The sequence below is a fragment of the Rhinolophus sinicus genome, linkage group LG07 (genome assembly GCF_036562045.2).
Source record: "Rhinolophus sinicus isolate RSC01 linkage group LG07, ASM3656204v1, whole genome shotgun sequence".
Classification (NCBI taxonomy): Eukaryota; Metazoa; Chordata; class Mammalia; order Chiroptera; family Rhinolophidae; genus Rhinolophus; species Rhinolophus sinicus.
This window is the reverse complement of record NC_133757.1, coordinates 46,042,717-46,594,130: the sequence shown is the minus strand read 5'-3', so window position 1 is coordinate 46,594,130 and position 551,414 is coordinate 46,042,717. Positions and strand designations below refer to the sequence as shown.

At 36.9% G+C, this 551,414-nt stretch overlaps 10 protein-coding genes, 2 long non-coding RNA genes, 1 other non-coding gene and 2 pseudogenes across 44 annotated transcripts; 10 read left to right on the top strand and 5 right to left on the bottom strand.

The window, feature by feature from the left end:
- Nucleotides 1-8,131: 8,131 nt before the first annotated feature.
- On the bottom strand, nucleotides 8,132-8,235 carry LOC141572985 (small nucleolar RNA U13). The gene has a single exon (XR_012498573.1). It is a non-coding gene; the product is annotated as a small nucleolar RNA U13 (small nucleolar RNA).
- A 3,738-nt stretch (nucleotides 8,236-11,973) lies between these two features.
- SLC25A16 (solute carrier family 25 member 16) lies at nucleotides 11,974-41,357 on the top strand. Its single transcript, XM_019731893.2, has 9 exons — nucleotides 11,974-12,235; nucleotides 15,793-15,885; nucleotides 20,385-20,518; nucleotides 21,418-21,481; nucleotides 30,971-31,092; nucleotides 31,328-31,394; nucleotides 35,382-35,544; nucleotides 38,481-38,549; nucleotides 39,777-41,357. Exons 1-9 carry the CDS (start codon nucleotides 12,109-12,111, stop codon nucleotides 39,931-39,933), a joined length of 996 nt encoding a protein of 331 aa, XP_019587452.2. The 5' UTR covers nucleotides 11,974-12,108; the 3' UTR covers nucleotides 39,934-41,357.
- Nucleotides 41,358-50,430: 9,073 nt separating this feature from the next.
- DNA2 (DNA replication helicase/nuclease 2) lies at nucleotides 50,431-87,827 on the top strand. Its single transcript, XM_074339522.1, is given in 21 exon segments — nucleotides 50,431-50,477; nucleotides 50,479-50,622; nucleotides 52,051-52,233; nucleotides 53,255-53,438; nucleotides 55,083-55,228; nucleotides 59,744-59,875; nucleotides 65,749-65,968; nucleotides 70,258-70,375; nucleotides 71,285-71,450; nucleotides 72,848-73,042; nucleotides 74,614-74,844; nucleotides 77,729-77,845; nucleotides 77,930-78,039; nucleotides 78,324-78,438; nucleotides 79,092-79,311; nucleotides 81,657-81,850; nucleotides 81,954-82,043; nucleotides 82,128-82,332; nucleotides 84,041-84,130; nucleotides 84,731-84,913; nucleotides 86,135-87,827. Coding segments are annotated over 21 exon segments (3,285 nt in total). The 3' UTR covers nucleotides 86,330-87,827.
- Nucleotides 87,828-92,620: 4,793 nt separating this feature from the next.
- RUFY2 (RUN and FYVE domain containing 2) lies at nucleotides 92,621-155,439 on the top strand. 13 transcript variants are annotated; one of them, XR_012498511.1, is made up of 19 exons: nucleotides 92,628-93,066; nucleotides 94,926-95,099; nucleotides 98,755-98,872; nucleotides 100,634-100,735; nucleotides 102,330-102,453; nucleotides 102,647-102,708; nucleotides 103,492-103,557; nucleotides 106,330-106,399; nucleotides 107,934-108,035; nucleotides 108,177-108,293; nucleotides 109,353-109,520; nucleotides 110,400-110,497; nucleotides 112,928-113,047; nucleotides 118,842-118,971; nucleotides 119,262-119,356; nucleotides 123,479-123,527; nucleotides 127,859-127,936; nucleotides 128,031-130,008; nucleotides 130,104-131,275. XR_012498511.1 is itself a non-coding variant. In XM_019731746.2 (19 exons), coding segments are annotated over exons 1-19 (1,839 nt in total). In that variant the 5' UTR covers nucleotides 93,785-93,790; the 3' UTR covers nucleotides 128,175-130,046. The 13 variants fall into 13 exon arrangements, 10 of the variants coding, with proteins under 10 accessions (XP_074195617.1, XP_074195618.1, XP_074195615.1 ...); XM_019731746.2 differs by lacking the exons at nucleotides 92,628-93,066; nucleotides 130,104-131,275 and adding exons at nucleotides 93,785-93,791; nucleotides 93,969-93,989 and having other exon boundaries at nucleotides 128,031-130,046; XM_074339514.1 differs by lacking the exons at nucleotides 128,031-130,008; nucleotides 130,104-131,275 and adding an exon at nucleotides 155,419-155,439 and having other exon boundaries at nucleotides 92,625-93,066.
- Nucleotides 130,364-141,329, bottom strand: HNRNPH3 (heterogeneous nuclear ribonucleoprotein H3). 7 transcript variants are annotated; one of them, XM_019731747.2, is made up of 10 exons: nucleotides 141,071-141,247; nucleotides 136,143-136,277; nucleotides 135,493-135,631; nucleotides 134,803-134,987; nucleotides 134,291-134,377; nucleotides 133,868-133,983; nucleotides 132,771-132,906; nucleotides 131,904-131,999; nucleotides 131,729-131,821; nucleotides 130,364-131,599 (listed from the first exon to the last, which is right to left on the bottom strand). In XM_019731747.2, exons 2-10 carry the CDS (start codon nucleotides 136,252-136,254, stop codon nucleotides 131,523-131,525), a joined length of 1,041 nt encoding a protein of 346 aa, XP_019587306.1. In that variant the 5' UTR covers nucleotides 136,255-136,277; nucleotides 141,071-141,247; the 3' UTR covers nucleotides 130,364-131,522. The 7 variants fall into 7 exon arrangements, with proteins under 7 accessions (XP_019587306.1, XP_019587308.1, XP_019587310.1 ...); XM_019731749.2 differs by having other exon boundaries at nucleotides 134,848-134,987; XM_019731751.2 differs by having other exon boundaries at nucleotides 141,090-141,243.
- Nucleotides 155,428-173,053, top strand: PBLD (phenazine biosynthesis like protein domain containing). Of its 2 annotated transcripts, none has more exons than XM_019731756.2 (9): nucleotides 155,428-155,558; nucleotides 163,269-163,368; nucleotides 163,957-164,055; nucleotides 166,278-166,387; nucleotides 166,475-166,504; nucleotides 168,706-168,794; nucleotides 169,040-169,218; nucleotides 171,103-171,165; nucleotides 172,258-173,053. In XM_019731756.2, exons 1-9 carry the CDS (start codon nucleotides 155,475-155,477, stop codon nucleotides 172,368-172,370), a joined length of 867 nt encoding a protein of 288 aa, XP_019587315.2. In that variant the 5' UTR covers nucleotides 155,428-155,474; the 3' UTR covers nucleotides 172,371-173,053. The 2 variants fall into 2 exon arrangements, with proteins under 2 accessions (XP_019587315.2, XP_074195622.1); XM_074339521.1 differs by lacking the exon at nucleotides 155,428-155,558 and adding an exon at nucleotides 160,099-160,155.
- A 31,760-nt stretch (nucleotides 173,054-204,813) lies between these two features.
- Nucleotides 204,814-207,712, top strand: ATOH7 (atonal bHLH transcription factor 7). The gene has a single exon (XM_019731713.2). It carries the CDS (start codon nucleotides 205,386-205,388, stop codon nucleotides 205,842-205,844), a length of 459 nt encoding a protein of 152 aa, XP_019587272.2. The 5' UTR covers nucleotides 204,814-205,385; the 3' UTR covers nucleotides 205,845-207,712.
- Nucleotides 207,713-209,645: 1,933 nt separating this feature from the next.
- On the bottom strand, nucleotides 209,646-321,054 carry MYPN (myopalladin). Of its 5 annotated transcripts, none has more exons than XM_074339508.1 (20): nucleotides 320,669-321,054; nucleotides 288,911-289,810; nucleotides 267,675-267,850; nucleotides 264,932-264,980; nucleotides 261,724-261,838; nucleotides 260,016-260,087; nucleotides 252,587-252,728; nucleotides 250,795-250,818; nucleotides 248,116-248,232; nucleotides 246,883-247,255; nucleotides 240,053-240,640; nucleotides 239,543-239,681; nucleotides 229,069-229,290; nucleotides 227,711-227,860; nucleotides 226,748-226,830; nucleotides 225,434-225,560; nucleotides 224,041-224,248; nucleotides 222,273-222,438; nucleotides 220,827-220,960; nucleotides 209,646-218,206 (listed from the first exon to the last, which is right to left on the bottom strand). In XM_074339508.1, exons 2-20 carry the CDS (start codon nucleotides 289,807-289,809, stop codon nucleotides 218,037-218,039), a joined length of 3,954 nt encoding a protein of 1,317 aa, XP_074195609.1. In that variant the 5' UTR covers nucleotide 289,810; nucleotides 320,669-321,054; the 3' UTR covers nucleotides 209,646-218,036. The 5 variants fall into 5 exon arrangements, with proteins under 5 accessions (XP_074195609.1, XP_019587317.2, XP_074195611.1 ...); XM_019731758.2 differs by lacking the exon at nucleotides 320,669-321,054 and adding an exon at nucleotides 301,162-301,911; XM_074339510.1 differs by lacking the exon at nucleotides 288,911-289,810 and having other exon boundaries at nucleotides 320,669-321,047.
- LOC141572938 (uncharacterized) lies at nucleotides 232,378-315,161 on the top strand. The gene is made up of 3 exons (XR_012498510.1): nucleotides 232,378-232,739; nucleotides 301,176-301,219; nucleotides 311,992-315,161. It is a non-coding gene; the product is annotated as an uncharacterized LOC141572938 (long non-coding RNA).
- LOC141572937 (uncharacterized) lies at nucleotides 320,033-325,192 on the top strand. The gene is made up of 3 exons (XR_012498509.1): nucleotides 320,033-320,512; nucleotides 323,326-323,415; nucleotides 323,878-325,192. It is a non-coding gene; the product is annotated as an uncharacterized LOC141572937 (long non-coding RNA).
- A 4,210-nt stretch (nucleotides 325,193-329,402) lies between these two features.
- HERC4 (HECT and RLD domain containing E3 ubiquitin protein ligase 4) lies at nucleotides 329,403-446,136 on the top strand. 7 transcript variants are annotated; one of them, XM_019731761.2, is made up of 27 exons: nucleotides 329,638-329,773; nucleotides 330,579-330,678; nucleotides 331,048-331,078; nucleotides 331,553-331,857; nucleotides 354,290-354,449; nucleotides 358,738-358,814; nucleotides 361,694-361,915; nucleotides 363,034-363,125; nucleotides 370,847-370,977; nucleotides 381,570-381,730; nucleotides 391,279-391,355; nucleotides 391,628-391,752; nucleotides 393,077-393,136; nucleotides 393,238-393,349; nucleotides 393,863-394,052; nucleotides 395,358-395,530; nucleotides 404,539-404,658; nucleotides 408,980-409,003; nucleotides 411,791-411,889; nucleotides 413,676-413,843; nucleotides 414,055-414,198; nucleotides 432,240-432,406; nucleotides 433,045-433,111; nucleotides 435,447-435,529; nucleotides 439,116-439,299; nucleotides 443,251-443,353; nucleotides 444,884-446,136. In XM_019731761.2, exons 4-27 carry the CDS (start codon nucleotides 331,632-331,634, stop codon nucleotides 445,090-445,092), a joined length of 3,174 nt encoding a protein of 1,057 aa, XP_019587320.1. In that variant the 5' UTR covers nucleotides 329,638-329,773; nucleotides 330,579-330,678; nucleotides 331,048-331,078; nucleotides 331,553-331,631; the 3' UTR covers nucleotides 445,093-446,136. The 7 variants fall into 7 exon arrangements, with proteins under 7 accessions (XP_019587323.1, XP_074195607.1, XP_019587318.1 ...); XM_074339506.1 differs by lacking the exon at nucleotides 408,980-409,003 and having other exon boundaries at nucleotides 329,461-329,773; nucleotides 444,884-445,544; XM_019731759.2 differs by lacking the exon at nucleotides 330,579-330,678 and having other exon boundaries at nucleotides 329,507-329,773.
- A 2,792-nt stretch (nucleotides 446,137-448,928) lies between these two features.
- SIRT1 (sirtuin 1) lies at nucleotides 448,929-472,705 on the bottom strand. Of its 3 annotated transcripts, XM_019731766.2 has the most exons (9): nucleotides 472,262-472,704; nucleotides 470,775-470,891; nucleotides 469,271-469,512; nucleotides 467,855-468,007; nucleotides 459,303-459,450; nucleotides 458,490-458,569; nucleotides 457,415-457,601; nucleotides 453,235-453,795; nucleotides 448,929-451,045 (listed from the first exon to the last, which is right to left on the bottom strand). In XM_019731766.2, the coding sequence occupies exons 1-9, from the start codon at nucleotides 472,653-472,655 to the stop codon at nucleotides 450,717-450,719; spliced, it is 2,211 nt and encodes a 736-aa protein (XP_019587325.2). In that variant the 5' UTR covers nucleotides 472,656-472,704; the 3' UTR covers nucleotides 448,929-450,716. The 3 variants fall into 3 exon arrangements, with proteins under 3 accessions (XP_019587325.2, XP_019587326.2, XP_019587327.2); XM_019731767.2 differs by lacking the exon at nucleotides 470,775-470,891 and having other exon boundaries at nucleotides 472,262-472,705; XM_019731768.2 differs by lacking the exons at nucleotides 469,271-469,512; nucleotides 470,775-470,891; nucleotides 472,262-472,704 and adding an exon at nucleotides 459,955-460,079 and having other exon boundaries at nucleotides 467,855-467,992.
- On the top strand, nucleotides 472,006-534,883 carry DNAJC12 (DnaJ heat shock protein family (Hsp40) member C12). The gene is made up of 6 exons (XM_019731770.2): nucleotides 472,006-472,131; nucleotides 502,153-502,281; nucleotides 511,182-511,260; nucleotides 522,819-522,958; nucleotides 529,368-529,572; nucleotides 533,834-534,883. Exons 2-6 carry the CDS (start codon nucleotides 502,204-502,206, stop codon nucleotides 533,926-533,928), a joined length of 597 nt encoding a protein of 198 aa, XP_019587329.2. The 5' UTR covers nucleotides 472,006-472,131; nucleotides 502,153-502,203; the 3' UTR covers nucleotides 533,929-534,883.
- Nucleotides 485,978-486,713, top strand: LOC109447373 (glucosamine 6-phosphate N-acetyltransferase; annotated as a pseudogene).
- LOC109447374 (small ribosomal subunit protein eS1) lies at nucleotides 498,205-499,507 on the bottom strand (annotated as a pseudogene).
- Nucleotides 534,884-551,414: the final 16,531 nt, after the last annotated feature.

The following is a 551,414-nucleotide window of genomic DNA, read 5'->3' as shown; positions in this document are numbered from 1 at the left end:
AAAGTCAGAACTGTTGCATTTGAAATAACTCTTATCTGCAAAAATGGACTCTTCTCAGTCAATGTTTCCAAAAGCTTAATTGTGAATATCTTGTCAGAAACAATCTCCTTGGACCTAGATGAAAAGAATATTGGGAGAATTTGAATCAAAACTTGATTTTCATAACGAACAAAAGGAAAAAGACTATCATGAAATAGCCATATCCTGGCTTTTGTCAATTAATTGAAATGATTAAAAAGTATTGAAATGGGAAAATCAAAAGATGCAGAAACCTGTCCGAGGTAACACTCATTCTCTTCATTCCATAAATGTTAGTTGAGTCTTAGCTTTGTGCTAGGCACTGTTCTAAACTCTGGAGAAACAGCAGTGAGCAAAGTGAAACCTCTGCACTTGTGGAGCTTGCATTTGATCATGGAGTAGGAGTGAGGGGGCAGAAAATAAAGAAGGCAAATAAGCAAATATAGTGTGTCAGATGATGGTCGTCAGAGGGAGGGAGAAAAAGTAGGAAAGAACAGGGAATGCTGGGGAAGGTTGCAATTTTAAATATAGCAATCAGATCATTAAATTGATCTGATAAGGGAGGAAGCTGGGGAGATTTTGAGCATAGGAAAGAGTGAGGGAAAAGGTGCTGAAGGTGGGACAGTGCTATTGCCAACAGAAATAGTTCACTGTGCTTCACAGCAGTAAAAAAATTGGAAGCTGTCTAAATGCCCATCAAAAAAAAAAAAAAAAAAAAAAAGAATGGATTGCTCCCACTGGCCAATTCTAGGACAATTTTGAGTTTGGAAAAGAGGTTTGACTTGGAAAAACAAATTTGGCAGTTGTCAGCCTAGCAATAATATTTAAAACCCCCTTGGTATCTGACTCTTAAATATAGCGCCTAGCAACACCAGGTCCATCTGAACCTGTCAGAAAAGAGGTCTGTCTGATACTTATAATAGAAAGAAAAAGGTTTAACTAGTCACATGAAACTAAACAATAACCTGAGTTGTCTATCCAAAGAGAAAAAAAGAAAGTGTAATTCTTTCCAGACTTCAATATCAAAAAAATTAATGTTGAATCAATTTCCCACTATCCTTATAACTACTTTACCCCATTCTTCCTTAATAACAAAGCAAGAATCACTCTTATTTCCAATCACCTTTGTAGAAAAGAGATATGAAAATACACATAATATAGGTATTTGAACTGTACTTTCTAACTTCCTAAGGCTATAACTCTAATTTCATCTTAGCTGCCCTGTTTATTAACTACCTTAACAAGCTGGGCAGTGAGTGCCCTAGGAAAAAAATATATATATTCTCCTCAAACACACACACACACACACACACACACACACACACACACACACACACAGGAGTTTCTCTCCTAAAGAACATAATCTCCATTGGCAAGCATTTAAATTTTTGACAATACTAAGTGTTGGTGAGAAACCCGTATACATTCTGGCAATATAAATGGTGCAACAACTAAGGAAGACAGACTCATCTAAGGAAGAAGACTCAAACTCATATAAGGAGATCAGCGATGGATGGATGGATAGATACATGTAGGTAGACAGATAGATGATACATTAGTAGGTAGGAAAGACTTCCTTGTCCCTTGATGACCTGGGATAGCAAAATTTCCATGGTCCAGGGAGATAACAGGGGAAGCTGGGCAAGATAAAGCTGCAGTAATAGTTTTTAGCACAGGAAAAGATCTAATGCTGTCAATTCTGCTAGGAGTCCAGGAAAACAAGAAAAACTCAGTAAAAAAGATGCAAGAGGATTACCAGAGAATTTGCACTGAGCAGGAATCAGCATTTACTGGTTAATTTACTGATGGACATAGATGTAAAGCCTTTTTCTCACTTAAGTTTCTAAATTGAATCTGAAGATTAAATACACAGAGTACATATAACACATAGTAGGTACAACCCAAAAGACACCTCAGTGGAGGTGGAAGAAAGAGGAATTAAATTGATATTTTGAGGGAGAAAAAAAATTGGGATTGACAGAATTGGTTTTGGAAGGAAGTGGAAAAATTACCATGTCTTCACAGTGACTGTGGAGCATGAAGATATATTCTGGTTATGATGATGAAACAAAATCTTTTATATTATTATAGTCAGCTTCCCAAAGGAGCAGATCCCAAATCAAGAACTATCTAGGTGTGGTCAAATGAGTCTGTTTAAATGCAAACTCCCTCCCTACTTCCTCTGACAAGATGAAGCCATTTTCTCCATTTATGCCTTGTCTAGCAATTTCAATGGTAACCTTTCCAACCTACTAATTCAATCGTCCCCTTCACCTCTCCCAAAATCAACTTGGAAGCACCCCCACTTGACCTCTACATCTGCACCATCCATTTTCTCAATTGCTTGCAAGCAGCAGGACTCTTTTGGAGCCTTGGCTGGCTTCAAAATCTTAAGAGCTAAATCTGCCTAAGGTCTTGGTGTTTGGTTTTTTGTTTGGTTTTGATTTATTTTCGCCTGAGGTCTTCATTGGTTCTCAACAAACCCTACTTTGGGAGCTTTTAGCCTTTTCCTGCCTTGGTATCTGTCCTAATTCTTCATTTTGCTTACCTCAAAAGCTACTCCTAGCCCAGGCTATCAAGAGAGACCCTCAAGCAATGGATTTCTTATTTACCTTTCCCTCCCTTCCACAGCAGTACTATTTATTCTTTACCTGAAGTTTCTTCCCTGTTATATGCCTGCCCATTAACTTGTGTTCTTGAGCCCTTAATCTCTGTGCTACTTTATTTGAGTAGTTTTTGCTTCCTTAATGAGCTTTTCTTTCTAGCATCTTCAGTCTATTCTTTAGCTCCTACTTCTCTGCTGTCTAGAGGTCTTTCATGTTTATCATGCCCAGGTCACCCCTTTGTTTGACCTTGCTCTCCCATCTATTTCTTTCATTGACAAATTCTACATCTTGCTATTTCTTGTTCCTGTATCTATTTATTCCTGAGTCCACTGACCCCCTGTCCTGAGATTATATTCACAGCATAGCTTCATTCTCCTTCCCCCCCACCCCCTTCATCTTGAAATGGCTCCTCCTGGGAATCCTGTGATACCTATAAGCCATTGTGGTTCTCCCCTTATATGTCCAATCAAAATGCTTCCACCACCTTCTCTCTCTGACTGCTCCCTTCTTCAGAGCCCTCCTGGCACTGCAAGCATTTTAGGCCTCCTGGTCCAGCAGAAGACTTCCAAGGCTGACCGTCCAGCCCTGAAGGCTTTGCTCTGTAACTCCAGCCATTATCTCTAACCTCCAAAGCCATGCGCTGTGTTCCTGATCTGTTTTCCTTTCATTTTTCACCTGAGACATGCTGGGACCTGCTCCACTCTGATGCTTCTTTTTAGGTCATACACGGTAACCTCCACATAGTAGGCACTTTCAAAACAACTGACTGAATTATTTATGGACATTTCCTTCCTCTCCACTAAGAATTAATTTAAAGCTATTTAAATTACCTGGTGAGTCTCTCTTAACAAACATCTTTTCTCCTGCTTTATGAACAGAGGGCATAGAAAGTTTGAGACAGATACACGTCTGCCTGGGATGTCCTTTTCCCTCTTATTCTGTCCTTTCTTTCCTCCTATTACTCTTATTCTTGTCAGCCTGGCGAACTTATCCTCATCCCTCAAAACCCAGCTCACAAAGCTCTTGTCTGTGAAACCTCACATAATTACACAGGCAGAATTAGGAGCTTTATAGCTCTCTCGACAATGCTTCTGCAGCATTCTTATGTCTCTGTCATAGCATTTCTCACACACTCTACTCCAGTTACCAAACTGCATGCCCCTCAAAGGGCTTATTTTTCATTTTTATATTCCCTGTGCTTAGCTCAGAACTTTACACATAGCAGACACCCAGTAACTCAAGAAATTGTTGTTTAATGCCTCTCTGAGGTCCTATCTAAACTCTGTAACTGCAATTATGCAATTCTATATGTTTGCACAAATGAGGCTAATTTCTTGGTAAACGTCACAGTATCACAATATTTTAAACATGACAGCAGATGTAAAGCACCTAAGATAGGCCCACATAGGGGCTCTGTGGGTCCCTTTCAAATCCTCTCCCCTTGTATTTAAAAAGACTTTCAAAAATATTTGTCATTGCTGCGTGGCCAGTTAACTCAGTTGGTTAGAGTGTGGTGCTGATAACACCAAGGTTGCCAGTTTGATCCCCACATGGGCCACTGTGAGCTGTGCCCTCCTTAAAAAAAAAATATATATATATATATATATATATATATATATATATACACACACTTGTCATTGCCTTAAAGATTTATAAGGCCTTTGCCATCTCTAGAATTCTGTTATTTAAAATCCACTGACAACTCAATTCCTCTAGAAAATTGTTCTTGAAAAATCCCACCAAACACAGAAAACCTCTCCTCAGTACTCATGGAGAATAGTGTTGAACTTTATTAATTTGTACACACTGATATTTAATTTTGACACTGTTTGTCAATATTACATATGTCAACATTTTATTTCCCTGACTACCTGAGAACTTCAGGGTAAGACTCATATCTTCTACTTCTTTTCTATTAGGTTGGTGCAAAAGTAATTGAGGTCTAAAATGTTAAAAAAAAAAAAAAAAAAAAAAAAAATGCAAAACTGCAATTACTTTTGCACCAACCTAATATCTTCTTTCTATAGGACCTCATACTTCAATAGCCTCAATAAATATTGCCGACAGGCCAAATATTGACTGAAAGACGCAATTGGATAATATCTCCAAAGTGCTATCTTCTGGGGGAAAAATAACGCTAAGTAAATCCATTAGGATTATTATTACTTAAGTATATGAATAATAATTACTATTTTTGATTGAGCACCATCTTTACACATTATACTCTATTCATTACATAAACATGACTTAAGTTGGAACTTAAATGCAACTTCCCTGGGCGGCTGATTAGCTCAGTTGGTTAGAGCATGAGGCTCGTGGCACTGGGGTTGCCCTTTGATCCAGAGCATGGGCCATGTGAGCTGTGCCCTCCACAACTGGATTGGAACAGCTGCTTGACTTAGAGCTGATGGGTCCTGGAAAAGCACACTTAGAAAATAAATAAAAGTTTAAAAAAAACATTACATGCAACTTCCAAGTTTACCTCTCTAGCTGTCGTGCGGGACGGCCTGCGGGGTCTCTGCTCCCACTCCCCACATAAGAATGCAGGATATGGTGAGGCCAAAAAGGAACACCCACGGAGCCATAGATGGGGGAGTCATACCACTATATTCTCTCTGGCGGCACTATACTCTCACTGGAGGCTGGATCCACACTGTCCGCAAACCGCCATCCACGCTTGCCAGCCCAGCCGCCATCTCCTTGCTAGCCCCCATTCTCCCTCTCTTCCTCTCTAGCGTAGCCACAGCAGTTATATTAGCGGCTAATTGGCTAACTGGCTACAGCTGACGGCCAATCAGCCACAGCTGACGGCCATCTACTACCCGAGCCAGCACTCCTCCACGTGAGGCCGAGAGCCTGTAAACTACTTTCTGGGGCTCTGTCCCCACACTAGCCTAAGTCCATTTTTGAGCTCCAGGTGATTTCGATTTAGATCCTTCATTGACCTTTGAAACGCAACACATCCAATACCACATTATTCTTAAAACACTCGTGTTCATTGGCTTCTTTAAATTTTGTTTTCCCCCCACATCTCTAGCTATTCCTTCTCCTCTCCTTTGCCAGCTCATCATTCTCTAACTAGCTATTTAGTGTTTCAGTTTCTCAAGGCAGAGTTCTAGATTCTTTCTTTCTCCTTGGCCTTGACTTACTAATGTTATACAGCTTCTTCAGCCCAGGCTGCTCCTTATATATTCAGTACTTTAATATCTCCTCTTGGATATCTCCAAGACTCAATATATTTCAAACAAGCAACTCATCCTCTCTCCTGTCCTTCCACCCCACCCTGAAACAACAATAAACTGATCCTCTTCCAGAGATCCCTGCCTCAATTAATCCACCCAGGTATGTTAACCAAGAGCCTAGGGATTATCCTTGACATCTCTTTCCCCAGTCCCCTTACTGAATCCATCACCAAGTCTCATCCATTTTTCTCACTTCAGTGTGTCTCAAATCCATCCACTTCCCTCTATTCCCATGGCTTTTACTCTAGACTGAGTGCCACATCTTACCACAGTCTACTCATGTCCACTTTTGTCCCTATTCCATTATCCAGCCATGGACAGAATGACCTATTTAAAACATACACCTGACTATGTCAACCATAGCTTAACACTGGCTTCATGTTGCTTTTAGGAAAATGACAAGACTCCTACAGTGGCTACCAGTGGCCGTAACTCTTGACTGTTTCTCTATTTCATCTTATATCACAAATCTCCTAGTTCTTCCCACTCTAGCCACAACACCTTTCTTCTGAATTTACAAACAAATAATTCTGCTCTTGTAAACCCGTAAATTTCATTTGCAGACAGGTTTCATTTCAGGCAGGCAAGGACTTCTACAGCTTTCCAGTCTAGTAGCTCCTTCTACTGTCTTACACATTTGTCAATGTGGGTGACCTGCCTGATCTCTGGAAGGCATCTGAATTCTCGAGCCTTGAAGAACCGAGTGTGGTAATGCATTCAAGGCTGTGATCATACCCTTGAAGACACTGAGCTCTCCCACCATAGGCTCTGTTTCCTTTTCCTGGAATGCTTTTTCTTTCTCCTTTTCTCAGTTAAGCCCTACTCATCCTTCACCTCTGGCTTCAAGTACCACTTCCTTAGGGAAACCGTCTCTAACCATCTTGTTTTGGTCAAATGCCTCTCTTAAGGTGCAGTTCTTCTTCTGAAACATTCTTTCTCTCATAACTGCCTGGAAAACTCTTACTCATATTTTAAGTCTCAGCTCAAGTCCCAAGCTTTTCCTAAACTCCCCACCCTTCCCATAGAACTGGTTTTTCCCGTTTTTACCTTACAGTCATCCATGCACACCCCTAATTTAGGATGGATAACTGACAAATTGTATTTACCTTTTTATAGCTGCTTGCTCTCTTATGAAAATTTTAAAAGAAATTTTATTTCATTCATTTTTATATCTTGATCATCTAACATAATGCTTGGCACATAGTAGGTAGATAGTAAATGTTTATGGACTAAATAAATAATAATCTGCTCTTCAGATATAGGGGTGCACATACTAAGGAAGTAAGAGGAAAATGACACCTACTATGTGCTGAGAACAGTGGTAGGTACTATGCCTAAATGATCTTATTTGACATTCATGTCATATCTGGGGTGGGGGGAGGGATCACCCATATTTTACAGATAAGAAATTGAAGATCAAAAACTAAAAATAGGGCTACCATATGACCCAGCAATCCCACTTCTGGGTATTTATCCAAAGAAATCCAAAACACTAATTCAAAGAGATACATGCATTCCTATGTTCATTGCAGCATTATTTACAATAGGCAAGACATGGAAGCAATCTAGATATCCATTGATAGATGATTGGATAAAGAAGATGTGGTACATATATCCAATGGAACATTACTTGGCCATAAAAAAGAATGAAATCTTACCATTTGTGACAACATGGATGGACCTAGAGGGTATTATGCTAAGTGAAATAAGTAAGACAGAGAAAGACAAATGTCATATGATTTCACTTATAGATGGAATCTAAAGAGTAAAACAAACAAACAAACTGATGGTTGCCAGATGGAAGGGGGTTTGGTGCTGGGTGGAAAAGGAGAAGGGATTAAGAAGTACAAATTGGTAATTACAAAATAGTCATGGGGATGTAAAGTACAGCATAGGGAACATAGTCAATAATATTGTAACAGCTATGTATGGTGTAAGGGAGATCACTTTGTAAGTTATATAAATGTCTAACCACTGTGCTGTAAACCTGAAATTAATATAATATTGAATGCCAACTGTAATTGAAAAATTTTAAAAATTAAATAAATAAAAACATAAAATAAAATAAAGTAAATAATATAGGGGATTCCACATCCCCAAAAGACACTGAAGAGCAGATATTTAGTAAGTTCTTATGATGACTATCTACCAAGTCAAGAAGCAGACATACAATGTTTCTGTTCTTTCTCACTACGCTCTGTTGTTAGAAAAAATTTTTTGTTGTTGTTGTTGTTAGAAAATTAATGTACAGATTTTTTTTTTTCACATCAGACGGATAATGTGCCAATGTCGTAACAAGGTTTGTGGGAGGCACATTTCGCACAAAAGCGTGAACACCCAATCATCACACTTATGAACTACAAAAGGATCCTTAATGTACAGATTTGATGGACTGTGAAAAATGACTTGATGAGAAAATATCAGTTTTTATTTTTTAAATACTAGATTAGTAAAGCTAAAATAAATAAGAAACAGGAAGCAATTTTCTATAATCTTTGTTTTCCTGAGTAACCTTTATCTCATCTTCACAAATGTCCCATCTGCCTATTGCACACTAGCCATGGAAATTTGATGTCACAACTTAGGAATATCTAATATTATTTCTAGATTCAAAAATAGTAAAAATTATGTTTACTTATGCAATTCATTAAGATCTAATTACCTACAGTCAAAAATATAACCTAAGTATGCTTTTAAAAATTACAACTATATAAAGGAACTATTCTATGCTATACATGGAATAAATTATAGATGACTACAGAGTTATTGAAATTAGCAAAGCATTTGTGATATATGATGCTTATTTCTGATAAACATAAGTAAATCAAAGTTAATAATCTGTGGTCTAAAAAGAGACTACCTAATAGAAGTCTAGAAGACTTGAAGATAGTTAAGGTCCATGACAATGTTTATTAAAATGGCACACCAATTCCTCCATGTTTCATGAAATGTGGGGGTATGTGTGGGGGAGGGGAGAAGCTTTCAAAGAAAGCTTATGATCTATATGGTATTCATGTTTTATCTATCTATATATAAAAATTTTTTTTTAATTGGGGAATAGTGTGTTTTTCCAGGGCCCATCAGTCATTGTCCTTCAATCTAGTTGTGGAGCCAGTCGCTGTGTTCAATCTTAGTTGCAGGGGGCGCAGCCCACTATCCCATGAGGGGAATTGAACTGGCAGCCTTGTTGTTGAGAGCTCACACTCTAACCAACTGAGCCATCCAGCCGCCCAATATATTATCTGTATTTAAAGTAACCTTTGCCAAACCTTTGTCCTTACGTGCTTTTGTATGTTATCGTCTGTACAGTTTGTGCCAACATCCCTAACCCCTTTCTGTACCTTAAACCAGTTCCTCTTTCTGTTTTACCTATCCTGTTAATGCTACTATCATCAAGACTCTTAACCATCCTAGTAAAAATCTTTGCAGGAACGTTGACATTTCCTGTGCCTTGCTCTTCACATCTTAGCAAGCCCAGCAGGTGCTGTCTCCTCCATTTCTCTTCTAATCACTGTGTTTTCAGGTTTGCACCAGCCCTCTTGCCAGGATTATTGCAAAAAGCTTTAAAACCGCTTCCTTGCGGTCAGATCCATCGTCTGCCTTCTCAATCATCCTATTCATCTCTCCCAGATTAATTTTTCTAAAACATAGCTGTCACCAGTTTCTTATCATCCACTGAATTAAATCCAAACTCTTTAGCCCAAGATTAAAACTGTTCATGATATAACCTTGCCCTACTTCTCTAACATTATTGGTCAGTGGTCTGCCATACAAGTGTTGGGGAATCATAAAGAGGGGCTAAGGATCTTAAGACAGACAAACTGGACTATTCTTTGTTCTTTGAACATGTTGAATTTCTGTGTGTGTGTGTGTGTGTGTGTGTGTGTGTGTGTGTGTGTGTGTAATTCTGAAAGTGCTGTGCAAAAAATTAAAATTAAAGCACAGAAACAAGAGAGTGAGTTTTTGCAGGGATGAGGTTGGAATGGGGGGTAACAGCCAGGGAAGGCCTCCCTGAAAAGATGATGTTTGTATAAATACCTAAAGGGGGGGGGGGAAGGAGGAAATTACATGGAATATCTAGGGGAAAAGCAGTAGAAGCAGAAAGAACAGCATGAGCAAAGGCCCTGAGGGAAGCTTGCCTGGTATTTATGAGGAACAAAGAAGCCAGTGTGACTGAAGGGATTCCTAGGAGTTGAGGTCAGAGATATAAAAGGAAACCAGTAAAGCATTGTAAGAACTTCTCTAAGTGACATGTAAAGTCATTGGAGGGTTTTGGGATAAAAAACGGCAAGATTTATTTCAGGTTTTAACGGTTTGCTTTGGCTGCCATGTTGAGAATAGACAGTAGGGAGCATGAGGAGGCAGGGAGACTAATTAGGAAATTAATCGAGGTTTATAGACTGAGAATGGAGTTGCTAGTTAATAAATGAGGGAAGGCTGCAGGAGTAGCATATTTGCAAAGGAAGATGAGAACATTATTTCTGGATAGGATAAATAGATACCAATTATAATAGATATACAGGTGGAGATTTTAGAAATACGAACCAGTGGAGTTAGGGTAGGGGTAGGAAGGGCTGGAGACTGGGAGTCTGCATTATATAGATAGTGTGAAGTTGGGTCAGCTCTCCAAGAGGAAGCGTAATTATAGAAAAGACCCACAGGTGAAACCCTGGGACACTATAACATTTGTAGGTTGGGCAGGTTAGTAGTAACCAGCCGAGTAGATAGAGAAGAAATACTTGGATCTTATCATCTATATTAACTTTTCATCCTTGATCTGGATTGCGTTACAGAGGTGGGGCCATTAAATGATAAATTAAACCTGTAAGGTGCATCGTGTTGGGAATGGAGATGGATGAGAAGAGGTGTAGCAGTACAGCCTGTAGGATAGGAGAAAAATACGTATTAGCACTAGGAACTGGGCCTGTTTTACTAGTTATATAATATGAAAATAGAGACATTTCTATTTTGTTGTAACATGAAAAACCCCAGGGAGCTTTTTCTTTGCATTGTCTATTGTGATAAAATATACTTCATATATAATTTACCATTTAAACCATTTTTAAGTGTACAATTCAGTAGCATTAATTACATTCATAATGTTGTGCAACCATCCCCATTTCCGGTGCCATCGATTCTTCACATTAGACATATAAAACAGAAATAATGATATATGGGTCTGTATTTTCTGGTAGAAATTTAAAATTGGGAACGTGGGGAAAAATAAACTTGAACTCTGGACTCATCATTAGTGATGAAATGTAGCTAGAAATACCTTGCAGAGGCATATCCATAGAAAGAAAGAGAGGAGACCAGTGTCAGTAACAGGTTTGTGTAAGAATTGCAGAGAATTATAATAATCTTTGAAAGAGAGGATAAAAATTCAGAACAACTTTGGCTACAAAGACTAGGAATGGATTTTGCCCAGTCTGCAAGGGATGCAGGGCTCACAGTAAGAAAATAGTGCCCCTTTAGGGTGGTTAAGAAGTAAAGTCTTGGAATACAATGGGCCAGGAAGAAGAAACTGGGAGTTTCTGAGTTTAGGGCAGAGACTTGAGATCGGTGGGAAATAGAGCTAAGCAGAAGGCATACATTCAGAAAGTTCTGACGAGGCAGAAGTATCTTAGGGCTCCAAAGAAAGAAGAAATCTACTTTAGCAATACTTCTTTGGCAGAGGTGGTGGGGTGGAGTGAAAGCTTAGGTGTACGGGATTAGGGAGGGCAGAAATTGAGGTTCAGTGAGAAGCTCTGAGAAGACAAGACTGAGTTGGTGGGAGATGGTGCAATTTCAGAGGTTCCTGGAAAGAGTGAAGAACCAAAGTTTAGTTCTGCAAAGGGTTCATTTTAGGGAAGTCAGAAGACAACCCTATGGGCAGTTACAGGTCAACTGTCCAAACAGGATAATGAACCGGGAAGAGCTTTCTGAGTTGGTGGTTTTGCAGGAACCTTCCCGCTGGACCTTCGCTTCTTGTCTGTGAACAGAAGAGGCCTGAAAGCGAAGCCTGGAGTAGGCACGTGGGGTGACGCTGGCTGGGGGACGACGAGGCCGAGCGGCTCGCGCCTGGGGCCTTGGCCCGGCCCCGCCCCTGATTACGTCATCAGCCGGCGCCGCGCCGCGCCGCCCCGGGTTACTCCGCCCCGCCCGCGCGGCGGTGGGTGCCCTGTCACAGCCAGCGATGGCCGCGGCTCCGGCCCGTGATTTGTAAATTAGCAACTAAAGCTCCCGACGCGGCTCTGGTCCTGATGGCGGCGGCGGCGGCGGCGGCCCTGGCAGCCGCGGACCCCCCTCCCGCGATGCCGCAGGCCGCAGGAGCCGGAGGATCCGCTACCCGCCGAGACTTCTATTGGCTGCGTTCCTTCCTGGCCGGAGGTGGGTGTCGGCGGAGAATACCCGGTCGCTCTCGGGGTGGCGGGGCAGGACCTGGGGCAGGTCGGTTGCAAGCGGCCGCGATGACAGTCTTGGACAATGGCTGCTTCATTGCTCAGCCAGATGATGTCTATCTTGACCTACTGTCACCTTTCTCTAATTCGTAATCACTTGGCTAGCGATAGCAGGATCCTGGAGAGAAAGGGCCTCGAACTGTCGTGGGGCGTCTGGGAGGTGCGAGGGCTGAACCAGGCACCCATTCTTCAGGGTTGGATGGCAGAGAAAAGGGGGAGTCTCTTACAAAGACCCCAGAGCTTCAGTGAAACATGCTGGGCACCACTTTCATTTATAAAGACCATCGGTGACCGATTGTAGAATTGGATTGCGTTGTTTACTTAAAAGAAAACAAATGTTGGAGTTTAACTTTTTAAACATGACTGGGAAATTATTCAAAACTGTCTACAACTAAAACTGGTTCCAGTAATTCTAGTAAACTCGGCCACAGCTACTTGACAGATAGCTGGTGTGACTACTACTGGTGTGACTGTAGGGCCAGAAGGTTAGCATTCTCTTAGAAATTCTCTCTGCCTTCCCATAAAGAGGTGTTTTACTCCCTACCCTTTCTCAGTTGATTGTCTGGGTTGTCATCACTTAATTATTTGTTAAGGCTGGGAATTTAAAAAAATTCCATATATGAGGACTTGTAGAAAGATAGTATCTGTATGCTGAGGTAGTATTAAAGAACTTAATTATTTTGTTCTGATAAAAAGGACATTCATTCATTTACACCAGGAATATTTGAATGCCTGCTATGTGCCTGCTACATGCTCCATGTACATCAGGGAACAAAACAAGGATCCCGGAGTTTACATTGGTTGGGGAGTTGTGGGGAGAGAGACAACAAACAAAATGCAAAAGTCAGTTATATAATGTTAGAGGGTGATGAATGCAATTGGAAGAAATAAAAAGGAGAATGAAGCAAGGAAATGGAGAGGCTAATTAGCACATATTAAATAAAGTAGTCATAATAAATCTCATTGAAAGGATGACACTTGATCAAACTTGAAGAAGTGAGGGAGTTCAGCAAGTTGATGTCTAAGGAGAAGCATTTGAGGCAGAGAGAAAAGCTAAAGCAAAGGCTTCAAAGTAGGAGAGGGCCTAGTCTGTTCAAAGAATAGCAGTGAGACCTGTGTGACTGCAGCCAAGTGTGGTTGATAAGGAAAGGAGGTTGGAGAGGTAAAGAGGGGCAGAAAATGAAGGGCCTTGCATACCATTGTAAAGAGTCTGACTTTTACTTGGAGTGAAGTAGGGAGCCATTACAGGTGTTGAGCAAAGAAGTGATGTGATATAACGTATTTCAAAAAGATCACTTTGGCTTTTTGTGAGAATCAGTGTAGGGGGGTAAATATGGGAAGCAAGGAGACCAATTTGGAGGTTGTTGAAATAATTCAGATGGTGGATGGTAGCTTGGATCAGGTCAGTAACAGGAGAGGTGGTGAAAAACTGTGATTATCTGGTACAGATAGAACGAACAGGATTTTCTCACAGATAATAGATGGGGTAAGGAAGAGGGGTGAAGGGTGGCTGTTTGGTCTGAGCAGCTGAAAGGATGAAGCTCTCATTGACTGAAATGGGAAGGCTGTAGTTGGAGCAATTTTCATGATGGTGGTGGGGGAAAGGAGATGAGTTTTGGACATGTTACATTTTGTGATGTTGACTAGTCATTGAAATAGAGTCATGGTACTTGTAGGCAAGGATAGCAACTAGGACTCTCCTATGCTGCTAATAGTAATGTCAATTGGTACAACCACTTTGGAGAACTAGTTAAGCAGTTGTCTATGAAGCCGAATGTTTGTATGCCGTATGTTCCAGCAGTTCCACTCCTAGGTATATACCAACATATATACTTCTGTTCACGACTGCAATATTCATGGTAGCCCCAAACCAGAAGCAACTTAAATGCCCATCAATGCTAGACTATATAACCAAAATATGATATAATATGATACAGTGAAATACTATGCAGCACTGAAAATGAATAAATTCCTGTCACAGGCAACAATGTGGATGAATCTCACAAGCATAATATTGAACAGAAGAAACCAGACACAAGACAAGCCATACTGTGTGATTTTATTTGCATAAAGTTCAAAAAGAGTCAAAACTAAGTCCATGTTGTTAGAAGTCAGAAGGCTGATTGGTTGTCTCTAAGAAGGAAGGGCAAATAGTGATTTTGGAGCACAAGAAGGACTTCTGGGAGGCTGGTAATGTTCCATTTCTTGATTTGGTCCTTACGTGGTTGTATTCACCTTGCAGTAATTCATTAAGTGGCATATTTATGATTTGTGCATGTTTTCCTGTGTATCTTACAGTTAGTTACTACATGAAATCATTAAAAAGAGGAAAAGAATTGGAGACACCAAGTATCAGAAACTGCAAAGGAATCTTGATTAAGCTGTTTATTTTTTAGAAGCTTGCATAATTTTTTCTTTACATAGTTTTTTGTTTTAAAATCATCTTCATTAAGGTATCATTTATTGATTACAGTATCGTTTAGGTATCATTTATTATCAAAATTCACCCTTAATTTAAATACATTTTCAACTTACAACATTTTCAATTTATGATGGGTTTATCGGGATGTAACTCTATCATAAGTCAAGGAACATTTCTACATGTAAGGTACTTTACAAAAGTGCCTTAGCTCATTTGGGCTGCTATAATAAAAATACCATAATCTGGGTGGCTTATAAACAATGAACAGTTACTTTTCATAGTTCTGGAACCTGGGAAGTTGAAGATCGTGGTACCAGCAGATTTAGTGTCTGATGAGGACTTGCTTCCTCACAGATAGCACCTTCTTGCTGTGTTTTCACAAGGTGGAAAGGGTCAGGGGTCTCTCTGGAGCCTCATTTATAAGAGCCCTAATCCCCTCCATGAGGTCTCTGCCCTCATGACCTAATCACCTCCTAAAATCCCTACCTCTAAATACCATCACATTGGGAATTAGTTTTCAACATAAGAATTTTGAGGGGGACACAAACAACATAGCAAAAAGTCTGTATATATTATCGCCTTAGAAGTATGCCAAGCTAATAGGCCTGGCCTGTATGTATGCACTTTACTGTCATCCACGTGTCTGCACAGTGGCAAATGGTAGGGACCAAATACCTAATTGCTGAATGTATGAATGAATGAATGACTGAATTTTTGGGTAAAAGTTGATTGTTTCAATGCAAAAGTTATGCAGAAGAGGAGGTTACTTCAAACAGAGACTTGCAGTTGAGCAAATACCTTCAAATGTCTGTCTCCATAAACACATCTAACAAGATTCCCAGTGTTCATCGGGTATTAGGAGGCAGATTTACATTCAAGTATGACATGTTCAAGGATTAAGTTACAGGGAATAAGGGCCAATCATCTGCATATTCCTTCTACGGGATAGTTCTACCTGTGGAGACTAAATTAGACATCACAGAGTGTGTTGGCTGAACAAATAATGATTTCCATTGGAAAGAAATGGTATGCGATATCTTCCTGACCTCTTAAAATTTTTTTAGGTATTGCCGGATGCTGTGCTAAAACAACAGTTGCTCCTTTGGATCGAGTAAAGGTTTTGTTACAAGCTCACAATCATCACTATAAACATTTAGGTGAGTAAATAGATGCTAAAGCTACAAATGAATGAAAATATTATCTATCTTGGTTTCCAGTTTTGAATTATAGTAGAAAGAGGACACAAAAAAGAGTTCAAGTTTGGGGTCAGATTTTGCAAGGGATGTATCTCTTATGCATTTTAATATTTTCGTTTGAACTAGTGGTTATACATTATCATTTTCGGGTACCGATATCCTCTAAAGCAAAATCTTCAAATCATTGAAGTATGTACTATTTGTTTATTGGAATTAATGTGTCACATCCTTGACAGACACACATTAACAGCTAGGTCTGATTTTTAAAAACAATCTAATCAGTGATGGAGATAAAGTTTATTCTTTTAAACATTTAGTTAAACATGCATTCTAGAAATATTAGTGCAAGCAGAATCCAATGCAATTAGTATATATAGGTCAACTTACACTGTTAAAAAAAAAATCAAGCCCTTAGTTCCTTACAAACATAAAAGTCAGCCATTTAATTAACATGGACATTAATCATAGATCATTGGTGGGAGTAAGAATTTTTTGTAGCCCTTTTGGAGAGCATTTTGGTAATATGCATCAAAAAGATACATACTCTTTGGCCTTGCACTATAGTTTTAGGAAGGTATTTTTGAGGAAGTATTAATCAGAAACATGCTCAAAGATGTATATATAGAATAATCAAAGTATTATTAATGTTACTGAAAAACACCAAAACATTTAATAATAGGGAATTGGCTAAGTTAAATAATAAATATTATTTACATAAATAAATAAGTCCATATTATAGACTATTTTGCAATCACAGAAAATTGTAAAAGAATATTAACTAGGAACCATGTTCATAATGTATTAGTTAAGTGAAAAAAATATTACAAAATGGTTGAATCATATAGCATTTTATAGAAGTAAACATGTATTTAGACAAACATGAGTGGTAATTTTCAGTGGTGAGATTAGAGGAAATTATTTCCTCTAAGCTGATTTGTAATATGTGTTGAGCATATGTTACTTTTTCAATTAGAGGGAAAAAGGTTTAAAATAAAAAAGTTAATGTGGACAGAGACCAAGAAAAAAATTAGGTTGAGGGAATGAACTCATAGCACACACTCCATTGCTTTACAGTTTCATGCTTCAATGGATATGAATGATGTGTGCTCTGCATGATCTATGTAGCATCACTGTATAAGAAAGATGGTTAACAGAGTGAATAAGAATCAATTGTTTTTTCAATTGGATTTTTAAATGTGATTTTTCTCAAAAAATGGAATGGATATTTATGTTATATATTAATTGTATCTCATTTTCTTCTCAATATTTTTAGTACTAAGTCTATACTTAAAATTGAAAGAAAACATTGCTACCATCTCTGTGTCCAGCAATGAATTGTATATCTTCACAGTGTACTGCTCATGTATAGAAAGAATCAGACCTTTGAACTTATTGAGAGATTATGTAAAACTGGAAAGGAAGGAAATGATTTTCTTTTGTTATCTCAATTGAGGGTGAAAAGGAGATGAATTATATTACCCAATATCTTGGGGTGCTTTACAATAGCTCAACATATGAATGTCTGAACAGGATTGTTTTATTACTTTAACCTCCTCCCCATGCTGATGTATGTTGTTTTGTTGCCTGATTTGTAATCATTAGATGACATATTCACATTAGATTTCACGCTCTACAGGGCTGCATGCCATGGGTTACAGTGTACCCTACAAGGCATGCAAAATTTGAAATGGAATTCCTGGAGGGCAACAATGAACTATTGGTGCAGTATTGGAGTTTCGTGTATCTTTAAAATATATAAGCCAAAAACAAAAAAGTCATTGTTGGCTTTTTATTTGAAAAATGTTTTTGGACATTTTATTCTAGGTACCTCACTTTTTATATGTATGCATAAGATAGTTTTAAAAATTTTACTTTTTTAAACATGAATTTTCATAGTCAAATTAAAGATGAAGATGTGCTATTGAATAAAACCTCCGCTTCAGCTTCTTTTAAAAAAATGTGTGACATTACTTCCAAAGGCATCAAAAACTGCTTTTTTTGTTTGCTTTTTAATTTATTTTTTACTTATCAAATGCAGTTGACATTCAATATTATGTAATATCAATTTCAGACAAAACTACTTTTTATTTTGAATCAAATTATTGTGGCCGAATGAAAAGGAAGGAGTATGGTAATTAGAATTTCTCCTTCCCCCAACTTACAATGTTAGTGTAAAGAATTTTTTCCTAAAAACAAAAACAAAAACAAAAACAAGAATTTTTGCCTGTAATATGTTATAAATCTTTTACCTCCATTTAGCTTTATAGAATCAAATGTAATATTTTTGGTAGATAAATCATAATACGATTCTTAAAAGTCTTTACTTTTAACTTTGTTGCTTTTACATTTTATTTATTTATTTTTATTTTTTCAATATATAGTATTTTCACAAGCTCATAATTCAATAATTACAAAAGCGAATGTCTCCCTCACTTATTCCCCTCTTTGGAATCAAACATTTTTACAAGTTTCTTCCACTTCCTTTTAGAGCTAATGTATACATACATAAGCACATGCTTATATTTTACCAGATGTTAGTTCCTTCTAACCCCAGTTTGATAAAGTAAGTAAAGATACGGAGAAGGATTTAAATACACATAAACTTGATATAACAGATACATAGGGGACTTTGCACCCTACAGAGAATACATAGTCTTTCCAAACATTTTTGTAACATTTGCAAAAATTGGTCCAGTGTTATGTCAGAAAGAAAACCTCTAATAACTATGTATGGTGTCAGATGGGTATTAGATATATCAGGGCGATCACTATAAATATCTAATCATTATGTTGTACACCTGAAAGTAATATTTGTATGTCAATTGTAATGGAAAAAGAATATTAAAATAAAACAAAATTTCAATTCATTTCCCAAAGTAAAAATGGTACAGACTGTAGGTTGAAGGAAAAAAAAATACAGTTGTCTCAGTGGATCTTTAAAGGCCATTTGAAAACATTCAACATCCATTTTTCATCTGTTTGTCTTTCTCTTTATTTTGTTTTAGCTAAGATTTTTGTAAAAAGCATATGTATAGTTAAATATGACTTCTTAACAGAATTTGAGTATCTTGGCTTTTAATAGAGGGATTTGTCATTTAGATTTTTGCAATCATTGAGTTACTTACATTCTTATTTTACGTTTTTTTGTTCATTGTGATCTCATGTCGCACCCCCTCCTTCGTTTCCTGGATTTCCTTTTTTGAAAGTACTGTATCTGTTTCAGTTGTCCTAATGGTTTATCTTAAAATGTTTGTGATAATCAAAGAGTTTCAAAGAATGATAAATAATAAAAATAATAAACATGTGGACCCACACAGAGATTCAGAAATAAACATCAGCACATTGAAACCTCCTCTGTACGTCCCTGCCATAGGCCTTTCTGTCCCTACTAGGTAGCCATTGTTCTCAATTTGATTACCCTTAAATCATTTTAAACACATTTGAGTCAAATTAAACAGGGCTTAACCTTTGCCCCCTCTTCCAGCAAGTGGACATCTTAAATAGAATTTTTTGTGAGGGGGAACTTAGTTTTATTATTCATGTATTTTGGGAGAATTTTACATATTATTCACATAGCTGTATGTATACATAATAGAATTCTCTTTAGGAGACTGTTAATCCATTTAGATACCTGCTTATTAAAAATGCTTTGAGGACGTATGTTTTCTTGGATGTTAATAAGTACCTACAATTTTAATTTCTGAGAGGGGATCAAAGGTTACTTGCATTCTAAAATTCAGAATGAGCCTAGTAATTTACTTTCATATTTGATCAAATTTTTGTTTGGAAAGGAATCTGAATTTAAATAGTTTAATAATGGAAGTATGTAGTGACATGTTTATGGGAAGTCTGTACTGCAAATAGGATTAGTGATTAGCATTAACAGAATAATCCACATGTCAATACATAAGATCAGAGCTCCCGTCTTTGTTTATCAGTATTCCTAATAAAAGTATCCAAATAATGAAAATTTGCCCCCAAATTTAAATAGTTTTAATAGGTAGTTTTTTTGTTTCCTTAGCAGTATACTTATGTAAACAAACCACACATGTATCTAGGTCAGTCTGGGCACCTTCCTTCATCCTTCCAGATAAAGTCGATCATCTGCAGTGCAATATCTGGACTTTGAATATGTTCTGTTGTTAATATTTCTTAGATTACTATAATTTAATATAATTTGTGATAATTATAAATGTAGTTTACTATAATTTGTAGCTGTTCTTGCTATAATATGCTTTATATTTTTACATGCAATATGTTTATATAATTTGAACATGTGATATATTTTAAGTAGGTTTAGCTGTTATATAGAAATTACTGTTCATGTAATTCCTCAAGCAAAATATTATGAATGATGGCATAATAATCCTTACCTATGATTGTTGAAAATTTTTTTTGTGATGAAAATTTGAATTTAGATAGCTTTCTCTGTTTTAATAGCATTTTTCTTCCAAAAATAGGAGTATTTTCTACCTTGCGTGCTGTTCCGCAAAAGGAGGGGTACCTCGGATTGTATAAAGGGAATGGTGCAATGATGATTCGAATCTTTCCCTATGGTGCAATCCAGTTTATGGCGTTTGAGCATTATAAAATGGTGAACTTTCATTTTATTTCTTCTTTTGTGTCTTGAATAGCACATCTAGTTGACAAGGCATTTGCTTTGGCCTTTAAATTTACTTTGGCTGAATAGATAAAGTAATGCGGTTTTGAAGGAATAAGTCTTGTGGTAGTTTAAAATTTTAAAAATAACTTGGTTGTGGTGTTATCCCAAAATTTTCAGTCATTTTTGAGTAAGTTGTTTATGTTCACAGTTATGAAGAAGAGACAAAGTATCCTTCAAGTAGATAATAATGAAACCATAAACGATTAATACTTTGGTGTGCTTTTTGTTTCTCACTTGTAGGAGAGGAACATTATGGCTTTGGATTTTCTTATAAATAAAATAGTGAAACCATATTGTGAAAGTCTGTTTTTAAATAATAATCTAAGTTAACAGCTTTTCCCATCTTGCTCATTGATTAAGTTTCTTTTCTCTACCTGACTGAAAGTTTATCCTCTCAAACATCTTGACACAGAAAGGGGTTAAGTATGTTAAATTTCCTAAGGTATCTTAAAATGACAGTGTTCTATTCTAGTCAGTCAGAATTGGTGCCATCAATATATCAAAACTTTATTGTCTATAGAAACATTCCTACTATTCCCATTCACACTTTAAATATTTATAGTCATCAATGTGTAGTATAGTGTATTTGGCAATTGTAAGCTAGATTGCTTCTGTAAAAGTACAAAATTACAGCAGAGGCTACAGAGGAAATATCTGACCTCCTTATGATATAACACTGCCCAGTTCATATAATTGTACTCATTTCACTCAGATTTATTGAATACTGATTTTACTAGTTCTGTAACTTTTGAAATAAATCTTCATTATTAAACGGAAATGAGTAGCGTTTTAAAAATATCTCATTTAATTTGATGTTTTTGGTTTTTTAGTTCATTACTACAAAGCTGGGAATTTCTGGTCATGTGCACAGATTAATGGCTGGATCCATGGCAGGTAAGAGGAGTGGGTATATTTGATTTCTGATAAATTTATTTTCTATTAAAATACTTAATTTGGCTTAGGTAATATGTATGACACTGATTAAGTAGCATACATTTGTTATCTTTCTATCCTCAGTTATATAAGAAATCAATATCTGGGTGGCTGGTTAGCTCAGTTGGTTAGATTGTGGTGTTCTTAACACAGTAGCCAGTTGGATCCCCACGTGGGCCACTGGGAGTTGCGCCCTCCACAACTAGATTGAAACAACTACTTGACTTGGAGCTGATGGGTCCTGGAAAAACACACTTAAAACAAAAAAAGAAAAGAAAAGAAAGAAATCAATATCACAACTCAAAAGAGTATTTTACAGTAGGAGATGGTAAGAAATAGTCTACATTTACAACTATGTGAAAAACACGTTCCCTTTGACAATTCTACTTCTGGAAATGTTTATTTTTTTTGCCCAACAATTCTAAAAATTATGACTATAGTAATACATAATCCTATACAATGAAAATAGTTCCACTACCTAGAAGCAATCACTATTAGCAATTTCTTATGTATCCTTTTTTCTAATACTACTGTATAGGATTAGAATTTTTTGTTTACAGTTATCTTAAGACTTTCTATATCAGTACATAGTTGTTTCTTTTCTTTTTTTTAATTTTATTGGGAAATATTGGGGAACAGTGTGTTTCTCCAGGGCCCATCAACTCCAAGTCGGTGTCCTCCAATCTAGTGGACGGCACAGCTCACTGGCCCATGTGGGAATTGAACCAGCAACCCTGCTGTTCAGAGCTCATGCTCTAACCAACTGAGCTATCTGGCCACCTTCACATTTTTAGTATTTGGCAATTAATTATCAGTAAGATTAATCAGCCTTTCATACTTTTATTTACCATTTGTATGTCTCTTTCTGCTTTGAGTTGTTTCTATTCTTTAAATATTCATTTTTATGCGTTTGAGAATTAGAACATTAATGGGTTTTTTTTGTCAAATATTGCTAATATATTATTTCCCAGTTTTAGATTTGTCTTTTAAGCTTACTTGTAATTTTTTAGAAACATCTAAAAGTTGTTTCCCTCCCATATGGAAGTTTTACATAGCCATATGGGTCAGTCTTTTATTCTGTAGCTTCAAAACTTTGTGTTGTGTTATAAATGCTTTCCCCATTCTAAGATAAAAACATTTAATCATGTTTTCTACTGAAACTTTTTTATATTGATTTTGTATGTTTATCTTTTTAATATTTATTTTTATATGAAGAATGATATAGGGATTGAATAAATTTTTTCTCTGACTAGTCAGTTGTGCCAACATTATTTACTCAATAATTTTCCTTCTCCCTGATTTTAAGTACCACTTCTATCATATAATATAATACTAAGTTGAGTGAACTTATTTAAGATGTAAGGATGTATGTAGTGATATTTAGCAACAAAGGTGTTCATTGTAGTTTTGGTTATCATACAAATGATCTTTATCAAAATATAATTTAAATATGTAGCAATAGAAGAGTGGTTAAAAAAATCCATATATCAGAATTCTACACATCCATTAATATATTTTTTTTGTAGAATTGTATTTATTGACAAAGAAAGGTGTTTACATAAGTAGAAAGCAAATTATAAAAATGAATTGTTGGTTTTCAATATGTTGGTTTTTAAAAAGTAAATACATATATAAACATTCATAGAAAAAAATCTGCAAGGTTATAAACCAACGTATTGACAATTTTTTATTTCTGCTAATGGAAATAAGACCATTGGAAAGTGATGTATCAAAGTCTTGATTGTAGTGTTTGTCATAGGATTTCCAGGATTTCAGATAACTTTTTTTGGCTATTACTTTAGTTATGGTATGCCATACCCTATGGTGATGCCAAGTTTCTGTAACCAATATTCTGTACCATCCCTTGGTGGGTATTAGCAGTGGCAAAGAGAGAGGTATGGGTGGCTAGAGTATCTAGATTATTTGTCCTTTGAGTGAATAGGCCCCTGCTATTTAGTGTGCACAGTTAAGCATTCTAGTAGTTCTAAAGCCCTTGAGGTCTCCACATATGGTATGCGGAGAGGAATTTGGTCAGATGTTGAGCAAGTATGCCCCAAAGATAACAAAAACCTGTGGATAGAGGTTGGAGACACTATGGCCATAGATAATCATCTTACTGGTTGTTGAGATAATAGGATTTGTCTTAGATGACTGGTCTTAGGAACTTTCCAGATGATACCTTAGACTCTGAAACCAGTGTCTTTTCGGCCTGATATTTTTCTATCTAGATTTATGGTGTCCAATCTGACCTACCTTATCCATAGTTTTTCCTTATCCAATGCTTATTTATGTTTTCTTGATTTCGGCTGGCTGATCCATTTTAACTTGATTGAGTCTCCTTGTGCCCTGGAAGGTGAAGATATTCTGCTCTTTGTATTGAACTGTAGTTGTAAAATGGGGGAAGAGGAAAACTCTTACCGCTACTTGTGGTAAGACTTGCTGATTTCCCTTATTTGCATTTGGAGGGCTATGTTTGGCCTTCCTGTAAAGCAGGACTGGTAGAATAGTAAGGAGGAGATGTGTGATAGAAAAAGGGTTTGAATGGGAGACTAGCTTTATGAATTGAAACATCCCAGTCACCTCCTGGGTGATATACATGTAATTCTGATTATTAGTAGCAAACTGAGTTCCTACTCTTACATATTCCTCTCCAATAATCCTGACTGGGCCTCTCTTTTATTTGAATTCTTGAGCACTGTTGAGCATGAGAAGAGATTGGGTGTGGAGGAATTTTGTAAAAACAGGAGACAAATGATTTAGTTCTCAAAGGAATTAGTTAAAAAATGAATAGCTTCAAAAAAAATAGACTGGAAGAATAACAATTGCTAACACTTAGATACAATATTTACTATGTGTCAATGATTATTCTAAGCATTTACATATATGAACTCAATCTTTTAAAATCCTAATTTAGGTGACTATTATGATGTCTGTTTTATAGATAATGAGACTGAAACCCAGGTTAAGTAACTTGCTCAGGGTCACACAGCTACTTAGTGATAGAGTCTGATTTGAACTCAAGCAGGCTCACTCTGGAGTCCATACTCTTAACTCCTTTTGACTGACCAATTTTGACTGTACGTCAGAAATAGTTTAAAAATAAAAATAAATTAGCTGAAATGAGAAAAGCTACCAAACCAAAAAAATAATGGTAGTGCTGGATTACTTGACAGATAGGCAATGCACGTGCTTAGGTCCCCAGCAAAGCAGGGAAATTTGATATTTTTAAAAAACATTGAACTTAGTCATTGTGAGGAAAATCAAACTTGGTTGGATATCCTCAAACTTACTTTACAGTGTTGTATTGTTTTTAGTTTAAAAAATGCAAGATGTCATAATCTTCCCCGTATTTAGGGCTTCTAAAAGTCTAAATCCAGCCCTATATAGGGCTTCATAATTTTATACTTAGAGTGAAGGGTAAAATGTGATTATTAGAAGACTATTTCTCACCTCCCTCTCATTCTAAATATAAACATTTAAAATCATTAAACAGTTTTCAAGATTTATCGGAGTGCAAATTTATTAGGAAGCATCTCCCTACATTCTAAATGACATTTAAATCATTGAATTGCTTTTAGGAATATTGAACAGCAACCTAGGAGAGAAAAAAAACAACTTGGTAATTTTTACATCCTTATTAAAAGGTTTTGTTTTTCTTTAGGAAGATTTGATTGATAGCTCAAAATTAAATTAAGTGTAACATATAAAAACATGGGGAAATAAACTGGCTGCAAGTTACAGAACTAGATCATGAGTTTAGCAGTTCAGCAATCATTGGCATTATTTTTACCATTCTCTGATGTACAGTTAGGTTATGCTAATTATTCAGCCTGACTCATGGTCCTGCAATTTTAAATGTAATGCCTCCTTTACCTCTACAGATTTCTGGATGTACTCATTTTCTACCAATTTTTCATTTTGACCATTTAGTTAATTCCCAGTTATTTCATGTTAAGCTACTTGAAGACAGTAAGACAACAAGAAGGCTTGGAACATGTGAGAAGGAAAAAAGAAATAAATGTTGTCAGAGAGAGCAAATAAATGGAAGAGGCAAGACCAAAGTGATCCAGATTAGGGAATAGAAAAAAAAAGGGAGTTGTACAAGTACAGAAGTTGTAAAAATGAGATGGGTAGTGATGATTTGAGAAAATCCTAGCAAAATCTGATGTTTAACCAAATAGTGTCAGCATCATCAAGCCTTAAAATGGTCAGCCTTTGATTCTCTTCTATATTTGTTAAACTCCCTTAATATGAATCATTTCAACAAAGATGAAAGTAGTTTATAGATAATATCTCTTTTTTTTAAATTTCTTTGTAAAATCTTCAGCACAAGCTGCAAAAAAAATTAAGCCAAACTACAAAATATGATGTTTTATAAATATCTGCATAATGTATTTGCTGTGACTTAAATGTAATGTTAGTGCCAAACCTTGTCTCAGGAACACTACGTTTGTACTGTATTAGTTTAGATTTGGCTTAAAAGAAGCCGTTTGGAAATGTCACTGTCTTGACTGTCTGGTTTTTATACCAATAGGTTTATATACCAAGATATGGCTGGTTAATATACCAATAGGTAGAAAACAAATATGTTAAATAGTTTGAAAACAAATAGCTCAGATGAAGAGTTCACAATCAAATTGGTTGAAATGGGGAACTGACACTTCTAATCACTGGACTGATGGAATTTCTGAATTAAAAATTTAAGTTTAGTAAGTTTAAAAAGGAAATGTTTAACAACAAAAAAATTATAAGGAAGGCAACATGTATGAGCCAGAAAACAGTTTCAAATCCTACTGTGTGATACAGAAACTACTATGGGAATTTGGTCAAGTTGGTTAACTATTTTGTAAAAATAGAAATAGTAATATCCACCTTGCAGGATTTTTGGTGGTATTTGTGAAGACTAGAGGTGATATTTGTAAGTTACTGGTATGGTGTGTGAAACCCAGCCAGTCAAAAGAGCCAGTGCCCACCCATGTGTGCAGTGAGTCAGTGAGAACTGATGCCTGGGGTTTACAATGGAGAAAGATTGGCTTTTTTATTTTGAATGGTGACACCCAGGAGATCAGGAAAGCTAAGGCTGCTCAAAAGTCCTAACTCCTGATGGTTTACAGATAAGAGGATTTATAGAACAAAAATCATGAGTAAGGGGTTTGGGTTGTCATCGCCTTGTGGGATTTGTGGAGATGGTAGGGTGGGGAGATGATGGAATGGTCATGGGGTGGTTGTTTACTTTGAGGGATGAAAACGATCTTAACAATGCCAGTCAGTAGGTTATCTTGGTGTGCAGAGGTGGAAGCTATTCACAAACAATGAGTAAGAATCTATTGTATGCTATTATTTCTGCTGTCTCTGTTATTTATCTACTCCCTCCGCCCATCCTGCAAACTAACAGACCCTACGCTAAGTAATTTCCGTGATAGTTAACAGGGTGCTTCCGGACTTCCTTATGGCTGTGAGTCCAAACTAGCTCACAAACATTTTGTATTGAATATGTTTTTCTGGGGTTATTAATTATCTGGCTTCATGTGCTTGGCACGTAGTAGACAGTTTATTGCTATGCGCAAACTAAAAATAAAGAAGGTTTAAACTATCACTTACAGCTAAGCCACAGATAAGCTAATCATAAATCAGCCTTTCTTCGCATGAGTTTAACCTGTTCTGACCACCATTAGGCTAATCTTGATCCAAAGTATTGCTTATATTAATATTTAAAATTAAATTGCATTGCTTAACATGTTATTTAAACTGACTTTCTGCTCATTGTCTAAGGGAATTGAGTTTTTGTCATTCTCAAGAGAGAACTAAAGGTTGGTTGCATGTGTTTGCATTAATCATTACCTGTATATTAGCTGTGTAAGTTTTTAGCTCAGAGAAAGGGTTATAGTCACCCAGATAAAGATGCCATGAAAGATACCTAGATCATAACATCAAAAATATTCTCATCCAATTCATACATAGAGGAATGGCAACCTGATTTAGACTTCGGGAAAGCTGCAGAAGGAATCTGAAAATCAGTATGGAGTTAGGTCTGGGCTGATAAAAATTGATGCAAAATTACAGTAGCATTTGCTAAGTAACTGGGGTAAGATATGTCAGGTAAACTAAATAAAATCAAACAAATACTAAATAAAAATTTTAAACTAAAAAGTTAAATTAGGTCAAGAATATGGAAATCACCAAAAGAAAAAAAAAAGAGTATGGAAATCACTTTAAATTGCCACTTTTATTTATGGTATTTTGCCGTGTATAATGCACACTTTTTGTCCCAATTTGTGAGGGAATTATAAGGATGTGCATTATACATGGGTAGTACTAATTCCATATATATATATAAATGATTTTAATTCTTTTATTCATGCTTATGAATTAAAAGTGTAACTCTAGAAATCAATAACGATATCCATATGCAAAATAATATCCTGGACTACAACAATCCGTTTTGTTGAACTTATGGTGAACTTGCAATGACAAAGAGTTCTAGGCCTGGTATGATGCGTAAATATCATAAATTTTTTACTGGTACATAAAATTTCTTGTACCTTGTATCTGTTCTTGTATTTTGTAATTATTTGTTACATAAAATTTCTTGTGCCATAATATGTTAAAAAATAAATGCTAAAATTCCTTTATAATACAAAAAAAAACAAGTACCTAAATGCAAATAAATAAAATTTTGAACTGAAAAATTAAAACAAAAAAATTTTTTCCCCTGAAACTTTGGGCCAAAAACGTGGGTGCACATTATACTTGGCAAAATACAGTAACTGTTTTGAATCAAAGTTATGGCAAAAAATTATATTTTCATTTGGTAAGACTAATAAAAGATGCAATTATCATGTTAAAAATACAGTACTAAAAGTATACATAGGGGGAAAAAAGTCATGACAGTCCCTCAAGCTCCTTTCCAACATGGGCTCAGCAGAATAGCTCTTGCAAAGAAGGGTGACAAGAAGGGCCGTTCTGCCAGCCATGAGGTAGTGAACAGAGAATACAGAATTGACATTCACAAGTGCATCCATGATGTAGGCTTCAAGAAATGTGCCCTTGGGTGCTCATAGAGTCCAGAAATTTGCCATGAGGGAGATTGGAAACTCCAGATGTGTGCATTGATACCAGGCTCAACAAAGCTGTCTGAGCCAAAGAAATAAAGAATGTCTCCTTGTGCACACGTGTATGTGTGCATTTGTCCAGAAAACATAATGAAGATGAAGATTCACCAAACAAGCAATATATGTTGGTTACCTATGTACCAATAGGTAACCGCATTCAAAAATCTGTCACCACTGGGGCGGCCGGATGACTCAGTTGGTTAGAATGCGAAATCTCAACAAGTTTGCCAGTTCAGTTCCCACATGGGATGGTGGGCTGTGCCCCCTGCAACTAAAGATTGAAAACAGCATGGGGGCCGGCCCGGTGGCTCAGGCGGTTGGAGCTCCATACTCCTGACTCCGAGGGCTGCCGGTTCGATTCCCACGTGGGCCTGTGGGCTCTCAACCACAAGGTTGCCGGTTCAACTTGGGTCCCGCGGGGGATGGTGGGCGGCGCCCCCTGCAACTGGGGTTGAACATGGCACCTTGAGCTGGGCTGCCGCTGAGCTCCCGGATGGCTCAGTTGGTTGGGGCGCGTCCTCTCATCCACAAGGTTGCCGGTTCAACTCCTCGACTCCCGCAAGGGATGGTGGGCTTCGCCCCCTGCAACTAGCAATGGCGGCTGGGCTTGGAGCTGAGCTGCACCCTCCATGGCTAGGACTGAAAGGACAACAACTTGAAGCTGAATTGCACCCTCCACAGCTGGGATTGAGAGGACAACAACTTGACTTGCGGGAGGTCCTGGAAGTACACACTGTTCCCCCAAAGAAGGTCCTGTTCCCCTTCCTCAATGAAATCTTAAAAAAAAAAAAGAAAACAGCAACTGGACTTGGAGCTGAGCTGCGCCCTCCACAACTAGATTGAAGGACGACTTAGAGCTGATGGGCCCTGGAGAAACACACTGTTCCCCAGTATTCCCCAATTAAAAAAACAAAAATCTGTCACCACTTTCAAAAATCTACTGTCATTGTGGAGAGAACTGACCGCTGATTGTCAAATAAATTTATACAATCACCACTAAAAAAGAAAAGGAAAGTCACATGAGGAACAAGCCAGAATGTTTTTTGCCCATCAAATGCTCGGAAAATTATCAAATATTCTAATTGTCTAATAATTATGTAATACTTCCAAGAAGTCAGAGTAATAGGTCTTTTATTCTAATGGATGATATAAATTGGCACAATCATTCTGGAGAGCAATTTCTATTAAAAGCCTTGCCCTTTGACCTATTAGTTCTATCTTAATGAATTTATCCATAATGGAAATGATGCAAAGATAGTTATAAGGATATTTACCAAAGCATTGTTTGCTATTACAATATGTAGCAAATAACGGAGATAACCCAAATGTCTAACAAAATTATTTTAATAAATTACAGTATCTCTGGGTAATGTTTTCCTCACATGGAAAGATTATTCATAATATAAAGTAGAAAAAATTGACTACAAAATAGAATTACGTTATTATAATTTTTAAGTGTGTGTGTGCTTGTGTGTGTTTATATGTATGTAAATGCACATGTGTAAAAGGTTTGGAATATATATTTAGGTGAATATTAATAGAGGATGAGTATATGTTTAATTTTTTGTATGTTTTCTAGTTTTTCTACATTGAACATATATTTCTTTGATACCTTATAAAAATAGATTTTTTTAATTTAAAAAATAGCTGGATAGTTTATGGAATTTGAAATAATGATGAAAATGTAGAATTTTATATTAAATTTACTTATGAGGAGATTTTTATCACTAAGACAATTGTTTCTATGACCTTGGACATTTATATTTTTATGTTTAGTGAATAACATATTTACCTAAATTCTAAAAGAAAATAATGATAGTGCTTTGTCATTTAAAAAATGCCTTTATTTTTATAAGATTTTAAGATTAGAGAAAATAAGTAAAATGTCAGATATCTGGCCTAGTGCTATGAAGATAATTTTTCCTTCTGATATCTTACCTTGAAATATACCTACAAGTAACAATAAAAAAAATACTCATGGTCCACTTACACTGTACTCTTTTGGTGCTAACAATATAACTTCACAATGAGAAGAACTTGAAAAGATTTTACAAACTGATCCTTTACTTACAAGGTTGTTTTCAACAGATGATATTATGATATCATTGTATCAGTAATATCAGCTTTGATTTCATTGGGTTTTCATCATTGCTATAATTTGAGAGCACAATTAATGCTAGGAAAGCTATATATGTGTGTGTGTGTGTACACACACACACACACAGACGTTTTAGTATACCTCTTTCATATAATGATATATATGATGTTATATAATGACAGAAAAGAGATATATATGAGTCAAAATTTCTCATATATTTAAATTTTGACTGTTTTTCAGGTATGACAGCAGTTATCTGTACTTACCCTCTTGACATGGTTAGAGTACGCCTCGCATTCCAGGTGAAAGGGGAACACACTTATACAGGAATTATTCATGCATTCAAAACAATTTATGCAAAGGTACACATTTACTTTTCTTATCTATAACATGTTCTTTTTTACTTAGGAAAATATGTTGAATGTTATCTAAATAGTTATTTTTATTTATAGTTAATTGATATTAATAATAATTATGAAAACACAACTGTGTTTTAAGGTGGACCCCAGAATAATATTTTCATTATAATGTATGCTTTTGTTCTTTGATGTTTATCATAATGAACACAATGTAATCTACTTTTTCTTCACTGAAAAGGAAGGTGGTTTCCTCGGATTTTATAGAGGCCTGATGCCTACTATATTAGGAATGGCTCCATATGCAGGTATGTTTCAAATTTGGCAAAATCTTGTTTTTTTTGTTTTTTTCTAAGGATGATTTTTAAAGTTCAACATTTTATGAGTATATTTAAGTCCCTAATCCTTCGGAATTCTTTTCTTCCTTAAGGGTAACCATTTGACCCAGCACTATTTATTAAGTAGTCCATTCTATCCCCAATGATCTGCAGTGCTGCTTCTTAAAACACTAATAGAGTACAGTTTTATAATAAATCTTTATATGTGGTAAGACAAGTCCCTTGACCTTATGCTTGTTTTTTTCAGGAATGGAAGGACCATAGATATTTTGCTGTTTCACACACTAGAATCAGTTTATGATGTTGCACAAGAATCCTTGTTAGGATTTTGAATGAAATTTTGCACAGTTCTTAGATATTTTTGCTAAATATAGTAGTAAACACCTTATAAGCTTTGTTGTATCTTTTAGAAAATGACTTTCAGTTTATTGCTTGATATAATTTTTATGTGATCTTATAACTGGCTGTTACTCTACTTGTTGATTATTATACCAACCACCATGTTACTGTAGATTTTTTGGGCTTTCTGTGTGGGCAAATCAGATCTTGTGCAAGTAATATTATTTTTCTTATACTTTTAAAATTTGTTTATCTTATCTTACTGTACTAGTTAAGGACCTATAGTAGAGCAGTGAATAGAAATGATGATCCTGGGCGTTTTGGCTCATTACTGATTTTAACGGGAATGTTTCTAGTACTTCTTCATTTAGCATAATGTTTATGGTAGTATGTATCAGTCATCAGGTTGAGGAAGTTTTGATCAGAATGTTTATCTTAACTGGTGTTGAATTTTACCAGATACCCTTTTTTGCATTTACTGAGGTGATCATGTAGTTCTCTCCTTTAATCTGTTAATATGATGAATGACATTAATAGATGTTCTAATGTGAACCCAAATTGGTTATGATATAATGATCTTTTTATATCCTGTTTTTAGAAGTTTTATATCTATATGCATAAGTGAGATTAGCTTGTAATTTTCTTGTAATATCCTTGTATGGCTTGAGTACCTCCGTCTCATAGAATGAGTTTAAGGGTTTTTCTTCATTTTCCATCCTCAGGAAGAATCTGCATAGGATGATTAGAATTAGCTGTTTCTTGAAAGTTTTCATTGTGGGATGATTTTTAAATACTGGTTTAATTTCTTGAATGATTGTAGGGTCATTCACATGTCCATGAATCATTTTTGGTAATTCATACCTTTCTTTACCATTTTGAACTTGACTGTTTTGTGTTTATTTTCAATTTTTTGGCAAACGGTCTTCCTTATTTCTTCATATTTTTTCACATCTGTTCTATCTATAGTCATGTTCCCTTTTCAATTTCTATTTATCAGTTATTAGATTTTGTGAAGAATAAGTTTTAGCTTTTTTCTTTTCTCTACCTTTTTTCCCCATTTCATTGATTTTTGTTCATATCTTTATTATCTCCCTCGTTCTCTGGGTTTATTCTTATTCTTCAGGTGGATGCTTACTTTATTAATTTTCAACCTTTGTTTTTTTTCCCCTAATGTAAGCATTTTGTTTTGTCTAAATACTGGTTTAGCTACATCCCATGAGTTTGTTATTTTGCTTAGTTGTTTTTACTGAAAATTTGGAAATTTTTAAACATTCCAAAGTAGACAATAGTGTAATGAACCACCATGCTTCAACAGTGATCAACTCATGACCAATCAATCTTGTTTTATGTAACCCCTAATTACTCCCTCCACCCTCATTCCAAATTGTTTTAAAGCATATCCGTTATGTCATCTACAATATATCTATATTCAGCTCTCTATGCTTTTTTAAAAGAATGACGACATGCCATCTGAAACTTTTAAAAAAATTCTGAGTATCATCTAATCATTGTTCAAATCCACCTCCTCCACATCTCATAATTATTTTTTGGCCAGACCCAAGTTGATATTTGCCTGGTATATCTCTTTTTGTCCTTTTATTTTTCTACTTTTTCGTGTCTTTATGTTTAAGGTATTTCTTTTGTAATCATCATATAGCTTCTTTTTAACCTAGTCTGTGAAATATTTAATTGTCAATTAGTCCACTTCATGATTATTGTGATTGATGTATTTGGACTTGTTTCTATACCACACTATTTGATTTCTATTTGTTGCTTTTTATGTTTCTTTTTATTCCTTTCTTGTTTGCTTATTGTGCTGAATCCTTACCCCCTTACTCTTTGTAAATAAATATACATTTTTTTTGACTCCTCTGATGCTTAGTAGTCTTTAATTATGAGCTCATTACTTGATCTTAATCTTTGAGGTTGAGACCCAGTGATTCCTTCTTCATAGGCCTAATGATGTAGGATCCATCTCAATGACTCTGCTGCTACTGGCATCAATATGTAGAGACATTCCACCTTTCTCATAGGCCCATAACTCCCACGTGGGCCCCAGCTTATATTTTTGGTAGGTGGTGGTGCTTTGGATTCTTGGAGACTTTCTCATTCTTTTTGCAAGCCCAGTAATGGATATACCATTTATCCCCGAAAATAAGACCTAGCCGGATCAGCCACTCTAATGAATCTTTTGGAGCAAAAATTAATATAAGACCCAGTCTTATTTTACTATAACATAAGCCTGGGTATAATATAATATAATATAATATAATATAATATAATATAATATAATATAAATAATATAATATAATACTGGGTCTTATATTAATTTTTGCTCTAAAAGATGCATTAGAGCTGATTGTCTGGCTAGGTCTTGTTTTCGGGGAAACACGGTAGTCATTCTGCAATGACGAAGTCTCTCAGAATACTGCCATTATGCTGGAAGCAAAATTCTTTACTATTTTGCTATATTTTCTTCTCTTTCTTTTTTTGTTTTTGTAATTAGTTTTCAGTGAAAAAAACTTTTAACATAGTAATAGTATATTTGTATAATTTTGTTTCTTCCCCCCATTTTCCAAATATTTTAAAAATGTTTTTGAATACTCTTCACAAACATCATTTTTATTGATTGTGTCATCATATTTCATTACATACAATTCCACATCATTTAGATAATTCTGATTTTTTTTCTACTTATGTTTAATTTGCTATGAATTCCTTGTCATGAGCTTTTTTTTGTATTCAGATGAAGTCCTTAGAATAGATTTCCTATATATAAAAGTGTATTAGTAGTCCAAAAGTATACATCGTCATTTCACAATACTCTTAGATTATAAGAATTTTGTATAAAGAATAAACGCATATATTGAGGTATTATCCTAGACTGAATTTTTGTTAGTTGCTTATTTGTTGTTAGACATCAAGTATCTTTTTAAATATGTTTTTAAATTTTAGTAGAAATCAAAATATCTTGAGTAATGCTTAGGTGATAGGAATGCTTGAATTCTATTTTTGATTTTATTAATGTACAACTTTAATGGGTCTGTTATAAAATCATGTAAATGTTAAACAAGCACCAACTGCATATTACCAATATTACCAATATGTGCATCGTGAGCCAATATGAACATTTCTCTCAAGGAAGAGTCACAACTCTTCCATGAAGACAAAATTAGACACTGAGTTAAAATAACATGCTTTGTCACTTCTGAATTTTTTGCCTCTATCTTTATCATCATTATTATTGTAAGTAGAAGTCATATTTACTTGTAATTTCAATCATGAATTTAATTTTTATTCATGTTAACTTTGGAAAACTGTTCAATTCTATTCATATATAAGGTGGTATTATACTCATTACTACCTCTGTTCAGGGAACTGAACTGTTTACTAGTGTGTAAAAACCAATGCTGTAAATTTTTATAGGTGGTAATTTTGTTGTCGTTAGGTTAGTGATAGACATTAATTAAATCTTTTAATTTTAGATTAGGCCAAACATCAGGAAACAGGAAATGCATCATTAGTTCCTTGAGTTAATTGGTTATTATGTAAGAATGGTGTCTTTTCACAGCTCATGTTCTGTTAAGCATCATGGTGAATTTATATTTTGTTTTTCAGGTGTTTCATTTTTTACTTTTGGTACCTTAAAGAGTGTTGGGCTTTCCCATGCTCCTACCCTTCTTGGCAGACCTTCATCAGACAATCCTAATGTCTTAGTTTTGAAAACTCACATAAACTTACTTTGTGGTGGTGTTGCTGGAGCAATAGCACAGACAATATCGTAAGTCTCTTCATCAACTTACTTCAGTCAAATTACAGTTGCCCAATCCTGATTTTCAGCATTGGTTAATCGTTTTATTTTTTCTAATAGATTATTAAAACACAGGATCTCTTGCTAAATATAAGCATTAATTTCATACATTTTTTTCAGATGTGCCTACACTTTTAGCATATTGTAAATAATTATGGGTCAAATTGACTTAATTAGTTTGAACCCACCCAATTTCCTGTGGATTCATTTAAAAGAAAGAGAAAAGACAGAAAGCTAGAAAGAAACACTAAATATATTCTTCATCCATAATTTCTCATGAATTTGCCTATGTGAAGTTTCTGAAATTTGAGCCATTTAACTGTTTGTGTGTGTAAGGAGGCACAACTTCTCTTGCACTAAAATCTTGATGGCCTGCTTTGTGTCAGACAGGGTAATAAGTATTGAGAAGTTCACTGAAGGAAAAACAAAGTTACTGCCTCAAGAAGCCTATACTCTTAATAAGACAGTAGCAATAAAATGGAGTTATATATTAATTTAAGTGCTAGTGGAAACAGATAAAGGTATTACTATATTGTAGTTGGAAAGGTGCTTCAAAGCATTTCTGTAGACCAAGAGAGATTGAGTAGATGAGATAAAAAGAGGCTGGAATAATAAGAAGCAGGAACTTTTCAGGAATAGAAAGAAGAAAAACTTTCTGTGACTGAGGAGCATTCTGTAAAACGGGAAAACAAAAGGAAGTCGTAGTGTCATAAACTCAAAAAGTAGTAGTGTCAGACTCAAAGCAGAGTGTCCAATAAAAGTCAAAGTAAGATCAGTACTGAAAAGTAAGGTGTTCATTGGATTTTACAATTAAGGATTTTTCACCTTTGTGAAAGCAGATTCGGTTTACTTGTGTGTGGGAGCAGGTCATACTTGATTGAAGGTAAAGAAGAAAGTATATGTGTGGTTTACTTTTGGAAACCTAGCTGTGGAACCTTGTTTATTTGCAAGAGACACGATCACCTCTAGCTATTCTGATTCTCTTTGATTTTACTGCCTCTTTTCTTTGTTAGGTCCAACTTAGATCCTTAAAAATCTGCCTCTCTTTCCAACTTTTTTTCTTAACCTATATTCTACACCCATTGACTCTTGACAGAGCCAATGCCTCCTTCTCAGATCTTTTATGCTCTTTCCAATTGCTCTAGTTCCTTGATTTTTGTAACAGTGCCCTCTCTTGGTGATCATGGTCCCCAACCTTACCTTTTTAGGTACCTTGCTGGTTCCTGTCCTCCTTTTCCTACCTACTATGTGTGCCAATTTTTTAAGGCCCTGCCAGACTTTAGTCCTCAGCTCTTCCCTTAAATATCTAGAGTAACTCATCTAACTTTATGGTCTCAACGGTCACCTCGGTACTGATAACCAGTTCTATTTAAATCTCTGTTATTGACTCACCATTACATGTCTAGCAAGCTCTTGGTTGTTTCTACTTGGACTTCTGCCATCAGTGCAAACTATAATTCAGATACTCCTTTCTTGTCTTCCTTTTCGTGACAATCCTCAGCTCCCAACTTTCTTATGTGTTATTGATAACCATTAATCTTCTAGTCCTGATAATACCTTGAAATCATTTTTCACATTTTACCTGTCTAAATAGTCACTGTCTTATCATTTTTTACTTCAGAACATTGCCTACAATGCTATTTTCTTTCTTCCTCATTGTGATTTCCCTAGTTCTGATCCTGTACCTTGTCTTCTTACATTCTCTCCTTCCTACTGATTAATTCCTTCTAACCACATACACCTGTTCCTGCTTGGAAGCTGAATCTTTCAGGTTGAGGTTTTGGTCTATTTATCCCCACGAAGTTTTCTCCTCTTCTCACTCCCCATTAAGAAATAAATCCTGAAGATGCTATTGAGGTACATAGGGAGCTTCAACTATTGGTAATGTTATTTCTTGAGCTATTTGGTTGGTACATGGGTTTGTTTTTTTTAATTATAACTATTTCATAGTAAATTTAAATGTATATAAAGTATATATTTATGTCATGTATCACTTATGTATATATTGAAGAGCTTTGAATAGGAAAGTAGAAAGCAGCTTTGTGACACTGGAGAATGTCTCTAAGACTCAATTTTCTTACCTTAATGTTGGGATAACAGTACATACATACTTCGTGCAATTGTTTTGAAGACGGAATGAGATAATGTGCATAAATTGTTTACACAGGACCTAACGGAAGTAGTCAGTATTAGCAAAATAAAAGTAATTTTAAAAAGTCACCTGGGATCCCACTCCTAAAAGAGATTACTTTTGTATACTTCATTTCAGGCAATCTTTACGTAGAATCTCCTCTGTCCTCTAAATGCAGTTAACTGTATTATTAATTTTCGCCCATAAGGAAAAAATTTTTGTTGGTCTATGGGATAGAGGGGGACTTGGTGAATACTCTGAGGGTAGTGGTTCTCAACTGGGCGTGATTTTGTTCCAGTGGACATTTATTAATGTCTGGAGACATTTTGTCACCACTGGGGGTGCACTACTGGCATCTAGTGGGTAGATGCCAGGGATGCACCTAAACATCCTACAATGCACAGGACAGCCCCCCACAACTGAAGTATCTAACCCAAATTTGAAAAACCCTATTTTAGGGTTACAACCATGAGAAGCACCCAGTTTGTTTCTTCAGGGAGTGGCACTTAATTTAGCCTTGAGTAACAGCTTGATATTGTGATGATAGGAGAGAAGAATCATCTAATATAAGAGAACCACATAAGCAAAGGCCTGGAGACCTCTGTATTGTATTTAATTTTATTCATGTGATGTGCCTATACCCGACTCCCACATTAGACAAAACAATAAGAGAATAAGAACACATTATTTCTTAGCTTATATATTGGGCTTTGTATGCAGTAATAGTTGCGTAGAAAACTAATCATTTTTAAGTCCTGCCTTTTCCCTCTTTTAGCTACCCATTTGATGTAACTCGCCGGCGAATGCAATTAGGAACTGTTCTTCCAGAATTTGAAAAGTGCCTGTAAGTTCTCCCTTTGTCATTGTTCATTTAGTTAGGGAATGTAATGTTTAAAGTAAGCAAGGAGATAGGACTGTGGTCTCACTGGTAGACTAGAGCTTCCATTTTATCTCCCATAGTTTAATTTGGTAACTTTATAAGGTTTTAATCAGGTCCCAGTCATCCCATTAAAAAAAGTTGGACTTTAGAGCAGCTCTGTTAAATAGGAATGGAATGTGAGCCATGCATATAATTTAAAATTTTCTGGTAGTCACATGAAAAAAATATGTAAAAAGGAAACACGAAATTAAAAAAAAATTTATTTAACCTAATATATCTAAAATATTATTACTTCATTATTTCAATATTTTACATCCTTTTTTTATACTAAGCATTTGAAACCCAGGGTGTATTTTATATTCACAGCATATCTCAATATGGACTTGCCACAGTTCAAGTGCTCGTGAGCCATGCTCTAGAGTTATCTATAATCTATAGAGATTTAGAATCATTTTGTTTGGTTAGCGATGTGTTTGTCCCTCAGGGTAAGAGCAAAATGTTTGTTCAGGAACTTGAATTTTCTGTCATCCAAAAGATTTTTTGAAGATTTCAGTCCAGATTGCCTATTGAAAAGGAAAGGCAAACCCCAGAATGTTGGTTTGAAAAGAAAGAAAACACCGTTCAAAACAAGAAATTGTTTGCTGCTGAAATCTGATACTCCTTTAAAGCTTTAGTTCTGTAATCATCTGCTAGTTATAGTATAGTACCTGAGCTGAAATGAAAGCTTAAAGGACAACTGCTCATCCAGCCTTTAAAAAGACTACATCAAAGGGTGGCAGATTAGCTCAGTTGGTTAGAGGGTGGTGCTAATAACACCAAGGTTGCTGGTTCGATCCCCGGTATGGGCTACTGTGAGCTGCTCCCTCCTTAAAAAAAAAAAAAGAAAGAAAAAAAAAAGACTACGTCAATATGTCAGATACTGTTATGAAATAGTGTTGCCAGTAAATGTCACAGACATGGTACAAACAAAATATATTGTATTAATGAGCTCCACAATTCTATGCATAATGCTTGTACAAGTTTGGAATGAATTGCTGTTTTATTGTGAATTTTTAGCTTGTTTTAGCACTTGCCTTCCAAAAGCTATTCAAGGTGGTATTTTAGGTTCTTTTAAAAATGCTATTGTGGATCTTGAAATTGTCCCTTTACGAGTGGGCCTAAAAGTTTCATCATTTAACCACTGTCTTTCAGTACCATGCGGGAGACTCTGAAGTATGTCTATGGACACCATGGAATTCGCAAAGGATTATATCGCGGTTTATCTCTGAATTACATTCGCTGCATTCCCTCTCAAGCAGTGGCTTTTACAACGTATGAACTTATGAAGCAGTTTTTTCACCTCAACTGAAAAAATAATTGTGATTTCCTTAATAAATTCTCAGAGGCAGAAATATTACATTAATTTTGGGGAGCACGTTACTTGAATGGGGATATTTACTCTGTCACAGAAACCACTGGTATTTTAGTACTTGATTTTTTTATTCATCACAAGTCAAAAGTGCTTACTATACTTTTTGATGCCTAAAGTTATACCGTAGAACACTGAAAATAAATTCCTAAACTGATGCTGGCTAATCAGTTAGGTTATTTGAAACCATTTTAAAGTGTCATTTGGAAGTGGAACTAACTTAAATGGAATTCAGGAGGTTGCCATTAGCTTTATCATGCTGGTCCAAGCTTTTAATTGTAATCATGATTTCCAAAGACTCTAATATTGGTTATTATTATTATTATTATTATTATTATTATTATATACAGGCTTGGTTGTACTGCAGCAGAATGATGAGAAGTGAATTTTTAAGTTGTATAAACCATAGCTTAGAAGCCAGCATGGAGGTATTCTTACTATTTTCTCTTCTCATAATTCTGCTCCACTGGGTAAAAGGACAAACATGTTTCCCTTCATTTTTTCAGAAATAAATGTTGTATTTAAAAAGTGGTCATGTAGAGACTCAACCATAAATGAAGAATTTTCGGGTATTGCTCAAATGTTATTACCAAGTACTACAACTGATTTAAATAGTTTAAAAGTCAATGTATTTTCCAATGGCAGTGATAATAAATACTATCTTGCTCCCAAAACAGATTAGCATTATAGATTTTGTTTTGTTAAATGATTTGGTGTATACTAGAAAATTTATTATGTGGACTGTGAAATATCTATTAATATAGATGTGAATGTCAAAGAATGTTTCTAAGGTCATGATACATCAACTAGTTCTTCCATGTAAAATAATTTTAGTGCAATATAAACTTAAGTAGAAATGTAAAAATGATTTGAATTGCTATCCTTTATATTAAAATAGTCTAAAATGTAAGAATTCAAGTTGTGTTTAGAGTACTTTTTATGTTTTATTGTAAGCATGACAGAAATGGGAGGGGAACAGTTAGTTTTGTCCTCAGAAATAACAATTTGTAGATTTGATGTGATTTTAAAGATATTATAAAACCAAGTTGAAAGTCTTTTTTTCTGCTTCAATTTTTATTTTTTTTGCCTAAAAGATTTCTCCTCATACCTTGGTAAAACATTCGATGAACTGGTTTCATTTTCAAAGTCTTTATTTTAAAATAAATATGTATCTTTGTATGATTTATAAGTGTACTTGCAGGTAGAAATACATGTGTTCCTAAAACTATTTTGTATATTTTCATTTCCCGATTACACTGTAACTAAATATTGTTATCAAATCTCAAGAGAATTTAAATGTATAAAATAAGTATGTCACTTATGTTATCAATAAAAAGGACTGCGAATATTTTTTTAAACAAAAATTTGCATTCTATGTCTTTTATAGAATACGTAGGATAATAAAAATAAATTTTATTCATATTTTAACAATATTTCTCTCTTTTAACTAGTTACATTATTGAAGCACAAGCATTAAACATAAGCAATCAGAATGGAAGAATATTTAAAATAATGACTATTTATATCTGATTTATTTCAGATTGATGACCCAAGTGCATCTTGCCAGGTTTTCTTCCATTTGAAGATTGACTGTTTCTGTTTTGATATCCATTATCATTATCCACAGCACTTTTTCTTCCTTTAGGTGGTTACAGCCCTCAGATCTATAGAATGGGACATTCATCTGGTTTAGGGATTGATAAGGGAGATACCACTCCTAGCTCTGAATGGTTGTCTGCATGGAGGTGGAAAGGTTAGTAGGTATGTATGATAATATTTTACCCCATCTTCCACAAGGGTATTCGTTATCTATTTATTCAGCACCCGTTGTGTGCCAGGCATAATGTCAGCATTATGAGGGCCTTACCTTGGGAGGTCTGTTAGCTGACTTACTATCTGATTTGGATGCTCAATAACAGCTAACACTGGGTATTTCTCTAATAGAGTATGTACCACACTTTGGGGTGACTGCCTGTTTACCTTTGTCCCTTCAATTGGTTCTCTCAAGGGTAGAGCCATGCCTTCATCCCTGCCAAGGATCACGGTGGCGGGGGGCACCATAATTGGTACTCAGTGATAACTGATGGGAAGAAGGAAGGCTTGGTCCCTGTTTTTGGAGACCTTTATTCTAGTAGGGAGAAATGAGGCATAAATAGTTTATGGAAAGAGCAATTTAGAAAGAAAATGATTTGGTTTGTTTCACAGAAATGTCTTGTTGCTAATTTCAGCCAGGAAGAATGACAAATAATAAAACTTATGAATAATGCATTGTCTGGCAGAGTTGGGCCAATGATATATGAGATACTTGTATAGGAACTGTACACTTTACACAGTTGCTCACATCCATTCTTTGAATACCACACACTGTGTTAGGCACTAGAAATTAATGACAAATAATAAGTCATGCATATTTCCTGAGGACTTACTAAGTTCCATGCCCTGTTTTAAGCACTTTTGATGCCTTAACTATCTCTACAACAATACTATAAGATAGGTACTATTTAATATTCCTTTAATACAGATGGGATAATCAAGGCCCAGGGAGATCAAGTAACTTGTCCAAGATCACACAGAAAACCGTGGATCTAGGATTCAAATTCAGCCAGTCTGAATCTATAGCCTAGTCTACTAGCTATGAGGCTATACTTCAACACAGTACTACACAGTAGTATCTTGCTCAAATAAAACTCTAATTAATATCAATAAATTTGAACATGTTCAATAAACATAAACCAATCAATAATATGACTACAGTTTGTGGAAATGCTTATTAAAGAAGTAAATAGATTACATGATAGAAAATAACGTGGGATATAAAGATCAGAGAGTTACTTTAGAATGGTCAAGAAAAAAACTTTTTGATATGCAGAACTTTTTAACTGAAATATGGAGGATAAAAAGGAAACAGCCATACAAAGAGTCGTGGGGGAAGGATGGTGTAGGTAAAGAGAACAGCACATACAAAAACCCTGAAATAGGAAAAAGTTTGGCTTGATGTAGGAAATATGAGAAGGCCAGTGTGAATGAAACATTGTGAGTGAAGGAGTAGCAACAAATGGGATTGGAGAAGTACACAAAGGCCAAATGGTGTAGGTTCTAAAAGATATGGTAATCATTTTGTCTTTTATTCTAAATGAAAAGAAAGCCCTTGAGATTTTCAGCAGGGGGATAAAATTGTCTGATTATATTTTTTACAAGAAGCACTTTGCTTTGCCAACAATAGTTGCAGTTAAAATAAAAATGGACAAAAAAAAAAAAAAAGACTATAGAGAAAATAACCCCCAAACTTGGTTCTTTGAAAAGATCAACAAAATTGGTAAGCCCTAGCTAGACTGATAACTGAAAAACAAAGAACATAAATAACCATTATCAAGAATGAAAAACAAGGTGGCTGGTTAGCTCAGTTGGTTAGAGCATGGTGCTCTTAACAAGGTTGCCGGTTTGATCCCCACAGGGGACACTGTGAGCTGCACCCTCCACAACTCGATTGAAACAACTACTTGACTTGGAGCTGATGGGTCCTGGAAAAAAACACTTAAAATTAAAATAAATAAAAGTTTTTAAAAAAAGAACGAAAAAGAAGACATCACTGTGGATCCTATGGGTATTACAAAGAAAAGGGATTTCTAAATAACTCTTTGCCAAGGAATTTGACAACTTAGTATGAGATGGACAGATGTCTTGAAACTCACAACCAAAGCTGACATACGGTAGATGAAACAGATAATCTGCTTAGGCAATTAAAGAAATTGAATTTATCAAAATCCTTCTGCAAAGGAAACTCCAGGCTCACATGGTGAATTCTATTGAACATCTAAGAAAGAAACAATCTTATACAAACTTTTAGAAATTAGAAGACAGCATTTCCCAACTCATTTTATGATGCCAGCATAACCTTCATACTCAAACCTGACAAATTTTTTTTTTTTTTTTTGTTACAAAAAGGAAAACTACAGACCAGAAACCTCCCAGAACAAAGATGGAAAAATCCTCAGCATAATAGCAAATCAAATCCAGCAATATATAAAAAAACTTAAAAAAAAAAAAAAAAAATTTATTGGGGAAGGGGAACAGGACTTTATTGGGGAACAGTGTGTGCTTCCAGGCCTTTTTTCCAAGTCATGTTGTCCTTTCAATCTTAGTTGTGGAGGTTGCCGTTCTGCTTCAAGTTGTTGTCCTTTCAGTCTTAGTTGTGAAGGGCGCAGCTCAGGTCCAGGTCCAGTTGCCATTTCTAGTTGCAGGGGGCACAGCCCACCATCCCTTGCAGGAGTTGAACCGGCAACCTTGTGGTTGAGAAGATGCACTCCAACCAACTGAGCCATCCAGGAGCTCAGCGGCAGCTCAGCTCAAGGTGCCGTGTTCAATTTTAGTTGCAGGGGGCACTGCCCACCATCCCTTGCGGGAGTCGAGGAATCAAACTGGCAACCTTGTGGTTGAGAGCCCACTGGCCCATGTGGGAATCAAACCGGCAGCCTTCAGAGTTAGGAGCACGGAGCGCCAACCACCTGAGCCACCGGGCTGGCCCTAAAAAAGTTTTTATATCATGACCAAGTTGGGTTTATCCTAGGAATGCCAACTCATTTAACCATCTAAATTCAATAGTGTAATTTCCCATAATAACAGAATAAAGAAGGAAAAACCATGCCCTTCAATCAATGCACAAAGAAGCACTTGGTAAAATTCAACATTGATTCATTATAAAAACTAATCACATTAGAAGATACCTTCCTAAATCTGATAAAGGGTATTTTGTCAGATTATATTTTCCAATACTACTTCCTATTCACATGCTCTTCTCATGTATCATTGACACTCACCCCAAGAGGTAGAGACTGTGTTCCCTCCCCTTGAATCTGGCTGAGTGGGCCTATGATTACTGTGGAAGTGATGCTAAGTGACTTCTGAAGTTATAACTTTGAAACAGCTTCCATCTGGTCTTTTGGAATCCAGCCACCATGCTGTGAGGAAGCCAAGCAGCCCCTGAAGAGGAACTGACAGCCAGCATGAACTTGCCGGCCATTTCAGTAAGCTATTTTCAAAGTGGATCCTCCACCTTTCAGCTGATGCTTTCCCCAAATTGAAAATTCATAAGCTGAAAAAGGATTGTTTTAAGTCACTAAATTTTGGAGGTTTATTTTTGTTTTACACATACCATTAGATAACCATAACAGGTATCTAAGAAAACCTACAGCTAGCATCATATTTAATGGTGAAATATTCAATGCTTTCCCACTAAGATCAGGGAGAAAGTAAGGATGCCCTGTGTCACAACTGCTGTTTAATCAATGAACTTAGGTAAGAAAATGAAATTTAAAAAGTAAGGATCAGAAAGGAAGAAGTAAAACTGCCTCTATTCACAGATGATGCAATTATTTATGTAGAAAGTCTTAATGAGTCTACAAAACAGCTACTAGAAATTATAAGTGGGGGCCGGCCCGGTGGCTCAGGTGGTTAGAGCTCCATGCTCCTAACTCCGAAGGCGGCCGGTTCGATTCCCACATGGGCCAGTGAGCTCTCAACCACAAGGTTGCCAGTTCAATTCCTCGAGTCCCGCAAGGGATGGTGGGCAGCACCCCTACAACTAAAATTGAACACGGCACCTTGAGCCGAGCTGCTGCTGAGCTCCCGGATGGCTCAGTTGTTGGTTGGAGCGTATCCTCTCAACCACAAGGTTGCCGGTTCGACTCCCGCAAGGGATCGTGGGCTGCGCCCCCTGCAACTAGCAACGGCAACTGGACCTGGACTTGAGCTGCGCCCTTCACAACTAAGACTGAAAGAACAACAACTTGAAGCTGAACAGAACCCTCCACAACTAAGATTGATAGGACAACAACTTGACTTGGAGAAAAGTCCTGGAAGTGCACACTGTTCCCCAATAAAGTCCTGTTCCCCTTCCCCAATAAAATATTTAAAAAAAAAAATTATAAGTGAATTTAGCAAGGTTTCAGGATATAAGGTAAATGTGAAAAATTACATTTTTATGTATTAGCAGGAAGCAATTGGAAAATAATTTAAAAACGATCTTATCTATAGTAGTGTCAGAAAATATTAAATACTTAAATTTAACCAAAAATGTGTAAGAGCTCTACACTGGCAATTACAAAATGTTGCTTAGAGACATTAGAGAAGATCTATATAAATGGAGAAATAAACCATGAATTAGAAGATCCAAGATGGCGGAGTAAACACCGTTCCTGTTTCCTTCTGTGAACGTATTAACATTACCACTAAATATAGAACAATCAACCTTGAGAACCATCTGAAATCTGGCTGAACAGAAGTTTTATAACTAAGGATATAAAGAAGTCACGTTGAGACTGGTAGGAGGGGTGGAGACGCAAACTGGGCTGGTCCCAAATCTCCATGTGGTGGTGGAAAATAGGGAGGGATATGTTGGCTGTGGAGGTTCTTCTCAGAGAAGTGAAGGACCCCATCCCCATTCCAGGCTCCCTAGCCCAGAGTACTGGTGCCAGGAAGAGGAGTCCCCCTAACATCCGTCTGTGAAAAATAGTGAGGATTCCAACCATCCCGGTGGACAGAAGGCTGTGGGAAACCCAGATGTCCTCTTAAATGGCCCACACACAGATTCGCTCACTTGCAGGCACTCACCTTGGGCTCCAACGGAGGGACAGTGACTCAGGGGGTGTTAGAGGCATATGGGGCGCACACTGAGGTGTGTGGCTTTAAGGCCAGGGCTGGAGGACATTTCCCATGTGGGGTCCTCCTCCCATACAGCCAGGCAGGTGGCTGCCATCTTTAATATATTGAACCCGCCCCCTATGCTTATGGACAAATCTGAATCTGATTGGTCCGGTGAACTCTGGCGCTCTGCCCTGCTGACTCAGTGGGACCCTGCCCTACTCAACTCCCCCAATGCTAGAGGCACTTTCTTGGTGAGCAGCCAGCTCCTTCCGCATTGCAAAACAGAGTCAATGGGCCCCAGGTGGGTGACAACCATCGATAGAAGAATGGATAAAGAGGAGGTGGTACATATATAAAATGGAGTACTGCTGTGCCATGGAAGGGACTGGGTTCTTGCCATCTGCAGTGACATGGATGGACCTGAAGGGTATTGTGCTGAGTGGAGTATGTCAGACAGAGAAAGACAGATGCTGTGTGATTTCTCTTATATGTGGAATCTAATGAACAAAATAAACAAATCAGAAACAAACTCATAGATACAGAGAATATTTTGATGGTTGCCAGATGGGTGGGGGTTTGGTTGAAAAATGGGAAGGTATTAAGAGGTGCAAATTGGTTGTTAAAAGTAGTCATGGGGATGTAAAGTACAACATAGGGACTATAGTCAATAATATGGTAATAGCTATGTATAGTTCCAGGTGGGTAATAGACTAGTCAGGGAGATAACTTCCTAAATTATATAAATTGTAACCACTATGCTGTACCCCTGAAATTGATATCACTTTGAATCCTAAGAACCCCTTGGAATCACAAGGAATAAACTACTGATTTATGTAAAATGGGTGAATCTCAAAAACATTACACTGAATGAAAGAAGCTAGATACAAAATAGTACGTACCATATGATTCCATAATGTGAAATTTTAGATTAGACAAATCTAACCTCTAGTGAAAAAACATCAGATTGGTGGTTGTCTTTGCAGTAGGGATAGATGTGGGAATTGTCTGGGAAAGGGCATGGAAGAACTTTCTGTATCTTATCAGGGGTTTGGGTTAAAATTCATTTGTCAAAGGGAGGCTGGTTACCTCAGTTGGTTAGAGTGTGGTACTTTTAATAACAAGACTGCGAGTTTGATCCCCACATGGGCCACTGTGAGCTGCGCTTTCCACAACTAGATTGAAAGAACTACTTGACTTGGAGCTGATGGGTCCTGGAAAAAACACAAATTTGTCAAAATTCATGCAATGTACACATAAGATTGTGCATTTCATTTTATGTAAATTTAAAAATTTACATATAAATACATGAAAAATTTAAATTATCATAAACAAATATTGAGCTCTAGCTAATGATTTGCCGTCTAAGTGTTTAGGGATTAAATGCACTGTGGCCTGCTATTTTGAAATGCATTAAAGAAAACTTGAATTCATGTGACAGATATGTGATAAATCTAAGATAACATAATGTTAATTGTAAAATCTAGGTTGATAGGTATATGGGTGTTCATGATATAACTTTTAACTTGTACGTACATTTGAAAATTGTCATGATAAAATATTGGGGAAAAGGAATGAATTGCAGGGAGACAAGAATGGGAAGCACATGTAAGCATCTACTGCAGTTTTCCAGGTGAGAGAGAATAATCATCAGGTAGCGACAGTGGAAATGGAAAAGCGTGGAGAGATTTAAGATAGTTTAGAGGGAGAAGCTATGGGTTGGCCTATAGATTAGATGTGAGTAGTACAGAATGAAATCAAGGATAATTTCTGTGTTTCTGACCTTATCCTGTGGGTGAATAGTGCAATTACTGAGAAGGTTTGCGGGGAAAATACAAAGTTCCATTTTGGCCATGTTATAATTGAGAACTCCCCCCTCCTGCAATAATATTTCTAAGTATAGATGTCAAGTAGGCAGTTAGATCTTGAATTCAGAGGAAAAATCTTGCCTATAAATATAAGTTTGAGAGTTGGCAGGAGAGAGGTGGCATTTAAAAGCCATGGGAATGGATGAAATAAACTAGAAAGCTAGTGGATAGATAAATTAGTTGAGAACTGAACTCTGAGGACATTCAACATTTGGAGATTGGGAGAGAACAAAGAGATAGTAAAGGAGATTGAGGAGGGCCTGAGGTTGGAGGAAAACCAGTTTAGCACGGTGTCACGGGTGCAAAATCTATATCTATTACAGGCAAGCCTTTTCCAATTTTTTTCCCAAGACGTTGATCACAATTTTTAAATGAATAAAAATGATTGTGAGAGACAACTCTTGATAAAGGTTATTTTTAAGTTAGTTGACAGGCTTATGAGGTGATCATTTTATTATTTTTTACTGCTTTTTATATATTTTAAATAATCTATAGTATATTATTTTTAAAGGTGGTTTTTAATATTCTGTATATGTAAAATAAATTGCTTTTTAATTAAAAAAATTAAAAACAAAAGGAAAGTGAATAGTTGGAATTTGAGATAGCCTTGAAAAAAATTCTTTGGGCTGGCCCGGTGGCTCAGGCGGTTAGAACTCCATGCTCCTAACTCCAAAGTGGGTTCGATTCCCACATGGGCCAGTGGGCTCTCAACCACGAGGTCCCGGTTTAACTCCTGCAGTCCTGCAAGGGATAGTGGGCTCCGCCCCCTGCAACTAAGATTGAACATGGCACCTTGAGCTGAGCTGCCTCCCAGATGGTTCAGTTGGTTGGAGCACGGGCTCTCAACCACAAGGTTGCCAGTTCAATTCCTCGCGTCTCCCAAGGGATAGTGGGCAGCGCCCCTGCAACTAAGATTGAACAGGGCACCTTGAACTGAGCTGCCACTGAGCTCCCGGATGGCTCAGTTGGTTGGAGCGTGTCCTCTCAACCACAAGGTTGCCGGTTGGACTCCTGCAAGGGATGGTTGGGCTGTGCCCCCTGCAACTAGAAAACTGGCAACTGGACCTGGAGCTGAGCTGCGCCCTCCACAACTCAGACTGAAGGGACAACTTGAGGCTGAATGGCACCCTCCACAACTAAGATTGAAAGGACAACAACTTGACTTGAAAAAAGGCCTGGAAGTACACACTGTTCCCCAATAGTCCTGTTCCCCTGCTTCCCCAATAAAGTCTTTAAAAAAAAAATTCGTTTAAACGTTTGCTCTGGAGGGTGGCTGGAGGATGGAGTAAGTTCCTTCAAGGTACCATCTTTTAGAGATGGGAGATACTGGGCCTTATCACAAGTCTGGGAGCAATCTAATAGTGAGGGACAGAGTGATGATACAGAGAATGAGGGAATAAGTGGAGAAGCAAAGCCCTTGAGAATATTAAGAGCCCTTGGGATCTTGAGTACAAGTAGAGGATTTGCTCATTGATAGGAGTATTACTTTGTCCACTGTTGAAAGGTGGAAAAAGGTTATAAGACAGGTGTGGATATTTGTAGATTTATTCATAGCATGACAGGAAGTTCCTGACAGCTTCTACTTTTCTCAGTGAGTTTTCCAGGAAAAAAGAAAAGGAGGAAGAGAGGTTGTTTTCCAGAGAATGCAAAATTCCGAAGTCTGAAAAGAGACGCCTGGGTTTGGGCAACTGCAAAAGGTTCTGCTCAAACTGAGAGCATGCATTTGGCATGGGTTGGCATCTCTAAAGACAGGGCAGGAACATTTAGTCTGGGTCAGATTATGAAGACTCCCTGTTTTCCAAAACCGAAGGCAAGGGAGCAAAGCTGCCTTCAGGGCCTGGGTTTCCCAGGTGCTGTGCTCCACGTGGAACAAGTTCCCTGCGGGAGGGGCGTCTCGCGCAGGTCACTTGAGAACTCGGCGAGTTTGCGCATGCGCACGGCGTCTTGCAAGCCCGCCCTCCTTTTCCTTTATAGTGTTGCCCTCGGGCTCCGATTTTACCGGGCGACCGTTTGCGGTCTCCGCAGTCGGGATGGAGCGGCTGGGTGATCTGGAGCAGCTGGGTGATCTGGAGCTGCTGATGGAGAAAAGTTTCCGGGAGGAGGCTGAGCCGCCGGCGGAGCAGTGAGCGGAGCTGGGGGTGGGGTGGGTTGGGGAGGGCTTGGGAGCAAAGCGGGAGATTTGAAAGAAAGGAGCGGGAGAGGCCTCACCCACGCCTCTGCGGACCGGGACTGGGGACAGAGTGACCCGACCCGGTTCAGGTCGCGGGGCACCACACGAGCCTCCGGAGTTGGGGTCTGCTTCGCAGGGTCCACTTTGGGGCCACACTCGGACCAGAGCCTGGAGACTCTCTCTTGCCCAGCACTTTATTCTTTCCCTTGGTTTCACATCTTTCCCGAATTAGGAGAGTCCCACCACCTTCAATGTCTTCATAAAAGAAAATTGCAACTGTGAGATGCTTTTCTCGATGTTTAGTTGGAAAACTTATTCCAGGGAGAACGCTGCACCCTCATCTCAGTTTAAATGGTCAGGGAAACTTCACCCACAATCGTGGTGTGGAATTGTTTTCCATAGCAAACACAATGGTCCTAATTATTGTTGACTGATCTTTGCGTTTTGGGTTTTGATCAGTAATTCTTTTTGAGAGGTCCTTAAGGCGTCTCAGCTGACCTTGGGAAATTCATGGCCTGAAGCTACGTGGGGTAGGTGGATGAGGAGGTTACAAAATAATAGAACCTAGGGTGGGTGACAAAGATAATTTTAGAGTTATATGAAAGGCATTTGGTGTTATAATTGGAGAGAGATAATGACTTTGGACTCAGTTGGAGTCTTACTGCAATCAAAATGGAAAGGCTCAAGAGGAACTTAATGTTTTTTAGAAGAGATAATTTTTCGGTTTTCAGGAGGATCAATGGAGTGATGTTGATTTGCCCATAATGAAAGAAATTCCTGAGTTTATGTAGGAATGATCTAATATATTAAGCTTGCTTTCTCTACAATGCAGGGGCAGGTTGATCTCCAGTGAGATTTTATAGAGGAATTTCCTGTATTAAATAATCGATTGGACTAGATAATTTCTAAATAAGTTCCGAATTTAAAGGCTAATATAATTCTGTGGCTCACAGTAGGACTTCCAGCGAACCACCCCACCCTATGCTTTTCTGTAACAAACATGTCTTTTATTTACAAACAGCATAGTGTCCAAAACATTTCCTTTTATTTGTGCTTTGAGAAGATTTCCACTAGTGGTAGGAATGTGTTGCTTAATGTTGTCCAGTTTCTCCTTAATCTTCATAATCGTAGTGCTCACATTTGGAAAAATCCATATCATAAGCATGTTTTAAATGGTGTTGCTTCTGGTAAGTTTTTATGATAGGAATTCTGTCTATGTCCTTGCTCTTAATTTTTACCTGTTTTAGCTAACAGTCATTGTGGTAAGCTTTCTAGAAGAAACAAGCCTAAAAACTAGAAGGTTGGTTTGTAGATGAAGGAGATTGGATGGCTTCTTATTTCATGCTTGTGCTACAGTAGTTTTGTATATGTATGCTTTAGATTTCAGAAGAAGGTGGAAGCTTCCTTTTCTAAAACAGTCCTGAGCAGAGGAATGGATAACCGGTACCTGGTATTAGCAGTCAACATTGTACAGAATGAAGAAGGAAACCATGAAAAGCACCTAATCATCACTGCTTCTAAGTCGCTAGACTATAAAGAATTGTGCATCCTTCGGAATGACTGGTAATTTTTGTGTGACTTTGAGCACTGATCTGGCAGATTCTTTTTCTTTTTCTTTTTACGGAGGGTGCAGCTCACAGTGGCCAATGCGGGGATGAAACCGACAACCTTGGTGTTATTAGCACCACGCTGTAACCAACTGAGCTAACCAGCCACCTCGTGGCAGATTCTTAAGGGTACCATCGTAAAACCCATCATATGGGCTTGTGTGAATGTCACTATAATTTAATTATTAATAAAGCAAGTCGATTTTAACCTGAATTAATTCTACATGAAAACTTTGCCTTTAACCCCAGTATTTCAAATCCCTTATTCCAAAACTTGATTTTTATTGTCATTTGAAAATCAAGTACAAAAGGACTTATTAAATGACTACTTCCTATTTTGCAGTACTTTCTATTTTAAGATTGCAGCTTAAAAATCATATTCTCACTAAGAGCAAAATTAATTATAGCATAAGAACATTCTTTGATCCTCAATTTTTCTACTCAAGGAAAGTGTGGTGTTTGAGGGGTGAAGGGGAGTTGCAGAGAAGGTGGAGGTCTAAATTTGTCTAGGCTTTTTGTCTAGGCTTCAAGTTGGATGGTTTGAACTAGATCAGTAGGATTTTATTCCTGCTACATTGGGTTTGGCTTTAAGACTTACAGAATCTGTAGATATGCCGTAAATCTTAGGAATGAGAGAATTAATTATTAAAACAACATCCATAGTTGGAGTTTTATATTATACCATTCAAGATTGGATAGCTTTTTCAGCAGATGATACTAAAGAAAGCAGTTTTCCATTTTGGGATTTAAGGAAAACCCATGAGTATTCTCGGGTGTGTTTCAGAGGTAGAAGTGGGTAGAATGATTAGGAGTTGAATCACAAGCCTGCATCCTGGTATTCGATTTTTATAAAAGATGCAGAAATTTAGAGATACTTATTTCTTTAGATTAAATGTTTACTTTTTGAAGCCTCCTTATTAAGATTAAATGTAGGAACCTAAACTGTGTATTAGACTTTAACTTTGCTTTATTTTTAGGTGCTCTGTACCAGTAGAGCCAGGGGACATCATTCATTTGGAGGGACACTGCAAATCTGATACTTGGACGATAGATGAAGATTCTGGATATTTGATTCTGTATCCAGACATGCTAATTTCTGGCACAAGCATAGCCAGTAGTATTCGATGCATGAGAAGAGCTGTCCTGAGTGAAATTTTTAGGGTAAATAATATTAACAGCTAAAGTTTTTACAGGGTGTTAGAGTTTAGAGAGCACTTTTACACTTTCATTTTACTTAATCCTTTCAACAATCCTTTCCTGTGAGGTAGATGGCAGTAATCGGCTGCATTTTACAGATGAGGAAAATCAGGCTCAGAGAGGTTGACTTGCCCAAAGTCACATAGCTAGTAAGTGGCAATGCTGAGACACAAAGTCAGATTCCTGAATCCTTTGAATCTTGTTCAATACCAATAAAATAATTCATTCTAATGAGATGAAAAGTAATTTAGTGATAAATTTTTTAATTTAATGCATCTAGACATTTTCAAACTTGGCTTCCTGTGATTCCCAATAAACAAAATAAATGTGACAGTTTCCTTTAAAAAAATTATTATGGAAAAATTTAAATATATATGTAAATGATTATAATAACCCCCCCCCAAGTGCCCATTCTGCTTTTCCCAAGCATTATAATATTTTGAAAATAAATGAAAGCTGAGATTTAAAATATATATATAAATACAATATTTTTATCACATACAGTAACACTAGCAGTAATTTCTTAATCTAATGCTTGGTTTATCTCTAATGTCTTTTATCAAAATTATCTTTTTATTCAGTTGGTTGTTAGAATAAGTACCAAACAAGATCTTTGTAATAGGTTTGGTTGATATGTTTGTTAAGATTCTTTTGATCTGTATTAGTTCTGCCTTCCACTCAACCCCCTTTGCTTCAATGCCATTTATTTGTTGACGAACCTGGGTTTTTATTTGTTAAAAGTTTCCTCTTCCAGAGTATTGTTTTAATTACACAGTTAATCTCTATATATGTAGAAAACCAAAATTACAGCTGAGCAAAAAGAGGAAAAATATCTAAATAGATTTTTTAATAGGGTTAGTTGTCACTTATAGTTTATTTTATCCACCTTTTTCCTTCAGTTGTGGAAGAATATCAACTTCTCTTTTAACCACATACTATAAAGTAGACCTGGATATTTATCTATTAAAAACTTTATCTTGAAATAATTTTAGACTCACATAGAATTTGCAAAAATAATACAGAGTTCCTTTGTACATTTAAAAAAATTCCTGATGGATGGTTTGATGGACTTTATCTAGTTTTTTCATAGCTTCAAGGGAGAGGCCTAAGCTAATAAAAGAGTTAATTGAAAAATACTGTTTTTATTTTTGAGTGGAGAGAACTTTCTTGCCCAAAATTTCTGCTGTAAGTTTAAATTTTATGTTTGAATAATGTCTTTTACTTGCATGAGTTTATGAGCTGTGCCTTTTGCCTTTGTTGACTTTTCTATTTGGTTAAATTATAAAGTGATATTAGAGATGACTATATTAAATATTTGAGAATATGATGAATTTTTTCATATTGGTTAATTTTTTTCAAAATAGAAATATACAGATTTTAAAAAAAATTTGTAAAATAATTCAGGTCATTCTGAATAGACAAGCAAGTGAAAGTCACTTAGATTTCAACCCACCACAAAAAAAAACACTGGTTGATGTTTTCCCATTTGTCTTAGCAGAGCACTTTGGCTATGGTGGTTTAATAGGTTAGGTAATAAATATATACATTCATGTCTGTTAATATGTTGTGAGATAAAATTTTTGTATGATTTTTTTTTTTTTTCTGTAGAACTCTGATCCAGCCACACGCCAAATGCTGATTGGTACAATTCTCCATGAAGTATTTCAGAAAGCAATAAGTGACAGCTTTGCCCCAGAAAAGCTACAAGAATTTGCTTTTCAGACAGTTCAAGAAACAAGGCATCTGAAGGAAATGTAAGTAGTTACGAGAGAACTACAGGTCGAATTTTATTATATAACTTCTTTCCTAGAATCTATAACGTATTAGACTAGTCAGTATAAATTAGTGTAATACTAGATGATGCAGGTTCCAGGGTTGCAGTACTCCATTGCAGTTCTATGAAGAGCTTCTAAAATTGCTCAACAGGAACTCTGGCTAAAAATATCTAAATATTCTCTACCTGTGCACAAGACTCATTAGCTGTTAAGAGAGTCTGAACAACTTTTTGTCTTACCTTTAAGAACATGTGACATACTGAAGATTGTATGAGTTTGGGTGTCAGATGGATCTCGTTTCCAATTCTAGCTTTGCCAGTCTGGTAACTGAAGAAGTTACTTAAAGATTCTGAAGAAGGTGATAATACCTATTTTGCATTTTGTGACAATGGAGGTAATGTGTATAAACCCACAATAGCTAATGATTGGCATTTTATGAGTGACTGACTACCTACAGAGGGATTGGCATGTTCTGCTATTTCTTTCTTGACTCCTATTGCAATCCATCTTTTCTCACAGAAATGTTTTTATTAGCGGTGATTCCGATTTCCAGACTAGTTGACATCAATCTACTGTCCCAGATGTAATTCTATGTTTTCACCGTTTATATGGGAAAAAATATATTCCAAAATTTCACACAACTTATTTACTAATAACATACTCTATTGTCCTAAAAACATTTTAGAACCCTGCCATATGTCAGGCACTGTGTTAAGTGCTTTTAGACATGTTATATATTCTGGTAGCAACTTGTTATAAATGAAGAATCTGAAGCACAGAGAGTTGTCATTGTTCACGACCCCATAGCATGGTATTCAGAATATGAATATATTTAATAAAGTTTTTGCTTTAGAATTCTACTTATCACCGTATTTGCTACTTTGCACTTTAAATTTTTAATTTTTTTTGTCACACCCTAATCAGAAAGTGGTACCTTATCTATTGTGTATTGTGTTATTGCCTTGAAACAAATCACTTAGTGGCTTAAAGTGAAAAACATCTCATAGTTTCTATAGGTCTGGAATTAGGAGGTGGCTTCGCTGGCTGATTTTGGCTTGGGGTCTCTTCTGTGGGCCTGCAGTCATCTGAAGGCTTGACCAGGGTGGGACGATCTGCTTCCAAGATGACTCACACACATCTCTTGTGCTGAGGTCTCAGTCCCCGGTTGGCTATTAGCAGGAGGTCTTAGTTCCTTGCCACATGGGCCTCTCCAAAGGCTGCATGATGTATCCTCACGCCATGGTAGCTGCTTCCTTCAGATTGAAGGGTCCAAGAAAGAAAGCAAGCAGGAAGCCACAGTGCCTTTTATAACCTAGTGTCTGAATTCCTACATTGTCACTTCCGTTTTTCTTTTTTCCCCCGTTTTTTTATTATTCATTAGATGCAAGTCATTAAGTCCAGCTCTCCCACTAAGGTGGGGGAATTGGGTGCCATCTTTTGAAGGGAGTGTCAAATAATTTGTGGACATATTTTAAACCACCACAGATATTTAGGTATCAGATCATCTGATTAGTCCAGAACCTAGCTTGAATATCAGGATGAAAGAAAACAAGGTTTCTGAGCAGCCTGGCTCAGAATTCATGATGTTCATGTATTAAACCCTTGTGTACTTTATGTAATGAATGTCTCCCATGCTCTCAGCATCTGTTACTTTTCACTAATATCTAAGTCTTACCTTTCCGAGATGCAGGAGAGAGGCAGCTTCATAGTCATATAACATGAGAGCTGATAACTACATTAACAGTATAGTAAAGAGGAAGCTTTTTAAAACAGAGCTATGAAGGTCAGAATTTTGGGGGAATGCATTTTTAGCAGATCCTTGAGTATCAATGGATTATAATATTGTTTTTTATCATGATATCCTAAGTCGTTAAGGGAAAACGTGTGTTTCATTTCATAATTATAAAAATACTAATTCTCTCATGAATCTTGCCTGTCCACAATGTCAATCCTGTTCAAAAGAATACTTTTTTAAATTCCCCAATCCTAAAATAACAGTTCCAAACTTCTTTTCTACTCTCTCTCATAGGCTCTTCTACCTATTACAGATCTTAGAACAAATTTTTATTTGTTCACGCTTTACCCTGTCATTATATCTATAGAAATCTAGCTTGAAGAGCCTACCTTAAGTATCTTGATAATCTTAGGAAAGACCAGGCTGTTACATGTCATTTTAATGTGACTTTGCAAAATTAAAAAGGGAGAATTTAAATGCAGAAGACAAATAACCAGTATAGACTGGTTTGGAAACTTTAAAACGAGTCTTGATCTGTAAAAAGTAAAACACTGGGACACTCTACCTAAGGAGTTCGTGACAATGAAGAAGGTTCCAGATGACTGGAGAAAGTTATTTAGGAAAAAGATTAGTCAGTTGTGCAAGATTTAAAAAATAATAATAAATTAATTATGTCTAAATAGTTTATAAATTCATGTATACCATGTGTTATTTGTACTAGTAATACTGTGTTATTTTAATAGTATAAGAGGGTATATAGTAAAAAGTAAGTCCTTTCTACCCTTGTCTTCCTCATCACCCGGTTTCTCTCCCCAAAGGCAATCACTGCTGTTTTCTTCCCCCCCCACTTCTCTGGTTCAAACCGTTGTTTCTCAGTTTAGTTGTGTAGGACACAGCTCCCTGGCCCATGGTGGTATTATGAGCCTTGTGCTCCCCCGGGCTGAGGCAGTTGGTTGATTGTCGTTGGTCAGCTGCTCACAGCAGCCTATGGCAGCTCACAATGGCTGCTGGTCACCGGCTACTCATGGCAGCACACAGCAGCCCACGGCAGCTCATGCCAACCTCTGGCTGCTCATGGCAGCCCAGCTCCAGGGAGAACCATTGTTCACAATCCTAGCTGTAGAGAATGCAGCTCATTGGACCATGTGGGAATCGAACCAGCGACCGTGGCCTTAGGAGCACAGCGCTCCAACCACCTGAGCCACCGGTCCGGCCCCACTGTTGTTTTCTTATATGTCCTTCCACAGAGATTTCAATTTATATGTGATAGAGTATGTTTGTGTGTGTTTGTATATATATTTATATTTTATTTGTTATGTAAATGGTAGCATATCATGCACATTATTGTGCACTTAAAGAGTAAATCTTTGTGATCATTCCATCAGTACTTATTGAGTTATCTCATTTTTAATTACTAGAAGCATAATGTATCATTGTATGGATATGCCATAATTTATTTAAGCATTCCTGTGGCATTTCAGTCTTTGCTTTTATTAGCAATGCTATAATAAATACCTTTGTGCATCCTTTATTTCATACCTGGGCTCAATACAAGTAGAGGTAGAATTGTTGGGCCAGAGGATGTATGCATTTAAACATTTAAAAAGTTTTTATTTGGAAATAATTTTAAATTTAGAGAAAAGTTGCAAGAGTAGTACAAAGAACACCCATATACTCTTTAGTCAGACTTACCTGTTGTGTGTGTGTGTGTGTGTGTGTGTGTGTGCACATGTATAGATTATTTTTCTAAGATTAAGTAGTGTACGTCATTGTATACATGATGGGCTGTAAGCCATGAACACACTAGCCACAGAGCAGTCCAAGTAGGGCCCTTGACATTCTGGGATGCCCTGTGGGCTCAGGGGCTCCCACTGCAGTGGGAAGAGCTGACCTTGCTCACCCTTCCTTCAGGCCTCTTCTCCCCAGACCACTCTGGTAGTTGGTGCCAGGCATGTGGTGACAGTGGGGTGTGGGGCCTCAGTGCCTGCTGTGGCAGCCTGCCGTTCGCCAAGGACTTTGCTCATGACTCCTTGCTGACACAGAGCCAGGTAGGCTCAGGGCTCATATCCCTGAGGTAAAAAACTATACTTAAGTGTATATTTCCTAAGAATAAGGATTTTCTTCTATGTAACCACAGTACACTTACCAACTTCAGGAAATCTAATATTGATTGAATACCTTTGTCTGATCTGTCCACATTTCAGTTTTGCCCAATAGTGTCCTTTATAGCATTTTTCCCTTCCAGTATAGGATCTAGCCTGGTACATTTAAATTTTGATGTATATTGACAAATTGCTCTGCATAGGCATTGTCCCAGTTTACATTTCTGCTGGCAATACATGAGTCCTTGTTTCCCCACATTCTCCCTACATTCTTTTTTATCCACTGGAAGTTGCTAGATTTCCAAGGATAACCTTTGACTCTGTTGGACTGAATGTGTGATCATTTGAGAACTTTGGTGTCAGCAGTTGCTCCCTGGCTTGAGGAATTTGAGCTTCTCTATCAACTTGACTTTGTTATCATGCACCGGAGAAGCAACTTTGACAGAGCTAGGGTTGCTGATTTTGTTTTCCCTGCTGAACCAGCTCTTTCGGAGGACTGATAGGGCTCTGCTCTCTTCCTTTTTAAGACTGAATAACATTCCACTGTATGTGTAGACCACATTTTGTTTATCCATTAATTAGTCCATGGGTCCTTGGGTTGCTTATTTGGGTGTTTTTGTTCTTATTTACTTTTTTTATGTTTAATCTCTTCGTCAGGTACCGCTTAAATTTGAATCAAGATGAAGTAAAACAAGAAGTAGAGGAGTATCTGCCTTCATTTTCTAAATGGGCTGGAGATTTCATGCATAAATATACTTCAACTGACTTCCCTCAGATGCAGCTGATTTTGTAAGAAACCCATTTTATTTATATGGCATTGTTATGTTTAGACCAGGATTCTATTCTATGGTGAATTAAAGCCTTTTAAAGGTTGAGTTGTTACAACTAGCCTTTTTGTTTTCTTATTTTGTAAATGAAACTCCTGAGTATCTTTCTAGGACGAAAAATAACCTAATGAATACCATGTTTTCTCCAAAATAAGACCTAGCCAGACAATCAACTTTAATGCGTCTTTTGGAGCAAAAATTAATATAATATAATATAATTAATGTAATATAATATAACAACAAATGCCGGATCTTAAGTTTTGCTCCAAAAGATGCATTAGAGCTGATTGTCCGGCTAGGTCTTATTTTCGGGGGAACAGAATAGAAAATTCTATTTTTATTATGATAAAGTCATCTAATTTTTGTATGTAGGTTTTTTGTTTTTTAAATGGGGAACTGTGTTTTTCTAGGACCCATTAGCTCCAAGTCAAGTCATTGTTTTCAGTCTAGTTGTTGAGGGCGCAGCTCACTGGCTCATGTGGGACTCGAACCAGCGACCCTGGTGTTATGAGCACCACGCTGTAACCACCTAGCCAACCAGCTGCCCACCAGCAGCTCAGCTCCAAGATCAAGCCGTTGCTTCTCAGTGGCCCATGTGGGAATGGAACTGGCGACCTTGGTGTTATGAGCACTGAGCTCTAACCAACTGCCAACCTGCCACCCTGTAGGTATTTTTTTAGTATATGTGCTGTCGAAGTGAGCTCAGTAGGTATTTTTTTAAATAAAACAATTCCTAAATATTTTGGAGGGTCCTAATTTCACATATGTTTCTCTGTGTTACTATGTATTTCATATGGTCTGTGTCATGTATTGATTGCCGTGGATTAGTGCTATATGTTTAAATACTGTGTTTAGCCATTTAATGTTTTATTACTTTTTTCCCTTAAAGTAGCATTGATATAAATGTATAGGTAATACTTTTTTTTCATTGTATTCAGCAAATGTTTATTGCAAATATTTATTGAGTGCCTAATATGTGCCAAGTAATGTTCTAGGTGCTGGGATAACATTAGCAGGGGAAAAAAAAGCCACTGGTTTCATGGAGTTTCTATGTTAGTGAACAAGTAAACAGCAATGTGCCCAATTGTGATAAATGCAGTGTAGAACAGTGAAGAGGGGCAGAAGGAGAGTCAGTGGGACATATTATTTCCCTAGAATGATAATGGAAGATGTCTCTAATTAAGGTGACATTGAGCAGAAGCCTGAAGAAAATGAAGGAGGGAGCTGTGCTGCTTTCTCCAGGAAGAGCATTTCAGGCAAGCACTGTGGATGACATCCACCTGCCATGTGGCTGGAGCAGAGTGAGGTGGGAGGAGAGAGAGCAGAAGTAGTTCTGCAGGGTCCTCATAAGTCATGTTGGGACTGTGGCTGGTCTCTTTTAGATGGGAAACCATTGGAGTTTGCACAGGGGCTTTTGATCTGATATCTTTTTTTAAAAAAAATTTTATTGGGTAACTGTGTTTTTTAAAGGACCTATCAGCTCCAAGTCAAGTCGTTGTCCTTCAGTCTAGTTGTGGAGGGAGCAGCTCAGCTCCAAGTCCAGTTGCCATTTTCAATCTTTAGTTGCAGGGGATGCAGTTCGCAACCTTGTTGTTGAGAACTTGCGCTCCAGCCAACTGAGCCATCGGCCGCCCATTTTGTTTTCCTTTAAATTGACAAAAACTTTCATTTTATCAATTTTCTTAACCTATTCTCAATATTTTTTGACATTTTGTCATCTGAATAACTTGTTTTAAATTGGTGAATCAGAAATCTTGGAAACAGTCAGTTCTTTCGACCAATATGTTCTCTAATGTTCTTTGTGCTTCAAAGGACATACTGAGCCTGGATATGAATCCTTTTACCATGTTTCAGCTATGTAACTTTAGGCAAGTTCCTTAACCTCTCTGTGCCAGTTTCTGCATTGATATGATTTACTTTTAAAAGGATCAAAATGGCTGCTCTTTTGAGACTATGAGGTAGGATAAGGGCAGAGGTAGGGAGACCAATTTGGAGGTTCTTGCAAGAATCCAAACATGAGATGGTGGTGGCTTAGACCAGAGTGAGAGTTGCAGAAGTGATGAGAATTAGTTGGATTTTGGTCAGATCTTAATGGTTAGAGCTGGTGATAGGTTTTGGATGGGATGTGAGGTGTGAGGGAAAGAGAAGTTAGCAGTAATTCCAGGGGAGAAAATGTGATTAGAATGGGGTCAAGAGAGAATGGTAGAAGAGTATTTGGAGTCAGGGAGTGTAGACAACTATATTGAGCAGTTGTTCTATGAAAGAGTATATAGAAATGAAATGGTTACTATTGGCTTATGTTGGGTTAAGAGAGCTCTGCTATTTTGAAGATGGGAGATAGAACATGTTTATATGCTGATAAAAAGGTTTTCATAGAGAGGAGAAAATTAGTACTTACAAGAGATGCGGGAATTCTTAGAGCTATGTCTTTGAGTAGGGGAGAAGGAATGAGAGTACACAGGTAGGAAGGTGGACCTGATGGGGACAGTTATTTCCTTGTGTGAAAACCTCAGAACTGGAGGTTCTACTTCATCAAAGATATTTGGGAATTTTTTTTTTAATTAAAGTTTATTGGGGTGACAATTGTTAGTAAAGTTACATAGATTTCAGGTGTACAATTCTGTAATACCTCATCTATAAATCACATTGTGTGTTCACCACCCAGAGTCAGTTCTCCTTCCATCACCATATATTTGAGATATTTGGGATTTTTACAACCTTTTACATATTGCTAGAATTCTTTGAGGATTTTAAACTCATTTTAGAAGGTTGCTAGAAATGTTTAAATGTCCTGTATCTGCCAGTAGGATTTTAATGATTTTTATTTTATTATGTACAATTTGGTGACTTTCAGTATATTCATAGACTTGTGTAACCTCACTACAATTAGTTTGCCAATAGGATTTTGATATGTGTTTTTAAAATATTTAATGGTTTAAAAAGGCTTATCTTACTGTTAGAATTAAATTTATTTCTTATTTTCTTTATTTCTGTAGTGGCCTTAAATTTACCACCAGCTTCCTACCTTAAAAAAAAAAAAAAAAAAAAAAGCTGGAAGTAAATAGGTTGTTTAATTTTTCTTGTAGTGTTTTTTATAAATTTATAAATGCTTCATTTTTTGTTATTTATTTTGACCACATAATGGTGTGGAGGTGGATTTTGGTGTGTTAGTCTTCATTGTGATAAACTGATATGTTTATTAAGTAGTCATTCTTTTCCTGGTTTTTTGCTTTGTTTCTGTCATTTTAGTCTCTACTGATTTTCTGTAATAATTATAAACTTAATTTTGTTTTCCATTGTTCCTAATTATTTCTTTATTCTTATTTATCCTCCCACCCTTTCTTTCCTTCCTTCCTTATTATTTCTTTTGAAGTCATTTAAATTTGCTTGAGATTTTAACTTGTGGTGGATATTCATTTTTATGGTTGTTTTATATAGTAACTTTTCTTTTACTGTTTATCAATTGTTTTAGCATTTTGTATGCATTTTTTTTATTTTGGCAATTATTTACTCACTGTTTTTGCAGTGATAAGCTGCCGTTTTCTCATAGACTCATGGACTTACCTGTTCAGCAAACATGTATTACATGCTGTGTCTGTGCCCAGGGTTGTACTAGGTATTGGTGCTACAGGGAGACTAAAGCCCTCCAAGAAGTCAGTGTAATGGTGGTAGTTGAAAACATAGAAGTGGTGGAGACTGTTGAGAGAGAACACGTCAGGAACAGAAGAGGCCTGGAACCCTGAGAGATAACAGTTGAAAGGACAGGGAGAGTGTAGACTCCATCGAAGGAGACTTGGGATGGACCAGCAAGGGATTTGGTAGCTTGGAAGAAGTGTATCATGGAAGCCAAGGTCATCTTTGACCTGAAAGGAAATTTTCAGACTTAAGTTCTAGATTTCAAATAGGGAAATTGAGGTCCAGTGAGTGGTGTGACTTGTCTAGGTTTTATATGAAAAACCAATGGTGGAGCTGAGTCTAGAATAAGTAATCTTTTAATTTCCAGTCCAGTGTTCTGTCTGTATCTCGGTATAAGACATTTAGTTGTTATTTACAATGGACTCTTAGATGTGTCTGTCTGTGAAGGAGGAGCTCCTTTGGATTTTAGCCTGCATCATTTTCCCAGCAGTTTACAGCTGATCTTTAAAAAAAATAACTCTAGACTGTAAAGCACAGAATGAGACTTTTAAAAGCCTTTTAAAGAGACAACATTTCTCACCCACCCATGTATAGTAAATGTATTTGTTAAATTTTCGTGACACTATATTCTCCATCAGATGGTTCTCAAAGGAGTTTTACAGCATTGTGTTGATTAAAATTATAGTAGTTGAATTGAAATACTGTCATTTGTTCCACAGATCTAGGTCTAAAATCACCTAGGGAATGACTTTTAGGAGCAACCTTTAAAGTTTTATTATCTATCTTCTATTAAGTATACATGTGACATTTAATAAATAATAAAGTTTGCTTTATTTCACATAAGCATATTTCAATACATGTCTTAATCAGATAACATTTGGTGAAAGAAAACATTAATATTTAAGAAATTTCCAATAAGTTGTGGCTTCTCTGAATTCCTCTGTTGTCATCTTCAAAGATTGCTGAAGTTTTATTCCTGGAGATTATATTTGAAGCATCTTGATACAGTTTTTTTAAAAAAATTACTAAGATAGCATTCTTTTTCTTAGAAAATATCTTCATTTGTTAAGAAATAGCTGCTGATCTAAATAACATGAAAATCACATACATAATTAACTAAATTATGTATTCTAACAGCTAGAATTCTTATACTTTAAAAGTCTTGATCTTCTACAAAGTGTTTTATTACTAGAAAGTTTATCTTTTTCACATAAGATTTCTATTAGATTTAGTATTTTATATGGCTTTGAGTCTAAAATAGCATTAATAAATAGAAGCTCTTATCTGACTTTTATCCTGCATAATAACTTACTGCTCTGAAAATGAGTAATTCTTAGATAACTGAAGTATAAGTGGCTTTCAAAGTTATTTTCATCTCTTCTAATTGCTTCATTCCTTGTTTTCCTCCTTCCTATGCTCATGGTTTATTTAACAGTTATTAAAAGCACAACCTCTTTTATAATATAAAAAACAATGTTGAGTACTTAGTTGGTAGTGGCAGAGATGGATTCGTTTAATGATTAAGTAAAGGAAGTGATGAGGAGCACATGAGCTCCTCCCAGGATTGTCACAGAAGAGTGTAGGGATGAAGTGTTGGATGATCAGGCCCCATACTGCATAGATAATGGAGAAAGCTCATTTTTACCCAATTTCATATAGTGTGACACGAAGAAACACATCCCTTCCTACCTAGGGTGCAACCACATGCAAACCATTATATATCAATCTGTGTAATAACTATATCGGAATATATACTTTGGTATTGTGGCTCCAGCAGTCCAAATAGTGAGAATTTTGCAATAATCTAGGACTGAGGAAATAAAGGCCTGAATCAGGAAGATTGTGCTTGGAATGAACTGAAGGGGGGAGATGATAAATATTATTATCATCTGAGAAAATACAAATTACATGAGTTAGAGCCTATAGGACAGTGCATCAGGATCACTTGGAGAGTTTATTAATTTGCTGAGCCTCACCCATAGAGTTTCTGATTGAGCAGGTCTGGAGTAGGGCCTGAGAATTTGCATTTATTGCATTTTCCCAGGTGATGCCAATGCTGATCGTCCAGGAACCACACTTTGAGAATCACTGCTGTGAGGATACATACACTCTCCCATCCCCACATTCTTTGTATGCAATAGAAAATCAATGGTAACAGATGAGAATTCTAATTACGTTTTTTTGTATTTTCTTTTTTAGGCCAAGTGATGGTAGTGACAATAATGCAACATGTAATATTGAAGTCATAAAATCACTGGATGTTGAAGAAAGCATTTGGTCCCCTAGGTTTGGATTGAAAGGCAAAATAGATGTTACAGTTGGTGTGAAAATACATCGAGGATGTAAAACGAAATACAGAGTGATGCCTTTGGAACTTAAAACTGGCAAAGAATCAAATTCTATTGAACACCGTAGCCAGGTATAAATATTATAAGAAAATTGAATGTTTAATAGATTTAAAAATGTAGTCTGCTTTATATACTTTGGTTCAATTCAGGTAATGTTTATTTGAATTTCATATAGTACTTTTCAATTTGTGATACATCCATAGTACTCAAATTGTTTTTACAAATGTTTACATGGCTACTGCAGAAAGTTTTCTCCAGCAAAGAACTATAACAGCTGAACTTGTAAGCCACTGTTGCCAAGTTTATGTTGCTAAACTACCAGTTTATACAGATGCTCCTAAAAAAAGAAATCCTTGGTCATGTAAGTTGGGGAAACCTAGTATATTTGTAGATTTAACGATGCACATTAGCCTATTAAAGATTCTGAGAAATCTTAAAGTAGTAATACGTTTTGTTTTAGCTATGTTTAAACCAATGTTCCCTAAACTTAATTTACCATGGAGCTATGGTTTTCATGTAACGTCTACATAGGACACATCAGTGTAAATTCATTCTTTTATTCCCTACCGTTAATGTGATTATATTGATTTTTATGTAAAGTGAAATATAGAACTGTGTCTTACCATTATGTTAAATTCAAGTTTTTTTAATCATCTTTTCTTCTTTTTGGTAAACATAACAATCTTTTGTTGTCCTTCAAATTATCTGAAATTTATATTAATTATAGTTACTTAAAGTAATTTACATAAAGTTCTATTTTGTTTTCTAATTATTTCCCTTCCCTCTGCCCAACTCTACATTGGCAGTTTGCAGTATGTTCTAGGCACTTTTAAATAGGCAAAAATAAAACTAAAATGGAGTAATATTGTATTTTTATGGTATTATATGAATTAAGGGAATAACAGTATAACATTTGCAATATAACTTAAGTTTCCTTTTGCCCTTGGAATTTCACTTATTTCAGCAGATTTTATATAAAATAAGATTTGGATTCAAAATACTGAATTACATAATAAGGGATTAAAGAGACTTTCTGTTTTTAAAAAAATTAAATTTATTGGGTAACGTTGGTTAATAATATTATGTAAGTTTCAAGTGTTGAATTCTATAATACATCATCTGTATATTGCACTGTTTGCTCACCATCCAAAGTTTAGTTTCCTTCTCTCACCATATATTTGACCCCTTTACCCTATTTGTCCTCCGACAACCCTATTCCCCTCTGATAACCACCATACTTTGTCTGTAAAGATACTTTCTCTTATTAAATCTTTCTTGCCATTCTTAATTGTGTACCAAACACCGAAAGTTCTCATGAAAGCTTTTACATTTGGGAATAAAAAATAAGGTAACGTTGTTTCAACTATTATTAGGTTTTATAGATATTGGAGATAGAGGAAAAAGTAGGTTTCCCCTATTAGAAGGCTTGAACTTTTCACTTTGGAAATATAGAAATGGCTGAAATCATGAACTAAAGTCTTGGTTAGATTAAAGCTCTCCCAAGGAAGGAAAATCATGTCAAGATAGAAGAAAAGCTATTTTTTTTTTTTTTTTAGATTTTATTGGGGAAGGGGAACAGGACTTTATTGGGGAACAGTGTGTACTTCCAGGCCTTTTTTTCCAAGTCAAGTTGTTGTCCTTTCAATCTTAGTTGTGGAGGGTGCCGTTCATCCTCAAGTTGTTATCCTTTCAGTCTTAGTTGTGGAGGTCGCAGCTCAGCTCCAGGTCCAGTTGCAGGGGGCGCTGCCCACCATCCCTTGTGGGAGTTGAACTGGCAACCTTGTGGTTGAGAGGATGCATTCCAACCAACTGAGCCATCCGGGAGCTCAGTGGCAGCTCAGCTCAAGGTGACGTGTTCAATCTTAGTTGCAGGGGGTGTTGCCCACCATCCCTTGCGGGAGTTGAGGAATTGAACTGGCAACCTTGTGGTTGAGAGCCCGCTCTCCAACCAACTGAGCCATCCGGGAGGCAGCCCAGCTCAAGGTGCCGTGTTCAATCTTAGTTGCAGGGGGCAGAGCCCACCATCCCTTGTGGGACTCGAGTAGTTGAACAGCACCCTTGTGGTTGAGAGCCCACTGGCCCATGTAGGAATAGAACCAGCAGCCTTCAGAGTTAGGAGCATGGAGCTATAACTGCCTGAGCCACGGGGCCGGCCCAAGAAAAGCTATTTTTAAAGTCAAAGATTTGAAAAAATGTGTTCTGTGTACATGAGACTGAAAATGTTTTACTTGTTTTTTTTAAAGGAAAAGTTTGATTGAAATCACTTTTGAATGCTAAAAGGAAGAGAAATATAAAAGCACTTTGCATGTTGAAATCCAAAGTGGTCTAGATTAAAAGACCTTTCTTCTTCGAAGGTTGCTGCTCTAAATTTGTAGTGCCTTTAAGGCAAAGAATGTTACTGTATTTAATTTTGTTCAGTTGGAACTTTTATCTTTGTAAGAAGAGAAGCTGCAAGAAGAACTTTTAAGAATAAAATAGTATTTCATGTATTAAAAAAAGAAGAAATTGATTAGAGCAAGGGTCAAACAGAAATAGTGGAGTTTGTTGCGTACTCATTGTGCAAGAAACAAGGAGACATTGAAAAATAATTATGGTAATTCATTGAGTTATATAGATATTGGAGATGAAGAAAGACAGATTTCTTCTCTTAGAAGATTTGACTTTTTCACTTTGATATTACAGAAAAGCTCATGTTATAAATGACTTCAATTAAGGAAAATCTTTATTTTATTAATGGATTATATTCCAAACGTTCATTTGTAAGTGAGTGATTTATCATTTGAAATACATTTTCTGAAGGAAAAATATATGGAACTGTGATTCCTAAACCCGCTCACGAAAACCTATGTAATTTGTGATATAATTGAATTACAATAATACTGTAAAATTTGAACCCAAGTTCTTTTTGTCCCATATTCCGTGAATTTCACTTCAGATATTTTCCTCTTCTCATAAGTCCCAGAAGCAGAGTCCTATGTAGCTTTCCTTCTGCCTCAGTTCCCATTGAGGGAAATACTTCACACGGAAGAACCATTAATTTTGGATGACTTGTTTGGTCCACAGCCCCAAGTTGCTACCCTGTCGTTTATGAGTTCACTTTAATTTTAAAAAGTTTTATTTAATATTTATGCTGTATCAGGGAACACAAGTAGGGTGCTTGTAAGAAGACCTCCCAAAACATGTTTCATAGGCTCAAATTGAAGCAACAGCCCTTCATAAGAATCTTGTGTTTATAGATGAATTTAATATATCAAGCTAAAATACCAAACTTTGGTGGGGTTATTTCCTAAGACTGAAATTTTCCACATTCTACTTTGTAGATATTTGAGGTTACCTTAAGTATTTCTATAAATGTCCTTGATCTTTGAGGTATCTGGGATTGTATTCTCTTTACAAAATTTATATGTTGGAAGTTTCTTCTGTATTTGTATTACTTGCTAATTGCACAAGCACCACTATTTTTGGTAGGAGCAAAAGAAAAAAATCAGTGAGATTTAATTTATTTTTGTTTTTGTAAACCTGCCTTGTGAACTTGATAAGTTTGTAGATATAATATTTATGCTGGAAATAATACTTTTTGCCTTCTATAGAGTAATCATTATATTTTAAATATAGCTTAGGAAACTAGAATATAATTATAATTTGACATTCTTAGGCATATTAATTATAATTACTGATCTTGTTGTTTTGTAATTTTATGACCTAAAGACTAGGTGTTCTTAAATCATTTAATATTTTAATCTTGGAGATCGCTTGGAAAACAAATTAACTTGTTAGGTTGTATATGCTAAATGACTTACTCTTGCTGCTAAGGTGTTTTCAGGAACTACAGGATCTATTTCTAACTGTCTTAGATGTTTTCTCTGAGGAGCACATAAATCTAGTGTAGTTAATGATGCTTCATGCCCTGGAAAAAACATTAAACTCTGAGTTAGTCTCATTTAGTTGTCACAGTAATTATGACAAAAATATGCGTTGTAGTGTTTAGTTCCCTTATTTTAAACAGGAAAAATAGTGTCTAAACTTCAAAATGTAAAACAAACATTTAAAAAAATGTAAAACAGTTTAATTTCCCTTGTTAATTTACTGGAAACCCAAATATTTCCTTTCTACGAAAAATTTGAAATCTTTCTTTTTTGTCTGTGAAACTGAGAAGCATAAACTATGTTTTGTGGAAATTAAATATTTGACATTGAATTTATTGTGTTAGCTTTACTAATTCTGCTCATGTTATTTTCAAAATGGAAATAGCTTAGTTGACCTTTTGATTTTAAAATTACAGTATGTGTTGATTGCAAAACATGTATGGAAGGATAGAAAGTTAAAGTTTTATTTGACAAAATGGGCGATATTTTCACAGCTTGTTCTGTACACACTGCTAAGTCAAGAGAGAAGAGCTGATCCAGAAGCTGGGCTGCTCCTGTACCTCAAGACTGGCCACATGTACCCTGTGCCTGCCAAACATCTGGACAAAAGAGGTCGAGCTGTTGTTTTTCAATTTTACTTCTCTGGGTTTTGTTATTTTGTGTATTTGTTTGTTTTTTTCCTTCAACTTTTGGCACATACTTTTTGGCACATTCCTTCAACTTTTGATATGTAGAGGCAGACCTCGGAGGTACTGCAGGTTCAGTTCCAAACCACCACAATAAAGCAAATATCGCAATAAAGCGAGTCACACAAATTTTTTGGTTTCTTAATGCATATAAAGGTTATGTTTACATGATACTATAGTTTATAAGTATGCAATAGCATTTATCTAAAAAAAACATTTAATTTAAAAATACTTTATTGCTAAAAAATGCTAGACATCATGTGAGCCTTCAGCAAGTCATAATCTTTTTGTTGGTGGAGAGTCTTACCTTCAATTTGTAAAAAATGCACTGTCTGTGAAGTGCAATAAAGCAAAGCACAATAAAATGAGTTATGCCTGTATTTATACCTGACAGTAGCTCACTGCACTTTAAGCCTAATACAGGCTCTAATTTGTAGTTGTGGTATTTTTAAAAAAGAATTTTAACAATATACCATAGATTTGAAAACATTATTAACCTTTAAACATTTTATTATACAAAACTTTGTTTTAAACTTCCTGTCCTGTACTCTAGATAGCTATATTTATCCTTAGCATTATTCTCAGCTGATAAAACACCAACTGTACAATATTTACTAGTTATTAGATACATGGTTGTTGAAAGAACTTATTAAGTGAAGGAAAATGGAAGGAAATATACCAAAATGTTAACAGTGACTATTATAGTGTAGTAGGGAATATGAATATTGTCCTTTACTTTTTTGTTTTTAAATCTGAAAGTTTTACTTATGCAATGGAAAATGTATATCATAAACTTAATTCTTAAAAAACATTCACCCTTTTTTCCCCCCCATAGAATTATTAAGGCTAAGAAACCAGATGGCATTCTCTTTGTTTCACCGCATTAGCAAATCTGCCACTGGAAATGAGAAGACAAAGCTTGCTCCTTTGCCACAAATAATTGAGGAAAAGCAAACCTGTAAATATTGTTCACAAGTGGGCAACTGTGCTCTTTATAGCAGGTAAACATGCTGTCTTCCAGAAATGTTAATTCTAGTTAAGTATACACTCAACTCAAAATGGTTTAACATTGTTGACTGCTCTGGCATTGACAATTTCATTTTAGTTATTTTTCTCTGTGTGTAGTATTTCTAACATGAAGGGATTAGGAAAAAGCAAAAGCACAGTTCATATTTTATAACAAGCCTTGGCGAATTTCCTTGGGGAATACTAGAATGCTTTTTAAACTTTTTCGAAAAGTGGATTTTTTAATCTTGCTGCACATAGTTTCTGGAGAAATGAAATAATTTTAGGACTTACAGACTCTGGTTAGGAACGATATAAATAGTAAATAGTATAGGCATTTTGAATACAACACAACTTTTCTTAAATGGTATTTCAAGAAGTCTTCCATTTTTCTTAGTTGCTATTGTAATTTCAGGCCTTTTGTAGTTAAAAACGGAATTGGTTCTGCCAGATATGCAGTTTGGTATGATCCAGTGGACTTTTCTTATGAACAGTCATATGTATTTATACCATCATAGGCCAGTGAAAGTTTTGAAGGACACAAAAAAGTAGTTAGATGTAGGGGGTGCCCGGATGGCTCAGTTGGTTAGAGCACGAGCTCTGAACAACAAGGTTGCCGGTATGATGCCCACATGGGCCACTGTGAGCTGCGCCCTCCACAACTAGATTGAAAGACAACGACTTGACTTGCAGCTGATGGGTCCTGGAAAAACACATTGTTCCCCAATATCCTGCCCTCCTCCCCCCCAAAAAAAAGTAGTTAGATGTAAATACAGAGTAGGAAACAAGGTCAACTCAGAACCAAAATTCTAATTCAGCCTGAAAATTCACTTAAAGGACTTTTAAAACTTGTATCAAAGGCTCTCTTAATGGCAGAGGACAGTTAACCATGGGAAGTCTGGGCCTATAGTACATTTTCTTTGAAATCTTATATTTTCAATGTTTTGTAGGCGCTCCTATGACATATTTGTTTCTATATGAAAATGTAAAAATTAGTATTAAGTGAAATTGATACTCCACATGATTCTCCTTGTTTGTATGTTGACTTTCTTATGGCACAGAGCTAGATGTACAAACATTGTGATTTTGAGAAATGTGGTTGTACGAAAACCCAAAATAGCTGCTTATAGGAAAGAAGACTATACCAAACTTTAGTTGTTAGGGGGATAGTCATTGAAGGCAAAATAATGCAGGAATGAGTTACATATGCATTTTGTTTTGTAAAGAGCACTTGATTTGTGAAATGTTAGAATGACTTTTCAAGAAAATTAGGGGCTATAGTTTTAAGTTATGATGATCATCATATATATGTACTTATTTTCGAAATACCTCATTTCATAACCAGCCAGTGAAATGTTTTATACACATCTCTGACGTGGAGCTTTATTTTCAGAGCAGTTGAACAAAAGATGGATGACGATTCAGTCCCAATTGGCATGCTGCCCCAAATAAAAGAAGGAACCCAGCATCTAAAGCTTACACACTTAGAGTATTTCAGCCTTTGGTGTCTAATGTTAACCCTGGAGTCACAATCTAAGGATAATAAAAAGAATCACCAAAATATATGCTTAATGCCTTCTTCAGAAATGTAAGTGGTCCATTTAATACAGTAAAATTTCAATAATTTGGATTAGTTGATGGGATGTCATTTGGAATTCATAACAAACATAGGTTATGTAGCATATTAAAGATATTCAATTCTGTATATTTGTGCTAACTCCAGATGGCTATCAATGAATTGTTTCTAAGTAGAGCACCATTGTTAGCTATTTTCAGTAGGATAAATATGCCTCAAGAAATTTTATTTTAAAAATTATTAGTAAATCCTTTTTTATCAGTGAAAAGAGTATAAACTTGCGTACAGTATAAGGTGAATTTTAGCATATTAGTAGAGTGTAAATTAATGAAGTTTTACTTCTGTAACTAAATATTAGTATTTAAAAGTTTACAGTATCACCCCAAAAGATTTTATTTAAAAAAATGTTATATTTTTAGTAACTTTTTTTAGTTTCCATTTATTTTTACACAATATGTAGAGGAAATATGTTATCATTCTCTCATAGGCATCTGAGGAAAAAAAGTTGACACACTCCTTTCAAGAAGCATGCCTAATGTGACATATAATAATTAATGTTTTTTTTAAAAATTAAATATATTGGGGTGCCCGGTTAGCTCAGTTGGTCAGAGCATGGTGTTGATAACACCAAGGCTGCTGGTTCAATATCCACATGGGCCACTGTGAGCTATGCCTTTCTTTAAAAAAAAAAAAAATAAATGTATTTACATTAATTTAAATAATATATTTGATGCAGATTCAAATTTTCTAGTTCATCAATCTTATATTTTGTGAGATCCACTTTTTTACAAGTTATTTATAAAGTTGCAATGTTGTATATCTTAGCATGGTGTTTTTCTTTATGTAATATTTAGTTGCTTTTCATCCATTTATTTCTTTCCAGAATGAATATTGGTAATAATGTGACTAGAAATATCTGGATTGTTATTTTCTTAATACTAGACTTAACACAGGAAACATTACAGTGGAGAAAGTTTAAATAGTTATTGATAGATTACTATAGTACAGTGAATATGTTAAATGTACATATCAACAAGCTTCTGATGTTGTATAGTGTTTTAATTGTAGTGCTTGAGAGATTGTAAATGTTTAATACTTACTTCTTAGAAGCATGGAAATATCATTTTGCTTGCCATTATTTTAATAACAATAATTATAAATCCTCGTGTAAACACTGAAGAAATACTCGTAGGTTACTATTTTCTTCACATCAGGTTCAGGAACAGGTTATTACAGTATGTTCTGTAATGTTATGTTATGCCCAGGAGATGGGGATGCCCTTCAAGCATCAAAATGTTGACACACACATTGTTCAGAGATCCCAACCTGTGGGGGCAACAAGGGAGGTGCTCCTTTGCACGTATCTAGAGGTCTATTGGTGAGAGATTATTTTAAAGCTAATAAAGTGTTTCCTTAGCATTTCTAAAACTATAGTGTGGACTGTGGAAAATGTGAAAATGAGACTCAAAATTAGCATTAGAGTTTCCAGGGATCAGATGAACAGATAAATTGTGGAAAACTGCAAATATAATATTTATGTATGTGATGTGAATGGAAGATTTCTCTCTCTTTCTCTTTCATAGGGAGCAGAGTGGCAACTGCATTGGAAACCTGATTAGAACAGAACATGTAAAGACAGTTTGTGATGGACAATATTTACATATTTTCCAGCATAAAAATGGTGCCATGCCTATCACAAATCTAATGGCAGGTGACAGAATTATTTTAAGTGGAGAAGAGAGAACACTACTTGCTTTGTCTAGGGGCTATGTGAAGGAGATTAACATGACAACGGTAACCTGTTTATTAGATAGGTAATTAAATACTCCTTTTGGGGGGGGCACGTAATTGATGTAAATCACATTCCATACAGTTCATTCCATCTAAAGTGTACAAATTCAGTGGTATTTAGTATATTCACAGAGTATACAACCATCACTAAAATCAATTTTAGAATGTTTTCCTCACCCCAAAAAGAAGTCCTGTACCCTTTAGCAGTCACTCCCCCTGCCCTAGACAACCACCAGTTTCCTTTCTGTCTCTATAGATTTACCTGTTCTGAATGTTTTATATAAATGGGATCACAGTATGTGATTTTTTTGTGACTGGCTTTTTTTTACCTAGCTTACTGTTTTTGAGGTTCATTTTCATGTGGTATCAGTACTTTGTTTCTTTTTAAAAATCAAGGTAAAATTCACATAACATAAAGTGACCATTAACCATTTTAAAACACACAGTTCAGTGGTATTTAGTATAGTCACAGTATTATGCAACCATCACCTCTATTTAATTCTAAGACACTTTCATCATCCTAAAAGGAAACATACCCATTAAGTGCTCACTCCCTACCCCAACACCTGACAACAACCAATCTTTCTGTCCCTATGGATTTAAATATCTATGCTTGATATTTCATATAAATAGAACCATATAATATGTGACTTTTATTTTTGTCTGGCTTCTTTTACTTAGCATAATGTTTATGAGGTTCATCCACGTTTCAGCGTTTATCATTCCCTCACTTCTTTTTATGGCTAAATAACATTGTCCTATGTGGCTAGACCACATTTTGTTAATCTATTCACCAGCTGATGGATATTTGAGTTGTTTCCAGTTTTGGGATGTTACGGCTAGTATTTGCTATAAATACTCACCTACAAGTATTTATGTAAACATTTTTATTTGCCTTGGTCGATATCTCAGTGGGGTTGCTGGATCAGGTACTAATTTTGTATTTAACATTTTGAAGACCTTCCAAACTGCTAAACTTTTTAGTACATCACATTCCATAGTGCTGTGGACATAGTCTTATCTAATTCTCACAACCACATGTACGCAGACAGGATAGATGTGTGTTAACTATAAAGCTATTTCTCCTTGGTACTCTGGGTACTCAACATTTTGTTCTCCTTTTTTTAAAAGAAAATATTTTTTTCCATTTATAGTTGCACTATAAAGTATATTTATCTCAGTTAAAACAAAGTGGGTTGATTTAAAGAAAAATTGTAAGTAAATAGTAGAATAGTTGATATGAAATTTTGTGCTAGAGACCAAAATCCACATTCACCAATATCCGTATTCCCCTCTTCCTGTATTCCCAGCCTGCCTTGCATTTAAGTGCAGACATGTATCGTTATTTTTCAATGGATGGAAATCAGCAACTGGGATGCAGTGACTTCTGGGTAACTGCAGTGGAAATGTCCAGGCTTGTTCACTACCAATCAGTAATCCTAGTTAAGCCGTAACCAACCCTAGTTTATGTTTCATGATATGGGAGTATGAGCCACACTGTTTGTGTTGTCTATTAGGAATCTCTCAGTCCCTTGCAGTATTTATTTAGTGACTATCATGTATGAGGTGTGTTGCAAATCCTTGTGGGTAGACAAATATGTAAACATATTTTCAGTCTAATATGACAAATGTTTGAATTGATGGTAGCACCAAGGAGAGGCTTTTAACCCAATTTTAGGAGGCTTAGGGAAGGCTTTTCGAAAGAGGTCATTCTTAATTTTCGTCCTGTGGATTAATAAGTTAGTCTGGTGCAGCAACGTTAGACGAGTGTACCAGACAGAGGGAAATGGTACATAAATGTGTGATAGTGTGATATAGTATGAAGTGGAGTATGCAGGAAAGTGCAGGTAATTGTTTCCGGAATGTAAAAGATAAAGAAGGGAGTGATTGGAGAGATCAGGTTATAGTAGGTCTTATATACCATGTGAAGAAGTTTTGACTTCATTTATTCAAATGTATTGAAGAATTATAAGCAGGAAATGATAATAATCAGACTTGCTCTGTGGAGAGTAGAGTTAATGGAGGCAAAACTGAAAGCAGAGAAACCAGGAAACTGTTGTAGTGGCCCAGGCTAGAGGTGATTGAGGGCAGGGTAGGTTTGACAGAGAGAAGTATGTAGACAGTAAAATTAGCTGGCATTTAGATGCTAATTGGATATGCAGGTTGGAAAGAGGGTGAGGGAGAGGGAAGGATGAAGGCAGCATGTAGATGCAAGTACTGTTAACTGAGGTCAGGACCACAGAAGGAGGATCAGGTCCTGCACGGACTAAGAGTTGTTCAGTTTCGAATATATTGAGCTTTCATAACCCAGGTTTTAACCTTTGGAAAGATCTTGCTGCCTGCTGTCTATCCAAACCTGAAGCTTGGGTGGGGAACCAGGTACCATAGGAGAGGAATGTAAGGTCAGGCATGAAGATGTAGACTTGGGATTTAGAGCTACAAGAAAGCATAGGACCAAAGGGAAAATAATAAAGAGCAGATCAGAGGTTCAAGGAAGAGACCCTAAGGATCTCCAGGGCTTTAGGTGCTGTTGGAGGAGTAGGTAGAAGGTTTCAGGAAAGAGACCTGTACTCCAAGTTGGAGGAGGGCGGAGCCATGTGCCCAGGATGCTTCTGGGGTTGTGAGCCCAAGTTCGATTTCAAGGCCAAGTGAATTGACAGCAAATGTAGGTTCCTGCATATTAACTTCTTTGACCTTGGTGCCTTGTGTCCTCCCCTTCTCCCTTTTCCCACCAGTCCAGCGTCTCATGCTATCTTTGATTGATTGGCAAGTATAAATTGGGCTGGTAGCCATTTTAATAGCTATTTTGGCCCATATACTCTTAGCAGGCAGCAACATATTTCTTGTATAGACCTACTGACTGTGTTAAATAACAAACCTTCATGTGCCTCTGTTTTACTATTTTAGGAACTTGTCAGTACTCCCAGAATCAACTTTGTTCAGATTGGACCAGGAAGAAAAAAATTGTGATACAGATACTCCATTAGGAAATCTTTCTAAATTGATGCAAAATACTAATATCAGGTGTGTAACAGTGAATGAATCTGAATTTTGAATTTTACGCCACTTTCCTAAGAATATTACTAAAAGCATTTTCTTTCTTTTCAGCCAAAAACTTCGAGATTTAATCATTGACTTTCGTGAACCTCAGTTTATATCCTACCTCAGTTCTGTTCTTCCACATGATGCAAAGGATACAGTTGCCTGCATTCTAAAAGGTATGCTATAATCAGCATGTCTGCTTCCATTACTTTTTCTTGGTTCTATTTATAATTTAATCTACATTATAGTCTAGTGTTTTAATAATTTATATGGAGTTATAGTTTTTAGACAAAGTCTTTGGAAGTAGTTTCCGTAAGTCCTTAAAACATCACCATATTTTCTTTCTTTGAAAAGATGTATTGAAGAACAGACTTGAACAGAGGCTGCTTTTCTTATAAGATAGTTAACTTGCTCTGAAATTCAACACTCTTTTTCCTGTTATTTTAAAATTTAAATGTAGGTTTGAATAAGCCTCAAAGGCAAGCAATGAAAAAAGTACTTCTTTCAAAAGACTACACACTCATCGTTGGTATGCCTGGAACAGGAAAAACAACTACAATATGCACTCTTGTAAGGTTCCTCTTCTTTTGCTTAGAAACTAAATATTTAAATCAGCTTCTCCTTAGTTCATAGAATGTGATGTTTGTTATCAAAACGACTGAATTTTCAATTAAAGTGCTGTTATTTCAAATTAACTTTTTAGAATGACATGAAAAATAGAAAAGCTGAATCACAAATAGTTGTCATCATGTTGTAGATTTCTTGTATCTAGGATTGTGTAAGACCTCTTTCTGTTGGTCGTACGTGTATCATTGTATGTTTTCCTTCTCTTTAAAAAATGATCAATTATATAGAGATGGTTAAAATAGATTGTTCTTGTATTGTTTTTCATATTAGTAAATTTCTGAGCAGTCTTAGACTAATCATAATGAGGACAGCAAATATTTATTTATTGATACCGTGTGGCAGGCACTATTCAAAGTTCATATTATTCAATTTTATTATCACTAATAATATACTATTAACATCATAAATAACATGATAATAATGCCATGTCATTTTCATAAAATATTTTGGCTTTATGAATTAAAAAAAATTACTTGGCTCAGCTCTTAGATATGCTTCCTATTAAATTTTCTAATTCTGTTTGAAAAATATAAGCATGTTAAAAATTATCTGGAATAAAAAGTAATGCTGTTTACCTTTTTCTTATTCATTATTAGGTAAGAATTCTCTATGCCTGTGGTTTTAGTGTTTTGTTGACCAGTTATACACACTCTGCTGTTGACAACATTCTTTTGAAGTTAGCGAAATTTAAAATAGGATTTTTGCGCTTGGGTCAGACTCAGAAGGTACATCCAGATATCCAGAAATTTACAGAGGCGGAAATTTGCAGATCAAAGTCCATTAAATCTTTAGCTCTTTTAGAAGAACTCTACAATAGTCAAGTAAGTATAAGTATGGTATAATAATGCTGACAGTAATTTCTGTGGCCAGAATGAGGGTAGAAACAGTACTCTGGAAAGTTCAGTTGCATTGACTAAATTTGCATGTGATTAATTCATATAAACCACAGGACCGGTTTACTAATTTATTTGGTTTGTTTCTGAACTGAAATGAGGTGTTTGGTTTATTATTGAGGGATTCTTACCTTCTAGTTTAAAATAATCTAGTAAAGGAAAACTCCGTTTCTCTCTACTCACAACACTTCTGACACTAAGAATCTGGAGTTAGTGCAGACTCCACAGATGAAGGGATTTAAGGGCGAAGTCCCACAAGACTGCCCTCTACTTCAGTTCTCATCTGTAAGTCTGGGCTTCCTGTGCTTTGTCTGAACAACCAGCTATAAATCAGATTACCATGACCTCCTCCTTAAGTTCAGTAATTTACTAGAATGGCTCACAGAACTCAAGAAAGTGCTTTACTTACTATTACTGGATATATTGTATAGGATGCAATTCAGGAACAGCCAAATGGAAGAGATGCAATAGGGAAAGGTCCTGGAAAGGCTCCTGGAGCTTCTGGCCCGCTCCAGGTAAACCACCCTCTAGAGTTTTTGTTCTGTGCCACAGGTCTGTGAGACTTGTTTATTTTTTCCCCCCAGTATTTTCTCTCCGTTTCTCAGACTATAATTTCTATTTTTCTTAAAACTTAAAAAAAAAATTTTTCAATTATAGTTGACATTCAATAGTCTATTAGTTTCAGGTGTACAACATAGTGATTAGACAATTATGCAATTTATGCCATGATCCCTGATGAGTCTGGTTCTCACCTGGCACCGTACACAGTTATTACAACATTATTGACTGTATTCCCTATGCTGCACTTTACATCCCCATGACTATTTTGTAACTGCCAATTTTTTACTTCTTAATCCCTTCATTCAAGCCCACCAATTATTTCTTGTTCTCCAAGCCCATCAATAATTTCTATTTTTCTGTGGCTCTGTTCACTGATTCTTTCCTTTGTCCCCTGCTGTTGAGCTTATTCTGTGATTTTACTAAATTTCAGTTATTATATTTTCAGTTCTAAAATTTCTATTTGGTTCTACTTTTATCTTTTTCTTTGCCGAAACTTTCTATTTTGTTGAGACTTTCTATATTTTCATTTGATTCAGATGTATTCATAATTGCTCACTGAAATATTTTTATCATGCTGCTTCAAAATCTTGGTCATATAATTCTAACATCACTGTCATCTTGGTGTTGGCATCTGTTGATTCGTCTTTTTTCAGTTAGTTTGAGATTTTCCTGGTTCTGTGTATAACGAGTGATTTTGGATGAAACCTCAGCATTTTTGTGTTATTTAAAACTTCTGTTTTAGCTGGCTTCCTCTGACACTACTTTGGTAGGGCCGGAGGGTATGCCACCTCATTAGTGCCAGGTGGGACTTGAGTCCAGGTTCCCCACCCTGCCTCTTAGCACTTATGGTGGGTGCCCCTCCTTACTGCTGGACAGTGAAAGAAATCTAAGCTCCTCAAGCAGTCGTCACTGACATTGCGGGTGGGGGCTTATTACCAGTCTGCAGGGGTGAAAGTCCTGGCTCCCTCCTTGCCCTTCTCTAAACTATACTCTGGTAAGGTATTGGGGAGCCTTATTATGGCCTCAGGACAGCAGAAATCTGGGCTCCCCATATGGCCTCTGCTGGGGATAGGGGTGAGGGCTCTGTGTTTTCCGTGGTGTTTGGCTAGAGTAGAGTGGTTCTTATGTAAGTTTTCTGTCTACTAGGCTTTCCCTTTCCTGTTCTGTTGGGTTTTTTTGTTGGAGCTTTTTTTTGGTCTGTACGCATTGGTGTTTTTGGCTTGCTAGCTTCCATATCTGGGATATATGAGGCAAAAAGAAAACTTACGGAACAAACTACTGGGATATTCCTCTGGTCCCAAGATTCCTAGCTTGTCAACCTGTTCTCCACCTTTCAGATTTCTCATGTTTGTTTTATATGTAATGCCCAGGGATTTTAGTTGTACTCTATGGGAGAAGTAAGGAAAAGTCCTGGTTGACATTTTGAAAAAACCCCAACGTGCTGCCTCGTGAGTGTTTCAGATTTCTATTTGGAAATATCCAAATTTGAGCATTGTTATAGTACTTGGAAGATTTACTTGACTTTTTTCAATTTGTAGTAAAAACATTAATTTTTTTTGCATGCTATAAATGTTTCAGAATTAAATAATATTGGGGGATTCCTGTTATTGGGGACAAAAAGCTTTTTTTGGATCTTTTAACTTTAAAAATGGGAAAAACAAATTATATTTCTTGGACATACTAAATAACTGGTCTGTTTTATTTGTTTTTAGCTTGTAGTGGCAACAACATGTATGGGAATAAACCATCCAATATTTTCTCGTAAAGTGTTTGATTTTTGTATTGTGGATGAAGCCTCTCAAATTAGCCAACCAGTTTGCCTAGGGCCATTGTTTTTCTCACGGAGATTTGTGTTGGTGGGGGATCATCAGCAGCTTCCTCCCCTGGTGCTAAACCGTGAAGCAAGGTAAGTTTTCATTTTAAACCAGACATTGAAGTTTTCATTTTAAACCAGATTCTTTTTAAGGGACAGTTACAGTACACTGATAAGCCTGAATTTGTGTTGACAGAACTCTTGGCATGAGTGAAAGCTTATTCAAGAGGCTGGAGCGGAATAAAAACGCTGTTGTACAATTAACTGTGCAGTACAGAATGAACAGGTATTTGTAACAGTGTCAGCTATGAGAGATTTTCATGTTTGTTTTCATCTACCAAAACTAAAGTTATTTTTGTAATTCCCTTAGCAAAATTATGTCCTTAAGTAATAAACTGACATATGAAGGAAAGTTGGAGTGTGGATCAGACAAAGTGGCCAATGCAGTGATAAACCTACCTAACTTTAAAGATGTAAAGCTGGAATTGGAATTTTATGCTGATTATTCTGAAAATCCTTGGCTGGTTGGAGTATTTGAACCAAACAATCCTGTTTGTTTTCTTAATACAGACAAGGTAAAAAAAAAAAACACCAACATTTTCTTTAGTTTTTCTCCTTTTATTATTTAAATTTCTCAGTTTTCAGTAGCAAATGCTTCATTAGAGCTAATGAATTAAAATTAGTGTTCGTCTTGTACTTAGCTGAGACACAAAAGAATCTTTTTTTTTGGGGGGGGGCGTTGGTGGTACACCCAGTATCTTTGGGAGGAGGTTTATTCTGGGGATTGACAGATGTCAAAATTGACTTTGAAAGTAAAGCTAGAAAGTGAACTCAAGTGTATAATTACATTTCCTAGAAAAGAAACTGGCACTGATACTGTCAAAGGGCTTGGGTTTACAAATGGACAGAAGATACGATAAATTGATATTCTTTTAAAGACCTTAAAAAAAAAAAAGACCTTATTTTCTAGAGCAGTTTTATTTAGGATCACAGCAAAATTGAACTGAAAATACAGAGATGTCCCACATACCTTCTGCCCCACATATGTATATGAAGACGTCTTTAGAAACTTGTCATTAAACAAAAATCTTCACTAGGACTTTAAATGACTTGACTGTTATTTCTAGGAACTAAGAACAAAAGTTCGACGCTATATTCGTACAGTTTCTTTTATATAGTGCTTCTTAGCATTGATTTGGCAGTCTTCACAGAAATTCAAATAAAAATATAGTGGTCAATTATATATATATGCATATTACTCTGAAATAATTGTATCTTTTGTTATTAAGATGGTTGGAATCAGCTGCTTGTTAAAAATAGGGCCTCACCATAAGCACCCTGATGGAATTTTCGTTTTTTTATGCATTGCCCTAAGCATTTCAGGTTCAAGAATTAACACCTAGGGACAGGCAGCCTCTGGCAAATTTATTGAGGTAAACTGATCTCACAAATGACTGCTTTTATAAACCACAATTTCAATTTATTAGTTATAATTTACAATTATTTACCTCACCAGTGACCACTTAGATTCTTTATTTTTGCTACTTCAGGTTTCCTCTTTCTTAGCATCAGAATTCCAAATAAGTTGTATTAAAAATAATCATTGCCTCAGCCGGTGGAGGGGAGTGGGGTGGGGGGGAGGGGGGTAATGCAAGGCTCATAATACCAGTCTGGGCCAGGGAGCTGTGTTCTACACAACCAGACTGAGAAACTGGAGTGTGTGTGTGTGTGGGGGGGGTGGGGTAGGTGGAAGAAAGGAGGGGGGGAAATCAAGATTACTTAGGGATGATGTAGGAGCAGAATAGTCCTTGGAGAGTTTTACCAGGTATGGTAGAACCTGGGGAACTTTCATCTGTTCCATTATTTGTATAAAAGGCAACAAAGACATAGAAAGAACTCAGATATTAGAGCCAGATCTAAGTGCGATTTCCTAGTGCCATGATTTATTGTGAGGCCTTGGGTAAGTTACTTATCTTTTCTGGCCCTTGGTCCCTTTAAATGGGAGATAAGTAAACCATGTGAACCCAATATGTGGTCGGCTTTCATAGAGAGATTTTAGTCTGAATCATATAGCATGTTTAAGGTGGTTGCCTCTGGGTGGCTTTCTGAAGGTAAAGAATCTCATTCAGTTTTGTTAATTTGTTTACCTTCACCTGTTAAGACGAAGATATTTTTCTTCTGTCCCCTCAATCAGTAGTACAGTCTCGATGGCTACCTGTGTACTGATAGTACTCTTAACTTCAGAAATTGTTTTATAAGCAGGATGTATATTTTTCTGTTTAGGTTCCAGCACCAGAACAAGTTGAAAAAGGTGGTGTGACCAATATAATAGAAGCTAAACTTACAGTTTTCCTGACCTCAATTTTTATTAAGGTAATTTAGAATTTAATTTTGAGGGCTAATTAATATTAGTAGGGTAATAGAATTAATATTAGTGCAGCGTAACAGAATGTTAGAATGCAAGGAAATTAAGATTAGCATTAATCTTTGTTTATTAAGATTGTTTTTGTTTCTTTGAGAAAATTTATCTGAGACATGTAATTTTTTATAATGGCATTTTGGATTTCCATGTAGGGTAACTTTTTGTAACATCAGATAATTCTGATTGTGTCAGTATATACTGTAGTCAGTATGGTTGGGGATTGGGAACTTCATTGTAAGGGATAACAGAAAATGAAATGTATTCCTTTATACTTTTTTTTGTATGGCAGCACTGTTCTAGTGGCATGAAAACCATTATACTACGGCCAACCTCTAAAAATCAAGGGAGCAATGTCTGAGGAATTTATTTCATCTCAGGCAATATGGATGTAGCTTTAGAGCAAATTCAATAATTATATTTACTTCTTGCCGATAGGAATATCTATTAAATCGTGTGCATTATGTAGTAAACATTTAATTTAATAAATTTAGTAAAGCTTAAATAACAAAACTCAGGATTTTTCATTTTAAATTGTATCCTTTTCTGTTTAGGCTGGATGTAATCCCTCTGATATTGGTATCATTGCACCATACAGGCAGCAATTAAAGATCATCAATGACTTATTGGCACATTCTTCTGTTGGGATGGTTGAAGTTAATACAGTAGACAAATACCAAGGAAGAGACAAAAGTATCATTCTAGTATCTTTTGTTAGAAGTAATAAAGATGGAACTGTGAGTCAATTGTATTTTCTGCTGATTTGTCTGGGTCATTTTTTCCCCTCTCTTTTTTAAAAAAACTTGTGGTGAAAACACAGAACATAAAATTTACCATCTTAACTATTTTTAAGTGTACAGGTCAATACTGTTAAGTATATTCACACTGTTGTGCAACGGATCTGCAGAATTTTTTCATTTTGCAAAATTGAAATTCGATACCCATGAATAACAAATCCCTAATTCCTTCTCCCTCCAGCCCCTGGTAACCACTATTCTGCTTTCTGTCTCTTTGAATTTGACTCCTCTAGGTACCTTATGTAAGTGGAATCATTCAGTATTTGTCGTTTTGTGACTGGTTTATTTCACTTAGCATAATGTCCTCAAGATTCATCCATGTGGTAGCATGCGTCAGAATTTCCTTTGTTTTAAAGGCTGAATATTTTATTTATACATTCACTCATCAACAGAATTTGGATTGTTTCCACCTCTTGGCTATTGCATTTGGGGCATTTTAAACATAAAGTTTTCCTTAGATATACTTTCAGATTTATAGACAATTTCAGGTTTTATTTTGTTTTTTGCACTTTTACCTCTCCTTGATTCATTTTTCTTGACTATGTGATATGTTTTTTAAAATATACGTAGTAAAAAGTCTCCCTTCTACACTGTTCCTCTTCTACTCAATTCTTACCCTCATAGATAAAATCACATATTTGGTTTTTTTGGATAAACTTTTATTAGAGTTTCCTATGCATATGCAAGCAGATAGGAATCAGTATTCATAGTTCCCTCCTTCTTACACAAAAGGTAACATACATACTATTCTGAACTTTGCTTTTTCCACTTAATAAAATAGCTTGAAGATCTGTTCTTAGAGTTGCGTAGTTTTCCATTGTATATATGTGTCATGGTGTATTTAACCATTCCCCCAGTCTTCTCTTTTTATAACTGTTACAAACAATACTATAATGACGAGATAGCTCCACTTTTTAATTTTTATTGTATGTATTTATCAATTTTAAATTATGGCTAGGATATCAACCCAAGATAAAATATTTGAAGTTGGCATTGTGGTCAAGTTTTTCCAGCTGTCTAGATTTTTAAATGTGTTGAATCTTTTTCTGCAATGTATGTTTTTAAAAGTAATAAAATAGTTCAAGACAAACTGTGTTCTTTGCCAGAACAAACTCAAATATACAAGAAAACTCAAATAATCGAAAATTATATTTCTTTCAGCTTGGTGAACTCCTGAAAGATTGGCGACGTCTTAATGTTGCTGTAACGAGAGCCAAACATAAACTGATTCTCCTGGGATGTGTGCCCTCACTAAACCGCTATCCTTCTTTGAGTAAACTACTTTATCATCTAAATTCAGAAAAATTAATATCCTTTTTGTTTTGTGTATTGTCACATTTGATCATGCTATTTTGAGTACTTTTTATTTATGTACTTGTAGAAATTAAAACTCAGTGTCTTGTATTTTCCATGTGCATATTTCAAAGATCTGATTCTACAACAGAGAGAAAACAATTCACAGTAAGTAATTTTAAGCAAAAAGTGAAATAATGAAGGTGATGAAAAAGGACAGTTTGTGGAATGAGAAAGGGAGAAAAAAGGAACTTGATTTGTTGCCCTAGGAACAGGGTGCATGCTTCCTAGAACACATCTAGGAATACTGGTTATCCCTTCTGGTTCCTGTCACCCCAACTAGAACTCTTTTTAAAGATCTAGGACAAAGTATTATATTTAAAAATGGGGAAGTATCCCTTTTTTCATATTGTAGTTTATTTTAAAAATAGATTATCTTTTTAAAAAATTATTTGAAGGTGTTAGGCTAAGATATATAAACCTTATTGTTTAAGTACATTATTATCCATAGAATGCCATAAAATTGTTTATATAATTTTTTAGCAGTCTTGTAAACCAAATTATACAATATTAAATAATAATGTCATAAACGTTTTATGTGATTCCATATTGTGTTAAATATATCTTCCTTAATTTATTTTACATCATTGATCTTCCATCAGGAGAACATGAAAGCCTTTGTCACATATTGGGTGATTTTCAAACAAGATGAAACACTGTTTTCCTTGCTTTTTTCATACTTGTCTAATGATCTCTATTTTTCTATCACTTGTAATTTGGACAAGCTGTAAAATCAGTGCCTGTTTAGGCTATGGAGATAACTTTTATCCCAAGGGTATGAAATGATACAAATGTGCTCTGTTCAGAGTTCCAGTTTTTTGTTTTTTGTGGGTTTTTTTTTTTTGTGGGGGGAGTATAATCTTGTTAAACATAAAGTTCTATCACCATACAGTATTGAACACAGTATTTATTTTTAAGTCTAAGGTGTCAATATTAATTTGATTTTGTATATTTTTATCATGTTTTATTTATTTGAAATTTAGATAAAGAAAATTGATTTATTTTTATAATTTAAGCACAGTCTTGTGATGATGAGAATATAGATGTGATTATTTTCTATATTTTGAGGCCCCTGTCCAAAGGCCATTTATTATTTCCAATTAATTTCTGATTCTCTCTTACTCTCCCACTTGTAATTTTCAGTATTCAGTATTCTAGAGTGGATTTTGATATAAAAGAATAATTTTTACTCTTCTTTAGAGGAGAAATTTTGTTTACTGAATTGATGACAAATTGAAAAGATATATCCCTATTTTCACCTATTTATGTTCATATGCCCCTTTGTTTTGGGGTATTACTCAATTTTTCTTTTTTGTGTGAAGATGTTTTTGTAAAACAGAATTACCTCAGAGTACTTAGTTATGAATATGGTGACTGATTTTAACCTCTGTGTATCTATCTTCTGGGGGAAAATCTCTCATTTTTCTAAATTGTTTCTACTTCATGTTTTTAAAAAATTATTGCTTGACGTTTTTATGAAATAAATTGTTTTCTACTGTTAGATCTTATTGTGTCAATTATTAATACTGAATAATAATTAAGCTCAGGGTTATCCAGCATTTTTTCCAGTAGTCACAAATGAAATATTGATAATACTCTAAAGCTGAAGCCAAGGGGTATTGAAGGATTTTAGATAATTTCAGTTTCTGCGCGTGATATGAATAAGAAAGTTTTCTTGGTTTAGTCAGTGGTTGCTTCTCTACAGGTTTGTATGGCCTGTAAAGTAAAGCCCTATGGAAGAAGAACCTGAGGAGTAGTTCTGTATTTTTTGTCATTTGTGAATCTGTCTTGGTTAGATGATGCTAGCCACTTGAAAGAGTTAGGATTCATTGTCTATGTATAAGGTGCTGTGAGTTGGAGGCTTGGAGTGATTGGAAGTTAAACCCAGACTGGGCACTCAAAGAGCAAATAGTGCAGTCAGTGTAAGTGTGATATTTCATGCCAAGGACTAAGACAGCAATGGCTGCCAATCACTACTGTTCCTGGGCCCTCACTTTGTTCAGTTCTAGATCAAAAGCACCAGTAGCCTCCTAAACAAGATCTTTCGTATAGTATGAAGCCTAGACTGATGACAGTGTAGCCATTCCAGTGGCCCCAGTCCTGAATCGCTTCAGAGTTCCTGCCCCCTGACCTCTCCCTCTTGCTGCCGGCTTTGAGTCCTTGCCCTCCTTCTCTCTCAGTCTCTAAAAGCAGATCTTTCCCAGTGCGCTCTGTCAGGTCCGGTCTTCTTGTCCCTCCTTGGACAGTCACTGGCTTCAACCATCACCTGTTTGGCTATTTACCAAACCTATACTCCATGCTATCTGTCTTCTAAATTCTGGTTATAACTGTTTTCTATCTGATGCCTTCAGAATCTTCGATGAGCATTTCAGACTCAGTACATATAAAATGTTAATTTCCATCTTCATCTAATGCCATCCCCCTGTGATCCTTATTTCGGTTAACAACTCCATCTACCTCACGGTTATCTGAGCTTAAACGTCTTGGCATACTTTTTTTTCTTTCATTTCTTCCCCTTCTAATTACAGAGCAGTACATGATTTTAATGAGAATTTCAAACACTACAGATTTTAGAAAATTAAATTTCTTCGTAATCTCATCCTTGAGTTATAACTACTATAGTTTGGTATATGTTGATCTAGCCTGGTGTTTAAAAAACAAAAATTACCACAACCCACAAAATACATTTTATGTCATGACAGCATAGATATGTGTATGTGTGTGTACCTGAAACAACAAAATATTTACCTTTTATATGTGATACAACCTGATATTTTCCTCTCCATTCCATTAAAAACAAAGTTGGTTGCAACCTATTAAAATTGCTTTCATGTCCCACTAATAGGTTGGAACCCATGGTTAGTAATAGAGGTCTAATACTTCTTTGTATATTTGTTGTAACTATACTAAACCATGTTTGCTATTCCCTGTATGTGTCTTTTCCTTTTCCCATTTATACCCTCAATCTAGATTTGTCTATTCCTCCATTACCATTTATGCAACTCTACCCCGTCTGAAAGACTTTAATATACCAGCTTCTCCAAAAAGACTTTTCTGATGTTTGTTTCCTGATAAAAGAATTATTTTCATCTTTATACTATAATAGTACTTTACTGCTTTTTTTTTTTTTAGCAGCAGTAGTAATATGTGCATGCTTTAAAATTTGCCAGTCATTTTCATAGATGTTTTCTCAATTGAATTAACTCTCCAGATTACCTAGCATAGATGTCTGTATTAGCCTCTGGCCTGTGCAAGTCATTGCTAGAATCTAGGTATTTTGATTAATAATTCAGCAATTTTCCCAGGTACTACAAGTTTCCATTTGGTGTCGCATACATTTTCTAGGTGCTATACAAATGTCCAGAAGCATTACAGTTGTCATTGTGAGCAAATCACATCTTGGACCAACTGGGGCTGACTGAAAGCCTTGTGTCATGATGTGACAAGCTGTTCTACTTGGATTCAGGGGACAGCTTTGTTCATTAAAAAGATTGCCTGTAACTAATAGGACAGGCCTATCCAATTCCACTCAAGGCACCACTGACCCTTCGGTATTGGAACTCAAAATCCTTGGAAGTGTGAACCAAGATGGATGCAGGGGATGAAGTCTGTCTCCTGTCAGCTCTTTTATGGATACTGCTTTGGCACATAGTATAAAGATTTTTACATATTTATATATATTTTTTACTTTAGCTTTTTATGATGAGCTTTAAAAAATTATGAAAATTTTCAAACATACACAAAAGTAGAGTAGTACAATGAACTATATAACCATCACCCATATTCAATAGTTAGAAGATTTTTGCTGCAGTTGTTTTCAACATCCTTAATTTTTTTCTTTGCTTAATTTTTTTCTTTGCTGAGATGTTTTAAAGCAAATTCTAGACATTGAATTTTAACCCCATACTTCAGGATGTGATGAGCTTTTAAAACATAGTATTTACATAAATAAACATTACATGATATTTGTATGCTTAAAAACCTAGATTCTTGGCCGTAGTAGGTCAAGGACTCAGAAGAGATTAAAATTCAATTTTAACCCTCTTAAGTACAGTTTAAACATAACACACCAAATTCCAGTTCTGTACAACACAAGGGGGCTAGACTACCCCACAAATGTTCATTTCGGAGCTTAAGAACCTGCCCTCAAGGGAGAAATGTGTTTTGCTTTAAATAAGGCTGGTTTGTTACTGAATTAAATTTCTTTCCTACTTGTTACCTATAAAAACAAGGGGAAAGCAATCTAGGATATAAACCTCTTTTCCCTTGTTCTCATGGGTTTATAAAATAATTATGTACTTAATTTTATTTGCTTTTCTAAAATGCACTTATAATACAAATGCACTTAGAATTCCTCCCTTTTTACCCTTCATTTGGAGAGGAGAAAAATGAACAAGTCAGTCATATTTCAATATTTAACAGCAGGATAGTAGAAAGGGACAAGTAGACTTGTGATGAGTTTTAGACTCCTTGAGACATTGTAAAAACCTCAGATATATTATGAGATTATGAAAATAGAGGCTACCTTTGCACTGATACACATTCTGGCTCTGTCACTGAATAGTTCTGTGAATATGGGTAAGCCATTTAACCTTTCTGAGGTTAGTTTCATCTGCAAAATGAAGATAATTCTCCTGGAGTGGTTTTGAAAATCAAATGAGACTGGCTTAGCACCTGACCTGCATATACATGCTCATTGATATGAAAGGGGGCATGGTAGACAATGGGGCAAGAATGATGGGCTATACATATGGAAAAAACAAATTTGATCCTATCATGCCATTCACCAAAATCAGTTGTGAGTACAATAACAGGCCTAAATATGAAAAGCAAAACTGTAACGCTTAAAAGAGTATCTTCAGGACCTTGGGGTAGGGAGAATTTCTTAAACAAGATTAAAGCATAAACCATAAATTCAACTACAAAGAAATTGCAACTTTATATTTATCAAAGGTCTCCATGAAAAGAAAATATTAGTCAGAAGATACTGGCAACATATAATTAACACCAAATTATTATGTAGAATATTGAATAACTTGTACAGGCCAATAAGAAAAAGATAAGCCAATAGAAAAATAGGCTAAAGACTTGAACAGTTTCTTTGCAAAAGTGAATCTCCAAATAGTAAACATAGGGAAAGTGCTGACTGTCATCAGTAATGAGATAAATACAAAATGAACCCACCATACAATCACCTACCCACAAGATTGGCAAAATAATGAAATTCTCACAATTGTGCGGATTAAAATGGACATGGAGTTACAGAAAGACTACATTGCTGATAGTGGCAATTTTGAGAAGAGTTTTGAAAACAGTTTGGTATTATCCAGCAAATTTAAAGAAAGAAAGACCTGATGTCTGGTAATTCTATTCTTAATTATATGCCCTAGAGACTTGCACATAGGCACCAGGATGTATGTACAACCTGAAACACACCAACCTGGAAACTCCTCATGGACGTGGATGATGTTGAGCAAATGAAACAAGTAACTAAATTCGTAGTGTTATTCCATTTGTGAAAAGTTTGTAAACAGGCAAAAATAAACCAGATTGTTTAGGAGCACATACTTGAGTGGTAGTAGTATACAGAAAACCAAAGAAATGATTCTCATGTGTCAGAATAGTATTTCCCTCTAGGGGAAATACTATTGCGAGTGGTGGCTAGGGGCATTTCCCAGGGAGGATGGTTCGGTCCTATACCAGCTTGATCTGGTGATGGTTACCCAGCTGTTCTTTGCGTAATGATTCTTTAAACTGTGTATACTACATCTTATCCATTTTATCCATGTATGATTATCTCACAATAAAGAAAATTAAAAAAACAAAAAAAGAAACACAATAGGTCTTTACAATGGTGGAAGTGACGAAGAGAAGAACGTTGCTCCATTTTCACGAAATATCTATTTCTAGCTTAGCCACCGTCTTAACAATTGCTGATCTAACTAGGTAATAGCTCACTTTCCCCAAAATGATATATAACTTAAACCTAGTCATCTAACGTGAAGTTTTATTTTTTCTCTCCCTGAAATGGAAAAACACTAGCTTTATCTCCACACCTCTTTCCCTTGATTATGAGATCTTTCCTCATTGTTTTTCTAAACCAGTATACTTACTGGTTTAAAAGTTGTGATTTGGGCTAGTTTCAGTAGGTTGCTGCCTGTTAATTGCTTCAGATGTTCTAAATTCTTTTGATTCCCTACGAGTTTGTGCAGATGAAAGGGAAGTGGTCAGGTATGTTAGATTAAACCCAGCAGGATCCTGTGGATGAAAACGTTTGCACGTGGGTCGCATCCCCTTGGAAATGCAGCGTTAGCGCTCCGGCGAAGCCCGGAGAATGAGAGGCCAGTGGTCTGACCCGGGTCCTTCCCTCCGGCTCCTCACACGCGAGGTCTCCTTTACGCTCCTTTTCCTTCTCTCTGCGGTCCCTCTGGACTCCGAGAAGCTTAGCGAAGGCGGGTTTGTCTCGCGGCTGCAGGCTCCGCGGCCCCCCGCCCCACTCGCGGCGCCGCGGGACTGCCCGGGCGTCCTCCCGCCGCCGGGAGCGCTGTGGGCCGCAGCGGGCCTGGTCGCCGACGCCGTGGTGGCCGCCGCGCGTCTGAAGGGAGCTGCTGGCGGGGCCCAGGGAGTCTCCGCCCGAGACCGCGCCGCTGCCGCCATGGGTAAGGGGAGCGGGCCGAGATGGACGCTGGGCCCTGCGTCCTGCGCTGAAGGCCGCGGCTGGACGAAGAGAGCTGCTGGTGGTGGGCACCCAGGCCTCCGGACCAGAATTAGGCCGGACCCCGGGCCTGGGGCTGGGCGGGGGCAGCCGGGGACTCCGGGTCGCCTGGGGTCGCCATGGCAACGCGAGGCCGACCCCAGTTCCCTCCCGCTTGCGCCCCTCTTCGGGGGTCTAATGACCGAGAGCTCTTGGTGCCACGGCATCCAGTGAGCGAGGACAGGGCCGGCCGGGATGCAGCCCCCGGGTCGTGGGAACAGTCGGAGACGGGAGATGACTTCTCTGGTTTGGGGGGTGGCGGAGGAAAGATGCGTCTCAGGTTGTGACCTGGGTACCCAACGCCGAGGGTAGGAGAGTGGTAACGATGCCGCGCAGGACCTCGGATGAGCCCTCCGCGAGGGTCCCGGGGGGCGCTCCGAGACCTTTGGGCAGCCTTGCTGAAGGGGGCAAGGGAGGCAGGGAAAGGGCTCTAGGCCCGGGCCAGATGCGGGGACTGGCCCCTGGTCTGGTTTTGGGGCCGCGACCCGGCAGGACACTTCCGTGAGCCCGGGCAGGGTGCGGTCGGGTTGGAAACGCTCCTCTGCGAGGAAGCTGCTGTCACCTAGCTCGGACCTGCTTCGGAGCAGCTTCAAAGGCACCCTTTGTCTGTCGCACCGTACGTTTCGGATTGTGATGGGCACTGTTAAGAAAAATAGAGAATTGCCATAGATTATGAAATATCAGGTGGTTTCGACCAGGAAAAGAAAGGGAGTCATACACTATGCAGATTTGAAGAAACGATGTGCGTGGAGGTTTTCCACCTGCTAGCTTGGTCGTAGCAGGTATGGCTGTTTGCATTTTGAGTTGCTTAGGATTCAGTGTCAGGCCTAGCCATCTGAGATCAGAACTAGAATACTAGATCATTGGGAACCATGGACTTTTGTGCAGTGAAGGAAAAACGGACACTTGGTTTACTTGGACCAGTAAATTTGTTAGAGATTATGAAACGATTTTCGAAGTGCTGCATTTTTCTGCACTTCATTTTGTCATCTGTTTTTGCGAAAATATTCCTGCCTCTGGCAACAGTGATGAGAGTATGGGGAAGCATCTGAATTTCTAAGAAAACTGAGAATAAAATTTGTAGGATAGAAAAAAATATTTTTGTGAATTGAAAATATTATTAAGATGAGTTTTTTTTTTAAAGTGCATCTATTGGTATTCAACTGAATCATCTGTGTGAAAGGGCAGGGAACTAATATGAAACTGGACCTTGCTTTTATTTTCTCTGGGAAAATAAAGTCATGCAATATAGAACTACAGTTGCAATGAAACAAAAGGAGGGATAAAATGAGTGAAAATTGAATGGCTTTTCCTGTATCCTCTTATTTATCAGTATGTTTATTTTTGCCTGTCATGTTTGTTATGGGTGATACTAGAATCTTAGAATTTTAACTACCTTTTATTTTATTGCCAGTTTATTTTGAACTTTTTTTTTCTTGGAATTTGCTCTTGGACGGTTCCTCCTATCCACCTTTTGCATGAGACCCTTAAACATGTCTATTACTCCACAGAAAGTGGAGTCTATTTCTCTACAGAAAGTCATTAAAAAAATCCAACTCATTCTCCCTGAAGAGGTACCACAAAAGTGAAATAAATACCAGAGACTAGCCAATCAGGATCTTGACAATAATTCATAAACTTTGGCTGGAATGGGCACGGTGGTGTTCTGTGGTGTATGTGAAACATAAAGAGAATTGAACTAGTGGTATAGGTTAATTAGGAATACTAATTTGTCGACCAACGAAAAACAAACCACTGTTGGTTTTATAGGGGGAGGAAAGTGTTTGTATATTTTTCAATGTCATATCTTGCAAATAATGTTGGACTCCTTTCTTGTGCTTTCAGCTACAAAAGACCCCACAGCTGTAGAGAGAGCAAACTTGTTAAACATGGCTAAACTGAGTATCAAAGGACTCATTGAATCTGCTCTAAGCTTTGGCCGCACTTTGGATTCTGACTATCCCCCCTTACAGCAGTTTTTTGTTGTTATGGAACATTGTCTGAAACACGGTCTTAAAGGTATCATGAGATTTTAAAATATTAATTAACTTTAGAATTCCCCCCCTTCCATCTTAAACATCCTTGAAAATGTGATTTATTTTTTAAGGCTGTAATTATTGTTACTTTACATTTAAAAAATACTGGATGGGTTGGTTTTGGGAGAAAATATCCTACTGCTTTATGTTTTCAAATGAGTGGTCTTAGAAAATGCTTAGTGTTTTGTAAAAAGCATATTTAATTTAAAATTTTTTCAACATACTCTGAATTGATTGTCATTTTCTAGGACATTTGTAGAGTTATTTTAAAAATGTTAAGCATGGTGATTCTGATATGAACTCTTATTACTACTAGTTTGAGCCCTGTTGAACAAATACATTAAAATAGTTGATTGTTGAAATATAAACCACCTTAGGCATGGGAACATATCTAGAAAAATTGTCTTCTGGATTGGGTTGTTGTAGAAATGTGAGTGCTCCCTGAAAATGACAGTAGTGAATGTTGTATTTTATACAGTTCATATTAAATTATTATGTGTAAAATGTATTATACTTAGGTATTTAACATACGTTGTATAATAACTTGTTTTATGTACCGGTGTAATAATACTTATGGTAACAGTCATTGACAGTTTTGGTCTTGAATTCCTATGATCAACAGCTGTATAGAGTCCTATGTGTAAATAGAGTTAGATCAGTGGTGTCCAAACTGCGGCCTGCGATCCATTGTTAATTGGCCCGCAGCAAATTCCAAAAATATATTTAGTTTACTTAAATAAACCAGGTGAGGCAATACGTACTTCACCTCGAGTGAGTGGCCTGGCTGTTTGTGTATTTTACTGCATATGGCCCTTGGTGAAAAACGTTGAAAAGTTTGGACATCTCTGAGTTAGATACTAAGGTGACTTATAAAGCAAAAGAAGTCTCTTGTTGGTATACTAGGGACTGGGTAGGTTGGGAGGGTCTAGAAGTTCTGACTATGGTGGTGGAAAGTGGGGGTTAATGTAAAAAGCAAAAGAGGAGATTTATCTAAATGTGGTTTTAATAAATGTACTTCAAACTGAAAAGGGACCTTGGCATTAGAATTTTAGAAATACTGTGTGATGTTAGTGTACTCATTTCTTGTTCTTTTTTTTTTCTTTAAAAACATTTATTTATATTGAGATAAAATTGGCATATAACATTAATTTCAGGTAGATAGTGTAATGATTTGATATTTGTATATATTATGAAATGATCACAAGTCTAGTTAACATTCATCACCACACAGAGGGTGCCAAAATGTATACACATTTTAAGAAAGGAAAAAACTATTAAAATTGTAATAATCAATGTGTACCGATAACAAAAGATGAATACAAGTCATGTATATACATTTTTTTGGCACCCCCGTAGTTGCAAGTTTTTTTTCCTCGTGATGAGCACTTTTTGTCTTTGTTTGTTTATTTATTTGTATGTTTGTTTTTAAGGAGGGCGCAGCTCACAGTGGCCCATGCAGGGATCGAACCAGCAACCTTGGTGCTACCAGCACCATGCTCTAACCAACTGAGCTAACTGGCTACCCCATTTTTATTTTTATTTTTTAAATTTTTTGAGAAATTTTAAGATTTGCTCTTAGCAACTTTCATATACAGCACAGTATTATTTATTTAAAAGTTTACATATTTATTTTCCTCTTATATCTTATGTTGATAATACACTTGAAGAGAAGATTAGAAGCCCCAAAAGTGGGGCAGTTTGGCAGCTAAGAGCAACTCATCAGGAAATATTCAGAAAGGTCTCCTATTAAAATGCAGCAACTTCTCATTATTGACGTGGTTATCCATATACACTTGTTATGTGTAATTATCATATACACTTCTACAGACACTGAAGGTCTAATTATGGTAATTCTTGCGTATAATACAGTATTATTAACTATAGTCATCATGCTGTACATTACATTCCCATGATTTATTTGTTTTATAATGGGAAGTTTGTACCTTTTTAACACCTTCATCCATTTTATCCACCCCTACCCGCTGCCTCTGACAACCACCAATCTCTTTTCTGTGTCTGAGTTGTGTTTTTTTTGGGGGGTAGTCCACTTTTTAATTAATGCCTTAGGATAATTTTTAGGGGGGATGGATTTTGGACAGGAGTCCACCACCCTCATAGAGTGGAATGCCAGCATTTTGAGTAAACCTGCTTTTCTTTCCACACAAAAAAAGCCTTAAGATAATTTTTAAAATGACATAAATAATAGAGAAATATACTCTTTCTGTACACTAATCAAACAGCATAGAAGCACAAAGAGCAAGACATAGTTTCCCTTATTCTTTTCCCTAAACGGAATCCTTGTAATTCTAGCACTTTTTTTTTACTCTTAGTAGAATCATGCTATACATGTTATTCTGTGACTTCCTTTTTACCCTCCTCTTAAAAAACCCCCACAACTTGATGGTATAGTTTGGAGATCCTTCCATTTACATAGAGGTCTTTATCACACTTCTAATGGCTGTATAATATTTTATAGTATATGTATACCATAACTTTTTAACTGCTCTCCTCTTAATGTACACTTCGGTTGTTTCCAATTATTTGCTATTAAAATTGTGCAGTAAGAACATCTTTGGGTGTATACGTTTGTGCACAAGTGCTAGATTTCTTTAGGAACCCTACTGGGTCAAAGGATACAGGCAACTGGCTTCTATGAAGGCTTCACTGATTTATCAAAGTACTGTGAACGTGAGTGTTTTCTTTCCCCACATTTTTGGCTACTCTTGCTATTATCAATCTTTTTGAAAATTTTCCTTTTTATCTTTAGATTATAGCAATAACATTGACTTAATTTCTCCCCCAACCTGTGGGATGGAATTTGCCAAATGATGGCCAAAAGAGTTCGATTTTAAACTCTTCTGAATTTATTTTCCTTTACGTCACAAAATACCACGAGGCATGTTCTAACAGTCAAGAGGCTTATCTTGCTGAATCATTGTAAAGCTACTTTGTGCTGATTGATTTTATCACCCAAGGAAAAATTGCCTAACTTCATGGTTGTCCTTGGGTGTTGCATATGATAGGCACACTGGATCTGCAGTCTATAGAGCCGGTAGGTCTTAAAAAAGAACAGATAGTGGTTTCATGGTGTTTTATATTACCCAAATCTCAGAATAAAAGGAAAAGTAAAGCCACAATTTTTCATGTTTAAAAGTAAGATAACTTTTTATTTGTCCTTGGTTTATTTAGTAAACTTATAAAAATCAACTTTCTAGGGCCTCCAGCCTTTTTACATTTGGTAATGGTAAAGATGAGCCCAGATGGGTGACCAGTTAGCTCAGTTGGTTTGAATGTGGTGCCAATAGCACCAAGGTTGCCAGTTTGATCTCCGCATGGGCCACTGGGAGCTGCGCCCTCCTTAAAAACAAACAAACAAACAAAAAAAAGCCTAGTTTTTTACTGTAATTACATGCCTCCATATTTCTGATACGGAAGCATGGCCGTATCATATTTGTGATAAGGAAAAATCTCAGGATCCTGATTAACGGGCTGTTGATCAACAGGGCTGTGTAGTGATAAAAGAGGAAAAGGTCTCTGAATAATGGTATGTTGTTAGAAATGTTGAAACTAAATATTTAAAAGGAAGTTAATATAATTTTATATGTTGAAGTTATATGCATTATATTTTCTATTTTCAGTAAGAAAATCATTTTTGAGTTACAATAAGACTATTTGGGGCCCTTTGGAATTGGTGGAGAAGCTATACCCAGAGGCAGAGGAAATAGGAGCCAGTGTCCGGGATTTACCTGGTCTTAAGTAAGTGCTCTTATTACTTGTTCATCCCGAACCACAGAAGTGTATTTACAGTTGCTGAAAAGTACCTCAACGGTAGTTATCTTCTCTCAGGCTTAAGTAGCCTTCTTCTTTATTCCGTCCTAATAAAATTCTGTTTATTCTTTATGGCTCAGCTCAACCTACATTTCCTTTATGAAGGTTTTCTTAGCCCATCACTAAGCATTAACTGCTTTTTCTTTTATACTCTTATCACTATATTCATGCCTTTTTTATATCACTTCAATTCTGCATTGTATTGCAGGAAATTGCAAGTCCCTTTAAGGTAGGATGTATCAATTTTGTATTTCTGTTTCCTGAGTGTTAAGCTAGTTTGCAGTAGTAACAATTTGTTGGAGACTGGTTTAGGCTAAATCCAGGCAAAGGTTTAGGAGATTTGAGTTCTCAGGTAAGCCATTTATATAACATAGGACTTGTGGAAATTACTTTTCTTCCTCTGAAAATTGGGACACATAATGTCACCTATTTGTTTCACTTGACAAACATATACGAAATGTCCTAGTAGCAGAGTATTCTAGCTAGTAACTAATGAGTATAGAATATTTTTTGCAGGTAGAAAGTGTTGTTAAGGCTAAGGTCTTAAGCTCTTCAGGGTATGATTAAGATGTAAGAGCTCCTTTTAGTTTATCTTAATTCTTGTGAATGAGATAACTTTTTTATGTTTACCATTTTTTGTCAGATCTTACCATTTTCTGCTTTCTCTTAGACAGCTTTACAATTTAGGGTTTAATTGTAAAGCTGTCTAAGTGTTTTCTGGCTGTTATTACAACATGCCAGATGTTTGTAAGTTGTATTTAGTTGAGTTATAAAAGTCAATGGCTACTATTTATTGAGCACTGTGTCAGGGTAATAAGATAATTGTTTTACTTGAATTATCTCATTTAGTGCTTAAATCAGTCTTACAGGGTAGAGGTTATTATAATAATTGTATAGCTGTGAAAAATAAAGGTCAGAGAAGTTATAGTTAATAAGTAGCAGAGCCAGGATTCAAACCCAGTTTTTAGAGTTAAATAGCAAGTGATGTTACACTTGATATTTCTTATAATGGTAGAGTAGGTGTAGTGATTTTTTAGCCAAGACAGAAGAAAAAGGGAATTTCACCTCTCAGAAAGAGAAATATAAAATTTGGTTTCATTTTAATATGAAAATAGATGTTCATATTGTTTTTAAAAAGCCAAACTCTACAAATGTAAAAAATGTTTTCTGAAGAATGATATTAATTAAAATGCTAAGTCATAAGAAACTCATTGTCTGTTAGAAGTGAAGATTGTTTCCGCCCACATTACCTGCCAAAATGTTTTCTGGGTAAGAAAACATAAAAGTGTAAATGGTATCTTTCTCTTCAAAAAAATCATACATATCCTGTAAAACTGGCTTTTATTTTCACTAAATGATAGAACTTGAGTAAGAGAGGTACCAGATTTAATATTCTAATGACAATTGGACAAAACATTTTTTGTAGAAATATCCTCACTATTTAATTTCTTCCAAGTCATAAAATATTACCTAGGTGTTCTACAGGTGCAGGTTTACATTAGAGACTAAACTAGCTCTCAGGGATTGGTTTGCATGCTCAAAAGAGCTAGCTTAAAACTATAGAAATGAAGAAAAACCATGATAAATTGCCTTTTTTCTTTATTAATGTGTACCTCAACAGATATAGAACATATAGTCTATAATCTTGGGGCTGGGGCTGTTTTCTTAACAATTGGTTTTGTTTCTCAGGACACCCCTGGGTCGTGCAAGAGCATGGCTTCGATTAGCCCTCATGCAAAAGAAAATGGCCGATTACCTGCGTTGCTTAATTATTCAGAGGGATCTCTTGAGGTTAGTACCATTAAATCATGTTCATTTTCATTTTTTATTTCATTTATATCTTGTCTTCGAAAAAGGATTGAAGATGTAGTACAAAAGGATTCATAAAATACAACAAGATGACATAAAATAAAAGGAGGAGCAAAATGAGTGAGAAATCATTGTGGGGATATAATATGGATCAGGAACTAGCCTAAAAAATAAGTACCGTAAGATTTTTATCAGCTGATAAGGGGAAATTTATGTTATATTTCTAAGTTTCTTTCTTTTTTTTAAGCCTAACATACATTTTTTTCTATTAGGTTGGTACAAAAGTAATTGCAGTTTAAAAGATTAAAAATAATTACAAAACTGCAATTACTTTTGCACCAACCTAATAAATTACAGTTACTTCTATGAATAAAAATTTGTAGTGGAATTTGGGGCTTTAATTCAAGAGGGATCTTTTTTTATCTTGAGTGTCCAAACTACTGCTTCAACTGTATTGTGGGCACATTTTAAACTATTAATTTAAATTGAAGACCAAATGGTTAACGCAGACTTTCAGAGCAAGGTATGCAGTTCTCAAAGGGAGTTGGGTCCATGGTAGCCCCTCCATTCACCCTTGTTCTTGTAGAGTACCTTTCTGATGTTCTGGAGAATTTGGTCATTTTTAGTTTTGCTTGTGACTTTGGTTGTACATCTTGGTTTTTCCATTGGTTAAATGAGAATGATCATACTTTTAGCACTTGCAATTTTGCAGTATTCTAAAGGTTAATTAAAGTGGGACTTCTTGAGGGAGGCATGAGTCAGTGATAACTAGTTCTTTGAATATAAATTGTCAAGTATTAGTTTTTAAACTGTCCAATTTCTGTGAGAGGTCTCTTATTTGAACACTTTTTAAGAATATAGATACCCATCAGTATCTTTTATTGATGGTTATCTATTAAGAACACTTGCAATACACATATCAAATGCAACTGACTTGAACCTGAGTTTTGAAATATTTCATATGTTCATTTTCCCACCTTAGTCTTTATCGCAAGGGTCTTAATAAATCTGAGAACTGAAAATTCAACTCTAATGAAAAGTATTGTAATTATATCAGCAATAGTCACTGTGTCTTCTGAGAGTTACAAACATTTCACACCCCTCAGTGATGCCTCTTTTTCTTTTGATCTTTCTTTCTTTTTTCTTTTTTTTCATTTGGGAATATTGGGGAACAGCATGTTTTTGCAGGACCCATCCTCTCCAAGTCAAGTCATTGTTTTCAATCTAGTTGTGGAAGGCGCAGCTTACTGGCCCCTGTGGGAATTGAACCAGCAACCTTGGTGTTATGAGCACAGCGTTCTAACAAACTGAGCCAACCGGCCGCCCAATTTTTTATCTCTCTTTGCCTCTCTTTTCACTCATTAAAATTCCTTTTCCTCATTTGTCTCCTTCAGTCCCTTTGTTTTGTTTTCTGTATAGATATTTAAATTTCAAAAATTTTAAGTTATTCACATATAGAAAGGCTAATTAGAAGGCTTAGCTTGGTTCCATCTTTATAATAGGTACTAAGATTTTAAATTTTAGTTTTTGAAATAAATTTGTGGTTTAAGTTTTTTTATTATTTTAATTTTTACAGTGAATTCTATGAGTATCATGCACTAATGATGGAAGAAGAAGGAGCAGTAATTGTTGGGCTGCTGGTTGGCCTGAATGTGATAGATGCTAATCTCTGTGTCAAGGGAGAAGATTTAGACTCACAAGTAAGTGCAAGTGACTAATACCAAATGCAGAGTGTTTTAAGTTTGTACTGTTCTTCTTTGATCTAGGTTATACTCTTAAGTTGTAAACAGTGCAGTTAACAGTAAAGAAAAATTACGAGTAAAATTCAGTTGCATGTTAAAGGTACTTCTGGTATTTCTCCCCTTTAAATAAAAATAACTTTATTTAATTCAGGTTGGAGTGATTGATTTTTCCATGTATTTAAAGAATGAAGAAGATGTTGGAAATAAAGAAAGGTATGATTTTCATAAGTTATTTCACATGGGTTTTTTTTCTTTAGCTCTTTACAAATCAGTATGAGGGCCACCTACTTATAATGTGGTTTTTATTTCATTTATTTATGTGTGGTTCCTGCTTTGTTTAGTTTTCTCTTCCATTTACCAGCATGATAAAGCAAAAAACTATTTAGAAAGGAGGCTTTCATACGAAAGCCTCCAACTTGGGTCATACCTGCAGTTCCTGAGACCCATTTTAATAGTTAGCGATGTTTTGTCATAAAGGGATGAAAACTTACTATTTACAAGCTTACATATGATGGTTTATTTCGAGATCTAATTGTGTTTAAATTTAAAATATACTTATTCCAACTACTAAAAAGAAAGGATTATGTAACATACAGGTGCTAATTATCATTAGAATAGCAATCACGTCACAATATATAAATGTATCAACATGCTGTATGCCTTAAATTTACACAATATTATATGTCAAATATAAACCAATAAAAATATAATGTCGTAGAAATCAATAAAAAACAAATCATACTGTTCCAAAAAAATTTAAATATACTAATGGTACTGTTAAGTCTAATATTAGCAAGTAATTTACTTAATAAAGGTTACAGTTATTTAATACACAGCTTACTGCTACATGACTATATTCTTGAATTTCATTTTAAAGGCAAGATATGTTGTTTTACCATTACGGTTTTATAACAATTTTAGATGATTTAGACATTATTTTTGGTACCTAATAAATACCTTTGCAACCTAGCACAAAACTACTTTCCCCTCTTCTAGGAATGTTCAAATTGCTGCCATATTAGACCAGAAGAATTATGTTGAAGAATTAAATAGACAACTGAAGTAAGTGTTATGGATAGTTGGATACTTAATGCATTGATGACTGTTGTCTTAGGGTCTTCCTTTCAGGTCAGCTTAACTCTATTCCTTCTACGTATTTTTTAGAAGCGGTTGAGGGGATAGAGAGCATGGAGACTAAGAATACAGAGAATTATTGGATATTACTCATTTTTAATAGAAAACGAGAGTCAGATTTTTAAATGGAATCTCCAGAGAATTTAAAAATAGAATTTTAAACTTATCCCTGTACCTTTGAGAAAAAAGACTAGATAGGGTGGAAGTTTATATCGAATGGTTCAAAAAATTCATTTTTCTTACTTTAAAGTAAGCTGTCATTTTCCATGATGGAAGTGTTCTCCTTACAGTGTCACCTGGTCATGGGAGCTGTCAGTAAATACTCTATGTGGGAAGAATTTCTGAGATCTGTTTATAAAATAGTATAGTGCAGTTCTGTCTAATAGAAGTATAATGTGAGCCACATAGATAATTTAAAATTTCTAGTAAACCACATTAAAAAGGTAAAAAAGAAACAGATGAAATTAATTAAAAATACAATTAATTTAACCCAGTATATGTAAAATATTATTTCAACATGTAATCAATATAAAAATTATTAATGAGACATTTTATTTTCAGTTTTTTGGTACTATCTTTAAAATCCAATGTATATTTTATACTTATAGCACATTTCAGTTTGGACTAGTCACATTGTGAGCGCTTATTATTAGTCACATGTGGCTTATGGCTACCACACATACTGTATAACACAGGTATAGTGAGTAATGTTTACTACATAGTTAGAAATGGACTTTTCTTATTAAAATGAATAATTAGCATAAATAACTATCTTGGGGTAATGGGATTATGAATAATTTTTATTCTTTGTACTCATCTATATTTTCTGAATTTCACTCACTAAACATGCATTACAATCAAAGTACAATTAAACATTTTCCCATTTTAGAAAAAGAAACTAATAAGCCGTAACTGGCTTTCCTTCTGAAGTTAGAGAGATAGGAATGATCTTGTGTCAGCATCTTTTTTTTTAAATCATGGAGTTTTAATAGCAGATATCATAGGAAATATGTGTATTTTGTAATTTTATATTTCTGAGATTGTACTTCTAAGTGCAACCTTGTATGCCTATTTATTTACTTTTAAACTTTTATTCATTTTTTGGGAGCAGGTAAAATATTCCCATAGTTTGAACTTCAGAAGGAACATTAAATGAAAAATCTCCCTCTTCCCTGATCTCCAACCATCTGATTTTACTCTTGGGGAGTAATTGATATACTAGGTTCTGATTTATGCCTCCACAGATACTTTATCGAAATAAGCAAGAATATGCATATATTTTCTTATGTTTCCCACCTTCCTCAGTTCTTTACACATAAGGTAGCATACTTTTCCCACTATTTTGTACTTTGCTGTTTTTACTCGACAGTTTATCTTAGAGTCTAGTCTATTCAAAAGAGCTTTCTCATTCCCTTTTATGTTATGTGTGTTAATCACTTACAGCAATACTAGTGCCTTAGTTTTCTACATTTTATGTATTAAAAAGTTTCATTATTTTTTAAATTAAAAAATAATTCTTGTACATTTAGAATATTTTGAAAGTATAGAACACAGATATAGAAAAAATACAACTTACCTATTATCCCTTAGTCAAAAAAAACACCCACTATTGAGGGTTTGTTTTCAAAAGTGCTTTTTTGATTATTATTCTTCTTATTATAGATAGTTTCCTTATCTATAAAATCAGACAATAATATTTGCCGTACCTTTATGTGAGATACAGTTAAAAAGTAGAAAAGCAGGGACCAGAACCTTGATCTTCCATCTCCTAGTCCTGTACTTGTTATATCTCATTATCAGGATACCCTGGTGCTATTTTTGAAAAATTCAAGTTGTTTACCTAAGAATGATTATATTTAAAAATGATTTAATATGAATGAAACAATATTTTTCTTATTTCACCAGTTAAACTGAAATGTCAGTAGTTGTTTCTGAGGCTGGTATAGAATTCGTTTAATCTAATATAGATTTTTTTGTAATGTATACTGTGTATTTATTATATTTTATTAGAGAAAGTTTGAGTTAGTAAAATCAAGCAGGCCTTGAAAATCAAACTCAATAAAATTGTACAATAATGTCCAATCTTGAGCAGTTTAAACAAAAATGCAAAAAACAAGTGTGTTCATGTGGCGTTGCCTGACTTTTGATTATACCCTTGAGAGATGGGTTGTTTGCTTAGCTGCAGGCTGACTGGGTACCTGATGTTGGGTATCTCATCTTCACATTTCTCAAACATGGGTGACTTTGGAGGTCTTTAATTATTATGACAATGGAGAGGGGAAACAGAATGGGGCTTCTGTTTATAAGCTTCATTAAACCACTTAATTATTAAAGTGGACATTTAAAGCTCATCCTTTAAAACGTAATTTTAAATTTAGTTTTGGTGTTATTTAGTAATCTTTGTGTGGAATTTCCATTCCCAAATATTGTAAGTTAAATGTTAGAAGGACCCTAAGAAGACAATAAAAAATCATGAGCAGCATCAAATGAAATTTTAATAGAAATATTAATTCTTTTGCTACAATCTAATGCTCTCCTAGCCAAATCAAGTTATTCAACTTAATGAAATTTCCCACACTCAAAAATTCAGACAGGGCAGTTGGTGCATGTCAGTCAAAGTAATGAGTCTAGGGTAACATACTTTTTCTTGCCTTTGTAGTGTGTGTAATTTTGAATGAGTTTTTTCTTTATTAATTTCAGCAGCACAGTCAGCAGTCTCCATTCAAGAGTTGACTCATTAGAAAAGTCAAATACTAAGCTGATTGAAGAGGTATTGTCACCCAGCCATGGATAATTGTCTTTCACGGACTTAGTATTTGTGATCCTTTTTCATTTTCATTATGAATGCATTAAGCATACTCATACATACACACACTTACAGACAGACATTTTCATCATTATGATGGAATACTTGTAATATAGTTGTAATTGAGAAGTTCAATAGAAACCACATATTATCAGGCAAATTCTCAGGTGAATCTGAATTGTTTCAAGATACTCAGCTTCTAGAAATGAGCCTAAAGATGAAACTCATAGAAACTCTTCTGTAAATACGCTCTGATTCTCATTTTCATATCTGGATGACCTGTATTTAGATAGTGGGATCACTTGTAGTTAGACCTGTTAAAATGATACTGTCCCTCTTTTTTCACTATTCAGATTGCTTTTCTTTACAAGTGTGATCATATCCACACTTTCTCCACCCTCCCATGTGTAAAACTCATCTGATGTGCTCTGGTTTCCAGTATTGTTAAAGTGGCTATCTGGTTATCCCAGAACCGGAAATTTATTTCAGCTCTATTTTTAATATTATTTGTAAAGTTGATTTTTAGATAAGTTTTTTTTAATCTGTCAAACCACAGAATTATTGCTTTCTATTTTCAGAATTATTTAGGGTAGAGGAAGAAATTTGTTATTAGTGCTATGAACCCTATTTTTCATGTTAATTAAAATTCTTATTTCTTTAAAAATTCTTATTTCCTAATTTTTTAAAACCAGGGAACACATGATTGTTTGCATGACTGCAGTTGAGAATGCATCTTCAGGGGTGGCTGGTTAGTTCAGTTGGTTAGAACGTGGTGCGAATAGCACCAAGGTTGCCGGTTCCATCCCCACATGTGCCCTGAAAACAACAAAAAAGAACGCTTCTTCATTTTGACATTTTTGGATCATTTGGTAGTTCGATAGACTGGGACTATTAGAAAGAGCGAGGTGCTCACTGGTTTGTGTCTCTTCTTGGCCTTAGGCACACTGAAGTTCAAGTTGTGTCCTCAACAGTGTTCAGAAATTTGTTTGCAAGGCAATATTGGGCAGTGGTCCCAGCTTTCCTTTCCTAGGATCCTTCTTTCCAGTTCTAGGCCTCAGAGCCAAGTCACCTAGTCATTCATGTTTAATGCTGATGATTGGAGCTGTCTCAAATTGTGATGGTCACTCAGTGTGTCCAGGCTTCACAGGGTGTCCTATTTGGTTATGTCTGTATTACATTTTCAATGATAGCACAACCTTTTTTCCTATATTAACACAAGTCTTTATAGTCTTATTGTTTAATGCACAATTTTTTATATGCTTACTCAGGCACTTTGTATTCAGGACATTGTAAATCAGATAAGCATGTTTCAACTAACAAAAAGAAATAGAAATCAGTCTAGTTTCTTTAGTTGGTATCTTGGGGTAATAGGAACACATTTTTCTTATGAAAGTTTCAGTAGATGTGAGAGATTTTACTAGTTTTAGGATTTTATTTTCTATTATTTATTGCCATGAATGTTTAAAATCTTTTTTCTTGCCCGTTTCATAATTTTTAGTTAGCAATAGCAAAGAATAATATCATTAAACTCCAAGAAGAAAATCATCAATTACGAAATGAAAATAAATTGATTTTAATGAAAACACAGCAGCACCTAGAGGTAAGTATACACTGATTTGCAAACAGACGGGCTTGTATCAGAAATTGTTACTTTTTGGGACTCTTGCGTGTAGACTGGGTAGTTCTGTGCTGTATTAATAGTAGATATTACAGAATAATAAGTTTTATGTTTTCTTCCTAGGTTACTAAAGTGGATGTGGATGCTGAGCTTCAAACATACAAGCATTCTCGGCAGGGGCTGGATGAAATGTACAATGAAGCCAGAAGGCAACTTCGAGATGAATCTCAGTTACGACAGGTAGGCTGCATTAAAATTACATTGCGATCATCATCATCATCATCATCATCATCATCTGCCCTTAAGCAAGTACTACTTAAAATCTCTTTCAGCCTTATCTTCCTTGGTGTGGGGTAGCAATCTCCCTTAATCCCCTCAAATTCTTTAAGCTCCCATTTGGATCAGTGCTTTTTTTTTTTTTAACTTTTATTTATTTTAAGTGTTTTTCCAGGACCCATCAGCTCCAAGTCTAGTAGTTCTTTCAATCTAGTTGTGGAGGGCGCAGCTCACAGTGGCCCATGTGGGGATCAAACTGGCAACCTTGTTGTTAAGAGCACTGAGCTCTAACCAGCTGAGCTAACTGGCTGCCTCTGGATCAGTGTTTTTTTAAACAGTGTTTTTAAACTGTTAAAATCTGTGTGTGTGAAATGAATGGATTGTGACCAGCATTACAAAAAATGAAGTAGAATAGAGTGATGTATTCTAATATTAGTAGAATCATATTTAATATTAACTTTTTTTTACCCTTTTAATTTGTGAAATACAATACCTATAGAAAAATACAAATGTATAGCTTAATGGATTATAATGTAAATACCCGTGTAGCTACTACCCAGGTCAAGAAGAGTTTTGCCAGCCTTTTCATCCCTTTGGCTATTTGTCTTTAATATTAGGAAACTTCTTTTCCTTTTGATGTAAAATTCTTTACAAGAAGAAATTAAAACTGTGAAGTAGGATTTTTGAGTTATCTTTGGCTTTCACTTACACAGATTGCTTCATTTTTTTTTGTTTAAGGAAAATTATACTGAGTTTATGAGGCATAAAAATACTTCAATCTTGAACCAATAGGACAGTGATAATTAACGGAATCTAGAAAATGCTGTCATTTTAGCAAAATATGCATTTGAACATACTTAAAATGTTGTTATATGGTGTGGTTGATTCCCATTGGTGGGGCTTATAACTCAAAAGGAATAGTCCATATATTGAATAGAAACTTTCTTGAGCGCATTAATTGTTGAGTATCTGATTTTGACATCCTGAAGTGACATGTGAATTGAGGATATGTTGAAATTGCAGGATGTGGAGAATGAGCTAGCAGTACAAGTTAGTATGAAACATGAGATTGAACTTGCCATGAAGTTGTTGGAGAAAGACATCCATGAGAAGCAAGATACTCTGATAGGCCTTCGACAACAGCTAGAGGAAGTTAAAGCAATTAACATAGAGATGTATCAAAAGTTGCAGGTAAGGAACGTTCTTAAATTCTTGGAATTTCTTGTTATATAAATTGAAAATGAATATTTGTAAAAGATTTGGTTTTTAAGAGATGAGCCTATTAACAGTGCTATATTAGTAATAAAATGCAGTGTCTTTTTTGCTAAATGGAAGCTTTAGAAATGTAGCAATGAAAAAGGTATCAAACAACAAACAGAATCACCTATCTGAATTTATTTATTTAATTTATTTATTTTAATTAAAGGTTATTGGGGTGACAACTGTTAGTTAAGTTATATAGATTTCAGGTGTACAGTTCTGTAATACATCATCTGTATATCTCACATTATGTGTTCACCACCTAGAGTCAGTTCTTCCATCACCATATATTTGACCCCGTTTACCCTCTTCTAGAACCCCTGTGCCCCTCTGAATTTATTTCTTGATGCTGAAAGTTTAACAGCATGAAGATTAAATCTTTTGGTAAAACTCAATCTAAATATGCAAGACATTTTTGTGAACTTCTTTATATAGTATAGTCCTGAGAAAGATTTAATTTTGATTGAAATGCTTTACTATAATAATTACAAATTTTCTAATAAAGTGACATTTTTCTTAAGTAGACATGTTGCCAAAAGCCCTTTTTAATTTAATTTGAAAAATAGCATATTTTACAAGAGTTTATTTGGTTGTCTTCCAAAAACATGGAAAGGCTTTAAAGGCTGAGTGGTTTTTTCCCTTTATTTTACTGTAAATGAAAACTAGTAGTACTACTGCTTTATATCGGAGTAGTTTAACCTACAAATTAACGTGGCTCATTTCAAAGTAACAATCCCATAGCAAAATGGTATACAAAGCTTATAAATGTTCAAGTTTAAAAAATCAAAACCACTGTGTTTTTCTAAATAGGGTTCTGAAGATGGTTTGAAAGAAAAAAATGAAATAATTGCCCGACTAGAAGAAAAAACCAATAAAATTACTGTAGCCATGAGGCAGCTGGAACAAAGGTACAGCATTTCTGTCTTAGTTTCCTTTTTTTCCTTCCTTTCCCTTCCTTTTCTTTATTTAACTCTTAACATCTGCCACAAACCATTAGGAAAATTTAGAGTAGGACATAGTTTTTTAAGCCCAGCAGAATTTTGCCTTTTTTATTTTGGTTGTTGCATGGAATCAAGTTGCTTTATATTAGGCTGATTCATTTGAACTTGCCATTTTGCACATTTTAGAAAAGGCCTAATATCAGCAATTTTATGTGGTTCAATCTGTTATGTTACATAAAACAAATACACAAACAAAAACCTCAAAAAAGTAATAAAATGAACAAAACCAACGTTGAATTATCCCTGATTGATTTCCATGCATATTGATTGTCATATCCTTTGTCATTCACCATCTCTTTATCTGAAATTGAGCTTTCTGAGTTGGCAGTTTAGTTGTGTTTCTTCGAGCTAGGACCCTCAACCCAACCCAAGAAATAATTTTGTTTAAAATTGAATTGTTTTATATTGGCATTTTTCACGTTTATTGTTGGAAAATGTAATGTACTTCCATTGATCTGTCATGTTGGTGTCAACATATGTCTTATCATTGCTTTCTTTGAATCTACTTATGAAAAACATAACTATTAATGCTTTATTGACATGAGTATTCTTTTATTGACATCCTCTTTCTTCTTTTTTCTTTTTTGTTTCTTTATCCCCATTTTTACATTTTGGACATCTTTATTACCTTTTTCTGTCTTTGATTTCTGTCCATTTCATTATGAAGTGACAATGATTTGTTAACTCAAACTAGGACAATTGCAATGTCATTGGTGAAATGTGCCAGCAGTGACACTCAGGACCAGTACAAGCTGGTCAAAGATATATCTTTCTGAAAACCACTTGTATTTAATTAAGACTAAAAGAGAATCAACAATTTTATAATATATTAAACAGAAAAGAATTTATGCTATTAAGTATCCTACAAGGGTATTAGGAACCCTGTACACCTCTTGATCAGCTGCTGTGGTAATACGCTGCCCTAAAGCAGAGTGGGTGCACTTGGATTTCCAAAAACACATCCCTCAAACCTTGTGCACAAGGGCTGATTTGAGTATTGACCTTTGGAGGTCAGGATTTTCAAATGCAGTTTTATCTTTTTGGCCACTTTTTGATGGAAAACATAAAAGTTGTTTAAAAAGTTAACCTTTGGTTTGACAATGTGTTGGCACAGATTTTTTTCCCCCACCATAAGTCCACTCTTTGCCTAATGGCTCTTTTACTGATTTTTTAAATATGTTTTAAAATAGTTCATTACCCAGATTGGCCATCATCTTGTGCTTAACACCTCAAGTTTCTGGTTCCCTTTAGCCCTCTTCTATGATAGCACAACTTCAAGGCCTACCTCACTTGGACTTTTATTTCAGTTTTTGTAGCATTAGAGAAAAGCTTGGGCCACCCATCCCCCTACCTTAATATTTTAAATTTGGATTTAGAGGTAACTTCAGTGTTACTCCCTTCTCCTTGGAAGTGGCATTTATACTTCTGAAATGTGTGGGGGTTGCCCCATTGGTATGGTTTTAAGGAAGAAAAGAAGAGGCAATTTTTTTGGTTAGTTGAATAGAAATTTCTCTTATGATTCCCTATAAGAAATTGATGTCCCTTGAATACTTGGGAGATGTTTTCTTATAAAAATATTGAAGTTAAATCTCAGAAATCCTAGATGACCATAGGAGGCATGGAGTGGAGCTAAGCACAGGGAGAAGCAACAACTTACAAATAAAAACAGAAAAAATGAAAATCACATTTTTAGCTAATTTTTAAAATTCAGTGATGAGGGACAAAAATGATCTCTAGAGAATGTTGCCAACTAGTAAGTAAATTCTTTTAAATCTTAAAACACACACATACACACATAACAGCTTTGGCATAATTAATACATGCATAATGATCCTACAGGGAAGACTTGGCTGTTATTTGAAGTAATTGCAGGTCTTTGCTCTTGGCCTTGTTAGCACACTTGATTCCTGGCATACATATTCTAACATAAAATAGAACAATGCGGCTTCTTCAGCTAGTGTAGACTTAAGTACTATGCTTTTCATGGTTTTGTAAAAAGACAGTAACATACCTATTACACTTTGGAAGTTGATTCATTACGCTCTACAAAAGTGGCAAAGACTGTATTGCTTTGCATTGTTAATTATGAACAAGAAATAAAATGAATTTGAAGATAGTATTCTGGGCATATTATATGTTATACTGAAAAAAAAATCACAAAACGACTTCTAGACATTGTGTGGCTCTTTCACGTTTGAGTTTGTGAGTTTTCCCCCAAACTTTGTTTTCATTTAGAAATGTTTCTATTTCCCCATTTTTCTTTTATTTGTCTTCTTCACCCTTTTACACCCTAGTTCTAGCCTCAGTTTTACCCAAAGTTGATTTGAATTACACCAGATTGCAGCAAGCAGAGAAGGCGCAAATGGAAGCTGAAGATGAGGACAGGAAATATCTACAAGGATGTCAGAGTAAATCCGACAGTCTGCAGAAACAAATCTCCCAAAAGGAGAAACAGCTGTGAGTATTTCACTCTTGGAAACAAATACTTGTATTAACATAATTCCTACCCACTCCCTTTTTTGTACATATAGTAAAATACCTATATTTTCATTTATTTAATGATGCCAGATAGATTGTGTAGATTGTGGAGTTCTAAAAGATAAAAAACTTAGAAAACATACTTATGATAAAACTTATGTTTATCCCTTTATTGTTTGCAGAGCACTTTCAACTGTCTTATCTTCTTGCTCAAGGAGAGCTTTATTCTTTCTGCTGTTTGACATTAATCTGATGGCCATTATGTTTCTGGATACTAAGTATAATAGACCTTTGTAACTCGAAGGAACCTATATTATCAAAGAACATGATGCTTTCTGAGAACATTTTTATTAGTACTTCTATATGGTGGATCTGTATATAGTCAGCTGGGAAGAATGTCATTGAGTTGAAAGAAAAGCAAACTAGTATGATCCCATTTTTTAATAAAGTTGAAACTGTGCATATGTGTACACTTACATATACGTAGAAAAGAGTTTAAAACAGATCCTGGGGAATGATTATCTGGGGAGTGATGGCAGATTGACAGGGGTATTTTAGTTTTTACTTTATAAACATCAACATTTTCCCACCAGTAAATATGTATCACTTTTGTTACTAAAAGAAAACAACAATGGAAACTACAGTTACATATTATGTTTAATAGATCATTAAACAAGCCCACATGCCATGCATGATACCTCTATGCATGGTGCCTTTATTGGTTGATGTGCTGTTAAATTCTTCCCTATCCTTGCTGATTTTCTGTCTAGTAGTTCTGTCAATTATCAGTAGAGGATTTGTTGAAATATCCCAACTATAATTATGGATTTAGGTATTTCTACTTTGAATTCTATCAGTTTTTGCTTTGTGAATTCTGAAGTTCCATTTTTCAGTGTCTACACATTTTGGATTGCTAAATCTTCTTAGTGAATTGACCTTTTTATCATTATATTATTATATGTCTCTTTGTCTCTGGTAATTTTCTTCTGAAGTCTACTTTATCTGAGTTAATATAGCTACTTCTGCTTTGTTTTGATTAATGTTTTCATGTAGTAAACGAAAGATTAATGTTCACGTTTTTTATTTACTTTCAGCTTAATCTTTATCATTATATTTGAAGTAAGTTTCTTATAATTCATGTTTTTATTCCTTCTGCTAATGACGTAATTAGCCCATTTTCATTTAGTGTAATTATTAATATATTAGAGCTTAAGTCTGCTGTTTTATTGTTTTATTTCTTCTCTGTTTTTTTATTCCTCTGTTTTATTTTTCCTGCCTTCCCATGAGTTATTTGAACATTACTTAGAATTCCTTTTTGATTTATTTGTAGTGTTTTTAAGTGTATTTATTTGTATAGATTTTTTAGTGGTTACTCTAGACTTTATATTAATATATTTGCAACTTTTTGGCTACTGGCATCCACATTTTACTACTTTGAATGAAGTGTGGAAGCATGACCTCTACTTAGATCTTTTTACCTCCCCCCTTTATAGCATAATTTGCTTAAATATTTACATAATATTGAGAACCACATCAGACAATGTTATAGTTTGTGTTTCAACCATTAAACATAATTTAGAAAACTCTCTCTATTGTTCTTTTCATTCCTGATGTTCCAAGGTTCCTTTGTGTCTGAAGAACTTCCTTTAGCCATTCTTTGAAGGCAGGTCTATTGGCAACAAATTCTCTTAATTTTCTTTGATCTGAGAATGTCTTGATTTCACCTTCATTGCTGAAGGATATTTTCAGACTACGCTAGGAATTCTGAGTTGACAGTTCTTTTTGTTCAGCACTTGAAAAGTGTTGTGCCACTTTTGGCCTTCATAGTTTCTCACTGTCGTTTGAATTGTTCTTCTAATTATGCTCAAGATTTTTTCTTTGGATTCATCCTGTTTGGCTTTGGTCAGCTTCTCGAGTCTTCAAGTTTATCTTTGCCAAATTTGGAAAAATTTTGACTATTATTTTTTCAGGTACTTTGTCAGTTCCACTTGCTTTTTCCTCTCCTCTGGGACTCTGATAATATGTATGTTAGATCTTTTTTTTTAAATAATCCCACTGGTCCCTGACACGCTTTACTTTTATTTTTCAGTCTTTCTCTCTGTTGTTCAGATTGGGTAATTTCTATTTTTCTGTTTTGAAGTTCATTCATTGTTACCTCTTCATCTTCATTCCTTTATTGAGCCCATCCAGTGAGATTATTGTATATCCTAAATTTTCTATATTTCTTCCCTCCCTTCATCCCTCCGTCCACTCTTCCATTTTTGCCAGAACTTCCTATTTTTTCATTTGTTTCAAGCATGTTCTTAATTGATCATGGGAGTATTTTTATAATGGCTGTCTTAAAATTCTTGTCAGATAGGTCCAGATGTTGGAACTATCTGACATGTTAGCATCTGTTGATTGTTCTTTCTCATCCAAATTGAGATTTTTTCTTGGGTCTTGGTGTGACAAGTATTTTCTGATTGCATTCTAGACATTTTGGGAATTACGAGACAGCATCTTATTTAAATCTTGTTGTGGCAGTCCTCCATGAAAACCACACCAGCAGGGAAATGTGCACACTGACCTTTATACTAAGTGGGGATAGAAGCCCAGGACCATCGTGGATGGGCTGGAGAAGGGTGCCTAACTGGGCAGGGATTGAAATCTATGTTTTCCACTCAATCTCCACTGACACTATGGAGAGACAGGGAGAGGTGCCTTGTTACGATCAAGTGGGAGTGGAAGTCCAGGCTTCCCCCTTGGTCTCTGCTGACACTATGCTGGAGGGGAGAAGGAGAGGTACTCTTATTACCACAGTGCAGGGATAGAAATCTAAGCTCCCCACCTGGCCCTGGCTGACACTGTGGGGAAGGTGAGAACTGCATTGTTACTGATGCATGGGGATAAAAGTACTGGCTGCTCACATGGCCTCCACAGGGGTGGATGAGGAGAGACACCTCATTATTGTTGGGCAGGGGTGGATGCTCAGATGCCCTTCCCTGATTTGGCCTCTGATACCACCACAGTGGGGTGGGGGAAGGGACACCTCATTATTGCCAGATGAGGATGGAAATTTAGGCTCCCTACTTGGACTTTGCTGTGTGGTCAGGGCCTGTGGTTTTTTCCTCTGGTGTTTTGCTGGAATAGGGCATTTATTGTCAGAAAGGTTCCTATCATATTAGGCTGCCTCTTCCCAGCTCTTTGGCAAGAGAAAGCAGGTCTTTCTGGTGGCTCTTTTTGGTCTGTGACCATTGGTGATTGTGGGTTGCAGGCAGCTTCGGTGCACAATCTTAGCTATAGAGGAGGCACAAAGAAGCTTCGGAGCTCATCACCGTGTTATTCTTTGAGTCCTGCGGTTTTTAGCTGGTCTGCCTTCTTTCTCCCTTTCAGAATCTTATGTTTGTTTATACATAATGTCCAGGGTTTTTAACTGTACTTAGTTGGATGGATAGGTAGAAATATATTTGCTCCATCTTGTCTAGAACCAGAATTCTAAGTTCCTTTTAAATCTACCACAAAAATAACATTTTGAGAAATTGGTATATAGAATAAGGCTTTAGGGCAGGAAATGTTACCTTGGTTGAAAACTTGCATCATGTGTACTTTGTGAAACTAAAACCCACTACTTCCCTCAAAACAAAAACACTCAGCAAGCAAACATTTTTTCTTAATTGTAAGACTTTCACAAAAGGACAGACAGCCAGCACTTTCAGGGCTGCCTAGGCAACAAAAATCATGAGGCGCATTTAAGTCAACAAGTTTATTAATAACATCAAGGGTTTTGTTGTTTAAGTCCTTGTGCTCTGCCAAATGAAAAACAAGAAAAGCCAGGCTGGGACACTCTTTGCCAGTCCCTGGAATACAGTCTTGAAACCCTGGTATTGTACTGTGGTACTGAATCAGTTTTCTAGAGTTTGCCAAACATGTAGGTAAGACAAATCTGATATTTATTCTGCAGTGATGCAGCTATTTGATCCCTGCCCAAAGGATGACCTAAATAGTGCTACAGGCGCCTGGCCCTTTCCTATAGGGCCAACCTACTCAATAAGATGGTATAGCTGCAGGGAGATGTTTGTCCCTGCTAAAAGCCTGAAAGTAATTTTGTGCCATCTTGGTAGAGTATGAACATGTTAACAATTGGGAGATCAGGAAGGATCCCTGATGGCTCAGAAAAATTGGAACCATTACTACAGAAATGGGCAGCTGGTGGGCTGGCCCAGGGGCTCAGGTGGTTGCAGCACCGTGCTCCTAACGCCCAAGTCGAGGGTTCAATTCCCACATGGGCCTATTAGCTGCGCCCTCTACAGCTAAGATTGTAAACAACGGCTCTCCCTAGGCTGCTATGAGCCAGCCAGACAGCCGTGGGCTACCGTGAGTGGCCGGTAGCCAGCGTGAGCGGCTAACAACGGCTTGAACCAGAGTGGGGGTGGGCGGAGGGAGGCAGAAGAATGGGCAGGAAAAAAAAGGGCAGCTAGGATTTCTTTTTTTAACATTTTGATGAATATCCTTATTTATTTTTGGTATTACGTTATTTTGATATTACATAGATATTTTTTATGTTTTTTAGAAAGAGGATCATGCTACATGCTCTTTTGTGTCTTATTTATTGTATTTACTATATAATGGACATTTTATCATATGCATTAATATAGTTCTACACCATCCTGTCACAGTTAGGCTAAACGAATCCTTTAGCCCGAAAAATTTTGCTTTATTGTTTGTTTGCATATTTTTGATTATTAGTGATAGCCCGAATGTCTTTATTTTGTGAATTGCCAGTTCATATCTATTTTTCCCCTCTGGGGTGTTCAGCTTTTCAATATTTATTTGTAAGAGCTCTTTGTGTATGTAGTCTGGGTCTTTCACATACAGTGAAAATGTTTTATAATTTTTAAACTTTGTTCATGGTGTGTTTTTTTTCATTTACAAATTTAAAATTTTTATATAGTTATATTTTCCCCTTTTTTCCTTCATAATTTCTGCTTTTGGTGGTCAACATGTGTTTTGACAATATATTTATAATTTAAAAACAAAAATTTCCTTTGCTTTTTCACTGATTTTCTGGTTCTGGATGATCAGGCCACTCAGCAAGGCACTCTATACAGTGGTTACTTCAGTGTCCCTCTGTATTCCTTTTAATTTTGTAGTGAAATAGTATCTGTCAACAATTTATAAATTTTGTTTTGAGGTATTTCTTTTCTTCAACCTGAATTATAAAATCTAAAATGTATTTCACTGGAAAATAATATAGCTGTTAATGGAAATGCTAACTTTATGAGGAAACAAAAATGTTAACAAAAATATTAAAATAATGTGATATTCTCAGTATTATGATATATTGCAATTAAAATGTAAAGTATTAGAAACTAGAGCATTATTAGTACATGCCTCAGCTGTTATACCTACTTATGAGCAATAATTATCAAAATGATTTTTTTGGTCATGCTCTCCATGTTTCCTTTCCCAAGACGTATCCAGTTTTAATAGTATAATGTGCCTTTCTGGGTATTTTCTATGCTTATACAGCATTTACATGTACAGAATTAATAAATTACATAAACTATTGTTTAGCAAGTAGTTTTTATGGTTGGCAAATAAACTGATACTTTGAGATTAGAAAACCCTGTGCTGCTGAACTTGTTTACCAAAAAAAATCTGTGAAAGAAAATATCTGAAGAAATGAATTATAAAGGCAAAAGTAGTCAACCAAATAGATACTCTTATTAAAGAATACAAACAACTGTCATGTGAGAAATAGCTCTGAGCTTCTGTTTATTGTTTGTTATTCAAGGGTACAACTGGAAACTGATTTGAAGATTGAGAAGGAATGGAGGCAGACTTTGCAGGAAGATCTTCAAAAGGAGAAAGATTCCTTATCTCATCTTAGAAATGAGACGCAACAGATCATTAGTCTTAAAAAAGTAAATGGTGGTAAAACTTTTGAAATTACATTTTGATGAAAGTTCTGTAAAAAGGAAAATCACAATGTATATTTATACCAAGGAAATATAATATATTGGTCATCTTTAAAAATACCAGTAAGGAGATTAAATGAATGGAAAATAGTTGATAGAGCAGCTATGAAAGAGCTTTGGACAGTTCTGTTTTTTATAAAACGCTGAAGGATTTCTATTCCTAATTAATGGTACGTGTACAATGTGAAGTTTCTTGTCTCTTTTAAATTGCATTTTCTGTTTTTTATGTTTTGAAGGAGTTCCTTAACCTCCAGGATGAAAATCAGCAGTTGAAAAAAATATATCATGAACAGGAGCAAGCTCTTCAAGAACTTGGCAACAAACTTAGCGAGTAATTTCTCTTTTTTCTTTCAACTAAGCAGTCATTGACTTTTATAAAGGAATGAGTGTGCCAAACCAAATAGGCAGAAAAGTTTACATACAGAAAAGAAAGATACGAACTATTAAAAACAAAACCAAACAAAAACTTTAAAGATTAACAAATAAGAGTAGGTTTGAGAGATTTTGTTAAAAGTTATGTTATATTATTGGATCTTAGCTCTAAACTTTTTCTGGAGATGAAAACCAAGACTTGTTTAATTTCTTCAAATCGAAGAATTCTGAATTTTATTTAATATATTTTTCTCAGAACAACAGAAGCCAAATTTTCACAATATCTGGAGATAGCTTTGTCAGAGTGTTTTGAGGAGGAGCCAACATTATGAGATGTGAAAGGTGTTTTATCTCATCACGAGTAGGGTATTAACTTCACACAGTGTGGTTAGTTCTATTGCAATGAAGAGTTATTGGGTTCCTATAAAGACAACAAGAAATGGTGTTCTTTCTCACATTTCCCTCCTGTTTCATGCGGTCTGTTTTGCTAAAGATGGGATTCCAGTAAGAAATCTTGAGTCCAATTTCCAAGCGCATAGGAAAGAGTAGTTCTCTAAAACCACAAATGGAACCATCTATATTTATTTGTGTTCTGTTTGTATTTGCATTTTGTTTCCTATTATACTGCTTGTTCATATCCTTTGCACATTTTTTGGTTGGATTGCTCATTCTTTTCTTATGGGATCTTTATAAATTAATTGTTGTACACAGTATCTTTTTTCCACCATTTTGTCATTTGTTGTTTTACTTCATTTATGATACTCTGTTTTTTCCTTGCTAATGTTTGAATTTTATGGTGCAGTTTTATTAGAGTTTTCCTTTACTGCTTCTGAGACCCATATTCCCTAAGACATGAGTAGGGCCAATTGTGAGTCAGAACATATTTTATTTTTTTTCAACTCTAGTTCTCTTCTGCAGTGACAAGAATTTAATCAGGGCTTAAGAAGGGACCAATGGGCCTATAAGTTTTCCCTGACTGTACCCGTGTATCTGCTGAAACACTTTTCTTCTTCTTCGTCCTCCTACTCCTATGATTGTATGTTGTAAGATTGAACCTAAGTAAACACAAATTCCTTCCTAATACACAGGATAATGAATATGTCTTTAAAAATTTTTGACGATGAGGGCCTGAAGTTGGGTCAATACTTTTTTTTGGGGGGGGGGGAATTTGGAGGCGGGTTGATACTTTTTAACCTTTGCTCCTAATTTATCGTTATTGGCTTCAGGCTTTATATAGACCATTTGGGTATTATTTAAAGTGGGGAGTGAGAAGGGGAATGTCATACAAAATAATACAAAATGTTTAATTTTGTAAAAAAAGGAAAAATTAATATTTCCGAAAGAATAGTTTTTAAGCTTACTATTTAAGATCTGCATTTTCAAGATATGACTAAATTTTAAAATGAGTATTCATTAATGTCACTCACAATATCCCTCTACTGTTTACCAGCTGTGTGACTTAGGGTCATTTATTTAATCTCTTTAAGCCCATTGCTCTATTTGTAGATTGGAGAATTATAAAATCCCCAGAATTCTTTTTCTTATTAACAGAGAAGTGTGTGAAAGCACCTAGCACAGTACCTTTCCTCAAAGCAACTGAAATATCAGTTTTCTTGTCTGTAACATGAGCAGATTGGATCTGGAAATTACTCTCTGAAAAATACTTTTAATAATGAAATATTTAGTCTTGGTTTCTTAGTGAAGGATTCTTATAAAGAGAGAATTTTTGATAGATTTTGAATGTCTTTAAATGTTATTCTTCTAAATAAATTATGGTTGAGGTAGACTAATTTAGGATTAAAAAATGAAAATAACCTAGAACTATTATATTTGAAGAAAACATGGAAGATATGAAATATTAGGATGGAATATTCAAGGAAGAGAATCTGGAGTAATTAATATATCTATGTTATGACTGACAGTTTAAAATGCACAAAGGATGATAACCAGCTCTTCCCATGTCCTCATCAAGGCTTAAATTTCAACAAGAAGAATTTTTAGTTTAGAAGTATTAACCAGGACTCTTCCAAATGTAGTATTTTGTAAATGCTATTCTTTCCATATAAAGAAACTTTTATAGTTTTTTTTTCCCCCCTCAAAAGCAGGGGTTTTAGGATTATCAGAGGCTTGTTATATTTTATGGATGTTTTCCTAGAGGGCCATAATTGGTTGTATCACATTTATATCCTCATATTTTATTTTGACCCTACTCTACATTGATTTCATGTCATGGTCAAATATTTTCACACACTTAAACACATGTTCCTAAATAAAAGCTAATTAAAAGGAGTAATGTGGACATGTGTTTCCTCCCTGTCTAGGACAAGGAGAAGGTGCTCTTGTACATTGTGTTTGTTGGAACTATAACTGATAACCCTTTCTTTCTTTCTTTTTTTTTTTTTTTAAAGATTTTATTGGGGAAGGGGAACAGGACTTTATTGGGGAACAGTGTGTACTTCCAGGCCTTTTTTCCAAGTCAAGTTGTTGTCCTTTCAGTCGTAGTTGTGGAGGGCGCAGCTCAGCTCCAGGTCCAGTTGCCATTGCTAGTTGCAGGGGGTGCAGCCCACCATCCCTTGCAGGAGTTGAACCGGCAGTCTTGTGGTTGAGAGTCCACTGGCCCATGTGGGAATCGAACCGGCAGCCTTCGGAGTTAGGAGCATGGAGCTCTAACCGCCTGAGCCCCACCGGACTGACTCCCCCCTTTCTTTAGGATACTTTACCAATTCGTATTAGAGGGGGCAAGTGTTTTAGAGTCCATATTTGTGAATAAAGATATTTTAACCAGAAATATATTAACACCAGTAAATTTTCATAGAGTATTTCTATAGTGAACGCTATTAAACTACTTTCATTCCATATTCTGTTTTTACATACAGCACTGTTATTGTTTTGGCCATTATTCCCATCAGCATCAATTTTCCTTTGGCACATTTTGTACATGTGAATTCAGCCAAGAAAATTTGATTATTCTATGTAATTTTACATTGATTATTCTCAATATAAGAGTCAGTATGAGCCAGATAAAAGACTAACACTTTCATTTTATATCTTGGAACAAAGAGCATTTGTAGGGTGAGGCAAGTTCCTAATGTTCTGCTTCATTAGCAGAGACTTTAGTGTTTCATGGATCTTTTGATCAGTAATTGCATTTCTAAATTGTTGCTCTAAGAAAAATAATACAAATGTTTTGGTCATTCCAATTTTAATGAATAATTTTTGTGGCAAGTAATTTGAAACAAGTTGAAAGTTCAGCAGTAGATAATTATATAAACCACTTTATATTCTTTTTCATGGTATACTTGTAACCATTTACTATAATTGGCAGATAGTAAGAAGCTCAGCCTTTTCAGGGTATATTGTTAAGTATAAAGAACTGCTTATGGAGAACTGTCAATAATGATTCCATTTAAAATACACACTCATTGACATGTAGAGATTATCATCCCTGGGTAGTGGGATCACAGGTAAATAATGCTATTTATAATCTGTATGTTCATTAACATGTGTTTTTAAAAGTAAAAAAGTATTACAGCTATAGCTTCCTGAATTTTTCCCTTTGCATCTCCTAGACAAATAGTGTACATAATGGTTAGTATGTAGGCTTTGGGGTCACACAGACCAGGGCTTGAGTCCTGTCTTCCCCAATTACACCTCTGTGACCTGTTACAAGTGATTAAACCTCATCAGGCCTCACTTTATTTAAGATAGGTTTTTTTTGCAGATTAAATGAGATTATGCATGCAAAGATCATAGCATAATTTCTGGCAGACCATAAGCCAACAATAAATGGTAACTATTATTAATATTGTCATAACCACATGAAAATGCCAATATTCTTTCCTTAAAAATGCAATTTTTTAAATGTAAAAATTACATTTTTTGCTTTCATTTAGAAAATATAGGAAAATATAAAATATAATCTCACTAGCCAAAGAAGATTATTAGAATCATGTGGTATATATACCGTTTTATATCCTGTGAAAAAGCAGTACCTTCCTAATGAATGTTCTGTACCTTTCTACTACATGTTCTATATTTAAATATGTGTACTGAAATTTGGATCTATTTGTAATTTTTTTAGATCAAAACTTAAAATAGAAGATATAAAAGAAGCCAACAAAGCATTGCAGGTGAGTAGAAAGTTTTCCTTAAGATATATGTGAAAGTCTTCAATAGAAGGTAAAGCCCTGTATGAATCTAAGGTATTATTATTGAATTCCAGGATTTATAGAGGTAAAAAAACACTGAATGGGGAGCCTCAGTGATGGGGATCCAGCACTTTTCTGTACCTTTAGAATCACATTATTAATCTTCAAATTGGAAATGACCTTGGAAATAATTTTGTCTACCTTCTATACAGTGTGGCGTGATACAGTGGAATTGCCTTTGAATTTGAGAATCCTTGAGTTCCTGTGCCAGTCTCTTACTAATTTTGACCTTGGGCAAGTCACATATCCTCATAGAGTCTGTTTCCTCTTCTGAAATGGACTTACGATTTTGCATAGCGTTGCTTTGAATATTGGGTAGGTTCATATATGTGAAAGTGGTTGGTACAGTATATGGTTCTGAATGTGTCTGGATGAAAGAATCCCTTCTATAACATAGGCAAAAATACAGTCTCTGTGTGAGTACTTCAGTGACAGATGGCTTCCTCCTGCACAAGCTACCCTTTTTGTTTTTTATCAAAGTGTTGAATGAAAATAATTTATAGTCTAATCGTGCTAGAAAGACTGAAATAATGGCACGTCTCTTGTTCTTCACCCCCTTATACCTTATCCACCCCAGTTCCTGCCTCCTCAAGGGAACTACTTTTAATTCTTTTAGTTGTTTCTTCAGGCGTTTATCCCTGTTTCTAAATGATAAGTAGTATATACTCTTTGTTCTTAATTTATTTAAGACCAATCTATTTTAGACCCATCTATTATTGCCTGGTTAATATGGTGGATGAAGAGTTTTGCTGATTTTCACCCTGGTCTTCTCTTCCCTGTCCTCCCAGTATAATTAAGTACAAGTTTTTATGGAATTCATTTACTGTATATTCTTCATTATGACTATTTCAATATTGTTCTTTGCTGGGCCAAGTAGTGTACTGTGATTATATTTTCTTTCTTGAACTACTTTTTATTTCCTCTGGGGTTAATTGCCTGTTTTTTTTGTTTTTGTGGTTTTTTTTTTTTGTTGTTTAGTTGTATTTGAACATCAGTGTTTTCTTATACCTCTATAAAATGTTTCTTGATAAAAGTTTTTCACATGGTAAAATGAATGAGGTAATTGGGTAATTCTTTCTTTGTTCCTTGGAATCCTTGGATTTCTGTGTTCTCCTCTACTCCTGTCTGGTCTGGTCACCCATCCTGACATTTCCCTTTGCTGGCCATTCTTTGAATTCTCTTTACCCTTCTCATACGTTAGAGCTCCTGTTACCTGAAGCCCGTAACTTCTTGCTTGGTTTACACTCTTGTTTTAATCAACGCATCCTTCCTGGAAAGTGGTGAAGATTTTAAGAATTTGCACATCTGCATATGCCTTTATTTTGCTCTCGATTTTAAGGAGATGGGTAGGGATGTTTGCTCAACTGTCATTAAACCCTGAAAATTTTTTTGTTAAATATATCATGTACAAGTGAGACATACAGTAAAACTTAAAAATACTGACATATTCTGCTTTAGCTTATAATGAATAGAACATATGTAGTCCCTGAGTGCATTCTTCTCCGGATAGTAACAATCCTCTATTTTGTGTTATGTTTTTTTTAAATATAGTTTTATCATTCATGTCTGCCATTAACAAAATATCTAGATTTCCACATTTTCACATGTATGAAAATAACATGTGACTTTTCTTTTTTGTCCTTGCTGTTGACCCGTTGTTGGCCTGTGACAGCTGTTTACACATTCTGCATTTTATCTGGCTGCTTGTACATCTTAAACTTCTCTCAGGCCCTTATCACCTGTAAAGTGGAAGTTAAATCTAAAGGTTTATGCAACCTTCAGGTGCAACCTTCTGTGGGGCTTTATTTCTACTACCGTATCTTTAATATTCAGCAAGTTCTTATTTGCTCAGTTTTACTTTTTAACATAGCACCCTGTTATTTTATCTGAGAATATATAGTATTCTTTAAAGTTTTCTTTGGCTACTGTCATTCTGTATTTCTCCTGAATTTCATTGTTTCTTTGGCTGAAGTACTTCATGCCCGTTATCATTCCTCAAATATTGGATAATCCACTTTCAATTAAAAAACCCCACAAATCTTGGAAGCCCTCTGTGTGATGGTTGGGTGGATGGGGGTGGGCTGTTGTATATAGTCTGGTAGGCTTCAGCATAGAGAAAAGTGTTAACTAGCAAACTGTTGGGTACCCTCTCTAAATGGTTCCATCTACAGGAGTTGTCTCTGGGGCAGTTGAGTTTCTCCAGAAAAAGATCCTCTAATGTCCTGTCTGGTGGAGTGTAACTCAGGTGGCTGACAAGGAATTGGGCAGAGAAGAACAGCTATTTATAGAGCAATAGCTTGCAGTTCTGGCTTTGCCTGTACTCTGTTGCACTTCCTCGAGGAAGCAACTTCAGCTCTCTGGACCTCACACTTTCTTATCCACAAAATGAGAGCTGTAGGTATTGATCCCTGAGGTCCCTTCCAGCTGATACATTAGGGTCACCCCATAGTGTACAGCTTTCTCCTTGGGAGATGGGCAGGGTAAATTCAGTCAAATTAAAATAAGTCTGGGGCGGCTGGTTAACTCAGTTGGTTAGAGCGCAGTGCTCTTCAGAAGGTTGCAGGTTTGATCCCCGCATGGGCCACTGTGAGCTGTGCTCTCCACAACTAGACTGAAGACAAATACTTGACTTGGAGCTGATGGGTCCTGGAGTAAAACACTTAAATAAAAGTTTAACAACAACAAAAATGTCTGGAAGGCCCAGCCCTAATATCAGAAGGGGTCACCTCTGAACCTAGTGGTGTGCCTGGAAATCTTCACATCAGGCTCTCCATCCTTACAGGCAAAGCTGGGCAGGAAGCAAAGCTGCTTTCACTAGGTGGCTTTGGGACATTTGGCAAGTGCCTTTTCTTTTTATGGTGTTCATCAAGTTGGGTTGGATTATATTTTAAGGTCCCATATCTTGCTTTAAAAATAAAATTCCATGATTCAAGTTATCTTATTATTTGCTGGTGTTTGATATAAACTATTTTTTTAAGCCTTCCCTTTTTATAATACTGTGCTCTAAGGAAACTTAGACTGCCTCATGCGCAGGAACCCAACACCGTTTGTCTTACTTCTGCTCTACAATAGGTGTTATTAAAACAAAAGTACCTGAAATTAATCTTGTGATTTTTGTCTGGGAATGCTTTAGTGTTCTTTTATCTTAAAAGTCAGAAGTCTTTTAAGAAAACTCAGGTTTGTTGGGAATGTATCTGTGGGATTTTTTGCTTGGAGACAATGGTCCCTGTGCCTCAGAGGTGCCTTATAGATGGCACTTGTTCCACCTCCTGAGCTGGATAATGTTTATACTTGGTACTTAGGAAGCAGCAGCAATGTGGCTTAGGCCAAACTGTTTTTAAAAGGAATGTGATGGGCTTAATCATAAGTGCTGAGGGCTCTTCCTTCACTTGGGTCTTTTCATTATAAAACTGGCACCACATAACAGAGTTGCTTTCATAAGGAAAATGCTCTTTCCAGCCAAGATATTTGGTTGGTTAAGAATGGGTCAAGTTAACTCCTACCTGTTTAAGATTACTTACGTTTTTTTTAATTAAAGTTTTTGGGGTGACATTAGTCGTTACATAGATTTCAGCTGTACAATTCTGTAATACATCATGTATATCTCATTGTGTTCACCACCCAGTCAGTTCTTTCCATCACGATATATATATTTGACGTTCATTTTCTACTGAGCTATTAAACTTGTGAGTTAACAGAACTTGAGGGGATAGCCATGTAAAACTGAATTTAAGGTGAAGTCTTACTTAAAATAATAATGAACTCTAACATCTGATTTCCAAATTCTCTTCAAATTTTAGGGAATTACTGTATATGTAAAATATATATAATGCCAAACTCAAATGCATTTCGGTGAATTTATCCTTAAACATTGTCGGACTAGGTAATCTTGAAGGTTCTTAAAGAAAATTCCCATCAGTAAGATTATTTTTAAAAAACATTTTATCATGGAAATGTTCAAACATACAATTGTAGAAAAAAACAAACCATTACCCAGTTTCAATATTGATCAATATATGGTCATCTTGTTTTACTTATATTCAACCCGTATTTCTTCTCACCAATTATTTTGAAGCAAATTCCACACTTATTTAATCTACAACTCTTTCAGTATTTATCTTTCAAAGAAAAGAAGACTCATTTTTGATTCATCTATATATATTCCTGTTAAAATGTTCTCGGTTGAAAATGTTTTCACATGTAATTTTGTTACCAATTTGAACATTAATATCTACACTTTTCCTTCCTACTAGGGACTGGTTTGGCTGAAAGACAAAGAAGCAACACATTGTAAGCTTTGTGAAAAGGAATTCTCACTCTCTAAGAGAAAGGTAAGGGAAGTAGGAAGTGACTCCAAAAGTTTTAGTGCAAATATGGCTTCTAATTTTGTTCATAAAGTTTTTTCTCTGATTTTTCCAAAAATAGCACCACTGTAGAAACTGTGGGGAAATTTTCTGTAATGCTTGCTCTGACAACGAACTGCCTTTGCCTTCTTCACCAAAGCCAGTACGGGTTTGTGATTCCTGTCACGCACTGCTGATTCAGAGATGCTCATCTAACTTGCCCTAAGACTCAAGAACTAAATCCTTACTGTATGCCAGTACCTATGTTGAATGTTATGTATGAACATGTACACAACATATTCAGACAGCCCTTCTTAAGCAGCTTTCAGATAGTATTGGAAAGTTTTACCTTCCACATACATATTCATGAGTTGAGAAGTTGTATAATTTGGTATTTCCTTTCCCATTGCTATTCAAAAAGAATTTAAGAGGGCATGCTTTAAAATAACTTTAGCCTAATTCCCAATTCATGTAATAATCATGTAACTCTTAAAGACAACGCAAGGCCACATAGCATAGCTAACACGTTTGCCTTATTTGGTAATGGCCTTCTTAAACAGGGCTTCAGATTTATGCTCCTGATCGTTGTGTTGGTATTTTGTGGTGCCTGTAATTTTCCTAATGCACTTTAAAGCTTAATGGTTCTCAGAGAAAGACTGAAATTATTATGTAGAACTTTTCACAAGCATTAACATTCCAATTCAAGATTTTCCATTAGCTTGGTAAGGTTTCAAGCTATTTGCCATTTTTCTCCACCTTCCTTTGCCCATTTTGCATTAGAAAAAGCCAGTATTTTGTAAAATTTACTTTTGGTCTTCCTCCTCTCTAAAAATCAATTTATTTGCTGATACCTTTCAGATACAGTGGATTCAAGAGGTATTATTTTGCCTCAACTTTTTCCTTAGTTTGAAAGGAAAAACCATCATCTTTTTACCTTAAGTTGCTACTTGCAGATCTTTCCAGCAACTTTTAAGCATTATATTATAGTGGTCTACCACTGCATGAGTAAAAAATTCAGCATATATTGGGCATCTCTAGGCCAGGGTCTTTAGAAGATATGGTCTCAGCCCTGCAATGAAACATACTTGAACCATTTCAAGCACGATTCAGAAAACACTAATCCTCTTGTATTGCTTATAGCATACCAAGAGTTTAATCTCTAAACTTACCCGTATATAAGTATACATAATTAATCACTTGAACAGCATCACTACTTGAGACCCTAATTTTTCTTTTTTCTATCAGTTTGTAATTTCAGCCATGCACTTTAAGCCTGTGAACTTTTCAAAGAATGTCATATTAGGACTCTTACATTACTTCTAGGAACATTAGTGAATTTAATCATTGCCATTTCTTTACCCCCAGGTGTTACTTTATTCTGTAGTAAAGTACATCCATTGAAGTTTAAAATTATTTAATTTTCTAAATTGCCAAAGTATGAAACTAACATTTTACTTAAGACTTATTTTCTCCATAACTCAATTGGATGTCTTCAAAACAGATTTTTAGGTCTTTCTTGAATGCTGGTAGAAATGTTATCAAGAGATATGAATTATATTCTTGAACTGTTTTGTATTGATGGAATGGACTAACATTTTTATGATTGCTGAAAATGAGAATAAGCAAAAAAGAAAAATTTCAAATACTGTCTTTTTTATTACTATGCTTAGAACTTTTAAAATGTCAGTTTTGCTTAAAATTCCAAGACTGATTTTTTAGTCCCCCTTTAAATTCTTTGCCATTCAAAACTCACGTTATCACCAGATTTGGACTTTTTGTAGGCAAGCTTTTATGACAGCAGTACAACTTACTCCATTTAGTTTTGGCTTTTGAAAAAAACCACGTATACTAATTTTGGATTTTGTTACAAAACCTTCAATTTGTATTTTGTGCTGTTGAACCTACACTTTTACTTTTCAAGTAAGATTTGCCCTCACAGATGTATTTATTTTATTAAACTTCACATACCATTCTCTCATCTAGCCAGTATTACAATAATGCTGTCATGGTGCCAAGGAATTGTGATTGTCATTCCACCCTGCAATGTTTTAAAATAAAATGTAAGTTTTATAAACCAAGTAAAAGATTTTGAAAATTAGCCTGCTTTAGAAGGGCAACTTTCATTTTTAACACTTTATATTTTTATTGCTTGAAGATTTTAATAGGGTACTCCTGAGCAAATAAAAGCACATAAAGGTAAGTGGTATGAGCCTAACATGTAAGGGAGTGGGTACAGGCGTTAAGATGAATCATTGCTTGTGTTGATAGAGAAGGTAGCCTGAATGTAGCCTAACAGCAGAAACCATTCCTTAGGAGTCACTTTGTCTAATCTTCAATTAGACACATTTAGCATCTTCTACCAATTTGATTTGTAATCAGTAAATGACACAAAGCATTCTAGGACAGACACCATACTATTATCTCCCACATGGATATTTATTACATTAGTAACATTTCTAGCAAAAACAAGTAACAAGTTCAATAACTCAGTAACTGAATTCACATTAACAGGTTTTATTTTGATCCATTAGCCAATTTGGATATTGATCAAAGGGATTAAAAGTAAAAAGCACCTTTTCCTGGCTACATATAGTTTTTAACACAATGGCTCTAAAACTCCAAACAAGTATCAGATGCAAAACCCAACTGTAGGACTCATTTTAATTAAGACTACAACGTGGACTTGTCTCTTACATTTTTTAAGTTACACAATTATTAAAAAACCATATGCTTTAACTGTTGGGCTGAAACCAAAAATACATCTCTGAGAATTATACTCCACAGTAAATACCTTTGTACTTGTACTGAATTCTGGTGTCACTGAGAACCTTAATCTAGTCTAAGACATTTTGAGATAACACAACTACCACTTTTTTGGATACATTTTTTGGTACTTCAGTCAAGTGCTGAGAGGATTTTATTCTAAAATCTAGGGCTAGAATTTAAATTTCCAACACCCCCATCCCCAGGTAATACAATTGTGAATATTCAGAAATCCAGATACCTCTTACATAGATTAACATTTCAGAACTATGCCTGGTTAAGTGACATTTGAAAAAGACAAATATAGAATTAGCTGAATTTACACTCCTGAAGCCATCTAAACTCATCTTTACGTGCTACATATTTACAGTGTTGTCCAGGAGAAACTAAAGAAAAAAGACTATTTTCCAAGCTCTATTCCAGATGCCTGCTTATTAAGACTTACAGCTTATGCAGAGGTGAACCATTGTCCTCTAAAATTACACCGTACTACTTCTTGTAGAGCTAATAATAAAATACATCAACCCAAATCTTATGAAAGCAGCACATCCTTCGGAGTAACTAGTATATAAAAAGTATCAACATCAGTGGTTTGAATATAAAAATTTATTTTTAAGTCAAAGTATGCAACAAATAAAACCTACAGAAAACAGATTTTTCCCATCACAATCTGTTGCTTTACCAAATAATATTTTGAAAACACATTCCTTCAGTCATTATAAAGTTCTTAAAATACAAAAGAAATGAAATCTGTAAGAAAGTCTAGTAGACCAGATGCTGTTGTCAGGACTCTTATGTTGGTAGTTATGCTTTAATACATCCCACGCCATCCACCTCCACTCATGCCACCTTGCCCATAGTAACCTCCACTGCCTCCACCACCACGGCCTTAAAAAAAGACATTAAGAATTGTTTAGTAGGAGGTATCAATGTAGAATATAGTAACACATAAACTTTAAGTTGTCTGTACCACATATGGGGCTAACAAACTGAACTTCGGTAACCAATGACACTTACCGTAACCCCCCAAGCCATCAGGAGTACCATAGCCTCCGCTGTAATTGTTCCCCATTCCCATTCTTCCAACAGATCCATAACCTCCCTGATTATCTTAAAAAAAAAAAAAAAAAAAAAAAAGTTTTAGATTGATTGCTAAGTATCTAACTCTGCTTATTTAAAAAACTTTACATACCCATTCCATCTCTGCCGTAGCCTCCCATTCCAGAACCTCCCATTCCAGAGCCACCTCCAGGAGTAGAATTCAAGAAGAGTTCAATGTATCGGTGTTCTGTAGAGAAAAAAAAGAGTAACAAGGGAGAAAGAAATGATGGATCAAATTTAAAAGGGTGACTGGCTAATATTAACCTAAATGTATGCCAGATAGGGCTAAAATTTAGGTTTCGTTCAAACTGTACAGCCTTGAACAAGTATAGAACATGTTTTGGGCCTCAGTCTTATCTATAAAAGGGCTGATTCATTATTTTAGAACTAGCTGGTATACTTCTTAAAAAATATATTCCAGGCCCAGTCATAGAACTGAATCAGAATCTTAAAAGTACCAAGTGATTGAATGTGTAGCCACATTTGGGAATCACTGGTCAAGGTGAAATTTAATGGCTTTAAAAAACAGATTTGATGACATGCAGCAATAACTTACCAAAGTTGATCAATATACAGGTTAAGAAGTGGTAATAATTTACAAAAGGCACGGGAACTCGGGCAAATGCAAATAATAGCAAGCAACATACCTATTTTCCCTCTTTAATAACTTTAAGCTCCAATAATCTGTCAAGTATTAAGAGTGAATTAACTTCAATAAAAAGTCCTCTAGAAAGCTACTAAAGCCTAAAATTATAAGCAAGTTCACCTACCGTGTTTCCCAGAAAATAAGACCTAGCGGGACCATCAGCTGTAATGCGTCTTTTGGAGCAAAAATTAATACTGGGTTTTATGTTAATTTTTGCTCCAAAAAGACACATTACAGCTGATGGTCTGGCTAGGTCCTATTTTTGGGGAAACACGGTAGGAAATAAGATAGCATGCCAAGGATTCCACTTACGCATGTTATTCTTATCTTTAGACATGGCAGCTACTGCATCTTCATGTGTCACAAACTCTACATCTGCTTCTCCTGTTGCTCTGCCATCAGCTCCAATATCAATATGCACTCGTATTGGATTTAGTGGTGAGAAGAACTAAATAAAAGATAACACTTATTACTTATTTTTCTATTTATAGTATTGAAATTACCACGTGCCTTGGTTTTTCCTCATTCATTAAAACAAACTCTTCTACACTGTGTTACAAGGCTAACCATTCCAGAGGTTCTAGGAATATAAGACTATACTTGGAAAAAATTACAGAATTATCTTTTCTAAAATAAATTTAAAAAGAAAAATATTTCTAACCTAGAGAACAGGTTACCCTAAATAAATAAAAATGTTTCATAACCCCAGTACTTGAGAGAGTAAGTATCCCACTCCCAAGAAAGGTATTTCAAAGTTGTTTGAAATATTAACAGGTTTCCTAAAAGTATGTGCTGAGAAATTGGGTGTTACGATTCAGAACAATGGAGTTTGATAAACCTACCAACTATATATGGATATCTCCCAAAATACATCATTTAATTCTAATCATAAGTTAATCAGGTTTCAGTGATCCTAAAAGGCACCTGGACCTTAGGCCAATTTGTTTCTAGTAAGATCTAAAGCAAAAATTTTAAGAACTAGATAATAAATGAATGAGTGTGACTGGATATGGCTCATGGGCTGAGGTTTGCTGATTCTCGAACCAATTTGAAACCAACCAGTTTCAAATCAATAGCAGCATGTACTTCCATGATTTTCAGCTCCTCACCCACCATGTAGCCTAGAAAGCCAAACCAAACTACTAAAATGTATTGACTTGTTAACATATTCACTTTTAAAACTTTATACAGGAGAAACAATCTTCTAGTCACAACCACTCTATGATCAGTCTGTCACTTAATTCTTAACTGGACTTAAAACTTGTACTTGCTTGAATCCTATGTACATAGGTCAGCACACAACAGACACAAAAATACTTATCACTACTTAAAGATAACACTAAGAATCTTCAAAACTTAGATACTAGGACTAAGTATAAAACCACTAGTAAATTACTAAAATCACTCACATTAGCGATGTCATTTTCGGTTGCACGGAAAGGCAATCCTCTCATGTGTACAAAATGACCACCGTGAAAACCTGAACTTGCATCACCAGCTCCACCATAGCCATGCCCTCCCATACCTAGGGAATAAAAGTTCCAAGATTAGAAACTGATATGTGTAGAAAAGAAAGCATTTCAACAAAGCATTTCTTCCCTATACACCTTTCCCAATTTACACCTTTTTGACAACCTCAAAAGATCTTAACACAGGTGTTCTGAACATCAAAGAGAATTTACTTTTAAGTATACATCATATAAAAGCCCAATGTAGGAATGCATTAAAAGATGCCTGAGTTGACTTTATATAAATCACTTATATTAGGACTAGGTAGTTGTAAAGCAAATACTTAAATTGAAAAATGAGTATGTCTTTAATATTTAGTTTACCTCTTCCATCTCTCATTCTGTCATCAAAGCCATCATTTCCATAGCCATAATTATTATAGCCACCATAGTCATCAAAACCTCCATAACCTGCATAATTTGAGAAATACACGGATACACTTTAAAGAGATACATTTTATAATCTAGTTTACAAAAGCACACTTTGTGATAAGCAGTCTGGTCAAATTATTATTACAAAGTTTACAACTCCCAACATGTGAAAAAAAGCAGTTAATACTTGGTGGAAATTAAAATCGCAAAAAAATACTTAGATATCAAAATTTTCACCTATGCCAAACAGAAAAATGTCAACATTTTAATTTCTGTATACATTATCTAGGTGCTCATATGTGCATCAATCAAGTCCCACAGCTAGCCATGGGAATTTGTATTTTCATGAACAGGTTTTAAAACCTAGTAGGTACTGAAATTACTGCCATTTCTATATTTCTTGACAAAGTGTCAGGAATATTAAGAAAATGACAACAGAACCTTTGTTCATTAGATACACATACCACCATCATATCCATCACCTCCTCGTCGCATTCTGTCATACATACTTCCACGCCCAGCTCCATAATAACCCCCTCTTCCTCCTATTGGTCTATCATATGGTCCCGGTCGCTGGCCCAGCAATCTTCTTGGTGGATCATATAATCCTCTGATTTCACTCCTGTTACTTCTGAAGATCTCAATATACCTATTTAAAAATGGTTTAAGGTATAGGTTTCAGCTTAAATGTATTAGAGTAACTAAGATATCGGGCAAAATGCAGTAAGTTTTTCTATATCTAGATACATTAGCCAATTTAAATTGCCTAAATACACCATAAAGTTAACATTTTAACATCTACAAACTTAAATAATACTTAAGTTTACATAGACAAATTAGTCATTTGAAAACAATTTATAATATAATTTTAACTTGTTTCCTTTAGTACATGATAGGTGTTTAGAAAAAAATTGATTATACAAAAGCATTTATCAACATCCTACAGAAAATGGAAACAATCTAATTTTAATTTAAGCCAACTATTAGCATTAATTCCCCACCCAAATCTGTAGTTTCCAAGTTAAATTTAGATAATTATCAATTCTTTAAAACTACCCCAGAAAAATGTTACTGTTACCCCCCCATTTAAGCAATAGTGACCCACAACCCCCAAAAATAAAAATTTAACACCATCCCAAACTCTCCATCCCCACCTGTGCCCTATTCTTTCCTTGTGTTTCCCCAGAGCATTTTCTGCTATCTCCTTTGAAGCAAACTGCACGAAGGCCTCCCCTGTGCTTCTCCCCTGGTAGTCCATCGTCAATGTTATCCCATTTGGCACGATTTCCAACCCTTTAACCCAAGGACAAATAACCCCATCAAGGGGAACAGTGTTAAAGGCTGAAACATTCCCATCTGAATCAAATATTTAAAACAAGTCTAAACAAAACAAACAAAAAAAAGCTTAGTTCCCCATCACCCCATAATACAAATGGAAGATTTTTTCAAATATTACTGGATTACATAATTTTTTTTGTGACCAGTGTCTTTTAAAATTATACACATACGCTAAAAGCCCACCTATATTAAAAGAAAAAAAAGCTCGAATCAAATTTATGCTCCATATGCTAATTCATGGTTCATTTTATCACACATTACTCTCAAGTTTATTGCACATTAGTTTTTACATATTCTACGCATTCTGCATTGAATATTAACTGGAGCACATCCCACAACTTAATACATTAACCAAGATATACCCAAATTAAAAAGTCCCCCAAATAAATGGGTTTTGCAAATTAAAAACTGAGTAATATAATGTAAAATTAAAATACTACTAAACTTTGACTAATACTAGAGGTACCTTGAAAGAACTGAACTATTTCCTCTTTGCTGCAACCAAATGGCAGTCCACGAAGTCGTACTGTCCCATCACTAGCGTCATTTGGACCATTATGTTTCATAACCCAATCCATCTCAATACCGTTTGATTTAAATGCTATAAAAAATAAACAAGCACATAAAGCAGTCAATCAAAATATACTCTTGTCAGAGGTACTGAAGAAACACCTCTCAGTGATGCATAACAGGAAATGTAACATACAGCTCAGTCACACTCCGGCGACAATGCCACAATACAACAGTACAACAGCTTTCTGTTTTGGTGGGGTTAAGCAAAAAGACTGGGGAAAGGCTGTGAAATCTAACCCTCCCACCAAAAAGTACTGAACTGAATTTCTAAGGGTCAAATATTATATGTTGCCTAATTTTAAGATAGCTTACATAATCCCACTATCAGTCTTCAAATGCTCCCTATTGCTTGACTGTCATTTAATGTCAACTTTGCCTTTCTCCTCTCTCAAAATTTTAATTTTCCAGGTTTTATTATTCACTTGAATAGTTTGTTCTGCAAATTCTTTAAAACTTCATTACTAAAAAATTGCACATAGTACTACTATCCACTCACAGTAAGAGCCTAAGTTAAAAGTAGGAGTATGCCTTGATGTTGGAAAAATGGCATTACAAAAGCCTAGATTTATTAGAAGCACTGTAATTCTGAACATATCAAATTGTTTTTGAAGGGGGAAAAATTCCTATCTCTATTTTAACTAAATCTAGTTTAAACACTCCTCAAGAGCAAGTTTTAAAATGCCTGAATTAGGCTGGATTTGAAAACTGAGGTAACAATGCCACTCAAAGGTGAATGCCTTCCAACAGCATCAGTTTTTTTGAAGCCACCTGTTTTGGAAGTTATTGAAGATAGTAAAAACATTCACATTCAGAAAGTATTAAAAAGGGTACAGTGAGAAGCCCTTTCCTTTCAAAAAGAACCCATCCACCCAGTCTCCTTCCCAAGACAACCATCCTTTCTTTTGAACTTCCAGAACACTATAAAAGAGGCTAATGCAGAAGTCCTTCAGCTGCAGAAACTTACCAGACCTTACAAATTTCACTGTGCAGCTACAAGGAATCCTACTCACCTGAATATTTCAAACCTTTCCCTCACCACCACCTCCCCTGTAAACAAAACAATTTGTTCAACTTCATTCCTTTATTTATGCTCAAGGATTCTATTTCATGTCAACAGTATTCACTAATATTTAATTTCAATAAGTATGATCTAATTAGCAGTGCAACTGTTAGGGGCAGCATCTGCAAAGAGTAAAATTTCTTTTTCCTAGCATCTACGCAGTTAAAATAAGCTAATGTAGAAATTTTCAAATGTGGTTATTAATCAAATATCTCTGCATATAAATCACCACCCCTGGGACCTGTTGTTTTTTAAAGCAAGTATCCTAGGTGACACTCTAGACAGACCCAAAATGGGAAGAACATAAATTTTTATCTGACATTACATCTTATTCTTATGCACACAAATAACTGGTATGAACCTTTTAAGATATAAAAAACTCTGGGTTTGAATCCCTAGTCTGTCATTCACTGGCTACTTAATTTTCAGCAAACTGCTTAACCCCTGTGTCCAACTGTAAAATAAAGCAGTGGTCTGAGACAGGACGACCCCTCAATGGTGGCTAGTGTTACTGGATTTGAAGAGGCTTTGTAGAACCAATGAAATGTACCACAAACAAAACAATTGAACCTTAAAGGATAGAAAACTACTGAGTCTTCAAAGGAGTAAGGACTGTTTGTTACAAGTCTTTTCCAAAGTCAACAAAAGCTTACATTTCCATGTTTCCTTAGAAATCATCTAAAGCAGAGAAAAAAAGCCAGGGTTTTGGGAAATGTTTACTACAATATGTTAGCTAGATGATTTTAAAACACTGTTCTAATATAGTAGTAGCCCTGAAAGAAGAGGGCCCCTAATCTGTTTAGGGAAAAAAGTTGAGACATTATGAAGACCTACCAATTTTTTTAAAATAAACAAACATTTTAAAAAAATAGCACCAATTTAAATAACAGCCATTTCCTATAAAGGGCGATTTAAGACAAGAGGGAGAGAGTATCCATCACGTTAATTTCTCATGAAAAATTTAAGAACTTTGCAAAGTCAATCTAAACTGTTGTGAAAAGACATTAGTGTGGTGCTTTTTATCATTTAGCACTTTTTTTTTCCCCAATGTAAAGCTACTGTTTTGGGGAACAAACACACACAAAAAAGGAAATCAACTTATCCGTACTACAAATCTTAGCACTTTCCAACAGACACTAGCAAGAAAACTAGTTTTGATTTTTTGGATCAGCCCATACCAATGACATCGATATAAAAACAACTAAAGTACTATGTCTAAAAACAAAAACAGACATACACACTGAACTGTTTTAAATTAGGAAAAGTTAAATTTTAAATTGGGGAAAAGTTCACCAGATTCGGAAGAAACTTTTATAGGGCACGTCTCCTTCCTATATGTATGTAGAGTACAAAATAATAAAAGGCATACTATTTTCTCTTCAAAAGTCGATGTTAGAGTCTAAAATTCTACTTACAAAACAAAAACCAAGACAAGCTATAGTCATACAAAAAGACAATCTGCTTTAGTACCTTCATAAAGATGTCTCAGAAACTAATAGTTTTTACTAATTATTCAGGACAGTCCATCTCAATTCTGCTTTTAAGAATGACAAGTGTTTAAAAATAAAAAATCACAAAAAAGGACTAATTAAAAACATCATCAGTGGAAATATTAGGATAACTGTAGTCAGCTTTGTAATTTTCTAAACATGCTAAATGAGACACCAGTCACAAAAAAACACATACGCATATTGCATGATTTTAAATGGATTGTTTGTTACGCAAATTTTATCTCAAAGCTGTTAAGAAAATGCACCTAACAAAGGCCAATGAAATATAAAATATCTTTACAAGAGATTATAGTATCTTCCAAGGTATAATACTTAAAAGGCTTTGATGCATCCATAAGTAACTTTTTAAATGGTAGCCCACTGGTACTAAAACATGAGAATGAACTTCAAATTTTGGCAAAAAAGTGGTGACGTTTAACTGAAATGGTTTTTCATCATTCCCCCCTTCCAATGTGCTTGCTCAATTTTGAATTAAAAAAGACACCACTAATACATAAAGGTGAGGTCACTAAAAATGAGTTTTTTCTAGAAGAAAGTTACCATCTACTACAGTTCAGCGGCTTGTTCATCAAAATAAGGATACCAAAAAAGAGCATGGTTATTGAAAATACAAAGGCAATTAGATGGATTTCCAGATTCTGATGCAGATAAGGGCAGAAAAAAGATTTCTAGGGCAATCCAATTAGGAAAGCTGTTATATCATATATTACTTTATAGGATAACTCTGGGCTGTCTTTTCAAAGTCCACTAAAATCATAAAACATCTTCAAAAAGAATGTTTTTGTTTTTAAAGCTGGAAAAGTAGAAAATAGACTTCTTGTAAAGACCCATATGCATTATGGGAAACTCTTCTCATGTCTTGCCTGTCCCTTTTGTACCTTGAAAATCACCTAGCCAGTTCTCCTGTGTTATAAGGACCAAAAATCATGGCAACCACATGACTTGGATTTGTTTTTCTGTTGAGTAAATGTATTTTATTGGTCAAAATATTACTATAGTCCTATACTAATGCCAACAGTCTTCGCACAAAATACAACTCTTGCAGATTTAAGTCAGTAATTCAGCACACACACACACACACACGCACACACCCCTAAGCCATTACTGTTTGTGTTTTAACCGTTTCTCAAATGTAAAAACTACGTAAGTTCTAACCCAGTACGTGCCAAAACTACACAAAAATCATTGCTAAACCATTCCACCCCCGCCCAAAAGTTCAATAAGCCGTATCATAGTCATAGTTCACTGGGCCCAGACGACCTATTTGAAACATGCCCATTTCACATTCCTATTTTCTAAGTCACCCACTTTTCTGCTTACAAAATAATTACCCACAAAGTCTTTACGTTTAAGATAAGCATGAAAAAGAAACCCTTCGGAAAATGAGTACGTACTCTTTTCGAAGTTCCGAATCTGGAATATAAGGGCCAGATAAGCGTCCTTTATTCCTCCCCGGAGACTTTTCGTTTATCTAGCTGCCCTAGAGACCAGAAAGCTAGGGAGAGTACTCCCCTTTACCCGCCCTCCCCGTCCGGCAGCCAAGCCTGGCTTAAAATCCTTCGCCACCGGGCGGCGGAATTACAAAGGAGACCGTCTGCCTCCTTTGTCCTGGATTTGGGAGTTGAGCGCCTTCGTCGCCATTGGCTTTCCTCCCCCAGCTCCAGCCTCTCTCATCTTGAGAATCTGCATCAGAAGTCACTCGCAGTCCCGCCAGCCCAGGTAGCCCATCCGAGACTGCGGAGGAAGGGAGGCCGCGGTGGGAGGCCAGGCCCATCCCGCGCCATTTCCATCGGGAACGCGCCCGCCTGCCCAGGTCCTCCCCCCACCCAACTGCCCGGCCTTTCCCTGCTCGTTTCGTTCCCCACCTTCACCCCCTCCAGGGCGCTCTGACCACCCTTTGGCCTTCTAAATCAGTTTTCGGAAGCTGAGGGGCAGAAAGTAAAAAGAGAGAGGAAGGGCGGGAAGCCGAGGTGGCCGCGCCACCGTACCCAAAATGGCGGAGGCCAAACCAGCAGGGAGAGGGGAAATGCTGGATGACCCCCCACTTCAGGCCTCGGCTTCGTCCACTGAAGTCGACCTGAGCAAGTCCTCCCACCCCCGGCATGCCGCCCTCCTGGAAGTGGGAGATCGCCTGGGAGGCGCAGCCTGGCCTCTTCCGAGCGGCGACCTCCGCACTTCACCCCCACAGCACCCCCTCCCCGTCTCTTTCGTCCTCCCGACTCCGCTCTCGAAACCACCAGCCCAACCTACCCCCTTTTACTTCAGATACCCTGTCCAACGACAACAGCGCCGATTCCGGGGCTCGCAATGTCCGATCGTGAGGAAGAAGTCGCTCGCGTACTGGAGCGCTCCCCACAACGGTTCTTCCAACCGTCTCCGGCGGAGGCAACCGCTATGGGAGCTGCGCAGCAGAGCGACTGGCTTGGGGGGATGGGAAAGCGCGAACGAGGAGGGGGTGGGCGGAGCGAGAGCAACGAAGACGGTCCGGCCCGGTGCTCGCGAGATTAGAGAGTTGGTCCCGCTTTGGCGCGGGCAGCAAGTAGTACGCTTGCGCACTGGTAGGCTGGACCACTGTTGGAGGGGAGGTGCCGAGGGCTGTCCAGTTAGAGAAAGGGGCGGAGACTTCCGCCCTTCCTGCTTACGGTACAACCATCAAGTTCTCAGAGTCCACCTTTCTGCCCTCTCCCGGACGATAAGTGGCGGTCGTCGTCCTGCTAACGTGTGTTGAAGGAACCGTGGTATCGCAGTTTGAAAAGTTCTCTGGTACTGTGCCCCACCAAGAACAAATTCCATAAAGGCCCCGCCCGTATCCTAGCGTCGTCTGCGTGGAAAGGGCGCCACGTGGTTCGGCTGCCAAATGCAGGGAGGGTTTTCCCCGTCCACCATGTTTGCATTATGCAGTGAAAATAGGAGTATTTCAACGCTGCGGAGATTCAGAAGTGCTCCCCAGGCCCCAATTTCGACTCTCGAGCTAGGGCTCCAACTTCGTCTGGCCCTGGCGCTTCCGCACCCCCAGCGGGTTTAGTCTGGGGGGCTTCTTGAGTGATTTCTTTCCTGCCACGTTCCTCTACAAATCGCTCCTCGCTTTCTCCTCGCCTTTGCGCTATCTCTTGCTTTTCTTTCATCTTTTCCACTGTGTAACGTCAGTGACCGATCAGTCGTTCACGGCCGACTTCGGGTTTTCGAAATAGAGCTTTGCATCCTTGAAAATTGCGTGTACAAGTGACATCTAATACTTTTTGATTGTGCTGTCACCAAGGTTCCTAGTGACCCTTTATAGCCTTTTTAAAATTAAGAATGCAAGCCCAATTTCTGGGAAGAGTGGAGGGCAGTACTGATAAAGAGATCAATGCAAATTAATGTCCAACGTGGGAACATACATGAAGTGAGAGGGAGAAAAAGAAATGAGTTTGAGCGCACTTGTTCCTGTAGGTTGGAAAGGTGGACAAAACTAGGTTGTAGACCCTCAATACCCAGCCAAAGCCTGGACCTTGTACTACAGATATTGGGAAGCCCGTAGAGGATGGCGTAGCAGGGTGTTGTTAGTGGAGAAGCTTGAACAATTTTTTCCTCCATAAGATCTGCAACGTGTAAAGACAGGAGGCCAGTTACTTTCATATAATGGAACCTTCAGTTTCATGGCTTTCATTCATTCTCAAATGTGCTTAAGTCAAGTGTGGGACAGTGAGAATTGATTAGGTCATAGTGCTGTATTGCCTTTCTTGAGCCCATTCCTTCAAAATACCCCTCAGAAAAGGGGGAAGGGACGGTGTGGTCATCATTAAAAGAGACAGAAAAAAACAGAATAATGTAATAATAGCTGACGTGTATTGAGAGCATGCTTGAGCTAAACGCTGTGCCCAATTCACTGACTATACAACCCTGAAAGATTATTATCCCCAATTTACAGATGAGGTTCTAGAGAAGTGAGTCCTGAGTTCTAGAGAAGTAAGAAAGTTGCCCAAGGTCACGCACCTAGTGGCAGAAGCTAGGATTTGAACCCAAATGAATGGTTTTACTCCAGGGACCAGGGACTTAAAGAACTAACCTTCCTGGGGTTGCAAATAACTTAACCATGCTAAGGGAACAAACATCATTTTAGGCAAATTGAAGTTACTTCTCCTAACAAACACTAGAGTTGTGATCTCAGGAGACCTTGCTGTTAACAATTTATTGTCTGGAGACATTTGAACAGGCCTGAAACTTGATGTCCTGGTGTCATTGACACTGTGAACAACCCCCCTTCCCCCCGCCTCCTCTTTTTAAAATAATTTCTGTGTTAGTAAGTCTCCAACCTCCCACACTTCGGATGGACTTCTTTTCCTCCGTTCAAGTTACATCCCTACGTCATCCTTTCAATCTTTCAACCTGATTTGCTGGATGGAATTCTGTAATCTCTTTCACCCTTTGCCTGAATTCAAACAATCTATTTACTGCCTTGTTGAGTTTGGCACTGCACATACTTACTTTGTGTGGTATGGGCCACAATCCTAAAATCATTCTAATGACTTTTTGCCACCACACCTTGATGTTTTGTTTGTGTGTGTTTTTTTTCTTTTTTTTTGGGGGGGGGAGTGTCACAATTTCTTTGTATCGGGCACTCCACTGTTTGCCAGTGTGAATGCTTACAAAGAACTTGAAATTAGTACATATATTCCTTTTGCTTTTTTATTATAATAGCAAGTAGGAAGCTTTGAGTTTTAAAAAAACGTACACTATATAGGGGTAAACTTAATTTTTATTTGGCTTCCTATTTTACTACTTTTCTCAACAACAACAACAAAAAGTCTATCAACTATTTCTATTTGCAAGTTGAATCCTATCCTGTAAGTAAGCCTTGGTGAACTGGTTCACCACTGCTCCAGTGATCCCTACAGAATTGTTTCCAGATGGATCTCTGTGGAATTGTTTCCATAGAGATGGTTAGAACTAAGGGCTCCCAGCTGCTTTTGGGATTTTTTTTTTTTCTCTTTGTCTTTCTTTCAGTCATTTCAGTGCTTTCCTATTAACATAGAGATCAGAGGGACCCTGGAGAGGATCTTGTTAGAGGCCATAATGAGAGAAAAGATGAAAAAGGAGAAGGAAATAGAAGTATCCACATCACCCAGGGGACAACAAGACAAGGAACATGTGATCATGTATTACACCATCCACATGAAGAGGAGAGGAAAATTCCATGCAGAGCCTGAGAGTAAAAGAAAGATGTAGAAATTGAAAGAGATTGCGCTTCTGGGAGAGGAAGACCCATTAAAAATTGGTTAAGATCGTTGTTCACATACCCTCAATGACATTCTAAAATAACATAAAAAGTGGGTTATCGTAATCTTTTTGCCTATATGAAAAGCAAATAAGTTAAACAACAAAACTTATGCAAAAGTTTCTACGAGCATGTCTAATTGGGGTATAGTTAATGCCTTCTGAACACTAAATCTGTCTTACTAACGTTTTGTGAAATGCTTGTTCTTGGATTTATAGCATATATATCTACTGTCTTTAGAAATCAGTGATCTTCTTTGTCATGATTATTTGTCAAAATTATTTCTCCAGACAAGGCTTAATGAATTACAGTTAACATTCTTAATAGTTTGTATCACATCAGTATTCATTCTGGGACTAGGGTAAACCAAAAGTCTCATAAATTTTAATAATTATACACTAAATAAGCAAATGGAAACTTAAAAGGAAGGAAGCACTTATCACACATTCTAATTTTTGAAAATATTTGAAAGTATTGAACATTCTTTCTGTTCTAGTAGATTGATGTGAGGAACAGGGAAACAGCTACAAAAGAAAGCTACTTAAGGCATTGAAATCAATTATACTGCTTTTAATGTGTCATAAGCACATTAATAACTTAAAGAACATGGCACAGATAGTAGAGTAACAGACCATTCTCCCCACCCCCACACATGATTTTAAACTGAGTGGTAGATACAAATATAGGTTTCATTATATATGTGCCTATGCCTCTCAGTGCACAAACAATGATGGTCATGTTGGGGATGGAGGCACTTTAAGTAATTTCCACCACAGTCTAGGAAAGTTATTATGGAGCAAGAAATAGAAGAATCAGGAGATAATGTAATGCTCCATCTAAAGTTTACAAAGAAAATCAATGGCAGAATTTAGAGTTGTCTTCCATAATGGGAGTCAGACAGGCCTCCGTTACAACCCCAGTTCTGACACTAATCTACGAGCTGTTTGATTTTGAGCTGAGGAAATTAACTTTTCTGAACCTCAGTTTCTTAATCTCTAAAATGGGTTGTTATGTTGTTATATAGGGTAGAGATTTTTAGTTGAAATAATAATTCTAGTCCCATCGTATTTCATATGTGCTTCTCATGTCGACAATAAATATGTTTATTGGCAGGCGTTAGATCCTTTTTTTTCTTTAATTTTGTTTGGGAATATTGGGGGCCAGTGTGTCTTTCCAGGGCCCATCACTTCCAAGTCGTTGTCCTTCAATCTAGTTGTGGAGGGCGCAGCTCAGCTCCAAGTCCAGTTGCTGTTTTCAATCTTTAGTTGCAGGGGGCACATCCCACCATCCCATGTGGGAATTGAACTGGCAACCTTGTTGAGAGGTCGCACTCTAACCAACTGAGCCATCCAGCTGCCCCTCCGGAAGCTCAGCGGCAGCTTGTTGTCTTGAGTCTAGTTGCCTTGAGTCCAGTTGTGGAGGGCACAGCTCATTGGCCCATGTGGGAATTGAACCAGCAACCCTTTTGTTCAGAGCTCACGCTCTAACCAACTGAGCCATCCGGCCGCCCAGATCCTTTTTTTTTTAACGATTAAAAGTTTTTAAGCCGGCCCGGTGGCTCAGGCTGTTAGAGCTCCATGCTCCTAACTCCGAAGGCTGCTGGTTCGATTCCCACATGGGCCAGTGGACTCTCAACCACAAGGTTGCCAGTTCAATTCCTCGACTCCCGCAAGGGATGGTGGGCAGTGCCCCCTGCAACTAAAATTGAACAGGGCACCTTGAGCTGAGCTGCCTCCCGGATGGCTCAGTTGGTTGGAGCGTGTCCTCTCAACCGCAAGGTTGCCGGTTCGACTTCCGCAAAGGGATGGTGGGCTGCGCCCCCTGCAGCTAGCAATGGCAACTGGACCTGGAGCTGAGCTGCGCCCGCCACAACTAAGACTGAAAGGACAACAACTTGAAGCTGAATGGCACCCTCCACAACTAAGATTGAAAGGACAGCAACTTGACTTGGAAAAAAGTCCTGGAAGTACACACTGTTCCCCAATAAAGTCCTGTTCCCCTTCCCCAATAAAATCTTAAAAAAAAAAAAGTTTTTAAAATAGTTGTAGATACACAGAAAAGTTGCAAATTTAGTATGGCAGTTTCCTGTATACCTCACTCAGTTTCCTCTATTGTTAACATATTATTATGGTACATGTGTCACAGCTAATGAACCAACATTGGTCCATTACTATTAACTAAGCTCCACACTTTATTTGGGGTTCATTAGTTTTTTCTTAATGTCCTTTTTCTGTTCCAGGATCCCATCTAGGCCACTGTATTAGTCATCTTGTCTCCTTAGTATCCTCTGGTCAGGTGTTTTATAGACTATCCTTTAATGGGGATTTTTCTGATGTTTTTCTTATGATTAGACAGGGGTATGGGTTCTTGGGAAGAAGATCACAGAGGTAAAGTGGCATTCTCATCTCATGTCAAGGGTACATGCTCTCAGTATGATTTATCACTGATAATGTTACCTTGATCACCTGGTTGAGGTAGTGTTTCTGCCAGGTTTCTCCACTAGAAGGTTACTTTTCATCCTCTTCCTGTGCTCTACTCTCTGGAAACAAGTCACTGAGTACAGCCCACTCTCAAGACGACAGGGGCATTTAAGCTCCATCTCTTGGAATGGAGAGTAGCTAGGTAAATGATTTGGAATTATTCTATAAGGGGGATCTATCAATACTTCTTCCCCTTCCTTCCTTCCTTCCTTCCTTCCTTCCTTCCTTCCTTCCTTCCTTCCTTCCTTCCTCTTATGTCTGTACAGACTCATGTATATATTAATGTTATACTTTGTATTATAATCCATTACTACGTTACTTATTTTGTTGCTCAAATTGTTCTTGCTTAGGCCGCTAGGAGCTTATTCAGGTTGGCTCCTGTATTTCTTTGACATGTTCTTATACTTCTTATTGTTTGAGCACAAGCGGTCCTCCATGGGTTCAGCATTCATAGATGCAACCAAGTATGGATGGAAATATTTTTTTTAATGTTAATTTGTTGCTGATGTGTACTATGTAGTTAGGCGTATGATGGTTGCATCTATACTGAACATGCACAGACTTTTCTTGTCATTATTCCCCAAATAATATAACAACTAGTTATATAACATTTACATTGTATTAGGTATTATAAGTAATCTAGAGATGATTTAACGTATACAGAAAGATGTATATAGATTATATGCAAATACCATGGCATTTTATATAAGGGACTTGAGCATCCTTGGATTTTGGTATCTGCGGGGGTTCCTGGAACCTATCCTTTGCGGATACTGAGGGACAACAGTACTGCCTTACTTTCTGGTACTAAAAGATGCTCCAGTCTCATCTGGTATTTTCCCTGCCCTGGCCCTAGAATCAGCCATTTCTCTAAGGAGCCCCAGTTCCTTTTATTATTGGGGAATGTTAATTTCTACATTTCCCGAATTTCCTTTTCCTTTTGTTATTGATATGTGAATTCATTCCATTGTGGCCAAAGGACATACCTTGTATGATCCAGGACTTTAAATTTATTTTTTGGCCTAACTTATGGTCTATCTTGGAGAATGTTCCAACCCTGTAGAAGAGTGTGTTGTTAACTGTAATTGTGGGATGTACTACAGATGTCTGTTAGGTCTGATTGATTTGTAGTGTTATTAAAGTCTTCTGTTTCCTTGTTGACTTTCTGTCTAGTTGTTGAATCCATTATTGAAAGTATGTATTTCAAATATATGGTGATGGAAGGAGAACTGACTCTGGGTGATGAACACAAAATGGGATTTATAGGTGATGTAATACAGAATTGTACACCTGAAATCTATGTAATTTTACTAACAATTGTCACCCCAATAAATTTAATTTAAAAAAAAAAAGAAAGTATGCATTGAAGTCTCCAACTACAGTATTATTGTTGAATGATATATTGCTCCAGTTCTGTCAGTTTTTGCTTAAATGCTTAATGTGTTTTGGGGTTCTGTTGTTAGGTGCATATATGTTTAGAATTGTAATATCTACCAGATGGATTGATCCTTTTTATCATTATAAAATGTCCCTCTTTGTCTCTAGTAACAACTTTTGTCTTAAAGTCTTATATTTTGTCTTATAGTAGTACAGTCAATCCAGCTCTCTTTTGGTTACTCTTTGTATGGCATATCTTTTCCCCATCTTTTACTTTCAGTCTATTGTGTCTTTGCATTTAAAGTTTGTCTCTTGTAGAAAGCGTATAGTTAGATCATGTTTTTTTAAAATCCACTCTGATAACAAAAATAAGGAATAAAAAAAGAAAAAATCAATTCTGCTGATCTTTGCCCTTTGATTAGAGAGTTTAATCTATTTACATTTAATGTAATTACTGATAAGGTAGGGTTTAAGTCTGCCATTTTGCTATTTGTTTCTGTCTTATGTCTGTTCCTCTATTCCTCCATTACTGCTTTCTTTTGCATTAAATATATATATATATGAATATATGTATTTCTAATAAGCACGTGTTTGTAAGTGTACATAAAACAGAAGGATACACATAGAGAGGACTACAAGGTTTTTTTGTTTTGTTTTGTTTTTTACAGGACTTTATTGGGGAACAGTGTATACTTCCAGGCCTTTTTTCCAAGTCAAGTTGTTGTCCTTTCAATCTCAGTTGTGGAGGGTGCTGTTCAGCTTCAAGTTGTTCTTTCAGTCTTAGTTGTGTTGGGTGCAGCTCAGCTCCAGGTCCAGTCCATTGCTAGTTGCAGGGGGCACAGCCCACCATCCCTTGCGGGAGTCAAACCGGCAACCTTGTGGTTGAGAGGATGCGCTCCAACCAACTGAGCCATCCGGGAGGCTGCTCAGCTCAAGGTGCTGTGTTCAACCTTAGTTGCAGGGGGCGGAGCCCACCATCCCTTGTGGGGCTCGAGGAGTTGAACCGGCAACCTTGTGGTTGAGAGCCCACTGGCCCATGTGGGAATCAAACCGGCAGCCTTCGGAGTTAGGAGCATGGAGCTCTAACCGCCTGAGCCACCGAGCTGGCCCGGACTACAAGGTTTTAAGTGTTATTATTTTACTTATTCATGAGATTGTAATAATCATAACATTTTCAAAAAACAGTATTTCCCACCATTGCTAAAGTCAAATCCAAATAGTATGTGTGGATGAAAAAAGGGGTTCTATAGAAAGTAACCTCAGGGTAATCTGATCATAAATCCCTAACTGGGCAGGTCATGGTGGGTAGTCACGCCTCGGGCATATAACTGTTTAGTAAAAGGTTTATCTTTGCTTTAAGCAAGCCCTGTCCATTGTTTCTGTGCATCTAGGTTAACACAGTTAATACACCTTTGAAACAATCCCTAACCACCCTCAAGAGAGCACATAATCTTGTTAACTATCCTTTAATCTAATCCCCACCTTGCTTTTTCCCCACCTCCATGTAATCTTCCTTATGTTCCCTCCAAAATTTCAAATGCATAAAGGAAGCTGCAAAACTGTTATTCTCTGGAGCATTTGAGATCTTGCTCTCCAGCATATGTTGTCAGTTTGACTCAAATAGATTCTTATAAAAATACTCTGCAGGTTTAGATGTTTTTTATGTTGATGTATGTATGTGGAGAAATAGATGGTATTTTTCTCTAATGAATTTGTAGACCCAGTTTTCTCCATTTAATTTCAAGATAGAGCAATACTCCACCAGGGCTTTACAAAAACATTGATAAGTCTTTAACTGTGGGACTGTCTAAAAATTCAAAATTCAAAACAAATATGCAGTAGAGTTCGATAGTCAAATACAACTCCTATATAGAGTAGTAGAAAGAGCCTAAGCAAGTTTTGGCACATGCTAAGGGTTTTACCACTGAAGACAAAGTACTGAATCATGTTTTTCTTACTTAGAAAGAATCATAAAATCAGTTTATAATTTACTTTCTGGAATCTGCTCTAATCCCTTGAACTTCTTAGAGGGCAAGAATGTGGGTCTTATTTTCAATTAAAGTATTTTTTAAAAATTTGGTTGATAAATGGTAAGTCATGATGATAAGATGAGAACTGTAAACTTAAACAGAAACATGAAAAAATTCCAAAACAGTGGGTGTTTGAACATAAATGTGGTTGAGGAAATCAGAACGAGTCTATAAATGTTTTAACAATGGCACTGTTTCAGAGCTTCTATTAAGTCTATGAAATATGCATAAAAGTGAACACAAAGTAGTTGACTTCAATTACATGGTGGAATGTTCCTGAACTTAATTTTCCAACCCTATATATACATGTATACGATCTTAGTAACTAGATGAAGCTAATTTAAAAATAAATTTTCTTTCAAATTTTGATTTAAAACTTATATTATTTAGAATTTGTAATTTTTATATTTATTTTCTTTTCCCCAGCTAGGAAAGTAGACAGTGTTCACGTACACTTTGAATGCCAGTACTCTATTATTATTATTTACCCTTCCAAACAACTAAACTGGCATTTATTAATGAGTAGCCTAGTTTTAAGGCAGCAGTCATAAGGCAAAGCTAAGTGAGTTCTTTTATGTTAACAGCTACAGGGTAACAGAAATCAACTTTCTGTTGTCTGCAGCCACAGGAGACTGTAAACAAACTAAGACTATTACAGAGAGACAAGTAAGCATCAATGTTCCCAGGCACACCCATGGGCCAGTCTAATAACTAAGCTATTTGAATGAGGGAGGTTTACGATTTCCCTACATTTACAGGGTAAATAAAACCAAGATTAGAATTCCGGGAAGTGTCTGCAGTGTTCTCAAAAACAAGCCTGATGGACCTCAGAGGAAGGTAGTGGGACAGGGATTTGTCAAACGGGATTTTAGTTTATTTCTATACTATCTTATTGTTTATAAGAAGATTATATTCATATACTAAATTGGTGATTAAAAACCAACTTAAAAGAGTTAAAAAAGAGATAGGAATACTTGAGAAATTGTATAAATTTAGATTTATGAGCTTGTGCCCTTTGGGTGTAATTGATTTCTGTTTAAACAGAATATTTGTTTGGCATTATTGAGGGGCATATAAAGCCACCTGAGGAGTCCAAATGGAATGTGAGTGAAACTAGAAAAGGACAATTTAAATTATTTGGGTCATTTGAAAAACACCTGCCTGATAGCTGCACCCCAAAACCAACCATTAGGTTGACCAGAATGCCAGAATTTGTGTAAGCTCACTTACTGAGTAAAGAAAGACAAATTGCTTAAACTTGACCTGCCTCAAATTTTCTCTCAGCAATTCAGGGGGAGGTTAAGGCTGACTTTTCCTTACAGACATGATATCACAATTAATTTTAAATAGAGAGAGAGCGAAAAAAAGAGACATCTTCAGAAATAAATTCTACATCAGAGCCTTGGGGTAGAGAGTTATGGCTCATTCATGAGCCTCTCTTCTGTGTGGGTGCCTGGCATTGGAGCCTGACACACAGTAGCTGTTGAACTGAACTTTGGATTTCTGAACCCACAAAGATGAAGACCAAATCATGAACCTTGGCTTTAGCAGGTCTTTATAGTCTCATCTCCACCCTTTCCTGTCCCCTTCCCCACTCTATTTCCACATTCAATTGCTTCTCCTGTGATCAGTCTATGCACTCTGCTTAAGATGCCTGTTCCCACCTACTGGAACTGCTGACGCTTTTTTGTGGGTGTTTTTGGGCTCACTCAAATATCACCTTATCTTTGCAGCTCCCTCTGTCTCCAGGGTAGAGTTATTGCTCTCTCATTGTGTTCCTAAGCATTTTATCTATATATTTTTCTTTCATGTTATAAATTTTACATTGGTCTCCTTACTGGCTGAAAATTTCTTGAGAGAGACCCAGTGACTTATTCATCATTTTATCCCGAAAGTCTAGCATGTGCTGCCTAACACTTAGGAGATACACAGTAATTTTTGAAAATAAAATTATTAATGTGAGTCCTACCTTAAGCATAATTTGTGACCATATAGGATAGAGATATTAATTAAATTATGGAAATAAAAAAACTCCCTTTCTCTACCTTTTGACAGAATAAAAATTAAAGTTATACAATACATTTTAGAAAAATATTTCTTATATATGTATGGTATTAGAAACTTCATGCTGTTTCTATGGCGACTCTCCAAGTACAGCACAGCATCCCCGGTATAAGGGTGAAACTTGGAAAATTAAGAACTTGGTTAGACTTTGTTTAGTTACTTTATAGCTTGCAATTCAGCAAGTGTGTGGGGGGAGGTGGGAGGTGGCTGTTAAACAGGCAAATGACATTGGCTTTAGAGTCTCAGAATTTTTTCCCTTTAAAGAAATGTTTTCATTTGAGAAGCTATGCAGTATTTCCAGACGCCTGATAAAGAACTTAGTTGTAAAATGTTATTCTTCTGTAATAGATTAGATTAAGAAAACTTCAGAAGACTATTTAAACAAACATTATTTTTAAAACTTGCACATGAATTCATAATCAGTATAGAAAAATTGGACAGTCTTTTCAATATATATTTTCTCATCCAATTGAACACGTAGCTGATGGCTGGGACCAATGAGGTTGAAATTCAGCGAATCTAAAACATAGCTCCTTGGGGCCAACCCAGTGGCTCAGGAGGTTAGAGCTCCATGCTCCTAACTCCGAAGGCTGCCGGTTCGATTCCCACATGGGCCAGTGGGCTCTCAACCACAAGGTTGCCAGTTCAATTCCTCAAGTCCTGCAAGGGATGGTGGGCTCCGCCCCCTGCAACTAAGGTTGAACATGGCACCTTGAGCTGAGCATCCTCCCAGATGGCTCAGTTGGTTGGAGCGCATCCTCTCAACCACAAGGTTGCCGGTTGGACTCCCGCAAGGGATGGTGGGCTGTGCCCCCTGCAACTGGCAACGGCAACTGGACCTGGAGCTGAGCTGTGCCCTCCACAACTGAGATTGAAAGGACAACAACTTGACTTGGAAAAAAAGTCCTGAAAGTACACAGTGTTCCCCAGTAAAGTCCTGTTCCCCTTCCCCAATAAAATAAATAAAAACAAAACAAAAGAAAAACAAAAAAAACATTGCTCCTTTTGGCATACCTATGATTTCTATAATAGTCTCAATTCTGGTAAATTTATGAAAACTATATTTCTTTACCAGAACTCTAATTTGTTCCTGTTGTCTATTCAAATTTTCTAAGATAGTAAAGACAATCTATAATCAAATTTCCAAATAATTGCATAAACAAACAGCAGTATTCTGTCAATAATGGTGACCCTATTGAAATGGACGTGTTGGCTGGCAGATGATAGCGTGTTGAGAAACTCTAAGTACTTGTCAATCAATGTGTGGAAGTCCAGTTTTGATGTATGCACAGCATATTATTTACTTACCTAATTAATTCAATAAATATTTATCATGTGCCTGGCACTGTTCTGGGTACTGAAATTATAGCAGTAAAGAAAAGCAAGAAGAGGTTCTGACTTTATGCTTTTAATAGTCCAGTTAGAATAATCCAAAAAAACACAAATGAGAACCCAAGATATTTTTTATCTATGAGATTAGCAATGGGGGGAGGGACACACTCATATGCTGTCTAAAATGGTACACTCTTTCTGAAGATAAATTTAACTGTGTGTGTAAGGTGTAAGTTAAGATGTCTACATACTTTGACCCAGGGATTTCACTTTTAGGAATCTATTATAATCTTAAAAATCAGAAATGCAGGCCAAGATTCACATTCAACAAGTTTAATCACTACATTATCTTTACCAGTGAAAAATAATAGAAATAACTTAAATATTTACCAAAGGTGAAATGGTTAAATAATGTATAGCATATCCACAAGACTATTGTAAATGTATTAAAATGTTGTTTCTGAAGCATTTAGTGCCCATGGAAAATACTCATGCTACACTGTGAAGATGGTAAAAATTCTGATTGAAAACAATATATCTAAAATATTAATAATGTTATTGCTTGGGAGTCAAAAGATACAAACTTTTTGAAGTTAGTGAAGAAGATCAAAAGATACAAACTTGCAGTTATAAAATAAAGTCAGTCTGGGGATGTAATGTACAACACAGTAACTGTGGTTAATAATACAGTATCGCATATTTGCAAATTGCTAGGAGAGTAGATCTTAAACGTTCTCATCACAAGAAAAAACTTTTTTGTAACTATGTATACTGATGGATGTTCACTAGATTTACTGTGGTGGTCATTTTGCAATCTATACAGATATTGAATCATTATGTTGTACAGCTGAAACAATGTCAATTGTACCTCAAGAAAGAAAGACAAGCAGGGATTTGTCAAGAAAATTAAGCAAAAACATTTATGTAGTAAGTTAAGGAAGGAAGGAAGGAAGGAAGGAAGGAAGGAAGGAAGGAAGGAAGGAAGGAAGGAAGGAAGGAAGGAAGAAAGGAAAGAAGGAAGGAGAGGGAGGGAGGGAAGGAGAAAGTGATGGAGGGAGGGAGAGAGAGAGAGAGAGAGAGAGAGAAAGAGAGAGAGAAAAGAAAGAGAAACTTGTAGGTCTGGAAGTTTCAGGGTTCCTAGGTTATTTATCTCCTTGAGAACAAGACATGTACATTAGGATAGGTTATTTTCCTTTAGATGTAATCAACTCCCCCACCCCCCACCCCAGTTTGCTGAATGTTCAAAAAGTACTATAACTTTGGGAGGTGGCAATCCCTCCATGACTATGACAAAGTCCGTGCTTTCTAGTAAAGCAAAGGAAACATCTGGAATGTTAACAGAATTAATCTCTAGAGAGTGGAACTACAGGAGATTATTATTTTTTCTCTGCTTTTCTGTATTTTGTACATTTTTAGTAAAGGGAAAGTATTCTTATAATGAAAAGCTTTATTTTAACAAATCTATATCATGAGCTCAAAAAGTCTTCATCTACAGATGTAATAAAATAACACGAAATTAGTTAATGCATGAGGATTTTGACTGTTAAATAAGCCATGGGAATGTAATGTACAGCATGATGACTATAGTAACCAAAAATTTTTAAAATGTTATTGCTGATTTGCAGAGGTCACTTTTTAATTTTCCGAGTTTTTTATAACAAGCACTTTTTTATAATTGGAAAAAATACACATTCTTTTGAAAGGATAGTAATATTCATTGGGAGACAATAACCAATTATGTGCTCCTTGGATGTTTCATGCCCTCCATTAAAAGCATAGCCTAAGCTAGTTCTGGCTACTCTAAGAAAGAATATGATTATGTTGCTAAGTATCTGTACAGTTTGAAACAGAAATACAAAATTTCAAAAGAAAACATTCTATTCATCCAATGTTTTAAAACAAATTCAATGTAAAGGCTTAAAAAATTAGGGGATCATATACCTTTAAATGTAGGTGTGTTAGAATAATTGCTTGACTTTGTATCTGGGAACTGCTACACCAAGTAAAACAGTACACCAAGTAAAACATTAACTTTTTGATTTTTTTCCCAACAACAAGAAGTAAAGCAGGTTAACAGCAATTCTGAGGATTTGCAAAAACAGCCTGTAAGGAAAATGAAGCTCCCTATTTTCATAGCAGATGCATTCACAGCAAAAGCATTTCGTGGGAATCCTGCTGCTGTTTGTCTCCTAGAAGATGTAAGTACTGATTTGGAAATTCTAGATTCCTGTAGAACTCCATATTTCTTAAAAAAAAAAATCAGATCCACTTTTTTGTTTACGTCTTTGGTTTTTGTTCTTTGTCAAATGACATCAGCAATGTTCACGTGTGCAAGTGGATTTGGACAAACTTCTATGGTGAGAATACTTCTACCTAGATGCTTAAAACTAGAGAAGTGAAGGTTTATGTAGAGAAGGACTAGAGTTCCCTCTTAGCCGTTAAGTTTTCATTTACTTACCAAATGTGGAAGAGAATAAAATTAGATTCATTTTATGTGACTAAACATGGCTAATATTACATTTAGCGTAACAGATTCTAGCTGGATATCTTTACTATTCAGACAAGTAGAAATTCTTTTCAGGACAATAAAAATGAGACATTTTTTTGCAAGGAAGTAAGTAAAAAGATAGAAGGAATTAAGCTCTAAAATAGGGAGAACTTAGTTTACCAAAAGTCTCGTTTTTAAAAATGGCTTTTTGATTTGGGTAAATATTAACAGAATAGCTAAATATTCCTTGACTTTCACTGCTTTTGTCGGTCTCTGAGTATTAGGAAAAAATCAAGGTGCACTTCCACTCAGAGCAATTATTGCAAGAGTAGATTATCTGAGAATTACTTCAGGAGTACAGTAAGCAGTTGGTGATCTTAAATATGTTTTACTGAATTGGGCAAAGTGTGCTTTGGGGCCTTGGAGTGCAGTGAATCTCAGCCTGGCCTGCACATTAAAATCAGCTAAGGAGCTTTAAACATTTCTAAGCTCAGGCTGCATCCCAAACCAATGACAATAGAACCTCTGGGGGTGGGACCCAGGTAGCCCTGCTTTTTAATCTCCTCAAGTGATTCTACTGTGAAATCAAGATGGAGAATGGCTGAGGTTTTACTGAGACAGGTGAATGTTGTTAAGTGTGTCCTTAGTACACTTATTTTCTCTCTCAAATGGAGCAGCAAAATGGTGGTCAAGAATCTTCATCTCACTCTAATAATGCATTCATTATGCAACCTCGCAGCGGGCATTTTCCAACCACCGAATGCAGAAAGTAATAAATACGGTTTTATCAAGTAACACAAGAGATTCGGAGGATTAGTGAGAGAATAATTAACAATCAGATTCTAAATCATGAACTTTCTTTAGAAACAATCTGACAAGGAATTGTGAAATTGACTAAATTTCAAGAGTCTTAGTATATTTATTTGCCCCATGTTCCCATGTAATATCGTTGAAGAGTTTAAAAAATACTTTTGAGTGATTTATGTACTCAGTTTACATCAGATGAGAAGGATTTGCATTATCCCTCAACTTAGTCCTTTTACCTCCGATATACTTAGTGAACAACAGACTTAAGGCTATAGCTCTACCTCTATCTACCTTTCTATCTCTGTGTCTATCTCTCTACCTCTCCATTAAAATATATTTTACACGTTATTTATATATTTGGAATAACTAGGAAATAAAAATTTAAGCAAAGAACATAGTTCAATGCAACACGCTTCAGTGCAAATGGAAGAAAGAAAAAGAAGGTGAGGAAGTCTGTGACTTGGGGACGCCGTCTTGGCCCCCTTCACTTCCTCTGGGCCTGAGACCTGTGAGACCAGGCTTATCTGATGGCCTTTCAGGGACATCTGAATAGATATCTAAAGGCTAGTTTGCTAGTTTTCTATTCTGTGGACATGAGAATCCTGTTTTCCTGGAGTTAGCAATTTCCCCAATTCATAATCAATACAAATTATAAAGGAAGTATGCAAACTGTGTTTTCTGCCCATGGACTCTCTTCCCCATGGCTGGAGACAGTGGATACCTGAAATACCTAGAGAGAAAGAACATAAGTGAGCTCAGGAAAATATCAGAGACAAATACGTGCTACACCTTCTAATACTGACCACAATTCAGGAGGCGGTTAGCCTGTCATTGACATATTCTAGGGATGTTTATCGACACCTACCATGAGCCAGGCTCTGGGCTAGGAATGGGAGGTACAAAGTTTGTCTGCCCTTGAGGTTCTCAAAGTCTAGTCCAGGACAGAGACATGTAAACCTGATCTTTATTCAGTACTCACCACAGAGGCTGAAAGACCTAAAGGTACCAGATACAAAGGGGACTCAGAGAACAATGTTGGATTTTATGGAGAAGAAAATACTTCAGATTTTAAGTGCAGTGTTTCAAAGGAAATTCTGTTTGTTATATCTTGTTTAAAATTATTTAAAATTTGACCAAGATGAGACTAACCACAGAAAAACTTGATGGACAGACTAAAGACTAGGTAATTGCACGTGAAGCTTTTGGAATACTTGATAAAAGAACACTGGAAGGAAAGTAAAAAGTTCCGGGTAACAAAGTTCCAAGAACTTTTATAATATGCTAAAGTCTTATTTTTCTTTCAGGACAAGTCAATTTTTAATACTCTCATACGTACAGCATAGAACTTCTAATGCTGTACATTAGGTGAAAACAAAAAAAGATTAAGGGATAAGTGGAACATGAAACAGATATTTGAAAAAAATATTTAAAATCTTAAAAAAATTGATGTTGTCCCCAAATGCATGACAATCTGTTTGACAATAAAGACTACGTAGAGAGACATGGAAAATGTATAGAAACAATATTTAAAATATTAAATAGATACATTATGATGATAGCTGTGTAAAAAACTGCAGGAACTCATGACCAACTATTGGAATCGGTCAGAGGCCTGTGGTAGTGATGAGGGGTGATCTTTTGTTTATTTTTCTGTAAGCCAACTTTAATATTTAGTGAAAATAACATATCAGCAGGGGTAAAGAGCCCATATATTTATTCTCCTTCATATTTTAACAAAGCCTTAAGTTTTTTATCTTTTTGTTGTTGCGGATGTGTGTGTGTGTGTGTGTGTGTGTGTGTGTGTGTGTGTGTGTGTGTGTTTAGAGCAGGGTTTCTTAACAGCAGCACTACTGACTTTTTGGACTGGGTAGTTCTTTGTTGTAAGAGGCTGTCAGGTGCATTGTTAAATGTTTACAAGTATCCTTGGCCTCTACCCATTAGACGACAGTGGTTCCCCCTTCAAAAATCACCCCCAGTTGAGATCCGTTGCTTCATAGGTTACTTTTTCTCACAAGAGGTTTATTCCTGAGTTTTCCTGTTAAAATTATCCATAAAAAACAACTCTGGGGCCGGCCCGGTGGCTCAGGTGGTTAGAGCTCCGTGCTCCTAACTCCGAAGGCTGCCGGTTCGATTCCCACATGGGCCAGTGGGCTCTCAACCACAAGGTTGCCAGTTTAATTCCTCGAGTTCCTCAAGGGATGGTGGGCTCTGCCCCTGCAACTAAGATTGAACACGGCACCTTGAGCTGAGCTGCCTCCCAGATGGCTCAGTTGTTGGTTGGAGCGCGGGCTGTCCACCACAAGGTTGCCAGTTCAATTCCTCGACTCCCGCAAGGGATGGTGGGCAGTGCCCCCTGCAACTAAAATTGAACACAGCACCTTGAGCTGAGCTGCTGCTGAGCTCCCGGATGGCTCAGTTGGTTGGAGCGCGTCCTCTCAACCACAAGGTTGCCGGTTCGACTCCTGCAAGGGATGGTGGGCTGTGCCCCCTGCAACTAGCAATGGCAACTGGACCTGGAGCTGAGCTGTGCCCTCCACAACTAAGATTGAAAGGACAACAACTTGACTTGGAAAAAAAAAAAAAAAAAGTCCTGGAAGTACACACTGTTCCCCAATAAAGTCCTCTTCCCCTTCCCCAATAAAATCTTAAAAAAAAAAAAAAACAACTCTGTTGTGTGTCCACTATATACATTTATTCCAATTCAACTGGCATTTCCTGGCTATCTACCATGTGCTGGGATCAAATGTAATATTCATATATCTGCATTGTTATTCTTTTAAACACCAATGATCATTTCCGGTGACAGCAAGAAGCATTGGCTTCACACTTTTAAAGAGGAATGTGCAGTTTTAGTTCCTGAACTATTTGCTGTTCCAGATTTCCTTATTAAATTTAGAGAATACCACAAAACCCTTTACAGTATAGTGTGTTATGTATTTAAAGAAAAAAACAGGTGTATAACAATACTGTGTTCAACCTATGCTTTAACTCATGTGGGGAAGCTTATGGTATCCTGGCCATTTCCAGACTTGGTGCCCTTCTTTGGAGAGAGGCTCACTGGGTGTGACCACACTGGGTCAGACTCCTGGGTGGGGCTTCTGGGGTGTTTCAACCTCATATCTCAATTTTATGCCCAGAGAAGGGATGAGGAGTACAGAGAAGATTCTTTAAGGCATTGAAGGGTTTTCCTTTGCCCAGTGTTTGAAGAAAAAAAGCAATGCAAAGGAGGAGGAGATGTTAGTATAGGAATTTCTGCTTCCCACATATCCTCAGTGGCTTCTAGAACATAACCCTCAGCTTTGGGAGCAGTGACTTCAGACAAATTCAGCCAGATACTGTGCAAATCGCTATTCATATGTTATTTCATTTCACTGTCACAACCACTCTATGAGTAAGTCCTATTTTATCCCCATTTTACAGATGGGGAAACAGAGGCAGAAGAAGGTTAAGTAATTTGCATGAGGTCACACACTTCTAGGTGGCTGATTTCAGGATCCCAGGTCTGTGCTTTCAATTACTGTACTCACTATTAAACTACATGTTCTCCCCTTTTATGTGCTCCCATGGTACCTCTTACATCCCCATTGGTAACAAACATCACTCTTGTAATTCATTCAATGCCTACCTTCCTCTTTAGACTGTACATTCTATGAGCTCTTAATCCATTCTGACTTGTTCCAATACACTTGGCCTAGCACATGGGAGGCACTACATGAATAACGTGTTGAGGAAAGTGAAAATATGATAAATTAAATTATGGCAAAATTTCCTAAGAGTTCTAGTTAACCAACAATTACTGAGTTTATGTTCTCATTGGTGGGGCAGGGTGGGTGGGTATGCCAAGTGAGTATGAGTTTTGGGTTCTTGATGGAGCTAGAGGGAGGAGGCATCCCAGAGAACCATTAGAAACAACTAAAGATGGCCTGCAGTTTGAGTACTTCATTGTGAGGACATAACTTCACAATAAGAAATCCAAGTGCCTCAGAAGGAATTTCTCATTTCTTCCTGGATGATTTAGAACTTTCTACATCCGAAAGCTTTTCCTTCGCTGGAATCTATCTGCAGCAGAGGGACAAATGAACACAGACAGAGCAAGATTGTCATGTTTAGGCTGTCATAGTTCTACACTGCCACAAGATGGGAGTATTTTAAAACAGTCTGATTTTCTGATCATTAATTTTTGTGGGCCTTATGGTGATGGAACGTCTCTGTGTCCCAGTGCAGTACATCAAAAAAACCCAAACAAACATGGCAATTTTTGCTGTTGGAAATTCGACTCATGTGAAATTGCCAAAGGGAAATGGATATTAAAACAAAAGAATTTTAACTATTATGTGCTGCATTTGAAAATAAGCTTGTAGTGTAAAATGGAAAAATTTTTTGAAACAAAATTCAGTGTTTTGAATGAATGCAGCTTCTTTCTTTTGTTTCGAAAGCTTTCAAAGTTGAACCAATATTGGCCTTCTCATGATTCACCATTATCTTGACCTTTGGTTCCAGAGTAGCTGCCTGTTGTGCGTACTGAGGGCTGCTACGATCAAACTTTCTACATTATGTCTGGTCCCTCAGGCAAATAACAGGTGCATTTTAAATGTCCTGGGACAGAAATTACAGTTACAGACATTCAAATTGCAATTGGTGCAACACACCAAGGTAGAGAAGATTAAAGAGCAATGGTCAGTGAAGTGTGTGTTCTAACTGATGTGTAAAAAAGCCCATTTGCCAAGGAAATCCATAAGCAATAGATGGTGAGCTTGGCTACAATTCGGGATGCTTTTATGCTTTTAGAGACTCTTGTCCTAAAGGTCGAGGGAAGAAACAAAGAAAGGAAGGACAAAGATAGGGGGAGTTTGGCCACGCGAGGCAGAGGAAGGACTGGAAGGCAGTACAGGTTCCTGGAGCGAAGGAGGCCGACCCAGGAAGACCAGCACAGGCTTTTCTTTGTCACCCCTTCAATCACCACTGAGCTCTGCAATTGCAGATTCTGCACTAGAGAATTAAATGGCTTCCCGTTTCTCTCAGGTGTTGTATACACAGGTATGTGAGCCAGTTTCCACAGATAATATTCTATAGGCCATGGGAAGACCTTGAATTCAATTCTTAACAGTATTGCCTTGTTGGCTGGGATGCCCCAGCAGTTCCCGCCCTCCACTCAGGTGGCACGTCTCACTCCCTAGACTCACAGGTGCCCACAGGTGTGACAGGTACATATTCTACTTCATTCCTACCATCCTAATTCTCCTTACCTCGGCTCACAGAATCCTAGAGTGTCAAAGATTTAGCAGAAGGAGAACAGATGTGAGATCAAATGATTGGCCCACGATGTATCCCTAATACAAAGCTCTTTGCCCACATTTTTCTGTCCAACTCATCAAAATTTGTCCTTTTTCTTTAAAGTCCTAGCATATTTATTGTCAAAATCTGTGTATCTCAAATACATACATATGTACTCTCTGGTGTTGCTCACTGCTGCGTTCTGGGTCTGTCCTGACTCCCCACAGAGAAGATAAGCCCCTTGAACACAGGGCTGTATCTTATCCACCAGGGCTTCTTAAACTTTAACGTGCATGCAGATCACCTGGGGATCTGGTTAAAATGGAAGTTCTGAATCAGAAGTTCTAGCGTGGGGCCTGAGACTCTGCATTTCTTTCTTTTTTTTTTTTTTACATTAAAGTTTATTGGATGACAATTGTTAGTAAAGTTACATAGATTTCAGGTGTACAGTTCTGTATTACATCATCTATAAATCACGTTGTGTGTTCACCACCCAGAGTCAGTTCTCCTTCCATCACCATATATTTGATCCCCTTTACCCTCTTCTACCACCCTTTCCCAAGACTCTGCATTTCTAACAAAGTCCCTCAGTGTTTGTGATGGTGCTGCTGGCCCAGCACAGGACTCGGTAATTGATTGCTGCATTCCCTCAGAAATGTGGCAGGCGTCTGTTTTATCTGATAGACACTGACTGGTTTTCCTGTCTGCAGCGCGCTAAAGGGATACTATGAGAAAGCGTTTGTCTTTGTTATGGGGAGTGTAGTGTGGCAGGTTAAAACCCTGGGCTTTCAGCTGCTCAAAATAAAAATCTTACATTTATTAAGTACTTACTATTTGTTGGGCACTGTGATGAACACTTTATATGCATTATTGGACTTAATCTTTTGAAAGAAAAATGTTAAGTAAAAAACAAAACCGTTGTATTACGTTTGGGTTTCCAGAAAACAAGTATCAATTTCTTAAGTGATTTCTCTTTCCATAGAACTACAGAGCTTCTGTAGATTTTGAATACAGTGCTTCTTTAAGAAAAGCTAAGTAAATCTCCTGCTAGGATACTCTCAGATAGACTAGGTAACAATCTGACAAAGGATAGGCCAGCCCAGTAGGTTTTTCATCTGTCCTAGCTTTGTACATCCACAGCTCTTCAAAGGATGCTGTAAGCATGGGTTTCTGAAAAACGATCTCTATAATAGTGCTTTGAATTCTTTGGCAATTATTTCCTTTAACCATGGGTAAGTTTTCATATTAATAAACTGTGTTGCTAACTAATGGCAGTTGCTATCCAAGGAAGCCTGTTTTGTGTTTCTAGAGTCTCAATAACTTTTTGCTTCTAATTTAGAAATTGGATGAAGACATGCATCAAAAAATTGCAAGGGAAATGAATCTCTCAGAAACTGCTTTTATCCGAAAACTGGACCCAACTGACAACTTTACACAAAGTAAATGTGCATTTTTTTTTAACCATTCTTGAATGATACCAGAAGCTGCTTTTCCAGTGGGGGAATGATATTTAAGGGAAATGCCCGTTTACTATTTGCATGCAGGTACCCTGGTTCCCCAAAAATAAGACCTAGCCAGACAATGAGCTCTAATGTGTCTTTTGGAGCAAAAATTAATATAAGACGCGGTATACATTACATTACATTACATTATAAAGACCCAGTCTTATATTTTAGTAAAATAAGACTGCGTCTTATATTAATTTTTGCTCCAAAAGACACCTTAGAGCTCATTGTCCGGGTAGGTCTTATTTTCGGGAAAACACTGTAGGGGGCGGGGGGATTCTGATTCGGTTTTCAGTTCATCTAGGGGATCAGGCGTTGGTTAACTTGTATGTTTCAGCTCCAGATCACTACTGGGGGTCCCTAAGATGCCTGCCTAGATGTCACTCTTCATTTTACAACATATTTCAGCAATTAATTCATGCTCGTGAAATATTTAGAAAAGAATGAGAAAATGAAAAGTTTGTGATTCACTTGTTTGTATAAGAATGGTCTTCTTTCTCTTTGGCTTTTCTTCCTCTGAAGGTTCCCGCTTTGGACTAAGGTGGTTTACGCCAGCAAGTGAGGTCCCTCTCTGCGGCCATGCTACCCTGGCTTCTGCAGCTGTGCTGTTTCACAAAATAAGTAATGTGATTTTTTTTCTTTTTAGTGAACCTATCACTTAGCAAATAGCAAATATTTTTTAAATTCTCACATACACTTTCCAATGAACCAAATGACTGGTGTAAGACATTACAGAATTTATTTTGTGCAATGTATTACACAGAAACAAAAACAGCAACCTTTAATAACACTTTGGCCTTTCTGAGTATGCACCAGGCATGTTAGAAAGCCATGGTCGTTGTTTCCTAGAATGCCTTTTTATTTTAAATAGGAACTCTCTGGTTTCTGTAGAGGGGAGCTCATAAGGCAGAATAGGTGTCACACATGATGTGATATCAGGCACCAAAAGGCACACTTTGTCCCCAAAGTGTCCCCACCCACACTGACACTCATTTTCACAACAAGAACTTCTTTACTCTGAATTTTAAAGATTCATGTGCCCCAACTATATACATTTACCTTGTAGCACCTTAGTCCTATCAGTTTCCATCTTAGTTATATTTAGTACAGTAGAGATCAGGGCTTTGTGGGAATGGGGCAGAGGAGAGGTGCTTGGAGATTCCCTAAAAGTGGAGATGGATGCAGCCATGAACAAGTATAGAAAGGTAAAGAAATAAACAGGGTGGCATGACAGAGGGTAACTGTAAGAAGTGGGGGGTGGAGAAGGAGGGCCTTTGGGGAGTTACTATAGATGGGGATAGCAAGGTGTTATAGGGCAGGTTCCCGCAGGATGCAGACTCTGGGACACATGCCGGAAGAACTGGGGGCAGTATTCCTGAGGTCAATATTGGTAGGGGAGTAAAGAAGGGATTGAACAGTGGGAGAAGCTGAACTGCAAAATGGTAGCAACAAAGAAAGGCCTAGGGCAAATCCACAGGGAGGTCTGAAGCTGTGAAGGTCCTCCAAACAGTGTAGTTCCAAATAGAAGCAAAGGTTCAGGCTTTTATTCCCTCTACTGACCAGTCTCCAACGCCCAGAAAAGTGGCAGGAGTTTGGGTAAAGTAGCTCTATTCAGCCAAGGGCAAATCCCAGAGCAGGGCTCATCAGAGAGCTGTCAGTCACCAACACTCTTGGCAGCTGGGTCAGGGCTGGGTGAGACAATTAAGGCACCTGAGAGCAGCTGCCTCCTTAAATTCTGGGTCTGGGTACCTCCTTACCTCACCTAGTGCTGGCCCTGGAGGGTAGGGGCAAGTTGGGGAACAACATCCATTAGAGAAGGGAACCTTTAAGCTGAAGAACGTGAAGCCATCTGTGAGAGGAAGAGCATTAGAGCTGCAGAAGTAAATGCAAAGCCCCTGAGGGGACTGCATAAGCAGAGGGTTCAAGCTTCCTGAGGGAGGGGGTGATTGACGGGACATGGCACTGAGAGTTAGGCCCTGGCCCCTCTGTAATGTAATCCGTTATGCATTTGAAAAAGATAATTTTGGTTTCAGTGGAGAGGGGATAAGAATGAAGGCAAGTGAACATCCTGAAATATTGTTTAAGAATTCAGTCTTGAAAAATAGACTTCAGTTTCACTGAAGTTGAATTGAATGCCTTTTGAAAACCCCACATTGGTTGGTGTGAGGCTGAATGATCCCTCATAGGGTGGTTCTAAGGTTAGATGAGAAAAGTATGAAAATAATGTCCTACACTGATTATAATGAGCAAGTTAAACTTTGGGTTTCAGAATGTAAATTTTATACTGTGTGAAAATTAATAAGCAATGCTGAATTTCCTCACCTTTGAGATACAATTAAGTTTTACAGAAATGCTGGGGTGGGGGGGACAAAGAATTATGTCACAAGTCTTTGTTTTCACTAAAAATGCTATATACATTGAAGGCAGATAAGTGGCTCAAGTTGTATCAGTAGCATGGAGGGAGGGATATTATATCAGCATTTGTGGTCCAATCTTTAAATCAAAATTTTATGTATAGCTTGGTTTATTTAGAATAAATCTGATTTGTTCATATCATACTGTTGTTTATAACTTGTATGTTCTATTTGTCACTCCCTTGGCATACCTTAGACTAGTAGAACTTATAATTCTATAGTTGTTATATGTCGATATTTTAAAATCTTTGTTAGAAAACATGGCATCCCTATGAAGTAGGTTTAATTATTACCCTGTTAGTGGTAAAATGAAAATGGTTATTGGTAAAATGAAATGGGTATTATTACCGCAGTTTATTTTCCTGTTTCTTGATTCCTTTTCAAACAGTTTTCTGATTGACAGAATAAGTCTCTCTTTTTTTTGGCCAGAAAACGTGAATAGCACTTTAATTTTTGTCACGCTGAGTGGGGAGCTAAAGGCCAGAAGAGCGGAGGATGGTATCATCCTGGATTTGCCTCTTTATCCAGCCCACCCCCAGGTCAGCTTTTTCTAATTATTGCCATAAACTGTGTGAAACTAACAGCTTGCCTGTTTTATAATGGTTTTGTCTTTTTTCCCCATCTAGGACTTCCATGAAGTAAAGGACTTGATAAAGGTTGGTGAAAAGAATCAAACCTGAGCTCATGTGGTCCGGTCACTTGTTATTGTTTCAACACAATGATTCAGTACCATCTGATCCCAAAAGACAGGCCTTCCACCAGTATCAGTGTTCCCGTCTAAGCCTGGATGAATAGTGCATAGTACATTTGAGGTTTGAATTTTAATATTGAGTCTATTTGGTGAGAAGGTTGACTAGTTTTCCCTGACTCTTCACGGTCAGCATTAACCTCCATGGTAGGGTGGAGAGAGGAGAGACTGCTGTGTGGAAGGCTGAGAGAAAAAGAAAAGAAAGGAACCTAACTGCCGGGCAGCCGTCGGTGTCCCCAGTTTCTGCAACAGAGGATGAGGCTGAGGTGGAGGGTCTATGGTTTGATGGAGGAGAGCAGGAAAGCATGGGAACCTCGACAGAGAAGACAACACACCATGCCTGGCTTTCTCAAGGGGTCCGTATGGGGGTGGGGCCTTGGTGGCGGCAGCATCATCATCATCATTGAGAACATTTTCGAGTCTAACCTAGGCAGTACCATTAAGCACTTCACATGCGTTATTTCATTTAATTCTCACTGTCACCTGGTAAAGTATGCACTGTAATTGTCTGATAGAGCTTCCAGAAAGCCAGAGCAGCCCTGGATGACCAGGTACTTATTATGTAGAGAAGGAAGGGCCGCCATGAAAAATGATTCCATAAAATGGCCTATTGTGGGTACTACTAGGGCGTTTCTCAGTGAATTTTCAACAATATCATTTATACTTTCTTTAGTGTTTTGCTTTATCTAAGTTTTCAAAAAGTATAAGCAAACATCATGGATTCTGTTCTAATTTTACACTCAGCCTCACCTATGGTTTGGGTTTTGAGAGGTCAGCCAAATTCATAAATGAACTGTTTGAAGCATGTCGGCAGGGAAATGGAAACTATTCATAACAGTAGACCTTGTTTGTGGTAGAAATAATTTAACCGGATCTTTCTCAGCCTCAGGGTCAGCATTTGTAAAATGGGAATGACAAAGGGTTATTTGTCATGCATGTTGTCATTTTGTGTTCCTAGAAACTGGCAATAAGATTCCCTGCTGAGAATTACATTTTCAATTCGACCTCAGAATCCATGCAAAGAACGGCTGGCTGACCCTTTAGAGAGACTGAAAGGCCCGGAAAGCAGATGGGATCTGGCTTCAGGAATTCTCATTTCTAGAAAGAGGGACATTGTTCAGCTGTAGTTATAGAGACAGACAGCACAGGCACCCCACAAGGTTCAGGGAGTCTTGGCCTTGGGAGCTGGAGTGCTTCAGTCCCTAAAGAGAGTTAGAAAACCTGAAGCCACCTAATGACTGCCAGACAGCATTATACTGATGACATATATATACTATGTCATCAGTATTGTCATCTGCTCTGCCGGCAGCTGGTGGTAGTGCCAAAGGATGGCTTGGAGGGCTTTTGTCCCCTCATAATCTCCCTCAGCATCCCAACCCAACAAACAAGCAAAACAATGTTATTGGAAATGAGCAAGATTATGTGTGGTCTTAGGTAAAGGGTGAATCAAAGCATCTTTAGAAAACATTGTTACTGATCTGTAGCATACAATCTAAGTGAAACCTGTGCTTGCCGAGCAGGGCAGCATTAAGATGAGTCCTCTAGTTCCCCTCTCCTAATCAAACTGCCAGACCCAAGTGCTTAGCATGTAGAATATTCTAGTTACTGCTGCAGAGACTTCACATATATTATTTTATTTAATCCCCACAACAACTCTAAGAGGTAGGTATGAGGCTCCCCATCTCTAAAAACAGTAGACAGAGCAATGACCATTGATTCCAGGGCCCCTCAGGCCTGGATCAAAGGTGTGTGTGTGTGTGTGTGTGTGTGTGTGTGTGTGTGTGTGTGTGTGTGTGACCCTGGGCCTCTCTAAGTCTTTCTTCTGGTCTATGGGGGAAATACTCATTTGAAGGAGTTGTGTGCTGAGGCACATGTCGACACTTGTGAATAACGCCTATCTTCGGCTTTCAGAGGTCTCCCTTAAAGACCTCTTTGGTCACCAGGAAATTGGCCTTCCTTGAGCCCCGAAACTGAACTTAAACTTGAGGATTGGAGATGATGGGTGTGCCGGACACCCTGCAGATGCTCATGAGAGGTCATTTTCCGTACAGGGGATCAAGGGCTTGAGCCAGGGCACATTCCTAAGGAGTTTCCGATCTGTCTCCACAGACCGCCATAGGTGACACTCAGGTGCAGGACGTCCGCTACTCTCCAGATACCCGAAAGCTCCTTGTCCGACTCAGTGATACTTACGACAGGTGAGCAAGATTTTTGGCTTCATCAGCACTTTGGGGAGGGCCGAGCACCCAGATTTATAGTTGTGGTTTGCCATGTCCAGTCAAATGATGATTTATGCAGCCAGAGAGTTTTGTTTTCGGGTAGGAAGATATTCCATTTGCTTTCCCCTCTCCTCCTGCTGATCTGTTTGGGCAAGCCACACCCTGGCCCGCTTTACAGAGTCTGTGGAATAGGTTTGTCCTAATCCATCCCTTTTGTGAACAAGGTCATTTTTGGAGAAACTGCAAGTGAACACACAGAGTCTGCTGCAAGTGGAGAACACAGGGAAGGTGAAAGGACTCATTCTCACCATTAAAGGAGATCCTGGTGGGCACACCCAAGCGTTTGACTTTTATTCCCGATATTTTGCGCCATGGGTTGGTGTGGCGGAAGACCCTGTAACAGGTACTTTTGATTTGGGTCCTAGGGATGGTTAAACAGTGGAGGAGGAGGATGACAAATGATTTAAGTGTCCTTCACGTAACTTTTCAGATTGCTTGGGTTTTGAGTTGGATTTGTTTCCCTATCTACCCGTCCCCCATCCCTTCACTAAGGTCTCATGTGAAAAACACAGAATTAAGAAGGCAGTATAGCAGGGTTAAACTTTAGTGTCAGACAGCCTGGGTTTGCATTCTAGCTACCTAGCTGTTGACCTTGGGTAAATGACCTAACTTCCTCTATCAAATATGGATAATACCTCATAGGGTTATGTAAACCCAATGCAAGTTAAGAGCTTAGAACAGTGCCTGGCACACAGTAAGTGCCCCCAAATCTATTAGCTATTTTATTTTATTTAAAAAAAATATTTTTATTAAAATATATTATTATTAAATATTATTTTAATAATAACAATGAAACTGGCTCCCTGAGCCAACACTTCCAGATCTGCCATTTCCAAAAATCAGGGGCTGATGTCCAGTGCATTCCGAAAACCTTTTGTCCTTTTTAGTGACCATTATGCGTAATCATTGATATCTAGATAAGATTTGATTTTGAAGGATAAACTCCTGGGCTGTAGGTGGGAAATAGGGAACAGGAATACTGTTGCTTTTCTTCCCTTCCTCCTTTCCCAGCCCTGCTTCCAAAGTAGGTGGGATGAGTTTGGGAACGGGGTATTCAAGATCGTCTACCAGCCAGAAGCAGAGGGATGAAATCAAAGAAGGGCAGAATGTGAAGCCTCTTTTGAGAAGAGTGGGCTGAGCAGCAAAAGGGAGCAATGCTTGATGGAGGAGGCTGGTGGCCAGGGCAGAAAGAGGCTGGACAGAGACTTCCAGGCTCCTTTTCTGGTCAGATTGCAGGGGCTGCAGTGGTTTCAGGAGCTTGACTTAGTTAGTCTCTGAGGGACAAAATGTGAAATCCAAAGCTCAGCAAGCAAGCACTTTTAAAACTCAGGAAAATGCCCGAAGCCCAAACAGTCCAACTAAACCCTCTCCTATGGAAAAGAAGTTCTGAGCAGATTTACACATGCACAGCTGCTTTACAAAGGATTTCACTGGCACAGAGGGCAAGTTTTTCCCCTGTAATAATGCTTCTCGAGAATGGGAAGGTCTTTGGACAGTGATGACCAACCACCTCCGTTTGCTTGAGACTGAGGGATTTCCCAGCATACAGGACCTTCAGCGCAAACACCAGGACAGACTCAGGCAAACTGGGATGGCCGGTCACCCTTTGTGGACCTCCCATAGCATTGATAAGTTTTCCTGAAGGAGGGGCCTTTTCCAATCCATCTTTTTCTCCTCCAAAGACTTTTTGTCAGTTATTACTTTATGTTTTGTTTCTTCATTTTAATATCTACTCTCTGATCTAAACCTAGGATACAATCATGTGAAAAAATACCTCACTGAAATAAAGTTCTCCCAGCACCAAAATTCTGGGAATATGTGCTTGATAGAAAATTTGGCATTTTGTCAGAGATTCTACCTTTCCTTACATGTGCATCTCCAGAGGAAGCAGATATTTTCCCTTGAAAGATGTAGAAAGACTTATGTGAAGGCCCTGATTTTCCTACCATGGGCTGACAATGAACTGGTAGACAGGACAAGAGTTAAAGCCTGCAGTTTAAGTCAGCCTTCAGAAAGTTTAAGACATAGGAAATGCATCATTTGGAGGATGTGTCTTTCTTTCTATCTCCATTCATAATTCAACACTCTGTTTTGTCTATGCCAACATAATGACTAAGTAATCTAAAATTTAGTCAAACTGGATAGTTGATTGTAATTGCTTTTAAATTTGCCACAAAGCTACCCTGTTTTCTTTGGAATTGTACCATTACTTTTTATTTCTTTTAAGGATCTGCACATACTGTTCTCAGCAGCTACTGGTCCCAGCAACTGGGGAAGAAAGACATGCATGGTAGGACAGCTTTTTTTCAAAAATTTAAAAAAATTTGCCTAACCTTAAGCTCGTATTCTTTCTCACATGTACTATCTACTTGGAGATATAATACAAGTATACTGTCTACTTGGAGATATAATTCATGTATCACCCACATGAAAAGGAAAGGCTTTTAGATTCCTTTACCCTGAACCCTCTACTCAAAATATCCCCAGTCCCAAACATCTCCCACCTTTATCCCTCCCAACGCACAAACATACTTCTAGCATAGTATGTGTGCGTGCCCAATAAATGTTTGTTGAATAAAATTAATAGCTGTATAACTTTGGCCCAAAGAGGTAATTTATGATGTGACCAGTTGAGAATGGATAGTCACCAAGCTCACTTACTGCTATTGCTTTCACATGATTGAGTCGAACCAAGTCCCCTGGTCTCAGGGGCACAGAGAACAGGTCTCAGACTGTGGAGGCTACACAGCTCTAAAAGTTCAAAGAGGAGTCTGACCCAAAAGGTAGAAGCCTTACGTAGTGGGAGGTTTAGGCCCCTGTGACCCTGATTTGGGCAGCAGGGTGGCTGTAGTCTCTTTGGTGAGCTTAGCCACTCTCTTCAGCACTGAGCTCCAGGAAGGTGAGGGTTGTGCCTCTCATTTGCCTGACCTGTGTGGTTGCTTGATAACCTCAGTGCGTGAACGAACTCCCTTTGTCCTATTCAGATCTGCGAAGATGGGGCCTCCTCAGGAGGGCCAAGACCACCCCTCTTTGTCTTCTTATATTTCTGGTTCTGCCTCTATCTTTTCGCACATCCTTGCTTGCTGCTAGACAGAGCTGGGGAGGAAGTTCGTATGTGGGTGTGTCTGGGGCAGTACAGAAGTGAGAGAGGAAATGGCTCAGGAAGGGGAGGTGTGGAGCTGTGTGTCCTGTGCATTCGTTGTCCCTCAGTCCTCATGAGATGGGGTGAGCTGGGCAGTACCATGGACAGATGAAGAAATTTATTCTTTAAACTGACCTGGGAGAATTTTAGAGCTTGTAATAAGAGGTCTCTCACTATGTTCTGTTAATTAAAAAGGGTGAAAACAATCTTAATTTGTGATTTGTTTTGTGTTTTCTTTAGCCTTTCAGTGTTCCTGCAGAGGAGGAGAACTGGAGATTTCATTGCGTCCTGATGGACGTGTTGACATTAAGGGAGGCGCTGCCGTTGTTTTAGAGGGTACTCTCACAGCCTAAAGATGGTTGTGCTGAGCTGCTCCTATCTTGAATGACTAAGTATTTTCTGTTTACAAAGAAGCATAAGGGGCTGCCTTTAGCAAATCTACATAGTAGTCCACTTAATCCTCATGTTAGAAATAGAAAAATGAAGACATATTCATGGAGATTTAATAACGCGTCCTGACTAATTAACTGATGGAGTTTTGGCTCTCCTGTGAGTGTATTTGAAGTGTAAGTAACCAGTAACAAAGAATAATGTTGTCACCTTTGATTATGACTACCAATCACAGAATGAAGAACAAATTTATGAGGATAAGATCAAACCATTTAAACTCAGGTGTATCTGATAGAATATTTTGCAGCCATTAAAAAGACCCAATAACTATGTGGAAATATAGAAAAATGTTTCAAGACATAATACTAAGAAAGAAAATTACAGTAGACTATAGAATGCTATGCTTTCGATGGAGAATATGAATTTATATGGACAAGGCTGGGTCACGAAGATAGACAAGTGAAAACAGTTTATGTGTGGGGAATAAAATTGGGAATAATTTTAATGTATCTAAAAAATTATTTACTTTATTGGAATACGCTCATCTTTAATAACTAAAAATAAGGACATATAACTAAATAAAAACCCAGAAACTTAAAAAAATGTACGTGTATTCGTGTGGCAATAAAATTAAACACTAAAAGTGTTTTTCTTTATCTTTTCTTTATCTTAATATATAGTTTTAGAGTGATAACTTAAAAGGAATTTAAAAAAAAATTTTATTGGGGAACATAGGGGAGCAGTGTGTTTCTCCAGGGCCCATCAGCTCCAAGTCATTGTCCTTCAATCTAGTTGTGGAGGGCGCAGCTCACTGGCCCATGTGGGAATCGAATTGGCGACCTTGGCATTAGGAGCACGGTGCTCCAACTACCTGAGCCACCAGGTTGGCCCTGTATTTTTTTTTAAAGATTTTTTTTATTAAAATACAACATACAATATTATAATAGTTTCAGGTGTGCATCATAGTTATTCAACAGTACCCACCTAGCACTATACAGTGTTATTACCATATTATTGATTTTATTCTCTATGCAAAAGAAGTGATCACCATGGTAAGTACAACCATCTGACACTGGACCACGTTATCATAATATTATTGATCTTTTCCCCACTTTTAAAATTTTCCAATTGGAGTTGACATTCAATATTATTTTATATTAGTTTCAAGTGTACAAGTATAGCATAGTGGTTAGACATTTATATAATTTAGGAAGTGATCTCCCTGACTAGTACCACCTGGCACTATACATAGTTATTACCATATCATTGATGATATTCTATACTTTACATCCCCATGACTATTTTGTAACTACCAGTTTGTATTTCTTAATAGCTTCACCTTTTTCACCCTGACCCTAACCCCATTCCCCTCTATGACTCCAATAAATCTAGTACCGATCTGGCACCATACCTAATTATTACTGTATTATGGACTATATTCCTTATGCTATGCCCTACAGTCCCATGACTACTTTGTAACAACCAATTTGTACTTCTTTTTTATTTTTTTCCAATTTGTACTTTTTAATCCCTTCCCCTTTCACCCATCCTTAACCCCCCTCCCATCTTAAAGAAGTTTCTCTAAGATTCCTTGTAATACTGGTTTGGTGGTGCTGAACTCCTTTATCTTTTTTTCTTGTCTAGGAAGCTCTTTATGTGTCCTTCAATTCTAAATGATAGCTTTGCTGGGTAGAGTAATCTTGGTTGTAGGTCCTTACTTTTCATCATTTGGAATATTTCCTGCCAATCCCTTCTGACTTGCAAAGTTTCTGTTGAGAAATCAGCTGACAGTCTCATGGGGGGACCCTTGTGGGTAACTAACTGCTTTTCTCTTGCTGCTTTTAAGAGTCTCTCTTTGTCTTTAACCTTCAGCATTTTAATTTTGATGTGTCTTGGTGTTGGCCTCTTTGGGTTCATCTTGTTTGGGACTCGGCATTTTCTAGGCTTGTTTATTTCCTTCAGGTTAGGGAAGTTTTCTGTCATTATTTCTTCAGATAGGTTTTCAATTCCTTGCTCTCTCTCTTCTCCTTCTGTACCCCTCTAAGGAGAATGTTAGTACACTTGATATTGTCCCACAGGACCCTTAAACTCTCAATTTTTTGCATTCTTTTTTCTTTTTGCTGTTCTGGTTGGGTGTTTTCTGCTACCTTATCTTCTACTTTGCTGGTTTGATCGTCTGCTTCATCTAATCTGTTGATTTCCTGTAATACATTCTTCATTTCCATTATTTTATTCTTTATTTTTGACTGATTCTTTTTCATGGTTTCCATCTCCATTTCTGTGAGATCATTGAGGATTCTTATAACCAGTGTTTGGAACTCTGCATCTGATTGATGCTTATCAGATGCTTATCTGCATCTGGAGATGCTTATCTCCATTTCACTTAGTTCTTTTTCTGGAGCTTTTTTCTGTTCTTTCATTTGGGGCATGTTTCCTTGTCTCCCCATTATGGACACCTCCCTGTGTTTGTTTCTATGTGTGAGGTAGGGCTGCTATGTCTTCTAGCCTTAGTAGAGCAGACTTATGTAATAGGTGTACTGTGGGGTTCAGTGGCGCAGTCTTTCTGGTCACCTAAACCACGCGCTCCAGGTGTGTCTGTTGTGTGGGTTGTATGTGCCCTCCTCTTGTAGTTGAGCCTTGGTTGGTAATCGCACATCAATGTGAGGGTCTGACCCTTGGGCTCCCTGGTTGTGAGGACTGGCCTTGACTACAGTGGAAGGGTTGTTGTGCAGGGGCTGATCCTATAGATCATGATCTGCCTCAGCAGCACTCTGGTGCCTGCCTAATCTGCCCCTTGGGTGTGTCTTACTTGGAGATGACTAGGTGATGCTCCAGCTCTGTTTGAAGCTGGCCACTGGGGGCGCCAGCCCCAGGACCACCTTGGAGGGAATCCACTGCAGGTCTACTTCAGCCACAGCCCGTACCCCACCAGGGGCCACCCAGCAGAAGAAATCCGCAGAGATCTGCAGCCCATCCTGTGCTTGGAAGCGCCTTGAGAGGCCAAGCCGCGAACCAAGGCCTGCTGCCGCTAGTGCCAGCTTAGGGCTGCTCAGCCAGAGGTACAGGACACACTCAAGCCAGATGCTGGTCGTCATGGTTCCACAAACCTTTGAGAGACCCTAGGAAAGTGCAGCTGGAGCCAAGGCAGGCGCTCTGCATGAGAAAGACACTGAAAGCAGCCTGGGTGTGCCCCAAAGTTGGCTGGGGCCAGGTCTCAAAACGCCAGAGTGGGGCGAATGAAGAGCGGAGACTCAGAAATGGCGGCTGCCTGTGTTTGTGCACCGGGAAGAGGGCTCAACAAAGAAACCATGTGTCGGGCGGGAGACCCTGCTCGCTGCGCCATTTGTCGTGCTGGGCGGCCTTGGGGGTCTCTGGTCCCGCTCCCCATACAAGAACGCAGGATATGGTGAGGCCAAAAAGGAACACCCATGGAGCCATAGGTAGGGGAGTCATACCACTATATTCTCGCTGGCGGCACTATACTCTCACTGGAGGCTGGATCCACACTGTCCGCAAACCGCCATCCACACTTGCCAGCCCAGCCGCCATCTCCTTGCTAGCCCCCATCCTTCTCTCTTCTCCTTCGTAGCCGCAGCAGTTATATTAGCGGCTAATTGGCTAACTGGCTACAGCTGACGGCCAATCAGCCACAGCTGACGGCCATCTACTACCCAAGCCAGCACCCCTCCACGTGAGGCCGAGAGCCTGTAAACTACTTTCTGGGGCTCTGCCCCCACACCATGGCCTCTGCCAGCTCCTCTGTCCAGTTGAAAGCCGCCTGTGGGGACAGAGCCAGGAGTGCAGTTTCTAGGCTCTCGGCCTAACGTGGAAAGGTGCTGGCTCAGGTAGTAAATGGCCATCAACTGTGATTGCATGGCCATCAGCTGTGGCTAGTTGGCCGTCAGCTGTAACCAGTGAGCCATTGGCCACTAATATAACTGCTGTGGCTACACTAGCAGCAAATGGGGGCTAGCAAGAAGATGGTGGCTGAGCTAGCAAGTGGCAGAGTGTGGATTGCAGATTGCAGAGAAGAGGATTGCTAGCAAGTGAGATTATTTGGCAGAGACAAGTGGATGATGGGTTGCGGATAGTGTGGTTCCTGCCTCCTGTGTCTCGAACCCAGTCGCCAGCGAGAATATAGTGGTATGACTCCCCTACCTATGGCTCCGTGGGTGTTCCTTTTTGGCCTCACTCTAGCCTGTGTTCTTGTGTGGGGCTTGGGAGCTGAGGCCTCGCAGGCCGCCCTGCATGACACCGCCTCTCCAGCCCATGTCCAAGCCAGACAACTCAATTCCCCACGATTTGTTCCTGCCGCCTTTTCAGCTGCTGCCCCAGCCTTGGAGCTCAGAGCGAGTGAGTCTATTGGTGGGTAAGTCCATTCACAGTCCCTTTAAGAGGAACGCCTGTGAGTGCAGCTGTATTCAGTCTTAGTCACAATCTCGGCTGGTTTGCACAGTCAGAAATTATGGGGACTTCTCTCCCTGGCACTGGAACCCTGGGCTGGGGTGGGACTGTTATCTCTCATTCCTTTAGGGGATGGGGGGACCCCCACAGCCAAAATAGCCCTCCTGGTCTTTAACAGTCACACACGTTGTTGGGCCAGCCTGTTTTGCATCTGTGACCTTCCTACCAGTCTGGCAGTGGCTTCTTCTGCACATCCGTAGTTGAAAGGCTTCAGTTCAGCTTGATTTTAGGCGATTCTCAGTAATGGTTGTTTTGTAGATTTATTATAATTTTGATGTGGTTGTGAGAGATAGTAAACACAGTGTTTACCTACTGCACCATCTTGGTTGTTTCAAGACATGCCAACTTTAGCCTGCACTTGTGTGAGACGTGAGTCCACTGTAGGTAAGCTGCCTCGTAGCACAGCTTAGCCTGTCTCCCAGGTCTGACCAGGCTGGGCCCTGTTATCTCCCTGAGCAGCCTTTGCCAGGGCCTCCATGGTGACCAGCCTGTCTTTCCACTTGGATCAGATTATAGTCAAACCATTCCATTCCTTTGAAGTTGTCAGACATTGTCAAATACCCCTGAAGTGGGGGCAGGAAGCAAAATCTATCACTCTGGTTGAGACCCACTGATTTAAGTTTACCTTGCTTTTCTATTCTCTGATTTGCTTTTTTTTTTTTTTTTTTTTTTTTGGTTTCCAAATGGTTTAACTCCAGAGGGTAGACTGTTTGCCTCTTTCCAGATTCTATTTGGGGTAGGAATCCCTCTTGCTGTCCCTCCCATGTATTCTGCAAGTTAGGTGTCCAGCTGGGATCTGAATTCACAGTCTGTGGGTCAGATCTGCTCTTCAGCAATCTTACATGGTTGGTAAAAAGTAATTTGCTGTCTCCTGTGTATAAGACACTGTACTAGAAGCTGTGGGGGTGGAGAGCTAGGGGGCAGGCTGCAAAGGAGATTAGAGAGGGAGCTTACAGAGCTCTCAAGGGACTCCACCTGTGGGGACCAGGCTCATCCTTTCATGAAAAGATAATGAGCACTTGTGCTGGCCTGTGATTACGGCCCACATATGGCATAGACACTGAGTGCTATGGCATCGTCAGGGGACTACTGAAGGGCAGGGCTTAGAAAGACGGCATGAGCAAAGAGTCAGAGATGAATGCACAAGACATGTCTGGGTTTTGTCTAGAGCTTCTACATCTAGAAAGTAGTTAGGGTCTATATAGGCAGAGAGAGAAATAAAAGAAAGTAATTCCTAAGCTAATAATCCAGTTGAAGAGAGAGCATGTAAACACAAGGACTGATAAAAAATACTGAAAAGTATTCTTATTGTTTTTTTTTTTTTTTTAATTTTGTTATTGGCAAACCGTGTGTTTTTCCAGGATGTCAAGTCATTGTTTTCAATCTAGTTGTGGAGGGCACAGCTCACTGGCCCATGTGGGACTCAAACCAGCAACCTTTGTGTTATGAGGACCTGGCTCTAACCACTGAGCAAACCATCTGTCCACCCACAGCTCAGCTCCAAGCTCACGTCGTTGTTTTCAATCTAGTTGTGGAGGGCACAGTTCACTGGCCCACGTGGGAATCAAACTGGCAACCTTGTTAAGAGCTCGCGCTCTAACCAACTGAGCCATCCAGCCACCCTCTTATTGTATTTTAACTATTAAAATCTATAGAAAGGACTTGGGAATCATGACAATTGTGAGTCCTCCCGAGGGTATGAGAAAGGGTAGAGTTGTGGTTCTCTAAGTGTGGTACCCGGACAAGCAGCATCTGCAGCACCTATGGGGAGAGCTTGTTAAAAAAGCAAATTCTCAGGCTCTATCCCAGACTTACTGGTTCAGAAACTTTGGAGGTGGGACCAGAAATTCTGTTTTTTTAACAAGCCCTCCAGGTGATTCTGGCGTATGCTTAAGTTTGAAAACCACTGGTATTCAGGCTTCCAGATTTAGCCACTTTTCTCCCAAGTGACAATTGTCTATGCAGCTCAAAAACTTTTAAATGTGCATTGTCTCAAAATCTGCCTGACCACACCAATATACTTGCTGCTTAGTGCAGTTTTGGAGGAGCTATGTTTTGTTTTTTTTCAGCTTCCAGTTCTGTTCGGCATAGAAAAATTAGCTGTGCTCAGGTGGGAGCTGTTCAGTAATGTGTTGGTAATAAACAGATTAGTTAATCAGCCATGATTTATTAATGATGAATTAATTATACCTGATTGTGCAGTTCTGCTAGCTAAATGGAGCTTTAAAGGAGTTATTTTATTAATCATCACGGTGCTAATTGCAGACACTTACAGAAGGATCACTAATTAAACATGCAGCCATATGCAGAACAAGTTGTGCTGCTGAGACCTGCAAGAATAAGAAACACTGATTTTTAGGCGAGCCAAAACAAACTTTACTTTATGCAATATTAGGGAGTCGATGTTAATCATTCACTTCAAATTAATATTGTATTCTTTTCTAGTGGGAATTGATCCCTGTATCAAAAAGTATATAACACTCTAGTGAGATTCTGGTAAAGGGGAAGATTGTTCAATCCTATTTTCTGTTTTACATACATGCAAACTGCTATATTGAGTCTTTGCTAAACAGAGACCATTGATTGATGGTATGGGACTTGAAGCAGAATGAGTCAAAACCAAATACCAGTCCTTTGTACCAGAGAGCTTCAGGTGAGTGGGAGGTTGTGGACTCTCAGAACCCAGGAACACCCTGTGTACTGGGTCATAACAAGAGGGTCCACAGCCTTGTGCTATGGGAGCAGAGAAAGAAATGAGACTGTTCAGTCAAAGGTAAACTCAAGGAGAGCTAAATAACAGGAAAATTGTTTTCAATTTTTAGCTCAAGATAGATTAAAGCCATTTCAGGACTTTTTGTTGTTGTGGATAGTTTTTGGAGTTATGTAGCATCCGAACACCATCCTCCTGGCACCTTGAATTGGGAAATTCTCATTGTGCATAGTCAAGGAGGTAGTGCCCCAAGGAAGCCAAAGAGGCCAGATGTTACCTCTCCCTCCCTGCAAATGTGGGCATGCTACTCAGGCTTAGCCAAATCCAAAACGATCTCCTGGGAATTTGGATCCTGAACAAGGGAAGCAGGACTGTGAAAGTGGTTGGAGGCCCTTGGTCCTCGTAGTGGCTGCTCCAGGAGCTGCCTTAGGATTCTGACAGTTGGAGAAGCTGCTCAGAAAAATGGCTCCAGGAATATTTGTGTAATTTTGCTCCATTAGGTAATACAGTCAAGTCTGTATGGTATGAGCATACACGCATGGTAAATGTGTGATGATGAGGATGACAAACTTCAATGTCGTCCTGATTTTTTGGGAGTCCCGATCCTGCACATTCCCTAGACTGTTCATTGGATTAGGATTAAGCATGTGCCGCAGCTCTGGCTATTGAGACATGAAGGGAAGTTTTCAGTTCAGGGAGCCAAGCAAGGGAAAGAACTCAGAGTGGGTAAAGCAGCATTTGCCATGCATAGATTTATTTAATCCCCCAGTTTTTGGCATGACATCCCTCTCCCATATGTGCTTGGTGCGTCTAAGTCCAGAGATCTTCTGTTTTATAGTTTCCAAAGGAAAAAATCTCCAATTTTTCCCAGAATGGGGAGAGGAAATTGCCCAAAATGTGAAATTGGGCACAAATATATTATATGTACCTTAACATATATATACAATGTGTATCTACTACCTAGATCAAGATATAAAATATTTCCGTCACCCCAGAAGTTTCCCTCATTTCCCTTCTTAGTGAAAAATAAAAACAAGAACAAAAAACAACTCTCCATCCCTCATTTTAAGAGAATCATTATTCGGAGACTTCTGTCACCATAAATTAATGGCTATTCTTGGGCTTTTATAAATAGAAACATACAGCATATACTGTTTGGTGTTTGGCTTCATTCATTCAACATAATGTTTTTGAGATTTATACCTGCTGTTGTGTTTTCTTTTTATTGCTATATAGTATTCCATTGGGTAATTATACTACGATTTGTTTCTAACTTGTATTGATGATCATTTGGGGTTGTTTCCAATTTTTGGCTATTTTGAAAACTGATGTGAACATTCTTGTAGATGTCTTTTGGTAGACACTGACACTCATTTACCTTGGATAGTATACCTAGAAGGATAACTGCTGAGTGATAGGTTTAGCATATGTTTAACTTTAATAGATACTGCTAAGTGGTCTTCTAATACACTTGAATGAATTTGCACTTCCCCCAGTCCTGTGTGAGAGTTCTGCTTGCTCCACATCCTCCCTCTCCTTGATCGTATCGGTCGTTAGCCATTCTGGGGGAGTGTATAGTAATATCTCATTGTGGTTTTAAATTGTACATCCCAGTGAGAACTGGTGTTGAATACCTCTTAATAATCTTATTCAACATTGGAGGTCTTTTGTGGAAGTCCCTAATGTTTTGTCCACTTTGTAACTGGATTGCTTGTCTTTTTTATTGATTTGTGGGGGTTCTTTATATATTTTCGACATGAATCTTTTGTCAGATGTATGTATTGTGAGTATCTTTTCCCAGTGTATGGCATGCTTATTCACTTTCTTAAAGATGTCTTTATTGACAGAATTTTAATAAAGCCTCATTTATCAATTTTATCTTTTATGGTTAGTACTTTTTGTGTCCAGCTTAGGAACTCTTTGCCATTCTTAAGAATATGAACGTTTTTCTCCTATGTTTTCTTTGAGACAATTGATCATTTCACTTTTCCTATATAGGTCTATGATCTACCTCAAATTAATATTTATATATAGTGTGAGTTAAGGATAAAGATTAATTCTTTTTCCATGCAGATAACCAATTGCTCTAGTACTATGTACTGAAAAGAACCACTTTCCCCACTAAATTGCAGTAATGCCTGTATCTTAAATTAACTGACTGTATGGGTCTTCTTCTGAACTTGCTGTTTACTGGCCCATTTCTCTATCTTTGCTTCAATACACTCTCTTAATTACTGTAACTTTATAGTAGTCAATCTTAATATCTGAAATGTAAGTCGGCCAATTCTTGAGGATGATGTCTTCAAAATCCTACTGAGAATTTGTTGAGATTGCATTGAACGTATTGATCAATGTGAAGAGAGCTGATATCTTAACCATATCAAGTCTTCCCTCCAAAAGCAAGGGAAACAAAAGAAAAAATAAACAAATGGGGTTACATAAAACTCAAAACCTTCTGCACAGCAAAGGAATCAATCAACAGAACAAAAAGGCAATCAACCAAATTGGAGAAGATATTTGCAAATACTGCTGATGAGTTAATATCCAAAATATATAAAGAACTTATACAACCCAACAACAAAAAACAAATAATCCAATTAAAATGGGCAGAAGATATGAATAGACATTTTTCCAAGGAAGACATACAGATGGCCAACAGGGATATGAAAAGATGTTCAACATCACTAATTGTTAGGGAAATGCAAATCAAAACCACAGTGAGAGATCACCTCACACCTTTTGGAATGGCTATCATGAAAAAGACAAGAAATAAGTATTGGAGAGGATGTGGAGAAAAGGGAGACCTTGTACTGTTGGTGGGACTGTAAATTGGTGTAGCCACTCTGGAAAATAGTATGGAGGTTCCTTAAAAAATTAAGAGTAGAACTACCATATGATCCAGCAATTCCTGTTCTGAGTATTTATCTGAAGACTATAAAGACACAAATTCGAAAAGATACATGCAATCCTATGTTCATTACAGCATTATTTACAATAGCTAAGATATAAAAACAACCTAAGTGTGAATTGACGGATGAATGGATAAAAAAGATTACATATATATGTCTATATATGTATATATATAATATATATTCAGAGGGTGCCAAAAAATGTATACACATTTTAAGAAAGGAAAACTGTATTAAATTGTAATACTCAATATGTACCGATAACAAAAGATGAATACAGTCATGTTTGACTTCTGCAATTACAAGAGGTGCTCAAAGTGGTTACCATCAGCGTCCAGACACTTCTGATTACAGCGAACTACTGCTTGAGCAACGTTGACTAAAGTGTCCACTTGTATATATTTTTTGGCACCCCCAGTATATTATATCAGAATATTATTCAGTCATAAAAAGCTGAAATATTGCCATTTTTGACAACATGGATGGATCTTGAGAGTAGTATGCTAAGTTAAATAAGTGAATGGAAAAGAACAAAAACCATATTATTTCACTCATGTGAAATATAAAACAAAAAAGTAACAAACAAAATAACAAAACAAAACAAAAACAAACCCATTGATACGGACAACAGATTAGTGGTTACCAAAAGGGAAAAGGGTGGGTAGAAGGCAATTTGGGTAAAGGGTGTCAAATATATGGTAATGGAAGGAAACTAGACTTTTGATGGTGAGCACACAATAGAGTATACTGATAATGAATTATAATGTACACCTGAAATTTATAGTTATCAATTAATGTTACCTCAATAAATTTAAAACAATTAGTATTGAGTCTTCCAGTCAATGAACATGGATTATCCTTCCACATGTTTAAGTCTTCTTCAATTTCTTCCTAGGTTTGTAATTTTTTGAGGCCATCGTAAATGGTATTTTAAAAGTTCATCTTTAATTATAAGTATATATAAGTACAACTGATTTTTATGTATTGATCTTCTTTCCAGTCATCTTACTAAAATATATTAATTCTAATGGCTTGTAGATTCCTTTGGATTTTCTACATACCAGTCATGCCATTTATGAATAACCGACACTTTATTTACTCTTTCTTTCCAATATTTTACCCTTTACTTCTTCTTCTTTTTTTTTTTTTTTATTGGGGAAGGGGAACAGGACTTTATTGGGGAACCGTGTATACTTCCAGGACTTTTTTTTTTCTCCCCAAGTCAAGTTGTTTTCCTTTCAGTCTTAGTTGTGGAGGGCGCAGCTCAGCTCCAGGTCCAGTTGTCTTTGCTAGTTGCAGGGGGCGCAGCCCACCATCCTTTGCAGGAGTCGAACCGGCAACCTTGTGGTTGAGAGGATGCACTCCAACCAACTGCGCCATCCGGGAGCTCAGCGGCAGCTCAATGGCAGCTCAGCTCAAGGTGCCATGTTCAATCTTAGTTGCAGGGGGCAGAGCCCACCATCCCTTGTGGGACTCGAGGAATTGAACTGGCAGCCTTGTGGTTGAGAGCCCACTGGCCCATGTGGGAATCGAACCATCAGCCTTCGGAGTTAGGAGCATGGAGCTCTAACCGTCTGAGCCACTGGGCCGGCCCCTACCCTTTACTTCTGTATCTTGCCTTATTGAATTGAATTGGCTTGGACTTCTGGTACAATAGTGAATAGAAATAGTGAGAGTGGACATCCTTCTGTTGTTCCTGACCTTAGGAGAAAATGTTTGATATTTCACCATTAGATATCATGTTAACTGTAGCTTTCTGGTAGATGTTCTGTATCAGATTAAGAAATTTTTCTTCTATACTTAGCTTGTTGAAAATTATTTTTAGTATGAATGGATGTTGCATATTGTAAAATGCTTTTTCTCCATTTGTTGAAATGAATCTATGGATTTTCTCCTTTATCTTATTAGTGGGATGAATTACCTTGATTTTAGAATGTTAACCAAACTTGTATTTCTGTAATACATCCTAATTGGCAGTGATGTTTTGTTATTTTTATATATCACTGGATTCTATTTGTTTATATTTTATTTAGGATTTTGAGTCTGTGTTCATAAGAGATACTAGTCTATAATTTTCCTCTCTTATGTCCTTGTTAGTTTTGGTGTCAAGGTTATGCTAATCTCATAAAATGAGCTGAGAAGTAATTTCTCTTTTCCTATTCTCTGGAAGAGTTTGTGTAATTACTGGTATTATTAATTACTTAAATTTTTGAAAGAAATCACCAGTGCAATTTCAGTGGGTACTCTGTTGCTCAACCTAAATCTCCCTTTATGGATAATGCAGCCATCCTCCAGCTTCCCAAATATCTGACACTGATAGCTCAAAACTGTATTCCTCTCTGGGAATTGCCTCCAGCTCCAGGGAACTGCCTTACCCAATGTAAGCCCCCATCCATGGGGCTAAGATGGGAATACTGAAGTCTTATCCCTTTCTTCAAATTCAACTCTCAATGGTCATCTTAGTTCTAGAACATGGCTGAGGCCTCAGGTGTAATTGGATTGTGAGTCAGTGTTTCCTTCTGTCCAATCCTGCCTGTCTCAGTTCCTTACAGATGTATCTCCTAAGCGTACTCCTTCTGTATCCAGCACTCAATCCTCTAGCCACTGCTCTCACATGGCCCAGGAGTTGGCCAAGACATGAGGGGTGTTTTCACACAGACTTCTTCGGTTCCTTTTTTATAATGTCACCTCCTACCCCTCCCTCACTCCCTGGCATCCTGAACCTTTACTACCAACTGACTTCTCAGCCTCTGAGTCTGATGTCTACTTCCTCGCTGAGATACCATTCTCTGCTGGCTCTACTCCATGGCCCCATAGTCTGGTGTAGAATATGTCCTTTGGGAGAAAGCTTGGGTGAATGTGAAGCCTCCCCTCTCTCAATGATCACAGCCCTGTATTGGTCACTGCCCAATGTCTCAAAACCTGTTTTGTATGTTTTGTCCAGGTTTTAAGTTTTTATTATTATATTTTTACAGCAATAGTTTAAGTCTGATACCAGCTACTCTATGGTGACTCGACTTGGGCCTTTTATAACCACTTCTTAAACAACTTTCAGCCAGTCCTGATCTCTCAGCACCCTCACCTTATCTTCTCCATACCACTCCCCACCCCCGACTCTCAGGGGTACCTAGTACTGCCAATTCCTGAGTCTTCTGAGGATCCAGTCATATAAATTAGATTGGTTCTTTTCTTTCCCTACTGCCAGTGTAGAATTTAACCCTCAGTTCAACTAAGGTAGTTACCACTTGTTCATATGTTTTTAGCTTCTAAAATTGTATTGTTAACTCCTCACTACTCTCTTGATCCTTGTGAACCATGCCTTTAAAAAAATATCTTTACCATATGACCCAGTAATTCAATTCCTAAGTGTGTACCCCAAATAATTGAAAACAGTGACCCAAACACATACTTCTACATTAATGCTTATAGAAGCATTATTCACAATAACCAAAAGGTGGAAACAATCCAACTATCCATCAACAGATGAATGGATAAACCAAATTGGCATATACATACGATGGAATATCATTCAGCCATAGAAAAGGAATGAAGTCCTGACATCTGCTACAACATGGATGGACCTTGAAAACATTATGCTAAGTGAAGTAAGCCAGACACAAAAGAATAAATATTATATAATTCCACTTGTATGAAATATCTAGAATAGAAAAATTCGTAGAGAGAGAAAGTAGATCAGAGGTTACCAGGAGCTGGGGGAAGGGAAGAATGGAGAGTTATTGCTTAATGGTGACAGAGTTGCTGTTTGAGGATGATTAAAGAGTTTTGAAAATAGGTAGTGGTAATGGTTGCTGTCTTAACTAGAGCTGCTATAAGAAAATACCATAGACTTAGAGCTTAAAGAACAGACACGTATCTCTCATAGTTCTGGAGGCTGCAACGTCCAAGATCAAGGTGTCAGCAGATTTGGTTCCTGATGAGAGGTTTCTTCCTGGCTTGTATACAGCTGCCTTCTCACCCTGTGCTCACCTGGCCTTTCCTCCATGTATACACACGGAGAGAGAGAGCTCTTTCTCTTCTTATAAGGGCATTAATCCCATCACAAGGGCCCCACCCTCATGACCTAATCTAACCCTAATTACCTTCCATCCCCAAATACCTTCACATTGCAGATTAGGGCTTCAACATACGAATTTGGGGGGGACACAAACATTTGGTCTATAACAGTGAATGAATTCAATGCCACAGAATTGTACAATTAAAGTGTCTGAAATGGAAAAGTGCCACTGAAGTGCACAAAAGAAATGTTTGTTAAAAAAGAAAAAAAAAAGGGATAAATGGCAAGTTTTATGTTATATATATATATTACCATACTAAAATAGTTTTTTAAATACCTTTGTTCTAATTTTAGTGGGTTTTGGAACTGAGCTAAATTAGATGCCTGTGTTTGTTATATTTCTCTCTCTCTCTGGTATTCCTTTTTTCTGTCAAAATAAGTTTATAGAAAAATTTGTAGTACAGTACAAAAACTTCCCCCTGAACTATTCAGGAATTAAGCTGCTAATCTGATACCTGAGTATCCGAAATGCTTTAGTATATTTTTCTTGTGAACAAAGACATTCTCCTAAATATATACAATAAAACTGTCAAATCTGGAAGCTAACTTGGATACATTACTATTCATTCATCCTCAGACCTGATTCACATTTCACCAATAGCCCTTTGTAGCAATATGTCTGTTAGAGCAAAAGGATCCAGTCGTAAATCACATGTTCTATTTAGTTTTGCATGCTTTTTCGGTCTCCAGTCTGAATAGTTGTTCAGTCCTTCCTTGACATTCCTTGACATGGACACTTTTGAAGATTACAGGCCAGTTTTTGTGTGGAATGCCCCTCAGACTGGGTTTGTGTGATGCCTCTTTGTGGTTAGATTCACGATAGGCATCTTTGGCACTCTGCAAAGGGATGGACCAGATTGGATTTGTTCTACACTAAAAGAGTAAAACGTTGTTCCTTGCCTTAGCTCTTTGTCTTCATTTGTTCATCCGTTCAGGCTGCTATAATAAAAATGCTATAGACTAGTTGGCTTATAAACAACAAATGTTTATTTCTCATTGTTCTGGAGGCTGGAAGTCCAAGATCAAGGCATTGGTAGATTTGAGGTCTGTGAGAACCCACTTCCTGGTTCAAAGATGGCTGTCTTCTTGTTGTGTCCTCACATGGTGGAAGGGCCAAGGGAGAGCTTTAGGCTCTCTTTTATAAAGGCACTAATCCCGTTTATGAGGGCTCCATTCTTATGACCTCATCACTTCCCAAAGACCCCACCTCCAAATACTATCACATTGAGGATTAGGTTTCAGCATATGAATTCTGGAGAGACACAAACATTCAGTCTACACAGCCCTTCTGGTGCAGTGCCTTATAGTCATTGTTTCCTGCTGCTGCTGCTGAATGCTTTTGGAGATGCTGGAGTTGCCATTCTTGGGGATGAGTGGTTTATGACTTTGTGCAAGAGCCGACTGAGGTTATCACAATACCTTTGGGCCAGGTTATTTTAAGTTACAATAGACAGTTTGTGAATTTCATCAACCAACTGGAGGCTCTTTCTAGCTAAAAATCATGATTTCAGCATAAAAGAAAAGAAGAGGTAAGTTAAAAGTGAACACCTGTTCTTCTAAAATTGCTCTACTGCAGGTACCAGCCCTAGAGAGTTGGCAGATGGTTTTGTGTTTCTAAGCCTGACCTTAGCAGCCCTTCATCAATCTTGAGCTGATTGATTCTCAGGAAAGAGGAGACTCCGGCTTCCCAGGGTACCCAAGACACCTTTGATTTAGTTACTACCTGAAGACCAATTAATTAGCCCACACTGGTTCTCTCAAGGTTTCCTAACAAAGCTAGGAAATACTGGGCACAGTTTGGCTGGGGTGGCTTTTTACTAACTCATTAATTATTGTCACCCCAGACAAGGATAATCCTAAAAGATAAAGACAAAAGCATTATTCTGCACCAGGGTAGATCGGTGATCGCCAAGGCCTGCAGCTATCCTGTACGATGATTCCTGTAGACAAGGGTTTCCCCATCTTTAAAAAATCTCTACCTATAGGACTGAAGCTACTGCAACTGCTTCTTCATTGCATCTTAACTCACAGCTGCCAAGGGGAGCTTGTTAATCATGAATTTGCCCCTTGACTACCAGGCTCTTTTTATTTTTTAAATTTAGGAAGGTTGACTTATAATTTTTAGTCGAATGGAACTGAATTTTTTTTTATGATGGAATTAATTCATAATCAACTCTCAATTATTATCTAGCTGGATTATCTAGGGATCTCACCCACTCAACCAGTTTCTCCTCTTCTGTCTCCTACCTGGTCTCATTTCTCTCGGTTTCTCTTCAGTCTTTGCTCTTTGTTTCAACCTATGGCAAAAGTGGGAAAAGTCAAGGCTGAATTTGGGGTATGATGTTAATGTGATAAGAATAGAACACCGTACTCATTTTTAAGATTAGGTACTCCCTGACTCTTCTCCTTTAAGAGGACAACCACAAGTTGACTTTTGGTACTACCAACTTCCTCCTCACGACAGATGTTATTTTTCGTAGTGTTGAAAGATAAACCAAGGCATATTAAAAATTTTAGGAATTTATTTGAAGAAAAATTGATGCCAATCAGGCAATGCCAAACCAGAAGTGGTTAGTGCACTCCACCAACAGGAGCTAGGGGAAGACTTTTATAGAGAAGACTTGGAAGCACTGCAAGGAAATTATTTGATTGGCTATAGCTTAAGTGGTTGCATTATTTGGGAAAGGCTAGTTGGCTGTTTGTGATTGGTTGTCGTTAGGTTTTGATTCCTTAACCTTGAGGTATTTACAGGCTTAGGTTTTGGTTTGCTTATCTACTGTAGGTGGCTAAGGCATTAGAACCACCTCAGTCTAATGTCTTCCTTGTTTATTTAACTGTAGTGTCTGCATTAAATTTTTCTTTTATTATGGAAAAATTTAAACATGAACAAAAGCAAAGCAAATACTATAGTTAGTCCTTCTGGCAGCCCTTCTGTGCCCCCCTCTCTGCCCCACCCACTGTACACATCCTGTAGCTTCAACGTTTATCAACTCATGACCATTTTGTTTCAGATATGCCGCACACTCAGGTGTTCCGTGCTCCATGTTTGGATTCACCTGAAATCCTGTTACCTCAGCTGAACATACCCAGGAGGTGACCCTGGGTTCAGTCTATGTCCTCCACTCCATCTTGTGTACCGAGGCTTGAGAACACCTCAAGTGTCACATTCTGTTATATTTGATGGGAAACTCTAGGCGTCCTCGTGGCGGGCAGGACAAAGGGGCAGCTGTGCTGTGCTGCCCACAAATTAGGGCATCTTTGGAGACTGCCCTCCAGTTCCCAATTAATTTTTAGGAGAGCTTTAATTATGCCATCAACAGTCCTCACTGAAACAAGCACAGGCACTGTGGCTTAGGGGGGAAATGAGGGACTGACTAGATTTGCATAATCATTTACCCTAATTAAAATGTCAAAAGTTGGTTGGCAAAGAGGCCAAGTTGTGCTGTGACTTAGTATCATTTTAATTTAGTTCCAGTTTCCTATTATTACAACTGTCTTCTTCTTTGCAATCTCAGGTCTTCTCTCTTTCTAAACGATTTGTAGCAAAAACAGAATGGAAAACAGAACTAATAACTCACTTGTAAGCTGAATTCCTGAAAAACTCTAAAAGTTTTTTTCCTTAATCCAAACCATGATTTTCGTTTCTATCTAAATTTATAATTGCACGGTCACTTAGATTGGGCACTGGTAATTTCGGCAGACACTGGGCTTGGAATCTAGGAGCCTGCTCTTTACATGTGCATATGTGTGTGCAAGCACACACTTTTAAAGTTGTCCCATGTCCCATGCGAAAAAAGTGTCTTTAAATAGTCACTTTTATTCCAATGTTTCAGCACAAGGTAATAACAATGATTGTAATGATTAATACTCATTAATAGATATTATTTTAAATAATATGTAAAGCTTCTATGACAACCATTTTCGACTCTTAAGATTTGAAAACTACAAAGCTTGCTAAAAATATGAATAAACAGAACTCCAGGTCTCAGGCATAGAACCACCCTGACCCATTAGACTGTTGAGGCACGCATCAGTGATTTCTGGGTCTGGCTGGTGAGCAACTTACCCAGGTCCTAGTTAAATCAGGCATCCTCTGTTTCTTCCGCCCTCATTCCCTTTTAGCAGCAGGAGGCCACCTATTTATTAGACGGGGGTGGGAGCATCTGTAATCTCCTGGGGGCAGCTTTAGCCTTAGGGTTGGATAAGAGGGTGACTCCAACCCCGGGTGTGGCTGGCCTCTTCCCTTACAACATATGGGGAACCTGCCACGCCCTTCAGCCCAAGTTCTAGCAGCAAGCATTAGTGGAGAGGGCTTCCCTGCTGGGAACACACCCTGCAAAGCCAAGGGCAGGTGGCCTCACTCGCAGAGGTCAAGCAGTTCTTAGACCAAACAGCATCTGGCGAACTATGCCAATTGGAAATCAATGTCCCTCCCTGGGTCGGTTTAATTTTATGGTTGTTTGCACAAATTTACAGTCCCTAATGGGCAAGGCAGAGCTCAGAGCATCCTCCCAGGATTGTTCCAATGGCGTCTGATGTCTTCCCAGGCCATCGATAAGTTGAATTAGAGTCTGCTTACGAGAGGCTAGTGTTGGAGCCTGGCTGTCAGGCTAAGCTAGACTAATGGTAGGGTTAGCACTGTTTATCCACGGCCTGGAGGTCTGACCACAAATGCAATACCTGTAAGCTTCCAAAGCCTACCACACAGCCTTCAACTTGAGGGAGACATGCAGGTTCCTCTGCATGTGGCAATATTGAGTCATGATGTTCAATGTCTCAGCCCCATGTTAAGCAGGCCACTTCTTTGGGCTGACATAAGATTTTTTAGTGGTTAAGAGGTTATTGTGGGGCCGGCCCGGTGGCTCAGGCAGTTAGAGCTCCATGCTCCTAACTCCGAAGGCTGCCGGTTCGATTCCCACATGGGCCAGTGGGCTCTCAACCACAAGGTTGCCAGTTCAACTCCTGCAAGGGATGATGGGCTCCGCCCTCTGCAACTAAGGTTGAACTCGGCACCCTGAGCTGAGCTGCCTCCCAGATAGCTCAGTTGGTTGGAGCGCGGGCTTTCAACCACAAGGTTGCCGGTTCGACTCCCGCAAGGGATGGTGGGCTGTGCCCCCTGCAACTAGTAAAAAAAAACGGCAACTGGACCTGGAGCTGAGCTGTGCCCTCCACAACTAAGACTGAAAGGACAACAACTTGAAGCTGAACAGCACCCCCCACAACTGAGATTGAAAGGACAACAACTTGACTTGGAAAAAAGGCCTGGAAGTACACACTGTTCCCCAATAAAGTCCTGTTCCCCTTCCCCAGTAAAATCTTAAAAAAAAAAAAAAGAAAAAAAAAAAGAGGTTATTGTGTTCTGCAGTCAGACAAATTCGGGTTCCACCACTCACCTGCAGAAGGACCATGGGGCGAGTTTCTTAACCTCTCTGGGCCTCACTTTTCTCATCTGTAAAATGGGAATAACTGTACCCACCGCACGGGGCTGCTGAGAAGATGAAATATGTTGAAAGGTTTTAGTATAGTGCCTGGTACAATAATGTACTTTTAACAAAGCTTGGGTATTAAAAATGACAATAAAGATAGTTCCAGCCAAATATGAATAAGCATGTTAGAATAGGCAGGAACAGAAGATTTGAGTGAGCACTTTGGTTTTAATATCTTGATATTAACATTTTTGCCATTGAACTCTGTAGTTTTAAAGTTGTATGGGAATTCTTTAACTTGCTCATTTCTCCCATGTTCTGACTCTTTCACCTTTCTTGTTTTTCAATAAAGAGATGAAGAGGCAGGCATAATGCTATATTTTGATTCACCCTGTAATGAATGGGTTGTTGTTTTAAAAGCACTTCATGCCAATCTCCCGGTCCTCTCAGAACCAGAATGCCAGGGAACCCAGCAATAGTCATAGCAATGGTTTTGTCCCATTTCTCAGGTGGATCATTCCTAGGAGAGTTGGATACTCAAGATCTAGTGCCAACTCACATGGGAGAAAAACTTTTGTGTAGCTGTGGATAGGGTTGCTTTCTTCGGGGCCAGACACTCTGAGGGAGTGTGGGCCTGCCTAGCCATGGGTACCCCACGCTCTCCTCTGCCCCATCAGAGGCAGTTGCATTGCAAGGGACACCAAGGGACCAGGGGTGAGGAGCCCTGCTTCTGAGTAGGGCTGGGTGATTTGGACAGGCGGGGAAGGGCCAGTTCTCCCAGACAAACAGAGAGCAGTGGTGATCAGAGAACTGCGCCACAGCCAGAACTACAGTTTCTGTGCGATGCTTGATGACTTTGTTTCTTTATCTACAGTTTTTGCTGGATCCCCATCATTGGGGCAGTATGAAACTGTCCTCCTTTTTCTAACAGACACAAACTGCAGTGGCTTCTGCCTCACAACCAACCCCCCAGTGACCATGGCACAGTTTCCGAGCCACAGCTAGAATCATCTGACAAGCTGGCCGGTCCAATTCTCTCTCCCGGGTATTTGAAAACTTGACTGGAATAGACAAGAGGATTGGAGCGGAGTCATCTCATGATCATGCTTCAGGGCCAAGAGCAATGGCTCCGAAGGTGCCAGGTCACCTTCGTTCATGTTTTGCCAAAGAATTGGTAATTTAATAAAAATCTTAAAAAAAAAAAAAAAAAGATGACTCCTCAAACACTTTAGTTCTTTACTTAGGAAAGAGAGATAAAAATTGAGGTGCCAAATCAAGGGGGACTCTAGTTTGAAGTACAATGTGCTTTTTTTTAAATTAAAAAGTGACAATGTATTCTTATACTACTTGTGTTACATAAATAACTTATAAACATAAAAAAATGAGAGAAATTTTACCAAAATGAAAACAATTGCTAATTCTGAAAAAAAGAAAAGAAAATGGGTTGTTTAAGCTGCCTTTGACTTAGTGAGCTGCTCCTCATATCATTCCACATCTCCTTTTTGTTTAAATTAACTAAAGAGTGGTTTCATTTATTTATTTTTTTCTGCAAGAACCTTAAGTGATAATATTTCCTTATTTCCTTATACAAAACCACTTTTTTTAAAAAAAGAGTTTTCAGTAGGAAATATTATCACTTTTTGTATGTAGGCTTGTGATGCTTGCAAGTGATTTAATCCAAAACCTCCGGTACTCCAACATTGAGAATATCCTCATAAAATAAAATTTCCCCCATAAGAGGGGGAAAGTCAACCACAAGAGCTATACGGCTGCAGGGAGATGCACGTGCCAGGTGGTTAGCCAGCTGGATCTGTTCCTTGGTTAAGTGGTTTACATCTACATCTGGCAACCTGGGATTTAAATTTGTGCCGACATGAAATGACCAAGTGGGCCTCCTCGAGAATGGGTGACACCAGAGTGTTAATTCTTCAAATGCCAAAAGTCTCTGAGAAAAGACCCCAGTCTCATTTAAACTGCACAAATTTGTACAGCTAAGTACATTTTTAAAGACTGGGTCTTTATAATATAATATAATATATACCCAGTCTTATATTAATTTTTGCTCCAAAAGATGCATTAGAGCTGATTGGACAGCTAGGTCTTATTTTCAGGGAAACACGGTAGGTGTCTGTCCAGTAAGGTCTTGGGTAAAACCAGAAAAGCGTTGGATTAATTTCTGGGAACCCAGAGGCAGACTCTGCGGTGTGACTGAACTGCAAGAGCATTACCTCCTTGACCCCAAAGCACTCATGCTGACCACCAGCCCTAAAGACACACACTGCTCCTAATCTGAATTATGTCCCCATAATTGTGTCTCCAAATACAACTCTGAAATGAAAATTTTCAACTAATTTCTTTCTAATTTCAGAAGCTCATATGATATGATCAACTTCCCCCCTCTGCACCCTAACCCCCACTCCCCCCCCTTTTTTTTTACTTTATATTGTGGGGAATTTCAGACAGGAAGAATAGTATAATGAACCACAATATGCCTGTCACCCAGCTTCAACAATAATTAACTCAGAGGCAATCTTGTTCTACTTATACCTCTACCCATTTCCCTCTGCCCTAGATTATGTTGAAACAAATCCCACATTATATAATTTCATTTGTGACTATTTCAGTATGTATCTGTAAAATATAAGGACTTAAACAACATAACCATGATATCTTTATTATACCTAAAATATTAACAATAATCCCTTATTATCAAATATGCGATCAGTGTCCACATTTCCCTTATTGCCTCATAAATATTTTTAGAGTTGATTTATTTGAATCAGGATCCAAACAAGATCCACACATTGCATATGACTGACATGGTTCTAGTCTGTTATTCTAATTCCATGGGTTCCCGCTTCACTTCCCCCTCACCCCATGCAGTATATTTGTTGACAAACCAGTCAAGTGTCCCATTGAGATTCTCAGTTCTGGATTTGCTGATTGCCTGCCCATGGTATCACATGTTTTTCTGTCCCCTGAATGCAAATTGATCGTTACAGATGGAGGCCTAATAAGATTCAGGTTCCAGTTTTTAGTAGGTACACTAGGGGCTGTGTTTCTCCATCAGGAGGCATCCAATGTGCAATTCTATCTCTCTCTCTGTAATGGGTTAATTGGACAATAATTACAAGCACTCAACAGAGGTCGGTTATTCACAGCCACGAGTCTACCACGAGGCCTTGGACAATAAACTGTGGGTTAAGCCAGAGTTTTAATCTGACCCTGACACCAACACCCTTCTCTCTATTGGCACTTTCTTCCTTTCCTGCGTCCCTTTACACATAGTCAAATTCTGGGCTGGCTGCCAACTGACCATCCTCCTTGTCATCCAGTTTTTCATCCTGAAAGTTTTCCTAGCCCCAACATGCTTCTTCCAGTACATCCACCCCACCTTCGGCCCTCCCCAGAGAATGTGCATGCTCACAGGTAACTTTGTAAGAGAAATCTGCAGGACTCAAAAAAATGAGTAGCATGTAGAAGAAAAGTTGGCGCGTTAATTTCAAACTGACAAGTTGTAAGTCTTTTGAGTGTGAAGGTATATAGATATTTAAAAAAAAAATCAACCACTGAAATGTTTGAAGATGGCCTTCTTCTTAACATAAAAGTATGGATTCAGCTTACATTTTCCAAAAATGTTTTCTGTGGCTACTGCTCTGTGGATATCCTATGAAACAAAGATGTTCCATGGCCATGTAATTTGAGAAACTGCATATCTCATCCCAAGAAGGATCATGATGATAGTAAAGGCTCTGAAAAGTCCTGCAGTAAAAAGCCTACACAGCTCTGTTCAAGCCAGAATTTCCTTTTCTTTTTTGAAAGGTAACACTTTCAAGATACACTTTGGGAAACACATTTTGGGGGACCACTAAAAATGATCTTCTGGGTAAAGTGAAGAATGTGAAAAAAGGGACATTGAGAGTTAGCGTCAACACTCTGGAATTTCTCCGACCTGCTTAAGTCTGGGGACACTTGGGAGATCGAATTGGTAAGAGATTCTTGTCATGGGCTTCTGCAGAAAACTCGTGTTCTAGGGGTGTGTTTTGGCCTAATGTCAAGTATTTAAACCTTTGGCTTCCATCTGAGATGACTTTCATGCACCCTGGATGCCACCAGGGAGCACGGAGGGATGAACCAATGTTACCTGGTTCCCAGTCCAGTGTTCATCAGTTATCTGCAGAGCAAACTTGTTAAGATGAGTCAAATGACAAATTATAGAGCAAGTGGGCATTAGCAGCTGGGGAACAGGACAAACGTGCTGAAAGGAAGGGGTTGTGGGTGTCACTTGTCAACTGAACATTGCAGTCAGCAGTGGTTGTAGGACTGGCGAAGCTTGGGTGCTCAGTTGTCTAGTCCACTGAAGCCTAACGAACAGGCAGTGGGGGAGGTGGACATGCAAGCAATGGAAGGCTGGAGTTGGAAGAGCTGACTGAGTGGTGAAATTGAGAGGAGGATGGTCAGAAGTCCAGTGTCAGAGAGGCAGTGCACACTTCAGTTCTCTCTTTTGGTACTGACTTCCAAGGATCTGACACTGTGTGAAGAGATGCAGAAGCAGGAAGCTATAGGTGTAGTGAAATGTGGAAATGATCCAGTGGTGAGTGCTGGGGCTAGGGAGGTGTGTGTAGGCTGAGGTAGGCCGTAGTCCTCTGCCGAGAGAAGAGCAAGTGTCCAGGTCTTGGGAGGAGAGAGCTCCTGGTAAATGGGGGACCCCACTAACCAGACTGAGGGGTCAAGACAGGCCTTTAGGAAACTAAGGAGGAAGATATACAGTGGGGGGAGTTGCAGGAAGGTCCAAAGAGGAAAGGTAAGGTCAATGAGTCCTCAGGAGCCCTTGATTCACTCCCATGTATATTAGACAAGCTCAGGGCTAGGTACTAATTCTAAACCAGTCGCAGGAGATCGCACTCCAAGGAAACCTCAAACTTGGTTAACAGAAATAGGTCAATCTGTGTTTGCAGGTTACCAGTCCCACTGAATACTGTGTAGCAGGGCTGGGCAGGCTGGGCCTGACACAGCGCTGAATCCATGTCTCACTATGCTTAATGAGCATCTGCTGTGTGCCAGGCATCATTTTAGGCACTGGGGGACACAGTGATGAATAAGGCCCTGTCCCTGTCATCAAAATTCTTCCAGACAAGAACAAGTGCAGCACAGAGCATGGGCCCTAAAAAGAGAGAGAACTGGGTTTCAAACTAGTTGCTGGCCGTATAGCTCAATTTAACCAGGGCCCTGGGTTTTCTGGGCTACAAAATGAAGGTTATAAGTCTCTAGTCAAAGGGTATTGTGAAGATAAGAACTAACACTTGGCAAGCAGTTGGTGTGTCCTCAAAGTCCTGAAAGTGGTCACTTTTATGGTGATGACATTGGTGATGATATTTCCTCAGCTTAAGATCAGCCTGAGTAAGAACTTCAGTCAACCACATAGCAAAAACATACTTATTGAACTCTCTAGCAAGACACAGATATCTAAAATTTGCTCCTTTCTTCAAAGATTTTACGACCTCTTTAGAGAAATAAGTAATACTTTTATAAGGTACCAACAATATCAGTTTTAAGTATTCCAGAGGCTAAAGTTTTTTGCAGTGTGGTCAACTCTATTTCTAGTATCTACAAAAGCACCTAGCACACAGTAAATACAATACTTATTCGTGGCATAAAGGAATGCATGAAAATCTGTTTGAAACAATGAAATAAGTTGTTTGCCAAATGAATAGAAAAGATTATATACTCATATGGCTACCAAGGTTGGATTCCACTTAGAGACAGCCTAGGAATCTGACTGGTACAGATATCTGGTCATGAAGGTATGGTATCTTTTTCTCCCTCTTCAGTGGATGTCAGCAGGAGGCAGGGAAGTAATTGGACATGATGGTGAGGAAGGACAGGAATACAACCTCAGAATTAAAAGACCTGGGTGTTTGGACATTTGGAATAACTTGTTCAGCCAAGCTGCTGAAATTGCACAAGGAAATAAAAAAGCAACACCAACTAAAATCAACAGAAAACCGCTTCCCCCTGGGGCAGGGAGCCGGCATCAGCGGCTGGCCTGGGCTGGTGAGGCCTCTGGGCTTTTCTTCTGAGCTGACTCAGGTACTGCTTGAAACCTGGATTGTAATGAGAGCCACCCTTTGGGGAAGGGAGCCACCTGCTTATTGTGAAACCGCGGATACCACAATTTCAGAGCAGAAACAAAGGCAGCAGGCTTGTTGCCACAGCTTTTGGAGGACACATTTTTCCCTAAAAGAGTCCATGTTAGCAGGAGGAAAAAGAGCTGTGTTCCTAGGGGAACAGTGTCTACTTTCCTTTGTGTGTGTGGTCCCTCCATCAACATTGTCCTTCTACCATCCTTTCCTTCTTTCCTTCAACTGATATTTCTTGAGTATCTATTATGTGGTACACACAATTCGAAGTACCAGAGACACAGCTAGGAACAGTGTAGAGGAAGCCCCTGAATTCCTGGAGTTTCCAAACAACTAAGGACAGAAAGCATGTAATAAAACAGGAGCTGAATGATACAACAGAGCCAGGCTGGAAAAATGGGGGAAAACTGCATTTGAGTCCAAGGGAACAACCAGTGAAGAAGCCCCAAGGTGGGGGTGAGCGTGGGCAGTGGAGGAGCAGCCTTTTGAGGGACAGCAGTAGGCGGTGATGTCAGAGAGGCAGGGCCACCAGCTGAAATCCTTTTATCTCTAGAGTTCAGTCAAATGTCCCTACTCTGAGTTCCTAATGGTGCTAATGATGTACTGCCACATGCCCAGGACAGTTGTCCCAGCTTTTCTAATCACACACTCCTATCAGAAAATAAAAATCACTGTATGGATTCACACGTATGTATTTATATTGTATACAGTATAAAACATACCCCAAGGTAGAAATAAAAAGAATGAGATAAAATATCAGTAAAATTTCTAAGCTTTCCTCATACTCTAATGGACTACCTTGTGTGCCTCTTGGGGAGCATGACCCTGGTTTACCACGCAGGGTAGTTTTTTGATGTATGTTGGGTCTTATCTCCACAACTGAATTGTGAATTCCATTAGGCTAAAGGCTGTCCAATCTCTGGTGTTGCCGGGCACAGGGCTGAACAGATGGAAAAAGCAATTACTGTCCAAGAGACAAAGGCTCTAATTGTGGTAGACACATAGACAGTTGGGTACGAGTGTGGAGGGTCTCCACTGGGAGACAGCAATAGGTCCTGTGGCCTCACTGTGGCCTGGATGAAAGATTTCTTGTACCAGACAGGTTTAACCAGGGAAGCAGAGCCACTGTGTTATGTAAGAAGGATTTATTATAAGGATTTACACAATCGGGGAAGTGACTATCATAAAGGTCCAAAAAGGATTGTTTAAGGATCAGAGGACAGTCACTAAGCAGCCCAGACCCCAGTCTGGAAGCCAGGCACGTCCAGCTGCTGGAGTAAGATGGGTTGGGAGGCTGGTGCAGAAGTCAGCTTCCCTGTGGCTGCCACCTCTGAGTTTGCATGGAGCATCTGATGGTGGGCCTGGGACTGATGCCGGTCAGCAGCGCTGGCAGTAGGGAGGGAGCACGGGGTACATGGTAAGAAAGAGCAAGGACAAACTGGAATCCACTGGCACCTCTGCATCTCGCTCTCATTGCTTCCAACCTACAATGATGTCCAGAGCATGGCAGCTTCACTTCGGCCCCGCACAGCTCGTGCAGCTTCACTTTTGCCTAACTCAAGCCCAGAACCACCCAGGGAGGGTATTCCGAAAAACGTAGCTTCCAGCCCAAGTTTCCCATAGAATAGTCCAGCACACCCCTAAGACTGATTCCATCTGTTCTGCTTCTAACCTCATGAAAAGAAATATGGTTATTCATTTGTCTTCTCAAAAACCTCAGTCCTAGGAAGGGAAGGGTCCTGGATGGTGAATGCAAATATTCGATCACTGGAAAAGTGGAGCATCCCCTGAAAATTAACACTGTGAAATACAAGTCCTCACTTAAAATTTCTGATAGGTTCTTGGAAACTGCAACATTAAGCAAAATGTCATAAAACAAAACCAATTTTACCACAGGCTAATTGTTATAAACGAGTTCCTAAAGCATATTTATGGTCACAAAAACATCACCAAAGTTCTAAATAAAGACACCAAACACTTCTAATATTAAGCATTGAAATAAATGAACTGTACATACATTTAAGAAAGATTAATAAAAACAAGTAACATAATTCCTTCCCAACCTGCTTATTCCAGTTCAGGGTTGTGGGTGGCTGGAGCCTCTTCCGGCAGCTCGGGCATGGGAACCCACCCGGGACAGGTTCCATTGCAGGGCACATCACACCCACATCCACACTCAGACTGGGACAGTTTAGACACACCAGTTCACCTAATGTGCACATCTTTGGGATGTGGGAGAAAACTGGGGTACCTGCAGAAAACCCATGCAGATGGGAGAGAATGCAGACAGTGGCTCGCCTAGAGATAGAATTTTTCCTCATCAATGTTATAGTGAAATGACATTGAATGAAACAATTATACTAGAGGACCTGTTGTATGTGTCTGTAACTGTAAAACTGAACCTCACACTGCAATGAAACCACCAAATTTACTACCCAGTATGGCCCTGAGTAGTCTTTTTCTTTTTTTTAGCTTCTGTCTGGGATATTTCAAACTTAGATTGCTCCAATATCAAAGGCAAAAGGAACTCCTTTGAATTTACCTTCCTTTCCCTGTGCCTGCTCACTCTATAGGACAAGCACTGCAGAGCAGGGAAATAAAGCAAAAATGAGCAATAAGGAGGAGTGGCCAGTGTACATCCTGGATCTTTGCAAAAACAGGTCATTTTGTTTATCTAAACAAGCACCTATATTGCATTTAATTGTATGCCAGGCATAGATATAAGTGCTTTACAAACAGTAGCTAATTCAATCCTTACATCAATTTTATGAGATTGGTTCTCTTATTAACCCTCCTTTACAGACAGTAAAAGGCACAGAGAGGTTACGTTGCCCAAGGTCACACAGTTGGGATTCACATCATGACTAACTGCAGCTACATGTGTAAGATTCAAAACTTATTCATTAAATTTAAAAGCTGCAGAAACTGATGAGTTCTTTTTCATTATCATTTGCAAAAACTATCTGGAATAAGTAGTATTAGCCATCATTTAGAGAGTGACTTTCTTAGGGACTGGGCAGATACTCTATATGCAGGTGGTCTCATTGCAGTGCCCACTGCTGCCCTGTGAGATGGGTATTCTCATTCCACTCTGCAGATGGAGAAATAGAAGTGATTTGTGCAAGAGCACACAGCTAGTTGATAGGAGATCCAGGATTCAACACTGACTTCAAAAATGGTGTTTAGCTCAGACACTAAGAGGAGCCTAACACCCACTATCGGAAAGAGTGAATGCGGAGTTCAAACCATGCAAGTCAGTCTGGCTCATGGCGACTAGAAATTAAATCAGACTGCCAAGCCAGAGTTCTCATGCAGTGTGACGTGACTGGGGGTCAAAGAATCACCTGGGGCCCTTTGGTGAACCCGTCCTTTCTAGAGATGATCACTTTTGGGGCTTAGGGCATGACCCCCATGTTTGTTATCTTTCTCTTAGCTCCATAATTAGTCTGTCCCTTCTTAGCTTCTGCCCTCCCCTAGGTTTTCTCTTCCCTGGATCTCTGAGGGATAAGGGACAGAGGTACAAGACTTTGCCTCTCCCTTCCTTTCTCGAAACATAGAAATCCTTTTGCGGGTTTTGTCCCCCTTTGTAACTACATAGCACATTATAAAATTACAAGAACTTTTAACACCTTGCACTTCTGGTCCTTAATGAAATGTAAGTGGCACTCGACTTCGTCATTCCTTTGTTTTTTGCTGGCTTACCTTTGAGTCTTTGAGGTACCCAGAGTCCTCCAATCGCCTCCCCCTCCAGAAGGAAGACCCGGTTCCTTATTTTCCATATTTTTCTCTGCAAATTTCAGAGTGAACATTTTTTTTTTTTGTCAAGTGTGTTCTTCTCTTTATTTTAATTGGGTTTTTATTTGGAGAGTTTCCATTTTAAAAATTAAATATGGTTTTGGATAACAAATATTTACCCTTGGACCTATTCTATACATTTTATGTAATAATTTCCAGCCATTGATCTTTTGCCTCTAAAATAATATTTCTCCTATTTTCCTACTCCTACAGGTTCCTTCTACCTTCTCTCTCCCATCTCCATCTGCCAGTTTTGACTTCTGGCCAACCCCGAGACATAGAGTAACTGCCAGTTTACCTGGTAGGATCATGACCTCAGTATAGAAACACTGTGGAAATTAGTCTGACATGCATGTTCTTCTGGCTCAAATGGCTATGATGTGTTGTTTGATAAGAATCCATTCTGCATTCAAAACATGAAGCTAGTGTGTGTTCTTCACAAGGTGAGGGACTGAAAATCTTTTGTATGAGTTATACACTAGGAATGCCCTCATTCTGATCAGCATCTATCTGTCATTTACCTAATTTATTTTCCAGCCATTCAGTCCAGGCCATTTATCTATTATTTTCTAGACACTGTGCTAGACACTAAGGTTATAAAATAAATTACTGTCCTTTAAGGACAAAATTTCTAATTCCAGTCCTGAAACTTTTAGTAGTGACTCATCTGGCTTTGGGAAGTCACTGGTGGATGTCAGTTGCCCCATTGTAAACTGAGGGGCTTGTATTAAGTAATGTCATAATTTTAAAGCCTATAAAATCAACGGACACAGGAGCTTTGACTTCTTGTCTAATTCAGTCACTAAATCGCTCAGTGCCTTTGAACACAGTGTTCAGTCTCTGGATCTCTGTCTCCTCCTCTATAAAATAAATAAGAGGTACTAGAGTGGGTTTGAAAAGAGCGTGTCCCCAAGGAACTTTGTTAATAGGTCTTTCCAGGAAAAAAAGGGTTCTGTGTTCAAGAAGGTCTAGGGGATGCTGGAGAGTCAATAGCTTCTTTACTTTCGGACTTCTAAGAACTTTACCAATTTTGCTTCATGACTCTCCCAGCAGGAATAGAAGATGTTTCCCAAACTTACCTGACAATGGAATCTTTTTTTAGAAGCATCTTTATAGTACTAATAAACTGTCCTTCAGAATACATTTGGGAAACATCTTACTACATGCCTTCTAAGGTCCTTTATTGCAGGAATACTCTCTATCCTTGGATCAATTTCATGTCATAGATATCTGCTAGTTTATGTTCTAATACAGCTGTGCTGCATGCATATTGCTATGTTTCCTTTTTCTCTTTAAGTTATGCTTTTGATTCTCTTGGTGCACAGGCTATAATCTCACCAACCCTGAATACGTGGCCTGCAAAACCGTACATCTCATTAGCACTTTGATCAATAGTGTCCAGAACAAGTGTACAGTATGTCGGGAAACATTCCAAAGAGTAGCATAGAGGATGTTCCTTGGGGGAAAGGGATGAGATAAATGAACATTGGAAATAAAAGCATTTATAGGGCAGATTTCCATAAAATCTCAAAAACAAAAGTGACATTTTGGTGACTAACGTAGTCTTTCCCATCACAGGACTACTGTTCCTGACCAAGACTGTTAGGATTCAAAGTAACAGAGCTGAGTGGCTCCATGCAAAAGTCTGTGTTCAACATCTGTCATGCTGGAGATCATTAATGTTCAATTGCATCCTATTGTCTTCGTGTTACTCAACTTCATTTCATTGTCATTACTTCAGCTGGGAATTAATCAACTATTTATGGGAAAACCAGACTTGGAGTCATTGCAGTCACAAAGGGGTTTCAGTCTGAGGCAATGGTGGGGGAAGCAAGTCACAAAGACTCCTGATTTGTGAGAGTTTATTGGTAATTTAATTAAATGAAAATATCTGAGAATAATGTGAATATAACCCATATTTCAAAAAGAGCATACTTGGCCTTCCCGAAGAATCCAGAAATAATCCTGGCTTGAATCTATTTGGAGCTGGTTTCTTTGCCAGTTTACTCTTCCTTAAGCGCTAGAAAGAAGTTGTGATGAGAGAATCATGCTAATGGGTTCTCTGTATAAATCAGCTCATCGTTATCAATAGTGGAAATCATGCTTCATTATTGTTCCTGAGGACAGTTGACTCATCTGAAACATCTAAGTAGTATGAAATGTTTACAGCTTTATGAGGTGGGGGGGAAAAACCTTCCATTAGAAGTTATTTTTAAAAACCTCACAAATTACTTAGATGTTTCCATTTTGCACATGTATGTGCATTATGATTAGTTTTATTAGATTGAAATGTCAAATGAAATAATTAAGTGATTATCATCTCATATATGTCCTTAAAACATTTATGAACCTGTGTCAGGGTAAATGGAGTATAAATTCTGAAATAATTTGCCTAAGTATCCAAACTCATGCAATCCAATTATTTAATTAGAATAATATACACTTTTTGACATACCATTCATATCTTTTAATATGTTATAATAAATTATTCTGCAGAAAACAGCTAAATTATTTTGCACATTAAAATTCCAGGTCTGCAATATTAGTACCTGCTAATCTGCCCCAACTTACTTAATAGCTAATATTGAAATGTCAGCATATTAGATCAGCATTATCCAAAAATGTCACACATCTTGACTAAGCAAAATCCTTTTATACTAAACTGATGCATTTCATAATTCCAAGCCAAAAAATGATTTCTAATAAATTTAAAATCTCGGTTAAGTTTTTGATATGCAAGCTGCCAGTTGATATGGGAAAAGATAGATCAAGTTCTTCCCCCACCCCCACCTTGTTATTCTTTTGGGGACAGTCAGGCCACTCCAGATGGTGTGTTACTGTTGGACATAGCTTTGGAGAAACTTCAACAGATGAAGGCTGTAATGTCAGGATTTTGCTGTGCGTCGTCCCCCTGCCCCCCTGCAGTTCCCAGGGTAGGAAGGTGCTGAGATGGAAGCCGAGGGACGCCCGCCCACCTGCCACCACCTGTTCCCTCCTTCAGCCCGCTACTATAAATTCTCCTCCCTCAAAGATTTATCCAGCATTCTCCGACAGCTCCTGCGGAAAAAGCGCTCCATCCCTACCCGAGCTTCGGGAAACATTCCATCTTCCTGAAAAGAAATCCCAGGCTTTCTCAGAGGACTTGAACCAGCCACACTAAATTCTGCAGCAAGTAGGTTCCTTTCTCTGTTTCAACTTCACGTTGGGAAAATGACTTTCTCTCCAGCATCTCAAGTTCCCCTCAATTTGGGCAAGTGAGGAGACATCAATCTGATTATCCAGTAGGACAGACAGAAGGCGGCAGCCCGCACTTCCCACTGTAAACTTTGATTCCACGCGATTTGCTGTGTGTATAACTTACTTGCTAAGAGCCACGCTGGGGAGCTGCTCAACAGACCGGCCCACACGCAGGTCCTGAGCCCGCGAGTGAGCTCCACGCCTCCCTCCTTCCGGCGGGAGATGAAGTCCAGCAAGCCCAGCAACCCCGCGGCCGCCGCGCGCGCCGCGCCCCCATGTGCGGGCGGTGCCGAGTGCGCGGGCACGTGCGCCGGGGCCGGGCGGCTGGAGAGCGCGGCGCGCAGGCGCCTGGCGGCTAACGCGCGCGAGCGCCGCCGCATGCAGGGTCTCAACACCGCCTTCGACCGCCTGCGCCGGGTGGTGCCTCAGTGGGGCCAGGATAAAAAGCTGTCCAAGTATGAGACCCTGCAGATGGCGCTGAGCTACATCATGGCACTGACCCGCATCCTGGCCGAGGCTGAGCGATTTGGCTCGGAACGGGACTGGGTCAATCTCCACTGTGAGCACTTCGGCCGCGACCACTACCTCCCGTTTGCCGGCGCGAAGCTGCCGGGCGAGAGCGAGCCCTACGGCCAGAGGCTCTTCGGCTTCCAGCCCGAGCCTTTCCAGATGGCCAGTTAGGGCGCGCGGCCCCGCCGGGGTGATGCCCAGTGATGGAGCTCCGGAGATGCAACCTTTCCTCCAGTAGCTGCAGGGGCTTTCGGTGGCCTAGGATGCATTCTTAGAATAAAATTAGCAGACTTCCAGGTTACTTTTATTCGCATCGCTAGTTCTATGGACACAATGATTTTATTGCCTTTCTTTTCCCCTTATCAGTATTTTGTAGATTTCATTGATGGATTTTGTGGATGATTTTGATTGCTATGAAAATAATGCCCCCCCTTTCCCTTTTCTGGATTACTTTGAGGGAAAACAATCTTAAGAAAAAAAATAGAATTAGGCTATATGGCAGTTTTGGTCCTCAGAGAAATAATCACTTCCTTAAACTTCGTAAGGTTGTCCTGTTCAGGTGAAGTTACAGTATCCACTACTTGTATATGCTTAAAACAGAGCTACCTTCCTGTGGTATAAATGCATTTATGCTTAGTGCATCGTGTGTGCATGCGTGAAATAGACTTTTTTTTCCGTAGAGTACATGGGCGTGGATGCTCTGTATTTTTAAAAACTATACATTATTAAAATAGAGATTTTATTAAAAAATAAATAAAAACGTGGGTTTGTTTTTCATGCCAGATGCCCAGCTAGTTTCTTGATGGCACTAATGGCCTATTTGGGGGTGATGATATTGAGTGCTTCCCTGAGCAAAGATGTGGAATGTTTAGATCTAATCACACTAAGGGCAAATATGTTGTTTTGTAACACTTCCTCAAAAAAGACAAGCTGATGAGAGTACAAGTAATTAATTGGAAAGTTTTCTCTGTCAACTTGGAAATATAGATGTATTTTTCATGTTTTTAATCATTTATTTAAATATTATCTTTTAAGTAACTAGATATACAGTTCCGCAATATTTTATTTTCCTTATTAAGCCATTTACTAACTATTAATTCCTTAGAAGTACCCAAATATATATAGTTCCTATATTTGTTCCATATATATATATATATGTATATGAACTAAAACGGAAATTTAAAAAAATGTTGCTTTTGGAAGTGATTTCCTTTTAGTCAGTAGAAACTGAGCAATAAGAGCTTCACTACCATCAAGGCTAATCAAGTTGGGAGCAAAATAACACATGTGGTTTTGTTTGAATTACTTTTATAAATTTGCTTGACCATTGGATGAATAAATCAAACCCTTAATGTAAGGAGTGACTGTGGTCAATAGCACTGTATGCATTTGGGAGAATGTCTTGCCAATCATTAGAAAAAGTAGGACTCTAAGTTATCTTCGCATTTGGACTTTGTCACAAGTCAACAAAAACAACAATGACATCCCCCAAACTCTTTTTATTATGAATTCCAATACCAAACATCAGATGCAGCCATCTATTTACAACTTATCTACAGAGTCTCCATGAACACTTTTACTTTATTAGTTATCCCTAATTATCACAGTCTATTTGGTCTGTAAGGAATGTGCATACAAACTTAAACTTATAAAGTCACAAGTGTTATCCCCAGAAATCCACTGAGAGATTAATGCTGAATTTTCCTTCTGATATCTGTTAAGAAAACCGAGGAGGACTGAGGACTTTGCTTCCCCATTGCAAATTAGAGAGTACAGTGTTTAACCTCTTGACCTCAACAGCTCTTAAAAGACTCTATAGTCCAGCAGGCAACGCAGTTCTAGAAGTGATGGTGCCAGGACCCCTTTCTGGTCACACTTCACCACTTTGCAGGGTGTACTTGGGCTCATGGTAAGGCTTAGGGCATCTGCCTGCCTCACTAATTGGGCATAATAGCCTAATTATTTAGACTTAAAAGGCTTCATTAATAACCCCAGTAAAGTTTGAGAATGAATAAAATCAGTGCTAAAACAAAACAAAAACAAAAATATGTTAATCAGAATTCTCAAAAATTTATTAAGATTGTTAGTCCTTTTTCAGGTAGGGTTCACATCCCTTTGTCTGGACTGTAAATAACTTGTAAAAGAGAACCGTACTTTACGTTTTCTCTCTACAGCTTTTAGTACAGAGGTTTACACAGAATAAACACTCAATAAACATTTATTTTATGGTTATTAACAGCAGTTTCTTAATGAAATTGAACAATTTACTTAAAACGATGGGAATCTAATTCCATACCTCTCCTTCTCCATCCTTACTCCCCCAAAAGAATGGGAATCTGTTTGTTAAATGCTGTGCCTTTAGCTGCCTTTTTCTATATGTGGAAAATCTCTGGAAGCAATGACCAAATCCCTAAGCTTTCTACCTGACTTGATGTACTATTTTTTTTCCTGGAAGATATTTCAAAGAAATGTAAAGGGGCCTCAGTGATCAAATCCAATCTTTGATGTTGGGAAATCCATCATGGTTTATGGATTAGGAGCTTTTATAAAGCAAATGTAAACATTTTTTAAAGTTAAGATATACATATACATAATAGATTTTAGATTACCAAGAAGCCTAAAAGTTGCTACAATATTCTATACTGCTCACCTTTGAAAATCCGTGTTCTAGTTTGAGAACAGGACATATTGAAGTTCAAATTATATATATATATATATATATATATATATATATATATATATATATATTCAAATATCTTTTGAAAATATTCATATATATTTTACTAAAGCTCACTTTCTTCAGTAAATCAAAAAATATTATCAAGCACCTACTCATCCTCATCCCCAGGCTCTCTCAACACCATCCCTGTCTTTGGGGAGGCAGCAGAGAAGACACACACATGTATTAATCAATAAGCCATCTTAAACAGAGTATAGCTGAATGCTTCAACAGCATAGTACCAATAATATATGTCCTAAGAGCTCCTAAGAGGGGAATTACTAATAAAAGAAGACTCCCCCTGGGCAGGGTTTCAGTTGGACTAGTTATTACATGTGGGCTCTCACTAGATGCCAGCAGGAGGTTGAAGCGCCAAACCCCAGGGTTAGAAGCCTTGAAGAATGGTGTACAAATACAGGGCTATCGAGATGGGAAAAGCCATGTAAGCCTGTGGTTCTCAACTCTGTATGCTCAGAATCACACTTAGGGAGTCTTGAAACAAATATGAAGCTTGGGGATCCCAGCTGAAGAACTGATTTAACTGCTCTGGGTGAGGCCTGGGCATAGATATTTTTTAAATGCTCCCCCGGTGATTCTAGCAGGTTTTCAGGGTTGAGAATCACTTAATAAACAATAGCTACTATGACACCATTAACCTCATTACCAAAACTGATTATATTCACTTCCCATTCTTTGTATTTTCAAATGTTAAGAAGGATTAGGCTATCTTTCTTAATATCCAGGGAGGTCAGTTTCTTAGTTTAAGTTTCATAGTTATACCATGAAAATATAAAATTTCTGCTAGATGTGAACTGGATAGAGTGTGGTTAATAGAGCTGCAGGATTCAACAATTAAGTCTCAGTTCACTTAAATTACACCATCTTATAATAAGTGAAGTGCTATTTTGGTATTGAATTTGGCTAGACTCTGCTCTCTGCTTAGGTGTCACTAAAGATATCTCTTTTTGCTACTTAGGGGTGAAAGAATTTTCAAAGTGCATATGAAACCATAAATATATGTCCTATGTTAGATGTATACTCATTCCCCTCTCTGGTCATGAATATACTAGTGGGTATGAGCTTTAACAATTGTTTTATTGAATTAACACAGGACATTTGATTTGCTATTTCAAACTGGTAATGTATCCAAAAAATACCTGAGCTGAAAGAAAACCACTGACAGCAAAAACTTACCCATCTCATATTCAAAGTCTGGGACCAAAAAAACAAAACAAAACAAACCCAACATTAAATTGAGAATAAATAAAATTTTATTTAAAGAAGAAAGAAACAGTCCATCACATTCTCTAAATTGCTTTTTAAAACATCCAGTTTGAATAAAATACTGGTTTTTAATTCTTATTTTCCTTCTAATTGCAAAATTTCCAAACAAAACACAACCCTCAACAAATTTTTAAGAAATCACGACTAAGAAACAGCAACGGGTGTCATGGAGATGACGTGGTCTACTGGAATACAGTACCATATACCTTCTGAAGAAAGACACAGTTTATGCTCACAAACATTTCGGCTTAAGCGATCATTTCCACAGAATTCTAACATGCACGATGCAGAGGAAAGGAATAAAAGCCAAGATCCATGAATTGTTTTCTAGTAATAGAGGCAAAATATACAGTTTATGTAATTCATGTATTTCAAAATGGCTACTATAATGGTTTTCCCATTAAGATTTCAATAACCAAAAAAGTACTTTAGAAAAATACTTGACTCAAGCTTCCTAAGATGGAAGCATACCGTATTTGTGAGCTTTCTGGGGCCTGGTTTGTTTTCAAGTGGAAAGAACTCATGCAGGAAGAGAAAGGCAAAATTAAGTAGGAGGTGTCACTTGATTCTGATTGAATTAGGTGAACTAGGGGTGCTCCATGACTCCTTATTTGAAGTGGGGTGTGAGTGTGTGTGTGTGTGTGTGTGTGTGTACGTTCCTGTGGGCACAAGTACATCATTTGTCAGTCCTCAAGGCTGAAATGAATCATTGGGGTTAAATTCAGACTTGATGTATCTGAGAATGCAAAAACAGAGACCAAATGATATGCTCATTTTTGAGGGTCCGTATGTATCTGTCATCCTAAAGTTGATTCATTTCAATATAAGGCCATTGACTTGCTAACACAGAACATTTCTGCATTTGGGTCTGGAACTATACAATGGAGTTGTCCTGAACTGATAAAGCCAGACAGGAATATAGGAACTCCTTTGCTTTTCTCTGTGCACTGCTGAGTCATTATTTTCACTAGCTCCAACCATAGCCACAAAAATCTGAGCTCCCTTAGGCTATTCTGCCTCTGCCAAAATAAATTTACCTGGAATCTGCCTGCAGAAAGCAGATAGAATATTTCTTGAATTTATTTATTTTTCTCTAGTTTTTTTTTGTTGTTGTTTTTTAACTGCATACCATCTTGGAAGAAGATTCCACCACTATGTATTACCCTTCCAAGGAAAAACAAAATTAGTGAGGCAGGGAAGAAATGTGAACTCTTAAAACAAATTAAAACAAATTAAATTTACTTTGGAAAAAAATATTTTTAACATTTTCCTTGGAATAAGAAAAACTGACCACATTTTTTTAGGGTGTCTAAAGTGTACTTTCATAAATATTTATTTATTTATTTATTTATCCTATCCTCCAACCTGGGAAAGCTCAAGTATTTTGCTTATTTTACAGATAAAGTAAGAGTCCCCAGAGATATAGAAAAAATAGAGACTGTGTCTGAAATTCACCTGAATTATTAAGATCCCCCTTATTTCTAGGAATTTACCTAAGGATTCCTGGAAATAAGGAGCTCTCCTATTATAAAAATATTAAATATTTTACAGATTTTTATTGACAGGCAGGTAATGAAGGGAAAAGGGCTGGTCAAGAAACTTAGCGCTAAAGATTGGAAAAAGTAAGCGAAAATTAATCAGAAAAGAGGATAGGGTATCTCTGAAATCAAAATACTGAAAAAATAAAATTTAATTTACCAATGCTTGTTAAACAATACAGTTGCATTCAAATGATCTCATTTGAATTATTTCAGGGTTTTAACTCTCCTTAAAGTACACAGTAAAACCATTCATATCGTGTACACATACACATTAGTAATCTTTTGGTAGTGACCACTATAGTCAATGCTACTTTATAGTTCACTAGATTCTTGCACCACTAATTGTGGGGAAATTACAAGGATCTGCCTCTAGTTTGTAGATAACTCACTGAATCTATGTAGAAACCTCAGATTCTTTGGAATTTGGAACACCAAGCAATGCACTCTTACCATAATTCAGGTTTCTTATGGGTATTAGAACATCTCTTATTTTAACAAAACTATACTTGTATCTCCAAGTATAGTTTAGATTGTAATTTTCAATCTAAACTGGTCAGCGCCCCTCTCCCATCTTTCCCATTTTTAAGTCTCACTTTTTAAAGTGGCTCTGTTTTCAGTTAGGAGGCAGAATGAATTTTAATCTTAGAGAGTTAAAGAACACTCACTCTGTGAGAAGTCTACTGAATCTACTGGATATTTTAGGAAGACCAAAACCCAGTTATCTTTCTGTTGCTCTAGAGATATTTAACCAGGTTAGAGTTCGTGTAGGAATTTATACAATCATAAGGATGATTTTTAAAAACCATTTTAAAGTCTCAAATATATTTGTATATTAAAAAATCAGTTCCATTGTCATCAAAAAGTAATCTTTAAACCTGGAAATTAGAACTGTTTTCTGCATTTTAAGAAAAATATACATTTATTTCATCCTTAAAATATTTTCAAATCATGTTGAAATATTTTAATTTTTATTATTAAGGAAACATTTTCAATTCACGAATATGTTAAAATCTTTTGGAAAATTAATGTTTATATGCCTCTACAGTACAGACATTTTATTTATACTTACTCTTAGTATTTATGGCACAATTCTCAGGATTGAAAAGTGTGTTCTTTCTCTATTTCTTGCAATTTCAAGGCTATTGCTCTTTGCAGTTCGAAGTAGCCATTATTTACATATTAACAAAAGGCAGCTTGTTTAAATTTCTATAATACTAAGTTTGCTAACTAATATATAATTAGACAGAAATAAGAAGCAAACATTTTTAACAAATATCCTTTTTTGTTTTTGCACCGCACAGGTTTTTAGAAACATGGTACTAGCAACTTTTTTAGCATATTGATGACCACTGCATTGTCAAGTTTAGAAGATGCTTGGCATTCTTTAAGCAATGCTTTAGGAAATTAGCTTTCTAAAATATTGATCCATTTAAAACAAGAATAGGCAAAATAGTGATGAAAAGGACTTCACAAACTACTAAGTAACAATCTAAGTAACTGTTCATCTTACTGGTAAAGCACATTGATTTTCAACTCAACCATCAGCAGAAATACTTTGAGGCCAGGTTACCTAAGGACCTTGTAAGAGGCTTTGAATCAAAGTCATTATGAGTAAATTTGCCTTTCACTTTTCAACCAACTTATACATAGCCCATATGCAAACAGACTCAGGCCATGATCTTAGCTCGGAAGGTACTTTGGGAGTGTGTGGGGAGGAGGCGGACAGGAGGCTGTGGTCACAAGGACAATTTGAGAGTCTGACCTAATTTTCTAGACCTCCTCTCACAGCCTGATTGATTGATTGATTGATTGATTGATTGATTTTACTTTGTCAGCAATTCTATCCATTAGAAGTTGATGGAAGTAAGAAAGCAACTGCTTTTAAAAATGCAGCACCTCTGTGAAGTTAAAGTCTCTCATTCAGAATTTGTTCTATTGGATTGCTTTCTTCTGATCGTCAAGCCAAGATGCATGGAATTGTACTAAGGTCATTTTGGAACATGAAGCATGCTGGCAGGCCACGGGGAAATGGTAGGATGGGATGGGTTACGGCAGGGGGATTATAGAAGATGCGGCACAGGGCATCTGGGGAGAAAAACACAGAACGGGGATAGATACAAAAAGTACCATAGACACTCTTTAGCTTTGACACATCATAGACACATAAAAGGAGGAGGAAGAAGTCTTTCTTCTCCTTTCATTGGCTGCTTTACCTGGATCTCTGTGGTTGGGATCATTACTCAATCAGGTGTAACAGATACTGTAACCCAGTCATGAATTAAATGGGCTTTACTGAGTTCACTTGAGATTCTAGCATTGGGTGGTATGTGTGTAAGAAAATACATTCTGAGTTTTAAATAACCTATTTACAAGTGAACATTTGGAACGCAACCCATTTATCATTTACGGATTATCCAAATTGACCTGTCCCTACAAAAGTCAGTTTTTCACTCTGTTGGGAAGTGTTCTCCATGGTATATCATTCAGAGCTCTAGCTCTACCCACTGCTAGTCTCTTGACAATTTAATTTCTCATTGGGTTGCTACAAAAGTTAAGTGAGGAATGAAAAGAGAAAGATGCATTGAAACCAGTTCCACTATTTGGCAATTCTGATTAAAATCTTATTTTGGTGAAAGGCAGTATATTTCAAAATGGCAGTTTGGCTTTAATGGCTGATTTCCTTTCTTCACGTTCCCTCTGATCCTCATTTCCATGACTAACTAGGTTATAAAAAGCCCTTCAGTTCTTTGGAGAGAAGGGTGCTTACGGGATCGATATGGCTTTTTAAAACAAAGGGACAGAAGAATTGCACCAACTCTCTCTCTTTCCCTGGTCCATTTTTGCACGTTTTTGAACTTCCTCTGGGGGACTCATGAATGCTGCATGTCTAATGGACGTTGCTCAAAATAGTAGGGTCTAATGAGGCCAAAGTGAGTGTTTATTTTTACTTTCCAGGCATGAACTTCATAGGCAACAGGGGAGTACATTCTTCACTGACGCCAACACTACAGCTTTATGCTGTCTGCATCCCTTTGGACCTTTCCAGGTAAGTTTTGAAATGACTTCTTAACCTTGGCTTCTCGTTGGAATCACCTGGGAAGTTTTAAAAAATACTGATGGCTAGGCCACAACCCCAGAGCTTATGACTTCCTGATTTGGGGTTGTGGCCTGGACATCGGGATTTTTAAAACCTCCTGAGGAAATTCTAATGTGCAGCCAAGGTTAAGAACCACTGCTCTAAGCTCAATTTACTTTATATAGAAACATATTGACTTACATGGAATTTTAAAGTTCAATTTAGGTCAATAAATATGTATTGAGTGCCTACTCTTATAAGGTACATGGCAAACTTTTGACACAGTCCATACCAACAGGTAGCTAACATCTAGTGTAGGCAAACCCGGACTAGTGCAAGGAGAGGGGGCAGGCAAGTATATAGAGGATCTGTTTGATATAAAATAGTATACAAAGTCATCTTCTCTTCTTCCACACTCAAGAAATTTGCTATAAGTTTTCAAAGAAAGTAGAATTGTATTTGGTTGGTGTCTGGGGAATCACAAAATATTTCACAGAGGCAGTGGCATTTGAGATGGACTTTCAGGAACGGGTAAGATTTCCATAGGTGTAGACTAAGGAGAGAGGGTTCCAGGTAGAGGCAAAAGGTAAGTATGTGGCTAGAAAGCAGGGACCTGTGGTAAGTTTCTGCCATACTGGGTGTGTTTTCTGAGTAATGGATGAAAGGCGTTGGGATCATATTTGAGCAAGTCTTGAATACCTCAGGGCAGAACAGGGGGCACCTGAATTGGCTCCAGGGAGCCACTGGGGGTTTGAAATTGGGGAACAATAGGCCTGAAGCTGCACTGCAAGAAGAATGAGCTGATGCTGAGATCTGGGCTGGGTCTGAGTGGGGAGAAATAGCAGGGCTAGAGGCAGAAAGGCCACTTAGAAGTCAGAAGTATTGAGGAAATTAATAAAGTAATAGATGTCTGACTTGGGGACCTGCAGGGGACGGGAAAGAAGGACTGAATGCAAAAAAAAAAAAAAAGTTAACAGCATTAGAATTAACAGGATTTATCACTTTATTGGCTAGAGGAAGCAAAAAATGACTTGGATACTTTTTACTTGGATTACTAGGAATGTAATGGTACCATAAATAAAAATTATTAAACTAGGTTGAAAATCATGTATGAAAGGGAAGATGATGCGTCTAATTTTGGATATGCTGAATCCAAATGTATCCAGCAGAACTCAAATTTCTTACATAAGTATTCCTCATTGTAATTAAATTCGAATAGATTCTCAAAGCAGGGCACTGATTTGTTCAACAATGTAGTTCTCAACAAAGGGGGATTCTGCCTCCCAGAGAACATATGGCAATGTCTGAAGACATTTTGGGTAGCCAACCCCAGCAGGGGCTGCTATGCTACTGGCATCTAGTGGGTAGAGGTCACGTATGCTGCTAAGCATCCTACAGTCCCCCACAACAAAGAATTATCCAGCCCAAAGTGTCAATTATGCTGAGGTTGAGAAACCCTGCTTTAAGGTAATCCACTAACTCAAATTTCAGGAGTTTTTAGGCTTTTGTATTTTAGGTTAGACATCACCATCTGGTGGCTGAACTTAATACTTATCCTAGTTCTCAGTCGAACACTGCAAGACAACAGATAGAAAATATTCAGGAAGCTAAGACATACAGAAATGAAAAATACCCTGTCATAGGAGAACCGTCTAGGGTTTACAGAAAGAAATGTGATGGGAAAGTCGTGTGTACAACTGTGAAGGAGCAATCCTGGAATTAGGAGATTGTCTTTCTCTCTCTCTGAGATATCATAATAGAAGCCAATATGGAAACATATTTTACAGGATGCATACTGGATGAAATGCTTTCTATTTCATTATAGTTGCCTATATTTTTAGTTACTGTTCCTGCATACATGAAAAAGGGAACAAAATCTAATAATTCTGCTGAGTAACTGACTGAAATCTTTATTTAAGCATGTAACCTATGACATTTTATTTCATTAAGAAATGAAGACTGAAAACAATTAAGATGATTTTAGAGTCATGAAAAATATAGGATGAAGAGGACCAGAAATTTCTGTTTGATAACAAATAGATATTTTGCCCCAAGAAGCAGCCCTCTACATGCCTTATATCTTAACTTCCTCTACTAGATTGCAAGCTCCCTGAGGTCAGGGACTGTGTCTTATTCATATCTTTGTATGTCCCACAAGCATAGCAACTTATATAGAGTAGACACACAAATGATTTTTTCAGTGAATGAATTTATTTCTATAATGGAAATCCTTGCCTTGAAGTGAAGAAAAATAAACTTTCAAGCCTTTCTAAGAAATGACTACTTTTTCACTTGAGTAAGAAGCCTGTTGAGTGTGCTTGGCTCAGAGAACACCAAAGACTTGGGTGCAAGGAATCGGTAACAGACACCCCTGGTTCATGTCACTGGTGAGCCTGGAGTAAACGGTGCTGTGATGACCATGCCCAGGGCAAGTTTTGGACTGGTAGGTGAATTGTAGATTTCTCTATCTAACGTAGGATTCATCCATCCAACAAATATCTACCGAATGTCTACTTTGTGCTAAGCACCCTTCTGGGAACTTGGCATATCGCAGTGAACTTAAGTCTAAAAATTATTTAAGTTAAATGGCAGGTTTTGAATTGGTGGGTTAGAATAAAGATGCATATTCTTCTTTCCTTCTACTTTTCCAGTTAGCATAATATTTTTTATCTAGAAAATGCAATGTGATTAAAATCTCAAAGCAGCTCACGACTATTAAAGATCTCTCTCTCCACAACCACTGCTCTGTCGTGGCAAGTGAAGTACAGCTGTCCCATCACTTCCTCCCCTGTTTGCATCTCTTCCTTCCTCACTGCCTCATACACTTCCAGACTTTTGAGGAGATGGGAGGAGTAGGAGGGTCAGTATTTAATGGACAGATGATGTTAACGCTTGCATCTTTTGCAAGTGGCGATTGAAGCGGGTAATTTTTAAAGTGACCTTGCAGAAGATTTCTTTTTGGTTGGTTTATTAACAACCTTTTAGTTCTAGAGTCTAGGGATATGTAAAGTCAGAAAGAAAACCACTCACCACCGTATCCAAAAGAAAATGGTGCAGATAAGTGGGTGGGGCCCTGTTTTGGCTACAGAGTAAGTGCACTGTGCATCAAAGAGTGTTTCAGGGATATTTTTGTATCTCAAGCACATTTTGGCACTTTATTATGTGGCTCAGTACACTCAGGATAAGCAAAACAAAAGTGCTTCTCCACATGTGTGAGCTGTATGGCATGATCTCCTGATGCTAAGTAGAAGCTCACTTAATGAATCCATCAAAATTACTGCTATAGATGTAATCAAGGAAAGGTGATGGAGACCTCCCCATCTTTTTCCTTTGCATTGTTGATGAGTTAGTGATACCTAAGGTCACTACTGCCTAACTCCTCTTAGCCCAAGCGTATGGCCCCTAGTTGCTCCTAGCAGGGCCTAAACATCCCTAACAAAGCAGGGGGCAGGGGAGCATGCTAGCTTTTTCCCAAAGCCGTGGATGGCAGCGGCATAACATCTTTGGTTCATCTGTATCGTCTTCTCACATTTTTGTTGGAATCTTTAAAAGGCACAGCCCTACATCTCTCCCCCAGCTGAGACTGCACAAGTCTCCAGCTGACTTACACAAAGCACTCTTTGCCACAGGTCCAGCAGCGTGGGAATTTACTCAAATCCAGTTGCTTGGAAACCACTGGTTCTGGCTTGTCCTCCTTCCCTCTCCGTAGTGCGCCCCCTTATACATCAGGCACCCAGACATTCTTAAAGTTCATCACTCTCCACTACACTCCGAGAAGAGCATGAATACACCATTGTGCTTTCCACGGAGGAGAAGGCCGAGAAAATGTCAAGTCCTTTACTGGTGAGAGATCCGTAGCGACTGCCACTGGGCCGGACGGACATAGGTGGTGGGATCTGCTGGTGCCACTGAGCTGGAAAATGGACCAAATAACATGTTGCAATCAAAGGAGAGCAGTCTAGCAAGTACACTGCAGGCGTGCATTCTATTGCCACTCCAACACTTTCTGTGGGATCCTGGTAAATCATTAAAATATATCTGGGTCTGAAATGCCTCCTCTGTAAAAGAAAAATAAAATCTCTCTTCCCTGCCAGGAATAGGGACACTGGAAGGAAGGTGATCTCTTAAAACCCTAATTCCAAAATCTATGGTTCTAATCCAGTAAGATCTGGGACTATAACAAGAAAGAGTGGGTGACTAGGATGATTTATCAAAATTAACCCCTCTACTGACCTAGCATGGGGCCTGCTAGGGGCAGTGTAGAGAGGGCTGTAGGTTCTCAAGGGAGGGGCACCTCAGAAGATGGAGACAAGAAACCTGTGGAAATGGACGCCAAAATGGGTCCAGACTTCTGAAAAGTACCTACCCACACTCTCACCCTAATCAGCCATTACCTACCCACCACCCTAATCAGGTTCTAACGAGTTATAACAAAGAGGCTGAAATGTAATTTATGTGCAATCAACCATGGTTCAGATACAAAGAGAGAGTGTTAGCGTTTCCATGTTCACGAAGCACTGTCCAAAGGAGACCCTGTTTATAGCAGACATAATCCTTAGGCTTGAACTGTGACCTGAATGAATTATCCATCCAAACTGCCTAGCCCCCACTGTTGTCTCTAATTCAGAAACTACAAAGCAGTATTCTGATGAGGTTTCCAGAGACCTTGGTGTGGAGAAGGGGCAGAACAAGGTGGGAAACACTGATGCTCTGGGTCCTTGGAAGCTACGGGCCCTTTTAGCATTCCCATTTGTAAATAGGTTCTTTGTTGTTTGCATTATTTTGAATCAGTTTTTCAGAGTATAAATACTTCTGAATGAATTGATAAAATCAAATTTCAGAAGCTACAAAGCTGAGGACAAAACTTAAAGAGCAGGCACTCCGTAGGTCAAAGTGAACAGCTCGTCAGACCTCTCCCCCCAGTTCTCCACCCTTAGCCTTTCCCCGCTCTCTCTGATATCTTAACTGAACCACTACAACTTCTATTATTAGAAGCCCTCCTTTCAATGAGAGAGAGGAACCTACTGTCCGCATTCCTCAGAGGGCAGGAAGTAGTGAAAGGTGGGGAATTGTACAGGATTGATTTTAAGCCCAAGTCCTCCATCCGGTTCCCCACTCCCAGGTCCCAACTGAGGAAATAGCGCCTCCTATTGGTGCTGTGGAATCAGGACTGGGGCGAGGAAGAGGTGAGCCAGGACAAACTGAACTGAAAACTTGGCCACTGAAGGGCAGGATTGGGACAAGAGTCATCAGTTTCAGGGTTTATTGGTACTGAGTTTGAGACCTATGTCCTCCTGACATGGTGAAACCCATGATATGGTTAAGGAATTTAGCCTAGATTAAGAAACATGTCACTGGCCTCTCTCTCCATCGACCCTCCCCAGGGAAAGTACATTAGAGTCAGCTTCCCTCAGAGTTTAGTTTCTTTTCAAGCCTAAGAATAAGAGAAAACAATCAGAAAGCTATATAGTTCCTTCAAATATTAGACATAGGGAAAATGGCAGGCAAGTCCCTTCCGGTATGGTACTGAAAAAGAAGACAATACCTGATGAGCACCTATGAACAGCAGGACCTCAGGTTCTACACAGTCACTCTTATTTGTTATTCTGGTTCATCACGTTGAACCAGTAATAAATAAGAAACTTTTTAAGCTGACCATTTTTTTCAAAAAGGAGAAAATAAAAGGATCACTCTTTTAGATTAAGGAATATGTCTCCAAAAATACCAGTTAATGTCAAAACTATGTAGGAGAGGAATGCATAAGTACAGTAATAAAGATTAATTTGTTAAATCCTTTTGAAAATTAGAAACATGGCTCAAAGGAATGATACAGAAACCTGGGATTTTCGTCGTGGCTGTAGTCACTTAACGTCTCTGAATCTCAGTTTCTTCAGCATTTAAATGAGGGTAACAACAATTACAAAAATCTCATAAGTTTGGGAGGATCTAAGTGTAATGTTTTATAAATTACAAGTCACTACACAAATGTAATTTGATATTATTGTTATTAATTAGGACAGCTCTCTATTATTAGTCTCATTATGGGATTGAGGCAATAAATATTTGTGAGATGAATTAACAAATGAATGAGGCCAGGGAAATTTTGGTGGGAGGAGGTGTGGCTAAGGCAAATGACAAGCAGTGGGGATGGAGTTCCAGCGGGTGGCCCATGGCGTTAAGGAGAGGGCATGAAGATGCTGGATGATCAGAAGTACAAGAACACATCGCTTCTCAGCCTTTTGGCTAAGATCAAGTGCAGAAGTACAAGAACATGCAAACTCTGAAGTAACGATAATTCCTGGTATCAGAGGCTCTCTTTTGGAAGAAGTTTAAGCTCATAGTAAAATGTACAACTGCACAAAAGCACTGAGGTGACGAGGATAAAATGACTTAAAAAAAAAAAATCCATCCCTGAAGCACTAAAATTTAATCCAACCAATTCATTTATGGAAACATACTACATGCATCCTTTATAAAAGGATTTTAAAGCTGCCTATCACACACAGATGTTCAAGTGATGCCATTACACCTACCATATATATCCAACCTGGCCGTGCACGACACAATGCCAGCTTCATTCTTGGCTGACAATGTGTACCATCCAGCGTCTGATTTCTTGGCTGGCTGAATGAAGAGGCAGACATACCCTGTTGCGTCCTGGTGCATACTGGAGAAAAGAAAGAATGTATCCGTATTATATCTGGGGATAGAAATAGCCATGTCAAGTTTTGGGCTTGGGGAAACTCTTGTGACACATCCAGCAGGGCATTGCTTCCCCTTCCCCTCCCTGTCCCTAGGGGCAGGAAACAGGGATAAAGGTGGGAAGAAGTCACAAAAGAGAAATTAACCTACGTAGTGAGGCTGAGACCCGTTGTTGCCCTCCCCACGGCTCCAACTCTCATAGAGTTGTAGTCCCCACCAGGGGTATTCTCACTTCTCACAACCAAAGTCCAGAAAAATCTCAAACCAGGTTGGACAGTTCAACAAGAGCTTTATTAGGAAGCTAAGGGAAAGTAGACCAAAACGAGAGCCCAGGGACTGATGACCTGTTAGCATGGAGGGAGTATTTCACAAGGCAACAAACTAGACACGTGCAACATTTAGCTAAATACAGTTCAGGAGCAAATTAGCATGCTCTCCCGTCTGTGTTCTCTGCATCAGTAGTTCTCCACTTTGCTGCAGACTGAAATTCTGGATAATTCCATTAGAATTTCAGGCTGGGTTTAACATGTTACAATGATTTAGACTGAAGTGTTTACTCAAGAATCTTCTCTGTTCTTGCTTAAGCTTTACGAGAAAAATCCTGACCTATATATACGCCGACTTCTTAGATGCCAAAATTCTGTCAGCTACAACATCCTCAGGGACAAATTCCATTGATTGTGAAGAAATAATTCTCTGTGTGCCAGCTGCCTTTGTTTGCCCCTCATGACATAAAACCAAAATGGCAAAGAAATAAGTTTGGTTAGGGGAAATCAAGGAAGGCACCCACTTTAAGAAACTGGATCCTTAAAGTTATTTTAAAAACAATCATGTAGTGATGGATGGAGAAAGAGTATAACTGCTTTAATGTTTTGTTTTTCTTTTTCTTTTCTTTTATTTTTTTTAATTAAAGTTTATTGGGATGACAATGTTTTACATTTTATTTTATTTTAGCTTCTAACTGTGAAAGAGGATTTTTGGGTATCAATATGAGTGAAGACATGCAACAAAACATATGCAGCGTCTTCATAAATTCCTCGTACGTGTTGAAACTTAAAAGTTAAGGTTTGAAAACTGTGGGACACCCATGTCTCACAAAGGACTACTGTTCACGAACAAAGAGGAATAAATTCTTGACATGCACAATAACGTGGCCAAAACTCAAATGCATTCTGCTCAGTGAAAGAAGCCAGATTCAAAGGGCTACAGACTTATTTGGGTGACTCAACAAGCCCCACTGAGCTTGGAAGTCCCTTTGAAAATGGGTGGGGCTGTACCTGATCCTCTCTCTAGTGAAAGGAATGGTCTCATTGTCCTTCTTCCAGTAGAACACGGGCGGCGGCATGCCTATCACACGGCACTCCAGCCTCACTGGGTGGCCTTCCGGGACTCCGCTGTTCTTCAGTTTCTCCAGGATCACAGGTGCTTTCTTCACCTCTTTGGCTGAACAAGAGGAAAACCATTCTTGTTTGACTAAGAAATGCCTTGGGGTTCATGCCTCACACTCATTACAGTTCTGGAATTTAGGAGAGTGGGCACCTACGCACCTAATCTCCCCTTCAGAACACTTCTCATGCCTGTAAATGAAGAGCTCTATTAATGATCTTTTTGAGAAAAGCTCCAGAAATGATCTAAAAAGAATTGAGAAACTGTCTCTGCACATCCTATGAGAGACAACACTCAAGGATCTGGGTTGCACACAGGGGGGTGCAAGTAGTAGGTGTGGAATGTAAGGAGATTCTTTCATTGCTCAGCAGTAAATTTTGAGAAACAATATATTTTATGTACTGAATATATCCTTTTTTTCTTTTTAATAGGGGTTTATTTTGTAGAATATATATTAATTTTCCGCAACTTTTTATATTGAAGAACTTTATAGCTACAGAAAAGTTGAAAGAAGTATCCTATATTTTTAAAAAAATACAAATTATGCTTCCTAAAGAGGCTTTTTTTTTTTTTCTTTTTTCTTTTTTGGCCCGAACCAATTAAGGTAAAGATACCACATATCTCAGGGTTCTAGAGTAAATATTTTAGCAAAATAGTGGGAAAAAAGCAAAACCTGGCATTCATATTTCCTTACAGAATGAGTTTGTTCTACTCTGTTGGTAAGAAGAAATTACAAGTCAGAAAAAGAAAAAGATACAATGTGAGAAACAGCCACTAGCCTCGAGAGAGAATAGTTCAGTATATGCTGAAGCCTCTCTGATTTCCTTTAGGGGGCCACACATGGGAGAAAGCCCAGCACTAGAATTTGTACATTCTGAAATCTAATTCTGGCTGGACTACTGCTCTGAGGAGCTGGTACCACTCAGGTGACGATGACTTGTCTTTATTTTTAGGCATTAGAATGTTTTGTTTGCATCATCTTATAAGATAAAGGTTCATTTGTTTAGTTATCGACTCAACATTTGTTGATCACCTTTGTTCCAGGCAGAGTCAGACACCGGAAATATAGAGAAGAACAAGCAAGAATCTCTGACCTTAGAAGATCAAAGTCTCTTCAGGGAAGCAAAGGAGTAAACAATTACACAGAAGGCAGTAAGTGCTCTCCTTTTCTAAGTGCTATGGAAACAGAGGATGATGTGCCTAGTCGATCCACTGTGTCTTGGTGGTGACATTTGAATTAAGCCTTAGAGAATGAGGTTGTTAGGCAGAGAAGGGCATTCCAGATAGAGGAACCATTGATGCAAAGGCCTGGAAGCTTGGAGGGTGGGGTGGCGAAGAGCTTTGTATGTTCCAGGAGTGATGAACTGTAGGGCAATTGACTTGAATTTAGTAATAGTCAATTAATTAATTGGCTGATTGATTAACTATTACAATGACTCCCATTTATTGCACGCATAATATGCACAAGGTACCCTATTGTTTTCAGCTTCCTTATATGTCTTTGAAAGCAATGTATAAAATATGGCCCTTACTACAGTGAAGAAGAAACTGAGATTAGAATTTGGGACAAAGGACTAAGGAATTTTGTCAGAGGCTCTGCATATTTGGACAATAACTTTGGAGGGAGTCATATTTCAGGGTCCCAGCAGCAAACCTTACCTACTACAGTGAGCTCCAGACTAAAGGAATTCTGTCCAGTTTTGTTGGTAGCAACACACGTATAGGTCCCTGCATCACGTTGAGTGAGCGGATCAATGAGCAGAGAGTGGACTCCGGTCTCCCTGACCAGCATCTTGTGGGAGACATCGGGTAGCACAGGTTGGCCATTGAGCAGCCACGTCAGCTCTGGGGGCGGTAAGCCACTCACCTAATAAAAAATAGGACAGCTGAGGCAAATGACAGACTGACGACAGGCAGATTTATTTGGTGGCTGAATTCTTCATCCTTGTCTGGCATCAAATAAATAGTGAGAGAAAACATGGGGTGGTGACAGGGGTATCAGGACAAGAGGGATCTGGATGAATGGCCACATGAATTTAAACTGTAGAGTTTTCACCCCTATTCAGGTCATGATTGTATTCCAGATTAGAATAAATAAGAAAAAGCTAAATAGGTAGATTAAATAGGCTTGCAGTGTCAGTTTCAGAGATGATATATTGCTTACATACCTCATAAGCAAGAGGTAGCCAAGAAAAGGGGCAGACATTACACCAGTTTTCTCAAACCTCGCTGTGTATTATAATCACGTGGGGGTACATTTGAAAATCACAGTGCCCACTTACAATATTAAATCAGAATCTCTGGGATGGGGCCCAGTCGTGGGTATCTTTTAGGGTTTAGGGTGGAAGAAGTAACAATCAATCCCGAACATTATTTAGGCAGCTACTGGGAGAGCAAGAATCACTAAGAGGAGTGGACTCTATGAATGCTTAACCTCAAGCCTTTACTAATTTACACCTAATTTTCCATAACATTCAGCATCTTTGCCTGGGGCAAAAGGGGTGACGTAGTTTCTCTTAATACTGAGAGATATCCATGCTGCTCAACTGAACTTAGTTTCTAAAGTTAGAATTAGAATGTAGAATAGCTACAGGTGATGGATGTTGATTAGTATGAGAAACTAGCATCTGTTTTCATCAACTGCCTTGGTGCCATCTTTTCAGGACTATAATTTTTTTCACAGCAATTCACTCCAATGATGCAAAAATCACACTGTTGGCTTTATAGTAATAAAGACTTTCCAGGCACCATATGGAAAATGTGTGAATTATATCACCTCTTGGTTGTCGTTTACAAACACAGAGTTAACTCAATACAATACCAGTATCATTTTTATTGACATATAAAGACTTAAAAATGTCATGAAATACTTTTGTCTGGTATTAAACACTCCAAAAGAGCCTTATGGGGGGAAAAGATGATCTCTCCCCACTTCTCCTTTCCCTGGAAAAAAACAATCCACAAAACAAATATAAACCAAAGTAAGTGCATACAAACAAACAATCCCAAAACGTGAACAGATCTGGGACTAAGGACGGGTGCTAGAGTCTACCTTACAGTCCAGTCGACAGAGGCGCCCCTCATGAGCTACCATATCCCCAGGAGCCTGAAGGAAATGTGGTCGAAAAAAGCGTTCCTGTAGGGGCTCCTTGTCTCTTTCTTGCACCCGGGACCTTCCTCTATAACAACAAACATGTTCAGGCATTAAATATAGAAACCAGTTTACACACTTAACAAGGTAGGCATTTAGGCGTGATGATAGGGCCTGGAGAACAGAGTTTTTTGGAGGGGAGGTAGGGTAGAGAAAGCGGGTTGCTAGACCATTAGCAAATAATAAATAATGGTGTGGAGCAGATATAAAAAACAAAGTGGTAAGTATCTCATACACTGTAGGATTATCTCGTGGGATCTGTAATGAAATAAACAGGCTTTAGCTTCTTTCTCTTTGAAGTCATTCTGGGTTAAGTGGCTCAGCTCCTCTTGTCTTGGGTTTGACCAGTTGTTCAAAAGTTTCAAAATAAACAAATAAATCAGTATTCAAGCCAATCCTCAAATGAGAGCCAAAAGAGAAGTCCTGTTTATTACCCAGAACAAGGCAGCTGCAATCCCTGTGTCTCTGAGTAATAAAATTTAACCTGACTATAAATTATGGCAGACCATTAAAGATTATCATGAACTTAAACTGGTAAAGACTGACCAACAATAACAGCTGTTCTTGAAAAAAAAAATGGAGAAGAAGACGGTACAGTTGCAACGGTGGTGAAACACTGTATCTGAAACATGGATCACTATTTTTGTTCCCTTGGTAAGTCAAATTTAATTCATCCATGTCAGCAACTATGGAATGCTTTGCTAAGACTTTATGGCACCATAAGACTAAAGGCAAAGCCAGGCTCTTTCTTCTTGCTGGTTAGTAAAATCAGAGAGAAAGAAAGCCAAGTGCTGCATTAGAGACAATTGTTACATTGGAGATAACAAACAACAAAAATATTCAGTCTATATCTATATAATCATTAATGGTTTCTGCTTTGTTAAAGAAAAGACGGTCATGTAAAGAGCCTGATTTATATACACAGATGCTACTGATGGTTACAAATTTTGAACAATTAAAAGTGTGCTGTAGGCCAGTACTTCTCAAATTTAATGTGTTTATGAATCACCTGGAGATCTTATTAAAATATCATTCTGATTAGGTCTGGGGTGGGGCTTCGGATTCTGTATTTACAACAAGCTCCCAAATGATGCTGATGCTACAGGTGGAGGACTACACTTTAAGTAACAATTTGTAGAACCAACACCTTGGTGCTCATTGTGGTGGGTGGGTACTTGGGAGGGGCTAGAGAAGGGAGATTCTTATTATCTTTACCTGTGAGACTGACCAGCAGATGTTAGTCGACTGCGAATAGGCAAACTTTGTACCATTAAGTGGCCAGAACAGCTGATTCTCCCCTAAGAAACAGAAAATGAACAAGATTAAAATAAGAATTCCACATTTTTTCAATTTATGTACATATTTTTGGACTGAACATTATGAACCTTTTGGTTAACTACGGTATTATGAGTTTTCTTTGGGGAGGGAATAAAACTCCTTAAATTACTGTTAACATTCCAGGGGGAGGGATTTTTAAGAGTATTGTGATGACCTTCAGTTTTAAGCTGAGAAATGAACAGAGCACAAATGTGAAAAAAATTGAATTCTTGTGCTCTTAATATTATTTGCAGACACATGTAGAGATCATGGCTAAGTATTTTTAGACTTTCCTCAGTAGAGATTTTCTTCGAAACTAACATTTTAATAGGAAGAGTGGGTGAGCATATAAATTATAGTTCTATACTTCCTATTCTACTAGTAGTTGAAGATATTTATTCAGTCGTATCTTTTAGGGGAAGTTTAAGTCTTCATCTCATTTAGAAAAGGAAAGTAAAAGACTGTGGCTTTCCAACTTTTATGAGGGGAAGGAGAGGAGATTATGAGTTTGAGGGACACTCACAAACCATTGTGAACTAATTTGCTTATTCTCTGAAGGACAAAACCAACAAATCATTCTTTGATAGAATGCAAGATTTAGCCCAACAGATCTGGGGCATATACACAGCGAATAGATCCTACTAATGAACTTTGACAAAGGCTGAAGAATTGAGTGACCCATCAGTAGCTAACTGGTCTTTGAGATTGTGCTACTGTGCTGTAGTTACACACAATCACAATGCTTCTCATTCATTTTCCTCAGCAGTCCTTAGTAACTTGCACTTCTCAAGGCCTCATTCACAATGATATCAACAGCTCCTTCCTCAGAGTACAGCACAATGCTGAACCCTGCTTCTCCACCTGGGGGTTGGCAGCCATGATGGTGTAGTTGCCATCATCATCACTGGTGGTGGATTCAATGTGCAGAGAACATGTCCCATCTCCTTCTCGCCTCATTTTGCAGTGCTCATTTCTCTTTGAAATCTGCTTCCCATCTTTGAACCAGTAAACCTGAAATGAAAGATAATCAAGAATATACATTGTTCTTAACACCTTTAGAGGATAATGAAGTAGGGAGTAGGGTGAGGCAAGGGTTAATTGCCATCTCTATAAGTGACTCATCTCTTGTAAAACACTTAGAAAAAATTATAAAACATGTTAAAAACAGTATAAAATGCTCCTTCACTTCTACTTGTACAATGCTTAAGTCAAAAATTCTATGTAATTTAGGATTGAGATAAAGCTTTTGACTGTTTTGATTGTACTTTGTAATTACTTAAAAAGTCACCCTAAGAACCAAAGGGTCTTCAGAGGCAAAATAATGAAAACCAAGAGCCTAAATTTTCCCCCATTATCCCATTGCCATTATCCTATCCTATTATAGACTCAAGTCTTCTGCAGTTGCAGATCTCAGGACCTAGAATAGTTCACATTGCTTGAAAGGATAATATGGTTTATTATACCAAGTGGAATAAAACCATGATTCATTCACTAAATTTCTCATCTTGCTAAAATTTATATATATATATATATATATATTTTTTTTATTTTTTTTTTCCATGCTAAGTTCTGCATGTATCAAGGAGATCTCTCAAGATAGAGGGGAATAAAGTACTGGGTACAGCTGCCCTCTACATTTCCTGGTTACCTAACCATAGATGATAATGCCATGCTAATGTTTGTGAAAGAAGAGTGGAGAGATCTCCTGCTGCAGCCATACCGGGTGTAAATCCTTCTCTCAGCTGACTGCCAAAAAATCTGGTGACTCATAAGATTTTTCAGCAGCCAGTGATAATGATATGACATTTTCAGCATTTACCAACCTAATAGTAATGATACAAATATAGCTCACTTTGTACAACAACAGGCACACTGTGGATATTCAATAGATGTTAAATAAAAAGAAAAATATCAATTTGGTGCGTTTGATGGCTGAGAGAATCAACAGCCCAAAACAGAGGATCATGACTAAGAAGTTTGTTTTAAATTTTTAATAAAATTCTAACTTACCCATAAATCTGATTTATTTTTGGCCTGACTATTTAACAATCCTACTTCTGACTGTCTCTTTTTAGTCAAATTATCTGGGCTGTGTTAATTTTCTGGTATTGGTTTTTATTCCCTCTAGATACTTCACTAGAGTCTGATAAGACTTTCTTGAAGGTACTGTCCACAGTTCTGTGCTTTGATTGGCCAACTGCCTGGTGATTTCCCCCTACCTTTGGAACAGGTATCCCAACAATTTTGCAGGTGAATGTGACTGGAGAGCCTTCTGTGACCCGAAAGTGCTTGAGTCTTTTGTCAAAGATGGGGGCAATACACTTGCCCGTGGGGATCTCATCATGTTGGATTTCATCATCTGATTCATCAACAGGGGTACGTTCCAAGCGAAACTCTATTTCATTCATCAGTCTCTGCTCAAAGCTTGAAATTTTGTACTCCTGTCAAAATGGTAAACATGTTTCAATTTCAATTTCTATGGGTGAGGAAGAAGGTGTCTATCAGTATACATTAAAGATGCAACTTTTTAAGATTCAGATGTTAGATTTATATAATGGAACCCCAATAAACCAGGCATGTTCCATTTCCAGTTCCTCACCATGGCGCACTAAAGGAGATTTCAGGGTCTCTACTATAATCCCAAACTGCCTGAGTGAATCCTGATTCCTCACCTTGAGCATGGAGCCCCAGTAGAATCCTGTAGGGAATGGAATGAAGATGGAATGTAATTTCCACAACTACTATTAATGTCCATTTCAATATGTAGAACTGCCTATACGGTATTTTGGCAAAGCTATTCTGAACTGCATTCTGATGTGTGCCTGCATCACCAACTTCTTATCTCCACTGGACATTCCCATCTGCATACTTGAGGAAAACCTGTCTTGAATAAATCTCCCCTGACTCCACATCCACCTTCATTGCATCTCTCTGCTCCCTTCACACACCAAAAAAATATTTGAAACAATTTTCTATTGTTACAGGATCATTTTCTTGTCACCTATTTTCTTGCTAACCTACTCTAGTTAGGCTTGTGTTCTCTGTTTCACTGACATTACTATTGTCAGCATCTTCAAATTTGCCAAATCCAGTTGTTACTTATCTGTTCTTACCTTACCTGACTTCTAAGCAGCATTAGACACAGATGGATACTTTCTCCTTTTTGAAACATTTTCTTCTGTTGGTTTTCATGACACCATACTAGTTTTCCTTCTCTTTGTCTAGCTGCATCTTATCAGTCTCCTTTGCTAGCTCCTAACCCTAGGTAGGTGATCTCATCCAGTCTCACAGCTTCAGATACCTTCTGTATGCTGATGGCTTCAAATCCATGTTTCTGAACCTGGCCTTTCTCCACAATTCATCTACTCGATGATCTACTTTACATCATGGCTTGGGTTCCCAATGGGCATTTCAAACTTAGCATGGTCCAAACAATGCCCACTTGATTTCTGTTGCCCTGAGATTCTCCTAGCCTGCTCTTCCCCATCTCAGGAAATGGCACCACTATTCATCATCCACTTGGTCGAGTGGTTAAGCCAGGGTTTCCTCACACTATCTATGGTGAATCCTGGGTTTGTAAAAATTTCCAACCTCTACTTTTGTAAAATAAAGTAAGCATGAATTACTAGAAAAGTGAAAATTTAAAAGCACGTAAAATTATTATATTCAGCAGACATAAAATGTGTCAAATTGCTATAAAAGTTATATAAAAATGGTTATTTTCAATTTCTGTACTTATCTCAATTTGGAGAGGAGATAGTTTGCACACTGCCACAGGTCCTCAGACCACACTTTAAGTGTACCAAGTTAAACCCTAAATTTAGGACTTATCCTGAATTCCTCTCACTCCTTCTCCCTGCCATAGTCTATCAAGCTTAAATGTCACCTCTTCAAAGCAGCCTTCCCAGCCCACTTCATCTAAAGTAATTCCCTATTCTAATTCTCTACATAGTACTGGTTGCTATCTAGTATTTTTCTTGTTTGTTTGTTATTGATTGAATGATTTAAGATCTCTAAGTATTAGAAAGTTAGTTCCTCAAGAACAGAGATCTTGTTTATCTTGCTTCCTATCTTGTATCAACAGCACCTGGAATAGTGAATGCCCGCCTCATGGCAGGTGCCCAATGAGTATCTGAAAAATGAGTGAATACATGAAAGATATGGGGGCAATCACTTGTTCCAACACTACAGCGTCTTTGAGGAATCTGGAGCGTGTTGGGATGAGCGTGAGACCTTTGGTTAAATTTGTGACTCTAGTTAACCATAATTTTATAATTTAGGTGGGCTTCATGGAGATGGCACTAGGATCAAATGGCATTTGGAAGCACATGGCTGATATGCATCTGCTCCTAGCCATAGGCAGAGTAATTGAGTTTAGGACTTGTGTTCTGAAGCTATTAAATCACATTACTCATGCCCTCTAGTTATTGTTTTATACATATTATCACTTGAATTTGTGTAGAATTAGAACTTAGGAAACACAGAAACCAAATGTTTCTTGATTTAAAATTCTTGGAACCAATTTTAAATTTGCCCTTCTCGGCCACTCTCAGCGTAGGTAAGCAAAACAAATCCACAACTCTTTCAGGTAGAAAAAAATGATTAATCTCCAGGTAAGCTTATAATTTTTAACCAGATAATTCAAATCAATTAAACTAAACAATTGTTCACTTCTACTAATTTGAAACCTAATTTAGTTTAAAAGTATTGAGACTATTTTCTACATTATAGAACTTTTTAAAAAGCTAATAATTAAAGCTTCCAACTATCCACCTACGAGGTTGAAGTTTATGAAACTGCCACTCTTGTAGGTCAAAATGGTAGAATATCAGAAATTTCATATGATTCAACCTAATACTTCACAATGACTATCTTTTCCATAAATACATTAAATGATCCCACAAATTTGAAGCATTTCCTACTCTTGCCAGTTTAAAATCACATGAGCAATATATTTTTCTTCTTTGTTGAATTGCATTCATGTTTCTAAGGTAATATTATTTTTCCTTTTAACAAATTTATTTTCTGGGATACTTAGGAGTAAAACCAGTGCATTATTTTATTCTCTTACCATGTGAGGTGGGTGCTGAATAGTAGCTTTATTATTTTAAAAATTACATTCAAAAGGAATATCTCACATAATCCTGAAACTTCACACCCAGATCCCGGAGTTCAGGAAGCCCCAAATTTTTTTGTGAGAGTGGCAGTAAGTCTTGGCCTTCTATGGCTTCTTGTTTCATTTAAGTCCCCAGACTCCAAATCCATTCCATATCACCTCTGGCTGAGGCAGGATAGGTAGCCTAGGAAATGGACAACCCCCTCTACCATAGAGCATGAGATGCCTCACTGGTTACACAAGTAATAAGTAACTGTATCCAGTACCTGCAGCTGGAGAAAAACAAGAACCAGTTTCACCCATCAAGTTTTAATCCCTATGGCCTGGAACCTGATCTTTAGCTAATTTTAATGTCATTTGCATTGCAGTTACTCTAACTCCCATCATGCATCTGACGCCATGACCGTTCCGGAGGAACCAAATAAGGAAGAAAACTCAGAAAAGGTCGGGTCCCGCCTAGGGGGAGGAAACAAATCAACCACATCAATGGAAAGTCACCAATTCCCGCCCCCAGAGGGATAAAATCCTCTGATCATGACTTCCTCCTGGAGACTTGTTCTCGGAGTTTGCTGGCATTTCCGCTTTCCTGCTTCAGTCTCGCCCTTGAATTCGTTCTTGCACTAAGTCAAGAACCCTGACACTGCTGCTCCAGGTTGAGTCCTCTCGTGGACAATCCTGTGAGCCTCTGGTGACATAGTCACTATTTTAATGGAATCCTTGTTCCAAGCAAAAGAACCTTCTCTCAAGCTTCTACTGCCTGACCAGTGAGGGCAGGTAAGTTCCCTAATCACATTGTCAGGGTTATACAGGGAAATGAATTCCTGAAATCCTATTTTGAGAGAATGAACTAAATTTTCCACAGAAGTGTTATTGTACATGGTGGTAAATTATGATTCTACCAGAACACAATGGGTGATATATGTGGCTTATGTGTCTGCCTGAGAATATAAATACCACATTGTCTCCGTGTATTCCAAACAACGAATTTAGGAACTTGATTTTATCATGTTGGTGCCTGATTTTACAGAATTTTAAGTGTTTGAATGGATTCCACCCAAGGAACTATAGAAGCAATATGATGAAAATATGCACATTTTGTTTTACTGTAAACATACAGATATTGGTTTTATATTTATTATTTTACCAGTAATACAAATTGGGAGGTGATCAAAACAGAACACACTCAAAATGAGTTATCTAAAAAGTACTATTTGTAACTATGTACTGAGCATATAGTTGTAAACAGATTTTAACTAGGAGTTGCTACTGAAGCACCAAGACGGGCTAAATGTCAGAAAACAAGTGAGTTGGGGCACAAACTATTCTCTAGAAATTTATAGCAGGTGTTTAAAGATGGATTAGATGATTTAAAGTCTTCACCTCCGTCAGAGATACACAAGAGTCTGGAGGGAGAAGATCCAGTGAGAGGACTTTGGAGAGAGGCATTAATGTCTGTGCGTCACCTACCTCCACCTCTAGCCCCAGGGTACCTGCCTTTTGCCTCAAGTCAGCGAGGAAGATTAAATGGGCCCATTTAGAGAGCTTGCTGTGTTCTTACAGTGGGTTGGTATCTGACTCCTGTCTAAGAAATCTAGAGTAAGGAACGAGGCGGCTTTTTGTTGGTGGGCAAGCTGAGGGCAGCTTTGAGGGGCCTGCACTCCTGCACTGTGTGAGGGCAAAGGGTCTGTGATGGTTCTCATCACGCATACGTGGGCCACAAACAATGCAAAACCAGTGTGGAGTCAGTCAGCTGTTGTCCCTTCACGGTTGGGAAAGGAAGGAGTCAGGAACAGCAGATAGAAAAAGTGGGGGAGGAGAGAGCAAAAAAGAGAGAAGCTGGCCACACTTCCCTTCCTGGCTCTTTAGGTTTGTAGCTTGTGGGGTGTGGGGTGGGGATGGGGGTGTTTGTGTGTGGGGTTTAAATTTTGAACAAGGATTGGAGTTGGTTGCAAGGACTGGAAATTTTGTATTGTTGGATCAAGATTGTATTTTGCAAAAAAGTAACCATAGAACCTTATATGAACTAAAGTGGTCAAAATGGTTTTGAAATTGTCTCACATTTGAGATCGCTAGCAGCAGAAGCAGAAGAAGAATTAGCCCCATTAGATAAACTTAAAGGAACAATGGGAGGGAAAAAATTAAATTTGTTTTTAGATGTTCCTGTTTAATGTACCAGTTATATGATATAATGTATAACTTGCAGATGGGCAACTAAATAAGAATACTATAGGTCAAGGAGTTTCCATGAAAGATTTCATAAAATATTTGGGAAGCCAAACCTCAGGAACAAGGAAACCATACAACTGGGTGGCAGGGGTATGTGGCTTGTTACCAAAGCACTGAATCTTTACATCAGAGATGTTAACAAAGATTCACAGCACCCCAAACCAGGAGTTCACATTTGTTCTTTTGTTTTTTTTGAGGTTGTTTGCTTTTTTTTTTTTCCTTGTACTGCTTTTGCAACTAAGAGCTGGTCATCCCAAGGGTAACTACCCCATTACACATAAATCAAGGTTGTCGTTCCAAGTTATGAATGATGGGACTCAGATTTTGTAAGGAAATTTGCAAACACAAATAATATGGTTAAGTTAAATTTAAAGGTGCTTTGTGCACTATTCTACACAAAGGTTGCACTACTGATCCACTGGTGGTGGATGGGCACTTTGAATTTCCAGGACTGGATTTATGTTGTGTTCTCCATTTTCCCTTGCCTGGTCCCCTTTGTGAGTAAAAGCAGGAGTTTCTGGATCAGCTGATTGTAGGTAATGTCTGTGCTCAAAAGAGAGAATTGTTTTCCTGTGTAAATCTGTCGTGTATACCAGTCAAATCCATATTATGTGACCATCCTTTCCAGGCTTATGTTAGAGTCCTTAAGTGAAAATGAATTTCATAGAATTTCAGTTGCTCTATTAAAAGAAAACAAAAAGCTTAAAAATAATTTCTGAAGAATATGCCACTTGAAAAATCTAATTAATTTTTTCTTTAAAAATAATCCTCTTAAGAGGCTGATAATTTGACAACTTGAAACATTTGATTTTTTTAACACATCTGCAGAAATTTTCTTCAAATTGGCAGAGTGGTGGAGAGTGCTTTCCTTTCTCCACTGTGGTGGAGAGAACCACAGTGTAATGACACATCCCAATCAGATAGGGCATTGCCAAGGCGTGGGACATCACCTGACACTCACTGCCCTGAGCTCACCACTGGCTTCCTCTATTCTGGGTTCCGAGTCTGGGCTTCAGGGGCAAATAATCAGAGAGGATCAAGCCAGCTGGAGGAGCCTGCTCAAAGGGTTCCCAACCAACTCTGTATAATGTTCACTAAGGAAAGTCTTACGTGTTAAAGAAAGTATTCTCCTTTGTCCCAGGGAGAGCCATAGAATTGCCACTGGATAAAAGATTCTTAGATAAACTTAGAGGTTAACATATATAGAGGATTTTTTTTTTTACTATTTATCTAATGATTACAAGCTACCTCCAATAGAGATAACCAGGCTTCATCACCTACTTCCTGTCCTTGCTGCCAAATTCTTAGTAAGCACCTACTATGTGGTAATATTGTGATAGGCACTGGGGATACCACATTCTGTAAAACATAGACTTCAAGGAGGTTGCATAAAAATACTTTAAATTCAAAAGTTTTCCTTAAGATTAAGTAATTACTAAAAGCTGCACAGATTTATTATAGTATACGTAAATGTTTGGTTAACACCAGTTTTGCTTAATTTCAGTGTTTTGTTTTTTTTTGCTGTGTGTAATTTCAGTGTGTTTTGAAAAGTTTTCATTTTTTTAATCAATTGATTAAAATTGCTATCATAGTGGGTAGTATCCACAATCAGGTATAATCAGAGTCTATATAGTCCGATGGGTTATTTTCTATACATATGCAACAAATCCAAAATTTTCTACTTGGACAAGAGTTTCATTATCCTATCTGAAACTAATATAAATCCCATTGTTGTATGTTAATTCAGCAAATATTCACTGAGTACCAACTCTGTGCCAGACATAACAGGGGTGCAGCAATGAACAAGACACCCCAATCCCAGCTCCCAGAGAGCTTGTGATTGGTGATTCCTGGATGGGCCCATGGCAGAGACATGAGAACACTTCTCTGCCCCAGCATCCAGGGTCCTACAGTGCTCCAGGTAGGCAACCTAAGGCCAGTGGCTATGTGGAATTCTTATTAGAAAAGGATAGGATGGCAAGCCTATTTGCTCACAAAAGAGGATTTTGTAAAGAATTCATAGTAACAGATGAAAGAGGTCAGATTTAAATAGAGGAAATGATTAAGCATCTGAGAGAAGAAAGAAGTTAGAAGAACAAAAGGTAGAGCAAGAATTAGGTACTTATTCTTTTTTCCTCTGTCATACAGGCCAGTATCTAGGAACTGCAGTTTTAAAGAAGCACGGATTTTTAAAGGGAGGAAGGAGCAGACTAAAGAAATGGGAAGGTTTCGAGAGAAATGAGGTCAAGGAGGACAGCTGAAATAATACATTAAGAGTGTGTGTGTGTGTGTGTGTGTGTGTGTGTGTGTGTAGATTTAGAAATTAGCAACCCATAAATATTCACTGGGTGGAGAGCATCGTGCTAAGTCATTTGTGAATTAGAATATTAGTCATGAAGCCTCCATTACATTTTGTGATCCTGGGTTCCTTGGACTCTCAGAATTCACCTTGCTAACCTAAACCATTTAAGTTTTATTGATGTCCAGTGAGGATCTACTACAGGTGAATGATATCCTTCAAAATAAATGATACAGCCTAAAATCTTGAAACTGGGCACCTCTCTCTTGGCTTACCCTCAACCCAAAGAAACTTAGTTGTCAGTTTAGAAAGCTAAATATTTTAATAAATATGAACATTTGATGACACCTTTGCATCGCACAAAGCTCTAAGAACCAACAAGCAAATGTTAATTGCTAATTAGAAATATCATTTAAAATGAATTAGAGGATAAATACTGGAATATTATAACAGAAATAAAAATGATACATATATCAAAGGAAACCCATTTTCTAAAAAATATTTTAGAAGTTTGAGTTCTGAGGAGGAAATTGTTTATAGCCAATAATATTCATTGTTCAAAGACTTCTGATTTCTTTTCATGCTCAGTATAATGAATGTGGTAATGCTAGACCACACAAATGTTCCAAGAGAGTTACTATCGAGTTTCCCCGAAAATAAGACCTAGCTGGACAATCAGCTCTAATATATTATATAAGACCCGATCTTATATTAGTATAATATTATATTATATTATATTAATATATTAGTATAATCTTATATTAATTTTTGCTACAAAAGACGCATTAGAGCTGATTGTATGGCTAGGTCTTATTTTCGGAGAGACACGGTATTCTTCATTTATTTAGGAATAAAATAGGGCAAGAGAGTCCAGCTTTCTGGATCTAAAAGTTTTTAAAGCAACCCCCCCCCCCCAAACAAATGCATACTCTTCAGGAGAAATCACTTGCTTCTCCCTCGTATGGATAGGCTAATATAAGAGTCAGAAAACAAATCATTTTGACTCCTGCATCCCCAGATTGCAGGTACAGATGGCTATCAATACACAAGCGTTTCTTATGATGGTTCTCCACTTTTCTAAGCAAATTTTCTCCTTAACTTCATTAATGGGCCACCATACATTTTAGACAGTTCCTCATGACATTTGCACTATCATTTCCCAGAGCGGCAATGAACAAAACAATATTACAACACGGTCATCACTTTATTTCTCAAAACTTCCTCAGAATAAGCATTTACCAATTTAATGCAAGCATTCTACCTCAGACGGCTCCTTAGTTTCCTGAATTGCACTTACACGTATGCGGCTTGGCTTTCATTATCCAAAGCACAGAGTGCAGTCTAAGACCAATTCTGTAACTAATCTACCATAATAATTATCAGAAGAATACTGATTCGTGTCACAGATATTCAGAAAGAGAAGACTGAGATGTTTTTGAGACTACACTGAGTCCCTGCTATTAACCCTGAAGTTAATTCATGGTGGAGGTTTAATAAAGAGTTCTACTGGGTTTTTGGCACTCAACTAATGGAAGTTCATGTTTACACGTACTCATATTTCAGGCAATTAAGAGAAAAATGCTACTTTCTCCTGAGTTGGACAATGGACTAGCATGGACCTACTTATAGACTAACTGTAAAAATAAAATCAAACAGCTCCTGTGCTCATCTGATATCATTTTTACAGTGTTCTAATTGCTCCCTCTCAGAGTTATAAAAAGACATGGGCTGATACCTCTGATTTCAATGATACTTAGAAGGATTAAGAACCACAAATGGAAGACAGTGTTATAAGAAAACAAATTTGCATTAGACAGCAACATTTATGAGGCGTGAAGGTAATTGTTGTCATAAAACTGAAAAAGGCTGCAGAGTTTCAGGGAACATGTGAAAGTGTCCTGGAGACCAAGGCTCTAGGTCTAGTTCCACCACTAACAGTTAGACAACCATGCCTCAGTTTCTCTATCAAGAGGGTGGGAGAGAAGAATAACTGCCTTGGTATTTAACTCCCCGAAATATGTGTAATTTGGTGAAATAATAATGAGATGTATACTCAGTTACGACAAGCTTGAATATTCTGCTTCAATTCAATAATTTAAAGTCAATTTTAAAAAGGTTTATGTAGCACATTTTCAAAAGAATCCACTCAGTAAACACTGTCCAACATATAACACGATTGTAAAATACTATATGTACATGGTTCTACTCGAAATAAGAGACAAACACTAAGGAAAACAGCGTATGGTCAGGGGGATCTGGAGCCTTATTTCCAACACTTAAGTCACAAATTCCACAATATTTGGAATATATTTTTAACTGAAATTTTATGTTCTATTTCAAAATAGATTATATCAGTTCCCACCTTGGGAAATCAAGAATTAGATTATTAAAATGTAAACCTGCATTAAGAAAAAAACACCTTATGAAATACAAAAATAAATGACTCAAATAAGAAAATACTCAGTCTATCTCTCTTTTATTTGATGTTTACTTATGGCTTTCCTCTTTCTCTTTCAGTGTAAACACTGACTAGTAAGCAAGAATTTGTATAGGTCGATCCATAGGATATTGCATAACAGCTATTTCACATGCTTCGGTCTAATGTAAAGATTGAGAGGAAATGGTGAGCAGACCTCCAGGCCCACTAGATTGAAGGAGCCAGATGAAGGACAGCTTGGAACCCAGTTCCTTAAAGTCTAGGTTACCTCAAGGGAAATATCTCAAAGCTGTGATAGGGTTTGCCGATACTGAGCTGAGGATTGCTGGAATGGACAACAGACTATGTTGCTCTCTCCTTCTTTAACATATTCTGTTCTAGGTAAACACATGTAGACACGTAAACTGAGTTAACTTCTTGGGTAATCAAGAACTTAAAATCCATGTGGACGAGTTTCCTGCGTGACCGTTGGTTAATCTGTGCTCTGACCTCCAAGACTGAAGGTCAACCTCAGTGAAGTCAAATGAGCTGAGCATCCAAAGAAGGACTGAATTAAGCAAAATTATATTCCTTACAATGAAATTCCAATAAACCATCTGGAACCAACAATCTTACCTGCTGGTTTGATCTGACATCACTGAAATTCATTTTTTTCCCCAAGTCTAGAATCACTGCATTCTTAGTTTCACGAATGTAATCATCATTCATGGGCTGGGGACACTTTGTATTTTTCTTCATTAGTCCCTGGGATGGCCTGTAAAATAAATTCATACTGACACAGCCATGAAAAGTACAGGCCAAGGTACAGCATCCTAGAAATCAGAGTGTTTGAAATGGCGAACAGACACCAGGGGTCCTCGGGCACTTATGGAGGGCATTTTGTTCGCAAAAGTTGAGCACTGCACAGATAAGCAGTGTCAGTAGAGGTGGTTTCAGTATTTAAGTTACTAAAAACTAAAGTAATCATGCCCTTTATCCTAAGGTGTTCGATACCCATTTTGTGTCTAAGAGCTAGGATTATTTAGGAATCCACTAAATAAGGGTCCTGTCCCAGAGCAAGTATTTTATGCATGTGTCCCTTCTTAACTGACATCTTTTACATTAAGAAACTTTAGTGACACTTACGTGGATGGCGCACTTCTAGGCAGCCCCATGGCATTGGTGGGTGGGATGGCAGGGAGAGAAGGCAGGACAGAGCTGAGGAAAGCCACAGGGTTTTGAATCCGGCTGGTGGGAGAGACGGGAGCTGGGGACACACAGCGAGGCTGAAACTGGTTTCCGCCGGAGATGGAAAACGTGAGCGGCGGTTGTGCTGGCTCCACTGAACTTGGAGCAGGTAGCTCGTTTTGGACGGAACCTCCTAGAGATTTGGTTTGCATGGAGGGGTGAGAAACTAGCAGGCTTTCTTTGCTCGCTGTCCTCTGAATGGCTTGAGGAGTGCTGCTGAGGGTGAACACGGGAGAGCTGGAAGGGGACACGGCGGCCGCGGTGGTGTTGGTGGAGGGGAAGAAATGCTTTGGCCGGGCCAAGCTGAACGTCTGGGGTGAAGGGGCCTTCACAGCTTTGCTGGACGTTGTCACTGCGGGGGGAGCAGTGGAGTTCAAAACACTCATGTTGAAAGGAAACTCCTTAGGAGATGAAGGAGATGGGTTTTGCAACTGCTGTTGTTCCAGTAAGACTTGGTTGTGAAGCTGCTGTAGCTGACTGGAGTCACTGCACACAAAACAAGAACGAGGAGAGAGAAGGAAAATGGTCACCATCGGCCTCACCCTTTAGAAAATGTCCAGAAAGGCTGTTTATTATAACTTTATGCTGATTAAGAACACACAACCAGAGTTGCCAGAAATCAGCTCATCAATTCCTTGGGAGTTGTTTGTCTCCTTTCTAAGTTTGTTGTCAGCGAGAAGGCAAAAAGCCACTGTGATGCGTAACTCTAAGAGGCATCATTCGCATCATAGGATTTGTGTTGTGACCCTGGACTTGTGCAATGTAGCAGCCTGATTTCAATGTTTATAATTTAGAAAAAAGAAATACGAACAATGGTCTTCTAGGACGTGCTCAAAGTTCTCAGATGAGCAGACAATATCTCAGCTTCGGGACAGAAGGCACCGGGTGACACCCTGATGTGAGTTACTGAACGGGGCTGAGTTCTCCAAGCCAATGTGCTGTATTCTTCACTCTGGCTTGTTTTAGAGCAAATCTTAACAAAGCAGCTGGATGTGTCTTGGTGTTTCTCATCCTCCCCTGAGAATGAGAAAGCTTTATAGATAAGGTGGCCATATGTCCCAATTCATCCTAGTCTGTCCTGGCTTATTCCTGTTTTCCTGGCATATGTATTACTAGTGCTCTTTCACTCTAAATAAATGTCATGGTTTGAATGATAAATCATATGCTCCCCTAGTTAGACTTCTCTTGTTTCTCAAAGGAAAAAGGAGATCAAACTGGGAGGAGTATCTCCATTTCTAGGGACCTGAGTCACAGAAGCATTACATGATTTGCCTGAAGTCCCACAGTCGATTTAATTTCTCCTAGTAAACCAGTTATTTTTTAAGAATAAAAATGTCTAAAAATCATATATATGCACAAAGTTGTCAGGGCTGTCAGACCTTGTCGTTAAGGAAAATCTCTTCTCGAATGAGGAACCATAGGAAGATCCATAAGAACCATGGGTGGCCTCGGCCACCATGCTTTTATGTTCCTCAGAAATAAAACATAGAAGGTGATCTGTTGAATGTGACATCTATGAAACATAGAAGGTTTTGTATTTGTCTACTGTCAGGAAAGTCAACACCAACAGCAATAATGTTGAACCTGAAGGTTCTCCAAACCTTGATTTTTCTTAATTCTTGGAGTTTAAGACCTCTTCTCGTCCCTTCATTAACAGTTCTGATACACAATATGTGGAAAAGTAACTTCTCAAAATAGAGACCCACCTCCACTTTTATTACTGCTGTCAGATGCTATATACTGTGCAATCCTTTGTTCATCTATGAAAACTCTTGTCTAGAATTAAACTAAAAATTCAGGAATACTACCCACAGCAATTTTCTTCTCCTCTTCCTCCTTTATAGAAATGAGTGTTTAAGCTGAGAGAATAAAGTAATATAATTAAAAATTAATTAAACCCTTTCATTTCATCATAGATGAAAGATTCAGCAATTAAGAGAAGAAAACATATTTTGTTAGATTATCCTTAGAAAAATATATACAATTAACATTGTTTCTGCTGGTGTTGACTTTCCCAAAGGCATGAAAATACAAAAGCTTTAAATTTGTAGTGGACCTTATGCTCGGCAGTTCATATTCTGTGACTGCTATGGCTTAAGGATAATGGTGTGTAGTTCTCAGGATGTGTTTGTTTGTAGTCTGAATAAATTTTAATCTGATGACATTGCATAAATATTTTATTATGGTTATGGAAGTAGAAAAAGTAGTATATGAAAGGTAAGTAATCTCAGAAAGATAAGGATGATAAAAAGGGGCCCGGAAGTTATTTGGTATTGATTGATTCTTATTTTCCTTTAGTTCCCACTGAATGAAAACTAAGAACCATTTTTTTTTTTTACTTTAAGATTCAAATGGCATGTTAGTCCTTATCATTTAATGCAGTATATTGGATTACTTAAACACAATACATGAGATTCAGTGTCACATTGTTTTGATTGTCTAAGATTCTGGAAGAATTTATTTGAGTATAATGTCTCTTTTTGTTTGAACAGTTGTATTTTTTTTATTTTATTAAACTCTATCTTGTTTCAGAAGGGATTTAAAACAGCTGTTTGGATTCTCTTATTCATTAAATCAAGGCAAGGTGTCAATTCCATTATTTAATGAACTTTTATAGAATTTTTTATGTCTGTTTTACTAAGTACTGTCGTAGATAAAATACTCCTGAGATAGTATGAGCTATTCAGGGCTCAAAAATCTTACTATATATACATATAACACAAATAACCAGTAGTTATTTACAGATAACATATGGAACTTACTCTTTAATAATGAAGATACAAACTTAATCCAAGAACAAAAGAAAGGAAGATTAATTACTAAGCATACCAGTTCTAAAATCATGAATAACCCCTCTAATTCAAAGTAACAGTCTGTCATAAATTGCTATAAACTCAGTTATTCATTTCTTCTTGCTATAAGGATTTCTAAAATCAGGTTTATACCCAAGCTTTCTTTCTGCAGATTTATCAGCTCTCTCAGGTTACCAAAAATACCTCCTCTTTTGCCACAACTTAAGCATTATGCTCAAGAATATAGGCTCTGTGGACTCACAGACTTAGGTCCTAAATTATTTGTGTGGCTTCGGGTAGTTTCTAGACATTTTTGACCCCAATTTCCTCTTAAGTAAAATAGAAGTAATTAATATTTCTTCATGTTGTTATGAATATTGATAAATAAATTGCCAAAAACATCTAAGTGGTCAGTCAATTGTAGCTATTATATTTTTTAGTTTCTGAACTACAAATGTCAATTTCAAGATTTGTAAGAATGAAAATCAGCTTCAGAATTATAAGAATGCTTCTTGTGGTCTCTGGAATACAAAATAATTTCTTAAGGATTTTGAATTGTCAAGAAGAAATGTCAATAACAAACATAAAACGAACTTGGGATACTGTATCAAGTACTTTTGAAAACAATTTTGGCAATAACAATTTCAAGCAGTGTGTGCTGGAGCCGCTCTGGATGGCTCTGGGGAGCAGACTGTGCACGTCTCACCCTATTCCCAGTTTAATGACCTTTCTTCAGTAGTTTGGAATCAGCCATGGTGGGAGGAAATTTGCAAATGCTACAGATCAGCGCTTCCCCACCTCTGGCCATTGTTAAATCATTTGCCAGCACATCACTGATTAGGAGAACTAATTCTTAGTAAATATGTCTGTGTGATCAGCTTTTAGCTGTGATTTTAGCAGTGGTTACCGTGCTGGCTGCACATTAGACTCACTTGGACAGCATAAAAGACAAACAAACCTCACTGATTCAGGCATCACTGCCCAGAGAGAGTCAATTGTCCTGGGAAAGGATCCAGGCATAGTTACTATTATCTTTTAAAATGTAGGTCAGTTGTTCTTAAACTTTCGTGAGCCTAAGAATTCTCTAGAGGCTCTTGCTAAAACACAGATTTTTGAGCCCCAGCCCCAGAGCTTCTGATTCAGTAGGTCTGGAGTGGGGCCTGAGACTCTGCATTTTATCAAGCTCTCAGGTGAAACCAATGCTGTAAGTAGCAAGGCTCTAGGTGATTCTTGCATGCATCCAGGATAGAGAACCACTGCTTGTCCCCAAAGTATAGGCTTTCCCAGTATGTTCTGATTGTTGTCTGACATATTGCTCACTTTAAATGTTAATTACTGTTTTTTTCTGGATGTGGAGGGCTGTGTGAGGGATTAGGGTGGGCTGATAAAGGTTGTAACTCAGGTTGTCCAACTCTAGACTTATAGTTTCCAACCTGGCTACACATTAAAATAATCTGTGGAGAAGGTCTGGTTCAATTGGGACGGAAGGCATAAATATTTTTTAAAAGTTCCACATTTTATTCTAGAATGTAGTCAGGATGAAGAATCACTGACCTAGACAGCTTGATATTCAAGTGGTAAATTCAAAGTCTGAATTATCTTGGCTTTGATGATAACAGTGTTTAAAAATGACAGCTTCCCTTTCTGTTGCAGTTTTAAGATCTATAAGAATTATATCTATTGTTCATAGGAATGGCAAATTTGAAGGAACAAGCAGAAAACTGTACCGTCGAGAAGATTATTCAGAGAGTCAAAGTGTTTTAATGAAAAACCTAAAAGATTAAAACCAGTAAGATAAGGTTGTAGGCATGTGGATTCACAAAGTGTGTGTGTGTGTGTGTGTACACATGCACACGTACCTATACTAATACAAACCTATATATACATAATTAAGAGAAATGTAGAAAAGGGCAAAAACATTAAAGAATTGTGTAGTGCTGAGGACTGGATTTTTAGAGAGTGTCACTGCATAATTTAGTAGAAAGAATTTGTATAATTCACTGAGAGTCTCACGTGGCAGATACTGTTGGCTGACTACCTAATTTTCCCCTTTGTGAAATTACTAGATTTTATTCATGGGGGCAATGGGAATAAAGTGCAGCTAAAGATGACACTTACCAGCCTTCTTTACAGCTAATATAACATGTGATTAAGTTCTGGCCAATGAGATATAAGCAGAAGATTTTGGGTAAGACCTAAGGCTTCTTAAAAGGAATCTGCCATCAGGACTTCTACCCATTTGTCCTTCCTGCTGCTTGAAATGCAGATGTGATGACTAGACCATCAGCCATCTTGGACCATGAGGGGACTGGGAGAAGTGGCCAAGACTCTGAAGATGGCAGAGCAGAAAGATAGAAGACTGTGTTCTTAATGATTATGGAGCCACCAGGACAGCCCCAGACTGCCTATCTAATTCTTTTATTTGAGAGAAAAATAAACCTTCATGTGTTTAACCCACGTTTAATTTGGGTTTTCTGCATGAAGCTAAACCTAATCCTAACTGACATACCTAATAGCCCCTAGGGAAACAGTCCTTGGGTAAGAGGAGGCCCAACAAAGGAGGTAATTCCCAAGGAGATTGTTTTGGGTTACCTGTTCTCACAACTCCCTTCTCTGAGAACTGCCCCCACACATAGTTCTGATTTGATCCATTTGACCCTCCTTCCCTCCACACATAAATCCTCTGCATTTGACCAGGCTGGACCAGTTGGCATTTGGAATCGAGCTGCTGGGAATGATTTAGTTAGCAATGGAACTTGACACAGACCATGATGTAGAATGAGACATGCCATGATGGCCCAAATAAAAATTGATGAGTCTTCGAAGAAAGAAGTGTGGAGTGAATATGCAAAGTGGAAACAAGGAGGTTCTCAGGATAGACAGAGAGTGAGCAGCGGGCGGAGGCTGGACTAACCATATGGTCATAGCTCTGAACTTTCCAGTTCTCCTTCTGCATGCAGGGCCTGGCTCTTTTGTTTACCATTCCTGCTTAAATCCCTACAATAACCTTTTCCCCTCTTTTTACTTTAAGTGGGTTCCCATTTCCTGGGACTAGCAGAACTTTGAGGGGACAGAGACATTTCTGGATGTGACTTTCTAAGAAGCATGTTTCGTAACATTTAATTTTGTGTCCTTAATTTGGCCTTGTGTGGGAGTGAGAAGAATATAAAACTAAACAAGATGAATTGCTTGCAATGAACATCTTGTGGTCAGCACTGAGAAACACATGATGGGAGTGCTGATACTGCAGATTTTAATGTTGCTATTTCAAGGTTTATATAATTGTAAACATAATTTTCATCATTTTGATGTGTGGGTGAGACAGAACATGATAGTAGCATCGTGTTCTGTGTTTGCTTTGCTATGGATGAACATTAAACCTTGTAACATGTCTCTGATGGTGGCTCTATAGAGGGTGAGGGGAACAACCACATCAGGCTCCTGAGGTGAGTCTGAAAATCATGGCTTCTTCTTTCAACCCATTATATTTTAGAAAACCTGTGGTTGCTACAGTATACTTAGCCATAGCAAAGAACTATCTAAAACTATTAAATATCTTCTCCATAATGACTACGAAAGCTTAAGTTGAAGCAGAAATGGGAAATATAAAGATGAAATTACAGAGTATAGGGATTATTAGATGCGATAAAGGGCTTTGCAAGAAGAGTGTAGAAATGCTTTACCTGGAGCCCTCTACTGTTAGACAAACGTCTTTTTGAGCTAGTTTAGGTCTAACAGTTCTTGGAGGTAGAATATTAATAGTAAGGATGATAGTGATAGTACACTTATAAAGATGTAAGGGTGTATGGTTTGCAAAGCATTTAATGTGTATTTCCTCATTTTGTAATTCCCCTTTTCAGCTCCATAATTTTTAGGAAGGAAAGACTCAGAGAAGCTCACAGGCACTCTTGGTTATCCATTCTAATTTTTACTTACAGTTTGGGTTTGGCCAGGACTGGAGGGGGCTCTTTGACAGGTGAAGAAGGCTCAGGGATTTTTGTTGCCTGTCCATTGAATCTCTCCAGGAAAGAATCAGGCCTGGTCTGGTTGGTGGTCACCATGACACCCTCAGACGACACTTCACTTCCTTTATCATCTTCAGGCAGGTTGAAATGCACACGAAGCCCAATCCTCGAGCTGGACCGGGGCTCATTGTGATTCACCAAAACCCCTTCGAGTTTGGGTTTAGGGGGTGGTTCCACAGAAGGAGGCTCTGGGTTGGGTGGGGAAGGCTGTTGCTCGATAGCAGCCAGGTTGGTGGTGGAGTTGGCTGAGTGAAGAGACCCGTTATTTCTGAGGTATTCATTTCCTGAAAGGACAATAACCTGAGCTGTTAGTTTTACTCAAAGACTGAAACAGGGTTGTTACCACGAATTGGGGCATGTTTCAAACCAGGTAAATGTGCTAATGGGAAAATGCTTGTCAGAAACAGAGAACATAATCTGGAGGCATTAAAGAATGGTGAGAACAAGTGAATTTTACCAAACATTCAAAAAAGAATTAACATTCTTTTCAAACTATTCCAAAAAATTCAAGAGGAGGGGAGGATCCCAAGCTCTTTCTATAAGACCATCATTACTCTGATCTCCAAACCAGACAAAGACTTTACAAAACAAAACAAAACAAAACAGCAAGAAAAAAAGTATGGACTGATATCTCTGATGAACACAGATGCAAAATCCTCAACAAAATATTAGCAACCCAAATTGAGCAGTACATTAAAAAGATCATACACCACAATCAAGTGGGATTTATTCCTTGTATTCAAGGTTGCTTTAATATCTGCAAATCAATTAATGTAATACACCATATAAACAAAGTGAAAAATCATATGATTATATCAATAGATGCAGAAAAAGCATTTGACAAAATCCAGCATCCATTTATGATAAAAACTCGCAGCAAAGTGGGAACAGAGGGAACATATCTCAACATAATAAAGGTGATATATGATAAACCCACAACTAACATCATCCTCAAGTGGTCATAAATGCAATAAGAAATTGAAAATTGGATATTGTTCAAGAACACTTTCCTCAATATTTCAAATTTTCTTTAGGAGTGGCAAGTTAACTTCATGTGAAAAGCAGTAAGTAGGATAATACAAATTCTCCATACTCACATTCAAAGTCATAGTCTAAATTGTTACGGTATTTAAAGAGCCATTACCTCTTACATCTAGCTGTGCAATGCTTGACACTGTGCCGTATTTGTTGCTTGCAGTACATGTGAAGCACCCAGAGTCTTCTGCAAATACCTCAGCAATGACCAAAGTACAAATCTCCTCTAAATGCCAATAAAACAGAATGGTTACTGACTTAATTATGGAATTATGGAATTTACTGATATCAGATGCTAATACTATAAAGGTCAATATAAGAAGCTTGTTATATTGTTTGAAAATAATTCATCAAAACAATTATTTGATTGAATTGACTGACTAGCAGGCTAAATGAGTCAAAGGACATAGAAAAAATAACTCCATGTAGACAGACTATCAACAAGATAATTTTATGATAATATAATATATATTGTGGATTCTCAGATTATCCTCTATTTTTATGTCATCAGTCCAGATGATAAAAATAGAACTGAGAGACAATAAACTTAAAAATCACATAAACACATTAGGAATTAAAGCAAAAGGAGGTTTGTGTGAAATAAAAGGATTAATAAAAACATTTTTAAACCGGGTCTCTCACTATTTCTGTGGGGAACTTCTGCAATGAGATAATTTTAAAGGCAGTCCACAATTTTAAAAAACTGGATAATAAATATTTTGCTTCGACAATAGTAGTTAGCTAACAGAGTAACTTGAAATTCTGGGTGAAAGATGAATGAAATGCATTCTTTCCTTTGTAATACTATGGGGATTCTTATGGATAACTCCATGAACCCCCTTTAAATAACTACAGAAGTGATTCCCAGATAGAACTATATGCTTTTAGCTGAAAATTACTATCGTTAAATAGTCCTTGGCCGCTAATGAAGAGATGTCTGAGACAGTAGCATAAACCTCCAGTTACCACTCAGTAGACTTGACATTAAAAACAAAATTAATAAAAGCATAGTTGTATTAGGAGAAAGTTGGCATCTCAGTGTTTTATGGTAACTGAATTGAATTAGCTGGACAATCTCTAGGGAAACTGGATGGGAGGTCACAGCTGACAGCGTTGAGTACCTGCTTAATAACTACATCCTCCTTCTTATTAATAGAATCCTACTTTGTCCACCCTCCTTGGAGTGGTCATGTGCTTCAAGCCAAGCTCGCCTCTCCCCGCCTCAGGTGGTAAATCATGATCGGTCAGTTGTGCTAACTATGTCCTTGCTAAGTGGTGGCATGTAACACAATTCCAATCAATGAGATGTTAGGGAAGGTCTCCTGGGGCGTTTCTGGGAAAGTTTTCCTTGCTCTTAAAGGGGGAAAAAAGAGTGTTAGTCCCTATTTTTGCCTCTCGATATTGTCATCTGCATGTAGTATCTATAACTGTGGCAACCATTTCGGGTATATGAGTAGTACCGCCTAAGAGGATATACTCTGAAGATGACAGAATGGAAAACGGAACAAAGTCTTGATCTCTGAGATGTGAAATTAACCAGTCTCAAGATTGCCATTTCTAAGGGTGTCTTGCTATGTGAGAAAATATATTTTCTTATTGCTTAAGCCACTGTTAGTTAAGTCTTCTTCACTTGCTCCCCAAGGAATCCTAAATGGTGGAGAGCAAACTTTGGTTTGGATGCCACTCTGTCCTTTTTTCTGAGCCCTTGGCTTTAGGCTTCCTTCTCTATTCCCCTTCACATTCATTCTCTCCTCTTTCAGCAACCTGCTCTCAAAAAATGATACGATAAATTCATTCACACTACACTATACCTGCCTGATAAGATAAAATATTCTGTCTCCAAAGGGTACATGCATTATACAAGGTGGAAGGATGAACTCTCTGGCTGTGAGATTTCAGATCATGGAGCTGGGAAAAGCAGGGCGACTTGTTTTGGGCAAGGACTTCCCTTTTGAGTGACTCCAAAGTTATTTTGTGTATGCGACTGTCTAGTGAAAATACCTACTCTGGATGAAAGTTTCAAAAGCCTGAAGTATTTTCAGAGGGAAAAAATACTTCTCTGCTACAAGCAATGCAAGAATAAGACCACTCTGATCTCTACTGTGTATCCCGAAAGACCTAGAATAGGGCTGTGCAACATGGACGTGCAGTGTCGATTTCTGAAATGCTTTTCCGATCTGTTTTCAGAAGAGAGTTATAATGATGAAATTCCAAACCATCATTCATACCCCTGGGTACAAATACAATCTGATATTTCAGGGTGACCACAAAGAGAACATTCAGGTGTTTATGCTGTGATTTGTGAGTGACTTGTATTTTCTGGAGATGAGAGCTTCACTTACTTGTTACTTCCATGTCGTCTTAGTATCCTCCCAACCAAATCTAATACCATCACAGACATTTTATTGATTCTCCAAATTTCAGAATCTGATGCATAAGCCTTGAGACACATAAGCTGTGGAACTGGAATAGACCTACCATCACGGAAATTGCTCTGCCTAGTTTTGGGAGGTCATGAGTAGGGGCCAAGGAAAGAGGAAAAACATTCCTAAGAAACATTCCTCAATACCAACAACTGACTGCATTCATATTAGGTTTTGAATATGTGTTTCATATTTGCACATGGTTTCTTCCTTCCCTTCTCCTACAGTAATAGCCAGAGTCAGTTTGGAACTTCTTTCTTACACTTTATTTTTCACTTTTTCTTGAAACTAGTGTAATTTCAACATGGTTTATTATATATATCAAGTCACTGATCACATACTAATAAAGGTAAAATGATCTTTACCTGGCTCTGCCATGGATCGAGGTTCTAAAGGAAAAAAAAAATAGTCTGAGCATTTATTTCACTGAGAAGCTATATTTTCATCAAAAACTTCCTATAGAATTTCATAATCTCTTACATACTCATGAGTGATTTAATAAGGTTAATCTGTAAATGTTAAGTAAAATGACCTAAGCACCAATGACCTTGATGGGGACAGGATGGTTGTCACAGGAGGACAGCAAGAGAGCAGCTAACTAAATGATGTTGCAGTATCTTGAGACACACCTGGGTTCCACTTGAGACACATAAGCCTTGGGTGAGGAAAAGTTACTGCGTTACCTGGGATTCAGGAACAACTTGGCTTTTATTGGTACCCTTTGAGCCTTACCTGGAAAATAGTTTGTGAAGACTGAGCGATCATGCTTGGCTTTGTGATCTCACATCCTAATTAAATGTAGACTATACCTCCTGCTCTAAGGTTTCTAATAGCAAGAGCCTTTCTCCAGAGCAGGTTCTTTATCTTAAAATTCTTTGGCATTCCTGAAAGTTCTCACATGGTCCTGCATACAGAAGTTCAATTAATGTTTGAACTTAGTTACAATCTTCTATCTTGATAAAACTATTGAAGTGGTTTTTTCTCAGTTTAAATGGTATTCAGAATATATCATTGTTGCTGCTGCTGCTGATAAACTTGATATAGTTTGATTCATATACTGAGCCATGTGCTACTATTTTGTGACAGGCAGAAACAAATTAACAAAAAAAGCAATAAATTTCAATGTATTTTATGACTGAAATGGATCAAGGTGAAAGCACTGAAGGACAAGGAAAAAAGAATTAACCACTGGAATATATACATAATACTTACAATAAAAAAATAAAAATCTAATATTAAAAATGAGCAAAGGATATGAACAAGTAATTTAAAAATAAAGAACTACAAAAACCCAATAAATATGAAAAAAAATGTTCCAGCTCACATCTAATTAGCAAAGTGCAGATGAAAACAAGTGTTCCCATTTTGGGCCTATAAAATTAGTGAAGATTAAAATAAAAAATGTTTAGTCCTCATTGTTAGTGAAGGTATGAGACAAAAGGCATTCCCCCATATTGCTGGTTATAGTAGAATATCGCTAGGATAACATGTGTCCCATTTCAGCTGGGACAGACATGATTTATTTCTGGGGTCTCTATAATTATTAATAGCACCTTCTTTCTCTCCCCAAAGTATCCCAGATTGGATGATCAGTTATGTGATTATCCTAAATTTAGTTCAACCTTTTGGGATGGCATTTTGGCAGTGTATATTAAAAGCCTTAAAAAATGTGAATTAACAGCAGCAATTCTAGTACTTGAATTTATTCTATAGATATTCACAAAGATTTTCTCTCTTAACGTGAATTGAAGTGTAGTTTGTAATGGTAAAAATTTGTGAAAAATCTAAATGTTCAACATTAGGAAATTAAATAAATGTGAAATTGATTGTATTGATTTATTTTTAAAAGTAAGAAAAGCCTATATTTATTAACATGGAAAGATGTTCATGAAATGTTGAGTGAAAATATCATTTTACAAACGAGAAAATATGATTTATTTTTATTAAAAAAATATGTATCCATGGAAAAATTTTCAGAGAATATACATCAAAATATTAATGGGGTTTAGTTTGGCAGATTAAAATTACAAGTGATTTTTATTTTATCCTTTTAAAATTGTATTTTAATTGGTTGTTAAAAAGTTAGAAAGATAAATATATACAATACATTTATAAAAATTAATTAGCAGAAAAAATAATTTTAAAGCATTAACTTACTTTTCTGTAAAATTCTAAAATCTGGAGAATCTTCTATCAAGGTCCCTTCTCTATACCACTCAACTTTAGGAGATGGAGCTCCTTTTACTCTGCATTCAAAGACAACCAGCTGACCCTCAGAGGCTGATAAATTTTGTAACATCTATAATGAGAAGAATATTGTTAGAACCAAAAAGTACACATTTTTGAAATCTAGTTCCAGTGCTAAATTTTAGAAAAAGATATCATTGTCTCCATATTTGAAATTTCTCCAAACCTTCTACATCACCAGCAGTTTCAATTCTGTGGATGTACACTGAGTCTATTTTTAAAGATCAGGGATCAGATGATTCTGAGCCCAGAAGAAACATTTTCCTCACTATCGTCTTCCTTTTCCTTTCTGTTGCAGTGCCAGACAAGTTTATTACATATCAGGTAAAACAATTTGAGGGGTTCCAAAAATACTAATTTTTGGTAAAGTACTTCTGTTCTTAAATGCCTAAGTGGAGTTTGGTTTCCAGAAATAGTAACAATTTTAAAAATCTGCAGTGGGTATCTGCTAGGTGTATTCAGCATAAGAGTAATGTATCTTTCTACCCAAGAATGGCACTGTACAGTGAGGTGGAAAATCTCTCTGGCCCAAGTAACTATTTTCCTGGCTTTGCCTTGTTTACATTCTATTGTCCGGAAAATTGACTTTTGTTTTGCTATTTTGTTTTCCTTACGTGTTCTTTCCAGTATAGTCTCAATGATCTGTTGAGGGATATAAACAATGACAATCTTTATAAAAACATAGTCACACGTGGAGTCTTATGTCCTGGTAAAATATCTTGTAATTTTTTAAGGTATCATTAGATGCTTTTCCAATATTTCCACAAAATAAGGTTTACAAAAACCACTTTGAACTGTAAAATATCAGTGTATTCTATAACAGACTCTACGGGACAATGGAACTCACATTTTACTTTCACAACTAGTCTTTCACTCATGATTTGTGAGTTTAATGTCACACATTCATTTGTTTAGTACCTAGGTGCTTCATTTGCTTATGAAATGTTTCTTTGGCATGTGTGTGAGCATATTTTTGTTTTTAATTTTGGTCCAAAGATTATAAACACGGAAAGGTTATGATTAACTTCGTCCACAAGCTCTATTATTAGTACCAAATGCTGCAAGGCTTTCTATTACAGTTTTGGGATCTGCATTTAGGAAATATTGGCTCTTGCTTCAGAGAAGGGGATAGCCAGTAGTTTTTTTGCTTTTGTCATTCTCTCCTATAACTATTTTGTGGTTATTTACAGCTTTTGTCTGAACAATTTATGATATTTTGTACATGGCTGTATCATATTTATGGCTTTTGTCTAAGGAATACAGGGGTGGGTATAACCACATGGCTTTAGCTATAGTACTAGGAGACTTTTACCTCAGGGGGTGTGTGAGTTAATATTGTGACAGCCAGGGGGCATTATAGTTCAACATTGGTGTTTTGTTTCCTTTTGCGTTTCCAAATTTGTTTGCTGAAGTAATTCAGGTTGGGATTTGCACAGAGTGGTTTCTGAATTAATAAGAAACGATTTGATCAAAACCCTTTTTATTCCTTGTCTACCCAAAACAACATCTTCTAGTGACAAGAGTGGAATGCTGTCAGTAAGCAGGGAACATCATCAGTCTCGGGTGCTCCTGGCAAACTGGTGAATGTGGCCTCCACCCTGACATCTGAGCAAATTCTGTGTTAAAATGGCAGCTTTGGGGCTTATTGAATACTTTAATGGCAGTCAGATATCTCCCTGGAATTTTTTATTTATTTATTTGGGTAACTGTGTTTTTCCAGGACCCATCAGCTCCAAGTCAAGCCATTGTTTTCAATCTAATTATGGAGGGCAAAGTTCCCTGGCCCATGTGGGAATCGAACTGGTTACCTTGGTGTTATGAGCACTGCACTCTAACCGACTGAGCCAACTGACCGCCCCTCCCTGGAATTCATATATGTGTATAATGGAGTTCTGTTCCTTCTTGAGTCAAATAAATTAGAAAAACAAGCAAACAAAAAGGTAGTGATGGCAGAAGGAATTGAATAAATAAAATGTGGCACATTTTTAAAACGGATGTAAGCAGAATGAGGTCAGTTTATATGTTCTGGCACGGCTTGCCGTTCAGATATATGAAGCAATTCTCAATCTGCAGAGGTTACACCAAAGCCCTGCTTGCAAAAGGACTTCCTTGAGAGCATATGTTGCTCATAATTGAGACCAACACTATGGTTATTATTCACTTGACATTGACAGACAAGACCTGTGTTCTATATGAGAGTTCAGCCAAGATACCTGAGATACTACAGTGTATGCAATGCGCCCGCTAAGTGGTATATGATGGAAGCTCATTCCAGTGTGACACATCACCAGTACTCAGTAAAGGAGGTGCCAAGGGTCATCTTACAAGCCACTTAGAAAAAGTCATAGCTTGAGGAACGATAATTGTTATTGCTGAAAACTATGCTTTTCTACAAAAGTCTTACGCAAAGGAACTGGCTCCCATTGCTGCACATCAGGGTCCAAACCGGTTACACTATTTGAACATAGTGTAGACGGTGCCATGTTCAACACAGTAGTAGGTCTCAGGCTGTTACTAGTGGCATCATGTGTACACTGTGTACAAACTTAATCATAATCATCTAGATTTCACTGAAGATGAATAAAACAAATGAAACATTCCCCAGCTGGCAAAGATTAAGTTAGCCTTAACTAGGAATTATGGATCTGGACTAAAGTCACTAAAACCAAATGTCTACAGCTTCCTGAGGTAAACAGTATCAAAGTGCAAATCTGGCTTGTGTGTCATCATCATACTGATCATTTGGGAAGACATTCTTGGTAGGGTGACTTGACAGCACCAAGCCTTGAGAAACACGTTTTCCATGGCCATTTGGCATTGGATTTTTTTCTCTATTCCTCCTAAGGGCACCCTGAAGCCACAAAATTATAAAACTGTTAGGGTGGTACAAAAGTAATTGAGGTTTTTGCAATTATTTTTAACCTTTTGAACTGCAATTACTTTTGCACCAACCTAATAATAATTCCTTCTTAGCTGAAATGGAAGTTATTCACCACAGAATAGATATTACTATGTGCTTGCTTTGTGCCAAGCACTGTGTCAAGTGCTGAGTTGAAAGGTTACAGTTCCTGTTTACTAGAGCTATACCCACAAATACAATGCAGGAGCATCCTTGGGAAAGGGTATCCTTTTATTGGTTAAAAGATGTCTGCTACAGGGATGGCTGGTTAGCTCAGTTGGTTAGAGTATGGTGCTGATAATACCAAGGTTGTGGGTTCGATCCCCTCATGGGCCACTGTGAGCTGCACCCTCCTTAAAAAAAAAAGGAAAGAAAGATGTCTGCTACAAGGTTTATTGTCATTTCATTCTTTTTTTAGTCCAGTGGATATTTTTGTACTTTGGAAGATGCTGCAAGTGAATGTGTATAATGCTTTAGGATGGAGTTGGATCAGAGCAGTTTTGTTTGTTGTTTTTTTATTTGGGGAATATTGGGGAACAGTGTGTTTCTCCAGGGCCCATCAGCTCCAAGCCGTTGTCCTTCAATCTAGTTGTGGAGGGCACAGCTCAGATCCAAGTACAGTCGCTGTTTTCATTCTTTAGTTGCAGGGGGCGCAGCCCACCATCCCATGTGGGAATTGAACCGGCAACTTGTGGAGAGCTCGTGCTCTAACCAACTGAGCCATCCGGCCGTCCCCAGAGCAATTTTTACGGATAAAGAAATGTTTAGGGGCTGGCCTCGTGGCTCAGGCGGTTGGAGCTTCGTGCTCCTAACTCTGAAGGCTGCCAGTTTGATTCCAACATGGGCTAGTGCGCTCTCAACCACAAGGTTGCCAGTTCAACTCCTCTGAATCCCACAAGGGATGGTGGGCTCTGCCCCCTGCAACTAAGATTGAACACGACACCTTGAGCTGAGCTGCCGCTGAGCTCCCAGATGGCTCAGTTGGTTGGAGCACGGGCTCTCAACCACAAGGTTGCCTGTTCGACTCCCACAAGGGATGGTGGGCTGTGCCCCCTGCAACTAGCAACGGCAACTGGACCTGGAGATAAGCTGTGCCCTCCACAACTAAGATTGAAAGAACAACAACTTGACTTGGAAAAAAGGCCTGGAAGTACACACTGTTCCCCAATAGCTGTTCCCCTTCTTCCCCAATAAAATCTTAAAAAAAAAAAAAGTTTAATTGAAGACCTTTTTCCTCCTTGGTTGTTGCGCGTACCCAGTACAATAACTGAGTCAGAAAAGTCTCTAGAATTGTTGGGTTGGGGAGAGGGGCTCATGTAATCTTCAGAAATCTGGATCCAGCCACAGGTCCAGTTATTTCAAGGTTTCCTGCCTCTGATATTATATAATGAAGAACTCTTCTTCAAATTCTCACTTCCCCTGCCCCCTTGCAGTCTTCAAATTACTGCTGAAGCAGCTGGAGCCAGGGCTGCTGCAGCCTTGAAAGCCCGCCAGAGCAGCTGCTGTTGGAGTGGGAGCAGTGATAGGAGTACGATTCTAATTTGATCATCTATTTCCCTTTGCAATCCAGAAATGCGAGTGCTGTTTTTTTAATCCCATAAACTGAGTGAAAGTGTTTTTAATACTGTGTAGAGGATGGAGGATAGTCTATCTCCATAAAATATTTTAAAACATAGGTAGCACCTATGAACAGAGCAGTAAACTAACAGGTGGAACCCCAGTCTTCTCTCAGACTCTACCACTGTTTTTCTGGGCAACCCTGCTTTTCATTTTAACTTTTCTTAAAAAAGAAGATAATACCAGTACTTCCCTATCGCCAAAGGAGTCACAAGGAGTTAAGTAAAACTCTGCTGTCTAATCATTGCTTTTTAAAAATTGGCTTCTTGCCATTACTATATTTGCAAATAAGCACTTTGTTGGTCAGTGCAGAGAGTGAGTCATGGGGGTTGAAAGGCCAGAAGTTCCTAAAGAAGCAAATAGAACAGGAATAACCTGAACAAACTTATGCAAATCATCAGTGATCGTGGCTCATGCCACGTGATTACCATCACCCGTGGCTGTGACTCAGAAATTTTCTAATGACACCGGCAGTGACTATGACCTCAATCCTGCCCTCACTGATGGAAATTAACGCAAGCACACGGCTGCTGATTAAGTCCCTCTGGAATCTGAGCCACAGCCTATCCTAGTGCCTTATGTCTGGACAATCCTGATCCCATTTATGGAGGCAAAAGCACACATCCTGAGGGCTGAGAAATCCTCAGCAGAGTTTGGGTCTCTGTACTAAGGACCGTTTTCCCACCATGGATAAAATGCATTGGGAGATTTATCTAACAAACAATATATACTAATGGTTAACTCATTTCCCCGTTTTTATTTATCAAAGGCATATATCTATCTGCCAATCAGAGCATCTAATTAGAAGGAGGTAATCAGAGTCAACACATAAAAGCAGCTAAACCTGTTTCTAACTAGTCCATGAAAATTAAATGTAAAGAATACGTGTTAAAGTCCTGTTGGACTTTTTGGAGTAATAAAAATGGCTTTGGACCTATTACCTTTATGGCCTTCTATCTTGATATTAGAGATAGCTTTCTAGGTGCTTGGGAGAGACGGAAAAGCAAACAGCTTTATTATGCTAAATGTTATACCAGAGATATATACCAGGTAATCCAAATGCAGGGAAGACAGAATCTAGGAAGTTTGAAAGTGAGTGGAGGGAGAAAAGGATGCCTCTCTGGTGTCTGGCTGAGTGGATGGTGGTGAGGAAGAGAAGAGAGGAGGAGACCAGTTGGGACTAGGTATAAGTTATTCTGTGGGTTATTTGCCTTTGAAGAGTCAGCACTGTCTCTAGGATGTGACAAATGGGCACGACAAATTAAAGTGTCCTGATTTCTGGGTCACTGAAGCCCTGTTTTAAGGCTGAGTGACTTAGCAGTGAAATAAGAGGCAATTACAAGTAGCTGTATCAGCTATATCTCACACCACTCACACACACAAACTCTCTCTCTCTCTCTCTCTCTCTCTCTCTCTCCCCCTCTCTCATAACTCTTCATCAGTCTTGTGTTTGCCAAGTCGCAGCATGTTGTTTTCCTACTTAAAGTCTTCGAAAATGCAAAGCTGAAATTCCAAAAGCAAGTTATAAGAAATGAACCTGAAAAATTGAGAGGCATCTTGTTTCACATGAGACTGTTTACCCAACTGGTATGGATATAGATGTGGATAAATATGTCTCACTGTAGACTCTGATTGCCTTTGGAAAACCATCTTGGATGAGCTGATATGATGGAACTCCCCTAAAATTGATGTTATCTCTGGAAGTTGTAGATTTAACTATTTCGTTAAGATCACTGCTCATTGGAAAAAATACCATGTTTACCATTTTGCTGTAAACCATGATTTCTCAGCCTCAGGACTCTGACAGTTTGGGCTGGGTAATTCTTCGTTGTGGGAGGCTGTCATCCTATGCATTACAGGATGTTTAGTAGCATCTCTGGATGCCCACAACACAACCTCCCAGTTGTGACAGTGCAAAAAGTCTCCAGACAGTGCCACATGTCCCTTGGGAGGCAAAATTAACCCTGACTGAAAACCACTGCTCTAAATTAAAGCATACTATTGAGAGGATATAATCTCTTTCGGCCTAAATTTGGTGTTCATACAAATAATAAACTATAAATCCAGGCATAGATTCCATCTGTGTGATCTTCATAATACCAAAAAAATCCAATGTGACTCAATTTTTTTACCTTTTAATTTTTTGCCTTGGGTAACATATGAATAAAGTCTATGTTATATAAGGGAAAGAACAATAGACTGAGAAGTATGGGGACAACTTGTTTCTAGTCTTGATTCTACCACTAACTAGTTCCATGAGGTTGGATAAACTGTTTAATCTCTCTGGCCCTTCCTTGTTTTTTTCACTTGTAAACAACAGTGCTTAAGTGAATTTTCCCGTTCAAAATACAAAGACTATGAGACTCAGAATTAATGCCACCACAACAGTTGATACCATGAAATAGAAAAATAGGACTCTTTGTCGTAGAGTGAAGCTTTACGTTAAGCCTCCTAACAACATTTAACTCCACCTCCTTGAGCACAAAAGACATTCTTTTGGTGCAACCCAATTCTTTTGAAAGTCCAGAGAAACTTTCGGAGTATCAACTGGCTAGAAACCTATTACCTGACCCCCAGGTGCGGGTATTATGTTGAAAAGCAACAGAATGGCTGTAGACATCAATGTGGTGAGCGGGGAAGACATAGATCTCATTACACAAACTGTTATTAGAAATCTGGTACTTCAAGTGACACAGTAACAACTACCAAAAAAAACCCCAAACACTATACTGTACTTACAAGAGACCAAAATCTTGGATCCTACAACTTTGGTTATGGTGTTGGGTTTAGAGCCATGACAGAAAGAAGTAATATTTTGATTACCTTTGTAAACACAGGAGCTGCAATGATAGGTTTTCCATCTAACCCTTGCAAATAATTGGTAGGGCTCTGACACTGTTAGAAGAGAACCAACAATAGATTTATTGTCACTAGGATTATTAGATAAATAGATGATAGATAGATATAACAAATCTACAGAATTTGATGTATGAAATTAATCTAAAACCAAAAGACTGACATTTTCTAAGTGTATGAATCACAGACTTCAAATTTTATACTAAATTGATTGTATTTCTTTCCAGGTCATGGTGGCTGTAAATAGATGCGACCCATCCCCATCCCCTCACATATAGAGCTATGTAATTAGCCCTAACCACCCTAAAGAGGTTTCATAGAACTCCTGAGGCTCTACAGATTACAGTTTGAAAACTGCTGGATTAGAACGAAAATGTGACCCCTCTGCATTATCAAATGGGTTAGATGAGTAACTTTAAATTTTAAAAAATGGTTTTAGATCAACAAATATATCAATCACACATTAGAAATGTTTACATTAGTATGATTTTATATTTTTAAAAGTATATGCCACACATATATATTCATATATATGCATAGAAAATACCAGGCACTATCTGCTAGAATCTATTAAAAAAAGGTACCTCTGAGGTGTGGGGCACAGGAGCAGAACCCTGACTAAAGTTTTTACTTAATATGCTTCTGTATTTTTTTAATGTTTTTACAATAAGCATGTATTCATGTCATCACGATCATCATCAACTTGAAAGATGAGAGCCCTTAATGTTTTCTAAAAAATAATTTCATGGTTGCTCTATCTTAGAAAGCAGAATTCTTTGCAGCTCCATGAAATGGAGTTTCATGATCTGCAGTGTCCTGGGCCAGTGTGAGAGCTGGCAGCTCATTGTATATGTAATCAGTGCCCTTCCTAAAGCTGCACCATCAGAGACTAACTTGTGAAGAGTTTCTTTTCTTATGAAACTTGCTTATGAAGCTAGAGAATATGTTCCAGAAGCAACAGGAACCACTGAAATACAAAGTGACTATCATGATCACGGAAGTGTATTGTGCAAGATCGTTAGGAAGGTGCAGCAGAGATGAACGCGATCACGCCATCCAAGATGGCCCCGGTCACAGGGCCTGCCTGTACAGTCCATGACACTTGTGTTTCACTTAGACTCTTGGTATTCTTTTTTAATTACAGTGACATTCAATGTTATTTTATATCAATTTCAGGTGTACAGCATAGTGATTAGACATTTCTATAATTTATGAAGTGATGCCCCCCCAATTAGTGTAGTACCCACCTGGCACTATACGTGTACATAGTTATGACAATATTATTGACTATATTCCCTATGCTGTATTTCACATCCCATGACTATTTTGCAACTACCAATTTGTACTTCTTAATCCTTTCACTTTTCTCACCCTGCCCCCCAACCCCTCTCTCACCTGGCAACCATCAGTTTGTTCTCTGTATCTATGAGTCTATTTCTGTTTTGTTTGTTTATTTTGTTCTTTAGATTCCACGTATAAGTGAGGTATTATGGTATTTGTGTTTCTCTGTCTGACTTATTTCGCTTAGCCTAATACCATCTAGGTCCATCCATGTTGTCACAAATGGTCAGATTTCATTCTTTTTTATTGCTGAGTAATACTCCACTATATTCTATATGTACCACATCTTCTTTATTCAATCATCTATTGTTTTACATCACTTAGACTCTTGTACCTGATGAATGGTTGACACACTAGGCTGGGCCAGCACATGCTGAGCTTGGGGCACTGCTGAAGGAATGGCTGCAGAAGTAGTGGGAGGAGATGACACGGCATTTGACTTCTGGATTCTGAGAAATGATTAACATATAGATTATAAAACAGACTGATCATTGTGAAAATTCTTTCAGCAAAGTTAGTAATGTTATCCCTGCTTACAGTTAGATGCAATAAAAATCTTCGATCAACAATATTCCACAAATGTTTACTGAGAGCTTCTTTGTCACACACTTTGTTAAATGTAAGCAGGAAGATGATAAGACTGCATTCCTGTCCTTGAGTTAGTTGCTTTTAGCAGAGCCGAGGACTTTAGCATATTCACAACTGAAATTAAAGACAAATGCTATAAGAGAGCATGTGCAGTAGATAATTTTTTGAGGTTCGTTTTATTGTTGCCTTCTGTATTTTCCCTCCCCCTCTCATTTCAAGTAAGAGGCCAGGCTTTGTAAATCTTTGCTTCTGGGATTTTGGCATGGCAGAAAGCAGAAATAGCCTGAGTCAATGAGTTATTCAAGTTTACACAGATTAAAGAAATTATTTGAAGGGCAAGAAAGGCAGGAAATATTCTTGAAAAGGCTGTACAAGGGAAATTATTTTAGTTTTGTTGTGGAGAAGAGAGAGAATCTGACAAGAGTAAGAACCATGGTCCAGAAGGGATGGCAACCCCTTTAGTTACATGGTCCCACTATTGCTAAAGGTATCAGTACCCAAGCATGTCAGGAAGCAACAAAGCACTGGACTTAAAGGGATCTTGAGGTCTGTGACGTGGGCTTTTCTCCCATAATCTATGGAGATAGATGACCGATGACAGAATGGGCTTCTCTTTTGTTTAGATGTCACCTCTGTCTGCCTTAGCTTTCTCATCTCAAAAATGGGAAATGGTAATTTTTCGCTCATAGGATTTTTGTGAGGGTTAAATAAGGTAATTCATATAAAATGCTTAAAGCAGTGTTTAATATCAAACACTATGTGTATCTATATATCCCAGGAATCTTTGCATAACTGTGGAAGGGGAATAAAGACACCTGATAATAACTGACTGAATTTTTTTCCAGCCAGACAAGATGGGGGGGTCTCAGAAACAGAATTATGTAGTATTACAGAGGCTATCAGTGGCCCTGAAGTATGGCTACTCCAAGTAAAGACTGCATTTCCCAACCTTCATTGAAGATCAGTGTGGTCACATGACTTTCTGGTCATGAGATATGTGGGATAGTGATGTAAGAGAGATGACCTTAAAAGTGGGGCAGGGCATGCCCTTTATTTCTTCCAGTTTTAGACTGAGGAAATTAGGCCACACCTTAGAATGAGATGAAGCATAAAACTAGAAGCAGACTGGAACCCAGTGGAATGTGGAGCGAGTTTGCCATCCAAATTCATGTTTTTATGTAAATGAGAAATAAATATCTGTCTTATTTAAGTCATTGTTATTTTGGATCTCTATTACACAAAACTGAAGCTAAATCCTAACTACTATAAGTAGATTTAAAGAAAATAGACAAATGAGATATTTCTTATTTAAGTGTGTATATTAAAATTTATACCCATTAGGCTTGTAACCTGTGTTATGAGAGCCTTGAGGAAGGAGTGATAAATGTGCAATGGAGGGTGAGTTTATTATAGAACTTGACTGGGTTTTGAAGGATAAATAGGAGTTTGGCAGGCAGAGAAAGAGCTAGGGCATTTCTAGCAAAGTGAACAGCTTGAACAAAGGGGTTAAATGAACCATACATTGTTTGAGTGAGATGGCAGCAGTGTAGAGAGCCTGAAGTGGGGGAGTGGAAGAGGGGCCAGGAAAGCCTGGTCGATACTCTACTGAATAAGGCTTTGTATGCGATGTCAAGATTGTTTTTAAATGTTGTTGTTCATTTTGTGTTTGATTTTTATTTTAATAAAGATAATAAATTTTTTAAGTCAGGAAAATGATAGGATCAGAATGGTCTTTTAGAGAATAACTGGTTGTATAAAAGAAAGGAAAAGCCTGGAGCATTTTCCGGTAAGGAGGTGACTGGCATAAAGAGGCAGGAAAGAAGGAGGAACTGAAGCGAGGTCATGGGAATGATAAGGCAGAGAGTTAAAGGGAGAAATCATTTACTCTGGTTATGAATTTTCATATCTGCACAAAAGCTAAAAGTAAATTATCATCCCAAAGTAGACATACACAAAGGATTTTGAAGAAAACACGTGATTTCTGTCCTTAAGGAGTAATTACCCTCTGTAGGGGAGGACACAATACACAGACACGGTTCACAATTCTTTAACCAGTTTTCCAAATATTGCCGCTTGTTTTGGGTAGTCTCTAGGAATGGCTAGTGTGTTTCCAGTTCCCATGATTTCTGTCCACAGGCTCCTCTGCTTGAAACACCCTTGGGTGGTGTCCATCTACTGTTCTTTTAAGATTCAGCTCAAGGTCACCAACTCTGCAATGCCTTTCCTTATCTCTCTTTCCCTCCCCAACCAATAAAGAGTTCTTTGTGTCAAGTCCTTTACACTCTACACATAATTATATCATAGTCTGTTACATTTTATTACTCTTACTGTCTATATGCTTGGTTTACTTCTCTTGCTATATATTTGCTGTATATTTATCTCTACTACACTGTGAATCTTGGGAAAGCAGGAAGCATCTGATTTTTCTTAGTACCCACTGCATCTAGTGAAATGTCTGGTGTACAGTAGGTGCTTAGTCAATGGTTGTGGAAAGTAATGAATAGATGGATATAATTTTGTTCAATACTTAGTACAATTGTTTAGCAAAAAGATTATGACTTGCCCAGATCACTCATATAGGTATGTATGCGTGTGTGTGTGTGTGTGTATAAAATTTAGGACCACCAGGTTTTGTGTTCTTGTTCTTGAGTACTGTTATTTAGTCAGAAAACATGAAACTTTTTGTAACACTGGGCTGTTTTCTACTCTGTAGATATAAGTAAGGTGATATTTCATAGGGGGTACCTCATATTTTAAATATGGAATAATAAAATTAATCTGCTAGGCAGGACTTAAGTAAGCAAAGGAAGTAGAGCTTTCTCCAACTACCCAAACTTTTTTTTTTTTTTTTTTTGAGGTCACACCCTGGAGCCACGCTCTTCAAGTTCTAACCAATTAACAACTTTCTCAGAATCTGAGGATGCTAAGGCTATCAGATAGAAAATTAGAATTACCTATTCATCTCTTCCTTAGGGTCCCCTTCTGAATCAGAAGAAGAAACCCCTGGAAAAAAATAAAAACAAGACATGAAAATTTTAAGACAACAATTTCTTAAACTGGTTCCTAAGCATTTGAAGACCTATGGAATTTAAGACCTAAAAATGAACTCAGTGATTCCCTACACTACCACCCACTTTTACAGATGAGGAAGTAGACCCTAAGTAGTTGAAAGACATGCTCAAGGTCACATAGCTAGTTAGTAATAGAGTTCAAATTCACTGGTCCAAATTTCAAGTGTTCTTGTATATAAAACACCTGCTGATGCCTTTGAACTAACAGTGCTGTCTTCATAGACATTCTGTGGGATCCACAAATCCTCTTGCTCTTGGCCTACACAGATTCAATAAAAGAAGGGATTACATCGGATTCCAAACATTGTAAGTGTAGGTGGATACTCTTCCGTCCAGTCCTAATATTAACAAGCCACACTTCATCTTAGGAGTGGGAGTGTTTGAAGCTCTGTTGCCACAAATTTTAAAAATCAGCGATCCAATCTCAGCACTGTTAGCAGAGCTTTGATCCGGATTTACTTCTCAAGACAGTGAATTCCAGGAAGATAAAACAGAGCTAAATTTGGAGGTATTTATTATACTCCAAAAATTTGAGGATGAAAGCATACGACACATGTCTATTCATACATTATTCATTATTATTATCATTATTCATGCAGCTATTCTATAAATGTTTATCAAATACCCACTATGTACTTGGTACTATATTGGAGACATGAAGAATGAGGCAGTATCAGACTTACAAATCTAGTTAGTAAAAGGGCATTTATACCATAATAATACAATATTTAAGTACTGAAACCAAGGCATACATAAGGTAAAAGTGATTATTGTTGATAAAAGTGCTGAAGAATGATTCCCAGAAAAAAAACGGCATGAGATAAATAGAAACAAAAACTTATCATAGATATATAAAGAACATAAATTGATTTATTCTCTAAAATTAGTCATAAATTTGGTGCTGATGGAAATGCCTTTCCAAGGCTCCCAATGGTCTCCCTTCTTCTACCCTTGAACCCCTGTGGTATATTCTCACCCAGGAGCCAGAGTGATCGTGTTAAAAACTAAGTCAGATCACGTCACATCTCTGCTCCGAATCCTCCATAGGTTTCCATCTCCCTCAGAGTAAAAGTCAAAGTCCTTGCAATAATTTACAAGGACCTTGTAGTGACCTATAAGGACCTGCATGATCTGCTCACCTGCCTCTTCCCACCTTGAGCCCATTTTGAACTTCTGACCTCATCTGATCTTTCTTCCTTGTTCACTCCACCCTGGCCACATTGGCTCATCTCTGTATCTTAATTAACACAGACACACTCCCACCTCAGGGCCACTGCACTTGCCAATTTCTCTGCCTGGAGTGCTTTTTCCTTGAACATACTTGTGGCTCACCGCTATACATCCTCCAGGTCTTCACTTACATGTCACTTAGTGAGGTCTTCCCTGATCACCCTAACTAGAAGAGCAGCCTGCACATGCTCTTGCGCGTGTGCACACGCACACACACACACACACACACTCTTACCCCTTTTTCTTGCTATTTCTTCCATAGTGTTTATATATACGGTGAGATAAGAGGAAAAAATATGTATACTGGTCACTGCCCCTGGTTCCAGGCACAGAGCCCTTAAAACCCTTATATTAATAATTTCCTAAGTTACGAACACTTAGGAGTATCTCATTCTCATTTAGGTTTCACCCCATCCCTGACACAGGGCTCCTAAAACTCTTGTAAATTCCTAAGTGATAAGAGCACTAGAAGCATCTTTTGTTCTAATGAGGTGACTCCGGTGGGCTCTTCTATGGTTTCTGGATGGGGTTGGTCACCAGAAAGACAAAGTCATGATTAGAAGCTTGGAATTTTCAGCCCCAATCCCTATTTCCCCAGAGAGGGAAAAGGGACAAGAAATAGAGTTAATAATTGATCATGCTTACGTGAGGAACTTAAAATCCCAACAGTGGCGGTGTTTAGAGAGCATCCATGTTGCTGAACTCCTCCACATTGGGGAGATGACACATCCCACCTCCACAGGGACAGAGCTCCTGTTCTCAGGACCGCCCAAGACCTCGCCCTATGTATCTCTTCATCTAGTTCATCTGTATCCTTTATCGTATCCTTTAATAAACTGGTAAATGTAAGTGTTTCCCTGAATTGTGAGCTACTGTAGCAAATTAATTAAATCTGAGGAGGGGGTCATGAGAACCTCTGATTTGTAGGCAAGTCAGACAGAAATTATGGGTAACCTGGGGACCTACACTTGTAATTGGCATCTGAGGTGGGGTAGGAGCAATCTCCTAGGACTGAGCCCTTTCCCTATTGGATTTGCCACTATCTCCAGGTAAATGGTGTCAGAATTGAGTTAAATTGTAGGACATCCAACCGGTGTCATTGAGAATTGCTTGTTGGTGTGGGAAACCCCCACCCCCAACGCACACATGTTGGAATTGGTGATCAGAATCATTTCATATAGCTATCATATTTTAATTAATTAGTTAATCAATCTCATTTACTTTCTATTACAAAGTAAATTCCATCTGACCATGAACATAGTGATTTTTGTCTATTTGATTCACTGCCTTTACCTTCACTGCTTAGAAGAGTGTGTGGTAGAATAGGCCCTCAGTGAATATTTATTTATTATAATATATGTCTTATGAGTAAGTGCCATTGTTCATGAGCATTTACCTTCTATATAAATCTCAGCAGAAGTTGAATCTGTTCCATAGATATTAGAAGCAAAGCAGGAATAGCGTCCTGTGTCCTCTTCAAAAGCTTCAGCAATGGTCAGTGAGTGCAGATTTCCTGCCTGGACAATATGAATGTCTGGGGAATTTTCAAGCTCCTTGCCTTCACAGTACCACCTGCAAGAAAGGGAATATGGGACATGACTGAAATGTGAGAATTAATAACATAGACGGCTCCAGATGTTCCCTAAGAAGAAAACTGACAAACCTAAAGTCAGAAAATTAAACAATCCACTATTAAGGTATACTTTGATTGTAACAATGAGAAGAGCTGGCAGTATTCAAATCACAATGACACTTTACTCAGGAAATTAGAAAATGACTTCTATTAACAATGATACAATTGAGGGGCAGCCTGTTGGCTCAGTTGGTTAGAGCAAGGTGCTCTTAACAAGGTTGCCAGTTAGATCCCCACATGGGCCACTGTGAGCTGCACCCTCCACAACTATATTGAAGCAACTACTTGACTTGGAGCTGGTGGGTCCTGGAAAAACTTACTGAAACAAATAAAAAAGTTTAAAAAAAAATTATACAATTGAGAAAAGATGAATGAGAAAGCAAATACAGCCAACCATGCAGAGAAGGGTCTTTGAGAGGAACTTGGCTTCTTCTAAAAAGACTTTCAGCGTTCTACATTATACTTTAAGCAAGTACTACTTTATCTTATTTAGAGAGAAGTCTAAGGGATAGTAAAGATCCATTAAATCGAGTGCATTCATTCTCTACTATGAAATTGCATCTGACCTAGCTAAAGGAAAATTATTTTGTTAGTTACTTGAGTCATCAGAGTAAGTAAGAGAGGTCATATTCTCTCAGGAGTGACCCAACACTGGCAAATAACCTAAGTTAAGAATATCTCTATAAGTTATGGTATTTTATTTTAATTCTGTATACTTGAAGTTAGAAATTTTTAGTATAACAGATCTCTTGGCCAAAAGTTTACAGAGTAACACATAAAATAATGTTTAAAATGTGGAGGTGCATAATAAGAGAAAAAGAAACTAAAACGACAGGGAAATACCAATTCTCATGTAACAAAATTGGCAAAGGTATAAAAGTTTTACCGCTCTCATACACTGCTAGTAGCAATGTAAAAAGGTACAATGCCTATGAAAGGAATAAGGCAATACCTTCCAAGATTACAGATGCATTTATCCTTTGACCCAACAAACCCACTTGTAGGAATCTATCATACAGATCACAACTATACAGGTTACTCATTTAAGTAGCAAAAGATTGGAACAACCCAATCACTAGCGGACTGATGAAATAAACTGTGGTACAGCCTCATGATGAAACACTACGCAGCTCTAAAATGAGAATAAGAAAGATCAATACGTGCTGATATGAAAAGAACCCCAAGATGCATAGTTAAAATTTTAACAGTAAGGTGTAGCACGGTACATATAGAGTATTAGCGTTTGTATTAATCCCCCTATCATCATTTTTCTAAAAAAGATTTTTATTTAAAAATAGCTAACATACAACATTATATCAGTTTCAGGTGTACACCATAGGTTGTTCAACATTTATATACCTAAAGAAGTGATTACCGTAAGTCCAGCAACCATCTGACACCGTATGATGCTATCACAATGTTATTGACTATATTCCCCATACTGTATATTAAATCCTGATGACTTGTTTTATACCTGGAAATTTGAACCTCTTATTTCCCTTCACCTTTTCCCCCCTTTGAAAAATTTTTCAACTACAGTTAACATTCAATATTATTTTAATTTCAGGTGTATAGCATAGTAGTTAGACATTTTTATAATTTAAGAAATGATCCCCCTGACTAGTCTAGTACTCACCTGGTGCTATACATAGTTATTACCATATTATTGACTACATTCCCTATACTTTACATTCCATGACTGCTTTGTAACAACCAATTTGTACTTCTTAATCCCTTCACCTTTTTCAGCCTGTCCCCCAACTCCCCTTCCATCTCTCACTCTAAGAAATCTAGTATCCGACACCATACGTAGTTATTACAATATTATTGACTATATTCCTTATGCTATACCCTACATCCCCATAACTACTTGTAACAACCAATTTGTACTTCTTAATCCTTTCCCCTTTTTCACCTACCCCTGCAATCCCCCTCCCATCTGGCAACCATCAAAATGTTCTGTGTCTAGAAGTTTGTTTCTCTTTTGTTCATTTGTTTATTTTGTTTTTTAGAGTCCATATATAAGTGAAAGCATATAACATCTGTCTTTCTATGTCTGACATACTCCACTCAGCACAATACCCTCCAGGTCCATCCATGCCACCACAGATGGAAAGAACACATTCCCTTCCATGGCCGAGCAATATTCCATTGTATACATATATGTACTACCCCCCCTTTATCCATTCAACCATCAGTGGACACCCAGGCTGCCTCCACATCTTGACCATTGTAAATAATGCTGCAATGAGCATATGGATGTACATGCCCCCTTGAAGTAGTGTTTTGGGTTTCTTCGGATAAATACACAGAAGTGGGATTACTGGGTCCTTTTTTGTCTCTTGTTACAGCCTTTGTTTTAAAGTGTATTTTGTCTGGTATAAGTATGGCTACTCAAACTTTTTTTTTTCTTTCCATTTCTATTTTCATGAAATAACTTTTTCCATCCTTTACTTTCAGTCTGTGTCTTTCAATCTGAAGTGAGTCTCTTGTAGGCAGCAAGGGTTTTGTTTTCTTTTAGGTTTTGTTTTCTTATCCATTCAGCCATCCTATTTTTTTTTATTGGAACATTTAACCATTTACATATAAAGTAATTATTGATAGATATGTAATTACTGACATTTTATTCATATTTTTTATTATTATTTTTTTAATCTTAAAGAAGTCCCTCTAACATTCCTTGTAATACTGGTTTGGTGATGATGAACTCCTTTAGTTTTTTCTTGTCTGGGAAGTTCTTTATTTGTCCTTCAGTTTTAACTGATATCATTGCTGGGTACAGGAGTCTTGGTTGTATAACTTTGCTTTTCATCACATTGAATATTTCCTGCCAATCCCTTCTGACGTGCAAAATTTCTGTAGAGAAATCAGCTGACAGTCTTATGGGAGCTCCCTTATAAGTTACTACCTAACTGGGAAATAAACCCTAGCATGATTTTTCAGGATGCTCATAATATAAAACAAGCCCTACCATATTTCCCTGAAAACAAGACTAGGTCTTATATTAAGTTTTGCTCCAAAAGATGCATTAGGGCTTATTGTATATTACAAGCATCCTGAAAAATCATGCTAGGGTTTATTTTCCGGTTAGGTATTATTTTAGGATTTTTTCTTTGCCTTTAACCTTTGCTATTTTAATTATAATGTGTCTTGGGGTAGGCCTGTTTGGGTTCATCTTGTTTGTGACTCTCTGCACTTCCTGGGCTTGCTTGTAAGTATTTCCTTCACCAGGTTAGGAAAGTTTTCAGTCTTTATTTCTTCAAATAGGTTCTCAATCCCTTGCTATCTCTTTGTTGAACTTCTAAGTTCCCTGGGCATTTTTATAACCAGTATTTTGAACTCTATCTCTGGTAAGTTGCTTGCCTCCATTTAGTTTAGTTTTTTTCCTGGAGTTTTCTCCAGTCCTTCATTTGGGATGTATTTCTCTGTTTCCTCATTTTGGCTGTCTCTTTGTTTGTTTCTATGTTGTAGGTAGGTCAGCTACATCTCCCAGTCTTGCCAGGTGGCCTTATGTAGTAGGTGCCCTGGGGGGCCCACTGGCACAGTCTTCCTGGTCTCCTGAGGTGGGTGCTCCAGGAGTGTCCCTTGTGTGGGCTGTGTGTGTCCTATTATATTTGAGCCTTAATTGCTCTTGGCACATCAATTGGTGGGATTGACCCTCAGACTGACTGGCTGTGGGGTTTGGCCACACCCACAGCTTACAGGCTGCTGTGCAGGGGGTTTACCCTACTAAGTGGGATTTGCCCCAGTGAGCTCTGGTGCCCGTTGAGACCACCCTTTCGGTGTGCCACTTGATGGTTCTCTGCTATAGTTTGAAGCCAACCTCCAAGTATGTTGATTCTGAGGCCTCTTGGGAGGGGCTCCAGTGCAGGCCCAGGTCAGCAATTGCCTGTGACCAGCCGGGATGTGTCTGGTAGGAGCTACAAAGCAATTCATGGTTGGTTGCTGCTTGTGCTGGACCTGGAGGTGCGTGGGAGAGGCCACACTATGAACTGAGGATGGCTGCCACCAGTACCAGGTTTGGGGCAGCTCCATAAAAAGCCAGAATACTCCGAGGCCTGCTGCCAGCTGCCAGCTCCCATAAGGTTCAGCTCTTATAGTATGGAGTTGTGTGTGGCAAGGTCTCAGTGAGTCACCAGGGTGGAGAAAGTGGAGCTCACCAGACCAATTCAGATTCAGATTTGGCCATGGGGCTGAGCATGGGGGAAAGGCTCAACACAGGGAACTTGGCAACTGTCCTTCCAGTCCTTGCCCTGCAGACACACAACTCAGTCTTTCTTTATATGTCTCTTATGCCCCCCGAGTCACTGTCCCTCTGCCGGAGCCCAAGGTAAGGGCCTGTAAGCAAGTCTGCACAGGTGCTTTAAGAGGACATCTGGGTTTCCCTGCAGCCTTCTGTCTCACCCAGATAGATGGAATCCCCACTGTTTCTCACAGCCAGATGTTGTGGGGGCTCCTCTTTTCAGTACTCTTGGCTGGGGACCCTAATGTGAGGCTGGGGTCCCTTGCTCCTCTGTGGCCGAGAAATCCCTCCTAATTTTCATCTGCCACATGGAAGTTTGGCGCCAGCTCATATCTCATCTCCACCACTCTTACCGATCTTGATGTGGCTTCTTCTTTATATCATTAGTTATAAAACTTCAGTTCAGCTAGACTTCAGATGGTTCTTTAGGTTGATTGTTTTATAATTTAGTTGTAATTCTGATGTGTTCATGGGATGAGGCAAGCACAGCCTTTATCTGCTTCACCATCTTGTATCTCTCTCTCCCCACCATCATTTTAGCAAGATTTTAAAGGACATTTAAGAAAACTCACCTATTTGACCACTTCCCAACAGTCAAGCTTTTCTCTACTGTACCATATGTCATATTCACCCGTACATGTTTTTCTCTCTAAGATTCTCTTCCTCTGCCTTTCATTATGTTGCAAATACTGTAACATCAATCAGTTTGGCTCAGATGCTACCTCCTACACAAAGTACCTTTACCATAAATTCTCAATGATTGTTACTTTTTCTAACTTCATATTTTTAAAAACCTGTACTATGTGATAAAAAGTGTGATTATGCACTGTCCTGTATTAGGATCTATTTTGGGAATCTGTCTTGTCTCACCAATTTCATTACATTGCAAATTCTTTGAAGGCAGGGGCAATACCTTATATGCTCTTACAGCATCCATGCTGCCTAGTACAGTGCTGTATATACTCTCTCCTTTGGCCATCTTATCTCATCGCATAGTTTCAATTATCACTTCTAGTTGGGATAATATCAATATCTGCCTTTGCAGCCCTGACTTCTAGGTCCCTTCTCCTACCATTCTCCCTTCACTATGGTCTAACTACATTGGTCTTTTTCTATTCTGCGAACATATTAAACTATTGTCCATGTTAGGATTTTTGTACTTCCTGAATTCCTCTTCTCCCAGATTTTTACAAATACTGATCCTTCTCATCACGCAGGCCTCAGCTCAAATGTCACCTCCTTAGAGAGGCCTTCTCTGACCCTCTTTCTAATGTAGCCACCCTGATCCTCAGACATTCAATCACATTACCGTTTTTTGTTATCTTCAGAACACTTATTATTATCTGAAATTACCTTATATATTTATTTACTTTGTTATTGTTTGCTCCCTTCACTACATTGTCAAGTCTGTGAGAGAACCTTATCAGTCTTATTCACCAAATAATCCCAGCACCTACAGCAGTACCCTGGCACATGGTAGGTCCTCAGAAAATGTGTGTTGAATCTGTTGAAAGACCAAATGATGGAAATAAGTAATAGTTAATATTTTGTAAGTACTTTGTTATTTGCTTCATCAAATTCTATGCTAGTCTTTGATCTGTTGTGACGGCAGTGGTATATGCAGCTGCTGAAAGGGATTTATAAATTTCCCAAAGCATAAATCTCAACAAGACCCTGACGAGCTTGTATGAACAAACTCTCAGAGCATTTGTAGTTCTAAACACAAATAGTGAGCATCCAATCAAACATGGCCTCTTGATCAAGTGTGTTTATCTTTACTCCTGTCCTGAAATTTCCCTAGAATGAGAATAAAGGAATTTTAAAAAGGTGTAAAAGCGCAAGAACGAAAAGAATGGAAAGGGAGATGACAGCAGACCTGAGACCTCAAAAACTTTTGGAAGTTAGAAAGCAGATCAAAGAAACAAGAGAGTTGAAAAATGTGAAAACCAAGTGCCTCCTTGGGGATGTCAATGAAAGAAGCCAATTTGTGCATCAGAACTCCCCAAGTTTGAGAATTTGGAGAGGAAGGAGACATGAAGCTTAAAACAGGGTAACTGATTTCAAGTTTGGAAAATGAGCATTTAGGTCCCCACAGCAGTCACATCGTCTCTTCTGAGCAGTTAGGAAATGCCCCAGAATGAAGGTTGAGTTGCTGGTTGTGTAAGCAGCTGCTCCATATTGGAGCAAGAGGAAGAAGGGCTTTAGGAGGTATGTCTCTAGGAAAAAACAAATGTACCTGATGACTTAACTGCATGGAACGGAATATTTAGGAGACGTTTTTAAAATGTACTGGAGAATTGAGACACATTTGTGATGGGACCACAGAATTAAGCACATAAAAATAACAAGACAGCAATCAACTCCCGGTTAAAATAAAAAGTTATGTGAGCAAGAAAATACTCATTTTAGCCTGCTGGGCTTGTTAGTGAATAATACTTATATAGAAACAAAGAGGTAAACATTAAATTTTTTAAAACAACAATGTGCTATGATTATATTGAGCCAATGAAGGAAGGAACAATGGAGATGCTGGTTTAGTGAACAGGTGCTAAACCCCCATCTTCTGCAAGGGGAAGTCAATAGAAAATAGCTAACATCAACACAGCAGGCAATAGTGGGATAAGCACATTGCATTTGTTCTCAAAGTATAGTTCACTTTCTGTGAAAACAAAACTGTTTTCATACAATAGTAAGATATTGTTTCCCTTTTCACTGTGTTGACATTTATATTGATGGTGTAAAAGCCACAGTAGGTAAAATTGCAGCACAAATTAAGGTACTGTCAAAATTGACTAATGGTCATTGTGTTCTTCACCACCAGATTCACTTTTTTTTTTTTTTAAATAGTGTTTTACTTAAAAAACCCTCGATGAAGCAGTAAAAATCTTTACTTTTATTAAATGTCAACTTTGAGTCCACACATTTTTAACACTCTGGGTGGTGAAATGGGAAGTAGCATAAAGCATTTTTACTGGATATGGAAGAGCATTTGTGTGATCATTTTATAGGCACTTAATGCATGAAACAGTATTTTAACTTGAAAGAGCAACTGACAAATTATGGTTATTCAGACTTGGATATTCAGCAGTCATTTTCTCAAAAATGGAGGAAGTAAGCCTGTCAGTCCAAGTAAAGATAGCTCATAACATTTGTTGCCAATGAAAAAATTTGAGCTTTCAAGGAAAAGTTAGAGTTTTGGAATACTTGTATCCTCCACAGTAAGTTTAGGGATTCCCAATACTTAAAGACTTTTTGATGAAATCAATGATAATATTAATAAATGTTACTTATAAAAATATCATAATAAAATACATCAACATTTGGAAGATATGTATTACTCATTTTCCAAATGACCAATGGATGACGTCATCCATTCAAAGTTAAAGACGAGCAAAGGGTTTTAGTATAGGAGAATATAAAATTAATTGGTATAGTTTCAGATACCACATTACAACCAACTTCTAAGAAACTACTGCTAGTTGAGCTTTGATGTTGTATCAAACAAGAATAGCTGCATTATATGAAAAGGCTACTATAATGTTCCTCGTGTTTCCAACTACATATTTATATAAGGCTGGATTTTTTAAATTAACTTCGATCCACATGACATATTACAACAAAGTGAATGCTGAAACAAATGTGAGAATCCAGCTGTCTTCTATTGAGCCAGACATTAAAGAGATTTGCAAAAAATGTAAAACAATGCCACTCTTCTCACTAAATCTTTTTTGAAAAGTTATTTTTCATAAAATTATTTGTTAGCATTTTATTATTGTTATTTAAAAATGAATACATAAATAACTATTTAAAACATGTCTCAGTTTTAATTTCTAATATGCTAATTATAGCTATAACTCACATAGACAAAACCTCTTTTGGGCCTCTATAACTTAAGACTGTGAATAGGTCCTGAGAGCAAAAAAAGTTTAAGAACCATGGACATATTCGTATTATTTAGAAATCTAAAAGTAAAGAAATAGGAAACTGCGAAAAGAGTTGAAAGTGGTCCATTCTTTAATATTGTTTGACTTTTTAGGCCGTGTACTTTTATTTATTTGATAAAGCAAATATAAATATTTGAAAACAAATAAATATCTTTCCTTATATAAACATTATAAGGTTATCTCATTGTTTTAGAAAATGTTTCTCTTTCTTACCAAAATGAGAGTGGAAACATCTATGAGCAATTGGACAGCCAGAAGGTGATATTGGAATGATTCAAATGCCCAAACTCTGTCAGAGCATTTTGTCCTTCCTCAGATGGCCAGGATGGCTTTAGCCAGCCCCAAAGAACAATCAGTAACTGTCACTCTGACTTTAATACCATGACCCACTTAGAAATAATGCACTGGTCAGGCTGCCTTCTGAGAAAGTATTAAAATTTACCCAGCTACCCCGAAGACTTTTGAGAATAAGGAGGAAAACATACTCCCTTCAAATGTCTATCCATCCATGTTAGGGAATGCTTTCATAGAAACGCCCTGGCCCAGCTACATGTTTTTAGAACGCCAAATCCTCATGACACATACAGAATGGCAGTGATTCATGGCTCAGCAGAAATGAGTCAGTGATCTGGGGAAATGGGGCAGGTCCAGATGATAAAGAACTCACCTTTAATGCACTAAGGATAGCTTGCCAGATCTGCTACTTTGGCTAGCTACTAAGCCTAGGAATTAAAACACTGAAGAGACACATTTTTTTTAGATTTAACTGGACTTTTGGGTTGCATATTACCATTCTGCTGTTAGGTTACTCTTTTATCTAAAATATGGCTTAGATAAGTATTATGACTCATTGTTTTAGCATATTAACGACTTCTAAACGTAATTTGGATGTGTTATTCTGACTCACCAGTAATGATGTTCATTAAAAGAATGATTACTCAGAGCCTTTCTTTAGCGCTACTCCAGCTCTTCCAATGTCCCTGCCCACCTCCTATTGCTGCCTCTCCTAATACCATGTTTGTTTCCTTTACAGAACCTCTATATCACTTATAATTACATATTTAGTTATAAGTGTTTTTTTTTAATATCTCTCTCCCTCACTGGACAATAAACATTACAGGGTTTGTTTTGTTTGCCACTTGTTTATCTGTCTCCTAGCCAGATATGGCACATCATAGCTACTTCAAAAAATGTTAGTTGTATAAACGTTAAATGAATGAATTCAAATCAGGGTTATTATAGCCTCAAGTTTGTTTTGTTTTCATTTTTCAAGAAGGCTTAGGGTCTAGAAAAGATCTCTCCTTGATTGTCTGTAACCATCTTTATTTAACAATGCCTGATCTTTTAAGTGTAGAGTGTAAGGCCTGAAATAGCTAAAAGGTAGTATGTTTACTTACTAATATCTTCAGCTCTCTCCATGCATCAGAGTGACTCTTCATATATAGAGTGCAATGGAGTACAGTGCACAATAAGATAATAGCAGATGTTTTCTAATGGGACTCAAAGAAAGTTATGTTGGATTTTGTGACACAATTTGGTGTTTTATATGTCCTGTTTGACTGTTACTGAGTTAAACAAGTATTCATATCCATTGGCTATATTCCAGTCATGGGAGTGTGGGGGTGCAGGCAGGGAACATTTATCTATGCTTTAAATTTTATTAAAATTTGAGTTCTTCCAGGTGGTAACTTCTTGGTAACTTAAGCATGAATAAGCAGTTGGCTAATATAAAATCACCAAGACTACCCCTTACTAAATAGCCAATTTTATTTTATTTATTTATTTTTTTTAAGGAGGGCACAGCTCACAGTGGCCCATGCAGGGATCGAACCAGCAACCTTGGTGTTATCAGCACCATGCTCTAATCAACTGAGCTAACTGGCTATCCCTACATAGCCAATTTTAGACATAACAAAAGGGAGGATTAATAAATGCGAAGATGAGAATAATTCCTAAAATAATTTTTTAAAAGACTAAATACTTTGGACAGGGTTGACTAGAGCTTTTATTTTCTCCTTCTAGAATTCCTATCTTTTCTTTTTCTCATAGTACTTATTACTAAATTATTACTTCATTTACTTCTTTATTAAGTAATTTTTTCTTATTGATCTGTAAGACTTTTAAAAATATGATTAGGATTCTTATTATATGAATATGTGTTGTGAAAATATCCTCCCACAATTTGACTTGTCTTTTTATATTATTACAAGGTAGCTTTTGATAATTAGCTATTCTTAACTTTAGTGTCAAATTAATTAATTTTTTCTTTATGGTTTTGGTTTTTATAGTTTACTTTTTAAATAAATTTACTGTTTATTTCTATTTCCGTCACCTCATCTTGAATAAAAAAAATATGGCAAGAAAATTTTACTTTATTTACAAATGAATCCCAAGTGCCTGGAATAGTTTCTGATGCATAGTGAGCGCTGAATAAATTATTTTGAATGAATGAGTAAATAAATGAATATTAAATTTTCTAGTTTTGTTGTTGATGCAATGTACTTGAATCTTTTTAATGTTACATATTTTAAATTATAGTTCTTCCTTCCTTCTGTTTGCTATGTTGATCTTTCTTTCAGAACAAATTCTTCTATTTGTTTAATTTGGAGCCTCTTTTATGGTGTTGATTTGTTTATCCCAAGAATTCAAGTTTTGCTTAATATTATAAAATCAATATTCTTTACCACATTAATAAAGAAGGAAAATCATGTAATAATCTCAATAGATCAAGAAAATATGTTTGATAAAATTCAACATCCATTCATGATTTTAAAAAATCTTAATCTTCCTAAACAAAAGGAACTTACAAAATCCTACCTAATGTTAAAAAATGGGAGTCATTCCCTTTAAAAACATAAACAAGATCATAGTATCCAGTATCACCACTTCTATTCAATGTTGTACTAGAGGGCTTAGCCAGCTCAACAAGGCAAGAAAATGAAATATAGAAAGGAGGAAGACCCTCCCCCAAAAAATATCTATAGATAAATTATCATGAATGTAGCAAGGTTGTTGGTTAGAAAGGCAATATACAAAGTCAATTACATTTCTATACATAACAAACACAGAATGTAATTTTTCAAAAAGGTATTTATAGGACCAGCCCAGTTGCTCAGGCTGTTAGAGCTCCATGCTCCTAACTCCAAAGGCTGCCGGTTCGATTCCCACATGGGCCAGTGGGCTCTCAACCACAAGGTTGCCAGTTCAATTCCTCGACTCCTGCAAGGGATGGTGGGCTGCGCCCCCTGCAACTAGCAACAGCAACTGGACCTGGAGCTGAGCTGCACCCTCCACAACTAGGACTGAAAGGACAACTTGAAGGCATCCTCCACAACTAAGATTGAAAGGACAACTTGACTTGGAAAAAAGTCCTGGAAGTACACACTGTTCCCCAATAAAGTCCTGTTCCCCTTCTCCAATAAAATCTTTTTTTAAATAAAATAAAAAGGTATTTATAATAGCATAAAAATGAGATGCCTATGAATAAATCTAATCAAAGATTTGTAAGACTCAAAGAAAAAATTCCAATCTTTATTGAAAGACCTTAAAGAATACCTAAATAGATAGAGAAATACAGCAACATCCTGAATATAAGGCCTCAATATTTTAAAGATGTCAAATTTTCCCTAAATCAATCTATCAATTCAATACAATTCTGAAAATCGTAGATTTTTAAAAAATTTTTGTGAAACTTGACAGGATGATTCTAACATTTATATTGCAGAGCAAAAAGCCAAGAATAGCCCAAAATCTTTTAAATGAATAAAGTGGAAATCAAGAACTATTAAAAATCTACTGTGGGATAGCCTGGTGGCTCAGGTGGTTGAAGCGCTGTGTTCCTAACGCCGAGGTCACTGGTTCGATTCCCACATGGGCCAGTGAGCTGCGCCCTCTACAGCTAGGATTGTGAACAACAGCTTTCCTTGGAGCTGGGCTTGCCATGAGCAGCCAGGAGCGGCCAGCAGCCAATGTGAGTGGCCAGCAACCAGCGTGAGCAGAAGTGTGCTGCTGTGGGCTGCTGTGTGCTGCCGTGTACTGCCATGAGTGGCCGGTGGCCAGCATGAGTGGCCGGCAGCCTGCGAGAGCTGCTGTGAGCGGCCGACCAATGGCCAGCTGCCTCAGCCGGAGGGAGCGCAAGGCTCATAATACCAGCCTGGGCCAGGGAGCTGTGTCCTACACAACTAGACTGAGAAACCACATCTTGAACCGGAGTGGTGGGGAGGCAGAAGAAGGGGAATAAAAAAATCTACTGTAGTGAGACAAATAAGCCAAGAAAAAGAATAGAGAGTCCAGAACTAGACCCACACATTTGTGGAATTTTGATTGATGATGGAGCTGGCATTATAGATCAGTGGGAAAAGATGTACTTTGCAATAACCTAGAACAATTAGTTATCCAGTCTTAAAAAAAAAAAAATTGAAACAGGTTTCCTGTTTTATACCGCACACAAAAATCACTTTAAATGGATTAAAAGCTTAAATGAGAATGACAAATTATAAAAATTTTAGAAGACAATATACAAAAATGTCTTTAGGACTTTGAGATTAGGAAAAAATTTTTAATCTGGACATAAAGTATAAAAACCAAAACCATAAAGGAAAAATTAATTAATTTGACACTAAAGAATAGCTAATTATCAAAAGGTACCATGTAATATATAAAAACAAGTCAAATTGTGGGAGGATATTTTCACAACACATATGTCATATAATTAGAATCCTAATCATATTTTTTAAAAAGTCTTACAAATCAATAAGAAAAATCATTTCTTACAGTCAATAATAAGAAAAGAAGAAACAAACTGACAGAAAAATGAGTGAAAGATGTAAACAGACCCTCCATAAAAAATGAACACTGAATGGTCAATAAATGTATTTTTAAAAATTTTCAACTCATTAGTAACTATGGAAATGAAAATTAAAATCATAACAGGATAATACTTCATACCCATCAGTTTGGCAAAAATTTTTAAATCTTATAATATCCATGTTGGCAATGAAGTATAACAACCAGAACTCTTATACAATGTTGGCGGGAATGTAAATTAAAACAATTCCTCTGGAAAATAATTTGGTATTATTATAAAGTTAAAGTTGTACATACTCTGCCAGCAATTCCATGCCTAGACAAACACATGCACTAGGAGAATATATTAGAATATTTATAATAATATTGTTCATATTAGGAAGGAAACTGGAAACAACCTAAATGCACACCAATAATACATTCCTCTAGTCTTACAGTTAAATACTATATAATGAAAACAAGTGAATTAGAGTTATGTGCAACAACATGGATATACTTTTTAGGGAAAAAAAATTCAAGTAGAATTCATATATATGATTTCACTTATAAAATTTTTTAAAACTTGTAAAACTTACTGATATCCTTTTTGTAAAAAAAAATTTATTATGGAAACTCAAACATACACAAAGTAGAGAGACTGGTATAATGAACCCCATGTGTACATCACTTAGTTTCAACAAATTATCAGCAAATGGCAAATGTGTCTCTCTTATATTCTCCATATCTCCCCACCTTGGATTATTTTCATGTAAATCCAGGATTTTTTTCATTTCACCTGTAAATACTTCTATACCAATATTGTTTAGGGACATAAATTAGCCTGATTTTTCATCTCAAGACAGATCCCACCTGCTATGGTGAGATGACTCCAACAGAAAGCGTGTGTGAAGGGTGTTCTATTGGAGTAGGGACTGAGGAACAGGTGTTAAAATGTTAACCGGAGATTGCAATATCTGGGTCAAGGACTGAGCAGGGGAATATCCCTCTAGGTTAGGAGATCTCTGAAGACATTACAGAAATGGTCTGCATAGAAACAAACATCAGTTTGTTAAAATACAGTTGTATAGGCCTCACCCCTAGAGACCCTGAATCAGCAGGTCCAAGGTGGAACCTGTGAATTGGTATATCCACCAAGGTCCCCCGTGATGCTGACACTGCTGCTCCAGGGACCTACTTTTAGAAGTCTGTTCTAGGAGTCTTTCAAAATCTAGACCCTGGACTTATCTCAAACCATTTCCTCTTCACTCTTTATGTTCTGGTGGGTGCTATCACTTTCTTCAATTCCTTTAAGTCAACAATTGTCTTGCTGCCTCAAGGGCTTCGAATTTGCTATTCCCTCACCCTGCCACACTTTTCCCCATACCTCATTTTGCTGGGCTAACTCCTAATCATCTTTTATGGCTCAGCTTATATACCACTTTTCAGGAAAACCTCTAATCTACTCACAAGGTTGGGTCCCTTTCCTCCGTGCATCCTTCTTTATAACATCACATTTATAATTATTTTGGAACATAATTTTTGTGGAATTTTTGTTTATTGTCTGTGTTCCTTACAGACACACTTCTGAGCTCCATGAAGGCAGGAAATTTTTCCTGTTCACCGCTTTAATCTTAGTACCTATAATAAAAACTACATGGCACCACACAATGGGATTTATAGATGATGTAATACAGAATTGTATACCTGAAATCTATGTAATTTTACTAACAATTGTCACCCCAATAAACTGAAGAAAAAAAACCTACATGGCACATAATTGACACTTAATATTTTTTGGATGAATGAATGAATGAAAGTATCTAGATTTCCCTAAAAGGAAGAAGAAAAAGCCCCTAAACAATGTTACATAATATTTTACATTATAATCACATACACAATTACCTGCAATATTTTTAAGAATGCCCCTATGTCATTTAAGATACAGATATCTTTCTTTATAGCTAATTTATTTCCTCAGCACACTACTCAAAGACATGGGTCCAGAAGTATCAATAGCAAAATGTAACAGCCAAAGCAGACATCAACAATTATAAAACGTGGGCCGGCCCAGTGGCTCAGGCGGTTAGAGCTTTGTGCTCCTAACTCCGAAGACTGCCGATTGGATTCCCACATGGGCCAGTGGGCTCTCAACCACAAGGTTGCCAGTTCGATTCCTCGACTCCTGCAAGGGATGGTGGGCAGCGCCCCCTGCAACTAAGATTGAACATCCTCGAGTCCCGCAAGGGATGGTGGGCTCCGCCCACTACAACTAAGATTGAACACGGCACCTTGAGCGCTGAGCTGCCTCCCAGATGGCTGAGTGCAGGCTCTCAACCACAAGGTTGCCGGTTCAATTCCTCGAGTCCTGCAAGAGATGGTGGGCAGCGCCCCCTGCAACTAAGCTTGAATGTGGCACCTTGAGCTGAGCTGCCACTGAGCTCCCGGATGGCTCAGTTGGTTGGAGCATGTCTTCTAAACCACAAGGTTGCCAGTTCGACTCCCACAAGGGATGGTGGGCTGTGTCCCCTGCAGCTAGCAACGGCAACTGGACCTGGAGCTGAGCTGCGCCCTCCACAACTAAAACTGAAAGGACAACTTGAAGCTGAATGGCGCCCTCCACAACTAAGATTGAAAGGACAACAACTTGACTTGGGAAAAAAAAAAAAAGCCTGGAAGTACACACTGTCCCTCAATAAAGTCCTGTTCCCCTTCCCCAATAAAATCTTTAAAAAAAAAAAAAAAATTAAAATAAAATAAAAGATAAATTCTTGGGAAAAAAACAATTATAAAACGTAAATTTGTGCTACTTCAGGAGGTTGTGTACAAGCAAACATATTAATAATTAGTGTGACCCAGCTGTACATTACTTGGAAAAGAGTTTGGAATCAGGATAAAAAAGGGATCATGGCCATTTGTTGTGATTTTCTGCAGACTCTTTCATCTGTGGGTAACTCATGAATGTATTTCATTTTCTAAAACAACAACTCCAATGAAGCAAAGTCCAAGATTAACAAGCTTTCAAAAATGCTAGTGATGGGCAGCCGGATGGCTCAGTTGGTTAGAGCGTGAGCTCTCAACAACAAGGTGGCTGGTTCAAATCCCGCATGAAATGGTGGGCTGCACCCCCTGTAACTAAAGATTGAAAACGGCGACTGAACTTTGAGCTGAGCTACGCCCTCCACAACTAGATTCAAGGACAACGACTTGGAGCTGATGGGCCCTGGAGAAACACACTGTTTCCCAATATTCCACCCCCCCCCCAAAAGAAATGCTAGTGATATAGGATGCCACCCCTACAAAACAAAACAATTTCCACCTATTTAACTTGGAAATCCACAAAGATATGCAAAAATGATTTTTCAAATTGCTAAACTAGGGTTACAAGAATATAGGTAAAATACGGAATACACACAGGAACACATAGAAACAAGGTTAGACCTCAGTTCCCAGGAATACTTATTACATTTCTTACAAAAATAGCAAAAAGGATACTTTTCTTATTGACTGTGGTATTCCTATATGGCAACCCAATATGTTTCACAATTATTTTAATGAATTTTTAAAGGAATCCTCTGGATTAAAATCTGCTCCTGGGTTCTATGGAGATGTCTTAGGAGTTTCTGTTGTGAGCAAGCAGGTAGGGCTGCAGGCTCTTTGTACCCAACCCTCTTCAATCTTAAAAGCACTAATTTTATCTTTTAGAAAACGTGTGTGTAAAGTATGTGTTAGGTAACATGTAACAGATTTATTGTGAGAGAAAAGTGGGAGGAGGCGTTATTGCTAAAAGAAGGTTGGAAAACACTGCTCTGGTCTAGCACTACTAGAAGTTAGTTCCCAGTATTACCTGTATTTTTAGTCTCTTTGTAATTACAGAGATATTGTGTCAAACTTTTCCCAGTGTCCAGGTCATTCCTTGGACTATCCCCAGGTCCACTGCCTTCTCATTTGACCTTCAGCCCTGTATTTCCGACAGCCTGTTGGATATGGTCCCTTCATCCCCTCACACTCAAGTCATCCACCTCTTCCATTTTCTCAGTCTTTGCCAGTGACCCCATCGTGCTCTCAGGTTCCCAGCTTCAAACTCGTGGAGTAAATTTTTTTACTCATTCTTCCTAGCTAGTCAGTCACCAAATTCAGCTTGATTTCTTTCCACCTAAATATTGCTCACTCACATCTTTTCTCTGCTTTCCCACTGCCCCCACCTCAGGCCCATCAGAGCATTCAATACCTGGGATACCCTCCACAGCTTCCCAAGTGCCTCATGGATCCATTCATTTCCGGTCTAATTCAGTCTTCCAGATTAATTCTACTTAAATTCTCCCTTTAGTATTGCTACTTCCCTGTATACAACCTTAAACGGTTTCCAATTGTTTTTGAACTATTCTGCTTTGTTTTCAAGGCTTTTCAAAATCATCTGGCTCTACTCTTCTTTTCTGTTACGTCGGCCTCCTCCCTATCACATAAAAATATTATTACAATTTCAGCTTCTGGACCTTCATAAGAACGTATAGAGGTGACCTGGCCTAAAACAACCCAACCCTCTGCCTACTTCTTCAATCTTTCCCTCATCTTTTCTCACCTGTTACCCCATGTTATTCACATAGACAAGTACTTGCAGTTCCTTGAAAATTTGTCTCCATGCCTTTGCGCTTTTTTGGCTCTTCTACCCTTGGTCTCCTCAAATTAAAGTGGCACCTCTGGTGTTAACTCTTCTTTTATCCTGAACTCCAGGCAAAGTAATCACATCTTCCTTTTAGTTGTCATTGCATGCTATACATACTTCTGTTATAGCCCTTATTAAACAATACTGCAACATTTTGATTACATGTTTGTCTGGTTGAGCTACCCTCCTAGAATAGTTTTAGACTTGGTTTAAAGCAAGGTCCCTGACTTCCAATAACTCACAATTGTTTTGTACTCCTGGCAAGTCACTTTAGTAACTCAATAGGTATTTGTTGAATGAATGAATGAATGAATGAATGAATGAGTAAATTTCTACCTAAATCCTTCTTACTCTTCAAGGTTTAATTAAAACCCCTTATGTCTCTGAAGCCTTCTTTGACTTTTCTAGTCCTCCATTCCTTCTCTGAAGCCTGATAGTCCTTATGGTTTGTACTATAAAATTAGGATGATTTCTGTAATTGGATAGCAAGCTCCTTGAGGACAGGGACACATTTTATATGTACATTGTCTCTGTCACTACACTGATCACAGTACTGAGCACATAGGAAAAGCTAAATAAATATTGGCTTTCTGGTTAGAGTTATGTAAATTCTATATTTAGGAAAATAATGACAGCTAATAGTCTACCTGGAAAGTTCTAAACTTTTTCTTAATATAATTGCAGTCATGAAATTAAGTAGTAATTCTTTCAGAAAATATTTAGTGAACACCTACTAATTTCCTGGCACCAAACTAGTAAAGAAATTCTTCCCAAGTAAAATTAGTATTGCTTCATGGAAGCTATGTATATTTTTTCACTTTTAAATTTATAACTGGTTAACTAAGTAGTTTTTGAGTGACCACCAGAGTACTTTGTTTTTTGAAGGAGAATGGGATCTTATAGTTCTTCTTGGCTGAGTTTTCTCGCAGGAACACTGAATTCTTTTTTGTATCTGAGATTATTATGGTCAAGAAATGGGGAGAATGAATCCTAAATAATCTGGTCTAATTTTTTTGTTGTTGGTTCGATCTATGCCCAGAAATGAGTGGGTCATATAAGACTAATCTAAGTAACCTGTGAGTGTACCATAACTTGAGTGCTCACCAGCTTACTTAGATCCACCAGGTGCCACTGAGTGGCATCCATCATGGTGCTGTGATGACATCTTGCCAGCATTACTAACCAGAGTCCCAGGATGTGGCGTCAGGTGTACTTAGAACAGAAGGGTAGACACTGCCCTGTGTTGTTCAGTGCCAACCCTTTGCTACATCGTAAGCCACTGTCTCACTCCTGCTTTAAATCTAAGTTTCTTGTTTCTTTATGCATTAGTTCACTCATTGTTTCCTAGTAAATACTATAGGCCAGAAGCTGTGCTTGGTGCTCAATATACAAAGGTAAAACAACAGAGCCTCTCAAGGAGGTCATTTGGATAACCAGATAGTTAGGTATATGCCATGGTAGAAATAATATTTAATATTGGTTTATGTTGCCTTTGAAAAACAAAATTCAGTAAATGAGTATGTCTTTGGACTAGAATCCCTTGAGTCAATATGCATACATAATTAAAAATGTTATTATTCATACTAATACTATTACCATCCTATAATAGCAATATTTTCTAGAATAAGTGTTAAATAGTAATGAAGTCATATTCTAGTAGTAATTAGGTGGTGAGGGAGGTAAAGTAGATCTGACAGGACTCTGAATACCAGTAATTCTTTATAAAAGTAATATGCTTCAAGCACCTTATTCATATATTATTACATTATAGAATTAGAGGTAACAAATGTCACCCTGGGGCTACAGCCAGATTCACATTTTGTGGGGCCTGAAGCTCATCAGTATGGAAGGGCCACATCAAAAAATAAAATAAAATTAGAACACAAAATTAGGTATAGCTTATGCAAATAAGGAGCCCTGAACTTTAGCTTCATTTGCTTTCACAGAAAAGCTGACTGGTAGACACATAGAAAATGAATATCCTGTCTACTCATCTGTCATATTCGGAAAAGACTTGGGCATTAGGGAAAATAGTTCTGCTGCAGCTGATATCAAAGTTTATTATAAATATAATACCTGTAAAATGAATCTCTAAATTGATCTTAGCCACAGCCTTATTCTATCTTTTTTTTTTTTTTTTTTTAAAGATTTTATTGGGGAAGGGGAACAGGACTTTATTGGGGAGCAATGGTCAAATTGTTGTCCTTTCAATCTTAGTTGTGGGGGGTTCTGTTCAGCTTCAAATTGTTGTTCTTTCAGTCTTAGTTGTGGAGGGCGCAGCTCAGCTCCAGGTCCAGTTGCCGCAGGGGGCACAGACCACCATCCCTTGCGGGAGTCGAACCGGCAACCTTGTGGTTGAGAGGACAGGCTCCAACCAACTGAGCCATCCGGGAGCTCAGCGGCAGCTCAGCTCAAGGTGCCGTGTTCAATTTTAGTTGCAGGGGGCGCTGCCCACCATCCCTTGCGGGACTCGAGGAATTGAACTGGCAACCTTGTGGTTGAGAGCCCACAGGCCCATGTGGGAATCGAACCGGCAGCCTTCGGAGTTAGGAGCATGGAGCTCTAACCGCCTGAGCCACCGGGCCGGCCCCAGCCTTATTCTATCTTTATTCTATCAGTTTTTATTCTGTTATTTGGCTTTCTTTAAAATTGAAAAAATACCACAGGTATTTTATAAAAGTAATATGCTTCAAGCACTGAGTATGGATCATAAATGCTTTCTATAGACCTATGCTGTCTCATACCATAGTCATTAGCCACAGGTGGTACTGGGCACTTGACATGTCGCTAGTGCAACCAAGGAACTGAATTTGAAATTATATATAATTTTAATGAATTTAAAATAAAAAAACTGATGCTCAGTTCAGTTAGTTACAGAATTTTTACATATGTTTGAAACAACTCGTGTATGTCAATTTACTCTTTCAAATATAAATTTTATGAAATCTAAATGCAAATTAAGCATTTCCTAGGAAAATTTAGCAGCCAAATGGAGGGTAAGTATAGAATTCATACTTACTTAGTAGGATTTTGAAGCCCTACTATGACAAAAAGAATGTAGAATATCATATGAATAATGTTTATATTGATTACATGTTGAAATGATGTTTTTAAAATATTGGTTAAATAGATATTTTAAAAATTAATTTCACCCAGTTTGCTTTTACTTTTTAAAAGTATGGCTACTAGACAATTTCAAATTGCAAATATGGCTAATATTAAATTTCTATTAGACAGTACTGCGTTAGATTCCGTTTTTCTCAAAGGGAGTATACAATTTTTGAAACCACTTACTTAAGAGATAAACTGAGAATCATGGTAGATGGAAAGCAATTAGTAAACATTACTAATGGGACATTTTTACCTTACTTGAGGTGGCGGAATTCCTACCACTATGCAATCCAACTGTACTCTGCTTCCTTCTGGAACTTCTCTGCTCCGTAACTTTTGAGTGAACCGGGGAGGTTGTCCCAGAGGTTCTTCATAGTACAAAGATGAAGGTGAAGACCCCGGGGTGGTGTCTCCAGCAGCTGCTTCACTGGCAGCCTGCTCAGCTTCCCGCCGCTTAGCTTCCTGCTGTTCAAGGGCGTGATTCACTTCATTATCCCTACTATCTGCAGGGATAGGGATAGGAACAGAAGATCTTTCTCTTTCTGATAGAGCTGAGAAACTGCAGCTATTTTCCTGCATAACTTTGTTTTGAGATTCCGATTTACTCTTGTGGTTTTTGCAGGCACGAGGTCTAATCCTTTTGGAGCTATGGGCTTTGAAAAGGGAGGACAGCTCTTCAATGAAATCGGCAGCCTTATTTAAGAATACTTTTTTGGACTGGGCTTCAGAACTATACTGTGGCCTTTTTGCTTCCTGGGGGCTCTCTTTAGAGCTGGTAGGACTTCGAGAGTTATCCTGGCAGAAGTTAGGGTCGAAACTTGATTTAGATGAGTGTTTCATCTGATCAGAAGAAAGGCATTTTCTAGCTGGAGCTTCATCTCCTTTCTCCAAAGGGTCATGATTGATGGCTAATCTTGCCAGATTGACACTTTCATCTAATTCTTCTTGGCTCAGAAAGGCTGAAAGATCTGGAAGGTCATCTTGACCTCCTCCACCTTCAGCAGCTCCAGAAGGACTACCAAAATGGAAAGGGTTGGAAGAAGGCTCTGCTCGACTCCTCTCATTGTTTCCCCGATGTCTAGTTTCTGCTAAATAGCTCTCCCTTAGAAGCTGAGAGATGGAAGTAGAAGCTTCTATGCTGTCGTCTTGCATGCTGTCACAAAATAATCAGAAGTTTGGATCATTTCCAGAGAATAACAAGTCTATGTTTATTATATCACAATGTATTCTTAAGAACTTAAAGCTTAAAATAAAAAATTGCCTAATTTTGATACTTTTACAAAATTCATTATAATGACATAAAGATTATTCTAAAGTTGTAAAATGAAGAGGAACTGAGTGAGATTTTATTGAAAATAAAAATAAAAACATAGGTGTTACCACTTTGTTAAATCCTTGAAATACATGTTCAGTTATTAAAGCTATACTATAACTATAGTGACATTAAGTACAACTTCTAAACATAATTTTAACAATATCTGTACAGGGCTTTTATTTATAAAGTGCTTTCATATACAAAGATTTGCTCTGCATCCTCTTCCCTTTACCCTGAATGTAATAAAATAATAGAAATTAAAAGATATCGAAAACATAACTTCATCTAGTTAGTGAAAATACAAACTTGATCTAGACCATGAAAATAAAAAATGCTTTTGGTTGGCTTGTTGTTTATAGGCTCAGTCTGCTCTGGAAATCTATAATGATTTAGCCTGTTCAAATAAGGTATAATTAATTTAATTTCTGCAAAGATATGAATTAGAGCCTAGGTTTTAAAATATCCCTTAAATTAACATTAGGGAAGAGGGGTTATGGGAGACAGGGAAATGGGGTGCAAGATAGGACACTTTTCACTGCATACTCTTTCCCTGACTTTTGAATTTTAATTATATGAATAAATTAACAATACAATAAGTAAATAAATTTTAAAGTCTTAAGAAAATGGTACAATAACTTTAGTTCAAAGTTCCCTAGACTAGAGATTTTGGTAATGCGAACCAATTTTATATTATTAATATTACATTAGTTTATTCATTTACACACTTACTAGAAGGATGGCAAACTTGTGACCCATAGGCGGTGACTCCTCTCTCCTTAAAAGATGCAGGGGATTACAGTACTCTTCCCATTGACCATGACTTTCTTAACACTCCACTCTTGCCACCACTAATCAATCAGAGATGGTAATGGGAATGAAGACTACAGTATTTATCATTCTTGTGCTGGGCCTTGTGTGTTAAGACAGGGGGATTGTAATGGTGGCACTAATTCTATTTTGAAGTTTGGATCTCTGGTATAATTTGATTTAATAAGTGTAATTGAGCTTGGGACTTTTTGAAAGCTTTCTTTTATTCACTTCCTTCCCATCGACTGTTAATGATTCTGCTTCCTGTACATTTACTATGCAGTTTCAATGGTTCTGTTTAATTCTGCCATGCAGGCCCTGTGACTTGGGAGAGGTTTTGCATCTGTATGGGATCCACTCCTAGCTCCAATTTAAATCTACATAACAAATGCAAAGGTTGTGATAACCAGCTTAACCGCACCTTCCCCCATCCCAACAGACAAAGCCAAACTCAATGGAAAATTCCACTACAGGCTTCCACTACTGGCCAAAGCAATTTACATCCTGGTTAGAAAATATAAAACTTGAGACCAAACAAAGACTCAACGCAATAGTTTGCAATAGTTCCCCGCAGACTTTGCCCAGCTGACCTTTCTCTTACTTTAATAAATCTTCCTTCTGTATTTCTACTGACTCGTAAATTCTTTCACGGCCCGCGAGTGAGCAGAGACAACACTGTGCTGGGAAGATTGAGAAGAAAGTAACCTCCTAAATCTTTTCAGGCTTTAGGGTTCTATGACAAAACTTACTTCAGTTCATCCTTTTCCTTGTATGATAACTTCTCTTATGTCACAAATAAGGCTTCCTAGGAACCGCCCTAGTTCTCAAACTTTTAGAGTGCTATCCAAAACTAACCTCTAAATTGGCAAAGTAGGCAGTGACCTTGAGAGGGCAATTGGAAATGGCTAAACAGATCATCTACAGCAAAATATTTTTCCACATGCTTGCCACAGCCTGCGATTGCCACTACTGGATCCACTTGTTTGGGTGAAGTCTATTGTGCCTTAAATAAAGATTAATTGAAAAATGCAAAGATTTATCTACAAAAATATTCATCATAGTATAGGTAATAATATTAAAAAGTTAGAATCATGTCCAATAAGAAATTAGTTAATTAAATTATGATATACTCATTAAACAGAACTATATGGCTATTTAAAATTTTGTAGAACAGTAAATGACATACAAAATAGTATATGAAAGTGTAATTGATATCTTAAAAGAAAATTTGTCTCATATGTGCATTAACTATATAGAAAGAAGAACAGTTAAAGATATATGAAATCAGACACAAAATCCTATTTGAAAGTTTAATTACTATTCTGATTGAAAATCCTTCTCATTCATAAATCAATTATTTCATTAACCTAGTTTGAGTTTCTGGATATGTTTAAATGTGAGGGAGAAAATTAAGGGCTTTATAAGTCAGGATGGCCTCTCTATTAATTGGACATTATTTTATATTGTGTTTTTTTTTTGTTTTGTTTTGTTTTTTTAATTAAATTTATTGGGGTGACAATTGTTAGTAAAATTACATAGATTTCAGGTGTACAATTCTATATTACATCATCTATAAATCCCATTGTATGTTCATCACCCAGAGTCAGTTCTTCCATCACCATATATTCGATCCCCCTTAAATATTGTGTTTTAATGTAAGGTTGTCTAACTGTTTTTTAAAAGGTGGCCTTTATATTAAGTCAACATGGAATGAGCATTGGCCTTGGAATAGATCTGTTTTCAAATTCTGGCTTTATTTCTTAGCAGTTGTGTGACTTTGAGAAAACTACTTAACTTCTTTGACTTTTGGGTTCTTCATCTATAAAACACAGACAATATCTATTTCCCAGGGCTAGCCACTAAAATTTAGGGCACTCAAAAGATGTTAGTAAAAACCAACACTTAGGTAAAGGTGATGTTAAGTTGAAAAACTTTCAAGAAGTTTTTGTTTATGGTGGAAATAAAAAATGAAATACTCATATAAGTAATCACTGCTCTCTGCAACTGTTTTGTTTTCTTTTTTAAATGACAGAAACCAATTGATATGTAAATATATGTTCTGATGCTTATGGTCCTGAGAAATTATTATGATAACAAAACTTTCAGGTTTTCAAAGTAAAGGATTTCTTTAATGTTTTAATGTAGTATTTATTACTTAAGACTGGAGTTAGATCTAATTCAAATCCCAGTGCTGACACTTCCTAGCTGTATAAACTCAAGCAAGTTACTTAACTTCTTAAGCCTCAGTTTACTCTTCTATAAAACAGATATAATAACAGCAGCCATCTCATAAGTTGAAATGATGATTAAACGTGCTTGGCTTTGGTAAACATTCAATAAATGGTAATTATTATTATTATTATTTAACAACTGTAGCCTCATACCATGATAAAAAATGGAAACAGAACTAGTAAAGTGACTTGATCCAAGGACAAATTTTGAAGAGAAAATGAACTTTTGATTTATATTTAATTCAACATTATCTATCTATATTCCATTGAAATACATGTAGTCTCATTAACAAACTGTGCTGCCTTTAGATCTTTGTATACATTCTTTTCTTTTTTTAATTAAAATTAATTGGGGTGACAATGGTGAGTAAAATTACATAGGTTTAAAGTGTACAATATTCTGTCTGCCTGGGCTGCGCCCTGCCCCCACTCCCTTCTCTGTCTTACTGGGCCAAGTTCTGCATGGTCTTCCATTCTTGGCCGAGGCATTGCGCTGGGATTTCTTCTTTTCTCTGGGTTGGGCTCCTCTCCAATGTGCTCCCAAAGCTCACTGTCCTTATCCCCAAACACAGCACTACTACAATATAATAAAATTGCCTATTTACTTTTCTGTCTACCTCACTTTTTTTTTTTTTAAGGAGGGCGCAGTTCACAGTGACCCATGTGGGGATCGAAACGGCAATCTTGGTGTTATTAGCACCACACTCTAACCAACTGAGCTAACCGGCCACCCCCTACCTCACTTTGTTTGTACACTATCATCTCTATATATACACAGCACACAGAAGATGATCAATAGATATCTGCTGAATTATTTTGTTCATTAGAATTTCCTGCTAAATAATTGCTGTTTATCAGTTTTTTAATTGCAGGGTAAAGTAAGATAGATAAATAGAAATAGTATTTACAAAGAAAACTTACAGACAAATAGAAAAAATATAAATATATTTTATATATAAATATATAAATAACTTCAAATTGACTTTCAAATGCAAATTTATTTATAGTGGATAAAATGACTGGAATTATGTTTTGTTCTCATACCAAAAGTATCAGATGATACTTCTGATGATAATCAGAAACCTGGGTTTGTATCCCAGTTCCAACACTAAATAACTTGGCAATCTTTTTTTTTTTTTTTTTTTTTTAACTTTTATTTATTTTAAGTGTGTTTTTCCAGGACCCATCAGCTCCAAGTCAAGTAGTTGTTTGAATCTAGTTGTGGAGGGCACAGCTCACAGTGACCCATGCAGGGATGGAACCGGCAACCTTTCTGTTGTTAGCACCACACTCTAACCAACTGAGCTAAGTGGCCACCCCAACTTTGCAATCTTGAGCAAGTCATTTAATGCATCTGAATCTCAATTATCCTCATCTAGCAAATGGGATAATAACAACTCCATCTCAGAGAGTTCTCAGATGCAAATGCATGTATAAATTGTTAAACTGATAAATATTACCTACAACAAAAAATATGAAAATGTATCACTTTCTCTTTCAAGTGTTAATTTAAAAACTGTGGGGCGCCAGTTAGTTCAATTGGTTACCAGTTTGATTCCCACATGGGCCACTGATGGGTCCTGGAAAAACACACTTAAATAAAAGTTAAAAAAAAAATAAAGTGTTTGCATACAGAAAAATAAATGTTAAAAAAAAAAAACTGTTATGAAATTTGTACTTTAAAAAAAGCCCAAGTGCTATCATGGATACCCTAGCTTTCCTTTATTCATCCATTAAATATTTATTGAGCATCTACTGTGTGCTGGTCTAGGCACTATGGATTCAGCAGTGAACAAAAGACAAAGTCCCTGCCTTCATGGAGCTGAATTAGAGTTAGTGGGAAAGATATAAATGTTAAGAAGAAAAATAAAGAAAGGAAAGGGAATAGAGGATGATGGGGGAGGAAGGAAGATGTGTTATTTTAGCTAGGAAGCTCAGATAAAGCTGATGAAGAAGGTTCTGATGGAGAAGTTAGCCATGTGACCATCTAAGGGGAAGAATGTTCCTGACTGAGGAAGAAATAAGTGTCAAAGCCATGGGAAGTGAGTATTTGCTGTGTTTGAGTCAAGCCAGTATACCAGGAGGTGAGTGAAAAATAAGAGTAGAAGGAAAAGAAGTCACAGAAGTACAAAGCTAGATCATGTAGGGCCTTGAAGACCATGGGAAGGACTTCAAATTTTATTAAACATGTGAATGGGAAACCATTGTAGAGTTTTGAAAAGCAGATGACATGGTTTTGGAAAAGTTTAGTCATGGCTGCTATGCAAAGAATCAAGTTAAAGGGGGCAAATGTGGATACAGTCAGATTAGTTAGGAGACCATTGCAATATGCTGAACAAGAGACCATGGTAGCCTGGATCAATGAGTGGTTATCAGTGGGAAATGGTGAGAAAATGGTCAGATTCGAGATACCTTTTGAAAGTATAGCCAGTATGATTTGCTGATGGGTTGAAAGTGGGATATGAGAGAAAGCAGAATCAAGGGTGGTTTCAATATTTATGGCTTGAGCACCTAGGTGAGTGGAGGAAAGATTTGCTGAGATGAGTCAGGAGTAGGTTTCAGGAAAGGAAATTAAGAATTCTCTTGGACATTTATCTGGGGTGTTCAGAGTGACACTGAACTTTTGTTTCCTCATTTTTGCTTCTTACAAAATGGAAACTTAGATTTTTATGCCCCTTTCAAAATACAAATGAGTAATTGTCCTTAAAAACAGATCATGGTTTTGGTGAAATCATCCTAGGTTGGAAATGAAACAATTAATGTGGCAAAATAATCAAGATAGACTTTAGGAAATCATGTAAACTAATTTGGGCACATGGAAAACTTATTGAGTGTTCTTTACTTTGCTAAATATCTCTGTTTTTCCCCTAGGATTTTTCCTGAAAAGAGGATCTTCCCTAAAAAATTGCTAAAAATGTAAGAGTCTGGTTCATAAAACAAAACTTGATTCTGATACCTTTGGGCATACAGTCAGTCATGTGCCATATAATGACATTTTGGTCAATAACTGTATATGCAATGGTGGTCCAATAAGATTATAATGGAGCCGAAACATTCCTATCAACTAGTGATGACATTGCTGTCATAATGTTTTAAAGTCCTGGTGTAAAGCATTAGCTTTTTTGTGCCTTCTCAGCCTATGGATAGCAGTGTTGTCAACTGGAAATGCCTGGGGACTCACCTGGGCCCCTGAGCTTCCCCACGTACCTCCCCTTTCTAAACCAATATGACAACTGGACCAGACCCTTGTAGTCCTTGTTATGATACAAGACACCCTTCATCAATTACCACTAGGAAATTTTGGGGAAGGAAAAAAAAAGAGTTTATTACTTACAAGCCCTGGAGCTTACTAAGTATGCCAGGGAGCACATAGTGGGGTAACATGGCAGAATGAGAGTGAGCAAAAGACTGAGGTTCTGCTTTTACTGGAATTGAGGTTGGGGGGCTAGGATTTTGCAGGCTCACTCTTTATTGGTGAATTTAAAACATAAGAGCCATAATTTAAAACATGAGAAGAAAAACAAACAAACAGGTAGCCCAAATGGTCAATTACCAAAATCAACCGAGATCTCTAAAACAAAGGCACCTCAGTGAGGGGAGGTGACCTGACTCTATCTAGTCTTGAGGTTGGCAATGCGTTTATTCTAGATAGCCTTAGTTGAAGTAGATGCCTGAGCAATCAAAGCTCTTCAGGCACTTGAATTACGAAAAGAAAAACCAACTATCAGGGCTCACACACTACAATTACTCTTGTGTTTGTGGTGATGCTGGTGTTAAACCTACTGTGCTGCCAGTCATATAAAGGATAGCACATACAACTATGTAGAAGGCTAGCACACCCAGGTTCGTGTAAGTGCTCTCTGTGATGTTGGCACAAGGATGAAATTGCCTAACTATGCATTTCTCAGACCGTATCCCTGTTAAGTGGCACATGACTGTATTTTTCAATTCATATTAAGTCAGCACGACTCTTCTGTAGGTTCTAAGACCTTGTTGGAAATAACATATGATATCATATTTTGATTATAATATGATATTTAAATTGGGGCATTGGCTGGAGAATTGGCAAAACCTACTATGAAGTAAATTGGATGCAAACAAATACTGATGTTTTCTGGCTATCTAGTATCCTTAGATATTTTTTTTTATCCTTAGATATTTAAATGAGAAAACAAATCTGGTTAGGTCAACACAAAAGTAGCTTAATATTTAATTACTTTTCTGGAGAGATGGAATAGGAAAAGATAGATCTATAAGTCACTTACCTCTAAACTGAGGATGAACAGAACTACCCTACTTACTTCATAGGTTTGTTTGTGAAATCACTTTAAAAATGTAGAACACTACACAAATTTAAGGTAATCTTTTCTGCTGATGTGTAATTGTTATACCTAGGATGTTCTTTAGGGGAAGAATAATCGACAAAATTAGACTTTGCTCCCTCTCTTTAGTGCTGGTATTGACCTTCGTGTCTTGCCTTTTATACCCTATGATGTCACATAAGAGAAGTATTTAAATCAGTTCTTTTGGAGAAACTTGCTGGGCCAAGAACCAAATCCCGTTACGTAGGGACTAGTCCTGGAGTGTTGGATACAGATCACCTTTTTAAAATTTGACTGCGGGTGGGATGTACTTTGAAATAAATCTTTCTTCATTGTTATAATACCGATCCCCATTCTATTTCTATTTCCAGTCTATGTTTGCTGTGAGTGGCATTAGTAATTTAATAAATTAGTATATATTGAATTATCAGAGCAAGAACCCGAGATATATGGAAATATGTCAGTAACAATATGGAAATAATGTAAGTCCATTATTTTAATTCCTCTTTCAGCTTGAAAGAAGGAAAACAGCAGATAAAAACAAATACAGACAAATGTATCCATTAGAAGAGATGATTGAAATAAAGAGACAGAGCAGAGGTGATACGTAGGAGAATTAGTAGAATCTGTTTAACTAGGAATATTCCTTAAAGGGCAGGGATTTTAAAAATTTTTAGAAGATTTTTAGATAATAGGTCAAAGGTGAGTAAGCCATTCTCTTATTATTGTTTTAATCAAATTGATAAAGGTAAGAAGGTAGGAAAGAAAGTAAAGATTTAGTTTGAGTGGTTGAGAAAGGAGATTGGCTACTATGAAACAGACTATGTATGTTTTCATATACAGAAGAAGATAACCGTGTAGGAAATCACTAGTGTAAATGATATTGAAGCCAGAGCCCAAAGTTAGTATTTAAGCGGAAAGATAGCAAAGAAGTAAAAGTAAATTCTGTGACCCATAGAAAGGTTAATGGAAGACAAGCAAAAAGACTTCAGGAATCTGGGACCAAAAAAGTGTTTGGTGGTAGTCACAAAAATGACAGGTATGAGAGGTTTTATATCACTCTCAAGATCTCACCATTCATGATAAACTTAGATGTTATATAGGAAATCCCAAGTAAGAAATCTTTGTCAACCCCCATGAACTCAATGATTCATTTTAAATAAGAAAAAATATTTAATATTTTCATCCTTCCTCAGTCCCTTAATATTTGGGTCATTTTTTTTTTGGTGACTAAGGATTTGAAAAGATAACTTCCTTAATTAAATTAACATAATACATTTTCTTTCTTTTTTTTTTTTTTCATAATGCATTTTCCAGATTGGGAGAGGAGCCAGTGTCCCAAAGAGGATCAGGATCTCAAGATCTAGTTCTAGTTCAAGCAGTTGATGGGAAAGCTCTGCGGGCCCCTCCTAGAGTGCGGAGTGCAAGTAGGGGTCTATTTAGCATGTAGCCTGCAGAGAGCTTGTAAAGGTGACTCTGATTGTACATGAGCTCTAAGGACACTTTAGTGACAGCAGGTATTGTCACACCAACATTTGTGCCCACCAAAAATGTATCTGCTCAAAACAGTTTCTTAAATTTCTAAACAGAGCATTCTATCTTTACTTGGGTTGTTCTCTTCAGGCAAAAATGCAATGCTTCTAGTAGTTTTAAAAGCTCTTCGTTTCAAATATATGGTGATTGAAGGAGAACTGACTCTGGGTGGTGACCATACAATGTAATATATAGATGATGTATTACAGAATTGCACACCTGAAACCTGTGTAACTTTACTAATTATCACCCCAATAAATTTTAATTTAAAAAAAAAGCTCCTTGTTAACTATGAAACACCATAGAAATGTAAGAAAATATCTCCGTGGTACTTGATTTTTGTTTATCTCTTAGGAGAGGGAATTAGTTAAGAAAACCTTTTCACTTTCTTGTCTGGTTATAGGCAATAATATCTTGAGCCAAGTAATGCCTTTGTCAAATCTCAATGTCAATGAAGGAAACTAATTATTCTTGGGTTAGCAATATTATTCATCTTACATTTTCAGGTTAGTGAGCTGAGTTCATTACTCCTTTTACATATAGGAGTTAACTGTTGAAAATTTTAAATTTAAAAACTCTCACCTTTCTATATATTAACCTTAGTTCATTAAAGACCTTTCACAATAAAATCTGACTTACCTGCTGTCTCATTTCTTCAAAAGTAATCTGAAAAACCACCTCTATCAATTCCAAAACCCTGCATGGATGATAACTCATTCAGTTTCTTGTGTCCATGAATTACAGTTCTGAGTCTATTCCACTGAATGTGTGTCTTTGTAAGCCGATTGTAATAGAAACATGCACTTGAGTCTGTGTTCTAAATTATACGGAATATTGGGGTTTTAACACATTATTATGAGTCCCAGTAGCATTAGGCATATTCTGCAAGTGGGAATTGAGACAAACTTCCAGAATTTGGATAGTGTCCAGCTGTTTGTTTCATAGTCCATTATTATAAGATTCTGTGATGTTTATAATTTTGTCTCGATAGAGTAAGTATAGTGTATATATATTTCAAATTTCCTGGGCTGGTCTTGATGTTAAATATTTTGCTTGTTGTTAAATCATGTGTCAGACAGCATATCTTAATTTTTGTTTAAAAATATGTTTGTTATAGCTATAGACATTCTAAATTTCCTAGAAAAGTATCATGGATTTTATGTGAACTTAAGAGTTATTATTAAGGAAAGACTAAAAATTTATGACAAAAACTTTTTTTTTCTTTTTAAGGGGGAGTGCAGCTCACAGTGGCCCATGTGGGGATCGAACGGGCAACCTTGGTGTTATTAGCACCCCGCTCTCACCAACTGAGCTAATCGGCCACCCCAAGTTATGACAGATTTTTAATTTAGAGCTTGTAGAATTCATTTCATCATTACCAATGTGAAAGTAATTGAATTATAATAATTTTAGAGAAAGAAACGAGGGTAGCTGTTTTGTTTCTTTCACACTGATTGATGCTAGCATCTTTAACATGTATGAGTAAAAATCTTTTGATAAGATAAAATTTCGCAGCATCATTACTGTAATGTTCATTTTTGGGGACTAGAAATACAGATTAACCTAGGTTCTCTTTTTCTTTGCTTATACAGTTTTTAAAATATAATTCAGGATGTGCATTTAATTACTGCTAATAGTGCAATGTATCAGTCCAAACATTTGCCACTAACTGTCAAGTGTCTTTCTGATGTAGTTGAAAAGGGAGAGAGAGACAGAGAGAGGGGGGGAGAGAGAGAGAGAGAGAGAGAGAGAGAGAGAGAGAGAAAGGAGAAAGAAAGAGCAATGTCCTTTGAGCAAGACTTTCTGCAGCTGTTGTGTACATTAATCCAGGGAGCAGATCTCCCAATACTAAATATAGCGAGCGTATCCTCTTACATGATAAAAAAATTTTAAATGAAAGTCTTTCACTATGGAGTCATATTATTTTAGATTTGATTTCCTTTAAAAAGGAAATAGGCATCGCATACATATTTTCTACACAAACACCATTATTTTAATAAATTAATGTGTGGAAAATGCCAATGGTACACGCAGCAGGTCGTGACTTCCTCTCTTGAGCTATTTTTCCTTAAGACCCGGGTGGACTGTGATTTCTGTGAATCTCATCAATCCCCTCCAAAACCTTTACATGGAGAAAACTGTATTTTCCCCATGATTTTGTGTCCCATTATACATAATTAGAAAGTTATCCTAGGTTTTACTCTAAACAACAGTAATTAGGTCTCTGAAATATCCCCTTTCCCATTGTCAGTGCCTATTATCAAAACACACTTGAGAACTTAAATCTGAATATTACCTTTCTTTTTTCAGTTGACTCAGATGAGGATGTCCAACCCAGGCACTCCACTGTGATGGTAATTATCCAAGGAGAACTTTTAGATGAAAGCACAGGAGAAAAAGAAAATTCTTCACGCCCTTGGAAATAGAAAGTTGCCGTCCATAGAGAGTGAGGAGTTAACCTTAGTTTCAGTGAAGATGGCTGTAAGAAGCTGGACAACCTGTCACCACCGGAGCCAGAGCATTTGTCAGCTCACAGGTCCCAAGTTATTTTGAGCTGTATAAACCATGTGCCTGTCAAACATTCCACCTGATTGGACAGGAGAAAACTGAGCAAAGGGATTCCACAACAGTACAGCACCTATGGGTGGTGGGGGTCAATTAGTTTTTCTACTTATAGAATTTCTCTTCCAGCTAGACAGCCAAGTTGTTTATTGATTTATGTTCGAAATTAACACTGAATTCATCATACCACACTTTATCTGTCAAAGAAAATGACATTATGTTTGAAATACTATATCAAACTTCTTAATTTTTAAAGGCCTTATTTTAATTAATGGGAAATTTACTTTCATTTCATCGCTGATACATTTGAGGAAATTTGGCCATGAAAATGAATGAGGCAATATGAAGCTGAGAGTTTTTGAACTGTTTGTCCAAAGGCTGAGCAAAAGCAGAAAAGATAACTAACGTTAAAAGTTGTTCATTAGAGAGCACAGAAAAGATGGACAGGAAAAATCCAGTTACAAATTAGTTTGAACAAACTTCTTCAGGAAAAAACTAATCATACTCGTATACTATTTAAAAGTCAAAATTACTATAGAACATAATATATTACAACTCCTATTCATGTGTTAGTACCTGGAATAACTTTTTTGTATATTATTCTATGCTAGATGTCTTCTTTCACAAGCACTACCAATCAATAAAAAAAAAAGAATCCTTAACCAAGCCAACATCTGCCCAAAAACATACTTTGTTAAAGTATAGGTTCTTTGATATTTTCGTACATTTTTCAGAATATGAATTTGAAAAGAAAAAGTTAATACCATGGTTTAGTACAGATTAAGAATGCTATAGCATCATCAATCTTGGTAGAAGCCTGGGTTTTGAAAATTCAGATAAATGCCATTGGTTATTTTTTAAAAGGATCATTCTTCGATTGGATAGCATGAAATACATTGGTTTAAATCTAGCTTTCTGAATTAAATCACACAACTGCTTGTAGGAGTCTTTCCATTCATTCATTCAACAAATATTTACCTAATGTCTATCATGTACCAGGTACAGGGTATAATGTAATGCACAAATCTACCAAAGTTCCTGACCTCACGGAATTTATTAAGAGATCTGTTTACCTATTCAGTCATCTTGAGATTACCTGTAGGATATTGAATAGGTATAAAATTTCTTTGTTTGTTGTCATCACATCAAAGGTTTCACTACATCTGTTATTATGGAGCTTTTACTTACACATGCAAAATGAAAAGAAAATTGAGGAAAAATTTTAAATAATCCAGGTCAAAAGAACTATTACTGAGAAGGGAAAAGGGTAGAAGAACTGAATTATATAGATAGGTTATTTTCATTACCATAATAATCCAGATCATCAATGTACAGGTTCATTTGCTCTCTTATCTAATCCTGTACTGGTGTTTACCTCAGGAGTACTTAACTGTGTTTCTGCATTTTCAGTTTATGTAGATGTTCCAACCATTTCTTTATACTTAAAGAGAGGATCTTCCCCCACTATCCCACTCACATCTGGATGCATAATTAATATAAGTGCTGCTAGGTCTTATGTGGGCACATTGGAAAGTGGAACCTTTATTTCAGGTAGCAATTTGATTTTCCAAAGGGAAGTGCTTACACACACTCTAAGTGAACATATTTCTACTTCCCTGCAAACTGTGCCATGATAAACCTGGTATCCCACCTTTCACCCAAGTATAGAATAGTACTGAGGTGGGAGGAGACCATACTGAAAGATAAAATAGAGTTGGTTGGGCAGTGGAATTAGGAATTAATAGGAATAATTAAATTAGGCTTAAAATGCAAAAACGAGTTATAGAAGAAAGAGCCAAAGAATTTCTGAATAGCAGTAATCTTTCTCTTCTCATTTACTGTAACACTTTATATGCAGATGGTGTACAGAATTTTTCGAGCTCTTTGGAAAAATATTTTAAATAAATAGTATTCAGCAACTATGGACACCTTGCTTACAATACATCAAACTCGTATTCTAGCTTTTAGATTTTTAAAATTAGTTTCTGCTTCTAGGTAAAGAAGCCCCTACCCTGCATATCATCAGTGTTAATTGTATAAACATTATATCACAAACCTACTAGTTCAGATTTTACCAGAGTTCACTCGTACAAAGAATAATTTTTAAAACTTTAAAAAAAATCCAACATAGTTAAAAACAAATTTCACAGTGACAAATAAAAGGTTACATGTCTTAAGCCTTCCCCATAAAGTTGAGTGTCCCATCCAACACTTGTGTTTATTGTGGTTTGAACATGATCCTGTGCTTGCCTTCAGCTGTTTTCTTAATTCAGTCACTCAGCTACAGAAACAATTTACTCACATTGGGATGATCCACAGGAATGTCAAGGAATCGGGAAGTTCTATTGACAGAGGAAGTCTTCACTTGGAGGATAGGGATGCGAGCATTTCTGTACTAGTGGATTTATATAGAATTTTTGTATTTGCTATTTCCCATATTGCTATAGATTCTAATTCTTTAAAAGAAATCACTCACATAAACCAAAGCTTCAGTATGTTTTGCTTAAAGTTCATAGATTTATATTGACGTACCCCTCTCCAGTATCAGGTGAAAAAAAAACACACCCCTCTGTCTTATTTTTAAAAAACAGAGTCATATATGTGTTTTCTAATACACCAGAAACAAGTTCATGACCATCCAAAACAATACATGCACAATGGATTATAGAGGGTCTTATACAAACCCAATGACACAATTAAATTGAGAAATACAATTAAATACTAAAAAAAATTTCATCTAAATGGTATTGAAACGCTTGCCTAAAACTAAAAACATTAAAAAAAGAGGACTTTAAAACCTATTTAGTTTTTTAAAAATAAAAGCATTTTTAAAAACTACCAACAGAATACCTATTTTCAAACATTATCCTGAAAAATCAGCGTGTGGTTACCTGTCTGAGGAGAAGCACCATTCCCATATCAATCAACCAGGGTCATCCAAAGCCCAAATCTCACTGCCTAACTTGTGTCAGCCACAAAAGTAGCATGAAGGAAATGTGACACTGCTCCGCCAGAGTAATGAAGAGTATTTACAGCGTTTCATGGCAGATCCAGGGACAGTCATTTAGAACAGATTGCTCTTTCAGATCAACTTTAATAACTCAGTCTGCACGCTGTTCTTAGCCTAGAAGGATAGTGGGGGTGGATAATGACGAAGATGACTAAGGAAACAGACTTTCTTGATCTCTCTTTAGACCAGATGAAAAGGATAATGGTGATGAAATTTAAAAAAATAAAGCATACGAAATGCACAAAATATCCATACACAGGATGCAGGTGACGTGTAAATACCTCTATTTGATAGAAAACTGAGAATATGGTAAACATATTTATGAAAGTAAATATGGAAAAACAATAAATTATTAGAATACTAATGTTTGCTCCCCCAATTTTAGGGTATCGAGATGAAAGCTTTACTATGTAATTTCTGTGAAAACACTTTACTTGTGTTTTTGATATGTAGCACATATCAAATGTACACTTTGTAGAAAGTATTATTTCCAAGAAGAAAATATATTCCTAGAATTTTTTAAAAGAGCCTCCTGTGAGTATCATTAAGTTACTGAAGATGTCCAAAGCAATTAATATCAAGTATGTACTCCTGAAGGTGTACAGTTGATTCCCACTTCTCACCACGTTAATAAATGATTATATTAACACGATATCACTATATCATCTCAGTAGAAATAAAGTAGGAGTCCTTATGTGCTAGGTACTATGCTAAGCTCTTTGTGTACATTGTGCTTTATTTTATGTATCCGTTCAACAATCTATGAAGTAACTAATGTTATAATTCTCATTTTACAGATGAGACCCTGGGGCTTAGAAGGAGGTTAAAAATTTGCCCAAGGTCACACAATAACTAAGTGATTGAGCCGGGATTAAATCTAAGGCTAACTCTAAATCTGTGCTCATAACCACTGCAAATATTTCAATGTTTACATTTCTAAGGTATTAGTGGCAAAAAAAAGGAAGGGTAAAAACAAACATAAAATATACTCTCTCTCTTTTAATGTTTTAATGTAGAATTTTAAGTTTATAGTTTTTCTGACTGAAACCAACCTTGAAATTCTTTTGTGTGTCTAAACAAACAAACAAACAAACAAACAAACAAAAACCAAGAGAAAATACAGAAGGAAAAAAAGCGAAATGCTTTCAGATACACTTTATCTGCAATATTTCAGCTGAGAACATGAATTGATGTGTAGACTGAAGCACTAGGCTGAAAGGTAGGGCATTGGAAGGCAGTCTGAATGCTTGACAGATCTATTTTTTTGTTTCTATTTATGCAGAGAGAGAGAATTTAAGAGCTTTTTTCTTTTGAAAGTAAATTTCAATGTGTTGGTGTTATTTTTCAACACATCAACACAGGTCAATAATTGGTTTTTAAGTTAGGGGCAGAAAAATAATTGGCATAGTCTCTCTTCATAACCTTAGTGCTAAATATCTTAAATGCCAGTATGCCAGGCTCTGGGTGATTCCACTCAGATTCTATTTTAGGGCAGCATGACATCTCAAAAAGGTGAAAACAAAGTTCAGTGTTCTTACGCATGATTCAAATAATCACACTAGCATTAATGATGTGAAGAAAGGGAAATTAACATTTTTTTCCAGTGTACTGTAAATGGGGCGTACCCTCACTTATCTCTTATTTACTATTCAAAGCAACTCTGCAAGGTATTGTTATCTGCATATTAGAAGGAGGAAACTAAGGCTTAAAGAAGTTTAGCTTGCTCTAAGTTACTTAACCAGTGAGCTGCACAGCTGGGTAAATTCAAACCTAGGTCTTTTAATTTAAAATGTATTGTCTTTTCATTGCCCCCCACTGCCTTCTCATGAAGAATAATTATGCAAGTTAGTTCAAAAAACAAAAATCGCCCAGAGGAGGAAATTCATTATTTTCATAAGTAGAGTGCAAAGGGTTATTAAAGCTATTACTTTGCTTTTCGGGACTTGGTGTTATTTAACAGAAGCAAGAAGAGAGCAGAAAAATAGCATATGACTAAGTCTAGGCCTATTTTCACAAAGAAGGCCCAATAGAATTAGTTGACTGAAATAGCAAGGGCTGATACACATTTCTGAAAAATTGCCATTTCACTACATGAAATTAGTAAATGTTGAATGGGAGCAACGTGTCGCCAAGGAAGGAAGAGTACAGAGGATGAGCTTGGAGAATATAAACCATGGCATATTCAAAAGCAATTTGTATTTTGTATCCCTAGCCAAGTTCACATTTTTATTTGCATATGGATCTATCCATTTGGTGTTTTCTTGCTCTAGCAAACTTCCTATCACATAAAGGCAGCATACCTTAATGTGGGAAAACCTGGAAAACCTTTTTTGTTTTGCCTTTTCATTCATTCTGTTTATCACACAATTCATTACTCCTCATTCCAAATTGAGAATGGATTAGGTAAAATCTAGTCTAAACAAAGTCTCGTGTTAATACCTTAGAGATCTTCTCATTTCATCTTCCAGCCTAGACGATAAACTTTAACTACAAATGTGGGTGACAATGTCAATAAAAGGGATAAGGAAATAGACAATGTCACAGAGAAGTTAAACACAAAAATTTACCACAATGTAAACTGAGCTGGGGATAAATCTATTTGTAGACAGGCTACTGGCCTGATAATTTTGTTAAGATTTCAACAAAAAAGAAAAGCCTTGGTATAATCAGAAATGTGATCATCCCAAACCCATAAAATATAAAGAACATTTCTCGTCTTACCTGCCATTCTACACAAATGCTTGTCTCCAACCTCAAAGTTTTACCAATATTTCCTCCTTTACTTTATTTTTCTTCCTTGCCTTTGTTCAATTACTATGTACTATATACTATATACAATTGCTAATGTCACAACAAGTGGTTGTAACATTACTTATTTTGCTGATTTAAACTAATTTTTCATTTATGTGTTTATCCTTTACCTATTTAATTAAATCAACTCTTTGAGAATCAGAGCCATTAAAAATTTTTTTCTATAGGCTACACAGTTCTAACCTGAAGGCATGGCACAAAGTAGGCACTTAATAAGTATTTGTCCATGGCATGCCATAAAAATGATACTATGTTGATTGTTGAGTTCTAAATTATTCACTGAATTCAACAAATATTTACTGAACACTTATTGTGTGCCAGAAAAGAGCAAATGACCTAAACTCTCAGCAACATTAACTAATTTAATTGTAATTAATGTTTTTGATATTAGTTAAACATGGAAATACTATTAAGAATCGATTCAAATGAGGAAGGGAGCTGAAAATGATTGGGGATGTTTATTGTGTACAAATCACCCAGTAAAGAGCTGTAAGCGCTTTGGCTCAGTGGATGCTCACAATTCCTGAGATAATTGCAATGAGGGACCCTTGCTTTTGGAAAAAGCTTGGGGCTACTTAAAGTACCCACCTTACCCAAAAGTTGTTCCATAGGTGCTCTATAAGAGGCACTTTTATATGTATTTTATCCTTCTGAGCTAGCTTACTACTATTTTTTCTGTCCACCTTTGCTCAACCTTTGTTTTATATTCGGTTCTTGTTTTTTGTCTACCTCATAAAATCAGACTCTTTTTTGCTTCCATAGATTCCTTCTCATGAATTTTGAACTTCAGGACCCTACTGTCCATAGCTGAGGGGCAGTTCTGTCCACTCTCACGCTCTGGTTTTTGGAATTCCAGCTCAAGTCACAGACTGGGCTCCCTGTTATCCTAGAAATAAAAAGTACCTAAAACACACATGACATCCTTCTGTTTTGATCAAGATTTCAACTGTTTGGGACTGACTCCAGATTGAACTTTCTGAAAGACAGACAAGCCAGAATGAATTACTTAGCTCACTGAGTGACCATAGCTGATCCAGCCCAGTGTCCAAACGAACCAAGCTCTGTTGATCATATTTAGTATATAATGTAATACAACAACCCATGAAATATGGGTCATTACCCCATTTTATGGAGGTTGAAACTGAAAAAATTATATGCCATTGTGATTTTCACAAATTCAGGGATCTGAAAAAGTCTCAGGAAGTACATCTTGAGATTGTCCAAGGTATACTATATTATTATCCTCTTTTTATAGAGGAGTCACACCCAGGTCGACATGACACCAAAGCCCAAGCTCTTCTCTATTACACCACACCACCATTCAGAGGCATCCATGCTTGTTAGTAATGCATTTAGGAAAAAAACAACAACCCATCAACACTCAGAAGATGTAGAGTAAAAAGAAGGAGAACTCTAGTGATGTTGGGATTATGATGCGTTAGTGACTTCCTCCAAAGTCCTTCCAAGTCCTTAGAAATGTGGATGATTTACTATCTCTGACTGGTCAAAGAAACAAGTTAAAGAAACTGAAGGAACAATAAATAAATAATTCTCTCTGTGCATGTCTATCTACAAGTTACTAGACATAGTGAAATTAGGCATGAGACACCATGTGGTTACTATATTTCAGATAGACATTTAGCATTTCATCATTTTGGAGTTACTTATAGTCACATATTGGTTATTATGTTCTAATGAAAGACAACAACAAAAGCAGAACAACACTATTGCCCTTGAAGTTGGTTTTTATTATGATTATTTTGTATGTGGGACAATTAAGTACTAGAATGGCCATGCTACATGTAAATGTAAATCAGCAGTAAAACCCAGATTGCATTTTCATTATTGTAACATTATTAAGTTTACATTATATTATTAGCTTAGCTTAAAAAGAGCTATTTTGGGGGATACCTTTGTTAGCAAAACTGGAGCAATAAATACGTGCCAAATGAGACTGACAACAAACTTTGAGTAACTTAGTATAGAAGGCAACTAAAGGAAACTGAAAAATGATCATAGATTATTTTTTATTTTTAGCTGGTAATTATAGCAAATAATATTTACTAAACCTTAAAAAACTATTGTGAGAATCAGATTAATTTATTTTCTTCATTAAAATGATCTAATTACTCATGAACTTTATTTTAAAGATCATTTATCTCAGTGTACTAAATACTTCCTCCTGAGTTACTATGGGAAATCTTCATAAAATAAAGGTGCAGATTTTCAAAATTATTCTTATCTGCTTTCTAATTTTGCATGAATAGTAGATGGAAGGAATTCAATTACGTATGTTAACAGAAAAAGAGGCAGTTATAGACTGCCTATTTGGTGATCATTCACTGTCTTTGTTTTGGGATGGAGTGGTTGGCAGGGTTTTATTTTATTTGATTCTCTTTTCTCTATTAATTTAGAAAGATAAGGTCAGAGAATGTTTCCACTTGTTGTAACATTAGTAATTGTACGTAGTATATAGTACATAGTAACTGAACAAAGGCAAGGAAGAAAAATAAAGGAGGAAATATTGGTAAAACTTTGGGGTGGGAGACAAGCATTTGTGTAGAATGGCAGGTAAGATGAGAAAGGTTGTTTATATTTTATATGTTTGGGATGATCACATTTCTGATTATACCAAGGCTTTTCTTTTTTGTTGAAATCTTAACAAAATTATCAGGCCAGTGGCCTGTCTACAAGTTCAAGTAATGTTTAGCTCAAACAACAAAAAAATGATGACATAAGAACCATTGTAAAATCAAGATCTTCAAGTACCTTACGCTCAGAATGATGATGCACATGAATCAAATTTAAGAAAGATACATCACCTCTTTCAGAAATAATAATAACTAGTACAGGAAGATGAACAATTTTAAAGTTGAGAGATTGATGTTTACCCTGTTTGATTGATGTGTACCCTATTTGGTTTGAACACAATTTTAAAAATATGTATCAGTGGTATAGTAAGCTGGTAAAAGAAGAAATGAAATAGATGCTATAATTAGGCAGAGAATAATTGTATTTAGAGCTGGATTCCAACTCCATCACTTATTATCTGCAAAGCCTTAGGCAAATTATTTAATCTTTGTGTCTCAGTTTCCTCATCTCTAAAAAAAATAGGGGAAATAATGGTACCTACCTCAAAAGATTGCTGAGACAATTTAGTACTGTTAGAACAACAGCTGGTTCGTAGTGAGTGGCCAATAAATGTTAACCACCATTATTATTATACATTATTATTATAAAAAGATATATTTTAAGTAAACATCTTTTAATCTGGCTTTGTGAAGTCACAGGGAGTGAAGTATACACAGTTGCACTGAGCTGTAAACTCTAAAGAAAGGCCAAAGGCTGAATGAGCCACCTAGCCTGATGACTCAGACACAGCAGCAGTTCAAGTTTCCAGACTGATTCAGTCTTTGGCATCTAGCCTGACGCTGACAACAAGAACGCCAATTAGTGCCAAAGAGTGATGAGTTTTTGTAACATGGTGTGCTGTTCATTAGAGATTCAAATCAGATCAATTACATCTTGTATAGAACATGAATAGTGATCAACCAAGTTCAGATTCAAACCAGTGACAGAGAGGTAAATGTTTCATATCTAGTTACCATGCTCCTGAACCATCTGCTTCTGAATTCTATAAATTCTCAACTTACCTACTGCCAAGGGGCTAAACATAGCTAAAGGATTTAAATTATAATTTGATCTGACAACCAGGTATCAAACAAGTCTTCTTTAGCCAGATAAGTAGAGTGGTGACAAATATCAGAATAGTATATCCACTCTATGGTATGTGCTTTATGAGAAGAAAATGATAATTGAGGGTATTGGTAAACATCTTACTTCTCATCTGATCTAAGAAAGGATGTCAACATAAGACTGGTATAAAACTTAGGTAAACAGAACTATTGTTTAGGTTAAGTGATTTAGAGAGGAGAAATATAGGGAAGTGAGGGATATCTTAGTCTTTCCATGATATTGAATTGTCTAATAAATAATGTTCAAGGCATATAAACAGCATGTGCAATAAGATAAAGCAGAGTTAGATCTGCTAAATAAATGCTGCCAATGATAATGCTGATGAACTGGGGCAGATGTCAAATATGAAGAACAGTGATGTTTTAAATACTGTTATTTAAATGCTCTTATATATTAGCACTGTACTTGAAAAGTGTTTTTTTGATTTTTATTCGCTTTTTCTCATGAATCCTGTCTGCTTTAATACACATGTTTTACCAATGAGGAAACTGACATGCAAAAATAATAATTAGAGTCACACACCTCAATACAGCAGATTCTTGAATAATGTCATTTCATTCAATGTCTTTTCATGGCTTCCTTATGTTAATGAGAAAAAAAATAGATTGAAGTGGGGGGCACTGTCTGTGTGGAGTTTGTACATTCTCCCCATGTCTAGATGGGTTTTCTCCGGGACTCCAGTTTCCTCCTACATCCCAAAGATGTGAATGCGGGCTGAATTGGCATGTTTACATTGTCTGAGTCTGAGTGAGTGTGGGTGTGAGTGTGATGCATCCTGAGATGCAGAGCTGTCCTGTCCAGAGTGGGTGCCTGCCTTGCCATGCCCTCAGCTGCCAGGATGGGCTCTTACCACTTGCAACCCTGAACTGGAATAAGATGGTAGGAAAATAATTGTCTTACTTGTTTTTATTAATCTTTTTCAAATATATGTATAGCTCACATTTATTTCAATGTTTAACATTAGAAATGTTTTGGTTGTTTATTTAGAAACTTGGTGAAGATTTCCAGTCAAGATGGTGCAGTAGATAAATGCTGTGCTTGCATCCTCTCATGACCACATCAAAATTACAACTAAACTACAGAAAAACCATCATTGAGAATTTCCTGAAGTCTAGCTGAACAGAAGTCTTATAACTAAGGATGTACAGAAGAAGCCATGTTGAGATTGATAGGATGGGTAGAGATGTGGAACAAGCTGGTTCCCACATCAATGTGTGGCAGTAAAATATTAGGAGGGTGCGGCCAGATGGCTCAGTTGGGTAGAGAGAAAGCTCTTAACAACAGGGTTGCCAGTTCGATTCCCACACGGGCCAGTGAACTGCGCCCTCCACAACTAGATTGAAGACAACGAGCTGCCACTGAGCTGCCGATGGGGCGGCCGGATGGCTCAGTTGGTTAGAGTGCAAGCTCTTAACAACAAGGTTGCTGGTTCAATTCCTGCATGGGATGGTGGGCTGTGCCCCCTGCAACTAAAATTGAAAATGGCAACTGGACTTGGAGCTAAGCTGTGCCCTCCACAACTAGGTCGAAGGACAACTTGACTTGGAGCTGATGGGCCTTGGAAAAACACACTGTTCCCCAATAAAATAAAAAAAAGAGGGCAGTCTTAGCACAGAAGTCCCCCCTGATGAGCGAGGGGTCCCAGTCCTACACCAGAGTCCCAGCCCAGGGTTCTAGCACCAGGAAGAGAAGTCTGGCTGTGAAAACCAAAGGAGATTATGGCAGAGTGAGGTGGAAGGGGCTGGAGTCCCAGGCGTTCCTCTTAATAGGCCTATGCATGGACTTACTGACAGACTGACTCGCTCTGAGTTCCAGTGCTGGGGAAGCAGCTTGAAAGGTGCAAGGGACATATGGGGAAGAACTGAACCATCTGGCTCAGGGCAAAGGCTGGAGAGGCAGCTTTCATCCAGACAGAAGTGCTGGTAGAAGCCATTGTTTCTTTGTTGAGCTCTCCCTGACTCCCAGAGTGCAGATGAGAATGTTCATCCCACCCTGATGATTCCCTGAGACCCTGCCCCACCCAACTTGTGGGCTCATCCAAGCTGCTTCCAGTGGCTTTTCCATACAAACAGCCTGTTTTGTCTCATGCTGTGGACTTTCCTAAAATTTCTCAAAGGTTCACAAACCCCAAACAAGCAGCATCTTGCCTCAGCGAGCCCCATATTACAAAAAATATAATAAAACCAGTATTACAAGAAACGTTAAGGGGACTTCTTTAAGAAGAAGAAGAAAAAAAATATGAAAAATAAAATGGCAATAACTACTTATCTATCAACAATTACTTTCAATGTAAATAGATTAAATGCTTCCAACAAAAGACACAGAGTAGCTGAATGGAAAAGAAAGCAAACTCCTTACATATGTTGCCTACAAGAGACTCATTTCAGATGGAAAGACATACGCAGGGGCGGCTCAGTTGGTTAGAGCATGAGCTCTGGGCAACAGGGCTGCCAGTTCGATTCCCACATGGGCTAGTGAGCTGCACCCTCTGCAATGAGAATGAAGTCAATGAGCTACCCCTGAGCTCCCAGGTGGCTAGATGGCTCAGTTGTTTGGAGCGCAGGCTCTCAACCACAAGGTTGCCGGTTTGACTCCCACAAGGGATGGTGGGCTATGCCCCCTGCAACTAACAATGACGACTGGATCTGAAGCTGAACTGCGCTCTCCACAACTAAGATTGAAAGGACAACTTGACTTGGATGGAGCTGATGAGTCATGGGAAAAACACACCACTGTTCCCCAATAAAAAAGTCCTGGAAATACACACTGTTTCCCAATAAAGTCTTGTTCCCCTTCCCCAATAAAATCATTAAAAAAAAAAAAAAGACATACACAGACTGAAAGCAAAGAAATGGAAAAAAAAATTCATGAAAATAGAAAGGAAAAAAAAAAAAAAAAGATGGGGTAGCAATACTTATACCGGACAAATAAACTTTAAAACAAAAGACTATGACATGAGACAAAGAAGGACCCAGTAATCCCATTTCTAGGTATTTATCCAAAGAAAACCAAAACACTATTTCAAAGGAACATGAGTATTCATATATTCATTGCAGCATTATTTTCAATAGCCAAAATATGGAGGCAACAGTGGTGTCCATCAATGGATTAATGGATAAAGAAGAGGTGGTAGATATGTTCAATAGAATATTGCCCAGCCACGAAAAAGAATGAAATCTTGCCACCTGCAACAAATGGATGTACCTAGAGGGTATTGACCTGAGTGGAATATCTGAAAGACAAATACCACATGATATCACTTATATGTGGAATCTGAAGAACAGAATGAAAAATCAAAACAGAAACAGACTCATAGATACAGAGAACATTTTGATAGTTGCCAGATGGGATGGAGATTGGGGAGATGGATGAAAAACATGAAGGGATTAAGAAGTACAAATTGGTAGTTACAAAATAGTCATGGGAATGTAAAGTATAGCATAAGGAATATAGTCAATAATATTGTAATAACTATGTATGGCATCAGATGGATACTAGATTTATTGGGGTTATTGCTTCATAAGTTATATAAATGTCTAATCACTATATTGTACAGTTGAAACTAATGTAATATTATATGTCAACTGTAATTGAAAAATTTAAAAAAAAATTAAAAAAAAAGAAGCTTGGTGATGATTTTGTTTCCAGAAATATGTCATAGGAACTTAAATTTTTATTTATATCAATTAGCCTGTGGTAAAATTGGTTTTGTTATTCATCATTTCACTTCAAGTCTCAGTTTCCTAGAACCTATCAACCACATTAAATGAGGACTTACTGTGTTAGAAAAACAATCTGAGTATTAAGAGTCATTATTTGCAGAGATCACTATTTTTTTTATCCTCAAATTATGGTGAATTGTGTCCACGTAAGTAAAATGATGATTTAGGAACTATTATAAGTATTAGTTGATTTGTATACATTATCATTTACCCATCTCTGAATCAAATTCATACCAAAAAAATGAGATGTCTTAGCATAACTCTGTTCTATTTTGATATTGTGTGTAATGGTCCTAATGAAAAATCTATTTCAAAATCTGGTCTCCAGGTAACCTATTCTTTTTTTTTTTAAAGTATTTATTTTTAATTGGGGTATAATATACATAAAATAAAATTTACCATGTTAACCATTTTTAAAAGTACAGTTCTGTGGTATTAAGTAAATTTATGTTGTGCAACAATCACTACCTTCTATCTCCAGACTTTTTTCATCTTGCAAAACTGAAACTCTTTACCTATTAAACAGTAATTCCCCATTCCACTTTACCCCAGATCCTGGTAACCACCATTCTACTTCTTGTCTCTATGAATATGACTACTTATAGTTTCAGGTTCCTATTATGAACATTCAAAAATGTTTTATGTTTTTAAAGACAGCTTAAGGGAAAATGCCTTAAATTGTCCATTTCTGATTAGTCCCTGAAGTAAAATTCTGTGAGGGTTCTGCCTTGAGGATATACATTAGGCTCATTCTGGGTACTCTGAGTTTGTAGAGTTGTGAAATGATTTGTACTTCAAATGGGAGACAAGGGCTTCCAGTCTGCAATGTGATTTGTGATGGGCTCTCCTACCTTGCCAGGACTCAGGATACTTCTGCAAACTATGGCAGGAAAGAGTTATCTGTATGTACTGCCTTTCATGTCTCAAATCCTATTTATTTATTTAATAAACCACCTATTTATTTTGTTTTCTTTGAAAGTTCTAAAGAGAAGGATCCAGTAAGATTATTTTAGGACAGCATAATTTATATACTGTGGGGGAACTTCTATTTGTGATAAAATACTGCTGGTTATATTTTTGTATCATGGTTTTGTCAAGAGTTCTAAACTATTTTATAATACTTGAGAGCAAATATAGTGAACCCCAGCAAGCGCAAAAGCACCAGTTTCTAACCTGTTTTTCTGAAAATAAGACCTAGTCAGACAATCAGCTCTAATGCGTCTTTTGGAGCAAATTAATATAAGACTGAGATTATATTATATTATATTATATTATATTATATTATATTATATTATATTATATTATATTATATTATATTATATATTATAGACCCGGTCTTATAGTAAAATGTGACCGGGTCTTACATTAATTTCTGCTCCAAAAGACGCATTAGAGCTGATTGTCCATCTAGGTCTTTTTCGGGGAAACACTGTAATTATTTCAAGTACAAGGATGCCTTTCCAACATTAAAAAATGTTGTGTATATCCCAAGTAATGATAAATATAATTTTTTATCCATTGATTTATAAAGTACATAATAACAAAAAGCAACCACTAATTTAATACCGTGTTTCCCCAAAAATAAGACCTAGCCAGACCATCAGCTCTAATGTGTCTTTTGGAGCAAAAATTAATATAAGACCGGGTCTTGTGTTATATTAAAATAAGACCTGGTATTATATTATATTTATTATATTATATTATATTATATTACATTACATTATATTATAAGATCCGGTCTTATATTAAAATGAGATCGGGTCTTATATTAATTTTTGCTCCAAATGAGGAGTTAAAGCTGATGTCCGGCTAGGTCTTATTTTTGGGGAAACATGGTACTTATTTCCAACAAATTCATGTTTTATTAATTGTAGCACTATCTAATAAATAATGTTTATCCTGTTTTAAGACAATTCTTGATGCACACATGGATTTGTGGACCCTTTACAATTTCTTCCTGGCCCTCCAGGAGTCTTGCTGACAAGTTGGAAATCACTGATCTAAGAAAAAAAGAACCTTCTAGACCCACCTATATGATCTTGAGCAAATCATTCCACATACTTTAGTTTTGTGTGTGTGTGTGTGTTTTTTTTTTTTAATTGGGGAATATTGGGGAAAAGTGTGTTTCTCCAGGGCCCATCGGCTCCAAGTTGTTGTCCTTCAATCTGGTTGTGGGGGGCGCAGCTCAGCTACAAGTCTAGTTGCCATTTTCAGTCTTTAATTGCAGGAGGCGCAGCCCACCATCCCATGTGGGAATTGAACCGGCAACCTTGTTGTTGAGAGCTGGCGCTCCAACCAACTGAGCCATCCTGCTGTCCAACCACATGCTTTAGTTAACTTACCTTTTCAGTTACTGAAAAATGAGAAAAATGGATTTTTTTTGCTTATTTCAGGAGTTTACAATTAGTATAAAAATAAAATAATATATAAAGCATTTAAAAATCTAAATGTGATTATAAAAAAAAGTTTTAAAAGTGATGTATAAATATGAAAGAATTTTATATTAGTGGAAACACACGGACACATCAGCAGAGTACCTTGAACACTGATAATTTAAAAAAATCAGCATAAAATGACTGAAGTATGTAAATTTAAGGACCTTAAGAAATGAACAACTAACATTGTGATCTACTTATGAGGATGTTTATAAAGAACTGTAAGTGATAGCAAAAAATTGGAAACGATAGGGGCCGGCCGGGTGGCTCAGTGCTCCTAACTCCGAAGGCTGCCGGTTCAATTCCCACATGGGCTAGTGGGCTCTCAACCACAAGGTTGCCAGTTCGACTCCTCGAGTCCTGCAAGGGATGGTGGACTCCGCCCCCTGCAACTAAGATTGAACACGGCACCTTCAGCTGAGCTGCCCCTGAGCTCCCTGATGGCTCAGTTGGTTGGTGTGTTCTCTCAACCACAAGGTTGCCAGTTCGACTCCTGTAAGGGGTGGTGGGCTGTGCCCCCTGCAACTAGCAACGGCAACTGGACCTGGAGCTGAGCTGCGCCCTCCACAACTAAAACTGAAAGGACAGCAACTTAACTTGGAAAAAAATCCTGGAAGTACACACTGTTCCCCAATAAAGTCCTGTTCCCCTTCCCCAATAAAAATCTTAAAAAAAAAAAATTGGAAACGATATACATTTTTTGACATGGAAAGATAATTATGATAAATAAAAATTTAAAAAGTCTCCAAAACAGTGTTTATAATATGACTATTTTGTCTATTTACTCATTTATAATTTATTTCTTAATTATAGTTGACATAGACCCTATTTTATTTTTTGAAATTCTGGAGTACAATATTCCAAAATGTTAAATGGTTATATCTAGGTAGTGGAATTATGGGAGATTTTCCTCTCATATTTCTTTTTTAGCTATACTTAAATTAAAAAAAACTCCTAATAAGAATGTATTATAGTTATAAAGATTAAAAAAAAATACTAAAAGTCTCCCCACAAACAAACAAATAAAAGCCTCAAGTACACCAGAAGGGAAAAAAAAGCAAAATTTGGCTATTTCATAATTGATGGTATCTAGCTATCAAATATAAATGTGTATAGGTAAATATAAATATGTGTATCTATATCTATACCTACATCTACATCTATATCTTCATTTGAGGAGGTATGTATTCAGAATGACAGGAAGGAAAGGAAACAAAGAAGAAAGAATCAGCAGTGTTCATTCACGAGAGCCATATTATCTGTTCTAGATTGTGGAGCTGGGAGCCCCACTCCAAGACTGCCAGATACTATGACCAATTACTTGCCTTCCTCTTATCCATGGTCATACAGCAACATTCTACCTTCAATTTAGTTTTTTGTAAATTTAAATAGATTTCCTTATAGAGAAAAATTATGTTGATAGGAGAACATGATAGTTGGTTTGTTCTAAAACCATCTTTCTCATTGTAAATAACAAAATTCTGGCTGCTATATTACTCTCTTGGGAGTTTGGTTAATGTAAGTGCTTTGCTAAAGGACTGGATCACTGGAAGAATGTTTGAAAAACAAATTAGGTTTCTGAGCTTGGACAGCTGAAGACCAGAGTGTGGAACCTGGTGATTTCATCAAGGTAATTACAAGCTGCAATATTTTATGAGTCAATCACTGGACTTCCCTAAGAAGCAATCCTATAATTCAATGAGTGACCTTTACCATGAAATAAGTATAAAGCAGGTATGTCTAAGAGACCTTGCCATAAACTATTCCACAGTATGAACAATGGGGATGGCATTTTAGCTATGATCCACCATATCTGGATCTGGAGTTGTAGATGAATTGAGGACCAAAGAAAGTAAGTCAGTTATCCAAGATTGCAGTTGATGTCAGCCTCAAACTTGACATTATAATTGGCACCTCCTAATGTAGCATATGAAACTGTTTTATACAGCCTTTATGAAATAATGACACAGCTATATAATGCACATATCCATGAGTAAATCTCCCTTCTCTGTTTTAATAAGCATTTATTGAATAACTAGTATGTTCAAAGCACTCTGCTTGGTTAAGATTTTCTTCAAATCTGCTCTGTATGTTTTATAATATGAGTAAATGTTTAACATTGCAAGTAGGGTGGGGAAATATATGGCTATTTACTAAGAATCTAATGCTTGCCAGGCACTGTTCTAAACACATTACATCTTACTTCATTTATTTACTAAAACCTTAGGGTATGTACCATGTATGTTCCTTAATGATATTCTAAATGGATGCATTTTATTCCATCCGGTCGTATGCAAGATTATCATTGAATAAAAATCATCATTACTGAAAAGCGTTTATTATATAATTTTATGTAGCACTTAAGTGCCATATCATGGAATAATCTTAGAGTAATGGATTATAAATGGTCAATAAGATAATGACAGTTCCCTTTTATGATGAATCAACAATTAATACTCCCAATAGAAGAGTTTTTCTTCTCTCTTGCTACACACTTAAGCATCCCCTTAAAAAAGAAAAGGAAAAATGGAAAGAAGAAAAACAAAATCTCACAAAAGACCACATATTATATGATGTCATTTATATGAAATGTACAAATAGGAATGACTGCTAACTGGGTATGTGTTTTTTGGGAGAAGGATGATGAAATGTTCTAAAATTGATTATGGCAATGGTTAGGAAACTCTGTAAATATACTAAAAACCACTGAATTGTACACTTTAAACAATTGAATTGTATGGTATGTGAATGTATCTCAAAAAAGCTGTAATTTTTTTAAAGTTCTGAATTTCTGCTAATTACATAATCCCTTCAGATTAATCTTGTGAGACACCCTCCTAATAGCACTGGAAGGTTTTACCATTAATGAGTTGTAACTTTAAAAAGCAATCAGTAATATAAAAATGAATTCCAGTACAGAAGGCAGTAACTTACAGAAACCATGGAGAATGATAAGTACTCTGACTGGGAATAACTCATATCCATGATAAAATAAATCATTCATCTAGTGCTTTGTGAAATAATAACACTGAGAAAATCCTGGCCCCCTCCAGGATTCTGTTATCTGTCCTCAGTTCAACTATTCTGTGTACTTCAACAATGAAAAAAGCACACTATTGCCCACCAAGTCCTGTTTCTGTTATTTCTAATCTTTCCTTTTTAATGCTGTAGTATCTCATCCATTTTTTTGTATCCTTAGAGGTACCCTTTCCTCATTCCTCTTCCACGTGATTTTACAAATTTTCTAGGACAGCCTCCTCCAGTACTCCAACACTTGAAAAAAACAGCACCTACACATGCCCAGGGAGCCTCAACTCCACAAGGTTAAAAGGCGTCAGATGAATACCTTAGGTGAGCATGGATATAATACTTTTATTGCTCGCTTAATTATTAGATTTCTGGAGGCATCTCTTTACTAGGCAATATTAAACCTTTCAATTGTCTGGACATCCCCTGAAGAAATCTCTTTCTTTCCCCTCCAGGCTGAGTGTCCAGGACGAGTCTTACCTGGCACACACTGCAGTGGAGCTTCACAGGCTAAGGAGGGTTCCTCTGGGGATCCAGACCCCTCACCTCACTGTTGAGGGCAGGAAATGCTGCCATGGTTTTCCCTTCCCGGGCTTGCCCATCCTGCTAATTTTAGGCTGCTTCCTCATGTGGCTGCCATGGGTATCAGAGCATGTGGCTCCCCTCGGAGGAGCTATTTTCTCCTATGAGCCTCACTTGTTTGTTTCCAACTTCTTTCTCTTCTCTCCCCACCTCTCCCCACCTCTGTGGGATTGAGCTATTTAATAGTAATAAATAAAGTATCATTCAGAATTATGCTTACTTTAATCTGAATTTATTCCTGAATCCCAAAAAAACCTTTTTATATTAGATTTTAGTTGTACTTTCAGTAGCCATATTTCCAAATCGTGTTTATCTAGGTTTAAATATTTACTAGGTTTTTACTGTGGGTAAACTGTTAACTTCAGTCACATACAATGAGTAAGGCCAATGTGTATTTCACTGATATAATCTTGGTAACAAATTTATCAAACTTCCATTGTGTTCTGTGATCTGTGTTAAGACGTGGGAATATAATAAGGTAGAACCGCTGTCATCAAAAAGCTCACAAGATATTTCAGTATAGATAGAGATTCAAAGAGGCAGGGCTTATAAATTCCTGTTGAGATTTAGTTTTGATATATAATGAATGGACTCACTCATTCAGTTAATCAATAAAAACGAACCTGAGATTATTCTATAGACAAAGTACTCTGCTAGGCCGTAGAGGGAATTAAAAAAAAAAAAAAGTACAATACAGGTCCCTCCATTAGCAAGATTATAATATAAACAAGGAACAATTGCTCAACATTTTGTCCTTCCCAGCCATTACTTCTCAACTGTTCCTTCAGGCTATTGGATCTTACATTGAAACTATAAGAATGAATACATTTTCGAACTCTCATGAAAATCTATCCATAAAAATGCTTGTTTTACTTGTTTCTGGATGCCAACTATTCTATGATCCTCTCTGTTACTTTTGTGAGGTTTTTAGTGTTTAAGAATCTGAAATGTGCTGTCCATTCCCCTTATAAAAAGTGATAATCGAATAAGATGCACTGCAAGGCTGTTTCTTTTATACCACCACTTGAAAGTTACTAAAGGAGTCAATACATGAAAATAATCATGCTGTGCCTAATTTGTATTCAAAGTAGTACTGTTAATTTGACAAAGACCTGTAGTTGTTTCCGGTTCAAGGCCCATCCATGTGCTCAGACGCATCGAAAGGTGCAAACTCAAAGTGTCAGGGTTTGCAGAAAGGAAAGGTTTATTGGTGGAGAAGGTGCCAACTGAAAAGATGGGAGACCTAAAAGTGCCTCAAATGCATCTTAAGCGAGCCCAGAATTCAGGCTTCTTTTATGTCAAGGGAAGGGAGAATGGGCGGGTCAAGAGGTGGGCTCCAAGGAATGGGGGTGGGAGGAATCTCCAAATCTCTTTGTTCTCAGTGGGTTCTTGATGTTCTTGACCCCACCCCCACCCTTTCCCCCACCCAGCCTCCCCTGCTGATCTGAGTCCGGTCCTGAGATTCCTGTAAATCTTTGTAAACAGTCATGGCTTTGCATATCTTTTCCCACCTATTCAGGAGGCTGTTTTTGCAGAATTCCTGTAGTCAATTAGAACTATTTGCTTGAAGGCCCTGGGAGAAAAGAAGGCTAGAATTTACAGTTAAGAGTCAGACTGGAGAGAAGCAAAAGCATTCCATTGTTACATAGCTACAATTAGTTTTAGTTCTGATCCTATTTGAGGGCAGTGAGACATGCCACTCAAATATACATATATGTATATGTGCGTATATGTATATGCATGTATGTATGCAAATATGCAAGATCAAATATATATGATCTTGCCCTTTAATTTGATGATGGTTATATTGCTGATTTAGGTTTGTATGGGACCTGGCACAAAGAAGAAAATAAAGTGAACTTCCCAGATTTCATATTTGGGACAGCTAAATTATAACTTTCCAACCTTAGATATCTTTATAAGACCCTTTGAAATCAGTATGAACAAAATAGTTCAGAAAGAAAGAACAAAAATAAATAAAAACAGAAAAAAAGAAAAAAGAAAACAAAAAATTAAAAAAGTTCAATTTGCTACCCAAAAGTTTGACTGTGAAGCTCCAGTAGTTGCGTTTCCTCTAATACAATTTTAATTGTTTTCTTTGACATAAAAACACATAGACTTATAAAAGATTCTTATAAGTATAAATCCCACACTTCATACTGTATTGCTTTGGTGATGCTCATTATTAATTAGAACTTGCACAATCCTCATCTTATGATTGCCGTGGGATAAAATTAATTTTAAAGCATAGTTTATCATACAGCGGAGTCTTTGTTTTTAAAAACAACTTTTATTCTTTACTGTTTCAAAAAAGGAAAAAACCCAGGGCATTTTGAGAACTTTCTCTGTTCAGAAAGTGTAGTAACTGGAGTAATCACACTGTAATTTCAAAGGCATGAACACATCCCCACATACTGGTCAAGGACCACATTACATGTGCTTTTCAGGCTTATGCCTATTTGAATGCCAGTTGAATTTGCATAATTAGGGGATGAAAAGCAAATATAAAGAAATGTAGAGAGTTATAAAAAGAGAGCATTTAAAAAATGTTTCAGCTATTCCTAATATGAACATTACAACTGTTTCACACTGGGATCCTGAGAAGGAAATTGAAGCCAGAATGTAAATTTGGAGCAGAAAAAGAGGTGAGTATAATTGTGAGAATGAATGTTAAGAAGGATTCCATAATAAATATCCAGAATTATTATTCTTTATCTTATCAGTTAAATGGCATATATTATAACAAATAATATTATCAATAAAATTATTTTGTTTGCATCTACTGAAAACAAAACGGAGGCCAAATTTTCTTCTGTGCTTTCAAATTTATGTGGCAGAAGGGAGTTTTTCCTCTTATTTGACTCACTTCTGGGCTAGGTCCATACCCACCATCTAACAGAAAAAGGACTTTTTATATTGCAATTCAAAAGGAGGAGAAAAAATTGTTATGGGTTGAGTTGTGTTCCCCCCATTCATATGCAGAAATCCTAACCCCCAGTACCTCAGAATATTACTGTGTTTGGAGATAAAGCTTTAAAGAAGTAATTAAGGTAAAATGTTGCTACTGGGAAAATGATTTCAAAATCTCATTTCTTGTCTTCATGAAGGAAAGACTTCAATCAAGAGACAGAAATTTGTGCAGCATGAACAGCAGAAGTTTATTAGTGAAAGAGAGTACACTCTGAGACATGGTGCCGGCTGACCCGAGAGAGGGAAGCAGCCTCTCCTTACATTGCAGGAAGGCTTTTATTTCTATGGGTAGAATTGTTTCTCCCTCACCCCTCTCATATCTCTCTTTCTTCCTCTGGGGTACCTAGTCCTCTGGCATTTAGCAATGCATTTTTTACATTTTTTTATTTAGGGGGATGTATAAACACATCCCCTTGGTTTTGGGAGAACATATTTACACATCTCTTTGGGGTATGTGAAAACCTGGAGGCCTGTTGGGCTAGTAAGGTATTGGTGACAAACAGAATGGGTTCCCCCCTTCTCTGACTTTTAACAATACATCTCTTTGATTTAGAGGTATGTGTAAGCCAGGAGTCCTGCAGGGCAGCTGCCAGGGGTCTTGACCCAAGTAGGAGCTGCAGCAAGGGGCTTTCTAACTGGGGCTAAGTCTATCCTTCTGCTGCTCATTTCTACTTACCTACCTACCCTATCAATATGACTGGTGTTCTTATAAGAAGAGACTAGGACATGCAGAACACACAGACCCAGGAACGGCCAAGTGAATACCCAGGGAGAAGGTGGCCATCTGCAAATCAAGGAGAGATCTCAGAAGAAGCCAAACTTGCTGACATCTTGATGTCTGACTTCTATCCTCCAAAACTGTTAGAAAATAAATTTCTGTTGTTTAAGGTGTCCTGTCTGTGGTATTTTGTTAGGGAAGCCCTGCCTAAATTAATACAGAAACATACCCCTGATTTTTCATATTAAGGTAAAAACAGAACACTTGGTTTTTCTTAGTCAAAACCTGTCCTCCTCCCACTTCCCTCACCAGCCATCCTCATCTTTGTAAATGTCCTCAAGTCTGAAAACTACCAGTGGCCCCAGCATTCTTCCTATTCTCTGATCCCCTACAAACCATTCATCACAACTCTTTTAATCCTATCCCCAAGGTATGTTTTGAATTTACATTCTTCATTCACTTCCATCACAACAACCTTAGTCCCCACCACTGCTATCTCTGGTTTGGATTATTGCAAAAGCCTCCTGATTAATCTAACTTCCTTCATTTTGACGGCTCCTCTGATTCAGCAATCCTATCCAGGTTAGCAGCAAACATAATCTTTTTCTTAACACATATAATCATTGCCTGTTCTCTTGGCTTAAAACTTTTGAGCAGTACTTAGCATAAAACTCCATAATGTGCCCCACTTCATTTGGACTCTGATAGCCTATCACCAAACATACCTAGTGCTGCTGAACTTTGTCTACCCTAATTTTCTTTCAGTTCCTGGAAAATGTAAAGGTGTTTCCTCCTTCAAGGGCTTTGCTTTGCTCTCTCCACCTAGAATGTTTTCTCAGCCCTCTCTTCAGAGGGTTTGATTCTTAGTTTTGTTTTCAGTTATAATTGCAACTCTTCCATTGACGTCTTCACTGCCCATTCTGTTTCAAGCACTTTCTCCATTATTCTCCATCTCTACTTCTTGTTTGTATCCTTAGGATTTATTAAAATTTGAAATACTTTTATTTGGCTGCCTGCTTATTTTTTTCCCCTCTCTCTACTACTGGAATTGGGAAGGCACCACAGAGCCAGTGCTCAGTAAAGGCTTATTAAAGAATCTTGTAAAAGATTTGCCTTGTATACATTTCAGACTGATGCCATAATGCTTGGTCAAAGGCCATGGAGAAGAGATGACTATGGGGCCTATAGGACAGGGGATGAAAAGAGCAGAACTCTCCAGTTGGAGGGACTCCGTGAGGGACCTAAGAAAGTGTGGCTGTGCAATTGCTTGACTGAATGAAAGCTTTCACCTCCGGAAGCAAGAGTGGGAAAATGACTAGAGGAGGCTTTTCCAATTGATCAGTCAAGGTTAAAGTGTATGATTTGGTGGCGATTGGCAACAAATTATTTTGACCAGTACCAGTCTGTCCTTTCAAAGTTAACAATAAAAGGATTAACCTTGCTGCACATCTCATTTCTCCATTTTTGGAACTTAGGTTGTTTTACATTTTTGCTATTAAGGGATATTAGGTTGGTGCAAAAGTAATTGTGGTTTAAAAGGTAAAAATAATTGCAAAAACCACAATTACTTTTGCACCAACCTAGTAACATTACAATAAAAATCTTCGTTTATACTTTTATTTTCCTGCATCTTTGTTTTGATCTCTCCTACTAGAATTGGGAGAGTGGCGCATAGTGGGGTCGAATAAAGATGTTAAATGCATCTTGTACTTCCTTAGGACAGAGTCCAAGAAGTGATATAACACAGGTGATTAGTGCAATGTCTCACAATAAATATTGCTATTATTATGAACTAATGTTAAGTGAAATTTACTGCCTCTTGAAACATATTGTCAAATTTATTCATAAAAGGTTGTGATAATTTACAATGCTGCCAGCACCATTAATTAATTTTTGAGCAGATGCTGTAGCCCAGAAACTGTTCAAGATATTGGGGAATAGAGCACTGAGAAAAACAAACAAAATCCCTGCCTTTATGGAGTTTTCATTCTAATGGAGGAAACAAATATCTATATATCTATCTATATATTTATAGATTGTATATAATTATCTATTTTTTATTTATAGATGACATGTAATATAATAGTGTAATATATTATACATTTATGAATTATACAATAAAATGTATATGATAATGGATATGAAAGAATAGAGGGCCGTCCCAGTGGCTCAGGTGGTTGGAGCACTGTGCTCCTAAAGCTGAGGTTACTGGTTCGATTCCCACATGGGACAGTGAGCTGCACCCTCTACAGCTAAGATTCAACAGTTCTCCCTGGGGTTGGGCTGCCGGGGAGCTGCTGTGAGCGGCTGACCGAAGAACGACGACTGGTGACTGGCTACCGACGACTGGCGACCGATGACTAGCGACCCACTGCCTCAGCCGGGGGAGCACAAGGCTCATAATACCAGCCTGGGCCAGGGAGCTGTGTCCTACACAACTAGACTGAGAAACCACGGCTTGAACCGGAGTGTGTGTGGGGGAGGCGGAAGAAAGGGGAGGAAAAAAATAATAAAAGAAAGATAATAGATATGAAAGAAAATAAACCAGTATGAGATCATAGAGAACAAGGGGGTGGTTTTTTGGGTAAGGTGGTCAGGGAAGATTGGAGAGATGACATGAGTAGAGACTTGGATGAAGGAAGTGAGGTGAGGTCCAGCACAAACAATATGGCTGGATGAAGAGAACTAGTGTAATGGTGAGATGGAATGAATATCTAGTTTAGTGCTGTCTCAACAGTCTGAACATTATTTTTTAAATGAAAAGCATACAATAAGTAAAAATATTTTATTTTGTTCTAAATTAAAATTATTTCATTATTGGTGATATGGACTACTTTACCAGATGTTCTTTTACTATTGTAGTTCCATAGAGATAATATTAGTAATAACAATAGCTATCATTATAAAACACTTGCCAGACACAGGCACTGTGCATGTTATCACAACAACCTAGTGAAATAAGAATTAACATCCCCCATTTATAGAAATTATGACTGAGAAGTAATTTTCTGTAAAACAGATCATTAATAAATGTCTGTAGGTATTTGGGAGGGTAAAAGCACAGAGGTTTGTAGTGGCCTGTAGGCTCAGATTCTGAAATCCAGACAAACCAGCAGCAGAGGCTATACTCCTCCTCAATATCTCATGCTGCTTTTACATAAGAAATTTACATTAACTGTCTGATCCTATAGTTGTCTCTCTTTAAAGATAATCACAGGATATTTTCTAAGATCTTGCACCACAGCCTCATAGATTCATAAGGTTAAAAGGAATGTCTAAAAATGTCCTTTCCACTTTCTACAAGCAAGACCCATCTTTAAATATATTCCAGATAGAAATACATCCCTGTGGCAGACTTAGCTACCCACCAATTCAGGCTCCCTCTCTCATCATGTAAAGTAGTACCCGGGAACTCAGACAGGGTTGATTCCCAGTCTATTTGCATCTAGGTATTTCCTTATTTGGAAGTAAGGTCTTTGTAGATGTAATCCAGTTAAAAAGATGTCATAATGAATTGGGGGGGGGGCTTAATCCAATGACTAATGTGCTTTCAAGAGGGAAATCTGGACACTAAATAATGCTCAAACTGTTGAGACACACAGGAAAGGACAGCATGTGGAGATGGAGGCAGAGATTAGAGTGAATGGCAAAGACTGTCAGCAACCACCAGAAGCTAGGAGAGAAGTATGGAAAATTCTTTGAGAGCCCAAGAGGGAACCAATCCTGCTGCCACTTTGATTTCAGACTTCTGGCCTCCATTACTGTGAGATAATACCTTTCTGTTGTTATAAGCCATCCATTTTGTAGTATTTTGTCACCGCAGCCCTAGGAAACTAATACACATACATATTCTAGCCCAGATACTTAATCCTTATCCATTTTTCAATAAGATATAGAAACATGACCTACTGAGGAATTCTTTCTTGGGTCTCAACATTCACTCTGAAGTTGCAGGTTCTAGCAGAGTCTAATGTAAATTATCAAGAGAGCCTTGTTTCAAGTTTTCCTTTTTTATTTTTTAAGGAGGGCGCAGCTCACAGTGGTCCATGTAGGGATTGAATTTTCCTCCTTTCTAAGAGATTATGTTAGAGGCTGGCTGAATGGCTTGGTTGGAATCCGAGCTCTCAACAACAGGGTTGCCGGTTCCATTCCCACACGGCATGGTGGGCTGCACCCCTTGTAACTGAGACTAAAAAACGGGCGACTGGACTTGGAGCTGAGCTGCACCCTCCACAACTAGATTGAAGGACAACGACTTGGAGCTGATGGACCCTGGAGAAATACACTGTTCCCCAATTTAAAAAAAATGTTAAGAAGACTGGCCTAGGAAATCCAAACTTCGTTTTTATAAACAGGGACTCTAGTCTACCCATATGCATAAATGTCCTCTGAATGAAGGAGATTCTGCAATTTAAGTTTTTCTTCCAGGGAGAGTACAGAAAGTGACGGCAGCCATCACTGTATCAGGAGCCCCAACTGGTGGTGCTATCAGGTGGTGAAGCCAGTAGCTTCACATATGATCAGCCTGGTATCCTCAGATTAGCTCCAGTTGAGGCTAAGGGGTAAAATAAAAGGCTTCACCTGCCTTTATACCAATATTCATTAACGTTTCATCTGCTACTTCAAAGTCTCCTTGGAAAAAGAATAGATTGGAACCTAGAAGCAGAAAGAACCAAACCAAAAAAACCAAGAGATTTTCTTCACTAAAAGGCCCTTGTACACATTGCAGCGTTGTTACAAATCACGTCCACCCCTCCGTGGGTCTTTGCAAACTCCAACTTGGGTATTTGGCATTTTCTTCTTTAAGCAACGCAAAGAAACACACTACGCAGGCGCCCGAGGCCACGCACCCTGGAAGGATTCCTGCGCAGACGCACGGGCCGGAAAGTCTGCCGGCTGGCGCGCGTGCTCCCGGTTCACTTCCGGCTGACCCCTCCCCCTCCCGTGTCTAGCCACCTCCCCCTCTCCCTTTGCCTCCCAAGTCTCTCCCCCAACTCTCCCCACCCTTCGCGCTCTCCGCCCCGCTCGCCTCCTGTCCTTCCCCTCCCGCTCCATCCGGGTCGCTGACGGCTGTCTCTGGACTGGACAGCGGTAGCGACTGCTTCTCTCTGAGGAACCCGGTAAAGTTTCACAGGAACCGGGGAGGGGAGCAGCGAGCAGAGGCACCGACGCCGGAGGAGCCTTGGTGTTCGCCACCACTGGTTAGAGGAGGAGGGTCCAGGAGCTGGAGACCTGCCTCAGCTGCCGCGCTGTCTCACTCTCTGGGGAGGCGCCGCCCTCGGTCGCCCTAGGCTTCCCCTACCTTGAAGGGTCGGGTGAGTCGTGGCCCCGGTGGGTTCCGGGGCGTGTGACGGCGTTAGGGAGGGGACAGGCCGGGCCAGGCGGATTCAGGCCAGCCTAGCGCTGGGTGCTTTCTCAGCGCTTCCTCGTGGTAGGGGGCGGGGGACGGAGGCAGTTGTAGGGGCTCCCTGGGCGGGGGGCTGGAATGTCGCGGCTCGCTGGGGAAGGGCCCCCTCGGATTGGACTGCGGGCCACCGAGGTGCTGATCCTCGTCTGCTGGTCTCCGCGGCTTCTGCGAGCTGCCCTAGCTGAGTGCTCGGCCCGCGAGTTTGGGTGTGTGTAGACTATTTCTCTCCCCTGATACCCCTGATCTGATCTGAGTGCGTGTTCAGGGAATGATGGGAATAAAAACTGCTTCTCATCCTTCTACCTGTTGCTGGCGTGAGGACGCCTTCCCTATACCCCTTATAACTTTTTAAGGAAGAGGACGGTTGAACCTCGTGCGTTGAAATGAAGGGACATTTTTCTTTCTTCTTAAAAAGCAAAACGGGGAGAGCATGCAGACAGCTCTCGGCAGCTATCGAGTTCTGATGCCCCAAAAGAGTGAACTCAAACTTCTGTGAATGGTTGGGGTCATGGAATGGGACAGCTTGGGCACTTGGTAGCCCGAGCGGAGGAAAGTGGGTTTTGAAACTTACCCGGTTCTGTATAAGGAATGTGGGTAACTACAACGGAAATAAGGCTGAGTTCCTGTAATTGTGTTATTTAGTAACGCCATGTGTTTAAAGGTCTGCGTAGGTATAGCTGAAGTGGACTCTGTTAATCTGTGTCTTTACAAAGGAAGAAATACTCAGTGTACTGGAAAGTTCTAAAGATTTCGCCACCAAAGGACACCACTGTCCCAGCCCCCACTCCTGTTCTTGAAAACTGCAGTGCTGGGGTAATTTGCAGTTTTTCTCAATCTTCAAATGATTGTCTGAGAGGCATAAATAGATGTAGATTGCCCAGGGGAAATATTTTTCAGTCACGGTTACCACTCGTAATAGAAAATACTGTATTTTGGGGGAGAATCTTGATATTTAAACTGCATATTTTGTGACTTGTGTACACTGATTTAAAATTAAATTTGTTGTGAAGTCATAGTGTATTTGATTTGTAAAGTATGATATTTAGAGACGATTGTCTTAAGATCAAGGCTTGGTGAGATAACCATAATTTTCTCTAGGGCGTATTGGCATCAATAATTGGAAGGAACATTTAAATTGTGGGAAATTTAAAGTTTCCATTATTGGTCTTATTTCTATTACAGATAAGAACTTCAGTTTTCTGTTGATGTGGAGGTAGGTATTAGAAGGTTTATTTCTGTGACTTGAGGGAGATTTCAGGGTTTTATGTTTTCGTAGTTGACTAAATCTTTCACTATGAAAATACTTGTTGATTTTGGGAGCAATGAATAGATGTCTTATTTCTTCCACTGAGATTATTTAAAGCAAAAGAAAAAAGATTAATCTCATCAAGGTACTTAATGTTTGTAATCACGAGATTACAAAAAGTAGAAAAAACACCCCAAAACTAAATATGTTCTAGATTTTGCAAAGAAGTATGGAGAGTGATATATTTTCCCTAAATGTTTCTGTATGCTATATTTTCTAAAATACAACTGATTGGTTTTTGAAACTGAATGACACTTAGGTAGCATATTATAAAATAAATTTAATGTTTCTATATAGTGATTATTGTAGCGTAGCACTTGAAAAAGCAATGATGTATCATATTTTCTTTGAAGTCATATTAACTTTTTTCTGTCTTCTCAGATACAGGGATACTTCCAACTTTCCAGTGTTTCAGAAAGGAGTTTTTTATTGAAACTGGAAGACCAAAAGAATTACAAACATGTTGTGCTGGGGAAATGCATCTTTTGGACAGCTAGGTTTGGGTGGAATTGATGAAGAAATTGTACTAGAGCCCAGAAAAAGTGACTTTTTTATAAATAAAAAGGTCCGAGATGTAGGATGTGGACTCAGACATACTGTGTTTGTTCTGGATGATGGAACAGTGTACACATGTGGATGTAATGATCTAGGGCAGCTAGGTCATGAAAAATCCAGAAAGAAACCAGGTAAGTTGAAAATATTTTTGTTTGCTACGTATTTCTAATAGTTAGATCATTTAAGTTTGAAATTTCAAATAATTTCTCTAGTCTTAAACCTGTATTTTTTTTAAATTAACTTTAAAAGCAAACCTGGAGTTAAATATGTCCTTTACATTTGCATGCTTCCAAGTCTTTATTTTGTGGTTTCCTTTTTAAACTCTTGTAAACCATTATTGTATGAAGCTTTAGTTTCAGAACATAATTATGATGATGTAAAACAACAAAGAAAAACAGCCTGCGGTGTATAAATACTTGGTTTAGAGTACTGATGTAGAGTATATAGTATGTCAATTTTCTTTGATAAGTACTGTTTAGCCACCTTAGGCAGATTTTAAATGCATAATTTACTGTTGCTTTCCATACATTAGAAAAAAATTAAGATGAAAGCTTTTTATAATTCTTGTATTTTTATTCCTGTTGTAGTGTCTTAAATACATAATTTTATTTGGCTTAGGTTGAAATAGCTTTTATTTCCCCTAATCATCAAGTTTTAAGTAGCAGCACTAGCTATTAAAAGTTTTGTGACTATGAGATGTCCTGATTTCATAGTAGCCATACAAGCCAAATATAAAATAATTTGTAAGGTAATGAGAATTTTGAGGAATTTGATCACATTTTATGTTCTATTTTCCTGGCTATCCATATTTTAAAATCAAATATTACCACACTTAGAATTGTCATTGTTATGTGAATTTTGCTTTAATTTTGATAACTAAAAATGAACTCTTAAGGTGGTAAATTCAGATAAGACTGTAATTGTACTGACTTACATTTTTTAACTTGAACAGTGTGGCACTTGAATATTTTCTGTGGCAGTTATTTTTCTTTACAGTTCATTGTTTAAGAGGTTTCTAGTGTTAGTCTACTTTTTATTTTATTTTTATTTTTTTATTGGGGAATATTGGGGAACAGTGTGTTTCTCCAGGACTCATCAACTCCAAGTCATTGTCCTTCAGTCTAGTTGCAGAGGGCACAGCTCAGCTCCGAGTCCAGTTGCCATTTTCAATCTTTAGTTGCAGGGGGGCACAGACCACCATCCCATGCTGGAATTGAACCGGCAAACTTGTTGGGAGCTCACGCTCTAACCAACTGAGCCATCCGGCTGCCCCTTCGGGAGCTCACCTCCGTGCTTGTTGTCCTCAATCTAGTTGTGGAGGGCGCAGCTCACTGGCCCATGTGGGAATTGAACCGGCAACCCTGTTGTTCAGAGCTCACGCTCTAACCAACAGCCATTCGGCTGCCACATGTTAGTCTACTTTTGAGAGGTGTATATATTAAGGTATTAAGGCATGTTACTCATCTTTCTTTTTTGTTTTGTTTTGTTATTCATCTTTCATACCATCTCACCACCGTGCCAAACCTCACTCTTCTATCTTGTAAATACTATATAGTTTTCATCCTTTCTTGTTGTTAGGGTCCTAATCTCTTTTTTTTCCGCCTTAATTTGTAATGTAATATTTTGGGATGAAATGTAGTGATGCTTAATACAATAGGTTTAATTATTGCAGAACTCAAAGTAAATGGCAGCTATCTTGTACTCTACCTCATTAAGAATATTTTATGGAATTTTACCAGATTTTCATAATTTTAGGCATTGAAGTTATGTTGGTAGACAAGAATGGTAATTTACTGATACGGGTTTGTTAAAACTGCTAGAGGCAGATGTGAATCCTTTACCTTTTTTGCTTAGCTTGGAATGCTGCCTCAGATTGAGATTTTCATAGTATTGGGGCTGTTGCTGTTCTTATTAATGCCCCACAGAAATATCTCTGTATTGCTTTCAATTTCTGAGAGGCTGCAGGGCAAGTAGAAAGTACAAAGCCAGCACATAGAAATTGCCAATATAGTTACTGAAATTTACTAAGGTTTAAAATTTTAAAATGTTATTAAACAAACACCTGTTCTGTGCTCAGGACAAGGATAGACACTGCACTAATAGTATGATTATAGTGCCTGGAACTGCTTTTAACTCTATAGGTGAGATTCTGAGCAACTTAAGTAGCAGGAAGAAGCTTCTTTGTGGTCATGTTGACATTGTGATGATTGCATTGGGACATTTATATCACCCTATCGATTCATCCTGGAAGCATTATTTGGTAATATAGAAGTTGAGAGGGCAGGCTTCCCTAAGTTATGATACCTCTTTAGGATTGCCTCATTGTCTAGGGTACATCACAGTCTGGAATAGAAAAATGAAAGGCATGAACTTTGTCTTTGGAAAATTTAGAGCCTGGGTTGGGAGTTAAGGCATACATAAATGAAATAAATGGAGAGAATTGAAATCTGACAAGATGTGATATATACTTTGAGACTAGGAAATTTAAATGATGGGGAATGTCATTGTGGGATAGGATTAAAAGAAGATTTCTGGGAGAAAATAAAATCTTACGTTTAATTCAATTAGTCATTACGTAAATAGGCAGAAAATAAATCTGGGGTTGCAACAGCTTAGTTTTAGGAGGGGATCCTGATCCTGAGTTTTTTATTGCCAGAAGTCCAGGTTCAATGATATATTGAGGTATACTTATGTTACAGAGGTAGGAGAAAGGAAAAGTTCAAGGGGAGGTAGTTGCTCTGATAGGGACTTATCTTTTAACCTCAGTTTTGATTTAAGGTGCTTCAGTGGAAAATTTTAATGTGTTTAACTAAAATTATTTCCCTTTGGAATAATTCCTTAATGATTTAAATGTACCCCTTCTCCAACCGTTTTTAAAATTTGTGACTTTAAGGACTGAATTAGAAGATAAGTTCTTATTTAACTGGTTTTGAAGTCTTCTGGTAACTGAGTGAATTTGGTTGAATTTCTAGGACCATGTAATAAACATAGTAATTCACTTCATCAGAACTTTAAAACTTGTGTGGAGGGAGCTAAGAATTTTTTTCTCACAGAGATTGGCTGTATAACCTTATACTAAATATGCTATGATAAAGAGAAAGGGGGCCTAATTCATTAAGGATAAGCTATTTTTGAGAGTCATGATAACCTACTGGAGGACTTGGCCTTACAGTGTAAAGAGATTTGACTTATGGCCTATTGGGAGAGGTTTCCATTCTGGACATTTTAGAAACCACAGAGGAAGGTTTCACTCATTTTCTTTTTTATACCAAGAGTGCAGATTATGTCCATGTTCGACTCCGTTCTCTTGTGTATGTATACCCCTTGCTAACACTACCAGCTCTTTCTCTGTTACTTCCAGAGAGGCAAACATCTATTTCACTTTCATGTATGTATTTTTCCTTCATAAGAATTTTTTTAAACTTGAATTTTTTTCTAGCTAATGGCTCTCAGTATCATTCATAGCTAACAAGATTTATATTAAATCTACAGTATGCTAAGGCAGTGCACCTAAATGAATTGCTTTTTTCATGTACTTTGAAATTCACTTCTAAAGATTTTAAGATAACATAGAAGTGTACTTTTTTTTGGAAATGTACTTTTCTTAACAAGATCATTTACTCACTGTATATCCATCATAGGTATAATTTAGTGACTGGTGCTAAATATGTTTTGCACATCTATTTCCATTTGTTTCATGTTAGAAACAGTATTAAACTATTTTTAATCGTAATTTGTAAATAGTGTGATACAGTTCTATTAAAAATGACTGTTTTGATGGCTTTCTGCAAAGTTCTTTCAAGTAGATTATTTTATTTAATCCTCACAAGTCTTGTATGCTAGCTAGGGGAGGTTTTATGGTTCCCATTTTACAAATGAGGAACCTGAAGTTAAATGAGATTTAAGAAACTAACCAGTAGGCCAGCAAGTAAGAGACCACTCTGAACCCTGTGGTTTTACCTTTATCCCACAAAGTTATTCCCCTGCCATATTTAGGACTTAGAAGAATATTTATTCACCTAGTGGGAAGCTAGTTTCCATCAGTATTTTAATGTAATTTTGGGGGTTAAAAAAAATCTGTTAAAAATTACTATGTTATAATTTAAGGATATACAATGAAGGTACCATGTTTTATTACCCCCCTCCTCTCACCTCTGTGAATAAATTCAAAGAGAAGTGATTTTAGGAACCATTTAAGAAGGTTGAGAGAGTTCTATTTTAAAGAGATAATATTGTTTTAAAAAAAAAGATGTAATATTGTACCAGCACAAACTGAAAATTCAAATATATATATGTTTTATTCTTGAAACAAAGACTAACTTGATTAGCAAAGCCAACAATAGATCAAGTTTGGAACAGTGTGATAAAACTTATTGTAGTGTATGCTCATCTCTTCTACAGAAGATACAAAGATTATGAGCATTGATTCTGTTTCTTGTATCCAAAAATGGTAACTTCTACTGTTGAGTCTAATAGAGTATTTTGGTCACATAGCAGTAATTACTTTTTTGTCTTTCATTTTCTGACCTGCTCTCTTTGTTCATAAAACATAAATCTGTAAATGAACTCCTTGAAATATATCCCAAGTATAAAAAATGGTATAGGAAAAATAAAATTATTCATTTAAGAGTGGATTAAAAATACCAAAGTATCCCACATTTTTCTTATTGAACCAAAACATATAATACCAAAGAAGCTCATTCATTATATTTTATAACTCCTAATTTTGACAATACCTTTTAAAGAAGAGGATGTGGATGATACAAAGACTTGAAAAAAGGAATTGCTTGAGTTAGGAATGGAGATTTGCTTTGGATACTTTACTTTGAGAAAGGTTAGTGCCCAAAAATCACAGTGTCCAGGGTAGGAACAAAAAAATCATAATGCAAACATGACTACTGTTAGAGAGATGTATAATAATACTTTACTTTGTGTAGGACCCTACATCTGAGGAATTTCAAGAGCATTATACAATAATTCATGGTTCCTTTCAAAATGCTTGTGACACAATTTGCAAGAATAATCCTCACCTTAGGGGATAAATTTACGGAGAAATGGCAGCACAAGTTGGTAAGTAACTTGTCAGAACAGCAGATGACTGGTGAACAGCTATAAATTGAATCTGAAAATTTAAGTCTCCCAGTCTCTTACCTTATTCACTAAATTGTGCTTATGTTTAGAATTATTTACAATAATATCTTCTGTTTGAGGCAGATCAAATAATCACAGATTGTTTCTTTGCCATTCTATTTGATGGCTTACTGAAATCATTATCTTACCAAGGTCTTGCATTGTGATACCACTTTGGTACTTCAATATAACCTTGTGTGGTATGAAGAATATTTAAACAAATGAACAAAAACCTATTATGGTAATACCCCGTCTTTTCTCTTTCTTATATATTATACTCTGTATCCCTTTGTTGTCTAATGCTATGCTGTGCTACTTTCCAAGGTCTAGAGTAACTTCTAGACAGGATTGATTTGGTGGCTAACATTGGAACTTGGATTAGTTATGTTGTATCAAATTGGCCATGTATCTCTGTGTAGGATGCATTGGTTTGGTGAATGTTTTATAAAACCTTTAACCCACAGAAAAGACAATAATAGCAGTAGATGGCTAACCTGAGCAATTCAACAAATACAGGCTTCTTTAAAGCATTTGGAAGCAGTGATTTTCTCTTTGTATTTGGTATGTTAGTGTTTTTATCTGATTGGAAGTGAGCCACGTACTTTCCTTGAAAGAACAGGAATATAGTAGATTTTTGTTTTATAGTTTGGGCATTTATTAAGGATTCTTTTTGCCAATGACAGCCTGGATCGTCTAGTTTCCATCATTTCCTTAGTAAATATTCTTAGGGTTCTGTGTCCCCAATATGCTATATAAATGTAGTACTGTTGTTAAAGCTCGTTTCGCACAGATCCCATGTATTTTTAAAATTGCTTTGAATAAATAAATCAAGTCTCACTTCATAGATGTTTAGTTTTCCTAGGCTCTATAAAGCATATCAGGTACTTGAGATACCTGTTAAAGAAAACCTAATAGAGGAAATGTATTCAGATATTTTTACAAGGGTATCTTTGGGCCAGGATTGTGTTAGTAAGTAGAAAAGTGGGACGCATTAATGAAGAAACCATATCAAAAAGCCCGTAGTTTATTTTCTTTCAGCTTCTATGGATTTTTTCTCCCATGCTAATTTAATTAAAAAGGCAATAATTATTTTTATGTCTTAATGAATTGTGATAGTTGATTTACATTGAAGAAAAACCTGTACTGTGTACAGTTGCATTGTTTGAGTTATTTTTGTTAAAAGGGAAATTTCTTGAATTTTGGTTGCTCAGTCTTTAAACCATAGTTTATTGACCTGAAATTACTCTTTTTTTCTTCAATTATAGGATGGCATAATTTTAGTGTAGTTTTTCTTGTCCTTAAAGAAAACATTCTAGAATCCATTAGTAATAAGTTTTTCACATTTTATTTTATTTAATTTATTTATTTTAAAATTAAGTTTATTTCCTTTGATTTTCTTTTTAAAGAAGGGTGCAGCTCCCAGTGGCCCCTGCGGGGATTGAACCAGCAACTTTGGTGTTATTAGCACCGCGTTCTAACCAACTGAGCTAACCGGCACTCCTCACATTATTTTAAAATGTCCTAATTATTCAGTTTTTTTTTTTTTTTTAAGATTTTTTTTTTTATTGGGGAAGGGGAACAGGACTTTATTGGGGAACAGTGTGCACTTCCAGGACTTTTTTCCAAGTCAAGTTGTCCTTTCAATCTCAGTTGTGGAGGGTGCTCACGTTCAGCTTCAAGTTGTTGTTCTTTCAGCCTTAGTTGTGGAGGGCACAGCTCAGCTCCAGGTCCAGTTGCCGTTGCTAGTTGCAGGGGGCACAGCCCACCATTCCTTGCGGGAGTCGAACCGGCAACCTTGTGGTTGAGAGGATGTGCTCCAACCAACTGAGCCATCAGGGAGCTCAGGGGCAGCTCAGCTCAAGGTGCCGTCTTCAATCTTAGTTGCAGGGGGCGCTGCCCACCATCCCTTGCGGGACTCGAGGAATTGAACTGGCAACCTCGTGGTTGAGAGCCCACTGGCCCATGTGGGAATCGAACCGGTAGCCTTCGGAGTTAGGAGCATGGAGCTCTAACTGCCTGAGCCACCGGGCCGGCCCAATTATTCAGTTTTTAATATCTAAGTTTAGTGTCATTTTACTCCTTTGCTATATTTTGTTCCCCTCTTCTGATCATACTCTTCTGATACAACATACTTTTATCATACTCTTCTGATACAACACATTTTTAGTTTTTCATAGTTTTTTTTCTAATTATAGAAGTATTACGTATTCTTGGTAGAGAATTTGGTGAATACAGGAAAATAAAAATCAATCTTAATGCAATCATGCATATATAAATACGATTGTCATTTGACACTTTTTCTGTACTTCTGATTATAGACCGGGAGTATGTTCTTTTGTCTCAACTTTTTTTTTTAATTAATAAATGAATAACAATTTAGTAGGTATTTCCCCACGTTTATATGTTTAGGGATATTGTTAATGATCATTTAACATTTCATCATTTAAATGTACCAAAATTTATTTGTGTTCTATCTACTATTTTTTGGAATTTATTTCCAGATTTTTATTATAAGTAATGCTACCATGAATATATACATAAATTTAGTCTTTATTTGCATCTCTGTTTATTTCTTTAGGAAAAAGAACATCTTAAATTTTAGCACATGTAGAAAGAACAATAAATTTATTTAAAAAATTTTAATCACAGTTGTGCCTCACTTCATGAAGTTGATAAGCCCATAAGAAGATACTTGCAAATGAAAGTTTTGAAAATGTATTCACTTGACAAACTTTTGAGTATAATGTGGTGAATATCAACTAAAGATTTAAAAGGGAAGATAAAATAAGTACACAAATAAATAGAATGCATATAAAATGTGCTAGGTCTTATAAGATACATAAACAGTGCTGTGTAGAGCTGAATATTATAACTAATCATTTGGGATGGAGTGGATTGTAGGTGAGTTTCTGTAGGGAAGACAGCATATGAACTGGAAGGATGTACAGTATTTCAAGGAGGAAAAACTGAAGAAGAGTGTTTTTGTTTTATAGGTAAAGCAGCTCAAATGGCAATAGCCAAATTTGAGGGCCTATTAAGGGAATATAAGTAGTAGTCCACTTAACTGAAATGTGGGAGAATGGTGAGCAAGAAGTTTAGAAAGGTAAAATTGAGGTCCGTTTACAGAATTAATCATATTAGGGAGGTTGAATTTAATTTGATAGATATGCACTGATAGTTTGTAATAAGAGTTACCAGGTTTTTGTAAGAGGGGAGAGAATTTGGAGGTATAGAAATTAGGCTATAATGGTAGTCCTGTAAAATAAGAAGGGAGTAGGTAGATTAAGGAGAGATCCTGGAGGCAGAATGGACAGGCTTTGGTATAGAAGTGAACAGTAGGAGTCAAGGGAGGAGCCAGGTGTGATCCTAGGTTGAATAAGTAATTAGTAGAAATAGGGAATCCAGGAAAAGGAGAAATATTAACTACTTTGTTTTAGAAGGAAAGATAAAAAATTTGGTGAGGTGAATTTTGAACTTGTATAACAATGTTCAGTGATCAGTAAGAAATTCAGTACTGTAAATGGGGAGAAAGGTGAGGGCCAAAGGCACGAGATGTTTTATTTCCAGTTTTGTTTTATCTTCAGTTCATAGTAGGCTAACATTTCAACTGTAAATTTCTTCCTGGTTCCAACCTATCAAGTAATTAATAACCATTAACAATACCTAATTTTGTGCTTTTGTGAGACTGTTTAAAGCACTACACAATCTAGCACCTTTTAGGTAAATTTATAACCTAAATGGTTGCCTATTCTACGTCATCTGTTTTGTAAACTTGAATTTTTATATGTAGATAAAATTAAAGCATTTATTTGCCAGGTACTATCTGATAGCCTGCTCATTTGAATTTTAATAGTTTCATTTCTTCTCGCTTAACAGACAAAAAAGAACCCTATTAGTTAATTATGTCTGGCTTTATGACTTCCTTCCTGGTTTTACTGGAAACAAAACTTTTGAAGTCACAAGATACAATCACATAGAAGTTGCCTTTTATTCTACTAATAGCTGAAATAATTCTAACTATAAGTTGTATATGTGCTGGCATGTAAACAAGAGCCCCTGGGAAATGTGCCTCTGAGATAATGCTGTTGCTCCTTGAAAGAGAAATGGGAGTGGGGAAGGAACAGGGTCAGGCTAAAATAGGCATTTTTGTTATTTGGCTGTCTTGGAGCTGTTATGGTGACACGGGGTGGAGATTTTTCTTGGCTGCCATGCTAATAGCATTCTAATCTATTATAGTCAGCTAAAGTTCACCTGAAGTGGTATGATGACATCCTGGATCCTCTAGGCCGCCAAAGTTCTGGGATTGGAGTAGCGCTCCTTAACTGCTGACCTTGCCTCCTCCTCCCTACTCCCTTTTGTAGCCCTATTCTTCTGCCTACTGTAACATTCATATAAATTGATAAGTTCTTATGAGGGTATCTTGCCTGCATATGTCAAAATTACAAGTGCACATACCCTTTCTCCAAAAAGATCCAGGAATATAACTCTTGCTCTGATAGCTACATTTGTACATGTACAAAATGACTTATTACCGCAACATTGTTTCAACAGCAAAACGTTAGAAATGACCTTGTGATTATCTGTTAGGAACTGGTAAAATTGTGGTCCATTCAATCAATGTGATACAATGCTCTGTAGTGTGAAATGAAAAGAATGAAGTTCTTTGTATACTAATATGGAAAGATCTCAAGGATACATTAAGTAAAAAGAGCAAGGTGTAGATAGAACATTATGTAGAAAGCTATATTTTGGGTATAAAACACACACACACACACACACACACACGTATTTGCTTATAGATACATTGAAAAACCCTGGAAGGATACATAACAACTAATAACAGTAGTTATTCTTGGTGCAGAGGTAAGACAAGGGGTCAGAACTATTTTGGTGAGAATGTGGATGTTAGACAGATTTTTCACTGCATGCTTTTTTTTTAAAAAAAAACACAATGTAAATATCTATTCATTTTTTTAAAAAGGCTGGGCTCTGCAATTAGAATGCTTGGATACAAATCCTGGCTCTTACTTTTCAGCAATGTTATTTTGGGCATATTGCTTAACCTCTCTGTGCCTGTGTTTTCTTCTGTAAAATTAGGATAATCATGCCAAACTCGTAGGGTGGTTATAAGGATGTGAGATAACATATGAAGTGCAAAGAGCAATGCGTGGCATGTGGTGCGTACTCAGGAAATGTTTGCTTAAAAGAAAGAAGATATTAATATTAGAGTGGGAATTTAATTTTACGTCTGCCTTTCGCTGAAGTTGGTAATAATGTTGTTTGCATATTTGCCTTCATATCTTTTCATTTACAATTGAAGTTCAGATATTAATAAATACCTGTCTTCCCACAAATGAGTGTCCTCCTACTATGTCCCAGACATTGTGCTGAGCATTAAAGTACTTTACCTTTAGTCTTTAATTTCCTTGTTGGAGCATATATTCAAAAGGATGCCAAATTTTCAAAAAATGTGTGTGATGCTTAAGTTAATGCTATATTGGAGCAAGACACAAAATGAATTGGGTTCATTTATCGTCAGACTTTAAAGATATGGTACAGAAAAAAAGTTAAAGGTGTCCTTTTTTGTTCCTGTAAAAATCACATAAATGATAGTAGATTCAGCATTTATTTTCAAAAGTTTTCTTAGTGATGAATAATTAGACGATGTCTTAGTCTATTCAGGCTGCTATCACAAAGTTACTGTAGTCTGAGTAGCTTAACCAACAAACATTTCTCACAGTTCTTGAAGTTGGGAGTCACTAGCAGATTTGGTATCTGGTGACGACCCCATTTCCTGGAGTCCCCATTTCATAGATGGCTATCTCCTTACTGTGTCCTCACATGGCAGAAGTGGTGAGGGAGCTTTCTGGGAAAGGGCACTAATTCATGAGGGACCCATCCTCATGATCTAATCACACCACAGGCCCCTCCGAATACTATCATATTGGGGGTTAGGAGATTTTAACATGAATTTTGGGGTGACACAGACTTTCAGTGTATAACACAAGGTATAGTTTGTGTTTCTTGAATGAACACATGATCAGTGTATTTTATTGGATGTGCCACAGGAAGAGAAGAAAATTATAGACGCTTGTTTCATTGAGCTTGATGGCCACCATCTGCGTTATAACCACAATTCAAAAATTGAAAACTCTTCTAAGAGATGGTAAAATTGGTGTGGTCATAAGAGGAAACAAGAATGAGGCTTGGAAGAAGTTTATTAGACTCAGGTACCAGAGAGAGGGGTTACCACATGCCACACTGGGCCACAGGGGAAGACACCAGGGTAGTCAGGAAGGAGGACAGGAGCACAGAGGAGAGTTTAGATTATGGCCTTTACTGGGGTTTCCTGGGAAAGGCAAGATGGGGCAGAATAAACAGTTTAGGATTGGATAGTTTGATTAATTCTTCCAGGCTTTCGGCTATAAGGTAGATTTCTAATTTCCTGGGGCACCTGGCCCTTGGGTGATTTAGGGTAGGAAAAATATTGGCTTCCTGTGTGAGATAAGGATGTAGTTGGTGGTATAAACTCTGAATTGGTTGCTTTGCATATGAAAGGTGTGCTAGTAGGTGAGTTCTCTAGGAATTAGCTAGCTCTGGGAGGGGCCATCTCTGCAGGGCCCTGTATGCACCTCTCCCCCATCCCCATGTCAGAGCATCAAGAATACAGAAAATAAGAAAAGATAGTTAATACAATTGGCCCTGTGATGAATGGATGCCAAACATACAAATAAAGAATGTAAGAAAACACAGAACGTAAGCTCTGCTAGGATATTCTGAGAAAGAAATTGCCTTAAACAGAAATTGAACTAAAGCAACTAATTTGATATTATAGTTATGCTGGAGTCTGTATTTCAACTTTTCCTTTCCTCTTTAATTTCAGCAGTTTCTAGATGTCCAGAAAGGACTTTCCTAAAGAAAAAAATACTGTAAAGCCCTAAGTATTTATAAAATTTTAAGTATAGTATTTTGAAAATTAAAATGTAATCATGTTATTTAAAAATTAACAGGAGGACAGCAGTTCAATAAATAGGAAAAGGTTTATATCTTAGGCCTTTTATGATGTAGGGATGATGGTACACCTGCTTCATGGTGTTATGGGGATTAAGTGAGATTAAATAAAGTGCTTTAGCACAGTGCCAGGTACATAGTATGCTCTTTATGAATGTTAACAGTATACCTCTCTGTAGATAGAATTTGTAAAAGGAATATGAACTTGTAAACAAATCCATAATAAAGAATTTTAAAAATTGAATTGGTTATGTCTCCATATGAATATTATTTTATTGTGGGCAGTCAACTAAGACATGTAAGTTACTTTACCTGTATATTAACTTTATATTTTATCAGGGAACTCATTAAAATGTTTTCATGACCTTGGATTGTATTATACCATTCCAAATTCCTATTAGTAGTTACTGGTAATAATTTTGTTAAATGAAATTTTCATTTAATTTTTTGATGTTTTTTATTTAATTCCTAATTTGTTTTATATTATACTTATGATCACTGTATGCATTATATTAAAGACCCTTTAAAAAGTGTCAATAAGCAATAATTTCACTTTAGGAAGAGGGATTAACTGAAGTAGCCTTTGGTTATTTGTTATCTCTGTAATGAAATTAGCAATATGATTATTTAAAGTAAGAAAAGCATTCTGAATTATTTGTTGGTGCTATTCACTAATCTCAAGTGATTAATGTCCTCATCTTTCAAAAGTCAAAATCATAAAATGTATCAACCACACATTGAGTTATTTAAACAATTAAAGAACAATAAAAGAAGAAAAAAAACACTTGTAGTTAATAACCACTGTTGACAGTTTAGTATTTATTTTTCCAGTCTTTTTTCTGCATATATATTGGGGCTATGTGTGATAAAGTTTTAAACAAGAATGGAGTTAGTTATATAGTATCTTTCTAATTTTATAAAATGGTATGTTTTGAATTTAAAATTTTTAGTGATGGATTTTAAGTGTACTTTTTATTGATCTCGTTAGAGTTTTGAGTTACTCAGAGAAAGGAAGAGGAAACCTGTATTTATAGCATCTAGTGAGACATGATAGGACAGAGGATTTTGAATCTTAACACGTTGCGTACGGTGGGGTGAGATTCTCTTGATCCGTACGCAAGGTGTTAAGCTCTGGCTGAATTTAAGGAGTTGAAATGGTGCTTCTTTAAATTAGCTATTTAACAAAGCATGTTCCTTCTGACTTTAGTTTTGTAATTGTTATCAACATGGCTGTGCTTGTTAAATAATGTTCATAGCAATATTGTTTTTTTTTGGGGGGGAGGGGAACAGGACTTTATTGGGGAACAGTGTGTACTTTCTAGGATTTTTCAAGTCAAGTTGTTGTCCTTTCAGTCTTACTTGTGGAGGGCACAGCTCAGCTCCAGGTCCAGTTGCCGTTGCTAGTTGCTTGCTAGTTGCAGGGGCACAGCCCACCATCCCTTGTGGGAGTCGAGGAATCGAACTGGCAACCTTGTGGTTGAGAGGACGTTCTCCAACCAACTGAGCCATTCTGGAGGCAGCTCAGCTCAAGGTGCCGTGTTCAATCTTAGTTGCAGGGGGCGGAGCCCACCATCCCTTGTGGGACTAGAGGAATTGAACTGGCAACCTTGTAGTTGAGAGCCCACTGGCCCATGTGGGAATTGAACTGGCAGCCTTCGGAGTTAGGAGCATGGAGCGCTAACTGCCTGAGCCACTGGGCGGGCCCAACAATATTGTTTTTAAACCTTATAATTTGAGCATAAAACATCAAAGGTTTTTGTTTTCCATATAAAACATTGCTAGTTCAAACTTTGTTGGAATTCAGTTTTTTAAAATTAACATTATATGTGGGGCTTCATTAAATTCATAGACCACATTAAGAGTTAAGATTAATTGTGGACTTGGCTCATGCTTGGTAATTGTGCTGTTATATGAGATAATCCCTGAATTATGAATGAATTGTGTTTTTAAAAACTTTACATTTTTCTTTACTTATGGAATGTTGCTAGATATCAAACAGATTTTTAAACCAATCTTCTTTAAAACACATATGTAAGTATAATATCCTATTAGTAATTACATTTAACTGCTCTGTGTCACATTTTCTATAGAAAAATTCATTTGAGTTTTAAATATGGGTGTCAGACATTTATCTGCACCCTTCACCTGTCCTTGCTTGTTTTGCTCTCTTGCTTTATCAGTTCTAGAAGATTAGGATTGATACTTGTGGGCAGCATTTCACTTAACTAAACATCACATTTTAAAGATACGCAGTATCTGACTATAGCCTCTGTTTCCTAGGTAAGAAATTGTATTACTCCAGGTTAGTTATTTTCCTAGTATTTGGATTTTGGGGACACAAAGGACTTTTGTTCCTGTGGAGTTCAGGGTCATTTATAAGTTGGGGGCTTTCTGTACCTTAAAAAAAAATTATTTTTTCTGGTTACCAAAATAATACATCCTTTATTTCTTTTTTAAAGTTACAGAAATGTATGATTTAAAAAGTGGAATACACTTTTTGCCCTACATACTAAAGATTACTACTGTTTGTTTATATTTTCATATCTTACACCTGTATTAAAATACACAATTCTGTACACATATATATAAAAGATCTGTGGTTTGCTTTTTCATTGAATGTATTTCTATCTTTTCATGTTACTGTATAGACATTCTTTTTAATAGAAGCATCAACATTTATTGTATGAATATTCCATAATTTATTTACCTACCTATTACTCGAAATCAGGTTATTTCCTGTTGTGTTTTTATAGTTATAAACTGTTATTCAGTAAACATCGTTTTACAATGTATAATAAATACCTAAAAGGAAAGCTGGGTCAAAGGGCAAGCATATTTAGAATTGTAATACATACTGCCAATTTGCTCTCTAAAAAGTTTTTTATTTTTGTTTATAATTTAAAGATCATTTAGAGAAAATGTGTCTTTTACCAATTTTGTATAAATATTTTTTTGCCGTTTTTTTTAACCCTTTGGCATGGAAATAATGTAATTATGAACTGGAAACTTCTAAATTTCAAAATCAGGCTATCTGTAGTTGAATTAGTCAGAATAAGTTAATTCTTTCTGTGGATCACTTACTCAAAAAAGTTTTTCAATTATAGTTGACACAATATTAGTTTCAGGTGTACAACATAGTGATTAGACAATTATATACTTTATGAAGTGATCACCATGATAACTGTAGTACCCATCTAGCATGTGGATCACCTTTAAAACATAGGTTGTAATATTTGGCTAACTTGACAGGAGTGTTTTGAACCTGAAAATATTTATTCAAGTGTATTCGTTTGCTAGGGCTGCCATAACACTGGGTGACTTAAATAACAGAAATGTATTATCATAGTTCTGGAGGCTAGAAATCCAAGGTCAAGGTGTCGGCAGGTTTGGTTCCTTCTAAAGGCTCTGAGGGAAGGATCTGTTCCAGGCTTCTCTCCTAGCTTCTCCTCGGTTACAGACAATTTTAGGCATTCCTTCACATGTCATTGTCCTCGTCAGCCTGTCTGAGACCAACTTATCCTTTTATTAGGAAACAAATCATATTGGATTAGGGGCCTACCCTACTCCTGTGTGACCTCATCTTAAGTAATTACATCCTCAATGACCCTGTTTTCAAATACAGTCACGTTCTGAGTTACTGGGGATTAGGACTTCAACATAAGAATTTTGGGGGGACACAGAACATCCCATAACAATAAGATTTTGAAATCTGTGGATGACAGGGGATATAGAGTGACATGAAAATGTTGGTATTTTTTCTCAAATAGCTGTTTTAGAGGTTTGAATAAGATGCAGTTTTTTTGTTTTTTAAATAAAACTTTGCCTAAGACTCTTTAAATTTGCTGACTGGACAACAGTCTAATGAAAACCTAATATCATTCATTTTCCTGAGAAAATAGTTCTCTCCAGGAGCAGGTTATAGCCTAGAGCAAATTTTTTTCTCACCCCAAATTTGCAAGTGATCTAGGTACTCCATGACTGATTCAAAAGGGATCCTGGGCTTGGGAAACCAGAAACAAATAGAGGCTGGAGCTTTCCTTCCTTTCAAAAATGACATCCATCAGTAGGATGAGGGACCTTATCCTACTCTCTCTACCCCCAGTGAAATTTGAGAGTGTGTTTGTTTTACATTAGAGACAATGTCAGATCTTGGATAAATTGGTTACAAGGCAGCTCTTTATAATACAAATGCCTCAGGGTTTCTCGGAACCTGTTTCTTTCAAATCCCTGCAAAGGTGTTTTAAAGGATAAAAGCCTAAGGCCCTCATCACCTCCCTCTATTCTTGTTTCTCTTCTTTCTCTTCTGACCAAGTGGAGGGCTTAGGGAAGGGAGCCTGCTGCTCACACTAGTTGGGGAGAGCTGATAAGACGCAGCTTCTTTTTGTTGTTGTTTTTTCAATTGGAGAATATTGGGGAACAGTGTGTTTCTCCAGGGCCCATCAGCTCCAAGTCGTTGTCCTACGATCTGGTCGTGGAGGGCGCAGCTCAGCTCCAAGTCCAGTTGCCATTTTCAATCTTAGTTGCAGAGGGCACAGCCCACCATCTCATGTGGGAATTGAACCGGCAACCTTGTTGTTGGGAGCTCTTGCTCTAACCAGCTGAGCTATCCGGCTACCCCACCGGCAGCTCAGTGGCAGCTCTTTGCCTTCAATCTAGTTGTGGAGGGCGCAGCTCACTGGCACATGTGGGAATCGAATCGGCAACCCTGTTTTTCAGAGCTTGCACTCTAACCAGCTGAGCCATCTGGCCGCCCCATGATGCAGCTTTTAAGAGATGCTAGTTGTGAATGTATTACTAATGATGTTTTTATAGTATTACCTTTATACCCAATGGTCAACACATTCTTTTTTTTTTTTTTTTTTTTAAAGGTTTTATTGGGGAAGGGGAACAGGGTTTTATTGGGGAACAGTGTGTACTACCAGGACTTTCTTCCAAGTCAAGTTGCTGTCCTTTCAATCTTAGTTGTGGAGGGTGCCGTTCAGCTTCAAGTTATTGTCCTTTCAGTCTTAGTTGTGGAGGGCGCAGCTCAGCTCCAGGTCCAGTTGCCTTTGCTAGTTGCAGGGGGCACAGCCCACCATCCCTTGCAGGAGTCGAAGAGTTGAACTGGCAGCCTTGTGGTTGAGAGCCCACTGGCCCATGTGGGAATCGAACTGGCAACCTTCAGAGTTAGGAGCACAGAGCTCTAACCGCCTGAGCCACCGGGCCGGCCCCAACACATTCTTTACTGTGAGTTTTCTTTGTGTAGAAGGTTCTCAGAGCATGTTGTTTTTGATGCTTATGTCTTAATATCAGGGTTGAACTCTGGTTAGCAAAAGACTCCTAAATAGACCATCTTGTACATTTTGTAATTGGTTGTCTAGGAAGAAGTGTTTATGTGTGCTGTTATTAAATCAACCTGGGTCATAGTCAGTGCTCATGGGGCTTGTCATGGTCATTCGTGGACATGCACCTGCGTAGAGCTACAAAATATTTCGATCTCCTGATGTGCACATTCGCAGCTGAGGTTCACAAACAGTGCGCTGCCTTCTTGTTTCAGATCTTGTACTATACTCAAGTCTCCTTTCTGTGGTTTATTTAGTTCCACATTTTTTGAATTTTTGTACTTTTTGTTGGTGATTTTACGGTTTTAAAATGGCCCCTGAGCATAGTGCTGAAGTGCCGTCTAGTGTTCTAAGCTCAAGAAAGATGTGATGTGTCTTATAAGAAAATATATTGAGGCATGAGTTATAGTGCTGTTGGCTGTGAATTCAATGTTAATGAAAGAACAATATATATTAAGATGTCTTAAACACACATAAAAAGTCATATACTGATCAGTTGCTGAAAATGTGATCAGAGGCTTGCAGGAACCTAACCCTGTATTTTACTTAGGGGTGGTGATTAATTTATTTGCTAAATAAGTGTTTGTGGTGACTTTATATAAAATATCTACTGCAAATAATGATAATTGGTTTTATTCCCAACTTGATCAAAATAAAAAGATTAAAATTACAAGAACAATGATGGGGTTTCCTAGAAGGTTCATATGTTGTGTAGTCTTGTATCATCTTTTAAGGAGATACAGAAGAAGTCTGGAGTCACCAGCTATGTAGCTTTTATTCTCTTTTTGTAGCTTTCATTTATCGCAGTTGAGAATGCGATCAATGGGATCTTAATGACGAAGAGAATAAAATTAACGGAGGAAGATGTTTCACAATTACTAGACAAATCAGAAAGTGAAATGTAGATAACACCACTGTATGGTGCTTGTGGAATCAATCATATAAAGGAACTCTTAAACAGTGAGTTGGGAGATAATTGCACATGAATTTTCACAAACTAAAGAATTGAAGAATATATTTCTTAGGTCCCAAAGGAAATAGGATGTTCTTACTCAGTTTGTCATTCAAAGGAAGGATTATATCATGCAACATTTTGCAACAAAAACCTGGGCCTGTCCTGCATTGCTAAAAGGATGTGTGGCAGTATTCTTTCTTATGTTTGTGAGCAAAATTTGTTTGATGCAGTGTTTAAGTGAACAAATGCTGAAATCATGTGTGCAGGCAAAGATAATTGAGAGGAAATAGATGAAGTAGAACTGAAAATCACCATTAGGTTGAACATTTTAATTTTTATAAATCTAAAATGACAATGTTTTGCATTCATGGAGTAAAGAAGATGGTCTTTTTCTGCTTAGTAAAATGACGTGCCATTAGGTTTTTTTTTTTTTTTTTTTTTTTATTGGGCAAGGGGAACAGGACTTTATTGGGGAACAGTGTGTACTTCCAGGACTTTTTTCCAAGTCAAGTTGTTGTCCTTTCAATCTTAGTTGTGGAGGGTGCAGTTCAGCTTCAAGTTGTTGTCCTTTTAGTCTTAGTTGTGGAGGGCGCAGCTCAGCTCCAGGTCCAGTTGCTGTTGTTAGTTGCGGAGGGCGCAGGCCACCATCCCTTGCGGGAGTCGAACCGGCAACCTTGTGGTAGACAGGACGTGCTCCAACCAACTGAGCCATCTGGGAGCTTAGTGGCAGCTCAGCTCAAGGTGCCGTGTTCAATCTTAGTTGGGCAGAGCCCACCAATCCCTTGCAGGAGTTGAGGAATTGAACCGGCAACCTTGTGGTTGAGAGCCTACTGGCCCATGTGGGAATCGAACTGGTGGCAGCCTTTGGAGTTAGGAGCATGGAACTCCAACCTCCTAAGCCACGGGCTGGCCCCCGTGCCATTAGTTTTAAAAAATAATTGCAGTTTTACAATATAAGTGTAAGAACCAGAAGCAATATATCTGCTATCAGTATTTACAAGATGGATGTATTACATGCATCTCTAGTTCTTTATCTTTTCTGTTTTTGCACCTGAAAAAAGTGTATTTTTTTCGTTCCATGGACAGTCTCCTCCGCTTATGTTTTCTTTGCCCTTTTGTGCCTCCCAGAACTAAACGTTCCCTTTTTTCTTTTCTTGAAGAGGAATATTGTAAACCATAAATGTTGATATGAATACAGTATTAGTTTTCTCAGGCTTTAAATTTTTTTTTTTTTCCGTTGGGGAATATTGGGGGAACAGTGTGTTTTTCCAGGACCCATCAGCTCCAAGTCAAATTGTTATTTTTCAATCTAGTTGTGGAGGGCACAGCTCACTGGCCCTCCCGTGGGAATCGAACTGCCGACCGTGGTGTTATGAGCACTGCACTCTAACCAACTGAGCCAACGCCGCCCACCAGCTGTATATCTTTCTTTTTTTTTTTATTGGGGAACAGTGAGTACTTCCAGGACTTTTCCAAGTTAAGTTGTTGTCCTTTCACTCTTAGTTGATGGGGGGCGCAGCTCAGCTCCAGGTCCAGTTGCCGTTGTTATCTGCAGGGGGTGCAGCCCACCATCGCTTGTGGGAGTCTAACCAGCAAAGTTGTGGTTGAGAGCCAGCTCTATCCAATCAACTGAGCCATCTGGCCACCTGGGAGCTGAGCAGCAGCTCATTAACTTCATTCTAGTTCCAGAAGGCGGAGCTCGCTGGCCCTTGTGGGAATCGAACTGGCAGCCCTGTTGCCCGGAGCTCTCGTTCTAACCACCTGAGCGACCCGTCCGCCCCTGTGTAACTTTCTTGATGAGTTTTCTGTTCAGGTCTTTTGCCTATTTTTTAATTGGATGGTTTATTTTCTTGTTGAGTTTTAAAGAGTTTTTTTTATGTATTTTAGATAATAGTCCTTCATTAGATAATGTCTTATGCATTTTTTTTCTCCCAATCTGTGGCTTGTCTTCTCAGTTTCTTGATAAATGTAAACTTTTAATTGAAGGTTAACCCATGTATAAAACTACACAAATTAAGTGTATGGTTTTATGCATTTTCTAAGTGAACATACTGGCCTTCAGTGTAGTTTGAATTTGCATTTCATCAGTGAAGTTGGGCATCTTCTCAAATGATTCAGGGCCATTTTTCTTCTGTGAATTGTCAGTTCATATCCTTTGGCCATTTTTTTCTGAATTACTGTTTCTTTTTTCCTAGTAAGTCTTTAAAAGTTGGAGATGTTATTTCTTTGTTTGAGATATGAATAGCATTTTTTCCGTTTTTCTTAGCAGTCTTTTCACTTTGCTTTTAGTTTGTGTATTTTATTATAACAAATTAAATTTTCTGGAATGCGTACATGGAATCTCTTCCTCTTTCCTCAGCTGAGAACTTAGCTTAAGTGTCAGTGTCTTCCAGAATTCTTCGGGTTTCTTTCAAGGCTTTAATAAATATCTCCTGTTCCCATGTCCCTTTTGTAAATCTTTATCTTAGCATTTAATCACAATCCTTACCTCACCTGTTTTGCTATAGGCTGTAAATTCCTTGAAGGCTAGAACTCTGTTTTATTTATCTTTGTGTCTCTAGTTCTTGGAGTACAAGAGGTATACAGTAAATAATAGTGTTTGGTCTGATTGATTGTTTCTTGTTTGTTTCTTGAATATTTGATGCCTTTGATTTTACAGCCATTGCTATCTAAGTACTCTTCATTTGTTATTATTTAACCATCCCTCTTGTCATCTTGTCGTTTACTGCTCTTTACTAATTTTCCTTGGGGATTGTTTTGGAGAGACATTGACTTATTTTGGGACCCTCTGTGAGAGCGAACAGATCTTTTGTGTTTTTTTTCTTTCTTAATAATTAAGATTTATAGGAATGTTTTGATGTAAACAGGTGACGCCATATTTTTAAGTCCTTTTTCTTAAATTTTTTAGGGGGCAATGTGTAGTATTTTTTTTCCTTTTTTGTTTTTGTATGTTTCTGCAATATAATTTTATAAAAATATACAAAAAGTGAGAGATTCGTATAATGAACTTAGATGTATTGTCCAATAGCTTCATGAGTTATTAATTCATTGTTCGTTAAGGTAAGTATTTAAAATACATCATTAGAGTTGTAGAGATTCCTAGAGGCTATCTAGGGTTAACCTCTCACCCCAAAATGCATTCAGTAAACCAGATACAATGTGAATTTTTTGTATGTAGGGATTTAAACCTCCTTAATGCAATCTGTTTCACTACTGAACAGCTGCATTTGTACATTGAGCTAAAATGTGCCTCTGAAGAAACCCTGATTAATTTAGTTTTAACAACTCTTCAACACAAGGCTTTCAGTTTATAGAAGATAGAAATTATAGCTTTCTTATTAAGCTAAAACAGTTAATTTTAAATGGCATCTTAAAACTTGTAGTGGTACTTAGTAAAAAATTGGTAAACATTACACCTCTTAAGGAGACTAAGGAAAAATTTTAACGTAATGATTTGTCTGTCAGTGGTTACTGACTATGTTATGAAGGATCAGTATTTTAAATTAATTTCTGATTTAAAACTTGAACACAGTTTAACCACATATACATACGGAGTTTTTATATCTTAGATGTTAAAATGGCAGTTCATAAACTGAAACCTATTTGTTGTGGTCACATTGCCTTTCAGTTCTCTTCAGTATATCCAGTAGATGCTTTGTTTATGAGCTCTGTAAAGACTTTGTTTCCTATCAGAAGTTGCCAACTCAGAGTATTTCATTGAGTTCAGAAATAGCTCCATGGTAGTGCCTGTTTGGCAATGTATGTGTCAATTGTGATTTTATTAAAAAAGAAACAGCTCAGGTTATTTAAATGATTCACTTTTCAGCTGGACTCCTCTTTTATTGGTAATGGCTTTCAATGAAGAACACTTACAGAGAAAATCTTTATAAATGCTTAACATCTTCCCCTAAATGTTCCAGTCACTTAATATTCTGAGTTGATTATGCCCCGTGATGTATATCTGTATTTACCACAATGAAAATTTTGTATGTAACATATTTGTTAGATTTTTCAGAATAAATGAAGTTGTACTTAGTCTATATTTCAGCATTTTCTTAGCTTTTTTCATACCAGATGAAGACTGTGTTTTATTCTCAGTAGGAGTTCAAAACCAGAATGTAATGTCTCTCTTTTTGTTTTCTGTAGAGCAGGTTGTTGCCCTGGACGCCCAAAATATTGTAGCTGTTTCATGTGGAGAAGCTCATACATTAGCACTAAATGACAAGGGCCAGGTGTATGCTTGGGGTCTCGATTTTGATGGACAACTTGGCCTGCTAGGATCAGAGGAATGTATCAGAGTACCCAGGTAACAAAGGTGACCGAAAAGAGGTCTTTAATAATCCTTTATCATGAATTTGTTATCTAAATTCTGCTTACTGAGGGCATGTAAGAGTTGACACCTAATTATTTCTCCTCTTTGAGTTCTTAAGGAGTTTACTAGTTGGGTTCTTGCCTTTAGTTTGGGCTGAGTGCTTTTTTTCATATATACTTCATATTTCCTCCCATATTATTTATGTTTGTAAAGAAAAGTGATGGGGAATATATATTTTGTTATAAATTTTGTCTTACTAAAAGTTTTCAGTGGGTTGGATTAATTTAACTACTAATTCTATCTTGACTACCCCAGCTATCAACATATTTATTAAACATTGGTTGGTTGCATGTTTCTCTGTTTTGTTTTTTTAGTCTTTATTGTTTTTATGGACTATAGAAGTTCAACATGCTTAGTGGAAAAAGATTTCAGTCACTTTCCACATTTTTACATAGCAGTGACTATGATTTAATTTATATTAACCGTTAAATTCATCATAGAATTATTTAAAAATTAAAAAATAAACAATGCTTTATCAATGTTGTAGTCTTAAATAGATTTACAAAGGGCATACCTATTGTTTTAATACTGAAAATTACAAGAGCATGAACATATCTAGGTAAAAATATAAAGATTTAAAGAAAAGTATTTAGTTTCTTTCAGATACGTGAAAAATGCAGTGATGCTCAGTTTTTATAATTATACAAATTCTTTCCACCTTAAACTCTTCTTTCTTCCTAGTAATAGTTGTAGAGACAAAAGAGAACCCTCCAGGGAACAAAAGAATTAACTGAATTTTAGATTTTCTCCAGGTAGCATTTTTTTCACATTTAGATACTTTGTTTTTAATTTAAAATTTATAGTGTTTGCTTTCAGTTAAGAAATAGGATGTAACTACTAGGATAAGAAAATGGGGCAAAGAACTAATATTTCAGAACAGAAACTCTTATCACTGTTAGAAATGAGGGTTTTTCCCCCTTAAACTATGAAAGGTAGCTAGTTCCTTCAATAAACCTATAACCTTCCCTCCATATATGTTTATTAATGAAAATCTTAAAGTATACATTTAAAGTATTTGCTTTGTTTTAACATATTAAAAGTTTTTTTTTTTTATCTTTAGTTTGATATTTTATACTTGTTGCAGGAATGGACTATTGAGATTTTTCGATACATCACATATTTTCTTTTTTGAACTTGTAAACAAATTTCACAAACTCAACTAATTTCTTCCCCTTTGTTTCTTTTGCAATAATAATTAAATAAACACTATTCCCATTATGTTTTTAATGTCTCTTAATCATGATGTTGTTGGGAGAAAAACTTTTTCCCTAAGTAAATTGAATTATTTTAGTCATTTCAATTTTTATTTCTTTCAGAAAATAGTAATTTACAACCAAGCAATGACTGGCTAGATAATACAAAGCCTTCTTAAAAACGTTGTAACTTCATGTTTGTCATGTCTCTACTGCTTTTACTTCCTCTCACAATTCTTGTAGAATGGGGTCTCTAATTTAAGATTTTAAAAATTTTGTGATTTTACTATTGAAAAGGGACTTACATGTTAGATTTTCTAAGTTAATGTTCTCAAAACCATGATTCATGGCAGAGCTTTCTAGTTTCCCTTATTTTTACTCCATTGGTCTCTTAATTCTCCTACTTAACATTTTTGTTGTTGTTCATTTCTGGTATAAGATATTTCAGCCAGTAATCTGTAGATAATTAGGAAATAGGAAAGAAAGGCACTTATAAGGAGAGAATTTTACTATATGACAATTTATTTGAAGGTTATCCAATAAATTATGTATTTGTGACTACTGTTTTATGAACCTGGATGGGGGATTTAAAAGAGATCTTACTTTATGTCCTTTGCCTTAAACTTCTCTGTTTTTGTATTTGCTAAACATCTGTATTAACTTGAAGCTGTGTGTTAAGGCATTTTCTCCTGTTTACGCTTATCAGTTTTTCATGGATTGATCTGATTTGTTGTGGCATATGTATAGTTTTTACTGATTTTTCATGTCTTAAACGGTAATGTAGTATTTCAGTAGAAATATATTTTTATGAAAGACTCCCAGTGATTTTTTAAAAAAAATTCAGTATCAAATAATTTTTTAGATGCAAGACTTTTTCTAGATGCTTAGATATGTCAGCCAGCTTTATAAATTTCACATACATTTTGAATAAAACATGTATAGAAGATAGGAAACTCTAATATATGTAAATAGATTTTTAAAAATTAGTGTTTGTGATTTTTATGAGTAATCAGAAATGTGAAGATTCACATTAGGCTGGACTTCCTTGAGAACAAAATCCATTTTTATGCCAGTAGAGAAGAGTAGATTAAGTGGCACTTTAAAATTAGAGAAGAATGTAAAATTAATAATAAATTATATTTGGAACTCGTACTAGTTTGATAATCTTTCCCTAGTTCCAGTTTTTTTTTTGTTATGAAATTGTTATTTGGAGAAAGACTAATTTAATTATTTAATATCAGTGGTCTCTGTAGACCTGCATGGTTGGCTAGTTATTTCTTTTTATGTAGGATATATGTTACACATTTATAAATAAAATTTTAAGCCTAATTTTACTATCTTTTAGTTGAATGTAAGCACTTTTCCACTCAAACTTTAGAAAAACTTTGTGGGCAATAAAGTTGTATTTTTTCCCCAGTTCTATTATTGGACATACACAATAAAAAATTATGAAAGGATGGTGTAATAGGAGCCTGTGAGAATAGTTGTTTCTAGACTGTAGAAATTAAACATGCTTGAATTGTCAGCTTGGTCAAAAACAAAATTTAATTTCTTGATTTCACTCTGTTTTAAACATAAATTACAATGGTTTTAATACTAGAGCTTCGAAGCCTTTACAAATTCATGTATTGTTTTCATTATATGCTTTTTGGGAGGCACTGCGGTAGATGGTAGGGATTCCATGCGTATAAGACACATAGTCTACCTTCACAGAGCTTGTTTAACAGAGTACACTAGTGATAAATGAGTAAGTATACCAGTAATTAGTGATAAATACTGTGAAGGAAAACACACAGTCCTGTGAGAATGTAGTTCTTTGAAATGTTTTATTTGGTTCTTGCAAATTGGACTTGATTAATTTTTGTTTTTGCATTGCTTATGTTTGATTTTGCTAATTGCAGAAAAATAGCATTTTGCTACATTTTAAAATCTGAAGGTACATTGATTCCTGCTAACTTGTTGGATTCTGCTAAATTGTAGCAGTAAAACTCCTAGGTTTTGTAGTTAAGAATATAAATCTACTAAATAAAAATATTTTTAATACAATAGTATGGAATTAGAGTAACTCTCTCCTCAAAATTTTATTTGCTGAATGAAGCTGCCTCCCGAAAATCAATGAGTATCGACACTCTGGTCAGAACTCTAATTTGGCTTAAACAGGTCAGGTGGCAGTATCAGGTAAAGGGAAATGAGAAACATATTATATTTTTGTCTCACTTTTTTTTTCTTGAAAACATTCATTCAAGAAAATGAGTAGAATGACCAGGTTGAAGGGAACTACTTAAGAAAACCTGGGATGGTTGATGCACAAAGTTACTTGATTTTTGGAATGTTTTAAAAATTAGCCTTTAGAATTGCATTGTAGTTAAAGAAAAATCAGAAATGGGGGGAGAAAGAAACATGAAAATATAAGGAAAAACCACAAGGTGGCAGAAATATGACCAACCTCATCAATGATCATAATAAATGTAAATTGATTAAATTTCCCTAGTAAGGAATTAAGTTGAATATCACTGATTTAGATGTAAGGCAAAAGGATAGCCCAAAAGGAATAGGCTTCATAATTTGTGAATTGGTAGTACCACATGTTAGGGATCCATATTTGTTCTTAAGGAACCTGATGGAGGAGAACATATATTAAAACTAAGCCTAACGCCAATTTTAGACAAATTAGATCATGTACATTGCCAAGTTTTACATGTTAAACTAAAGATTTTTAAAAATTTTGATAATAAAACACCTGAATTGTAAAAGCACTCTGAGGGGTATTTGAAACGTGAGCAAAGTTTGCTTAAGTGTTGTCCTTTCAAAGTATTCTCCCATCATACCTTTTAATTTTTTTCGTATTTAGATTTTGTTTACTGATCTTAGCATAAATTTTTGGTAAATTGGGCTTGTATAAAAAAAATACCAAACTGCTAAGTCAGTAGTAAACTGCTTGTGTATAGTAGATAGTCAATAAATAGCTTATGTAAATTAGCTTATAGAAATTCAGAATTAACTGATCCTGATCTCTTCTTATTTTCTAGAAATATTAAAAGTTTGTCAGATATCCATATAGTACAGGTTGCTTGTGGTTACTATCATTCACTTGCACTTTCTAAAGGTAAGCATTATTTTTATTTTCCTTTTTCAGTTTTATTACTTGATATTTTAATTGAGCAGAAAAGTCCTCCAACTACGTTCTTCTTATTCAGGATTGTCTTGGTTCTTCTTAATCCTTTTTGTTTCCATACACATTTTAGAATTAGCTTGTGAGTTTTCACAGACACACCAAGAAACTACTGGGATTTTGATTGGGATTGTATTGTCTCTATAAATCAATTTGAGGAAAGTCTTTACAATACACATTGTATTTTCATTCTTGAACATGCTTTATCCCTCCATTTATTTTAATCTTAATTTTTCTCAGTAGTATTTTTTGTTTTCTATGGATAGGTCTTACACACCTGTTATTAGCTTTTCCCCTAGGTATTTGATATTTTTTATTATTGTGAATATCATTGTCAAATTGTTTATTGCTAGTATATAGACCTGAAATTGATTTTTGCGTCTAATTGTTTCTTTACTCTGTTAAACACTATTCCATTATAGCTGGGGAAGGCTATAACTTGCCCAATCTAATTTGATCTCACAGATAAACTTTTTATGAATAAAAACAGAAGGCCAAGATTCCTATTAGCTTTGTTTTCTTTCCTTTCTTATCCATTTTTTCATATGCGAGCTAAGGATTGTAACTGGTTTAGTAAAGAACGTGCTATATGTTTTTTACCATTAAAAAAATAAATTCAAGTGTCTTCTCTATTATTATGACTATTTTAATGCATTAAATGTGTAGTGATGTCTAGTATGAATGAAGCACTAGACTAGAGCTGTGGGGAAATACAGGTAAGTTAAGAGACAGTTTTAGAGACCATACCATGTGGCGAAAGTCAGATATACAAATAAATAACGATAGATTAAGGCAGAAAAAAAAAATAATTACTTTGGTCAAGGTGAAAGTAAAATGCTGGGGGAATGAAGAAAAGTATAACTAGTTCCAGTCAATAGAATTAGTAGTAGTAAGGAGGGGATTGGTATTTGATGCAAGTCTTGAAAGATGAGTAGAATTTATTCAGAATTGAAGAAATTTTTAGAAATAGAGGAAATGTTGAGAATTGGCTAAGGCAGTTTGTTTATTTGAGTATTGGCATGTAGTTTTATGTGGGTATTGTGAAAGCGTGGGAGACATACTTCAGTTGAGGCTGAAGTAAACACAAATTTGTTACAGAGGGCCTTAAATGTCATATTAAGGAATTGAAACTTCTATAGGCAGTGGGGAAGCTGGCGTCCCTGTATTCTTGGTTATTTTGCCAACTCCTCTTGATGTTTTTGTAGATAGATCCAAGATAAATGTAAACCCAGAGGTTTTACTACTGAGGGCAGTTTTCTGTCTTACAGGTAGTTTTTTGCCTTGTTCGGCTTTATGCTTTAATTTAGCACAGTATTTTATTCATTTAATGAATTTGTTTTTGACCACTTCCTATGAACTAGGCACGTTAGGGTGTACAATATGCATTGGTAAGCAGTATGCTACTAGCCCTGTTGGTGTAGTCATACAAATAACAGTGTAATTACATACTATGAAAAGGATCTATAAAGGAAAAAGTTCAGGATATTTAGAACATGTAACAGGAGGTCTGAACTTAACCTGGGAGATCAGAGAAGACTTCCCGCTAGGAGAGAGTAGAAATGAACTAGACAGAGATGAGGGGAAGGGAACAGCAAGTATGTGAGAAATGGAGGATGTAAAGGAAGGCAAGTATGGCTAGAGGGAAGAGATTGATACGAAACAAGGTCGGAAACAGGGAACCTTAGAGGCCTTGTTAGAAGTATTTATCCCAAGAGCAGTGAGAAGGCACCGACATACTGTTTTCGGGTGAACAACATTATCAGATCTGCATTTTTATAGTATTTCTGTGTATATGTATGAATGTCTGCTAGTATGTGCATAGAATAATTCTGGAAGTACCTATCAGTAATTGGTAAGAGTTGTTGTCTCTTGGGAGAGGAATCAGAGATCCAATTTTGAAGGGAGACTTACTTTCAGTGTGTACTATTTTATAGTATGAATTTTGAAAAATCAGTTACTAGTTTAGTGCTATTTATTTAATAAAAATAAATAAAGTTGCAAAACGGAGTGGCAGTGGGGAAGCAAAAGTGACAAGCAGAACTGTCATAGGAACCAGGTGAGATGATGGGGAATAGATCTATTTGCCTTTTTTTTTTTCTTTAGAAAGAAAACTGTATGTAACTTGGTGATAGATAATAGATTGATACCAATCTCTGTATACAGTAAGAGGAGGGGAGTGAGTATTAAGGATGACTCCCTATGTTTATAACTTGTGCTACTGAGTTAGGTAGGTTGTCATTTACTGGTATGGGAAACACTGGAAGAGGTCCAGGTGTGGGAGGTAGAGTGGGGGTCATGAGTTGATTTTGGAATACACTGAGCTAGAAGTGCCTTGAAATATTCAAGTGTAGATCTCATGCAAATAATGGGATACATGGGTTTTATTGCTCAGAAGTCTGGGCTAGTGATAAAATTTTGAATGTAAAAAAAATTTCTTTTAATGTGATCAGGATATAATTGATAACTGAAACCTTGAACTTGGATGAGTGCTTCTTAGGAGAAACACAGAATAAAAGTCAGACCTGAGGAATATTAAAAAGAGATAGTCCTTTTTTGAGGAGCATAAGGAAACAAACCCCCCCCCCCCCTTTATATGACTTGCGCATTCATCAGTAAAGTCAGTCAACTTAAAGTGTACTAAATATAGAATGTTCTTCTAGGTAGTATTATATTTCCATATAAGCAATAAACTTAATAAAGAGGATTATGTATTTCCATTTGATGAAAGGGAGAATATCCCAGAATAAATGATCTTCAAATGAAACTTTGTGTGTGTGAGAAAAATTGTTAATGTTTTGATTTTTGTTTTATAGCAAGTGAAGTCTTCTGCTGGGGACAGAATAAGTATGGCCAATTGGGTTTAGGCATTGACTGTAAAAAACAAGGTTCACCACAGCGGATTAAGTCTTTACTTGGAATCCCTTTCATGCAAGTTGCAGCAGGAGGAGCCCATAGTTTTGTACTTACCCTTTCTGGAGCTATCTTTGGATGGGGACGCAACAAATTTGGTCAACTAGGTCTTAATGATGAAAATGGTAGGTTCTTATTATGTATAGATAAATGTACTTGTAGAAAGAGATGATCTTTTGAGATGAATCAGTGATTCTTAGTGTCAGAGAGAAATGTACTCAAATCTTCCCGAATAGGGAAGTGGGGATGAGAGGCTAATTTAAAAATTCCATTTGATAATATTTTTAGGGAATGGGGGAAGGCCCCAAAATAACATTTTATCATAAAATAAACTATAGAAAGTATATCTGGGCAAAAAATCTTTGTTGTTGGATGTTCATTAAAAGTAAATTGAAAACATTACTTCAAACTGGTAAGCACATTATTGGCCAACATTGGTGGAAAGAAGCAATAAAATTATTCTGGAAAGTAATAAGCGTTAATCTATTTGAGATTTTCAAGGAAATATTTAAATAATTTGAGTCATTAAATTAATCTTTAGTTTGGGCTTCACTTTTAACATTGATGTTAAGAGTCTTAAAAATAAACATTTTGAATTTAAAAAAATTGTAACTACTTGAAACAAGTTGGCATCTTGGAATTGATTTTTCATAACTACTGTATATTATTAGGTTGAATGCCAGTATTTGAAATACAGAAACTAATTTCATGAAGTTCAACATAATTGTAATGACTTAAATGGACAAAAGTGAGTTGTTGATCTAGTAACAACTGGTAATGATAAGCAAATAATAGTCTCAGAAAGAATTTTAAAATACTTTGTTCTGCATAAGAAAGACATGTCAAATTAGGGCATTATATCTCTTTCCTGCTAGAAAATAGCAGCAGGTATAATTTTTAAACTTTTAAGTAGGATCATATGAGCTTCATTATCATGAGGTGAATATAAAGAATGATGTGTATGTCTTAGAAGCAGTCAAATAGCTTTGAAATTCCTTGATTGCTGATTGGCATTTAGGCAATTTAACATGTAAATTACTCTTTTTAAATCCCTGCTTTATCACAGTAGAATAGAAAGGTCTGGGAACACAATTTAGTAGGCTTGTACTACAAAATCATTGAATCATGGTTAAAATTATTTAGATATCACTGTCTACAGAGCTTTTGAAGCTGTAGAGGAAACACACTTTAGAATAGTTTTAATTTAAAAACTATCGTTAACGTCTCTTGTTGGAATTTTCAGATAGGTATGTTCCTAATTTACTAAAGTCACTAAGAACTCAGAAAATAGTTTATATTTGTTGTGGAGAAGATCATACTGCTGCACTAACCAAGGTATTGTACTCCTATGAAACTTCTTTATTATTACTCATAGTGGCTATTTCATAATTAGTAAATGTTATAATGATATTTACATTAAAACTTGAGTGTTATTGATTTCTAAAAATAATTTACCTTAAAAGGACCTAGATTATTATTCTAAAAATACCTTAAGTTTCAAATTTGTTGTACGTTATGAAATGTGAATTGTAACCTACTGTTAAATGTGATGATAATGTATTGTTGAGTTTCTCAGGTTCATGTGAAATACTGCTTAAATAATATTTTGAGTGAAGTAATTCCTTTTAAGTTTATCAGACTTGCCATGCAGTGTGTATCTATTGGGCTTATAAATATTATATAACAAGTAATACAGGAGAATGAGTCCCTCTATTATCCATAGACCAAATATTATGCAAGCAGTTATCATGAGCTTTCATCACAATCTTGTTAATGGCTTTAACTCTGACGTCTTACTTTATTGGGTATGTGCCAATTCGTTGTTAGTACTGCATAGTACTTCTCTAGTGATTAGAAGTAAAACGAAAATAAAAACATTAACCTTTCCCAGGAATATTATTTTTTATAGTCATGTTAACATAAAGGAACTGGCAAGGTTTCATTGACTGAATTAGAAATTAATGTTTTTGCTTCTTTATCTTTCTTTGTCCTGCATAGTAGATGAAGTTGGCAAGAAAAAATTAACTTCTAATCAGACTTTATAAAATTCTACACATTCCCACATTGGAATTTTAGGATAAGAATTATTCTTAGTCATTACCAAATATAGTATACTCAAGGTACTTTAAAAAATTGTGACCAATTATAAAAGTTCATTTTTAAAAATTTTATATTGCTTACCTTTTAGTAAGGAAGTTTTACTCTTCTGCTGATCTTATTACCGTATTGTATTGATTCAGATTACAAATGTAATCACTAAAGTCTTATTAAATCAGGTTGGCAAGTTGTAAATTTTAATCATTCTTTTCTGTCATTGGTATTTGGAAGAAATAAGGTTATGTTGAAATAATAGTAAAACATATTTTGTGTAATATCATTCCTTTGGACTTTGTGTTAGAAGGACTCTCAATGTTAATGCTTTTCAAATTCAACCTTTCAAATAGCCTTCTTTTCCCAGTATATATAACCACATAATACTGAATTTTTTAAAATGCCAATTCTGTTAATCTTCTGTATTCCTCTTCTCAAGAAAATTGCTGAGGAAACTTGTTCACTGGGTTTTTGGTGTGTATTATTTTAAACAAAGTCAGATAGTTGTAAATATCCTCAAAGTAAAACATTTTGTTTTCCTTTGATTTAAATTAGAATATAGTTCCCTATCTATATATCTTTAGTTTTTCTGGAAGAATTTCTTAACAAATAAATTGGATTGCTTTATGAAGCAGTGTCTTTGCTTAAAACGTACATAAGGAAAATGACATTAGGGAAAATTTAAAAAACACGCTTTTAACAACAATAAGTGGGAAGACATGCATTTTAATGGATATGAGGACAATACCATAAAGATGTCAGATATATTCAAATTCATTATGCAAATCACATATACCTTTTGACTTAGCAATCCCAATTTTAAGAATCTGTCCCAAAGATACGAAATTCTGTATGCAGGAGACCATTTATTACTGCATTATTTTAATAGCAAAAGAATGGAAGAATGCTAAGTTCATAAGTAGCAGCCTAGTTGGATAAACTGTGGTAACTCCGTGCAGTAGAATACCATGCCCGATAAAACAGAATGAGGAAGATCTCTATGTTATGCTGTGGAGTGATCTTCAGGATATATTGTTAAGTAAAAAGAGGAAGGAGCAGAATAGCTGCCTTTTGTATAAGAAGGTAAAATATGAACATATTGCATGTTACTTATATTTTTAAAAAATTAATAGCTAAATCAAATGTACCGTGCTTTAGAGTTTTGACTTTGGATCCTGCAAACTATTATACATACTAAAAAGCAAATATGTAAACATTTCATAAAAATTGAAAACAAAAACATAAGTAGTGGCACAACTGCAGAAGAATTCTTTTAGGTCATTATAAATTACAGTATTTTGTTTTACATCCCTAGTGGGAAATATCCTAAGAATAAACAACTCACAAAGAAATGTTCTATAGTCTTATTGTTAATAGTAAACTTGGTAGTATTACTTTTAATATATTTTATAGAAAGAGTAGGATAAAGCAAATAAATACTTATTTTACTGTCATTAGAAACTATGCTTTTTTAATTCAGAGAAAAGAGACAAAAAATAGTAGGAGTCAAATTAAAACCCCTGTGATCTTTACTTTGAATCACAGTATCAATATGAACTTTTAGTTTTTTTCCTTCTGAAAATATGTGTGGTTTTGTTTGTGTTTTTGCCATGACCACATAAAGGTCCTAGAAGTAATTAGCCATGTGCAATCTGTAAGCAGTGAACATCCCTTGATTGTTGTAGACTGTATATTAAAAGGAACCAGGGCTTTTAGAGAAGAATAGTCTTGGGCGTTGTGTGTTTAAAAACTCTAAGACTACTAAGGTTATGTCAGAAGGACAACACAACATGAAGGTACTTTCATTGGTCTACAAAAAGAAATAATGACTGAAATAAATGGAAATATACCAAATATGTAAAAATCCATGACTTCATAATGATACTCTTCTTCCCCAAATTAACGAAAAGCACACTTAATTGCTTATCTTTGGAGGTTGCTAGGACAACAACTCATTTTTCCTAAAAATTAGTAAATAAGAAAGAATCATTTCTCCTGCCTCTTATTTGCAAATTGAGTTTCAGAATAACTTCACAGTTGATGAGTTAAATTCTTTATGGAAGAATTCCAACTAGTAAATCCAGAAGAAATAATACGGGTACGAAATCTCCATTTTCTACTCCCTAATGAAGTAATGGGTCTAGGTAAAGATCAACAAAATTAAGCTTAATAGAGATGAATTAGGCTAAAATACACATTGACCTGCTTTTTAAAAAATTATAGTTGACATGCAATATTTTTATTTTTTATTTTGATCTGCTTATTTTTAACATCACCAACCAGACACACGCTTTCTGACATGATGCAATAAAATAATCAGGAAAATTTAGGAAAATTTAAACATGGCTTCAGTATTAGATGGTGTTAAGAAGTTAATAGTAAAGGGCTCAATTCATCAAGAGGATATAACAATTGTACCTATATAGCACCCAACATAGAACACCTAAACATATTTAAGCAAATATTAACAGATCTTAAGGCAGAAACAGGCAAAAACACAATAATAGTAGAGGACTTCAGTACCCACTTTTAACAATGGTTAGGTCATCCAGCCAGAAAATCAATAAGGGAATATTGGACTTGAACTACATTTTATATCAAGTGGACCTAACACATATACAGAACATTCGTCACAAAACAAATGAACAAATTTAAGAAGGTTGAAATCATATCAGGCATCTTTTCCAACAAAAATGGTATGAAAGTAGGAATTAAAACAGGATAGCTGGAGTATTTCCAGTATGTGGAAATTAAAAAGCATATTTCTGAATAAGTAGTAGGTCAAAGAAGAAATAACAGGGAAATCAAAAAATACCTTGACAAATGAAAATGGAAACACAACATACCCTAACTTGGGGGATGTAGCAAAAGCAGCTCTTAATGGGAAGTTTATATTTATAAACACCCTCATTAAGAAAAAGTGATTTCAAATAAACAGTTTACCTTTATACCTCAAGGAAGTAGGGGCTAAAAAACAAACAGCCCATAATTATCAGAAGGAAGGAAATAAAAATCAGAGCAGAAATTAATGAAATAGGGACCAGAAATACATTAGATAAGATGATGGAACTAAGACCTGTTTTTCTGGAAAGGTAAAAAAATTGACTAAGAAAAAAGAGTTAAAATCAGAAATGAAGAGGAGATGTTACAACTGCTACTGCGAAAATACAGAAAATCAGGAGACTACTATGAACAGTTGTATGCCAACAAATTGGGTAACCTAGATGAAATGGATAAATACCTAGAAATATACAAACTGCTAAGACTGAATTATGAGGAAATAGAAAATCTGAACAGACCTTTAACTAGTTAAGGAGGTTGAATCAGTAATCAAAAGTGTGCTAACAAAGCAAAGACCAGGACCAGATGGCTTCACTGGTAAATTCTACCATTTAGAAAACACCAGTTAATCTCAAGCTCTTCCAAAAAATAAAAGAGGAGTGAAGGCTTCCAAACTCATTTTTATGAGGCCAGCTTTATCCTGATACCAAAGTCACACAAAGACACTACAAGAAAAGAAAAATACAGGCCGATACCCCTGATGAATATAGATGCAAAACTCCTCAACAAAATACTAGCAAATTAATTTCAACAGTACATTAAAATGATCATATGTCACTATCAACTGGGATTTATCCCTGGGTTTAAATGGTTTAAATTCTGCAAATTAGTTACTGTGACACCACATTAACAGAATGAAGGCTAAAAATTATATGATCTCAATTGATGCAGACAGAATTTGACAAAATTCTACATTCTTTTATGATAAAAATTCTCAACAATTAAGGTAAAGAAGGAATGTACCTCAACATGATAAAGGATAGGTATGACAAGCCCACAGCTAATAGCATCATACTCAGTGGTGAAAAGCTGAAAGCTTTCCGTCTTTAAGATCAGGCATCAAACGAGGCTGCCCACTCCTGCCACTTCTGTTCAGGAGAGTAGTGGAAGTCCTAGCTAGAGCAATTAGACAAAAAAAGAAACAAGCCTTCCAAATTAGAAACAAGGAAGAAATATCGTCTTTGTGTAGGTGACATGATACATATGTAGAAAACTAAAGATTCCACCAAAAACTGTTAGAATCAATAAGCGAATTCAGTAAAGTTGCAGATACAAAATTGATATACAAAAGTCAATTGCATTTCTATTCATTAAGAACAAGCTATCTGAAAGAGAAATTAAGAAAATTCCATTTACAGTAGCATGAAAAACAATAAAATACTGAGGAATAAATTTAACCAAGGATGTGAAAGACCTGTACACTGAAAACTGTATAAGGAATCAGTGAAATAAATTGAAGATACACAAAGGAAAGCTATCCCAGGTTCTTGGATTGGAAGAATTAATACTGTTAAAATGTCCATACTACTCAAAATGATCTACAGATTCAGTGCAGTCACTACCAAAATTCCAGTGGCATTTTTCACAGAAATAGTGCTGAAATTCATATGGAACCACAAACAACCCAGAATAGCCAACGCAATCTGGAGGCATCACACTCCCTAGTTTTAAATTATATTACAAAGCTGTAGTAATCAAAAAGAATGGTACTGGAATAAAAGCAGATACGTAGACCAATCAAACAGGATAGACCAGAAACAAACCCACACATGCTTGTATATAGTCAATTAGTCATTGACAAGGCACCAAGAACACACAATGGGAAAGGATATTCTCTTCAACAAAAGGTGCTGGCAAAACTAGATATCCACATGCAAAAGAATGAAACTGGATCCCTATCTTGCACCACTCACAAAATGTGACTCAAAATAGATTAAATAGTTAAATGTAACAACTGAAACTGCAAAATTCATAGAAGACAACATGGGAAATCTCTTAGATATTAGTCTTGGTGATCATATTTTGGATAGGACACCAAAAGCACAGGCAACAGCAAAAATAAGGGGGACTACATCATACTGAAAAAGCTGCACAGCAAAGGAAACAGTCAGCAAAATGAAAAGGCAACCTATGGAATGGGAAAAAATATTTGTGTATCATGTATCTGATAAGGATTAATATTAAATATAAGGAACTCATATAACTTAATGGCTAGAAATCTAATTTAAACATGGGCAAAGGATCTGAACAAACATTTTTCCAAAGAGGATACACAAATGGCCAACAGGTGCTCAATATTAACATTACGGTAATTGGGGAAATGCAAATCAAAACCACAGTGAGATATCACCTCACATTTGTTAGAATGGCTATTATCAAGAAGAACAAAAAATAAAGGACAGGTATTGGCATTGTTGGTTGGAATGTGAATTGGTACAGCCGGTGTGGAAAACAGCGTGGAGGTTCCTCAAAAAATTGCAAATAGTACTACTATATGACCCAGCACTCCCACTTCTGGATATATAACTGAAGGAGATGAAAACAGGATCTCACAGGGGTAACTGCACTCCCATGTTTATTGCAGTATTGTTCACAATAGCTTAAGATATGGAAACAACTTAAGTTTCCATCCCCAGATAAATGGATAAAGAAAATACACACACATACACACTCTGGAATATTAATCAGCAATAAAACAGGGAAATCCATTTGGAACAACGTATATGATGAACCTGGAGGGCAGTATCCTAATTGAAATAAGCCAGACAGAAGGACAACTACTATGTGGTATCATTTATAGGTGGAATCTACAGTAGAATGGTGTTGGTCAAAGGGTACAAACTTGGTTACAAGATGGATAAATTTTGAGGTTGCAATGTACAGCATAGTGACTGTAGGTAATAGTACTATGCTGTATACTTGAAATTTGCTGAAAGTAGATCTGAAGCATTCACACACAAAGAAATATGTGAGGTGATGGATGTGTTAATTGATAGAGGTAATCATTTTACAATGTTTACATATGTCAAATCACGTACATTTTTCATATATCCATTTTTCAGCAATTCTGTTACACCTAAATAAAATGAAAAGAAAAAATACCGATTACAAAAATGATAAATAAAAACACTGCTATTTCTATCCAAAAAGAAATTAATATTAACTTTGTAAGGGTGATAATAGTATTGTGTTACTTATTTTTACCTGTTAGAGGTCTGAGCCATTGAATACATATACATTTACAGGTGAAATGATTTGGTGACTACAGTTTGCTTCAAAGTACTCCAGTACTTCTCTTTTGCTTTAAAGTACTCTGAAAAAGGGAAGTGGAAGGGGCATCGATGAAACAAGATTATCTAACTTTTGCCAGTTGTTGAAACTGAGTGATAATTCATATGTAGTTTTTGTCTTTTATTTTTTGTATTTGTTTGAAACTTTCCAATGATGAAAAGTTTTAAAAAGAAACATCAATTTTTTACATAGCATTGTGTATAAATACTTATGCTATTAAGTGATAAAAGCAGGACATAAAATTGTATATATAGCTACGACTATGAAGAAAAACAATTGAATTGGAAAATACTAATTGTGCTTATGTTAAGCTGTTATCACAAATTTTTAATATACACAATCTCTAATCCAGTTACGTATTTTTACAATAAAAATTTTAAAGGCCATCTATGTTATATGCTAAAAATAGCTATATTTGTGCACTCGGTTTATGTAAACTTTTTGTAGAGCTTTTATGTTAAAAGCATAACTAGTTTGAAAACTGAAGATGATAGCATTTTAAAAGTTTTGTGAAATTTTCTAGGTGTGTAGCTGGGATTCAAAAAATATAATGACAGTGAAAGGCAATGAAAAATAATTATTAGATCTCTTTAATGATGGCTTTAAATAGGACAAGAACATAATTAAATACTTTAAAGATAGTGAAACTATTTAGCCATCAATCTGGAACTCTTGTTTTAAGATATTTTACCTTGAAAAGTCAGGTATCATCTGTGAAATTGTGAAGATAATAAAAGAGAAAAATTGACTCCATATTAAAGATTAACTTATTTTCCTGAAGATTTTCTTTTTTTATCAGGTTGTCTAATGATAAAGGGTTTTCTCTTTTTTAGGAAGGTGGAGTGTTTACCTTTGGAGCTGGAGGTTATGGTCAGTTGGGTCATAACTCTACCAGTCATGAAATAAATCCAAGGAAAGTATTTGAACTTATGGGAAGCATTGTTACTCAGATTGCTTGTGGAAGGTAAGCGATTATATAAGAATATTTTGGTCTCTAACACAACTACTTAGGGAATTCTTTTTTAACAGTTGGAGCACTTTGTGTGTGTGTGTGTGTGTGTGTGTGTGTGTGTGTGACACCTGTTTTGCTACGAATTCATAGGGAATGGGCTCCAGCAGTTCAGGCTTCTTTCCATTGGTTCTCACAAAGTGCTTCTCTGGGTGGAGCAGGCTGGTGCTTCAGCTGAACCCAGGTATTTTTGTCTTTGGCTTCTTTTGATCATTTTCCTTCACATGTTTTCAGTAAGCTGTCTCAGCTCTTAGAGTGCTTAACATGCTCAGTATGTACATTAATTCTCTTGGCAAGAAGAATATATATATATTTTTAAAGTTTATATATAAGTTTATTTGAGCCAAACTGACGACAATTGCTGAGAAGCAAAATCTCAATGGATTGAGAAAATTCTCCCGGCAAGAAGAATCTTGTACTTGTTTGTTTACAGTAATATCAACAGCATGCTGGATTAACAATTATAGATTCTCACTTTTGTGGGGCATTCCTTTTTGAACAGGCCCATTCCTTTGATGTCTACAATATAACATCACGTTTCTTGTAGATTTATAGTATGTGGCCAAAGGAACAACTTCATATTGTCTAAAAGGCCCAGAGAATATACAGGGGTGCCTTTCCTCTTTCTCTTTGTGTGGTTACTTTTGTAAATTAGTGGAAGATGTCAGTTCCAGCTGAAAGTAAGGATTTTTTTTAATGAATTGTGTGGGAATGTAGTAATCTAGGATAAAAATAAAGTAATGCCTAATTTGCTGCTGATGAGTCATAGTAACCGGAGAAACATCTTTTATACTATTTCACCTTTCTTTATCTGAGGCAGGATATTGATAATGTATAATTTTGTATTCATTGTATATAGCATCACACTTGGAGGGAAACTATAGAACCATCCTTTTTTTTTTCCTTTTCACTGTTTTTTCTTTAAAGAATGAGGAAATTGACCAATTAATTATTTAACACGTAAGATTAGTTGGTGAAAATTGAATTAGAATACAGATCTCTTGATTCTCAGTTGTGAGTAAATAGAAGAGTCAGAGCTTTGAAATTGAGCTGCACCTTTCATGGATTAAATTAGATCCCAAGAGGCTAAATGTGCTTGACTAGTTAATTTTTATTTAGATTAATCTTTTTCTACCTAGTATGTATGCTCACATGACATAGTTCAGTTTTGCCAACTATTATCTTCAAATACATGGAATCACACTGTAGGCGGCCTTTAGTGACTTTTTTAACATCATACTTACATGATTATCTGTACGTGTATAGCTATGGTTCTTCATCATTAGGTCTCATGCTGTGTTTTATTTAATTATATGTATATGTAATTATTTATTCATTCTGTTATTGATAGACATTTGGGTGCTTCCAGTTTTTGGCAGTTACAAATAATGTTGCTTTGAACATTTATTATATGATATACATAAACCTTCATATTTCTAAAGTATATACCTAGAAAAGAATTACTGACTGAGTCATAGATGGTACTTAACTTGAATTTTGCAAGCTAATATCACCCAATTTACCCAAATGGTTATACCAATATATAACCCAAATGGTTATACCAATTTACATTTCCATTAATATTGTATGAGAATTCCTGACAACTTGGTCACCATTTGTTATTGTCAGACTTTAAAATTTTTGCTGATTTCCTGGATGTGTAGTGTTATTTAATCATGACTTTAACATGCATTTTCATGATTTTATAGGGATTGCACTGAATCTGTAGATCACTTTGGGAAGTATTAACTTAACAATATTAAATTTTCCAATCAATGAATACAGGATGTCTTCATTTATATTTTATTTAATTTCTTTCAGTAATATTTTGTAGTTTTCATTGTCTTTTACCATCTTGCATTAATTCTTAAGTGTTTTATTCTTTTTGATACTATTGTAAATAGCACTGTTTCGTAATTTCTTTTTGGGTTCAGTATAGTGTATAGAAGTGCAATGGATTTTTGCGTGTTGATTTTGTATCCTGTTGCTTTGGTGAACCTTTTATTCGAATATTTTTTTTTTTTTGCCTGTGGAATCTTTAGAGTTTTCTTTCTTTCTAAATAATTTTTATTGGGGAATATTGGGAAACAGGGTGTTTCTGCAGGGCCCATCAGCTCCAAGTTGTTGTCCATCACTCTACTTGTGGAGGGCGCAGCTCAGCTCCAAGTCCAGTCGCCATTTTCAATCTTTAGTTGCAGCGGGCGCAGCCCACCATCCCCTGTGGGAATTGAACTGGCAACCTTGATGTTGATAGCCCGTGCTCTAACCAACTGAGCCATTGGCTGCCCGCATTTATTGTATTTTTTAGTTCTTACTGGTTCTTTTTTATGTTTTCTGTCTCCATTTTTATGTTTCTTGTCTTTTTGTTCAGATTCTCTCTGAGATCACCTGAGCATCCTTATAACCAGTGTTTGGAACTCTGTGTCTGGTAGATTGCTTGTTTCTATTTTGTTTAGTTCTTTTTCTGGAGCTTTGTTCTGTTCTTTTATTTGGGAAATGTTTCTTTGGCTGCCTCCCTGTAGTTGTTTCTATGTAGGGCTGTTATGCCTCCCAGTCTTAGTAGAGTGGCCTTATATAGTAGGTGTCCTTTGGGACCTAGTGGTGCTGTCTCGCTGGTCACCGGAGCTGGGTGCTCCAGTTGTGCCCCATGTGTGGGTTGTGTGTGCCCTCCTGTTGTAGTTGAGATTTGATTGCTGTTTGCACATCAGTGAGAGGGATTGACCCTCAGGCTGATTGGTTATGAGGACTGGCATTGATGACAGTGGAGGAGTTGTTGTGCAGGGGCTGACCCTAGAGAGCAGGTTTGCTCTAGCGGGGCTCTGGTGCCTGTCCAGTCTGTCCTTTGGGTGTGTCTTCCTTAGAGGTGGCTCAGTGATGCACGGCCCAGTTTGAAGCTGGCTATTGGGCCTGCCAGTCCCTGGGCATCCTCGGAGGTGACCCACTGCAGGCCGTGTTCAGCTGCAGTCTGTGCCCTCCCTGGGGCTACCTGGTATGAAGCACAGAGCAGTCCAGAGGTGGCTGCCGCCTGTGTTGTTATTGGAGGTGCCTTGAGATTCTAAGCTGTGAACCAAGACTGCTGTTGCTAGTGCCGGGCTTAGGCTCCTCAGCCAGAGGTTCCAGACACGCCTAGCCAGATGCTGCTTGTTTGGCCTTTGTGAACCTTTGAGAGATTTTAGGAAAGTTCGCAGAATGAGCCAAGGTCGCCGTTTATGTGCAAAAGCCACTGGAAAGGGGTTGGATGTGTTCAAAAACAGGATGAGGCGTGGTCTCAGGGGATCTCTAGGGCGGGGCAGACGAAAGGTGATAACCAGTTTGATGGAGACTCTGATATGGCATCTCCTTGTGTCTACACACATGGAAGGGGAGGGCTCAACAAAAAACAATGGCTTCTGCCAGCTCCTTTGTCTGGGAGAAAGCTGCCTCTCCTGCTCTCACCCTGAAGCTAGACAAGTCAGGTCCTCCTCTGTGTCCCTGGCGCCTTTTGAGTTGCCGCCCTAGCCCCAGCGCTAGAGCTCAGAGCCAGTGAGTCTTATCAATGAGTAAGTCTGTGTATAGTCCCTTTAAGAGGAATGCCTGGGAGCATTTGTCCTCTGTCTCACTCGGCCACAATCTCTGGTGGTTTTCACAGGCAGAAGTTATGGGGGCTTCTCTCCCAGGCACTGAAAAACCCTGGGCTGGGGAGGGGTTGGGACTCTTTGTTCCCGGGGGTGTGGGGGGGTACTTCCGTAGCTAAGATACCTCTCCCGATTTTTAATGGTCGCCATGTGGGTGTGGGACCAGCCCATTCCCCATCTCTGCCCCCTCTTAACCAGTCTCAAGGTCTTTTCTTCTGTATGTCTATAGTTGTAGGGCTTTGGTTCAGCTAGACTTCAGGTAATTCTCTTTAGTGGTTGTTTTGTGGTTTAGTTGTAATTGATGTGGTCCTGAGAGGAGGTGAGCACAGTGTTTACCTGCTTTGCCGTCTTGACTGGATAATGTCTTGCCCTCATTGTTGAAGAGAGGTTTTGCTAGGTATTAGATTTTTGACTGAGAGTTTTTTCTTTCAGCACTTTGAACAATATTCTAATGTCTGAATGTACCACAGTTTTGTTTATCTACTCACCTACTGAAGGACATCTTGATTGCTTTTAAGTTTTGTCAGTTATAAATAAAGCTGCTATAAACGTCTATGTGCAAGTTTTTGTATGAACAAAAGTTTTTATCTTCTATGGATAGAGAATGAGGAGCTTGATTGTTGAATCATTGTAACAGCATGTTTAGTTTTGTATGACACCACCAAACTGCCTTCCAAAGTTTGGTGTATCATTTTGAATTTCTATGTTGGTTTTCCCCTTTGAATTGGTCATACTTTCCATTTTATTTGTATGCTCTGTAATTTGTTTTTAAACTGGACATTTGAACCTAATAATGTGGTAACTCTAGAAGTCAGATTCTCTCCCTTCTCCAGGGTTTCCTTATTCTTGTTTTTTGATTGCTGTAGGTTGTCTCTTTGCCATGGATCAGCCTGAGGTATAAACGTGAGGCTTTCTCAGGTCTTTTCTGAGCCTGCATGTTTTGCTGCGCATGCACAATGACTTTCTAAATTGCCCTTTCTAAATTGTATATGTGGTTATTTTTAATATCATAGGTTAAGTTTTTGAAAGTCTGACTCCCAAAAGAGAATAAAAGAAATAAAAAGGGGGGGGTGTCGGCGAGGGGTTCTGGTGGTTAGAAGATAATAAAGGGGAAAAAAGCACCAGCACTTTAAATCCTCGGGAAATCTCTTAAGTTGGAGGGGGATAGGGTTGCACCAGTGGTCAGAAGGGGTAAAACAATGACTTACCCACTTTTGTGTCTGCATCTCTGTGATCAGACGCTGTAATCAGTGATAATAGCACCAATCTCAGATAGAAGGACAGGATCCTTATCACCTACCCTGGCTCCTGCAAATCATCGTACAGGCCAATCCTGGAGCATGTGAATAGCTGCTTGTCACAGGGTTGGGGGTGTGCTAAGAGCTCAAATTGACCAAAATTAATTGCAGTTTACCACCCAAAGCCTTCCTCTGTAAATTGCAAGCGTTTCAATAGACTTCAGAGTTTCATAATAGTTACATTAGACAAATTCTAGGTGGGAGGCAAGATTTCCTCGTGTTTCCTACTTCACGATCTCCTCATAATCTTCTTAGAGCTCCTTCTTTGAAAACTCCTTCACCCTTCTTCCTGCACTTCAGGGCCACTGTTGGCATAAACTGAGTTCTGTATATACATGGAACTGTTTCTGTGAATTTGTATTTCTTCCATCTGTTTGTCTGTCTCTGTGCCACTTTCACACTACATAATTTATGTGACATAATGAATTCTGCTGTTTGGGATAAAGCAAGTTTTTATTTTTCCTCTTCTTCATGAATGCCTGGGCTGTTTTTGGCCTTTGACTTTCATAGAAATTTTAATATCAGCCTGTCAAGTATGCCACATAAATTCCTTTTGGGTTTTTAATTAGTACGGCATTGAATATCTAGATTAATTTGTGGAAAAGTTATCCTTATAATTTTGACTTTTCGAATCAGCTTCTAAACTTCTTTAACGTCTTCTAATAAAACGTTTAAAACTTTTCATCATACAGATCTTGTACATCCTTTGGTATTTTTGTTTCTAGGTACTTCTTTTTAATGCAATTGTTTTAATATTCTACTTTTGAAGTCATCTCTGGCATGTAGAAATAGTTGACATTTATGTATTGATTTTAAATCTAACTTCGTGGCTAAACACTTATTGATACTTATTCAAATACACAGTCATATCATCTGTGAGTCTATTTAGTTTTGTTTATTTCTATTACGCTTGACATATTTTATAAATTTCTTGCCTTAATATCCTGGCTGGTATACCAGGCTAATGTTCATTAGAAGTGCTGAAGATGGAGACAGCCTTGTCCTGTTGCCACTCTGTGGGACAACTTTAAGTATTTCACAGTTGAGTATCATGCTTGCTGTAATTTTTTTGTAGATAACCTTTATCAGATTAATGGATTTCTCGGTTTTTTTAAGAGGTTGTTTTTAATCATGAACAGATGTTATGTTTTTAATTAATACAAATGCGTTTTAAATATTATTTGTTCATTAGTGATCTTGGTTTTTAATTTTCTGTTATTTTTATTTTTACCAGGTTTTGTTATTAAGGTTATACTAGTCTGATATTAATAATACAAATTGGGGAATGTGCCACTGTTTTGTGTTTGTTTGAAATAGAACCACTTTGATTATTGGACCTTGTCATTAAAGCCATCTCGGCCTGGAATTTTCTTTTTTGGAATTTTAAAAATATTTTTATATTTCTTTATAACTGTAAAGGAGCTTTTTAAATTTCTTCTTGAGTCAGTTATCTGTAAATGAAATATTTCTAAGAATTTTTCAATTTTTGCCTAAATTTTAAACATTGACATAAAGTTGACAGTGTCTGTATTACCATGTTGCTGTGTGTAAACAACGTCAGTGAAATTTAGTAATAAATATTTATTTCTTACTCTGTGGATCTGCTGAGTTGGTTCATTCTCGGGCCACGGGCCAAGGATTGCTCATTTTTTAAGTCAGTTTAATTCCCTCTACTTGTTTGGAAATTATTTAATTTAAATTTAGTTGTTACTCTAAAGATAACAACATTTATCCATAATATGTATTAATAAATACCTTGCCCTTTTTCTGGGCAATATAAGGGCCTCCATTTATCTTTCCCAACTTTTCATATTTTATATATTAAACCCCACAAGAACATTGCTTCATATAGTCAATGTACATTTAGAAATAACTATGTATTTATTACCTTTTTTTTCGTTCCTCATATCTTCCAATTAGTATTATTTTCCTTTTGTCTGACCACCCTCTGGAATTTTCTGAGTAGATCTGTATGTGGGAGGCTCGCATGTATCTAAAAATGTCTTTTTCACCTTCATTCTTAGATGATACTGTTGTTGATTGTAGAATTCTAGCTTGGCAGTTACTTTCAACACTGAAGATAACATTCTGTTTTTTGGCTTTAGTTGTTGAGAAGTTAATATGAGTTTGTACTTTGAAGGTAATCTGTCTTTTTTAATCAATTGCAATTTTGCTTTCGTTTGTGCATTTCTTCAGTTCACTAATTCTTATGTTATATACTTTTCATTAAACCCATCCTTCAATATCTTGATTTGGTTATTGTGGTTTCTTAGTTTTAGTATTTCTTACTGGTTCTTAAAATCTGAAAATAAAATTTTTTTTCTTTAGTATTTCCAGTTGTGTGATAGGCTTTTTTTTTTATCAAGCTTGGCTTTTATTTTTTGGACATTAAACAACTATTAAACATAGTTGTTTTAGATTCTTGTGTTTGATAATTCCAATATCCGGAATCTTTAGGAATCTATTTCTATAGATTTTGTTCATGGAGCCCTGTTTCTTTGTATGCCCAGTTTTGTGTGCCTGACTGTATTTGAAAAATTATTTATGGGAATGATTTGACAAAGCCTTCCTTTCCTTTTTCCATATATGAGTTGTAATCTATTGTAAAAGGTAAATAAAAGCTCAACATATTTTGATAGTGGTTGTCAAAATCTTGTTTACACCTTTAAAATTATACATGAATATATAGACCTTAAAGTTTAGAGAGTTGATCTTTTCTTGTTCATCCATTTCATGCATAATTCATTAAAAGATTATAAAGCAATATTTTTAGATAATTTTTTAGGTGAAATAGTTCATCAGTTCCTTGTGAAATATCACAAAATGTTTAATGTCCAATTTTGTAATTTTTAATGGGTAAATGTGCATGATTTGAATAGGTATTCTTAGTTTTATAAACTCAATTTTTCCTAGCAATTTTATTTATTTAACTTTTGGATTTGGCGATAAACTTCAGTTATATATTAATTCAGATGTAAGGACTTATTTACAGAGGAAATGTAGGGAGGCATTCTGTATCTTGACCAACTTGACTTCCAGGTAGTTAGTAATGCAAGAACTATATATTATTTTCTTACTGAATAATTGTCAAAAACCTCCTGAAGGAAACAGCCAAGGCATACTAGAAATGTGAATTCATCAAGGAGATAATCCAAAAGCAAAAGATTAAAATTCCAGTAATATAATACCATAGTGTTTTTGAGCTGTTATATTAAAGCTAAGGCTTAAGATATGTTTGTTCAGTGGATCTCTCTGGCTGACTTCATGCCATAATCCTTCGGAGAGATTTAAGAATCTCTAGGCTTGCTCCTAGAGATCCCAGTATGCAGCCAGCGTTAAAAACCGCTCTTTTGGTAGACCAGTTTGAGGAAGAGTTTAAGGAACTAGTATTGTAATAATTTTCAAACTATTAATAGGTTCTACTGAGATGTCATAATGGCTACTTCCTGAAGGAGGTGGACTGGGCATTTTTAACCCCTTCTTCAACCAGAGTAGTTTGTCTGGATTCCATTTAACATTTCGTTTATTAAAAAGAGTATCCTTCGTTAAAACATTTTTAATTGACCTTGGTTCATGTGGCTCTGAAGTAAGATGGTGGGTAGATTCTACTGAGTTTTTCAGTAATATGACAGACTAGGTAATTTGAAAACCCTTTTGAATCAAAACACCTTTTAAGTAACATAGATTAGTCTTCTAGGAAGTAAAGAGAATTCCACAAAGCAAAAACAAATCTGAAAACCACAGCTATTTGTTTGAACTGACTCTGGAGCTTCCCTGAAAGAATTTGCCAATCTACATAATGTATTAATTAGCTTATATTGCTAAACAAACCTGAAAACTTAGTGGCGTAAAATAATTATTTATTTAGCTCATAATTCTGTGCTTCAATATTTTGGGCTAGGCTTAGCTGGGCAATTCTCATTTTAGCTTGACTCAGTTGATCAGCTAGCTGATGATGTGGCTAGGGGCTGGGTAGTCTAGGTTGGCCTTAGCTAGGGCAGCTTGTCTCTGTTCCAATTTTATATCATCTTTCAACTGCTAGCATTGGATTATTCTCATTGTGGTAGAAGAGGGTTCCTAAAGAGAGAAAGGGGAAGAGTACAAAGCCACTGTGAGGCATAGGCTTAGATCTGATACTTTGTCATTTCTGCTGCATTCTGTTCAAAGCAACCACAGGTCAGAGCCCCAATATAAGAGATGGAGGAATAGATTCCCCGTGTGTTTGTGGGAACAGCTGCAAAAGTTATATTGTAAGGATATTGGGTATAGGAAGAGGAATAATTTTGGCCCTTTTTATAAATTATATTCCACAGATGGCAAAGGAAGGGGTTTGATAATAGGAGATCAGACCTAAGAACTGATAGAAACAGTAATGAGGCTTGAGAAACCATCTCTTCCCAGTAAAACCACTTCATGGAAAGAGCTCACAATGATGTACTCTCTTGATAGTATAAGGAAACTTTTCTCTCCTTGGCTTAATTTCTGGTTTGGATCTCTGAGAATTTGTAACTGCAGAGCTGCCTAAAGATAGGTTTCGGGCTTTGTCTTAGTCCTAGGTTGGTGTATATATATCATTTCACAATATATAAAGGACTTTAAAAGAAATAACAGGCTGGTAGATTTGAAAAAGCAAACTTCTAGAAATGGGATAAAACACAGTCGTGAAAACTTAAAATTCAGTGTATAGTTAAAACAGCAGGTTGCACACATTGCTAAAGAAAAAAGTAATGATATGAAAAATAGATCCAGAGTAATTGCTCACAAATGGGCATGGATATAAAAGAGAGGTTAAGAGACTGGTAGGATATATTGGGAAGGTACAACATTTGTCTGATACTATCAAGAACAGAATTGAATTAAGGGAAGAGAGACAATATTTCCAGAAATAACACTTAAGAATTTGCCAGTCTTTAGTGAAGCTGTAAAACCTGAGCTTGAGGAACACAAGACCTGAGCTGCATAATCATGTTTAACCCATTCCTAAACACAGAGTAGGGAAACATTAGAGGGAGTTAGATAGGTTCACTGGTTAATGGCTTTTCTTCAGCATGAGTTTATCTAGAAGAAAGGGAACACTTTCACATCATACATTTCTCTCTCTCTCTCTCTCTCTCTCTCTCTCTCTCTCTCTCTCTCTCTCTCTCTCTCACACACACACACACACACACACACACACACGTCTTCTCATTGGTACTGAATTACTTGCCCAGTTCTTTTCCTACACCTTTTGAATGGTGCCCAAATGGTGGGCCCTCATAGACCATAGGTCTAGATTACGACCTGACAGATAAGGAAGGGATCAGGGGAACTTCCTTGAACAGCATAGTTAGGTGCTACCTTTAGTGCTAAATAATCTATTATAAGGGATTCCAGTACAGATGTGGACCTTTTTAAATTAGGGTATTTGTAGAAATTTTCTGAACCATGCTTAGGCAGCCTACCTGTGTGGTGCAGAATTCATTAGTGTAAAGACTATTAATAAGTATTTTGTACAGAAAATTTTAGAATTATAATGATGTTATTAATTTGGTTTTGAAGGGAAAAATTATGTCAGTTAATATTTGCTATGCTTTTCTAAATGAAAATTATTTACAAGTTAACATTAAGTCTAAGGTTTTCTGTCCTTTTACTCTAGGCAGCACACTTCTGCTTTTGTTCCTTCATCAGGACGAATTTATTCCTTTGGACTTGGTGGTAATGGGCAGCTAGGAACTGGTTCAACAAGCAACAGGAAAAGTCCTTTCACTGTGAAAGGGAATTGGTTCCCTTACAATGGGCAATGTCCACCAGATATTGGTAAGTTCTGTTAGATTAAAGCTTTGCTACACATATTAAAGTTATGATTAAAGTGTTGCTCTTAATTGATGAAGTTTTCTATGTTTGAAATGAAAGAATTCAAGATACATTGTTTCGTGAAAATAACAAGACACAAAATAGTGTATATGGTTGCTTAGTTTGTTAATATTTGCTTATGTATACATAAGGAAACTTGGGATAAATAAAGTAATACAAGTGGTTTCAGAGGTTTTGGCCATATGGGAACTGGGTGGTGGCTAGATACCAGAGGGAAGGAGTATTTTTATTTTTTAAAGTGTACAGTTCAGTATTGTTAAGTACATTCACGTTGTCACATAAGGAACCTCCAGAACTCTTCATCTTGCAAGACTAAAACTTTGTATTCATTAAACAACCACTCTCCATTCATTCCTCCCACTGGCTGGCATCCACCATTCTACATATTCTGTCTCTACGAGTTTGACATGACTGGGTAACTCAGATAAGTGGAATCATATAGTATTTGTCTTTTTGTAACTGGCTTACTTCATCAACTTAGCATAATACCTTTAAGGTTCATCCACATTATAGCATGTGTCAGAATTTCCTTCTTTTTTAAGATTCAACAATATTTTATTGTGCGTGTTTGCAATTATTTTTAACCTTTTAAACTGCAGTTACTTTTGCACTAGCCTAATAAATAAATAAATAAATATGTGTGTGTGTATATTTATATATGTAATATATATAAATATTATAAATGTTATTAAATACTATATATATATAACATTTTATTTATTCATCTGTGATGGACAATTGGATTGTTTCCCCCTTTTGACTATTGTGAATAATGCTGTTATAAACATAGGTGTACAAATACCTCTACTAGACCCTGCTTTCAATTCTTTTGGGTATATATGGGACTCTAAAATTGTTTAATTTTTGTATTTTTTTGAAATTTGAATATATTGCCTATTCAAAATATTAAAAATTAAAAATTTGCCTTTTCTGCCTCTACTGCTTTAGCTAAATACATAATTTATTTTTATTTCAGTAGATCGGGTTATTTTTTCAGTGTTATTCTTTAAAAAGTTTGAACTATTCAAATGCTATTTTCTCATTCACTTCTTTGACATGCTGCAACCAAAATGTGCTTTTATATGCACATATATATACGTATATGCATACATATATGTATATTACATATATACATATTTACGCATACACACACACACACACACACACACACACACACACATTTCCTTTACCATCCTAAACTATTCTTTAGAATTGTTTTTTATTTTATCTTGTCTGATTTTCTTTAGGGTTTTCCTCTGAATTGTGGTACTTTAGTCTGTTGAGACTATTCAGTGATGAGCATACTGTGAAATTGACATTTGAAAAAGTCCATAACTTTATTATGAATAACCTTGAAGATTTTTTAAATTTATTTTTAGTAATTAAAAGGCTATCTCAGTTATGCTTTTATTTAGCAAAGATCAAGATGTGATACTATTTTTTCTTGTTTTTGTGTTTAGAATACACCTTCATTTTCTTCTGTTTACTTTTAGGTTTGGAACATGCATTTATTTTTGTTAGTGTTTTTTTGTGTGTGTGTCCTCAGCAGCATGATATTTCATCATATCATGGTATATATAATGGGTGATATTATTTTGTACTATACTAAACCTGTAAACATAAAAACTAGTTACATGTGAATTTTATATTTTAAAGCACCATATTGTAAGGATATTGGAAGGAATCATTTGTTTCTGTTTATATAGTTCAGTCACTTAGGAATGTATATTGTCACCCTTGAAACCGCATACCTTGAGGTTATTTGCATTAAAATAGGAAAGGAGATGGAATTTCATAATTATTCATTTTGCTGCAATTTAGTTTCATCAAAAAATTGTTGATTCACAGTAGCTAAAATGTGCAAACAACTCAAATGTCCATCAGCAGATGAATGGATGAAAAAATGTGGTGTATACATGTAATCAAACAGTAGTCAGACATAAAAAAGGAATGCATTTTGATACATGCTACAACATGGATGAACCTTGAAAACATGTTAAGTGAAAGAAGCAAGACACAAAAGGATAAATATCGTATGACTCTTCTTATATGAGGTACCTGGAGCAGTTAAATTTGTAGAAACAGAAAGTAGAATAGAGGTTACCAGGGACTGAGGAGAGGCTAGAACAAGGAGTCGTCCTTTAAGGGGGACAGAGTTTCTGTTTGCGATGTTGAAAACATTTTGCAGATGAATAATGATGATAGTTGTGCAACATTGTGAATATACTTAGTGCCACAGAGTTGTACACCTTAAAATGGTTAAAATGATACATTTTAGGTAATGTATATTTTACCATAGTATATATTTATATATATGGTATATATAATGGTTGACATTATTTTATACTATACTAAACCCGTATAACATAAAAACTAGTTACATGTGAACTTAATATACTCAGCACCCCCAAAGGTGAAGCCCAGAGCTCCCACCATGAAGCACATTATTAGCATAAACTCTGGTATGGGCTAAGGCCACAGGTAAACAAAGACACTGTTAACAGAATATTCCAAAGACTTTGAATTATTTCCTTGGAGATGGGCAAAGGGCAAACCTTTCTTTAGAAGGTGTGAAGTTTGGACAACTGTATTAGTTTGCTGGGGCTGCTATAACAAAATATAAACTGAGTGGCTTAAACAGCACAAATGTATTGACTCAAAGTTCTGGAGACTAGAAGTCCAAGATCAAGGTTGGCAGGGTTGTTCCTTCTGAGGGCTATAATGGAGACCCTGTTCCAGGTGTCTTTCCTAGCTTCTGGCTTTTTGCGGGCAATCTTTGGCATTCCTTGGCTAGAAGATCTCTGCCTTGGTTTTTTTGTTCATTTATTTTTTGTTGTTGTTTTAAGATTCTACATAGTAAGTGAGATCATATGGTATTTGTTTTTCTCTGACTTATTTCTCTTAGCATAATGCCATGGTTCATCCATGTTGTCACAAAGGCAAAGATCTTTTACGGCTGAATAATACTGCATTTTGTGTGTTCACACACACACACACACACACACACACACACTATTCATCAGGTCATCGATATACACTTAGGTTTCTTCCATGTCTTGGCTATTGTAAATAATGTTGCAGTGAACATGGGAGTGCATGTGTCTTCTTGAGTTAGTAGTTTTTTCTTTGAGTAAATACTGAGGAGAGGAATTGCCAGATCCTATAGTAGTTCTCTTTTGAATATTTTTAGGAACCTTCATTCCGTTTTTCATAAGGGCTGCCCCAGTTTACATCCCCAACAGTACACAAGGATTCCCTTTTCTCCATATCTTTGCAATACTTGCTATTTCTTTTCTTTTCTATAATAGCCATTCTAGTAGGTGTGAGGTAATGTCTCATTGTGGTTTTGATTTGCACTTCCCTGATGATTAGTGATGTTGAGCACCTTTTCATGTACCTGTTGGCCTTCTGTATGTCTTTTAATAGCTATTCAGATCCTCTTCTCTTATTTTATTAGGTTTTTTTTTTCCACTATTGAGTTGTATGAGTTTTTAAATATATTTTTAATACTAACCGCTTATCAGATACATGATTTGCAAATATTTTCTCCCATTCCCCTAATTTGCCTTTTCATTTTGTTGATGGTTTCCTTTGGTGTGCAGAAGCTTTTTGGTTTGATGTAGTCCTACTAGTTTATGTTTGCTTTGATTCCATTGCTTTTGGTATCAAATTCCCCCCAAATTATCACCAAGACTGAAGTCAAGCAGGTTATGTTTTCTTATAGGAGTTTTATAGTTTCAGGTCATATATTCAAGTCTTAAATCCATTTTTGAGTAGTTTTTGTGTATGGTGTAAGATAGTGGTCCAGCTTTGTTTTTCATGTTGGTCTCTACTTTTCCCAGCACCATTTATTGAAGAGACTGTCCTTTCTTCATTGTTATTTTCAGCTCCTTTGTTGTAAATTAGTTGACTATATGCATGGGTTTATATCTGGGCTCTCTATTCTGTTCTGTTGATTTGTCTCTTTTTATGCCAATACCGTACTTTTTTTAAATTATTATAGCGTTGTAATATAATTCAGTCCTGCCCTAGCTCTTGATTGTCTCTGAAACCTTTGTGATTGTCTAAGCAGTCTATTTTATTTTTAGTGGCTCCCAGTAGTAGAGGGTAGGCCAAGACCTGTTGGTGTCTCAAAGGGGAGGATCCTTGTCAGCACCTAGATTCAGACTGATTGGAAGCCAGACCTTCAGGCAGGAGTTTTAAAGTATACAAATATGTACAGTTCTGTGGGACTGCAAAGTGTAAATCCCACTGGCCCCAGAGCCAGGCAGTCTAAAGGTGTCCCCTTGGTGGCAGCCATGAAAATCAGGGCACCAGTCAATGGTACTATCTCTTTTCCAGGAGATTCGGATGACGTGGAGCAAGGCAGAGGTGTGAGCACCAAGATGGCATCCACCAGTCTTTATCTGTAGAAACTGCTATTGTAGGTCCATAGATGTGTTGTAAACACAGAATCCTGCCCCTCAGGCCAAAGCTCCATGACAAGCAACGAGGCCCTTTTTACAGATTGGGGGTGTTTGTCAGTCTGCTGTTTGTGCTGTGCACTGAGGGTGATAGCCAGCCAACAACTGTCTTTCTGATTGTTAAAGTTCCGTGGGACCCAGGAATGCAAGCCCCAGTCTCTACCAGAGATAGGTAGTCTTGCAAGGGACTTCTGCTAGGTGGCAGCCACAGAAACTGGGACACCAGACATAAAAATCAGGGCATCAGATCCTTATATGGGCTCCCTTCTGGGAGATGCTGGTGCTCTGGAGGGCAGCAGAGGGAGAGCGCAAAGATAGGGCTGAGATCTTTGGAGAGGATTCTAGTAGGACCTTAGATGTTTGTTTAGAAGCCTACCTCTCAGACCACAGCTATGAAGATAAGCTAATAGGCTTCTTTCACAGAAAGATTGGGTGCCTCAGTCTCTTGCCTCTTGCTGTGCCCTGGGGTTGGTAGATGGTTAAGAATTCTTTTCTCTCTTGGTTAGAGTCCTGTGGGAACTGAGCGCCCTCCTGGCTCCCAGAGCTGGGTGACCTGGAGTGTTTCCTGGGTAGCAGCCATAAAAGTAGAGGTTTCAAATGAGAATATAAGATCCTTTCCGGGAGATACTGGCAAGCTGAAGTGAGGGAGGGGGAGATGTCATTTTTATATGTATCATTTCAACTTAACCAAAGCAGAGTTTAAAAACTTGTGAATTAGATAACTTTAGAAGGAGAATTGACTCCCTTGCATATCCAGAAAACAGGACAATGAAACAAAATTAAACATTATTGCAAACAGATAACCACAATAAAATTTTCTTTATCAGTTCATTCATTCCTATGCAATGAGTTTTTGTTCTGCTGGATCTTGGATTAGCCGTTTCATAAAGCTGTTTATCATTAAAAAAAAAGAGAGAACTCCTAATGCAGTCCAGTGGTATGTTTTAAAAGTTAACTAAGCCATGTCTCTTCAAAAGTCTGTGTGCTCAACTGTCTATTCTTTGAAGTATAAGTGGTTTCCAATACCTGGTAAAATACTTTTCACAGGGCTCTGAGATTGTTGTTCTCTGATGAAAACACAAACTCTGGCCTGTAGCTTATAGATAGCCTTCAGGCAAGAGTCAGAATAAAACAAAAACCATCAGGAGATGACAGAAGCTTAAAATGACAGTGGCTAGTTTAATACTAATAATTATCAAGTGGAAAGATCTGATTAGGTTCATAATAATAATATGGCTGACAGTGAAATTTGGTTGTTTGCGTGGCACGCAAAACACATTTATTTCAAAAAGATTTATAAAAACAGTGTTTCTAATGATGATGATTAAGCCTATTGTCAAGTCAGTGACTTTGGTATCTGAGTTATAAATACGGATGAGTATAACTTTCTATAAATGGAAAAATCTTGAGCTATAACATGATAGTCCTGAGACCTAATGTAGCAGGAATAACACCAAGAATATCAAGTAAAGAGATTCAGTAAGTCAGAGATCAAGCTTAAACATATATATTTTTATAAAACTCCATGGATAAGTCTGAAATACATTCCCATTTGAAAACCATTGGTTTAGAAGATGCTAGATGGGAATTAAAGCAGTAAGATTGTACCAGAAAACATTTAAAATAACAGTTAAATAACTGAAATTAGGACTGAGAGTACTGTACCACTAGAACTTTGATAAATGTAGCAAAATTCAACATAACTATTTTATAAGAGTTTTAAATAGTGTTTCCTTCAATATTTATACATATGGAAAGCAAGGACTTTGATGAATCTCCAGGAACTTCTGATGAATCTCCAGGAACTTCTCATAAAACAAACAGTTTTTGAAATATTTATGTTAATTGCATTTTACCATCTATATTTAACCTAGGGAAGGTTGAGTATCTTTTCTGATCTGAAAACTGTTCCTATTCAACTCGTGTAATAGTAACACATCAAGCAAACCTAATTATTTGTAGCATCTCTTATTTGATGAAAGAATACATCTTTGTGATTCTCCAAGGCCTCTGTGGGAAATCGCAAAGATATTTTCACTAACACGTAAGAGATTATCTTGGAAGTTTTATTTTTCTATATTTAGGATTTGATTTTGGGAAGCATATTAGTTTGCTAGGACTGCCATACAAAATACCACAGACTGGGTGGATTAAACAACAGAAGCTTATTTTCTCACAGTTCTGGAGGTTAGAAGTCCAAGATCAAGGTGTTAGCAGGTTTGATTTCTCCCTGGCTTGCATATCACTGTCTTCTTGCTGTATCTTCACATGGTTTTGTCTCTGTATGTGGTTATTACTGGTGTCTCTTCCTCCTCTCCACCCTAACAACCTCAGTTTACCTTAATCAGTTCTTTAAAGGCCGCATCTCCAAATAAAGTCATATTCTGACGTACTGGGGTAGGGCTTCAGCATAAGAATTTTGGGGGACACAATTCAGCCCATATCAGAAAGGCAAAAATAAAAAATGTTGTGAGAAGAGATTTGAACACTTATATTAAGATAACTACTTGGTTACATATTTTATCAAAGTGACAATAAATACTTCAAAATGTAGGTGGTGATTTGATTGAAAAGAACTTTAGCTCTTTCATAAGTGAGGAATCTTTGTTCTTTTCCCCCCTTAAATAATGAAAAACAATAAAGTCAACATAACACATAGGAAATTATTCTAGTAGGATAGAATTTTTGCTATCTAGCTGATTACACAAAAAGTAAAGAATAACATTTTATATTGTAGTGAAGCTATTAACCAGTAAGTCACAGGAGCACACCCTTCAAAATGGAAGTGAACCTTGCTAAGATTTTATAGCTTCTTTCAGAGTCAAATATAAACTGAGTCAAATAAAATTCACATACTGGTTCTGTCTTCAGTTAATCTTTCGTATTCTGGAACAAACTGATGCTTATTTGAGGATAGTCAAGCAAAATGACTTTTATGAGGTCAAATAATTTTCATGTTAATATTGAGGCGTTATCTATGTTAACATGCAGTGCATTTATTATTGTTCATCTTCAAATAAATCAATAAATCAATTTTTTAGTGTTTTTAAATTGTTCAGCATCACTATTATTTATTTATTTTTCTAATTCGCCATCTTGGAAAGTCCATCAGTGAGGTTTTTTTTTTTTTTTTAATTTCTTAATTTTAAATTCTAATACAGTAAGTATTAGGGCCAGGGAACTGTGTCCTACGCACCCAGACTGAGAAAATGGCTTGAACCAGAGGAGTGGGGGAGGAGAGAGGCAGAAGAAGGGGAAAAAACAACAACACAAAAAGCAAGAGGATAGTGAATAAATGGAAATGATGAAGCATTGATACTTTCATTCCTACTACAGGGTGGTAGATAGGGGAAACTGTGTAGTAGATAGGGGAAAGTGAATGGTTCAGCTACAAGATGAAGTAATGTTAGTGTATCATCATTTTTAAAACTATAATGAATCAATGGTCTAAGCATTGAGCATGAGTGAGTACTAACATCACAAAAAGGAACCTAAGCATTATATGCTTCCTGATGGAAAAACAATCACCACCACCATGTAATAATTTTGTTAAAATAATCAAACTCTAATTAAAGCCTCTCTAGATCCAACTACCAGTTTATAGGAAATACAGAAGACTAAGAAAAATGCTACGAGAAACCTTGAGGAAACTCAAGAAAATCCGGTTTGCAGGAAGCGGTGTAGGACAAAGAGTCACCTAGGTTTCACAAACTTTTTGGAGTAATAATTAAAAGGAAATTAAGGAAAATAATTTTTGGTGCCCTACTCACAGCCCCCAGAAACCCATTCATGCACTGTAAATTAGTCATCTGTCTTGATTATTTATAGAGGAGAGAATTACATTTTAGGAATAAACGAATAACATCCTACTAAATTTTTGAACAGTGAACCACATTCATAGAATTGTGAGAGAATGTTGTAGAGAAAAGATTTTAAGTTGAATGATTGTTTTATTTACTGTTATTAAAAGTTGTTTTTGGCCGTAGAGCATTCTTGTTACTTGTGGAAAATTTGGTCATATTAATGTTCTGAACTCTGAAGGTCTTTATTATTAGTCTGTTCTAAGCTAGGTAAATATTTTATATTATGTATTCATATTAACAAATATTTACTGAGTTCTTTTACAAATAAAACATTGTGCTTCATAGTAGGGAATAATCAAGGAAATTAAGATGTGGTCCCTTCCAAATTTATAATTCTGTAGCTGGTCATAAATAATATAAGGTGAAGAATTAGTCAAATAAAGGGTATGGGTTAGGCATAGGATGACAGAAATGGATTATATTTGTAAATAACTGGCCTTAAGTTACACTATGAAGCTTTGGTGTTTTGGTATGTGGTACTCTAAACACTAGCCTAGCAGTATTTTTGATAATAGATAGTCTTTTCATTTTGAGGAGCAGAAGAGGAAAAGGAAGTGGCTTTGAATATCTTTTTGAAAAGGAACTTCATTATCTTTCTTTACTTCTACTAAATTTGCTTATTAATTTTTATATTTTTGGACCTGATTTGGATTTTATTGATAAGTAGTTGCCAAGAAAGAGTTATGTGTGTCATCTTACTTTTGTATAGCTGTATTGAAAGAGAAAATAATTTTGTATTACGAAAGTTTTACTCAAGAAATTTTAACATTTGTATTGTTATCATTCTTTTTAAAAATGAGTATTCTTTATTTTTATTTTCTTCTGAGCTTTCTTTTATACCTCTCATTCAATTTTTACGTTATCTTCAGTTTAAACTAAAATATGTTGCGATAATAACGATGCAAATTAGAAAACACCATTTATTTTGTGCAGGCCAGAAGAAAGATTTGTAAACTTACCAAATGCTGCTTATGCTTGTGGGATCATTTAATGTTTGTCACTTGGGCAGGCTCATCTCCGTAGCAATCAGAATATTCCAATTCATTTTATATCGATTCCATGAATAGGAGGTCTAATTAAGTTAGATGATTAAGAGACCAGTAGCATATTTGATGCTATAAAAAATGTCATAAATCATGGATTCTTTTATATTTTATTATTACAGCTTCTGAAGAATATTTCTGTGTAAAAAGAATTTTCTCAGGTGGAGATCAAAGCTTTTCACATTGCTCGAATCCCCAGGTAATAGTAGTCATATAAATTATTATTAAGCTCAAATAATTTAGAAGAATTTTTTAACTCATATTAATGTTTTTTGTATGTTACAAAGTAATCACTTTAAATTTTTTTCACTCAAGTCTACAAAATTTTTCTGATCTATTTAGTAAGTTTTTGTTTCAGGTGTTGAGTAGATACTTCTGTTTTTTCAAACATTAAATACATAGTGGAAGTATGTCTAGGTTTAAGTTATAATATCTCTTCTCTCTGACTAATCTACTTATTTTAAAATTTAGAACTGTGGGCCACCAGATGACTTTAGATGTCCTGATCCTTCAAAGCAGATCTGGACTGTCAGTGAAGCTCTAATTCAAAAATGGCTCAGCTACCCCTCTGGAAGGTTTCCTGTTGAGATAGCCAAGTAAGGAAAACTTTTTACCTATACAAGCATAACCTCTCAAGTCCGTGATAGAGCAACCTGTACTTAGTAATTTTTATTTAAACAAATATTTCATTAAATATCACAATACTGACTGGTTTATATACAAATGTTTAAATATCTATAATTTCTGTAATAATGGATATTTTAAGAGATCTCTTATTTAAATTTACACGTCATAATTCTTTCATATACATAATGATATATTAAGTAATTTAAAATATTAACTATAGCTACTTTGGGATTGGGTTTGAAATATGTTCCTTCTAATTTCATAGTGGTCACTGTCTTTTAACTTTTATACTCCCTGCAAGATTTGAATATTACTTTTTTCTTGAATATTTTCCTTATAGTTGAACTTGTTTAGTATTTAAGTTGTAGCTTGTGTTTTTTAAATTGTAGGTCGTGTTGGTGTTTGAGATGAGGGGAGGGCTATATCTGATAAGCAGTTTTTTATTCTTGATTGTTTTCCCAAACTAAAATTCTTCTTAAAACCCCAAAGAGTAGGCTTCAAAAAAAATAACATCCCAGGTTAGATTTACCAACATGTGGAAGAAAATTAAATGTGCATGCTTAGGTTAAAAAAAATTTTTTTTAAACATCAGATTTGTTTGGTGAATCAGAGGATGAAAGTAATATTTGAGGGGCGGACGGGTGGCTCACTTGGTTAGAGCACGAGCTCTGCGCAATGGGGCCGCTGGTTCGATTCCCACATGGGCAGTGGGCTCTCAACCACAAGGTTGCCAGTTCGATTCCTCTGAGTCCTGCAAGGGATGGTGGGCAGCGTCCCCTGCAACTAAGATTGAACACAGCACTTTGAGCTGAAATGCTGCTGAGCTCCCAAATGGCTCAGTTGATTGGAGCGCGGGCTCTCAACCACAAGGTTGCGGTTCGACTCCTCAACTCCCACAAGGGATGGTAGGCTGCCTCCACTGAAACTAACAATGGCAACTGGACCTGGAGCTGAGCTGTGCCCTCCACAACTGAGTTTGAAAGGACAACAACTTGACTTGAAAAATCCTAGAAAGTACACACTGTTCCCCAATAAAGTCCTGTTCCCCTTCCCCAATAAAATCTTGAAAAAAAAAAAAAGATATTTGAGAAAGTCTAGAGTAAACAATAATACCTTAATCAAGTATTATTTAATCAATTTTTAGTAATTTATAGAATTGTGATTTATTCTCATTGAGTTTTGGTTAGAAGAATGCTTGTAGCATTAAATGTTAGATTAAATATTGATTTTAATTTTTATTACAAAAGAAAGGCAAACAGGTTTCTCATTTTGTGATTTTAAAATTTCTTTTAGTGAAATAGATGGAACGTTTTCATCTTCTGGTTGTCTAAATGGAAGTTTTTTAGCCGTTAGGTAAGTGGTAATTTGATAATGCTGAAATTCTCAAATTTATTATATTAAATAATGTGTGAAGTAATTTTAAAATTTTATTATTTTCTCTCTCTTTTTAATAGCAATGATGATCACTATAGAACAGGCACCAGATTTTCAGGGGTTGATATGAATGCTGCTAGGCTTTTATTCCACAAACTTATACAACCTGATCATCCTCAGATATCTCAGCAGGTTTGTTTTTAAATTACCTTATATTTGTATTATGTAGCCTGTAGAGTTTTTTATTTCGTGTTATTTTATGTTTATAGCCTAATTAACTTTACAGTTTCATACTCTTCATTATGATGTACTTTGTATGATTGTGTTAAATATACAAATATAAGCATTAAAATAAGATTTTGCTTTAAAACATTTGTAATTTAGCTGTCAAATATCTATAAATCTTTTCAAACATTTGGAGCAGACCCTTAATTTTACTCATCATTATCGTGTTGGTTAAGTCTTTATATAGCTATTGAAGTAGAGATGTTTAAATGAGACTTGCATACAAGATTTTTTTGAATTCTCTTAGCAATGCTTAGGCGTTAAGTTTCATTGTGCTCCAAAGCATGTTCACTGATTATTGCAAGATTTTATTTTTCCTTCACCATTTCATGTTTGCTATAGTAAAAGATTTTTTGTTTTTGTTTTTGCAAAGTACATTCATTTTAAATGAAGTAGGTTTTGCTTTTTGTCAAAATATAGGTGGCAGCTAGTTTGGAAAAGAATCTTATTCCTAACCTGACTGGCTCCTTACCTGATGTTGAAGCATTGAGGTTTTATCTTACTCTACCAGAATGTCCCCTGATGAGTGATTCCAACAATTTCACAACAATAGCAATTCCCTTTGGTACAGCTCTTGTGAACCTAGAAAAGGCACCACTGAAAGTACTTGGTAAGAATTTTAATATTATTTTTTTGTAACCTTTTCTCTTTAAATGAAAATGCTTATAAGTTCTGTTTTGCTGTTTGAAATTTATCTGTGCTCCTTATTTGACATTGTATTAGGGAAAAACAAACCTGTTTTTCTTTTTGTTGCTTTTTTCTCGTCATCTGATGCTAGTTGTTGGGGGCAGTATTAAAATTTTAATGAAATAAAATAGTAGAGGCAGTATCAGGAAAGATAAAAACTGATTTTCATATTTCCCTACACACCCCCTCCAGAGTGATGTTGCTATTAAAGAAGTAAAAGAGGAGGAACATTTAAAACTGAACAAAGTTGCTTATTAAATCCTCCTTGAGCTCTGTTAACTCTTTGACTTCTGTTTCCCTCACTTGCTAATTCCTGATTTTTTATTTTATCTTTCTGCATGTAGATGAGATGCTACTGCTCATCTGATCTTACAGTTCTGTCTCTTTCTACAGTTGTTTTTTGACCTAAATTTTTCTTATCTTAATTTTTCTAATTGTAAAGATTTCATCTCTATCTCCTGGCTGTTACACTTTACTTGCTACCATTACACTAATGCTTTCCTTTCTAATAGTTTTTGTTAGTTATATGAAGCTGAGATATATAGAAGTAATAAAATCAGTACAAGAAGTTTAAGGCTGAGAGTGACCAGAGGAAGCAAGAAGTAAAGCGTAGGATCCTGGAATCTGAGGGAATTAGAGTGAAGCAGAGACTCACAAGAAGCTTGCTTCCATGTTGTCAGAGGTTTTTGTATTCTTTGCATGTGCTTCACAGGTTTGTGGTATTTGTAGTTAATAACTACAGATAGTGAATGTGGGGAAGGACAGACATGTTATACTTTATATTGTTCAGCTTCTGTATTTGATTTTCCAGAATACTTTGCATTTTAAAAGTGGTGCTTCACAATATTTCAACTTTATGTTGAGAGGTAAAGCTGGGAAAGATCCTTAAATATTGGAGCAATACAATTTTAAAGGGTTTTGCTTAAAAATTAAAATCCTAATGGCCAAGGACTTTTTAATTGGTTTTAATATTAGGTATAATGGTAAGTTTTTAATGTAAGTTAGGAAACCAAAAATATAAATTCAGTAGACCTTTCTTGCTTAATTTTGATTTTGAAAGCTTTTAGGGCAGTATTCTTTAACTTGAGGATGAGGATTATAAACCCTAGAAATGTTATGTAAATATTATCATGTGTATCTTTCTGGGATTTTAGAATAAAAGTCAATATTATTTTGAAAACAGTTTTTAAAAATTCGTTTTATTTGTGTGTTCACCTTTTAATAACAGAAAACTGGTGGTCAGTACTTGAACCTTCACTATTCCTCAAGATTGTAGAACTTTTTAAGGAAGTTGTGGTACATCTTTTGAAACTCTACAAGATTGGCATTCCCCCTTCTGAAAGAAGAATTTTCAACAGTTTTCTTCATACTGCATTAAAGGTTTTAGAAATATTACATAGGGTATGTCCAATAGTTTCTTTATTTTACTCTTTCCCCATTGTTACTAACAGATTGATGTTTACTTTAACATTAACATATTACAGATTTAGATTGGCATAACAGATGTAATGGAAATTTGGAAGAGTTACCTAAATTTTCCTTTTAAAGAAATAATACGTCTGTATTTCGGAGCTTTGGTTTTATTTGACTTTGTTAGGCATTTATAGATAACTTGTCTGTAGTTGGGCAGAACAATAGCATATTAATGAATTAGAATTCTCTCTATTTTCTTGTGAATAACATAATTTATTAGTTTAAAAGAGTGTTTTTGTTATTTGTAGGTGCTTATCTTATGAAAGAGTTGTGATTATGAAAATTTAAACTCAGGTTCTTTTGCTAATTGGGTACTTCAATTAAAGTGGAACATTTTATTTGAAACAAATGACTAATTTGAAATTGGAACCATAGATGACTTATTAATTTGTCTATTGTTCTTTCCTGCACTTCCTCTCAGTGTAAGAAATAGTACACTTTACACTTGTAGCAATTCAAAGTTACCGTGTTTCCCCGAAAATAAGACCAGATCTTATATTAAGTTTTGCTCCAAAAGACGCATTAGGGCTTATGTTCGAGGGGATGGCATCCTGAAAAATCATGCTAGGGCATGTTTTCCGGTTAGATCTTATTTTTGGGGAAACACGGTATATGATGTGGTAGTCTTAGCTATTTCTTTAAAGATGGATTTGAGACATCCTGACAGCTGGTAATATTTCTGTTTTGTCACTCGATATTTTTGAGATGCTATTTTCTTTTTGGGAGACATGACCTAAGGAAGAAGCTTATGTTTCTAGCCTCAAGAATGACTGAAAAACCCATATGAACCTTTTCTTTTTTTAAAAAAACTAAATGTCGTTTTCCCCCCATCCTCCTGATTTTTTAAAAAATAAATTTTATTGGGGACTATTGGGGAACAATGTGTTTTGCCAGGGTCCATCAGCTCCAAGTTCTTGCCAAGTCACCGTTTTCAATCTTTAGTTGCAGGGGGCACAACTCACTGGCCCATGTGGGAATCGAACTGGCAACCCTGTTGTTCAGAGCTTGCGCTCTAACCAAGGGAGCCATCAGGGCCACCCCCCCCCATATGAACCTTTATTTGTTAATTTCCTCCCCTTAACAGCTTCTTTACCATTTTCAGAACCCTTTTGCCTAGTACTGAGGTAAATGATACAGGAATAAAGAAGATAGTCCTTCTGTTTTCTGTAAGAAAGAACCCTTAAGGACCATTTGTTTTTCTTTTTTATTCTTTTAGTGAAGTTCCTGTGTATTTTTGTAAATGACTTAACTTTTTGAAATTACTTTTTTCTTTTGTATTTAGTATGTCCAAGATTCCTAGAAAAACAAGTTATTCTTCTCATTATAATCAAAGAAATGATAGCTATTTCTTTCCTAGGGAAACAAGTCATTCTTATATTTTCCTTTCCCAGAACAAGACTTTCTTACAGCATTTTAGGATTTACTGGGTTCTACAATAAACTGCTATTAAGAAGATTCTCTAACTTAAAGAGACGAGCCTCAGTTTCTCTCCATGTGTTCCTTTTGTCTGGGATTCAAGAGATTCTTTAGGTTTTGTTTTTCTTTCCTCTGGACTCTGTTTTCCTATTCCAGTGAACCATTGTTTGTCAGCCAGACTCTATTCCCAAATAATTATTCACATTTTTCCTTATGTACTTAACCTTTATTACCTCTTAAAAATGTGTGTGTGTGTGTGTGTGTGTGTGTGTGTGTGTGTGTGTGTATTTATTTTTGCTTTAGCTGTGTCTTTTACCACAAGTAAAAGGGAGGGTACGAGAAGGGGAGGGAATCAAACCTTCTGTCTTTCATAATTACAGATAGAATTTGAGCAAGTAACTTACCTGCCTAACTCAGAAACTTCAATCCTTACTGAAGATGAACCCCATAGGGTTCCATCTCCAGAGGCCTTTTTGATGGGGCCACGCTAGATACTAGGATCCTAAATTCTTGCTAGCTGAAAGGGAATTAAGCTAACAGTGGCCAGGATTAAAACTTCCTTTGTACTTTAATTCATGTGAGCACTTTATATATATTCCTCATTTAACTTTTAAAACTCTGTGTAGTTGATATTTTGCTCCTTAATCTGAATGTCAAAGGTCATAAACCAGTTAAGTAGCAGAGTTGAAATCCAAATCCAAACCTACTTCCAAAGTTCTTGCTGTTTCTAATGTAGTTCTGAATCAGCAAATACAGTATTATTTATGCAGTATTGTTTAGAAGGGGGTTTGCTTTTATTTTATGCCCCTAGATGTAAAGGTTTATACTTCCATAATTGCAGATAGTATCGTATTGTTAAAAGACCATGTTTCTAACTCCATTTGTGCTGCTCCTTATAAGTACAATTTTGAATTTATCTTTCTCTTTATTACATGTGCAAGTGGAGAATTTTATATAAAATAAGGATTAAAATACTTGCCTAACAGGTTCCCAGGATTGATGTATTAATTAAATTATCCAGTACCTATAATTACTATACATTCCTACAGCAGTGATTTTTCTATCACCACTACCACAATTTGGATGGGAAACTACTTTTGACTTGATTTATTGGATTATTAGGAAATTGGGTTCTTGCTTGAAGTTGTGACATACTCAAAAGCAGGGTAAAAAGGGTATCAATTTCTTAAGCATCTCTTACTGGGAATCCTTAGGGCAGTCACTTAACCTTTCTTCTGCTCCTTACTTTGGAGAAAACTTTCCTTGGTCCTAATCTGCCATAAACAGATACCTGTGGAAATGAACTACCAGGGATGATTCATTTTCATTTTTAGTGAAACCCAAGTTGCTTGTCAGAAACGTGTTTTTTCAGACATGTTATGTCTAACCAACTATACATTCTTTCACTGTGCTCCATGCTGAAGAATTAGGATAAATTTCCTTAAATGATTTCTTTCTTCACCTAATCCTAGAGTAGGATTAGGAACTAGAGAACTAGACTCTTGTCTCCTAACCGTTTTGGGTTATATGGATGACTTCTTCCTCCATCTATCCTTTGGAAAGCTTTTGAATTAAAAATAATGTCTATGCTTCAAATGGCATAAGAAAGATAATTTTGGTACTTGCTGTCAGGAATGGATGTATTACCAGAAAAATGAGTTTACTGGCAGGTAATTGGGTTATTTAGTAGTTTCTGAGTTTTCACACAGTACATTATATACTTCACACAATACTGATATGCCTAAAGAATAGACTTACTTAACTGCTATATATGCCAGTCTTCTAAATCTGTGGTTTTCAAAAAGAATTATTTGCAAGGAACTCTTAAATAAACCAAACAGATAAGACACACGTATATACTTACCATATACTACCTCTGAACTGAGGTTTATAAACTAGAATACTGAATAATAATTAAAATGTGAAATAAAAGTGTTATCAAATGTAGGTTTCATTTTGTACATTTTAGGAAATAATACTAAACGTATAGGTTCTTTTTGTAATGCTTTCCATTCACTTCACTCTTTAATTTTTATTTTGAATATCATCATATATACAGAAACATTGAAATACAAACAAAATAGATACCTATATCCTCCATTCTAGATTCAGCCATTGTTAATATGCTGTAACATTTGCTTATGTTACATGCTGTACCATTTGTAGATGTGTGTACTATATACTTTTTTTCTTGAATAATTTGAAAATAAAATCCTGATTATTGCCCTTTTATACTCAGCATTTGTTTTCTTGGGCATTTTCCTACATAACAGCAATGCTATTATTTTTCTTAGAAGAAATTAACTCATTCTGTAATATCTGTCTGGGCATACTTAAATTTTCTTTGTTGTATCAAAAAAGGTTTTTATGTTGCTGCTTTTTTTAAAAACTAGAGTTAAGTCAAATTTCATTTTTGCATTTGTTGAATCTTGTTAGTGTCTTTTCCAATCTGTGAATGTAGTATATTGCTTCATTTATTTAGGTCTCCATTTTCTCTCAGCAATATTTTGTAGTTTTCAGAGGTCTTGCACCCTTTGTTAAATGTATTCCTAAATATTTTATGTTTTTGATGCTATTGTAAATAATTAAAATTTTTTAAAAATTTGCAGTTATTTGTTGCTAGTATGGAGAAATTCAGTTGGGTTTCTTTTGTACTCTGTGACCTTGATAATTTATTCTAGTAATTTTCATAGATTCATTTGGATTTTTTATGTACACAGTCATGTTATTTTCTGCCTTATTTTATTGACTAAGACTTCCAGTACAATGTTGAATATAAATGGTTTCAGTGGACATCTTTGCCTAGTTCCTAATCTTAGAAAGCATTCAATATTTTACCAATAAGTATGATGTTGGCTGCAGAGTTGTTTTTTTTTTTTTTTAAGGTAGGCTTTGTCTTTTTGAAGAAGTTTCTATCCCTGGTTTGCTGAGAGTGTTTCTTATTAAGGTGTATTGACTTTTTTGTTAGATGCTTTTTTCTACATCTGTTGAGATGAACAAATGATTGTTTTCTGAAATGTAGTGGAATTCATTGATATTTGAATGTTACACCAACCTTGCATTTCTGTGATAAACTCCACTTGAGTATTATATATTATACTTTTTATATATTGTTGGATTTAATTTGCTAATTTTTTGTTGAGAGTTTGTCTATGTTCATAAGGGATATTGATCTGATAATATTTTTTATGTGATAATTTTTGTTTTTCATATTGTCATCAGCTTTTAGTATCAAGGTTATTCTAGTTTCATGAAATGAATTAAGAAATGATCCCTATTTCTCTATTTTCTGAGTTTAAGGTTGGTATTATTTCTTCCTTAAATGTTAGAATTTATCAGTGAAACGATTGTGGCCTGGAGTTTTCTTTGGGGAAATTTTAAAATTTTATGTTAAAATTTAAAAATAGTGTAATTTATGTTTTCTGCTCTTCAGTCAGTTTTAGTAAGATATGTATGTGGTGATGTTCCTCTTTCGTTCTTGGTAGTGGTAATTTGTGTTTTCTCTTTTTATTATTCAGTCTGTCTAGATGCTTCTCAATTTTATTGATCTGTTCATAAACACATTTGCTTTCATTGATTTTTCTCTAGTGATTTTGTCTTTTCTTTGATCAGTTTTCACTCTTTTCCTTTCCTCTACTTGACTTGTCTTTAATTTGATCATCTTTTTCTAGGTTCTTAAAAGCAGAGTCTTAGATCATTGATTTTAGACCTTTTTTTAATCTAAAATGATCATTTAATGCTTTAAATTTCCTTCTATGTTCTGCTTTACTCGCATACTCCACATTTTGATGTGTTTTTATTTTCATTAAGTTCAAAATATTTTCCTGAAGTGCTTGTCTTGCTCCAACATCTGAGTCATCTCTGAGTCTGACGCTTACGATTGCTTTGTGTTTCGACATTTTTTGTGTAGCTTTTGTTTGTTCTATTTTGCTTATTTGCTTTTTGATAATGCTTCATAATTTTTGGTTGTCTGTAACATAGCAGAGGCTGATGTAAATAGATTTAAAGCCTGTAAATGGATACACGTCTTCTTCTGTGTGGCTCTTAGTGGGATTGAAGTCAGTGTTATCAGGAGTTAAACTGGGGTTGAGTTTTTAGTTTGAGTTGAGTTTGTTCTAGTTACCTTCATTGCACCAAAGGCCTCAAATTTCTCTGTTGACCTGATGCGTAGGGCAGAGTTGAAATGTCACATTTTTCCCCTCAATATTTATGCTTCACTCTGCATGCCTGCTCCTTAAAAGAGTTTCTCTCTCCTCACTCTTGCCCTTCCCAGAGGTAAACAGGTGTTGCTTGTTACCCAGTGCTTTCAAAATTGGTAGAGAAGAGGGGTTAGAAATGTTCTTTGTTGTGCTTTAGCCTCCATCTCAGATTGTGTGCCAGGACCTTGGGGATGGGACTCTCTAAGAGGTTCTGCTCCCTCCCCTCAGCAGTAGGGGTCCTCTAATCCTACTGATACAAGATTCTGGGCTCAGGACTATTCTTGTCCCTCTTTCTGCCAGGGATTGAGGGTTTTTCCCTCCTCCTGCACCAAGGCATGGAATTTGCTTCTCTTTTCTCAGTGGCATAAGGCTTTTGCTCTCTCTATATGAGAGAAGGATTTGGGCAGGGTGGCGGGCCTTGTTCCCTTCTCACAGTGGCAATCACGTCCTTGCACTACTGAGAGAGGCTCTTGATCTTCTGCCCAATTTCCAGTCATCCTCCTAGGCCCTCAGTGGAGGTCTGTGGAAGAGTCCATGTGAGTGAGTGCAAACTGTCTGGGACTCCCAGGGGTTTTATACTGTCAAGTTATCCTGTAGTCAGCCTTAAGCTATAGCTTATAATTTGGCTTTCTTCTTTCTTGCTTGTATGACAGCAGAATCTTCCTCTTCTTGGCTCTGCCACAGGTGAACCTTTTTCTGACATGCTGTTTCTGTTTGGCAGTATCTGTCCATCCCTGGAATTCACACTACTTTGATTATCTTTCGACATTAGCTCTCCGATGAATTCAAGAAAAATTTGGGATATTTTAGACGTGTTTTGTTTAATTGTCAATGTTTTAGGATTTTTCCAAATACCTTGTTGTTACTGACTTTTAGTTTAATTCCATTGTGGTCAGAGAACATACTTTGTATATTTTGGATTCTTCTAAATGTATTGTATTTTGCCGTGTGTAATGCGCACCCACGTTTTTGGCCCAAACTTTCAGGGGGGAAAAAAAAAATCTTTCATTTTAATATTTTAATTCAAGTTTTTACTTGTTTACATTTAGGTACTTGTTTTTTGTATTATAAAGGAATTTTAGCATTTATTTTTTTAACATATTATGGTACAAGAAATTTTATATAACAAGTAATTACAAAACACAAGAACAGATACAGGTATAAAAAATTTTATGTACTGGTAACAAATTTACAATATTTACGCATCACAGAAGGCCAAGAATTCTCCGATACAAGTTCGTCCTAAGTTCAACAAAACGGATTATTGTATTCTAGGGTATTATTGTATAAAAAATACCATATTGATTTCTAGCGTTACACTTAACTCATAAACATAAGTAAAAGAATTAAAAACATTTATATATATATAGAATTACTACTACCCATGTATAAGTGCATCCTTATTTTTCCCTCACAAATTTGGGCAAAAAAGTGCACATTATACACGGGAAAAATACGGTATTCATTAAGACTTGCTTTATGGTCCAGGATATTGTGTTTTAGTGAATGTTCCATGTGTAATTAATTACTGGGTGGAATAATCTATGATAGTTCAAGTTGGTTGAAATTGATGTTTAAATCTTCTATACTTAACTGATTTTATTTGTTTTCTATCAGTTACCAAGAGAGAGGTGTTAAAATTTCCAACTATGATGGTGGTTCTGTTGATTTTCTCTTCATATATTTTGAAGCGCTGTTATTTGGGATTGTTAAGACTTCTCGATAAATTATTCCTCTTATTATTATGAAGTGTGTCTTTTTTCCTCTGGAAATGCTTGTTTTGAAGTCTTTTTTAACAGTAGCCTCCCAGTTGCTGCTTTCTGCTGGGGTGTACACTTAAGGTTTAAGAGTTAGCCAGAAATGTGGGGGGAAATTGCATAAAGATTTTGCGGCTTCACTCTCCGAGTTTCTTTCTGAAATTCTTTTTTCCCCTCTCCGTCTGTCATGTAGGCAGCCTCAATCTCTGACCTATGACTCCTCTGTCTGGTAAAACTGCTGCTTTCTGCTTGGGTTCTATCTCCTGTCCCTCATGTTGATTTGGAAGTGCTCCCGTGGGAAAAAAATGTGGATCTCACATGTGCTTTCTTTCTTTCAGAGATTATGTTCATTCCTGTTTCTGCCTGCTTTTGGTTGATCTCCAGTGTTTTTTAATAGCTGGTTTTTAATATATTGTCCAGAGTTTATTATTGTTATTGCCAGGAGGCTTAGTCTGATATAAGTATTCTGCTATATACAGCAACAGAACCCCTCTAGTCTCTCTTAATTAGGAACAACCTCCACCTTTTGTTTTTAATCCCATTACCTTACCTTTTTGGAGAGTCCTGGCCCATCTTCTTATAAAGTCTTACAATCGGGGTATTTGTCTGATTGTTTCCTTAGAGTGATGTTTAACTGTTCCTCAATCATTTGTATTTCCTGTAAACTGGAATTTAGATCAAGAGACTTGATTGGATTCAGGGTGAACATTTCTCTGCTTCATAGATGATGCCTGTACTTCTTGTTACATTATATCAGAAGGATAATAATATTTGATTGTCCAGTATTGGTGATGATTTGTTTGATTATTCAGTTAATGTGGTTCTCTCCACTGTAAAGATTTGTTTTCCCCTTTGTAATAAGTAAGTAATTTCTAGGGGGATAATTTGCATTCCCTTCATTTTTCACATCCTACTTAAATGTCGCTTCTTTATTCCAATCAGATGCCAGTACAGAGTGATACTTAAGCATTAGCTTTTCTTATTGTTAGTAAGTCCCATTCCCCAACCAGAAGTCCTCATAGTTTCTAGTTTATATATGGTATATACTGGGGGTGCCAAAAAATTGTATGTATGTATGTGGACACTTTGGTCAACGTTGCTCGAGCAGTAGTTCGCCATAATCAGAAGTATCTGGACGCTGATGGTAACCACTTTGAGCACCTCTTATAATTGCACAAGTCAAACGTGACTTGTGTTGATTTTTTGTTATTGGTATATATAATTACAATTTTAATAGTTTTTTCCTTTCTTAAAATGTGTATAGATTTTTTTTGGCATCCTCTGTATATTTTCATGGCACGTATCTCATACTCTGGTGGTTACATAAATATTTTTCTTTTTTTAATTGAGTTTGAGGTACTGAATGCATATATCACATCTTATAAGTCTGTGTTTCCCATAGCCCTACAGTAACATTTTGCATATAGTAGGCACTAAGTAAATTGTTTTTTATAGGAAGAGAAAATTAGCTAAGAAATTTCAAGTCTTTTTCTATTAAAACATTTTTTAATCTCTGTCTTAAGTATTGGTCAAGTTTAATGTTAATTGTACTTTTTTTTTGTAGGTAAATGAGAAAACGGGGCAGATTATACAGTATGATAAATTTTATATACATGAAGTACAAGAATTGCTAGATATAAGGAATGATTATATCAACTGGGTCCAACAGCAGGCCTATGGAATGGTATGTTTCCTGTTGCATTTTGTGCTTTCATTTTTATGTATCATTTGTTCTAATATAAATGAAACAATTGCTCATTTTTGAAACACCAAAGTGTTTTCAAGGCTCTAATCCAGAGCTTATTGTTTAAATAAAAACATTGCAAAGGACCAACTACATATTATGCAATATTTATAAATCAACATTCTACTCTTATACCAAAGCCAAACAAAAGAGACGGATTATACTTTTCTAAAGAAAAATGCAAGTGTGACACAGATTTATAACTCATTTGTTTTCCATGTGGTTGCTTCTTAATTCATTAATGTTGAGAATACCGAAGTCCCTGATACTGAAACTCTAAGAAGGTATTACTATTGTGAGATGAGTGCCTCAGAACTACCAGAAGGGAGCCCTAGGACCATTGATTCTGTTTTTGATTTTTTCCCCCCTTTTATGTGTTCAATTTTATTTCAGATTTTTGATGTTCATCCACTTGTCTACGTACTTCTTTTCATATGGCTAAGTCTCTAATATGCTGGACCATTAATGTCCCGTTAAAATAATAGCATAGTTTTATAAAACTTGAATTAGGTATGTAATTTTTAATAGCGAAATGGGTAAGCAGCTAGATGTAAAACAGTTAGGTTTAATACTCTTGCTAACCATTGTAGTATACTTGAGGCCAGCTTTTCCAACCTCAAAGCAGATAATTTAAGCAATAGGTTTATATGTAGAAGTTGTAGAAAGGGGAGTAGCCTTTCATTGCTTTCTAGGCATCAGCTGCAAGCTCCTTGTGGCTAGGTACTCTGTCAGTTTGTTCACCAGCACCTCTAATAGTATCTGGAATAAGTCAAGTAGGCACTAAAAAAGTACAGTAGTTTTTGAATGGTAATGTGGTTAGTGCATGCTGTTTTTAGGATACTCTCACTTAGAAATCAGGTCACTTCTGGAATATCTTTTGCTTCCTTCCCTAGGTACTTGGGTTAGATTGGGAGAGACTTGTTGATTTTTTTTTTCCCCTTAGTATCACTTGGAAGCTAGGTCAAGTTCACAGCCATTGTATAGAATAAGGTTTACTCATTTGCTCATTCAACAATTATTGAGAATCCCCTATGTAACAGGCACTTTATTAGGTATTAGAGATAGTGATGAACCAGACAGATAAGGGCCCTCTTCTTCACGGAACTTATAATTTAGTGGATAAGATGGACAGTAATCAAATAAAGTAAAAAATATTAGTTAATAATATGTACAATATAGAGACTTGAAATAAGAGAATATAATAAAAACTGGTTTCATGCAATTGGGTAATCAGAAAAGTCTGTCCAATGAAATATGAGCTGTAATCTAAATGCCAAGGAACAGTCGTATAAGAAAGATCAGAGTAGAGAGAATTTCAGGGCAAGTGAACATCTAGTAAAAGACCTTGGGTGAGAATAAACTTGACATGTTTGGTGGAAAGGCTAGTATGGCTAGAATTTGGGAATGGGAAGAGTTCTAGAAAAGGATCAGAGAAATGGACAGGTGCCCGGTCATGGAGGTATTGTAAATTAAGATCAGGAACTTGGATTTTATCTGAAGTGTGTGGTAAGCCATTGAAGAGTGGTAAGCAGGGTGGAATACAATGTGATTTATATTTTGAAATCATCACTCTGTTGGCTCTGTGGAGAATGGAGTGAGGGAAATGGAACAAAAATGAAAGAGGGAGACTAGTTAGAAGACTTTTTTAGTAGATTAGGGAAGATAAAATGATTAATTTGACTAGGATGGTGGTTGTATAGATGGAAGAGGGAAATGGACTTGGAATACTTCTTGTAGGTAAAAGGGACAAGAATTGTTGATGGATTGGATATGAAATGAGGAAAGGAGAGAGACAACAAAGGAGATTAAGGGTGGCAGGTAAGGTAAGAGGAAAACTAGGAGAGAGTTGCGGTAACCAAAATTAAAAAGTGAAGGAGAGACTGTGTTTACGTTTGCTTTTAGGATGAGATGCAGTATTCATTTCGCCTTCACTCATCAAACACATCATTTATGTATGTGAAATCCTAGAAAGACATGGAGATCCTGTTTGGTGCCAGTTTGATTATTATCATAACTATTGCAACTTTTGGAGTTTCATGGTAATACTGGGAAAATAAATGGATTATCCTAATTTTAGATTTTTAAATCAATTATTAAAAATTAATGATATAAAAACGTAAAAATTAAAAATCCTTCCAGAGCACTTAGAGATCCCTAAGAATACATTTCCCAGGGATCTGCAAGCCAGTTTTAGAAACATTATCCTAGAGAGTCATTTCCTCCTGGATCGCTGTGAATGCGATCAGATGACCTTTGATATCTGAATTTATATCTAATATATAGGTCACAGACTACTTTAATTTTGAGCAAATTAAGTGAAATACTAGTCTAATAGGATTTTTTTAGTTAGCAGTAATCTTGTGCTACATGGAGAAGCTATGGCTTGAATGTTTGCTTTTAAGTTTGGCCGGCTTGTATCCAAACTCTGCTTGGTATGTAGCTGTGGTGATATCAAGTTGAATTTCCTGCAGAACTATTTCAGTGCTACCGGTACTGTTTTCTGGTAAAGAGAGACAGTAGAGGACCACTTTCCTATTTCTTGGCTTTTCCTCTTTTCTTCTCATTCTCTCCAGATCTGTTATATGGTTGGTATACTTGAGAATTGCTGTTTATTACTCTACTCTTTCAACCACTTGCTTTTCCTTTCTTTATTTATAGGCAGTGATATTAATTAGGTGGTTTTGGCAGTAGAAGCTTATTACATATTTAATTTGTTTAGTGGGTTTAATATCATATCTTAGAAATCAGAATCTTGAATCCATGATTTGGGTTCTTCTAATCTATCTCTGGGAATAGAAGGCTGGCAGTTTACTTTGAATGTCTTTGAATATGTAACACCTAATTAGTTCACTAATTTATATAATGACATTTAACCTCACAGTACCTCTTTCTTTGAGAGAGTTCAAAGCCCTTTCACATTTTACACTTACACATAACTATAAAGACTTTTTTCCTGTGACTTTCTAATAAAGTTCATACTTGTATTACCAGTCTTAACTGAGTGGAATATTATGTTGACCCTGTAAGTAAAATTTTAAAGAATCTATCCTAAGGGAACTCCCATGCTGTTTTGTGATGATACAGATGTGTGTATAGGTATTCGTGTGCACATGTACATGTGTGTACATATGTATGTATGTGTATATACAGGGGGTGCCAAAAAAATGTAAACACTTTAAGAAAGGAGAAAACTGTTAAAATCGTAATACTCAATATATACCGATAATAAAAGATGAATACAAGTCACATTTGACTTTTGCAATTACAAGAGGTGCTCAAAGTGCGTCAGCGTCCAGACATGTTTGATTACGGTGAACTACTGCTTGAGCAACATGGACCACAGTTTCCATTTGTATACATTTTTTTGGCACCCCTGGTGTATACACATCTTGAAATAATTCCATTGCATCATTGTGAAGTTTTAAAAATTCTTTGATAGAATATAATTACTATGAATCATAAGAAACATGTTTATAAATTATATTTATATGTGTATTTACGCACACATCACTTTACATTGTTCTAAATACTGTAAAGAAATTATTTTACCTTTATTATATTTGTCTTTGTGCCACAATCTGTTGAGATTTTTTTCTCCATTTACTTTCTTTCCCAGTTAGGATTTTAAGGTTCCATTAGGTATACACTTTCTTGGTCCCTAACCATTAACAACTAATTCTGTGAAATTTTTTGCTTTCCTTATAATATCCTTTTGTACTGCTGAGGCTTCTAACTTTTCATCGTATTGCCTTCCATTTTCCTATTCTTTTTCACCCTTTTGCCCTTTACATGTTTTCATGAAGTTCATATAGCATTGTAACTATTAAAAACTTTTCAAACATTTTGTAAAGGTTAACCAAGTGTTAAAAATTGAGGAATATTTTCTCTATTTGCCAGGTGGAGAAACTGAGCCATAAAATTATTTCTTCAAGACCGAGTTAGGCTAGGATTAGTTTCCCTGTTGTACCTAAATTCTGCAAATGGGGTGCTTAGTTGCTAAAACCAAATTTCATTATGTTGAGGCCTCAATTATTTTATGATCACAAGGTGCCTGAAACAAAGGTCTCACATTTATAGATATAAATATATAAGGTGCATGTGGAAAGGGTAAGTTTTGTATATGTATTTTGTTCTACTTCATTAATTCAATATTCTGCTGTAGCAAAAATATATGAAATGCTACTTTGAATAGAAATAGTTAAATTTGAACACTAACATTGCTCTTTCCATATTATTGTTACATTCTGCACTGCTGTCTTAGGATGTCAACCATGGATTAACTGAGGTAAGTTTGGTGTAATAAAGTCTCATGTCCAGAGTAATATATACTCTATTTTGTCTTAAGTGATAGGAGAGCCAAACGTTCCTCATTTGTGTGACTTTAAAACTTACCTATCTATATATCTATATCTATCTATCTATAGACAGATATATCTATATATGTATATGATTATTTATAAAAATGAATGTGTGGCTTTAAAACATATATACAGAGATTGCCAAAAAAATGTATACACTTTTTAAGAAAGGGAAACTATTAAAATTGTAATACTCAGTATATACCAATAACAAAAGATGAGTACAAGTCATGTTTGACTTCTACAATTATAAGAGGTGCTCAAAGTTGTTACCATCAGTGTCCAGACACTTCTGATTATGGCAAACTACTGCTTGAGCAATGTTGACCAAAGTACCCACTTGAGTACATTTTTTTTGGCACCCCCAGTATTATACATATATGCATATAATTATTTATAAAAATGAATGCATGGAAATTGTCCTGTATAACATTTCAGGTTAATTTTCTTAAGAAAATTAAAACCTGTTTTAATTTAACATTATACCTGTATGATACCTTTTAACAGTATTTGCTCCTAAAAATCTTGCAGCATAAAATACAATATGTTCTCAGAATATAAAAAAGTAAACTTTTAAAACTGACAAATGCCTATGCAATAAGCCAGAAATATTTTATGTTAGAGAAGTAAATGATCTTCAGTTTTTAAACTAATAATCATTACTCAATGGTTATAAAATTAAGCAAACTCGTTCAGTATGCTTAATGATCATCTTCCTCACTTTGTCTAATGTACTGTCTAATGCTAGAACTAATATATATAGTTCTAGCACTTTGATTTACATAATCAGCAATCCTAAACCACCTTTTTAACAATTGGGAATGTTGTAGTAATTCTTTTATACTTCTGTGATAGACTAGGTTTTGTTGTGTTGACTTGCTTTTTTTCTAGCACTTGAAACAATGAAGCATTTGGAATTAGCTTTAAATTATAGTCCCCTAAAATTATTTGTTTTCCCATCCTCAAATAGAAGTAGCATAAAAAATAACGAAATAAGGGCGGGGGGTGGGGGGTGGGAGATGAGGGTAAGGGGGATCGAATATATGGTGATGGAAGGAGAACTGACTCTGGGTGATGAACACACAATGGGATTTATAGATGATGTAATACAGAATTGTACACCTGAAATCTATGTAATTTTACTAACAATTGTCACCCCAATAAATTTAATAAAAAAAAAAAAAAGTAATGAAATAAGAGTTTTGGAACCAAAGGGGACTTTAGAAATCATCTCAATCTTTTAGCGTTTCAGAGTAGTAAAATGACTTTCTACCATTAATAGCTGGTTAGTGACACAAATACAGGATGGAGGTAAAAACTGTCATATGAAAAATAATGAAGAATGATAATTTACTGTAAGGTTAATATAACTCAGCAGGTTGTCTTATATGTTGAAAACAAAGAGTTGATAGTCTCATTGTATTCTGTACTGATTGGGGACTATGGGATTATTTTGGTTTTGGTGGCCATAGTTAAGAGAGAGTTAGACAAATTGAAATACATTTAAAAGAAGACAATTAGGATGGAGAACTGGAAACCATATATTTTTTTTCAGAATGGCTGGGAAAACTGGGAGTATTTAGTATGGAAAACAGACAACTTAGAGAAAGAGCGTGAGGACTTGAAATATTTAATCCATATATGCTTCCCTGCAGAGGCAAAATGAAAACTGAAATACAAAATGGAGTGATGCATAGTGATGTATAGAAATGCAGGTTCACACTTAATATAAAGAACTTTCTAAGCACTTAAGAAATGGGTTGTTTCATGGTGTATTAAGTTTTGAAGGAAAACCTTATAACGGGTTCTGTGTCAGGGCTGGCACAAAATTACTGCCTTGTTGGGTAGATGGTAGGAATACATCTTCAACTGAAAGAATCTGTGACTGGCAATTCATAGCTCTTTGTATTTCTCTGCACCGTTAAAACACTTAGCACTCAATCACTGCATTACCTGCTAGGATAAATAATTATAAGGTGACTAATATATAATGCATGTAATAATAGATCAGTTCTCCCAACTTTAAAGGTTGACGGAGCATAATACTACTACTGGTACTTATTTTGTATGTTGAATGAACAGAAAGTTGGGTTCATGGTGTTGGTACTCTGATGATAATGCAGTAAATATCTGCTAAATGAAAAAGATTGCTTATCATTGGCCTCTGCTGCTAGAGTAGCCCTAACATATGAGATCTGAGTACTGTATTTAACTTGGAGGTCCCCAATTTTAGAATAAACTTGCAGTCTACTTCACTGAAACTTGGAGTTAATATGTAAAGCAAAAGATATTTGTAATTTACCATGTAGTGGACTCTCAAGTACTATATAATTTCCTCCTAAAATTTGGAATTGGGTTGTTCCAATGCCTCATCTAATTATCAGTAAAAATTCTATATAGGCATACCTCGTTTTAGTGTGCTTCACACTTGTTGCTTCTTTTTTTTTACAAATTGAAGGCAAGACCCTTTAACAAAAAGATTATGACTTGCTTTATTGCAATATTCACTTTATTTCAGTAGTCTGGAACTGAACCCACAACACATTCGAGGTATGCCTGTATTTGGACATAAGCAACGTTTTATTTATAATTCCTGAATGACACACCATGAATAAATCAAGAATGTTACCAATTTCTCAAGCAAGGACAGTACCTACTACAAGAAATATAATCACAAACCAATTTGTACTAATAAGTTAATTTTTTAATTCCAGTTGGCAGATATCCCTGTTACAATCTGCACATATCCATTTGTATTTGATGCCCAAGCAAAAACTACTCTGTTACAAACAGATGCAGTCTTACAGATGCAGGTAAATTATTGTATAATACCAATGTGATTTAAGAGTGATTTTTTTGGATTGTTTCTGTGATGTTTTTAAAAAGTAAATTTGAAACTTGCTTATAATCAATAACCTTTGGGGACATTTTGTACCTGTGTGATTGTTTTTTGCAAAGTAACTTTTGTACCTAGAAATAGGACTGTTGCATGTGAATTCTTATGAGGGCTACTTATACACATTTAAATGAAAATAGAATAATTTAGCCTTGAATCATTTTATATCTAAAAAATGATATAAGCCTCTTTCCTTACAGAAATATGCAATCTTTATAAACATTACTAGTTTACTTGATAAAATGTTGGTTTGTTTCAAATCTTGCTTCATTATGTATTCCCTCTTTATATACTTGGTGAAAAGATGGAAATGACTAGAGGTGAAATGATGTTAAAGTAGGAGGCATTTGGTCACTTGTTAAGAGGATTATGAAATTTCCTTGAAAGTTTTAGTAAAAAACAAAGTATTAGGTTGGTGCAAAAGTAATTGTGGTTTTTGCAATTATTTTTAACCTTTTAAACCACAATTACTTTTTGTTTTAATTTTATTGGATAATATTGGGGAACAGTGTGTTTCCCCAGGGCCCATCAGCTCCAAGTTGTTGTCCTTTGATCTTAGTTGCAGGGGGCACAGCCCACCATCCCATGCAGGAATTGGCAACCTTGTTGAGAGCTCTCTAACCAATTGAGCCATCCGTCTGCCCCTAACTGCAATTACTTTTGCACCAACCGAATATTTTCCTGAGGTTGGTTGTCTCCTCCTCCTCCCTCTTCTTTCTCTCCACACTCCCTATGTTTTATGTTAAACATTATTTCATTTATAATGAGGATTTTTAAAACTACTTTACATTATGACTTTGAAGGACTAAGTAGGTTTGTTTTATCATTTCAACCTATAAACAAAAAAGTTTATGAGTTTCTTTCTCTGGTGCACAATAACTGTAGAGACTGAGGACTAAGAAAAGGATGGAGAAGAGACCTTTGGCACTCAGCATTCTGAAATTGCTTTAAAAAATCACCCCCCGCCCCATGTTGATAACTGTTTTAATTCTTTTAAAATAAATGCATTTGGTATTCTAAATCCCTCCAGATATTTAAATAATAGATAGTAGTGGGAATTTTAGAGATGTATTTATTTCCATTATTATCAACAGAAGAAATAAATACTTTTGTAAGGTTCTATACTAACAGCAGCTAGTAAACCAGTTTTTTGGGTAGCCTTTGTTAAAAGAGTAAGTTATTCACTTGGTGCATTTAATATAGGATATTCCATTTTAGAACAAGAACTCAGGGAAAACCATAGGAAAAAAACAAAGAATATAAGCCCAATGCTTGCTTTGTGAGCATGGAATGGTGATTACTCTTCTAAATGAATTTCTGTTATACCAGGCTGTCCCTTATTCTCTGTAGAGGTTTATTTTAATGCTGTTTTCTTTCTTTCCTCTCCATCCGAGTTATATTTTGAGAAACAGTTTGTCAGTATTCCAATTTATCAGTATTACATAGTTCCATGCTTACTTAGCTTCATGGTATGTTTAGTTATACATTAATATAAAAAATGCAAAAGGATACTCTGGTTAAAATACAGTTTATACTGTATTTATACTGTACTAGATACAGTGATAGATGCTATGTGAATTTAGTAATATAGGAATTATTATAGAGATTATAGGATATCTAATTAATAGGTAGAGGTTGGCTTATTTAGTCACAGTAGCTTCTTTGTTGCATTGCTATTAAAATTTTCATCTTTTGTTTTCTAGATGGCTATTGACCAGGCCCACAGACAAAACGTCTCCTCTCTTTTTCTCCCAGTGATTGAGTCTGTGAATCCCTGTTTAATTCTAGTGGTACGTAGAGAAAATATTGTAGGAGATACAATGGAGGTCCTTAGGAAAACAAAGAATGTAGACTACAAAAAGCCGCTCAAGGTAATTTGAAATTTTCTGTTGTAGAATTGGGACTTTTATTTTTAAAAAAATATTTAAAGTTTTCCTGTTTGTATTTAGTGTACTTTGAAAATTAACAAAATTATATTTAAAAAAAATTTTTAACTATTGATTGCTGAGCATTGATTCATAATAAATAACGTTACAGGTTCTTCATTTCTTTATGTTCAGTGTTTGCATTATGCTATTTTAGGTTATTTTTGTTGGAGAAGATGCTGTTGATGCAGGAGGAGTACGTAAAGAATTTTTCTTGCTCATCATGAGGGAATTACTGGACCCTAAATATGGCATGTTTAGGTATTATGAAGATTCCAGGCTAATTTGGTTTTCTGATAAGGTAAAAAGCCCAACCATCTAAATTACTTATATGTATATACCTATGTATGTATACCTATATGTATCAAGTTTATTCAGTAAATCAGAGTTGTTACTGGATTCCTAACATATTTGATTCACTTTGAAAAAAATCATTTTATTTATTATTTATTTTTACTTTTAAAAAATTAGTTTTAGGTGTACAAAGCAATGTAATAGTTAAACATTTACACCCCTTACAGTGATAACCTTCCCAATCTGTTACCCCTCTGATGTCGTATATAGCTGTTACTGTACCACTGACTATATTTCCTATGCTGTACTCCATGTCCCCTGACTATATATATATTTAATTATAGTTGACATTCAATATTACTCAGCTTCACCTTCAGGTGTACAGTACAGTGGTCAGGCATCTACACAGTCCATGAAGTGAAAAATCATTAGCTTTAGACTGAGTCATGAAAACACATTGATGCTTAGCACACATTTCAAATTAGCAAATTAAAGTAAGGAATCGTAAGCCTGAAAATGATGTTGACCATCCTTCTGCTAATTTAGATTTGCGGATTGTAATACTTACCAGATTAACTTTTCATCTAGGAAAAATTAGTTTATTATTATGGGTTATTGATTTTTCTACCTTTAACACTTCTGGCAAACAGTCCATGAGCTGAATTCTTCCTAGCACATGTTTTTGTAAACAAAATCATGCCCACTAATTTACCGATTGTCCATGGCTGCTTTCTAGCTACAACTGGTAGAGGCAGAGTTGAGTAGTTAAGACAGAGACCCTATGGCCAACAAAGCCTAAAATATTTTCCATTTGTCCCTTTATAGAAAATGTTTGCTGATCCCTGATATAGAGAGTATAAGTTTAATGAATGGTTCAGTTTGTAGAAATCTTGAGTTGAAAGAAATTTGAATAGAATATTTACTATGGGTTCTAAAAGCTTGAATGTATTATTTATTCATTCTTCCAGGAGGCTGGCTCTATTTTTGTGATGTTAGCAGTCATTGATGATTGGTGCCTAGACTTGTTAATTTATTAGGGGTTGCAAAATGGTACTACTCTAATCCCCCTCAACTCCCCCATTTTATTAGCTTGGATACTTCTACAAACTTCTCCTTATCGACTATTTAGTTTCCTAGTAGTACAGTTTATAGTGGGAAAGATCTCTCTTTAGATTTTTCCAAAAAAATGAATGTGTTCAATAGCATACTCCAGTGGTGACAGTTGTTTTGTGGTTTGGTTTATGGATTTAAACATATTTGATGTTTTTCAGTCCATTGCAGTTACTATCTTTATTGGAAAGATTTTTTTTTTGGAAAAATCTAAAGAGAGATCTTTCCCCCTATAAACTGTACTACTAGGGAACTAAATAGTCGATAAGGAGAAGTTTTTATTATCCTATCTTTGTTGAAGCAAAGCTGTTCAAGTTGGTACCTGAGTCCTTTGACAAAAACCTCAATACTCTTTGGTAGCTTCTTTGCTGCCTACTATACTTGGTATGATAAAATGTCCTAGACTTACATATTTACTGGCTAACAATACCAACATTTCCACCAATATTATGATAACTGAAAATAGTTAAAAAAACACACAAAAAACTGTTGTGTAGTTTCTTTGTCCTGTGGGTATACCCCAGAAGAGATACACAGTCAAATAACAGTATTTTGATTTATCACTTGAAATTGTTATGCTCTGTATTGTTACACCAGCAAGAGGATACACATTTTGGTTTTGGTTTTTAAGGATTGCTTGTTTAAATTTAACTTAGTTTTATGATTATATAAAGCATTTATGTAGTTCCAAAGTCAAGTCTACAAAATAAGATAGCTAAAAGAAGTCTAGCTTCTGTCTCTACACTCTCTGCCTTATTTTCTCCCTCCTCCTGTAGTTGATTGTTTTAAAAGAAATACTGTTTATTATTTAAAAAAATAAATATAAGTACATAGATAGCAGTATATATACTAATGTCAGTTTCTTGGTTTTGACCATGGTTATTTAAGCTGTTATTATTGGGGAAAACTGTGTGAAGGGTACATTCCCTCTGTATTCTTTGTGCAATTTCTTATGAGTCTTAAAGTATTTTAAAATAAGTTTTTGAAGTAAAGAAATGGTGTACTATACATATTTTTTCTCCATTAAGAAAGGGTATTTTATTTTACATGTGAAATTGAAGCATGTTCACATGTGATTAATTATTCAAAGTAGAAAATCAGTACACAGAAGGGGATATCAATTGCAGGAGCAAGATCCTAAAGTTGTGAAGAATGGATGGAGTTTAGTATAGTATACTAGTGGAGGATTGACTGTAATTAGACACATAGATCCATAATATCAGGAGGGAAAGCCAATTATATATGTAAGTACAAATCTCTTGATAGATTTGATGATGGGAGGTTGTGAACATTCTCTTAGAATTATTTTTACTTTGCAGTGAAATAAGATGGCAAGGTCATTAGAGGGTTATGATAGGAGGAATGGTGTTGGAGGTTTGAAGAGAAAGGAGAGGTGGTGAAATAATCACTTAGGGGAGTGGGAAAATAAGTTGACCATGTAAATAAATATTGGAATAGACTGGCAGCATGAAAAGCCCATTTGATACTTATTATGTTCATGAATTTCAAATGAGACCAGTCAACGTGGTTGTGTTTTTTTCTTTAGTAACATTTTGCTGCTCGGTAGAGGTAAGGATGAGGCAGACAGTTGAATTTAACCAGGTTGGGGTTTAAAAAGAAAGAAGGAAGGAAGTGATTATCTTGTTGGATCATGGAATTTAAGCTTTGTGAGGAGGAAAATATGAGGACTTGGTTGTGAGGTAAAACAGAATTTAAAAAAAAAAAAAAGGTGGCATCAATGGATTGTAGCTCCTGATGGAGTTTAGTTGTAATGTGAGTCAAAGTATTAGGAGGAATGAGTTACAAAGTGAAAAATGGTGGTCAGACAGGGAGTACTTGAGATTTGGAGGGTTGCAGTTGATTGTAAAATGTAACCATAGGAATGGGTGTTTGAGATGTAATGGAGGACAAGATTGTTGGAAGTAAGCAAGTCAACGAACTGAGAGGTTAGGGTGTTGGATGCCTTTTTTTGCCTGGATATTAAAATCATCAAAAACCATGGCAAGAAGTGGTAGAAAAGAAAACCTAAGATTAGTGCCAAAATCTGTGAATGAGGAAACTGTGGAACATCTTTAGATGACTGCACAAGGAACAGTAGCAGGGGATGTGGTCAGTTGGCATGTGTTTCAGAGGAGCTGGAGGTTTTAGGAAGGCAAATGGAAGGAGGTCTAGCAGGAATGAGGAGCCAGAAAACCTACCTCTAGGCCTAATCATATGAGTGGTTGGAAGAGAAAACAGACACCATTTATGAGAGCTTCAGGGGAAATAGTGTTCTCAAGAGAAAGCCTTGTTCTTTTAGTAAAAGGGGATGGAAAATTAGAAGACATTTTGGATTGGGCAACTTTCCAAATGATGGATTGTGAGTGCCATAGCAAACAGTGGAAGGGTTTGGTGGAGCAAGGACAGTTGTAGGGTTGTGTCAGATTTTAGGGCCTATACAGTGCCACATGGAGGCAGGATTAGGGATAATATGTGAGTTTTGAAGCTTCCTATGTTGATAAACAGGCATGTATGTAGGACATGGCAGAATAATCCTGATGGCCTCTAAGGTAGGTAGACAATCTGCTAGAGTTATGGTCTCCTTCTTGTTACTGGTCTCTTAGGGCAATTTGCAGTGGTGTGGCAGAATTTGAAAGGGTAGGTACCATGTTTCCCCGAAAATAAGACCTAGCTGGACCATCAGCTCTAATGCGTCTTTTGGAGCAAAAATTAATATGACCCGGTCTTATATAATGTAATATAATATAATACAATATAATATAATAAATACTGGGTCTTATATAATATGATATAAGACCGGGTATAATATAATGTAATATAATATAACACTGGGTCTTATATTGATTTTTGCTTCAAAAGACGCATTAGAGCTGATGGTCCGGCTGGGTCTTATTTTCAGGGAAACAATATACATTTTTTTGGCACTCCCTGTACTGAAAACCGTGAGATCATACTGATACCTCTAATTCTACACAGACCCCACAGAGCTTACTCCAGCTTTCTCCCTTTGCATTTTATGTGACTTAAATCACCAGTGAGAAACTTCACAGTCATCATCTTCAAGGTATTTACTCAGTATACCCTGTATGTAGCCAGTCTTGTGACTGCACTGTCCAAAAGCTCAGCCCCAGACATACTGGACCACAACCTCAGAGAAGGTGTACTATCTGAAAAAGCTCAGCCCTGACAAGGGGAGGGAGAGAGGTAGAGGGCTGATGTTCTTTCTTATTTTAGTTTTTTTAATGAGGAAAAATTCACCACTTTAGGAATTTTAAAAGGTAAAATTTAGCAGCATTTGGTACATTCACAGGGTTGTGCATCCATCACCACTGTCTAGTTCCAGAACATTTTCCTCACCTCAAAAGGAAACTGTTACACAGTAAGCAGTTACTCACCATTTCCTTCTCCCTCCAGCCCCTGACAACCACTAACTGCTCTGCTTTCTGTGGATTTGTCAGTTCTTAATATTTGTTGTAATTGGAATCAAGCAATAACATAGCCTTTTGTGTCTGCCATTTTTCACTTAGCATAATGTTTCCAAGGTTCATCCATGTTGTACCATGTATCTGTTCATTCCTTTTTATAGCTGAATAATACTCCTTTGTATGGTTACACCACATTTTGTTTATCCATTTAGCTATTTGATGGATGTTTGGGTTGTTTACTTCTTTTGGTAGAATATTGTGAATGCTGCTGCTATGAACACTCATATACAAGTTTTTGTTTATACACTGTTTGCAGTTATTTTGGTTATATACCAAGGAGTGGAATTGCTGCGTCATGTGATAATTCTGTTTGACTTTAGAGGAACCACCAAACTTTTCCACAATGGCTGTACTGTTTTACATTTCATTCAGCAATATACGAGGATTTCAATTTCTCCACATTCCTGACCAACGTTTGCTGTTTCCCTTTTTTTATTATTGTGTTTTTTAAACATATGTTTTATTTATGTATTTCTTTCTTATTATAGTGGGTGTGAAGTACTATCTCGTTGTGGTTTTGATTTGCATTTCACTAATGACCAATGATGTCTGGTCATCTGTTTATCTTCTTCCTTAGCAAAATGTCTTTTTAATTTGTCCTTTTGTTGTTGAGTCACAAAAGTTTTAAATTTTGGTGATGTCTTAGTTGTCTATTTTTTCTTTTGTTGCTTGCGCTTTTGGTATCATAACTAAGAAACCATTGACAAATTTAATCTTGAAGATTTACCCCTGGGGTTTCTTGTAACAGTTTTATAGTTTTAGTTGTAATATTTAGGCCTTTGCTTTATTTTGAGGTAATTTTTATCTATGGTGAGAGATAAGAGTTCATTTTGATTCTTTGCATGTGAATGTCTGGTTGTTCCACTATTGTTTGTTGAAAGAGACTGTTCTTTCACCAAGTGAATAGTCCTGGCACTATTGGTTGAAAATTAATTGAGTATTATTATGGGTTTATTTCTGAATCTGTTTATACAACCGATTTTTGTTGATCTTGTAGCATGCAACTTTGCTGAATTCATTTATTAGCTCTTAATAGTTTTTTTGTAGATTCCTTAGGATTTTTGGTACATAAGATCATGTCATCTACAAATTTAATAGATTTAATTTTACTTTTTTCTTTCCCATTTGGATACCTTTGTTTCTTTTTCTTACCTAATTGCCCTAGAACTTCCAGTGCACTATTGAATACAAGTGATACGCATGTGAATACATGTGTCCCTCTTGTTCCTGATCTGAGCAGGATGTTAACTGGGTCTTTCACTTTTATCATGTTAAGGAAGTTCCCTTCTATGCCTAGTTTGTTGAGTATATTTATCATGAAAGAGTATTGAATTTTATCAGGTGCTTTTTCTGCATCAATTGAGATGATCATGTAGTTTCCTTCCTTCATTCCATTGATGTGATGTATTACATTGGTTGAACCACCTTGCATTCCTGGGATAAAGTGCAGTTGGTCATAGTGTGTAATTCTTTTAATATGTTGCTGGATTCAGTTTCGTAGTATTCTGTTGATCATTTTTCCATCTTTATTTAGAAGGGATACTCCTCTATATTTTTCTTTTTCGTGTGTGATGTCTTTGGCTTTGGTATCATGGTATGCTTACCTCATAGAATAGGTTAGAAACTCCCCTCCTCTTCCATTTCTTGGAAGAGTTTTAGAAAAATTAGTGTAAATTCTTCTTTAATTTTCTTTGTTGAAAGGTGTTTTTTTTTTTGTTTTTTTTTTTACATAAGTTCAAGCTTTTTTTTTTCTTTGTGGGAAGGTTTTTGATGAGTGATTCAGTCTCTTTTCTTACAATAGGTCTTTTTAAGATTTTCTAGTTCTTTTAGTAGCAGTTTGGTAGTTTGTTTCTAGGAATTTATTTCATCTAGATTATCTATTTTGTTGGCATGCAATTTTTCATAGTATTGTCTTATTGTCCTTTTTATTTATGGTGAGCTCAATAGTAATGTCTCCACTTCAAATTTGATTTTAATAAAGTGAGTCTCCTTCATTTCTCTCCTTGGCCATTCTAGCTAAAGGTTTGTCAGTTTTGTTGATCTTTTAAAAGAACCAGCTTTTGCTTTTGTTGCTTCTTTGCATTGTAATTCTGTTCTCTGTTTTACTTATCTCCACTTTAGTATTTATTACAATTGTCCCTCCGTATCCAAGGAAGATTGGTTCCAGGATGCTGTACGGGTACCAAAGTTTACAAATGCTCAAGTCTCTTATATAAAGTGGTGTAGACCAGTACATACAGTTGGCCCTCTGCCTCCAGAGATTCCCAAAATACGGTTTTTGATCTGTAGTTGGTTAGTTTTATATTTTCCGATTTCCCTTGTGATTATCGTCTTTGACCCATTTGTTGTTTGAGTGTGTTGTTTAATTTTCACATCTTTGTGAATTTTCCATGTTTTTAATTTCTAGTTTTACTGTAGTCTTAGGCTTTTTGTGTGATTTTTGTCTTTACAAATTTTTTTTTTAAATTTATTGAGGTGACAATTATTAGTAAAATTACATAGATTTCAGGTGTACAATTCTGTATTACATCATCTATAAATCCCATTGTGTGTTCACCATCCAGAGTCAGTTCTCCTTCCATCACCATATATTCGATACCCTTTACCCTCATCTACCACTCCCCTCCCCTCTTACCCTCTGGTAACCACTCAACTATTGTCTGTGTCTATGAGTTTTCATTTCTCATTTGTTTGTCTTATTCTTTTGTTGTTTTTGGTTTATATACCACATATCAGTGAAATCATATGGTTCTCTGCTTTTTCTGTCTGACTTATTTCGCTTAGCATTATACTCTCAAAATCCATCCATGTTGTCACAAATGTTCCTATATTGTCTTTTCTTACCGCCGAATAGTATTCCATTGTGTATATATACCACAACTTCTTTATCCATTCATCTATCGAAGGACATTTTGGTTGTTTCCATGTCTTGGCCACCGTAAACAAAGCTGCAGTGAACATTGGAGCACACGTGTCCTTATGTATAAGTGTTTTCAGATGTTTTGGGTAGATACCCAGGAGAGGGATTGCTGGGTCATGTGGTAATTCTATTCGTAATTTTTTGAGGAACCTCCACAATGCCTTCCATAATGGCTGCACCAGTCTGCATTCCCAACAACAGTGTATGAGGGTTCCTTTTTCTCCACAGCCTCTCCAACACTTGTTACTATTTGTCTTGTTGATGATAGCCATTCTGACTGGGGTGAGGTGATATCTCATTGTGGTTTTTATTTGCATTTCTCTGATGATTAGTGATGTTGAGCATTTTTTCATATGTCTATTTGCCATTTGTATGTCCTCTTTGAAGAAATGTCTCTTCAGGTCCTCTGCCCATTTTTCAATTGGGTTGTTTGTTTTTTTGTTGTTGAGTTTCATGAGTTCCTTGTATATTTTGGATATTAGCCCCTTATCGGAGGCACTGTTTGCAAAAATCTTCTCCCATTCAGTTGGTTGCCTCTTTATTTTGTCAATGGTTTCTTTTGCTGTGCAGAAGCTTTTAAGTTTCATATAGTCCCATTCGTTTATTTTAGCTTTTACTTCCATTGCCTTTGGAGTCAAATTCATAAAATGCTCTTTGAACCCAAGGTCCATAAGTTTAGTACCTATGTTTTCTTCTATGCAGTTTATTGTGTCAGGTCTTATGCTTAAGTCTTTGATCCATTTTGAATTAATTTTGGTACATGGTGACAGATAGCAGTCCAGTTTCATTCTTTTGCACATGGCTTTCCAATTCTCGCAGCACCATTTATTGAAGAGGCTGTCTTTTCTCCACTGTATATTTTTTGCTTCTTTGTCAAAAATTATCTGTCCATATTTATGTGGTTTTATTTCTGGGCTCGCAATTTTATTCCATTGATCTATGTGTCTGTTTTTCTGCCAATACCATGCTGTTTTGATTATTGTAGCCCTGTAGTACAAACTAAAGTCAGGGAGTGCGATACCTCCAGTATTGCTCTTTTCCCTTAAGATTGCTTTGGCTATTTGGGGTCTTTTGTGGTTCCAAACAAATCTGATGATTTTTTGTTCTATTTGTTTAAAAAATGCCATTGGGATTTTGATGGGGATTGCATTAAATCTGTATATTGCTTTGGTTAATATGGCCATTTTAACTATGTTGATTCTCCCAATCCATGAGCATGGAATGTCTTTCCATTTCTTTGTGTCTTCTTCAATTTCTTTTAAAAATGTCTTATAGTTTTCAGCATATAGGTCTTTCACATCCTTGGTTAAGTTTATTCCTAGGTATTTTATTCTTTTTGCTGCAATTGCAAAAGGAATTGTTTTTTGTATTTCTTTTTCTGAGATTTCATTGTTAGTATATAGGAATGCAGTGGACTTTTGTATGTTGATTTTGTAGCCTGCAACTTTACTGTATTCGATGATTGTTTCTAATAGCTTTTTGGTGGAGTCTTTAGGGTTTTCTATATATAGCATCATGTCATCTGCAAAGAGTGACAATTTAACTTCTTCATTCCCAATTTGCATGCCTTTTATTTCTTTCTCTTGTCTGATTGCTCTGGCGAGGACTTCCAACACTATTTTGAAAAGCAGAGGTGGTAGGGGACAGCCCTGTCGTGTTCCTGAACGTAGAGCAAAGGGCTTCAGTTTTTCACCATTGATTATGAGATTAGCTGAGGGCTTGTCATATATGGCCTTTATTATGATAAGGTATTTTCCTTCTATACCTATTTTATTAAGTGTTTTAATCATAAATGGATGTTGTATCTTGTCAAATGCTTTTTCGGCATCAGTTCATATAATCATATGATTTTTGTCCTTTTTTTTGTTTATGTGATGTATCACATTGATGAATTTGAGGATGTTGAACCATCCTTCTGTCCAAGGGATGAACCCCACTTAGTCATGATGAATAATCTTTTTAATGCATTGTTGTATTCAATTTGCTAGAATTTTGTTTAGGATATTTGCATCTGTATTCATCAGAGATATTGGTCTATAGTTTTCTTTTTTTGTGTTTTCCTTACCAGGTTTTGGTATTAGGGTAATGTTGGCCTCATAAAATGAGTTACGGAGTACTGTCTCCTCTTCAATTTTTTGTAAGAGTTTGAGCAGGATTGGTAGTAGATCCTCTTTGAAGGTTTGGTAGAATTCACTGGTGAAGCCATCTGCCCCTGGACTTTTGCTTTTGGGAAGGTTTTGGATGACCGATTCAATTTCGTTACTGGTGATCGGTCTGTTTAGATTTTCCAGTTCTTCATGGTTCTGCCTTGGCAGGCTATATGTTTCTAAGAACTTGTCCATTTCTTCTAGGTTATTGAATATAGTCCTTCATAGTATTCTTGGACGATCCTTTGTATTTCTGTGGTGTCCGTGATAACTTCCCTTTTCATTTCTGATTTTGTTAATTAATGTCTTCTCTCTTTTTATCTTAGTGAGTCCTGCCAAGGGTTCCAGCTCTTTGTCACATTAATTTTTTCTATTGTCTTTTTGTTCTCTATTTGATTTAGTTCTGCTCTGATTTTTGTTATTTCCTTTCTTCTCATGACCTTGGGTTTCACTTGTTCTTGTTTTTCTAGTTCTTTAATGGGTAACATGAGGTTATTTATTTGGGATTGTTCTTGTTTCTTGAGATAGACCTGTAATGATATAAATTTCCCTCTTAAAACTGCTTTCGCTGCATCCCAAAAATTTTGGTAGGATGTATTTTCACTGTCATTTGTTTCTATGTATCTTTTGATCTCTCCTCTAATTTCTTCTTTGACCCAGTCGTTCTTTAAAAGTATGTTGTTTAATCTCCATGTATTTGTGTGTTTTCCTGCTTTCTTTTTGTAGTTGATATCCAATTTCAAAGCCTTGCAATCAGAGAATATGCATGGTATGATTTCAATCTTCTTAAATTTGTTGAGGCTGATTTTATGTCCCAATATATGGTCTATCCTTGAGAATGTTCCATGTACACTAGAAAAGAATGTATAGTCTGATGTTTTAGGATGAAGTGCTCTATAAATGTCAATTATGTCCATTTCATCTAATGTGTCATTTAGGGCTGCTATTTCGTTATTTATTTTCTGTTTGGATGATCTATCCATAGCTGTCAATGATGTATTTAAGTCCCCTAGTATAATTGTGTTTTGGTCAATTTCTCCCTTTAGTTCTGTTAGTAGTTGCTTGGTGTATTTCGGTGCTCCCTGATTGGGGGCATAAATATTGATGACTGTTATGTCTTCTTGTTGTATAGTCCCCTTTACCATTATGAAATGTCCATCTTTGTCTCTTGTTATCTTTTTCACCCTGAAGTCTGTTTCATCTGATATCATTATGGCTACACCTGATTTTCTCTGGGTACCATTTGCTTGGAGTGTCAATTTCCACCCTTTCACTTTGAGTCTATGCTTGTCCTTGTAGCTGAGATGTGTCTCTTGGAGACAGCATATGGTTGGGTTTAGTTTTTTGATCCAATCTGCTACTCTGTGCCTTTTTATTGGTGAGTTCAGTCCATTTACATTTAGGGTGATTATTGATATGTGAGGATTTCCTGTCATTCTATCTTTAGTTTTCTGGTAAGGCTGTGTCTCCATTGTTTCTTTGCCTTTTTGTTGTTGTCTATTATTTCTATGTGGTGGTATTCTATGATGTTTCCCTCTGTTCTTTTATTACAGTATATATTTCAGTTCTGGATTTTTTTTGAGTGTTTACTTTTAAGTTTATGTAAAAGAAAGTTTGATATTTAGGGTATTCCATTTTCTTCAGCATGCTTACTTTTTCCATTCCCATATTCCTGTTCAGGCCTTTGCTGTCCCCCTTTTTATGTTTTGATTGCCACAAATTGTTGTTGGTGGTTGAATTGCCTCCTTTTTAGTATTTCTTGTAGTGCAGGTCATGTATTAGAAAATTCCCTCAGCTTCTGTATGTCTGGAAAGGTCTTTATTCCTCCTTCATATCTAAAGGATGTCTGTGCTGGATATATTATTCTTGGCTCATAATTTTTCTCTTTCAATAGTTTGAATATTTGGTTCCACTCCCTCCTGGCTTATAGAGTTTCTGCTGAAAAATCTGATGATAATCTAATGGGCTTTCCTTTGTAGGTTACCGTCTTCTCTTCCCAGGCTGCCTTGAGGATTCTTTTCTTTGTCCTTGATTTTAGACAGCTTCAATACAATGTGCCTTGGAGGCCTGTTGGGATTGAGGTAATTAGGTGTTGTATTTGCTTCTTGGATTCGAGTATCCAGTTCTTTCCACAGGTTTAGGAAGTTCTCATCGACTATTTGTTTGATTATACTCTCTGTTCCTTTCTCTTTCTTCTTCTTCTGCTTTGCCCATTATTCTTATATTGCTCTTTCTGATGGAGTCAGAAAGTTCTTGTCTAGTTCTTTCATTTCTTTTAAGTCTCAAGTCTCTTTCTTCTTCTATCTGTGTCATTTCCAGGTTTCTATCTTCGATGTCACTGATTCTTTCCTCCATCTGGTCAACTCTACTATCTAAACTGGCTATTTCATTCTTTATTTCTTCTGTTGAGTTCTTAATCTCCAGAAATTCTATTTGGTTCTTTTTGAAAATTTCAATCTCTTTCGTAAAATGCTCATGTTGTTCTTTGATTGTGTTTCTGAGTTCATTAAACTGTCTTTCTGTGTTTTCTTGAATCTTGTTGAGTTTTTTCAGAACTGCAATCTTGAATTCTCTGTCATTTAAGTCACATATTTCCCTATCTTTAAGTTCCTTTTCTGGAGACTTTTCACTTTCTTTCTGAGCTGTCTTGTTGCCTTGGTTATTCATGACAACTATTGATGTATTATTTCTCTTCCTAGACATCTACTGGAGTGGCTTGTGCAACAGGTTGAAAGGAAGAGGTCTTTCTTTTGTTTTCCAGTACTTGTTGGTAGAATGTTTTATTTTCTCTCCGACTGCAGCCTTTTTTTCTCTCTCACATGGTAGTGCTATGTTTTCTCTGCACTATTGCAGCTTCTCACACAATGGTGGGATTCCCTGAGAGATGGTCTTCTCTGCTGTTAATAGTTCGCCTGGGACACAGGGCGCAGTGTCAGTGTCGGTATGCGGAGAGCTTTTGAAGTTCCAAAGCTCTTCCTGCACCAGATTGAGAGCCCGTATGTTTCAGTAGTTCTGTTTACTTCTTCAGTGATCCCCCCAGATAGGTGGGGCCATGGGCGGGGTGATTTGTAAGAGGTGGCCCAGAGCAATGGCGGTGACCACCACCACAGCCGATCTTGTTTCCACAGCTCCCTCCCATTTGCCGGAACTAGTTCGACTGCGAATCTGTGTCTGTGGTCCACAGTTCTCAGAACAGCAAATATTCTGTTCTTTTGATCTGACACTGCTACTGTTCTGTTTCTAGCACCGGGCAGGTGGGGGCGGGGCAAGCTCTGGGAGGGTAGGGAGGGGGCGGCTAGTCTCAGTGCCTAAGTCTTCCATTCTCTACTTGGCAGTGAGGGCTTAAACCACCATTTTCAGCCTTTCCTCAATGTTTTCTCCAAGGTCTCTGCCGTGAGCGTTGGGTTTAGCCGCGTTATATGCTGTCCCCTCACCCCTGTGGGCCATAAGTGGAACCCTTGCAGTCCGAGTTCTTTCCTCTTCCGCAGCTGTGGTATTTCTGGGATGCAGTGAGCTCGGAGCACTGAGCTAGGTCTGCATCCTGCGCCCATGTGGCTTCGTCTCTGCACGTCTCCCTTCCCCCCTCCCCCGCTCGCCTGATTCGCCCACCTTTAGGTGAATTCAGTAGTGGGCTTCTTCGTCTTGCCTGTCTGCTGTGCAGGGCGTCCTTTGTGTAGTTATAGTTCTATTAGTTGTAAATTCCTGGGGAGATTTACAGAGGCTCACCTCACGCTGCCATTTTGATCGCTACTTAGTTTTTACAAATTTATTGAGAATTATTGTGAACTAACATGGTCTATCCTGGAAAATGTTCCGTGTGCACTTGAGACGAATATCTTAGTCTTTTTTTTTTTTTTTTTTTTTTGTCTGATAATTAGTATAGTCACTCAGCTCTCTTTTTGTTATTATTTACAGGGGATATCTTTTCCCAAACTTACTTAACAATCTAGTTGTGTCTTTGGATCTGAGTTGAGGCTTGTAGCCAGCATATAGTTGAATCATGGTTTGTTTTCTTTTGTAAATCCATTCTGCAAGTTTCTGCCTATTGATTGCAGGATTTCATTAATTTACATTTAAAGTCATTGCTGATGAGGAAGCACTTCTGCCATTTTGCTATTTTTTTCCTATATGTCATAGGTATTTTATTTATTCTTCAGTTCCTCTGTTTACTGCCTTTTCAGGTGTTTAATTGATTTTTTTTTCTCGTATATTGTTTTGATTCCCTTCTCATTTCCTTTCTGTATATATTTCTACTGTTTTCTTAATAGTTGCTCTGAGGATTACAATTAACATCTTAAGTTTATATATAACAGTCTAGTTTGAATTAATACCAACTTAACTTCAGTAGTATACAGAAATTGCTCTTGGAACAGCTAGCTCTGTCTTTCCCCCATTATTTTATCTTCACAACTTACAGCTTTTTATACATTGTGTGCCCATTAATATAGATTTATAGTCATTTTATTCATTTGTCTTTTAAACCACATAGGGAAAAAAGAGGAGTAACAAATAAAAAATAAAATAGTATTATATTAACTTTTACATTTACCTTTGTAGCTATCTTTACCAGAGTTTTTTATTTCTTCCTTTGGCTTTGAGTTACTGTGTAGCATTCTTTCCATTCAACCTGAAGGAGGTTAGCATTTCTTCTAGGGAAAGTCTTGTTTCAGGGCCAGTTTTTTTTTTGTTTGTTTTTTTTCATCTTTTTAAATATGTCATCTCACTGCCTTTTGGAATGAGTGGATTCTGATTAGAAATTAGTTGTTAATCTCATTGAGAAGATTAACATTGAAAAGATGAATCTCACCTGCTATGTGGTGAGTTGCTTTTTTCTCTTTGGCTGCTTTCAATGCTCTGTTTATAACTGGCTTTCAACACGGATTGTAACGTGCGTAGACATGGATTTCAAGTTTGTCATGCTTGAAATTTGTTGAGCTTCTTGGGTGTTAGATTTGTCTTTTATCAAATTTGGGGAGTTTTCAACCATTTCTTCAAATATTTTTTCTGCCTCTTTCTCTCCTGTCCTTTTGGGACTAGTATTCTTCTGATGGTACACTTGATGGTGTCCCACAGGTCTCTCGGGCTCTGCTCTGTTCATATTTCCTTATTCTTTTTTCCTGCTGTTTTTCCTCAAAGTGGATAATCTCAGTTTACTTATCTTCAAGTTTGCTGATTCTTTTTTTCTGCCTGTTCAGATCTCCTTTTGTACCCCTCTAGTGAATTTTTCATTTCAGTTATTGTACTTTACAGCTCCAGAATTTCTGTTTGCTGAATTTCTATTTGGTTCCTTTTCAAAATTTTTCTTTCTTTATTAATATTCTCTATTTGATGAGGTATTGTTATCTTATTATCTTTCGTTATTATTCCTTAGTTTCTTTAGCTCTTTGAGCATATTTAAGACAGTTGATTTAAAGTCTTCATCTAGTAAGTCCATTGTCTGGGCTTTTTCAAGGACAGTTTATTTTAATTTCTTTTTTTCTTGTGAATGGGCCGTATTTTATTATTTTGTTTGTATGCCTAATAAATTTTTGTTGAATACTGGACACTTTATCTTTGTTTGACATAGTTTCTTATTTGTTTTCCCACAATACCTCCTATTTCTTTTGTCTTTTTCTTGTGATCCTTGTCTGTTCATTTACATTTAAAAGTGTGATGCTCAGAAGCTACCCAGATACTTTATGTGTATGGGCACACACATTTATGATTTATAGGCTCATTCATAGAGTAGGTGGAGTTCAAGGAAGAACCTAGAAGTCAGTATACATAGGTGTTTTACCCTTTGAGTTTTAAAGAAGGGTTGTAGCCCTGGCTGTCAGTGTTTTATTAGTGTTCCAAACACTGTAAAGAGAAGCTAGGATTCTCATTGTTCACTATATAGACTTTCGTTTGATCCCTTTGTTGTTATTGGTTTTTTTTAAAGATTTTATTGGGGAAGGGAAGCAAGACTTTGTTGGGGACAGTGTGTACTTCCAGGCCTTTTTCCAAGTCAAGTTGTTGTCCTTTCAATCCTAGTTGTGGAGGGCGCAGCTCAGCTCCAGGTCCAGTTGCAGTTTCTAGTTGCAGGGGGCGCAGCCCACCATCCCTTGCGGGAGGCGAGGAATCGAACTGGCAACCTTGTGTTTGAGAGGATGCGCTCCAACCAACAGAGCCATCCGGGAGCTCAGTGGCTGCTCAGCTCTAGGTGCCGTGTTGAATTTTAGTTGCAGAAGGCGCTGCTCACCATCCCTTTCAGGAGTCGAGGAATTGAACTGGCAACCTTGTGGTTGAGAGCCCGTGCTCCAACCAACTGAGCCATCTGGGAGGCAGCTCAGTTCAAGGTTCCGTGTTCAATCTTAGTTGCAAGATGCAGAGCCCACCATCTCTGCGGGACTCGAGGAATTGAACTGGCAGCCTTGTGGTTGAGAGCCCACTGGCCCATGTGGGAATCGAACCGGCAGCCTTTGGAGTTAGGAGCATGGAGCTCTAACCACCTGAGCCACCGGGGCCGGCCCCCTGATCCCTTTGTTTTTAAAGCAGCACCCTGACCCTCAGCTCTCTCAGATTCCAGAGCCTCTTTGGTTCATCCTGTCCAGAAAGGCAAAGGAGTTTTCACCAAATGTTCTGTTTTCAACCCCACTCTAGTACCTCTGACTTTCAGAGTTGTATGCTTTACCAACTGAGCTAGCTGGGCTTTACAGGTATTTACTGGTACTTCCAGTTTGTGTGCCTGCAGTCCAAACTAGCTTCTTTTCATTGGCTTTCTTTCTACAAGCTGCTGTTTTAGTTTTTTGTGCTTACCAAATCAGTTACCAGCCATTTATTTTTCATATTTTGAAATATTAACATCTGTTTAGTGCTATTAAAACCCTCCCCTATTTTTTTCTCGTGGGTTTATATCACTTTTATTCCTTTGTAGAGGGATTTCAGGAGGGAGAAAGTAACACATTGTGCAGTCTACCCTATTAAAGAAGGACTTTCTGAACTTAAGCACAATAAAAAAAGATTAATTTGACCACTGAAAAATATGAAATTTATGCATAATAAAACCAAATTTTAAAAAGTGTGTACCAGACTAGGATATATGTAACAAGTGTGACACAGGGTAATATTCCTATTATGAAGAATTCAAATACAAATATATAAGAAAACACTAGCCCCAAAAGATAAATAGGCCGAGTGCCTGAAGAGGCATTTAACAAGCACGCAGAAATCCCTAATTTTCAGTATCACTAATAGTCAAAAGTATATATTAAAACAAGTTGTCATTTTTAACTCAGACAGAAATGTGTTTATGGTTTGTACACACACACAAAAATGTGGAAAGACAGGTATTTTCCTGGATTACAAGTGGCAGTATAAACTGGAATAGGTGTGGGGGAAAACAGTTTGGCAGTATGCTTAACTATCCTTTGATTTTGTAATTCTTCCTTACAAAGCAGAATTCTCTTAAGGAAATATTCCAAATATGGACCAAAATATATGCAAGAAAAGATGCCCATCTTATTTTGACTATTACTGCCATAGCTAGTTAAAATAACTAACATTTGTTGAGCCTTTACTGTGCACGTTAGGAACTGCGATAAAAGCATTTTGCATACATTACTTCATTTAATCCTCACGACAACCATGCGAGATAAATGCTATTTTTACTTTGAAAGCACTGAGGTTAGATAATGAATGAACAACGTCTGGAGACCCAAATCTAATAAAAAATCTTTTTTTCTTTTAACTTACTAAGCTCACAGAATTTTCTGTGAACGTATATTTTATTAGTACTTCTCTAAAGATGGGGCTTGGGTGTGGAAGAAGCTTTGTTTTCAGTGTTTTAGTAATCTAAATGTCCAACTATAGTAAAATAGCTAATTTAGCAAATCATAGTGCTTTTATATGGTGCAATATGCAGCCATTAAAACCATGTTCTGGAAGAATATTTGATGACATAAGAAAATACTTAAGTTATAATTAGAAAAACGAGAAAACGTTTTAGTATTTCTGAACTTACAGTAGATGAAAATACATAAAAATATTTAAAATAGTTTCTTAGTGATTTTTTTGTGCCTTTTATTTTCTATATTTAGAATATGTATAATTTTTTAAATCAAAAAAGTTCTAGTAATCATTTCATTTATTAATTTAATGCTTAATGATGGGAAAATGTTTATGTTTCTAGGGAAAAGGACAGTTGTGAAGTTATGTGTAGTATGATCTCAGCCAGAGCACAAAAAAATTCCAAAAGCAGTATTATCCCAGGGGGATAGGAATGAGAATGAACTTTTTCCTTGTTGTTTGTTAACTTTTTTCTGTATCTGCAAAACTTTCTACTACAAGTATGTGTTTTTGTAATCAGAAAATAATTAATGTTTAGACTTAGAGAATAATTCTTTACTTTTCTTCCTTACATTTTTAGACATTTGAAGACAGTGATTTGTTCCACTTGATTGGTGTTATCTGTGGATTAGCAATTTATAATTTTACTATTGTGGACCTCCATTTTCCTTTGGCTTTATATAAGAAACTGCTGAAAAAGAAGCCTTCCTTGGATGATTTGAAAGAACTAATGCCTGACGTTGGGAGGTTAGTTGTAAAAAGTGGCAAGGGTGGGATTTAGGAAATTGGGAATGCATAGAAAACTTTCCTTTTAGGGATGATTGTGTTTTGTTGTTGTTGAATTTCCAAAATAAAAATTGTTCTAATAAAGGAGAACCCATTGTGTTACTCCGATCCAAAATTTTCTACTGAAAGAATTCTGTGTATAAAACCATTTGCTAAATTTTTTAGTTTTTTAATAATACTTTGCCAGTATCAGGTAATAAATTTAGGAACTTGTTTCCTGTAAGTAGTTAAGTGATTTTCTTGGACTTTTACTTCTGACCACCTTTGTTCCTACCTGGAATATGTAAAATTTCTTTGTATTTATTACATAAAATGGAATAAAAATTGTATATAAATAAGGACAAATGTTGAAAAATGGGTGGATACATGGCCTTTGTATTCAGAGGAAGAGGTAAAAGCCTTAGAGTGATTTCTTTTTCCTTCAGTATTGTTTATAAGATTGCCATTGTACATCTACCATTCTGAAACAAATATAAAAGTACAAATTAATAAAAGGATTTTAATCAAGAGTGATAAAAAAATACATACTTATTAATAAGCAAAATAGTCAAAATACCCAGTAATGTTTACCTCACAGGAACCTGTATATTGTTTTGCAGAAGTATGCAGCAGTTGCTGGATTATCCAGAAGATGACATTGAGGAAACGTTTTGTCTGAATTTTACGGTAGGATGGGAACACATAGGGCAGCCTGATTATTCATCATCCCTTTTATTTAACAGCTGTGCTTTATGGTTTTCTTTTCTTTGGATGAATAGAATTAGTAAAGAACCCTTTAGCTAACATTTATTGAGCATTATCTATATGCTAGTCCTAGTACATGCATTATTTCATTTAATCCTCATAATAGTCCTGTGAGATTGGTATTATTACCCTTATTTTACAGATGAAGAAAACGGAAAACAATCATTACCTGTCAAACATAGTATTTGTACTTAGCTCTGTGACTTCAAAGCCTACGTGCTGCAGATCTTTACAAATACAGGGGTCCTCCTTATTTTTTATCTATTTATTTATTTATTTATTTTAATTTATTGGGGTGACAATTATTAGTAAAATTATGTAGATTTCAGGTGTACAATTCTGTATTACATCATCTATAAATCCCATTGTGTGTTCACCACCCAGAGTCAGTTCTCCTTCCATCACCATATATTTGATCCCCCTTACCCTCATCTCCCACCCGGGTCCTCCTTATTTAAGTTCATTTTTGAGTCTGCAATTACAAAAATGTTTAGAGAAGCAAAGATTATTATAACATGGTAATATTCACTAATGAACTTACCACTCATTTAAAAGATTAAATCCCTCTCAGACATCCCTTTCTGCTTCACACTAATATTCATCCTTGCCCATTTTGTCTTGCTTAATGTTGGATGACATACCATAATATGAATGCAAATACATTGGAATATTATTTGGAAAATGAAATTGCAAATCTTGTAAAAGATGCAGAATTTGGTTAATTCAGTGAAAGGGATGTTGACTGACTCATCTAGTTACACGCAAAGCCACTGTCGAATGAGGATCTGGCTAAAGTAGACTAGCTGACAATGAAAGAAGAGAAAATCAGTAAAGGTTATGTTATGATAAGGCACTTCAGAAGGGAACAATTTGAATATTATAAATTAGACTCTTGGGAAAAGGTGAAACCTTCAGTTCTCTTTTTAAAAACTGTATTTGTATATTTGTTTGTTTTCCTCTCATACAGTTCTTTTTATGATCTTGTGGTCAAAGCTGACAAGATACAATGTTTTTCTATCGCATAATTTGCCAAAATAATTATGTGCCCCCTCAGAACAGTTTATTCTTTGATCATTTTAAGAATTGGCACATAGTGTAGTTATAAGAAAATTTGGTAGTTTTAAGATGAAATAAAATTATTTTAATAATTTTTCTCATGAAAAAAAATCCTTGGATTTTTTTCTATTTACTGAAATTTTGGTTCCCTCTTTCAATTAATTCACTTATAACTGTTATCAGTTATCTGTGAACCTTTATTGATCATCTTAGTTGATTGAAACATTGGGTTCCAAGCAGTTTACTTTGTAATTTATCAATCCCAAAGTTTGTGAATGCTTGGTATATTAAAGAACTATGGTAATTTAGACATTTCTTCCCACTACCATTTCTTTCCCAGAGATTTTCAGTGGCTCTTTATTCCATGTAGCATAATAACTTTAGAATGGGCCTCAAAAACATTTGTAATCTGTCATTCTTTCTTAACTTTCCATTCATACTAAGTTTTTTCATGTTGTTTAAATATAACATTTCTACTCCTTTGCTACATAGTAAACTCCAGATCACGGATTTATTCATCTTTTATTTTATCATCTCACTCCCCCTATATAGTGTTTTATAGATAGCAGGTACTAACAAAATGTTTTAATAGAAGAGGATAATATTCCAAAAGGAGGAAATAGAAGAGATGCAAGGGTGGCAATGGTAATATTTATAGGAAAATTAGTAAACTAGTAAAGGAAATAAAAAGTTTTAAAACAACTGACTGCGTTTATAAACCAACTTGATGACATAACTGGAAAAACAGCCTGTGATCAATAATACAAAAGAGATACAAGGAATACAGGATTAATGGCTTTTGTGTAGGACGAATGAATCGCTGTTTTAAGCTGAGTGCATTCTGACACTTACATTCTATTATTTGTCAAGGAAAACATCCTGTCTGATATTTTACTCTTGCAGTGACCGTACTAAAATTTTATGCACAATAAATACTCCGTTTGCTGTACTTAACTAACCAAGCACTTGGTACTTTGTAATTAGTTAATCAAGGTGGAATTTCAAGCTACTGGAGAAGATGAAAATTTCTAGTTGTGGCTTTATGCAGAATTCAAATTAGCTTATGGTGGTAGGATTTTGTCTCATATTTATTAGTTCTTATACTTAATGAGAGAAAGGTAGAATATAATAATAGGTTATTAAAATAATATAATGAGTTTTGAGCCTGACATTGACTTTTTTTAAAAATTTAAATTAATAGATCACAGTTGAAAACTTTGGTGCAACAGAAGTGAAAGAACTCATTCTAAATGGTGCAGATACAGCTGTAAACAAACAAAATCGGTAAGTGAATTATAGCAGCATCAGTGGTAGAAATAAGATTCAGTAGGCATTTTTTTTTCTGTATTTAGGAACATGTCACAACCATAAGTTTTCACTCAGATAAAACTTTTTTAATGGTTAGTGAGGAAGTAATGTAATCTGCCTTTTGCTCCAGAAATCCCTTCAAGACATTAATAAAGGGTTAAAAAGATCATAAACAACAAGAACAAAGAGAAGCAAGAGGAGAGAAAACAGCAGACACATTTTTGGAAGCTAAAAAACAGTGGCAACACAAAATAAACTGAGAGGATCCTAGAAGGCAGCCAGTTTATTAGGTAGAACAAAGGCTCAGACATTGGGAATAAAAAATATGTTAGAAAGCATATGGGGTTTGGGGGAGTGTGGGAAACAAAGATTGGCTGTTTTAAGAAGCAGTTAGAAACCTATTTCCCTTATCATATCAATAGCCTGGTAACTTCCCCTCTCCTGCCTGGCAGAAGATTGGAAATTTACTTTCTGGAGATACTGAACTAAAAGTACTGTGGATTTTGAGGACAGTTAAGCACAGCCAGGGACAAGGGGCTAAACTGAAAATAGGGAATTTGAGATATATATAGCTCCTTCCTCCTTTACACTGTGTATTGGGGGATTCTTTTCTGGGGGAACTGCCTAACTTTTAACTGTGAATGGACAGCCAAAGATCAGTAGACATTTAAGGAAAGACCAAAACAGTCTAAAAGAATGCCAAGGAAACAGAAACAATGCAGCATGAAGAAACTGAAATCAATATCCTCAAAATGATAAAGGTATCATCCATATGGATACTATTAAAAATTAAAAGAAATGGAATGAATGGAATTTGTCAAAGAAATGGTACCAAAAATCTCCCCAGACTGAATGAAGTGCCTTTTAAGAAAGTATGGAAGTGAAAAAAAGATACATACCAAGGCAAAATATATGAAATTTCAAAATCCAGGAATAAAAGATACCCTAAAACCTTCCAGGAAAAAAACAAAACAAAAACAGATGATATACAAAGAATTCAGAATCAGAATAACATCAGACTTCTAACGAATGGCACTGAAGCTAGATCAAAATTCTGGGAGAAATTTATTTGTAACTTAGAATTCTATATAGAAACTATCAAGTGTGTGAATGTATAAAACATTTTCATACATGCAGTCTCAGAGAATTTACTTCCAATGTATTTTTCTCAGGAAGTGTTCTACCAAATTAAGAAATTAAACCAAGGAAGGAAGACACAGGATCCAAAACAGTAGGATCCAGTACAAGACAGAAGCAAAGAGGTTCCTTTGCAGGAACAGTGCTGTGTAGAAGGAGCAACCAATCTGGGGTAGAGCAAGAGGATGGAGGGCTTCGGGATGATTGTCTCTAGGAGAAAAGTGCAGCTGATGCTACCTGCTATATTTGAATGAATCTAGAGGAGATTGACATTTCTGACATTCATTGTTAAATGAATATTGAATCAAAAATTGTTTTAATGGGAGCATTCAGGGAGGCAAAATGATGAGAGTTGGGCAAATAAATAAAAAAGGTAAATCCTCACCTTTCACAATAGATACTCAGTTCATTAGATAATACTTAAATTTGAAAATCAAGGAATAACAATAGAGGAATAACAATGTTCTAGTTTGAAGGTAAATATCAGAAGGAATAGCAAAAAAAATTAACAAATGGTTGCCTTTGAATACGGAATATCTGGTAGAAGGTGTAGGACAGAGAAATGCTTTGTTCTCTTCTATTGTGTTGTAATTCTTCAGACAAACTAGTTTAATGGCTGTTTCCAGGTACTTGATCCAAATGATTATAATCCCGATTCTGCTATTTAGAAGTTGTGTAACTTTAGGTGAATTAGTCGATGTCTCCATGCCTCAGTCCTCTTCTGTAAAATAGGGTGATAAATTGTATCTACTGCATGGGATTATTTTGAGGATTAAATGAGGCAATAATTTTAAGATGCTTAGAACAGTACCTGGCACATGTGTGTGTGTTCAGTAAATGTTGGCTGTTAGGATTATTACTGTTTGACATTTTTATGTGCATATATCTTAATTTGATAAAAATGAGTTGTTTTTAAAATAATATGAAAAAAATTTAGGTCTTTCTAGCTATCCTTTTTTTAAAAATACTGGTTTTGAAAAACTGATTTAGAGTTTTCTGCTTTTAAAGTTTCTACTTTAAGTTTCTAAAAATATCATTTCACATAGATGATTTAATTTAGAAATAATTTTGATCCTTGTACTATCAATCCTAATTACATAATGAAAGTGTTGCAGACAAAAATGTTAGCACATAAAACAATTTAGGAAAAAAACACAATTTAGCCTTTTATGCTTAAGGGTCTTTAAGGGACTTAACTAGTATGGGTGAATTTGACTTTAACTAGATAAATTATAAAGTTATGCATTACAAAATTATCAGAACCTAATAGCAAATGCCCACCCAATTTTGTATTTTATGGTGGCGTTCTTTAACCTTTTTTTTTTGTAAATTCAGTTTGAAATTATTTTATAATTTGCTAAGATTATCTGTAAATGGCAAAATTTATCAGTATTTCCACTTACAGAGTTATCCTTTTTAATTTGGAAGACAGGAGTATAAAATACTGAAATCTTATAGTACTCATTCTCATTATTTATTTGATAAGATAGCTGCATAAAGTGTTTGTGGCTAACAGAACAAATTGAATAAAATTGTATTTCTAATTACTGGTAAAAGGGGCTTCCTTTTCTTCTTTACAGTTTCCTTTTGTATCATAATACGCAAAAAAACACATCAGAAATGTTTGTGGTGTGTCTTTGTGTGTACATCTATGTATACACATACATCTGATAAGGAACTGCATTTGTAATCTTGAATGATTATCCTAAAAAAGATATCTTAATACTACTACCCCTTTTGGGTATTTAGTTTTTAAAATAAGGTTTGTTCCAGATATCTTGACACCCAAGGAAAAACAGATTGTAGTCTGTCAAATAGTCTGATGAATCCCAAACTCTTATTTTTTTCATCACCTAATACTTTTTAAATTTATTTCAGTGTGTTTTTCCAGGATCCATCAGCTCCAAGTCAAGTAGTTGTTTCAATCTAGTTATGGAGGGTGCAGCTCACAGTGGCCTATGTGGGGATCAAACCAGCAACCTTGTTGTTAAGAGCACTGCACTCTAACCAACTGAGCTAACCAGCTGGCCCCTCATCACCTAATACTTTTAACAGATCACTCTGTTTTAGGGATACATGTGTAATGGTGCATACAAACTGTGAATTCATGACTGTTTTAAAATTATTTTGATAGCCATTTGCATCATCATTCTTCCTATTAGGAAATGACATGTTTCACTTAGGAATAGCCTAAGAATGGCTCTGAATGATAAATAAGTATACATGCCTCACAGATAAACCAGCTTTTTGTACAGAAAGAATAATAAATTTCTCCATAAAGACTTGAACCCTAGTCATACTTAATTAGTTTTGTAAATAAGCAGCAAAAAGTACAGGAGCACTCAAAGTTTTTGTAAGACTACAATATGTATTCTCCATAAAAATGATTTTTATATTCTGTGCATGTGTGATTTTTCATTTCTAGGCAGGAGTTTGTTGATGCTTATGTGGATTACATATTCAATAAATCGATGGCTTCCTTATTTGATGCTTTTCATGCGGGCTTTCATAAGGTCTGTGGAGGAAAAGTCCTTCAGCTCTTCCAGCCTAATGAACTACAAGCAATGGTTATTGGAAATACAAACTATGATTGGAAGGAACTGGAAAAGGTAGGGGAAAACGTATCTCTGATATTTAAATGGAAAGGCAAAAGGAAAACATGGCTTGTTGATGGAAATCTTGTCCTCTTAGTTATTTTCCATTTTACACTATTTCTGTCATTTTAATAGGAAAACACTGTACCCTTCCTACTCCACAATGAATGGATTTTAATTATATATGAATTAGGTAGCATTTTTGTTGTGATATTGATGTTCATATAGAAAAATGTCATCTATGACGGAGGCTGGATAGAGGCCCCATCTAAAACTGAATGGCTGAAACTATTAATTAGCTAACATAAAAAAAATAGTAAGTCAGCAAAGATACAGAGCATTGGGAACACTCATGTATTGCTGGTGGGAATACAGATGGTATAGCCACTTTGGAAACAGTTTGGCATTTTCTTATAAATATACAACTTGCTACCTGACCTAGCAGTTCCACTCATAGGTAGTTAGGTTCACACAAAAATCTATGAAGAAGGGTGGAATGAGGAGTTATTGTTTAATGGGTACAGAGTTTGCAAGATGAAAAGAGTCCTAGAGATGGGTGATGATGGTTGCACAACAGCGTGAATGTACTTAGTGCCATCAAACTGAACATTTAAAAAGGGTTAAAATGGTAAACTTCATGTTATGTGTATTTTACCACAATTTTCATTAACATGTTTTTGAAAATCTGCAAACAAGTCAAAAACTTGAAATAACCCAGATGTCCTTCAGTGAGTGAATGGATAAACCAACTGTGGTACATCCGTGCATTAGAACACTACTGGGCAATAAAAACAGAATGCACATGCGACAGCTGGGATTGACGCTCAGCATTTTTATGCTGAGTGAAAGAAGCCAGTCTCAAAGGATTACATATCATATGATTCTATTTATATGACATTCTTGAAAAGACAGAACTAAGGTGAACAGAGGCTAGGTAGGGATGGAGGGAGTATGTAACTGTGGGGTAGCAGAAGAGAGTTCTTCAGGGTGATGGAACTGGTCATATTCTGATTGTGTGGTGGTGGTGTTTACATGAATCTATGCATATGTTTAAACCTCGTAGAACTATACACACACCACAAAAGGTCAATTTTACTGTGTAATAACTTAAGGAATAAAATTTTTAAATTAAAAACATAATTTAGGACTTAAGGTTAAATGTAGTGGAATAAACACGTTTATCTCTGCTCCATCTCAAAATCTCACTAGAAAGACAATAAAAGAATGAAAATTGGAATACACAGAGCACAAAAATATAAAAATACAGTGAACAAGAAAAACAAATAGTTTGGAAGTGGGAAAAAATGGTGGATAAATTTATGAGTGGCTTAGAGCAAAGAAAATTGAAATCTAAGACTCCAGAGGGACAGGGTTATCAAGAGGCAACCCATTTCACACCCTAGAATCTATCTGCAAGTCTTGGTAATTGGTATATTGTGTTACTGTAATGGCAGGGATGCTGGGTTAGGTTAAAAGCAATAGAATTACTTTAAAGCTAATTTAAGGAATTGTTACACCCTTCATGTCCCCTCTCCTACCTAAGAAAAGACTACTCTAGAAAGAGGCTTTAGTATCTGGGGGACCAGGTAGAACTGAGGATGACATGCAGAAAGCTGGCACCCAGGCTTAAATCCTCCAGGAAAGAGATGGAAGTTTACTTTGGGGGGGTGGGGGGGAAGGGGGTAGATTGATTTGCTGAAGAGAAGAAAGCTATACTGTAAGGAGATCCCAGTGGAAATTGACCTCACCTCCAGTCACCCTAAAATGAAAATAATTTAATGACCTCTCATCAAACTTTAGATCCTACATAATATGTCCTTCTTGCCTCATCTTCTGTCATTCTTCTTTCACCTACTCTGCTTTAGCCTTATTGGCCTCTTTACTGAGCCTACAACCCTCCAGAAACATGCCAGTTATGGGGCCTTTCTGTTTGCTGTTCTGTGTGCCTGGAATTCTCTTCACCTTGATAATTCCAAATGGTTCTTGCTCTCACTTCCTTTATGTCTTTATAACATCGTAGAGACCTTTATTGGATAACTTACCTAAGTTTTACTTAATTGTCTTTACTGTTTGTTGCCCCTTACCCCTCACTACAATGTAAGCACCGTGAAGGGTATTTTGTCTTTGTTCACTGCTGTATTCCCAGAACCTAGCACTCAGTATTTATAACTTTGCCTGAAGATATAATTGATAGAAGTATTCATTCAGTAAGAACTAATAATTTAGTAATGTTTTAGTATACTTTGGTTTCTTCCATTTTACATCTGATTCATTATAATTTGTAAATAATAAATACTCTTCCATCACCAGGACTGTGTACACATTTCCCCAGAACCATCATGAGGTATAAGAAAAAAAAAAACTTTAGCCGTTCTCCTTTTATTTCCCATTAACATGGTCACAGACTGTAAGACTGTCTCAGTCATGGAAATAATAATGGCTACAAAGAGAGCCCGAAATTCAGGAAGCCCATTAGCAAATATTTATTAAATCCCTGCTGGATGCCTAATACTATGCAAGAGATTAGGGAGACAGAAGTAGTAAGAGACAATTGAGACATGGTCTTTGCCCTTATAATAAGGACGCTAAACATTCATCACTGAAGTGTAATGAATACAAAGGAAGAGAGTTTAGTGAATGGTATATAAGGAACCTAACCTAGGCTACACAAATTAATCTCCACAAGGTAAGTAAGAACTTGATTCACTGCAGTTTCCCTGGTGTCCCAGATGTTGATTAAAACTCATGTATTTGTTGAGTGAATCAGTGCATGAATTAGATGATATTTAATCTGAGCCCTAAAAAATGAATAGAAATTAACCTGATGAACAAAGAAAGAAGGTAGGTGTGTCTAAGTGGTCTAGGCTGAGGGAACAGTGTTTCCAAAGGCTCTGATGCTGGAAGGTACTTGCTGTCTAAGAACTGAAAGTTAAAGAACTGAGGCTGAATTAAAAAACTAAAAAACAAAAAATACTTAACAGTATATTAATTCTCTCTCTCCTCCCTATTCTCCCTTTTCTTACTGCTAATATTTTTTTAAAGGGGAAGTTGGCTGTAAATCACCCCAAAACTTAGTGTCTAAAAAATAACAGTGAGCATTTATTGTCTCACAGTTTTTGTGGGTCAGGAATTCAGGAATGGCTTAGCTGGGTGGTTTTAGTTCAGGGGTCTCTCACAGGGTTGTAGTCAAGATACTGACTGTGCTTTAGCCCTCTGAAGCCTTGATTAAGGATAATTTTCCTTCCAAGATGGCTCACCCACATGGCTGTTAGCCAAAGGCCTCAGTATCTTACCATGAGGACCTTTCCATAGGGCTGTTTGAGTGTCCTCGTGAAATGGCAGCTGGCTTTCCCCCAGAGAGAGTGATCAAAAAGAGGCTGAAGCCACAGAGTCTTTTATGATCTAGCCTCAGAAATCATGTATTTCTCATATCCACAATATCCTAATGTTACAAAGGTCAGGCCTTTTCACTGTGGGAGGGGACTACACAAGGGCAAGAATAGCAGGTGGCAGAAATAATTGGGGGCCATCTTGTATACAGACTATCACAGAAAATTATTAGTGTTGCTCTTATTGCCATTTTTTTAAAGGGAAGATAGAATGGAAAATAATTATTAATTTGACTTCTGTTCATGAAAGGAAAATTTTATAATATCACAGATAATTCCATGCTGAACTTTAATAACCCATGAGTATTTTAGTAATTCTAATTTATCCTTTTGATATTTACTTTAGGAGATATTGCAATCAGCAGAACATTTCTGCTGATTCATACATATTTTCTTCTCTTACTCCTGGAATTAATAGTTCCAAATTACAAAATGCCCAGAAAATAATGGGTAATCAACTGAATTACAGGAACTTTTGCTGGATAATGTTTGTGTGCTAAGGAAATGAAGCCAATTTTTTATTCAAGACAAAACTAATGTCCCTTAATACTAATAAAATAAATTACGTTGTTTTTAGAATACAGAATACAAAGGGGAGTATTGGGCAGAACATTCTACGATAAAAATTTTTTGGGAAGTGTTTCATGAACTGCCGTTGGAAAAGAAAAAACAATTTCTGTGTAAGTATTGCTAACTAGTTCTATGTTTTATAAGAACGGACTCTTAATTATTAAACTTATTCTCATAGGAGATTGATTTACTTTTGGTGAATAATGTTATTTTCTTACTGTATTATTTCAAGGTTCTGTTTTTAATTTTCAATTAGAATGGTTTTTTAAATCTTCATTCTTTATTACATGTGTTTTCTTATTTTGAAAGCTAAATTCAGTTTGCCTCCAATTACAATAAACCAGGGTTGTAATTCCTTGTAGAATTTCTAAAAAGATCTTTTTTGTTTTGAGTCTGTTTTTGTTTTTTTAGTCTTTGCTTCTGTGCCAAAACTTTGGGAATTTCTGTAGAAAATAGAACTTTTCTTTTCCAGGACATAATTCTCTTTTTTATGACCTAATCTCTGTGTTTCGTCTGTTAAAATCTATGTTCTAATTTTACTTATTTTTAAGTGAAGTCAGAATTTATATATCTAAATCAGTGACATTGCCTTTGATACTTCTGCTATTGCCAAGAATATTTTTGTGAATCTCTTTGATTTGCCTATCATAAGGATGATAAGTCATTGTTTTATTATTAGTTTCAGTTGTACAAAACAGTGTAACAGTTAGACATTTCACCCCTCATAAAGTGATAACCCCCACTCCCAATCTATTGCCCCTCTGACATCGTATGTATCTATTACAATTCCATTGACTCTGTTCCTTATGCTGTACTCCACATCCCATGACTATGTATATATTAAATTATAGTTGATATGCAATATTATTCAGCTTCAGGTGCACTGTGCAATGGTTAGGCATCTACACTGCCCATGAAGTGGTCACATGTGCCCATCTGACACCCTACGAAATCTTAACATTATTAATTGTATTCCCCAAACTGTCTTTCATATCTCGTGGCAATATCGTAGTTACCAATTTGTGCTTTCTAATCCCCTCCTCTTCTTCCTCATCCCCACTCCCCTCCCATCTAGCAACCATCAGTTTTTCCTCTATATCTCTGAGACTATTTCTGATTACTTTGCTCATTTATTCAGTTCTTTAGATTCCACATATAAGTGAGATCATAGAGTATTTGTCTTTCTCCGGTAAGTCATTCTTAAGTGATTTGAGTTTTGGCTTCCATTACAAATTTTTGTTTAAAAATGACAGAAACAAAACAAATAGAAAAACAAATCATAATCAAAACTGCACTTTGCATTTGATTTATGAAGTAGTTCTAAACAGCTTATTCCCAAAAGAAGCATCCCAAAATATTTTTGTTAGGGACAGTGGTCATTCATCAAACATTTACTGAGCATCTCCTGTGTGTTAATATTAAGATTACACTTTAAAAAAGAATTGTGTGGATGTCTTTACATACAGACATAATTACTGTATGTCTCAAAAATCATGTTTCCACAAATTTTGGAGATTGATGTCCACATTAGAGTAAATGTTAATGTAAAGCTTTACTATTGTGACTTTACTAAATAACTTGATTCTCTATGTTGTTGTGATAAAAGTGGTTGGCTGATAGATATTTTTTTTTCTTGGCAGTATTTTTGACAGGTAGTGATCGCATTCCTATTCTTGGTATGAAGAGTCTAAAACTAGTCATCCAGTCAACAGGAGGTGGTGAGGAGTATCTCCCGGTTTCCCATACCTGTTTTAATCTTCTGGATCTTCCAAAATACACAGATAAAGAAACTCTGCGTTCTAAACTGATCCAAGCTATTGATCACAATGAAGGCTTCAGTTTAATATAACTTTGGAGTTGTAACTATTCACTTTACTGCAAAAGCATAAAAACTGGTTGTTTGGGTTTTTCTTGTGGTGATGAATTCAGCAAGGTGACAAGAGGAACTATTATAATTGCAAAGTGTTCAATGCTATGAGTGTTCATGAAAGCCAAAAATTAAAGGAAAATGAACAAACTGTGTTAATATTAAACTTGTTGTACAGAACCATAGATTTTTTTGGCTATCTTCCAATAAACATGCAAGCATTGTGAATACGTTGAAGTTTTACTAACATGAATTTTAAGAGTTTGCATATTTCACAAATGATCTAGTGTGTGAGTGCATGGAAATGTTGCTTGATTTTTCTTCAATCACTGGGTGAAAAACCTTTAACTTTGGCCTGCAATAGTCATTCGATTATTTTTTCATTTTGTAAATAATGTTAAGTTTTGTAATAAAATAGTAATGTTCTGATACCAGTACAGTTTCTATGGTTGTAATTGAACTGAGCTATCTTTTAAGGGTTAAAAATTATGATTTAAGTCTTATTCTGAGAATCTATAAAAGCAAAACTTATCATGGTGAAAACACAGTCTTTTTTTTTTTTCCCCTAGAATGTCCTTGTGCAAACCTAAATTACAGATAGGAGTTATCTAAATAACTTGTAGTTCTTTCCTTTTGTAAAGCTGGAGATGCTACTGATAAATGGGGGGTTATCAGAAAGCTTAATATTTAGTAATGGGAGAACTTTGTCCTACAGTTGTCAGAAATAGAAACATTGGCTACTATGAGAACCAATCACTGGGTTGTAGCTTTTTAAACTATTGATGCTGCAGGTTGATATTTAGACAGAATTTTCAGTGCTTTAGAACTATTTCCTTCAATTTTTAAGAAACAAATCTTAGCAGTTTTATGGTGCTGATGCTTACTTATCTCCTGTCATTAAATTGTGAGTTGATGCAATACATGTGACTTTCTGCTATAATGCAAATATTTATTTTTTAAATTTATAAAATGCCGTGAAAACTGTTTAAATAATAAAGATTTATTGGTTTAATATTTAAACTTTCAGTGGTTCTCATATAAAATTCAAAATTCTTCAAAAAGCATAATGTCTCAAGGAAGGTCTCTTAAATTTTGGATTGTTCCCGTTCCCATAAATGTGTCTGTTTTACAGAGGTCCTCAAGTGTCCTAGCTGTAATTCCAAATCCAAAAGAACTTTGAAAAAATTTGCTTATCTCATTTTGCAGAAAAACCTGATCTGAATTGGTAAGGCTGTTTATGATATTAAATGAGACTAAACGAGAGTATATTTTACTGTGGCGATGTTAATGTGTTTGATTATTTATTGTGTTTGATCTAGGTGATGCCTCAGACTCCTAATGGGGTGCTACATAATATATGTGCTTTAAAAAATTCTTTAACATTTATAATTCCAAAATGCAAATGAGCCCAAAGATTTTGGAGAAGATTGTGGACCTGTACTTTTCAGTAGTTTAACCTGAAAACTTCAACTGGTGAGATAGGTGTCTTTTTAGAGATAGAAGCCCTAAAACAGTATTTTCACCTGAGGTAATTTTCCTCAAAATAGCATTCTTCCTATGAAAGTTCTTCCATGTACCTGTGACAGTACTGTTTCCCTGTGCATCCATTCCTTGAGGGCAGTGACTGTTTACATCAAAAACATGTATGTATGTATGCGTCAGATACTTTTTTTTTCTTTAGTAATTGCAGCGTGCTATGAAGCTGATGTGTGAAATAGCAGTCACTTTGGATTAATACAGATGGAGTTCACTGAATAATTATTTTAATAAGGACCTGACGTATGATCTGGGAACACAACAGTACAAGGCTTAATTTAGGTAAGTCTGATATTCTTTTCCTCCCTCTGTTGCTGCAGACATAAAGTAGCATTAACAAGGAGATTTGTGATATAAAATTAAAACACCATTGAATATTTTTCAAATTGCCATTTGCTTTTTAAAAGTAACCAAAAAAATATCTTTAGCTTTGTAGACTGAGTTCACTAAATAAGGACCATGATTATTGATTTGTTTGTAAGAGCAATCGTGTTTGTAACTCCTATCTTGAGTAGTAATTTTAACCATAGCCATTGTTCACACTTACTGATAAAGCAGAACCAAGACATGCCTTTAAATTGGCATTTAATAAAACCAGAACACAGGTTTTAAAACTGAGAGACCTAAGTCAAGTCCTTGCCGCCTTGTAGGGTCCATTCATAAGGTCATTCATTAGGGTTAATTTCTCCTAACAGGTATTTGGTCTTCCTGCCATGATTCTACTGCATTTACTTTAACACAGTGTAATACGCAGAGGCAGTCTTCCCCTGAAGAGCACATGGTGCTCTGAATGCAAAGGTGTTCCTGTTTTCAGCCTCTCCCCATTCCCCAACCTTTTATACTTTGGCTATTCAAATTCTTTATAGTTTTCTCCTTTGCTAAAGAATTCACCATTTTAGTAGCTTCCCACCCTTGCCAGTGTTTGCTAATTCATGAACTATTTCTGGGAGTAGAATCTGCTTGTTTTAAGTTGGCCTTCCCTGTTAGGCCAGCCCTTGGGAATGGTGTGTTAAGTACAGAAGCAAACTCTCCTACTAATTTCCTTTCTCAACCCTTGCTATACTTTTGAATCCCCTATTCCGGTTAAATCTGTATCTCTTATAGGTGATGCTCAGTAGGTGATTTAATAGTTCCAGTTGAGAGCCACTCAAGAGGGGAGATAGATCATTTTTCCGTATTTCTGCTAGCAACCTAGTTTGAGTTTAAAGCGTAGACTTTGTTCATTTCTAAGGGAGGTCTAAGAATTATACGTCTAAGAATTGAAACTTGTTTCAAATAAATCAGTTAACTACCAAATAATGCTTCGTAGGTGATGTGAAATAAAACACCATTGATTGAAGGTACACTGTTATTTTATGTACCACTAAGAAAAATGCTAAGCCATCGTGTGCTATTAATTGGGGATATGTATTACAATCAGTGAAATACATGCTGCATTAACCCAGGGGTGTGGGAATAGTATTGATTACAATGTTTTGGTGAAATTCGGTCTTGCCAACTACTTGAATTGACTACCTCCTTTTTAAAGTGTAAACTAAAAAAGGAGGAATTATCTGACTCTTCCATTTTATGCATATATGAATGTCACTGTGACTTTTATAACATCTGAGGATGGGATTTTGCAGGTGATTTTTCCAGTGCAAACAGGATATATACGAGGGCAGAGTATTTTTGTTGTTGTTTAATTCACTTTAAAAGTTTACTGGGGAGAGGAAGGCAGGAGATATGAGAGCAGGAAACTGCCAGTCAAGGTTTTATTACATATACTTGACAGGAGGCATGTTCTTGGCCTCTTGAATAGTAGTTGTACTTCATCTCTCAAGAACTTGAATAGACTAACTTGAATAGACTAAATAGGTTTCCAGGTCAGCCTCAAAAAGTTCATACCCAGTATAGTCTGCAGTCATTTTTTTGTCCACTCATTAAGACTTGCAAGATCTAGCACCAGGTGACTAAATTTCACAGAAAACCTAACTTTTATAGCACATGGGATCTCAAATTCACTACAGTTGCACTATTTCTTATTGACCCTCCAAGTCTTTCTTAGGCCCTGCCTTTCCCCCACATTTTACCTGCTAAAGCCCCTGACTTAGAATGGTTGAAATATTAGTTTTGAAACTTGTGGTGATGCACCAACTGCTAAAACCAGCACTACCAGTTCTGGGTAGACTGTTAACAAATCGAATGAAGAAATGTAGTATGAGAAGAAAGCATCTAATATAGTCCTTAAAGCTGTACAAATTCTGTAAGATTTTAAAATGTTATACCTTAAACAATGTAAGTTAACAGAAAAAAGTCAAATGACAATTTTAATAGACTTTAAAACAGTGTACAAGTATAAAACACTGGTTTTGTATTTCAAAAGTTGGAGGAAGATATCCAGTCATTAAACAGTCTACAAAACATATGCCAGTAGATTACATAAAAGACTATGTACAATATAAAAAGAGCTGAAAACAGTCTTCACTGTAAAAATAATTTAAAACAAATTTTTCAATTTAAAATATCATCTATAGCACAAACATCATGCAAATGAAAGACTAAATATAATGCATTCTTTAGTGTAGCCAAATAAATTCAGATTGAGACATCTTTTAGGTAGGGAAATGGCCATTCAGTAAAATTTTTTTCTCTGGCAATAATGGTTGTAGCTGGGTATTTTATGCTTAAAGAACAGCTATATTTCAAACCTTTTTAAAAACTGTAATAAATACCAAACCAACATAGTAATACGTTATAATTTGGGAATACTTTGTAATGTTGGGTAAAAGTCTGGAAAATAAATGCTTACTGTGCAATTTTATAAAGTATGAACTGTTTTGAAAGGCTAGAAGCTTCTGCAGCTGAGAAAGTTGATCTCTAGTTTTAAGGCAGGCTAAGCTTTTAAATAAAGACACAGTAGGAACTAATTTCATTCATTATCTATTCTATTACAAGTTACATCATGTTCATCTCCGTAATACTAGGCTAGCAGTTTGGCGTTTATTACACCAAATCCTCCCTACAGGAGACATGTACTTTACTGGCTGAGTTATATATAATTAACATCTAATTACTTTGGAACCGTAATCAGGGGCCTGTCACTCTCCTCATTTGTGGGAAAAAGAAGCAACAATACAAAATATTACACTCTCCCCAGTCAGAGTACCATTATTATAGATTCATAAAGGCTTTTGCATATTCACTTCTTGGCAGTTTTTAATACTTGTGGAAAAGGACCAACGCAAGCTCTACCACAGTGACAGGTATTTAAACAACAATGGCAAATATTCTCAAAACGAAGGGGACCCAGGCAGGCATTGTTTCTAAGCATTTGAAACATTTCCAAAGCATTTATTTGTTTTCAAGGTTAGTTTTATGAGCCAATATAGACATTACTACATGTCCACAGGAAGTACAAAAGCCATCTTCATTTGAACAATACAACATTCCTGAAACTCTTAGCACCAAGTCTTACTTTAAAAAGCAAAGACAACTGAGTGCTCTCCCACACATTGTTGACTTCCTTCTACTCACATTACATGTCATGAGATTTTTAAAAAGTTAGCTGCCACAAGTTTTGGGAAATGCCAGTGTTTAAAAATAGGTTAACTGTGCTAATAAACAATCAAAAGTTTAGCAGAACAGAGATTTGAGGATTTCAAACCATTCAATGTTACAAATAAAAATGTGAAAATACCATTCTTTGGTCTAGATAAGCTGTTCCCTTTACATTAATTTAACATTCCAATGGCTTTTTGAAAACTTTAAAATGTCGAAACTCACTAGGCAAAAACAAAATTATATATACATATAGATGTATCATACAAATGAATCTTTAAAAGAAAGTCTTGACCAAGAGCAGATTAAAGATACTTAGTACCTTTCTTTTTAAAAAAAAGTTAGTGTTGAATGGACAAGTACAGAAATAATGAAGTTAAAAACTACCCATGAAAAAAGCAATATTTTCCAGTCTATAAATATTACACCTTTCTGGTTTCCTTTGTTCTATCATGTTCACAAGTAAACATTCATTTTGACATGCTATTTAATGCTGGTGGAACAATTCCTATACCTGGACAATTAGTACATTATAATTTGTTTGATGGATAGTTAATGTCTGTTGCTTCCTGCTTCATAGATACAGCTTCGTTAACTGTCTCTTGATCACCTCCATCAGCTCCAAATCCAGTTCCTCCAGCTCTCTCATTAATATCAGCATCATCTTCCAAACCATTGTAAAATTCTTCAATCTCACTTTCATCCTCAATGGGTTCTTCTAAACTTGGACTCTGGCATGTTCCACTATCACTATTACTGCCACAAGAACTAGAGGATAAGACGTCATCTTCAGAGTCTGAATATACCTCAGCACCATGGAAAATGTAACGATTTGGTGGTAAAAACAGATATTGATTACCTGAAATACAGCAATAAAAGAGAAATAATAAGTTATTTCTAGTCTTGTAGGAGTCTGATTGATAAATCTAGAGTAAGTGTAGGTTCCAGCTCTGCCTTTTATCTGAGTATCACTATTAAAGGCTATTATTACTGTAGTGTTTTTCATCAAAAACAAGCTGTAGACTCAGTACTGGGTGCAAATCTGAATTCTGCCACTCACCAGCTTTGTATTTTGGGCAGTTACCCCTCTGTGCCTCAATTACCTCATAAGGTAAATCATGAAAAACGTAAAGAACTATGTTCAATAAAGATTACTTAGCCAATTCCCTTTAACAAATTTGATGAGGTGAAATGAAGTGTCCAGACTAGTCTGTATTAGATACCTAATTCATGTTCATTGACTAGAACTTCTCTAAAGCATGTATTATGCATCTTCATTAAATATAATGGCTTCACCACCGATTCAGAGTGTAGTCTGTAGTACAAATTTAGATCCTCAAGTCTCTTCTTTCAAGAGAACATAGTATTCTTCAGTTTTCTAAGCCACTGGTATTAATCTCCACCATCAGAGGAGGGACAAGTACTTGTAATTGGTAACAGGCAACCCCATCTGGCACATCTTAATAGGGCCATCTCCTTTGAATTACACCCATTCGTAGTCTTTTAAGGATTCCAGCACATGGTTGGCCTACACTTAACTTTTCTATAGTTTTGGCCCATGCTTCTAAAAAGTGATTTATTCTGTTCTGGTCCCCCTGAATAACTGAATAATCTATTTCTCAGCCCAAGTACCCTAATACCTGTCTGTTTTCTTGGCAACCATCAAAACACTTCAAGTCCGTTTACTTCATATATGTTCCCACTTCCTCCTTTCTAACCTTGACCTTACCATGTAAATAGTGGCAAACTAAAATGAGTGAGTGAAATCTAGTGGTCATTTGGTTTTAACACTCTTGTCATCAGTTATCTTTTTAAATTCTCACAGTGTTACGAAGTATGTGCTATTCCCATTTTACTGATTAAGAATCTGAGAGATTATTAAATAGCTCTGCCCAAGGTAGATCTGAGGCAACTTGGGTCTAATTGCAAAACCTGTACCTTTAAGGCATAAATTTGTAGAGTAAAACCAAAGTATAACACCAGAGAGACGGCTCCAGGTTTAACATTTGTTTATTGGGACAAAAAAATGTGTAAGAAAACCCCCAGTGCAAAAGTCTTAGTGCATAGGCAGACTTTGTGTATGGTAGAGACTTATATTACCTGACTAAATCAGCAATTATTTTGTCTGACTCTTGCCACATTTGCAAACATGAAGCATTCTTCTATGCTTTTTTTCATTTCCCTTCTGAAGACTTCCTTTACTTTTAACTCATTGTTTGAGATCAAAATCCAAAGTTAGGATTTTAGAAAGCTTTCTATAACCTAATCTCTTCAAGTAGTATCTACTTTTTTATACATACATTTTTTTATAATCTATAATTATATACCAATATCAGTAGACTGATCATTGTGTCTCCAGAACTTACTAATTAATGCCTGGTATGGAAAGGCCCAAAGGCTTATTCAACTGAACTAAAATTCATTTACAACAAATGATTACAACACTTCATACATTTGTCTAAAATTTGTCAGTTTTCACCATGTATGGTAAATGGAATGGGTTGTACAAAATTGCTGCATCTAACTTAGAGTCTATTTTTTACTTAGGATTTTCACCATATATGCTACTTGGAATTAAAACACTGATTTCCAAAAAGTTGAGTGATTTCACCTATGTTAATACTAATTGTTAAAAACTTCCCATGTGACACAACAGGGTAGATGTTATTCCTTATAAATAATGGAGAAGAAACAGATGTTTTCTAGGTCTGAGACAACACAGCATAATGGTTAAAAGGGCAGGCTCTTTTAAAGATAGGCCTGGAATCCAATCTTGGCTCTTCCAAGTCGTAGTTGTTATCTTGCATGGGGTACTTAACCTCTATGTTCCTCATACTTCCCCCCTGTAGCCCAGATACAATACTTCCTACCTGAAGACACTATTTCTTCCCCATATTATGTAAGACACCACTGTTTCTCTAGCTTGACTGCTCAACTTTACAATTTTTCTAAATACAATTTAGCTGCATAAAGTTATCCTATCAACTAACTTCCTAAATTTGCTCGTTTCTTGCAAATATTTTGTTAATAATTATAATAGGTTCTTACCATCAAGCCGTTTACTAATCTGCTCCTTTGCGAGTCTAGCTGGCCAGCACTTTCTCACTGTTTCAGCAACTGAAGTTCTTTCACTTTTCTCACCAGTACTGGAGCCAAGGTTCTTCAAATCTGGACTCTCCAACTGTTCAGTAACACTTTCAGTGCTCCTAGTAGAAGTCTGTACTTCCTGTGATTTTTCTCCCATACAATCTCCTGATTCAGAAACATCTGCATCAACATTACTCTTTGTTGCTTGGTCTAAAAATGTGACAATCACTGAAGAATCTGGTGGTGAAGTTCTTTCTGGTGAACTTGAGCCTTCTGAAATATTAAGAGGTGTGGGTGGCAGCTCCAACAAATGAGCCAAATCTTTTTGTGTTCGTGGAGGTTTTTCAGTTATTTCTGAAAGCTTCACAGGATTGCAGCAAAGTTTGGCATATTCACCACCTAACCTATGACACAATTCATTAATTATGACATCACAGTCTCCAAGAAGCTCTACATCAAAATGCAGATGAGGCAAAGGTTCCCTATTAATTAATATCTGAGGCACTTCATGGGGTATGGAACCTAAAAATGGGGTGAAAAATAAGAGTTAGAAAAAGGGAAAACATTTCATCAAGCTATTAAGAAAACAGATGAGCAGGTAAGGAGCATCTTTCATAAAATTTCAGGTTCTGTCAATTGGTTTCCTCTGAGCAATCTTAAACTTTTCCACTCTATACCTCAATTTCCTTGCTTGTATAATGGGGATAATAATACTTTTCCAAAAGGTTGTGATGAGGATTAAATGAGTTAATATATGTCAAGTGTACAGAAGAATTCTTGGCATGTAGTAAGTGATCTTTATTTTACTCCCAGTACAGAGTGTGAAAACTTCCGGTTAAGATGGTAGAGAAAGGAAGAGCTTGTCTATTCTCAACGGTTAACATCAAAATTACAACTAAATTGTAAAGACAGTCACTAAGAACCACATGAAGACAAGCTAAACAGAGCTCGTATGACTAAGGATATAAAGAAGCCACGTTAAGACTGTTAGGACGGTGAAGATGCTGACCAAGCAGGATCACACACAGTGTGATGATTAGAAGACTGTGGAGGAATACATTGGCTGTGGAGGTCCCACCTGAGAAGCAAGAGGTTCCCAGCCCACATGAGCGTCTACAGCCCAGTGCACCTACCTATGCGTATGCCAGAAAAAGAAATCTCCATAACATGTGGCTGTAAAAACCAGCAGGAATTGTGTCCAAGGGAGACAAAGTGCTGCAAAAGGTGGAGGTGCTGCTCTAAAGGGCCCACACAAACTCCCTCTACGCTCCAGCACAAGGACAGCAGCTTGAAAAACACCAGGGACATACGGGGAGGAAGTAAATTGACTAACTTCAGAGCGATGGCTAGAATGGCAGGGATTGGGGCAACTCTTTCCAGGTATGGAAGTTCTGCCAGGTTCTATTGTTCCTTTGTTGAACTCACTCTCACCCAGCCTGCCTGGTGCAAGTGGGCACTAAATCTGTGTACTCTATTAATCTGGCTAACAGTGTTGACCCCACCCAAATCACAGGGCTGGCCAGGGCTTCTCCTGGTGGCTTCTGCTTGTAAGCAGCTTGCCTCGGCTTGTGCTACAGACTCTCAAAGGTCCACAAACCTCACACAAGCAGCATCTAGTCTCAGCATGCATGGTAGCTCCTGCCAAGTGACCTCAAACCCAGCACAAACTGCAACTGACTTTGGCCTGCACAAAAGCCCCTCCCAAGAGGCTCCAGACCAACCCACCTGTGGCCAACTTCCAATGACAACCAGGCTCCAATCAACTAGCTCCATAACGGACAACATCCAAAGGGGGCCTCAGCTAGCACCGGAACCCCACCTCCCCACCCCCACTAAAGTGACTCCTGCTACATGACATCTTTAACGTAAATCCAATCTGTCAAGACGAGGAGACACAGCAAATCTACCTAATACATAGAAACAAACAGAGTTGATCAAAATGAGATGAACATGTCCCAAATAAAAGAACAGGACAAAACTCCAGAAAAAGAACTCTAAATGGAGACAGGCAATCTACCAGATAGAGAATTCAAAAGACTGGTTATAAGGTCGCTGAAATTGGGAGGATAGATGAACTCAGTGAGAACTTCAACAAAGAGACAGAGAACATAAAAAAGGAAATAGAAAACACAGAACCAACTGGGACTGCTGGCGAAGATGTGGAGAGTTGGCAGGACTGCAAATTGGTGCAGCCACCATGGAATGGAAAACAGTATGGAGAGTCTTAAAAAAATTCAAAATACCTTATGATGTAGTAATTCCACTTGTGGGTATATATCCAAAGAAATCCAAAACACTAATTCAAAAAGATACATCCAACCCTATGTTCACTGCAGCATTATTTACAATAAAATAGCCAAGATACGAAAACAACTTAAGTGTCCTTCAATAGACGAATGGATAAAGAAGATATACATATATATGATGGAATGTTACACAGCCGTAAAAGGAATGAAATCTTGCCATTTGCGACAACATGGATGGACCTAGAAGGTGTTACACAAAGTGAAATTACTTATTACATAAAATTTCTTGTACCATAATGTTAAAAATGCTAAAATTCCTTTATAATACAAAAAAAAAGTACCTAAATGTAAACAAATAAAAAATTGAATTGAAAAGTTAAAAGATTTTTCCCCTGAAATTTGGACCAAAACCGTGGCAAAATACAGTATATATGAAATCTAAAGAACAAAACAAGCTCATAGATAATAGAGAACAAACTTAAAGTCACCAGATAGAAGGATGGGTGAAAAGGAGGGAAAGGGATTAAGTGCAAACTGGTAGTTATAAAATAGTCAAGGGAATGTAAAGTATGGCATAAGGAATATAGTCAATAATGAAATAACTATAGTGTCAGGTGAGTACTAATCAGGTCACTTCATAAATTATATAAATGTCTAATCACTACACTGTACACCTAAAACTAATATAATGTTGGATGTCAACTGTAATTGAAAGTAGTACAAGTTACAAAAATAGTAATGGGGATGTATAGTACAGCATAGGGAATACAATCAATAATATTGTAATAACTGTATGGTGCCAGATCGGTACTAGACTTACTGAGGTGATCGCTTCATAAGGTATGTAAGTGTCTAATCACTATGTTGTACACCTGAAATTAATATAATGTTGTATGTCAACTATAATTGAAAAAAATTTTTTTTAAAATGAAAATTCTCACAAGTCTATTCTCCACTATTATATACCTGTCTTAAACTTTTTAAATGTACCTTTACCTATCACCAACACACTATACTACCCCACAGAAAGCTTTTAAGAATTTCTCTGCCTTACCTTTAAAGAGAAAACTAAAAACAAAGGATCTTGTACATTAAATTTTCATGTTTTGTTTAATTATATATTGTCCTCTATTCTACTTTAATAGAATTTCACAGCTATTTAGGGAAGACTGAGTTAAACTGCTAAAAGCCACTACACCTGGGAGTAGGAAAAAGACGCACAATTGGTGAGTAATTCCTTGTTTCTTCCAAGTCTTTACTCTGGCTGCCTATTAGATTGCTGGTGTCTAACTGTTTTCTGATTAAGTCTCTCCTTTTCTCCTGCCCTCATTTTTTTTCGGGCACACCTGATGCTACTGAGCTAGTTCCTCCATCTTCCTTATCTCCCTAGCTTCCTCACTAGAGTGAGAAAAAAGGTAGCATGAGAGCACGTTAAAGAAACGTTCCTGAGAATAATAGGGACTTAAATTGTATTTGAGCATTTTTATACACAAACACCCTTGTGCATAAAATAGATGCACATATAATAATTATGACAAGGCATGATAGTTATTCTTACAAAAATGAGCCAATCATTCTGAACCCCAAATTCTATTTTACATAATACATTACACTTCTGTCAAGCTATACATTTTAACTTAAAGTTGAACTGTTTCCCTTTGTCTTAATTTTCAGTATACATTAGAATCTGACATTACTTCCGTTTTGACAACCCTTCCACCCAACCAAAATGTCAGATTAACCAATCTTCATGAACAAAAATGTCACCTAAAATATTAAGTTTGGCTCTTTACCACTCTATCCAGAAACAGAAAGATCACTGGGGTCTACTGTACAGATACAACCCATGTCAATATAAATACAGAAATATTCTCTAAAAATCACCACCAACTTACTTGGAATTAGTGCTACTGGTCTTACTTTCAGGGAAGACCCAATAACAATGAGGAGATCAACTTCATCTTTGTCATACTTCATGGCTCTATGAAACTGTTCTGGTAAATTTTCACCAAAAAAGACAATCTCTGGTTTCATGATAGCAAGTGGTTCATCAGCTGGGCACCGAGGACATCGAGGAACCACCTGTATGTTTCAGATTTTGGTTGAGGTGGGGAAGAAAAGGGAAAGCACAAGTTAGAAATAGTCAACATTTCCACACTTCCTAAGAATGCATTTCAGAATCATAAAAACAAGAAAAAAAGGCCAGAAAAGATGTGAATAGCAGGAAAAACTAGACATAACCTAAACATCAATGCCAACTGTCATTGACCTTTTATTAACATACAATGAAATACAATGTTGCTATTATCTGTGCTACTGTGACTCTGTATAGACCTACATTTGATATTCAAGAGTGCACTGTATAAAAAGGAAAAACCAACCTGTGTATACATGTGCACACATGTAGACCGACAGACAGACACACACACACACACACACACACACACACACTTATTCCTTTAAAAAAAGTTTGTAGGATACAATTCCATTTAACACTCTATCCTTTTCATATTTGATTATGCAGGTTAAGTTCACAGAATTTATTTCTGGATGGTTTTTATTCTCTACTGTATCTTCCTGTAGTTTTTTGGCAGTGAGCATACAAGAAATACCTTTTACAGTAGTTTTTTAAATGTTTTAAATAATTACCACCCTAATTTAAGATTCTGAATCTAACAGACACTAAAAAAGGAGAGTAAGAAGAAAAACTAATATAGCAACACTTATGATCTGGGTTTTTATTTATTAAGGAGCCAATTTCATCACTTTAGCGGCATTATGGAACAATGTTTTCACCTTAAGATATTAAAAGTTTCTTGTGTATTTCACCAGTCTGCCCAATGATAACACTCTCTTCCCTAGATTTTTCTGTACCACATAAATACTTTCAAGGAAAAAAAAAGGATTGGAGGCAAAAGAAGAAATAGATCAGAGACATGCACAGTTCCTAAAATATGGGTGATAAATTACCTGATTAAAAATATCTCCTCGTACAGCTTCACAGTCAACTTTGTATTTACAAATCAGGCAAGACGCTGTTGCAAAGGAACCTAAAAACAACCAATATACACATGTTTTATTAAAGAAATGTTTCCATTTATTAAGCATATCACAAAGGCTCTAATAGAAAGTTTGACACCAGGAAAGTTAAAGAGAATTTAAAAATTTTAAGAGATTTTATGGGACAGTCTAGCAGACGAAGAATTAAAATAGTTATATAATAAAGAAGAGAATCCAATCTTCAGTTGCTGAGATGTTGATACAATGATCAATCTATTCTTTCCTATAAAATAAACCAACTCCTCCAGCACTAAAATTCTAGAGTTGGAGGGTTATAATTGTATTACCTTAGCTTAATTAGTAATTATGTTTTAAAAGTTTAGATAAACAAAGAAAATGGTCTGTTCATATTTGTTTTAGATTGAAAAGTCTAAATTTTTGAATCCTGTACATCTAAACTACCCAGTTCCTCTGGTTTCATTCTAAAGATGTCATGTTTTTCATACATAGATATTACTACTTTTGTAATCCAAAAGGTTAGTAAAAAGAATTTAATGGAATGCAACTGCTACGTCTTTTGAAATCCAAAAGCACATTAATTTTTCATGTTTGTACAATTAAACGTCAAGGCCAATTCTTCTGATTTCATTTTTTTGCATTCTAATTATTTTATCTACAATTGATCAGATAATATAATAATAAAGCTCAATCCCCATTCCTATATAGCAGCCTACTTTCAACAAACTATTTAAATAACAGAAAGCAATTCTGAAGTTTACTGACCATGACACTGAATTATCCTTTGGATTCCTGCAACCTGCTCCAGTGTATCTATGTTCTGAGTATAGTTGCGCAGCAGTTTTCCTTCCTTATCTGACAAGGCTATGAATTTGTGACAGAGAGATGGTTGGAATTGTCCAGGATATATTTCCTAAATAATGCAAAAAAGGCAGAAATCAGTATAACAGATGTCATAGGTTATGTTTAACAAAAAAACTACCAATGATAATCCCCATGTATAATTTTTAAAAATACATGAGCATCTCAAAGCATCTAGATGGATGCAACACACACCTAAAAAAGGATTCTTGCAGTAATATGTATAAAACTCAGCAATTAGTGAACTTGGCCCCTTGAAGAAAAAGATAGTTGACCCACAAACATCTCTAATAAATGTTAATATTTTAATAAACGTCAGAAGTAATACACACCTTAGAATATATCTAATTTTTGTTGGCTGCAAATTCAGATTTTTTTTTTAAAAGGAAAAAGGGGGAAAAGTTTAAACTGAAATTAAAGATACCAAAGGTATGGTGACTTCTTTTAAAACTATAAAAAAGCACTGTCAACATAAGAATATTAAAAATTTTTGATTCATCATTCATTATAAATATCAACCTGTTGGAAGTTTAAAGCTAAAGTTTTAGTTCCTTACCAAAATTGTTTTCCTTCCACTGCACAGGCACATACTGGTATAGTATAGAGCTGCTCATGAATGCTGAGTTGCTGGATTTTGTGTGTGTGTTTTTCCCCCCAAATAATGCTTCAATGCTGTTTCTTCTTTAAAAACAAAGAATTCAGATATACACATGGCAAAAAGATCAGAGAAAAAGTATCAATTTTGGTCCTCTCAACTTTTGACAGTGTTTTTATTAAATTTCATTTAGTAAGTGACTATGGCAAAGGAAGTTTCTTCTCTACTTTTTTCTTTGAAGTAGTAGTGCTACCTACTTCCTTACCATTCATTATAGCCTCTAACCTATTACAGTGCTAGCAAAAAAACTAGACACAACCGTATATCCGTCAATAGGGGACCGGCTGTAGATATATGGTACCATCCTAATAGTATGCAGCCATTAAAATGAATGAGGGAGGTCTAGATGCACTGACCTGGAAGATGGTCTATGACATACATGAAAAAAGCAAGTTAGTCACCAGTGTGTATAGTCTTGCTTTTGTTGTTTCATTATTAAACAAAAATGGAAATTATATGCACATGTATATAGTTATGTTCATATAAACATCAAGTCAGGAACGATACAAACAAGCTATAAACAGGTGGGGAAACTTTCATGACTTTACTTGTAACCTATTTAATATTTCAAATTGAAAAAAAAAACCTATCTACTGGGGTAACTTTTAGGTAAAAATAATAAGCAAATCTCATTTTAACAACTGTCACATAATGTATATCTATATGCTGGTGAGAATCTTGTGTTATACAAAAATTTTGACACATTCAAATTTTTATCATGAATTTCATGGACACTTTTCAATTTAAGAAACAGATAACGCATATATAGAAAGAAGTAACAAATGAAGAGCTTAGTAAAGCTAATGTTTATTAAAAGGAAAACTGAAAGCCACATTATGTTCTAGACCATTGGGGTTCTGCTATACTAACAACTGTTTTAGCCCCAACATACTTTATTTTAGTTACATTTAAAGAATTAAATATAGTATTTTATTAAAGCTCCCTCTGGAAATAACTGTTAACAGTGTTTTAACAAATATTGGCATATGCTAGGCAACAGATAAAATAGGATCTAAAGTAGGAAGAAAAGTGGTAACAGCATGGTAACACACAAAATAAGAACAAATGACCTCCAGAGCGTGGTTGGGGAGCAACAGTACCAAGATGCCACACTCTTGAAGTGAATTTTTGTGTGCTCTATCCCCCGTCCCCTCTTTTAAAGGGGTGGGGGTTGGGGGGAATGGAAGCATAAAGATATGTGGACACTAGATTCAGCTCTACACTCCAGTTTCCCTTCATGTCCAGGGTATAAACTAGCCCTTAAAGTTATGACTCAATTCCTGTAGTTCGGGATCATGTATGAAGCAATTGTTTTTGTTTTATTTTATAAACCTAAATTTTATGTGTTAGAACCTAAGTGATTTGAGTCTTAATTTTGTCTGTTTTCTTTGAAATATGCAGTGGACCATGTCTAAACCATTAAATTTAAGTACTATGTTCAAACTAAGGGACATAATCTGAAATAGTGAACAAAAATTACTCTGGAAGGACTGTTTTAATAGAAACTACTCCTAAGGCAGGTCCTTAACATGAAAAGTTGCTAAAAACCAACTGCCTGGGGGGGTACAACTTTCAGCTAAAGTATGGATTACTTTTTTCCATCTAGCCCTGTTCTAAGCAAGACATGTCATCCCAAATCTGAACATCCTAAAAGTCCTATTAAGGAACGAATCATGTGGACTGGGCCATTCTGTTATCATAGGATCCTCACAGATTAGAGTATAAGCAGAGCTGGGACCAAAGGCTCGAAACACTTTAAAAAAAAACAGCCATTGCTTCTACACAGTTGTGTCCAGAAATATGCAAACAATCCAATAACTGTCTATAGGCAACAAACGTGGTCAAAACTAAAGCTTAGAACTACCTGTCATACTCAGTTTTCAAACAGAAATAATGGCTTTCTTCCAGAGATGTTTTCTGCTTGGTTTCTTCTCAAAATATCTAGCAATATGAATGAGACCACAGGCAAAGGCAAGGGAGTAAACTATAACCCCTCAAAAAGGACTCATCAAAGTTGGAGATGTTACTATTTGCTAATATCCACCTCCTCCTGGCAGAGCAGTAGGAGGCAGTAAGTAGAGTTGGTAAGAAACTAGAACCTAAAATCTCCATGCTGCTGAAAAGTGAAGCCAATCAAATTCTGGTTAGGAAAATTCTCACCATCCCATCTTGTTTCATTAATTCCACAAAACCACTCTTGAATAGACTATCTTACCTAATCAATACTTAGTCACCTGAGGAAGAAATTCAACTGCCTTTTTTTTTTTTTTTAAAGTCTGGTTCCCTGAGGAATTCAAGGTTCAATAAACTTTTTCCACACAGGGACATCAGATAGTAAATATTTAAGGCTTTGCAGGCCATACATTCTTTGTCCATATGGTCTCTATTCCAAACACTCAATCCTCCACTGTAGGGCAAAAGCAGCCATAGACAATATGCAAACAAACAAGCATGGCTGTGTTCCAATAAAACTTTATTTATGGTCACCGACATTAGAATTTTCATATAATGTTCGTATGCTATGAAATATTCTTTTGATTTTTTCCCCATCCATTTAAAAATTCTTAGCTCACATTTGGACTGAGGCTGTAGTTTGACAACCCCTGTACTCACTTAACACAGAGAATTTCAATTAGTCAAGTTATTAGTTACCACTTAATGAAGTTTTCCTATGTACCAGGCATAACAGGAGCACTCTATTATAATGCTGTAGACTCAGCTGGGGCTGGGTTTTTACATTTTAAAGGGCTGTAGAAGAAAACAACATATGACACAGCTCCTATGTTGTCCACAAAGCAGGTCATACTACCTGGCGATCTGCTGACACCATTTTGGAGATGAAAAACCCAAAGCAAATTAATTTGCCAAAAGTCACAGGAGCCAATAAGTAGCAGAGCTATCATTCAAACCCAGTTCTAAAACCAAAGTGTGGCTCTTATCCACTATGCAATACTGCCTTTTCAGTTTTTGATACCTCAACCTCAAGTTTCATATTTTTCTTTTATGCTAAGCACCATTCTATTAGGTGTTGCTAATTAGTCTAAGAAGATTAGTCAGTACACTTCATTTTGCACATCTTCATGGGATTACTGGAAGCTGGAATTCTAATCACCCTCTAACATAAAAACACTCAAGAATATATCATGTTCCCACCAATCAGTATAAGAAAAACATCCCAATGGAAAAAAAAATGCTAGGAACAATCAGATGATTCAGAGATATCCACATAGCCAGCAGTAAAAAGCAGTCATCCACACTAATAAACAAAAACAACACTAATACGAGAGAAGATGCTAATTTTTTATCTATTGAACTGATAGTTTCAACTGTTTTAAACACTTTAAATAGCCATTAATAGACTGACTAAATATATTGTGGTACAACTATAAAACAATACTATATACAGCGTTTTCTTAAAAATAAGGTATATCTGTTAAGTGTCATTATGAAACTATTTCCAAGAATATATTAAGTAGGGGGAAAAGCAAGGTAGAGAAAAGGTTGTATGATTCTGTTGCTAATCATTTTTAAAGCATTATGAGAAACTTACAATACCTCTCCTACACACACACACTTACTCTTTTTATTTCCTAGAAGGATATCCAAGAAAACATCCTACCACGGTAACCTTTGAGGAAAAGAGATCAGAGGTAGGGAAGGCTGAAGGGAGAGCCCAACTAACATTTATATTTTGTACTGTTTTAATTTCTTTTTAAAGCGTAACACCACACACACAGATTTAAAAATAATAATCATCATAATGTATTGGGGACAGGGACATGCTAAATCCGCCTTCTCTTACACTTCTAACAGGAGTATATTTTATTTAACCTTCACAGGTAGCAATACAGCAAAATGTATTAGGACCCTTAGCAATTTCCCTTTCAAGAATTTATCCTAAGAACACTGGAACACACCAAGAAGGGCAATCATAGCAACACTATTTGTAATAACAAAGTATGGAACATCCAAAATGTACACTTACAGGATTAATTACAGTACACCACTTAATGAACATTATGATGATTATAAAGTATTCAAGTATATGACAGAAAAAGTTTATTAAGTAGAAAACACTACAAATGCAAATCAGTTCATAAAAGAGCCTATTTTTATAATAAAAAATATATATCCACATATACTTACATTTATATATCTGTATCCACACGCACATAGGTATTAACATTGTCTTCAGGGACTGGCTATTTTTTCTTTTTTGGCTTGCATTTTATTATTTTTAGGTAATAAGCTGGTTTTAAGATTCCTTAACTTTATAACACATAATCTGGTATGTTTGCACATTATCAATAAAGTGATAATTTACTGAATAAATATAAAGATAAACTTTTGGAGTTAAGTTCATAAAAATTCAGTTCATATTTCCCCGCTCTACTTTTTGAGTTTTAATCACTTTAGGGGAAAAAACATTCACTGAATTCAATATGGGATAACTAATACACTCTTTGGTACAGGACTTTTTTAAAAAAAGTTGTTTTATACATTGTTTCACCTTTACTAACTCCTAATACCATGTTTTCCCAAAAGTAAGACCTACCCGGACCATCAGACCATCAGCTCTAATGCGTCTTTTGGAGCAAAAATTAATACAAGACCCGGTCTTACAGTAAAATATTTTCTGGGAAACAGTACAACCATTCATGTTCATCAGCATCAATTATTTTAGACTCCTGAGAACCACAACTACAACTCATTATCAATTTAAGCCCTTATTATGCAAGAGGATAATGGTTCAGGACATGGCTATGTAGCTTTAATGTCCGCCTTAACTGTTGTTATGTAAAAAAATTCAAAGTGGTAACACAGCTAGGCACACTGTATTACAATGGTGCTCAAGCAGGGAGCAATTTTGCAGGGGGCATTTGGCAACATCTGGGGACATTTTTGATTGCCAAGACTGGAGGGTGGGTTGTGAATGGCACTGAGTGGGAAGAGGGATGGTGCTAAATACCCTACAATGGAGAGGACAGCTCACAGCAAATGATCCACCCCAAAATGGTAATAGTTTGAGAAACGCTCTAATGGGCCAGTAACCTCTTTAACACACTCTCCATTACTTGGAATTTCCAGTCTGAATTAAATCTAAGTTTCTTTTCAATAATTATATAAAATCAATGGCTTGTTATATTAAGGAATTCTTCCAAAATTTGTCTAAATTTCACCAATAATAGCTTTACATTACATTCATTTCCTCTCATAACTAGCCGAATTCACAAACCATCTTTATAAACTGCGTAGTACAGCAACTAGTAGAAAATTTTAGGTTATGAGTATTTTCTTCATGTAATATTTTATGAATCTAGTACAATATAACAATATTTACATACCCTCCCCATTTTTGGATACTATTCTTTGTTTTTTGTCCATATTTCTCCTTAACCTTTTCCCCAATTGTTTATTTTTAGACCCAGTATTAACTCAGGCTCTTCTACCTATTACTATTAATTTTAAGTGCTACTTCAGCAACGAGCAGCTTTCTTTTAGACAGTTCCTAACGTGACAATAAAGTGCGACAGTTCTATGAGTAGCAGTAGCAGTTATAAAGGTTAATTACTTAGCTCTTACCATAACTTAAATGAAAACTCAGAAAATCAATGAAGCAAAATTAAGTTTATATAAACAAGACTAGAAAAGGCTGCACTTTATAAATGATTGAACTTAATTTGTTTTCATTCTATGAACTAACAATAAAAATACGCATAAATTCTTAAAACTTTTATAGACAAATGAAAAATGCCACCCCTCCAAACTTCTTCTCATAGGTGGTATACAATCTATACACACAGTGGTTAAGAACACTGTAACACATTAACGGAAATTTCACATATTTTCTTTTATGCACTGTCCAGATTTCTATTAAGTGCACTTTTTCAAGTTCTTGTAATTTGTTTTTATCTGAGTAATTCTGAATTGTTTATGCAGGTTATTACATGTCAAAGCTAGTTTAAGCTTCAAATGAATACTCAGTCTGTATATTAGACAACTTAGGTTACAATCTTTCTCACCTTGCTATTTCTATTCTCAGTTACCACATTTTTCCACTGTCAGGTTACTACTTTACTAAGCAATTTACTACATAAGTGAGATGGAAAAAACTGACAAGTTAGTTTGGGTGACATGTTTTCTTTCCTCTCAAGAATTTGCAGCAAAAGTCTTAGGAGCATGATATAAATGGACTAGTGAATCAAGCTTTCATAATCAGATGTAAGATCAAAGTATTTGTTGGCCTTTTGCTACTAGAGCTATTAAAATGCCAGTATCCCAGGTACAATTCAAGAAACTTTGAGTGATATTTCATTGGTCTGCAAAATCATGCATTAGTAACACTAGCACCAGTATGTTAAAACAGTAAATCTTCACTCATTCATAACCTTATATTTAAGAAAAGCAAAAAAACTAACTTTACGTTATTGATTTGATTTGATGTAAACCAGGTGATTGTTCTAAAGGCTAGATGTAGATATCCATCACTACTGCTGATACATAAAATAAAAAGTTCAAAATTATTACAAGTTTAAAGTTGATGGTTAGAAAGATTAAAAATTATCTTAGAAGCCTAAAAATTTCTGAAATTTAGTTTTCAGTTTTAGCAATTAAATCATATCCAAGAAATTTTAATGTAATTTCCCCAATTTACTCTAATTCCTACTTATAACCACACTTGGATGAAACAAAGTATTTCTTTTAGGATAGGCAACCAATTTAAACACCATTTATTCTGAATTAGCAGAGATTTTTCTCTAGTTATACAAATAGACCACATGGTTTGAAAGTAGCTGAGGTGACTCTTTAAAAATTCAGGTTCATTTAATTTCTAGATTCACTAAAAACAGTCACTAATACAAAAGACCCTTTCAAATATATTCAAGTTTAGCAATAACAATTTTACTATTTCTTTCTGTAAGACCAAACTATGGGGGAGAAAAACAAATTTCCTAATGACTAAAATCTATTGGGCATGGTATAAAGTATTATCAAATTTCATATTCTTGAGTAGAACTGCCCAATAGAAATTTAATGTGAGTCATGTAATTTTAAATTTTCTAGTAATCACATTAAAAATACAAAATTTTCATAATTTAAACCCAGTATCAAAAGTATCATTATTTCTACATATAATCAATATTTGTTAATATATAATAAAGAAAATTAATGATATATTTTCTATTTTTTCCATACTAGGTTTCCCAAGTCTGGTACATCTTCCACACTTACATTACATCTCAACACTTGTAAGTATGCAATAGCAAAATGGGGCTAGTGGCTTCTGAGCTGAACTGTGTAGCTCTAGAGACTCTAGAGCAAAATAGAGCACCCTTGACTAAAATGCAACCTAAGAATCTTCTCCACCTCTAATCACAAATTTTCAGGCACATCTCATGTGTTAAGGCCTGGCTAATATAAAGCATACCAAAGAAGATGTTACAGTCTTTATGACCCGTAAAAATATTAAAAATCACAGTGATGTTACTTTTAAATGCTCTACTAACCTCTAAAAAAGCCTGGACAATGTAAAGGTCAGTACTGAAGTGCAAATTTGAAAAATATGAAATAGCCTCTTCTTTGGAAATAAATTCAATCCTAAAATTAAGAAAAGTGAATGATAATCCCTTCTGGGAAGAAGGGAATTCTGAGTGAAATGACTTTTTTCAGTGATCTTACACCACACCACAGTACTATTACTGAATTTACTAGACAGTTAATGGTAATCTTAAGAAGTCGAGATGTGAACAAATACTGTTTCATGAGAGACCAAAAGAACAACTAGAAGAGTTTGTAGTACCTTTGCAAACTTGAAGAATGGTCTTGGATCTTTTCTGAAATATTCAATATCAAACATTGCTTGAGGATCTGGAAGGTCTGGGAAGTCTACTGCAAGGCGAGCATAAATACCATCTCTTGATCTGAAGTCAGGTATTCCACAAGAAACAGAAACCTGAAATATGCATGGCATAATTTGTACAATTAAATCTTCTACCTGTACCTTTATCATTACTTGTTCTCTTATCAATTAGGGAAAAGTTGAAAAATATTTCATTTTGAAACTTTTGAGGAACAGAAATACCTCCCTATTGCAATTTAAAATAGAAATGAAAAACCCCAAAAAAGAATATTATTAAATCCATCACATATTCCATTCATAATGGGGTAAGGAATTTCAAGTCAAGTTAATTTCAAACCTTTAAGCATTTAACCAGCAAATTAAAGCAAATGAAATTTGATTGAGAAGGGAGTAAATCATTTCAAATTATTTTAACTAGAAAGCAGGCAAGAAATTCTGTTACAGTCAAGTATTTCCAAAGAAATTTCTTATCTGGTCAGGGTCCTAACTACTTCGAGAATACGAAATTTATGTATTTAAAAAAAATAATAAAATGTTGTACAGTATTTCAGTTCTTAATTGTTAAGAATAGATTTAGACACTGCTTTTTCTAGGAATAAACCTTGACATTTCAAATAGGGATTTCAAGGTTACCTTTTGTTTCACAATTTTACCAGAGTTGACACCACTTTGAACTCAGAGTAAACCAAACTTGTCTAAATCTGGGAGCAAAGCATAACTATTCTTGAAAATTTAAGATTAAGTTACATCCTCCTTAATTCAAAATGAATTTTAATCCAGCATTGCCCTGGTCACTAGCATATTCTGTACTCAACACAATACACAATAGCTTTATGTAGTTAACTGGGACCCTACAGTAGGCCAAATGAAAAATATCAAGCCACCACAATCTCATCATTTTAATTTAAAATGGACAGGCGGTACGAATCTGTTACCTTCCCAACCCTAAGTTCTTCACTTGTGAATACCAATTAGGTTCCTGGTTTCCCCATGAAGACAGAACAAATACCCAATTTCTCCACCAGCCCCTGACACACTTTAATGCACGCAGAATTCCCTGCATCTCCTTTCCGATCTGTGGTATAATGTAGGTAAAAATCTTGCCTTAATTCGACTTACCTACTGTATTAATAAACAGAAATAAATCATTTAAGGTTGTTGGAGAGGTTTTTAAAAACTGAACCAATTTAGCAACTGCTGCTGCAGTCACTTTTTAGCAGTGTCCAAACACAAATGCTCATTATCATGTAAGAATAAATGCTTCTACACCAGAAAAATGTTTCTTAATTGGAAAAGGCATAAGAAAAAACTTATACCACTTCCCCCTTTTACTAGTGTTTTATACATCTTACATACCCCAGCTCCAGTTAGAACTATTATTTTTTTGCATTCCTGCAGTAATTTCACAGCATCTTCAATTGTATTAATATCTTTTCTTTTTTTCCTTTTTGGTGGTTCTGAAAGGATATTAATAACAATCTGCCACAATGTCATATCATCCAATTCAGGTGGAGGAATTGTTTCTGGTAGTAAATCTTTAAGAATTGTTCGAGGATCTGTACCAATCATAAGATGTTGCTGAACAAAAGTATATGGACCTATATTAAGAGAGAAAAGAATGAGATCAAATCCTCTTCCAAGTAATTCAAAATTTCACTTATTTTCTGAATTAATGAATTAGCAATCTTTGAGGGTTCTTTTGTAAAGAAAATGAAATATAAAGGTATTTCATTCTCATGACATCCTCAGCTAATGCTATATCCCAATGAAATAGGGAGAGCAAATCAAGAGTTAAGTCTGCCCCTCAGGCTCTGTATTTTAAGAGTCAAACTAATTACCAGAATTAAATTTCAATCATTAAAATCCAGAAATACACACTATAATTAATAACACGAATGTGTACAAAAGGGTTCTCCAAATCAATATAGGATAGATCTTACCAGTCCCGAAATCCCATACTATTTATCATTAAAGACATAGGGAAAAAGAAAAGGATATCTAAATATCTACCTAAAATAAATCTATACATAACTACTATCTTTTAAATTTTTTCCAGTAATAATCTTCAATTTGATCTTAATCAATTTCCCAAAATGATACACACAATGCTGGTTTTGAACATTAATATTTTTTCACCTGGCATTTCTTAAATCAGTATCCTAGCTTGAAAAAACCAAAAATATAGTAAATATTATGGACACTAAAAAGGAACTATCCATCACTATATTTAAATAGTCAAGAATGAGAGCACATTAAGAGAAAGATCACTTTCAAGATGGTCATGTTATAACTTTGGTAATAAAAATCTGAGTAGTGTTCTCTATTTCAAAATACTTTCCCATTTTATCCACATAATTAATACTGAATACAAATTATGTGCCAGGCACTTACCTAGGCACTAAATAGTATACAAATCAGTCAAAAATCCCTGCCCCCAACGGGTTGCCGAGTATATTTTAGTATATGAAACACAATAAAAAAGTTAAGATACAAAGCTTGAGAAGTGATGTGTTAAGAAAAAAATGAAGAATGGAGAGGAAGTGAGGAAGCAAGATACTCTAACTAGAGGAAGAGCATTCCACACTGAGAGTACCAGCGAAAAGGACCGAAGGACCCAAGGTGTGAGGACCTGGTTGTTTGAGAAATACCAGAGGCCAGTTTCCATGGGCCTGAGCTGTTTAAAAATAAAAACAGAACATAGCACTAGACTTTCCCTAGAAACATAAGCTGACATTAAATCCAGTAAGCACCTAAGAAACCTAATGACTAGGTTATAAGGGGGCAGAGAATTATATTTTTAGTTGGCATTAAAATTAAAACAAAGAAAGACATTTACTTTCTAAAAGCTGTGGAACCATACCTATCCGTGGCCTTGGAGTCCAATCACTAGAGCTTGCATGTGAGGCTCTATCATCCTCATCACTTTCACAGGAATGAAAACCATTGGTGATTATTTCATCACCAAACAGAAGGTTATCTACAAAAGAAACCAAAAGTAACTCAAAGCTACTGAAAGTCTGCATCTAAAATATATGAAGATCTACAGTGGTTATGATGCAACAATTTTCACCGAATGAAGCACTTAACATTCATATTGCCTGTGTAAAGAATGCCTACTAGGTCTGCTTGCACCGTTCATAGGCACAGTATATATCCTCATCTTTAGGGATTCTGCCCACAATCTAAAAGTTTCAGTTCACAAAAGAATCTAGACATAAGTTTACTTAATCAAAACACAAAAAGTACTAATCTAGTTAGACTGAATTTATCAATCACGAATAATAGAGCTCATGAAACTTGTCAAATAAAAACCAAAAAAATTTGTTCCAAGTAACTAGGGCAATCTGCACTTCTCTTATAAAATACTAAACATACAAAAATAACTTTGCATGATTCATTTTCCCTATTAGACTGTTTCTTGAATGAGATCTTTTTATTAATCAAGTCTCTAATGCAGTGTTACCTTTAAATACGGTCCAGTGGTCCATTGATTAAATTTATTGATACAAATGATGAAGAGCACATCTATCCAGGACAGAAACTCCTCACATCGAAAATATGAAATCCTCAAAGATGACATGACATATACAACTAACACATCTGCTTTAGTATGCCAAAATATGTCAGTCGTGTTTCAGGGTTACATATACACACAGTAAAGGATTATACCTAAATCTAAAACTATTTTAAGAACATGATTAGAGAAAAAATACTATTCAAAGTACTCTAAAAGTACTGTCACTTTTCTATGTCCACTATTAATTGCACCACAAAAGAGTAATGTCTTTAGAAACAGCTAAGCTCTTTAAAATTTGGAGGCTATTACTTTAGAAATAGCTTTGCTCTTCCAATTTCAAGACTAGTTTAAAAATAAAGACCCTCCCCCCAAAAAGTCACAAATTGCACAGGTGTCAATTTGCAAAGACAACTGCAAAAAGTCGGTGCAAGGGATAAGCGAAAGTTGCAGATTTAGGAGTGCTGGGGGCTGGGACGAAGGGTGGGAATGTTGTTAAATAAAAGCAATATGCTAAAAGAGTAGGAGGGGAAAGAAACTTATTTTAAAACCTGCGAGAGCTTCCCCGCCCGGCGGCTGCGCAAAGCGCGAGGCCGCTAAGGCGGGCCGCGGAGTAAGGGACGGACGGGAGGGAAGGAGCGAGTCCGCAGGCCGCTCCTGCAACCAGGCCGGCAGCCCCGGAGGCGCGCAGCTGAGGGCCGCGGTAAGGAGAGGGTCGCGGCAGAACCAGCCCTGAGCCCTAGCCCACCCGAGACCCCGCCACCCCACACCAGGAGGGGCTCCGGGAGAGGGAGGAGGGAATGCGCAGTCCCAGCCGCCCGCGCCCTGCGCACCTCGGTACCCAATCGCCGCCACCTCGTCTTCCTCCTCGCCTTCGTCGTCGTCGTCGTCGAAGTCATCGGCTGGCGGCGGCTCCAGGGATAGGCCCTGTAGGCCCGGCCCATTGTCTCCTCCGCCCGGCGCCGCCGCCTGGGCCTCTCGCTCCCCGCCCGCCGTCGCCGCCGCCGCCTCCCGCCACAGCGCCGGGCCGCCCCCGGCCGCCGCCAGCACTTCACGCTCAGGGGCCGCCCCATCGGGCTCGCCTGGGCTCCGCCCGAGGCCGGGGCCGTCTCTCCGCGGCCTCTTGCGGAGCGGCTCTCCGGCGGGCGGCGACGCGGCCTCCCTCTCGGCCGCCACCGCCGAAGGGGAGCCACCGGGCTGAAGGGCGAGCGCCGCCTCGTCCGCCATCTTCCAACTGCCTCTCTGGCCCGCCTTCCTCACCTCCTCTGCTCTCGCTCGACTCGCGGCAGTGGCGCCCCCGCGGCTTCGGCTGCGGGAGATTTAAACGCTGTCACGTGACCCGCCCCTCGCCGCCTCCGCCCTCCCGCGGCTCCCGCCACCCACGCGGGCCTCACCACAACACGGTGGGTCACGTGGCGGGCGGAGGCGGCGTGGGCCGAGAGGAAAAGCCGCAGGAGCTGCTGCGGCCCCACCGCTTGGCTTCAGTCGCGTGATGCAGCCAAACTTGCCCGTTTCTCAACTTCTCTTTCAAACCGTCCTGAGGTCACTGCCGCTGGCACCGCTCAAATTTTGGTTCACACTGTGGGTTTCCACACTGTGAGTTTCTATCTGAAGTGCTCACCTCGCTTGTTCTAGGTTAAAGCTAAGGGTTAAATCGTAGTTCCTGAGAGGCAACAAGGACTGAAGCTGGCCAAGGTGTAGCTCCCGCAAATGTGATGGATAGTCTCGTTGTTAGGGGTATGAGTAGAAGCAGAAGGACACAGTTCACTCCTCACACCATTCTGACAGCTCCTCTCTGTCCTTGCTTCTCCTCTTAGCTGATGGCTTCCCCCCCTACTCTCCACTTGTAGTGTAGTGTAAGTTGTAAAATCCCTAAGGGTATGTGTTTCACACACACACACAACTCCTTTGACAAATGTGTGGGTGTTCCCTTGTGTGGGCTTCATTAAAATGAGTGTATTGGGTCAGGTGAGGCAGCAAAAGCAGAGAGTGGGATGAGCATGACTTGGCCCCTATACACATCTGGGTTTCGGTTGCAATTGGAGATCCTTCCCTTCTAGCTTGGTCCCATCTCTAAAAGATGGTACTACTGTACCTATTTTGTAGGGTTGTGGTGAGAATTAAATGAGATAGCCAGATGTAAAGTGAGGGGTACATAGTAGTTCAGAAAATAGTTCCTTTCCTACTTGAAGCCCCTCCATTTTCCACTTTCCCTGAAATTCCAGGACTCTGTCACTCCGTATCTAGCATTCACTAGGGACCCATGTAATAAAATTTGGCAGGTTTGGAGTCACTGTTTGGTAGAGTATCTGCCTCCGGCGCACTGTTTCTATCCGTTTACAGGACCTCTCCGAGCTTACAGTAAACCATCCCTTAAGCATAATGCGGGTCCTGCCTGCCACGCCTATTAAGTTGTGCGCACTTAGGCAAACAACTTGCTGTTTCTTCATTCTTAAAAAAAAAATTACAAGGTTGGAAATGTGTCTCTGAGGTCCCATCTAAAGTCTTTGTACCTCAAATTAAGTTAGGAATCTCCCCTTACAACTGGTCACTTTTCATTTCTGAAAGTGATCTCTTTCTTCTGGGAAGCCTTGGAATCATCTTAGAAGTGTTCCTTCAGATTGATGCCCTCTGTACAATCTGTACCAAATCCTGTTCTTCCTTCCCTCCTATACTCTTTCCAATTCCGAATTACACAGGCACCTCATCCTTCCTGGCTGACGTACTTGGCCCTGATGTCTCTCCACTTTGTCTGTCTTATCCTACAAGATATTTTATATATTGATTCTCAACCACATTGATGGGATGTAATATATGAAATGTTGAGAGGCAGTATCCAATCAAAATAGAAACAAAATTCCTAGCTTTTTTGAGATGGACGTTTGTAAGCTTATGGACATTCTTTTACTTATATATAATATTTGTGTGTGTGTATATATATATATACATATTATCAAAAATACTTGCTGGTGTTTATGAAATGCTATATGATCACTAATGTGCTGAAAGGTCAGAAATGGGGTACTCATGGCAAGTAGAATAAATGAGAAATAGAAATTGTATTATAAAACAAACGTAATTAGACTTCTGGTCTACCAGTAGTTGAGACCTACTTGCCTGAAATTCAAGTCATTCTTTGTGCCTAAAGCTTGCACGTTTGTAATGGAGGGAAAGCTGGTACCACCGCAGGACAGCCAGTAAGTCGAGTGATAAGGCGTTGGGGCAAGGGAAACGACTTTATTCAGAAAGCTGAGAAGACAGTGGACTAGAGTCCTAAAGATTTCTCTTGAGAAGGTAGAGAATGCAGGTTTCTTTTATGTCAGGGGAAAGGGGGAACAAGAGGGGTTTGAGGTCAGGACGTGACTGATGAGCGCAGACGTCTGGAGGTCAGCAAGGGTCCAAGGGGGATGATGAAACTTCAAACTCTGGTTGCCGTGATGTTAGTCACAAGATTCCTATAAAAATTTTGATAAACAATATTTGTGTACATACCTTCCTTATCTCCTTAGGGAGGTAGTTTTGAGCAGGAAGGTTGTTTCAGTAAACTCTAGGCTGCAGGTTAGATTCCTTTAATGATTAGCATATCTACATGCAGGACTAAGCAGAAGTTGCTAACTAACATGTCAGGCACGAGCAAGATGGAGTCAGAAAGACTGATTATTTTATTACAAGTTCATATTCAGTTTTTTAAAAATCTTCCATGAATCTGGCCTAAGCCTTGTAAATATTTTTAGCATTAATATACTCTAAATTGAGCTTTTCATATTATGAAGCCATTTTTTTTTAAATGAGGGCACTCTGTAAGTTCTTGTATGGAATGATCTCCAAGCTGCACAGTGCAATATGTAGAATAGTGTATATAGTGTAGTGCTATTGGTGAAAAAAATAAAAGGGGGAGTGTGGAAGGAAGACCATGTGTGTATATATGTATGTATTTGCTTATATATGTACAAAGTAACTCTGGAAGCTTTTAAAATACATACATGCCTGCCATGTATTTGTCATACTTTTTTTTGCCTATGACTCTGTACTCCCTATTCAGTCCATTATAAAGCACATTCCCCTATTTTATTCCTTAACTTATTTTTCTCTGTATTTTATTGACTGCCTCCCCCAACTACAGCAGGAATTTTGTTCATCTGGTTCACCTCTGTATCATTAGCTCTCTAGTGGAATAACTGGCACATATATGTGTATTTATTGAATGGAATAAATGAAGAATCTAAGTGAAGATTTCCATATAGGAAAAGAATTATTGGCATGGGTCCTAAAAACAAAACAAAACAAACAAACAAAAAACGAAGCGAAATAGGGAAATTCACTTTGTCCTCAGCACAGTTCAGGTGAGAAAGTTAGTAAAACATATGACATGTTTCTGATACTCTGTTTGACAAGGTGACATAGCATTGGACTGTGAGGTGTTTTCCAACACCAACAACCAAGTCTGACTGTCCAGAAACCAATTGGGTATTCAACAATTCAACTCAGTTCTGACCTGGAGTTAGTGAAGACCTCACAGTTTAAGGGCTCAGTCTCACAGGACTACCCCACCTCAGATGCCAATAAGTCCCAGACCACCTGTACTTCTGATGAAGTGCATAGAAACTGGGAGTTCCCATGACATCCTCCTAAAGTTCAGTAATTGCCTAGAATGGCTCACAGAACTCAGGAAGATACATGACTTACATTTACAAAGTAAATGTATTTTCTATATCCTTCCAAAGGATACAAATGAACAGGCAGATGAAGAGGTACACAGGGCAAGGTCCAGAAAGGTCTTGCACTTCTGTCCCCATGAAATTGGGGCTTATCACCCTCCCAGTACATGGATGTGTTCACCAATTCAGAAGCTCTGAATCTCTGTTTTTCTATAGAGTTCAGTCTCCAGTGCACCTGCTCCTTTCCCTGGAGGTTGGGAGTGGGGCTAAAAGTTCCCCTTTCTAATCACGTGGTCTTTCTGGTTTCTGGCCTCATCTTGAGGCTTCCTGGGGACCCCACCCTAAGCTACCTCACTAGCATAAACTCAGGAGTGGTGAAAAGGATAAAAGACCTCCTTATCATTAAGGAAATTCCAAGGGTGTTAGGAGTTCTGTATCAGGAAGAGTGGACAAAGTGTTTATATTTTATTATATCAAAGGCTGTCACAGACTCGGACACTTGTCCCTAAAATGTTTAATTTGTTTTCTAGACCTAATCCCCCTGAGCAGCCTTCAACAGTAATTTAGTTTCCCATGTAGAATTACCCACTGGGGAGAAAATGGTCAAAGAGCCAACATTAATATTCTGGCTGACTTGAAAGCTCTGTTTATATAAACAAATAAATTGGCCTTATAGCTTTGGTATCAGTCTTATGGGATTACAATTAATGGAGGAGTTAGTATCAACTCTATGTACTAAAAAAAGTGATATTGGCATAACTGGTTATTAATGTGGAAAAACATAAATACAGGTCTTACTTCACACTAGATATAAGAATAAATTCCAGGTAGATTAAAGATCTAAATGAAAAAATACAATAGAAATATAAGACATTTTAGTATATTATGTAACTTTATATCAAGAAAGCTTCTTAAGTAAGACAGGAGCCATTGAAAATATATATATTTGACTACATAAAAATTTAAAATGCGTTCTAATTTACTAGTCAGGGATATGCAAATAAAACAATGAGGTACTATTTTTCATTCCTCAAATAGGCAAAAACAAAACATTTTATTGTTACCATCTCTCTCCAGGATTCGGGAAACTTACACTCTCATACATTGCTGTCATAGTGTTGGAAAGTAATCTGAAAATACTTATTAAAATTATAAATATACCTATACATTTCAATCCAAAATCCCATTTATCTGAAAGAAATGAAAATGCGAATATGCGAATATATAGGATATGAATACAAGAATGTTTATTATGGCATTAATGTTACTAGGAAAAAGTCAAGAAACAATCCAGATATCTTCAATAGTAAACCTGTTGATCAAATTATGGTGCACACGTGCTATGGCACATTATGTAACCATTAAAAAGAGCTGTTGTTTTGAGGAATGTGTATGATATATGAACATTTGTGAGACAAAAGCAAGTTGCACAAAAACATGTATGCTATCTTTCATTATTTAATAAATATCCCCTTTTTATTATTTAAAAAAAAACTACACCTATATACAAACCCATATGCAAATATAGCTGTAGAGACTTGGAAAAAGTATGGAAAGTTACATATCAAAATGTTAACATTTTAATGTCCCTGATGGAGGGGTGAGCATAAATGGAAGAGTTGGGGACATATCAGTAAATATATCTTGCTAAAATTTCATGTATTAAAATGAGCACCTTTTTATTAATTTAAAAAAATAATAATCATTTTTTGAAACTACCATCTGAGAGCTAGACTGGGTTCTGATAACCTCATCAAGCCCTTCCCACCCTGTGAGGCCAGCACAGTTGGTTGACTTTCCTGTCTGACACCACTTCTTTTTAAATATCCTAGGTATAACGACAAATTTAGCAGATATTATCCTTTCATGGCTTCATGTACGTTTTTTTGTCTTTTTGACTAGGTTATAGCACACATGTGTTGTCCTTCCCTACAGAGCTTAATAGTCTATACTTTATCAAACACTGTTTCAGAACCTCTGTGGGACTTCCGAACTTTAGCAAATAGACAGTTTGGTAATGCAGCCTGCCTTCAGAAATGTAATTGTGACCCTTTGGGTGTCACAGAAACAGGCTGATTGAAAAGAGATGAATGGAAAAAAGAGGTCAAAGCCAGAGAGGTACACTCTAGCAGCCTTAGAAGACTGGACTGAGAGATCGTGTCACACGTGGGAACATAGCACACCAAGACTAGTGGTTCTCAACGGGGGCAATTTTGTCCCCCTATCCTCCAGGGGATATTTGACAATGTGGAGATATTTTTGGTTGTCAAAACTGGGGGAAGACTATACTACTACCAACAATCAGCAGACAGAAGCCAGGGATACTGCTAATCGTTCTGCAATGCAGAGGACAGCCCCCCACAACAAAGAATTTTATAGGCAAGTTATCAACAGTGTCAGGGTTGAGAAACTTTTGCTTAGAGTTTCAACCACACTGATAAAGATTCCCAAGGAAATGAGGGGACCGGCTTATTAGCAAGGCCAGATTGCAAAAGGGCATAGGCAGTGATTTTCAAACTTTGATATTTTAGCAGCAGAATCCATCTGTTGAGTAATCTTAACTCTTATAAAATGTAGATACATTTCCTTTAATAGTTAAAGGACTCCGACCAGTCAATAAGAAAAAGATTGACAGCTCAGTTGACAATGAAAAGTTCAGTTCACAGGAAAGGGAATGCAAGTGGCTTTGAAACATGTGAAAGATGTAAAACCTCACTCACAGTAAGAAATACTCATTAATCTACAATGGGATACCATTTTTCACATATCAGATGGATCATATATCGCATTGGCAAGGATGTAAAGAGCCACGCCCACTTGTATAGTGACAGCAGAAGTGTCAATTCATACCCTATGGAGGGAAATTTGGCACTATTTATCAAAATGTAAAATGTATATGCCTTTTAATCTGACAATTCAAATTCTAGAAATTGATTTTATAGATATACTTGCATACTCGCATGTATAAAATGCAAAGATGTTCATTGTGCCATCGTTTATACTAGCAAAAGATTGGAAATACACTAATTGTCCATTAATAAAGAACTGGTCAAACATATCACCAGTACATATGTTATGTACATATATTATCACTGAAACTCATGAAGTGGGTAACAGAATTTGCTCCTAAGGAGGGCAAATGGGAGACTGAACAATGTTATCAAGAAGATTTTTACTGTAAAATCTTTTGTGCCTTTTGAAGTCCTCACCATGTGTATCATTACCTATACATGCATGCGTTCATACGTCATACGTTATATATACAGTCATCCCTCCGTATCCTCGGAGGATTAGTTCCAGGACCACCCACCCCTATCCCCCTTGGGGATACCCAAATCCTCGGATGCTCAAGTCCCTTATATAAAATTGTATAGACCATGCATATCATTGCCCCTACCATAGATTTGAAACCTGTGGATATGGAGGGCCGACTGTATTAAATATATAAAAACAGAGCTGTTCTAGTTGAAGTAGACCCCCCCCTTCCAGTTTCCACCATATTATCCCTCAAGACATCACTGAGGAGATTTAGAGTCCCAAAAGAACTTGTGTTAGGGGCAGACTAACTGCTGTAATAAATAAAAATGTCAACGGCTAAATGCAACAAAAGTTTACTTCTCACTCACATGACAATCCTACATGGTTGTTCCTGGTCAAATAGCTCATTAGGTCAACTTGCCTTTGAAAAATGACCAAGAGGACACTTGTTCCTTCTATCTTGAAGCTCTGCCATTGGACAGGTAAAGGAAATTAACATTTTTCAGAAGGTTTTATTGGCCAGCCTTGAAAGTGACACCCACTGCTACTTCTCACATACAGCTGTCTAAAAACCCATCATGTGGCTACACACAAGAAAACATGAGAAATTTTATCATTTAGGGTCACAGAATGGAGGTGAGGGCAAACCAGACAATAACCAGCACTAAAATGTAATCTAGCTGTGTGGACAGTTTGTCAGCTGGATCCATTCATTATAACTTTATAAAAAGTTTCCTATTAGCCTTTCACCTAATGGATCTTTAATGGTGTCTTTCGATGAACGTAAGTATTACTTTTAATGTAGACTAATTTATCAATCTTGTTCTTTGTATTGGATTGTTTTCTTTTTAACTGAGATACAATTGATACATAAATTGTATTAGTTTTAGGTGTACAATATAATGATTTGATTTATGTATATACTTGATGATTACCAGAGTTAGCTTAGTTTATATCACCACACATAGATAAAAATATGGGTGCGTGTATGTGTAATGAGAACTTTTCAGATTTACTCTTAGCAACTTTCAAATATCAGATACAGTATTGTTAACTGTAGTCAGCATGCTGTACATTACATTCCCAAGACTTATTTATCTTATAACTGGAAATTTGTGCCTTTGACCACCTTCACCCATTTCGCCCATCGCCCACCTTGCCTCTGGTAACTATTAATCTGTTTTTCTCTGTTTCTGTGAGTTTTTTTTTTTAAAGTTCATATAAATGAGATCATACAGTATTTATCTTTCTCTGTCTGACTTATTTCATTTAGCATAATGCCCTAAAGGTCCATCCATGTTGTCACACAGTCAGTATTTCTTTTTTGTGGCTGAATAATATTCCATTACAAACACACACACACACACACACACACACACACACACACACACACACCACATTTTATTTATCCAGTCATCTATCAATGGACTCTTAATTTATTTCCCCACGTTGGCTGTTGTAAATAATGCTGCAGTGAACATAAGGATGCAGATATCTTTTTGAATTAGTGTTTTAGATTTTTTTTGGATAAATACCCAGAGGTGGAATTGATAATGATTTTATTTTCTTTGGAATTAGTGGATGATATAGTAGTTCTGTTTTTAATTTTTGAGGAATTTCCATAGTGGCTGCATTCCACCAACAGTACACAAGGGTTCCCGTTTCTCCACATCTTTGCCAGCACTTATTATCTCTTATCTTTTTGATGCTAGCCATTCTAACAGGTGTGAGGTGAGATCTCATTGTGATTTTGATTTGCATTTCCCGTAAGAATACTGATGTTGAGCACTTTTTCATGTACCTATTGGCTATCTATATGTCTTCTTTGCAAAAATGTCTATTCAGAGCCTCTACCCATTTTTAAATTAGATTTTTTTTTTTGAGTTGTATGAGTTTTTTTCTTTTACAAAAATATTCTGGGTATTAACCCCTTATCAAATATATGATTTGCAAATATTTTCTCCCATTCCTTAGGTTGCCTTTTCATTTCATTAGTTTAATGTAGTCCCATTTATTTTTGCTTTTGTTGCCTTTGTTTTGGTGTCAAATCCAAAAATCATTGCCAAGACCAATGTCTAGGAGCTTACCCCCTATATTTTCTTCTAGGAGGCTCATGGTTTCAGATTTATATTCAAGTCTTTAATCCATTCTAAGTTGATTTTTGTGTGTGGTATAAAATAGTTGTCCAATTTCATTCTTTTGCATGTGGCTCTCCACTTTTCCCAAAACCATTTATTCCCCATTGTGTATTCTTGGCTCCTTTGTCACAAGGTTTGTTGTTTTTTATAAGTTCTTTATGTATTCTAGATTAAAGTCCTTCATAGAAATGTGATTTGCAAATATTTCTCCCAATCCGCAGCTTGTCTTTCATTCTCTTAACCAGGTCCTTCACAGAGCAGAGGTTTTTAATACTTATGGAGATCAATTTATCATTTTTTTCTTTTGTATATTTTGCTGTTGGTATCATAGCTAAGAACTCTGCCAAATCCAAGGTCACAAATATTTTCTTTCATCTTTATTCTGGAAATTTTATAGTTACACACTTTACACTTAAGTCTGTACTTCATTTCAGGTCTATTTTGTATAAAGTATATGACATGGGTCAAGGTGTTTTTTGTTTTGTTATTTTTTACCTGTGGATATTGTTGGGACCCACGGCAGGTCACCCCCAAAATAACACATAATGGCATATTGATTATTTCAAATGGTATGTCTTTTTCTGTCTGACTTAATTTCATTTAGCATAATAACCTCTCGGTCCATCCATGTTGTCAGAAATGGTAAGATTTCATTCTTTCTTTTGGACAAGTAATCTTTCATTGTATATAGGTACTCGTATGTACCACAATTTCTTTATCCATTTGTTTATTGATGGGCACTTAGGTTGCTTCCTTATGTTGGCTATTGTAAATAATGCAGTGAACATAGGGGTACATATATCTTTTCAAATTAATGTTTTGGATTTCTTTATATAAGTGCCCAGAAGCAAAATTACTGGATTATATGGTAGTTCTATGTTTAATTTTGTGAAGAACCTCCAAATTGTTTTCCATAGTGGCTGCACTAGTTTATAATCCTACCAGCAGTGTAAGAGGGTTCCCTTTTCTCCACATCCTCACCAACACTGTTGTTTGTTGATTTATTGATGATGGCCATTCTGTCAGGTGTGAGGTGATATCTTACTATGATTTAATTTGCATTTCTCTGATGATTAGTGATATTGAACATCTTTTTATATGTCTATTGGTCATCTGTATGTCCTCTTTGGAGAAATATATATTCAGGTCCTCTGCCCATTCTTTTTTTTGGAGTTTTTTTTTTTTCTTCTTTTTTTTTAGTGTTGAGTTGTACGAGTTCCTTATATATTTTGGATATTAACTACATATTGTATGTGTCATTGGTGAATATCTTCTCCCATTCAGTAGGATGTCTTCTAGTTTTATTGATGATTTCCTTTGCTGTGCAAAAAATTTTTAGTTTGTTGTAGTCTCATTTGCTTATTTTTTCTTTTGTTTCCCTTGCCCAAGGAGATATATCCAAAAAAATATTACCAAGAGCGATGTGAAAGAGTTTACTGCCTATGTTTTCTTCTAGGAGTTTTGTGCTTTCTGGTCTTATATTTAGGTCTTTAATCTATTTTGAGTTTATTCTTGTACACGTTGTAAGAAAGTGATCCATTTCTTTTTCTTTTTTCTTTTTTGCGTGTATCTCTCCAGTTTTCCCAACACAATTTATTGAGAGACTGTCTTCATGCCATTGTATAATCTTGTCTCCTTTGTCATAGATTGATTGACCATATTGGAGTGGATGTATTTCTGGGCTCTCTATTCTGTTCCCTTGATCTATGTCTCTGTTTTTATGCCAGTACCATGCTGTTTTGATTGCTGTAGCCTTGTAGTATAGTTTGATATCAGGTAGCGTGATACCTCCAAAATAGTGTCCCTCTGCCTGGATCACCACTGTCAGATTCTTGCTTTTTTTTTTTTAAAGATTTTTTTTTTATTGGGGAAGGGGAACAGGACTTTATTGGGGAACACTGTGTACTTCCAGGCCTTTTTTTCCAAGTCAAGTTGTTGTCCTTTCAATCTTAGTTGTGGAGGGTGCCGTTCAGCTTCAAGTTGTTGTCCTTTCAGTCTTAGTTGTGGGGGGCACAGCTCAGCTCCAGCTCAGTTGCCGTTTTTCTAGTTGCAGGGGGCACAGCCACCATCCCTTGCGGGAGACGAACCGGCAACCTTGTGGTTGAGAGGAAGCATTCCAACCAACTGAGCCATCCAGGAGCTCAGCGGCAGCTCAGCTCAAGGTGTCGTGTTCAATTTTAGTTGCAGGGGGCGCTGCCCACCATCCCTTGTGGGACTCGAGGAGTTGAACTGGCAACCTTGTGGTTGAGAGCCCACTGGCCCATGTGGGAATCGAACCGGCAGCCTTTGGAGTTAGGAGCATGGAGCTCTAACTGCCTGAGCCACCGGGCTGGCCCCAGATTCTTGCTTCTTAATTCTCTATCATATTTATCTCTCATAGGCCATCTTTTATCATCTCATTACATCAGAAAGGCTGATTACCATGTGAAATGAACCATTCCCCTCTAAGCACTCTAAAGTCAATGTAGATTTATTGAACACCTACCTCTGGCAAAAGTTCTATGCTTCATTGTGGGAGAGAATGGTAAGATGAGAGAGGCAGTTTCCTGAGTTTCAGACTTAAGTATAGAGAGCTTACTTAAGTAAAGAGACTTAAGTATAGAAAGCTTGGACATAGGATCATTTTGTTTTAAACAGCATCTGTACTCTTGAAGATCACACATTAGTTCAGATAATCACATTTTTCAAGATGAATTTGGATAAAGGACCACAGTGAAATGATTTGTTTAGTAGCTAAAGTAGTAACAATATTTACAATTAAGTCAGCTCCCCAGCTTTGAAATCATGTAATTCTTGATGGATTTTTTTTTTAATTTAGGAAATTTGTACTATTTCCATATTTACACACTCATAAGAACATTTATTAATATTCTCATATCACAGGATTTCACCATTTTATAATTCAAATTCTCAAGCAGTGCTTCTGCACTGTCCAAGGAATAGAAGTATTACAGGCAGAATTGGATGTGTTTTGAGGAGAGTTCTTTATTCCATAAATTAAACATTGGGACTTGGAGACGTGTTAGCTGGTACTTCATAGGTGGGCAACAAATGATTATTGCAGTGAATTCTCAGGGCACACCATACATGTGGTGGCACAACAAAATATTCAGAAAATCCTGAACAAGTCGAAGGAGACTTTGGGGAGGGAGACTGTGGGGTGGGCGGCAGACAATAATATACCTTAAAAAGAAAAAAAAGCTCTACAGGTTGGAAGGAGGCGGCTTCGCTTTGCCTGAGGCTAGATTGTAATTGCTCAGTGCTGCCCCCATCACTCTGGAATTTTCACTTTTGCTACTCTGTCAAGCCTTCTGGGCAAAGAAGTAGGGGGAAGGATTTGTTCTTCCATCATTCATTCCTTCCCTCTCAGACCAAAGGGAGCTTGATATGGGAGACAAAACTTGAACCAAATGAGCTGGAAGAGGATCAGTCAGAAAACACACTCAGAAGCAAACGCAGGGCGTTGTTAAAGGGAATGGGGCACCACCTGACGATTATATCCAGAGGGGCAGATGCCCTCTCGGTCTCAGAGCCCCAAAAGTTGGAGTGGGGAGCTGGAGGGTGGGTGGATTCCAGGTCAGCACAAAGACCATTGTGTGACTTGAGGATTGGGAAGGTACTGAAATCGAAATCTAAATGTAGGATCTTAAAAGTTTACTTTCAATAATCTAATAGAAGTCAGTAGTGGTTTCTAGGGCCCTTATTATACAAGAATGCTTAGTGACATTTTAAAGATAGAAGAATGGAATCCAGGTGGAGCTGGGCAGGCTTTGGTTTCCATCTTGGCTTCTCTCTGAATCCCAACGCTGAGGCCACACCCCAGGCTAATTACATTGGAATCTGTGGGTGGGACCCAGCCATCAATGTTTTTAAATCTGCTCAGCTAGTAATTCCAATAGGTAGTGAAGCCTCACTGAAGGGCACTTCTGGAGAGAGCTGGGATGCCCAGCTCTTACTTCCAGGCAGATGCTCACTGCATGTAAGTTAACATATTCGATTTATAAACCAAGCTGTTTGATGTAATCTACGATAAGAATAAAGGTAGATATGATATTATGGTATAATTGGTATTTAAAGCATATAATCCGCCGGGACTATGCAGAGTTATAGTTTATTAGTTGGCTTCCACTCTCTTTTTTTAAGAGCACAGTAGTGTTAAATGAATTAAATGGTACTTTGAGGCCTGAGAAACTCTATCTTAATCTTTGTGCAAAGGTTCCCCAGACTGGAACAGTTGGCAAGTTTGAAGATCTAGAATATAATCTGTATAGCAGGCAGAAAGTGGTAAGAGAAGCATTCAGAGTGTTAGTCATAGGACAAATTATGGGTTTAAATAAGATAATACCTAAGGCGATGACGGTGGTGCGGGAGGTGGAAGAGGAGGGGCTGGCTGGACACGAACCCATGTGTTTACCAGCATTTGTTGAAAGTCCGCAGAGCCACGCCCAAGGGGAGCAGGACTGCAGGGCCTCTACCGACCTTATTGCAAAGATAAAAACCTGATAAAAGTCCTATGTTTGACCCAAGTCTACTCAGAAAAGTGGACTGGAGCCAAAATACAGCTACATTTTCTCCAGACATTTCCCCAACACATCCTGGAGAAGGTTTGGTTTTGAGGCCTCTTTGTACTGCTAACTTAAACAGAGGGGTTTTTAAAGCACTAGGTCAGCTGACAGAAACTAGAGTTATCAAACCTGAATAATTTATGCAATATTTTAGGCAGGCACATGAAGAAATATAGGAATTATTATGTTACAGTTGTGGAAGATGTGACATTAGGACAGGTGGTTGCTACGGCAACTTTGATACCAGAACATAAATTCATCCATTCCTGTGCTAAGAGAGGCAGAGTAGATGTTGTTAGTGATGAATGCAGAAGAAGAAAGCAGGTTGGCAAATTGTTATCAGCCCTTACTTTGCTAAGCAAGAAACTGGACTGTTATAAGTTTACCCTTGAATGTCTAACACAAAATGTTGGTTTCCATAAAAAATTTGGATATACAGTATCTGAAGAAAAATGTGGAAAACTGTCAGAAGTTTTCAAAGTAAAAATCTTTAAAGAAAGATGCTTGTCAAAGGAGGTAATGCAACAAAGCTATATCCCCTTCGTAGAGATAAAATAGTATTTTGCTGCAATCCAGTAACTTCCATAAATATTGGATTGAAAAAAACACTGTAATACAACAAATATAATGATATTTAGAAGATAACTTTGGGATGGTGGGACGTGCTGTGAGTTTAGATAAAAATGAATATTATAAAGATAGTTTTTAATCAAAGGAATATATTTTTAACTTGAATCTTTTCTTGCATTGCATTTTTCTAAAGTTTGGCTTCATTTCTGGGTCGTCAGAATATAGCTAGTAAGGAGTTATGTACTGGGGGTGCCAAAAAAATGTACACATTTTAAGAGATGTTATCTATGTATTACTTTTCGAAGTTGAATCATGGTAGCAGTGTGTAGTATGGTGTTTGCTCAAAAGATGCCATTAATAAAATGAATGCTAGTCTCATTCATTGTATTACAATTTTAATACAATTTTTTCCTTTTTAAAAATGTGTATACATTTTTTTGGCTCCCTCAGTATTTGCTATCTGTACTGCTCATTTTTAAAAAAGCATGCAATGAATAAGGCTATTTCTTACCACATTCATAAAATTACTATTTTTGTTTCAAATAAACATACTAAATACCAATTAGGGGTGTGTCATTTCCCACATATCACTTGAAATTGGATAAGTTATATATATTATAACTAAATGTAGTACAGTCCAACATTTATTGATCCTAATACTGTGTTGGCAGGTTACCTGATCGGCAAATTACCTTTCAAAGTAGAAATGAAAATTGATTTCTAAAATGTGACAAGATTCAGAGTAAAACAATTTAAATGTACACCTAAAAGTTTGTATAATTCTAATGTAGACAAAGTACCACCTGTCTTATACATCAAATATAATAATTACTCATTTGTTTAAAATACCTAAGAGTAAATATAAGATACTTTTTAACAGTGAATATCAAATCCTGACGAATTGTGTACTTTTAACCTGATTTCTGATTTTTTAATGCATGTCTGAAGGCTCTCTTCTGAGGAACATTTTTATGAAAAATGGATTACAAAATTGAGTGGAATATTTAAAACTGTATTATACTGTATTTGTTACATCTTAAAATGTTGATGGAAGCTTTTCTATTTAATGTGATTATAATGGTATTCTGGTTGCTATCCTGTTTTGGTTTTATTTTAATTATTTTTTTAAGTTGAAGTAGGAATTAGGTACTTTATTAATGGTTCTAATCTTTTGCATTCCATGTTACATTAAACCTGTTCGTGTGATGAGAAAAAAGGACAATACATATGCTTATATATAAATAAAAATATCTGGAAGGACATACAATCTTTTTCATGTTATAAAGTGGCCGTTTGTGGGTGGGAATCAGGGATGATGGTCAGTAGGACTCTAATTTCCTCTCTTCCAGTAGGATTTAGATGTTTAAAAGTATTTAAAAATGCATAAAGTAAGAAATATGCTTCAGAAAAAGTTGTGTTTTGTTTTACATACGAAGTCGTTGAGTAGTAATCTAGCAGAGTGAAGTCGGTAACTACAAGCTTGATGATGCCTTTGGTTCTAGTCCCTCTAGTGGCGATCATGAGGTACTGCTGGTGATTGGGTCCAAGCGCATATAGTGAGAGTCAAGTATCTTCGGTGGAACTCTGAAACACTCAGAAGTTTGAATTCTTGAAATTGTGTGATCCTTGTCAAATGGTGGGTGGGAAATACCCCTAAATCGCTACAGTGATAGTTACCGTCCCCTATGGTATATCATGAAGCAAGATGCCAGCAAAGTCTTTAGATTTTAACATTAAAACATGAGGAAAAGTCTCCAGTTCGATGGTCTTGCAAGTGTATGACTTAAATATCTAGGCCGTGGTCACCGCCTCGTCTAAGGTTTTGCTCAGGCCTATCCCATTCTGTCTTCTCTCCACCTGGACAAGCTACATCTTCCTCCTCTCTTGGTCAGCTCACACCTTCTATATAACGTCCCCAACAACTCACTTTGCCCCCTCCCTAACGCACCCCTTAGCACTTCCTGACCAGGATTAAAACAGCTGACATTTAGGGTGCCATCACTGGGTGCTAGATACCATGTTAATTCATATCACCTTTTCAATCCTCAAATCAACTGTGGATGTGGGTGCTATTATCATCCCCCTTGGAGAAGGACAACCTGAGGTCTAGGGCCATAAAGTAGGATCACAGCTGGTAAATGGTAGCTTGGAATTGAATCCCTGAATCTAGACCACATACACGTAAGCAGTAATCTATACTTGAATATATTGGCTTTTTTATTTGGATAGTTATTGAGTATATATTTTAATCAGTGTGACTCCTGGGTCATAAACTCAGATGTGTATAGGGGCCAGGATGTGAGTGCAGACAAAACCTCCCAATTTAAAAACATTGGCAGCTAATTTACAATGTTTCAGGAATGTGGTTTTGTTGGCCTGATCTGTGGGTCACAAGTTCCATCTTGTCTCTTTAATTGAGGTGCAAGTTCCTTTTGAGGAACCCTTAAAACAGACTCCTTTTATGTCTTCCACAGTGCTAGGCACATACCGTGTACACAGAGTTTTGCTGATCCATGGAGCTGTTCATAAGTATTAGTCTATATTTAGATTTTAATTTCTTTTTGCAAACATTCATTTGGCAAGCTTGGGCTTTCACAGAATCATATGGTATCTATGAATTTATCACTGAATCAAATGGATTCTCAGAATTTACCAAAGAGAATGGGGCCTAGGCTATAGAAAAGTATTCATTGGATGTTTCTTGTTTTTATTTCATTAGTATTTCCTGACTATCAGATTAATATCCGTGGTCCAGGTCATACCTTGGTGTACATTAGATTCACTGAGGAAAGCTTTAAAAAATACCCATGCTCCACCCCCACAGACTCCATTTTAATTGGTCTACAGGAGGGTCCTGGCATTAGTATATGTGTATATGTGTATACATATAGGTATATGTATGTGTATGTGTGTGTGTGTTTGCATTTTCACCAAGTGATTATAATGTGTAGCCAACATAGAAGATCACTGGTCTAGGTTCTGGGAATCAAGACCGATGGGACCACAGAATCACAGATCTTACGTCAGAAGTTATCTCATGAATGATTTAGTCCAGTTTCATACCCATAAGTTACTGTTTTCCAAAAACTACCATTGTACCTGATTTGACTACTATGTTACTGTCAACCTTAAAAATGAAACAGCAAAGATTATTAGAGGGGAAACTGAGTTTATTTGGGAATAGCAGAGGAATTACACTTTGAAACATGCAAACTATGTGAACCATAGGCAAATCCAAAGAGACAAAGGGGAGGGGTCATCTTTTGTTGGGCTCCAGGAGAAAACCGGGGAGGGTTGTTTTGAACAGGAGCTCATTGGTGGGGAATGAGTTTGAGATAGTAGCGATTTCTTACTGGGAGCAAGCAGTTGCTGTTGCTGAGGAAAGAAGATGGGAAACAGGGAGGGGATTTTTCTTCTTCTGACTGATTATATAAAATGCTGGTGCTGGTTATGTAAATTGCAATGAGTGGTCTGAGCAGTATGTACATGACAGCCCTGCCTTCATGGCTGCCTGACTCCATTTTGAATGAGGTTCCCTGTATATATATTTTCACATTTCCCTCCTTTGATCAAGCTCTTTCCTCAAAAGCAGTGCTGATCAAGAGTCAGATTTTCCCTTTTTAGTAATTTTGTGCCTCAGTGCCAGGAAGGACCTTTCCTGGTTGTCATGTCCCACATCAGAAGGAAAGTGCATAGTGATTGGAAACTATTTAAAGCCACATTTGAGTAACAAGAAAGGAAGAAGACAGAACTCTCAAGCACTTCATACTCAAAGTTTGTATCTTGTCCAGGTTCTAAGCATTGGAGGTCACCTTGAAGTGTTGGGCCAATATCATCCTATTGAGTATTCATTTCTATAGAGGTTTGATAGGCAACAAGTACAGGGCTTTAAAATGATGATACACAACAAAATGAACCGAATAACAAATCCTGTTTGTATCGTGATCCTAAACCAGGATCCTAACCCTGAAGGTAAGCAGCTAAATAGGTTGAAAGGGCAGGGGTCATCAAGTGAAATGTATTGTAATTAGTTGGGATTTGTGGATTGGCCCTTTTGAGCCAGTGGTGTTCTGGGAACATTTACGTAGAAACCATTCTGTTCTGTGGATTTTGTTCTCGAAGGCTGTATAGAGAGGGGTTGTTGTATTAGAATGGGGAAACAAATAGGTATTGAGAGTTACAACAGGGAAGAGGTCAAAGCAGGGTGTGGGGGGACTTTGTGTGCAGGAGCCTTCCTGTAGAAGTAACACTGAGGGGAGTGAGAATTGGTTATAGGGAGGACTAAGGGGTGATTGCTGTTGTGGATAGATTGAGGTTTCTGATGAGAAATCCAATAATTGGGAGGTTTGCCCCTCTTGCAAAGGATTGGGAAATGTGGACAAGGGCATTGTCCTTCTACGAAAGAGAGGGAGAAGAGAAGGTGAGAACCAGCCACGGGAAAAGGGTATATAGGCCTGGTCTGGATCTTGAGGAAGCTGCCCCAGGTGTTATCAGCTTCAGGTCCTGGAAATCTTTAGTTTTAGATCTCCGGTCAGTAAGTCCATTTGGGTTGTGGAGCTTTCTTTTGATGTGATGTGAGAATCCAAGAATCTATTTCTTGGAGCTTGGCAGTGCAGGGGTCAGTTAGTAGCACTTGACAGGTAGCTTCCCAATGAGGTTGTAGAGTGTCTTCTTGGAGGTGTCTTTTCCAATAAATGAAATCTTCAGGTTGCAAAGCATGGTATTTGAGGTCTTCATTTCCTGGGAGCACGCTATGAAAAGATTGCTCTACTAAAGCATGGTTATTTTCAATGGATATAATTAGACGTTTGCAATACTGAAGTATCTTTCCTTTTATTAGTTGTGGATCAAAAGAGGCAGGAGCTTGATGCATGGGGCATCTATTCATAATCACAGGATGAGAGCTTATGTGTTCAAAAGGGGTGAATCTGAGATTTAGAAGGACTAACAGCAATGCTTTTGGCCAAGGTGTTTGGAAGATTTTCACAAATTTTACCAATTGAGTTTTGATGATGCCGTTAATTTGCTCGACTAGTCCTGAAGACTAAGGATGATAAACACAGTAAAAAGGCTGTAGAAATGGCTAAACAATACAGACCTGCTGTAATATTTGACTAATAAAATGGATTCTCTGGTTGCTATGGAGACCATGAGGGGCTCCCCATATAGGAATGATTTTTTCCCCCCGATAGGATTTTAGCTATGGATGAGGCAGTAGCTTGATCACATGGAAAGGCTTCAACCACTTTAAAAGGAGCTGATATTGCACATCTAGCACAATATTTACCACTTTCATCTTTCAAATAAGAATCATCAGTGAACCATGAAAAGCTGGTGTTATCCAAAGGAGTTTCCTGTGAGTCACTGGTGTGTGTGTGTGTGTGTGTGTGTGTGTGTGTGTGTGTGTGGAGGGTGGTGGTGGTTATCTGTCAATATTGTTTGGGGGACTGGAGGCTCCTGGAGTGCATAAGAAGTTTATAATAGTCCTTTTTCCAGTGTCCTGGTTTGTTTTTTACAGTAATGGCATTGGCCAGGTGGGTTTAGGGGCTTCCATCTGTTGAAATGGGGATTAAAAACTCTAGTGGTTTTTCTTTTAGTTGAATCATCTAGGGTACGGGAAAGCTGGTTTGCTAATCTGATTAACTCTGTCATGGACATAGTGTTCCTTCCTATTCTAGTTCTTTTAATTAAAGGAGAAAGGTTTCCCCATTGATTAGCCCATTGATGAACATGGAGTTAAAGGGTAATTCAGTGGATTCTTCCATAGGGAGGCCGGAATATTCTTTAAAGACAATTTGGAATCAGCTATATAATAATCATATAGGAGTTCACAGGGTTTCTGGGTGCAAGCCAGAATCTTATTCGAACTGACTGGCTTTGAGATAACCCTAGAGATTGCCAAGTGGAGTTGCTTAGCAATTCCCTGAGTCTGATCTTGTAAGGCAGGAGGTTGGTCCCTAATTTGCAGTTCTAAAAACTTTTTTCGTAGCATCCCAATTAATAGTTTTCATCCAGTGTTGGGCCTTGTATTTGCTGACAAGCATATGAATTAGTTGGTATAAATCAGATATACCAGGTTGATAACATCTGAACAACCACCTTAAATTTCTTGGCAAGTCTATGAGGCTCCTTAGTTACTTTGGGAAAATCCCTGACTATGGCCCGTAGTTCAGCCTTAGTCCAGGGCGTATAAGAAATTAGAGGGTTAGCATTTGGATCCTCAGAAGGCCTAATTTTCTTAAGGGAGGAGGGGTGGGGAGAGGTTCTGAGCAACAGGAAAGGTGAGTGAGAGAATTAGAATGAGGAAGTGGAGGGTATAGAAGAGGGTGGGGGTGGTGCAGAAAGGAAAGAAGAAGCTGGTGCTAGAGACAAAGAGTATGGAGGAGGGGAAAAAGAGGCCTGAGAAGCTTTTTTCTTTTCTTTCAGTAGTGTGTTCACCTTGGTTAATTCAGAAATGATATTTTGTTTAGAGGCAATTTCAGAGTCTTGGATGAGTTTGGAAGCTTCCAGGTGCCAACTAAAATAGGTATCCCATTCAGTCTGTTTAGTTTTAGAGCCATGGCCTTCTAATTTGCTTCTAGATAAACAAATTTGGGGAGCTCCAATGGTGGCCATTGGAGTTCTAGATCAACTTCAGTTAGGTTGGTCCAATTGGTTAAAAATGCACAGGCGGAGGGACCATAAAATATGAATAATGCTGGCTGGGGTCCTGGAAAGAGGGTGATACTGAGAATGTTTCCAGGATTGGAATCCCATGACATAAAACAGAATCAGAAAATGAGTCTTCGCCAAAAGAAGGACAATGCCTTTATGAAAACAGATCCCAAATAAAGTCAGAGAGCACAATCAAAAAGAGGGACCAAAAGGAAGGAGCTAGAATTTGAGATTTAACACCGAAAGAAAAAAGGTGAGTCACAGAAACAGAGTGCAAGGGTCTCCCGTGGGTACTGCACATGATTCTGGGGGTTGTTAGTTCCTCAGGGGTTTCCTTCAAACCCCACTTCTGACATCATAGTAATGTCAACTTTAAAAATTAAATAGCAAGGTTATTCAAACGGCAATTAATTTGGTAGTACTAGCAGAGAAATTGCAATTTGGGACATGCAAACTATGGCAAACTACAGGTGACTCCAAAGAGACAAAAGGGAGGTCAGCTTTTATTGGGTTGCAACAGGAAACCAGGGAGGGTTGTTTTGAATTCCCATTGGTGGGAAATGACAGGTTTGAGGTTGTGGAGGTTTATTATTGGCAGCAAGCAGTTGCTGTTGCTGAGGAAAGAATGGCTGTTACTGAGGCAAATAGGGAGGGAAACTTTCTTCTTCCCATTGAGTGTATAAGCTGCTGGTGCTGGTCATATAAATTGCAATGAGTTGTATGAGCAGTACATGCATGAGAGCTCTTCCTTCATGGCTTCCTGACTCCATTTTAACGAGGTTCTCAGTATTTATTGTCACATTACTAACATACTCCACTGAAATTCTATTTGAGAAGAGGGAAAAAAGCTGAAATGTCAGGGAGATATATAAGTGTTTGTTTCCTGAACATAATCAAGTGACTGTTCAAGTAATTTCATTCTGTTTAAAATAAACCTGTTATACTGTGTTTCCCTGAAAATAAGATCTAGCCGGAGCATCAGCTCTAATGCGTCTTTTGGAACAAAAATTAATGTAAGACCCAGTCTTATAGTATATTAAAATAAGACCGGGTCTTATATTAATTTTTGCTCCAAAAGACGCATTAGAGCTGATGCTCCGGCTAGGTCTTATTTTCCGGGAAAAACAGTAGTAATAGAAGACATGAAGTAATAACTTGGTGGCTTGCTCCTTTTCTAACAAATGGCATATTGACCACTTTTCTATGATCATTAAAAATGAATTGTTTTTTAAAAATAGAAAATACAGTGAACATTCAAAAGGTATATAAGTAAAGTTTACCTCCCATTCATGTACTTTGGCCCTTCCCGAAGGCAACTAATTCTTACGGGTTTTTTATGTATCTTTCCAGAGACATTATCCAGAGACATATAGTTAAAATAGTCATTTTTATTGTTATTTTTTTGGCTTCAGATAGGAACCACCAGTATCTCTTTTTTTACAGATCCTTTAATATTTCCTTGATAGTAAAGAGGCTAAGGTTAGAGGGGAAAGAATGATTGAGTGTGAGAGTATTAGAGCTTGAAAAGATCTCACAGGTCGTCTAGTCTTTTGTTATTCCAAGTGTGGTCCCTGGATCTACAAGGACTTCATCTGGGGGCTTGTCAGAAATGCAGAATCTCAGACTTCACCCAGACACCTGAAGCAGAAGTTGCATCTTAACCAGATGGCCAGGTGATTCATGTGCATCTTTAAGTTTGAGAATCATTGCTCTGATTTGATATCCTCCTTCATTACTCAAGCAGTGTGGCTCAACGAGGAGCCAGTGGAGATCTGAGACTAGAAATCAAGTTTCCTAATGGCATTGTGTGCGTTTTCTAATGTGCCAAACTTCTGACCAGATAATTTGATGTAGCATTGTTATGCATTTTTTGCCACTATGGGCTTCACATATTTATTAGTAAGTTTCAAATCCTAGCTTTACCACTGGTACATAGGAGCTCAATAATGGTAGTTATACTTCCTGTACCAGTAGTCACTATTGTTTTTTAAATTAATCTTTTTTAGAGCAGTTTTAGGTTCACAGCAAAATTGAGCATAAAGTACAGAGTTCCCATATACCCCCAGTCCCCACAAGCACAACACCCCCCACTATTGATATCCCCAGTACTATTATTAACAATGGGATTAGTAACATTTGCCATTGCACTTGATTAAAACTTCAAAGCAATGTTTCAGCAGGCTTTAAAGAGTCATTTACAAATTCTATTGTGTCTGACTTAACAGAAAGACTTTCTAAACATATCCTGTTGTGTTGTTGTCTCAGAATGCTGGTTTGGTCTGGCAGCCAGGGAGGTATTTTATTAGGCTGTTTTACAAATGGAGGGACTGAAACATAAGGGAGGCTAAGGTTCTGGCAGACTCCATTTTCTTCCCACCATATCTTGTGCTGAAACTGAGCAGTAGTTTCTGAGGAATGGGCATTGAGAGTTAGGAGCTAAGTCAGAATGGAGAACTTTGCATCAGAGTGCACAAATGGTACACAGGATCCCTGCCTGAGCGGGAAGCGGGGGGGGGGGGGGGGGGGCAGGGGGGGGCAGTGTTGTGGTAAATCAGGATGAATGGTTGCAGGGTTTCTGGAATTTGGCTTTAGCTTCCTGGAAGCTTGGGTTGCGAAGGAACTGCAAGGGAAAGGTAAAGATTTTGTTTTGCACGACAGAAATAGGGCAAGAGACTGGGAGGAAAAGCGAGAGGCAGAACGGCACGCTTTAGTACGACTCTGGGGGCTGCCAAATTTCTGTCCTCGCTCGGAGTTTCTAGGGCTTGTAGTCTTTTATAGTCTAGCCTTTCCCCTTTACGTTTGAACTGATTTTTACTCGTTTCTTTCTTCCCGCTTAAAAACTAGAGCATTAACGTAATTAAAAATAAAAAAGTACTTCCGGAGGGACGTTCCCTGGAGGCCGGAAGTAACAGACGTCTCCCGTTTCCCCTTTGGTGCTGTTCCCGCAATGCCTCATGGGAGTTGTAGTCTTGGGGGTGGGCGACGCTTCCCGGGTGTGAGTAGACTCAGCGATTTTCCCAGTCAGGTTGGTTGTGTGGTTGGGCACCTGACTCACTGCTCTTGAGGTACAAAGAGCTTTAACTCTTTTAAGAATTTCATTTGATTTCCACTACTTTGTACTTTTTTGAAGGTTTTCTTCAACGAGCATATGTAAATAAAATAAATGACATTTTCTGTTTTAAAATACTAAAAAGCATAGAAGTGGTGGGATGATTGCATTGAATTTATGCAAACGGTTCCCAAAGGTATAAGGTATAAACTGAAACTAAAAGCCTCACTTCTGTTCCTGCCCAGCTCCCTCCCTTCAAAGAAAAATACTTACCCAGTTTTTAAAGAAAAAGATTATAGGTATAAATGTACATATTATTAAAAAGTACACAAAATAATTCTATAACACTCTTCCTCAACCTTTATAATTTGATAATGTGTTTTAGAGATGTTTTCATACTTGCACAAAAAGAGCTATCATTCCACAAATACCATAATTTATTCATCCATTGCTCTCTTTCCCACCCCACTGAGGGACATTTTTGGTTGTTTGCAATTTTTTTCTGTTGCAAATAATGTTACAGTGTTTGCATATTTTGGTGTATATCTGCAGGTTAAATTTGTAGAGACAAAATTCTCAGGCAACAAGATATATGCTTTATAAAAGTTGATAAATACTATCAAATTACCAAATTGTACCAATTTACACTCTTATCCAACAATGTATGAAAGTGCTTACTTCATCACTTCTGCTCTAGCATTGGATATTATCACTTTAGAAATTTTGCTTCTCTGATAGAATTTATCTTCCTTTGATTTATTAGCAGGCTTATAATTATAAATGAGGTGGTACTCCTATTGATATGTTTATTGGTCATTAATATATCTGAAAGTAGTCATATTCTTGGCCCAATTTTCTTTTGGGTTTAATCTTTTTCTTACTGATCTGTCTGTACTTTTTGTAAATTAGGGAAGTTAGCCTTTTGTCTGTTATGGGAATTGTGAAAATTTTTTTACTTGTACCTTACGATTTTGCTTTTGTATTTTTGACAACACAAATGTGCTTTAGTTTTATGTAGTCGTATTTATTAATTTTTTCTATGGCTTCTAGGTTATTTGATTATCCATAATTTATTTTGGTGTAAGAAGGAATGGCTCTAGCTTTATCATTTCTCCAAAATATGGTCCCAACATAATCTTTGTTACCTTTATAATTAGGGAGAAAAACCCAATGAATGTTAAAAATACACCCTACGATGAGATTCTGTGGCAGATTTGAAGGTTAGTTTTGAGGAAAAGAGTGGATATAAGTTAAGTGGCAGTCCAACTTTTCTTAAAACATCCACTCATCTTGTATTATTGCATTTTCTGAACAATACCCAAAATGGTTGCTAATATTTATTAAAATAAGTAAAGAAAACTTTTCTAATCAATATGAAACTTAAAAAAGAGAAAACATTTGTGAAAATGATTGTAGAACCTGAGATGATTGAAGTATAATTCCCACATTGAGAAAGTATTATATATGTTCAAATATAAGGTGCAATTTTCCCAAAAATCATCTTTTAGGCAAAAAAGGTAGATGCCTTATACTTGTAGCCTTACAAAGTTTCTCATACAATGGGAGAATAGCACTATTCCTAAATTAATACATTTTTAAATAATACAAGATTTCAAATATGTAGGTTTAAGTAAATTTAAAAAGTTAAATATGAAAAGAAGTCACTTGATCATTTTATATATAACTAAGTAATGAAAGTTAAGTATTGCATGTCGGTATTTGACTATTTTATGTATTATGTATATTATTTATATGTAATATATAGATATATGATGTGAAATTTATTTATTTTTGGATTGACTCATTGGTGAAATTTAGAGTTGGCTATTTTATTTTTTCCCCCCTGCCAATAAGCTTTATTTGTCACTGTGAAAAGTCTGAATTTTAAACAGATTTTTGGATGGGGGCTTGTTTAACTTTAGTACCTGTCTCATCCCAAGTAGCTTTTCTAGAACTGCTACCTTCACCATGAAGCTGCATGAGTTTTCCCAGTTCAGACTTGGGCTTCTTCAGCATTTTGACTTTTCTTTCTTTCTTCTTTTTTTTTTTCCCCTAAGATTTTATTGGAGAAAGGGGAACAGGGCTTTATTGGGGAACAGTGTGTATTTCCAGGACTTTATTGGGGAACAGTGTGTTTTTCCTAGGACCCATCAGCTCCAAGTCAAGTTGTTGTCCTTGCAATCTTAGTTGTGGAGGGCACTACTCAGCTCCAAGTCCAGTTGTCGTTGTTCAGTCTTAGTTGCAGGGGGTGCAGCCCACTATCCCTTGAGGAAATTGAACATGCAAACTTGTGGTTGAGAGCCCGCGCTCCAACCAACGGAGCCATCTGGCCGCCAGGGGTATCAGTGGAAGCTCAATGGAAGCTCAGTGGCAGCTCATTGTCTTCATTCTAGTTGTGGAAGGCACAGCAGGCTGGCCCATGTGGGAATCAAACCGGCAACCCTGTTGCCCAGAGCTCATGCTCTAACCAACTGAGCCACCTGTCTGCCCCAACATTTTGACTTTCATAACAAAGACATCATGGAGCGGGTAAATAGATTGGCAAGCCTTTTCTGTGTCTTTTCCAATGCTATCTGGAATCAACTTATTGATCACGTCTTTCAAATCATTTGTCTGTACCTCTCGGGTCATGATTTCCATCATCTTCTGGATTTGGTAAACCTGTTGATGCTGAGCATAAGAGGTCTTATGAATCTGATTGCTGTGTTTTCTTAGTGAAACCAACACAAGAATAGACAAAGCAAATAACTATTAATCTCGATACCAACATGAGCTTCAATCATGCTCTGCCATTTTTTGCTCATGAAGCACATTTTGTCATGGGTAAGATCCATGCCATGAAAATTAATCAGGCAGTTTTTGCCCTGAACATCCTTAGTATTTAACTTGAATTTTCGAAATGCAACTTCATCATTCTGCCGATCAGCTAGGCTCACTTCCAAAACACGACCCTTGAGACCATCAGATGCGATTTTGGTTCCTTGAGTTCTTGTGACTAGTGTTTTCCCAATATTTCTTATATTGAACATAGCTGGTGCTTTCACATCGTACCAATCTTTCTTAGAAAATGGGTTAATCATCTTTTTCTTGGCTCCCTCCTTGCTGCTTTTCGTAAGGCACGTATTCTTGCCAAGCGCCATTGTGCTGCTCAGAGAGCCAAAATAGCAGAAGTACAACTCGCATGAGAATTCAGGCATACAGGGTGGGGCTAGAGTTGGCTTTTATTCAGGCCTATTCTTGCCATTTTGCTATTGTATGATCAAGGCTTTTTTGTAGATACAGCAATGCAAAACTTTACACTTTTAAGTGTAAAAAGTTCTGAAGTACAAATATCATTTAGAAAAATGGTGAAAAATACAAGAAGAAATAGCTGAAATGTTTCACACTCTTTACCTCTGGGCAGAGGGAGGTGTGAGGCAAATCTTCCACTTTTTTTCTTACAAATCTTGGAATACTGTGTCTATAACATGAGGACTGTCTGGGCACTTCTTTCAAGCTTTTCTTTTTCTCTGATTATAAAATGGCACTGTCAGCATTTCATCAAGGGCCTGATCAAACTCAACTTTTTTTTGCTTTGAGGATGTACTCTGATATAAGCCAGTCAGCATAAGAAAAAACTCAAAGGCTTAAAACAAAATGAGAAGGAGACTTTTACTGAATTTTGACAGTGAAAATAAATGTAGAGATGTCAAAATGAGGAAAATAACCAGTAATGGTCTGCAAACCTGTAACATTACAATATAAAGGATACCTTCAGCTGAGTGCTTACTGAATAACCTTTAAGGACCATAAATACATTTGACATACACTGTAATATCAGTGTTGAAATGTATGTGTAGTTTGTGTGTGTCCACAAAGATCCTATAGTCGGGCAAGCTCAAATGCAAAATTTTCAAACTGCCTTCTTATTTCATTTTGCTATATGAGCTCTTTCTCTTTAATGCTTACCTTTACCCCAAAGGATATTGTGAGTTGGGGGCACAAAGGAGGGAGGAGCCATTCAGAGTCAAGGTGTCAGAAATGTAGGCCACAGTTTGATAAATATTATGATAGGAAATATACATGGTGCTGGTGTAGTCTGTTCTCTAGAATTGCCTAATTTTAGGGTTATTGAGGACAGGTATGAAAACCTTTAGTTGATTTTATTGTCACATTATACATACATGGAATAATAATTTTGGTAAAACTCAGTTACAGGATGTAGGGGGAGCAAAAGAAATTATCATAGAATTCTTTAAAAAAAAGTTTGTCTTACATCACTTTGCTTTTACAAACGACTACATTAGTGTCTGTTTTTGCTAACCCAAAGAAATCCAAAGAGGATTTTTGCTTTTATGAAAAAAGGAGAAAAGTGAAAATAGTATTTAGTGTCCGTTTTGCAGTGAGCTGTTGTAGAGACAGTGTGCGGGGACAGAGTCCCAGAGAGCAGTTTCCAGGCTCTTGGACTCACATGGAAAGGAGCTGGCTCGGTTATTAGATGGCCACAGCTGTGGTCAGATGGCCATCCGCTGTGGCTGGGTGGCCATCAGCTGTTGCTGGTTAGCCATTGGCCACTAATACAACTGCTGTGGCTACGCTAGGGGGTTGGTTGATTGGGAGAGAAGCGGACAGGATTGCGGCTAGCAAGCGCAGTTAGCAAGTGGATTGTGGATGGTGGATCATGTTGATCCTACTTCCTGTGTCTTGACTGGCCGCCAGCAAGACAAGACTGGGGTGCAGGAAGACCCCTTGTTGGGCTACTGGCGGATGTTTACTTTTGTGTCTCGACCAGCCGCCAGCGAGAATATAGAGGTATGACTCCCCTATCTATGGCTCCGTGGGTGTTCCTCTTTGGCCTCACCATATCCTGTGTTCTTGTGTGAGGAGCGGGACCAGAGACCCTGCATTACACAGTGCATACCATGAGCAGTGAGAGCTGCACTGCTTTTACTATGTTAGTGTTATTTTAGGTGTTATGTATTGTTTGTTATCATTTTGTAGGCTATTTTGGGGCTCTGGGAATGCCTCCATATTTTTCCATATAAATCAATGGTAATCTCTGCTTTGTTTAATATCCTTTGAGCTATGCAAGTTTTCATAGGAATGCTCTACTTTCGGACAGCGGGGGAAGGCTGTACAGATATATGTGTATGTAAATGCATGGACTGAATCTGCAAACATAGACACTGTTACCAGTGGTTTCCTCTAGGGAAGAAAACTGGTGGCTGGAAGACCCAGGGTGGAGGGACTTACCTTTCATGCTTACCCTTTTGTACCTTTAAAGTTTTGTACTATGCGCATGTAGTGACCATTCAAACAAATAAATAAAATTTAAGATAAAAGTGGGCCTAACTCTCAAATTGATGGTTTAACTATATTTGTCATTGTTTTCCAGCTTCTTTTCTCCAAAAGCACACAGCAACCATAATATACTAATCTTATTAAAGCTCCACTTTTAACATGTTCCTCATATGCTCAAGAAGCCACAGCAGGTCCCTGTTGCTTCAAATTTTCTTCTATCACTTAAAGAGAAGGAAAAAGATAAGAGTAGATAGGAGATGGAGAGATGGCTAACTTGGGGAGTATGTAAAAATGGTCTTTGCTTACCCATAAGAGGAATGGTTCATCTGCAGCACTACATAATCTAAAACTACAAATCCCAGGCAGCACTGCAACAGTCAGGTATGTGATCTATTTTTTTCTCTTCTGTGAACAGCCAATGAAAGGTAGAGCTTACAAAGGTCTAGGATGACAGCTGTGTATTGGCTGTGGCCAGCCTTAAATCTAGTTAGTGCTATTTGGAATGTGCTGCTGTAAACCAGATTTAAAAAAGCTTTTCCTGTTAACTCACAGCTCATTGTGCCTCTTGTTTCACGGGGAAGAAGAGCTGATTTCGTGATCTAAATGGACGCAATACTGAATTACAGATCAGAAGATACAGAAGATTACTACACGTTACTGGGATGTGATGAACTGTCTTCGGTAAGACTGGATAATGCTGTTCTTTTTTCACAACAGTATTTCAAGTTTTATTTAAGGTTTTAACTGAACTTTTAGTCACGTTGCCTAAAAAAACCTAATCTTGTAAAATTTTAAAGCACTCTTGATTCAGAGAAAGTTAAGGATTTAAATGTGTGTTAGGTCTTTACTTGAATAGTATTCTCTTACAATTTATGGACGCTGCTGATTGAATATGTGCTTTCTGGCACATAGCCATAGACTCTACTTCAAATATACGAAAAATAGAAATTTGAGATTTTGTTGTGATTGCCATTGGCTACATATCATAGCATACATAGGCTATATCTTTATTATGGTAATTTACACTATAATTGACATGAAATGTAACTTTCTAGTAATTAGTGATTTTAAAGTGTTTTATTAAAATATGTACTTTTATGTGAGCAGCTAAATTATATGAACCAAGAAACATCCTTCTATGTTAATATTTCAAATTGTGTGAGAAATTGTTTTTTAAAAAGGTGTCTTCTGACATAAAACATTTGAAAACTCTGCAGTTGTTCACTTGACATATAGGGGAATAATGTTTTTAACGTTCCCCATAGACAATTGTAAAGGTTGTAAAAGTTTTTGAAATTATGGAAAACTTTATAGTTCTACCTCCCAAGGATAACATTGTTGCTGTTTGGTATATTAATTTCTAGTCTTTTTCCTATACATATTTTTTTAAAGATATATTTGGGGGATATTATATGTACTTGTTAATTCCTACTTTTTACCCACTGACATTATAACATTGATTTCTCCATGCTATGAAACACTCTTCGTACGTATTTTAATGATTACATAATATTTCATTTTACTGTTGCACCACAATTGACTATTCTCTTCTTGTTAAATATTTCATTTATTTCCAGTTTTTCAATATGTTAAATACTGTTGAGGTGAATATGAAATATATTTCAATTATTAAATATATTCATATATTATACAGTCATAAATATATTAATATATTCACATTATTAGTATTTTAATATATTCATTATTTTATATTATACAGTTATAACTATATTATTATATATTATTATATATAATTTATATAACATATAAATATATAATATATATTATTATATATAGTTATAAGTGTATATTTAAAAATATCTATTTTATTACTAAAATGCAGCTATTAATATTAAAATGTTTTAAAGCAAAATATTTTTTCTATTTATCTTTATTTCATATGGCTGGAGTTTAGTAATAAAATGTACTTTGTTTGACGAAGAGAATGTGATATTGGACACAAAGGAGTAAAATTCCTATGTTCATCATTCTGAGAAGGTTATCTTAGGTATCTTGTAGTTAAAACACACACACACACACACACACACACACACACACACACACCAGGTTATAATGCTCTTAAGGGATGCATACTGCTCCTTTAAGATAATATGTTACTCTTGTTCACTTTGGTGGCAATTTTGCTTACAGCAATTGAGACAGTATATTACCATTTTTATTATATGTGTTATTCACACTTTGGATTATACTATTGCCAAATCATTTTTGAAGGAACTATTTAAAATCAAAGGAACATAATTTAACTTAATAAGCTTCACCATTTGGATTAAAAAATACTGTCATGCTAAGTTATAAAGTGAAGATTGTTTTATCCTTATAATAAATCTCTTGACTGTTTAGTCATCTCTTACAGTTGTTATTGTCTTTTAAGTCTACAAAGGAGGAGGATTAATTTTTAATAGACTTAAAAAAATGATCCCGTTCTTTATAATATTTATAACAGTTTCATTTCGTGGTTACCAGGTACAGTCATACTTCTCTGTATATACTGAGGCATATATTAGAAGGAGAATAAATAAAAACATTGTCTTGACGTTCCTTCTTCTGGATGTATTTTACTGATTCTGTCAATAGCATGGCACATGTAGACAACAATCATTTATTTAAAATGAAATGACCTGTCACAATTTTGTCAATTCTTTTTGTATATATCCTTCCCGTTAAAAAATATTTTATGCCATTTAAAAAAAAATTTTTACTGGGGAATATTGGAGAACAGTGTGTTTTTCCAGTGCCCATCAGCTCCAAGTCGTTGTCCCTCAACCTAGTTGTGGAGAGCGCAGCTCAGCTCCAAGTCCAGTTGCCATTTTCAATCTTTAGTTGCAGGGAGCACAGCCCACCATCCCATGCAGGAATTGAACCAGCAACCTTGCTGTTGAGAGCTGGCGCTCTTAACCAACTGAGCCATCTGGCCACAACCTCCAGAAGCTCAGCAGCAGCTCGTTGTCTTCAATCTAGTTGTGAAGGGCACAGTTTACTGGCCCATGTGGGAATCGAACTGGCCACTCTGTTGTTCAGAGCCCTCACTCTAACCAACTGAGCCATCTGGACACCCCTATTTTATTCCATTTTTGAGTACTTAGTGTGACATTTCCTTTACTTGATTTGTGTTGGATGGATTTCCTTTACTTCAAATATTCCTTGATTTGATGCTCTAAAAAAATTGACTAGAAAAGTTCATATCCTAAGACAATTAAGCAGTTATAATTTCAAAGCAACTTTATATTTTGATTGTACTTATCACAATTGAGTTGAGACACACACATAATTCTTTTGCTTTAGTATACAGTTCTTACAATTTCAAGCTTGTGTTAGAAATTAATTAAATGACACATAAACTATGGGAGGATTTCTGTGCTATTGAATAGAAAACAGTATAGCCCCCATTTCAAAAACATTTACTGAAGTTTGACTACAAGTCAGTCAGCTTTCTCTCCCTATGTCAGATTTTACACAAAAGACACATGCTATAAAATCTTTTAAAGTCCTTACTGATGTAGACCATACACTAGTGGTGTAAGGCATCCTCTTTGATTTTTTTAAATATTTGGTCACCATTTCAATAGTAACGTTAAGAGGACTTCCTGATTTCAAGGACTTGACTATTGAGCATAAACTCAATTAAGGGAAACACCTATTTTTTTTCTAGTTCTTTTTCTTATTGACTTCAGACCAACCACCTTTGTTTAAATCTTACCATTCACTAGCTGTGTGACCTTGGGAAAATTACTTAACTTTTCATGCCTCAGTTTCCTAATCTGCAATTGGAGATAATAATAGTACCCACCTCACAGAATTGTTGTGAGGATTCAGTGAGATATGGTATAGAAAGTGCTTAGAACAGTTCCTGAGACATAGTAAGTGGGTATTACTGTGGCCTCACAGTAATACTGTGTACTTGGTGTTGTAAATTTATCCTTATCTTATAATTCATGTTATTTTAAAACTGTCTTATTTAAAAAATGATTTTTAATAGTTTTTTATTAGAGCAGTTTTAGGTTCATAGAATAGAAAAATTGAGCAAAGGATACAGAGATTTCCGTATGTCCCTTCCCCCTACTCATGCATAACCTCCACCATTATCAACATCCCCACTACAGGGGTACATTTGTTAGAAGTGGTGAACCTACATTGACACATTATAATCACCCAAAGTCCATCGTTTACATTATGGATCACTCTTTTTTCTATGAATGTCCTTTTTCTCTTCTAAAATCCAAGCCAGGATCCCTTTTTTTTTTTTTTTAAGATTTTTTTATTGGGGAAGGGGAACAGTTCTTTATTGGGGAACAGTGTGTACTTCCAGGACTTTTTTCCAAGTCAAGTTGTTGTCCTTTCAGTCTTAGTTGTGGAGGGTGCAGCTCAGCTCCAGGTCCAGTTGCCGTTGCTAGTTGCAGGGTGCGCAGTCCACCATCCCTTGCAGGAGTCGAACTGGCAACCTTGTGGTTGAGAGGACTGACTCCAACCAACTGAGCCATCCGGGAACTCAGTGGCAGCTCAGCTCAAGGTGCCGTGTTCAATCTTAGTTGCAGGGGGCGCGGCCCACCATCCCTTGTGGGACTCAAGGAATTGAACTGGCAACTTTGTGGTTGAGAGCCCACTGGCCCATGTGGAAATTGAACCGGCGGCCTTCGGAGTTAGGAGCATAGAGATCTAACCGCCTGAGCCACCGGGCCGGCCCCAGGATCCTTTTTTAAAAACACTTAGTTATCCTGTTCCCTTGGTTTCCTCCAAAATAACTGTTTCTCATACCTATCTTGTCTTTCATGACCTGGACACTTTGAAGAATAATGGTCAGTTGTTTTGTAGACTGTCCCTTAATTTTGGTTTGTTTGATGTTTTCCCATGATTAGATTGAGGTTATATGTTTTTGGGAAAAACACTGCAGAAGTGGTGTAGTACCTTTCGTAGTGTGTCATATCAGGGGTACATGATGTTGATATGTCTTGACCTTGATCTCTTGGTTAAGGTAGTGTCTGTTAGGTTTTTCCTGCCAGGTTTTTCTGCAGTAGGGTTACCTATATTCCCTTTTGTAATTATATTGGTGAAGATTCTTTGAGACTGTAGTGTTTCTCCTCAGACTCTTACCACTGATTTTAGCATGGTTTGGTGGATCTTGCCTGTTAGAGTTACTACTATGTGTTTGCATAATGGTAACTTTCTATTTTCCTCATTCATTTTACATTTATTACTTGGAATTCTTCTGTAAAGAAAATCTATCTTTCATATTTATTCAACTATTTTTGTCATTATGGATTAATAGATATTATATTTTATAGAGTATAACCTAATTATGACCATTATATATTTTCTGGCTCAAATCGTTTCTTTAGCTCATATTTTAATTAATTATCATTTGATTAGAATAATATAGGATGATCTCTCATTGAATTTATTTCAGGGATATTGCTAATAACTGGAGGTTTGTGTGAAAAATCCAGTTTCAGATTAAGTGAATTGAAATGATGGACAATACTTAACCCATTTGTAAAAACGAGTTTTCTCTTTCCTGCAGCATATTCTGCAGCACGTACATTTCCATCACAAGAATGAGATCATTCTTTTAATGAATAAATCACAATTTTCAGAAAGCTCCTATTAGGTTACATCATGTTATTTGAAGAACATCTTTCAGTCTGTAATCAAATATTTATTCAACACTTGGCATTGGGCCAGTACTAGAAATGATGGGGGAAAACAAAACGAAACAAAAAAAAAAAAGAAAACAAAACAAAGCAGGAAAGTGATACAGGATGCAAATGTATAAAGAACTTGGCATCCAGTTGAGGAGCAAAAACTAATACACAGGAAATAATGTGGGAACAAATAAGTATTTTGCTATGTGGTACTGTCTGTAAGTGCAACAGGAATTAGAATATCTGAAAAGACTTCAGAGAAAATATGGGGCTTGAAATGACCCTGTTCAAAATTTAGATGCATGGAGGGAGACACAGAGGGCATTTGTGTGGCTAGGGAAAGCTGGACAAGATCCATCCAACTAGGAATCAGACTAGTCCTTATTACACACTAGAGTTTTCCTGGCACAGATCAAAATATTGTGCTAATAGGATGTGGAAAAGATAAGTTTTTAAGTTTTGAAATTTAATTTCTGAAATTAGTATATGTTCAATAAGGAATTGTGGAATATGAAGAGAGCACAAAGAAAAATGTTAACCTAAATGCTTAATATTTGGGACTATGACATATGCATGCCGATTTTGTGTGTATATTTATGTGTTATATCTATGTACTATGTAAATAAGCACACACATATGTGTATATATATTTTTATATGTGTATTTTTATATGTGCTTGGAGTCAGACTGCCTGAGTTCAAATCCTTGCTCTGCCACTTACTAGCTGTGTGACCTTGGGAACATTATTTAACTTTTCTATGTCTTATTTCCTAATTTGCAAAACTGGAATAATAATACTTCCCATCCCATAGAGTTGTTGTGAGAATTAAATGCGACTCTGTATAAAATGCTTAGAACAGTGCCTGGCACATAGTAAGTCTCAATAAATCTTAGCTATTATTATTATCATTATTATATATGTATGTGTGTATACATATGAACATACATATATATGTTACATAACCCATTTGAAGTAAAACATGGAGTTATACTGCACAAAATGCTTTGTAGCTTACCTTTTCTCGTAGAAACATATTATACAAATTTTTTTGTATTATTAAAAGTCTTCTACTACAAGATAATTTTTTTTAAAAAAATTTATTGGGGGAACATTGGAGAAAAGTGTGTTTCCCCAGGGCCCATCAGCTCCAAGTCATTGTCTTTCAATCTACTTGTGGAGGGCACAGCTCAGCTCCATGTCCAGTTGCCGTTTTCAATCTTAGTTGCAGGGGGTGCAGCCCACCATCCCAACCGGCAACCTTGTTGAGAGCTCGCACTCTAACCAACTGATCCATCTGGCTGCCCCTCCTAAGCTTAGCGGAAGCTCAGTGGCAGCTCATTGTCTTCAGTCTAGTTGTGGAGGGCGCAGCCCCCTGCTCCCATGTGGGAATGAACCGGCAACTCTGTTGTTCAGAGCTCGTGCTCTAACCAACTGAGCCATCGGGCAGCACTACAAGGTGATTTTTTAATGACTGCAAAATATCCCAGCCTATGGTTATATTACAATTAACTTTAACAGATGTCCTGTTACTTGACGCATAGATTTTTGTTTAAAATTTATATAGTATTTTATTTACTGAATCTTCTTATAACTAAATCCTTTTCTCACCTCTGATTATCTTCTTAGACAAATTCCTAGAATTGGAATTGGATTAAAGAGTAGGAAAAAAATAATATATATCCCAATTGCTTTCCAGGAAATTTGCACTTACATACATCCTCACCAGGAGAGCATGAGAATGTTCAGTTCTTTGCACCCTCAATAACACTGGTGGTTATCATTCCTTGGATGTTTCAAATTAATTGATAACAAGTAAAGTTTGAACATTTTCGTTTGTTTACTGATGGACAGGATAGCCAGTTTTCCAGACCATTGAACATTGAATCAGGAAGGCAGGATTCAATGAACCTTGACATGGAGGGCCTCACCTGCCCATGGACTGCACTTGGCACTGGGCACATAGGGTGGGCATGCGACGAGATAAATAGAATGTGTCCAAGACAAACTAACCCACTTTACCAGTTAGTTTACCCAGAAACAGCCCTACACAGGAGACTTGTGATAAACTATGTGACAGTGAAATTATAAAAAGTAATGAAAGATAGATATAGACTATTTTTAATTGTTTAAAATATGAAACTGACAAAATACAGAAAATGTAAAGCAGAAAAAAAAATCACACACATTAGCACTACTGAGAATTAACCATTTTGACACATTTGCTTCCATGGGCTAATACCAGAATGTTTCCTAATTGGATAGGAATTAAAAAGGAGAACAACAACAGTAAAAATCCAAAATTCCTACCTTTGATAACTAGGCATAATTTTACCCATTTATGTTATTAAAGTCCCCCAAGATATGTGTATAAATGTGTAAAAAATGTCTTGAAGGATGTAACCTCTTATCTTGGGGGAAAAGGGGTAAAAGGGCTTTTATTTTTTATTCTGTACTGATGAAATTTTTTTCAAAGAGATTGTGAGCATTCATAAATTAGTTGTTAATTAAAACTGCATACTACTAATATATTTAGAATATTTAATATTTTAAAATTGAAAAACAAGTTATTCTCCATTTTCTTTGTTATATAGCAGGCTATGGTGACTGATAGTTAAAGGAAGCACCCAGGAAGAGGAAACACAATTGATTACAGTTCTTAACAGGAAGTCTGTATCTTCCTATTATTCCAAAGGGTTCTCAGTAGTTGCTTAACAAGGAAAAGAATAGTTATTAGTCTGTGTATCTATAAATATACAGCCTGACTTTGATTATAAAAGTGAAGAATTTTTTTGTGAGAATTGATTAAGGATGACATGGAGCTGATAAAAATACGTTTCTCCTCCCATGAGTCTTATGACAATATTGAGCTGAGCTGCCTGAGAATTTCTCAAACGAGGTAATTTGCTTTCATTAATTAGTAGATTCCCTAAACTGAAGAATTTGGCCATATAAAACAGTGGGAAAGATGATTGAAGTCCAACTGCTTAGTTAACAAAAAACTTAGCTTTTTTAGTAACTAGCTAAATGACTTCAGACAAGTTACTTAACCACTGACATTTATTAATAGCTACTATCATTGAGTTCTTATGATAATCAGGCCTTGTGTTAAGTGCTCTACTAACATTATTCACGTAATGTAAATATGAAGAAACCTAGACACTTAGAAGTTATATGAATTCCCTAATGTCTCAGGGCAAAACTGGGATTTAAAACGAAGCAATCAGATTCCAGAGCCACATAATCACTGTTATTTCCTGCTACTGTCATTGCAATTATGATTGCAAAAAGCCAAGTCTTAATAATTCATGATAGTAAGGATTAGGTAAGGGAGTGAAATAAAATAAAATCATAGATGACTCTCACACATCATCTTAGTTTTGGCTGAAGTTTTTGTTTTTCCCAGTCAAAAATCTCTAACCAAGCTGTTAGTAGCAAAATGATCAGGTTTGAATGATGTCCTTTTTTTAAAAAAAAGAAAGTAAAATTCTTAATAAAACTAAAAAGGGCCAAAAGGCAGGAAGAAATAACTTTATAATGTATAATTTATAAACTGGACAATCATCCCTGAATAATGACTGGTGGCTAAGCATCTTTTGAAGAACTCAGATAAACCTATCTGACCATATTTGATCTTTAAATACGAGTATATTGAGCTCATACGTGTCTTGGGCCATCATCTATATACATGGACAAGTCAAATTGTCATCACAGACCATTATTTGAACAGGAGTTTTTATTGGATACTTTCTGAATTTTGTTATTAAGGAAATTATTTTTTAGAGTAAAAACTCAAAATACAGATATAAGGATCAAAATGAAAAGTTGGATTGATTATGGCTGTTTTGGGAAGGACTGTTGTCCAACATCTTCCTTTGTGCATTTTAAGCTGGACTCTTTATTTTAAACATTGATTTTTGTTTTAGGTTGAACAAATCCTGACAGAATTTAAGCTCAGAGCCCGGGAATGTCACCCCGATAAGCATCCTGAAAACTCCAAAGCTGGTAGGTATTTCATAGCTATTTCTCATGAAAATGAATAGAATATAGAACTAAAAAGCCATTGAGCAGTAACTTAATTTTTAAAAAATCTATTATGCTCAAACTTATTCTTTCATTTAATGCCAAAGAATGTTATTGCACTATTGGATGGTAGGAGGGGAGGGAAACATGTAGGGTCTTTTGTCTAATAGTAGCCACTTAACATCCAGTTTTCTTTCTGCTATAATGTGCTGCTTCATGGTTTAAAATTTGTCCAGTTTATGCTTTATTTTACCAGTGCTGGAGTGTTATGTATGTTTGTAAGCAGGTGGTTGTCTTAATGAGAATCTGGCTATGTTTTCTTCATTTTGGGGACCTGGATATGTCCATATATGACCATATATATATGATATATCCATATATATGATAATATATACATATTTTTGTTTTTTCTTTATCATAATTTAAATTTTACTATCATAAATTTAGACATAAATGCTTATGTATATCTCAGCCTGATAAAATACAAACCAGCAATCCTTCCTTAACCTGTCTCCCTCCTGCTTCTCCCTATTTCTGTTCTTCCTGTTAGAGTCAAACTTCCTGAGAAAGGAAGTTGGTATCTCTACTTCCCTTACACCCAGTTTTTGATTTATCCTAAATTGACTCTCAACTTTTCTTGGAAACTGCTCTTGTAATAGTCACCAAGGACTTCCTATCTGCCAAATCCAGTGGTTGCTTTTTCATCTTTATCTTCCCTGAGCTTGCATTAGCATTCAGCTCTGTTGACCATGCTCTCCTTCTTGAAACACTCTTTTCCCTTAGATACCAGGCTATGTACTCAACTCATGCTTTTCTTCCAACCTCTCAAGCTGCTGTGTCTCCTTTGTGAGTCCTTCTCTGCTCTCCTAAGGTTTCCTCCTAAACTTTCTTCTGTGCTTACTCCCCACTTTTTTTCTCGACTATTGTCCAAGTTTGTGGCTTCAATCATCAGCTCTTTGTTGATGGTTCCCAAGTCTATCCTTAACTCGGTTGTCGTTCCTCATCTTTAGACTATAGTTTCAACTGCTTCTTGGAAATCTCCATTTGGGGACATTTCAGAGTCATCCTGTCAAAAACTGGGCTGACTCATTAGTCTCCTCTCACCCGCTCTAAAATAGCACTCATTTTTTAATGTTTCCCCATCTTAATAAAGGGCACCACTATCCATTTGGTTGGCCAAGGAAAAACCTTGCCTCCTTCCTCTCCCACATGTTTGCATCTGGTCAATTACCAAATGCTGGTGAATTTCCTTCTGCATCTCTCTCCTGTAGGTTCTTTTCCCTCCATCCTCACAGTCATTACTAGGTGAGTCACCATGATTTCATGCCTGGATCCTGACAGAACTCCTTTCATTGCTTCATACTGCAGATACCTTTTTCTTAAATTATGGAAAAAATAAAATATTTAATATGTACAAAAAAGTATAAAGAATACTATACAAATGCCTATGTATATACACCACCCAGCTTAAAACTTCACCCATGCCGTTGAAGTCTCTTGTGTATTCCTACCCTGAATTTATCCTCATGGTAGGTAATACTATCTTAAATTCGATAATTATGTTTACTATATGTATGTCCTATGTGTGTGTGTGTGTGTGTGTGTGTGTGTGTGTGTGTATAGTGTGATCAAAAGATACGGTAAATGTTTAAATAAATTTATTACAGTAAAAGACACATTGCCATTAATCGCCCTCAAAATGCTCCCCCTTGCTTCAAACACACTTATCCCATCGTTCTTGCCACTTTCTGAAACAGTTCTAAAAGTCCTCTTTTGTGAGTGTCTTTACTTCATTCTCCATCATGACAGTGCTCCATGCCTCACATTGCTTCTGGTACTGCAAGTTGTGTCAAATAAAAACATTACAATGTGTCCTCATCCACCTTATTCACTGGATCTGGCACCGTGCAACTTTTGGCTCTTCCCCAAAGTCAAAATGACCATGAAAAGAAAACGTTTTGAATCTATTCAGGACATCAAGGTAGCCATGACAATGCAACTAAAGACATACATACGTATATATACACATACATATATATCTATCTCTAGCTATCTATATTTATAAATAGAGATAAATACATGATTTTTCTGTAAGGAAAATACTATGATTAAGACCTGTCTATAACTCCACATTATACAAATAATAAAACCCAAGCTCTTCTTCATTAAAAAAGTTTTCCCCTATCTTAAAGCTATCTCTTCACTAATTTTTTTAAAGAAATCATTGAGCCCTTTGATTTGTGTAAACAGATCATTTTCTTATATATGAAATCATTTTTTGGTTAGATACTTAACTATTACTTTTGCTTATTTGATTTTTCCCCTTTTTATTAAGGCATAACTTGTTTAAGGCAACAAGTTCAATCAGAAGTGTAAACTTGATAAACTTGTGTCTATGTCTAACCAGTTTAACCACTGCCCGGATAAAGATGTAGGACATTTCCAGCAGCCCAGAAGTACCTTTTCATGTCCTGTTCAAAGTCAGCACCCTCTCCCATTTTTGGATCTCTATCATCATTGATTAGTTTTGCCTGTTTTTGAATTTCATATAAATGGATTCATACAATATGTACTATTTTATGTGTAGTTCTTTTGATTTATATTATGGCTGATATTTACGTGTACAATGTATTATACTTGTAGCAATAGTTCATTTTTTGTCATTGCTGAATCTTGAGGTTCAAACCCCCTCATGCTGTGCTCCCCCCCATCTCTCCATTTTCAATTTTCTCTCACCCCACACCTACAACTCCATGTTTTAACCACTCTGAACTACCTTGGTTCCATAATGTGCCCTTGTTTCTACCTACAACCTTAATGCCTGCTGCTTCCTCTGTCTGGAACACTCCCAAGACCTGTACACCTTCCTGTCCTGCTTTGATTGGCTAGGTCATGCTCCTGTGTCAGGTCTCAGCTTAGCCATCACGTCCTCAGGAAGTCATGTGTGTCCCAGCTACCCAGAGCAGCCTATATGTCAGGCAGCAAACTGTATCACTGTTTGCATATGAGTCATACTGGAAGCTCAGTGTGGCAGGCCTCCTGCTTATCCTGTTCACAATGGCATGCCCTGCGTGTAGCATAGCACCTGCTATGGAGGAGTCCTACTTTGTGCAAATAATTTCTTGAATGAGTGAATTCATGAACATTTCTTTAGGAGACATATTAATTACTTGTCTGAACTGGAGTTAATATTAAGATGGATGTCCTAACATAAAAGTATAAAAATTTGATAAACAAGCCCCAGGTTATTCTTTAATTGGGTTCTTTTTCAGTGAAGCATGGCTTTGAGTTGTTTTTCTGTCCCTCGGAAACAATTTCTATTTGGGATACATGATGAATCACTGTACAATCAGTGCCATTTCTAGTTTCCATAGTGATAGGAGTTTTCACATACAGGCTACCTCAAGGCTTCTTGTTCAGAGAAAGAGGGCTGCGTAAATATGGTTTAAGACGAAAAGGTACACAGACATCAATATCTTCCCTTGTCAGGCTTGCAGTGACAGATGATGCAACCTTTGCGTAGAAATTGTTTTCAAATTTGTTTAAGTATCCATTTGGATTAATAAGACTTTCTAAAAATTTAGGTGGTTTTTTACACACTTTGAGAAGGAGTAAGGGTACTGATAAAAAAAATAATTTAAAAATGTTAAACAAAAATTCACCCAGCTGCTGAATTTTGGCTTGACAGAAATCCAGAATACATGGACAGATTTTCAAATGTATTTCATTAAGATGAAAGGCTAGACTGTAGAGCAATAGCAGGTAGGAGAAATTAAATTTGTAAATATACCTTTTTGGTCTACTAAATGTAGTCTGAACCATTGCCATTGAAATTACTGATTTGTTAGCATAATATAGTAGTAGATATGAACAGAGACTTGTCTGGCTGGATTGCTCCTAGCTCCCACTTGAGAGCTAATTGACCTTGGTTAACCTCCCTGAGCCTCACCATTCTCACAGATAAAATGGGTAGACTCTCAATGTGTCTTGCATGCAGGAGGCACTCAATGAATGTTGGCAATTATGATTCAGTTGACTGTCTTTCCTTGTTTTTATGCCACATTCCAAGATAAAAATTAAACAAAATACGATAGTGTTCTTTTTTGTAAGTTACCATTAGATATTTCTTGCATTCATTAAAGTGCTAAATCTAAGGCTTTTAGCTTTTAGAAATCCCTTCTCTTGTCCAGGTGTGGGTGATGGAGGCAGGACTGGTTGTGTTATAGAAATTGTGTTACTGAGCTCAAAAGACCCTGGCTGGTGCTCATGCCAGTCCTGTGTGTACACATGACACTAATTGTTTCAGGTCAATGTTTTATTACTTCAAATCAATGTTTTATTACTTCTTTTTGACCCTGAAGAAAAGGGTCAAAGGTTTTGTGAAATGATTATTTTTGTTGTTGATTTAAAGACTTCAAAGACATTTGGATATTTGAAGAAGGGGAACTCTTTGTCCCTTGCTGTTGTCTTTCAATGTCTCAGTGTTTTCCTACTTTAAAAACTATTGCTTCTTGCCAGTCAAGGTGTAATAGCAGAATAGGTAAATGCAGTGCTTGCCTACTCTCACAACAACATCACAATTGCAACTAAACTACAGAACAACCGTCATTGAGCATCACCTTAAGCCTAGCTGAACTGAAGTCCTACAACTAAGGACATACAGAAGCCACCTCAAGACTGGTAGGAGGGGTGGAGATGCAGAAGGGCTGGTTCCACACTTGCATGTGACCATTAAAAACTGGGAGCAATATCTCGGCTATGGAAGTCCCAGCCCCACACCAGGCTTCCCAGCCCAGGGTTTCAGTGCTGGGAAGAGAAATCCTTACAACTTCTGGCTGTGAAAAGTAGTGGAGATTGTGGCTGAGTGAGACAGAGGCACTGCAATCCCAGGTGCTTCACTTAAAGGAACATGTAGACTTACTCGCTGAGGGACTCACTCGCTCTGAGCTCCAGCACTGGGGAAGCAGCTCACAAAACACCAGGGATGTATAGGAAGGAACTGAGTTGTCTGGCTTTATGGCAAGGGCTAGAGAGGACCCTTTCTCCCAGAAGGAGGAGCTGGAGGAAGCCATTGTTTCTTTGTTGAGGCCTCCCCACTCGCAGCATGCAGACACAGGTGGCCACCATATCTGAATCTCCATCAACCTGGTTAACACTGTACATTCGCCATGCCCTGGTGATTCTGAGACCCTGTGCCACCAAACTTTCAGGCACACCTAAGCTGCTTCCAGTGACTTTTCCATACAAACGGCCTGCCTTGGCTCAAGCTACAGACTTTCCTAAAATCTCTCAAAGGTTCATAAAACCCAAACAAGCTCATTTGGCTTCAGCATGTCCTGTACCTTTTGCTGAGCAGCCCTAGGCCTGGCACTAGTTAGCCTCAGTTCACGTCTTGGCCTCTCGAAGCACCTCCAAGCCCCGCATGGGTGGTAGCCATCAGCAAACTGCCTTGTGGCTCATGCTAGGTAGACCTCGACCGGGCACAGGCTGTGGTTGAATTTGGCCTGCAGCGGGGTCCCTCCCAGGAGGATCAGGGCTGGCACTCACTGTGGCCAGCTTTGGACCCAGGCAGAGCATCACCTGGCCATCTCCAAGGATGACACACCTAAAGGGCAGACGGAGCAGGCACCAGAGTCCTGCTAAAGTGAGTCCTGCTCTGTAGGGTCAGCCCCTGCACAACAGTTCTTCCACTGTAGTCATGGCCAGGCCTCACAACCAATCATCCTGAGAGTCAGTCCCTCCTACTGGTGTGCAAACAGCAATTAAGGCTCAACTACAGCAGGAGGGCACACACAGCCCACACAAGGGACACACCTGGAGCACCTGGCTCATGTGACCAGGGAGGTTGTGCCACTGGGCTCCTCACAACAACTACTGCATAAGGCCACTCTTCTAAGATGGGGAGACATAACAGCTCTACCTAACACTTAGAAACAAACAGAGGGAGGTAGCCAAAATGTGGAGACAAAGAAACGTCCAAAATAAAAGAACAGAACAAAGCACCAGATAAAGAACTAAACAAAATGGAGACAAGCAATCTACCAGATGTGGAATTCAAAACACTGGTTATAAGGTGCTCAGTGATTTAAGGGAGAACTTCAACAAAGAGATAGAAAACATAAAGAACCAGTCAGAAGTAAAGAATACAATAACTGAAATGAAGAATGCATTAGAGGGGATAAATAGTAGATTACATGAAGCAGAGGATCGAATCAGTGATTTTGGAGGTAAGGTAGCACAAAACACCAAAACAGAACAGCAAAAAGAATCCAAAAAAATGAGGAGAGTCAAAGAAGGACCCAATAACCCCACATCTGGGAATTTATCTGAAGAAACCCAGAATGCTACTTCGAGGAGATGTGTGCATCCATATGTTCGTTGCAGTATTGTTTACAGTGGCCAAGATAAGAAGGCAGCTTGGGTGTCCATTGATGATGGATGAATGGCTGAAGAGGAGGTGGTACATATATACAAGGGAATATTGCTTGGCCGTGGAAGGGAATGGGTTCTTGCCATCTGCAGTGGTATGGATAGACCTGGAGGGTATTGTGCTGAGTGGAGTATGTCAAACAGAGCAAGACAGATGCAATGTGATTTCACTTATATGTGGAATCTAAAGAACAAAATAAACAAAAACCAAAACAGAAACAAACTCATAGATACAAAGAACGTGTGGATGGTTTCAATGGGAGAGGGATTAAATGGTGGGTAAAAAAGGGGTGGGATTGAGAAGTACAAATTGGTTGTTACTCAGTAGTCATGGTGATACAGGGTATGGCATAAGGAATATAGTCAATATTGTAATGACTATGTATGGTGTTCGGTTGATGCTAGGTAATTGAGGTGATAGATGGGAGGAGGGTTGGGGAGTATAGTTGAAAAAGGTGAAGGGATTAAGAAGTACAAATTGGTAGTTACAAAATAGTCATGGGGATGTAAAGTAAAGCATAGGAAATATAATCAATAATATGGTAATAACTATGTATAGTGCCAGGTGGGTACTAGACTAGTCAGGGGATCACTTCTTATATAAATTCTAACCACTATGCTGTACCACTGAAATTACTATAAAATAATATTGAATGTCAACTGTAATCGAAAAACTTAAAAAAGTGGTGGGGGAAAGGTGAAGGGGAATAAGAGGTCCAAATTTCCAGGTATAAAACAAATAAGTCATGGGGATGTAACATACATACAGTATAGGAAATATAGTCAGTAGTATTGTGATAATATGGTATGGTGATGATGGTGATCACTTCTTTAGGTATATAAATGTTGAATAACTATGATGGACACCTGAAACTAATATAATATTGTACGTTAGCTATATTTTAATAAAAATCTTAAAAAATAAAATAAAAACTGTTGCTTCTTTCCCTTAGAATAGAAATAACATGTAGTAATAAATAATGTTGAAAGCGCAAGTCTGCTCTTATCTCTCCCTGTCAGAGAACTGCTATTAACAGTTGGTTGTATTTTTCTCCAGACTTTTTTCAAAGCATGTTCTGATATATTATTATTTTATTATTATTATTATTATTACTATTATTATTTCTCAAGTAATAGTAAGTTTTCTGCATTTAAGTTGTGGCTATAATAATACAAATTCTATTGTGAAATGTGAATTTTAAAAAACCTGTCTGTTTTCAAAATAGACCTAGGAGTTAAGTGAGAATGTGTCTCGAAGGTTCAAGCATCATTTGCTTGTATAAGCTTATAAAATGAGATGTCTCTTCCCAGAACTGGTAAATATTTGTCTTGCATGAGTCATTTGATTAGCTTATATATTAAAGGGTAAATATAAACCCAAACTCATTTTTATTAAATGTGGTGAAGAGGATGGATCAAGAAAAAGGCCACCTAACAGGAAAGATAAGGTCTCTTTTGCTTTCTGCTTATCAATTGTTATTGAGGGATTGACATCACAGTAATTCCAAGCAAACCTCTTTTGTTCTGGAAACTCTGGAAAACAGGCCAACAGTAATGTGCCAAGAGAAGGTGACTCATAGATAAATATGTAAATCTTTACAGCCCCTGCTCTACTAGTAACTGGCATGCGCATCCTTAGTGAGGATTTAATGAGCTTTTTATTCCTGTTGGAAAAAGTGACATCTCACTTACACAGAGGGACAATTACACTGTCATCAGCAACAGGAAGGATTGCCCACTGGAGTGATCTGATATAACAAGATGCTTTTTGTTTGTTGTTTGTTTTCCTGTAGCTTTCCATAGGCCCATCTTTAGGTTCTTCCCTTGAACCCATTCATTGCTACTACCTCCAGTAGTGGATATTAAATACTTCATTGCCTGTTAGGTATCTGTGCTGCCCAGCTTTGGAGCAGGTTCTTGGAGGTGCCCTCTGTGGCAGGCTGTAGCTCTGGTTGCTCGGGGAATACTTGAAGTGGTTGTATTTGGGGGATAGGGGCTCAGGAAGAGCAGCTCTTTACCACCTGGGGTACAGAAGTATTTCAGTCTTTTCACAGTTGGCGTGGAGGTACCATCAGTAGTGACTGCACATTTGCCCTAACATCTGTTTTAAAGGATTTGACTAATTTCCATGAGCTATTTTTAAGCACTATGAGGGTCATTTGAATTGTTTTTCCCAATGATACTATTAAAATGTTCCTAATTCACAAAATGTTATAAGAATATGTGTCATTTCTTTGGTACTTGGCACTCAGGGAATAGCACTATATGAATATCTCTATATTCACACTCAAAAAAGGAAGCATTCACTCATTTATTCCCTGAACAAATACTTTTTGAGCATCTGCTACACTGCTCCAGTGTAAGGGTTACAGCAGAGAACAAAAGAGGTAAAGTCTCTGCCCTCATGAAGTTTGTATTCTGATAGAGGAGACAGATCACAAACAAATAATTATATAATGTCAGGAGATAAGTACTATGAAGAAAAGTAAATAGGGCAAGGGAGAGAAAGGAATGGGACTGATGGGGTGAGCGGCCATTTTATATAGCATGGTCAGAGAAGACCCTATCAACAAGATGGCATTTGAGCCAACATCTGAAGGAAGTAACATGTGAGTACATCGGGGTAAAGGTGTTCTTGATAGAAAGGACAGCAGGTGCCAAGGCCCTGGGGCTGAAGTGCGCTTGGTGTATTCAAGGAACAGCAGAGAAGCTACTACACTGTAGCAAGGGGAGATGGGGAAAAGTAGAAGGAAATGAGGTCATAGAAAGAAGAGGGAGGTAGAGGGCAGGCAGAGCATGTCAGACCTACTAGCCATGGTAAGAAATTTTCTTTTAAGAGAAATGGGAAATCATTGGAAGTCATTTTGAGCAGGGGAGTGATATTATGTGACTTATTGTTAAAAAGATTACTGACTGTTGTGTAGAAAATAGACTGAGACAAAGGCAGGAAGATCAGTTGAGAAGCTGCTGTAATCATCCATCCGAGAGAGGATCGTGGCTTTGACCAAAACAGTGGCAATGGAGGTGACGACAAGAGGTCAGATCTTGGGAATATATTAAAGGTAGAGACAACGAGGTTTGCTAATGCATTAGAAGTGATATGTGAGAGAGAGTCAAGGATGACTCTGAGTGTAAAGAAAACTAATGAAGTATCTCCTGACTCATCAAGCAGAACCAGTCTTGCCTCTATTTCTATTTATCACATTATATTGAAATGACATGTTTATATGTCTGCTTCCTTACTAGACTCTGAACTTCTCAAGAGCACAACCTGGATCTTATTGATGAATGATGAGGTTTTTATTATTCCTGAAGGTGGAAGAGAAAGTGAGGATTAGAGAGTATCCTGCATTACAGGAAAGTGGAAGGGCGAGGAAGGTAGTCAAGTGAGCAGCGTCAGCTGGGGAGCCTGACAGGCTTGGGTTTGAATCATGGCTCCAGCACGTGAAGCTGTGGGACTTTGGGCAAGTTGCATTAACCTTCTTCAGACTTAGAGTCTGTGAAATGGGAATGATAGTAATAATATCCACCTCACAAAGTGGTTATGAAAGAAAAAAGAAACCCTCTTCTCATTAGCAATCACTTCTTTTTTCCCCCTTGCCCAGCCCCTGGCTTCCACAAATCTACTTACTATCTCTAGATTTATCTATTCACAATATTTTATGTAAATGGAATCATGCAATACGTAGCCTTTTGTCACTGGATTCTTTCATTTAGCATAACGTTTTTAAGGCTCACCCATATTGTAGCATGTATCAGTACTTCATTGCCATTTGTGGCTGAATGATAATTCGATTATATGGATATAGCACATTTTGTTTATCCATTTATCTGTTGATGGACATTTGTGAGTTTTGAGTTGTTTCTACCATTTGCCTACTAGGAATAATGCTATATATAAGAACATCCATTTATAAGTTTTTATGTGGACATATGTTTTCAGTTCTCTTGAGTTTATACAGTAGTCCCTTGGTTTCCATGGGGGATTGGTTCCAGGACCCCTGTGGATACCAGAGGTCCTTTATATAAAATGACACAGTATTTGCATATAAACTACCTAATTATATTACAATAATACAGTGTAAATGATATGTAAAGTCTATTGTTTAGGGAATAAGGACAAGGGAAAAAAGTGTACATGTTCAGTACAGATATAATCATTGTAGGTTTACCTACATAGTACATATCCGTGTGTAAGTCTTAACACTTTTTTTGTTAGCATTAGCATTTTTCCTAAGTATTTTTTTTGATGCTACTATAAATGGAATTCTTTCCTTAATTTCGTTTTCAGATTGCTCACTGCTAATATATAAAAACACAATTGATTTTTGTATATTGATCTTTTATCCTGCTCTATAGAAAGTTTTAACTTTACTTAGGAGCAGAAGTGACATTGGAAATGTTTTCAACAGGGCCAGGAAATGTGTCTGTTGTATGCCATCTGGTCAAATAGATCAGTGACAAAGTTACCACCCATAAGCCATCTACTGTGTTGTTTCCTGTGCTGAAAACTTCTCAATAGCTTCCAGCTGCGCTTCCAACAACAACAAAAACCACAGCAGAATCCCTAGCATGGCCCTTGTCTATCCTACAGCCCCATCCCTCGTTGCTCTTCCTGGCGCTGTGTCCTGCAGCCACACAGGCATCCTCTACTTGCTCTAAATCACCAAGCCTTAGGGTTTTGATTTATAATGTTCCTCTAGCCTGGTCACTATCCTCCTGGACAATTACTACTAGAAAAGGTAGTTTTCTTCCTAGTAGATAAAACTGTCATTTTCCCAATGTTTATAAATAAATGTCTGTCCCACTAGATAGATCATGTCTATTGTTCCTACCTGTGTCATCAGCACCTGGCACAGCACCTGGCACGTTACTGGAGCTTGGTAAAGGAAGTGGATAAACTATAAGACAGGCACTTTACATACTTGGTCTCACTTAACCTTAGGATACACTTTACAAATGAGGAAACTAAGTTTGATGAGGTGTACTGGCCCAAGGTCACACCGCTAATAAGTAACAGAGGCATATTCCAGTGAGATCAGTTTGATTGTTCGAGAGTTTAAATTAACTCCTACAAGAGAGAAGTGCTCATGTTTTGATTTGTTTTCCAGTGGAGACTTTTCAGAAACTGCAGAAGGCAAAGGATATTCTGACTAATGACGAGAGCCGAGCCCGCTATGACCACTGGCGAAGGAGCCAGGTGTCGATGCCATTCCAGCAATGGGAAGCTTTGAGTGACACGGTGAAAACGGTAGGCTTCTCTCTGGGATGAAGGGAATTTATGAAGCTCAGGCTTAGATGTCTTCATGTAGTAGCTTAAACAGTCAATAAGAAACAGGAGTGAGAAGACCAATAAGCTGGTAGAACCTGGATGTAACTGAATGTCCACAAAATCCTATGAAGGAAAATTTAATGCCAGAAGATCCCATGGTTTCATTTGTCAGTCTCTGTCTCGTTGGCTGTTTGATTCATTATATACACTCCCCATTATCATTTACTGTTTTATACATTCTGATATCTGTGCTTCTCAAGTTGCTCATATGATCCTGCTGAATTTTGAACCATTGCCAGTTCATCTCCTCCATCCTTTTAGTTCCTATCAGCCTGTTGTTCTCTTCTCAAGGCTTATAAATTCCATGAAAAAACAGGGCCTGATTAATCAAAGAAACCTATAAGCTATTTGTAAATTATTTCTGTTATAAATTCTGGTGAAAGAGTTATTGAATAAATGCAGAGGGACTTTAAACCATTGTGTTCTCTGTCTTCATGTCATTAAAAAACCTAGATATCAAGATAATCACTATATTTAATATGTTATATATTTATTTTGTGTTTAGGTTGACCTTTATGTATTATAGAGAAAATGTAATTTTAAATGTTTCTGTATTCTTTGGCATGACTTATTATCCAGATTTATTTCTACAGGGGCATTTTTCTATGACATGAGACTTACAATACAAAAGTTACCTTACAGGCAAGTCTTCAGGGACACTTGTTAGAATTAGTCTACAAAGTGATTCACATCTTTTAAATTATAGCCCCTCAGCGTTGTAATTTAAATTTTCTTCATAATGCTTTTTATTTTAAGAAGACTTGAGCAAATTGTTTTTCCATTGATAAAAGATCTGTGAAGGAGGGTCTTTGAAGTAATGGGGAAGAACAATGCAAAACTCTCAAAGTACATGGTTAACGCCTCTCTATATAAAATATAAACTGTTGCTTTATCATTTTGGAATGAAGTGTATATTCATCTGATTTCTTTAAGGTGGGTTAATTATTTATGAAAGACTAACCATATGACTAATGAATATATGCCCAGAATAACTGGAGAGATTATTTTAAAAATATGTTAACTTTACATACTCAAAAGTAACATTTTTTTCTTTTATGTTGTGTATATCTGAAATTCCTTGTTGGCACTGACTGAATAAACATTGTTCTACCTCCTCTGCATAACCCTATTTCCATTCTTCTGTGTGTGACACACTATAACTGCAACTGAATTAGTGACCCTTGCTATTCTAATGCCTTTTGATTTATATAGTTCATTTTTCTTGATGAATCACTGAACTCTGTTACTTAATTTTAACCGCTAATATCAAGTTAGCTGCGGATATTTTAAAAACTCTTTTCCAAATCTCTTCTCTAATTTATATCGCCAATGTCTTTCCATTAAACACTAATTTCCTGTCTCCAGACATCATTTCCTCTTTGAATTTAGCTTAACCACGAACTGTTGAGGTCTTATAATTACATTTCAGATCTTACTGGTTGCATCATTTGTTTTGTCAGCAAAATTGAAATACGCGTAGTATGCTGGGCTAGCATTTGGTTTTAGATTTATTCTTATTATGGTACAGAAATAATGAGATGCGTATCTTTCTGTCTCAATAGCAGTGGTGTTTTTTTCTTGCACACTCTTCTTTGTTTGGGCTAAACCTTGTTGTTTCTGACTTGCTTTTGTTTCCCTTCCTCAGTAGACTTTGAATCCCATATGCCAACTTTTCATGTTTTGTACCTCATTCTTTAGACTTTCCGTAAATTTTCTTTCATTCCTTTGTTCTCATCCTCACGGTGACTTCTGCATGTGAAAGCCCCACCTCTCTCTATAACATTTTAATTGTTGCTTTCTGTATTTGTGCATTTCATTTGTTTTTCCTTTCACATTCACTACTCCAGAGAAATTAATAATTGTCATACCTAGTGTTGGTCATCTATCCTTTTGTAGATAAACATCACCATTAGGGTGTTTGGGTTAGGTATATTACATGTGCCATCCTGACAATAAAATGGTTATAACTTAGGGTTTGGATTTTAGGTGACATTTATCTAACACACATCTTTATTTTCGCTGGTCCTTACACACTTATAGATTGTTAAATATCATAAAGTTCCTACCTTTCACATCGTTCAGCCTGTGTTTCTGCTTTTTATTTAAGCAGTATAATGCTTCTGGAAGGAAAAGTATTGGTTGGGAAACAATGTTAATCCTAATGTCTTCAAAGTAGTGATGCTGGCTTGAATCCCCCGAGTGGTGACTCAAGCCATAGCGTAAGAAGGTTCTTGGCTTCACGTAGGAAAGAATTCAAACGTAAGCCCATATAGAGTTTAAAATGAAAGTAAGTTTATTTAGCAGAGTGTAAGAAAAGAAAGGCCGCCCCACGGACAGAGTGACAGAGTGGCAGTCTCTAATTGCTAGTGGAAGAGAGACCTCCCCGTAGGGCTAGTGTTTATATGTGCTTATTGTTTCTAGGGAACATTTCTTGGTATGGAGAACTTTCTCAAGGTACAAGAAGAACAGGGGCAGGTTTACCTATAACTTTTTGTAAGGTACAGCCTGTGACTAGTTTGTAATAGGCTTGATTATGGGAATGGCCATGACACTGAATCTCTGCTCAATAAGCTTCGGATGGTCTGTTCTGTGTGATTAATTAACATCTGCTTGAGTTCTGTGTCCTGGAGCACGTCAATAGCAGGCTTGGAATCTAACTTCCCAGTTCTTTCCTTTGTAAAAATAGTCCTCAGGCCCCTTCCCTATATTAGTAGGATGAATCACAGTGCATTTTTACAGCATCACAGGTTCATGTCATGGGAATCTCCTTTAGGAGAATTCCTCAAATGAGCCACAGCTTCAGGGTGACACACTTCTATCCTCCAAGAATGATGAGACTGTAACTGGTATTTTTTTTTCTCCGCTCTAGGTGCCTGTCACTTCACTAGCTATTTATTTTTCTCTTCCCTTTTAGAAGTTCCTCCAGATAGTTTAATTAGTAAAAATATTATAAGAATGCATTCAGGTCAGTGTTGGAAGATTAAATTTAGTTATGTGACGTTGGTTAAAAAAAGGGGGGTATAGGAAAGGGAATGGGGTGAGGGCTTCTGTACCCATGGCCTTTGGGATCTTGGGATAACTTGAAAACACACCTTTCTAGCTCAAAGAATCTTAGGAAAATTCATCATCATGTTAAATTTTTTTTTAAGTAATAGTCAGTGTTTATTAATCTTAACCAAATCCCAGGAATTATTCTATATGTTTTACATGTTAAATGGTTTTAACCCAAGGGATGTTACATGTTAACGGTTTTAATCCAGGGTATGAATGATGCTCCCTCTAGCTCCAAAGTATATGGGAGAATGCCTTCTGGATGGCTGTGGGAAAGTGGTTGCACCAAAGCCACAGTCAAAAATAAAGCGTTGAGAAAAACTCTCATAAGCTGTTAAAACTGTCTCATGCCATATTAATCACTATAAATTTTATAAAGAGTTAATAGACACACATTTTTGGTGAATGTATTGTTTGACAAATTGCTTCTGGAGGGCTTGTTGGGTCTGCGAGTCCCCCTCACATGCACCTGTTTGCCTACTGTTTCTGGTTGGCTGAGGGAGGTATCCTTGGGGTGAGTCCAGTTGGCTACAGACTACCCGGGAAGCTTCCTATTATGCCTGTATAGGCAGGGTGTCCAGCCGGCTGGGAAGCAGTGTGCAGTGCAACACTTCCTGGGCCTGTTCAGAAGGCAGTCTGTTCTAATTGGGTGTTATCCAAAAGCAAATCCTGAATCACCCAAGTAAGTGAAAAATTTATTCCTGGAGATCCAGGATGAAAATAACCCATCAATTCTGAGTAGTTATTCAGCTGATAACATGGCTCACCTGAGTACCGGGTTTTTTTCCTATTTGTCTCAATGTTTACTGGAATGTGGACCCAATTTTTTTATATTCTGGTGTTGACTAAGGTCCAGAATGTAAGAAAATGGCTCCCTAGATAGCAAACAAACAAAACAACAAACAACCCATTAAGGGAAGCTGGTAAACAAGTTAATTGAGAAGGCAGAACAACAACATGCCAGTTTCCCAGAGTGTAGGACAGTGGCCTTTACACCCCAAGCTGGGAGTCTGTTTAGTGTTAGTTCACTCCATGCACACAGTGGTTTTCTGTCTGGTGCAGTTCACTATTCTGCTGTACAGATTCTCCCCTTCCTAGTCTTCCTCTTTGTCTCTATCAACTACTATCATTTGATATTTTTATTGATGCTATTCTAATTGAACTGAGTCACTCCACAATATTTGATGTTAAATATTGTTGTGCCCAATTAATATACTAGTGGACCTGAGAAATGCATTCCGTGGATACAGAAATGAATGATCTCATTGTGTCCCAGCAAAGCAGGCTGTTTAGCGTCACTCTTACGTTAGTCCCTTGATTGAACTATAATACAAAGCATGAGAAGTGCTCGTATAGAAGGTTAGATACGGGTTGGATTCTTCCTCTGCGCATTTCTTTAATTGGGATCAGTGGATATGGAGGTCTGATAATAAAGTACTTTATTCTGATTTACTCCTAAAGGGGATGGATGAGTAAGACTACTATCTCAGAATATCTTTTCACTGAGGGTTTTCAAAGCATTTACTGTAGGTGAGTCATTAGTCTTCACCACCCGTCTAAGGCAGACTGTAGGCACTTATTCCAAGAGAGAAGTGCAGAGGGACAGAGTTAATATATCGTGTACAGGCCGTGTGGCAGACCTGTGACTCTTACAACTCACATTTTCAGGTCTCTGGGCCCTGAATTCTTGATTTTTTTACTCTCTGTTTTTCACTAACCTTCCCAATATCCTTTCCACTCCACAGAGGTCGCCACTAGCCAGCCTTGTCTAGTCTGGCCATATGTGAAAAGCCCAAGAAACCAAACAAACAAAACAACAACAGACTCAAACCAAAAGGAGGTTATTTTTCACAGTATCTGAGGTCATTTCCTCTTTTTAAAATTAACGTTTTTATCTTGAAAAAAAAACTTATAGAAAAATGTATAACACTTACATTTACAATTTAACAAATGATTGTGAAGTGTATACTCTGTAACCATCCCTCCTAACACACATTACTCGCAACCAGAAGCTCCTCCCTTATGTATTTTTACAATCATAGTGACACTTAATTTTTAAAATCTAATTTTTTCTAATTGTATATATTGGGAAAATTTCCTGAGGCGTACTGAAACTGACCTCCAAAGGAGGACAGGGCTGAGAGACTAAAGGAAGAGCCTGACAACTGCACAATTAAATAGTTCATAAAGGGAACTTATGGACAGAAGCAGAGTCTTGGGCATCAGAAGACGTTGGATCTCCACACCTAAAAGGGGATGGGGGCTTGACATGTATACATCCTCCTGGCTTCTGCTGTGAGGCCAGTGTTAGTGCTACTGAGACAGGTGGTAAGAAGTTGTGGTATCTTTCTAAGCTCTTTAGGATGCTGATTTCTGATGAACACCCCCCTACCCCCACCTGGCTACTGGTTGCTTGGATGAGACAACTTGGTCATGTACACAAGTAATATTTGGCTACCACCTCCCTATGTTGTTTTGTTCAAAACTGGTTAATAAAGTGATGCTCTCAGGCAGAAGTTGGCAACCCCAGTATTTTAAGATAGTTCTGAATTTTCAGAGAAGTGCACTATAGATGAAAAGCGATGCCCCTTGCATCATAGGGCATGTGTGTAGTAATGGCAGCGGCCCCTTTGGTGGTTCTGGCACAGTTTTTAATATGTCACAACTTCTGAGCTTATTCAATAACCCTTAGACTTCAGAAAATCAGTGTTTTGGTTTAGTTGCTTTGCTTTATTTTATTGAGCATAATGTTTTCAAGGTTTATCCACATTGTACACGTTTGTTCCTTTTTATGGTCAAATAGTATTCCATTGTATGGATAGACCTCATTTTTGTTTATCCATTTATGAGTTGATGGACATTTGGGCTGTTTCCATCTTTTGGCTTTTTGTAAATGAACATCCATTCATGTATAAGTTTTTTTTTTTTTTTTTTGAACACTTGTTTTCAGTTCTTTTGGGTATATACCTAAGAATGGAATTGCTAGGTCATATGGTAATTCTGTGTTCAACTTTCTGAGGAGACATCTAATTCTTTGAACCTCTCTGAGGCTGGTCCCTTTGCTCTGTACCATAATACGGATTTCTCTTTATATCGTTAGTCTTCCAAATCAGGGAAGATTAATAAATATCTGGATTAATTGATTAATATCTGGTTAATAGCCAAGTCTAACATTCTGATAATTAGCATTATAACAGTAGATCAGGTGTTACCACATATCAAATTTTGGACATAGAAAACTATATTGATTTTATGTGTCTGCTTTGAATTAATATAGTCAATGCACTGGGCTGTCAGAAGTAAAAAAGATCTGATGCTGGAAGAATCTGACCAGATTCATCCCAACAAGGTTGCAAATGAAGAATGGAATGAACAAAGAGAAATAAAGAAAGAGGAGCTGGGTTCCACCACAGAGAAAATGGAGCAAAAAGAATCTGAGTCCCTGGAGATGTCACTTTCCCCACAAAATCCAGATTCTTCAAGTAAGTCATGTCACATAGCTTTGCAGAATAGAGAAGGTCTGAGACTTGCCAAATTTGGGGATTGATTTGGCACCTTAAAAGAAACTTCCTTAGCATTAACACAGAAACTAAAAGATCCATTCCTCAGTACATTCCTGGCAAAGGAAACTGAGATATTTCTGGGACTGTCTTCCTCTCCACTGAAATACTGCTAGCTGACATTTATTGGGTGTGTACTCTGTGCAGGAATGCTTTTACATATGTTATTTTACGTCTCTTTTCTCATGTAATATTTCTTTTACATATATTTATTTATGTAAACCTCACTAGAAGTTTGTGAGGTTGGTACCAATATTATTCTCATTTTACAGATGAGAAACAGAAGCCCAGGGAGGTTGGGTAATTAAGGCTCTATAAGCTGGTATGTGGCAGGGCAGAGGTCTGAATTAAGACAGTTCGGCTTCAGAGCCTGTTTCTAAGTCACTACACTGTCTTGAGAAGATTCTTTATCTGTAAATAGCTCTGTAGACACCCCGAATCATTTATAGATCCATTGAAGCCAGGTAATAGGGGGAGTTTAACTCCTGGCTCCCAAGCTACACATCCTAGTTCTACTACTTATTATCTGTATTACCTGGTAAAAGTTAGCTTCTCTAGACCTCAGTTTCCTCATCTACAAAATAGAGATCATCATGGTACTTTCTCATTGACTTATCATGAGGATTAAATGAGAAGATCCATGCAAAATGCTTAGCACAGTGATTTGCTTATAGCAGGCCCTCTGTGAATGTGAACTGTTGTTATTTCTGTTGGTCTTTTTAGCTGGCCCACTGTGGTTGTCTTGTATAGATAGGTGTGTTACGTACACAGACTGTAATTGTCCTTCAAATTCTTACTTGATTTTCAGGGTTGTGATACAACACCCCATTAGATTCTAGCCTTGAAGCAGAAGGTTCCTGAACATCCTTGAATACTTAGTAAAAGATAGTTAGATAGTTTGTGGTGAATTAGTCTTTCTAGAAATAGTTCCTTCAAATCTTTCTTTGGCGAGAACTCTTAAATGCTCACTACTTTCTGGGAATAAAGATTCTTAGAGCTCGGTTGAGGTGTCTGTGCCGGTTCCCTGAGAGATCTTTTATCGTCTAGACGTTGATTGCATCAGGCTCGTAACTAGAAATGCTTGTAGCCACCTGATCAAAGCGGAAGCCCAAATGTCAGGAACACAGTGTTTTGAGCAAACACACATACTCGTACAAACAGCCACTCACATGCACACACAGGCAAAAGTGTAGATGTTTCTCCATTCAGCCCTGGAAGATTCAGATCTGTCCCTCCCTAACCCTTGGAGCCCTTTAGGACTTTGTTTTGGGTTCAGACTTAATCTGAGTTCACCAGCACTGGGGAAATTGGACTCTTCAGAGACTCAGGCATGACGCTGAGGCCCCACTTGAATCCCTTGTGTTAGATTCTCTGAAATTTTCTCTTTCTTTTAAAAAAGTTATTTAGCTATTTAAAAAAACCCAAATAATGAGCTTGTCATTAAAAACTTCAAAGAATCATATATAAACAATAACTTAGTGTCTTCCCCAGTCTGCCATCCTTCTCTGCTTCTACTTCTTGAAGTAACCAGTGCAGATGCCTAGGTGTGTCTCCTTCCACACAGTTCTCTATGCTAATACAAGCATATATAAGTACAGTGTACGTTCACTTATGAGAGCTTTAAAATGAAAGAACAGGTATACTAAGTGCATTCCTGTATGTTACGTAGTGGCTAAGAGCACAGATTCTGCAACTAGATCCCAGCATTTCCACTGATGAGTTGTGTGACCTTGGGCAAGCGAGCAGAGATGAAACAAGGGGTTCTGTGCAAAGTAACCTCACAGGGTGATCTGATCATAAATTCCTACTTGGGTAGGTCATGGTGGGTAGTCACGCCCCAGGGCTATGACTTTTTTAGTAAAAGGATTATCTGCTTTAAGCAAGCCCTGTCCATGGTTTCTGTGCATCTGGGTTAACACGCCTTTGAAATGCCTCTTTCCAGACCCCTCCTTCTAATGCATGACCGCCATTGAGAAAGCATATAATCTTAACCTGTAACCTTATCCCTGCCTTGCTTTCTCCCACCTTCATGTAATCTTCCGATATTCCTTCCTTAATCGCAAAAAGAAACTGCAAACTTATCCTTGGAAGCATTTTTCTCATTCTGTTGAGATCTTGCTTCCATATTCAAATAATTAAAAAAAAAATTCTCTACAGGTTTGGACATTCTTATGTTGACACGAGTTAGCCTCTCTGTATCTGAGTTTTCTTATCTATATATAATGGTTAAAATATTAATGTCTACATCATAAGATTTTTCTTTTTTCTTTTAAGGAATAAATAACTTAATATACATAAAATATTCAGCTTTACCAAACCCTTCGTGGCTTCTCACATAACTTTCCAGCATATTTGTTAATTTCCTCAACTAGTGCTTGATCCTGACTTTGGGGTTTGCCATTTGCTGCCTCTTCTGTGATAAGCAGCCATCAGATAGTCCCCATCATCTTCTGATTCTTCGTTGCAACCAGTAAAATATGGGCACGGCAAGACCATCTCACTTTTTCTTTCCGTTTAAATATGCAATAAATATGGCTTCTGATAAACACAATTTTAGAATCAAATAGTTTTGTATAACATCCTGGAGTGAAACCAACAACAAAAGTCAAATGCAGCAGATGCTGTTGATATGGAGTCAGTCCTGTCCTTGGGGCATCTACCTGCCCAGGCATCGCCAACTCTATGGCTTCTCTTAGCCACTTGCATTAAATTCTTGTCTGGGGGTCTGTTTCTAGGGGAACCCAAACTAGAAGACACCTTTTTCAAACTACAAAATAACACTTATCTAATATAGAGATGTGAGAAAATATGGTCAAGCAAAAGGAAGAAAATGCAACTTGTAATCTTACCACCTAAAGAACACATCTATTACTGATCTTTTGGTATATTTTTATATATGTTAGTATACCTAAAACTAAAAGATCATATTGTACATATTTTGTGTGTGTGTTTCAATTACAGGTTGTCACAAAGAATTTCCTTTTTGCTTTTTCCCCAAATGGAATTTCTTTAGGATTGTTTTCTCTAATAATTCTAAAGAAAGTGCAAACAGATCTTGTTTTTCTGAGATAACCGCTGTCAACTATTGTGTGTATATATTTTCCCAACTAGATATTTAGATAATATTTTAAAATGCCAATAGAAGCATAATTTTATGTTTATTCAGTAAACTGCTTTGTCATTAGCAGTATTATAAACAAACCAAAAAAATGACACAAGGCATACTTGTTCATTGTAGAAAAATAAGAAAAGACAGATAAACAAAAAAATGGGTATAAGAAATGAAAATCACATCTATTCTAACTATCCAGGGATAACTACTGTTAACATTTAGGGATAATTTCTTGTAGACTTTTAAAATCTCTTACATAAATACTCATGTAAATAAAGAATTTAAGAATGAAATCATACTTTCTAAACTGTTTTCTAACTGCCTGTCACTTAGCAATATGTTAATGAGCATTTTTCTGTGACTGTAAACATTAAAAATTGTTAATGACTATCTCAAAGCTTTTTCACCAACTTTCTATTGTTGAAGATTTAGAATGTTTCTTGATTTTTAAAAACATATATACATGGTATCATGATAAACTTCCTTATCGTTAAACCCTTGAGCACATCCATGATTATTTCCTTAAGATAAATTTCTTGAAGTAGAATTATTGGGTTAGAAGTTATACATTTTAATGAGTTTGATAAATATTGCCAAGTTGCCTGCCAGAAGAGTTTTGCCAATTTACGCTTCCTCTAGTAGAGAAGGAAAATGACCTTTCCTCTAATTTTCAACAAAGTTGTTTTTAGAATAAAAAATAAATCTTACTATCATGGAATAAATTATTTGTATTTCCAGGGATCTTTTACCATTGACCTTTTATTTTTGGCAGCTGTTTGAACGTCTTCCAATTTCTTTGCAGGTAAATTATCAAAATTCCCACTGGAGGCACCTTTTATTATTAAGTTTAAGCATGTGAGGTCCTCTCATCCATGTAAACTAATTCCTGTTCGTAAGAATTCAAAGTCTGCTTAAGTTAATCAGTTTCTGTAAGATATTAATAATTCATACCAAAGACTTGCCCTTACGTTTTACTTATTGCAGTGAAATCTTATCACCAAGCTGTTTTACTATTATAAGCTTGACTTCTTTTTCCCTACCTCTGATTTTAAAATCTCCTCTCCTCTAAAGGTTTTTCAGACATGAACTGTTGGCACCTTCGTTTCCGCTGGTCTGGGGATGTTCCTTCAGAACTCCTGAGGAAATTCAGAAACTATGAAGTATGAAATATCCCTGATCTATAGAAGAGAGAATGAGCAAGCAAGACCACCTTCTGTGCTGCCAACATTCAGTCTTTGTTGAAACCTTAAAAATGTCCTTTTTATATATCATGTTTGTGAATCGCTCAGTACTGATGATTGCTCCATCCTTGAACCCATTCTCACAATGTGTTTTTTAAATGAAAAAAATTTCAGAAGACAAGTTTCTTTCACTATTTGAATAAATGAAGGCTGTTAGATCCAGAGTAAACTGTATTATATGTGTTTTCCTGTTAATTATGTTATTTCTAGAAATCCATTTAAAAAATTGATCTCTGTATTTAAATATTTCATTGACATATGGTGATCTATTTCTGTTAGTGCTGGATGTAAAAGAAATGTTTTCTGACCCTGGACTTAAAATGAAATGTGAAATTACTTGCCTAAACCTCATAGAATGATAGAAATAATTTTCCCAAAGTGCATAATGAATTTATAATCCAACTGTATTTTGAAAATAATTTGAATAGGTATGTCGGCTTTAATTTTAATAATTATAAACTTAAGAGGTTATTATGTATTTGAGGAAACATGTTTTGCCAGATTTCTTTTGTTATATATATAGCAAGTGATCAGAAATTTACTTTCTTACAGTTTGAAGACTGCAAGTCTAAGATCAAGGTGTCGGCAAGTTTGGTTTCTTCTGAGGCCTCTTGCCTTGGTTGGCCGATGGCTGGCTGCTTTCTCACTGTGTCCTCACATGGCCTTTCTCTGTGCAGCACATGCCTGCTGTCTCTTCCTCTTATAAGGACAAATGGGTTAGGGCCCTGCCCTAACAGCCTCCTTTTAACTTAATCACCCCTTTAAAGACCTTATCTCCAAATAACGTTATATTCTGAGGTACTGGAAAGTGGGACTTCAATATATGAATTTTGGGGGAACTCAAGTTCATAACATAGGTGACAACTTTTTTTTTTTTTTTTTAGACAAATGTAATCTTGTGTTGGTTCCCTTGATTTTATTTGAATTTCTACTGTTTTGTCAAATATGAAAGTCAGGGCCAGCTGTTTAAAGAATTATCTCTATCAATATTTTACCAATGCAATAAAATGTGATTTGGCATTGTTACTATATCTGCAAATTTTACTTCAAAAATAAAAAATACATGAAAAAAATGAAGCATGTTAAATTAATAAAATGAGGTTTACAACTACAGTTGCCTGTCATAATGCCTGCCTGGCCTAGGTAGGCACGCAAATAAATACTAGATTGAATAAGTGAATTTTTAAATCTAAGAATCAGGGTTTTAATTTTTTCCCCTCTTTTCTCCCCCCAGATTGTCTGATTTACAGCACTGATGACTTAATGACTTGTCGGGGAAAAACACTCCCACTCCCATGGTCCACTCTGCTTTTGTTACAGATGGAATTCTAAATTGTGATAAGACTGAGTGTGCCAGTTCTTTCTTACTTTCCTCTCCCATGAGGCCTGAAGCCTCCAAATAAGAAATGAGAGCACTCCACTTGAATGGGCGTTTGTGATGGTCACGTTTGTCCCAAGCACTTTGTATACTTGATCCCATATAACTTAATAGGAGGCCTTTTATTCTTAAACACTTAAATACTCTCCTGAAGTCAAGGTTCAAAAAGGAGGGGACAGTGCTTTCATAATAGTTTTTCTCTTTGAGTGAAAAATAAAGGGAAAACTGGACTTTTCTTCCATAATTTGTTTGAATTCCTGTGTGTCCAACACAATCACAATTGTATGTATGTGTAATGGCACGTTTTCAAAGCCATTTATTTTTGGACTTTGGCTCGACTTCAAGACAGAACAAACCGATTATGAATAGCTTTATACATATTATTTCTTGTGTGCAAAGTATTCCTCTGGTAAATACTTAGTACTGGAATGGATCAAAGAGTATGTATATACATTTAGAATTCGATCACTGTGTTCTTTTTAAAGATTTTTAAAATTAAAATATAGCTAATATACAATATTAGTTTCTGGTGTATGTAGTTATTCAGTAGTACCCACCTGGCACTATACATAGTTATTACCATATTATTGATTATATTCCTTATGCTAGAGAAGTGATCACCATGATAAGTCCAGCAACCATCTGAAACTGTACCACATTATCAAATATTATTGACTATATTCCTCATGCTCTATATTACATCAACAAGACTTAGTTGTTTTATACCTGGAACTTTGAACCTTTGTCTTTCCTCACTTTTTAAAATTTTCAATTACAGTTGACATTCAATATTATTTTATATTAATTTCAGGTGTACAGCATAGTTGTTAGACATTTATATAATTTACAAAGTGATTTCCATGACTAGTACCCACCTGGCGCTATACATAGTTATTACCATATTATTGATTATATTCCCTATGCTGTACTTTACATCCCCATGACTCTTATAACTACCAGTTTGTACCTCTTAATCCCTTCACCTTTTCCACCCAGTACCCCAACCCCCCTCCCATCTATCACTCTGATAGATCTAGTACCCATTTGACACCATATGTAGTTATTACAATATTATTGACTATATATCCCTTATGCTATATCATACATCCCCGTAACTACTGTGTAACAACCAATTTGTACTTTTTAATCCCTTTCCCTTTTTTCACCCACACCTCCAGCCCCACTCCCATCTACAACCATCAAAATGTTCTCTGTATCTATGAGTTTGTTTCTATTTCGTTTGTTAGTTTTGTTCTTTAGATTCCACTTACAAGTGAAATCATTAACACTTGTCTTTCACTGTCTGACTTACTATACTCAGCACAGTACCCTCTAGGTCCATCGATGTTGTTGCAGATGGCAAGATTTCATTCTTTTTTTATGGCTAATATTCCATTGTATATATGTACCACCTCTCCTTTATCCAGTCATCCATTGATGAACATTCAGGCTGCCTCCATATCTTGCCCATTGTAAAGAATGCCGCAATGAACATATGGATGAGCATGTCCCTTGAAGTAGCATTTTGGTTTTTTTGGGGTAACTACCCAGAAGTAGTATCACTAGGTCCTTCTTTGTCTCTTATTATAGAATTGTTTTAAAGTCTGCTTTGTCTGGTATAAGTATTGCTACCATAGCTTTTTGTTTTTCCATTTTGAAATGTCTTTTTCCATCTCTGCTTTCAGTCTGTGTGTATCTTCCTGTCTGAAGTGAATCTCTTGTAGGCAGCATATATAAGGGTCTTGTTTTCTTATCCATTCAGCTCCCCTATCTTTTGGTTGGAGCATTTAATCCATTTACACAGAAAGTAATTGTTGTTAGGTATGTAGTTATTGCCATTTTATTATTCATATTTTTTATTTTAAGTCCCTCTAAGATTCCTTGTAATACTGGTTTGGTGATGATGAACTCCTTCAGCTTTTTCTTGTCTGGGAAGCTCTTTATCTGTCCTTCAATTCTAAATGATAGCTTTGCTGGGTAGAGTAATCTTGGTTGTAGGTCCTTGCTTTTCATCACTTTGAATATTTCCTGCCAGTCCCTTCTGGTCTGCAAAGTTACTGTTGAGAAATCAGCTGTTAGTTTCATGGGAGCTCCCTTGTAGGTAACTAACAGCTTTTCTCTTGCTGCTTTTAAGATTCTCTTGTTGTCTTTAACCTTTGGCATTTTAATTATGATGTGTTTTGGTGTGGGCCTCTTTGGGTTCATCCTGTTTGGGAGTCTGCACTTCCTGGGCTTGTATATCTATTTCCTTCGCCAGGTTAGGGAAGTTTTCAATCACTATTTCTTTAAATGAATTTTGAATTTCTTGCTCTCTCTCTTCTCCTTCTGGTACGCCTATAATGCGAATGTTGGTATGCTTGATATTGTACCAGAAGCCTGTTAAACTCTCCTCATTTTTTTGGATTCTTTTACCGTTTTGCTTTTCTGATTGGGTGTTTTCTGCTACGATATCTTCTAAATCACTGATTTGATCCTCTGCTTCATCTAATCTACTTTTGATTCCTTATAATGTATTCTTCATTTCTGTTATTGTATTCTTTATTTTTGACTTCCTTTTTTTTTAATGTTTTCTATCTCCATTTTTATGTTTTCTACCTCTTTGTTGAAGTTCTCCTTGAGATCATTGAGAATCCTTATAACCAGTGTTTGGAACTCTGTGTCTGGTAGATTGCTTGTCACCATTTTGTTTAGTTCTTTTTCTGGAACTTTGTTCTATTCTTTTCTTGGGACATGTTTCTTTGTCTCCCCCATTTTGACTGCCTCCCTGTGTTTGTTTCTATGTATTAGGTAGGGCTGCTATGTCTTCCAGTCTTAGTAGAGTGGCCGTATGTAGGTATGCTATAGGGCTCAGTGATACTCTTCTTGGTCACCTGAGCTGCACACTCCAAGTGTGCCCATTGTGTTGGTTGTGTGTGTTCTCTTCTTGTAGTTGAAACTTGGTTGCTGTTTGCACCTCAATGAGAGGAATTGACCCTTGGGCTCACTGGTTATGAGGACTGCCCTTGACTACAGTGGAGGAGTTGTGGTGGAGGGGCTGACCCTACAGAGCAGGAGCTGCCTCAGCAGGGCTCTGGTGCCTGCCCAATTTGCCTCTTGGGTGTGTCATCCTTGGAGATGGTTGGGTGATGCTCCAGATTATTTCAAAGCTGGTCACTGGGTACGTCATCCTGGGGCTACCTGAGAGGGGACCTGTTGCAGGTCAAGTTCAGCCACAGCCTGTGCCCCACCCCGGGCTTTCTAGCCACAAAACAATCCACAGATGGCTGCTGCCTGTGCTGTGCTTGGAGATGCCTCGAGAGGCCAAGCCATGAATGAAGGCGAGCTGCTGCTACTGCCAGGATTAAGGGTGCTCAACCAGAGGTATGGGACATGCTCAAGCCAGATGCTCCTTGTTTGAGTTCTGCAAACCTTTGAGAGACCTAGGAATATGTGCAGCATGAGCCAAGGCAGGCGATTTGGATGAAAAAGTCACTGGAAGCAGCTTGGGTGTGCCAGAAAGTTTGGTGGGGTGGGATTTCAGAATCACCAGGGCATGCGAATGAACAGAGGCATTTGCCAGCTTGATGGAGACTCAGATATGGTGGCCACCTGTGTCTGCATGCTGGGAAGGGGGAGGGCTCAACAAAGAAACAATAGGTTCCACCAGCTCTCCTTCCGGGAGAAAGCTGCTCCTCCAGCCCTCATTCTGAAGCAGGACAACTCAGTTTCCCTCCTCCTCCCTCCTCTGCCCCCCACATCCCTGTCGCCTCTCCAGCAGCTTTCTCAGTGCTGGAGCTCAGAGCAAGTGATTCCATCGGTAAGTCCATGTGAGGTTCATTTAAGAGGAGTGCCTGGGACTTCAGCTGTCCTCACTCAGCCACAATCTTTGCTGGTTTTCACAACCAGAAATTATGGGGACTTCTCTCCCTGGCACTGGAACCTTGGGCTGGGGAGGGGAGTGCTCCTCTGGGGGGTACCTCTGCAACTGAGATATTCCTCCTGATTTTTTTTCCCCCTTCTTCTGCCTCCCCCCACCCACTCTGATTCAAGTAGTTTCTCAGTCTAGTTGTGTAGGACACAGCTCCCTGGCCCATGCTGGTATTATGAGCCTTGTGCTCCCCCCGGCTGAGGCAGTCGGTTGCCAGTTGTCAGTCGGCCGCTCATAGCAGCACACGGTAGCCCGTGGCAGCACACAGCTCACTGGCCCATGTGGGAATCGAACTGGCATCCTCGGCGTTAGGAGCACAGTGCTCCAACCACCTGAGCCACCAGGCTGGCCACCCTCCTGATTTTTAATGGTCACACATAGGTGTGGGACCAGCCTGTTCTGAGTCTCTGCCCCCCTACCAGTCTTAAGATGGCTACTTCAGTACGTCTGTAGGTGTAGAGTTTCAGTTCAACAAGATTTCAGGTGATTCTCGATGATTGTTTTGTTGTTTAGTTGTAATTTTGATGTGGTTGTGAGAGAAGGTAAGCACAGTGTTTACCTACTCTGCCATCTTGACTGGAACTTCCTGATTACCATATTCTTAAACAAATAACGGATGCAATTTGGCAAGTTTCAGAGATCTTAGGGTCATTGGATTAGAAAACCCAGAAAATAGTGCTTGTTCATTGGGATTCTTGCCTTTAAGTTTCTTTTACTCTAAGCTCAGTTTGAAGCATTGTGCTTATGGAACAATTTACCTAAGCACCTTCCCTAGGCCCTGATACCAGGGAGAGCCCAAGATATAAAACAATAGTAAAACCAGAGTACACTTTTCTTCTGGTATCTTCCACAGAGACAGGAAAAGAATAGGGCATTTTTTTTTCAGTGTTATGGCTTCTCGCCTTCTGGGTGTCCTGAAATGTCGAAATACAATTCTGAAAGTTTTGCTCTTTTAAGTTAAAGGGCAACTCAAGAGAGCAACTCTGGAAAACCAACTCGGTGAATTCTGGTAGACTTCACAATTTCCTAGAATCCCAACTAGTTTCCAGTCCCCAGTGGATGTATCCCAGACTGTCAAAAATATTCTCCTTGATGAACAAATTAGAAATGCAAAAAAGACTTTGCTGCAGATATTTCTCGTAAAGAGAGAGCTGGATAAGGGAAAGATAAGATTGTTTTCCTGCTTATGAATTTTCATATCCTTTCTGTGCCCAGATCTGATGGTGGTTACAAGATCAATCACAGCAGCAAGTGTCAATGGCTAATGCAGTTATTGAGAGGGGTCTTTAATTTCCTGGAGGCAAACACCATTACCCGCCACCTCCATATTATAGACAGGGAGATGTCAGGACTACTAGGGAGTCAGTGATGGAAGAAATTATAAAACTGATGCAATTACTGAGAAAATGATAAAATGTCTCACAATGGAAGGCTTCAATTCCCTTCAATTTCAGGTTTTGTGATATGCATCAGTGTGGCTGTGTCTTCAGTATTATTACTTCTTGGCTTTCTGAGTCATCTCACTCTCATTGCGGGAGGATATTTTGCATCAGGCTGTGCATTCTTATCCTTTCTTCTCTCATCTAGGCTGTTTCATTTCTTCCAGTGTTTTTGCTTTGATGATTTATTGTATTAATTACCTGTCAAGAGTGAGTGTTTTCATAGTGGGATCTAGATTAGATTTCTAGAGAACTAGATCTTTCTCTGGATCTAACTTACTGTGGGATTTAGGGAAAGATCACTTGAGCTCTCTGATCCAGTTTTTTCTACTTGAGGCTGTGTATAAGAATCGTCCCTTTGTAGAAGACAAGCTCTTGGCCCAGGACTAGGTCCAGAGTTGGCTGTTTAGGAACTCCAATGGGAGCCAGAGTAGTGTGGAAACTGATGAAGAGTGTGTAGTCTAGAAGTAGCAGTGAAGGATTAGTGAGACAGGGAAGGCTGAAGAGGATGTGTCTTCTCCATCATTCTTTCTAATAATTCCTCCTTTCTTACTCTTCTTTTAAGTAAAAGTGCAGAGATAGAAAGGGAGAGATTACAGTGTAGATATAATTGTATACACAACTCCAAACACATCAATTATGTTTTTACATTTAGTTGAGTTTGACGCCATTCTTGATAGCATCCCACCTTGGAAGACAATGGTGATTTGTCTTCGGAATAGATGAAAGTATATTAAACACACTTATATTTAATATATTAAATATAAATAAATTTTATTAAATATTTTCCAGCTTGTTAGGCCATTAAGGGAGGCTCTAAAACAAGGTCTAATAATAATAATAATAATAACTCCTACCTTTAACAGTTTCCAAAGCATTTTCTCACAAATCTTGTTTGAACCTCACAACTAACTTCGTTTGCTTGAGGAATTTGTAGCTTTTGTTATATTCTAAAAACAATAATAGAACAGAAAACATTATTTTATCTTATTTTTTTTTCTTAAAGCATGGTTGAAAACCTTCAACCTTGAAATCACCTGGGGAACATGAAAACCCTCATGCCTGGTCCCACCCCAGAAGTTCTGAGTTAGTGAGTATGGGTGTCCCTTCAGCATTGGGATTTGACAACGGTGGGTTAATTCTAATATGTTCTAAGGTTTAAGACCACAGTGGCTTAAACAAATACAAGTTATAGGGGAAATAGTTAATATCTTGATGGTTCTATCCACACATAGGGGACTAGAGGTCTCCCTTCCATGCCACCAGTTATTTAGGGGGTCCCCATGACCCCAGGGGCAGTCCATTTGGGCTCCCAAACAGGTCTGTGAGCTGCAGCCACTGCTCTGCCACTGCCGGTCTCTCTCCGGTTATCTCCAGCTCACTAGGCCGCTTGGAGCGCCCTCTGCCCCCTGCGGCTGCTTCCGGGGTGCTGAGCACCTGCCGGCCTGAGGAAAGGCCTTCTCTGCTGCCTGCAGCTTCTATTCTCAGGCTTGTTTTGAAGTTTCCCAGCTGCTGGGATGCTCCCCCCCTAAGTAAGTGATTACAGATCCTCGCTGCCCGGCCTGACACCGAGCGCAGGTCAAGCTGTCTCCAACCATCCTCCTCTTGCTCCTTGGCCTCAGTTACTCTCCTTTCCTCCCCCCCCACACCCCGCTGTGGAAAAGGAACACCTGGATAGATGAAGGAGAAAAGGTTCTGGGGTGTGTTTGTGCAGAAGGGAGGGTGATGTGTCTCCACCAGTAGAAGTTACCTAAAAATGCTCAGTTTTAGAAGTTCCATCAGAACACAAACAAAAATGTGACACTGAAAAATTTAGAAATAAAAGCTGATGTGAAGGTTGTTTACCAGATAACAAAGAGAAACTATTAGCTGTGTGACCTTAGGCAAGTCCTTTGCTTTTACCTCTCTGAGCCCATTTTCTCCCTTGTAAAATGAGGAAATGTAAACCTCATTTTACCAGGAAATGAAATGAAACCAGGAAACCTGTGAATTAACACCAGCTTATTCTGGTTTTGAGTCTTCTCTTCTGGTCTAAAGTCAAGAAACCAGGGAGTCTATACATTAGGCAAGGACAAGGCACTGTCAGACAGCCATGGTGACGTCACCCACAGTGTAATGTGTGTGGTTAAGAGGGTGGCTTTGGAGACAGCACATGCAGCCAGTGTAACCTTAGGCAAGTTCATTAACCTCCCAGTGACTCAGTTTCCTCATCAGTAAAATGGGATAGTAACTACTTTAATGTAGGACACAAATATTAACAATAATAGCAATTGGGAAAGAAAATCAGAGTGACTAAAACTGTTTTTTTCCCAACACCTTCCCATTCTCTAGAATGGTGCTTCAACATGACCCGGGAGCTTGCTACAAATGCAAATTCTTGGACCCCACCCCAGACCTACTGAATCAGAATCTATGAGGGAGAAGGCCAGGAATCTGTTTGGAATCACTCTGGAATCTCCAGGGGATTTTTATTCATGCTTAAGTTTGAGCAGCACCATTCTAGAATCTCACTCCCCAAAATGTGGTCATAAGCCTAGAATCATCAGCGTCACCCCGGAACTTATTAGACGTACAGAATCTTGTGCTCCACTCTGGATCTGCTAAATTGTAATTTGTGTTTTAACAAAATCCCCAGGTATTTCTATGCACATCAAATCTTGAGAAACACTGCCCTAGAACTGTATCTTTAATGCAGAAGCCACTAGCCATATGTGACTATTAAAATTAAAATTAAATTAATTAAAAAATGAAATGACAATAGAAATGCAGCTTCTCGGTCACTAGCCCATATATCAAGTGCTCAAAAGTCACATGTGGCTAGTGGTTACTGTATTGGACAGTGTAGATTATAGAACATTGCCATCATCTTAGAAAGTTCTATTGGACCGTTCAACTCTAGAATAATTATTACTATCATTTTTTTCTCTTTTTGTACTCACAAAGCATCTAGATTGCATGGGACAAGAGTGGCCATCTCTAACGTTTAAGAGAGCCAAGCAGGTGAAGTGAATGAATGAAATAGGGCAATAATAAGAGAACCAAGAACCAATTGTAAGTGGCCAGGTATACGCAACCTCCATGCTAAAGCAACAGTAAAGAGTGCTGGGGACTGTGGTAACTTGGGAAAAGCATGTTCAGACTCAGCCAATGGTTACCATCGAGGAGGCTAGGCCCAGGCTAGGCTAGATAGTTCTGTTTTTGTTTAAGAAACTAGAAATCTGGATTTTGATGTGATTCTCAAATTTTGATTACTAAATGAAAATTTAGAAAATGCTGTGCTGGCCAAAGAAAAAGATATGTTAAAGTCCTATAACCCCTGGTACCTCTGAACATGACTTTATTTGGAAATAGGGTTTTTTTCAGATGAAAATCAAGTTAAGATGAAGTCATTAAGGTGAGCCCTAATGTGATTGGTATTTTTATAAGAAGGGCGAAGTTTATATGGTCAACTAATATTTGACAAGGGAGCCAAGAATACTCAATGGGGAAAAATAGTCTCTTCGATCAATGATGTTGGGAAAACTGGATAACTATGTAGAAGAATGAAATTGGACCCTATCTTAAACTACTCACTAAAATTAACTCAAAATGGATTACAGATTTATACATAAGACCTGAAACTGTAAAGCTCCTAGAAAGAAAATATAGGGAAAAAGCTCTTTGTATATGATACCAAAAGTGTAAGCAATAAAAGCAAAAATTAAAATGTGGGACTACATTAAACTAAAAAGCCTCTGCTCTGCAAAAGGAACAACTGTAAAGTTCCTAGAAAGAAAATATAGGGGAAAAGCTCTTTGTATATGATACCAAAAGTGTAAGCAACAAAAGCAAAAATTAAAATGTGGGACTACATTAAACTAAAAAGCCTCTGCTCTGCAAAAGGAACAAGCAACAAAATGAAAACACAACCTATGGAATGGGAGAAAATATTTGCAGATCAATTCCTGATAAGGAGTTAATAGCCGAATTATATAAAGAAATCATACAACTCAATAGCAAAAAATATAATCTGATTATAATCTGCTTTTGTGTAAGAAGCTAGAAATCTGGGCAGAAGAACTGACTGGACTTTTTTCCAAATAAGACACACAAATGACCAGCAGGTACATAAAAAAGGTACTCCACATTGCTAATCATCAAAACAATGCAGATCAAAATCACAAAGAGATATCATCTCACAACTGTTAGAATGGATATCATAAAAAGGCAAGAAATAACAAGTGTTGGTGAGGATGTAGAAAAAAGGGAATGCTTGTGCCTTGCTAGTGAGACTATAAGTTGGTAAACCACTATAAAAATAGTACAAGGGTTCCTCAAGAAATTAGAAATAGAACCACCATATGATCCAGCAATCCCACTTCTGGTATGTATCCAAAGGAAATGAAAATAAGATATTGAAGAGATAACTGCACTCCCATGTTCATAACTGCTAATATATGGAAACACCCTGAGTATCCATCAACAGATGAATAGATAAGGAAGTTGTGGTCTACATACACATGGAAAATTATTCAAGCCATAAAAATGAAGGAAATCCTGCCATTTGTGACCACATGGATGAACCTCAAGGACATTATTCTAAGGAAAATACGTCAGACTGGAGAAAGACAAATACTGCATGATCTCAGTTATATGTAGAATCCAAAAAAGCTGAACTCATGGAAACAGAGTAGAATGGTGTTTACCAGGAGCCTGGGGGCAGGAGGCAGGAGAGAAGTGGGAAGATGTTGGTCAAAGGGTACAAACTTCCAGTTAGAAGATGAATAAGTTCTAAAGATCTAATGTACACATGGTGACTATAGTTAATAATACTGTATTATATATTTGAGAGTTGCTAAGAGAGTAGATCTTCAATGTTCTCACCACAAAAAAGAAATGGCAGTTATGTGACGTGATGGAGGTGATAGTTAATACCATGGTGGTAATCATTTTGTATATCTCAATAAAGATGGAAAGAAAGAGGAGGGAAATTTGGACAGAGACACATGGGGGAATGCCATATGACTGGCAGAGGCAGAGCGTGGGGTGATACAGCTACAAGCCAAGAAACTCCTAGGATTAATGGCCATTTGGCCATCGCCAGGAGCTAGGGTGAGGGCAAGGAAGGGTTTTCCTCCTGAGCCTTCAGAGGGAGCATGACCCTGCTGACACCTTGTTCTCTAGAGTGTGGAACTGTGGGCCAGTACATTTTTGTTGGGTCAAGTCACCCAGTTTGTGGTTCTGTGTTACAGCAGTCCTAGGAAATGAATGCACTCCATAATTAAAAGTTTGTTATTTTAATAAACATGTACTACTTCCCTCCCTTAAACTCATCCCCCCCACACCCATTTCCTCTTCTACCACATTGTAATCTGCAGTATGTGTCCATTGACCTCGGGCACGATGCTATAAGAAGACTGGCACAGAATCTGAAAAGCTAAGAGCGGGAGGTTGTGGTGGAGGTAAGGAAAGAGGGCTTCGCAGAAAACTAGACAAATGCATAAGCCACTTCACGAACCTACGCAGCCTCACCAGGCCCTTTGCATGTCCCGAATAACGCATGCTCCTCTGGCCATTGTTAATTCCTTCTTGGGGTCATAGGACCCAGTTTTTGGTTTTGGCTCTGCCATTTTCTGACGCAGAGATGTTGGGCAAACCGTTAAATACAAAAGACTTGTTTTCTTCTCAGTAGGGTGAAGGGGTTGGGTCACACCAGGAAGCTTTCTTTGCTCACCTTACGCTGGCTCAGGTGCTCCTACAGCACTGGAACCGACGCGCACTTACGCTGTGCATCACACCGTCTGTCGCTACCACAGGACTGTGAGCTTCTTGGGCAGGGACTATCTTGTTCACCACTGGGTCCTTTGCCTGAAACCCTGGCTTCACACATAGTCGCTGCTCAATGACGTAGCCTGCCACAGCAACACTGTATTTATGGTAAATCTATATGAATGCATGGCAAAAATTCTCTTTCAGAGAACTAGAGAAGGAGCCATTTGTCTGCATGGAACTTTAAACTCTTATCTCCGGACTCTGCCAGGTCCTGCTCTTTCGTGTCCTTTTTGGGGATCAGTCTCTGAGAGCACCCCTCCTCAGTACCTAGGGCGTCCATCTCACTGTGCTCTGACATTGGTTATGCGTTCGATACAATGCCCAAAACAGTGCTGAGATCAACTGAAGTGCTTGCACAGGGTAGACTTGTGTGTCAAAAATTTGGTACTTTTTACTGATGAGATTTAAGACTTAACTGGTTTCAGAGAGGAGGTGATGCAGTACTATGGGTATTTATCGAGGACTTGGAAGAAGGACTTTTCTTTACTAAAGGATGACATCAGAACTGTAGATACACATGTACAGTAGAAGCCCTGAAGAAAAATGATGCAGGGGAAGCACTTCAAAAACATGTGAGTTGGTTTGTGCAGTGAATATGGAATGAGAGCTTTCCTTAGGAGTGACTCCATTTCTGGATAAAGGAGAATTTCAAAATGCAAAGTTACCATGTGAAAAATGTGTAACCTGATATTCAGTGATTTTAGCAGCGTGCTACATCAGGACTTTAGCATTTTGGTCAACTAGTCTTACAAAAAGCCTGGCTATTTCTTTACAAGGTGATTTCGTAGGTTCTACTTAGACTAAAAATTGATGGGGGTTATGACAAGGAAATGTAAAGATTTTTTTTCTCCCTGCAATATATTCACATGGTCTCCTAAAAAAAGTTCTTCAAATCTATTAGGTTGATGCAAAAGTAATTGCGGTTTAAAAGGTTAAAAATAATTACAAAAACCGCAATAACTTTTGCACCAACCTAATATACCCTCAAGTCACCATTCCTCAGATGGCCACACGATGGCAGACTTGGGCTAACAGTAGGGAAAGGGTCCACCCAAAAGCATTTGCTAGTTGCTGCACTGGTGCAAAAAGCCTCCAGATCTGGCTGTTTCTTTGCCTCTGCTCCTCTACGGTGTGGTCAGCTAGTATCCTTGTCCACCACAGACATTTCATGAATAAAACCTAGAGGGACCTGAGGAAATCTTAAGCAATCCAGCAATTCTGCAAGTTGCTCAGGCCCGTTTGCTGATGTCAGTACTGTGTGGAAGGAAGAGAAATAATTAGTTCACAAAGGGACTATGTACGTGCCAAGGACCATTTATTATCTGGAACTCTGTGGTCAGAGGCAGGATTGATGTGGAAGCTTAGAGGTGCATTTGAGGCTGCTAGGACACAGTGGTTAGGAAAGTGTTCCAACAAGGAAAATGTAAGTAAACATCACTAACTGATGTTACAATGAACTAAGTGTCACTAGATGGTAGCCTTTAACAGGGTAGGGACAGGCTGTTTTGTTGGTCACTGTATCCCTTGCACATAAAAGTGTTGAAGCATGTTGACTACCTTCTCCACCCAATTCTGGTGGTATTTGCACAACTTCCTCCACAATGACACTTTTGGAGAATGGGCCCAGAAGGAAGCCTTACTGGACTATACTGCCCTCCGCCCCATTCCCAGCCTCTTTTCTGCTTTCACCTTGAATATTTTCAATATAAATATATTTCTTATCCCAAGGATTAGGTTTTCACAAATTGTAGTCAGTAGACACCCCTGCATCTCGATCATTAAAAGAAAAAGTGTAGATTACTGAGATCACCTCAGAGCTATTGAATCAGAATCTCCAGCAGTAAGGTCCAAGGACTGTATTTTTAATAAATTCTCTTAGGTGATTCTTCTAGTATTTGAGATTGTCTGATATAAAAAGACTCTCCTACAGCTTTGGAGCTTAGAGGGTCAAGGAAGATACTTCCTCAAATTGCCTGTGAGGTAAGGAAAGAGGGAGAAGATGATAATGATACTACTACTACTACTAGTACGACTGCTGATGTCTAGACCAGAAGAGACGCACATTATCTCAGAATCAGTCAGTCAAAGCCAGCTACCTCCAATATCTCCCAAAGCAAATGTTGAACCATTATGTTGCCAACAAAGAATGTAACATGAATTAGTTACTGTTGTCATTCAGGCTGCATTTAGTTTTGCACCAGTTATTGTAAATGCTGGGACAGAGGAAAGGAAGGTACTAGGGGAGGAGGTGGATAAATATTGTGATTTAATAGAGTTACACACTTTCAAAAAAAAAAAAAAGTAGCTATTAAGACCATAAAGACTCAGCTTGAAATTCATTAGCCTCTTTCCTTTGAAATTACTGTATTACCACCATGATGCTCAGCTCTTTTCAGTAAGGATTCCCCCAAGGGTCAATTTCAGCAGCAGCTTTCGGGACCAACAACTGATTCAGTAGAAAGTCAAAAACTGAACATCAAATACAACTAGTAAACAAACATATGGTAAGACATAGAAACTCTAATAGTAATCAAAGAAAAGCAAATTAAATTAAAACAAGGAGTGTGCTTACCTATTAAATTAGCCAAAAAAGAAAATGTTGCAATAATGCTACTCAATGTAGATAAAGGTTCCATGATCCCAACTTCCGTATGCCTTACTGGTGGTACTATACATTGGTACAAGTCGTTAACAATGCAATTTAGGAATATGTGTTTAGAAATTGTCCGTGTCTTTTGCTTCAGTATTCCTGTTCTTAGAGAGGTAGATACAAAAGAAATAACACAAACTATGGAAAAAAATCTTATATCTCAAAGGTATACATTACAACATTATTCAGCATTATTATTTAGAAAAAAGGAAGTAGCCTAAGAGTGCAACAATTGCTTCATTAAATTTGATGCAGATACTGTGTAGACTATTATAGAGCCATTAAAAATCATGATTATGAAGACAAAGGAGCAACAAAAAGCTTATGACATAATTTTAATGAAAAATGTAATATATACTATATTATTTTCTGTATATGTCTGTATGTTTGAAATAGTCATTGATTTAATTTTTAATGTAACTATATATTAAACCATATAAATAGAGAACAGGAAGGAAATGTACCCCAGTGGTAAAGTTGGTGTGTTAAAATGCTGAATTGTAGATAATTATTTTCTCTGCTTCCCAAGTTTTATGTAAGGGAGAGTTCTAGCTGTCTCCTTTTGCTTCTTCAGTCGCATGCTCTGCCCTGTCCCCAGCTGCAGAGGGTGACCAGTTGCATTTGGCCAATGGGGAGGCCCTGTCAGAAGGCAGAGGGAGGGAGAAGAGAGAGGAAGAGCAGCTCCAGCTCTGCAGGGATCTCTTTGCCGTTGCTGTGTTCCTAAAGGAACATCATTGCTGCTCTGGGACAGCCTTCTCCTCAGAACTTCTTCTGGGTTCTGGTGGCCCCTCTCTCCTCTCTTAGTGGTGGTGACCGCTTTGCCGTCCCTTGTGGTTTCTCTACACCCTCTGCATGCATTTGTAGATAGTCTCATTATTAGACCTATTTAGAGTTGTCCTAACTTGAGTGTGCCTTCTGTCTCCTGCTGAGCTACTGACTGATGCTGTATGAATTACGCCTTTACATTTTCTGTAGTTCTGATGCTTGACATCTGGGGTCTTACTAACAACACTGGAGAGACTGTCCTTTCTAGGGCTACCCAGTTCCTAGAGACAGTAAACAACTCACCTGCAAGCCTGCCTTACACGTGCAATGAAGCAATCCTGAGCCCACACCTTCAGCGCCACTTTTCTGGAGTTCTTACACTCAGGGCCACTATTTACCTGCCCTAATCGCTTCAAGGTCGGGTACCAGACAACTAGGGACAACTCTTCTGCCCCAGAGCCTGCTGAAATTGTTCAGACTTGCCAATTCTAAACATGCCTACCCTGCCTCTCCAGCCTCTTCCCTCAGAAACCAAAAGACTCTAACCCACACTTTCCCCTTTCTTCCTCAGCTTCCAGACAGATTTGGGACAGACCTGGTGCTTCCTGCATTGACGCCGTGGCGTGGCATAATCCCTCCCCTTGGAAATTGTGAGTAACAAATTTGTTCTCACGGCAATCATCTCCTGAACTGTTGGCTTCACCATACCTGAATAACAATAAAACCTACAAACAAGCAGTTTGATTAATTTTATCATTTTAAAAAAGTTGATAGGCCCATCAGAACCTGTGGGATTGCAGAAGAGTCATAACTGTGAAAGAGTTAGAACTTGTGCGGTGGGTTTTTGCTGGAAAGATGAAAATCTCTTTTTATTTCCTCAATAGCCAAACATTCCCCCCAATGAGAAATTCTCCAATGCTGTAGTAATAATAATAGATAATAAAAACGAGCAACTAAAAAAATGAAATATGAAGATATAGCTTACTCAGCGGCCGGCTGGGTATTTTATGGAGACAATCTTGAGAAAAATGGTTAGAGGGTTATTTTTTTTAATGAAACTTAAAAAGCAGTGTGTGGGGGAAACAAAGTATAATTTAGAAAGACATACTACTTGAAGGTGGTGTTCATGTATTAATATGGGTTAGAAATGAGCGGCTCAGGAAGCATCAATCTGCTTTAGCAGTGGTCATTTTTCAAGCCTGGATGAAAGTAAACCCAAATCAAATTGTCACAAGTAGATCTGAACGATATACTGGCTAATTTCACGGCAAAAGCAGGCAGAGGAAAAGTAATAGATAACAGCATCTCTGAACCTCTTTGCTTGCATTTTAGAAATAAATTAGTTTCTAAAGTGTATCTACCCTCAAGTCAGTCTTGCAAAGGAATTGGGACTGTGCCATGATACTAATACATGTAGGTATTGAAAAAAATTCATCAAGTCATCCATCTCACCCCTGAAAG

Bases quoted from the DNA above. Each gene is read 5' to 3' on its own strand.
- ATOH7 (XM_019731713.2), top strand. From the start codon at position 205,386: ATGAAGTCCAGCAAGCCCAGCAACCCCGCGGCCGCCGCGCGCGCCGCG.
- PBLD (XM_019731756.2), top strand. From the start codon at position 155,475: ATGAAGCTCCCTATTTTCATAGCAGATGCATTCACAGCAAAAGCATTT. The intron at 166,505-168,705 runs GTTGGTGAAAAG...CTGTCTCCACAG, and splicing joins AAGTAAAGGACTTGATAAAG to ACCGCCATAGGTGACACTCA. The intron at 171,166-172,257 runs GTAGGACAGCTT...TGTTTTCTTTAG, and splicing joins GGGGAAGAAAGACATGCATG to CCTTTCAGTGTTCCTGCAGA.
- DNAJC12 (XM_019731770.2), top strand. From the start codon at position 502,204: ATGGACGCAATACTGAATTACAGATCAGAAGATACAGAAGATTACTAC. The intron at 511,261-522,818 runs GTAGGTATTTCA...TTTGTTTTCCAG, and splicing joins TCCTGAAAACTCCAAAGCTG to TGGAGACTTTTCAGAAACTG. The intron at 522,959-529,367 runs GTAGGCTTCTCT...GAATTAATATAG, and splicing joins TGAGTGACACGGTGAAAACG to TCAATGCACTGGGCTGTCAG.
- HERC4 (XM_019731759.2), top strand. From the start codon at position 331,632: ATGTTGTGCTGGGGAAATGCATCTTTTGGACAGCTAGGTTTGGGTGGA. The intron at 331,858-354,289 runs GTAAGTTGAAAA...TGTTTTCTGTAG, and splicing joins AAAATCCAGAAAGAAACCAG to AGCAGGTTGTTGCCCTGGAC. The intron at 395,531-404,538 runs GTATGTCCAATA...TTTTTTTTGTAG, and splicing joins TTTTAGAAATATTACATAGG to GTAAATGAGAAAACGGGGCA.
- SIRT1 (XM_019731766.2), bottom strand. From the start codon at position 472,655: ATGGCGGACGAGGCGGCGCTCGCCCTTCAGCCCGGTGGCTCCCCTTCG. The intron at 468,008-469,270 runs GTATGTAAGATG...TGCATATTTCAG, and splicing joins TAGTTCTAACTGGAGCTGGG to GTTTCTGTTTCTTGTGGAAT. The intron at 453,796-457,414 runs GTAAGTTGGTGG...CCCCATTTTTAG, and splicing joins ACCAGTAGCACTAATTCCAA to GTTCCATACCCCATGAAGTG.
- MYPN (XM_074339508.1), bottom strand. From the start codon at position 289,809: ATGCAAGACGACAGCATAGAAGCTTCTACTTCCATCTCTCAGCTTCTA. The intron at 264,981-267,674 runs GTAAATGCTCAT...ATTTTTTTCCAG, and splicing joins TGCTGAGATTTATATAGAAG to GGGTTTCTTCTTCTGATTCA. The intron at 222,439-224,040 runs GTAAGGTTTGCT...CCTCTTGTTCAG, and splicing joins TCTGGAGCTCACTGTAGTAG to CCAAAGAGGTGAAGAAAGCA.
- RUFY2 (XM_074339512.1), top strand. From the start codon at position 92,661: ATGAGAGGCCAGTGGTCTGACCCGGGTCCTTCCCTCCGGCTCCTCACA. The intron at 102,709-103,491 runs GTATGATTTTCA...CCCCTCTTCTAG, and splicing joins GATGTTGGAAATAAAGAAAG to GAATGTTCAAATTGCTGCCA. The intron at 118,972-119,261 runs GTAAATGGTGGT...TATGTTTTGAAG, and splicing joins AGATCATTAGTCTTAAAAAA to GAGTTCCTTAACCTCCAGGA.
- HNRNPH3 (XM_019731747.2), bottom strand. From the start codon at position 136,254: ATGGATTGGGTTATGAAACATAATGGTCCAAATGACGCTAGTGATGGG. The intron at 135,632-136,142 runs GTACCTCTAGTA...CTTGGGTTAAAG, and splicing joins AATAGTTCAGTTCTTTCAAG to GGTTGGAAATCGTGCCAAAT. The intron at 133,984-134,290 runs GTAAACTAAATA...TTTATTCCCTAG, and splicing joins CAGAATGAGAGATGGAAGAG to GTATGGGAGGGCATGGCTAT.
- SLC25A16 (XM_019731893.2), top strand. From the start codon at position 12,109: ATGGCGGCGGCGGCGGCGGCGGCCCTGGCAGCCGCGGACCCCCCTCCC. The intron at 31,093-31,327 runs GTACACATTTAC...TTCACTGAAAAG, and splicing joins TCAAAACAATTTATGCAAAG to GAAGGTGGTTTCCTCGGATT. The intron at 31,395-35,381 runs GTATGTTTCAAA...TTTGTTTTTCAG, and splicing joins AGGAATGGCTCCATATGCAG to GTGTTTCATTTTTTACTTTT.